This window comes from Geotrypetes seraphini, chromosome 12 (genome assembly GCF_902459505.1).
Source record: "Geotrypetes seraphini chromosome 12, aGeoSer1.1, whole genome shotgun sequence".
In the NCBI taxonomy this organism is placed as follows: Eukaryota; Metazoa; Chordata; class Amphibia; order Gymnophiona; family Dermophiidae; genus Geotrypetes; species Geotrypetes seraphini.
Genome location: NC_047095.1, coordinates 51,840,268 through 52,416,983, shown reverse-complemented (window position 1 = coordinate 52,416,983; position 576,716 = coordinate 51,840,268). Strand labels below are relative to the sequence as shown.

The 576,716-nt window shown below is 42.8% G+C and overlaps 2 protein-coding genes across 3 annotated transcripts; one reads left to right on the top strand and one right to left on the bottom strand.

Moving 5' to 3' along the window:
* Positions 1 to 137,217: 137,217 nt before the first annotated feature.
* FGGY (FGGY carbohydrate kinase domain containing) lies at positions 137,218 to 521,413 on the top strand. Of its 2 annotated transcripts, XM_033917103.1 has the most exons (16): positions 137,218 to 137,508; positions 164,137 to 164,348; positions 168,587 to 168,698; positions 173,534 to 173,685; positions 184,936 to 185,024; positions 287,127 to 287,242; positions 352,004 to 352,132; positions 364,035 to 364,138; positions 396,756 to 396,863; positions 399,912 to 399,973; positions 421,654 to 421,801; positions 438,376 to 438,450; positions 445,789 to 445,909; positions 455,346 to 455,440; positions 496,129 to 496,190; positions 520,621 to 521,413. In XM_033917103.1, the coding sequence occupies exons 2-16, from the start codon at positions 164,145 to 164,147 to the stop codon at positions 520,700 to 520,702; spliced, it is 1,659 nt and encodes a 552-aa protein (XP_033772994.1). In that variant the 5' UTR covers positions 137,218 to 137,508; positions 164,137 to 164,144; the 3' UTR covers positions 520,703 to 521,413. The 2 variants fall into 2 exon arrangements, with proteins under 2 accessions (XP_033772994.1, XP_033772995.1); XM_033917104.1 differs by lacking the exons at positions 137,218 to 137,508; positions 168,587 to 168,698 and having other exon boundaries at positions 164,232 to 164,348.
* Positions 521,414 to 532,577: 11,164 nt separating this feature from the next.
* LOC117346029 (E3 ubiquitin-protein ligase RNF170-like) lies at positions 532,578 to 562,680 on the bottom strand. The gene is made up of 6 exons (XM_033915248.1): positions 562,595 to 562,680; positions 555,689 to 555,761; positions 553,448 to 553,556; positions 547,751 to 547,824; positions 542,296 to 542,406; positions 532,578 to 533,372 (listed from the first exon to the last, which is right to left on the bottom strand). Exons 1-6 carry the CDS (start codon positions 562,630 to 562,632, stop codon positions 533,067 to 533,069), a joined length of 711 nt encoding a protein of 236 aa, XP_033771139.1. The 5' UTR covers positions 562,633 to 562,680; the 3' UTR covers positions 532,578 to 533,066.
* Positions 562,681 to 576,716: the final 14,036 nt, after the last annotated feature.

Here is a 576,716-nt window from a genome sequence, read left to right as displayed (position 1 = left end):
TAGCTGGGTCACAGTGTAGATGAAGAAATTCCTTTTAGATCAATGGGTCATAATTAGTACAAAGACCATTTTATTGCTCTAAGAAATCACGTATGCATGCAGGCCTGTTCTATGTATCTGTCTTAGTGCCTGGTACAGCCAGGAGGCAAAGGAATGTAGATGCTAGTTAGCCTAAGATGTGTAGATTATAGGATGGATTTATGGTTTTGTTTTTCTCTTTGCTCCTACCTTTTGGTCAGAACTGGTTAAACTGGTTTGAACTGGTTAGGACACTATATAACCATTGTGTCCGAGATCCTCAGGGTCTTCTGTTTATGCAGCCAGTTCTGCCCAGAAGTCCAGCATATATGCTAGTTTAATAAAAGCCTTTTTAAAATCTCTTCAGTCTCTGGCTCAAGTCTCTGCACTACTAACGGAGGGCCTTATCCTAAAAGGTACCTTCATTTGGCGCAGCTGAACAGGGACTTGATCTACAGACTTGAGCCTGTTTGGCACGATTGTCTCCCTCGGAGGATTTCAAACCTTGCCTCCTACGAGACCCGTAATAGCCGGCATTAACCTGGTGGTTGACCAGGAACGGTTTTCTCGTCGAAGACAACGGATTGCACCTCGAGAAGGAACGAATCGGTGGAGATTTCTGGCTCCTGGTTTTGTTGTGCCGGTACCGGACCTGTCTTGGTAAGTGAGAAGTTGATTCCTTCTCTATCCTGTCTCTACCTCTTCTGTCTAGTAACTTCTTAATCCGTTGTGAAGCACAGAGAGGTATATAGGATTCTGGTTTCTGGAAATTGGAACTTTTGTTGGGTGCATATATAGATTGTATAATATGGGTCAGAGCACCACCGACCCCCTTCAGATCATGCTTAAATATTTTACAACTGCCTTTTCTGGCGATTATGGCGACCCTAAGATTTTTTATTGTTTTCTTCACCCTTATTTTTATTGTTGTCAAAGGCTTAGTATTTGGAATTTAATCAACTTTTTGTCATACTTGTCAAATTAATAAAACAAAAGCTCTGGGGACACCTGACAAGACACAGAGAACGAGAAATTGGTGATGTTGAGAAATTACCCGGGTAGATGGAAATAGCATTTAGGTTGGAAACCTGGGAGAGGTTGGTAAAGCAAGCCAGCATGATTGTTTTGCCGAAAGTTGCAGACAGGATAGTGTAAGTTGCTTAACAGGGTAAAATGCATGTGGATCAAGACAGAATTAAGAATGTGAGTTCGCACTGATGAACGAGAATAAGGACTGTGATTTTAGATATATGTTGCGTGCAGTGGATTTGTTACAGACAGTGAGTAATTTCAAGAAAGTTGAGCCAGATAATTTACGTGTTCTCGCAGTTGTCAAAGTGTGTCTGCTGGTAATAAAAAAGAAAAAAAAAAGCAACCGTTTGTCAGACATGTGGGGTTTGTGTTTGGCACATCCCTGCCTTTGTATCCCAGTGTTGGGAGATTTAAAGTACAAGACTAACAATGATAGAGGTTAAGTATCCATATTTTTCTGAAAATTGAAATATTTGCTAAACATGGGCTTCATAATTCAAGTTCAAGTTTCAAGTTTTATTATTATTTGATGAATCGCCTATACAAACATTCTAAGCGCTGAACAATTAAAAAAAAAAAAAAAAACATTTTAGAGGACAAACAATTTTAAGTCACAAGTACAAAGTTAAATAACAAAGTTTTTAAGAGTTTTATAAAAGAGATAAGATCTTTTTCTTTTCTGATGTACAGTAGCAGTGCATTCCACGTTTGTGGCGCTGTAACAGAAAACATGTCATTTCTTCTTGTACCCACAATTTTTAAGGAAGGGACAGTTAATAAGTCTTGTGATGATGATCGTAGAGAACGAGGAGCATAATAAGGAATGATCATTCTAGACATCAATTGAGGCTCATTGAAAGCTAGAACTTTAAAAACCAAGAATAATATCTTAAAAGTAATTCGGTGGCTAATAGGTAGCCAATGGGACTTAATCAATAGCGGTGTAATGTGGTAAACTTTTTTTTCCCTTTATGAATGAGTTTTATTGATAACGGATGGATTGAGATTACTTCTTTTGTGCTAACAGTCTCCCTTGCTTTCCCGTATTGTGTCTTTATCCTGGTGTTCTTTATGAATTCTTTCTTCCCATGCATGTTTGTATAAAGTGTTGTTATCAATCAGATTCTAAATACAATTGGAAACAGAAATACCTTTCAAATAAACTTGGTAGCTCAAACTCCAGAGGAAGGGGGTAGTTATTATGTAAGGACAGTGCAGACTAAAGTAGCTACATCTAGTCTGCAGCAGTGCCCACTCCTCAGAGTGTAGCGGGACCCAGGTGGCAGACAAGGGTTCCAGGTCTGCCTGCAGGGAACATGGCTAAGTGACCTCAGGGGTGGTGTCACGTTAAAATGTCTCTTCTTTGTCTTCGCAGTCATACATACAGAGCTGTTCTGGACCTGTTACAATGAGTCTTTTTCTACCCAGAGAAGGAGGACAATGTTCTGCTTTCAGTAACCTTGAAATGACCTTGCACTTAACATTTAACATGTTTCTTTTTTTTTTTCCTTTGAATTGACATTGCCATACTTCAGAATACCTCTATATTTAACATTGTACACTGTATCTTACTTTACCTAGTAAGTTTTGCTTATTTTTCAAGATTGAAGCACACCCTAGCAGTTGCGTCCCTGTCTGCCTTATGAATGTAATTGGCAGGGCACCAAGCCAGAGTGATTACATTCTTACGTTTTCTCTTTCGGACGTTCCAGTAACCATTAATAGATGCCTTTTATTATTATGCCATGTGTTATATCGCACTTTACTTTGCCACTGTGTGCACACAATTATGATTCGTGCTATGATGGACGTTTGTTTTTGTATAACTGTGCATTTCTCTGCAGATCTAAGTTCAGCTCTGAATCCTTGCCAGCTGGAAGAAAAGTTTCACGCCTTTTCTGTTTTCTATGTTTGTTTATGCCCTGTAATCTTTGTGTTGTCTATCTGTTTGGTTTGTGGGGTACCCCAGGGAAACCAACCATACCATTGGCCATTTTTGGAGATTTTTCTCTCCCTTTTTGCATTTTTGTTTTTTTTCCTATCTAAATTGCCTTTCTAGCTGTTCACGCCCACGCTGCCCTCTGGCACCAGCGCTCCTTCCTCACCTCCTCTGGATCCCCTATCCAACACCACCAACTCATCCTGGACCTTTTGGATGCTATCTTGCTACCCTCCAAAGTTTCTATCATGCACTGCCGAGCCCACCGTCGCCTCCGTGATTTCATCAGCCGCGGTAATGCCTTGGCTGACCGCTCGGCTCGCCAGGCGGCCCTCCAAGGTCCGCCCACACCCCCTCTTCTGTTATCCCTTTCCTCCCCTCAACCTTTCCTTCATTCCCTTTCCCCCCAGTACACTGACCCCGAGCGCAAGTAGGCCACGCAGCAACCTGGCCATTGCACCCTCCCATCCGGATGGATTACTATACCCTCCTCCCACACATCCACCCCCCTCCTGTATGTTCCACAACTCCTGGCCCTCACTGTTGTCCAACGTGCACACGATTTTTCTCATGCCGGTAACCCAACCCTCCGCACCCTTCTCCGACAGAATTTCTATATCCCGAATCTCTCTCAACTCATCTCCCATGTTCTGCTCCGCTGTGTCATTTGCCTTCAACACAACCCCTCTTCTGTCAGACCCCCCGTTCCTGGTCACCAGCCTATCGGTTCACACCCCATGCAAGTCCTCTCTACAGATTTTACCCACTTGCCCCCCTCCCATGGGTTCCGTTACCTCCTGGTTTTCATTGATTCCCACACTGGGTGGCCAGAGGCCTACCCAGTGTGCACAGAGAAAAGTAGGGAAATAGTAAAGGTTTTACTCCATGACATCATCCCTCGCTATGGCCTGCTCCTAGTGATTGGCAGCGATAATGGCCCCGCCTACATATCACAAGTCACACAAGCTGTCTTTCAGGCTCTGCAAATCACCTGGAAATTACATGCGGCCTATCACCCCCAGAGCTCTGGCCAAGTTGAACGCATCAACAGAACTATTAAAACCCTCCTCGGCAAAGCGGCAGAAGAAAGCCGCCTGCCATGGCCCAAACTGATTCCTTCTGTTCTATTTCGCATCCGCTGTACCCCAGGTAAACGCAATCGGTTGTCCCCATTTGAGCTCATGTATGGCCGACCCCCGCCGATAGTCAGTCTAGACCCCGAGTCTCTTGAACAGATAGGGAACGCTATCACAGACGCAGAGATAAAGCAGCTAGGAAAGACCATTATGAAATTACAGAACTGGGTCATTTCTGCCCCACACTCTGGAAGAGTAATCACGCACGTCTGATCCGGAGATCTGACATATTTACTGCTTGTGATTTACGTCTTGCCAACATTGTCCATGTCCCCTACCCCTGTGTGCCCCTTGTGTGGCACTAGTGGACAATGGGGGCAAAATGGAAAATGTTATTAGATTTCAAACTAACTATGAGTGTAAAGGTCAATTAGTGACCCCTGTATGTATATATAACAAGGTTGAATATTCTATATGTAATAATGGAGATTCACAGATCTGTTTCGACCCCAAAGCAACTAATAGGGATACTTGGATAGAGGTCAGGTCAGTCTGGGATCAGGGCCCCCTGATTCAACAAACCCTGGTCACTAATCCCTATGTCCCGGCCTCAGTCCTCTTTGATGCTTGCCATGCCATGGACAAGAACCCCACCTTCCTTGGATGTTGTGGTGCCCTAGCATGGAGGAGGGAATATATGCACAACGATAAATACATGTGCCTGGCGGGACAGAAGCCGTCCCACTGTGAAGGGTCTTCTGAACACTACTACTGTAACTACTGGAAATGTGTATCCTGGGCTACTTGGGGTATGACCCGACTGCCTACCACCCGAGCCATATTATCCAAAATGGGTGACTACCTCTGACTGTGGCCTCCAGAACTGTAACCCACTTAATTTCACTATTCTACAGCCATTTAAATGGAACCTCGATGATAGCCTCCGGAAAGCTCGCTATCTTGTGGGCCTACAGATATATGGTAAGGGCACGGACCCTGGTACTGTCTTGCACATCAAACTCGTTGAGAGACACCGGATCCCTGAACAACACAGCATTGTGTTTCCCAACTTTTATGAACATATGAAACTTGACCAACAAGACTTTGTGCCCTCTGTCACCACCTGCAACCTTTTCATACAGTTCGCTGAAGCCATAGGAGCCACCTTAAATCTGACAAACTGTTATGTCTGCGGGGGCACCCAGCTGGCCCCTGAAAAACTCCATTCTGGCAAAACACTGCATACAGCGTCTCGGACCATCCTTTACCACTCGTGTTGGACACCTGCAGTGCCAATCCTTATGGACTAAAAACAGTACCTCTCAGCCCGGATGGACTTATTGGACCGGAGATCCTAAGTTAAAAATACCCAGACGATGGAATACTACTGGCAATGCTACCACATTAAATGTCTACCTCAACCTGCCTGCTTCTGCCCCTTGGGCTGCACCGGAAGGATACTACTGGATCTGTGGGAAAATGGCATACCCCACTCTACCCTCAAATTGGACTGGCACTTGTGTTCTGGGCACTATCAAACCAGCCTTCTTCCTCCTCCTGTTATCCGAAGGAGAACATCTGGCTGTCCCAGTATTCGATCAACGGGCCCGTTCTGAAAGAAGCCTGGAGATTGGTAAATGGGGAGACACTTGGCCCCCGGAGCGCATCATTGCTGTCTACGGTCCTGCTACTTGGGCTGATGATGGTATGTTTGGGTACCGGACCCCAATCTACATGCTTAACCGCCTCATACGACTGCAGGCGGTTTTAGAAGTTATCACCAATGAAACAGCTAGGGCCCTGGGAGCCCTGGCCAAAGCGAACACTATGATGCGTACCGCCATCTATCAGAACCGACTGGCCTTAGACTATCTATTGGCCGCTGAAGGAGGGGTATGTGGCAAATTCAATCTCTCCAACTGCTGTCTACAACTGGATGATGAAGGATTTGTGGTTGAAGAGGTCATAGATAAAATTACCAGATTAGCTCACGTTCCTGTCCAGACTTGGAAGGGTTTTTCTGCTGATATGTTTGGACTCAACTCACTGACTGATTGGGCCTCTAAACCGGGACTCTTTAAAGCCCTCACCATAATTTTCCTGGTATTCTCTGTCATATTTTGTGTTCTTCCTTGCCTGTTACCATGTTTATTGAAAACCCTTAACCGTACTATTAGGATTACGATTGACAAAAGTACCACCGCCCTAGTCCTGGCCCTTTCCTCCTATCACCCAGTCCCCACCTCTGATACAGATGGCCCTGACCTCCCATAACCCAGCTAGTCAGCTAGCCTACAGAAGAAAAGTTGGGAATGAAGGATCCCTAGCTAGCTGACATAGCTGGGTCACAGTGTAGATGAAGAAATTCCTTTTAGATCAATGGGTCATAATTAGTACAAAGACCATTTTATTGCTCTAAGAAATCACGTATGCATGCAGGCCTGTTCTATGTATCTGTCTTAGTGCCTGGTACAGCCAGGAGGCAAAGGAATGTAGATGCTAGTTAGCCTAAGATGTGTAGATTATAGGATGGATTTATGGTTTTGTTTTTCTCTTTGCTCCTACCTTTTGGTCAGAACTGGTTAAACTGGTTTGAACTGGTTAGGACACTATATAACCATTGTGTCCGAGATCCTCAGGGTCTTCTGTTTATGCAGCCAGTTCTGCCCAGAAGTCCAGCATATATGCTAGTTTAATAAAAGCCTTTTTAAAATCTCTTCAGTCTCTGGCTCAAGTCTCTGCACTACTAACGGAGGGCCTTATCCTAAAAGGTACCTTCACATGCATTGTGTCTCTATACCTGCCTTTATATTTTTATGTCAATATATTTATAAACGATTGTGGCAGTTCTATATATTATGGCCTCCCCCCCCCCTTCTGTTACATGCATTCTTAACCTGGGGTTTGCCTGTATAGAAATAATCAAGCCATTGTGACAACACTGATGAGTTTGGCTCTTAGACATTGGTGGAATGAGGCATTATGACATCACAATCTCAGCTCTAGAATGTTGCTACTCCTTCGGATCATGCCAGACACTTATGACCTGGGTTAGTCACTATTGGAAACAGGATACTGGGCTTGAGGGACCTTTGGTCTGTCCCAGTATGGCAATTCTTATATTCTTATGTGAGTCAAGCACAGCCAGTCCCTGAGTTACAGACGCCCGACTTAAGTACAACTCATAGTTAAGAACGCAGTTGCAGCTTCATTTGATTTCACTGAGCAGTGTTTCCAGTGGCCTAGACTCCTACACGTCTCCTGAAGCAGATTCAGGAATGATGCATGGCCACATTAAGAACAGTATGTGGTTGTGCATGCTGTACCTTAGAGGGAACACTGAATATGCTACAAGGGAAGGAGTGATTATACTGGGTGGAAGACCCATAGGATGGGGCCTATAGAAAGAGAAATTGTTCACCCTCTCAAAGGTGGAGAGAACGAGAGGGCACTCGCTAAAGTTAAAAGGGAATAGATTCCGTACAAACGTAAGGAAGTTCTTCTTCACCCAGAGAGTGGTAGAAAACTGGAATGCTCTTCCGGAGGCTGTTATAGGGAAAAACACCCTCCAGGGATTCAAATAGGGGAAAACACCCTCCAGGGATTCAAGACAAAGTAGATAAAGACAGGTTGTTCACCCTCTCCAAGGTAGGGAGAACGAGAGAGCACTCTCTAAAGTTAAAAGGGGATAAATTCCGTACAAACGTAAGGAAGTTCTTCTTCACCCAGAGAGTGGTAGACATCTGGAACGCTCTTCCGGAGGCTGTTATAGGGGAAAACACCCTCCAGGGATTCAAATAGGGGAAAACACCCTCCAGGGATTCAAGACAAAGTAGATAAAGACAGGTTGTTCACCCTCTCCAAGGTAGGGAGAACGAGAGAGCACTCTCTAAAGTTAAAAGGGGATAAATTCCGTACAAACCTAAGGAAGTTCTTCTTCACCCAGAGAGTGGTAGACATCTGGAACGCTCTTCCGGAGGCTGTTATAGGGGAAAAGAGAGTGGTAGGGACAGTTGGACCTTTTGTCTGCTGGGAGCAGAGGGAAGCAGCAAGAATTTTAAAATCTACAAGTTCTAAGTTACATACAAATCTGACTTAAGAACAGCTTTTAAAACGTAACTCATTCTTAACCCGTGGACTGCCTTGTATTAACTTCTGGAACCATAAATGGAGATTTTAAATTTCTATATTACAATTTATGGTTTCATTTTGGTTCCCATAATTAAGCATACACATAAAAATTAATCACATAATGTAATTTTTCTTATTTTACTTCCTCACAGTGTCTGCTGCAAGGGCTGCATTAAGGGGCAAAGGTAAAAGGGTGAAACACGCACATTCTAATATCAAACAGGGTTCAATTTCCCTGAAAACTGAAAAGACCATTTCCTCACACGCCAACCGCCACAGCATATGTTACTTGTGAAGGTCCCGACTTAGACATCTGGATGGAAATTCTATAAATGGTGGCCAGGTTAGGTGCTGCTACGAGCCTACATCAGTGGTCCCTAGCGATGCTTAACTGAATTTTGCACTCAGCTTAACTTTTTAAAATTAGGTTAAATGGCGTTTAATTGAAAATGACATTAAAACCTAATTAAAATTTAAAAAAACCCCAAAAACATTAATTAAAGTTCAGCACTGATAATAGCATGTTGCCTAACGATACCTAAGTTAGGGGTGGAGAATAGGCATGGCATGAGTTAGGCCAGTGGTTCTTAACCTTGTTGGAGGTGCTGAACCCCACCAGTTTCATATGCGTGTTCACTGAACCCTTCTTTATTCCCTTAGTTTTGCCGAAGCTAGACTAGAATGACTCAACTTGGCATTGCAAATCATGCAATTAGGACGCTGACTCCCATCACGTTCCGTTATACATGTGAATCCATATTGTACATATTCGTCCGACCACTTTCGTATTTTGCTAGACATAGTTAGTAAGGGATTAAAATATTAAGATAGGTATCACACGACGTACCATCACAACAGTTGCAATTCGACTACTGTGCGCATCAAATCCCCTGCAGCACAGATAGGCCAAGCGATGTTGTGTGATCACCTGCAGCCAATTATGGACAAGCGGGGCGTATCATCACGAATCATAAGCGCTTCGGTCACGTTCAATCATCTATCAGTTAAATCACAAATTTTGATCAGGAATTGATTGATGTATATAAGGCGTTAGTTACAGATTGATAGATCAAGAAACCGAGTACACGATCAGTCTTGATCAAAATCACCGAATAACTGATAGATGATTGAACGTGACCGAAGCGCTATATGAGTTGGAGGTGTGTTTTGACCTCCGCCGAACCCGCGAGACTGACTCACCGAACCCCTGGGGTTCAGTCAAACCCAGATTAAGAACCACTGAGTTAGGCGCTGGAAGCCACCTGCGTTAGGCACCAGGAAATTAGGCCAGGAAAACCCTGGCCTAATATACTGTCACCTAAGTCTAGGATGACTACTAGTGCCTAAGTCGAGTTAGGTAACAGCAGATGCAGTTCTGTAAATGATGGCTAGAAGTTGATTGACAACCACTTTGAGCGGTTCTGTTCATAGAATCAGGTCCCTAATGCAAAATGAGGCTTTTAGGAGCCTTTTAGGTGCCCCGAAATGAAAGCCAGTGCTCTGCTCTTAACTTTTTCTGCAACCTATCTCTGCCTCCATAGCTAGGGTTACCAGATTTTGCATTTGGAAAAAGAGGATGCGTGGCCCTGCCCTATTCCCTGTTCCGCCCCCCCCCCCCAGCCCCACGCAAACCTCGTCTCTTCAGGCCGAGTCTGGAGTGCAGGCGCGCTTGCATGGGACGTCCCCTCGTTGCATCCGTTCATGCGCAGATGCACTCCAGACTCAGCCCCGATCTCAACGGCTTTTGGAAACCCAGACAAAATGTGCCGGGTTTTGAAAAGCCGTCCGGACGCCCAGACAGTCCCCAAAAAATGACTTGCCCGGGGAAATCTGGACGTCCGGTATCCCTCTCCATAGCCATCTACTTTTCAGAGACCTAAATTTGAAGTTAAGAACCTAAATTTAGCTACTCAGCCCTAGCAAAATGTCAAAGCCAGTTTTAGCATTTCAGTCCCAAACTGGGGCATCTAAACTCTTTGAAAATTGTCCTGAATTTGTCACTGAAATCGATCACCATAATGCATTACTGCCACCTTCTTTCAGATTTACAAATAAAGCTCTCCAGTTGTATCCCGACAGTCTAAAAGCTTAAGTTAATAAATCTAGATGTCTTTAGCGGTACTTATTAGAAAGTCTGCCTTAAGTGCTTTTTAAATGCATTGCCACCTGTAAGAAAAGATATTGGAAGACTGCCCAAACTCCAGCTGTTCTTTGCTCCATACTCATGTCTTTATTAAATTAAGGCAATATATATTTGGTAATAGATTAAGGGGTTTCTATATTAAAATGTGGTAAGTTTTTGCACTTATGGCACTTTAACATTAAAAAAAAACTAACATGCAGGAAGCACAAAGGGAAATAACTGATGTACCTGTAATTTGCCTTCAACTTGAATTAGGCAAAGGTGAATATTCCACCTGAAATCCAACAATTCTATTACAGATTATATGCTACCTCGGCTAACCTAAAGGTCAAGTCGTTTTCATAGAGATTGATGCCATTAGCAATTAGGAAGTGCGGAAACTTTGGGGTCCTTTTACTAAGGCGCGTTAGCTGTTTTAGCGCGCGCTAAACGCTAACGCGTCCATAGACTATAATGGAAGCATTAGCGTTTAGTGCATGCTAAAATGGCGAGTGACCTTAGTAAAAGGACCCCTTTGCTTTTTAAAAATATTTTTATTTACACACAAGGAAGAGAAAGGCAATGGAACAAGCTGCAAGCCATTTCACAAGACCCCCCCCCCCCCAGTCATCCACATGGGAAAAGCATTCAGCATAAGGGGATCCTTCACCTGCTCATCTTTGAAAGAACCCCCCCCAGTCATCCACCTGGGAAAAGCATTCAGCATAAGGGGATCCTTCACCTGCTCATCTTCGAAAGACCCCCCCCCCCAGTCATCCACATGGGAAAAGCATTCAGCATAAGGGGATCCTTCACCTGCTCATCTTCAAAAGACCCCTCCCCCCCAGTCATCCACATAGGAAAGCATTCAGCATAAGGGAATCCTTCACCTGCTCATCTTCAAAAGACCCCCCCCCCATTCATCCACATTGGAAAAGCATTCAGCATAAGGGGATCCTTCACCTGCTCATCTTTGAAAGAACCCCCCCCAGTCATCCACCTGGGAAAAGCATTCAGCATAAGGGGATCCTTCACCTGCTCATCTTCGAAAGACCCCTCCCCAGTCATCCACCTGGGAAAAGCATTCAGCATAAGGGGCTCCTTCACCTGCTGATCTTCAAAAGACTCCCCCCCAGTCATCCACATGGGAAAAGCATTCAGCATAAGGGGATCCTTCACCTGCTCATCTTCAAAAGACCCCCCCAGTCATCCACATGGGAAAAGCATTCACCATAAGGGGCTCCTTCACCTGCTGATCTTCAAAAGCCCCCCCCCCAGTCATCCACATGGGAAAAGCATTCAGCATAAAAGGATCCTTCACCTGCTGATCTTCAAAAGACCCCCCCCCCCCAGCCACCCACATGGGAAAAGCATTCAGCATAAGGGGATCCTTCCCCTGCTCATCTTCGAAAGACCCCCCCCCCCTCAGTCATCCACATGGGAAAAGCATTCACCATAAGGGGATCCTTCACCTGCTCATCTTCGAAAGACCCCCCCCCCAGTCATCCACATGGGAAAAGCATTCAGCATAAGGGGATCCTTCACCTGCTGATCTTCAAAAGACCCCCCCAGTCATCCACATGGGAAAAGCATTCAGCATAAGGGGATCCTTCACCTGCTCATCTTCGAAAGACCCCCCCCCTCAGTCATCCACATGGGAAAAGCATTCACCATAAGGGGCTCCTTCACCTGCTGATCTTCAAAAGACCCCCCCAGTCATCCACATAGGAAAAGCATTCAGCATAAGGGGATCCTTCACCTGCTCATCTTCGAAAGACCCCCCCCCCAGTCATCCACATAGGAAAAGCATTCAGCATAAGGGGATCCTTCACCTGCTGATCTTCAAAAGACCCCCCCCCCCCAGTCATCCACATGGGAAAAGCATTCAGCATAAGGGGATCCTTCACCTGCTCATCTTCGAAAGACCCCCCCCCAGTCATCCACATGGGAAAAGCATTCAGCATAAGGGGATCCTTCACCTGCTCATCTTCGAAAGACCCCCCCCCCAGTCATCCACATGGGAAAAGCATTCACCATAAGGGGCTCCTTCACCTGCTGATCTTCAAAAGACCCCCCCCCCCAGTCATCCACATGGGAAAAGCATTCAGCATAAGGGGATCCTTCACCTGCTCATCTTCAAAAGACCCCCCCCCAGTCATCCACATGGGAAAAGCATTCAGCATAAGGGGATCCTTCACCTGCTCATCTTCAAAAGACCCCCCCCCCCAGTCATCCACATGGGAAAAGCATTCAGCAAAGGGGATCCTTCACCTGCTCATCTTCGAAAGATTCCCCCCCCTAGTCATCCACATGGGAAAAGCATTCAGCATAAGGGGATCCTTCACCTGCTCATCTTCGAAAGACCGCCCCCCCAGTCATCCACATGGGAAAAGCATTCACCATAAGGGGCTCCTTCACCTGCTGATCTTCAAAAGACCCCCCCCCCCCAGTCATCCACATGGGAAAAGCATTCAGCATAAGGGGATCCTTCACCTGCTCATCTTCAAAAGACCCCCCCCCCCCCAGTCATCCACATGGGAAAAGCATTCAGCATAAGGGGATCCTTCACCTGCTCATCTTCAAAAGACCCCGCCCCCCAGTCATCCACATGGGAAAAGCATTCAGCATAAGGGGATCCTTCACCTGCTCATCTTCAAAAGACCCCCCCCCAGTCATCCACATGGGAAAAGCATTCAGCATAAGGGGATCTTTCACCTGCTCATCTTCAAAAGACCCCGCCCCCCAGTCATCCACATGGGAAAAGCATTCAGCATAAAGGGATCCTTCACCTGCTCATCTTCGAAAGACCCCCCCCCCCCCCAGTCATCCACATGGGAAAAGCATTCAGCATAAGGGGATCCTTCACCTGCTCATCTTCGAAAGAACCCCCCCCCCAGTCATCCACATGGGAAAAGCATTCAGCATAAGGGGATCCTTCACCTGCTCATCTTCGAAAGACCCCCCCCCCCCCCAGTCATCCACATGGGAAAAGCATTCAGCATAAGGGGATCCTTTACCTGCTCATCTTCGAATGTAGTTTATGTCATTCAATGCAAAAGGTGTAGAAAGGATGCTACTTTGGAGAAACAAGCCAGATGTTAAAGACCAGGATTAATTTACACAAATATTCATACTAAAAATTGTAATACCAACTTCTGTAGGACAACATTTCTGAAAACCAGAACATCGCATCAATAGTTTTACGGTGAGGACTAAAAGGAAATTTTAAAACAATCCAGGAACGCAAAACCTTTGAGATCAAAATGATAAAACACTTTAACACCTATCAGACAGGACTTAACAAACACACTGGGCTTTTTTTTGCATTACAAATCATAATTTTCCTGTCATCCATTCTCCCCTCCTTCTTCCCGTAAGATTGTCATTTGAATGCTTTGATGTTTCACTCTTATATACTGATGGCTGTCAACATTTGCTTATCTCTGATCTGAAAAAGAAGGATTACCTTTGAAAGCTAATCTAACAATTCACTAGTAGTTAGTCCAGTAAAAAAGGAATCACCTTAATTCATTTTGTTTTGTTTTATTTTATTTCTACATATTATATTTAATTTGTGAAAGTGAACTATAACAACACAATTCTGTCCAGTGTTCCTTGCATTTTTAAACATTTATTAGACATATCAGCCATCATCTCTCCTTTAATCGCTAATCTTCCAAGTAGCCTTATCACTAAAAAGAGCAACTATTGGAATTTTGCTTTTTTATTGCCGTGTTCACTGAGCTATTTGGTTCAGTTCATTAATACAAGTAACAAAAAAAAATGTACCTTTCAAAGAAACCCTTCCAATTAAATTGTGGATGTTGCAAATTATGCACATTTTCAAATCTAACCTAAAAACCAGTAATTTATATTTTTTTATTAACCCCTCCTTTACAAAGCTGTGCTAGCATTTATAGCGCAGGCCGCCACGGTAATTCGGAATTCCTAGGAGCATCGGAGCTGTTACCGTGGTGACCTGCACTAAAAACGCTAGCACAGCTTTGTAATGGAGGGGGTAAGTGCAGCAGTGCACATTTGTGCATGTTTTTCTCTAGGACATGGTACTGGGACAGAAAGATCTAGAGAACTCTATTACACTGTGAAAGGAACACAGAGAAGGGCAAGGGTTGATTTTAAGTTTGTCAGCCAGGAAGCATAATTTCTAGAGAAAAGGTATAGGACCGAGTCTTATCTAAAGAAAATATTACACTACAACAGTGCCTAGATTAGGAATCAAAGCAGTGTGTGGGCGGGGCAGCCCACGTAGCTGTCATGTGAAAACATAGAAACTGATGGTAAACAAGCTAGAAGGGCACATCTAATCTGTCCATTTTCCCGTACTGCTATAATAATATCACACACCCAACTTCATCTCCAGTGTTGGATCTCATTCAATACAAATTTTATCCATAGGCAAAGAACGAGACAAAGTTATTTTTAGATAAGATCCTTAATCTTCACTTTGCCACTACTGAATGAAGCAGATGTAAAAAATACTGGGCAATATTTATTGATTTATTTGGAGTTCTCTCGTGTCTTCTATAGTGGAGGACTAGCCTAATGGTTAGTGTTGGTGTGGTTGTGTTAGGTGCCATGGACTCGGGTTCAAGTCCTAGCGACTTGAGGAATTACAGATCCTCAAAGAAATCAGTTTTGTGCTAGTCCAACAAGGTCCTCCAGCATCATCCCCATAGTGGTCTTCAACGTATTCATACTTCATAAACAGAGGGAGAAATTAAATGATAGAATCTGTGATGAAAGATTCAACAATATTGCCAATCTATCACAGCTGATAGATTGGCAATATTCTTCAACGTATTCAGCCATCTAGTTGCCCACTTTCCTTCAACCTTCCCAAACATGATGTCTTTCTCCGATGATTTCTCCCTTCTAACGGTATGACCAAAATAAGACAGTTGTAACTTCATCATGTGGGCTTCAGGTGACATAGTCAGTTCAGTCTCTTCCCAAATTGATTTATTAGTTTTTTGGGCTGTTCTCAGCATGCATAAAAACCTTCTTCAGCACCAAAGTTCAAATAAATCAATCTTCTTTCTGCCTTACTTCCGTAATGATTAGTGTAGCTGCCTGAATACCAGGGGAACTGGGTTTGATTCCCACTGTAGCTCTTGCAACTCTGGGCAAGTCACTTAACTATTCATTGTCCCAGGTGGAAAATAAGTGCTTGCATATAATATGGAAATATTCAGTCGGTGTGACTTGAATATTGCATTTACTGAATTATTTAGTATTACACAATATGGTTTATGGCTATTTATATTTGATATACCATGTTTTCCAACGAAGTGTACAATAACAAAACACAGTAGAAATAAAAGATCTCCATAACATAGGATAGAAAAAGTCAAGCACTCATTCAAGGCAGAAAAGAAAAGCATTATCGGTGAAATTCTATAACCAGCGCCCTGCCGATACATAAGCTAATTGAAAACCACCATCAGAAATGGCAAAAAACAGCAGTGTTGAAGTGCCCCTAGCTTATTTCAGTGTGCAATTGCTTTAAAAGGGGGAGGGGAGGAAGCTAGTTTATTTCTTTGTCTTATTTTCCATCCTCACTCCCTCTCACCTGCATCCCTTGATCCCAATTAAAAAGACAAAGAAACATTTTTCACTACAAGAGTCAATGAGGTATTTAGATAAAGCAAGGAAGTAACCCTGCCCTTATTAATAGATTTACTGTGATCCCTTTGCAGATCATTGACAAAGTAACATAATTTATACTAAATCAATTTAAAGGACTTTATATTAAATTAAATTATCCCTACTCATTTAGCATCCTTAAATAACTAAAAAGTATTAAGATGCAGACGGCTTTCCAGAAGCAAGAGAGGAGCTAACAGTGTTTTATACTGAATATGCTACAAGGGAAGGAGTGATTATACTGGGTGGAAGACCCATAGGATGGGGCCTATAGAAAGAGAGATTGTTCACCCTCTCAAAGGTGGAGAGAATGAGAGGGCACTTGCTAAAGTTAAAAGGGAATAGATTCCGTACAAACGTAAGGAAGTTCTTCTTCACCCAGAGAGTGGTAGACATCTGGAACGCTCTTCCGGAGGCTGTTGTAGGGAAAAACACCCTCCAGGGATTCAAATAGGGGAAAACACCCTCCAGGGATTCAAGACAAAGTAGATAAAGACAGGTTGTTCACCCTCTCCAAGGTAGGGAGAACGAGAGAGCACTCGCTAAAGTTAAAAGGGGATAAATTCCGTACAAACCTAAGGAGGTTCTTCTTCACCCAGAGAGTGGTAGACATCTGGAACGCTCTTCCGGAGGCTGTTGTAGGGGAAAACACCCTCCAGGGATTCAAGACAAAGTTAGACACGTTCCTGCTGAACCAGAAAGTACACAGGTAAGGCTAGACTCAGTTAGGGCACTGGTCTTTGACCTTAGGGCTGCCGCGGGAGCGGACTGCTGGGCACAATGGACCACAGGTCTGACCCAGCAGCGGCAGTTCTTATGTTCTTATTCAGTGGAGGGTAGGAGAAAGGATCCTCTGTTAATTGATCTCTGGCCTCTTTAAGATGGATCTGGCATTATTTAATATATATATATGTACCTTGCAAAGTTCAATGCAAAGTGATCAATGTGCAATTAATAGGCTGTGTTGCATGTATTTGAATGCATTCAGGACAATTCTATAAACGATGCCTAAAGGTAGGCATCACTTATGCACATCAATGGTGCCATTAATTTACAGGTGTCTATATGCACCAGGTGTCTATATGCACTATTCTATAAGGTAACGCCTAAGTGCCATAGCGCCTAACTGCAAGGACGCGGAGCACAGGTAGACGATAGGCTTGTCTCCCAGTTACACACATAGGTTATAGAACACTATAAATTACTTGTGTCAGTTGGCGCACATAGGCATGCCAACTTATGCTGCCACTGATTTGGAATAAGAGGGCATGCCTAAACATGAGTGTTCCAATGCCAACCTTAAACTAGTATTCTATAACAGAACCTTGACACCAAGATGCCATTATAGAATTGGTTCTAAGCACGGTGTTATACCGAGGGGCCGGATGACCTCGAGCACCATCATGAAAGGGGTGCCGGCACCTTTCCTCCCCTCCGCTTACCTCTGCAGATCTTCACCGGCCACGAGCAGCATCTTCGACCTGCTGCTCGCGTTGGCCTCAGCTCTCCTTCTGATGTCACTTCCTGGTTGCGGGACCAGGAAGTGTGGTGCAGTAGTTAAAGGTAGAGCCTCAGCACCCTGAGCTTGTGGGTTCAAACCCACGCTGCTCCTTGTGACCCTGAGCAAGTCACTTAGGCCTAGATTCACTAAGCTTACCGATCGTGATCTGACCAGTTTGCGACCACTTTGCGACCCCAACACGATTCACTAACCTTCCTTCTGCTTTTCACAGATGTCCTCTGCTGCAAGCTTATGATGGCTCTGGTTTTGCATAAGGTTTTATTCTGGCTTTCGTCTTTAGGCGGTTATGGAAAAAGACCCCCAGACCGCAAATCAGGTCGTGGCCAATTTTCTTTAAGAGGTTGCTAAACCATAAATTTTCACTCCGCTCGATTACTTATAAAGGTTAGCTTATGTTCTTATTTACCTCACTTACCTACCCCTCCCAAAGGGCTCATTTAAAAACAGTTTTGACACTTCTGCTTTGACTTTACTGTACCAGTCCAAATAGGTCGCAGCCCTTCCTCCCCCACCCCCTTCCTCGCTTGTGTAGAGAACAAGTGCATGAGCAGACCATCTACAGGCAAAGAAGATGGTCGGCGCATGTGTCAGGATCGCTCTGCAGGATTGCTCTGGGGTCGCTGTGGGGCGTGGCTCCGATTGCAATCATTTGCATGAGGAGGTGTAGTGAATCGGTCGTCCGGGAAGACTCGGCCATGGATCGCCCACACATCGGATCGGAGAGCTGAGGTTAGTGAATCTAGCCCTTAATTCCCCCTGCCCCCCCCCACCCAACCCCACTGTCCAAGGTACATTAGATAGGTTGTGAACCCACTGGGGCCGACGTAAAAATGCTTTGAGCACCTGAATAAATTCATGTAAACCATTCTGAACTCCCTTGGGAGAACAGTATCGAAAATTGAATGAATAAAGAGTGTATCTGGGAGGTGGAGAGTCAGCGTATCTGTACTAATCACACATTAACTAATCGCTGCAGGATTACCGCCTGAGCCCTTAGCACCTACAGCTGGGGTGTCAAAGTCCCTCCTGGAGGGCCGCAATCCAGTCAGGTTTTCAGGATTTCCCCCCATGAATATGCATGAGATCTATTAGCATCCAATGGAAGCAGTGCATGCAAATAGATCTCATGCATATTCATGGGGGAAATCCTGAAAACCCGACTGGATTGCGGCCCTCAAGGAAGGACTTTGACACCCCTGACCTACAGTATAGGTCTCAGTGAGTGCTAGCATGGTAATATTTTTAAAATTGCCATGTGCTAATGGCACGATTAGGATACAGCCATGAATTCAAAACTTTTTTTTAAACAAGCCATGTCACTGCTGCAGTAAAAATGCGCTCAATGCATGGGAAAGACCCACGTAAGGGCACGCTAAGCCCGTTTTCTACCACAGCTTAGTTAATGGACCCCCTCTGAGGACAATGCTGTCCAGCTTTTCCTTTAACATTTCAAAAAAGAAACGCGGATCAAAATCCGTCACAGGCGTTTCAAAGCTGCGTCAGCCCTTCTCAGAACCAAACCTTAGCCCCAGGTGAGGGCGCAGGCACCCGCCTCCTCTCCGCTCTCCTCCCCCCACTGATGCACGTGCCGCTGCTTCCCTTCCCCCGTACCTCTGTAGTGTTCCTGGCGTGAGCAGCGACCCCCACCCCCAGCCTACTGTTGCGCCGGCGTTGGCTCTTCCTCTGACATCACTTCCTGGACCCGCACCTAGGAAGTGGTCAGAGGAAGAGCCGACGCTGGTGGAACGTTACGGAGGTACGAGGGAAGGGACGCAGCGCGCGTATGACAGGATGGGGCTGGGAAGGAGCGTGTGGATTGGGGAGGGGCGGAGAAGAGGGTGGGGAGGGGCGCCACCGCTCCAGACGCCTCTCACCCTCGCCACACCGCTGTCCTTACCTGAAACTTTTTGAATTCATTGAACACCGCAGAACTTCCCTTGGATAAGCTAACAGCTCTCATCTGATTTTAGGGGAAGTGATGCCAAATGTACCAACTTGTTCTTATGCAGAACTGTTCTAAGTGGAGGACTTCCCTGCAGCCGTCTACCTTTATTTGGCATAAATTTACAGGGAAAAAAAAGAGTCTCCTTGAAACCCTGCTGTTTCAGAGAGGGAGCCTGTTAGTCTTAGATCTGCAACATTTGTGTGTCATCAGGGCTGGTGAAGGGAGCATTAGGCAGGGACCGGATTACCATATGGCTCCAGAAAAAAGGAGGACGGATTGAGACATTCGGGTTTTACTTCCATTGCTTTCAATGGAAGTAAAACCCACATGTCTCTGTTTAGCCTCCTTTTTTTTCCCTTGCGTTCAGTGGAGGTAAAACCCGGATGTCTTAATCCGTCCTCCTTTTTCTGGAGCCTTATGGTAACCCTAGTCAGGGATCTCTAGTCTCTGAGCCAGCCAGGTTCTTGAATTCCAGCTATGTTAGCCCTTTAAATTCTGCTGCCACCACTGAAAAAAAACATTTTTTTAGTTCCCCAAAATGGCTAATGTATACCTTCAGAGGTGCATTTATTTATATAAGCAAAAGTGGTCCTATGAATACTTTTATAGCCCCCATTTTTTATATATTTGACAATAATAAGCTGCAGTACCTGAATTTACAATGCAGCAGTCCATTGACGTCAATTTTAAATATTTTTGCATGAGGTAGACTTTATATGACATTTTTCTATGTCTAATGGTACTCCTGCAAAGTGATTTTGCAAAAGTATTTTTTTTTCTGGGAAAACAGCGCAGGAACTCCAAATTTCAGACATTCTGCGCTGTTTTTTCCTTGATCTGAAATTTGCCAATGTCACTTCCCACACGAGGCCCAGTGAGAAAAGGCAATCCCAAGGGCATAGTTAGGGCATGGTGTGAAAATAATGACCACCATTTGCATTTTCAAATATATGCTCATTACTTTCAGTGAAAATGGTACACCACGAAAAAGAAAATTCAAATGTCTATAGGTACTCAATGCCCAAAGTAAGTTTAACAAATAGAAAAAAAAATCAAAGACAGAAAATATGATGACACCTTTTTTTTTTTTTTTAATCGAATTAACAATATTTTTTGACTGGTTTTTGAAGGCCAGAATCTTCTGGAATGAGGAAGAAGGATCTGGCCTTCCAAAGCTAGTGAAAAAAAAAAAGTATTATTAGCCCAATAAAAAAAATGTAGCATCTTATATTCTTTTTTCTTTTATTTTTATTTAATACCTTTCAAGTGGACTAACATGGCACATCACACAACTTTATTAGAAGTTTAAAAACAAACGCACAAAAGTAGTCTCGCTTTAAAAAAATGGTGTAAAGTCCACAGGTTAAGTAAAAGTACCTTAAATCAAACAATCTGAAAATTGACCCCTATATATTTACTGCTGAGATCTCATACCACAGTAACAGACTTTCAGACCTTTCGAAGCCCACCAAAATGTTACACACCATGATTGCTCCCTCACTATCTACTTCCTTCACAGACAAGAGATAAAGGCACTGGAGCCGACTGTATCAGGCAACAGTATTTCCTTCATGGACAAAATGATAACAGTGAAGATGCACAATGGCACTTTGGAAATGCAACTGTAATATCTGTGTTTTGTTGCTGTTTTTTTTTTTGGGGGGGGGGTGTCTATGTGTAATCTTGGAATCCTAGGTTGGGGACTTGAGTGACTTAGTCAAATTTTTTCTTAGTTTTTAATTTTTCTTTGTAAATTGTATTAAGGTATGATTAACACTTTACGAAGTTGTACTCAGACTAATTCACTTTCTGTACAAGTGTTTGTTTACTTGGTATGTAATAATGCAAACTTATAAATAAATTAAAAAATATATATATCTGAGTTAAATTACATTTTAATAGTCTGAGCTAAAAGAAAAGCTTTAAAATCCCCCAAAATTTATTTGCTGGAATAGACCCTTAACTTATTGTATTGTAGGTAAAACTAAAGTCATCTCCGCCCCTAACCATCCTTACATAGGGCTAGATTCACTAAGGCCATGGATCCGATCCAATCTGTGAGCGATCTGATCCGATCCATGGCCGGGGGGGGGGGCTGATTCACGAAGCGCCCTCATGCAAATGAGGTCGTTCGGAATCACACCCCCAACCGACCGCCCGGATCGCTCTCCAGTGATCCCAACGCAAGCGCAGGCCATCTGTAGATGGTGTGCACATGTGCTGGCCCTCCGTGCCCAGCAGAGAATAGAAAACATTTTTTGTTTGTTTTTAACTTTTTCAAGTGCCCGTGGTTTTAACCCACTTTAAACCCGCGGGTTAAAACCACAGGCTCGCACTGTGGGGAAGGCAAGGAGAATCGGGGCAGAAGCAGGGCAGCAATCGGGGCAAACAGAGAGCTGGAAAGTCGGGGGGAGAGCAGGAGAGGGGGGAGATCAGAAGAGTTGGGGCAGAGAGCAGGAGATGCAGGCAGAAAGACGTGAGCGACTGGTCCCCAGCAGTCACTTGTTTTGAGATTGGCCAGCCCAGTCGGTGTGCCTCTTTTTTTTTTTTTTTAGTGAATCGCTGCTTGCCTATATTTGCATGCCGTTCCCCCTCATTTGCATGCGCGGATCAGATTGGATCGGAGGATGATCGGCAACTGAACAAAAACGGTGTCTTGGATGGAATAATAAAGCTTCCCGGAAGTTGGGACTCGGTCATGGCAAAGCAGGGAGACTATATTGAAGGATTGTAAAGAAATACTTGAAAAAACAAACAAACGTAAATAAAACAAACAAACATAAATAAAAAAAAAAATAGTGTGCATTTTTTATGAAATGACTCTCGTAAATAATAAATAGAAATAAAACAACAAAAAGAAGGTGATACAATTTTATTGCACTAACTTAACGTAATAGTTTTAATTACCTTGTTTTAATTTGTCAGTTTTTAATGATTTTTATATTGTTGTTTTTGTTTACCTTGTATTTTTTGTATATTTTAAAAATTTATGTTATTATTTGTACATCGCTTAGTAATTGTGATAGGCGATTAATCAAATAACTAATAAACTTGAAACTTAACACATTATTTGATTAGTTTCGAAAGCCAATACCTTCTTCAAATACTTCCTTGACCTCTGCTGTACTCTGACAATTTCAGACGCTAAACTGGGGGGCAGAAAACAAGTCAAGAAGTTATCTGAAGCACTTAACATGCCAGAAAGAATGCAAGCACTTGATATATTCCTGGTGCTCAGAAGACAAGGCATGAAACAGGTTGCTGTGCGGGAAGACATGTGGGTGCCATTTGTCCTTGCCAAAGATATTTTAACTCCATCAGAGACAAATCAAACTCGTAGGTCTAGAAACGCTCTGGGTCGAGCGGTCAGTCATCTCGCTGTCACTGAGGGACAATGAAGAGGGAATTCTGAAATTTCTATTGGGTGCGTCTTATGGAATGTGGGAATCTATGCAGGAGTCTCCCTCTTCCTGCTGCTTTAATAGCAGCAGATGCAATAATCGGATCAGGAGAGACTTCAGCCGGGCCGGTACATTTAAGAACCTTAGAGAAAGCTACACAAGGAACAGACAAACAGATAAATTATAGGGGAAAATATATCAGATGCCAGCTTAATAAACAAAGTGGAAGTATTTGAAACAAGATCTTGCCACAGTAAACAGTTTGTTTATACGCTACGTTGACGAAACGTTTGGACATCAGCTAAATTAGAAAAAAAAATATAAAAGTTTATATAAATGTTAACAATAAATTAAATCATCTCAGTCTTCAAAAGCGTTGCGTTTTTATACTTGAAAAACATTCTGTCAGGTCATTTTCAGATCTCATATGGTCACGTGTCCAACATTATGAGGGTTTTCTATAAAGGTTTGTCTATTCTGGGGCACCAAAGAGGTGACTACTTGCAGTGGCGTAGTGAGGGGAATGGAGGGGGCAGACCACCACAGGCACCAGCGCCTCTCCTCCTCGCCGCCCACCCACCAGGAAGTGACATCAGAGGGAGAGTGGAGGCCGGCATGAGCAGCAGGCAGTAGACACTGCTTCCTGCTGATAAAGATTTTTGACGAGGGTATACGGGGCTGGGTGCGGCAGGAAAGACTGCGAGGGTGGGGGCCAGGTGCAGCAAGGAAGAATGCACTGGGTGCCACCGCTCCAGGCACCTCCTTCCCTTGCTATACTTGGATCCTAATCTGTATAGGAAAATGAGCACCTATTTCCTTTATGGAATACTAGAGTAACAGGTCAACTGCATGCTTATATTTTAGGCTCAAAGTCTTACAGCAGTCATAGAGCTAGGGTTATCAAATTTTTAATTTATAAAAAAAAAAGAAGATTTGTGGACCCGCCTCATTCTGCCCAAAGTCCCGCCCTGTTCGGCCTCTTCCCAACCCCAGCCCTACTCCAGAAACCTCATCTCTTCAGGTCCGCATCTGCGCATGCACAGATGCGAGCGCAATGATGTCACATGCCTGGAACAAACTACTCGAATCCCAACAGCGAGCTCCGTTTCTGGCAGTGTTCAAATCCAAGTTAAAAGCCCACCTCTTCGAAACTGCTTTCAACTCCTAACTCCTCTCACCTTGGGTTCTGGATCGCCAACCTTATATGTCATGTCTGTCTATCCAAGTAAGATTGTAAGCTCCTCTGAGCAGGGACCGTCTGTTAAATGTCAAAATGTACAGCGCTGCATATGCCTCTCAGTGCTACAGAAGTGATAAATAGTAGTAGTAAATTTGAGAAATGCCCCAATCTGCCCTTGACCCTTCTGTTTCCACGCCCCCTCTTTGTCTCCACATGTAAAATTTAGGCACAGATCCCGTTCCTAAATTTATATGCATACGTATAAATTAAATCCAATTAATGCAGATACTTGCTTGTTAAGAAGCCAATTATCACCACTAATTGGCTTGTTATTCAATTAATTTATGCACACAGATTGGGCACATGTCCAAATCTGTGCATGCAACTCAAAGCACCATATATAGAATTTGGAGTACCTGTGCATGGTCAACTTGATCTTTCCTTTCCTTTTTGTTTTTTCCTTGAATGTTTTACTTACTATCAACCAATTTGCATTTCCTCTCCCTACCTCTCCTTGTGTTTTAATGGGTTTGTAATGTTAGTGTATAATTAGTCTTGCAAGTCTTTTTTGCGATGGCTCATTGCAGTGGTGAATTTTGACGTCGCTTACACTTTGCTGCTACTCTACAATTTTTTGTGACTTTTTTGATTATCCCTTTTTTTACCATGGACCCCTGACGAAGGTTTGTCCGAAACACGGACCGTGTTGGGTCCCTTGATTGGTAAAAGGGTTTGCATATAAATTTTTTGTCACAATAAATTTTGCCTACGTCTTGTACAGATCTGCAGTTTTTATTTTATTTTGTTTGCTCTCGGTTGGTTTTATACTGCGGTTTAGGTTGGGACCTTTTTTCTCTTTGTTTTAAGACTTAGTTTTTGTCATTTGTTGTATTGTTCCCTAAATTTTGTAATTTTACCGATATGTACATCGCTTAGAATTCTGATTAAGCGATCAACCAAATCCTTATTAAACTTGAAACTTGCTTTACGAGATGAACTGTGACTTGGTAAGCAATATGGTAACGTTTTAAGATCGTTCTGGCTCTACAAATGATGCTCTACAAATGTTATCATGGCCAAGTATGTTTACTATGTCTAATATTTATTTGTTTATATGTTATTTTTTAATATTTTGTAAATCGCTTTGCATTTTGAACAAGCGTTTAATCAAAAATCGGAATAAACTTGAAACTTCTTAGATTCATTGGAGAAATGAATCTCTTCAAGAAATATGACAGCATAATTTAAAAAAAAAAAACAAAAAACCAACAACCATTCAGGAGAATATTATTCTCCTCCTGGCTTATACATTTACATCCTTCTATGTGTACGATTTTATACATCACATGAAAGGTCGTTGGTTGATGTACTTTCCAGAGTCTAAAATGCAGTCAAAGTTGGGTGAAATGTAAGCACAGGTAGAAAAAATTTGGAAGGTCAACAAACTAACTGAGGCCTCTTATCATGAGCATAAATCTTGGCTTTCATTCAGGGGTTTTGTCTATGGTGGGATTTTACCGAACCACAATTTCTCAAAAGGGAAAGGTACCGAATCAAAATGAATGGGGCAAAGTCTTTAAAATGATTGCAAACTTTCTTTTTTTATTGTACTTTCCAAAGTGAAGAGGACTTGTGAGATCATTGTGAGTGTGTGTTTTGTCCAACCTAATCTACCAAGTTTATTAAAAATTTGTTATACCCCTATTCAGACTTCAAGGCGGTGTATATAAAATAATATTTTTTAAAAAAGGGAAATGCATTATGATTGTTAGTTCAAGATTTATAAGGTCTTTAAACAATTAAGGGCTCCTTTTACGAAGCTGCGTTAGCAGTTTAATGCGCGTAATAGCGTGCGCCAATTTGCCGGCCGTGCTAACCGCTACAGGCGGTAGTTTTTCGGCTAGCGCGGGGGTTAGCGCGTGCTAAAAAGGTGCGTGCAATAAAGCCAATAATGCGGCTTCGTAAAAGGAGCCCTAAAAGATGAACTAGTCATATGGATGAACTGGAACAAAAGGGAGGAGGTTAGAATACATTATTTATAGAAGAAGATGTCAGGGAAATACATAAGGTAGAGGAGCAAGAATAGAATCTTTAAGATTAAAAAAAAAAAGCAGCGTCCTTTTGGGTTTGATGCTTGATTCAGACTGATTTTTCATAGAGTTTTAGGGGATCCACTCTATGCACGTCCCAAAAAGTAGGCTTTAGCACATTTTTTCCTCTCCCTTCCCTCCCCTCCCCTCCACCCGATGATTAAACTTTGGGGGTCAGAACCACCAACCACAATATTGAAAGTTAAAATTCCAGATTCCAGTGCCAAATATCTGAATATATACTGACCACTGGAAATTATCCAGATGTGATCAATATTCAGCCATCCTAATTTATCCACATAGGTATCTGTGTGCTGCAGACATGTCAAACTCTGGCTCACGGGCCAAATCTGGCCCATTGTATGTCAATAATTGGCCTGCCAGACATTTTAAATTTTATAGTAAATCCAATGCAATTAAAGATCAGTCAAACGACAGCATTCTGAATAATGCACAATCTACATAGATTTTTTGGGTAACCAGCAGAGTAGACAATAATACAGTAATCCAACTGGCTCCGAACTAATGACTGAACCAAACCAATAATATAAAAGATAAGAACATAAAAAGTTGCCTCCACTGGGTCAGACTAGAGGTCCATCGCGCCCAGCGGTCCGCTCCCGCGGCGGCCCATCAGGCCTATGACCTGTGAAGTGGTCCCTGACTATTCCTATAACCTACCTCTACTTCTATCTGTACCCCTCAATCCCCTTATCCTTTAGGAACCATCTAAACCTTCCTTGAACCCCTGTAGCGTGCTCTGGCCTATCACAACCTCCGGAAGCGCGTTCCATGTATCCACCACCCTCTGGGTAAAAAAGAACTTCCTAGCGTTTGTTCGAAACCTGTCCCCTTTCAATTTCTCCGAGTGCCCCCTTGTACTTGTGGTTCCCCACAGTCTGAAGAATATGTCCCTGTCTACCTTCTCTATGCCCTTCAGGATTTTGAAGGTTTCTATCATGTCTCCTCTAAGTCTCCGCTTTTCCAGGGAGAATAGCCCCAGCATTTCCAGGAAAAGCGGTGACTTAGAGGAGACATGATAGAAACCTTCAAAATCCTGAAGATGAGACGTCAAAATCCTGAAGATGAGACGTCAAAATAGGTTTTATTGATACGCAATTTCCACAATGTGTTGAAACCCTTCCTTACCAAAACATCCACTTTTCAATGATTTTTAGATATGTTTTAGGTTCATTTCAAATGTTTTGATTGTTAAAAAATTGTAACACGCATTAGAACTTTTTGACATGTTACTTGACATGTGTTTATTCCTAGGTTAATATTCACTAAATTGTCAACGGGGTGGTGAAAAGTTCTCATCCAACCAACTAACTTCCTAAATTCTGAGCATTATTTTGCTACTGTAGCTGAAAAGAGTATCTTATTTCATTAAGTTCCAATTTTCAGAAACACAATTCTATGTTTTGATTGATTTATTTAAAAAATTTCTATACCGTTTAAAGCTAAACGGTTTACATTAATTTACATACATAATTTTAAAACAAAAAACATGATAAAATAAACATACAATCCTCAAAAATCATATCTACAAAATCATACCATAGCTCGCATGGTAAAAATTACGGGCTCCTTTTACGAAGATGCGCTAGCGTTTTTAGCGCACGCACCGGATTAGCGCGCGCTAGCCAAAAAACTACCACCTGCTCAAGAGGAGGCGGTAGCGGCTAGCGCGCGCAGCATTTCAGGACGCGCTATTCCATGCGTTAGGGCCCTAACGCACCTTCGTAAAAGGAGCCCTATGAATAATTCATCAACTCTGCCAGAGAAGAAAATTATTGGTTAAAGAAAGGCATCCGATCACTGATTGGACCATTCTCTTCCTGGTTCGGCTGAGAACTTTTCAGCATCCCCTTGTAATGCATACAAACACACCAAATGCATGCTAATGAATATACATCCCTATTATCAGACTGTTTATTTTATTTCATTTGGATTATTTTTATACTGCAACATAACAAATAACACTTATTCAATAAATCATAAAATATAAAAAATCTACCATGACAAGAAGTCAACAAAACCCCCTAACTTTTGTAAGTCGATTTTCTTGCATAATTTTGAATCAACTCTCCCCCAAACTTATCTAAAAACCAGGAAGGAAGAAAGAACACTGAATACAAACAAACAAAAAACGGAGGAAACAAGAACTTCTAGGAGATAATTTTGAACCCACATGTGGTGCCTGCAGGTTTGTGCATGCAAGGTCATTTTTAAAGCAGAGTTTTTCTTTTTAAAATAAAGAAACTTGACATGCCTCAGGTACATTAGCATTCAAGGACTTTTACACTTGCTGGGAAACAGGGAAATTCTACAGCTGAAACCACCTGTCAGGAAGTCAAATGAAATTCCCATCAATAGTCAGCCAGCCCCATAATACCCTAACCCCAGACTCACCCTTCTCACCACAGGTGAATAATAGTGAAAGAGCATTGTAATTTTGCCCACAGAGGGGAGGACAATTTTTATTCAGATTTTTAATGCAACTAAATATCTGAAAATCGTTCTATTTATTCTCTTCAAAAATTGCCTTAAGAATCATGTGTGAAATCACAGAGAGATCCTGAGGTCACTATAACTAGTTGTGGGATCCTCACGATAGCACGCTGTTATCAAAAAGCCACAGTTTGAAGAAAAGATTCCAAAATCCAAACCAGATGTCTACTAGGAAAAAAAAAAAGCAGCATATATTACAAAGTGTTGTGAAACAGCCCAAGGGATGAAAATAAGCAAAACCAGCCCTGTTTCCTAGCAACAAGAACAGCAAAACACAGTACAGCTCGGCTGGCACCTCAAAGAGTAGGTTTTGCATTAGAGAGAGGGGGGGGGGGTTGTTAAAACATTTTGATGACTTGGGATAATAGCTGAGTTTCTCTGATGACCCCACCCTGCAAAAAAAGAGTGATTATGCACTTTTCAAAAGTGGTTCTGAGCATTAATGTAATAAGTTCCAGGAGATCCATGCTGAGGGTTCTGGCCATGTGGTTTCTCATCAGTTAAAGACACTGTAAATAAATGTTCAAAAACATACTTAAAAACCTAAAAGAATGTGATGCTTCGTAACAATATCAAAACAGAAGAAATTCACTGCCCTGATTTTGAACTTACATAAAGCATTGTGGGATTTGATCCTGCCCATTGAAATCAGTGCTGCAAGTTGCATAGGCACCTGGAAAGGGTGATTAGAAATCCAAAAATGGCCTGTGGAGGGCAAATTTTGATAGCGCGTCTAAGTCTGAAAATCACCTGTCCAGGTATCTTGGCCCCTAAGACATCTAATTTTGGGGGTCATCCGGGATCAAAATGTCCAATACAAGCCATTTGGACGTAGGCAGGGCCACATAGACATGCCAGCAGAGCAGTGGGATATCTTAGGGGGTACTGGTGTGAACTAGAGAATGGCACGGGGACAAATTTGTTCCTGTTCCCACAGGAACTCAATTTCCTCACTTCGTCCCCATGAGTTTTGTCACTGTCTCTGTCCCTGCCCCATTCCTGTAAGCTCTGCCTTAACTGCACAAACCTTCAACACTTATGATTTTAAAGCGTATGAGGCTTGTTCAGATGAGGACGGAGCTTGCAGGAATGGGGGAGGCATAGGAAAAGAACTCACGGGGATGGGAAAATGAGTTCATGCGGGGACAGGGAAAAATTTGTCCCCGTATCATTCTCTAGCGTGAACTTCACATAAAAGGTGCCAAGTGTACATCTCACCAGAATCCTCTTGTAATGTATGATGAGCCCTCCAAAACTCCCCCCAAACTTACTATGCCCACCTGTCTACCTGTATTTTGTTCTGGGTTTAGAAAATCCTTTATCTGTGTTCTCCTCAGCTTTGTAATAAAGTGAGTTTAAGGATTTGACTTGCTGTTTGACCATTTAAATTTGAATAAGGGTTTCACTTGGGACCATTTGAATAGTTGCCTTGAACCAGTGTCTAGCTCTTATAAAAATTATTATTAAATGAGAGAAATATATCATAAAGAACTATTAATGAAAGTTAGTTTGCCTGTTCGGTTACAAAAATTGGGCAGCTCTAAGTCTAATAGATGTTGGCACTGTCATCTCGAAGCAGGGACTTTAGATCATTTATTATTCTATTGTCCATTTATTATGAATTTCTGGAAATCCATTTCATATTATCATATGATACTGTGCTATTTGGTATGGCAATGAGAGCAAAAAAGTCAGATTTCTACAAACAATAACAAATTATTACTCATAATGACTGGTGTTGCCATTCAACAAATTACATATAATTGGAAAAACTGGAGTAGATTAAATTATAATTTTTGGTGGAATTCCTTATGTCATATATATATAAAATGGAGAGGCGGGATGGTTGTTCCGCCAATGTTGGCAGTCCTTTAGTTTTACCTTTACATCTTATGTTCAATGCCAAATTTGGGATTCCTAATGTTATTCCACTGTTCATTTCTTTTCTTGCCCCCTCAAACATTGGTTTTGTAATTTAGTTTAGTTGCCGCTGCTGTTTTTAGGGGTGGGAGGGTGGTTGGGTGGTGGGGGTTCGGGGGGGGGGGTGGGCCTGGGGTTGGTTTTCAATTGGTATGTAAAACTTGTTATATTACTAGTTGTCTTGTTTTTCTGATGTTTGCTGAGTCTTGCTTCTATTAATAAAAATGAGTTAAATATAAAATGGAGAGATTTCTGGCAATACAGCGGGGTAGTTTCAAGAAATTTCAAGATGTTTATTAGGAGCCATTAACAAAGTATTAGATGAAATTTTCTTTTCCCTTATATTTACAAGTTCAATTGTGAGGGAAGGGGGGGGGGATTTTATAGTTATGTATTGTATAAGTATTGATTATTTGATAGGTAAGGGGGGAAGGGGGGAGTTAAGTATTTATCACTGTTACCATTGATGATTATTAAGTGATATAGATATTGTTAATTTGTTTGGACATTTTATCACACTTTGAAAATGAATAAAGAATTTAAAAAAATTTTAAAAAAAGAAAGTTAGTTTGTTTGATTAAAACTTAGCTCTGTAACAATAATTAAACATCAAGAACTAAGACTCAGAACATTTATAAGCAAACTGAAAATTTATTTAAAAGCATTAAAATCAAGCCTGTACAGCCTAGGATCATTAAGCAAGCTAATAGTATTATACAAGGCAAATATTGCTAAAGCAGAAGGATCAATTTATCTGGATTCAAAAAAGTTACTCACAATGTGAAAAGTCCTTAAAATGGAGAAGAGGCTGCGCAGCCTAGTGAAGCAGCATGGTGATCCAGGGAGAAGAAGAGTTGTATCTTGATCCAGGCTGGTTCCAGAGGGAGAGAGAGCCCTTCCCTGGTTAGAAAGGATTCTACTTCATATTTATAGAGTTGAGACCTGTTCTAAAAATAGAATCCTAGGTCTCTGGACCCATGATGCATAACTGAAGCTGACAGGGCATCACATCCAATCATACAGCAGTCTTTCATTTCCCTCTGTTTCTAGGTGATGTCATGATTGAATTACACTGGCTTAAAATGGTGTCCCAATACAGAGTATTGTTACTTATCCTTGCTGAATGTGGTGTGAATCTATGTCTGAGTAGTTTGGCTTAAAATAATGTAATGTAATGTAATTTATTTCTTATATACCGCTACATCCGTTAGGTTCTAAGCGGTTTGAAGAAAATATACATTAAGATTATAAATGAGAAGTAAGAAGGTACTTAAAAAATTCCCTTACTGTCCCGAAGGCTCACAATCTAACTAAAGTACCTGGAAATTAATAAAGAAGAGAAAATAAAGATGGTTGAAAAAAGAAAAATTCTATGTGAACTTATAGGATGGAAATTAAACTGACAGTGAAGAACTGTATGAAAAATACATATGGAATGCAGTTAGAGAGGGTAGGTTACAATCTATTTATGGTATTTGTTTAATTGTAAAATAGTGTGATGAGCTTCTATTGTCCTGCAGACTGCAGTAGTCCAGAGATGAATTTGGTGTGAAGGGCTTCTATTGATCTACATCCTGTTAAAGTTCTGTTTAGCTCTGGTATCCACCCTGGCCATGTCTTTGTACTTAACACTTTCTGAAGGTGATGGCTCAGTCCTTTCTTTTGTGCTCTATTGAATGGGGCATTTAACACCTTTCTGAACAGATGGCTCTGCTGGCTCAAAGACCAAGTCAGAATTTAAAGCCATCAAAATTACTCATTTAACTTAAATTCAAATAGAAGTTCACTTTTCTATAAATCCATAATTTAAATCACATCCTGTCTTGGGTCAGGCAATAATTCCAACAACCTTACATAATTTACTTCCAACAAAACCAAATACATTTTAACTCCAAGCAGAATTATGAAATCATTTCAGGCTACATATTTTAAGATTATATCAGAATTATAAAATTTTTCATGCTACATAGCTAGGAGGGGCCATTTCCTGGGGTACTTTTATTTCCTGAGACAAAGCCACATATCTTCTGGTACCAGTTCCAGAATCAGGGCCTCACTGCCTCCTAAATAGGAAGTGGTACAGGCTTCTGCAATTTTGTTGGTATCACGTATTAAAGCACATTTTAGCATGTGATAAGAAAAAAATATGCAATGCCCCATTGTGGGCTTCCCTGGGACAAGGCCCTGACCTGGCTGGAGTCTTCCTAAGGCAAACTTCGACAGTCCCTTATGCTTCTGGTGTCTGGTGTCTTCACCTGAGGAAGAAAAGGATTAGTAAGTGGGTTTACCCTCTTCCCCCTCCCAAGAAAACCCCAAAAGGACCTCTGTGAACAAGGTTATCAAAAGATTTAACAGTTTTATTGAACTATGTATCGGTTTAACTATAAAATCCTTGAAAGATTAGCAATGTTTAAAGCTTTGTTTGGAGACAATTTCTGAATGCATAGATCTTAAACCAAGTATCATACAATCTAATACCAACACTCTTAACCAATTACTTTGCTTATAGCCTATACTACACTTCTCCCTCCATATTTGAGGGGATTAGGGTCAAAGACGGCCCATGAATACCAAAAAATCACAAATAGCTTTTTGCCATCATATAGCCTTCGTGAATACCCTAAAATTGTAAATAAAACTTATTGTTGGTATTTGCAATTGTTAAAAAAAAAAAAAAAGAAAAAGTTATGCATTGTAGTTCTTGCACTGTATTGCACACTTTAGGAGTACAAGTCAAGTACTGTACAGTATTATAGAATTGACCATGTACATATACTATACTGTAATCCCTTAAGAGAATGGTTCATATACAGTACTATCCTATAAAACATAATACTGTAACAAATACCTATCTCTTATCCAGGTGGTGTATTCATCCTTATCATCCTGTACATGTTCAGTATGCGGTGCAGAAGGAGGAGGAGGAGACGAAAGGGGTGCCTCCTCATAGGTGGCTAATATGGAAGAGATGGATGGGGAGGCAGAGACTCTCGGTATCTTCTGGAAATATATTGTGATTTCCATATGGCTCTTCTGCTTCATTTCTTTATATATATATATTTGTGTATGTAGACATTGAAGCTTCTGCTAACTCCTTTACTTTCAAGGCACGTACCATGGATGGGTCGGTCATAAAAAAAAAAAAAGTCCATGACAGCATTGAACCTACGTAGACCCTCTGCAATATTGTCCAATGTAAACTTGTCTTCTAGCACTTGTTCTTGTTCATCTCCATCCTCTTCACCTGGTATTGCCTCTCCTTCAGGAATAATCAGGTCAATTAGGTCATCTTCTGTTAATTCATCGGCTCTGGTATCTATTAAGTCTTGAATATTCCCCAGATCCATATCTTGAAAGCCTTCCCCACCCACATTCTTTGCCAAGTCTACGATGACTTTCATAATTTTTTTGACTGGCTCTGTGGCAATGACAGTGAACTCATTTACACATTCAGCCCAAAGATTCTTCCAGCACAAGTTCACTGTCTCTGGCTTGACAGCTTTCAGCTCTCTTTCAATAACATTGATGGCATTGGCGATAGTGAAGTCCTTCCACGTTTTCATGATGTTCTCCACAATGGTGTTTTCTCCCATTGCATGGACAGTAAGGGAATATCTAAGTACCTATTTTACTTATAATTTTAATGCACCCTATTGTCTATTTTTTCTGTAAACCGCTTAGAATCCTAACGGAGTTTAGCGGTATATAAGAAATAAATTACATTACATTACATTACAATCCTTTCCATTGAATACCATGTGTAGTGTGCCTTGACTGTCAATATTAACCCCTGGTAGAGAGGCTGGATGAGAGATGTTGTGTTGGGGGGCATGTAGATGACCTCAATATTCTCAGTATGGAACTCATGTGGTTCTAGGTGTCTGGGGGTATTGTCCAATAGCAGCAGAACCTTGAATTCCCTTCCCTTACTGGCTAGGTATTTTCTTACTTCAGGCACAGAATAATGATGAAATCACTCAAGAAACAGTGCCCTCATTGTCCAAGCCTTTTTGTTGTGCATCCTGTAAACAGGCAGTTGGAACTTATCTTTTCCCTTCAAGGCTCGGGGGTCGCAGCTCTATAAATCAGTGTAAGCTTTATTATATGGCCTACTGCATTGGCACAAAGCAGTATGGTTAGTCTATCCCTTGCATCCTTGAAGCCTGGTGCTCGCTTTTCCTCTTTGCTAATAAAGAGCTAGATTTACTAAGCAAACCGATCCTGTACTGATCGGATTGCAACCTTTTTGCAAACCGATTTCCCTCCGACCCGATTCACTAACCCAATCCATGCACGCAAATAAGGGGAAACAGCATGCAAAGCACGAAGGACGTTATTCACTAAACTTTCTTCTGGCACACCGACTGACTGGCCGATCAAAAAAACAAGCGACTGGTGCGGACCAGTCGCTTGTGCTAAAATCCTGCTCTCTGCCCAGATCTCCAATCTCCTGCTCAGGCCACCCTGCTCTCTGCCCCGATCTCCAATCTTCTGCTCTGGCCGCCCTGCTCTCTGCTCCGATCTCCGTTCTCCTGCTCTGGCCGCCCTGCTCTCTGACCCGATCTCTTGCTCTGGCCACCCTGCTCTCTGCCTCCCTTCCCTGCAGTGTGAGCCCGTGGTTTTAACCCATGGGTTTAAAGCGGGGCTGCACTGTGGGGAATGGCGGCAGAGAGTAGGAGAGTCAATAATTATGCCTGCTTAGCTGTGGTGACTCGATGGGGCTGAGTGAACTTGAGTGCCGCTAACCCCAGGAGAAACATTTTCGTGCTTGCGAAGTAGTCATGGAGGGGAATTGTTGACGCAGGCCAGGACTCCTGAGGACTCGGATGAACAGGCAGGACAGTGAACGCATGCGCAGACCATCTACAGACAAAGTAGATGGTCTGCGCATGCGTCGGGATCGCTACACAGCGATCCGTGTCGTCGGATGGGGGCGTGCCTCCGATCACCCCTATTTGAATATTCTCCCTTTGTGAATTGATCGGCCAAGGATCGGGTACGGAGAGGCAGGTTGGTGAATCTAGCCCAAAGTCCTCTTTGGCATTCTCTTCCAAAATAGAGTGGTTTCATCGGCATTGAATGCCTGCTTAGGTTCATATCCCTTCTCTTCAATAATTTCCTTAAATTTGGTAAGGAACTTTCTAGTTGCCTCTTGGTTGGCAGATGTTGCTTCTCCTGTCACTTTCACATTACGAAGGCCATACCTGTGCTGGAATTTATCAAAACACCCTTTACTGGCCTGATAGTCCATAGATTGCATTTTTGTTCCAGGATGCCTTTGAACAATAACTGTCCTTTTAAGGACAGAAACAAACAAGTTTCATCTCTTTTTATCCTAACCTATTGTTCTTTCCCTTTATTGTTGCACTATCTCTCACGATTGTAATTCTTCCCTTTTTTTTTTTCCTATTGTTTGAAGTTAGTCCATATGTATTATTATGTGTTTCACTAAATTAGTTTGGTATTGTTTGGTATCCCTAATTTTAACCTGTTTTTATGTTAATTTCATATTGTACACCGCTTAGAAACCTGATTAAGCGGTTTAAAATATTTTTAATAAACTTGAAACTTGATTGCAACAATCCGCCTTCCCTTTTCTTCAAGTTATCATACAAAGACTTTGCCTTCCTCTTACCAACACAGAATCTACAGGAATTCTCTTCTTATAGCAATTCTGCAACCCACATAAATGTTGCAGTTTCCACACGAGAGAGATTGCGATCTCGCACAACATGTGATGTCTTCACACCCGCTGGTGTAGTTGAAACATAGAAACATAGAAAGATGACGGCAGATAAGGGCTATAGCCCATTAAGTCTGCCCACTCTCTTGACCCACCCCTTGGAGTCAACTGACCCCTTTAATTATACAGCCACTTTACTTTACCCTAGTGACCCTATTCCTGGACTTGACCCCTGTAAGGATCCCACACAGGTATCCCATTTATTCTTAAAGTCCGGGATGCTGCTGGCCTTGATCACCTGCACTGGAAGCTTGTTCCACTGCTCAATCACTCTTTCTGTGAAGAAGTACTTCCTTGCGTCTCCACGAAACTTCCCCCCCCCCTGAGTTTGAGCGGATGCCCTCTTGTGGTCGTGGGTCCTTTGAGAAGAAAGATGTCATCTTCCACCTCGACGCGTCCCGTGATGTACTTAAATGTCTCAATCATGTCTCCCCTCTCCCTACGTTCTTCGAGAGTGTAGAGCCACAATTTGTTCAGTCTTTCCTCGTACGAGAAACCCCTGAGCCCTGAGACCATCCTGGTGGCCATCCGCATTGGCTTTTCCTTCTTCTTTATGTACTTAAGATTGATTCATTAATTTCCTAAATGCTGAGCAACAGCGGAGGCTGACTTTACGAAGCATATCCAATAATTCAATCTTTTCTGGTACAGTTTTCACTTTCTTCCCTCTTGAGAGCACTTTCGGTAGCCCTAGGAGCCTTACGCTTTGTAGCCGTACTGCGAATATGGAGGGAGACTTGACCTGTTCCTGAAGGAGAGGCAATACAGTCCCAGATACGGGTAGTGTATAGCTCTGGTTTGCTGAACTTTTCACTCTGCACCTCCCAGCAACAACAGCAGGATTAATTAATTTGCCTGACCACGCTGAAGCAAATGCTGAAATTTTCTCTTTGCACACTTTTCTCCAACGCTGCCGTTTACCCGACCACGCTGAAAAGAGAGCGCTGATCTTTTTCTCGGCACTTCAGGATGATGCCATTCGGGGGCAGAGCCAGCAAGATAAAAGCCGTGAATAATCAAAGTCACGAGTGCCAAACCTATGAATATGGAGGGAGAAGTGTACTGTATTTTGATCAATTAGTTCAACGCTCTTTGAATTCATTAGTCATTGTGCCTAAGCAGCAACTCCTGATTCCTTCCTGTCACCAAGGCTGATCTTTATATGGGCATGGCAGTGTGGCCGCTGTGTCACAACCCTCCATCCTTCCTTATGTCCTTCCCTAGCTCTTCCCTATCAAGTCCCCTCCTGCAGGAACACTCTGGGCTGGTGGCTGCTAGATGTCCCACTGACTTGAACTTGCTTGGACTGCCCCTCTGCCAAGCTCCAAGTGCCAATTGCGCTCCGCAGTGCTACCTCTTCTGCTGGACTTCTGGTGTTGATCTGCATCCAATGAATGGCCGCTTTGCTCCCAGCGGTGACTGCACTCCTGAAGTTTTCCATTGCTGGGTCATGGGCACCCCCTCATGATTCAAAGGTCTTCCTTTGAGTTGGCTCCCAGGGGACAACACCTAAGTCCATTACAAAGGGCCTCTTCTACTGATGGACCTGGGATCCAATTGGATCACCAGGTCTTCTACCTCACCCTGAGCCACTCTCAAGGAGCGATTGCCCTGAATGCCTCTTCCCATCTTCACAAGAAGCCTCCAAGGGTCCTGCCGTGGCCCAGAATGCCAGCTCTTAACAGAATACTAGGATTGCCATCACCAGTCTTATCAAGGTTCTGTGAATGGCAGTAACAGGGTTTCCCGAATAGAGAGCAACCTCCCCACTGTCAGTCTTTAGGAGAAGTTCATAGGGTACTTTTCCCTGTTGTAGACCCTGCTGTGACCAATAATTCCACAATTTCCCCAATAAGGGGCAATCTCCAGGCTCAACTAAAAGGCTAAGCACAGAACCACTGAATGAAATAGTCTTGAAGACCCAGATCCTCCCTTCCCAGTCATCCAGGCCACTGGAAGTGAGTAAATTCTCTGACCCTCCCCATGTCTAACTTCAACTAACTTTCCCTTGTGTGCTTACATTACGCAACCCAGTTTGCTTTTATTCCCTTTAGTGGATAATGTTCCCACAGTGTATAAATGTGGCTCCATCAGCCTAACTGTCTCTCCTACAGTGAACAATTAAGAACATAACATAAGAACTTAAGAATTGCCGCTGCTGGGTCAGACCAGTGGTCCATCGTGCCCAGCAGTCCACTCCTGCGGCGGCCCTTAGGTCAAAGACCAGTGCCCTAACTGAGTCTAGCTTTACCTGCGTACGCTCTGGTTCAGCAGGAACTTGTCTAATTTTGTCTTGAATCCCTGGAGGGTGTTTTCCCCTATGACAGACTCCGGAAGAGCGTTCCAGCTTTCTACCACTCTCTGGGTGAAGAAGAACTTCCTTACGTTTGTACGGAATCTATCCCCTTTCAATTTTAGAGAGTGCCTTCTCGTTCTCCCTTCCTTGGAGAGGGTGAACAACCTGTCCTTATCTACCAAGTCTATTCCCTTCAGTACCTTGAATGTTTCGATCATGTCCCCTCTCAATCTCCTCTGTTCGAGGGAGAAAAGGCCCTGTTTCTTTAATCTTTCGCTGTACGGCAGCTCCTCCAGCCCCTTAACCATTTTAGTCGCTCTTCTCTGCCCAAACACCTTCTTTGCTTAGCTCCAGTGGCGTAGTAAAGGGGGGAAGGGTGGCCCACCTCGGGCGCTGTCTTAGTAGAGGTGCCAGCACCCTTCCTCCTCTCCGCACCCCTCACGTCTGGGGAGGACCGCCGCTCCATCCCTTTACTACGCCACTGCACTGTTTTCTTTGGTAAAATGATGCACCCTCTTTCGGAAAGAGTAGATTGACTTCCAAGAGAGAGCACACTCTTACACATGATGCATGCTCTGTGAAAAGTGTACGTTCTTTCAGAAGGCAGCACTATTTTCTGAAATAGTACATGCTACTTATGATTTTGCTACTATAACAAATAGAAACTGAAGAAGATATGAGCAAAGCCAAAGCTCCTGTCATCAACAAAAGAAATGGCATAAAATGAATGCTTTGGGGCTGCATGCCCCTATCTGGTACTGTATTTTGTCTCCACTGTCCCTCTATTGAGAAGCTGTGCCATGCATTGGCTACCCTTTCCGTAAACAAATAGTTCCATGCATTACTCCAGAGCATAAGCTATTTATATTTAGGTCCCTAAATCTCACAAGACTGTACTCCAAGAACATGAAAATTGCCACACTGGGTCAGACCAAACAGCTCTCCCAGTACCCTGTTTCCAGAACACAAGTGCTTGGCAGGATCTCAATGTGCACGGTGGTTGGATATGTTCTGAAGGGAAAAGTGATGCCTCTGGGTGTTTGTTGATATTTTATGAAATGTGTTTTTTATGGCTTGTTCTTCTATTGCAATCATTCCCACAATAAGTACTTCCCTAATCCCTTATTTGTCCTATTTATCTGTCTTGAATAGATTGTAAACTCTGTCGAGCAGGGACTGTCTTGTACGTGTTTGGCATACAGTAGAGAATCTACTAAAGTCCCTTGAGCAAAGGCCGACTTAAGATCAAGAAGATCCTTGCTTAGTAATGTCGGGGATACAGACTGCAAATCTCAAGTGCCCGTGGCCAGTTACCAGAATTAATCTTGGAGTGAAGTGGGCAAGGGAGGGGCACCGCTTGTAAATGAAACCAGTCCCTCACCTTAGATCAAGCAATCAGTCTGCACTGATGCAGAAGCTGTAACGGGAGCAGCACCAACTTTGGAGAAAAATAAGCTAATAAAGGGCATGGAGGACCTCTCATATACTGACAGACTGAAAAAGCTAGGGCTTTTCTCCCTGGAAAAGCGGAGACTTAGAGGAGACATGATAGAAACCTTCAAGATCATGAAGGGCATAGAAAAAATAGACAGGGACAGATTTTTCAAATTAAGGGGATCAACAAGTGCAAGGGGGCACTCAGAGAAATTGAAAGGGGAGAGGTTTAGAACGAACGCCAGGAAGTTCTTTTTCACACAGAGGGTGGTGGATACATGGAACGCGCTACCGGAGGATGTGATAAACAAGAGCACTCTACAGGGGTTCAAAGAAGCTTTGGATAGGTACTTGGAGGACAAAGGGATTGAGGGGTACAGATAAGAGTAGAGGTAGATTATAGGGATGGGATTAGAGGTAAGTTACAAAATTAATCAGGGACCGCTGTTCAGGCACTAGGCCTGATGGGCCGCCGTGGGAGCAGACCGCTGAGCAAGATGGACCTCTGGTCTGCCTCAGCGGGGGCAACTTCTTATGTTCTTATATAATGCTGTCCTGAAGAAGCTCTCAGTATTACACGAGAGCGAAACGGAGATCTTCCGTCGGGGGAAAGCCGGGCAATACATAATACCCGAGCTAAGTATTATACAGCATTATTGAACTTTAAGAACAATAAGTTGTTTTAATAGCAATAAAATAAATGCAAAAAATGCTCATATAGCGGGGAAAGACTCTGATCAATGATAGCCCATATGTAGGCTAAGTAACCAAGATTAGTTCTGGTAACTGGCCATGGGCACTTGAGATTTGCAGTCTGTATCCCCGACATTACTAAGCAAGGATCTTCTTGATCTTAAGTTGGCCTTTGCTTAAGGGACTTTAGTAGATATACTAGTGATTAGATAGGATTTATTATTATACAGTAGAGAATGACACGGGGACAATTTTTCCCCGTCCCCGCGGGAACTCGTTTTCCCGTCCCGTCCTCGTGAGTTCTTTTCCTGTCCTTGCCCCATTCCTGAAAGCTCTGTTCTCATCTGCTCAAACCTCAACCACTTTCAAATCCTAAGTAGTAACATTCTAGAGCTCAGATTGTGATGTCATAATGCCTCATTCCACCAATGCCTAAGCTCTGTCCTCATCTGCACAAGCCTCAAACACTTTAAAATCCTAAATAGCAACATTCTAGAGCTCAGATTGTGATGTCATAATGCCTTATTCCACCAATGCCTAAGCTCTGTCCTCATCTGCACAAGCCTCAAACACTTTTAAATCATAAGTGTCGGAGGCTTGTGCAGTTAAGGCAGAGTTTGCAGGAATGGGACAGGGACAGAGACAGTGACAAAACTTTCAGGGATGGGATGGGGAAATTGAGTTCCTGAGGCGACAGGGACAAATTTGTCCCCATGTCATTCTCTAGTGTACAGTAATGCGTATATCTAGTAGCACTATAGAAATGATTAGTTGTAATAGTAGTCTTGTTTTTAGATTGCTTTCTTTAATATGATTTTGTAATTGCATATACTTTTATTATGCTTCATTTGCTGGTTGCATTTCATTCTCACCATTTGCATATGTTTGTGTGTTATTTGTAGTATGTTAATTCATGATAGTTGGATTTAGGGTAAGTTCTATATATGGTATCCAAAAATTCAGCCCCCCAAAAGTGGTATTCTATAAGTCTTGATTAAATTTAGAATAGCATTTACGCCTCGGAAACATGACTAAATGTAGGCACGACCAGTGAAAACGCAGTGCAAATGTGCATGCCTAATTTCAGGCATGGAGACTCTAATTCTGCAATTGCGCACGTAATTTAAAGGAACTCCTCGATCCGCCCATTTCGTAATCCCCTTTTTTGATTCAGAAGGAAAATTTAGGCATGGATCCCATACCTAAATTTATGTGCATAATCATTAATTAATTCTAAATAATGTCAATTATTGCTTGTTAAAATGCCAATTATTAGTGGTAATAAGCTTGTTATTCATTTAAACTGCACATGGAATTTGGGTATGCAACCAAAATTGCACGCACAATTTTTATTGTTTATTCAGTTTTTGATTAAACGCTTTTTCGTTTCTACAAAGCGTTGTACAAGATAAAAAATAACAATTAAGCAAAAATAACAATTAGACATACTTTCCTATAAAAACTACTAGACTACCAACTGTTCAAACTGGGTAACTATTGACCCGAAGGCCATAGACACAAGTGGGAAGTGGGGGAGAAATACAATTGTAATAGAAAATGGCACTTTTTATAGAATTAGAGGGTTGGGGGTAAATTCTCTATTACTGCGTTTAACTTAGGCGTGCTTTGGACGTCCGATGTAAGTGAATAATTACGGAGTTAAGGGTCTTAATTAATGTTAATTGGGAAATTAACGACACATAGACGTCCCTATGAGGTAGTTGACGGACTGACGTCTACAGAAAGCATAGTCCCGTCTCCAGCTCTGGACGTGGGCGTTCCGTGGGCGTTCTGTGGGCGTTCCGTGGGCATGCCAAATGGGGACGCTAGATAGGCGCTACCTGAGCGAACGCCTGCGTCTAAATATCGTGTATTATGTAGACGTAAGAAACCCTGGTCTAACTTGGATTTCAATGCCGTTTCAATTTTCGTAATTGCGGCTCTTTGTTAGACGCGGGGCAGACGTTCGCTGTGTTTTTCATCAATAATTCCAATAGTGAGTTTGAATAGGTAATTTTCATCTTTTCTCTGTCCTAATAAATATAATGTCAATGGAACACATTATATTGCATGGATAACAAACCACATTTCTGTCTGAACAATAATATAATTTACACATGGCTTTTACAACCCCCTTTTTTTTCTCAACAAACAGCACTGCAATCGGCTCTCTTTTGAAAGCAAAGAAAAACCAGCACACATTATCAGCACTTAAAAAGAGAATAAACAGATACACACCTTAACATTCAAGCTTCCCTTGTATCCCAAGCCATCGTACGTTATGGCAAATGCAGATCCACAGCTGATGTCCTATCGAGACACCGTTATCCGTTGATCTTCTCTACTCAAGGCATCTGCACTATCAATATGCTAACACTATCTGCTTCAATACTCTACTATATCATATGCAATAAAAAATGAAGCAATCTTTAATCACATAATAAATATAATTAAATGTGACTAAATACACATACAATGAAAATCCAATATCTAAATAAGACATATTACATAAAACATAAACCCCAAAGCCACTCGACCGTTATAAAAAGTGCATAAGTGCCATCGCAAATAAAAAGTTTATTTTCTCTTTGCCATTTCTTTTTACTTTGCCAGTGGACTTTTGTGTATCAACAGCTTATGTCTTTTTTTTTCTTTTGAGGTTTGTAATTTCCAGGTTAATGTATTTTCTTATTATGTTGATATGTGTTAGGTTTTAGAAAAAAAAAATTACAAAAGAATCCATATAAAAACTAAGGGATCAAAATTTAAAGTGATTTAACTGTGCAGCAGTCTCCTACCTAGTTAAATCACCTGGGCTGAGCACTTAACCTATTCTTATAGTCATACTGTATGTCTGTAGGTTATTTTTATGGTTGAGGTACAGTACAAATATTGTGACTTTGTACAGTATATGTTGTGGTATTTGTTATTGTGTTTTATTTAATTTATGTATATTTTTACAGTAATCTGCTTTGGGATTAAAGCCAACAATAAATCTATAAAATAATTATAATAATAACATTAAACATATTACTATACGAATTCAGGTAACGGAGAGATGTTCCAAAGGCAGAGTCTGGGCCTACCAGTATTTACTTGGACATTGGCGATATTCAGTCCTGCTGTACAGATACCAAACCAGGTAGTTATGATCACATAAAAAGTAGTCATATATTTTCCCGGCACCAGCACGGACTATTGGCCATTGACCAGATAACTTTCAGGTGTGGCAGCGTGGAGGATTGGCTGGTCCCCCTCCCTCCCAATCCCCCTCCCCGTGTAATGGCCAATCTCCTCACCCAATTCAGTTTCCCCTCCCTCCCTCCTTCCCTCAAACTCAGATCTTCTCTCTTTCCCTCTAAATTTGGATCCCCCTCCCTCCCAATTCCAATCCGCCCTCCTGATTCTGAGCAGCTCCCCCATTCTGATCCCCTTCCTTCCTTTCCTAATGCCAAAAATAAAAAATAGGTCTAACAAGAAACCCCTCCCCCCCCCCAACCCCTGTAGGCTACTCCCTGAGCTTATCTTTTATAGCTCTGGTGGTCTAAAGGTCTTAAGGGCAAGAGTGATGCTTACTTGCTCCTGCTCCTTGTGGCTTTGGCCTCCAAATGGCCACCATGATCTCTAGTGACAAGGCTACCACTGGAGGTCATGGCAGCCATTTTCAAATAGAAGCCACGACAGGCAGAAGTGAATGGAGTCCGTTCCTGCCCCTTCAACCACTGGACCACCAGGCCAGTTAAGGTAGATCTGGAGTGCCTAGTGGGGACTGGATCAGAAGCTTATTGGGGAGGGGGGTAGGAGGGGATCAGAGACAATATAGAGCTGGAAGGGGGATTAGAAGTTTGTTGAGGGGATAGGTAGGAGGTGAGGTCATCTACAATTTGCAGACTGGTATCTAAAAGTTATCCAGCTGATTTTCAGTGCCACACCCACATAGCTAACTGGACAGTTAGAACCGCTAATTTAAGTGGGCAGAATCTTCTCTTGCCTGCTTCAATTGCTTTTGAATATCAATTTTTTACTCAGTCAAAAATTACAAAGACTAGATGACCCTCAAGGACACTCGATAAAGTTACAGGGAAATATTTTTTTCACTTAGAGAATACTTAAGCTCTGGAACGCATTGCCAGAGGCTGTGGTAAGAATGTAGCTGGTTAATGTAGCTGGTTTTAAGAACAGTTTGGACAATTTCCTGAAGCAAAAATTCATAGTCTGCTATATGGGGGAAGCCACTGCTTGCCTTGTATCGGTAGCATAGAATGTTGCTACTATTTGGGTTTTTGCCAGGTACTAGTGACCTGGATTGGCCACCATGATGACAGGCTACTGGGCTAGATGGACCATTGGTTTGACCCAGTAAGGCTATTCTTTTGTTCTTATGTACTATTGGTTCTTCAGCAATCACAGAGAATTGGAGTAATTTAACTTCTAAAGCTTTATAAATCTCTCTCTCTCTCTCTCTCTCTCAACCACGTTTTAAAAACAACATCAGGATGGTTTAGCAACCCTGCCAAGTCCCAAACGGCTGCTCTTGTCACTAGGCTGTTACCATTTTGTACTGAACTAGCTGACAGCTGTCTTGGCTCGCCTCCACACTGCAAACAATCATTGCTTCAGAAAGAACACAAATAATCCTGTTTTCCTGGATATTAACACATCAAGTGAAGTCTGCTAATTCTACCATCCCATCTCTTGCGATTGAGGCACCCAGCGAATCGGCGCAGTTCAGCATAAACACCAGTGGGAGTATTGAGACAATGCCTTCACCGTGGCTGCAGAGGTTAGTTTGCGTTGACTCAATCATTTTGGAAAGCTGACCTCTCTACAGTTCACCATGTTGTGAATAATATTTAAAAGAAATGGGCATGGGGAACTGTTCATTCAGTGGTGTTATTTTATTTGCCTTTTTCTTTTCTTTTCTTTACTGCCCATCTTTGGAGTTCGACCTCCCTCCAACACTTCAGAAAACATTTGAAAACTTGGCTTTTCTCCAAAATGTAACTACTCCCCCCCTCTCCATTATTCTAAGTCCCCTCTTTCCTTCCTGTTTACCAAGCCCTTCTTCTTTCCATTGGAGTTCCTTTCTTTTTTAATTCCTGTAAACCGTGTCGAGCTCCACTTCCGTGGAGATGACGCGGTATATAAACTTAAGGTTTAGTTTAGTTTCACTTTTGAAATTATTTCATTTATTCCACAACATCGTTTATTCCATCTAATGCTCCAACATTTTTGGATTGTCTCTTGATACCGTATTCTCCATTCAGGGCGCTTAGAACAACATTTACTGACTATCCCTTCTTTAAAAGTAATAGGGACGAGGAGATCTACTATTTTCTCGGTTATAGCACCCCAGCTCTGGAATAATTTACCAATATACTTACGCAATGAATCTTCTTTAGAAAATTTCAAGCGTTCTTTAAAAAGTTTCCTGTATAAGGATGCATTTGACGTATAGATAGTATAACTTACCAATCATTAAGGGGTCCTTATACAAAGACATGGTAGCGGTTTAACGCACGGAATACCGCGTGTTAAACCACCTGCTGCGCTAGTACCTAACGCCTCCATTGACGAGGCATTAGGATTTTAGGCTGCCGGGGGGGGGGGGGGTTAGTGCATGATGAAATGTCCGACGCGCTAACCCCCAGAGGGCGCCTTGATAAAAGGAGCCCTAAATCTCTTATATCCTAATTAGACCTACGCATAGGTCGCAAATTTATCTTCTTTTTTTCTATGTTTATTTCTGCCTTTATATCTCTTTTTTTCTTTTGTGTTACCCACCATATGTGTTTTTCCCTAAATGTTTCTTCTCTTTCTTTAAAGATTGTAGTTCATCCCCCCTCACCTTCTGTACCATTTATTAGTACGTATATATTTTGTACTTAATTGTATAAAACTGTTCTGTTTTGTCCCCTATTTTTAAAATGTTCTACGCATTGAAGAATTTGACATTGCGTGTACACCAAACCTTAATAAAACTTGAAACTTGGAAAACAGTTCTTCCTATTTTTAACCCTAACATTGAGGGTTTCCATCCAAGTTTTATGACATGTATAGACAAGTGTTAATGGCAGAGGCAGCAGCTGCCAAAGTCACGGAGAATGGGGCAAAATGGCCTGAATAACAATGCAAGAGGGGCAAAGCAGTCCAATAGTGGCATCAACACTCCAAGGTATATTGAGAGGGGCAAAATGGTACCAAGAAGCTTCTTGGAGCAACTGGTCCAGGAACCGACATGAGGGGGAGCTATTTTAGATTTGGTTCTTAGTGGAATGCAAGCCATAGTACAAGAGGTAACTGTGTCGGGCCCGCTGGGAAACAACATAATCAAATTTAAGCTAATACTTGGAGTGACTTTGCAAAAGAAATGTACTGTAGCAGCCTATAATTTTCAAAAGGGTGACTATGATAAAATGAGGGAAATGGTTAGAAAGAAACTAAAAAGGATCAGTTGCAAAGGTTAGGACTGTAAACCAGGCATGGATGTTATTTAAAAATACCATCGTGGAAGCCCAGACCAGATGTATTCCAGGTATTAACAAAGTTGGAAAGAAGAAGAAGAAATGAGAGCCGGCATGGTTAAAAGGTGAAGCTAAAAGGTGAGCAAAAAAAAAAAAAATCCTTTAAAGAATGAAAAAAGGATCCAAATGAAGAACAAACATAAGTACTGCGAAGCATTGATAAGAAAGCTAAGAAAGAATATGAAGAGAAACTTGCCAAAGAGGCAAAAACTCATAGTAACAATTTTGTTAAGTACATCAGAAGCAAAAAAAACCTGTGGGAGAATCCGTGGGACCATTGGATGATCAAAGAGCAAAAGGGTTGCTCAGGGAGGATAAGGCCATAGTGGAGAGACAGAATTAATTCTTTGCTTAAGTCTTTACAGAAAATGATGTAAGAGATCTACCTGAACCGGAAATTGTTTTCAAGGGTGATAATGCGGAGGAACTGAAAGAAATCTCAATGAATCTGGAAGATGTACTAAGCCAAATCGACAAGTTAATAAGTGATAAAGCACCTGGACCAGATGATGTACATTCCAGGGTACCAATAGAACTTAAATATGAAATTGCTGACCTGCTGTTAGTGATCTGTAACCTGTCACTAAAATCATCTGTAGTACCTGAAGACTGGAGGGTGGCCAATGTTACGTTGATTTTTTTTAAAGGGTTACAGGGGAGATCCGGGAAATTACAAACCAGTAAGCCTGACTTCAGTGCTGGACAAAATGGTAGAAACAATAAAAAATAAATATTGGGGAACAAATAGACAAGCATGATTTATTGAGACAGAGTCAGCATGGATTCAGCCAAGGGAGATCTTGCCTCACCAATTTGCTTGACTTCTTTGAAAGTGTGAAGAAGCATGTGAATAAAGGTGAGCTGGTTGATGTAGAGTATCTAGATTTTCAGAAAGCTTTTGACAAAGTTCCTCATGAGAGGCTTCTGAGAAAATTTAAAGAGTCATGGGATAGGAGGCAAAGTTCAGTTGTGGATTAGGAATTGGTTATTGGATAGGAAACAGAGGGTAGGGTTAATTGGCTATTGGTATCCATATGGCCCAAGAAAAGGATCTGGGTATCATTGTAGACAATATGATATGATGAAACAATATGATGAAACCTTATGCCCAATGTGCAGCAGCGGCCAAAAATGCAAACAAGATGCTAGGAATGATTAAAAAAGGGATGGTTAACAAGACTAAGAATGTTATAATGCTTCTGTATCGCTCAATGGTGTGACCTCACCTTGAGTATTGTGTTCATTTCTGGGCGCCTTATCTCAAGAAAGATATAGCAGGACTAGAAAAGGTTCAAAGAAGAGTGACCGAGATGATAAAGGGGATGGAACTCCTCTCAAATAATGAAAGACTAAAAAGTTAGGGCTCTTCAGTTTGGAAAAGAGACAGCTGAGGAGATTACAACTCTGTGGTCAAAAAATGCTTCTTTAACCTGCGTTTATTGAGGAAGGTTAGACATCTCTTTCATCATTGACATTTTTCCAAATTAGTTCAGTCAATTATATTATCTCGTCTCGATTACTGTAATGTTATCTACCTCAGTATCACAAAAACTTGTCTTCATAGATTGCCACTAATTCAAAACACTGCTGTGAAATTGATTTTTGGGAAACATAAATGTGATCACAAGACTCCGTTGCTCCAGAGTCTCCATTGGCTCCCAGTTTATTTTAGAGTTCAATTCAAATGTGCTTGTGTGGTTTTTAAAATCCTATATAGAAACATAGAAACATAGAAATAGACAGCAGGTAAGGGCCACGGCCCATCAAGTCTGCCCACCCTACTGTCCCTCCCCTACCTTTGCCCTGTGAATAGATCCCATGTGTCGATCCCATTTGGCTTTAAAATCAGGCACGCTACTAACCTCAATCACCTGCAGTGGAAGACTATTCCAGCTATCCTCAGTCTCGATGCTGCCCGTGAGATACTTGAACGTCTCGATCATGTCCCCCCTCTCCCTGCGCTCCTCGAGCGAGTACAGCCGCAATTTGTCTAGCCGTTCCTCGTACGGGAGATCCTTGAGTCCCGAGACCATCTGGGTGGTCATTCTCTGAACCGACTCCAGTCTCAGCACATCCTTGCGATAATGTGGCCTCCAGAATTGCACACAGTTTTCCAGGTGGGGCCTCACCATGGATCTGTACAAAGGCATAATGACTTACGGCTTACGGCTGACGAAACCCCTGCGTATGCAACCTATGATTTGTCTTGCCTTGGATGAAGCTTGCTCCACTTGATTGGCAGCCTTCATGTCCTCACCGACGATCACCCCCAAGTCTCGTTCTGCTACCGTTCTTGCTAGGATCTCGCCATTAAGGGTATAGATCTTGCATGGATTTTGGCTGCCCAGGTGCATAACTTTGCATTTACTCTTCTTCTTCCTTTATCTTGGATCGTTTATAGATTTTCTTTTGCAAGAGGTAATCAACAATTTAAATTATCTCTTCCTTCCAAGAAAGGGATAAAAGGAGTCAAGATTTTTACTCAATCTCTGATTTTTAGGCTCTCTCAACTTTTGAATGATCTTCAATTTCTTTTAAGGAGTTTCGGTTCACTCCAACTTTTTCGTAAATCTTTAAAAACCATTTCATTTGCTAAACACTTTGAAAATTAATCTTCCGAAACTTAGTCTTATTCTTTATGGTTTTTATTTTGTTAAGTTAATTATTGTAAACCGAGTCGAGCTTTCTTGGACTGATGTCTTGGTATATAAAGCCAAGCATTAGATTAGATTAGATATGATTGAAGTCTACAAAATCCTGAGTGGTGTAGAATGGGTACAAATGGGTACAAATTTTTATTCCATCAGAAATTACAAAGACTAGGGGACACTTGGCAAAGTCACAGGGAAATACTTATAAAACTGCCACCATGAGGACAGGCTGCTGGGGTCGATAGCATGGAATGTTGCTATCGACCCCAGCCACAATTTTTAATTTTTTAAAAAAATTTTTAATGAATTCAATCTACTTAATTTATTTGTAATTTTATGTTTATTTCCAATGTAGTTAGTTTTATTGTATGTTTAATTGATTATGTGAACTGCTCTATTATTGTATAAGGAAGGGCAGTATATTAAATAAAATAAACCATCTAGTGATCTGGATTGGCCACCGTGAGATTGGGCTACTGGACTAGATTGCCCATTAGTCTGACTCAGTAAGGCTATTGTTATGTTCTAACATAAAGAGTGGCATGAACAGCTAAAGTTAGCAAAAGAGGCATAGGTGTCAGTAGCTCAGCTGATTGGGAAGACTAAAGTGGGTGTGGCTGGGATAGGGTGGGGCCTAAGTCCTTAATGGTCTGACAAAATGCAGAAAGAAAAGTCATCAAAATAGTTGAAGATAACTTTTATTAAATTTATATATTAAGATATGTATCAAATGCCAAAGAATAAAGCGGCAAAGAAAATTTAACAGTTCAAACGTTGGTAGATATATATAGGTCTCTTAGGCCAGTGTTCTTCAACCGCCGGTCCACAAACTGGTGCCGGTCTGCAGAAAATTCCTGCCGGTCCGCAAAATTCCTGCCTCCATCAGTAGCTTCCTCCCCTCCCCTCCCCTCCCAGTACTTGCCTGCAGCAGTAATTCACTTAGGCAGCCTTGAGGCATTTGCTGAGTTGCGGTCCACCTCTGATGATGCAACTTCCTCTTTCCTCAGACCTGGGGCTATGAAGGATTAAGTGACTTGCCCAGGATCACAAGGAGCAGCACGGGGTTTGAACCCACAACCCCAGGGTGCTGAGGCTGTAGCTTCAACCACTGTGCCACACACTCCTCCTACTGTTGAGACAGACATGGGGCGGTAGTATGGAATGCTGCTACTATTTGGGTTTTTGCCAGGTACTTGTGACTTGGATTGGCCTCCGGGAAGACGGGATACTGGGCTAGATGGACCATTGGTCTGACCCAGTAAGGCTATTCTATGTTCCAAGTCATTCAAGGAATTTTGCTATGTGTACAAAGTTGCTGGGAACACCTAATGATTCAATTTTATTGTATCTTTGATACAGCGAGGTATTATAGACTGACTTCCAGCCACTCTTAACTCTATTATATACCGCTATTTATAGAACTCAACCTTGACAGAGCATGTTAAATACTTCCCACAAAATGGCATGCAAAACAGTCTTGGTGCTCCATCAGCACGTAGGCTGTTTTGCAAACTAAACGATAGAAGATAAGTCTGAACAAGTCTGACAGAAGGGAACCTTCTCAAGGGTAAAACTTTCTAACAGTATATCCTGGTCTGAACAAGTCTATTGCACTAGCGCACTTGGAGTCTTTCCGTTCTACTTACAGCCCAATGATTCAGTCTCACTGAGCAGATCCTCCCATTCTCTTGCACCGCAGTCCAAATATTATAGTCTGTTGCATGGAATATCTCTCTGGAACTGAGAAAATGCAACATATGAACCCATACCTACATTCTGTCAGTTCTAAATAACCATACATATAGATTTTCAAAAATTTCTGAACATATTGTACATGAAAAAGACCAGATTTCAAAGCTTTGACCTGGTGTTTATTATGGAATAGACCAAATTTTTTTAGCTCATGCACACTAAACAGAGCAAATGTTTTCACGGCACATTATAATTGAAATTATAAAATTATAAAAACAACAAAAAGTTAAATTTGAGAGTTATTTATTTATAGTTCTTTCAGCTATGCATGGGTAATTGTAACAATGGTGAAACTAATAGAATAGAATTATTAATTAATGTGATGGATGTGCTTGTTTTTTTAGTGCAAATTAATTCAAAACGTGGCTAGATAGTTGACAAACAAACACGCATTTCATCATCCACCATCTGCAGTCGTTCTCTTTTTTTTTAGATTTAATTTCTGTCAGAGCTAAAAATCCAAGTTTGCAAAGATAAGAAGACCCAAATGGTAGGTAGCAAAACCTTGATTGCTTTGTTGCTCAAGTTAGAATAACTACTGCATAAAAAATAAAAATAAAATTGCTTGCCATTAGTTTCAAGGACCAATCATGTCAAAGAATGATGCTCGTCTCGGCTCACTACAGGTACTAAAGAATTTGCTTGAGAGGGGTCACTAACTGGATAGTGTAGGTGAAGTATGTGGTGCAGTGGTTAAAGCCGCAGTCTCAGCACCCTGAGGTTGTGGGTTCAATCCCATGCTGCTCCTTGTGACTCTAGAGAAAAACAAAAAAAAACTTTGTGGAATGACAATGTTCCTAAATGGACTTTATTTGAAAGTATCAAAGTTCCAAAGGTACACTAAAATCATCCACATAAAATAATTCCATCCACATAAAAGTAAATCATCCACTTAAGAGCTTTAAAGGAGTGTCTCACTTCCGGCTCACCACACAATTGTTTCCCACATACTCACCTTTATAGGACCCCTGAAGAAGACTTTTTGTTGAAACGCGGACCGTGTTGGGCCCTGTATCTCTAGCGGACTAGGTCCTTTAAGGCTCTTATGTGGACGATTTATTTTTATGTGGATGGAATTATTTTATGTGGATGATTTCAGTGTACCTTTGGAACTTTGATACTTTCAAATAAAGTCCATTTAGGAACATCGTCACTCCAGAGTTTTTTTGGTTTTCTCTGGATTTTCTTCTTTGTGGATATTTTGGGGTCAATTCCTTTTGTTTTTTTCTTTGTGACTCTAGACAAGTCACTTAATCTCCCTATTGCCCCAGGTACGTAAAATAGATTGTAAGCCTGCTGAGACAGTCAGGGGAAAATGCTTGCGTACCTGAATAAATCCATGTAAACTTTTCTGAGCTTTCCTGGGAGAATGGTGTACAAAAATACAGTAAATAAATATTCAGCGACACTGTCCAGTTAAGTGCTGTTGAATGGGACAGGGATTTGATATACTGCTTGGACAAGGTGTATTAAGCAGTTTATAATCAGGTACTCAAACATTATTCCCTATCTGTCCCAGCAGGCTCACAGTCTGTCTAATGCACCTGGGGCAGTAGAGGATTAAGTGACTTGCTCAGGATCACAAGAAGCAGTGCAGGATTTGAACCCCAAACCTCAGGGTGCTGAGACTGTAGTTCTAACCACTATGCCACAGGTGTTTTAACCAGGCAGCATGTTTTGAATATCGAGCAGTATATTTTTAGCCAAATTTAATAAGTCTGTGGATGAGCTTTCAAAAGCTAGCTGTCCTACATCAGGCCAGTCTCCTGGAGGATGTCTCTCAAAGGCTTGTTTGTTGATCTATATTTGTACATTGTCTTTTCATTTAAATTTGAACTCCACTCTCCTGTTTGAAAACATGCATTTCTTTGCTAGTAACAAACTGCCCTCTCATAGTTATTTTTCAAACTTCTTTGACGTATGGTTTTTACAAAAATGCAATATGTCACTTTTATGCTTTACACCAGAACCTTCCTTTATTTAAATTCCACACTTGACAAATGACTCCCTTCATCCCTCAACAAATCAGCCTTATGAAAACGCTCAGAGGGGCAGCCCTGCAAGAATGACAAAGAGGCTAAGGCATTTTATGGACTAAGCAGCTTATTGAGGTATGAGCTTTCAAGCATAATTGTCCTCCAAAGCTGATGTCTCAATAAACTTGATAGTCCATAATGTGCCACTGGCAGCATTCAGCCCTATGTCATGCATCTATTTGGAGTTTGTAGTCCTTATGCAAACACAAATTGATGAAATACACAGAGAGCAGACATCTTAAGCCTTGCAGACACCCAGATCAGGAGCTCAACACCCTCTAGTCCAGTGTTCTTCAACCACCGGTCCATGGACCAGTGCCGGTCCACAGAAATTTCCTGCCGGTCCACAGGGCCAGCACGTGCATCAGGCCCAAAACAGTGTTCTTCAACTGCCGGTCCACGGTGCGATCGATGTGGCGTTATCTTCGAGCCAGCTCCCTCTTCCTCACTGATTCAGTGCACAAAGCCATGGGCAGTGGCTCCTATGGGCATCCTGCACCTGAATCGGAAGCCTACTCTCCGACGTTGCAACGTCAGAGGGAAGGCTTCCAGATGAGGCACAGGACGTGCAAGGTGCAATTGGTACTATTATGGGGGCGGAGTCTGGGGTGGAGATTGGGTAGAGATGGGCGGGGTCTGGCCCACGACTTAGCCCCGTGTTCTTCAACTGTCGGTCCACGAAACCGATGCCGGACCACAGAATAATTTTTTTATTTCTGCCGGTCCATAGGTGTAAAAAGGTTGAAAAACACTGCTCTAGTCTATAGGGTACGAAAACAGTCAGGCATCCAGGTAATTATCATAAGCACATTGGCCCATGAATCAATTTTAAAAATTCTATTGGCTTGATTGTCCTTTCCTTGGCTCACTTCTACTACATTTTGATTTCTAGAGGGTACAGTGGTTAAAGCTACACCCTCAGCACCCCAAGGTTGTGGGTTTAAACCCATGCTACTCCTTGTGACCCTGGGCAAGTCACTTAATCCCCCCATTGCCCCAGGTACATTAGATAGATTGTGAGCCCACCAGGACAGACAGGGAAAAATGCTTGAGTACCTGAATAAGTTCATGTAAACTGTTCTGAGCTCCCCTAAAGAACAGTATAGAAAATAGAATAAATAAATAAATGCACTAATGGCCATACACTATGTCAGACATAGGCAACTCCAAGTCTTCGAGGGCCGGATTCCAATCGGGTTTTCAGGATTTCTGCAAAGAATATGCATTGAAAGCAGTGCACGTACATAGATCTCATGCATATTCATACTATACTATACTATACTGTCTATTATTCAAAGCTATCAATGGCACTGCCCCCACTTACCTAACCAACCGCCTAAATCAGAATCTTACTACTAGGCAAAGAAGAACTCAGACCCCATTTACTTACCCCCCTTCAAAGGTACTCGGTACAAGAAGATGTTTGACAACCTACTAGCGACACAGGCAGCAAAACTTGACCACTCCATCTCCAACTTACTGACAACAACGAGCGACTTCAAATCATTTCGAAAAGGAATCAAAACTCTGCTATTCAAAAAATGTATCCAGACATCCTAACTCTTCCCCTTGTCCTTTCTCCTGACTTGTAAACCCCCCCCCCCCCCCCAAACAATCTCACCCTCTTGTAATTTTTTTTTCTCTCCAAAGTATCAACCATGTATACCACTACCTAACTTGCAAATCTTCTGGAAATGTCCAGTTAGCTTTTTTGTAATCCGCCTAGAACTGCAAGATACGAGCGGAATAGAAGTCACTAATGTAATGTAATGTAATATTCATTGGGGAAATCCTGAAAACCTGATTGGATTCCGGCCCTCGAGGACCGGAGTTGCCTATGTCTGCACTAGGCCATTTTGGGATCCTTATATTCAGAATCTTTCACCAAAAATACGAAGTTTGGTTATCAATGATTTATTATGAAAATTAGGTTTAATAATTACATTCCAGTTATTTATTTTAATTCTTTATTTTTGTCAATTTTTATCCAGGGTGAGGGATTTCATTTAGGGGAAGATAGAGGGTAGGGGATGGAATTAAGGGGAGTGTAGATAAGATTGAATTAGTTCATATGGAAATTAAATTTGAAAGAATGATTTAAAATTTGTATGAAATATTATTATTGTGATTCTTATTGTAGTGAATGTATTTTTGTATTATCCTAGTGTACTGATTATTTGATTTTTTCAATAAAAATTGTTATACATAAAAAAAGGAAAAGTAGCCATTTTACCTATGTGGAAAAATGGCCTTAGTGCATCCTTACATGGGTCATTCCTGCACGCTAAGGCCGCTTTTACCGCAATTTGGTAATAGGGCCATTTTACAGATACAAAATTGTATATAAAAATAGGAGGAAGTAAAAAAAGAACATAAGAACATACGAAGCGCCATCTCCGGATCAGACCTTCGGTCCATCAAGTCCGGCAATCTGCACACCCGGAGGCCCAGCCAGGTGTACACCTGGCGTAATTTTTAGTCACCCATATCCTTCTATGCCTCTCATAAGGAGATGTGCATCTAGTTTGCTTTTGAATCCTAGGACGGTCGATTCCGCAATAACCTCCTCTGGGAGAGCATTCCAGGTGTCCACCACTCTCTGCGTGAAGCAGAACTTCCTGATATTTGTCCTGAACTTGTCCCCCCTTAGCTTCATTCCATGTCCTCTTGTCCGTGTCAAATTGGACAATGTAAATACTTTTTCTGCTCTATTTTGTCAATTCCTTTCAGTATTTTGAAGGTCTCGATCATATCCCCTCGCAGTCTCCTTTTCTCAAGGGAGAACAATCCCAGTCTCTTAAGTCGATCCTCGTATTCCAGTTTCTCCATACCTTTTACTAGCTTCGTTGCTCATCTCTGCACCCTCTCCAGCAGTTTTATATCCTTCTTTAGGTTGGGAGACCAATGTTGGATGCAGTATTCCAAGTGGGGTCTGAACATTGTTCTATAAAGCGGCATTATGACCCTCTCTGATCATGGATACTATAGAAGAGATTCCTTGTAAAAGGCAGATTAAAAAAAAAAATCCTAAAGAAAAATAGTATAGATCTAACTGGTGTTTCGGGTACAAAACAAAGGATGGCTTCCTGAGCCAAAGCAAAATCGAGTTATCTGTTATATCAGCAGTACTGCCACAGAACCTGGTTCTAGCCTTTGAAACATACAAGTTATTATTTGTTCCAAAAAGCTCAAGGCAATCTTGATATAATTAGCATATGCAAGGCAGAGGAAAGGAAACACATGCTCGAGTTACTGTTGGCTAGTGATTAAATGAGCTAATATTATTAACATTTATCAGGTCCCACCTATAATGAATAGAGTGCACCTTCAGTACTGTTTATGTTGTTCCTTAAAATGTTTTTCATAAAAGCATTTTCACTCTAGTTGCTCCAAGAAATATAGGAGTTAAGAGCTATGAAAATCCTTGCTTCAGAAAAATAAAATGCTACGATAAAATATCATGGAATGTAAATTTCATTCTTTCTTAAAAAAAAAAAAAAAATTTGTATGTTTATGGAAATTTGGGATCCGTATATTCAGAATCTTTCAACTAAGGCAAGAAGTTTAATTCTTAATGATTTACATTGAAGCTATGATTATTTATCTAAAATTCCAGTTCTTTACTTTTATCATTATTTATTTTTGTCAACTTTCATTGGGTTTGGGGGGTTATAAACTAAATTTTGGGGGAGGATAGGGGGAGAGGTCAATAGGAAAAAGGGAAGGGGGTAGGAATTAGGGGGAGGGTATTGAGAGATGTAATGGGTATTTTGGAAATATATTTTGAAGACATGAAAGATATTTGATGGGAATTAATAAGATGAATTTTAATGTAATGACTATTTTATTGTATTATATTAGTATATATTTACTGATTTCTTCAATAATAAATGGAATAAATTAAAGACAATGACAAAGAGCCCGATTTTATAAGAAATGCTTAGCTTAGACATATAATCATTTATTGCACATATTATCGTTTATTGCATTGGTTAGCATTAGAAACAAGAGTATTATTCAAATTTTCTTGCATTTGATTTAAGTTGATACCAGGATTGTCTCCAGTTTACCTTTCCCCTCACTTTGAGTCATATAGACCATCAAGGAATACAAGAAGTTCTCACTTATTTGCCTATCCTAAGCCAAATGGTGTCCGAAGACCTTTTTTGACAGGATCTTAGCGTTTCGAGCAGGTAAACTGCAATTTTGGCTTAGTGAATGTTTTCATCAAGCCACGTCCTACTGTTCTTTTCGAAAATTAGTCAAGTCTTCTCTGTTTGACAAATTTATCACTTAGTTGGTGTATTCTTAAGATTGTAACCATATTTTTAACTTTTATTGTTCAATTTATTTTTATGGCATAAATGTATTTCGCTGACTGTTCAGTTTCTTATAGTGTAAACCGCCTAGAACTTTTGGTAATGGCGATATAAAAGAATAAATTTATTATTATTTATTATTATTACATTGAGGATGCACAGAAACACCTACCGTAACTTAGCCCTCCCCCCCTTTTACTAAACCGCGATAGCAGTTTTTAGTGCAGGGAGCCGCGCTGAATGCAATACTCCAGGTAAGGAGTATTCAGTGGTACGGAGTGATACAGAGCCATTATAACATTCTTAGCCTTGTTAACCATCTCTTTTTTAATAATTTCTAGCATCTTGTTTGCTTTTTTGACCGCCACCGCACCTTGGCCGGAAGGTTTCACCGTATTGTCTACAATGACATCCATATCCTTTTCTTGGGCACTAACCTCCAAGGTTGACCCTAGCATCTGGTAACAATGATTTGGGTTATTCTTCCCAATGTGCATCACTTTGCATTTGTCCACATTCAATTTCATCTTTTGCAGAAACACCTTTGCCTTCCAGGAAAAACTGTAATCAAGAAGCATAATTAAATATTTGGCGTGATATTACTGGAGGTTAAAGATGTACTTGTGTGAGCAATGGAACCCATTACATCTGTCTTGGTGGGGGAGAGTTCAGACAGTAAAAATGATGGTTTTTGCCTGTGGTTTGCTACCAAACGGGTATGTTACCAGTGTATTTTCAGGGGTCCTTCTATAAGAAACTAAATAGTATTCTTACTAAATTTATTTGGCTGGGTAAAAACGCTAGAATTGCTTTAGTATCTTTACAAAAGCCGATTGTGGAGGGTGGGGTAAATTTTCCCAACTTTTATAGGTACTATCAAGCCTATATAATGCATCAGGGAATGTATAGGATCCTCCCCGAGCTCATGGAACATCTCCAGGATTGGCTACATTTAGAATGGAATCTTATGTCCCCTATGCGACTATCTCATGTGTTAAGTATCAAATTACCTAGATATGCTAAGGATAATATTATTCTATTGGACACGTGGAAAACTTTGATATTTATTGATAAATTAACAGATGTTCTGTTGGAGAAATCTACTTTTCATTCCTTATGGCTAAATTCCAAGATTCAAATAGGCGGTGCTGGGATCTCCTGGAAGAATTGGATGCAAGCAGGTATTCGTACATTAGATGATGTTATATCTAATGGGAAACTGCAAGATTTTTCACGACTGCAACAATCATTTGGTACCTTGAAGTCTCAAAATTATAGATGGTTGCAGTTGAAGCAGGCCATTCAGAGTGGGTTCCCTGATTGTCAAAACTTACTATAGCTTGCAGATCCTTTGCTACCAAACAGATTTACTAGGACATCAGGCTGCCCAGTGGTATAAATTAATTTTGGAATTTTGGAATAAGAAACCAAAAAACAGTCTAAGAGACATTTGGAGCATGGAGATAAAGCAGTATATTTCTGCATCTCGATGGCCACAAATTTGGACTTGGAGGTTAAAATGTACAGCATAGGATTTTCTGGACCCCAGTTCGTTTGCAAAAGTTAGACAGATCAAAATCTAATAGATGCTGGCATTGTCATGTTAACATAGGGATTTGGATCATCTATTATTCTATTGTCCTTTGATACTTAATTTTTGGGGACAAATTTTTGGGGACAAATTAATCTGGTACTGGAATCATTAATTCCGTTAACTTATGAAGTCATAATTTGTGGCACTCTATTACATATTATACTTTCTTTAAATCGACATATAAGCCAACTTTTCTTGATTATGACGGGAATAGCTATTAAGATGGTTACACATAACTGGAAGAGTTACGACAGACTTAATTACACATTTTGGTGGGCAAATATATGTTCCACCTATAAGTAAATGAACGCGGAATGTTTGGGGTTTAGTAATACATTTAATAAGGTGTGGCGCTCATTGACCACATATATAGGGTCACATTAGTTGATATGTACTTGTTCTTATTAGACTAACTCCTTACACATCCAGGGTGGGAGAGAGGGAGGGTGGGGGGATAGTAGTATTATGAATGGTATATAGAAATTATAGTTATAAGGATATATTTTTAATCATTACCAGTTAAGGAAAAAGAGGGAGAAAATGATTTGTTCTAAATTATTATATGTGTAAAGTGCTTTTTCTGATTTGTTCTTGATAATTCTTTGTAGTGCACTGTTATTTAAAAATCAATAAAGAATTATATATTTAAAAAAAGATGTAGTTGTAGCTTTATCAGGGTTGGGGGTGGGGTGGGGGTGGATGGATATTTCTTAAGAAAAAATGTACTCGGAATGTTGTTCTACTTGTTTGTTACACATTCTATCTTTATAACATCCAAGTTTAATAAACTGATTTAAACATAAAATGAATGTGTGAAACTACCTACAAAGGGAGTAATTCTAAACATGGGCACCTCCATTTAGTCACCCTGATGCCACGCAGTACAAGTTTATTTTATAAGAGCATCTGGGTGCCCAGATTGTGTTACAGAATAGGATAAGCGGCATAAAATCTGTTTTAGTCCTTGGGATCTTGCCAGGTACCTGTGATCTGGTTGACCACTGTAGGAAACAGGATACTAGACTTGATGGACCTTCAGTCTGTCCCAGGACAGCAATTCTTATGTTCTTATGTGAGTCAAATATAGAGCATTCAAGCCATTGTGACATCACTGATGAGTTTGGCTCTTAGACATTGGTGGAATGACATCACAATCTCAGCCCTGGAATGTTGCTTCTCTTTGGGTTTCTACCAGGTACTTGGGACCTGGATTGACCATTGTAGGAAACAGGATACTAGACTTGATGGACCTTCAGTCTGTCCCAGGACAGCAATTCTTATGTTCTTATGTGAGTCAAATATAGAACATTCAAGCCATTGTGACATCACTGATGAGTTTGGCTCTTAGACATTGGTGGAATGACATCACAATCTCAGCCCTGGAATGTTGCTTCTCTTTGGGTTTCTACCAGGTACTTGGGACCTGGATTGACCATTGTAGGAAACAGGATACTAGACTTGATGGACCTTCAGTCTGTCCCAGGACAGCAATTCTTATGTTCTTATGTGAGTCAAATATAGAACATTCAAGCCATTGTGACATCACTGATGAGTTTGGCTCTTAGACATTGGTGGAATGACATCACAATCTCAGCCCTGGAATGTTGCTTCTCTTTGGGTTTCTACCAGGTACTTGGGACCTGGATTGACCATTGTAGGAAACAGGATACTAGACTTGATGGACCTTCAGTCTGTCCCAGGACAGCAATTCTTATGTTCTTATGTGAGTCAAATATAGAACATTCAAGCCATTGTGACATCACTGATGAGTTTGGCTCTTAGACATTGGTGGAATGACATCACAATCTCAGCCCTGGAATGTTGCTTCTCTTTGGGTTTCTACCAGGTATTTGGGACCTGGATTGACCATTGTAGGAAACAGGATACTTGGCTTGATGGACCTTCAGTCTGTCACAGTATGGCAATTCTTATGTTTTTGCTCTTCTGGATCTTACAGATTTTGCTGTTTGGTACTGTAAGAGATAGTAGGCTGTACATTAACACATGCGAGGGACGGTGTCAGGTCAAAAGCGCGCCGGGACAAAGGCGCAAGCAGACAATTGAGCGCCATGCGGAGGTGCGCGCCAAAGAAAATTACTGTTTTTAGGGCTCCGACGGGGGGGGGCGTGCGGGGGGAACCCCCCCACTTTACTTAATACAGATCGCGCCGTGTTGTGGGGGGTTTGGGGGGTTGTAACCCCCCACATTTTACTGAAAACTTCACTTTTTCCCTGTTTTTAGGGAAAAAGTTAAGTTTACAGCAAAATGTGGGGGGTTACAACCCCCCAAACCCCCCCAACGCCAGAGCAATTTGTATTAAGTAAACTGGGGGTGCTCCCCAACAAAACTCCCCGTCAGAGCCCCTAAAAACAGTAATTTTCTTCGGCACGCACCTCCGTTTTGCGCTCAGTTGTCGGCGCGCGCCTTTGTCTTCCACGTTGTTGTCTATGAACCACGAGGGACACATAAATGCTGCACCCAGTTGTGGTATTGCCCTTAAAGGGATAGTTTTCTATAAATTGTGCTCAAAAATGGAAGCTGATACCCAAGCCCAAACTTTAGGCACCAGACTTACGCCTGATGAAACCTGGTGTAAATTCTGGCACCCAAATCAGGCACCCTGACCCAATATTCTGTAACTACATGTCCAACCTTTTGGAACATCCCTGATGGGCCCTTGCCCCCCATGTGCTATGGGAGTTAGGGGCACTGCCATATAGAATAGCGTGCAGCCAGATATGTGCGCAGTTTCTAATAGGTGCAAATTAACTTTAATAATTGGTTCATAGCACCCATCAAACGGGCTATGTCACTCGAAGCCCAAATAGAGAATGACACGGTGACAAAATTCATCACCGTTCCTGTCCCCGCGGATAACCGCGGGAAACCATCTTCGTGTCATTCTTTAAGGAGAGAGGGAAGAATCAGAGTATGAATGGCCACAACCACTGACCCACAAGCTTTGCTTTGAAGAATGCTGGTGTAGAAGGACCGAGGTTGAAACAGACACTACAGAATGACAGTCTCTAGTATCCAGAGCAGATATTGTGATGTCATAATGCCTCATTCCACCAGTGCCTAAGAGCCAATCACATCAGTGATGTCACAATGGCTTCATTATCCTATACTTGGCTCACATAAGAATCAGAGTATGAATGGCCACAACCACTGACCCGCAAGCTTTGCTTTGAAGAATGCTGGTGTAGAAGGACCGAGGTTGAAATAGACACTAGAAAATAACATGGGATTATTTCCCGCGGTTATCCGCGGGGACGGGAACAATGATGAATTTTGTCACCATGTCATTCGCTAGCCCAAATGATGACGTTATGCAGAAACTTAGATCCGTGTTGGGTTCCTAAAAGCTGCAATAAAGGTGTTTCAGGATATACCATTGGGCATCTAGTCGTCCTGTTTCCCTATTCCATTTGTCTCTCTGCCATACATAGACACCATGGGTGAAGGACTGAAAATTAGGGAAAAAAGACCAAACTAACTGAAAAATATTTTTTTTCTGAACGTATCCCTAGTTAGCGCAAACATTTTCACATCGGATCTTTAGATCATCTTGAAAGGCGTGCTCATCATTTTACAGAGAGACAGGTCTTTAGTATGTATAATTATTGTGTTTGCTTGTTTTGTTGGGAAGCCAAAAGTTTCTCGTTTGCCTGGTTTTAAAATTCCAAGAGCCAGCACCTTTGTCTGTTTTGCTATTTACTGCGATATGAAGCTTCATTAGCTATGTGGTTGTGGTTCCATCATATGGAATGTAACTGGGTTACATTGCAGGATAATAACCTGATAGAGTTTCATATGCTCTGCTTAATTGTACTTTTGTCTGTGCTGTTCCTGTGGAATTTCTGTAACTGGATACCTGTTTTTGCAAAATGCATAAATGAAATAAATCTTGGGGAAAAAAAAAGAAGAGTGATCATTTCTACAGTAAATGAATGTGGAAAATTCAAAGGTCTGTAGATGTGTTAAACTTGTACTATATATTACAGAACGACACGGGGACAAATTTGTATCCATCCCTGCAGGAACTCAATTTCCCCGTCCCATCCCCGTGTGTTCTGTCACTGTCCCTGCCCCATTCCTATAAGCGCACAAGCCTCGAACTAGAGAGTTGCGCGGGGACAGATATCCCACCCGTCCCCACCCGTCCCTGCCAAAGTCCCACCCGTCCCCACCCGTCCCCGTGAGGACTCCCACCCGTCCCCACCCGTCCCCGCGAGGAATCCCTCCGTCCCCACCCGTCCCCGCGAGGAATCCCCTACGTCCCTGCCCATCCCCGCGAGGAATCCCCTACATCCCCGTGAGGAATCCCCTACGTCCCTGCCCGTCCCTATAAACTACAGAAATAGTTATTTCATTTAATTATGCTACTGAATTAAAGGCTCTGGTAGAAACCCATTTAAAAATAAGCAAAAAGACTTTATTAATTTGGAAATATTAATTGGGAAGAATACATACTTTGTAAACGGGTTTCTACTAGAGCCTCTAATGTTTATAAATTTTTATCAACACAACTAATATACTACTTTATCCTTAAGCAAAAAAAAAAAAAAAAAAGAAAAGAATTTTTTTCCTACCTTTATTGCCTGGTTTCTGCTTTCTTCATGTTCTCATTCAATTCCTTCCATCCACTGCCTCTCTTCTCTCTGTGTCTTCCATTTGCTCTGTTACTGTGCCTCTCCCTTTCTCCCCCCTCCCAAATTGGTCTGGCACCCATCTTTTTCCCTCCGCTCCCCCCATAGTCTGGCACCTCTGTCTTCTTCCCTGCCAGCGTCTTCTTCCCATTCCCTCTTCCCCATTTCCTTTCAGTGTCCTTCTCCCCCACCATCTTCCCCATGTCCTGTCAGGCAGCATCCTTCTCCCCCCTCTGTCTTCCCCATGTCCTTTCAGCGGCCTTCTCCCCCCTCTGTCTTCCCCATGTCCTTTCAGCGGCCTTCTCCACCCCTGTTTTCCCCATGTCCTTTCAGTGGCATTCTCCACCCCTTTGTCTTCCCCAGTGCTTTCAGGGTCCTTCCCCCCCCCCCCTCCTCCCGTTTACCCCATGTCCTTTCAGCGTTCTTTTCCACCCCTTTGTCTTCCCCAGTGCTTTCAGCGGCCTTCTCCCCCCTTAAGCGTCTTTTCTTCTCCACTCCACCTTTCCTCCCTCCCTGCCTCCACCTTTGTGGCGCTTTTGCACCCGACCGACAACAGAACAGGCCCGGTCGGACAAATCTCCCTGTCCTGTAGCCGCAAATCTAAATTACCTTCTTACAGCAGCTGGAGTAGTGAAGCTGCTGTAAGAGGTAATTTAGATTCACGGCTACAGGGCAGGGAGATTTGTCGGCCGGGCCTGTTGTCGGTCGATCGGGGGACCTGACCGGCTGTGCACATTCTCCGGTGCGGACCGCCCCCTCCCCCCTCTTTCGTACGCCATTGCCTTCTCCCTACCTGCCCTGCCGCACACAGCCGACCGGAAGTCTTCCTGATGTCAGCGCTGACGTCGGAGGAAGGGAGGGCTTTGCTTAAGCCCTCCCTCCGACGTCAGCGCTGACATCAGGAAGATTTCCGTTCGGCTGTGTGCTGCGACAGTGCAGGTAAGGAGGAGAAGACTACCCTCGCGGCTCGAATGCACTGCGATCCAACCCCGCAGGAACCCCGCGACCCTCGGAGGCGTCCCCACGGGATCCCCGCAACCCTAGGGGGCGTCCCCACGGGATCCCCGTGACCCTAGGGGGCGTCCCCACGGGATCCCCGTGACCCAAAGGGGGAACCCGCGGGTCCCGCGGGATTCCCGTCATCCCCGTTCCCGTGCAGCTCTCTACCTCGAACACTTATGATTTTAAAGTGTTTGAGGCTTGTGCAGATGAAGACGGAGCTTGCAGGAACGGAGGCAGGAACAGGAAAAGAACTCACGGGAATGAGACGGGAAAATGAGTTCCCACGGGGATGTGGAAAAATTTGACCCCCATGTCATTCTCTACTATTTATACATGTGAGGTACTCACCAGTCATTCTAAAATGTATCCCAGAATATCATTTGGGGGCTTATAATGTGATAATAGTAATACTTTTCTAAATGCAGAGTCAGCCCTGCCACTAGGGTCAGAATTGGAGAGGCAGCGGTGGTGTGGTTCTGGAGTGCACGAGTATCTTCTCCCTACCAGGCATGCCACCACCAACCCTTATTTCTTCCAGTGCTGGACACAAACTTAAAGAAGAGTGAGCAATGTGCTTCCCTGTTAGCAGAAAAGACAACTATAAAGATATCCAGGAAGCTATGGTAGCAGAAAGGATAGCAGAACACATGTAGTAAATTTATAATTTGTTTATTAAAGGAATTGGAAGATCTCACATAAAAAAACCTGATGTGGTGACGTTTCACCCAATACTGGGTTGCATCGGGGGTAAATATCCAGAGATAAGATTGCACATAAATCCCTTGATTCTATTAATTTTCTGTCACTTGATGCTGCCTGAAGGGTGTACTAGGGTTGTTTTTAAGAAAAAAATGTATGTGTAATTTGACACCTTCAAGGGAGGAGGGGAGAGTTATAGGGGAAGATGAGAGGTTGGCCATGGGGAGGGATAGAGAAGCGAAAAAGAGATGCCGGCCAGCTGAGAAGGACTGTAGAAACCTGAGGGAATGGCACAGTTCAGGGGTGAAGAACCTTTGTGCATGAAAGAGGAGTGGGGCTTGGATGTGATAGTATGTGATGATCTTAAGGTGGCCAAACAGGTTGAAAAGGCGATGGTGAAAACTAGAAGGATGTTTGGGTAAATAGAGAGAGCAATAGCAAGGTGGGGAAAGGCGGTATTGATGCCCCTGTATAAGACTCTGGTGAGACTTCATTTAGAATATTGTGTGCAATTCTGGAGATCACACCTTCAAAAAGATATAAACATGATGGAGTTGGTCCAGAGGAAGGCTACTAAAATGGTTGGTGGTCTTCGTCATAAGGCATACAGGGGTGGATTTAAAGATCTCAACAGGTATACTTTGGAGGAAAGGCAGGAGAGGGGAGATATGATACAGACTTTAAACACCTACATGCAGTGGCGTACCTAGCATATGTGACACCCGGGGCCCATCATTTTTTGACACCCCTTCATCTATATGAAAAATATGATTTTTAGAAACAATCCACATATCACACAACAAGAGTGTACCTAGGAAAAGGCACTAAATTGAAAATAAAAACCATTTTCCTACCTTTATCTGGCGATTTTATTTTTCTGGTCATTTTGTTCCATCTGTATGGTTTTGGGATTCAAGAAGGGATTAGATAATTTCCTGAAGGAAAAGGGGATAGAAGGGTATAGATTAGTATACAGGTTCTGGACCTGATGGGCCACCGCATGAGCGGACTGCTGGGCGTGATGGACCTCTGGTCTGACCCAGCAGAGGCACTGCTTATGTTCTTATGTTTCTGCTTTAATCAACTTCTCTTTGCTCTCTTCTTTCTATACAGCTTTTGTCCTCTCTCCCTTCCATGCAACATCTGCCCTCTCTTTGCCCCTTTCACCCAGCTTGTGCCCTCTCTCTCTCTCTCTCTCTACCCCTTCCATCTACTGTCCACCCTCTCTCTGCCCCTTGCATCCACTGTCCACCCTCTCTCTGTTCCATATGGCATCTTCCCTCTTTCTATGTCCTTTCAATAAACTGTATAACCTGTGCCCTTTCTCTCCTTTGTACATGATTCATTTTGGCTTCACCCCCTTCCCTATGCTCTGGCATCTCTCTCTTCGCCTTTCCTTCCTTCCTTCCCACTCCACCCCTTGGTCTGGCATCTCTATCTCCTTCCCTTCTCTCCCCCTATGCCCTGGTATCTCCCTCCTATCTCTCCCTCTGGCACCTTCTCCTTTCTTTCCCTCTGGTCTGGCATTTTGTCTCCTTTAGTTTCCCTTCCTTCCCCCCATGCCCTGGCATCTCTCTCCTCTCCTTCCATCTCCCCCTCCCACTCCATTATCTAGCATTTCTTCTCCTTCCTTTCTCTCCTTCTTTCCACATGGTCTGGCATCTGCCTCCTCCCCCTCCCCCTTGACATCTCTCCCCCACCTCCATGGTCTGGTAGCTCCTTTCCTTTCCTCCCATGGTCTTGGCATCTCTTTCCTCTCCCTTCTCTGGTGTTCCTTCTCCCCACTCTCTCTTCCCCATTTCCCTTCAGCATCCTCAGCCCACTCTCTCTCCACTTTCCTTCAGCGCATGCACATAAAAACAAGCAAGTAAGTTTATATCATTTTCATTCTATTCATTCATAGAAATTAAAGTCTAAATAATGCCAGTCACATAACAAAACATGATTTTACAAAAATAATTCCCTGCACAGTCAAGTCTGCAAAGATTACTAGATGTCTTTCAGCAGCTCCCCTCCCTCCCTCCCCCTTACCTTCATGGCCAAGTCAAAATGATCTACCAACAATAAAATTTTAAAAACACAAAGCACACTCTACGCAGAGAAAATGTGGGTTTTCAAAGAGGTCAAGGCAGATGACTTTATGCAATGTTACCTCAGTAACAACTATACATAGTAACATAGTAACATAGTAGATGACGGCAGATAAAGACCCGAATGGTCCATCCAGTCTGCCCAACCTGATTCAATTAAAATTTTTTTTATTTTTTTATTTTTATTTTTTTTCTTCTTGGCTATTTCTGGGCGAGAATCCAAAGCTTTACCCGGTACTGTGCTTGGGTTCCAACTGCCGAAATCTCTGTTAAGACTTACTCCAGCCCATCTACACCCTCCCAGCCATTGAAGTCCTCCCCTGCCCATCCTCCTCCAAACGGCCATGCACAGATACAAAAATAGACAAATATACCCCCTCCCTTTTTACTAAACCGCGATAGCAGTTTTTAGTACAGGGAGCTGCGCTGAATGCCCCATGCTTCTCTCGACGCTCATAGGCTCCCTGCGCTAAAAGGTTTACTAAAAGGGGACCATAGTGGAAAATATAGACAGCATATATAAATTCTCAAAACGGACGCATTTTGATCACTAAATTGAAAATAAAATCATTTTTCCTACCTTTATTTGGTAATTTCATCAGTCTCTGGTTGCACTTTATTCTTCTGACTGTGCATCCAATATTTTTTCCCTTCTTTCAGCCCCCTGTATGCTTCCTCTCCTGCAGACCACATTCCCTCCCCAAACTTTTTCTTTATTTCACCTTGCCCCCTTCTTTCTTTCTCTCGCCATGCCCCCTTTCTTTCTGTATGTCTGTCTTTCTCTCTCTCTCTCTCTCTGCCCCATTTGTTTGTTTGTTTGTTTCTTTCTTTGTTTCACCCTGCCCCCTTCTTTCTTTCTGGCTCCCTGTCCCCCCCTTTCTTTCTTTCTTTCTCCCTGCCCTTCCCCATGCCACCGCCATAGGGAAACATGCTGCCACCGCCGCCGGGGAATAGGATGCCACTGCCGCCATCAGAAACAGACCGGCGCCGAGTTCTCCCTGCTTCTCTTCCCCGCGGGGCTGACCAACTCTCGCCATTCAACATCAATTCTAGCAGCGATTGACTGGCCCAGAATGTCCTCTACGACGTCAGAATTGACGTTGGGTGGCGAGAGTTGGTCGGCCCCGCGGGGAAGAGAAGCAGGGAGATCCGGCCTGTTCCCTGATGGCGGCGGTGGCTTGGGGGAGGGCAGTAAGAAAGGAAGCAGGTTGGGCACCCCTGCTGTAGACGAGCCGCGAGCTGCACTCAAGTGGCTAAAGAGCCGCATGCGGCTTGCGAGCCCGACCACTGCCCTAGGGAGAACACTGGAGGGTGGCCAGCTATGCACCCCCTTGGGGCTTGCACCCGGGGCGGACTGCCCCCCCTGCCCCCTTTTGGTACGCCACTGCCTATATGGCAAAATTGCACATGAGACGAGTTTCTTTAAATTGAAAGGAAGCTCTGGAATGAGCGGGCATAGGATGAAGGTGAAAGAGGATAGACTCAGAAGTAACCTTAGAAAGTACTTTTTCACATAAAAGGTGGTGAATGTGTGGAACAGCTTCCCAGTGGAGGTGGCAGAGAAAGCTTGGGATAAGCTTGGGATAAGTACGTTGGATTTCTAAGAACATAAGAATTGCCATACTGGGACAGACCGAAGGTTCCATCAAGCCCAGCATCCTGCCAACCCAGGTCCCCAAGTACCTAGCTAGATCCCATGTAATAAAACAGATTTTATGTTGCTTTTCCTAGGAATAAGCAGTGGATTTCCCCATCTCAATAACAGCTTATGGACTTATCCAAATGTTTTTTTTTAAATCTCGCTAAGCTAACTAATTTTACCACATTTACCGGCAACAAATTTCAGAGTTTAATTACACGTTGTAAGGAAGGGATGGCCTGGTTAGGCAGACTAGATAGGCCATGATAGTCTTTACCGGTCTTCATTTTTCTCTTTTTCTCTATCTGGCAGTAAATTCTAAGGGCTCCTTTTACGAAGGTGTGCTAGCGTTTTTAGCGTGCGCTAACCCCGCGCTACACAGAAAATACTAACACCAGCTTTATGGAGGCGTTAGCGTGTAGCGTGTGCGGCAATGTATCGTGTGCTAAACGCGACTAAAACCGCTAGCAAAAAGGAGCCCTAAGTTTACCTGCACATACCTCATACTAAAAAATATTTTCTTTTTTTTCCAGGAAGGGGGGTGCATCTGGGGAGGTGGAGATTGAGCTTTTCTGTGGTAATTAGCACGTCTATGATCCCACATGCTGAATCCTTACAGCCTACAAAATGAGTGGTGGTAAGGGCTCATGTGCTTATCCTTACTAATGTTTATTTACTAAATCTCTCAATTCATATGATCCTCAGCGAGGCCACCTCCCCACTCAATAAATCTTCATAGTAGGTGGCTTTACACCTCCTCTCGTCATCAGATCCTTATATTTTCTTATACTCTTGTTCTTTTATTCTTTTATAATTTTATACTTTTTAACTTAAATATTTCATAAATATTGGCTAAAATAAGTTTACTTAGCTTTAGATCAGTTCAATTTCTGGTCTCAGTTCACAGAACGGGGGATAGCAGACCATTTTCCTCTCCAGAAGTGATAGTTAATGGGAGAGATAACCTTGAAAAAACCGCAGTAGAACACATGGGTGAAACATGTCGGTTATCCCTCGTTCTGTGAACTGAGACCAGAAATTGAGCTGATCTAAAGCTAAGTAAACTTATTTTAGCCAATATTTATGAAATATTTAAGTTAAAAAGTATAAAATTATAAAAGAACAAAAGAACAAGAGTATAAGAAAATATAAGGATCCGATGACGAGAGGAGGTGTAAAGCCACCTACTATGTAGATTTATTGAGTGGGGAGGTGGCCTCGCTGAGGATCATATGACTTGAGAGATTTAGTAAATGAAAAAGGTTATGTATATAATGTTTGTAATTCCTTATATATTAGGGCTATGATTTATTATTGCCTTTTTCTCTAAGAAGTTATATGAATTTGGTGCTTTTGAGTCTATCCTTATTAATGGCCACGTGCTGCCATTTTACTACTGTGGTAAAACATAGAGAAGGCAACAACAAGCAAAAGATCTAACTTAACTGCAGTAAAACATCGAGTCGCAGAGCAAAAACAGGAACTGCAGTGGTGATGTACAGGACGCCAAGACTTTATTGAACAATCATAAAAAAACCATAAAACAGTTTGTTTCCAAAAGGACTGATAAGACCGGACCCATATACACTTCTCCCTCCGTATTTGCTGTGATAGGGGATTAACAGAACCGCAAATACAGAAAAACCGCCAATAACTGTTTTCTATTAAAAACCATCGTGAATATGGTGAAACCGCGAATAACATGGTGGGAGACCAGCCCTGTTCCTGAAGGAGAAGCAAAACATGGTGAAGAAAGTGCCGGGAATTGGCAAATTTCTCTGTAAACACTTGGAATTGGTGATTTCTCTATGCAAGCTGATGTAATTTGGGGGGGAGGAGCCAGCAAGCTAAAAAATGTGAATAATCGAAACCACGACTGCTGAAACCGCGAATATGGAGGGAGAAGTATAGAAGAACATATAGAATAACACCACAGAAGGCACCAAAAACTCTATAAATTAAAATTTTTCAATGTAAATTCTGTTACAAAGGATCTTCTTTGTTGTCCGACCAGTAAAACAATATACAATAGCTTAATAAATTCATTAAACTTTTTTTATAGATATAGATGGATAGATAGATACACGCATAGATATATAAGTATGTAGAATATATTTCAAAACATACACAGAAGATTGATATCACACATATTACCTCAACATTCAGTTTCAAGCAGGTTAAACAACTATCATCATTTTGAACTACCCAAAAAAGTAAAATTATTTTAATTTAAAAAAAAAAATTTTTTTATGAGGAACATTTATTAATATTTTAAAAGGGAAGGAGGGGAGGGGGAAAAAGGGGAGAGAGGCAGGGAAAGGGCAAAGAAGGAGGTGGGAGGAAGGGACAAGCGAGAAATATGTATTAAGTCGCATGTCTCTCATCTGACTGTTGGTATCACCAATATCTATGAGTCACGCCTTCAAATGACATGAGTGGGATTTCTGTGGAGAATTGGAAAAATTATAATTGGCTCCTTTTTCATTTCATACTGTGTGTACATCTCATTGGAGTACATTGAGAATCAAGCTTAGCAGGTGTGTGGGCAGATGCCTTATTTTCTATCTCGCTAATGATTGTCCTGGCAAGAGGTACAGCACTATTATTCACTTTTTTTTTAACGAAAGCATCTGCTGTGTTGGAGGAGAATATAAATAATTTACTGGCACTTTGGACGCAAATGCCCAGAGGTTGAATGTTCCTAGGCTTATCTAGGGTTCTTAAACTCACAAGACTTTAGTCAAGGTTTGGCATACTGTATCCTATGCCCGAGCCCTCCATTCTTTATAGCGGTGTATCGCAAACCGTGTGCCGCAGAGGATTCTAGGTGTGCCCCGAGATGCCAGCGGGGAGGAGAGGCGCCGGCTGATGTCTTACAGGACATGCCTCTCACATCCTGTGGTCAGTCAGCCGGCGCTGGTGCCTCTCCTACTCGCCAACACCTCCGCTCCTTCTCCTCACCCCTCCTTCTGCAGCACCCCTCCTCCACCGGCGGTAATAGGAGGCTGGATGACATCCACGCATGCAATGCCCGCACATTTCTGGGTGCCCTCCAGCTGCAGCCCCCATGTACTGCTTGATAGGCTTGCTTTCCTACAGAAGCCAGAATGAGGCTAAGGGCTCCTTTTATCAAGCCGCGCTAGCGGGGTTAACACGCGTGACATTTCATCACGCGCTAACCCCCGCTGGCCAAAAACTACCGCCTGCTCAAGAGGAGGCAGTAGCGGCTAGCATGGCCGGCAGTTTAACGCGAGCTATTACGCTTGATAAAAGGAACCCTAAATGTCTCAAGATGACATGCAGTTAAATTAATATTGTTGTCTAACCAGATTAAAAGAGGTGGGCATGGAGAGCGAGAGTAAATCAGTCTGGATAAAACAGAACAGATCGAGCATTGACAGCTAACTTGAGAAGCAATTAGGTATCTTTAGTAGCTTGCTGGGTTTCCATGGACTAGGGAGTGGAGCAATTTTCAGAAAAAAACTCCAGACACAAATTAATTGCCTTTTGTTCTAGCAGTGGAGAAAAATATTGCACATTTTTTGTGATCTAATCCAATGCCATTTTCTAGATGTCACTGTTCATGCATTTTCTTGATCATACTCATGGATTATAGCTGATAAGACCCAGGACTCTCTGTCTCTTTCCAAGGACTCTCTGCCTAGCTACCAGAGAGGAATTAAAAGTCATTTATTCTCTCAACTGTTGAATCTAATATAATAAAAGCCTAAGCCATGCATGCGCACTCTTAACCGAGTGCTCCTGTTTTCCGTGCGCTGTAGGTCCCCGCAGGTAGGAGTGCGCATGTGCGGCTTAGGGTTTTATTGGCTTCAGGCAGCGCGGAGGCTGTCGGCCACAGCGGCTGTTGGCACCTGCAAGCCGTGGCGGCTATCGGCGGCTGCAGGCCGCAGTGGCTGTCAGTGGCTGCAGGCCGTGGCGGCTGTCGGCGGAGGGCAGAAAGCACATGATGAACTGGGGCAGGGCCTAAGGCCCGCAGTTCGTCAAAGGAGCAAGAGGGACTGAGCACCCCTCCTGCTCCCAACGTTTAGAGGTAAGGGAAGGGTGAGGGGGAGGGGGATGAGAGGGGAAGCGGGGGTCCGTGTCCAGTGGCAGGAGGGAGTGGGCATCCCTCCTGTGTTGTTGGGGTTTTTTTTTGGGGGGGAGGAAAGGAGTTGGCCCGATGGCAGGAGGAAGTCGGCATCCCTCCTGCCACATTTTAGAGCGCTGTGGGGGGGAGCGCTGATGGTAGGAGGCAGTCGGCATTCCTTCTGCCATTTTTTGGGGTTCAGGGAGGGGGGAAGGGAGGGAGCGCTTTGTCAGGGGAGGCTTTTTTTTGAAAGGGAGGCCTACTGCTGGACCGGGAGCAGGAAAGAGATGCTAGGGGGGAAGAAAAAGGAAGGGAGGCCTACTGCTGGACGGGGGAGTAGGAAAGAGGTGCTGATGGACAGGGGAAGAGACGGGGGGGGGAGAGAAAGGAAGGGAGGCTTACTGCTGGACAGGGGGACAGGAAAAAGGTGCTGCTGGACAAGGGGGAGATTAAAAAAACGGAGAAGGGCTGCTGCTGGATAAGGGGAGCAGTGAAGGGGTGGTGGATATAGGGAAGGTAAAAGGCAGGGAGAATGGGTGGACAGCCGAGGAAAAAGAAAGAGAAATACAGAAAGCGGCTAAGGAGAGAGAGAGAGAAAGAAATAAAGACAGACACACACACATATATTCTAGCACCCGTTAATGACTAGTCAACTAATAAAGTTGTTGAATCAACCTCAAGGAACAAAGCAAAAGCAATCATAAGTGGTTCTGCATCCTTTCTTCTTCAGCCTTTTTTTGTGAGCTTTGGTGCTAGAAGCCAGCAAGCAGATAAAATCTTTATATGTCAGGAGACCAAGAGCACAATACAGCAAGTAGAAACTCTCAGACTCCCTCCTGCAGACTCCTTAGAACAAGAAACTAACCTCTGCTTAAATGCTAAGAGCCTCTAGGCTTAAACTATGGGGGTTCAAGGATTTAAGTCTTTGATAAGAAGATAAGAATAGCCTTAATGGGTCAGACCAATGGTCCATCAAGCCCAGTAGCCTGTTCTCATGGTGGCTAATCCATATCACTAGTACCTGGCAAAAACCCAAAGATAAAGGGGATGGAACTCCTCTCATACGAGGAAAGATTAAAAAGGTTAGGGCTCTTCAGCTTTGAAAAGAGACGGCTGAAGGGAGATGATATAGCTGAGAAGCCCTAACCTTTTTTAGTCTTTCCTCATACGAAAGGAGTTCCATCCCCTTTATCATCATGGTCACTTTTCTTTGAACATGTTCTAGTTGCGCTATATCTTTCTTGAGCTAAGGCGACCAGAATTGAATGCAATACTCCAGGAAAGGTCATACTAAGGAGCGATAGAGGCATTATAACATTCTTTGTCTGTTAACCATCCCTTTTTTCAATAATTCCTAGCATCTTGTTTGCATTATTGGCTGCTGCCACACATTGGGTGGAAGGTTTCATCATATTCTCTACAATGACGGCCAGATCTTTTTCATGAGTACTAATCCCCCCCAAGGTGGACCCTAGCATCTGGTAACTATGATTTGGGTTATTCTTCTCAATGTGCATCACTTTGCATTTATCCACATTAAATTTCATCTGATTATAGAATAATTGGGAGGACTATTACCATAGAGGACCATTTTCAAAAAGGATATCTAAGTCCGATTTGAACATTTCCTGCTAAATGTCCAAAGTCAGAAGTACAGAAATGTCCATTTTCAAAAACCAAACTGCTAGACATCCAAAAATATATTTTGGGGAATATCCAACCCCTAGGACGCCTAACTTTATACCCCATTTTCGATCAAAGAAATGTCCAAATTCAGACCATTTGGACATGGGAGTGGCCATCATTGTGATGCCAACAGAGCAGTGGGACACCTTAGAGGCACTGATGAACTTCACATAAAGAGTACTAGAAATACATCTCTCTGTATATCCCTTATAATTTATGCTGAGCCCTCCAAAACTCTTCCCAAACTTACTAGACCCACCCGTTTACCACCCCAATAGCCCCCTTAGCTTTAGGTGGCACCAATATGGCAGCAGAATAGGGTTTTGGTGGCCTCACATTTTCCACCATAAATGTAGTGATTAGAGTGGCTTATGGGCATGGCTTCTCCTCTCTATGGGTCAGTAGCCTATCCACCAGGTTACTTAAGACACCTGTGTAGTGCTCTTCTCGGCTTTCCCATACCAAGTGCTGCTACTAGAGACAGGTATGTGCTCTTTCATTCAGATTTTTGTGGATATCCTGAAACCACAACTGGCAAGGTGGGTACTCCATATCGACTTGGGAAACACTATGATAAGGCATCTGCTCTCCTCTAGTGCTGTGCATTGAATAGGTTTTGATGCACCATCCGGTCAGAGATTAGAGCTGGGGGTCATGACTGCAAGAAATGTATTTCTCAAATTTCCTACTCTTTCTGAATTCGAGTGAACTCTCTCTTCTCAAGCTGTTTTAATCTATCCCTTACTAGTGCCTCCTATCTGGCAGGTGGTCAGAAGCAATTATTGGGTCTCCAGGGACTTTCCTTTCTAAAAAAAGAATTTGAGAAAGTATTCTTTTAAATCTCTTATCTTTCTGTTACAGCTGCAGATTGCTTTTGTCTTCCTACCCTCACAGTTTAATAGAATTATAGGTAGCTCTGGAAAAAAAATATATCTCCAGCCTGTTCAAGAAAGTCGAAATTGAATTCCTTCTAAGGGACTTTCCAATCTCCAGTTAAATCTCTGGCTGTGACAATTCTCCTGCTGGAATGGAAAACCCCTTGCATTCCTTAGATTGCCGTTTTCCTCAGGTTTCTAACCCCAGAATGCCTTTAAAACAAATTTCCACGGCTCTTCTGATGTTCTCAGTCTTTCAGCATAATGCAAAAATCAGAGCAGAACTGGGATTAGCCCCGCATTAACTTCCCCAGCCTGGTTAATCTTTACAAGATGTAAACTAAGCGGCAGCAGAGAATGAGGAGGACAGAATTAATATGAAACTGTCCAACTTTGAAATACTGCTAGCATTTAATGGAGAAAAATTTGACCTCATTCTATAAGGGCCAGATTCAGTAAATGGCACTGAAAGTTAGGCCCCAGGAAAAACTCACCCTCAGCGCTGCTCTTTAAAGGGGACTCTGAGCCAAGCGCTTTTTATAGATTAGCTCATAGGCCCATCCGCTATAATAAAACCCTTAGCGCACATGCGCAGTTGAAACTCCATGCGGCTGTGATCCCTGATCCGTGATGCGTGGCCACCTGTCACCGCATGCACAGTAGGAGCCTTTGGTGGTTTGCGACGCATGCAGCGGTTCCCCCAGCAACGTAGGAGAAGCCCATGGCGGTTTGCGAGTCCAACGTGTGCAGCGGTTTCCTCCAGCTGAGCCTGTGGCAGTGTGCGCTGCTTCCCCTATCGCTACAAGGCCCTGCCAGATCTGCTTCATAAAACATACCAAGCCAGGAAACAGCACCGCTGTAGCTACCACACATATGTACACCACAGGCCAGTGAGCAGGGAAAAGGTACTGCTGGACGGGGGAGGTAAAAGGAAGGGAGAAGGGAAGACAGACGGGGGAGAGAGACAGAAAGAAAAAAAGACAGACAGGGGGCAGGGGGCAGGGGGCAGGGAGAGAGACAGAAAGAAAGACAGTCAGACAGAAAGAAAGAAATGCCTGTCTACACATCTATTCTAGCACCCATTAATATAACGGGCTAAAAAACTAGTATTCTATAAACGGCGCCTTAACTTAAGTAGGCGCCCTGGGGCGCCTAAGTGAAAAACGCCATTTAAAACACATTTTAAAATAATTTTCACTGCGTCTACTGGATACGGAGAGCACCCTAGCTTGGTTGTTGAATCCTGATATACGAGCATTTTGTTTGCTGATCCTTATGTATGCTGACTTGTATGTTGATCTGTAGTGGTGTACACTATATACGCCAATCTGTGTTGATTTATAATATGTATGTTGCTCTGTAACCCATTCTGGGCTCTTTTGGGAGGACGGGGTAAAAATAAAAATTGAGTAAATAAATAAATGTCCATACTCACCGGGCAGTTGTGTGCTCTTTGAGTGTGCAACTTATAGAATAGCAACTCAAGGTAGGTATAATTGTAATTGCTAATTGGGGCCAATTAGCACCAGTTAAAACCAGTTATAGTCACTAATTGACTGTTATATCCAATTAACAGCAAATTATTGAATTAGGCTGCGTGTGCAACTGCCCTTATTTTGTAAATTACATGTGAAACTTTGTAGAATTAGAGGAAAAAGAGTACTTGGCACTATTCTATAATGTATGTGTCAGTCACTTAAGAGCAGTGGTTTTCAACCCTGTCCTCAAAGACCACTTGGCTAGGATATCCACAATGAAATTCCTTATATGGTACTTATGCCCTACCCAGTGCATCCCAGGATGCACTGAGCAGGTGCAGGGCACTACCATTTTGAAAAGGGTGGCCCAAAGGCAGGAAGGAATAGTCATCCTACAACTAAAGGGTGGAGTGGAGATTCTAATAGACCATTAGGGCCAGTGGTAGGAGGTTGGACGTGGCTCAGCTCGGGGAGTGGTCGAGCGTTACTAGACTACCAAGGCAGTGATAGTTAGGAGGTTTGGCCCAGCTGGGGGGTTGGGTTGGGTTGGGGGAGGGGGGGTTTCTGGAGTCCATTAGACCACCAGAACCAATGATAGTTAGTGGGTTGATGCCAGGCCCGGGGGAGGGGAGGAGGGTGTTAAATCTGGGGATGGTCTGACACTCCATCCAACGGGGCAGGGTGGTCGGGTTGGTGGGAGAGAAGGGGTGCCATTAGACACCTGTCAACCAACCCTCAATGCTACTGCACACCAGGCATTAGTTTTCCAGCAATAAAGGCACTGGACAGACCTTTTTATTTTTAAACAGACGGTGGGCTTACTAAGGACCACATTAAATGCTGATGCTATTCTAGTACTAATCATCTGTAGTGCCAACATTAGGTTTTGAGCATCAGCCCATTAGAGTATAACTGCAATGGGGGGGTACACAAGAGCAAGCCGCAGCTTGAATTAGGGAATAAAGTGAATGTTCTCTGCTCTGTTCCAGGCTCACTCCGTCCCCTCCTGCTCCATGCAGGCTTCTTGAAAAGCAGGGCCAGCTCAATGGACTGTGGCACCCTGAGCTAACTTCTGCATCGGTGCCCCCCTCCCACTCCCTCACCCATGATCCAAAAGCTCCCCCTCTATTTCAAGTCTCCCCCCCAAAAAAAATTGCTGGTGATAAAGAGTGCCAAATTCCTGAATCCCAATCTGGCATCTCTCCCTCCCCATTTTCAGAGGGGAAGGAAGAGAGTGGGAGAGATGCTGGACTGGTTTTAGGGCACCCTTTATCACCGGGACCCCGGGTCAGGGCCTCTCCTCGTCCGTAGGCTGAGCCGGCCTAGGATTATCAGATTTTACTTTGGTAAAATCCAGAACCCTAGACCCGCCCCCCCCCAGGCCTGCCCAGTTCTACCCATCGCTGCGGATGCCCTCCTGCCCGACGTGATTTTGTGGAAGCTTTTCAAAACCCGGACAAAGTGCCGGGTTTTGAAAAGCTGTCTGGACCTCCTCAAAAAGGAGCCCTGCTGAAAGAGAGATCCTAGAGCAAACACTCCTGCTGTTCTGGCGTCTGTAAAGAAGTGGTAGCACTGCATTCCAGGCTGTTCCTCCACAAATTGAGCCCTGGTGGTAACCTATAGCTGGTTAAGTGTTGAATTTATTATTTAATTTTCTATATTGTTCTCCCAAGGGAGCTCAGAATGGTTTATATGAACTTATCAAGCTTCAAGTTTATTAAAAATGTACTACCCTGCACTTTGGAAATACCTTCAGAGCGGCATATACTCTAAAAGCAGTGATGACTAAAAACAACTTAAAATACATGGAATGGGACAAAGGGAAGAACTACAAAAATGCAAAGGAAAGAGGACAGAAAAATACACTAGGAATATTTTTCTGTTTTCACAGATGCCAACAGCACAGTATATATAGTTATTGCTTAGTATGCTTCATTAAAGAGAAATGTTTTCAGGTTAGCTTTAAACTTATCAATAGTCGTTCGTCAGAACGACTATGGTAATGAATTCCTTAGCTTTGGACCATTAACCGTGAAAATTGCATCTCTTACATGCTCATGTACTATTTCTCTATGCAATGGAACAGTTAAAATATGTTATTTGCAGATCATAACTGTCTTGGGGGGGGGGAATAAGAACTTAATAAACATTTTTCTCTGTCCTAATGTACCTGGGGCAATGGGGGAATTAAGTGACTTGCCCAGAGTCACAAGGAGAAGTGTGGATTTGAACCCATAACCTCAGGGTGCTGAGGCTGTAGCTGTAACCACTGCACCACTCTAGAAATCCAAATGCAGTGAAAGTGAGCCAAGTATAGGACAATCAAGCCATTGTGACATCACTGATGAGGTTGGCTCTTAGGCATTGGTGGAATGAGGCATTGTGATGTCACAATACCAGCTCTGGTGATCAGAGGCTGAAGCTTTTCACACTATTTATTTATTCAGTTTTCTATAGCGTTCTCCCATGGGAGTTCAGAACAGTTTACATGAAATTTTTTCACAATCTATCTAATGTACCGGGGGGGGGGGGGGGGGGGATTAAGTGACTTGCCCAGAGTCAAAAAGAGCAGTGTGGATTTGAACCCACAACCTCAGGGTGCTGAGATGTAGCTTTAACCACTATGCCACACCCTCCCTGGAATTAACTGGCTATACATTATCCAGTTCCACAAAACTGGATCTTCAGTGCCAAAGCCCAGACAGGGCCCGACATTGAATATCCTGGAATATATCCAGCGGTGGTCAGCAAAACTCTGAGTGCCACCAGGTGAATATTGACCACTATATATTTTGCTGGTGAGGGCTAGAGCTAGGGCATAACTGAATGAGTCTGACGGTGTGTGGGTAAGAAACTGAGAACCGAGAGGTGAGAAGAGCAAAATCTGAGAACCTTTTATCTATTTTTTTTTTGTTCAGGTTATAAATAGCTTTGTTCCTCATGTGGAATAACACAGATGTATAATCCTGTTAATGTTTTCATTGCCACCATCTTTTATTTTATATTGTGGCATCTATGTAGGGAAAGGGATTGAGACTTATATACTGCCTTTTTGTAGTTTTACAGCCACACTGAAAGTGGTTTACATACAGGTACTTCCAGCATTTCCCCTATCTGTTCTGGTAGGCTCACAGTCTGTTTAATGTACCTAGGGCAGTGGAGGATTAAGTGACTTGCCCGCTGTCATAAGGAACAGTGCAGGATTTGAACCCATAACCTCAGGGTGGTGAGGTTGTAGGTCTGTCTACTACACCACACCACACAGGGGGCAGGTGGAGAGCACCTGTTTTTCTATCTAATATAATAAAATGATAGGCCGCGCATGCGCACTAAAAAAAACGTGTTCCCTGATCCGTCGCGAAAACACGATTGCGCATGTGCGGGTTTTACGTCACCACTTGCTCGCGGTGGCTTTCAAATAAAAAAAAAAAATTAAACAGCTGCGGCGGCCTTCCTCACCCCCGCCTCTCACTGTGAATGGTACCGGCTCCTCTCTCGAACTGCACCAGGATCGAAAGAGAAGCTGCAGCGCCGGCTTTCAACTTAAAACAAAAACAAAAAACCCCAACTGGAGATCGCCGCTCTCACCTGGCTCCCACTGTGCAAACCCCCCCTCCCCAAACTTGAGATCGCCGCTTTCACCCGGCTCCCACTGTGCATACCCCCCCAACTGGAGATCGCCGCTCTCACCCGGCTCCCACTGTGCAAACCCCCCCCCCCAACTGGAGATCGCCACTCTCACCCGGCTCCCACTGTGCAAACCCCCCACCCCCCATGAGAGGATGCGCCGCAGCAAAGTGCTGCACAGGTACTGGAGGGGGAGAGACATATCGCTTCTGCACTGGTACAAACATCCCTCCAGCTTGGCAGTCACTGCACGTTAAACAGGCTGCTTTGGGCTTTCTGCTGCAGTTGAGTCCCTCTGTCGCGTCACCGATGACATCATCAATGACGCGACAAATAGACTCAACGGCAGAAGAAAGCCAAAGCAGCCTGTTTAGCGTGCTGCGGCTGCCAACGCTGGAGGGAGGTTTGATATTAAAGTCATCTTGCTGGGAGGGTCGCAGAGTCAGCGGGGGTTGGGCTGGGAGGGGAGAGAAGCGTCTGCCTCGGGTGCTTCAGGCAGCAGCAGCGTTTACAATTCGCTGTTGTTGCTGGCTTCAGGCCTTCCTCTCTGGCCGGTCCTGCCTACTTCCTGTTTTCATGAAGACAGGACCGGCCAGAGAGAAAGACCTGAAGCCAGCAACAGCAATGAATTGTGAATGCTGCTGCTGACCAATGAAGTAGTTAAATGAGGAAAGGGAGCAGAGGGGGAGAGAATGGCTTGGAGGGAAGGAGGAAGGTATGCCAGACCAAGGCAAAAGGAAGGAGGAGATGGAGAGAGGCCATATGGGAGAGAGAGAGAGAGAGAGATGGAAAGAGAAGAGAGGGCAGTGAATGGAAGGGGCAACATAGAGGGTGAACAGTATTCTAGCACCCGTTAATGTAACGGGCTTAAAGACTAGTATAAAATATTATCACAAGTGGCCAAATTCATGCTTATTTTTAAGGTGTGAATATTTACTGCAGCCCACACCTATCTGTGAGCTGAAACATGCCAAAATTATACTACTCAAAAAAATGTGTCTATTTGTGTGCTCTGCCCATACTCTACACAGGCACACACTCATCGACAAAGCACATATCATCAGATCATGCTGTATACTTCTCCTCTAGTCAGCAATCTATAAGAGGTTATTTACATGTGTAGGGTTAAGCCAAGGGAACCTGTCACCAGGAGTGGGATCCCTAGGATAGTAGACTTGGGGGTGGGTCAATAGAGTGGGCAGACCTGATGGGCTATGGCCCTTATCTGCCGTCATCTTCTATGTTTCTATGTTTCTAACATCAAATGGCTTCTAAAAATTTACCCCTCCCCCCATATGACCAATAGTCTATAATAATAATTATTATTATTTGGATTTTTTTTTTTTTTTTAATCCAAGTGCTCTTGGTGACTTGCAGTACTCTCAATAATTCAGGTGTTACCTCAGGTACCATTACACTGTATGAGTAAGTCCTCTATAGATGGGAAATACCTAGCAGAAATTGATTTTCAAAGAACCTCAGTGCATTTCTAAGATGCTAATTCCCTATAGTTCCGCACGCACACTCAGATCATCTTCCCAAAACTTATTAGTTATTCCATCTTTAAAAATTATAGGCACTCGTAGATTAGATATGTTTTCGGTCGTTGGCCCCCAATGGTGGAATTCATTGCCCCATTACATAAAAAATGAAAAAGACATTCCCTCTTTTAAGAAATCTCTAAAAACTTATCTTTTTAAAAAGATTTTTAATACATAAAAAATTTTTTCTTTTAAATAAAAATTTTTTCGTTTCAAGAATTTTATTACCTCCTCAATGTTTTACCCTTAAATGTGTTTCTTATTATAAGATATGTAACTTTAACCTCCCTTTCCTCCCAATTGTTGTTGGTCTTGTCTAATATCTAATGTTTATATATTTATTGTATGTTTTTATCTTAACTAATTGTATTTTAATGTACATCGCTTTGTATAAAGATATAGCGATTCATCAAATATTTAATAAAACTTGAAACTTGAAACTTGATGTAGCTCGCCTTGAACTACAGTACTACTGAAAATGGATGAGCTAAATCCAAATCCCTTAATGCTCCAGAGAACATTTTTAAGGGGGCTGGTGGTATGAACTTGTTGAATGCCCCACCTTTCACATACCACCAAAGGCAAGAGAGTACCCCACTATTCCACCCTTACCCCCTAAAAACAAGAGAGCACCCATGCCATCAAACCCCCATTATCTGACGTTTCCCTGGTTTCGAGAGGAAGGGGGAAGGAGCAAACCTAAATTGTTCCTTCTCCTTCTGGCACTGGGTTCAAAATGGTTCCACTGACTCCTTTTATATGGTAGCTCAATTCTTAGCAATATTGCCACAAGAGTGCCACTGGGAGTCCATCAATGCCATTTCGAACCTGATACCATAAGGAACAGGAGCAACTGGGGATCGCTCAAGCCCCCTTTCTCTAGACACCAGAGGAAAGCACCCCTGCCCTCAACGGGGGAGTAAGTAGAAACATAGAAACATAGAAGATGACGGCAGATAAGGGCCATAGCCCATCAGGTCTGCCTACTCTACTGACCCACCCCCAAGTCTACTATCCTAGGGATCCCACTCCTGGTGACAGGTTCCCTTGGCTTAACCCTCTAAGGGATCCCACATGGGCATCCCATTTGCTCTTAAATTCTTGCACGCTCTTTGCCTCGATCACCTGCACCGGGAGCTCGTTCCAAGGATCAACCACTCTCTCGGTGAAGAAATATTTCCTGGTGTCGCCATGAAATTTCCCGCCCCTGAGTTTGAGCGGATGACCTCTTGTGGCTGAGGATCCTTTGAGAAAGAGAATCTCTTCTTCCATCTCGATACGGCCGGTAATATACTTAAACGTCTCGATCATGTCTCCTCTCTCCCTACGTTCCTCGAGTGAGTACAGCCGCAAATTTTTCAGCCTTTCCTCATACGATAGATCCTTGAGCCCTGAGACCATCCTGGTGGCCATCTGTTGTGCCTTTAGGGAGGGGGTTAAAGAGCAATGACAACGGGGCTGTCTTTTCTTCAGGTGTATGGGGATAACAGTGAAAGGATTTACATCTGCTCCTAGGGACATCTAGGTTTTCAAAAGTTGCTCATTTTGGGCCGCACTCTACAGGAGGGCCTTTGGGAGGTCAATTCCTTAATCCCAGCCTAGTGCAAAAAAACTTATTTGTGTTTCCTCATTTGAAAAAGAAGAATGTTATTCCATGGCAGTGGCATGTGCAGTTCCTGAGAATTACTTCTTCTCTGTGGGCTGGCCATGGTGAAAGATCTTTCACAGGGAATATTCACTAGGGTGGGGGGGAGGGGGTAACAAAAACCAGTTATCATGCAACAGTGACACCTATTGATCAGGCTCACAATGCATGCTAAGTTCCACAGGGAGGCTTCAGGGTGAGTCTTGTCACTATAATTGGAACGACGAGTGAGATGATTAAATTTGCAGATGACACTAAACTTTTCAAAGTTGTTGAAATGCATACGGATTGTGGAAAAATTGCAGGCGGACCTTAGGAAATTGGAAGACTGGGCGTCCAAATGGCAGATGAAATTTAATGTAGATAAATGCAAAGTGATGCACATTGGGAAGAATAACCTGAATCACGGTTACCGGATGCTAGGGTCCACCTTGGGGGGTTAGCGCCCAAGAAAAGGATCTGGGTATCATTGTAGACAATATGATGAAACCTTCTGCCCAATGTTTAGCGGTGGCCAAAAAAGCAAACAGGATGCTAGGAATTATTAAAAAAGGGATGGTTAACATGACTAAGAATGTTATAATGCCCCTGTATCGCTCCGTGGTGCAACCTCATTTGGAGTATTGCGTTCAATTCTAGTCTCCTTATCTCAAGAAAGATATAGTAGCACTAGAAAAGGTTCAAAGAAGAGTGACCATGATGGTAAAGGGGATGGAACTCCTCTTGTATGAGGAAAGACTAAAACGGTTAGGGCTCTTCATCTTGGAAAAGAGACAGCTGAGGGGAGATATGATTGAAGTCTACAAAATCCTGAGTAGAGTAGAACGGGTACAAGTGGATCAATTTTTTTACTCCGTCAAAAATTACAAAGACTAGGGGGACACTCCATGAAGTTACAGGGAAATCCTTTTAAAACCAATAAGAGGAAATTTATTTTCACTCAGAGAATACTTAAGCTCTGGAACGCGTTGCCAGAGGAAGTGGTAAGAACGGATAGGGTAGCTGGTTTTAAGAAAGGTTTGGACAAGTTCCTGGAGGAAAAGTCCATAGTCTGTTATTGAGAAAGACATGGGGGAAGCCACTGCTTGCCCTGTATTGATAGCATGGAATATTGCTACACCTTGGGTTTTGGCTTGGTACTAGTGACCTGGATTGGCCACCATGAGAACGGGCTTGATGGACCATTGGTCTGACCCATAAGGCTATTCTTATGTTCTTATGTCATAAGTTCAGAGAATAGGAGGAAAACCAGAGCTCATAATGTTTTATTTCATCTTTTTTGTCCTTGTGTACACTTCAGAGATACTGGGGGGAAAAAATGTGCATCTGATTCATCTTTCCAAATTGCAAAAGAATATTTCAATCGACAGCCGCTAGTAACTGGCTATTTTCATCAAAGTAGACAGAGACAGTAAACTGTTATAAGACCATGATCTCCCGGGCACCAGTTGCTAAAAGTTTTCACCTACCAGGATTCTACTTCTGACAAGGGTGTTGCTTCTTCTGAAACCACTGCGGCATCTGTATGACTCAGCATTCAGTCATGTGATCGCAAGAAGATCCCGGCTTCAGTCGCTGAGTCACATGAATAACTGGAATTGTTCTTTAGACAAGAATTAATTCCCAGAACCACTTCAGGCATACTGGCAGGCACATGCTCTCCCAGAAACATTACTTTGCAGCTTTCTGAAACAACACCGTGTCTTGAATTTTGATTATAAGCACTACATTCTCAGTCCTAGCTTAGAGGACTTCATGTATTGACACTTTCTTGTTTTAAGAAAGATAAGACAGAGTGTGTAAAGGCTATTAGGACTGGTTTCTTTCCAACTACATCATGAGTCAGAAGCTGAAGTGATTTTAAGTGCAGCTCAGGACTCTGTCATCTTTGCACAGATGTTAACTACTGAACCACTGATGCTCTTACAAACCATCTGTCTCAAGTAAATATAAGAATCGCCCACCCACTCCACTGGCTGTTTTATTAAAAATAAAGGCAGAGTTTAGATAGGCATTTACAAATTGGAATTGAGGCGTCCATGTTGGAAAGTGTCAGAATCTGATTAGTATTTTATGCCTATCTGCCCAAGTTAGATTGTAAGCTCTTCTGAGCAGGGACCATCTATTAAATGGCAAAATGTACAGTGCTGTGTATGCCTTTCAATGCTATATAAGTGATAAGTGTCAGCATTGCAGAACATATAAGTTTACATAGTAATGAAATGCAAAACATGCAAATGTATGTAAAGCAGACCGCTGACCTCAGGCTTCTGCCTAAAGACCAGTCATATAGCAATTCCATCTGCTCCTCAACCTCTCCACCTCCCAATCTTCAGCATAACCCTCTGAATCTTCCTCTCATCCACGATCCTCAAGGCAACCTCTCTGATCTTTCCTCCAGTCCCCCAGTCCTCATTGCAGCTCCCATAATCCTTCTTCCCACTCTCCCCCAATCCTTAATGTAACCTGCATAAGGTCCACACCTCTATATCCAGAGGTTTATGACCCATACCTAGTGGTCCAGTGGAGTCATTGAACAGGAGAAAGTCCCAGTTGCTCCTGCAAACCAGTGCCCAAAATGGTGCCCCTAGTGGAACATAAAAACATAAGTGTTGTCATAGTAGGATAGACCAAAGGTCCATCAAGCTCAGTCTCCTGTTTCTAATAGTGGACAATCCAGGTCGCAAGTATCTTGCAAAATCCCCCAAAACCCCCAAAAAACTATTTTATGCAGCTTATCCTACAAATAAACAATGGATTTTCCCAAGTTCATCTTTAGAAATGGCTTATGGTCTTTTCTTTTAGGAATTTATCCAAACTTTTTTTGAACCCTGCTAAGCTAATTGCCTTTACCACATTCTCTGACAATAAATTCCAGTTTAATTCTACTTGTTTCAAATCTACTACTTAGCAGCTTCATTGCATGCCCCCTAGTCCTATTATTTCAGGAAATAGTGGACAAGTGATTAATCTTATCTATCTATTTCACTCCACTTAGTATTTATAGACCTCTATCATATCTCCCCTCAGCCATCTCTTTTCCAAGCCGAAAAGCCCTAGTCGCTTTAGTTTCAAGTTTATTAGGTGTTTATATACCACCTATCAAGGTTATCTAAGCGATTTTACAATCAGGTACCCAAGAGTTTTCCCTATCTGTTCCGGTGGACTCACAATCTATCTAACGTACCTGGGGCTATGGAGCCTTTCCTCATAGGGAAGTCACCCCATCCCCTTTATTATTTTTATTGCTCTTCTCTGTACCTTTTCTAATTCTGCTATCATTTTTTTTTTTTTTTGAGATGCGTTGAGCAGATTTGCACACAGTATTCGAGGTGTGGTCATATCATGGAATGATACAAAGACATTTGTTATAATCTCATTTTTTGTTTTCCATTCATTTCCTAAGAATTCCTATTTGCTTACGTATCTGCCACCGCACATTGATCAGAGGGTTTCAACATATCATCAACGATGACACCTAGATGCTTTTTCCTGTGCGGTGACTCTTAAAGTGGCTATAAGACGGGTTCCTCTTTCCAACATGCGTCTCTTTGCACTTGTTAACGATAAACGTCATCTGCCATCGGGATGCCCAGTCTCCCGGTCCTTTTGCAATTTTTCACAATCCTCCTGTGATTTAACAACTTGGAGTAACTTTGTGTCATTGGCAAATTTACCCCCCACAACCCCTTTTATACAACTGCGAAAGAGGTTTCCAGCACTGCTCAGCACACTGAATGCACTGCACTTCTCCGACACTCATAGGAAATCTTTTTTTTTATTATTATTTATTATTTTTTTTATTTATTATAAATTTAATGCTTAACAATATCAGATGATTCAGCGCATCAGCTGGCATTAGAAACTTCTTGCACAGTTTTATTAAAAGGGGTTAATTACCTCATTAGTTATTCCCATCTCTAGATGGACTACTAGTTAGGCGGAATTAATGTACCCAATTGGATTAGTTTAACAGGCAAATAGGACCACATATATAATGTGTTTCCCCAAAAATAAGACAGTGTCTTATATTCATTTGGGGGCCCAAAAAACGCACTAGGTCTTATTTTTGGGTAGGGCTTATTTTTTTTCATGTACAAGATCATCCCTCCCTTCCTCTCCTCCACCCCAATTCTTCCTCTATCCTTTCTCTCCCCCACATGTGCAATATCTTTCCTCCCCTCTCACCCATCCCCTTGTGCCTTCCCTCTGCAGCATCTTTTTATCCCTCCAATGAATAAAATAAATATATATTCTGAAAAATTAATAAATAAAGCTATACTGCTAAAACATGATAAAAGAAAACATCGATGAACATTTGGATAGAAACGAACTTCTGAAAACAAGCCAACATGGTTTCTGCAGGGGGAGATCGTGCCTAACTAACTTATTGCACTTCTTCGAAGGAATTAACAAAAGGATGGACAGGGGAGACCCCATAGACATCATATACCTTGATTTCCAAAAAGCCTTTGACAAGGTGCCTCACGAATGTCTACTCCGGAAACTGAAGAATCATGGGGTGGATGGAGACGTACATAGATGGATCAGAAACTGGTTGGCAGGTAGGAAACAGAGGGTAGGAGTGAAGGGCCACTACTTGGACTGGATGAGGGTCACGAGTGGTGTTCCGCAGGGCTCGGTGCTCGGGCCGCTGTTTAATATATTCATAAATGATCTAGAGACAGGGACGAAGTGTGAGATAATAAAATTTGCGGACGATACAAAAAGATTTAGTGGAGTTGGAACTAAAGAGGAATGCGAAGAATTGCAAAGGGACTTGAACAAACTGGGGGAATGGGCGGCGAGATGGCAGATGAAGTACAACGTTGAGAAATGTAAAGTATTGCATGTGGGAAGCAGAAACCCAAGGTACAACTATACGATGGGAGGGATGTTATTGAATGAGAGTACCCAAGAAAGGGACTTGGGGGTAATGGTGGACATGACAATGAAGCCGACGGCACAGTGCGCAGCGGCCGCTAAGGAAGCAAATAGAATGCTAGGTATAATCAAGAAGGGTATTACAACCAGGACAAAAGAAGTTATCCTGCCGTTGTATTGGGCGATGGTGCGCCCGCATCTGGAATACTGCGTCCAATATTGGTCGCCGTACCTTAAGAAGGATATGGCGTTACTCGAGAGGGATCAGAGGAGAGCGACACGTCTGATAAAAGGGATGGAAAACCTTTCATACGCTGAGAGATTGGAGAAACTGGGTCTCTTTTCCCTGGAGAAGAGGAGACTTAGAGGGGATATGATAGAGACTTATAAGATCATGAAGGGCATAGAGAGAGTAGAGAGGGACAGATTCTTCAAACTTTCTAAAAATAAAAGAACAAGAGGGCACTCGGAAAAGTTGAAAGGGGACAGATTCAAAACGAATGCTAGGAAGTTCTTCTCTACCCAACGAGTGGTGGACAACTGGAATGCGCTTCCAGAGGGCGTAATAGGGCAGAGTACAGTACTGGGGTTTAAGAAAGGATTGGACAATTTCCTGCTGGAAAAGGGGATAGAAGGGTATAAATAGAGGATTACTGCACAGTTCCTGGACCTGTTGGGCCGCTGCGTGAGCGGACTTCTGGGCATGATGGACCTCAGGTCTGACCCAGGAGAGGCATTGCTTATGTTCTTATGTTCTTATGTATACGAAAATATATTTTTAAAAAGTGTGGTTGCATTCTTAATTAATCGCATAAAAATATTGATTACATACATAGAACTTATTTGCATGTATCCATATCCATGTAATACTACATGTAGAGTTCAAGGTGTCTAACCACTCCTTGCTAACCTTTCTGGGGGGTAAAAACTTGGAATGACCTTCCAGAAGCAATCAGAACGGAAACCAGGTACACCTAATTCCGGAAGAAGCTGAAAACTCTTCTCTTTGACAACTGATACTATTAGCATCTCCCCTCTTCCCCTCCCTTTTTTCAGGCCTCTCCTTCTTGCACTCTCCTGTCCCCTCCCTCCCTTTACCTTCCCTTTCTCTACCTCTCTTTCCTTTTCCCTGAAAGTCGCCTAGAGCCTGCCTAGATATGCGCAACTCACAAATGGAAAATTAGATTAGATATTCTTCCAGACATGAGGTTCATGATCTTGCATTATCTGAAGGTGATTGCACTTTTTACTGAAATGTAGGCTCGGTTCATGCCCAACCGTGGGGCCAAGATACTTGTGAATGAAGGTCTTTCACATTTTGTTAAAGTCACATAGCCATAATTTTTCTGACACATGATATATGAATAGAAGTAAGAAACCTTATAGAATCAGCAGAGACTGTAGGTTATTAGAATAAAAGAAAGAATCCAAAGCATGGGAGAAGAGAAAGGAAGCCAGCTGGCTTTTTTGACTCAGATTGACAAGAATCGGGCCTGCTGCCAACCTTATCCTTCCCACCCAGAAACCATCTGGATTCTCAAATAACATAAACAGTCCATATCATTATATATCATTAATTGCTTATCCTGTCCAGATGCTGGAATGTCTACTTTGGAAAGTTAGCTGGATATGGGACCAATAATTTAAGCGTTGCCTGTGCTGAGGCAGTTTATTTAAGGCTACAATATAAACCACCAACTCTTTCTTTTCTTGAAGACTGACATGGTATGCTCCAGGTTTTATTATATACCCACAAACTGCTCAATACTGATAATAATTTGTGGCGCAGTGGCGAAAGCTACTAGTCTCAGCGCCCTGAGGTTGTGGATTCAAACCCACGCTGCTCCTTGTGACCCTGGGCAAGTCACCTAATCCCTCCATTGCCCCAGGTACATTAGATAGATTATGAGCCCACCGGGACAGATGGAGAAAAATGCTGAGTACCTGAATAAATTCATGTAAACCATTCTGAGCTCCCCTGGGAGAACGGTATAGAAAATAGAATAAATAAATAGAGTGAAAAGCTTCAGCCTCTGATCACCAGAGCTGGTATTGTGACATCACAATGCCTCATTCCACCAATGTCTAAGCCACCCTCATCAGTGATGTCACAATGGCTTGATTGTCCTGTACTTGGCTCACCTTTACTACATTTTGATTTCTATAGTGGTGCAGTGGTTAAAGCTACACCCTTAGCACCCTTGGGGTTGCGGGTTCAAACCCACTCTGCTCCTTGTGACCCTGGGCAAGTCACCTAATCCCTCCATTGCCCCAGGTACATTAGATAGATTGTGAGCCCACCAGGACAGATGGAGAAAAATGCTTGAGTACCTGAATAAATGAGTGTAAACCATTCTGAGCTCCCCTGGGAGAACAGTACAGAAAACTAAATAAATAAATTTAACCAGCCAGAAATGGCCACTGACTGGTTTAATCCCTTATTCAGAGGCTAACTGCTAATTTTCAGCAGCACTTAATTGGTTATCACTGCTGAAAGTTATCAGTTAGCACCTAAGTGAAAACTGACTATTCTGGGGATGTTCTGGGGGTGGAGTCCACAACTGGCTATTAAACAGTTAACCGGCTATGGTAACACCATAAATGGGACCACATAAAACAAGGTCCTATCTTTATGCTGCAACCCTTGGCCGTTTAAAGTTCTGAATATCAACTTAACTATCTATGTGCAAATTGGCGCCACAAAAACTGGAAATTCAATGCCGAAGCCTGGACATAGCCTGGTATTGAATATTTATGAATAACGTCAACAGTGGTCAGCAAAACGCTCACTGCCGCTCTTTGAATATTTACCCCAAACTGTACAAGTCACGTGACCAATTTTCAAGCAATTCAGAAGGGACTGGAACCAGATAAAATGTTTGCTAGCACTGATTTTTGGAAAATGAGCTGCCATGTTAGTGTGGGCTAATGCGCATTAAGCCTCCCTTTTACAAAGCCACGGAAGCAGCTGCCACGCAGCCAATGGCGTAGCGAGGGTGAGAGGCAGCGCGTTCAGTGAGCCTTAAACGAGTGTCCCCTGATGCAGGCGTTTTGATTACGCTGAAACTTGGATCCTAGTTGGGACTATTTTTAGGAATAAAGATTAATTTCATGAATAAAAATCTTTTCATTGGTTGAATAGACGCCTACCTTGCCTTTTATTCGACTGTTTGGATTTCAAGGCGACGGGTTCTTCTTTTTTTTTGCCTGCTTTTTTTTTCCCCCAAAAAAAGATACACACACAGGACAAGCACATCTGAGAAATGACCATTTTCAAAACAAAGAGATAGAAGTTTTTCTGTTTTTGAAAATGGTCATGTTCACTACTGGATTTTTGTGTGTCTTCTGCAATACATCCAAACTTACCCCTCCCCTCTAGGGTTGCCAGATTTTCCTTTCGGAAAATTCAGAACCCCTAGTCCCGCCTCCCACTGCCTTCCTTGTCAGGCAGGGAGGAAGTCCGCGCATGTCTCCCTGTCTAACACAGCTTTTCAAGATTCAAGTTTATTCAAAAAAATTTTATACCGCTTAATCAGACTTCTGAGTGGTGTACAATAAAATAGAATGACAACGATAAAACTGAGGTAAAATTTGACAATAAACAAACAGGGGAGAAAAAGAAAAAGAAAAAAAACCCTAGACAAAGTGCCAGATTTTGAAAAGCCGTCCGGACCCCCGGACATGTCCGGGGAAATCCGAACGTCTGGTAACTCTCCCCCCCCTCCCCCCCTTTTTTAACAAAACCGCAAAAGCGGGTTTTAGTGCAGGCCAGCACACTGAATGCTCTATGCTGTTCCTGACCCTCAGTTCCTACGAGCGTCGGGAGCAGCTCAGAGCATTTAGCGCGCCGGCCAGCACTAAAAACAGCTATCGTGGTTTTGTAAAAGGTGGGGGCGGATTAGATTTTGATGTCATATTGAAAGTGCCCCTCTATATGTTACTATTTTCTATATTTGGATTATAATAAAGTCACTTTTCTGGAATTCCAGTGTCCTTTTTTGGGTTGTCACCCCCTTTTCTTTTGTTTTGTTTTTATTTCCTCTTTACCTATACATAGTAATTTTCAGCAGCACAATCTGGATATTGCCACTAAATATCACTAAGTCCCGGATTCTGTAAACAGCGCCTCAATCGACCGGTGCCTAGAAAAATGGCGCCGGCTGTGTGTCAGTCACGCTTAGGTGCCATTAACAGAATTGTAGCTACCAGTGCCTAAGAAAAAACTTTGGCACCAGTAAGGTAGGTCAGGGTTTTAAAGACCTACATTACCGGCACCTACGCTTTTTTCAAGAATTGTGCCTAGCAGCGCCTAAGGTCATTTCCGTCTCTAACTGCGCCTACTTTAGTCGGCGCTTACTTTAATTGTAAGCACCACTAGCCACCATGCTGTAGGCACAATTCTAGCATCTACCCCATTAGGCGTCTGGTGGCGCCTACATTTTTAAATGAGTTTTTAATTGGTTTTAAATAGAGTAGTCAATTACCATGACAATTAAAGCAATTAGGCATGTTCTAGGCACCTAACTTATGGCACTGTTTCCATTCAGCTCTACTTATCTGAATAGTAGGTGCAGGAACCCATTAGTAGATTTTAATATTGGGCCTACACTTCTCCCTCCAAATTCACAAGGATTAGGGGCAGAGCCAAGCCTGCGAATATGGAAAATTCACGAATAACTTTTAGGATCGACTCTGACCCACCCCCGCTTCCCTCCTGCGTCCCGGACCTCCCCAGACCTTACCTGGTAGTCTAGCGGTGATGCGGGGTAGGAGCGATCTTCCTACGCTCCTGCCCCATGCAGAGCCGGCATCAAATATGGCTGCCGTGAGTTCCCGTTGTAGTCTCGTGAGACCACGGGAACTCAGGGCAGCCATTTTTGCTCACAGCTTTGCACGGGGCAGGAGAGTAGGAAGTTCGTTCATGCCTCCCATCACCGCTAGACCACCAGGTAAGGTCTGGGGAGCGGTCTGGGCAGCCTTTTAAAATTAAGGGGAAAAAATCACTAACTGAATTCACGAGTATTAAACCTGTGAATTCGGAGGGAGAAGTGTATCTTTTTTTTTGTTTGTTGTTTCACTGATCATATGTAGGAAAGGAGAGTAGGCAAAATGCTTCTATCATTCTTTTTTCAGATATGTCATTTAGAATAACTTCCAGATGTCATCACTGAGTAAAGAGCTGATTAAATGCATAAATTAAACCCACCTCCTTCCAAGATAAATTTACTCTCACAGGCTGGAAAATTGACTAATTCTCCTTATTAATAGCTCCACAGTGCAGCCAATAATATCCCTCACAAGAACATCTCTCCCTATCAACACATATATTAAAATCCAAACCACATGGAAATGTGGCATTTGACAGAATTTTGGCCCTTAATATTCCCTTTCAAGAAAACAGGCTGTAATTGTCTTAAATAGTGCACACGATTTTTACAAAACTATTTCTGAAGGCAGGCTTACAATTTGTGCACCTTATAGAAGTGTTTATAGTCATCTATTATCTATTTAGTTAACAAGAATTAATGGCTTGGAAAAGTCTGAAACACACAAAACTAGTGGCCAGAATCCTTTCATTCTTATTTTCTATAGGCACTCACATGATTCAAACAAGATGCACATTTGAGATCTCAAAATAAGCCAAGCCCTTGAGACAATACTTCAAAATGCTACAGCTCCTGGTTCTCTTGATTTGCATGATTGGTTTTAATGTCTCTTCTTTCATTGCTCTCTCCATTGTCATACTAGGAACATTTTTTTTTTTTGGGGGGGGGGGGGGGTGCATCGTTCCTCCATATAAACTATGCAGCTGATGTTCAACTTTCCTTAGTGACTATCAAACTTTAATTTTGGCAAATGCCATTGTTTCTCTTCACTTTTCAAGGAATGTGTTTGTTGGTCAGGGACAGTGATGGATGCCCAAATTGATGATGCATAATTATTCACATCAGCTTCAGAACGGCACATATTCTTGAAGGATTGGGTGTGTTTTACTCAGAGAACTAACTCTTATGTGCACCAGCTGTTAAAATCATCCATTAGCCAGAACTGAAATCCCAAGTTCAGTCCCAGCCCTCTGCATCTGATACAGCCAGTGATTGTTCTACCCTGGCAGCTTCATGCTAGTTTTATGACATAGCTCTAAGACGTGTCTTATGTTATTCTCATTTCTTAGAATTGTAATGCTATAGTCTTTTCCTGCCATGACATGTGAGCAATGCATTGTGTGTAATGTAGTCTCATACATGCTGCAGCCATTCTTGCTTACCTCTATAAGCTTTGTTTCTAACAGTCTTTCTACTGCAAGACCTCTCATCTAAGGTTGAATTCTTTGTCTCTCTGCTGTACTTCCTGGTCACTTATACAAACTTTGCCCTGCTGGGTCAGCCAAGGTATGACCTCTCTCTGCTACCTGTTGCCAAGCTCTGTCTCTTTTGGACTTTTCCCTTCCCCCCCCCCTAACCTTATGGGTGTTTCCTGTGGATCTTTGTCTTAGGGTCAGTCACGCCTCACCTTCCATCTGAGACACATGTGGATCTAGTCCCTAAACAAAGTGCCAGTCTTTTTACTTGAAGTTATCCAACCACACGCATGAACAATTTGGCATTTCATCTCTAGAACTTGGAATACTTCACTGTCTAACTTTTCTCAGCTCTGCCACAAAGCTTCTGCTCCTTATATCTTCACCGTCGCCCCCAGCAGCAATATTCAGAAAACTGCTGTCTGTGAATACATCTACTAAATATAAAATATCTTTCAGAAAACTATAAGGACTTCTAGTGTGTGTGTTGGTGTGCTAAGGTTTAACTGTCTGGCGAGTATAGCATATGTCTGCTTAGAGAGTCCAGGACTAGGACAGCACGCTATAGTAGTCCAGAATAGTGATGTTGTCCTAGTTTTACTGCACATGACTTTACTGCTAAAACCCTCATTAGTAAAAAAAAAAAAAAATGTCTAGAAGTGCCATAGGATGGTGCTTGAAGAAAAGCAAGGATGATCATTGTGGTGGGTAGTCAAGATAAACTAGGATAGAGGGTACAAAAATGGACACCTCCCCCCCCCCCCCCCCATCTTATGGTAAATAAAAACTCATAGCATCTTTGTCCATTAAAGGCTATTTCCAATGTAGCTGAAAGTTCAAAGGCTAACTGCCAGGCCAAAAAATTCCCTAGGAATGGGTTCCAGACCATACAGTCTGCAGAATAATTTGCAGTTTATCATGCTCATTACTAGTGTATAGCACAGGGGTAGGGAACTCCGGTCCTCGAGAGCCGTATTCCAGTCGGGTTTTCAGGATTTCCCCAATGAATAGGCATTGAAAGCAGTGCATGCAATAGATCTCATGCATATTCATTGAGGAAATCCTGAAAATCCGGTCCTCGAGAGCCATATTCCAGTCGGGTTTTCAGGATTTCCCCAATGAATAGGCATTGAAAGCAGTGCATGCAATAGATCTCATGCATATTCATTGAGGAAATCCTGAAAACCTGACTGGAATACGGCTCTCGAGGACTGGGGTTCTCTACTCCTGGATAGCACATGGTGAAGGCAGCTGGAAGTTTCTTTTTTCAAGACTTTATTTTTATTGATTAAGAAACTTGAAGGGCAGTTCTATGACCCGGGCAGGTGCAGTTATGCATGACTTATGTGCTTAACTGGTACATTGATTGGCACTTATGCACACAAATGTACCATGTGCTAATCTATAACGGAGCATATAAGTGCTATAGTGTAACTTCAAGGAGGCGTTCCCATGGGCACAGCATGACTGTCTCCTTCTCACATGTGCACCTTCACACACCAGGGTGGGGGCAGGGCTAGGGCGGGATTGGGGCAAGAGAACTCGCGAGACTGCCTTGGGCCCTTGCACAGCCCTTTCTGATCGCAGCTCCACGCAGGGCAGAAGCAAAGAAAAATTGTTCCTGCCCCGCTTCACTGCTAGACCGCCAGGGTTCAAAAGGTATTTTGGAGAGGGTCATGGAGGCAGGAGGGAAGCAGGGTGATTAACAGCTGACCGGGACAGGGCATGGGAAGGATCGCTCCTGTCCCGGCTCACCACTGGACCACTAGGGCTTAAGGCAGGCCCGTAGGAGGCCTGGAACGGGTCCGGGTGGGGACAGAGGAGCGCGCAGACTTGAGGACTCAAATATAAACTGAGATCCCCCCCCATTGTAGTCTTATTAGAATGTTTATTTTCTTATTTTTCTCATCTATTCTCTATTTTATTTCTTCATTACTCTACTAATTGTCATTTTTCCAGGTACTTTAGTTAGATTGTGAGCCTTCGGGACAGTAAGGGAATTTCTAGGTACCTATTTTACTTATAATTTTAATGCACCCTATTGTCTATTTTTCTGTAAACCGCTTAGAATCCTAATGGAGTTTAGCAGTATATAAGAAATAAATTACATTACAAATTACATTACAGTACATACATAGACATACATATAAAGAGATTATGTGCTTACCCTGGTAAGCTCTTTTCCAGTAGATAGGTGAGACATACCAGACAGATGGAAGTTTTACAGAGTGGTTGAGGCGGCAAGACAGGACTCTGCTTTGGGGTTCTCGGTCTGTTTTTTGTTGTTGTTTTTTTTTAAAATCATAGCAAGCAATACACTTGTGAAGGTAACACGACCAAATGAAATTTGCAAGCAAGTAACTTTTAACATGAAACAATACAGTTCTTCTTAGACCCCAATATAAAGTCAAAGGGGGGGGGGGGGGAGGAATCCAGTTAAAGGACTTATAACAACAAGAAGCCAAAATAATCAAGGAAATCGCTTTAACGTGAAACAACTCCTCTCGTATGCAATGGCATCCCCTTATTCCCTGTCAATCGTTTTTTCATGTCTAGAAAGCTCCTGAGGTGTTCTGGAACAAAGAAGGTATATTTCGTCCCTAGATATTTAGGGCTCCTTTTTACGAAAGTGCGCTAGCGTTTTTAGCGCACGCGCCAGATTAGCTCAAGAGGAGACGTAGCGGCTAGCGCACGTGGCATTTTAGCGCACACTATTCTGCACATTAAGGCCCTGTCGCACCTTCGTAAGAGGAGCCCTTAATGAGGCATTTACATGGATACGCCAATTGAAAAATAGCCCCCAAACCCTTCACCTCTTGCCTCATCAGCAGAAATGATTTCCTCCTTTCTTGTGTCTCTTTATTAACATCGGGGTAGACCCAAATACGCTGTCCCATGAAAGGAGCCTGAGCTTTACGAAAATATAGCTTCAATACAGCATTAAGATCCTGCTGAAATACAAATGAAGCAAGCAGGGTAGCTCTCTCCTCAATTTCCGTAGTAGTTGTTTCTAAAATCTCAGAAAGATTTCCCAAATCAAGTGGTTGATCCATAACTCCTTGGATTGTTCCTGGTGTTTCGCTCCCTGTCTGCTTTTTAGGACCAGGCAGGTAATAAATTTTATTTAGAGGAGGAATAGCTTCGGGAGCGAAGCCCAATATTTGCTGAAGGTAATTCCTAAACATTTCAACAGAGGAAATTTCCAACACTTTTGGGAAATTTAAGAATCTCAAGTTTAAGCATCTATTATGATTCTCTAATTGCTCTATTTTCCTGTGGATTAACAATTTATCTTTAATTAAACTATCATTAACAGCTTTTAGAGCAGTCATTTCTTGATTAAGAATCACAAATCTTGATTCATTTTCAGTTTTAATCTCCTCTAATGATTTTGTTAGAGTCTACCTTTTTTACCAATGTCGAAGTCTCATCAGAAGTCTTCCGAACAGTTCCCTCCAACCTCTGGAGCATTTTCCACACATCAAGCAGGGTTACTTCCACGGGGGTCAGGAAAGTATCTTCTGCCCCTAGCTGACTTTCAAGACCCACAGCCCCGAACTCTGTCTTGCTCCCCTCCTTGGAGAGGACTCCCGCAACTACCTCGGTATTGGTGCCGCTCCGAAGTGCAGCCGCGTCAGCTGCGGGGCATAGAGGAACTATTGGATCTGGAGGTGAGAGTGAGACTTCTGGCTCAGGGGTAGCGCCTAAGTCCCGAGACGCTGACTCCAACGAGCCTCACGGTCCAGAAGAGAGAGGAGTTCTGGTGGCAAAATCCAGAACAGTCTGGCGCAAAGGCATCGAGGTTTCGGCTGGTGAGGATCCCGACCGAACTGAGCCTTTCCGTTTAGTATGAGGCATAGCTTCCAAGAGGAAAAATCGAGCGGAGACTCGCCTGCAGCACACCAGTCACACCGCCATCTTGGCCACTCCCCCCTCCCCCCGGGGTTCTCAGTCTTAACTGTTGGTGTAGCAAGCCTGCACTAGCTTTTTGGGGACTGCTTTTGTACATCCCATCTGTCTAGAATGTCTCACTAATTCCACTGGAAAAATAGATTATGTACTTACCCTGGTAAGCTCTTTTCCAAGAGATAGGTGAGACATTCTAGACTCTCGCCCAGTCCTTACTATGCCTGCCTACTCTTTAAATCAGTTTATGCTTCTCCCGGTTGATTCTTGGATGACTGTCAGCCCTTGGGGGCTGGGAGGAATACTGTATACAGGTATCTGTTTTATATGGAGTAGTTCTGAGCTCCTTTGAAGCCTTTGTTGGTGCTCGACATTACTGTCAGATTTACCTCTTGAGCAGAACAGTTTGTTGCTAAGCCTGTTGATACAGGTGCCTCTACTTCAAATGTATTGGGTGGCTCTCAGTGTTTGGGTAGTAAGGAGACCAGTGAAGTACAGCAGAGGCAAACTGATTCCTTCTGCAGATGCACGCAGCTATAGGGATATAAATCTGAGCCGTAGGCTCCTCCCACTGCACCCCAAGATGCATTAGAAGGGGGAAAGGCCATCATTCTGAAGAGGCGACCCTATCGAAGGAAGGGAGAGGGCTTCCCTCCTGCCAATTTTGCATTGGAAGGTACGGGGGTGTTGGCTGATGTGGGGAGGGGGAGTTGGCTGATGTTGGGGGTATTGTGTGATGTGGAGGGTTGTTGGCTGATGTAGGGGGGTGTCAGGTGATTTCCTGTGATGTCAGGTGCTGTTGGGGGAGGGATGCTGAGGGGAGGGGTAGAGGGCTCTGAGAACAGTGGCTCTCTGTGGAGGAGGGATGGGGGGATCAGTGGGTTTGAAGTAGGGTGAGGGAAATCGCATTCTCCCTGCCGGTTCAGCTGATCCTGGCAGGAGAATCCATGATTAGCTGAGCCGGCAGGACTCCAGGGAAATGGCTCAGCTGATCGGGATTCCCCTGCCACGATCAGCTGATGGCAAGCCTTTCGGACAAGGTAGTTGAGTACGTCTGAACAGCGTGCTTTTGTGCGTTTTTCAAGTGGACGTCTTCATTTTTGAGAATGGCCAAAAAAGATAGACGTACTAAGGACCATTACATCTACACAGATCATTCACCCTCCCCCTCCCCCCCCAAAAAAAGGTAGACATCTTGCTGTTTTGAGAATTGACTTTTTCTCTATTGGCTTTCTAGACGTCTTTCTCAAAACATCCAAACTTAGACTTAGATATCCTATCGAAAATGCACCTCTGTGTATGTTTCAATATGTTGTGTATTTGTACAGCACTATATACATCTCATATATACTATATGTGCCTTACTTTATGTTCCCCTGATGCCACTCAGAGAGCATGTATTCTATAATGGCATTTGGGTTACTCCAATTCTGTCAGAAAATACTAATATCAACCCACATTGGTGGGCTTAGTTGCTTTAGTGGGAAACCAGTCCATGCCCTACCCATGCTGCAACCATATGTAAGCACACTGCAGTAAGGCACTATAGCACTTATGTGTACCCTTATAGAATTGCAAGTAGTACAGTTATGCATGTCAATGATGCTTTTCTTTGCACTAGGGGGTCACTCGGAGAAACTGAAAGGGGACAGGTTTAGAACAAATGCTAGGAAGTTCTTTTTTACACAGAGGTTGGTGGACACATGGAACGCGCTTCCAGAGGATGTGATATGCCAGAGCACATTACAGGGGTTCAAGGAAGGTTTGGATAGGTTCCTAAAGGATAAGGGGGATCGAGGGGTACAGATAGAACTAGTGGTAGATTATAGATAGAACTAGAGGTAGGTTACAGAATTAGTCAGAAACCACTTCACAGGTCACAGACCTGATGGGCCGCCGCGGGAGCGGACCACTGGGCGCGATGGACCTCTGGTCTGACCCAATGGAGGCAACTTCTTATGTTCTTATGACTGCGCAGACGCATGTGTAGAATTGCCTCTCCTGCTTGGATAAATCTTTCTGAATATCATCCCCAATAATCTGGAACCCTGTGGCTTCGGACAAAGCACCGAGTTCAAACAACGACTCTCTGCTGGGCAAGTAGGAGATTCTTTTCAGCAAGGCTGCTCATATCCTTTCCGAAGTTATTACTTGCCACTGCCAAAGTAATAATATACAATAATTTGTCTCGGTTGTCATCCACGACCTGAAGCAAAGAAGTCCCCTTTATTCTTGCAAATTCATTCAGGTAAGCAATAATTCCTGTCACACTTGCAGTCAGAGCACTATTTATTGGGCTGTCAGGGCTATGGTTCCAGGAAGTTTGCATTCTGGTGACATCACAACAGGAGAATGACTTCATTATGAATCATGCAAGAATAATGTTCTTTTTTATATATATACAGAGGTCATCAGGGCTTAATTTCTGGGGAATTGGACTAGAAGGGTATACATATTCAGGGCTTCCAGTCTCTCCTCATACGTCTTCTGGCGCAAGCCTCCTATCATTTTCGTCGGCCTCCTCTGGACCGCCTCAAGCCTTCTTATGTCCTTCGCCAGATAAGGTCTCCAAAACTGAACACAATACTCCACAGTTTGCGCTAATACAGTGCTTCAACCCAGTCCTCAGGCACAACAATCCAGTTGGGTTTGTAAGATTACTGCAGTGAATATGCATGAGATAAATCCACATGCATTGCAGACCTAGAGGAAGGAATGCACTTTGTACTGGCAGCTCTTGCTGGCCTAAATTTTCCAAAAAGGAAGGTCCAAGTATTGAAAGTAATTAAGGTCCTCCAAACGATTAATGGAATCTGTATCTGTAGTTAAAGTAAAGCTCCATATTCCCAGCTCATGATGTTTCATCAGAATTTTTAGGTCATGGAGTGTGTCTTTTAGCAATTAAGCCCCTGATTCTCTAACCAGCGCTGTTGTCCGTGGTCGCCAATCGCATGTCAATTATGCAACGGCACCAGGATTTTCCAGGCCTATACCTCTGTAAGCGCTTTAGGCCACCTAACGTCACTTCCGGCATTAGCCACACCTACTGTGGCATTAGGTGGCCTGAAGCATTTACCGAGGCGTGAATCCAGTGCTGATTTTTGTAGTTACCGGTAGATGTCTTGAAACTCAGTTAAGGCATTTATATGACTTTTTTTTTTTTTTTTACTGAGCATGGGCGCCTCAGAAAAAGTAGTTAACGTCTTATTAAAGAAATGATAATTTTGCATGAGTTTTACCTTTATAGTTTATAAATCTTTCCTTTTGGCTAAGTCTTAATAATAATATTGTCATTTATAGCTAAAGAGACATTTGATCAAGAAACTCTTTTATTTTACTTTTATGATTATGATAAACATACCGAAGGCCTCAAAATAGTACCTGGCGGGCTGCATGTGGCCCCCGGGCCGCAAGTTTGAGACCACTGATGTAGAGTGTGGGATGATGTGAATGGGTATATGTGTGTATGTATATGGGTTTTATTGTGGAGGTGGGATAGGGGGTTTGTGGGGTATGTAAAGGAGTGGGGAATATGGGTATTCACTTGTATATGCATGAATGTTACTGTGGTTGTGAGGTAGGAGATGTGTGGGAGGGTGTAGGTGGGTCAGGGGTATGGGAATGGGGTAGCGCAGTGGTCTGAAACTCGCGGCCCGGGGGCCACATGCGGCCCGCCAGGTACTATGTTGAGGCCCTCGGTATGTTTATCATAATCACAAAAGTAAAATAAAACAGTTTCTTGATCAAATGTCTCTTTAGCTATAAATTACAATATTATTATTAAGACTTAGCGGAAAGGAAAGATTTATAAACTATGAAGATTTTTACCTCATGCAAAATTGTCATTTCTTTAATAAGACATTATTTTTTCCTGAGGCCCTCCACGTACCTACAAATCAACGGGTTTGAAATTGAGACCACTGGGGTAGTGTGTGTATTTGTGTGTGCATGTGTGTTGAACTAGTATTACACTATCCTTTGTTTGAATCTTCTTTTTTTCTTGCACTTCTCCCAAGTGATTTATGGATTATAGACTATGAGGCTCCATTTACTACGGTGCGCTAGCGTTTTTAGCGCGTGCACCATTGTAGCGCACGCTATTCCACGCGTTAATGCCGTAACGCAGTTTAGGGCTCCTTTTACTAAGGTGCGCTAGCGTTTTTAGGGCACGCAGGAAATTACCGCGCGCTAAGCTTCTAGAACTAACGCCAGCTCCATGCTGGCATTAAGGTCTAGCGCACGCGGCAATGTAGCACGCTCTATTTCGCGCATTAGAGCCCTAGCGCACCTTAGTAAAAGGAGCCCTATGAGTTCCAGATTGTGTTTCAAAATGATTTTGGTTCACCTGAAACTACCAGTCCATCTCCAGTTCATATCACTGGATCTTGAAAGGGGGACACAATAGCATTATTTCAGTGAACAGTAATCTCATTTCAGTGCTTACACTATAACAGCAGTTGAATAAAGCATAATCAAAAACTACAAATTCTTATTAGAACAAAGAGGGCCAAGAAGCTTTTAATTAGATGACAGTGGCACCCATGCGTAAGCATTTTCTCAGGTGATTATTTGACAGATGTGAACTGTATCGTAAGAACTCCTTTACAAACAGTTCCCCCCCTCACCCCAACACACCTGCTTACGGCAAGAATAAAGACAGTGCGTAAATGTCTAGACCAGGCAGAACAATTAAAATCCATCTCGCCTAAACGAATCCCAAGTGCAGGTCAAACAAATTAAATTTTTATTGTTCCTCAAGGAGATGTCTACGCAGGAGACAAACGAGAGATATAGCAAGGCAGGTAAAAAAAAAAAAAACAACTTAAGACATCTTAAAAATTGAAATATTCACAACACTGCTGTAGAAAGCTAGACAAATGATGTATTACAGCAGTGCCTTAAAATTAATTAATTGTGGATGCTGTAATGCAGGTTTGCCTGCGCCGATCTGTGATACGTCTTGACCACACTGAAGGGGCACTTCAGGAAGAAAAATTGCTAACTCTTTTAACCTGATGGACGTTACGAAACCTAGTTACTTTAAAATATTAAACTGTAAGGTTGTGACCTCCTAATGTACATCCGAGTCTGGCAGAGCAAAATCAAATCATCACTAGACCGAGTTAGACACAGGAGAGCAAGAACAGCTGTGGTGAGAAGCAGAGAGCTAAGGTATCAGTGCGTGAATATACCTCTAGGGGGAAGAGCTGTTCAGTTACACATCAGGGATATGCTTTGATCTGAAAGAAAACAGGAACATTTGTAAGGGAGTTTCCTAGGTCATTTTATTTTGATTTGAAAATAAAAATAATATAAATCAATTACATTATACGGTGATGGGTCAAAAGCACGCGAGGACAAAGGCGCGCTGACAACTGAGCGCGGACAACTGAGCGCAGGGCTTAATCGCGCCGAAGAAAATCCATATTTTAAAGAGCTCTGACGGGGGGTGTGGGGGTGGGGAGGAACCCCCCCACTCTACTTAATAGGGATCGCGCTGCCTCACACTGCTATGTTGGGGGGGATGTGGGGGGTGTAACCCCCCACAGTATACTGAAAACTTAACTTTTTCCCTAAAAAACAGGGAAAAAGTTGTTTCCAGTATAATGAGGGGATTGCAACCCCCCAAACCCCCCACAACGCCAGCGCGATCTCTATTAAGTAAAATGGGGGGGGTGTTTCCCCACCAACACCCCCCCCTGTTGGAGCCCTTTAAAATACGTTTTTTCTTCGGCGCGATGAAATCCTGCGCTCAGTTGTCCGCACTCGGTTGTCGGCGCGCCTTTGTCCTCGCGCGCTTTAGACTATGAACCCATTATACAGTCGACTCCGCTTAAGTGCATGCCCCTGGGACCGGATCACCACGTGCGCTTAAACAGAGTGTGCACTTACGTTCAAATCTTTTTATTAGAAGAAATAGGAAACAGCAAACAACAAATACAACAATGGCAATGAATACACAAGTCAGTAATACACAAGTCAGTGCGTTGTAGAGGCATAACAGAAGAAACAACCCCCCAGCCCCGAACTCCCCCCCCCCCAAACATCCCGTTCCCCCTGTACAAACCCCCCACCCCCATCCTCAAAAATCAAACAGAAGCTAAAAGACGTAACTCCAAATTGCCAAAGGCTCGTGCTCTGGTGGCCCCCGGCAGATCCAATGAAAAATCCTTTCCCCCCCTCAACAACCCGGGGGAAAAAAAAAAAAAAAGGGAAATGCGGTGTCCAATCCCGGGAGAAAGTGCCAAGAACCTCAACACGGCTAAGCCAGAGGATTCAACAGGAGACTGCGCCCTCTAGGAGTTAAGGAGTCCAAATAGACTCCCAGGAGTACCACTTTTCAGTCAGGAAAAATCACAGTACGCTGTAGTCAAATGCAATGAAACTTTTATTCAGCAAAAACACACCAAACACAATTTAACACGGTTCATTTATAGAAACAGCACTGTTCCGTCTAATGCAAGATATTGTAAACCTTTTTTTAAACCAACATTCTACTGAAATAATCAGTCATTGTTTCCTGCACACAGATTGCACGATTCAGACTGTGTATCTGACTACTGATGCTGTAAAAATGTCCATAGTCGTGACAGCCATTTATCTCCAGATAACAACGCAGCTTGTGCAGGTGGTTCATTAGTCGTGATCTCCATTATCATCAGACTCTTGGTTGTCTGCAGTGTCCTTTATGACTGTACAGATATCGGAATTAGACCCCGAGAACCCATCAGAAATTCAATCTACTAATCAGAAACTTAGCCAAATTCATCACTGGCTTGATTCAAATCGGTTGGCGCTTAACGTCAACAAATCCAACTTTGACACGCAGCTCCTGATTGGTGAGGCCCGACTTTAGTGCAGGAAGAGGCGGTCGGAGCATACCGCGAGTGATTTCCTTCACTCGTCGGCGCTCCAGCTGCCCTCTCCTGCCTGGTCATTCGCGGTCGGCAAATACCGTGAATGACTGGGACCGCGAATCGCCGACCGTGAATGACCAGGGGAGCACTGTACTTTTAAAACAAAAAGAAGAAAATATTTTTCACTCAATAAAAAAGCTCTGGAATTCATTGCCAGAGGGTGAGATAAAAGCACTCAGCATATCTGAGTTTCATAAAGACTTGGACAAGCTCCTGGAGGAAAAGTCCAGACATGGAGTAAGCCACTGCTTAACCCTGGGCTTGGAAGATGGAACGCTTTTACTCTGGGATTCTGCCAGGTACTAGATTGACCACTTATGAGAGCAGAGTACTGGGCCAGATGGGCCATCAGTCTGATTCAGTATGGCAATACTTATGTTCACCCTCACAATAGCCAAATTCTCATGCTCAGAGGCACCAGCCTCTTTTTGCCAGAACTAGGCACAGCACAATTCTGCATGAGGCACTGATTGGGCAAGAATTGGCTGGAAATCACTCCTGCCTCCTTTTTCACATTAATAATGGAGTGATGGGAAGGAGGCCCAGGGGCGATTTGCTTGTTTTCACTGGGGAGCTTCAGACCAGACTTTTTTTGTTTCTGTTTCTTGGTTTTGTTTTGTTTGCATGCTGTTAATTTTGCTAAGAGATCAAAACAAAGCCAAAAAAAAAAGAAACAAACGTGAAATGAAACAAAAGTTTCATATGTATACTCCAACTATGGACATTTTAATTTCGCTTTCAAATGCACTTCTGTTTAGCATTTTCCAAAGGAAAATACAGATTAAAACAATTACTCTTTGATTTTTAAGGAGCTACACCAATGTTTAACATGCTGGGGCCCAGGCACAAAGTTAGTGGGGAATCCCAAAGCCCACCAACAGACTGTTGTTCAACTTTAGGTAGGCCCGGGACATCTTGTAGCATGAAGGCCCAGGGCAATTTCCCTGTTTGCCCTCCTCTAATACCTGCCCTGTTAAGGAGACCATTTTAGAAGCATCTAGATGCGAAAATAGCACTATTTACACGTCTAGATCAAATACATGTGCAAATAGTGATTCCAGAAGGCTGCTATTTGCATGTCTATATTCCCATTTTAAATTTGCATTTATTATAGGGTTGCATTTCAAATAAAATTAATCACACAATTGAAGATATATTATTTATGACTCCCCCCCCCCCCCACACACACACACACTGCAGCTCCTTGTAACACTGGGCAAGCCACTTGCCCTCCTCCCCTTTTTACAAAACCTATGAGCATTGGGAGCAGCTCAGAGTGCTTCCCATTTCAGAAAGAGAATACCTGCATACTTTTAGAAGTTTCTGCATCAGTATTAGCACCTATTCCTAGGGGATTCAACCAACGAATCAGGGAACAGTAATACAAAACCTCTGTGGTGTCTAATGCCTCCTCAAGTCCTCATAGAACGATGAGTGCTTCAAATCAGTTTCTCTTCTCATCTATATCACCTCTATGCTGATGACTCCCACACCTACCTCTCCACACCAGACATCTCTATAGGAATCCAGGTCCAGGCCTGCCAGCCATTGTTGCCTGGATGTCTCACTGCCAACTAAAACTGGATACGGCTATAACCAAACTTCTTATCGTTCTGCCTGAACTCACCTCCCCCCTGCCATTCTCTGTTTCTGTTGATAACACTCGTCCTCCCTGTCTCGTCAACTCGCAGCCTTGGGGTGATCTTCGGACTCCTCTCTCTCCTCCACTCAGATCCAACAAACCGCCAAAACCTGTCGTTTCCTCCTCTATAATATGACCAAAATCCAACCTTTCCTCTCCGAGCACACTACCAAAGCCCTTATCCACGCTGTCATCACCTCATGCTTAGACTACTGCAACGCACTTCTCTCAGGCCTCCTGCTCATCCTTCTCTCACCCCTTCAATCCGTTCAAAATGCTGCTGCACGACTCATATTCTGCGAGAGCCATCATACTCATAATTTAAACATTTTATTGAAGGAACAAAAGAAAATACACTCAGATAATATATAAAGATATTCCTTACAAATGAAATCACATATTTAAAAAATAAACATAAAAAATTCCATTCCATATAATAGATATTATCAAATATTATCATTCCTTCAAACATTTTATATTATAAACCATAATCCCTCATTATCACCCCCACTCTCCCCTTCCCTTCCCCCTCTCTCCCCTTTCCCCCTCCCTTCCTCCCTCTCCCCTCCTTCCAATTCTTTTCATTTCCCCCCTCCATCCCATTCCTCTCCCCTCTATCCCATATTCCTTTCCCCCTCCCTGCCTCCCTCCCCCCTCCTTCCAATTCTTTTCATTTCCCCCCTCCATCCCATTCCTCTCCCCTCTATCCCATATTCCTTTCCCTCTCCCCGGATGAAAGGTAACAAAAATAAATAAATAAAATAAAGATCTGTAATGCAATTTAGACAACCATAGCTTCAATGTAATTCATTGAGGATTAAACTTCATACTCATATTACCCCTCCCCTCAAGTCACTTCATTGACTCCCCATCCATTTCCGAATACAGTTGAATGCACTTGGATTGACTGCTATCCACGATATGGAATTTCGACCTTTGTTGCGTAGCGCTTGCTCTTCCAAACATTTTAGAACCCAATTGAAAACTTACCTTTTTTCAAAGTATCTGGTCAAATAATCTTATCTGTTTCTTATGTTATTTTTATTATTAATCTTTTGTTAACCGTGTTAAACTTATGGTTATGCGGTTTATAAGTACGATGTGATGTTATGCTACAAGTGCATTCCCTCTGTAGCCCCTCAATATCTTTCCTCGCTTATCTCCCCCTCTGCTCCCCCCCCCATGAACTTCATTCATCAGGTAAGTCCCTCATCTGTACCTTTCTCCTCCACCGCCAACTCCAGACTCCTTCCCTTCTTTCTTGCCACACTGTATACCTGGGACAAGCTGCCTGAGTGAATATGTCATACTCCGTCTCAAGCAATATTCAAATCCAAGCTAAAAGCCTATCTCTTTGAAGATGCTTTCAACTCTTAACTTCCACTCGCTGTCAGATACCTTTACCCATTGTATCATTCCTTCTACCAGAAACTCCCAACCCTGAGATGTCCAAATTAGACTGTAAGCTCTTTTGAGCAGGGACCGTCTACTGAATGTTAAGTGTACAGTGCTGAGTACGCCTTTCAGCACTATAGAAATGATAAATAGTAGCAGTCTTATCATGTGTACAATTATAAAGCCCTGCCAAGCACTGCATTAGAGAATGACACGGTGACAAAATTCATCACCGTTCCCATCCCCGCGGATAACCGCGGGAAACCATCTTCATGTCATTCTTTAAGGAGAGAGGGAAGAATCAGAGTATGAATGGCCACAACCACTGACCCGCAAGCTTTGCTTTGAAGAATGCTGGTGTAGAAGGACTGAGGTTGAAATAGACACTAGAAAATGACATGGGATTATTTCCCGTGGTTATCCACGGGGACGGGAACGGTGATGAATTTTGTCACCGTGTCATTCTCTACGACTGCATTCACCAAGAGTCTGTTTGTTTTTGTGGTTTAGCTTTTAGGGGGCTTTCTTAACGTTGTTTGACCAGCTTTGTGTCTCCACCTGTTGCAGGAGCTTGAACTGGTAACTTTCAGTTCTGCAGGAGTGAGGTTAAATTCCCCATAGAAAAGGAGAATTTAGACATATTATCGCTGTTAATTCACTGGCTTTAATTCTTCTCTTTCCTCTATAAGTCGGTCAGTGGAGAAGGAAGTTTTTATCAAGTTGTAGCACTTCCTCTAGGGCACGTGGAAGGCCTTTAAAGTTGGAGAGGCTCCAACCCTTGCTCCCATCACAATTTTTCACTTTACACTTAGGATGTCTTTTATGAAAGCATATTAAAGTTTTGCAGTTACCGTGTGTTCGTCGTAAAAACGCACCCCACCTTTTACTAAGCCATGGTAGCAGTTTCTACCATGGCCCGGAGCGCTAAATGCTCCGACGCTCATTGAATTCCTACGCGTGTCAGAGCAGCATCGGAGCATTTAGCGCTATGGACCATAGTAGAAAACCTCTACTACCGTGGCTTAATAAAAAGGAGGGATTAATGTTTAGTGTCTGTAAAGCCTCTGCCTTATTCACTGAGGGCATGCCAATATTTTCCATGCTATCTGGGCTACTGTTAAGATGTTTTATTTTACCATAATTCATGCTATTTTATCAAAGGATCCCATTTTATTCAATCAGACCTGGTGCTAAAATAGCATGACTTGTATTAAAATAACAAAGGACCACAAAAAGGAGCAGACCTTCAAACTTGAAAAGTCACTTTAATGGCAACCATACAGCGTCAAAACACTTATCAACCTCCGTCTCATCAACTCGCAACCTCGGGATCATCTTTGACTCCTCTCTCTCCTTCTCTGCACAAATCCACCAGACCACCACAAACTGTTTCTTTCTCTATAATATCACCAAAATCTGACCCTTCCTCTCTGAACACACCGCCAAAACCCTTATCTACACCGCCTAGACTATTGGTCTCCCGTTAAGCCACCTCTCTCCCCTTCAATCTGTTCAAAATGCCTAAGGGATCTGGTCAATCGGAATCTTAGGCCACTCCCAGTGCATCCCAGACAGGGGTCTTAAGTGCCTGGGCTAATCAGGGCCTAAGGCCTCTCCCTGGTGCATCCCATAATGCACCAGGAAGGTGCAGGTCCGCCATTCTTGAGAAGGTGGGCCAACCGGCTGGAAGCAGGAAGGATGCCTACGGTCAGCCAACGATCTAAGGTAGGGGGGACTGGGGGGGGCTGGGGTGAGCTAGGGGGGGATGCAGGGGGGATGCCCATGATGGGGGTAGGGGAGTTCTAGCAGGAGGACTGGGTATCCCTCCTGCTGGCAATGTACGGGAGGATGGGAGGGTTCTTGCAGGAGGGACTGGGCATCCCTCCTGCCGGCGATATATGTGGGGGGTGGCTTCTGACAGGAGGAACTGGGCATACATCCTGCTGGCAATGTTCAGTAGGGGTAGGAGAGTTCTGGCAGGAGGGATTGGGCATCCCTCCTGCCGGCGATGTTCGGGGGATGTGTGGGGATTCTGGCAGGAGGGATTGGGCATCCCTCCTGCCAGTAGTCTTTGCGGGGGGTGGGGACGGGTTGCCGCTAAACTTATCATGGTAGGGAGATCCCTTGCCACAATAAGCTCAGCGGCAACCCGATTCTCTAACAGGCGCCTGTGACATGGACGTCAGTTAGAGAATCAGATTATTAGGCGGGCTTAGGCACAATTCTCTATAGGATGCCCGTGTGCGATTCTCAAAAGCCGCTTAGGCGGCTTCTGAGATTGGGAATCCTATACCGAATCTGTGCCTAAATATCCAGACTTAATTTGGTCCTTGGAACACAGCCAGCCAGTCAGGGGGAATAGCAACATGGAGGAAACATTAGGCTACTACTCACTTGGAACATAAAAGGGTGAACTCACGACTAATACAAAGAAAGATTAATATATGACATATAGAAACTAATAATACTATATGTACATAGATGGTATATATAGGTAAGATATAGAGAATGATAAGGGGAAAAAAATTTGTCCCCATCTCCACCCCATCCCCATGAGCTCGGTCCCTGTCCCATCCCCACAAACTTGGTCTCCGTCCCTGCAAACCATCTGATCCCATACGCATAAGCCTCAAATAATTTTATACTGAACTTATTTTATTAAAGTATAAAAAGAAACAATATTCTGTACAATTGTCATTTTATAAATCAAAGTTCTGGCTGCCGAACTAGAGGAAGTGATCTTCAGCTGGCAGGGCTTTGTTTATAATTGTTTATCAACACAACTACAATTCTACTTTAACCTAAAGTAAAAAAAAAAAAAGAAATAGAATTTTTTTTTTCTACCTTTGATGTCTGGTTTCTGCTTTCCTCATCTTCTCATCATTATATTCCTTCTATCCACTGTCTGTCGTCTCTCTGCCTCTTCCATATGGCATCTGCTCTGTTTGTATGACTCTACCAGAAACTGTCTGCCTCTCCCTTCCATCTCTCCCTTCACCCCCCTCCCCCATTGGTCTGGCACCCATCTTCTTCCCTCTGCTCCCCCCATAGTCTGGCAGCTCTGTCTTCTTCCCTTCCCTCCCCAGGTAGTTTTTAGCATCTCTCTCCTCCTTTCCTCCCCTTAGATCTGGTATCTATCTCCCAAATCCAGCTTGTGCCCTTTTTTCTTTATCCCCTCCTTCCATCCAGTATGTGTTCCCCTCTCTGCTCCCCACTTCCCTTCAGCATCTGTTCCACTCTCTCCCCTCCCCACTTTCCTTCAGCATCTTCTCTCCTCTCTTTCCTACGCACTAACATGCAGCATCTGCTCCTCCCTCCCCTTCCCCCTCTCTCCACTTTCTTCCAGCATGTTCCCCTCGTTCTCTCCTCACCATTTCCCTTCAGCGTCTATTCCTCTCTCCCCTCCCCCTCTCTCTTCACTTCCCTTCAGCGCCCTTCACATGATCCAGCAGCCCCCTCCCTCCCGATCTCTGCAGTACGGGCATCTCTTTTCCTCCTTTCCCTCACCTTCGCTGGCGATTTTCATTGTTCTGTCTCCATGTGGCCCGAGCCCTTTCTCTAGTCATGTTCTGAAACTTCTCCTCTGGTGCAACTTCCTGTTTCTGGTTGCATCAGAGGAGAAGTTTCAGGCAGAAGTGCGTGACTTATGAAAATGCTTGTGCTGCTCAGAGATAGAACAATGAGAATTGCCAGTGAAGGAGAGGGGAAGGAAGGAGAGGGGGAGATGCCTGAACTGTGGCGACCGGGAAGGGTCTGCTGGACTGCACAATTATGAGAGGTGATGTGAGGCAACATGCGCAAATTACTTAACTGCGGGGACAAGGCCATTCACCGCTCCATGGGGCGGAGAATAGCCTTGTCCCCATTCCCGCAGCAACCAATTTTTTCTCCTCCCCATTTCGGCGGGTTACCATGTCATTCTCTAATAAGATATACATATGTTTAACTAATGTACACTTCTCCCTCTGCATTCGCGGGGCATGCAAGCGGACCATAGGCGCGAATATAGAAAAACCATGAATAACTTTTAAAATGTTATTCGCGGTTTTTAGAAAAAGCCTTCCGTTTTTATTATTGGAACCGCAAATAACTTTTCTACAGCGATTTCTGGGCAAGCAAGCAGTGATTTCAGGGCAGGCATATTGGGAAGAAGCCTTTCTCTCTATGGATGCTGTGAAGCAGTATTTTTCTCAGTGCACACTGGGAAGCAAGGAAACAGCAAATTTGTGGGAGAAAGCATGGTAGCAGCGATTTTCAGAGTGAATGGTAAGCGATACACTTTTTTATCGGTATAGTAAAAGGAAAAAGAACTTTCATGATGATTTAATTTTGGTGGGCAGAGTCAGCTTCCGAAAAATCGCGAATAAGCGAAAACGCAGTTATGGAAACCGCTGATACAGAGGGAGAAGTGTATTGTAACACCATTACAGAAGCTAGTGTATTGTAACACCTTTACTAAAGCTAATGTATTATAACACCTTTACCGAAGCTCGTGCAAACCGCTCTGAACTGACTCCCCAGTTATTAGTAGCGGTATAGAAGCTTCCAATATACAGAAACATATCCACAATGAATATGCATGAGACAGATTTATATTTAAATGAGGTAGTCCCTGAGAATTTATCTCAAGCATAATAGTCACTGGTATAATCCTCAAAACCTGAATGGCTGGATGTGTCTCAAGAGTTGGACAGAAAATCCCTGATTTAGTCTAAAAACTGCACCAACCAACCACACATACAGAGGAAGGAAACCTAAAACTCCCATTTGGGAAGTTGATGGGGTTTAAAAGAAAATACAGCTAGCCTTAAGAATGTAACTGACTGTATACCATTGAACTGTAACCATTTTGCCTAAGACCTGTACAATCAAATTTACTATACCCTGACATCTGAAAAAAGGTCAAAGCAGTATTTCTTGAGCCCATTGTAATCTACCAAACACACATTGTCAAGAAACCTTAAATGCTGCTAAATGGATCCCAATTGTTTTCTGTAAAGATTTATGAGTATATAAAAATAATCATTGTACACTCCTGACCGAGAAGATAATGACGAACACTCCATGCTGGTATATTTGTACTATTTATAATTAAGGGTTATAAAAATATATCATTTTCCACTTGTACAGTTGAGGAATAAACAATGCAATCCTTTATAGCTTTACGCAGAAACGCTCCCAAGGAATTCGATCAGATGACCAACTTTGCCACTTTCCTTCACCTCATGAACACCACACCATAGCCTCTTCCAAAATAATTTCACGTCTTGCTTTCCCCATCAAAACTCTTTCTTCTTCTAGCTCTAATACATCTTGATTGTGGTTAAAAACTAAGAACGGAAAACCCATTTTGCATGCTCATTAAATATATACGAGGGCGGTTTCAAATGTTTGGGGGAAAAAAGCAAGTTAAACAGCGTAGTCTCCATCGAGGGCTATACACTTACCCCCTCTTCTATGAAACTGTAAAAGCAGTATCTAGCGTAGGGAGCTGCGCTGAATGGTCCGCGCTGCTCCTGACGCTCATAGAAACTCTATGAGCGTCGGGAGCAGCGCGGGCCATTCAGCGTGGCTCTCTGCGCTACAAACTGCTTTTGCAGTTTCATAGAAGAGGGGGTAAGTGTATAGCCCTCGATGGAGACTACGCTGTTTAACTTGCTTTTTTTTTAACCAAACTTTTCAAACCACTGGTTTGAAAAATTTGGTAAAAAAAAAAAAAAGCAACTATACATTTAATCCAGAGAATTTACAGTTTTCATCAAAGGTTAGGGAAATTATTGTAGGTTAGGGCTTTAACACTCCCATCATATTCAGCATTCAAATCCTGGAATCTTAATACCAAAGTATTTTCTTTATCAAGCATCTGTGCCAGAAAAGAGTTCCTTGAGTGATGGATCAATACAAACCTGTCAAAATTTCTCTTCCGTACAACAAACATAAAAAAGTCTAATGCTCACTGCACATCCCATGATTTCTTTGTCAATACTAATGTTCTCAAACTATTGATCCGTAAAATCATATCATCCACAATGTGTTCTGTGACATTTATTGAGTCTAAAAATGCATCTCTAATTATTTACAAATGAAAATAAAGAGCAGAGGTACAACACACTCAGATGAACATGACTCATCCTGTATGTGAGGTGAGTCCATAATTTGAGAGGGGGGGAGGGGGGGTCACTCAACTGCTGACCTTTCTAATACATTGTCCAAACTTGCCAAGGGCAGTTCTTGTGGCGTACTAGAAGTCACTGCAGAATGCCTTTCCACTCTAACCCCCTCTTTCACAAAGGTGCGCTATGCTTTTTAGAGCGCGTTAAATATTGGCGCGTGCTAAACACGCGCTAAACATTAATGTGTGCATGTTATCCTATGGACGCGTTAGCGGTTAGCACATGCATTGATTTAACACTCACTAAATTCTGCGCTAAAACGCTTAGCTCACCTTTGTAAAAGAGGGCCTAAGACTTGGTTAAAGCTTCTGGGGCTGATTCTAAGGGCTCCTTTTACTAAGCCGCGTTAGGGCTCTAACTCGCGGAATAGCGCGCTCTACATTGCCGCGCGGGCTAGGCCTTAACGCCAGCATTGAGCTGGCGTTAGTTCTAGAAGCGTAGCGTGCGGTAATTTCCTGTGTGCGCTAAAAACGCCAGCGCACCTTAGTGAAAGGAGCCCTAACTTATCCCACTTTTACAAAACATAAGAACATAAGAAGTTGCCTCCACTGGGTCAGACCAGAGGTCCATCATGCCCAGCAGTCCGCACCCGCGGCGGCCCATCAGGTCCATGACCTGTCAGTGGTCCCTGGGCTCATCCTATAACCTATCACTACTTCTATCTGTACCCCTCAATCCCCTTCTCCTTCAGGAATTTATCTAAACCCACTTTGAATCCCTGTATTGTGTTGCTCAAGGATCAGACACCCTTCTGATGAAACCCTTCTTGGGACCCTCCTAACTTTAGTGAGTGCCCTCTTGTTCTCTTCACCTTGGAGAGGGTGAACAATCTCTCTGTCTCCACTAAGTCAATTCCCTTCAATATCTTGAATGTTTCAATCATGTTCCCTCTCAGTCTTCTCTTTTCAAGAGAGAGGAGGTGCAGTTTCTCTAGCCTTTCGTTGTACAGCAACTCCCCCAGCCCCTGAACCATTTTTGTTGCTCTTCTCTTGACCCTTTCGAGTAATATCACCTATTTAGCAATTTCCCCAAAGAATATGTGACGATTACAACTAGTGCAAAATGCAGCGGTCAAACTGATTTTCGGGCTGAAGAAGTTTGATCATGTGACATTGGCTACCGATGGAGGCACGTGCGAGGTTTAAGTTTGCCTGTTTCTGCTTTAAGGTACTATTTGGTCTAGCCCCTAAATATATAACTGGACTTTTCTCCTTCTCAGCCAACAGACATAAGACAAGCTCACATTTGAACTTTGTTTCCCCCTCACTTCAGGCAGCATTATGGGGTAAAGATATAGAACAATTTCTTACGCCTACTACTTATGGGGAATTTAGGAAACGCTTAAAAACATATCTGTTCCAGAAGTATCGAGGCAGCTGATCCATGCAATTCTTTCTCCACAATAACTGATCCCTAGAGCTGTTAATCATTAGCTTTTACCTCTGTTAAGTTCAATCAATTTGTACCATCTTTTAATCTTTGTAAACCACCTAGAACTTCACGGTCCTGCGGTATATAAACTGTTATTATTATTATTATTTTTCATGTTCGGCGACCAGTGTTGAACGCAGTATTCCAGATGGGGGCGTACCATGGTCCCGTATAACGGCATGTTAACCTTTTCAGATCTGTTCGTGATCCCCTTCTTAATCATTCCTAGCATTCTGTTCACCCTTTTCGCTGCCGCCACACATTGCGCGGACTTGTCTACAAGTACTCCTAAGTCTCTTTCCTGGGGGCTCTCTCCGAGTATAGCACCAGACATCCTATATTTGTGCGTATGATTTTGGTTACCGACATGCATCAGCTTGCACTTATCCATGTTGAACCTCATTTGCCATTTCGCAGCCCATTCCTCGAGAGTATTTATGTCTCTTTGTAGGTCTTCACAATCCTGTGTCCTCACTACTCGAAATAACTTTGTATCGTCCGCTAGTAGTCACAAGATCGTAGTGTAAGTGGTAGTTGGTTCCAACATTTTGCTGGTCTTGTGTGGATTTAATCTTTGTTTTAAAATACTTGGCTAGTTCTGGGACTTTGGGAATAGAGGGTTTACACAAAGTACAGACCCCCACACACTGCCCCACTGATCACTGACCACCCTCCCCCCCCCCCCACTACACCATAAAAATCGTAATAAAAACATACACATCTGCCTTCAGAATATCAGCACCTGGCAGCCTGGCATAGGAAAGCCTAGTACAGCTGCACAGAGGTGGCTTAAGTGGTCTTGGGGGTAGGTTAGTGAACCATGGAAAGGAGGACCCAAGCCCATAAGCCACTCTAATCACTGCATTCATGGTGAAACATGTGCACCCCTCAAACCCCCCCAAAACCCTTTTGTACTGCTATATAAGTGGTACCTGCAGCCATAAGGGCTTTTAGGGTGGTAGACAGATGGGTCTAGTAAGTTCGGGAGATGTTTTGGGAGGCTCACCATGACCTATAAAGAAGTTATGGTACGATGTTTATATGGCACCCTTTTTGTGAAGTTCACAGCAGTACTCTGGTGCAATGTTTGGGTGTCCAGTCCGTCACTTTGCTGACCCTGTCCACATCCACAAGGTCTTCTTCTGGGCGTTTTTGACTTGGACAAATTTTTGGACGAGAATGGGGTATATAACGATAGATGACTTAACGGTCTGGATGATCAAGCGGCTGGTCATCCAACTAGATGATTTTCGGGGGAGGGGGGGAATATTTTGGACTTATTTTTGGGAATGGACATTTTCCTTAGCCGACTTTGGGTGACTAGTGACTTAGGCCAAAAATGGACAGGCGTTTCTTATGATTATGCCCCTCCATGTTTTTCAGTGTTAAGCATAAGCTTTTTGGAACCTGCTTCACTTGATGATTTGTTCAGAGGCTGGCTATGTAAAATTTTGATAAGATGGTTAAGGCTTGGTGTGATTATTATTATTACTGAGATTTATGGTCTGTTTCTGTGTGCTGTTATTGATTTTGTAATTTAAAAGAGTTTTCATTGCAATCAGCCCTACAACCCTTTGGGGGCTGCAGGCAGAATGTTAAATTTGTGGGTGCTAACCTTTATTTCTGCTTATCTAAGTGCATTAACATGGCAGCCACTCTAATCTTGAACTCAACGGAGGAATGCACGGTCATTCTTTACTGAGGTGATAGGAGGCTCCAACTTTTCTAGTCAAACATTACATGTTAATGATTTATCGCTCAAGATTTGAAGGCTCCCTGTCTCATTTACAAGACCATGCGCTTTGACTTTCTCCCTGAAGGCACTGAATTCTCCAGTCATTCTTCAGTGATAAATGCTGGCAGAAGTCTTTCCTGTACACCTTTGCCAGTAATTCTGCCATCACAAAGGTAGGCATGTCACATTAAAGATGACACAGAGAAAGAAGTTTTAATAGGATCTGCAGAAAGGGTGAAATGGCCATGCAAATGTAACTGTAAACATTAGCGGTTGCCAAAAATAAAGTTAGCTCATAAGTACTTGCATTTTGTAGTTATGCAGATCAGAAATTATCATAATTAAAAAAAGATTTGGGGGGCCATTGATTACATATTCTAATGATCAGACACCTTAAACACCTTGTTATTATATAAGATATAGGTAGGGTGGGATTGGGAAATATGATATTTGCGAATTGATTTATTATTAATGGATGGGGTGTGTGGGGAGGGATTCTTTTATACTTTAATGATTATAAGTAAGAATGTCAAGTGATTTGTAAAAAAAAAATTTTTTTTGATTGATTATTATATACTTGTTGTAAGATATGACCAACTCCCGCCCCACCCCCTCCTTTCTCTCCCCCTCCCCTCCTTTGGTTCTCTTCTCCCTCCCTCTTTCCTTCCAATCCAACTCTGATAAATTTCTGCTAAAACTCCAACACTTCCTTCCCCGTTGCTTGTAATTCCGACAAAATGTTGTAAATCCGTGTTCAGATTGGATCCTAATTTAATTGATGTGAACCGCCTAGAACTCTTTGGGTATGGTGGTATACAAGAACATAATAATAATATGAAAATGAATAAAGATTTAAAAAAAAAAAAAAAGAAAAGAAATTGGGGCCCTTGGTTACCTAAAGAGTTTATTTATTCTGAAAAGGAATGCCCTACAGATTACATAATGAAAGTACTGTATGATCAGAGTCATAAAACAGATAGTAATTCCATGGAAGGCCAACTAGGTTGAGAGGGTAAGTAGGCACCTTTTTACGAATGCTGGATTTTCGAAACGGAAAATCTGGACCCCCCTAGACCCGCCCCCCAGGCACATCCAGTTCCACCCATCCCCGCCCCGTTATGCCCCATCCCATCCCCACCCCCCACTGCCTGCTCTAGTCAGACAGGAGGGAATTCCGCGCATGCACGGATGTGACGCAATGATGTCATATTGCATAGCAGAAGGCACTTCATTGGAAGCTTTTCAAAACCCAGACAAAATGTCGGGTTTTGAAAAGCCGTCCGGACCTCCGGACAGGTCCTGAAAAGGACATATCCGGGAAAATCCAGACGTCTGGTAACCCGATACCTGTTTAGGGTTTATTTTAGAAAGACTCATAACTGCCTATTTTTCTGCAACAGGGCATTTCCACGTAGGCATCCCAGTAGCACAGGGTGGATACTTGGACACACACGTGTTCTTATAGAATGCTAGCATAAATCCGGAGTTGGCGCACTTACATGTGGGTGTCCACATGTATGCCTGCCATAAGGCGGTCATAAATGGGGGTACCTAAATGTTTCAGGCATGTGAATAACTTTTAACGTTCTGTAAGTTGCCTGCCCAAATGTCAGCCACGCCCATGGCCCACCTTACAGATACTCCCTTTTCCAATTGAATTCTCAACTCCCGCCTGCTCTTCGCGACAACTCCTCCAGCTTTTCATTCCCCCTCCCCCCCCCCCCCCGCAAGGAAAATCACAAAAAATATACGTGAGAAAACTGTTATCCTGTCAGGCAGAAAAGAGGAAGAAAGTGGGGGAAATAACTGTACACATCAACCTATGACCGTGTTGAGTTTTAAATGATTTAATAGAACACATATGTACATAAATATCAGTCCATATGACATGTCCAATTATGAGTCCTTTCAGACTTTCTTGTGCCCGACAAAGTCCGTGTTTCGGCTTTAACACTGAAGCCTGCGTCAGGGGTATAGGTAAATCAATCCTCTAGATCACAGGTGTCAAAGTCGGTCCTCGAGGGCCGGAATCCAGTCGGGTTTTCAGGATTTCCCCAATGAATATGCATGAGATCTATGTGCATGCACTGCTTTCAATGCATATTCATTGGGGAAATCCTGAAAACCCGACTGGATTACGGCCCTCAAGGAGGGACTTTGAGACCCATGGGTTGATGTGTACAGTTATCTCCCCACTTTCTTCCTCTTTTCTGGCTTTTACCGTGGAGGTCGCTATTTCTTTTTTTTGTGTTTTTATTCTTTCAGGCATCCCATTTAAGCCGAGAGCTGCTTCCCATTATATTGTCCTCCTCATCAAACGTGCACTTCAGACGTAACTTGAAAATCCATCTGCCCAATAAGTGTTTGACGGAGCATTGATCTACGTTTTCCGTCTACCCCACCAACTCTGCTCAGACTTTAGATCACTGTCCCTGAATTACGTGCTGATTATGTTCAGCCTCAAGATCAGTGGTTCACAACCCTGACCTGGAGGACCACCAGACCAGTCGGGTTTTCAGGATTGCCCTAATAAATATGCATGGAGCAGATTTGCATGCCTGGCACCTCCATTACATGCAGATCTCTCTCATGCATATTCATTAGGGCTAGCCTGAAAACCCAACTGGCCTGGTAGTCCTTCAGGACAGGGCTGGGAATCACTGCTCTAGATAATTCTGTTGACCGCATCAAACTACTAGGTGTACAGCGGTGTGTAAATAAAATTTTATGTTATGTTTATGAACGTGTATTTGTAGAACATGAATTACAAAACTACTACAAAGTGGCATCTTACTGGATCCCATCTCGTAGCCCAACCTACAATTCAACTGCCAGTACTCTACACCAGTGGTTTTCAACCCTGTCCTGGAGGACCACCAGGCCAATCGGGTTTTCAGACTAGCCCTAATGAATATGCATGAGAGAAATTTGCATATAATGGAAGTGACAGGCATGAAAATCTGCTTCATGCATATTCATTAGGGCTATCCTGAAAACCCGATTGGCCTGGTGGTCCTCCAGGACAGGGTTGGGAACCACTGCCCTACACGACATCCTTCTCTATTTGTCTTTTCCTATCCTTTCTATTTGGCTCCATTAGCAGATGTTTTTGTGAGGACCACAAAAAATGGTTCATAGCTTGTTAACTGATGATTCAATACATTTGGAAAACCCTCTCCTCTTAGCTTCTAGCAACTTCTTCAAATACACATTTGCCTCTCTTTACAATTACACTTACCCTCCATCAAACCCAATTTCTTCCAAACCCTTTCCAGCTCTCTTACTTTCTGCTTACAAATACAGTACTTAATTCCTATAAATATCAAACCTTTTGTTTTACCATCATATACCTTCTCTTTTGGAGAGCTACTACATTTAACATCTGGCTAATAAGAGTACACTCTACCTCAGGGGTGGGCAACTCCAGTTCTCAAGGGCCAGAATCCAGTCGGGTTTTTTGAGGATTTCCCCAATGAATATGCATTGAAAGCAGTGCATGCAAATAGATCTCATGCATATTCATTGGGGAAATCCTGAAAACCCAACTGGATTCCGGCCCTCGAGGACCAGAGCTGCCCACCCCTGCTCTACCTGCACGTGTATTATTATACTTTAAGTGGTTTACATTCAAGTACTCAAGCATTTTTTCCTATCAGTTCTAGTGGGCTCATACTCTATTTAATGTACCTGGGGCAATGAGTAACTTGCCCAGGGATTTGAACCCACAACCTCAGGGTGCTGAAGCTGTAGCTCTAACCACTGTACCACACACTTTATAAGCTCCACAGCATGTATTTTATATATTACCAACGATTACATTATTATCTCATTTGTTTCTTAATTTTCTCAGGTTCATTTAAATTCTACATAACATGGGGCACAAAGAATTCATGCTCCAGAAATTTATGACCATTTTTGAGCACATTGGCCATGATTCTGGAAACGGCGCCTGGCTCCTACGTGTCGTTGAGAGTGTCAATCACCTGCTAGGTGTCGTTTATAGAATTGTGCCTAGTGGCAACCTAAGCATTCTTAGGCGCCAATAGGTATTAAAATCTTAGGCACACTGCCATGTAGGCCAGGGTTTTCTTGGCCTAAATGAGTGCACCTAAGTGAAACCATGCCCAGAATCTGCCCTAAATCCACCCCTGACTCATACTTACCAGTAAACGCCTCGAAGTACTACTGCTACTATTAATTATTTCTGTAACCCTACCAGACATACACAGCGCTGTACAGTCATGAAGGAGACAGTCCCTGCTCACAGGAGCTTACAATCTAAACAGACAAGACAGACAAACAGGATGTCTTGGATACTGTTAAGGGGAGCGGTTAATCAGCTGGTTGGGTTGGAGGTCGGTGGGGAGTAGGGTAATGGATTGAAGGCTATATCAACAAGGTGGGGTTTCAGTCTGCTTTTAAACAAGGGAAGGGAAAAGGCTTGGCGGACAAACTCAGGTAATTTATTCCAGGCATAGGGGGCGGCTAGATGAAAGGAACAAAGTCTGGAATTGGCAGTGGAGGAGAAGGGCAATGCTACGAGTGACTTCTCTGAGGAACAGAGTTCTCTGGTAGGTGTATAAGGAGAGAGAAGCGAGGAGAGATATTGAGGGGCAGCAGAATGAACACACTTGTAGGTCAGCAATAAGATCTTGAACTGTATGCGATGGCAGATAGGGAGCCTGTGAAGGGACTTAAGGAGAGGAGTGACATGAGCGTAGCGAGGTTGGTAGAAGATGAGTCGTGCAGCAGAGTTTTCAAAAGTAGCAGGTGTCTACTGAGTTAGGCACCTAACCGGCTAATTATTTTTTTAAAATATTTTTTGAATTGGTTATTAATGGTGCTTTCAATTATCAGCACTGATTAAGCCAATTTAAAAAAATGAAGTTAGGCACGCCGATCTAGGTGCCTAACTTCAAGTGCCGTTTATAGACTCTGGGCAATATTGCCTTCATAATTTTTGTCTTAGACTTGGGTTGACCAAAGACTTCTCTCATGACTGTGCAAATTTGTTGGATAAAGCCACTGGCACAAAAATATATTAATGTGCTCTGCATGGGTTCCCAGAAGCTTTCTAGAGCTCCTTTAATAATGAATACGTACAGCGGTGTCCCAGAAACTTTTTGTTGTTGTTGTTCTGGCACAGTAAGAGCAAATGTTTTTCTGTGGCAAACCCACAACCTCTGCTTCGCCCCAACCCTGCCCTGCTCCACCCCACACGTACCTTGTCTCGTTTTCCCTGAGCTCAGGGCCATGTCTGGAGGGCCTCCGAGTATGCGCAGACTTTGACGTTGTGACATTGCACGCATGCGTGCATGCACATGTCATCATGTCGACGTCTGCACATGCTCGGAGGCCCTCCAGACAAGGCCATGAGCTCAGGGGAAATGAGATGAGGCTCATGTGAGGGTGGAGAGGAGGGGGGCGGCGCCGATGCCGGAAGTGACACTTGGTATACTTCATCTTCTTTGTGACTCTGTACAGCACTGCATACATCTGGTAGCACTATAGAAATAATTATATTACATATATTATATAGAAATTATTATATTAGATAGAAATTATATATTATATTATATAGAAATTATTATATTACATAGAAATTATATAGCACTATAGAAATAATTTTAATATATTAATTATAATTATTATTAGTAGTAGTATAATACGCCATGTGTCCTTCAGTCCCTGGCGGCACACCCGGAATCTTGCTGTGGCACACAGTTTGCGATTCACTGATATAGAGTAACTCTCTAGGTGGAAGTGATCTGATGAGAGTCACCTTTAGCTGCACCTTCCACCCCCCCATCCCCAAATAAGTTTCCAAGTTTCATTTAAAATTTGATATACTGCCTTAAAAAAGGTTGTCTAAGCGGTGTACAGAATCATAACATAAATTTTTTTAATTCATTGGGGAGACACAATTAAGCAAAACAGTCATAAAACGCACTCAAACAGGAGGGATAGGGGGAGAAATACAATTTGCAATAGGAATGAAGAACGATAAACGTCAACGCAATCGGTGGGGAATATGCTCTTCCTTCTTTTGTATTGGTCTGAAGATAAGGATTACATATCATAAGCGTCCTTGAATAGGAATGTTTTGAAATTTGCTTTGAATTGATCAGTGCGTGTCTCTTCCCGAGGGTGCAGAGGTAGAGCGTTCCAAAGTGTAGGGGTGGTGATTGAGAAGATCCTCTTTCTGGTGGTATCAGAGAAGAGATGGCGTAGAGAAGGAATATTTAGGAGATGGCCACTGGATCGGAGAGATTGGCAGGACAAAAATGTACACAGTATAAACGAAGGATGCCATACACATTTGCAGAAAAACCCAGATATACAGAGCATTCGGTGTTAAATTTATTCCTGAATGTTGTATATTCTTCATTCAGACGCCATCTGATCCAGAGCTTTACCAAACCTATCCTTACAGCTGTATAATCACAGGCTTCATCAGAAATGAACAGCAGTTCTGTAAGTGCTATATCTTTCATCTACTTTTTAAAATTATTTTTATTTCAGTACATTTCTTTCTTTCTGCTCCAGTCCTTCCCCTTCCTTTGGCTGCAGCTAATGGAACTGTCCTCTCTGTGCACTTCTGCCCATTTCTCAACCTGTCTGGACATTTCCCACTGAAGGTTATCAGTGCTAGCAAAGTACAGATGATAAACAGGATCGTTTTGGACAGATTTATGTTGGCTTTTCTCTTCTGTTATCTATCAACTAACAGCATATTGAATACCGAGACGCGAGCCAAAAAAATAATTCAACACTCTTGACATTGGTTAAGAATTGGCGTGAAGTTTCTTTGATCCGCCACCCCCTTTTTAGCGAGCCGCGCTGCCGAACAGCGCAAGCTAAATGCCAAGCCGCCCATTCTAATCCCACAGGTGGTTCCGCATTTGGCAGCGTCGCTCGATAAAAGAGGTGGGGGAGGGTTACTTTTTAAGGCACTGTTTCTATTAGCACATGCATTGGTTAGAACGCATTTGCCTCCCCTTTCATTAAGCCGCGGTCGAGGTTTCTACCGCAGCTCAGCACACAAAATGCTCAGATCCTGCTCCGATGCTCATACCCTCCTTTTACTAAACCGCGGTAGAGGTTTCTAGAGTGGCCTAGAGTGCTAAATGCTCTGAAACCATGAGCATCGGAGCAGCATCGGAACATTTAGTGCTCTGGGCTGCGGTAGAAACCTCTACCATGGCTTAGTAGCATTTGCAAAATTGACCCCCTCCCCCCTCCTTTACAAAGCCGTGCTAGCGTTTTTAGCGCCAGCCGTGGCGGTAACAGCTCGGACATTCATCGTCCAGTGTCAAAAATGCTAGCGCTGCTTTGTAAAGGAGGGGGTGAGTGCACTCAAAATTTATTTAAACTGTATTATATGAATTAATGCAGTTCAGTTTATAAACATTAAAAAGATTTAATGTACAATTTTATCTACCTCTAAATTGTGGTTAGTTTCTCTAACCTCTTTCTATCGTTATAGGCTAGTGGAGGTTCAATAAGGGAATTTACAAGCTGAGATGAATATTCCTCCCCCCCCCCTCTTTTTACAAAACTGTGATAGCGTTTTTTAGCGCAGGCTGGTGCACTGAATGCTCTGCGCGGCTCCCGACACTCATAGAGTTCCTATGAGCGTTGGGAGCAGTGCAGAGCGTTCAGTACGCTGGCCTGTGCTAAAAACCGCTTTTGTGGTTTTGTAAAGAAAAAAAAAAAAGGGGGGGGTTATTACCTCATGTTTTGCTTGTGTTTTTGATGTGCAAATCTGTGATGTCCTTCAGAGGTAGCTTGAAAATATTAATATATTACGTTAAAAAAGCAAAATTCTTATGTGCATGCAAATTCATTACTTTAAAGTGAATGTCTGAAACAACTTATAAAAAAAAGCTATAAAGGAAAAAAAAATCAATAATAAACTGGTATAATTTTGCCTAGGAACATCCTTAATTTCCATGCAAAAAAATGATAACATTTTACCAAGATGCCCTGTTCTGTGCTTGACTTCAGAAACTTCTAAGGTACGAGTATACTGAAATGTTAGTATAACCATATGCTAATATGCCGTAGCAGGATCTTGGCTTCCTTGCAGTACACTTGAAACGTTCCCAAAATATGTTGAGCTCTCAACTATCATGCAATCTTTTCTTACCCTATTGTTTAAATACCAAGCTGTTGGATCAACCTGCCAAACACTGAAAGGGGAAACGGAAAGAGAGAACAAGAGGAAAATAGTTACTAGATAAAAGAGAAATGTCATCAAACCAAAAGGAAAATTAAATAATAGACCCAACCCAACAAGCTAACTTTTTCTGCTAGTGTGCAGTAATGAAATCTAAAATAGGATTAGTTCACATTGTTCCTTTCAACCCCGGCAAACCTCCACATGCTTTCTGCTTTTATCAAAACTTTCAAGTGCTCAAAAGTAACAGTGATGTTTTAATTTTGATCTTACAGGCCTACACATTAAAACTTGTGCTACATATTTTTCCTTTCGTCTATTTACTGATGAGAACAGATTTTATATACACAGAAGGGAACTTATAAAATTGCAAATAACTATGAAGGTACAGAAAGTGTTAAAATAATTAATCACAACAAAAAATCTCCACCAATATTAACAGGTTTACAGTGACAAAACTCCTATAAACTTTGTAGATTTATGTGGAAGCAAAAAGCCTGATATATATACAGTCAGTTTTGGCAGCTTCACTTCAGTAATGTGCTTCCTAAAAAGTGAACACTCTTTTGCAAAGAGGTCCCATGCTTCTGAAAGAGTGCACGCTATTTACAAAGAGGTCACATGCTTTCTAAGAGTGCACATTAATTACAAAGAGATCACACGTTTCCTAAAGATTGCACACTATTTACAGAGGTCATAAGGTTCCTAAGAGTGCATATTATTTAAAAAGAGATCACACATATCCTAAAGAATGCACACTATTTATAGAGGTCACATGTCTCCTAAGAGTGCACACTATATTCAAAGAGATTACATTATTTGCAAAGAGGTCCCATGCTTCCTAAGAGTGCACATTACAAAAAAAATCACATGTTTCCTACAGAGTACATGCTATTTACAAAGAGATCACACGTTTCCTAAAGAGTGCACATTATTTGCAAAGAGGTCCATGCTTCCTAGAAGTGCACACTATTTACGAAGTGACCACATGTTTCCTACAGAGTACATACTATTTACAGAGCGGTCACGTTTCCCCAAGAGTGCACATTATTTACAAAGAGGTCCCACATTTCCAGATGCACACTATTTGCAATGAGGTCAGATGCTTCTTAAGAGTGCAAACTATTTACAAAGAGGTTACACATTTCCTAAAGACTGCACACTATTTGGAAAGATGGCTCACGCTTCCTAAAGAGGGCGCATTATTTGTAAAGAGTGCACACACTTTTCTAGATATTGTGCACATGCATTATTTGTTACAAATGTGCAAACCATCACACAGGCACACACTTACACTCCCTCCTGGGAAATAGCGTATATTCTTCTGGAAGAGTATACCCTTTTTGCAACTAGTATGAACTTTGACGATATAGCACTTGTAATGAGCAAGTGTCTGGAAAAACTGGACACATCAGCCAGGAAATGGCAAAAGACTAAAATGTTTTTGGTTGCCCATCTGTAGAATACTAGCATAACTAGGCGCATACACACACATACTGTACACCTAGATGTGAGACCATAACCTGGCATAGAGTTGGTGTAAATGCACACAACTAAGTCCAGGAGATAAGTTATCTATAAGTTACATGTGTAAGCATAAGCCCTGCCCACAGTCTGCACAGACTCCTCCCATGTGTACACCCACCTGCTACATGCTATCGAAGATATGTGCATAGTTACTGAATAGTGCACACTCAGTCCTGGATATTCAGTTCCGGGCCATGTCTGGGTACCAGCACTGAATATCCAGGGCTAATTGTAGCTGTGTTGGCTGCCAAAGCTTATGCGGGTCCTGGCCAATATAAGACACTTATGCAGGCCCCAGCAGCATAAGCAGAGGGGACCCACATAAGGGATGCAGGTGCCCTCTGCTTATGTAATCACCCCTCCTTCCCATCTCCCTTCAAATGGCAGATGACATTTATCAAGGTGCGGTAGGGGTTTAACGTGTGGAATACCGCACGTTAAACCGCCTGCTGCACTAGCCGCTAACGCCTCCATTGACGAGGCGCTAGCATTTTGGCTTGCTGCGGGGGTTAGCGTGTGATGAAATGTCCGACGCGCTAACCCCCGTAGCGCACCTTGATAAAAGGAGCCCTTAATGTGAGCAAGAGCAAAGACATGCATGTAGGGAAGAACCCAAGCTACATGATGCAAGGCTGCATATTAGGAGTCTCCGCCCAGGAAGATGATTTAGATATCATTACTGATGATACTGAAATCTTTTCCTCAGTGTGCAGCAGCAGCAAAAAAAAAAAAAAAAAGCAAACAAAATGCTAGACATTATTTGAAAAGGAAAGGAATGCAGAATAAAACTAAGAATATTATAATGCTGTTGCATCACTATGTTTCAACCGCACCTTGACTATTGTGTGCGATTTTGGTCACCGTGTCTCAAAAAAGATAAAGTGGGATTAGAAAAGGTATAGAGAAAGGCAAGAAAGGAAATGAGATGTCTTCCCTAAGAGGAAAGGCTACAGAGGCTGGGGCTCTTCAGCTTGGAGAAGAAACAGCTTAGGGAAGTTATGATAGAGGTCTATAAATACTGAGTAGAGTGGAATGGGTAGACATAAATCACTTGTTTACTCTTTCCAAAAATACATAGACCAGGGGGTACGCAGTGGAATGACTAAGTGGTACTTTTAAAACAAGTCAGAGAAAAGATTTCCTCATTAAATGTGAAATTAAACTTTGGAATTCATTACTAGAGAATACGGCAAAAATGGTTAGCATGGTAAGGTTTAAAAAAAGTCCATAAGCCGTTATTAAGATGGACTTGGGAAAATCCACTGCTTTTTCTTAAAATAAACAGCATAAAATCTCTTTATCCTTTGGGATCTTGCCAGGTACTTGTGACCTAGGTTGGCCACTGTTGGAAACAGGATTCTGGGCTTGATGGACCTTCAGTCTGTCCCAGTATGTTGTATCCTCCTTTTATGGCATGTATGTATTTTTCTTATATTATATACATATAACTTATTGATTTCAATGATTTGCATTGTTTGTATTTCAATTAATTGTTGTAAACCACCTAGAACTTCTTGGGTATGGTGGTATACAAAATTAAATTATTATTTTTATTATGCTATAAACCAGGGGTCTCAAAGTGCCTCCTTGAGGGCCGCAATCCAGTCGGGTTTTCAGGATTTCCCCAATGAATATGCATTGAAAGCAGTGCATGCACATAGATGTCATGCATATTCATTGGGGAAATCCTGAAAACCCAACTGGATTGCGGCCCTCAAGGAGGGACTTTGAGACCCCTGCTATAAACCTTTTCAAAGTTAACAAGCTGCCTCTACCTGTAGCTGGGAGTGGCCTGCTGGTTAAGGCTGTAGCCTCAGCTCCCTGAGATTGCAGATTCAAGCCCAGCACTGCTCCTTGTGACCTTGGGCAAGTTACTTAACATTCCATTGCCCTAGGTACATTAGTCAGATTATGAGCCCACCAGGACAGATAGGAAGAAATACTTGAGTACTTGAATGTAAACTGCTTAGGCTATACCTGGTCTATAAATATAGAGAATGACATGGGTATATAAGAACATAAAACTTGCCGCTGCTGGGTCAGACCAATGGTCCATCATGCCCAGCAGTCTGCTCACGTGGCGGCCCTTAGGTCAAAGACCAGTGCTCTAACTGAGTCCAGCCTTAACTACCTACGTTCTGGTTCAGCAGGAACTTGTCTAACTTTGTCTTGAATCCCTGGAGGGTGTTTTCCCCTATATCAGCCTCCAGAAGAGCGTTCCAGTTTTCTACCACTCTCTGGATGAAGAACTTCCTTACATTTGTACGGAATCTATCCCCTTTTAACTTTAGAGAGTGCCCTCTCGTTCTCTCTACCTTGGAGAAGGTGAACAATCTCTCTTTCTTTACCAGACATCTGAATTTTCCTGGACAAGTCTTCCTTTTTGAGGACATGACCGGGGTCCGGTTGGCTTTTCAAAACCTGGCACTTTGTCCGGATTTTGAAAAGCCTCTAGCAATAAGTGACGTTGGGACGGCATCTGCACATGTGCAGATGCAACGCGGTGACATCACACGCATATGCATGATGTCTTTACATCACACTAGCATATGCACAGATGCCGTCCCGATGAACAAACAGGTTGAGGGGGCAGGTCTGGGAGCGGGGTGGGAGTGGAATGAGGCATGACTCGGGTGGAATGGGACGGGTCATGGGTTCGGATTTTTGCTTACAAAAATCTGGTAAACCCAGACAAATTTGTTCCTGTTCCATAGGATCTATCTCTGTTCTGTCCTGGTCCTCCCCCCTCCCTGCAAGCTCTGTCCTCAGATGCACAAGCCTCAAATACTTTCATAAGTGTTCAAGACTTGTGCAGTTGAGGACAGAGATTGCAGGGATAGGGCAGAGACAGGTACAAAACTCACAGGGACAGGGATGGAGATAGATGCCACAGGGATGGGCACAAATTTGTCCCCGTGTCATTCTCTCTATAAATACCAAAATAGATACATTTTATGCAGTTAACATACCGTATTTTTCGCTCTATAAGACGTACCTGACCATAAGACGCACCCACCCGTAGAGGATGAAAACCCAAGAAAAAAAATTTCTGAACCAAATGGTGTACCCTGTATCCTGTCCCCCCTCTGGTGGTCTAGTGGTAGGCTGGGACAGGGTACAGGGCACGTCTAGTGGTGGGTACATCTAATGGTAGGCATGTGTAGTGGCAGCCAGCCAACCAGTCCCAAGCTAGCCAGCCAGCCCCCAGCCAGCAATGCAAAGCCCCCAAGCCAGCCAACCAGCCAGCCAGCTTGCCAGCCCCCCCCCCCTCACTGAACCTTTTTTTTCAACCCTGCGGTCTAGTGCGCTTTCCATGTTCCTGCCTCCCTGGACGGCTGCCTCGCTGATTAGTTTCTCTGTTCTCTTCCAGCAGCGACAGAGCGGTGCACGAAGTAGGCGTGCACTTTTTGCGTGCCTGCCTGCCTGGTCCCGTGCTGCACTCCGAAAGGCTGCCGTCAGTTCTCGCGGGACTCGGGGGGTGTTTATATTCACTCCTTAAGACACACCCTTATTTCCACTCACCTTTTTTTGGGGAAAAAAGTACATCTTATAGAGCGAAAAATACGGTACACATTAAATAAAACACATAAACAACAAAATCTCACAGAATGGAAGCAATTATTAGGTACAATATAATAGGCCCTAAAAGGAATCTGAGCCTGTTTATCTGGAGAGATTACATAGGTAATTGACTAATTGGGATATATGTAGTTTAGGATAGAAAGTATTGTGAAGGGGAGTTTTATAAATAGGTGCATTCACGCAACCCTTGTGCACAGAAGACTAGCACATACATGCATAAGTGCATATGAACTTACTACTACTACTTATTTCTATAGAGCTGCCAGATGTACACAGCACTGTACTGTACATTAAACACATAGGAGACAATCGTTGCTCAATAAAGCTTACAAATAGGGGTTAGGGAATTTCTCGCAGAGAGAATGATAAAACAGGCATGTGCACTTTACAACTGAGTGGGAGTTAGGACTTAAAAGCAACCTTAAAAAAAGTGGGCTTCTAGCCTAAATTTGATTACTGCCAGAGATGGAGTTTGACGTACTGACTCAGGCAGTCTGTTCCAGGCATACGGTGCAACAAGATGGAAGGGGCAGAGTCTGGAGTTGGCTATAGAGGAGAAGGATACAGATAAGTAAAACTTATCCAATGAACAGAGTGTGTGGTGCAGTGGTTAGAGCTACAGCCTTGGCATCCTGAGGTTGGGGGTTTGAATCCCGCTCTGCTCCTTGTGACCCTGGGCAAGTCACTTAATCCCCATTGCCCCAGGTACATTAGATAGAGTGGGAGCCTGCCGGGACAGTTAAGGAATAATGATTGAGTACCTGAATAATTTGTAATCTATATAGAACTGTAAGATATGCGGAATATAAATTATTGAAAAGAAAGAGTATAGGGAGAGATACTGAGGAGCTGCAAAGTGAATGCACCTGTAAGCCAAAAAGAAGAGTGTGAACTATATGTGAAATAGATAGGGAGCCAATGAAGTGATGAGGAGAGGGGTAATGTGAGCATAGCAACACTGTAAATTGTGCAGCAGAATTTTGAAAAGATTAAAGGGGAGAGAGATGATTGAGAGGAAGAACTTTGAGAAGCAAGTTGTAGTAATCTAGATGAGAGGTGATAAGAGTGTGAATAAGGGTTTTGATAGTGTGCTCAGAAAGGAAAGGTTGGATTTTGGTGATATTATAGAGAAAAAACAACAGGCTTTAGAGATCTGTTGGATTTTTGCAGAGAAAGAGAGGAGCCAAATATGATTCTGAGGTTGTGGGCTGATGAGACAGGAGAGGATGGGAGTGTTATCCACAGAAATAGAGAATGGGGGAAGAGGACAGGAGAGTTTAGGTAGAAAGATAAGAAGCTCGCTCTTGACCATGTTCAGTTTTAAAAGGCGGTGAGACATTGAGACAGCAATGTTGGATAGGCAGGCTGAGACTTGGGCCTGGATTCCTGTCGAAATTTCTGGAGTAGAGAGTCGCCAGCACAGAGGTGATACTGAAATCGATTTGAAGAAATTAGTATAGATCAGTGGTCTCAAACTCAAACCCTTAGTGGGGCCACATTTTGGATTTGTAGATACTTGGAGGACCACAGAAAAAATAGTTAATGTCTTATTAAAGAAATGACAACTTTGCATGAGGTAAAACTCTTTATAGTTTATAAATCTTTCCTTTAACAGTTAAAGGAAAGATTTATAAACTATAAAGAGTTTTACCTTATGCAAAATTGTCATTAACTATTTTTTTCTGCGACCCTCCAAGTACCCTATTTTTTCTGCAGCCCTCACATTTAAAGTTTAATATCTTTCCTTTCTCAAAACTGACACATTTCAATCACTATATTGAAAATAAAATCATTTTCCCTACCTTTGTTGTCTGGTGACTATTTTTCTGTGCATTTAACTATGTTTCCAGGGTCTTCTTGTCCTTTGACTGGTTTTCTCTCCATCTTCACTTTCTGCCTTGCATCCATCTTTGGCATTAACTTAATATTCAATTTTTATGCTTTCTTTTCAAAATCTACGTTTCCATGTCTTACCTTCCCTTCTATCTCTCTCTTCTTCTGTCCCTATTCCCATGGTCTGACATCTATTTCTTTCCTTTTCTCTCCCTCCCTCCTTCCTTCCTTTCCCCTGGTCTGGCATCTGTCTCCTTCCCTCCCCCAACTTTTTATTTCTTTCACCCTGCCCCCTTCTTTCGTTCTCTCTCTATCCATGCCTCCATTCTTTCTATATGTCTGTCTTTCTCTCTCTCTCCGTGCCTCCTTTCTTTCTTTCTCCATGCCCGCCCTTTCTTTCTGTCTTTCTCTCTCCATGCCCCTTTCTGTCTGTGTCCCGTTTCCCTTCTTTCTTTCTGTCTCCCTGTCCCCCCTTTCTTTCTTTACTTCTCCCTGCCCTCCCCCAAGCCACCACCATTGGGGAACAGGCTGCCACCGCCGCAATCAGGTAACAGGCCGCCACCGCCGCAATCAGGGACAGGCTGCCGCCACCACAATCGGGGAACAGGCCAGCGCCGAGGTCTTAACTCTCCCTGCTTATCTTCCCCAGCGCAGGGCAGACCAATTCACGCCACCCGACGTCAATTCTAACATCAGGGAGGAATTTCCGGGCCAGCCAGGCAGCGATTGGCTGGCCCGGAACTTCCTCCCCGACGTTAGAATTGACGTCGGGTGGCATGAATTGGTTGGCTCCGAGCTAGGAAAGATATATAGGGAGAGCTAAGACCTCGGGCGCTGGCCTGTTTTCCGATTGCGGTGGCTTGGGGGAGGGCAGTGGGAAGGGAAGCAGATCGGGGACCCCTGCTTTAGGCGAGGATAGATCGTGGGCCGCAAAATAGTCCCTGGGGGCTGCATGCGGCCCGTGGGCCGCGTGTTTGAGACCGCTGGTATAGATGGAAAAAAGAATAGAAAGTACTAGTAAGGTGCTTAAATACTATTATTTATGAGGGGCCGCTGAAAAGTTCTCAGTCCAGCCACTAAAGCTGGGGCAGTCTCTATTGAGGGCTATATACTTAGTCCAGCGATTTTCCACTTTTTTCATTCTGTATTTTTCCGATAGAAATTAAAGTATCTTTAAAAACATCATGCCCAAGAGTTAACTTTACACAACAAAAACACATGCCTGAAACGGTGCAAGCAGTTCTTGACCAAGTACCTGGAGCACAGCATCAGCTTCATCTAGTTAACAGATGAAAAAATATTTATAGTAGCTCCACCAATTAATACACAGAATGATCGCCTGTAAGTACCTTCAACAACACTGAAACATGAGGTTAATGCCAAATCCCTACTACGGACCTACCCGACCTTCAGCCAATCAGTCATGGTTTCAATTACAATTTTGAAACTCGGATTCACAGATCTATTCATCATCAATCCTGGGGTTAAGATCAACAGCGCACACTACTGAGACATCCTCTTGACGCAGAAGCTGTTGCCAGCAATCCATCACATGTTAGAAAACGACTTTATCTTCCAACAGGAGTTCTCTGGTAGGTGTATAAGGAGAAAGAAGAGAGGAGAGATATTGAGGGTCAGCAGAATGAACACACTTGTATGTCAGCAATAGGAGCCTATTGAGCAATAGGAGTATGTGAAGGTGGATAGGGAGCCAGTGAAGTGATTTAAAGAGAGGGGTGACATGAGTGTAGCAAGGTTGGTAAAAGATGAGTCATGCATACAAACATACATACCTTGGACGGAATCCCAATTGGTAGAACAATTGGTAGGATCTTCCTACCAAATATCATCCTCCCAATTATTGTATCCAATTGTCCTACCACTACCAATTGCATAGGCCTCAACATCCCCCTGTTCCTCCAGCCCCCTCCCCCGACACCACTCTGACATCTCCACACTCCCTGACATCCCCACACCCCCTCCCAATATCGCTCACATCTACACACATACCTGACACCCCCTGACATACCTACACCCCCTTCTCGATACCCCACCTACCCCCCCGACACCCCTCTGACATACCCACATCCCCTGTACCTTTCGCTGAAACATCGGCAGGAAAGATGCCCACTCTTCCCTTCCAATAGGACCGCTTCTTCACAATGGTAACCTGTCCTCCTCCCAGTGCATCTTGGGATGTACTGGGAGGGGCCTAAGGCCTTCATTTACTTAGCCTTCTCTCTGACATCACTTAGAGGGAAGGCTAAGCCAATGAGGGCCTTAGGGCCCTCCCAGTGCATCACAAGATGCACTGGGAGGAGGGAAGGGCCGCCATTGTGAAGAGAAGAGAAACTGGACATGGGGAAGGAGAAGAAGACAGAGAAGAGCTGTTGGACATGGAGGGAAACATAGACACAAAGGGGTGATGTTGGATAAAAGGGAAGGACAGTGACACCGAGGGGGATGCTGGACAGAGTAAGATATGAACACAGAAGAGATAGTGAACATGGGAGGATGATAGGAGCAGGGACACAGAGGGAAAACAGGACAGGATGTATAGGGATACAGAGTAAAGATGGATAATGAACATAAAAGAAGAAATATCAAAAGGACAGGACTCCCCAGAAAGATTTAAGAAAAAAAAACAGAGAAAAGCAGGAGACACTGAGACCAAACCAATGCTCAGACAGCAAAGGTAGAAAAATAATATCTTTTCTGAATTTTAATAATTGTTAGCATTGGCAAATTGCATTTCAGTTTCCAGTACTGTGATGGGTTTGCTTTTTTACAGGGTTTCTCCCTTGCCATCCCCTGCTCCCCACCAAGAGAGATGGTGTCATATTAATTCAGGAAAAAATATATCACCTTAAAATATACATATGTTTTGTTTGTTAATGTTTATTTCCAAGTGGACTTAAACACAGCCACCACATCACTTTTAGCTCAAGAGGAACAAACAAAGGATCTAGACTAGAACAACTCAGTTTGTGTCAACCACCCTTTACTGTCTTCCCACCCCGGAAGTGAACTTCAGACCAACAGCAGCTTCCCTTCAAATGACCAACCACAGGAAGCCTTATAAAAGCTCTGAAGCCGAACCTCACCAGCAGCCCGGGCCATAGTCAGGGATTTGTTCTGTTAGGAGGAATCCGTGGTGCCTTCTTGTGCTCGATGCATGCCAACTGCCAGGCAAATACTGTAACCATATTTCACTGTCAGCAAGCGAGCGACGGCCTGTTCTTCAAGTGAAATAACCAGTTGTTTCTTCCTTTTGAAATTGAATCCATGTGGTATATTGCTGGAGGGTTTTCGCTTCTAAACAAGCACTGCACAGGCTGCCTTTCAGCTGTGTTTTTCCTCCCCAGTCCATCAGGATTCATTTGTGCATAGTAAGTAGCTTTTGTTTTGCAAAAACAGCACTATAAAAAAAAAAAAAGTGATTTTTCTTGGCTGACTTCATTTAGAAATACAGTGTAAACATGAGAATCACCCTGACTAAACAAGAAAGGGATGCATTTCCTTATCTCTGCAGACTCCTTTGCTGTTTGAATGGTAATTTCGATTTATCCACACACTGTCCAGCCAACCTAGTGCCTTTCCTTCTCCAGGGACTCTTCCAGACTTTAGGCTCTGAGACCTTTTCAGATTGTAGGTGTTTCTCCTAGGAGTATGTACAGGGCAACACTTTTTAAACTTCTTTATCGATTCATGTGGAGTTTCTCCTGATTTTCAGAAGATTTTTTGTTGTTGTTGTTTTAACCCTTTCATTTTCATAAAACCTCTTTAACACACATTGAAACTTTTATGCATGCTAACTGACCTTATTCATGCATTCTTATGTTCATGTGTGTTAAATCATTTTCGCATGCATTAAGGGCCAAATTCTAAAAATGGCACCCTATGTCTACCGCCACCTCATGTGGGTTTAATTGGTTTAATCGGCACGCTAATTGGCTGCGCTGATTTAAAAACCAATTAAAATGTTATTTTAAAAAAATGGAGACGCCTGTGGCCGCTTCCAAAAAAGGCTGCCGTTATCTCGTTTACAGAAGCGCCTTGCAATGCCTAACACCACTGTAGCATGGTTCACGCCAGAAGTGGTGCGGTTCTCTTGAAAGGTACGGTAGGTGCCAGAAATGTAGGCCTTTAAAATCTTGACCTACATTTCTGGTGCCTAACGTGAAATGTTCACATAGCTGCAATTTTTAAAACGGTGCAGTTGCATGATTGACATGCAATTGGCAGCTGTTTTTAAGGTGACCACTGATAATGGCGCTGTTTACAGAATCTGGACCTAAATGTTTAAAGGAGCAATAATGAATGCACAATGCAACGGCTCCTGGGTATAACTAATGGACAGACTGGATTGTTCTTTTATTTATCTGCTGTTAATTACTATATATGTCACACTAACAGGCACATCCCTAGTATTTTTCCCCTTTTGTTCCACCCAGTGAATAGAGAGTATCTGCAAACTCACTGGTGGAACAAGAGTAAGGCATGCTACACTGTTCAAGATGCACTATGAGGCAGTAGCGTAGCAAGGGTGAGAGGCGAACAGAGCAGTGATGCCCCTCCCTGTCCTCATCGCCTCCCCCACTCCTTCCCTGATGCCGCTTGCTGCATGCACACACACTCCTCCTCCCCCCCCCCCGATCCTGCCTGCCGCGGGTGCCCCTTCCCTTCCCACGTACCTCTAGTAGAAGTTGCTCGTGCCAGTCAACAATGTGCTCCTCGTTACCCCTTCGGCTCTCCTGACATCAATTCCTGTGCGTGGCACCCAGAAGTGATGTCAGTGCGGGGAGTCGGGAAGAGCACATTGTTGACCATCGCAAACAACAACTTCAACTAGAGGTATGGTGGGAAGGGAAGAGGGGAGGAATGGGAAGAGGCGGGGCTGAGGAGGAGTGGTGGCACCCCCACCAACATGGCGCCTGAGGCGGACCGTCCCACTCGTCTTCCTCCCCTTTACTACGCCATTGCTATGAGGGGCAGTTTTATCAAGATTTCTCCAAGTGTGAAGTCTGCTTTGTAAATAGTAAAGGACTTTTCTTAAATTGCATGACTGTTTAGGTGTGTATAAGAAAGCCTATTGACAAGATGTTGTGCACTTATATGAATATAAGCATTTCTAGGAGCATTGTATGGATAGAGTTGAGATGTACTTACATATTTTATAAATTAAACACTTGAAAAATGCATGCTGACAAGGGTTGTTCAATAATGTATCTACCTAAGTATGACAGAAAGTAGCAAGCATGTTGAAACAAGTCTGCATGTGACATGTCTAAAGGTTACTTATGTACAGTTGCGGTTTAGTGCAAGTCTAACATTCTAAGAGACAGGATGTCAGGGGAGTCTTCTTGTGAATCAAGTAAAAAACTACTAGATTTGGAGCACCATTCAGTGATAAAATGGAAAAAGCCAAAGGAGATCCATGAACAGAACACATGACTGTAGTTTATGTTGAACCTGCCTCATCATCCTACAAAGTAAAATTTTGGAGCAAGCAGCTTAAGTAGGGTAGAGAGTCCATTCTAGATAATCCTCACACTGCATGACCTGTGGAATCAACTTCCACAGAAATGTGCAAGAAAGTTGAGGATTTAGGGCTCCTTTTACGAAGCCGCAGTAGCGGCTTCAGCGCGCGCAACTTTTCATCACGTGCTAACCTCCACGCTAGCCTAAAAACTACCACGTGCTCAAGAGGAGGCGGTAGTGGCTAGCACGGCTGGCGGTTTAACGCACAGTATTACGCACGTTAAACCGCTACCGCGCCTTCGTAAAAGGAACCCTTAATTTTGTCAGATAGACAAATTAAGATTTCCCAAATAACTGAAGAAATGGGCATCTTGGCAGTTACGGTTTGGAAAATAATTCATGAAAAGTTGGGCATGTCCAAGGTTAATGCAAGAAGGGTTGCAAGAATGCTGGCACCAGGTCAGAAGGCCATGAGGCTCCAGTGCCGTCAGGAGAATTTGCGGATGCTCCGTGAAGACCAGTTTGGTGACTGGAGATGAGACTTGAGTCTATCACAGAGATCTTGAGTCCAAAATGGAATTAGTGCAGTGGAAGCACAAGTCATCCCCCACCCCCAAAAAAGTTCAAGACAGAAAAGTCTGCAGGTGGACAATACAAATTTGAGAAGAAAATTGGAGTCTTTAGAGACTTTTTCTCGTAATAACAATCTTAGATTAATTTCGCTAGTGTAACGGCTGTAACACCTAGGGAAATGTTAAAATGTTACATGAGGGAGATTCTGGGAGTTCCTGAGGACACATTACCACCATTCACTCAAGTTTACTATTTACCAACCAAAAAAGGACAACCGCAAGAAAGTACTGTAATCGGCAATCATTTAATATTTCAACACTGTTGGAACTTTCTGATAAGGAAGTAGCAACAGAGGCAACGCTTCTTATTGTAGCCCTTGCGTCAGATAAAAACTGGTTGCTTAGGCTTTTCTTCAAAAACAAACAAAAAGAATTTCTTGGTTTCAAGATATAAATGTTTCCAGACTTAGCACGGGATACGCAGAAGTGTAGTTGCAATTTTTTTGCTTATAAAACCTGGTGTTATTGCTCTAGGGGGGTGACATTTTTTCTTCATCATCCATGTAAATGTGTGATATATTATCGTATACAAAAATATGTTTTCTTTGATCCTTACCAACTGACAACTCTCTTGTCGGTATCACGCCTGGAAGAGTGCTGTTTGGATGAATGGCTACCTATGCTCAGTTAATTAGTCTTATTTTACTTTTTTTCTTGGTTTCTTATTATTAAAACTCGCTAATATTACATCTTGGATCACTGTTTGAGGACTTGAGCTGAATCTAAGCTATAATTTTCTTTGTTTTGTATCATAATTCTATCTTCTTATTAATTTGTCCTATTATGGATGTACTTTGAATATTCTTATTACTTGGTTTATTTTTAGCTTTCTATACAAGTGGATGCTTGATATATAATTTGAAAATTTATAAATATAAAAAAAAGAAGACAAAGTCATGGCAATTGTCTTCTGGGAAGATGAAGGACTTTTGCTTCTGGAGTTCATGCCACACAAGACAACCATAACTAGAGAGAGTTACACCAACACAATGATCACTTTGCTGGAGTCAATCAAGGAGAAAAGATGAGGAAAACTCACAGCAGGCGTTCTGCTTCTTCACGACAATGCGTCGATGCACATGTCACAACAATCACAGGCTGCCATCCGAGAATGTGTGTGAGTTTCAGCAGCTGAACCATCCACCCTACAGTCCTAAGCTGGCTCTCTCAGATTATTTCCTGTTCTGAGTTTTGAAGAAATCTCTCTGGACAGCGGTTTTCAAGTGATGAAGACGTCAAGTAAGCTGTAACGTCCTAGTTTGAAGGTCAAACAGAAGAATTTTTTTCAAAGGGGTTAAAGTCTTTGCAGGAAATGTGGATGAAGTGTATGGAGTTATCAGGGGACTTTATTGAAAAATAAAACAAACATGTTTTGAAAAATCTTTCCTATTGAGGTAGATAAATTATTGAACACCCCTTATACATATAACACCAGATTCTGTATATGGCACTCAAAATTGCACATGCAAATTTGGGCACCTGCCCAATTTGTGTGCACAAGTTGAGTAACGAGCCAGTTAATGCCAATAATTGGACTCTTAACAGTTATTGATATTAATTGGTAATAATTTAGATCTATGCGTGCATCTTGCTAAGCGCTATTCTATAAATCTTTTAGAGTGCAACTGAAAAGAAGGCATGGCTAAGGAAGGAGCATTGGAGGGTCTGGGGCGTTCACTAAAGATGCATGCAGTATTAGAGAATTCAAGGGATCTTGGCGCTACATACTATCCTATAAACAGCATCCAACTAGAAATGTCATTTATAAGATGGTGCTCAGGGCATCGTTTACAGAATCTAGTTTATCTCCTACATTCCTCATTCTGAATACTGCTACTCTCTCTCTGGAGAAGTGGGTTTGGGGAGCTCACGGCCATGTGGCACCGGAGTACTTTTTCCTTCTTGTCTTGATAAATTGGCCGCATAGATTGCAAAATGCATCAGCCAGATGTTTGCACCTTAGTAAAAGGGCCCCTAAGTTTACTCAGCTTGGAATCAACTGGAATGTTCAACAAAAAAGGTAAATTTCAAAATATCAATGTCCTAGTCACAATAGCAAAGTGTGTGGGGAATGATAGCCATTTTCTATGACATTGGCAATTAAGAAAGAACACTTAGGCCCAAATTCTGTAACCAGCGCCTACAGTTAGGCACCTATTTCAAAGGCGCCCATCTAGATAGGCGCCTGTCTAAATTGAATAACAAGCTCAATTAAGCTTTTTAATCAGCTCTGATTAAAACATAGGCGCCTATCAAGAAAGTGCGATTCTGTAACAAGGTGCCTCTAAAAATTTAGGCGGCCATCAAAAAAATAAGCACTATGTATGTTAGTCGTGGGTGTGGCTACCTGTTAGGCGCCTTACAGTATCACTGCTCTTAAGCATGCTTAAGTGCTTGCATGGGTGTCTTAACTTTTAGTTGTACCTAGAGATGTCCTATTTATTGGGCGCCTCCAAAATAGGAGCCCAAATAGGTGCCGCTCAGCTCGATTCACTAAACAGCATCCAATTTTATTTGAATCATGCAGAACAGTGCTTAATCTTTAAAATCTTATCTTTTTTAAAGATGCTTTTAACATTTAAACTTTTAAATAAAAATTTCTAAATATACCAAAGTTTTAATTACCCCCACTCCCTTTTGTTTTTTCCTTCATGTTATTTTCTACTAAGATAAAAATTGTAACTTTTCCTCTTTCCTTCCCCACTTATGTTTGTATTATATGATAGAATTTTGTTAATATGTTTGTCCATATGTATTATACCCTATTTTGGATTTTGTTCATCGCTTAGAATTTCTAATAAGCGATTCATCAAATGCTAATAAAACTTGAACTAATTAGGCACCTAATTTTTGGGCGCTTATAGAATTTGCCCTTTATTACCCACAATTTTTTTTTTTTTTTTTTAAATTGTTGCGTGGAGGGACGTTTTCGATAGGATATCTAAGTCTGGGTTTGGACGTTTTGGGAAAGATGTCAAGAAATCCAGCAAGATATTTATCTTTTTTTTTTTTTTTAATGACTTATCCAAGACGTTTTGGCTCTTAGTACATCTATCTTTTTTGGCCACTTTTGAATACAAATACATCCAAATTAAAAACACACAAAAATAAACTGTTGGGATGTTTAAGCAGCCAGCATTCTTAGCAAACTGGCCACAGACAGCTGAGCACAGCAGAGAGGCTCTCTAGGGAGTTCTGCAGTGAACATCACATTAAAACGTCCCAGGTACATGTCACTATAACCTGCTTATGTTGTATGGTGAGCCCTCCAAAATCCACATACAATTTGCTGTACCCACCTGTACAGTAGCCCTTATGCCTGCAGGTGTCATCTTTATGTAGGTACAGTAGGTTTTGGAGGGCTCACCATCCTCTATAATAAAACCCTAAGCAATCGCGTCAGAGGGAATGTGCTACCGAGGTAGAGAGCGGCCTGCGAGGTTCGCTACAGACGGCGGTGAACCTCAGCAGGCTGCTTTGAAGAGGAGCAGCAGCGGTTTTTTGCCGGTGGGCCAGAAGACACTAGGAAGCCGGGATGGGGGAGGGTAAGAACAGGCATGCACAACAGAGGCAGGCATGGCACAACAGGGAGCCAGGGGGAAAGGGAAAGGGGGCTGCTTTGGGGGTCAAACAGCAATCATGCTTTGTTCTGAGAGGGAGGAACCAGAAGGGGGCCACAGAGCAGGCAGGCATGGCACAACAGGGGGCCAGGGGGAGAGGGAAAGGGGACTGCTTTGGGGGGAGGGGTGTGCTGGGGGGCAGACAGCAATCATGCTTGCTCTGGGAGGGGGGGAACAGAAGGTGGCCATGGAGCAGGCATGGCACAACAGGGAGCAGGGGGAGAGGGAAAGGAGGCTGCTTTGGGGGGAGGGGTGTGCTAGGGGGCAGACAGCAATCATGCTTTGCTTTTGTGAGGGGGGGGGAAACAAAAGGGGGCCATGCAGGCATGGCGCAACAGAGACAGGCAGGCATGGTGCAATAGAGAAATACAGACAGGCAGGGAGACAGAAAGAAAGACAGACAGACAGGGGGCCAGGGAGAGAGAGACAGACAGAAAGAATGACAGACAGACAGCATCCAAGGAGAGAGAGAGACAAACCCCCCCCCAGACAGACAGACATCTACTCTAGCACCCATTAATGCAACGGGCTTAAACACTAGTACAATATAAACAGGTTATAGTGATGTGTACCCGGGACTTTTTATGTGACATTCACTGCAGTACCCCTGAGATTACTCCTCTTTCAGCTGTCTATGTGGCATCTGAAGCTGTAATAAAGGCTGGAATGTACTGTTTTTCTAAAATCTTTGGGTAGTGGGAGGGGATCGGTGACCACTGGAGGAGTAAAGTGCAGTTATGTCTTAATCCAAATCCCAGTCCCTTTCCATAATCCCTCTAGTAGTCATGTGGTCAGTTTGGGCACCTTTCTGACCTTTATTCGTTTTTAAAACAGGTCTAGCCCCAAAAGTCTAAATGGTGCCCTGGACATTTTGTTAAAAGTTTGATTATCCCTGCAGAATGTCTAAGTCGTAAACTCTCCCAAAACATGCCTCTAACATGCCCTCTTAAGATTTACATCAAAAGATGTCTAGAGGCTCAATTTCAAAAAATGGCCACTTGGACGTTTTGACTAGTAAGACATCCAGTTTATGCTGTGTTTTGGATGTCTATCTTTTTTTTTTTAATGAGCCACATTGTGTTGTTGAATTGTTTTAATGCTTTTATTGTAAACTGCTTTGATTTGCTTATGAATTTCAAATTAGATTTTCTTACTCCCCTGAGTCTTCAAGCTCACTCCTCACAGTCCACTTTTACAAAAGACATATTACCCCATTGATAGTGTTAAAAATATATGGATAATTAAGCTCAACAGTTGGCATTTCTTTGAAATACTAGCTGCAGAGTTTAAACCTATACCCAAATGTTCAGTGCCAGCTGCTATCTGTATACTGGCGTTGAATATCTGGCTATATCAGCACCTGCCACCATTATCTGGATAATAACAATATCCAGTGCTAGTGTCGAGATTACTATTCGGACAACTTAGGACAGCCTCAGATGTTAGACTGAAATGTTTCAACCTCAATTAGTGCTTTTGAAAATCAGCCAGTTACTTTTGTCTTGGAACACCATGCATGGGTTGATCAAATGTACATGCTGTTCAGTTCTTATCTTTGGAAACCTTTCTCCTGCGCTCACAAGGTTACAAATTGCTCATCTCAAGTAAGTGCACAGCGAGAACACGATGACCTGTAATATGCAATATATTATATAAGATATTGGGAGTGTGTTTTGCAGCATAAAATAGAACAAGTGAAAAGGAGAGCATTTCTGTCTAGAGATGTACACAGGGAAATAATTTTTGATTCCCTTTTGGATTTTTCCCAACTTTTGGATTTTTTTTTGTCTTGTTTCACACATTTCCATTAATAAAACTTTCAATTCACATCTGATTGGTGATGAGCACCAAAACTGAATGGCCTGATAAGGAACTCCAATGACCTTTTAATTTAACCCCTAAAAATAATGGAAAATAAAGGAGACGAGAGTCTCCTGCTCAAGATGAAATGGGATAGATCCTGCTATTCAAGAATTACAACAATTCACAAATTAGCATTTCCTTCTCTGAAAGGTATTAAATGCACTGGGAAGCTTAGCAAATCTTTTACATTTAAATTGGTGAGAATTCCGAATGGACTTCCAGATTCTCTAAGACTGGTAGATCAATTATATCAATTTCGAAAAAGTTTAAAAATCTGGTTGCTTTCACAATAGTTCATTTGATTTTAGCTGTCGAATAGTAATTTTAAGCAATTCAACATACTTTTTTCTAACTTTTTCCATCCATCTAATCTAATCAATTTCTGTTTTTATCCCACAGTTTTTACTTGTTATGTTTCATTTTTTTAACAAACTGTAAACCGAGTTGAGCTCCTTAGGGAGTAGATTTGATATATAAAATGAAGATTAGATAGAAATAACTTTATCAGATATTCTGGACTAATGCCATCAAATATTTTTATAAATCCAAGATGCCAACTTAAAGGAAATTCTAGCATTCGTAGGGAGCCAAAAACATTTCCATTGATGTGGAAAACTTTTCTGATCAAATCAATAAGTTGGATGTCATAGAAAACAACTTTCAGTGCCTGCATTTGCTTTGGTCCACCCAACAATGGCCAAGTTTTGTACTTTAATTCTACTGCTGCATCAGGGGCCATTGCACAATTTGTGCTTCTACTCACACTGTTTCCCAAAGGGATAAGAAACACAAATTGTGCGGTGGTCCTTTAAGATAGTACCTAGGAGCATCCAGCTATGTGTTAGCATCCCAGTGCTCCTGGGTATGAAAAATATTGCCAGCATTATAAGAACATAAAAGTTGCCTCCGCTGGGTCAGACCAGAGGTCCATCGCGCCCAGCAATCCGCACCCGCAGCGGCCCATCAGGTCCACGACCTGTTAAGTGGTTCCTGTCTTTTCCTATAACCTATCTCTAAATCTATCTGTACCCTTTAATTCTATCTGTACCCCTATCTGAGCTGGCATTATTTTTCCACAAATAACTCAACTTGCGGAACTCAGTGCAAGCAGCGTTATGTAATTTGCCTAATAAGGAGGTGCTTTATATGCTTTGTATTCATTTGTGTGCTTTGTATCTCATGATTATGCAGTCACAGTGACTTCCACGTACAGTAAAATAATGCACAATTTTGCCATTTAATGTGTATTAAGAGAGACATGTTATTCCTTTAACATATGTTAGTAACTATCCCACTTCTATAAATGGGCACCTCCTTGTAGGCTTCTTTAACTAATTCAGTAATCTATTCATTCATATTTTCTCCCAGAAATCAAAATATAGTAAAAGTGAGCCAAGTATAGGATAATCAAGACATTATGACATCACTGATGAGTTTGGCTCTTAGGCATTGGTGGAATGAGGCATTGTGATGTCACAATACCAGCTCTGATTATCAGAGGCTGAAACTTTTCACGCTATTCACTTATTCGATGTTCTATAGCAGGGATCTCAAAGTCCCTCCTTGAGGGCCGCAATCCAGTCGGGTTTTCAGGATTTCCCCAATGAATATGCACTGAAAGCAGTGCATGCACATAGATCTCATGCATATTCATTGGGGAAATCCTGAAAACCTGACTGGATTGCGGCCCTCAAGGAGGGACTTTGAGACCCCTGTTCTATAGGGTTCTCCCAGGGGAGCTCAGAATGGTTTTCATGAATTTATTTAGGTACTTGTTAGTAACTATCCCACTTAGGTGGCCATTCTATAGGTGGGCACCTCTGTGTAGGCTCCTTAAATAATTAAGTAATTTATTCATTCATATTTTCTCCCAGGGGAGCTCAGAACGGTTTACATGAATTTATTCAGGTACTCAAGCATTTTTCCCTGTCTGTCCTGGCGGGCTCACAATCTATTAACCACTGCACCACACTTAAAGCTGCATGGGAGCTTTTTTTATGTAACAGAATCTTTCATAGAATACTAGTGTAACTCAGCATCAGTGCATCTTACATTTAGGTGTCCACAGTTACACCAGCCTTAGAGATGGCATAACTGAGCACACTTAAGTTTCAGCAAGGGCACACATATCTTATAGTGTTCTATAAATTGCATGTACTGTATAACTTGGAGACATGTCCGTGCCCCATCCTTGCATTTGTGCACCTTTATATTTGCACACAAAAGTAGTTTCTGCTTATCGAATAGCTCATAAATGCTACTTTTTGGTGCTTAAAAGGGCCTAACTTCAGGCACCTAGTTACAGAATTGCCCTTACTGATAGGCTCCTGATCCCATATAGTTCATCGAGAGTTCTTAGATCATCCTCTCAGTCTACCCTTAACGTTCCCTCCTTGAAAATTATCGGAACACGCCGTGCCTCTATTTTTTCAGTAACAGCACCAACGATTTGGAATTCTCTCCCTTTGTTCATGAGACTTGAACAAGATTTGCAGAAATTCAAGAGTAGTTTAAAGTGTCTTCTTTTCAAAGAAGCCTTCAACTGAATTTACTAAGTATATCATGAGACAACATCTTATGATTTTTCTCATTCATGAAACCAGTTCACCAATATTTTTCTCTTTCGATCTCTCACAACCACTTTCTACTTTCTCTTACCCTCCCAATGTACTTCCCTTTTATGTACTTTTCTTGAAAAATTGTATTTCTGCCCTCCATTCCTATTGTTTCTCAAGTTTAATTACCCCTGTTGGTCTAGTTATAAATATTATGTATCAGTGATTTCTTTAAAATCTCATTTTTATTTTTGTAAAACGCTTTGTAATTTGAAAAGCGTTTCATCAAATAATTTGAATAAACTTGTTCACTTGTTTTATAGCAATGTGCATTCATTTGAAAGAACATGGGATACATCAGCAACATTTCCCGTGTTAAAAAAATCCCTGCAATATAGGGCTCCTTTAACGAAGCCGCTCGACTTTTCATCACGCGCCAATCCCCACCCTGGCTGAAAAACTGCCGCCTGCTCAAGAGGAAGCGGTAGCGGTTAGCGCGGCCGGCGGTTTAGTGCCCGCTATTACGCACTTTAAACTGCTAGCGCGGCTTCGTAAAAGGAGCCTGTAATGTTTTTCATGTGGCATCGATGTGCAACATTGCCAAAATAGTGCACCCTGTTGCTCCACGGTGCTCAAGTGAAAGTATTGCAGACTATTGAGCAATAAGATGTACAATTTGAGCAATATAGTGCACTATTGGTGACAGCCCCCCTCCTCTGAAGCAAACAAAACAAATCTAAATGAAGCTAAACCTCAGGCTTATAGATCGCATCTTCTCTATAAAGATAGAGCTCGGCACGATTTACAGAAAATTAAAAAGAGTAAATACAATAGTCATAATATAGAATAATAAATCTGAATAAAAGAAAAAGAAAAACTCCCATAAACTAAACAAAGTGAACATTTTTGGCCTGTGCAGCCCTTGGACCTTGATATTAAAGTGTTTAAACATTGTATTCATGCATTGTTAAAATTTTCCACTGCAGTCCTTCAAAGCACTAAGCAAACCTACTAAACTTCATCTGTTTTGACACACAAACAAAAGATCATGGCTTAAGGACGAAGAGACATAACTCATTCATCTAAACAGAGAACTCAATGTGTGCCACCACTTTTAACAAGCTCATAATACACAGTGCTGCACGTACTGTTTCAGGCAGTATGAGGACAAAGCAAAGTAAAAGAACCTAATCTATGTGCCATAGAACAGCTCTGTCAGGGATTTATAGTTTGTCATTCCTCCAATAGCATTTTCAGGGTTTTTTTTAAAGGCTGACATGAACATGTTCTCTCTGCTCTACTAGAGGACAATTGGCAAGTTCATGTAAGACTAATCTATGTACTCCAGACTGTCAGACATGTACATATATAATATTATTTATTAAGGCAGCTATTGAACGTCTCATCCAAATACTGTATATATTATACATGGCAGCTGTTTGATCAAACTGGTTTCAAGAACAGAACAGTGCCCCAGGGAGTTAAGCTACTAACCAATTGTGATTCATGCCAGCCTTCTTTCTACTTTAGGAGAAAAACAGAGAAACATAGAAAAAGGCAGCGTATAAAAGCCATATGACCCATCCAGTCTGCTCATCCACATCATCTGCTCTCCCTTCCCCTAAGACAGTGTCTCTCAAACTTTCTCGAGCCGGGGCACACTAAAGGTAGTGGTCACGGCTCGAAGCACCCAGAAGTATGTGGATGTCGCCGTGATGACATCATGTGTATGCGTGACATCATCATGTCAACATCCGTGTATGTGCAGAAGCCCTCCAGATGGGCCCTGAGATGCCAGTAGGGGATGCCAGCAGGGAAGTGCGCCAGAGAGATGTAGAGGCACTGGCGCCAGCTGATTGCCTACACCAGTGTTTCTCAACTACTTCAAGCTAAGTATCCCTTAAGTCTAACAAATATCAACTGAGTACCCCAACCACAGACCTCCCTAGGCCCACCCAAGCTCTGCCCCAGATCCCATCCCCTTTACTAACTGTAATGCAATTTTTTACATTCATTTTTCATAATATACACAGCAGATATAAATTCTCAAAACTGACATTTCAATCACTAAATGGAAAATAAAATCATTTTACCTACCGGCGATCCTCTGCAGGCTGCCGAGGTAAGACCGGGAGGCCAGGGGGGAAGCTGGAGGACGCTAAAGAGAAGCGGAGACATGCAGGCCTTTGGTGAATCGGGTAGTTCTGGCACTGTACTGCATAGGAAAGTCAGCTGGCAGGCGCCTCTCTTCTTCCTCAGTGTGCCGCGGCACACTTGGAATCTCAGGAGACACACTAGTGTGCCTCGGCACACAGTTTGAGATCCCACATGCCTGTCCCATGCTTTATAGAAACAGAAACATGATGGCAGATAAAGGCCAAATGGCCCATCCAGTCTGCCCATCCGCAGCAAACTTATCTGGTGGCGGTAGGGCAATGGGACAAGTATGGCCATCTGGGTAAGATACAATAACACCATTAGGCTCTCATTTCAGGGAGGAAGAGGATTTCCGGTATATGCTAGAACTACAGCACAATGGCTGCTCTTCTTTACTAACACTATAATTATACTGGGTATGCAGGGAGAGTGTTGCAATTAGTTTCATAGTTTATTTAAATTTTTGACTAAACGCTTATCCACAGGTACAAAGCGTTGAACATAGTAATTTAAAATAGCTGGGACTCTGAGGTGAACATTTTTAAATTATTAGACATACACCAACTAAACAAACATACTTATGACCTAAAAACAATGGGAAAAAGGGAAGAACTACAATTTCTTAGAAAGAATACATAAAAAGAAAATACAATAGGAGAGGGGGGAAAGGTTAAAAAGTGCGGAAGTAAATACGTGTGTAAAAATCAGTTATAGACCCCCACTCGCACTTCGTTTCTCCCGCGGTTAGAGGATGCAAACTAAAAAAAAACACCATGAGCATCTTCTCTCACATCAGGCTGCTCTATGGGGTAAAGACCTAGAACAACTCCTATTGCCCACCACTTATGAGGTATTCAGGAAACGCCTCAAAACTCACCTATTCCTGAAATACCTAGACAGCTGACCCACTTCCCTCCTTCCCCTCTCTTGCCCTTTCTCCCCATTGTTCCCACATCCCTTAAGTTAACTCAACTTGTACGTCAACTCAACTTGTACTCCACTAATCTGTAAACCGCATAGAACTTAACGGTATTGCGGTATATAAACTGTTATTATTATTATTAAAAAGCAAAGCATTTTAGGCTGCTTTTGAATTTCTGCAAGTTTTGTTCAGCTCTCAGATACAGAGGGAGAGAGTTCCAGATTAAAGGGGCCGACTGAAAAAATGAGAGTACGATGAGTATCGATTATCTTTAGGGATGGGACGTTAAGGGAATGCTGTGAGGTTGATCTTAAAGTTCTGGGAGGATCATAAGGGATCAGTAGTCTATGAATGCCGGGGCATTAGTTTGCATGGTTTTAATAGTCAAGAGGGCAATTTTATAGGTGATCCTATGTAAAAAAGTAACCAGTGAACTTTTTGTAACAAAGAGGTGAGTGATGTGATTACATTTTTTTAGAACCTGAAATAATTTTGATAGCTGTGTTTTGTATAAGTTAGTACAAAATTCTGCCGCTAGGCTGGTTCTGGGTGTTGATAGGATGTCACAGATCACGCCAGTTCTGAAGAAATGACATTGGCTGCCAGTTGTATTTCGGGTGCAGCATCAGGTCATTTCTGTGGTCCACCAAACTGTTTATCACCAAACATCATGGCATTTTTGGCAGGTTGTGGTGCCTAACAAGCCAAATACAGTGGTGCCTCGCATAAAGAACGCATCGCACAGCGGACGCTGCACACAACGAACTTCATGTCATGATTCATACAACGCACTTCGTTTCACACAACGACGTCGCCCGAGCTTCCACGATCGCTGCCGATGTATTGCATCCTTCCGCGCAGGCACTGCAGGCAGTCGTTAGTCACTGCGCTTAACTTAAGCACGTATCGCGGCAATCGTTCTTCATTACGAATTAAATCACGCACGCATGTATCACGGCAGTCGTCCTTTTAAGATAAACTCAATATTTTTTATATATCATGGCTTCTAAAAAAAGCAGGAAGGTGATTTCTGTTGAAATGAAACGGGAAATAATTAGAAGGAGTGAATGTGGGGTAAAACAGTGTGACCTCGTCAAAGAGTTTGGCCTCAGCAAGCCCACCATTTTCACCATTTTGACAAATTTATCTTTTTTTATGTCATCTTAGCATATTTTATGCTGCAGAACGAATAATTTTTTTTAACATGTATTGTTATGGGAAAACGCGTTTCCCATAACGAACTTTTCGCATAACAAACTTGCTCCTGGAACGAATTAAGTTCGTTGTGTGAGGCACCACTGTAGATCTTTGCAATCTGAAAATCAAGTTAAACCCAATAGTGCAGGGAAATTATACAGACACTAGGGTCATGACCTTTTGCAGTGCTGCTGTTAAGATGTTGAATGATTTGGTGGGTCAATTAAGACTACGCGTAAATCGAGTTCAATTTAACAAACAGTTAAAAATTCAGTTGTTTGTTACTACATTCTTGTGATTTGTTAGCTGATATTTGAAAAGAAAAATATTCGATTTTGAAGAGTTTAAGATGTTATTTTGTGACATATTTTATGTATGTTTTATTGCTATAAATTGTTTAGTTTTTAGATGGTATATAAATTTTTAAATAAATTGTAGCATCCAAAAAGGAGTAAGAAGAAAATGAATCTAGAAATGCCAATTGGTTGCAAATATGTGAAAAATGTAAACATACTTTTTCTGGTGATTTCGTTTCTAATGAGGGCCTTCATCAAAAAGGAATGGATACATTTCACACACCACAGACATACTGACGTCACTTGTATCAAAATTCCTCTGACATGAAGATTAGATCTGAATAAGTATAGCAATATTCAAACATAGGCTTAAACCAGCCTGAAACAGCTGTACTGTGTTTGGATCTGAGGGTTGTGAGTGGTAAAATATATATATTTTTTTGTTTGTTTTTTTGTTTTACTGGGGGAGCATGGGTGGGATGTTACTGTTCTTCCAGAAGACAAAAATATTTTGGTTGAATTGTGTCTCAAGGTATTAACTACCAGGCAAACATTTTGGAAGTAAAGTCTTTGTATGAAGATCACTCGCTCTTAAAAAACTGATCACTTGTCGGAAACTTTACAGTAGGCAGAGTGGGAAAACTGTCCTCTTCAAGGAATATTTATTAATTTGGGTTTTGCTTACATCTTTTTCCTGCAGTAGTTCAAGATGAATTACATTGAGGTATTTCTCTATTTCTGGAGGGCTCACAATCTAATTTTTGTGGCTGAGGCAATGGAAAGTTAGTTGACTTGCCCAAGATCACAAGGAGCAGTACTGGGATTTGAACCCTCCCCCAGATGCCAAGTCCAGTGTTATAACCACTAGGGTACTTGGCTACTGTTACCTACAATCCAATAATGACAGTAATAGATCTCATTATATATGCTTAGTTCTCTCTGCTTTAACTGACAGCAACAGGCTGCTGTCATAGCAGAGGCAGCAACCCAGACAGCCATCTTTCTTCTCATTTACAGAAATATTATAGTCAAGATCTGAAAACATAGGGGCCCTTATACAAAGCCATACTAAAAAGTGGCCTGTGCTGCTTTTAGTACTTGGGTTTCCCTTGTGCTGAGGCCATGCTTAAGCGTGGCTCTGAAATGGCCGCAGTTTGGCTTTCCCTTAAAGGCCACGCGCTAATTTCAAAATTAGTGCGTGGCCATTAGCACGTATGCCGTTGCCACTTATTTTGCACTAATCAATCCGTGTGCACCAGTGCCCATATGCTAACTGATTAGCACAGGGCATGCCTACTCTGCCCCACAAACATGCCCCCATGCTAAAAACAGAAAGTGTTTTTAGCATGTTGGTGGTGCACACCGAGCCCCCAGTTAGCATGCTAATCCTACACTAATCGGTTAGCATGCACTAGCTTATTTTATTTATATACCACTTATAATTTAAGTTCAGGTACTCAAGCATTTTTCCCTGTTTGTCCCAGTGGGCTCACACTCTATCTAATATACCTGGGTCAATGGGGGGATTAAGGGTGTCAGGTCAAAAGCGCGCCGGGACAAAGGCACAAGCAGACAACTGAGCGCAGCGCGGATGCGCGCGCCAAAGAAAAAGACTGTTTTGGGGGGCTACGATGGGGGGTGTGGGGGGGAACCCCCCACTATACTTAATACAGATCGCACTGCATTGTGGGGGCATTGTGGGGGTTTGGGGGTTGTAACCCCCCACATTTTACTGAAAACTTAACTTTTTCCCTGTTTTTAGGGAAAAAGTTACGTTTTCACTAAAATGTGGGGGGTTACAACCCCCCACAATGCCCGCCGCAATATGTATTAAGTAAAGTGGGGGGAGGCTCCCCAACAAAACCCCGTCGCAGCCCCTAAAAACAGTCTTTTTCTTCGGCGCGCGCCTCCGTCTTGCGCTCAGTTGTCGGCGCGCGCCTTTGTCTTCCGCGTTACTATGTATGAACCGGATTAAGTGACTTGCCCAGGATCACAAGGAACAGTATGGGATTTGAACCCACAGCCTCAGGGTACTGAGGCTATAGCTCTAACCACCACACCGCACACTCCCACTAGTTAACTAAGCTAACTGATTAGCCTAGGGCACGCCTACTGTATTCCCCCAAACATGCTAAAAAAGAAAAGTGTTTTTTAACGTGTGGTTGGTATACACCAAGCTCCCACTTAGTGTGTGGCTCCTGACTGCAGTCCACTTCCTTGGATTTTAAGCAGCGGTAATCACGCGGTAGTGCTTATCGTCACTTAGTAAAAAGACCCCACAGTCAACAAAGGTCTCTGGGTGGGAAGAATGGACAGACTTATCCAATGTGACTGCGCTGGCACTTTAAATGATTCTGTATTCAAGAAAAGCCTTTTGGCAGCAGGCAATGATTTGTATGCAGTCCAGATCCCAGTTCCAAAGGAGCTGTCCTTTAAACAACCTCAGTGGCTTTGAAGGAATGCCTGGGCTAGACAATAGTGGGTGGAACTGAAAAGCATCAATATTAAATGTTCTGTGTAATATATTAAAAACTACTACTATAAAAACCAGAGCCATTGCTCAGAATTGAGCTAACTGAAGGTCAGGCGTGGTTGTTTTGGAGACTGGGATTTCTGTTGGCATTCAGTCAAACTCTGGAAGTCAGAAAGTGGACTTTCCCCGCTGGATTGTTCTTTGTTGCTTGATAAATTGCTGTCAGTGCCCAGCAAGGGGAAAAAAAATTAGAAAGAAGCCAGATACCTTAAGTTCTAGTTTCCAGATGACTGTGGCACGTGATGTAAAACTGTGGCCTGCTAGCACTTCTATAAAATGCAAGCAAGGAACAATCTTGCAGTCTGTGCCATACACTTTAGAGTTGGTAAAAAAAACAAACAAAAACACTAAATAAATAAAGGCTACTTGACTAAAAACATTAAAAAAAAAAAACAACTAACAAAAGCGATCAGTGAACTGAAACCAAGGGTAAAATGCATATTAAAAAAATGGAAATAAAATTTAAAAATGGGAAATAATGCATTGTATATTGCTATGCAGGGGTACTACTGGCCCTTTCGGCTGTATAAAAAGGGTGAGGAATTGTCTAGCTTTTCTAGTGCAATTAACGCGAGGTAACAAAGGCCCTCGTTTACTCTTAGGGCTACTTTTATGGAACTGCAATAGCAGTTTCTATGCTCATTGAGTTCCTATGAGCGTCAGGAGCAGCGCGGGCCATTCAGCAAGGCTCCCCGCGTTAGAAACTGCTATCGCAGTTTCGTAAAAGGGGGGGGGGGAGGAAAGAATTCCTATGAGTGTCAACAGCATCAGAGCATTTAGCACTCTGGGCCACGGTAGAAACCTCTACCGCAGCTTAGTAAAAGTGGGGGTGGAGGTTAATAACTAGAAGAGATTTGGGGAGCTGGGATTTGGTTACTGGACCTGGCGGAACACTGGGGAAGCCAGGGTTCCAGAGACAATGTTCCACATTGTCTCTGGAACAAGCTTAGATTGGAAGCCCTCAGGGAACAGGGAAATACCCACTTTATCTGAATGTAACTTGCCTCCAGTTACTAATAAAAAGGCAAGAGCTGAATTAATATAATAAACTTCCCTTTTGTCTCCTTTCTGCTAAATTGACTATGCGGTGTGCTGAGATCCAGAGATGGTGGTATGTTATGTTATTAGAGATTTGTATCCCGCCATATCCTGAGGATCACAAAAATAATAAAATAAATATATCCTTCTGAACACAATGAGAGGGGAATTCATCAATGTATGCTACTTTTAAGACACTATATGGCTGATGCATTTAATGATCACACAATTATCAAAAGTCAATCCTTCCATTTATGTGTGATCTTCATAAATCATTTACCAATTCTTATATCATCTTTTTGTGGATCATGGAAATTTTTGCAGTAATCCTTCATATTTGGGGTTTGTTTTTTTTTAACAGGAAAACGGCTTAAATCGCCATCAATCCTTTTTATATTATATCTTATTATTTTTTTTACTTAGCTATTTTAGGGGTCCTTTTACTAAGGCGTGTTAAATTGGCTAGCGCGCCTTAGTAAAAGAGGAGGTTAATTATTTAAAAGATTCATCAAAAGATGAATAAGATAAGTGTTTTGATGAATCTTTTAAATAAGGGATCCTTAAAATAATGGATGCTTAGAGGGGCATAATGAAAAGAAACGTTATTCCGTTTTGGGCCTAAGTCGCCCAAAGTCAGACATGGGAAAGGTCCATTTTTGAAAAATATGTCCAACATTTTTTTTTTTTCTTTTTCAAAAATCGTCTAACTGTACGTCCAGCCGTCTGATCATCCAGGCTGCTAAGTCGTCCATCTTTATACCCCATTTTCATCCAAAAATTCGTCCAAGTCAAAAACACCTAGAAAAAGACCTTTTGGATGTGGGCGGGGTCAGCAAAGTGATGGACTGGACACTTAAACATTGCACCAGAGTAGTGAGGTACCTTAAAGGGCACTGCTGTGAATTTCACAAAAAGGGTGCCACATACACATCTCACCACAACAACCTTATAGGTCATGGTGAGCCTCCCAAAACTAATTAGACCTACCTGTCTACCATCCCAATAGCCCTTATGGTTGCAGGTGCCACTTATAGGGCAGTACAGAAGGTTTTTTTGGGGGGGAGTTTGAGGGGTGCACATGTTTCACCATGAATGCAGTGATTAGAGTGGCTTATGAGCCTGGGTCCTCATCTCCATGGTTCACTAACCTACCCCCAAGATTACTTAAGCCACCTCTGTGTAGCTCTACTAGGTTTTCCTATGCCAGGCTGCCAGGTGCTGATGTTCTGGAGGCAGATAAAGTTGTTATGATTTTTATGGGGGTGGGAGGTCAGTGATCACTGGGGCAGTGTGTGGGGGTCTGTACTTTGTGTCTGCAGTGCTTATCTGGTCACTTTGGATACCTTCTGTGGACTTAGACCTGGTTTTAGATTGCCTAAGTCACAACGTCCAAGTTCCGTCTAGGCAAGTGTTTTAAAACTTTTGGTATACATAAGTCTAGGAGGGTCCACTTCCCTCCCAAATCCTGCCCTCGACACTCCTCCTGAAACGCCCCTTTTAGCTCCGGGCATACTGCCTAGTTCTTAAAACAGGGACTTAACTTTTAGATCCCGGGCAGGGTTTGTTGAAAATAGGCAGTGAACGTCGTTGTTACTCAATCTTTCCTGCTGTCTCTGCTAGTCCCTGCGCCAACGTTAAGCTAGCTGTCCGTTTCGCCCTCAGGCTGCGTCAGGACTGTGGACCAGTATAATGTCGCCCGGGTCCAGTATAATGTGGACCAAACCCTGCCCGGGATCTAAAAGTTAAGTCCCTGTTTTAAGAACTATAAGTATTTTTGATAAAAAACAGGGCAGGAGGGGAGCATGAGCCAGTGAGGTTAATTCCCTTTCTAGTGTGATTGTAAAACACATACAACACACGGGGGATCTGACGCTCAGCCCCTTTGATAGTAACTAAAAAGGATTTAAGTTCAGGAGCTATTCATAGTGGATTTACACCTCTAGATAACTTGGACTAAGAAAATTGAAATAACATTTGAGAAGGGTATAGTAAGATCCCCCATACTTAGAGACTCTATCAATTTTAAAAGATGTTCCATCAGATGCCTGATTAAATCTGGGATAGATTCAGCATGCTGACCAAGTGATAACAGCTTGTTGGGGTTTTATTCCCAGTACTGTATTATGTTAAAGCTGAACCTTTAAAACAATTACAAACAGTGCAAAACACAGCTCTCAGACTGATATTCTCGCTGAAAAAATACAATCACACTATCACTGCTTTCCGAGACTCACATTGGCTCCCAATACAAGCTTGCGTACAATACAAATTCTACTGCACCCTATTCAGAGCCCTAAATGGAACTGGTCCCAGTTACCTAAACAAACACCTAATCAGAAAAAAACACATCAAGACCAAGGAGATCACAAGCTCTCTTCACCCTGTAAAAGGTATACAAAGCAAAAACATTATATGACGATCTACCAGCCACTAGAGCAGCGAAAATAGACCGCCACATCGCCAAGCTATTGACCTAGACGACCAACTACAAAACATTCAGGAAAGAACTGAAAACTATGCTTTTCAAAAAATTTGTCAAATGATCTAACTAAACCTTATAAACCCACCCCTAGATCCCATCGATCATGCAATCCATAAATTCTTATAAGCTCTGTTTAACTTTGTAAGCTCCCTGAGAATGCCCAGACCAATTATTTTTGTAAACCGCCTAGAACTTCTCCTTTGAAAAGAGGAGACTGAGAGGGGACATCGAAACATTCAGGATAATGAAGGGAATAGACAGAATGAGAGGGCCCTCTCTAAAGTTAAAAGGGGATAGATTCCGTACAAACGTAAGGAAGTTTTCCACCCAGAGAGTGGTGGAAAACTGGAACGCTCTTCCGGAGGCTGTTATAGGGGAAAACACCCTCCGGGGATTCAAGACAAAGTTAGACAAGTTCCTGCTGAACGCAGGTAGGGCTGGTCTCAGGGCACTGTTCTTTGACCTAGGGACCGCCACGGGAGCGGACTGCTGGGCACGATGGGCCACTGGTCTGAACCTGGCAGCGGCAAGTCTTATGTTTTTAACTGAAATGTTTTGACGGGATAGAAAGCTGTAATGTAATGTACCCTTCAGAGCCCATGTTTTAATTTTATTGATAGAATCTGTGCTTTTTTTTAAAATTCTTTATTAATTTTCAAAACTACAACAGTGCAGTACAACCAATGCAACTCATATTAATGCAATAAAAGAACATTCATCTTTCTCATGTTCATAATCATCCATCCCCCCCACCCTCCCACCCAAACAATTATCATTCCATATAATAACAAACATATATTATCATAAATATCCTATCTATGCTGAATAATGATATCTTCTCAGCCATTCCAATTATAAACATTCAAAAATCAATTTATGACATAAAGAATCCCCCTCCCCCTTGCCCTGGTCAGTGCTTTTGAGAAAAATGACCATATGACCTATCTAGTCTGCCCATCCATGCTATCTCTCCTTCCTCCTTAGATGGTCTATTTATACCTTGATTCAACCAGTAAATTATACTTTGACCCAAAGCTTCCTGGAGTGATTGGTGCCCTTCCATGAATTAAATGACTGAGTGAAAAAGTAGGAAGATACTACAGTATTTTTCTGATATCTTGGATCCTGTTTCTTTATTTATTGTGCATATGTTTGTTTGTTTTTTCTTGGTTTTCATTGAGAATTGTAGCTTTACTATTTCTTCTATTATTTTTATTGTATCCCAGGTTGGTGGCGATATGTTAATTATTTAAATTCAATTTAAAAAAAGAAAAACTAGGAAGATACTGCTGGTGTGAGAGAGTTGTCCAGAAACTAGGACCTTGAAGATAATGCCAGTGCCGCAGGTTGCTGAATCCCATCTTATAGGAATAACACTGCTTACGAGCCACCTCGCGCGCAGCATTATTCCTGTGGCCCAGGAGCATCGGGCCTGCAGCTGCTTTCTGCTTTGGCCCCTCTGTGACTACAATTTTTATTTTTTACTCAGCAGAGTAACTGTTTGTTACTAATCAAAAAAGAGCCGAGAGAATATATTCAAGGTAGCGCTGCTCAGAATTTTTCTCTGATCCAATTAAACTCTTGAAGTGAAACTTCTGTCTGATTTTTTTTCTTTAAAGTGAACCCTGGGAAATGTTTGCATTTCCCTTCATCCTTGTAGCAAGCTTCAGTGCTGGGAAAAAAAGATAAAACATAAACAGTGCCTGTCTTTACATTTATTCAACACAGAAAACCAAGATTATACCTTTTCACTATACGGAGTTTTAACTTAACAAAATGCAGTCATCTGCTGACTTGGAACAGAAACTGGCTGTCCCACAGCTAAATTGAATGAGGAAAAGAACCTGAAATGTGAGTTTGGGAGGAAGGGGGATTAGGATTATCCAAGGAGTAAAGCAACGGGGTATCTCATGAAAAACCTAAGAAAATCTGCCTTCTCAAGAAGGGAAGGAAGTCTATCTATAGTATTTTTAACAATGAAATGGGAAGTTCTTTTAATGAAAGTATGGGATCTCACAAGACTGTCTTATGTTTGATATTCAAAAATGTGTATCTTTCATGATACAACAGGAAGTCACATTTTTGTATGAGTGATGGAGATATTTCTGTTTAGCTTCTATTACTCTTTTTTCAGAGGCTCGCACTTTTGCACAGAGAAATATGGCTAATTGCCTGGACACAGGGTTAATTTAAAGCAGGGGTGTCCAACCTTTTGGCTTCCCTGGGCTACATTGGCCGAAAAAAATGTTTCTGGGACTGCGCAAATGCTGCAGCAAGACAGAGGAGGGAGCCGGCAAGATGGTAAACACCCGGGGGCAGTAGAGGAAAACACTGCATCACCCTCGACCAGGGCCAAACAAAATACTTCACGGGGCCATAGGTTGGACACCCCTGATTTAAAGTGTGCAACCTGATTTTGGTGCACTAACATGTTAATATGTTATTTGCATCAAGTTCCATTTTATATTGTTGGACCTATTTGTTAATAGAAACATGATAGCAGATAAAGGCCAAATGACTCATCTAGGCTGCATGCATGTGGTAACATGGGCAAGGGTGGGCTCAGGGTCCATACAAAATGGAGCCACGTAGGAGGGGTCCTGTTAGCATCAAATACAATGAAGAAAATAATGTAAACTAGCCTTATGCAGCAAACTTCTTCCATGGTCATGCTTCTGCAGGCCATGGCATACACTACTGTCTAGTAAGCAATATTCACTAGTCTGCTTCCGGCTGAATCAAGAATACCAGCAATTCTGGCAGAAGGGAGTGGGCATCCCTTGTGCTGGGGGACTTCACGGGAGGGGGGGATATTGTTCCCTGCTGTTCAGCTGATCGCAGCAGGGGGATTCTGTTGCCACGATAAGCAGCAACATCTATTTGAAATGTAGGCTAGCATTTTGCTGGCCTACATTTCAGGCATCTGTCGCAGCCCTAGGCAGACACCTAGGGCTGCTTTAGCTCACCCAAGGCCACTTCCAGGCAAACACATGCCCACGCCCAGCCTTGGGTGAGCTTAAGTGTCCTGATGTGTCTCCCTTAACTGCGACAAATGCCTACAGTGTAGGTGTCCTGCTTCGGGGTAAAAAAAAAAAAAAGTGTGTCCCGATTGGTTGCTAGACAGTGGTAGGATGCCCATTTATAGAATCTGCCCCTTAGTCCAGTGATTTTCCACTTTTTTTGTTCTATCGGAAAAATACAATATAGACACTGAAACATAAAATTGCTGATCTGCTGTTAGTGATCTGTAATCTATCACTAAGGGCTCCTTTTACGAAGGCGCGTTAGGGCCTTAACGCACGGAATAGCGCACGATAAAATGCCAAGCAAGCTAGCCACCACCGCCTCCTCCGCTAATCCGGTGCGTGCGCTAAAAACGCTAACGCACCTTCGTAAAAGGAGCCCTAAAATTCTCTGTAGTACCTGAAGATTGGAAGGTGGCCAATGTTACGCCGATTTTTTAAAATGGCTCCTGGGGCGATCTGGGAAATTACAGATCAGTAAGCCTGACTTCAGTGCTGGGCAAAATAGTGGAAACAATTATAAAAAATAAAACTGTGGAACACTTGGACAAACATGATTTAATGGGAGAGAGTCAGCATGGGTTCAGCCAAGGGAGCTCTTGCCTCACCAATTTTCTCAACTTCTTTGAAGGTGTGAATAAACATGTGGATAAAGGTGAGCTGGTTGAAGTAGTATATCTAGATTTTCAGAAAGTTTTTGACAGTTACTCATGAGAGACTCCTGAGAAAATTAAAGAGTCATGGAATAGGAGGCAAAGTTCAGTTGTGGATTAGAAATTGGTTATTGGACAGAAAACAGAGGGTAGGGTTAAACAGCCATTTTTCTCAATGGAGGAGGGTAAATAGTGGAATGCCACAATGATCTGTACTTGAACTGGTGCTATTTAACTTATTTATAAATTATCTGGAAATTGGAACAATGAGTGAGATGATTAAATTTGCAGATGACACTAAACTGATCAAAGTTGTTCAAATGCATGCGGTCTGTGAAAAATTGCAGGTAGACCTTAGGAAATTGGAAGACTGGGCATCTAAATGGCAGACGAAATTTAATGAAGATAAATGCAAAGTGATGCATATTGGGAAGAATAATCCTAATCATAGTTACCAGATGCTAGGGTCCACCTTAGGGGTTAGCACCCAAGAAAAAGATCTGGGTATCATTGTACACAATAAGCTGAAACTTTCCGCCCAATATGTGGTGGTGGCCAAACGATGATAGGAATTATTAAAAAAGGGATGTTTTAACAAGACTAAGATTGTTATAATGCTTCTATATTGCTCCATGGTGCAACCTCACCTGTAGTATTGTGTTCATTTCTGGTCACCTTACCTCAAGCAAGATATAGCGGAACTAGAAAAGGTTCAAAGAAGAGAGACCAAGGTGATAAAGGAGAAGGAACTCCTCTCGTATGAGGAAAGACTAAAGAGGTTAGGGCTCTTCAGCTTAATGAAGAAAGAGCTGAGGTGAAATATGATTTTAGTCCACAAAATCCTGGGTGGTATAAAATGGATACAAGTGGATCAATTTTTTACTCCACCAAAAATTACAAAACTAGGGGACACTCAATGAAGTTACAGGGAAATACTTTTAAAACCAATAGGAGGAAATATTTTTTCACTCAGAGAATAGTCAAGCTCTGGAAATGCAGTGCCAGAGAATGTGGTAAGAGCAGTTAACAAAGCTGGTTTTAAAAAGAGGTTTGGACAAGTTCCTGGAGGAAGAGTCCATTGTCTGCTATTGAGAGAGACATGGGGGAAGCCACTGCTTGCCCTGGATTGGTAGCATATAATATTGCTACTTTTTGGTGTTTTGCCAGGTACTAGTAACCTGGATTGACCACCATGAAGACGGCATACTGGGCTAGATTGACCATTGATCTGATCCAGTAAGATTATTCTTATGTTCTTATAGCCTTGGCTTTCAGTACCATGCTGTCAGCAGGGCAGATTTCAGGATATGTCTAATGAATATGCATGAGGGAGATTTGCATACAGTTGAGATAGTAGACATGCAAGTCTCTCTCATGCATATTCAGACCTGACGTGCTGACAGCCTTAAAGGACTGCAAATGAAGACCTAGACCCTATTCTGTTTACTGTGCTAGACACCCATGTAATGCATTTCAGTTCAGATAATTGTTTAGGCTGATGATATCTTCACTTTTCTTTTCTCCATGTCTAATGAAAGTATGATTTTTCTCTTGTATCTTTGCAGGTTCCCTAATGATGCAGAATAAAACCCAGGAGGCAATCGGCTATTACATGGGAATAGACGTGGGAACCGCAAGTGTGCGTGCTGCTGTGGTAGACCAATTTGGCACAGTGGTCGCACAGGCAGAAGAGCCCATTCAAATTTGGGAGCCTCTACCAGGCGTCTTTGAGCAGTCCTCTGACAATATCTGGGCTGCCTGTTGCAAAGTGGCAAAGGTAATTTCATTACCTGCGTTCAATTTATGTGGTCAGATAGATCTAATGAAGTACCCCTTTTACAAAGCCGTGGAAGCGATTCTCCCATGGCAAATTGCTCCCATGGCTTTATAAAAGGGGCCTTAAGAGAACTAAAATATCCAAGCTATAACAGTTCTCAAATCTAGATTTACAATTTTGTGGACCATCAGAAAGGGGGGTGGGGATATGAAGCAAAAATATCATTCTACCAACACCAGTTTTCCTCAGAGGTCTGCTTTATGCAGATTATTTTTCAAAAGTTCTTCCAAAAATTTTACGTTTATATAGTTTTCAAAGAGTGAATAATCTATTAATCTTCACTTATCTTTTTCATAAAATCTACCTCCAAATAATCCCAAAGGGTGCACTTGCAACATGATTTCTCCTCCATACGTTTACAGAAGATAACCCTCTGATATAGCGCTGTGTTTTGCATTAGGCTGAATCAGGGAAGCAGTCTCTGTGAAGAAATAACTTCTCAATAGTGACATATACCTTCGGGTACACAACACATATTTTAAGTCCACAATACTGGCAGTTTCAAATATTTTTCTGGCATCTTTTCATTCTTAACAAAGTCTGCTTTATAAAGACGGTGCCAACGTCTGATGTGCTTTATGTAATAAGATCAGCTGACCCAGACATCGCCAATGAAGTTACACTAAAGAGAATCAATCCAGTTCTTCATTTGACCCATTGGGTGCCTCTGTTTTCAAATGAAAAATCCAACGTTGCTCTTTATAATTTCACTGTTCTTTCAAAATCGCCACTCTCTCCCCCACATTGTACTGAATTTATGACCTGTAATGATAATGTAAATCAGAAATAAGATGACTGTGTCACACTGGCGTCAAGAAAATCTTCTTATTTCTGCTAACCAGGTAACTGGATAAAGTTAGGACAGGAAAACGACTGTCCAACATTGTCTGGTTTGTTATCTGATTAGGGATCTGAATATGGCTGCTAACTGGATGACATGTCTAGGCTGGCACTGAAACTAGATATTCAGCACCAGTCAAATAATTTGGTTCTGTTTTATGTGCAACGGCTGGCGATTTTCTTAACTTAATCACCGCAGTAGAATATCATTTCTCTTTTATGTTTGAGAATATATTGAGGTGCCAGCCCGTATTAAACATTCATATAAGCCTCACGTTCTCAAGTTCCTTTGTTTTTCCAAGATGGATAATACTTCAGTATCACACAGACAAGGATTTCCTTACCCATATATCCTGTTGTTTTTTTTTAAAGATGAATTCACAGCAGGGAATGAAAAACTAGTTTTGTTCTCGGTTTTTGATTTTTTTTTTTTTTTTTGTTCTTAAAAGTTCCATCTTTTCCTAGCTCCTTTGTTCTGTGGTTACCTTTTTAAACATTCATGGCATGCTCAGTAATTTACAGATGGACAGTTCGCTATTCTCCATTTATTGATCAGTCTCTTTAAATATTAATGAAGCCAGTCTGAGGAAGGCGGGAGAAGAGAAGAAGGAGTGGGATGATATGCATATGCCTGAGTATCAGATAAAACAGGGTTGCAACAATTGTCTTTCTTGTCTGGTTAATTTCTTTTTCTCTTTACCATTTTTAAAAAATCTCTACATTATTCTTTTATTAAAGTATAAGAATAGACTTACTAGGTCAGACCAATACCCAGTAGCCCGTCCTCATGGTGGCCAATCCAGGTCACTAGTACTTGGCAAAAACCCAAACAGTAGCAACATTCATTGCTGGCGATCCAGGGCAAGCAGTGGTTTTAGTTGGTGTAAATCCTCGTGCCCAATTCTAGGTGCAGATCCTGACACGAAGCGCGATTCTACAAGCATTGCACACATTGGGTGCCATTTAAAGAACTGCGTGTCGTGCTCATTTTTTCAGTGCTCAAATTTGGGGGCCATCTACGGAATCCAGTCCATTGTGCACGAATGGCATTATAAATTGGCATTAGTGCACATCTGTCCTAGGCACTGTTCTAAAAAAATTGGTGTGCTAGTTGCACGGTATGTAACTTCAGATGGTCTATACCAGTGGGCGGAGCATAGGTGTGTCATGGGCGTTCTGCCTAGCAACACGCACACCTTATAGAATAGTATCAGATGTACACATTTCAAGGGGCATTTAGGCGCGTTAGCTTTTGCTTTCATTGACCTGATGTAAGCTCTCCCCGTCTAAGGTTCAGCCCACTTCAGCAGTGGGTTAGGCTACGTTTAGGTGCCACTTTATGGAATTTCACCCTTGGAGCTAGGTTCTGTAAAGGGAGAACATAAGAACATAAGAATTGCCATCTCCGGATCAGATCCTGGGTCCATCAAGTCCGGTGAGCCGCACATGCGGAGGCCCCGCCAGGTGTACCCTGGCATAGTTTTAGTCCCCATATCACTTTGCTTCTCAAGGGCATCTAATTTACCTTTTCTATGTTTATATAATCATAAGGCTCTATGACATCATAATGCAGGTGTAAAGAGCCTTAGCCTATAGGGAGAGGACATGCAAATATTAAGAACCTTAACTAATAGGGAGAGGAGGAGATAGTGGATGCTGCAGATGGGAATACTGGATGGTCCTTTTGGCCTTTAGCTGCCATCATAAGGCTCTATGACATCATAATGCAGGTGTAAAGAGCCTTAGCCTATAGGGAGAGGGCAAGCAAATATTAAGAACATAAGAATTTCCATCTCCGGATCAGACCCTCGGTCCATCAAGTCCGGTGATCCGCACATGCGGAGGCCCTGCCAGGTGTACCCTGGCATAGTTTTAGTCCCCATATCTCTTTGCTTCTCAAGGGAGATGTGCATCTAGTTTACCCTTAAATCCTAGAACGGTGGATTCTGCAATTACTTCCTCTGGGAGAGCATTCCAGGTGTCCACCACTCGCTGCGTGAAGCAGAACTTCCTGATATTCGTCCTGGACCTGTCCCCCCCCTCAGCTTCAGTCTATGTCCTCTTGTCCGTGTCACATTAGAGCCCAAAGAAAGACACTGAAAGGATGTGCCCTAAGCTAGTATTCAATAAAGCGTGCTCTGTGCAGGATGACCTTTACAGAATACTAGCTTAGAGTGCATTTTGGCCCAGATTCTATAAAAGACACTTAAATTTAGGTGCCTAGATTGGCGTGCCCAGTCGATCTAGGAGCCTAACTTAATTATCTAAAAAGCTTAATCGGCACCAATAATGAACAAGCAGCACCTCATAATTGGCTTAAATTAAAATTGATTAGACGGCAGGCGCCTGACTCAGTGGTGCCTAGGCCAAGGAACCTACCAGAAAGCAGGTGTAGTTAGGGGTGGATTGTAGGCGTGTTTGACCCGATAGGTGACTAAACTGGACTTAGGCGCTGGTATTTAGGCTAAGGAAACCCTGCCCTATCTTTAGGGCACCTACCAGCGCCTAAGTCCAGTTTAGGCATCGCTAGACATGACCCTTTAAATGGTGCCTAACTTAACATTTGACGTGCGCTATGCTGCCAGTGGCATAGTAAGAGTGAGTGGCACCTGGAGCGGTGGTGCCCCCAATCTTTCCTGCCCCCCCTTCCCTTTCCCCATACCTTTTTAACTTCTCCGGCGTGAGCAGCATGTCCACGTTGGTGCCAGCTCGCTCTTTGATGCCACTTTCTAGGCGTGGGTCCCGGAAGTGATGTCAGAGAAAGCGCTGATGCCGACGCAGGTAGCAACCGTGCTCCGGGGAAGGAAAAAAGGTATGGGGGAAGGAAAGGGGCGTGCGTACGACAAGGGGAGGAGTGGGGGGGGGGGTGGAGAGGAGGAGGGGTGCTGCGCCCTTAGTAAGACTGTGCCTGGGGCGGACCGCAACCCTGAACTCCCCTTACTACACCAGTGCCTGCTGCTGCTTGAGAATGTACTGAGATACTTAGTACACTTCTCCCTCCTTCTTCGCGGTTTCAGCAATCGCGGTTTTTAGCTTGCTGGCTCCTCCCCCCCAAATTACGTCAGCTTGCAAAGAGAAATCGCTGATTCCAAGTGTTTACAGAGAAAATCGCCGATTCCCAGCACTTTCTTCACCGTGTTTTGCCTCTCCTTCAGGAACAGGCCACTATGTCATTCGTGGTTTCACCATATTCACGATGCTTTTTAATAGAAAACAGCGAATAACATATGAAAAAGTTATTCGCAGTTTTTCTGTATTCGCGGGTCTGTTAATCCTCTATCACAGCGAATATGGAGGGAGACGTGTACCCATTGGCCACCCTTGTTTTTATTTCACAGGAAGTGGGACAAAGGGTAGATGGAAAACATATTCATGGACTTGGATTCGATGCGACCTGCTCACTGGTTGTTCTGGATAAACAGTTCCACCCTTTGGCGGTAAACTGTGAAGGTAGGAATGCAATTCTATCATTAAACAAGCATGTAGGCCCAAATATCCCTTTCCCCAAGTTTGCAAGCATTTCCCAGCAAAGTCTTACCAGTGAAGATCTCTCTGTGTCTGGAAGTCCTCTCACACCACCTCTTTTGGACTGAGGGGGAAAATCAGCCCTGCCCTACCCTATTAGCCTGGAAACCGATCACTGGGGAAGGGGAGCAACAAGGGCTGAAAATGAGAGCGGCTGTGTAAAGGGAAATGTCACACCTGGGGCTAATTGACTACACATACAGAAATCTGTCAACTTGGAGGTATTTAATTATATAGTATAGGATTACCAGATTTCCTCTTTAAAAAAAAAAGAGGACACCTGGCCCCATCCCATTATGCCCCCCAGCCACGCCCTATTCATACCTCTTGTCTCCTTTCCCAAGCTCATGGTTGCGTCTGGAGGGCCTCTGCCCATACACGGATGTCGACTCAATGATGTCACGCACATGCATGTGACATCATGTCGACGTCTGCACATGCGCAGAGGCCTTCCAAATGCGTTCCCGACCTCAGGGCCTTCCAAAACCCGGACAGACTGCTGGGTTTTGGAAATCCCTCTGGGCACCCAGACAGTCCTCTGAAAAGAGGTCATGTCTGGGATTCCCAGACATCTGGTAGCCCTAATGTAATGTGCATTTATTTTTGTGCACTGAACCTACAGTGTTGAGAAAGCTGTAGAGGTGAGATGGTTCAGGTTCTGATTCTGGTACTGAATGGTGACAGCACTCTAGTTAAGAAATCTCTTTCTGTAAATGCTTTACAGACTTCACAGTCCTGTGAAATCTTACAGAATGAGGTCCTACGCTCAAAATCTACTATTACAAGCACTTAAAAGCAGCCTCAAAAAGGTGGGCTTTTAGCTTAAATTTGAATATGGCCAAATATGGAGCTGACTCAGGAAGTCTATTCCAGGTGTACAGTGCAGCAAGACAAAAGAAGATCTCTTTCATCAGCCCCATAGCTTATGTCAAATCCAAGTTTAGTATGCACTAGGATTGTGGCAATGAGACTAGGCTGCAGGCCAGACCTCCTGAGATTTTAATTATGGCATCCAAACCACAAGCAGAGTTTTGCTAGAAACCCAGCTCAGGTGGCCTCTGTGAAATGAAATGCTGGTCTTAGTTCAGTTCTGGTAGCTTATTCCCGAAGCATTCAAACAGCTCCTGCCAGATCCTATAAAGCTGATATCACTCATCCCTCCAAAACAGCTGAGCAGTTGGGAACCCACATAATGCAGCAAAAAATGGAGTACTAGGACTCGCCCCAGCATCCTGTGGTAACTTTGCAATTTGTGTGCTAAAAATATAGTATTTTTGAGGGGGCATGTCAGGGGTGGAGAGTGGGCATTCCTGCGCTAACCATGCACTAACTGGTTATCACATAGAAGGCCTTACTACCTTCAAAATAGGTGTCAATAAGTGCTCCCAGGGTAATTTTTTTAACATTAGTGCTAGCCATTAATGCAAAAAATAAATAGAAAATTGTTTTGTTTTTGTCTATGGTAAAAATGGTCTCAGTATGCAGGTTAGAGTACATTAAAGCCTAATTTTTGCTGCATCCTAGTTAAAGGACTCCTAAGTTAAGTACCTAGCATTGGAAATAAGCATTGACTACCTAAATTGTTCCTTTGCTCCACTTACATGTTTTATAGAAACCAAAATTTAAGTGCTCTAACAGGGAAATTTTGCAGTTTCCACATGTAACGTCTTAACTCATTGGTTCCCAAACCCGTTGTCTCAGAATATCCACAGTGAATATGCATGAGGTAGGTTTGCACACATTGCCCCTTTGATATGCAAATCTATCTCATGCAAATTCATTGTGGATGTCCTGGAAATCTGACGGGCTAGTGCTCCCCTGGGACAGGTTTGGGAATCACTGGCTTAACTGCTTAAGCTAGGTATCTAAGGGCTAGATTCACTAAGCCCACCGATCGTGTACCGACCCGATTTTTCCCCGACTTGATTCACTAACCTCGTGGACGATCAACCTACCAATCCGATCCACGCACGCAAATGAAGGGAAATGGCATGGAGAAGATGCGGTATATAAACTTAAGGTTTAGTTTAGTTTAGTTTTGCAATTCACTAAACAATTTCAGGAACACCAACTGGGCTGGCCAATCCAAAAAGAAGCGACTGCTGAGGACCAGTTGCTCACATCCTTGCCGACTGCCCTGTTCTTTGCCGCCCTGAAATCCCAGCTGCTCTCCGCCTCTCTGCCCTGAAATCCCAACCATACTTCCCCCCCAAAACCACCCTGCTCACTGCCTCCCTGACTCTCCCGGCTCACACTGCAGGGAAGGCCTCTCCTAATCTCTCTGCCGCCCTTTCCCGCAGTGCAGCCCCACTTTAAACGCTTGGGTTAAAACCACAGGCTCGCAAAAAAAGTAAAAAGTTTCTTGCTGTGATTAAAGTAGAAAAGTAAAAATTTTCCACCTCTTCCTTGCGTGGAGAGCATGTGCAGACCATCTACAAGCAAAGAAGATGGTCTGCATATGCATGCATCGGGATCGCTCTTCAGCGATCCGTGAGGTCGGTGCGGGGTGTGCCTCTCTGATCTTTGTAAATCAGTCACCCGGCCACGGATCGGATCATCCACGGAGCGGTAAGGTTAGTGAATCTAGCCCTAAGTCTTTGGAATGTTAACCTCTGTGATATTATAAATTCTGCTACACGCACTGTCAGTGACTTGTGATAACGGCTTGATGAGAAAGAGAAACTGGCTAGACTGACCTACCACAGTATACATTAACCCAGTACTGTTCATTCCCTCCTCCCTTTCTCCTTCTTCATCCTGACCTTCATCTGCTCTTTGTACGACTCCCAACTACTACTATTTATTTTATTTATTTATTTAGATTTTTATCCTGTCCTCCCAGTAGCTCAGAACGGTTTACAAGTAAACATTCACAATGGAGTGAATTGGACATACAAGATTATACAGTAGATTTAAATACTTGGACATACGAGACTGTGCAGCAGTGTAAATATAGGGACTATATAGAAAATTAAGAATGGTAGTTTAAATATAAGTAGTTTAGTTTAGATAACAAGTTATTTGAGTACAGGCTGAGAGTGGACTATACAGAAATTTTTGGCAGAAGATTAGAATGGAGAAAGAAGGGTAGAGGTGGGGTTTAAGGGGTTGGGTGTAGACTGAGGGTGACTACTATTCCCAACTACTACTACTACTTCATCTGCTCTTTGTACGACTCCCAACTACTACTACTTATCATTTCTATAGTGCTGAAAGGCTTATGCAGTGCTGTACATTTAACAAGCAATACAAGGTCCCTGCTCAGTAGAGCTTACAATCTAACTTGGACAACTGTCCATCCAAGGCACCTAAACCCCCGTTGAGTTTCGAATCAATTAGGAAAATTCTATTAGACACCTCCCTGTGATAATACACAGACTCCTTCAGACAGGGGATGGCTATCAGATATTGTGGAATATTTTGTAATTATCTATGACAATGTTTGCAAATAATCCCATCCTGAAATTTTGGTGAAAGTTAAATGCACTTTTCACCCTTACTTAGGGGCCTTTTTACTTAAGCTGCAATAAGCCCTAACGCTTGCTTACCACAGGGTAAAAAGCACTAACCGTGGGGTGTGCTCAGACATTCTCAGTAGTTTTGGGATCAGCGCACACTTCCTTTACTAAAAAAATTGAATTTTTTTTAATGCAATGGTGCATATCTGGGGGGGGGGGGCAGAGAGTAGGCATGTTCTGTGCTAATTAATTAGGTCAACTACATTGTTGCACACTAACTAAATAACCGAATAGCACATGATCCCTTACTGCCTAGAAAATAGGTTTTGGTGAGTGCTCATGCGCTAATGGCCATTCACTAATAGGAAAATTAGCACATGGCCATTAATGGGAATTATGGGAAACTGCCTATTTTACTGCCATGCTTCAGGTAGCCTCAGCGCATGGGGAAGACTCACACTGGGGATAGCACTAGCCACTTTTTAGCACAGCTTAGTAATAGGGTCCGTTACAGATTTTTTGATAACTACCTGTCCATGGGATTCTATAGTTTCACACTGATATGTGAGACAATGAGATCCAGATTCTATAAAAGACGCTTAAAGTTAGGCAATTAGATCAGCAGACTTACTTAATTATTTAGATAACCTTAATCGGCACCTTTAATTGAAAATTACACTCCTCCCTCCATAGTCGCGATGGTTAGGGGCAGAACATAACCGCGAATATGGAAAAACCGTGAATAACTTTTTATATGTTATTCGCAGTTTTTTTTTTGTAACAGCCACCGTTAATATATTGAAATTGCAAATAACAAATAAGCAGCGATTTTCAGGGTAAAAGCTGGGAAGCGCCGAACTTTTTATCGGCACTCATGATGTAATTTTGGGGGGGAGGAGTCAGCATGTGAAAAATCGTGAATAAGCAAAACCGCGAGTGCTGAAACCGCGAATACGGAGGGAGAAGTGTACAATTAAATCACAATTAATTAGTCGGTAGACATCTACTCCCAGGCGCCTAACAGAAAGTAGGCATGGTTATGGGCAGATTGTGGGTAAATTTAGGCCAAGAAAACCCTGGCATAGAGTGCGCCTAAGGTTTTAACGCCTTCCCACTCCTAAGACCACTTTAGGCACTGCAAGGCTCTATATAAATGGTGCCTAACTTGTGATTGACGCTTGCTCTCCTCGGCGCCTACATGTTTATAGAATCAGGACCTGAATGTCTGTATGTGCTATTTACTGAGAAATACTGTACGTAATACCTAGATGAACTTTTTCTTCCTCTTCACATTTCTTGAAGGAGAAAGTCACAGGAATGTTATCATGTGGATGGATCACAGGGCATCCAGACAAGTAGACCGAATCAACAGAACAAAGCATGGTGTACTGAGCTTTGTTGGTGGCGTTATGTCTGTAGAAATGCAGCCCCCTAAACTCCTGTGGTTAAAAGAAGTAAGTCCACTGCGAGCGTTGTAGATTTCTGCTTTAAAGTCAAGAGGTTTTCCATTGCTTAATGCAGAACTTCAAGCCAGTTAACCTACAAATGACATAGGTTGGCAGGCATTCTTGGAGTAGAGTGCATCTCTGTACATCCTTGATAGCAGAAAATAATTATTTAATAAAAGAACAAAAAAAAAAAAAAACAACCCTCAACTTCTCTATAATTTATTCTGTCTTTTAAGTTTATATAAACTCCCTTGGCATGTTTTATTGGCAAATGCACTGTATCAAGATTCTGTTTAAACTAAACTAATTTCTTCTCTTTCGTCGTCTGTGTTTCACTCTTGTCTGTACTCTGCAGCTTTAGTGAACCTATTGGCAATTTAGCCCGAATTCACCTGATGAATGCAACAAGCAGTTGAGACACTGACCAGGAAGCAACAGAGTTTCTGGCAAATAGTGATCTCAAAATCCAGCTTTTGTTAACAATGTTTTATCTCCCTTAAAAGTTTTACAAATTTAATTCCCAAATTTTAATGATTCATGCTCAGAGATGTTGAGGATAGCACTGGATAGTACCTTTGAATGTCCTTAGGATCACCTTACGAATGTCCTTACGGATCGCCTCCTCACTGTTCCCTTTATTCTGTAACTTGGCACCTTCGTTTATGCACTAGGAGCTGGATTTAGTAACTGGCACCCAGATGTAAGCACTGAAAAATATAGGCACCCAGCACTATTCTATAAAGAGCACTCTTTATAGAATAGCATTGTACACTGAATTCTGCATCCAACTTTGGACACAAGGACGTACGCCAACTGACACTACTACTATTTATCACTTAACGTATATAGTGCTGAAAGGCATATGCAGCCTGTACATTTTCACATGTAATAGATGGTTCTTGCTCAGAAGAGCTTACAATCTAACTTGGACAGACAGACGACATATAGGGTTAAGGATGCAGAACCCAAGGTGAGAAGAGTTGAAAGGAGTCTCAAAGAAGTGGGCTTTTTACTGGGCCTTGAACACTACCAGAGACGTAGCCCGCCATAGGGATTCGGGCAGCTTATTCCAAGCATATGGCGCAGCAAGGTAGAAGGGATGGGCACAGACAGGAGGGACTTACCAAACTGAACGGAGCTTGGGGGGGGGGGGGGAAGCATAGGGGGAGATAAGTGAAGAGATAAAATGAGGGGCAACAGAGTGAGTGCATTTGTAGGTCAGTAAAAGAAGTTTGAATTGTATCTGGAAATGCCAATGAAGTGATTTTAAGGCCAATGAAGTGACTTTAAGAGAGGGGTAACGTGAGTATAATGGCTCTCACGGAATATGAGTCATGCAGCAACACCAGATGTAAATTCTTATGTGCAAGTTGGGCACGCATCTGTAATCGTGTGCAATTTTCTGGGACACCCCTTCTATAGGAACACCCCCCTTTGCAGTTGCATTCAGATACACTTAGGTGCTATCCTATAACTGGGCACGTAAGTGTATTTCCATGCTGATCTGCCATTTCAGCTTCATTTTGGCACCTTGCATCCATTAGAACATATTTCCGGTGCCATTTATAGAATTCCCTAGCAAGTGTGCATGTAGGGCTGGATTCTATAAATGGCGCCTAGTGGCGTCTACTTTGTAGGCGCCTTCAGCACAGTTGCCAATAGCCACTAGTCACCATCTATATATTCCCGCCTTGGTGTGCTTAGGTACCACTAGGAGTCCTGGAGGTAAGCGCTGGTATATTTTTTATTCTTGCTGGCAAAAATTACAAAAACTAGGGGACACGTTGAAATTACAGGGAAATAGTTTAAAAACCAATAGGAAGAAATATTTTTTCACTCGGAGAATAGTTAAGCTCTGGAACATGTTGCCAGAGGTTGTGGTAAGAGAGGATAATGTAGCTGGTTTTAAGAAAGGTTTGGACAATTTCCTAGAGGAACAGTTCATAGTCTGTTATTGAGAAAGACATGGGGAAAGCCACTGCTTGCCCTGGATCGGTAGCATGGAATGTGGCTACTCCTTGGGTTTGGGCCAGGTACTAGGGACCTGGATTGGCTACCGTGAGAACGGGCTACTGGGCTTGATGGACCATTGGTCTGACCCAGTAACGTTATTCTTATGTAAGCCAAGTATAGGACAATCAAGCCACTGTAACATCACTGATGAGGCTGGCTCTGAGGCACTGTGGAATGAGGCATTATGACATCACAATCACAGCTCTGGAATGTTGCTCTCATTGGGGTTCCGGAATCTTGCTATTCTTTGAGATGCTGGAATGTTGCTACTGTTTGGATTTTAGTCAGGTACTAGGGACCTGGATTGGCCAACTTGAACATAAGACTTGCCGCTGCTGGGTCAGACCAGTGGTCCATCGTGCCCAGCAGTCCGCTCCCGCGGCGGCCCTTAGGTCAAAGACCAGTGTCCTAACTGAATCTTGCCTTACCTGCATATGTTCTGGTTCAGCAGGAACTTGTCTAACTTTGTCTTGAATCCCTGGATGGTGTTTTCCCCTATAACAGCCTATGGAAGAGCGTTCCAGATTTCTGCCACTCTCTGGGTGAAGAAGAACTTCCTTACGTTTTTATAGAATCTATCCCCTTTTAACTTCAGAGAGTGACCTCTCGTTCTCTCTACCTTGGAGAAGGTGAACAACCTGTCTTTATCTACTAAGTCTATTCCCTTCATTATCTTGAACATTTCAATCATGTCCCCTCTCAGTCTCTTCAATTTCTCTAATCTCTCACTGTATGGCAACTCCTCCAGTCCCTTAACCATTTATTCGCTTTTCTCTGGTTCCTCTTGAGTAGTACCGTTTCCTTCTTCATGTATGGCGACCAGTGCTGGATGCAGTATTCCAGGTGGGGGTGTACCATGGCCCTTTGCAGTGACATGATAACCTTATCTGATCTGTTTGTGATCCCCTTCTTAATTATTCCTAGCATTCTGTTCGCCCTTTTCGCTGCCGCCACCGCCGAGCATTGCGCAGACAGCTTCATTGACTTGCCAACTGGTACTCCCAAGTCTCTTTCCTGGGGGAGTCTGTCCAAGTACTGCACCGGACATCCTGTATTTGTGTATAAGATTTTTCTTACCGACATGCATCACCTTACACTTATCCACATTAAACCTCATTTGCCATGTCACAGTCCATTTCTTGAGCATGTTTATATCACATTGAGGGTCTTCGCAATCATTCTGCGTCCTTACTACTCTGAATAACTTTGTATCGTCTGCAAATTTAATCACCTTGCTCGTCAAACCAATTTCCAGGTCGTTTATAAATATGTTGAAGAGCATGGGTCCAAGCACCGAACCCTGTGGCACTCCACGCATGACGCTTTTCCAGTCCGAGTATTGTCCATTTACCCCCACTCTCCGTTTCCTATCTGCCAACCAGTTTTTAATCCATGTGAGTATTTCACACTCAATTTCATGGCTCGCAATTTTTCGAAGTAGTCGTTCATGCGGGACCTTGTCGAACGCCTTTTGAAAATCCAGATATACAATGTTGACTGGGACACCCTTGTCTATCTGCCTGTTTACTCCCTTGAAGAAGTGCAGCAAGTTCGTCAAGCAAGATCTTCCTTTGCTGAAGCCTTGCTGGCTGGTCCTCATCAGACTGTGTCCGTCTAGGTGATTAATGATGCGGTCCTTTATCAGCGCCTCTACCATCTTTCCCGGTACCGAGGTCAGACTCACCAGTCTGTAGTTTCCCAGTTCTCCTCTCGAACCTTTCTTGAAGATTGGTGTAACATTCGCCACTTTCCAGTCTTCCGGAATCCTTCCCGATTTGATCGACAAATTGGCTATTAGTTGGAGCAGTTCAGCTATAGCCCCTTTCACTTCCTTGGTTACCCTCGGATGGATGCCATCCGGTCCTGGGGATTTATCGATTTTAAACCTATCAATCTGCCTGCATACCTCTACTAGACTGACCGTCAACCCTGTCAGTTTCCCGTCTTCGTTTCCTGCGTATATCCTGTTGGCTTCCGGTATGTTGCGTATATCTTCTTCGGTAAATACAGATGCAAAAAATGTGTTTAGTTTGTCGGCGATGGCTTTGTCCTCCTTTAGCACTCCCTTTATTCCATGGTCATTCAATGGCCCTACCACTTCCTTCACGGGTCGTTTCTCCTTAATATATCAAAAAAATGGCTTGAAGTTTTTTGCCTCCTTGGCTATTTTTTCCTCGTAGTCTCTTTTGGCCCCTCTTACTGCCTTATGGCATCTGCTTTGATGTTGTTTGTGCTTTTTCCAGTTTTCGTCCGTTTTTGGGCTTGATAGACCATTGGACTGACCCAGTAAGGCTATTCTTATGTTCTTATGTACTTGACCAGTTAGCAGACTGAATATCACTGCTAACTGGGGATGTAGTTGCTCCACCCCCTAAACTAGCCTTGCCTGTCCAGCTAAACCTCTTTGCTTATTGACCTCCACTGTATTAAGAGTTAAGTGATATGTAATGCTTGCCTCATGCCTCACTTCCTTCTCTTATCTCCAGGAAAAAAAAGTGTCTGGCTTGCACTAGCAAGTACTACTTCTGTTACAAGAGTAGATAAGTTTAGTTTCCACCTACGTATTTTTTTCATTGCAGTATTAATTTCTTTCCCTGCAGTTAACTTAATGCCAAAGGAGGAAAAAAAATGAAATGAAAATGTTCCAATAATCATACGCAAAGGGGTATCAGCAGCTTAGCTCCAAATTTAGAATACTAAGTGATTGGCAATTATGAGACAGTTCTATTGGTCATAATACATAATTTTAATTTTGTCTCCAGTGTTCAAGATTTATGTTTTTTAGGCTGATGTATTGCCTCTTAAAAATTGTCAGATGAAAGGAAAGATACTTGCCTTGAAAGTTCTTTATAACCTCCACCAGCCAGGCTTTTGCATTTGGCCTTGGTGATGCTGTCATCTTAATAAAGGCCAAATGCCCATAAAGTTCTGTTGGCTTTGAACAACTGGAGCTTCCTAATCCTGGAAGTGTATAGCACGGGACAGACTGGGGAAGGTCGAAGAAGCAGAAAGATTGAAACAGATCCTGACAACTTCAGGTTAATGGGAGATAATTAACAGCGCCCTTACAGCGGACTTTGAAGTGAGAAATGCTTTTCATTATTCCTTTCTTCCATTTCATAAATCTAATGGTCCTCATAGCTTGATATTGAATTATTAATTAGCTAAGCCTTAGTCACACTGCAGTGTAAGACTGACTTAACGTTGCAGTTGGAAATCTATATTTTTATGGTGGTGTTTTAGGAGTCTAATGAATGTGGAAACCTTAATGGCCTCTAAAGCAAAGACATAATAATAATAATTTATTCTTGTAAACCGCCAAAGCTATAATAGTGCGAGGCGGTTTACAATAAGAAGTACTGGACAATCAGTGAAAAAATACAATACAAATCATCAGAAATACACACAAGATAAAAAGATAAAAAATTAAAACAGTGAATCATTAGGTTACATGCCTAACTAGTTATGTACTTTTGTACAGTCAAGAAATCTGATTTTGAATTGTGCTTAAATCCATGTTTTATTATTCTTTGAGCTCATTTGGACCCAGGACACCGGGAATCTTCATTGGCAAACCACCTGGGGATCTTTCCCTATTTTTAAATTATTCTCCCACTGTTCATTATAGCAGCAGCCCAGAGGTCAGGAGGCATACAGCAGGACTCTTATCACCTAAACCTTGCTTTTGTTCAAAACAGAGCTCCCTTTCCCCATGTTTTCATAGCATCTCAATACCAGACACCCTACAACTCGGGCCTGGAGTACCCCCTCGCCAGTGAGGTTTTCAGGAAATCCACAATGAATATGCATGAAAGAAATTTGCATATAATGGAGGCAGTGTATGCAAATCAAGTTCATTGTCGATATCCTGAAAACCTCACTGGCAAAGGGGTACTTCAGGACCGAGCTCAGAAACTGACCTACAACATAGAAAAATTAATCTGAAAACTGAACTAGAGACCTGCCTACTTGAGGTGCACAGTACATGTCAATGAGCCACCAGGTTGGCCCAGACCTATTCTGTCTGGTAGAAATATTTAATTTCAGAACTTGCTGCCAACAACCTTACCATAAAGGCCCAGGTCCCAGATCACAGCACCACTTATGATGGTTTTAAATGGCAAGTTATTAAGAAATAAGATCTTTACACAGTCTACAATTGCATTTTGAGCCTTACCCCTGGTCGATTTTCATTAGAAAAAGAAAAGCATAGACAGCTAAACTGAACTCATTTGGAACCAGTTAATCCTAGAGGATTTTCTTTGTTACAGATCACTGAGAAGGGAGAGGATCCTTTGTTTTGTTCTTCAGTCTGCTGTGGTTGTTCCAGTTATTCAATTCAAACAGCTGTGTTTTTTAAAAAAGGGATGATACACTGTGAATCCTTGGACAAAGTTCTTATAGTTCTCCTGCCACAGCACCTGTGATGATTTCTTTGGGGATACTTAGTGCCGCCTAGATCAGACCAAAGGTCAACCAAGTACAGCATCTTGTCTCCAGTGGTGGACCAAACCAAGCCCAAAAGAATACATCCATTCTTTATTCCTCAGAGACAAGTGGTGGCTTTCCCAGTCTATAGAGCTAATATTGGTTTTGCAGACTTTTCCTCCAGGAATTTGTCTGAACTATTTTGAAACCCAAGTATGCAAACCCATCTTGACCACATCTTTTGACTGGAGACTGAACTCTGAGGACTTAAACAATCAGACTGCACAGGTAACCCTTGAGGGGAGGAATGCTGGCCTAGTGCCTAACCCTCAGTAAGCCTGGTTCTAAGAGAGAGGTTGTAGAGGCCTAAATGGGCAGATGGACGTTTTTCTTGCCAAACCTTTCCTATTTGCTATTTTTAAAGCCTGTTTTTTCTAGACAGAGATCTATGCTGTTTATCTGCAGTCCATCTAAATATCAAGGGAGCGTGGTATAGGCAGGACTAGGGCAGGCTTATGATTTAGATGATTTTCTACCAATTACACTAAGGAGTATATTCTCAAGAAATTCCCGTATTATAACCAATCACATAAAGCATAAAGAAATACCTTTACAAATAAACATTAAAATTTTATCTATCTATAAGTATTTACAATTATTACGTGAATTTATGTGGAAAGTGCTCAGTGTCCACGTTTCCTGCAATAGAGCCACTTAGAGGTCAGTCTGGGACCATCCATTGCCCCAGATACATTAGATAGATTGTGAGCCTGCCAGGACAGACAGTGAAAAACGCTTGAGTACCTGAATAAATTCATGTAAATTGTTCTGAGCTCCCTTGGGAGAACAGTATATAAAATTGAATGAATAAATAAATAAATCATCACACTTTTCCTGTCCCTAAGAAATTGCCACTTTTCTTTTTTTTTTTTTTTTTTTAGTTCAATAGTTTTTATTGAATATTATAAGAAATTTACAGAAAGCAGTTCAAACACACAAAATCTGAATAAGACACAATGGTATAGAAAAAGTCCATATCTATAATCATTTACTTACAACCAGATTAATAAAAAGAATCTAGGGTATGTGTAACTGCTAATAGAAGATATATGAAAGGCAGAAAAGCAGGGAGAGTGAAATAAGAGAGAGGGAAAGAAAGGGAGAAAAAGAAAAAGAGAGAGATAGATAGATAGAGAGGCAGAAGTGTCTACTGGTTAGAATGAACATATGAATCTAAGAATGACCAAGGTGATTTATTTTGCACCATGTTTGTGGAGAGTCGAGAAATCATGTTTTTCTCATATGCATAAGATTCAAATTTGTGATACATGCTCAAAGAGTTCCACCAAAAGGTGTAGTCAAGTAGCGAGGATGATTTCCAATTTTTCAGAATATGCATAAGAGCTGTTACAAACATGGCATCAATGAGTTTAGGTGGGCAGTTTGTTTGTGCGAAACAAGGGTGTTGTGAACGAAGAATTACAATGTCCATGGAAATCTCTTCTGAACACTTAGTAATAGATTTTAAATTGCCACTTTTCAAAAAAACTTTCTGTATCCCGTTTTTTCAGTATTTAAGCTTTTGCAAATGAAGCTATGTATGCAATCTCTATTTTTTTTCACGTGCTTTCAGTAATGAGCTGATTGGCGTACTGTTTACTCAGAAAAAAAGGATAGCTTTTAGCAAGTAGCATAAAGCTGTGTTTTTCATGTGCTGTGCTTCAGTTAATGGATCTTTTCCTCTAATCAGCAAATAGCATTGCTGTTTGTCCACAAAAATAGAAGGTTTTGCATGCAAAAGAAGTCATCCTGCCGTTGCATCGAGCAATGGTGTGCCCGCACCTGGAGTACTGTGTTCAGTATTGGTCACCGTACCTTAAGAAGGACACGAATGATTAAGGGCATGGAAAACCTTTCATGCACTGAAAGATTGGAGAGGCTGGGGCTCTTCCTGGAAAAGCGAAGACTCAGAGGAGACATGATAGAGACCTACAAGATCATGAAGGGCATAGAGAGAGTAGAGAGGGACAGATTTTTCAAACTTTCAAAACATAAAAGAACAAGAGGACATTTGGAAAAGTTGGAAGGAGACAGATTCAGAACGAATGCTAGGAAGTTTTTCTTTACCCAGCGTGTGGTGGACACCTGGAATGCGCTTCCAGAGGATGTAATAGGACAGAGTACGGTACTGGAGTTCAAGAAAGGATTGGACAATTTCCTGCTGGAAAAAGGGATAGAGGGGTATAGATAGGGAGCTACTGCGCAGGTCCTGGACCTGTTGGGCCGCCGCGTGAGCGGACTGCTGGGCACGATGGACCTCGGGTCTGACCCAGTGGAGGCATTGCTTATGTTCTTATGTTTTGATGTGCCCTGTTTATGTGGTGCCTTATTAAATGTATTTTGACCTTAATAAAACAAAAATAAAAACCCAGAGAGCTGTTTAGCAGATCGCATTAAGGAAGTCCAAACTGTGCCTAAGTTCCGTCCATAGAACTCAGGTCTATCTGAAGCCCAAACTATGCTGGAAAGTGGACTTCCTTTACAATGCCTATAAGACCTAGTTTTACAATTGCTATGCAACTTGCTAGCTCACTGTGTAGCACACTGATTAAACCTACAGCCTACCACCCTAATGTTGCTGGTTCAAATCCCAGTCCCTCTTTCTGATGGAAGAGAAATAAATAAAAGCATTAAACAGATCCAACTCCCAGTATCACAATTATAATGAAAAACACCATAAAATTGCCATTCTAATAACATCCTAATAATAAAATATTATAATAATAATAATAACAGTTTATATACCGCAGTACCGTTAAGTTCTATGCGGTTTACAAAAGATTAGTGAAGTACAAGTTCAGTTGACGTACAAGTTGAGTTAACTTAAGGGATGTGGGAACAATAGGGAGAAAGGGCAGGAACACCATTAGAGAGGGGAAGGAGGGAAGTGGGTCAGCTGTCTAGGTATTTCAGGAATAGGTGGGTTTTGAGGCGTTTCCTGAATACCTCATAAGTGGTGGGCAATAGGAGTTGTTCTAGGTCTTTACCCCATAGAGCAGCCTGATGTGAGAGAAGATGCTCATGGTGTTTTTTTAGTTTGCATCCTCTAACCGCGGGAGAAACGAATTGCGAGTGGGAGCTTCTTTTGTGTTTATTGGCTGAGAAGGAGAAGAGGTCAGTGATGTATTTAGGGGTTAGACCGTAAAAAACTTTAAAACAGAGGCAGGCGAACTTAAACTTTACACGAGCTTTCATCGGCAGCCAGTGTAGCTGTTTGAAGTATGGCGTCACGTGATCGAACTTCTTTAGACCGAAGATTAGTCTGACATTAAGGACATTGTTTGGACATCTAACTCTCGCCTAAAACCCGATTCTCTAAAGGACGTCGCAAAATTTGGACGTCTAAACAGTACTGAGCATTGCTGAGCGCGATTCTACAAGGACGCCTATCGTGGACGCCCAAACTGCGCCTAACTATAGGCGCACTTTGCAGAATCAGGGCCTAAGTGCCTAAATATGGGTGACTTTTTCTAGAACTCCCTTCATTGTGCTGGAGTTCACAAGTATTGGGGGGAACATTCAAACAAAGTATCTCCCCTTCCCCATACTCTGGGACCTTTTTTACACATAGACCTTACATCAGTATTCAAAGGGATTGAAAATCGATTGGGAAAAGTACATACTTAGGTGTTTAAGTCATTTTTCAATCAATACTTACATACATTTGGAAATCCAGAAGTGGACATGTAAGTGCATCTACCTTCCTATATCTATCCCTGGGAATACCTACTTGATATGAGTTGGACAGTTTTCAGAAGACCCATTTCTGCTCACAAAACCCAATTTTATGTACAGAAATGTCTTTGAAAATTGCCCTCTCTGTGATTTTATATACTGCTTGGGAAACCAGCGTTTGCTATTTCCAGTTTCATCCATTTTTCGTGGCTTCCACATTCAGTTGCAAACTCGTATCAACTTATTAATTCCTCAGCTGCTATTTTTGCTTCTGTGCTTTCGATTGTGACACAGTAAGGTAGTTATTTTTATATTCTGGCATAACGGAATGCCAAGTTAAGCAATCTCTGAAAACTGCTTGCTAAATTAAATTGACAGTGGCACAGACTAGCTAAGTGCACTTGTGTTAATGGAGTGGGAGTTTTGAAAATGGCCTAAAACAGAAAGTATCTTCTGAAGCAGAGGCACTCCTTTCACACATCATCCATTACCTGAATGATATGAGAAACAGTATTCCCCCCCACTTGTCTGACAGGCAGCTTCAGATAGGGCACCAGTAGAATTAATAACTGAGCAGTGTGGTATCAGGGCTATGGCATTCAAATCCTTTTTTTATTTTGACGGAGAGTCTGGATATCCCGGCCTGCCCTGTTATCAGCTTCTGAATGTTCTGTGTTAATCACTCTTTACGCCTCCCTGTTTGCAGATGAAAAACAGGGATCATGGGCCAATTCACTTATATTATTGTTGCATGAGGAAAGGAAGAAAAGATGTAAGATTATCCCATGTTTTTCTTTTGCCAACCTATTAACAAATAGAACTAAAATTCATCGAGAAACTATTGGTAAACTACAAATCTCACTGTGGAAACTAAATATGACATTATTGTTGTTGCCAAATCCAGGTAGATGTTTTTGGGTAAGTATCACAAAGCTGAAAATGTACTCTTGCTGCACTGCCGTCAGGACCCAGAGCTATTCTATATGAAGGATTTCTTATGCAAATAATATATATTTGGAACAGTTCCTGAGTCAGAATAAGAAATAATAATTTTAAAAACCTGCTGTTTTACTTCTACAGAACTTGCGAGAGTCTTGCTGGAATAAGGCAGGCCACTTCTTTGATCTCCCCGACTTCTTATCTTGGAAAGCAACGGGTTTCCTTACAAGGTATTGCAATAGGATAATTGCTATTTGCATTTGTTCATTCATATAAAGACATTTTCTGTGTCTTTCTCCACACTAAGATATATCTGTGCTACTTAATATTAAAAAAAAAAGCTACCTGGAATGTAAATTGTGCAGATTTCAGATGTGATTGCAAGTCATCCTTTTATATTAGATTCTTTAATAGAGTATTTGGCCTAATAAACTATTGGAACTGCAGTTATTAATTAGCCTTTGGATCGATTTTCAAAGAGTTTAATCTCTTAACCTTAGCAACCAAATTAGCCCATTTTATGTTAGGGGTAATTCTATAATAGTGCAACTTGGCATGTAGTCTATAAAGGAAAATAGATGCCTACTTTTCTTTACAGAATACTGTTATAATCTGGTATGTAGGCATAGAGGGGCATAATCGAAAGGAACATCTAAGTCCATTTTCGTCTAAGTCGCAAGTCGTCCAAAGTAAAAACCAGCTTAGGACACATTTTCGAAAAATACGTCCAAATTTTTTTCCGTTTCGAAAATCATCTAAGTATATGTCCTGCTGATCTGATCGTCCATCTTTATACCACATTTTTGTCCAACTTTTCGTCCAAGTCAAAAACGCCTAGAACAAGCAATGTTGGACATGGGAGGGATCTGCAAAGTGATGAACTGAACACCCAGACATGGCACCTAAATAGTGGAGTACCTTACAGGGCACTACTGTGAACTTCACAAAAAGGGTGCCATGTCTTCTCCTCACTACAGCTCCCTTATAGGTCATGGTAAGCCCCCCAAACCACCTCCAGAATCCCATAGACCCTCTACCATCCCAATAGCCCTTATGGCTGCAGGAGCCACTTATATGCCAGTAAGAAAGGGTTTTGGGTGTATATAGGGGAGTGCACATGTTTCAGTATCAATGCAGTGATTACAGGGGCTTATGGGCATGGGTCCTCCTCTCCATGGGTCCCTAACCCACCCCCATGACGGCTTAAGACGCTTCTATGCAGCACGACTAGGCTTTCCTATGCTAGGCTGCCAGGTGATGATGTTCTGGAGGCACAATTTTCAAGTTGTGATTAATATTTTTATGGGGGTGGGGGGGTCAGTGATCACTGGGGTAGTGTGTGTGGGTCTGTATTATGTGTTTGCAGTGCTTATCTGGTGACTTTAGGTGGGTTTTTGTGACTTAGACCATGTTTTAAATGGTCTAAGTCACAACGTCCAAGTTCCGTCGATCCTGTGCTGTATAACTTTCAGTTATACATGCTGTACGATTTAAGCCTAAGCCTGCCCATGTCCTGTCCAACTCCCGCCCTTGACACTCCTCCTGAAATGCCCCGTTTAACTATGGTCGTTCAGCGGCACTATGAAGGCTTAGGTCATTTAGAAATATGTCCAAAACCCGTTTTCAATATCGACACTTGGACGTATTTTGACAATGTTCGTTGAAGTGCCGACTTATGCCGGGTTTTGGACGTTTGTATAAGCCATAGAGCTGGTATAAGAGTATGCACTTAAATGCAGGTAATACATGTATACCTTATAGCAGAGGTGCTCACACTTTTTTGGCTTGCGAGCTACTTTTAAAATGACCAAGTCAAAATGATCTACCAACAATAAAACTGTAAAAAACACAAAGCACACTGTATGCAGAGAAAATGTTAATTATCATTTGTATTCAGGGTTTTTTTGAGAGATCAAGGCAGATGACTTTAAAATATGCAATGTCACCTCAGTAACAACTATAGAAAAATAGACAAATATACCCCCTCCCCTTTTACTAAACCGCAATAGCAATTTTTAGCGCAGGGAGCTGCGCTGAATGCCCCGCACTGCTCTCGATGCTCAAAGGCTCCCTGCGCTAAAATCTGCTACTGCAGTTTAGTAAAAGGGGGGCCATAGTGCAAAATATAGACAGCAGATATAAATTCTCAAAACGGACACATTTTGATCACTAAATTGAAAATGAAATCATTTTTCCTACCTTTTGGCTGGTGATTTCATGAGTCTCTGGTTGCACTTCCTTCTTCTGTAAATCTAATATTTTTTTATTTATGCCTTTCTTTCTTTTTGCCCCCTCCCCTTTTCTTTCTGTCTCTCTTTCTTTCTCTCTCCCCCTGCCCCCTCTTTATTTCTGCCTTTCTTTCTCTCTCCCCCTGCCTGCCTGTCTTTCTTTCTCTCTCCTTGACCGCCCCAAGCCATCACGCTAGTTTCTCCACTTCCCTGATTTTTTCTCTCTCCTTGCCCCCCCCCCCCAAGCTACTGTGCTGATTTCTCCCTGCTTCCCTGAGCCAGGCCTGGCACGTACAAGTGCCGGGCTCACAAGCTTTCACCTCAGATGTCAATTCTAACGTCAGAGAGGAAGTTCCAGGCCAGCCAGGCAGTGATTGTCTGGCCCAGAACTTCCTCTCCAACGTCAGATTTGACGTCGGAGGTGAAGACTTGTGGGTCTGGCGCTTGTATGCGCCAGGCCTGGCTCGGGGAGGCAGAAAGAACAAGATCGCAAAGGCAACGCAATCGACTCGTATTGTCTTTGCAATCTACTGGTCGATCACGATCGATCATTTGGGTACCCCTGCCTTACAGTATACTATAAGTTATCTCCTGAATTCTATATATGCTGACCAGATTTGGGTGCACTCCTGGGATGTACGAACAACTTAATTGTCTAACGAGCTGTTAGACACTGAAGAGAAAGCCCCAAAAGGCCTCAACAATGATAAAAGCACGGCACAATGGAGGAGTCATGAGGATAAGATGTCAATAATTCAATCATGGTTATACAGTTCAAAGTACACTTTATTGGTAGAAGCAGTGCGAAGACTTGACACGCGAACCGTGCTCAAATGCTGCCCATGCAAAGATGTTCTTCAGTGAGCAACAAGTTCTCAAAACCAGATTTGCAAGTATTTTTGTGCGTGTGACGTTCTAGAATGTATAAGCAATTGTTCATGTGCTCCGCTTAGAAGGATCAGAGATCCTGACCTGGACTCAAGTACTGTATCGAGGAAATAGGGACTTGTATACTGTCTTTTTGTGTCCTTGGCATTTCAAAGCTGACATTCAAAGAATAACTTTCAAAATTTTATTTTTGGTATACAAAACATTGAGCTTCAACGAACCCCAATTTATAGCAAAAATGATTATCCCATACAGACCATCTCGTTCCCTAAGATCCTCTTCATCACAACTGCTCTCAATCCCATCGCTTAGAATAATAGGCACACGACGCAATGATATGTTCTCCGTGAAAGCCCCTACATTGTGGAACTCTCTTCCAAATTTTATCAAAAATGAAACAGACCTTGTCTCTTTTAAGAAAATTTTAAAGACATACTTATTTCAAGATGCATTTGATGCATGAAAAGTAATACTTCAGGTTTCCATATTCTTCTCTTTTTATTAAAACCCGCTATTACCCAATGTATTTTCCCATTGATGTTAAATTCTAAATATAAAAATTGTAACTTTCCCCCTCCTCCCCTACCTCTCATGTCTGTCCAATGTTATTTGTCTTTTGTTTAAAATTTCTGTTACTCTAATTGTATTACCACATTCTGATGGTTTTTAAATTGTACATCGCTTAGATATTGTTATAAGCAATTCATCAAATGAACATTAAACTTGAAACTTGAAAACAGTGCACACTAGAGGATTAAATGACTGGCCCAGGGTCAGAAGGAGCAGCCCCAGGATTTGATCTCACAACCTCTGGGTTCAGCGGCAGCAGATTTACCAGTGAGCCTCAGCCCTTCCTCGATGTGCCCCTAGTTTGAAGCAGGGTCTAACCGCCCTATTAGAAGCACTCCAGGCTGGCAACAGTTAAAAGAAGAATCTAAGAAAAGCATGATATAATATAGCTTAATACTTTCTGTTAACTTTATATAAAGATCGATGGTGGTGAAATTTTGATAGCACAGATTTGTTTGTCAAAGACTTTGTACTGGAGTAATCAACTCATATCACATATTTTTCTGGAATTTTGGCCTGTTCTAATGTTAGTAGGGTGTTTCTTCCAAATAAATGTGACATTTGAAGTTGAATCATTAGCACTGCTGTGTACTAAATTAAAATATAATTTATTTTCATCAGTCGTGTTTCCAGGACTGTGTGGGAGTGCATAATATTTTCATTACCGTCTTAGAGGTGGATACAGAGCTCCTAGTGCTCCTGAAGTTGGACACCTGGCCAAGGCTTTTGTGCAACTTCCCTATCAGCAAAACCTGTGTTGCAAAGGGAATCCAATATTCCATTCTCGGCAGTCCTCTAGATATAACCATCTTACACATTCAACTAGCAAGCTGTGAAAAGACCTTTCCATTTCATTACCAAGGAATTATGCCTTTCCAAGTAGAAAAGTGAGGCAGTTGAAAGTAGTGCACTGGGTACCTAACAGGAGTGAAGGATTAGCCTTGTAACTAGAGCATCAGGCTGTGAACCCGGGACACCAGGGTTTGAATTCCACAGCTTTGGACAAACCACTTAATCCTCTATCACCTCATGGACAAACTTACTATAAAAATGTAAGCCCTCTGGGGGACAACTACTACTATTAATTACTTCTATAGCTCTATACAGAATCACAAAGAAGAAGAAAACAGTCCCTGCTCGAAAGAGCTTACAATCTAAACAGCCAAGGGACAGGGAAGTACCCGCTGTACCTTTAAAGTTATTCATCTTGAAACTGCTGTACTGTACCACAAGAAGAAGAAAGCACAGCCCCCACATACAGAAATACAAAACAAGAAAAGTGGGGAATAGACACCACACGTCAGCCGCAGAAGCAATCAATTTATTACAAACATATACAAATGAATGGCAAAAAAATAAAACATACGGCAAGCTTCATAGAGAGTCCTTAAGTCCTTTTTTGTATTGGACCCGATGGCAATTTTTCTTTTTCTTCTTTTTGCTGCCATTTATATCAAACACCTATCATTTGGCGCTTTTTCTTCTTTCTTATAATTGAACAAATGTCAGTTCTTCTTTTTTAATTGACCATATGTCATTTTGTTTTTCTTTTAACGTACCATTTTTACTTTTTCTTATCATTTTTTATTTCCTTTTATGCTAGTCACTTCTTATGCCATTTTAAGATTCTCTCAATCATACTTTTAAGAGTTCCCCCCTTTTTTCATAGTACCAGATTGATGACACATGCGCATGTTGACAGACGTCATCTTTTTCTTCCTTTTCTCTGTGAAGCTTGCCTTATGTTTTATTTTTATTTTTACCATTCATTTGTATATGTTTTAATCTTTTATATGTATGTAATAAATTGATTGATTCTATGGGTGTCCCTTCCCCACTCATCTTGAAACACCACTGGAAAAGCATGAGCTAAATACTTAAAAAAAAAAAAAAAAAAAAAAGTTGATGTTCAAAAGGATATAACCAAGCAGGAGATATTTCTACCAGATTAAATCCTACTGAGCTAGCCAATCCTAGATATCCCACTAACTGGCAATACCCTAATTTTTTTTTTTTTTTAAATAGAATTGCCGCTGCTGGATCAGACCAGTGGTCCATCATGCCCAGCAGTCTGCTCATGCGGCGGCCCTCTGGTCAAAGACCAGCGCTCCAACCAAGACTAACCCTATCAGCGCACGCTCTTGCTCACCAGGAACTTGTCTAACTTAGTCTTGAATACCTGGAGGTATTTTCCCCTATGACAGACTCCGGAAGAGTGTTCCAGTTTTCTACCACTCTCTGGGTGAAGAACAACTTCTTTAAGTTTGTATGGAATCTATCCCCTTTCAACTTTAGAGAGTGCCCTCTCGTTCTCCCTTCCTTGGAGAGGGTGAACAACCTGTCCTTGTCTACTAAGTCTATCCCCTTCAGTACCTTGAATGTTTCGATCATGTCCCCTCTCAATCTCTGTTCAAGGGAGAAGAGGCCCAGTTTCTCTAATCTTTCGCTGTACGGCAGCTCCTCCAACCCCTAACCATCTTAGTCACTCTTCTCTGGACCCTTTTCTCTGGAAAATACTTGAGTACCTGATTGTAAAAACCGCTTAGATAACCTTGATAGGCGGTATATAAAATCCTAATAAACTTGAAACTTGAAACTTTCAAGTAGTACCGTGCCCTTCTTCATATACGGCGACCAGTGCTGGACGCAATACTCTAGGTGAGGGTGCACCATGGCCCAGTACAGTGGCATGATAACCTTCTCCGATCTGTTTGTGATCCCCTTCTTTATCATTCCTAGCATTCTGTTCGCCCTTTTCGCCGCCGCCACACATTGCATGGACAGCTTCATCGACTTGTCGATCAGAACTCCCAAGTCCCTTTCCTGGGAGGTCTCTCCAAGTACCGCCAAGTGCATCCTGTATTTATGCATGAGATTTTTGTTACCGACATGTATCACTTTACATTTATCCACGTTGAATCTCATCTGCCATGTCGATGCCCATTCCTCGAGCCTGATTATGTCACGTTGCAAATCTTTGCAATCCCCCTGAGTATTCACTACTCTGAACAGCTTCGTATCATCTGCAAATTTAATCACCTCGCTCGTCGTACCTATGTCCAGATCATTTATGAAGATGTTGGAGCAAGGGTCCAAGCACCGAGCCTGCGGCACCCCACTAGTGACGCTCTTCCAGTCCGAGTATTGCCCATTTACCCCCACTTTCTGTTTCCTATTGTCCAGCTAGTTTTTAATCCACGTGAGTATTTCATCCTCGATTCCATGACTCGCAATTTTCCGAAGTAGTCATTCATGCGGAACCTTGTCAAACGCCTTCTGAAAGTCCAGATATACAATGTCGACCGAGTTGCCCTTGTCTATCTGCCTGTTTACTCCCTCAAAGAAGTGTAGCAAGTTTGTCAAACAAGATCTGCTCTTACTGAACCCGTGCTGGCTGGTCCTCATCAGACCATGTCCGTCAATGATGCGGTCCTTTATCAGCACCTCTACCATCTTTTCCGGTACTGAGGTAAGACTTACCGGTCTGTAGATTCCCGGGTCTCCCCTCAAACCTTTTTTGAAGATTGGCGTAACATTCGCCACCTTCCAGTCCTCCGGAATCTTTCCCGATTTGATCGACAGATTGGCTATTAGTTGAAGCAGTTCAGCTATGGTCCCTTTCAGTTCCTTGATGACCCTTGGCTAGGTTAGGGACAGGCGTTGCCTTTGCGCTCTGTTCTCCCTGATTCCCTGATACCAGGCCAGATGCTTACAAGCGCCGGGCCCACAGCCTTCCCCCCGACGTCAACTCTGACGTTGACGAGGAAGTTCCTGGCCAGCCAAACGCTGCCTGGCTGGCCCGGAACTTCCTCTCTGACATCAGAGGACGTCGGGGGAGGGGGGGGAAGCTTGTGGGCTTGGCACTTGTATGCACCTGGCCTGGCGTCAGGGAAGCAGGGAGAAATTGTTGGGGGGGCAGGGAGAGAGTAAGAAGGGGGGGCAGGGAGAGAGAAAGAAAGACAGAAAGAAAGAAAGAATGAAAGAAAGGGGGGCAGGGAGAGAGAAAGAAAGAAAGAAAGAAAGAGGGTAGGGAGACAGAAAGAAAGAAAGTGGGGCAGGGAGAGAGAAAGAAAGACAGAAAGAAAGAGAAAGAAGGAGGGTAGGTAGAGAGAAAGAAAGGGGGGCAGGGAGAGAAAAAAAAAGAAAGAAAGAAAGGGGGCATGGAGAGAGAAAGAAAGACAGAAAGAAAGGGGGCAGGGAGAGTGAAAAAAGACAGAAAGAAAGGGGGGCTGAACTGTACTGTATTTTATTGGAAACTGCTAGACGCTAAACTGTACTGTATTTTTATTGGAAACTGTTAGATACTAAACTGTATTCCTTCCTTGATCAGTACCTGAACCCCCTCCCTGTTCACCCTGCTTCCCTCTAGCTCAGGTTCTAAAGAAAAATAGTTTCAGAGATAAATCCGTTCCCACTGCTGGGATTCGGGTTTAATCCACTCATTCCCTCCTGTGCTGTCCAAAAAAAAAAAAAAAAAAAAAAAAAAAAAAATTAAAATAAAAAAACAACAACAACAACAAAAAAAAAGACTCTTAGCAAACTGTTTCACACACGATCCAAACAAGCCCTGCCTCCCAGCTCAAAAGGCTCCCCAAGTTCCACCATGAAGCCTCCCTTCTGGCTCCTATTTCTCCTTCTCTGCTCTTCTCTTAAGATCACCCTCTGCTTGAAACCCCCCTCCCCCAATCTACTAGACTCCCCAAATGTCACTAATACCTGCCCCGGCCTCAAAATCCCCACACTGATGCGCACTAGAAGTCACTCTTACAAACATAAACCCCGCAAAGCCAACCTCGCCTATTTAAAGCCTGTGCCCTCCGCCAACCTTCCCAACCACGCCCCTGACTCTCTAACCCCAGTCCCGATACTCTACTGCAACGCCAGATCCGTATGCAACAAGACCCAAATTATGAAAGACCTCCTCACAGATTTTGATCCTGGATTCCTCTGCATCACAGAGTCCTGGATCACTAAAGACGACCATTATACACAAAACGAGATTTGCCCCCAGGGCTACCAAGGCCTCTTTTCTCCTAGATTAAACCGAAAAGGAGGCGGACTGGCACTCCTCTACAAATCTTTCTTTAATGTTGAACTTCTCGAAAAAGGCAGCCACCGCTCACTAGAATATATGCTAGCCTCAATCAATGATGAGCTCCATCTACACCCACTAGGTATCTTATTACTTTACCGCCCGCCCACCCCCTGGAGCAATTCCTCTGAACTTGTTTATGAGACCATATCTAACGCTTTCCTTAAGTTCCAAAGACTACTGATCATCGGAGATATCAATCTCCACCTTGATGACACCACCAGCAAAGATGCATCCGATTTCAATAATTTCCTCATCTCTCTTGGTTTCTCCCCCCCTGCCTCCTCTCCAACCCATGAAAAAGGCCACACACTAGACCTCATCAGCTTCCTCGATCTCACGGCTTACAAAACCTCAACCGATGACATCCGTTGGGACCACGTTCCCTGGTCCGACCACTTCCTAGGAACCTTCTGTCTCCCCATCTTCATGTCTCACCTTGGAACCTCTCCCCAGTCCTCTAAGTCCATTACTTTCCGCAAGAAAATTTCAAGTGATCAGTTCTGGTCCAAATTTCTTGACAATCTCTCATCCAAGCCTAAGCCATCAGATTCTGTAACCAACTGGCACAATTGGATCACTCTCTCAGAATCCACCTACCACTCTCTCGCCCCGCTTTCCACCAAAACCATCTCCTACTCCCGTAAGGCCCCCTGGTACCTCCCACAACACAGGGTGCTAAAACAAAAATGCCGATCCCTGGAACGCATCTGGAAAAAATCTAAATCCCCCACAGATAAACAAATCTGGAGAGGCAACATTAAACTTTACAACAATACACTCAAAAGAGCTAGGAAAAACTTCTATGGAGACAAGATCTCCAGATCAAAAAACCAGAATAGTATGCTGTTCAATATCTGGCGCTCCTTAACTCCCAACAACATCCCTTCTATACTTCCCTCCTCTCCATCAGTCGACCTACTAGCAAACTTCTTCAATGGAAAGGTCACCGCCTTGAGAAGCTCCTTTCCTCCCGCAGTCTCCTACAATTCTCTGGTGCCTGCCTCCCCCGATCCTACTACAAAGGTCCCCACCCCCGTCCCAGTCAATAGATCCTGGACTGCCTTTGAGCAAGTATCCGAATCGCAGGTCCTCAAACTCTGCCTGAAACTAAAATCCTGTAACTGCACCTTGGATCCATTTCCATCCTATCTATTTGACAAAATACCTGCACAGGCCATCTCTTCTCTCACCATACTCATAAATTCTGCCCTATTATCGGGCCTCTTCTCCCCTGAAATGGGACGCATTGCACTGACCCCCCTACTGAAGAAAGCTGACCTAGACCCCTCCACCCCATCCAATTATCGCCCAATAGCAAACATTCCGCTCCTAACCAAATTGCTTGAGTCCATCGTCTCCTCCCAACTCTCAGCCTACCTGGAAAGATTCTCTGTCCTCCTACCCTATCAATACGGCTTCAGACCCAACTTCAGTACCGAAACCCTCCTGGCCTCCCTAGTCTCGAAGATCCAACAATTTCATTCTCACAAAAAATTTGCCGTTCTCCTTCAATTCGACCTCTCTGCTGCTTTTGACGTTGTCCACCACGACATTCTAATCTTCCTACTCTCCGAGATAGGCATTAGCTCTACAGTCCTTGACTGGTTCTCGAACTTCTTACGTTCTCGCTCTTACACCGTCACCAAACATGGTTCCTCTTCCCCCCCATGGAAACCGACATGTGGAGTCCCACAAGGCTCCCCCCTATCTCCCATCCTCTTCAACATTTATATGTCCTCCCTGAATCTCCTCCACCTATCCCCCCTAGAAACACTCTACACTTACGCCGACGATATCCTGGTCCTCCTCGAGACCGACGCGAACCTCACCAACCTCGCAGCTAACATCTCTTCTTGCATAACCAACCTTCAATCCTGGGCTCACACTGTACAAATGAAATTGAACGAGTCCAAAACCAAACTACTATGGCTCGGCCCTAAACTTGATCAATTACCCACTTCCATCCCACTGCCCACAGGCTCCTCTCTTCAGTTGGAGTTCTCTAGCAAAGTTCTGGGCATCACCATAGATTCATCATTATCCTTCAACGACCACCTCAACTCCCTGATAAAAAAATGCTTTTGCAGCCTTCACATGCTGAGGAAAGTGAGGTCCTGCTTCCACCAAAAACACTTCGCCGTCCTCGTTCAATCCATCATCCTCTCCAGATTGGATTATTGCAATTCCATTTACCTAAGCTTAACAAAGAAAAGCCTTCACAGACTCCAATTAATCCAGAACACCGCGGCCAAACTTATCTTCTCAAAAAGTAAATTTGACCATGTCTCACCGCTCCTATCCAAGCTCCACTGGCTTCCCGTTATTTCCAGGGTCCACTTTAAGTGTGTCTGCCTAACCTTCAAGATCCTCCACGGTATCCTTCCTCTTCTTATCCCCCTATCCTGGAATTCCTCAAATCCAATCTCCACTAGATCCACGCAAAAATTAAAACTATCCTACCCCTCCTTAAAAGGCATCTCCCTTGTTGGTAAACTTGGGTCTTCCCTCCCTTTCAGAATCGCTCAGCTCTGGAATAGTCTCCCTTCCCCTCTCCGCAATTTGAGCCCCTTTCTACCATTCCGTAAGCATCTGAAGACCTGGCTCTTCTCCAAAACGTAACCCCGTCCCCTTCGTGGCACTCTCGCACCTAACCTCTCTTCTCTCTTACTTATATAATTCCATTGGAGTTCCGTTCCTTCCCTAATCTTGTAAACCGTGTCGAGCTCCATCTGCGGAGATGATGCGGTATATAAACCCAAGATTTAGTTTAGTTTAGTTTAGGCAGGGAGAGAGGAAGAAAAAGTTGGACTCATGGAGGGACAGAGAGAGATGTTGGTTGGGGAATGGAATGAGGTCTGGAGGAGAGAAAGTATGCAGGAGGCAGAAAAAAAAAAATAAATTTTGGATTTACAGTCAGAACCACTCATGAAATCACCAGACAGCAAAGGTAGGAAAAATGATTTTATTTTCAATTTAGTGATCAAAATGTGTCTGTTTTGAGAATTTATATTTGTTGTCTATATTTTGCACCATGACCCCCTTTTAATAAACCACGATAGCGTTTTTTAGCGCAGGGAGCCTCTAAGCATCGGGAGCAGCGCAGGGAGCATTCAACGCAGCTCCTTAAACCATCGCGGTTTAATAAAAAGGGAGGGTTATATTTGTCTATTTTGTATAGTTGTTACTGAGGTGACATTGCATATTTTTAAGTCATCTGCCTTGACCTCTTTGAAAAACCCCTAAGTATAAATGATAATTAACATTTTCTCTGCGTACAATGTGCTTTGTGTTTTTTAACATTTTATTGTTGGTAGATCATTTTGACTTGATCATTTTAAAAGTAGCTCGCAAGCCAAGAAAATGTGGGCACCCCTGCTCTAAACATTGTATATGGTTTGTAATGGACAACGATAATTAAACTCTGTAATTCAAGTTCAGCTAGCAAAATCATTTCCAAAGAAGGGAAGTAGAAATGAAAAGCAAGCATTAAGCTATTTTCATTCGTCAGAAAAAAAAATACAAAGAATAAAAAGAGATCAGGCTGTGACGCTCTTATAAGCAATTTCTTTTTGGCAGTAATAGTGTAAGATATCCTTTTGTTTGCCCCCACTTTCCTGTCTGTTTCCCCTATGGAGCAACTGCAACAGCGGCCTCCCTGTCTGGCACTTGGAGACCTAGAAATTAGCTGCTTCTTGCTGTAATTTAATCTTAACTTGATCCCTCTAGGATACAAATTAACAGCTCCAGTACAGGAAGATCAAGTCACCAGCTTTTAGCGTGAACCACATCTCCAGACATCTCCAGACATTTACAGGCCCAATTAATGGTTGCATCTAGATTAAACTATATCATAAATCTCCTTCTTTGCTGGACTTAAAATAATACAATTCTTTTTTTTTTTCCTCTCCTGCTCCATTCTGGTAACGTAATTGCCCTCATTGCACTTAAACATAAAAGGAACCTAGTGTCAAATCATCCTCCATTTTCAATTACAAAAAACTCCCTAGTTATGCTGAACAATATGGAGCAATGCACTCCACAAGAGATAAGAAAACCCAACCCCACACAAAGCAGAACAGAACAAAAAACAAGTGGGGAAGGGACTGTGCACATCAACCTCTAGGGCAGGGGTGTCAAAAGTCCCTCCTCGAGGGCCACAATCCAGTTGGGTTTTCAGGATTTCCCCAATGAATATGCATGAGATCTATTAGCATACAATGAAAGCAGTGCATGCAAATAGATCTCATGCATATTCATTGGGGGAATCCTGAAAACCCAACTGGATTGCGGCCCTCGAGGATGCACTTTAACACCCCTGTTCTAGGGCAATTACAATTTATTGAAAATAATCCTAAAAACATATCACATACCAAGCCTTATATAGAGTCCTTTCACATATCTTTGGAGCAACTAATTACATTAAACTGCCAGGGTGTGGCACAGTGGTTAAAGCCTGAAAACTAAACCTAAAAATTGCCCAAAATAATTCAACAAGATACCAAAAAGTTTGGCCATGAATTTAGAAAGGGCAGTAGCCCTCACTATTTCTCTCCTTTACCAATGCATAGCGTGGGTTTTAGCACCAGCAGCGGCGGTAACTGCTCTGATGCTCGTAGAATTCCTATCAGCGTTGGAGCAGTTACCGCCGCTGCTGGCGCTAAAACCCGCACTACGCTTAGTAAAGAAGGGAGTATATTAGCCAAAATGGGGAGAGTGCTGAAAAGTTTTAAGAAATGAAGCGTAACAAAACCCACTGAAAGAAAAGAGAGAGACCTCAGTACTGGGGAAGTACAATAGATCAATTGACTAGCAGTATAACCCCCAGCAGACAACTCGTATTTGACTAACCTAATGGCTATGACCTAAATGAGTTTGCCCCGTACATCATAACGTCTCGTCTGTGGTGAAAGAATAAATGTAAGTGAAAAACTATTCGGTATACTCTCCTCATCTAGCAATTGCAAAACTTCAATTTTCTTTCACTGCTCAAACCAAAGAATAAGTTATCAAAAAGCCAATATAAGTGAAAATCCAACTTATCTGAGTCCAAAAGAAATGAAACAAAAGCAAAAAACTGTGGATACAGATGTTCTGGAGATAATTTATTATACACTGACATATAAAAACATGAAAATACAATGATAAAAAAATACAGTGGTAAAAATCCAACCGGACCCTACACGGTCCATGTTTCGGTGAACACGCCTTCCTCAGGGGTCTAATGGTTTGCAACCTCACATATAAAGAATTGGACTGAAAACAGTCTATTGTCTTTAAACATGTGAGCAAAGAACACCGCAGACAAGCTGAAGTAGCAAAAATATGCTCATCTGCAGTAACCATTATCTCTCTCCTTATTGGCTAAGGCTCTTAACATTTGCATCTCCTCTTCCTATAGGCTAAGGCTCTTTACACCTGCATTGTGAGGTCATAGGGCTTTATGGTTATAGAAACATTGTGGTTTGCAAACTCACATATAAAGAATTGGACTGAAAACAGTCTATTGTCTTTAAACCTGTGAGCAAAGAACACCGAAGACAAGCTGAAGTAGCAAAAGAAATGAGTAAGTGCCCGACAGAGCTCCGTTTAGCTATCTTCTTCAGGAGCAGAAACCCAACAATCCTTAAACAATGGCAGGTGGAATCCGACTTTTCTTTCATTGGGTTTTGTTACACTTCATTTATTAAAACTTTTAGGCACTCTCCCCAATTTTGGATAATATAGTGAGGGCTACTGCTCTTTCTAAATTCATTGCCGAACTTTTCGGTACAATGGTTAAAGCTACAGCCTCAGCACCCATAAGCGCAAGTCACTTAATCTCCCCCCTCCCCCCCCCCCCATTGCCCCAGGTGCATTAGATAGATTGTGAACCCACTGGGGCAGACAAGGAAAAATGCTTGAGTACCTGAATAAATTCATGTAAACTGTTCTGAGCTCCCCCTGGGAGAACATTATAGAAAATTGAATGAATAACTAAAAACTGTATTTGTCCTCTTCTGACTATAATACTTAAAGCATACTTACACAGTACAATTATGCTCCTGTATCAAGGGAGAAATTCTTCTTCCCTTGAGAACTAAACAAATGTTTTCTTTGCAAGACAAATTATAACTCAAAGGACAAACTTGGCTGTCATGGGAATTGGAAATATTGCTAGAGTGGAAGTGAATGAGGAATTTATGATAGATATGCAGGGAAATACCTATATTTCTTTTGTGATAAAGATACAGCAATAACAAAAGGCTTGGAAATGTTAAACGATCCCACGGTATAATGAGATTTGGGAAGGAAATTAGCCGTCTGAATGGTAATAAATGCTACTTACTAGTAAAGTCAAATAATTCTTGTAGACAAGAAAGTCGTGCAAATAAGATACAGTAGTACCATTGGATTACGAGTATAATCCATTCCAGGAGCATGCTCGTAATCCAAAATGCTCATTTATCAAAGCGAGTTTCCCCATAGAAAATAATGGAAACTTGCTTTGATGCGTTCCCCCCCCCCCCCCGAGAACCGGCATTGCTCCCCTTGAAGGCCCCCCCCCTGCGATCAGGCGCACCCCCCCCTGCGATCCGGCACCCCCCGCCACGATCCGACACCCCCCTGACACAATTGGGCACCCCCCCCGCCACGATCCGACCCCCCCCCCGCCACGATTGGGCACCCCCCGCCACGATCCGACCCCCCCCCCGACACAATTGGGCACCCCCCCGCCACGATCCGACACCCCCCCTGACACAATTGGGCACCCCCCTGCCACGATCCGACACCCCCCCTGACACAATTGGGCACCCCCCCGCCACGATCCGACCCCCCCCCGACACAATTGGGCACCCCCCCGCCATGATCCGACCCCCCCCCCCGCCACGATTGGGCACCCCCCCGCCACGATCCGACCCCCCCCCCGACACAATTGGGCACCCCCCCGCCACGATCCGACACCCCCCCTGACACAATTGGGCACCCCCCCGCCATGATCTGACCCCCACCCCGCCACGATTGGGCACCCCCCCGCCACGATCCGACACCCCCCCTGACACAATTGGGCCCCCCCCCGCCACGATCCGACCCCCCCCCCCCCCGCCACGATTGGGCCCCCCCCCGCCGCTTCTTACCCTCATCTGGGCACTCTTGAAGCTCGGCCTCCTCGTCTGCTGGGCCTTGAGCATCTGAGCATGCTCAAGGCCTGCGAGTTCACTCGCCATGCTCGGTTTCCGAGGCACCGATTTTGCAAATGTTTTGCTCGTCTTGCAAATCACTCGCAAACCGGTGCACACGGAAACCGAGGTACCACTGTACTTTAGTTTAAGGATGACAGTTAATAAAACCAATCATATTGTAGCATATATCTGTAAAGAAATGTTGGTATCTTTAATCTGTGGGGAGCTGGAAAGGAAACAGTAACCAGAAAGTAGGATTATCTTATAAGTAATACTTACTGGCAGTCAGCTAAACTGTTGCATTATCTTGAGCCAGATTCAATAAATGGCTTCCAACCCCCCGACCCCCTTTTACGAAGCCACGTTAGACTTTTTTATTGGCAGCCACAGCGGTGTTAAATCCGACGCTCATAGGAATTCTATGAGCGCCAGAGCTAATACCGCCGCAGCCAGTGCCTAATTCAGCATCGTAAAATGCTGTTATGAAACATACTAAGTTATTACTCTCCGAGGACAAGCAGGCATATATTCTCACATGAGGTGATGTCATCCATGGAACCTGGAACGGATGCTACCAAGTGCACTATAGCTTTAAATCTTTAGGCAGTACCCATACCATAAGAACCTAAAATTGCCGCTGCTGGGTCAGACCTGGGGTCCATCGTGCCCAGCAGTCCGCTCACCCGGCGGCCCTCTGGTCAAAGACGTGCTTGAGCCTTCCTGCCCAATGTCAGCTCATGATACCATCAGTTTTTCGTTTTCCACAGAGCTGAGAAGCTGTGTCTTCAGTTTTCTCTTCAATGCATCAAGCTTTTGCCTTTTTCTGTGCCTTCCTGTACTTATTTTTTTCAGGGTTTTCCTTATAATTTCTTGTTTTTATCACGTTTCAGTATTTTACCCGACTTTGGTTCATTTTTGTTAGTTTTTCATTTTTTGACCTTCATGCTACTGAGAGCCCTTTTTCCTACCAGGAGCATCAAGCGTTTTTAGCATCTTGTTTTCCCTTCCATGTCAAAGAGCGTACTGACCCCCCTCTTCTACGAAACCGCGCTAGCAGTTTCTAGCATGGGGAGCTGTGATTAAAGGCCCGCGCTGCTTCCGACGCTCATAGGAACTCAATGAGCGTCGGGAGCAGTGTGGGCCATTCAGCGCAGCTCTCTTCGTTAAAAACCGCTAGCGTGGTTTCGTAGGAGAGGGAGTGAGTGTCTTTAAGCAATGTTCTTGATGTAATCGGACCACTACATTACATTACATTACATTAAAATTTATATTCCGCCTCTACTCTAAAGAGTTTATGGTCAGGGAGAGGAAGATGAGGGAGGGGGAATCAGGATGGAGGGTCCAGTGGTCTTCTGGGGTTGGGGAAGGATGGAAGAGAATGGGCAGGGGCAAATGGAGATCGCTCATGCTCTTTGTCCCCTAGACCAACAGGAATTTTAAAGGGAAGGGCTACAGGGTTAAGAGGGAAGGAGTGGGATCCAAATCAGTGAGCGTTATACTTTTTGGTGGGATGCTTTTCAGGAGGGATCTAAATTGGGAGGGGTGGCATTGTTTTGGGTGGGGGAGGTCGGAGGGAAGGAGAAAGAATGGCAATATTCTGCATGAGGGAGTAAGATGGAATGGGAGACCACATAACTTTACACCGCTGACTGGAAGTTATCCAGGCACTGGCACATAGTCGGTACTGGTGCCTCGTTAGCTAACCAGGTGAAGTTTCAAGGTTTGTTTGTTTTTTCAAGTTTATAAAAAATTTGATTAATCGCCTATCATGGTTTCTAGGTGATGTACATTAAAATATGGATTCCTTCCAAAATGGTCTATTATTGTCTATTCTTAGAGTCTTAAAACTTGCAAACTAACAAGCCGCTCGGTCTGCTAAATAAGCATTAAATGATCCAAACAACCATTGAGATAAGTAAAATGCTTAAAGTTAAGCTATTAATGGAGTAAATGTTTAATAATTAAATTTGGGAAAAGAAAAGAACCAAAATAGATCTTCTAACCTAGACCCCTGAGGATTTAACACATAATTCTCCCCGCCGATAAATATCTTGCTTTGGGTGGTGGAGTGGCGTTTCTGAGGTCTTCGGTTAAGAGTGTAGAAACAATTTAAGAAGTATGCAAGAATTGATTTAGAGTGAAGATATGTTAGTTTGCAAGCATTGAAATATGGGAACAGAAAAACCAGAAACATATGAAACAAATTACATGGCCAAGGACAGACTCACTATAACACAAAAGGAACGGGCTAGAACTACAATAAATTCAAGAAAAGTTAGCATAAAGATAGAGCTTCTTTTTATGTGGTCCCTTCTGTCCGGTTAGCTACGTAGTGCCCAGATAAGCGCTGGCTCCACCCAGACCCCAAGCTTGGGCCACACCGGCATTACCCAGATAGTGCAGGGGTGGTCAGTGCTGATATCCAGCCGCACTCGCTGGTTATGTGCCCCTGAACATAAGCAGATAGCCAAGCATAGGTGATTTAAACAGGCAGAAGCCTCTCCTGCCTGGTTAAATCACTTTGCAAGCCAACCTCTCGTTTTTTTTATGAACTGTTATAAATCCAAGACTATATATCTGAGGCAACACTCAGGTTTATTTCATAGAATACTATATGTGGCTAGCGGACCTTGCATAAGAGACATGTTTAATTGCTGAATATTTGGAGTTCAGTGTGTGGTTTTTTGGGGGGACAGCTACCTTTACAAATGTAGAAAAGTGGAGTCTGCTAAACTACCTACTTGATATTCTGTCAATAGTTAGAAATACGAGATACGTGTTTATTGAGGAAATCTGCAAATGCCTTTATCCATGTGCCGAAAGCACTCCCGTATCTGTGGAAACAATGTAAAATTGGATGCTGGTACTGTGTTCATCAGGCTATCCAGCCTGTCATCTTTAACTGTGATTTACAAGGGCACGGTACAAATAATTCACGGGGCCTCCAGTGAAGGCAGGCAGAAACACTAAATTACTAGAACAATAAAAATCTGAAACAAGCACTTGAAATTACGGATGCTTAAAGCTGAGGCATCAATTATCTTTTAGGGCAGAATGGGAAAGCTAATGCTTAAAAGGGACAAACAGTGCCCAAGTCTCTAGGCAATTTGATTTTAATTGTAACAAACCATAATTCAGTTGAGAAATGGATCTATTCTAAACCTCACTCTAATAGAGTTGAGTCCAGCTCCAGCTCCATGATCAGATGACCTGCCCACTTTGAACAGGTAATGGGACCTCCTGAGCATACTTACCTTTTGATATCAGCAATGAGAAAAAGCATGAAGCCAGGAGCATGTATGTCTATACCTCTAGGAAAATGCCTAAGAGTACCTGAATTACTATTCCATGTATTGTAAACTGTTTTGGATGAATCTCTTCATGAAAAGGCGGTAAATAAATAAATATCCTAGACCCATTCCTTTTCACTCTATGAAATGCTATTTTGACCCAAGTAGTCGGTAGAAATCAATGAGAAGCCACAATTTCAAAGTTTAAAGTAAGATACCAATTATAATGGCCACTACAGATCATACATCTACAATTGTCACATTACAGAGCATGCTCTCCAGTAGGTTCCTCTCGCAATGTATCCTTGTCAACTGGGTCCAATTTCAGGAGGTTCCATTCTTGACATCTGCCACGGATACAAAAAATGACCCAAAGAAAGGGGTCCCGAACTCTGGATCTAGTTGAGATCATGCCCTGAAACTTTGGATATCTTTATTAGAGGTCCCTGAAAACATATCAGCAGTTTCGGAGATGGTTGAATGAGGAGTTCTGGGCCACTTGACATGGAATAACCCAAATATCTTTTTAGAATCTTAAGATTTTGCTTTGCCTTTACTCATTTTTGGAGGAGAAAGCATATTTAACATAACTATTACCGTCATTTCCACCACAACTTTAAAGCTATGCACTCTGGTCTGGGATGCACCGATAACTTTAGATGTTTAAGAATGGTCATACTGGATAAGACAAGGCCAGTTTAAGCTACAAGTACCAGCAGAATCCCTGAAAATAGTTCCTATGCTACTTACCCTAGGGATAAATGGTGGCTCTCCCCACATCTACCTTAATAGAAGTTTATGGACTTTTTCTCCTTTTTTAAATACAGCTATGGTAAATGTTGTTACCTCATCATCCAAATGTTGTTACAAAGCTTTATTAGGTGGGGTGAAAATAATATTTTTTCCCAAATTGTTTTAAATGTACTATTTAGTAACTTCATGTCATGTCCCCTGTCTTTGTACTTTTTTAAAAAAGAGTAGTTAATTTTCAGTTATCAATTCCACTCCACACAAGATTTTGAAGACCTTTATCATATCTCTCCTCACTGACTTGTCTCCAAGCTGAAAAGCCCTAACATCTTTGGCCTTTCTTCATATGAGCATGATTCCATCTCTGTATCATTTTGGTTGCCCTTCTCTGTACCTGTTCTAATTCCTCAATATCTGGATCCGGAAAAGGTACATCTTAAATGCAAGACAAATGATCAAGAGGCTGAATTGAGGCATGGAGAAAGAGGTGGTCATTTGGTTAGGAACCCAAGACTTCTTCTACTTCTGTATTGTAACACATACAAACTCATTCTATAACAAAACTGTTGTCTATAACCATCGCTTTAAGGATTCAATTGAATTGTTGAGCCACAAGCTGAACTGTATGGGATGTAATAGTATCATGGGAGCACTTTTACAACTGGGTGCCTCCATTTAGTGCCCTGAGGATGAAGATAGAAGCCTATTTTATAACAACATTTGGGTGCTTAGATTCCATTATAGAATATTAGTGTAATCTGGTGTCAATGCATCTTGTATTTATGTGCCCGCAGTTATACCAGCCATAGACCTGGCATAACTATGAGTGCCTAAATGCAGCAGGGACATGGGTACACATTCAATGTTCTGTAGGTTATGCACATAAGTGGGAGTCCCGCCCGTGTCCCTTCCTTTCTCTGCCCACCCCTTCATATTTATACACTACATAAGTTACACACTTCCTTACTGACTCTGCTGGCACTTTTATAGATAAATGTAAACTTAGGAAATTGGAAGACTGAACATCCAAGTGGCAGATGAAATTTAATGTGGGCAAATGCAAAGTGATGCACATTGGGAAGAATAACCTGAATTAAGGTTACCGGATGCTAGGTTCTATCTTGAGTGTTAGAGCCCAAAAAAAGAGTGACATTGTAGACAGTATGATGAAACCTTCCGCTCAATGTGTGGTGGTGGCCAAAAATGCAAACAAGATGCTAGGAATTATTAAAAAAGGGATGGTTAACAAGACTAAGAATGTTATAATACCCCTGTATTGCTCCATGGTGCAACCTCATCTGGAGTATTGTGCTCAATTCTGATCTCCTTATCTAGAAAAGGTTCAAAGAAGAACGACCAAGATGATAAAGGGGATTGAACTCCTCTCCTATGAGGAAAGACTAAAACGATTAGGGCTCTTCAGCTTGGCAAAGAGACGGCTGAGGGGAGATATGATTGAAGTCTACAAAATCCTGAGTGGAGTAGAACGGGTACAAGTGGATCGATTTTTTTTTTACTCCGTCAAAAATTACAAAGGCTAGGGGATGAAGTTATAGGGAAACACTTTTAAAACTAATAGGAGGAAATTTTTTTCACTCAGAGAATAATTAAGCTCTAGAACTCATTGCCAGTTGTGGTCAGAGCAGATAGTGTAGGTGGTTTTAAGAAGGGTTTGGACAATTTCCTGGAGGAAAAATCCATAATCTGTTATTGAGAAAGACATGGGGCAAGCTACTGCTTGCCCTGGATCAGTAGCATGGAATGTTTGGGTTTGGGCCAGGTACTAGTGACCTGGATTCACCACCTCGAGAACAGGCTATTGGGCTTGATGGACATTTGTTCTGACCCAGTAAGGCTATTCTTATGAAATAAAGTAAGGTCCCTAAATTAAAGAGACCTACTCTATAGGGAGTATATTTAATTATAGAGAACACAAAAACATTCTTATTTTTCTTTTCAAAGGTGGTTAAAAGCATCTTTATTTTTATAAATATCTAATTTGAACCCCCTATTATAAAGCTGTGCAGCTGAGTGCTCTGACGCCCAGTTAATTCCTATGGGCATCAGAGGATTTACTGCTCCAGCCTGCGCTGCAGTAAAAGAGGGGGTAGGAAAAGTATTTGAGATTGTTTATTGCTCTAATCATTGTAAACTCTCAGTGATTTTACTGGTTTTCTGTTTGTAATCCACTGTGGAGCTTGCGTGGGTGAAGGTAGGGTAGAAATGTCAAGATTAAATTAGCAACTGACTGTATGGCCCTCTGCAGACTTATTTTCTTTCCAGATAACTCCTAATAGGTCAGAATTTTCTATCAGGTCTTTAACCAGCTCCCAAGACTCTATCATTTGTGGCTTCTATTGTGGGAGGGCCATAGGAAATAGTTCAATACAATCACTTCTCTAGAGTAGAATTTAGTGAAGTGTCCACATTCTATAGCTGTACCAGTTTCCTGTTTTTCTTTATGGAGGCTTTAGTGCTCACTTTCAAAGCTGATGGACGTCTTAAAACGGCTTCAAAAATATCCGTCTGCTAAAAACATCCAAATTCTAATTTTGTAAAGTCTGAATTTGAACATTTCACACCACCATTCATCTGAATAGCAAGGGGGCAGGACTAGGGAGGATCCAAAAGTAGAACATCCTTCGAATGAGAAGAAACGTCATTCTAACTTTTTATTTAAATCTGTTTCAGCCACATCCAAGCCGTTTTTTAAAGTTTTGAATCGATTCGAATCGATTCACCTGAAGTGAATCGGTGAACCGATTCAAATCGTGAATCAGGCAGCACTAGTCTACACCCTTCCCTTACTATGCCACTGCTCCTTAGTCCCTTCCATACCACTAAATAGAAGCAGTCTGAGAATTAAACCCAGTTAAGAGTTTGGCTACTTTGGTATTTAAAGTCTGGATTTTGCATAGGTCATCTAGTTAGAAATAGGATCATCCAAATCGATACTTGCATTTCAGAAATGCAGAATGCAGAGCCTTAAGTTAAAGTTTTGGGGCCGTCTCCTGTGAGACTTCAGCTTACCATGAAGCTAAAAGGACAATTTATGTCCATTGCATTGATTATGAAGAATTGGAAAGATGAACTGTAGTCTATGCCAAGAAATGCAAGCAAATGAAAAATGATAGCTTTCAAAATTAGTGTTCTCGTTATTCTAAAAGGTTCCTTATAAAATATTGCAGACAAAAAAGCTGAGCTGTCCATATGCTTCCCAAATGGTCTTCAGATCTCTAATCTTGCTATCTCTTGCTGCAGCTGGACATTTTTAATGATTGAAAAAAGCTGGTATTTGGAACATATATTCTCTCAGTATGTAAAAGTGTAAGTAGAACATCTTTAAAATGCTTCAGTGGTTTTGCTTTTAATAAACATCACCTTTATATCTGTTTGGAAGAGTCCTGTTTTGCATCCAAAATATGCCAGGGTACTACAGAAAGGGGGAAAGGGTAGCAGATGTACTATTGGCAGCCAGCCACCGAAATATATGAAGCCATTGAAAGTCGGAATAGTCCCACTAATCCGAGGCAATGCGTCCTAATTTGGGGGTGTTTAGAAGTTTTGATTGTATACAAGAATGATGAGATTAAAGAGCCTTTTTGTGTTCCAGCCGGTTGGAAGCTTAGCTCGAGCCAGCTCTGCAGTTCAGGTTATGCAGTGACTTGAAATTTGAGACACATATGTAGTTTTCTATTTCTAGAAAATGATTTCAGGGATTGAGTGTGGGGCGTTTTTTTTGTTTGTTTTTGTTGTTGCTGCTGCTGGCTGTTAACTTCTGATCTTGCCCACTGTGGTTTAGGATGACGGGAAAAAGGGTACAAAGTGCTTTTGATCAAAACTTCCTATAAGAAACTTATTACTCAACTTGTTAAGAGAAAAGAGAATTTTAAGGGTTCTAGAAAAAAAGTCTTGAAATTTTATTTATGTGCATTTGCCCTTTTTCTATAAAAGACGCCTAAAGTTTGGTGCCTATCTTAAATTTTTAATTGGTTTGGTTGTCACTGTTACTTGAACAGCGCCATTAAAAACCAATTTAAAAAAAATTTTCAAGTAGGCGCCTAACTCGGTAGGTGTCATGTAAACATCTACATTGAGGTGCCTACCTGAAAAGTAGGTGTGGTTAGGGGGAGGGCATAGAATGAGTTAGGTGCCAGTATTTTAGGCTATAGGAACCCTGGCCTAATATACCGGTGCCTAAGTTACAGACACCTAACTCGAGTTAGGTGCCACTAGGCGTGATTCTATAAACTGAGCCTAACTTTGAATGACATCAGTAGGTGCCGTTTTCCTAGGCGCCTTCCGATTTAGGCATCGTTTATAGAATCTGGACCATTGTCTCTTCTTTATTCATAAAGGTATTTTTTTAAGGTAATCTTTGAGAGCAAGAATATAAGACAGAATTCTGATTATTCATTTTTGGGGGGTTTATTAGAGACGAGCACCCGCAAAGGTTTTGTTTTGTGCGCACTATGCTTTACATAGGGGGGGGGGATTCAATAAATGGCATTCAGAGTTGGGAGCCGGAATGATCTGCGCTAAGCTAGTATTCTGCAAAGGGCAGTGTATGCATTTCGCACCTAATTTTGGATGTGAGGATTATGCCTGTCAAAGGCTGATGCCCAATGAATGGCAAAATGCCTAATTCACAGTATTCTATAACCTCACGCTTAAATTTTGGGAATGCCTCTGACCTGCTCATGCTCCTCCCATGGCCATACCCGTTTTGGAGTTTATGTCTATGTTGTGGAGGAGAGGGTCACCCAAACTTCAGATTGGAAGAGTATATGTTCTCTTACCCCTCCTAACTCTCTTCACAGCGAATAATACATTTATAGATCCTCAGATGTACCACCTAGCACTCATACAAATTCATTGTGTCAGGCTTTATGTGTTATTTCCTCACCGGATCTTCCATACTTTGCTATTAAATTTATAAGCATCGTAGTGTATAAATAGTTTAAATACTTAGCTTAAAACTTGCGTTCAGGGATTTATACCGCCAACATGTTTCACTCAAAGGGGTTTCATCAAGGCACCATATCCCTAATAAAATCAAAACAAACATTTTAGTGCTCACATATCTATACATAAGAACATAAGAAACGCCTTCACCGGATCAGACCCTAGGTCCATCTATTCCGGCGACCCGCACACGCGGAGGCCAAGCCAGGTGCTCCCAGATGGAGACCCTGATCACCCGTATCCCTCAATGTGATTTGCAAGGAGGTGTGCATCCAACTTACGCTTGAAACCCAGAATGGTAGACTCCGTCACCACCTCCTCCGGGAGAGCGTTCCAAGCATCCACCACTCGCTGTGCGAAACAGAACTTCCTGACATTTGTCCTGAGCCTGCTGCCCCTCAGCTTTAGTCCATGACCTCTTGTCCGTGTCACTTTTGACAATGTGAACAACGCTGTTTCTTGCTCTATTTTGTCAAATCCTTTCAGTGTTTTAAAAGTCTCAATCATATCCCCTCGCAGTCTCCTCTTCTCGAGAGTGAACAGTCCCAGTCTTCCGAGGCGTTTTTTGTACCTAAATTTTCCATACCTTTTTCTAGCTTTGTGGCTCGTCTCTGCACCCTTTCGGGTTATATCCTTTTTTAGGTATGGAGACCAGTATTACTATCTTAGACTTAGTTAACTACCATATCCCGCTGCCGTGGGAACACTTTTTACAGATGGTTCTTTTATAAAAATGCACAAAGACATTCAAACCTTTCAGCTTACCTTTCTAAAGCTTAATGCTTCTGAGGATCTATAAACGTTGTATTATTCAGTGTGAAGAGAGTTAGAAGGGGTAAGAGAACATATACCCTTCCAATTTGAAGTTTGGGTTACACTCTCACAGAAAATTTAACTTCAACTATTGTGCTGTTTGGTCAGTGGAAGAGAGTGTGGTATAGTGGTTAGACCTACAGCCTCAGCACCCTGAATTTGTGGGTTAAACCTGTGTTGCTCCTTGTGACCCTGGGCAAGTCACTTAATCTTCCACTGCCCCAGATACATTAGTTAGACTGTGAGCCCATTGGGGCAGATAGGGAAAAACTGTAAATGCTTAATATGCCTTGTCCAAATGATATGTCAAATCCCAATCCTTTTTTTAATACTGCCCTTTACAATACCATCTAGATGTTGCAAAAACTTCATTGGCTTCCTATAATTTTCAGGGTTTATTTTAAAAGTGCCTGCTTAACATTTAAGATCTTGCATGGCATCCTTCCTCCTTTAATTCCCCTGTCTTGGAATTCTGTAAGATCTAAACCAAAAAATCAAATACAAAAGAGGTGTACTAATAATTAGTCTATGCCCAAAATCACCTCTATAGCTAGCACCTTAGAGAATAAGTGACTGTACGAGGACAAGCCTCAGAGGCCTTAAATTCAAGCAGTGGACTGCTAGATATGTTGTCAGGTCAGAATCTCAATCATTGGCTTGTAACTCGTAACTCGTGAATATTGATAATATTTTTAAAGTTAATTTTAAATATTATAAATTATTCAAAATATCAAACGATAGTGTATACATTTGCAAACAGCACTTATCTTTTAAGCTGTATCCAACAGCAGTGCAGTTAAGACCCGACGGGGCCGCTGTTTCACCTTTACCGGCTTCGTCAGGGGATATACTAGAACAGTGCGGAACAGAACTTTCCCATAGCTCAGAAATTTAAATTGTCCTTTCCTACGCTGAAAGGCGTTACCTACATTGGAAAATTAGGGAAGTCTCTACTTTTCAAAATTACTGAGCTGTGGAATGATTTTCCTATTCAACTGCGCGATCTGGGCTCTTTCCAACCATGTCGAAAACATCTGAAAACTTGGCTATTTTCAAAGTTGTAAATTCCGCTCCTCTCCATACTATTCCAAATCCATATTGTATCTGTTCTCCTTTCTAATTTTCTTGTAAACCATGCCGAGCTCTACTGTTATAGAGAAGATGCGGTATATAAGCCTAAGGTTTAGTTTAGTACTAGAGAATGACACGGTGACAAAATTCATCACCGTTCCCGTCCCCGCGGATAACCACGGGAAATAATCCCATGTCATTTTCTAGTGTCTATTTCAACCTCGGTCCTTCTACACCAGCATTCTTCAAAGCAAAGCTTGCGGGTCAGTGGTTGTGGCCATTCATACTCTGATTCTTATGGGAGCCAAGGATAATGAAGCCATTGTGACATCACTGATGTGATTGGCTCTTAGGCACTGGTGGAATAAGGCATTATGACATCACAATATCTGCTCTGGATACCAGAGACTGTCATTCTGTAGTGTCTATTTCAACCTCAGTCCTTCTACACCAGCATTCTTCAAAGCAAAGCTTGCGGGTCAGTGGTTGTGGCCATTCATACTCTGATTCTTATTTGAGCCAAGTATAGGATAATGAAGCCATTGTGACATCACTGATGAGGTTGGCTCTTAGGCACTGGTTGAATGAGGCATTATGACATCACAATCTCAGCTCTGGAATGTTGCTGCTCAATCTCAGCATTCTTCAATGCAAGGCTTGAGGGTCAGTGGCTGGGCACATTCATACTCTGATTCTTCCCTCTCTCCTTAAAGAATGACATGAATTTTGTCACCGTGTCATTCTCTATTTAGTACTCTGGGTATTTTCCCCAGCTGTCCTGGTGGACTCACAATCTACCTATTGTACCTGGGGCAATGGAGGATTAGGTAACTTGCCTAGGATCACAGAGAGTGACATGGGGATTGAACCTGCAACCTCAGGGTGCTGAGGCAGTGATGTTAACCACTAGGCCACTCCACCTCTCCCACATTTGGAGGAGCACACTATCTCTCAAATTCTGTATTCTGTATAGTGCCTAAAAAATCGGCACCAACCAGAACAGTACTTAGCTTGATTCTGTAAAAGGCACTTGCCATATGTAGAATCACGTTTAGCGCCCATACGCCTGACTAAAATATAGGCACATTGTTATAGAATATGCCCAATCTGTGCATATCTTAGGTGCAGGTATTTAGACCTGGTTTTCATTGGCCTAAATGGATGCGCCTAAATTTTAGGAATGCCCACAATCTGCCCGTGCTCCTCCCCTTTTGAAATTCTAGGATTTATGCACACCACTTTATAGAATGCACTTAGTTGTGTGCGTAATTTCTAATAAGTGCCAATTATTACTTGTTAATTGCCACTTATTGGCACTGATTAGCTTGTTAAACAATTAAGTTGTGCACACAAATTGGCAGTGTGTTCTGATTTGCATGTGCAATTTTGGTTGCATTATACAGAAATTTAGGTGAAATTTAGGTGCATATGTTTTAAGGGGAGTGTGTGGTGCAGTGGTTAAAGCTGCAGCCTCAGCATGGGTTTGAACTCACAACTGCTGGAAAACCCAAAAAATAACATGAAATAGCATGCGGAGCGGTTGATGGCTCTGATTTGTCATTTCCCAAGATAAGTGCTGTGATTATTATTTTTTAGGAAGTGAGCGCTTGGATTTTGGCTTTTGCTGCTCCTATCACTAATAGTGAGCCCCCTCCCCCCCTTTTATTCATTAATAAGAAGACAAATATACAAAATCATACCTGTTTCAGGTTTGTATAGATGCTGGGAATGGAGCTCATGGGGCCAGGACAGGGATGGAGCTTGCGGGGATGGTAGATAAACATTGTCGCTGCACCATTCCCTATTGCTTAAATCATATGAGCATATGTGCATTGCTGTGCCAGTATTCCATAATGGGATGTAGGAATCTAAGAACAGAAGAATAGCCTTACAGGGTGGCCAATCCAGGTCACTTTCCTTTTCTTATAGAATAGGCTCCTTTTTTGTTTCTCAAAGTAGGCGACCCTTTATAGAAGTTCCTAGAAGACAAACAGAATGCTAGGCATAATCAAGAAGGGTATTACAACCAGAACGAAAGAAGTTATCCTGCCATTGTATCGGGCGATGGTGCGTCCGCATCTTGAGTACTGCGTCCAATATTGGTCGCCGTACCTTAAGAAGGACATGGCGTTACTCAAGAGGGTTCAGAAGAGAGCGGCGCGTCTGATAAAGGGGATGGAAAACCTTTCATATGCTGAGAGATTGGAGAACCTGGGTCTCTTTTCCCTGGAGAAGAGGAGACTTAGAGCGGATATGATAGAGACGTACAAGATCATGAAGGGCATAGAGAGAATGGAGAGGGACAAATTCTTCAAACTTTCGAATAATAAAAGAACAAGAGGGCATTCAGAAAAGTTGAAAGGGGACAGATTCAAAACGATGCTAGGAAGTTCTTTACCCAACGTGTGGTGGACACCTGGAATGCGCTTCCAGAGAGCGTAATAGGTCAGAGTACGGTACTGGGGTTCAAGAAAGGGTTGGACAATTTCTTGCTGGAAAAGGGGATAGAGGGGTATAGATAGAGAATTACTGCACAGGTCCTGGACCTATTGGGCCGCTGTGTGAGCGGACTGCTGGGCACGATGGACCTCAGGTCTGACCCAGCAGAGGCATTGCTTATGTTCTTATGTTCTCTGTCTCTATACTAAAAGTAAGAATGTTATAATATAGGGGGTGAAGAACTTCTGTTTACGAAAGAAGAGTGGGACTTAGGGATAATTGTATCTGATGATCTTAAGGTGGCAAAACAGGTTGAAAAGTCAACGGTCAAAGCCAGAAGAATACTGAATGCAATTCTGGACACCGCACCTTCAAAACAATATAAATAGGATGATATCAGTCCAGAGGGCTGCTACAAAATTAGTCAGTGGTCTCGGTCATAAAGCATATGGGGACAAATTTATAAACTTCATTATGGAAAAAAGGCAGGAGAGAGAGGGTATGACTGAGAATCTATGGCATCAATGTATAGGAGGTGAGCCTTTTTCAAATGAAGGAAAACTCCAGAAAAAGAGGTCCCTTGCTGTTCTGATTTCCATATCTTTTATAAATAAGATAAATAGCATCAGTCCTAGTACAGATCCCTGTGGCACTCCACTATTCACCTTCTTCCATTGAGAAAAATGGCCATTTAATCCTACCCTCTGTTTTCTGCTTAATAACCAATTCCTAATCCACAAAGAACTTTGCCTCCTATCCTATGACTTTTTAATTTTCTCAGGAGTCTCTCATGAGGAACTTTGTGAAAAGCTTTCTGAAAATCTAGATACACTACATCAGGAGTCTCAAAGTCCCTCCTTGAGGGCCGCAATCCAGTTGGGTTTTCAGGATTTCCCCAATGAATATGCATGAGATCTATGTGCATGCACTGCTTTCAATGCATATTCATTGGGGAAATCCTGAAAACCCGACTGGATTGCGGCCCTCAAGGAGGGACTTTGAGATCCCTGCACTACATCAACCGGCTCAGCTGTATCAATATTCACACCTTCAAAGAAATGAAACAAATTGATGAGGCAAGACTTCCCTTGGCTGGATCCATGCTGACCCATTAAACCATGTTTGTCTGTGTGTTCCATAATTTCTCCTCTGTCTCTATGCTAAAAGTAGGCACCGCTTTATGGAATTATCCTTAATCTCCATACTTCTGCTGTAGATTCCTGAATAAGACACTTACACATTTAGCAGTCACCTCTAAATTTGTAAGTGCTTTTGAATACTCAGCCAAATGTACTCCCAGTCCATAATCTATTAGACCATGCTTTTGACTTTGCTCCTTTCCCCTCTGTTCTTTCACACGTGGTCTCTTGGAGCCTAGTAAATGTGAGGGTATCACTATTCACCTAATGGATTAGCTACAAACCATGAGCAATCACTTAGAAGTGCTAAAAAAACAATGCAGAGATCACCTCTGTACTGGTCTTCATCCATTTCACTGTCTGGGTGTCTGAGATTACTCGCTAGTGTGTAAATGTTACTGCCAGCTGTAAGGCAGCAGCCAAATGTCTTTCAGTTGGACTGTCCTTGTATCCATGTAAGTTATCTGTGCAGACCTTTTTGCTCCTAGATAAAACCTGTGTATCATACTTTCTGCCTCTCTTCCCTCTAGATGATGATATGAAGATCATTTCAGAACCAAGTAGTGCTTACTCAAAGGGTTAAGGTGCCCTGAGCCAACTTTGATGGCAGTGCCCCACCCCCCCAAACCTTAATGTTTCTCCTCCCCTTCCACCCTCAGTCCAACATTTCTCTCCTTGTTTCTCCAGTCCAGCATTGCTCCCTCCCTCCTCCTCCCCCGCAGCCCTCTAAACATTACCTTGCTTGCTGGTAGCAACACAATACACAGCAGGCTGATTTCGGCCAGCCCTGGGTCTTCCTTCTGCCACATCCAATGGTTAGTTCCCTTTGATGAATTCCCCCCTTAAATGTGAGTGCTCTACTAGAATAGGCTTACTGTCTGTATAATTTTGGTGCTTGACCTACTTATAGAATTGCTCACTTTATGACTGACAAATACATTTTTGTTCAGGTTCTCAATTTCGGTGGATAATGCTCTCATCATCCTCATTGGCTCGCAACCTAAGGTCATCTTTGGCTCGGCCCTGTCCTTCTCTGCACATATCCAACAAACTGCCAAAACTTGTCGCTTCTTTCTATACAACATCGATAAAATCCAGAGTTTCCTTTCTGAACACGCTACCAACACCATTATCCACACCCTCGTTACCTCTCACCTGGATTACTGCAGCATGCTTCTCACAGGTCTCCCACTAACCCATCTCTTCCCCCTTCAGTCAGTTCAGAATTCTGCTGCATGCCTTGTATTCCACCAGGGTCGTTATGCTCACGTTACCCCTCTCCTCAAGCTGCTTCACTGGCTCCCTGTCTGTTTCCGCATACAGTTCAAACTTCTCTTACTGACCTACAAGTGTATTCACTCTGCATCTCCTCAATATCTCTCCTCTCTTACCTCTCCCTACAGTGGAAGTGGAAGTAGTGGGACCGTTAGGAAACAGTGATCACAATATGATTCAGTTCAAAGTCGAAGTAGGAACATCGAAAGGGAAGAGAACCACAACGACAACTTTTAACTTCAAGAAATAAAACTACGAAGCGATGAGAGTAATGGTAAGAAAGAAACTAAGGAACAGCTCAAAGAAATCACAGACTGTGGAGTAAGCCTGTTCTTTATTTAGGGACATGATGAGCGCAGCACAAAATCTGTATATCCCCAGATTTAGAAAAGGATGCAAAAAGGACCGAACAAAAGACTCGGCATGGATAATTAAAGATGTGAAGAAAGCGATAGGAGATAATAAAAAATCATTCCGGATGTGGAAAAAGGACAAAACTGGGGAAAACTGGAAAGAGCACAGGAAGCATCAAAAAGAATGTCACCGCGTGGTTAGAAGAACAAAAAAGAGAATATGAAGAGAGGCTAGCCAGGGAAGCACGAAATTTCAAACCGTTCTTCAGATATGTTAAAGGGAAGCAGCCGGCTAGGGAGGAGGTGGGACCGCTGGATGACGGAGATAGGAAAGGAATGGTGAAGGAGGAAAAAGAAGTGGCGGATAGACTAAACATGTTCTTTTCGTCAGTATTTACAAGAGAGGACACATTAAGCGTGCCGGAACCTGAAAAAATCTTTAAAGGAGATCAAGCAGAAAAGTTAACATCCATGGAGGTAAGCCTTGAAGACGTGATCAAGCAGATAGATAGATTAAAAACTGACAAATCTCCGGGCCCGGACAGAATCCACCCTAGGGTATTGAAAGAGCTAAAAGAGGAAATAGGGGAATTACTAAGCAGGTTTGTAATCTATCCCTGAAAACAGGAGTGATCCCGGAAGATTGGAAGATAGCAAATATTACACCCATCTTTAAAAAAGGATCAAGAGGCGACCCGGGGAACCACAGACTGGTAAGTCTGACTTCGGTTCCGGGGAAGATGGCGGAAGCGCTGATAATAGACAGCATCGATGAGCAACTAGAAAGGAATAAACTGTTGAAAACAAGCCAACATGGCTTCTGCAAGGGAAGATCGTGCCTAATGAACTTATTGCACTTCTTCAAAGGAATAAACAAGCAAATGGACAAAGGGACCCCCATAGACATCGTATACTTGGATTTCCAAAAAGCCTTCGACAAGGTACTCCATGAACACCTACTTAGGAAACTAAAGAACCATGGGGTGGAAGGGGATGTACATAGATGGTTCAAAAATTGGTTGGCGGGTAGGAAGCAAAGGGTAGGAGTAAAGGGCCACTATTCGGACTGGAGAAGGGTCACGAGTGGTGTTCCGCAGGGTCGGTACTCAGACCGCTGCTGTTTAATGTATTCATAAATGACCTAGAAACAGGGCTGATGTGCGAAGTTATAAAATTCGCAGACGACACAAAACTTTTTAGTGGGGTTAGGAATAAAGAGGACTGTGAAGAGTTACAAAGGGACCTGAACAAACTGGGAGAGTGGGCAAATAAATGGCAGATGAAGTTTAATGTAGAGAAATGTAGTCTTGCATGTAGGAAACAGAAACCCGATGTACAGCTATATGATGGGAGGGCAGGTAATGGGAGAAAGTAGCCTAGAGAAAGACTTATGGGTACTGGTGGACAAAACAATGAAGCCGTCGGCACAGTGCGCTGCGGCCTCTAAGAAGGTGAACAGAATGCTAGGTATTATCAAGAAAGGTATTACAACCAGAACGAAGGATGTTATCCTGCCGTCGTATCGGGCGATGGTGCGCCCACATCTGGAGTACTGCGTCCAATATTGGTCACCGTACCTAAAGAAGGATATGGCGATACTCAAGAAGGTTCAGAGGAGAGTGACGCGACGGATAGATTAGAGAATCTGGGCCTCTTTTCCCTGGAGAAGCGGAGACTTAGAGGGGACATGATAGAGACTTACAAGATCATGAAGAGCACTGAGAAAGTGGAGAGGGACAGATTTTTCAAACTTTCGAAAACTACAAGAACGAGAGGGCATTCGGAAAAATTGAGAGGGGACAGATTCAGAACCAATGCTAGGAAGTTCTTCTTCACCCAAAGGGTGGTGGACACCTGGAATGCGCTTCCAGAGGGTGTGATATGACAGAGTACGATACTGGGTTTCAAGAAGGGATTGGATGATTTCCTGAAGGAAAAGGGGACTGAAGGGTATAAATAGAGGATTACTATGCAGGTCCTGGACCTGATGACCACCTCGTGAGCAGACTGCTGGGCGTGATGGACCTCTGGTCTGACCCAGCAGAGGCACTGCTTATGTTCTTATCCCACCCCGAGACCTCCATTCTTCCAATAAGTCTCTCTTCTCTGTATCCGTCTCGTCTATTGCCAATTTCTGACTCCACCCCTTCTGCTTTGCTGCGCCGTGTGCCTGGAATAACCTGCCTAAATCAGTACGCCAGGCTCCATCCCTGGCGGTATTCAAATCCAGGCTCAAAGCCCACTTTTTCAAAGCAGCGTTTAGGTCCTCACTCTTGCAGCTAGTAATATACTCTCTATCTGTTCTCATTCTCTCTGTAGCCCCTACCCTCACTACCTCTTCTTCCCTCGTTTGTCCCTTCATGAGCACCATATATTGATCCACTCTATGTCCTGTGTGTCTGTTATAATTTAGATTGTAAGGTCTTTCGAGCAGGGATCGTTTCTTGACGCTGCGCTGCGTGCATCTGGTAGCGCTATAGAAATAATAAATATTAGTAGCAGTAGTTGTATTGTAAAATGCATATAAATAACAATGGTTTGTGATTTTTCCCCTTGGAATAAGCTACTTTAGTGAAACTGATATATAAAGAAACCTCATGCTGCAGTTTTATAGAGGGGGCGGGGAAAATGAAGCTTTAGTACTGTCATTTCCAGTTTTACAGTCAAAGCCATTTGAGTGAACTTTAGTGGTTCACGCTCAGATTGTCTGCAAACTAAATCCAGCGCCCTGATTCCCACTGGAAATGTAACATAGCTGCTGCAGAGCAAAGGGTTAACTGACTTGCAGCTCACACATGGCCCTTTTTTGAAATGCACAGTATTTGCTTTATCCGGAGAGGAGCCTTTTAAACTGGTATGCAAGAGTCTCATAACAGCTCAGACTTCAAAGAGAGTTCATTCCTTGCCCACAACAACGATATCACTTTTTGCAAACTCTTTGACCTTTAAAACAACACACTTTAATGTCTGACCTGTCAACTGCCTGTAAGAACCATCATAGATCAAGGACGTAGTGCTTTAATGAATACATCCAAGGAACACAGTCGTTTCTGCTTCTATTTTGGGCAGTTTAGTGATTTCGGGTGAACCTCTGCCTCTTGACTCAGTAAGAGCTAATTATTGATTTGCTTTGAAACCTATGAGTACAACCTATTTGTTTTATGGCACCATTCTCCGTCACTCTGTGCTTACCAAATGGATATTTTCAGGCAAGACCAACATTATATGAGCTATCAAATGCCTTACCTGAAACTACTTGCTAAGCACAGAATGTTCCCATTATGTTTGTGGCATGTCCCACTTATGTTATTTTAATCCTCAGAAAGGAGATAATGTATTCAACTATTTTCCAATTCACTCATTACCTGATGTTATCAGATATGATTGGTGAAGTTTGCAATTTTAAATGCTCCTTAGCAAAGGAATGCGATTTCAGCCAATCTGCTTGATGAGCAATTGTGCTGTGCAGGTGGTTCTGGCAATGCATCATTGTGATTGTTTTGAATATTAGCAGTTTTTTTTTTCCTAGTATCTCTCCTATTAGAATTATATTAATGTAGAACCATGCGTAAAGGAAGAAGGTATACTTGGGTAGCAATTTGCAATAATCTAATCTAGTATTTCTGAGGGTGACGGGACTAAAGCGCGCCAGACAATCGTGCGCGGACAAAGGAGCTGAGACAAATGCGCACAGGACATCAGCGTGCCGGATTAAAAGTTAAATTTAAAGCGCTCCAAGTGTTGGCGCTGCCATCCTCCCACCCCCACTTAAGAGAGGAAACTAATTTTTCCCTAAAACAGGGAAAAATTACGCTTTCCTCTGTAATGGGGGGGGGGAGTTACCCAGCCCCGAACCCCCCAACGGCAGCGCCAACACTTCTAAGTAAACCTGGGGAGGTTCCCCCCCCCCCTTGGAGCGCTTTAAATTTAACTTTTAATCCGGCACGCTGACATCTTGCACGCATTTGTCTCAGCTCATTTGTCCTTGCGCGATTGTCTATGTACCATTTCTGAAACGCACTATGCCTAAACAGGTTCAAGGCGACTTACAATATAAGGAATTACATAGAATGGAGGTTTTTTTAACTGTATTGGTATAGACTTGAGTGTGGGATTTAGTGACATTAGGTATTTCAAGTTAGTTGTCCGCGGTGTGTATGCTTTCAAAGAAGAGAGTTGTTGGGGTTTTTTCGGAATCTGTTGTAGAATGTTTCCAACTAAAACTAACGTATGCGCATACTTTTGGTCGGCTAACATTCAGCCATTTTGCCTAAGTTAACGTCCATCTTAACCTGCATAGTTTCTAAGCCTTTGACAAATTACCCCAAAACTTTTAAAGTACAGTTCCAGATACTAAGGGCCTGTTTTACAAAGCCGCGCTAGCAGCTGCAGCGCGGTAACGGCCCTGAAGCCCATTGAGAATTAAAGGGCTTTGGGGCTGTTGCCATGCGGCTTTGTAAAACAGGCCCTAAATCTACATTACAGGGTATATAATAAGAACAAAGAATGAAAACATAAAAGGTAAATTATTTAGAAGTAATGGTTGAATGCATTAGCAACATTTACTTATCTGTAATATGTCCATTAAGTCCTCTAAAGTTCTGTTCTGCAGGGAAAGGAGTGACCTCTAGTAGCTCTACTAAAGTACTGGACTTTGACTTGTGTATGCCCTTGTGTTGTTTTTTGAAACCTCAAGTCAATCCATATTGGTTCCTCAAGTTTTATGGACCCCTGAGGCAGGTGTTTTCACGCCAAAACACAGACCATGTCGGGTCCAAAAATAAAGTTTTCCTTTAATTGTTATGTACCGTATTTTCAATCATATACCGCGCACCCGTGTAAAACGCGCACACGGGTATAGCGCGCAGGAAACTGTAATTTATGTAAATAAATTTTTATATACCGCACACACCCCTATACCGCGCATGCCGCCCCGACTCTCCCGTCGCTGCCTGACTCTCCTTTAGCCCGCCCCGACTCTCCTCTGGCCAGCCCGACTCTCCTTTAGCCCGCCCCGACTCTCCTCTGACCAGCCCGACTCTCCTTTAGCCTGCCCCGACTTTCCTCTCCCCCTTGAAGTCCTGTCCCCACCCTGAAAGCCTGATGCCCCCCCCCGACGTCCGATTCACCCCCCCCCCGCAGGAAAGGGCGGGACCGCCGGAAGAGGAAGCAGCGTAGACGCAGCGCTAAGAGAAGGGGCAGGACCGCCGGCAGAGGAAGCAACAGGACGACGGTAGGCAGCTTCTACATGTTGGGGGGGTAGGGAGGCTGTGGGGGTGTGAGCGGTCCTTCGGGGTGCGGGTGCGTGTTCGAGCGCGATCGGTCCTTCGGGGTGGGGGTGCGAGCGGTCCTGCAGGGTGAATCGGACGTCGGGGGGGGGAACTATGTAAAAAAAAAAAGGGGATAACGCGCTCACGAATATAACGCGCATGGTTATACTCGGTTTGTAAAAATCGTGTATAACGCACGCGTTATATGCATGAAAATACGGTACTTCGACCCTCTCCTACACTGCTTTTGTAGAAATTGGAGAAACAGAGGATCCTGGTCCTGAGAAGCAGGAGGGAACACAAGATGTTCTACAAAGATGCTTCCATTTAGGGTAAACCAAAACTAAGAGGGTACAACAGTAAAATATATAAAGAGGAGTCTCATAAAAGTTTGTTTATTTATTTTAAAAACTTTAGTTCCGTATATACTTATGCAGATTACAATATAACATTCACAATAAAAAGGGCTTATAGTACTAACATCAAAATCCTCATTACATCACAGTCTTAAAACACTGCAAGCATTCACAGTCTAACATTATTCCAAATGCTTGCACAAAATAAATGTGTTTCCAGTAATTTCTTAAAATTCTTTCTTAGAAACATAGAAATAGACGGCAGATAAGGGCCACGGCCCATCAAGTCTGCCCACTCCAATGACCCTCCCTATCTATCTTTGCGGATAGATCCCACATGTCTATCCCATTTGGCCTTAAAATCTGGCACGCTGCTGGCCTCAATAACCTGAAGTGGAAGACTATTCCAGCGATCAACCACCCTTTCAGTGAAGAAGAACTTCCTGGTGTCACCATGCAGTTTTCCGCCCCTGATTTTCCACGGATGTCCCCTTGTTGCCGCGGGACCCTTGAAAAAGAAGATATCTTCTTCCACCTTGATGCGGCCCGTGAGATACTTGAATGTCTCGATCATATCTCCCCTCTCTCTACGTTCCTCCTAGTGAGTAGAGCTGTAACTTCCCTAGCCGCTCCTCGTATGGGAGATCCTTGAGTCCTGAGACCATCCTCTCAAGAATCTTGACGTACAAAGCCGCAGGACTCCTGAGAATATACGGTATTCCAAATCGCTGGTGCTGCACAAGAAAAGGCAGTCCTTCGTGTAGTACGTTCCGATGACATGTTGCATGATGGGCATCTAAAGAACGTGTCATGCCTGACTCTGATCTTATGTTACATCTGGGTAGATAACAGAGAATTGTTGTATCCACGGGGTATCATGGTACAACATCTGGTGTACCAAGTACAGAACCTTAAACTTAACAACACAGGAGTAATATTCTCCCTTCAGTAGTTCCAGTTATTAATCTCAAGGCCCTGCACCATGAGGCTGAAATCCCAAGGTACATGAGATCACCAGTGCTCGCACAACAGTTCTAAAATCATATGGCTGAAGCAGTGGTTTCACTCAAAAGTTGCAACTGAAAATTGGCACAGTGGATCTTTTGCAATATCTGGTCTTCTCATATACTCAACATATGAGGACGAATCAAAACTGAAAGGCAATTGTTAATTTACATAATAACATATAAAAACCCAATAGTAGGATTGATGTTTTGATGAGATTGAGTAGAGAGTACCATCGGGTGGTTAAGGAAAAGGGGGGTTTGGGGGAGGGGATGTAGACAGTATTATATGTGTTTATTATATTATTGTATTTGATGCATCATTATTGTATTTAACATTTGTGTCTTTTACTGTATTTGATGTTGTTTGCATCAGTAAAAAATGTTTAAACCTAAATTACATGATAACATAACATATATAACATAACTTTATTCTTCTATACCGCCACAATCAAATGAATTCTAGGTGGTTTACACAAAAGAGAAACTGGACAATCAGCAAAATACAAAATATTAATGGAGTAAATACAACATGTTAGCTAAAAAAGACAGTAAATTTTTAAAGTTATGAATAAAACTTCGAATTAGGAGATAAATTTATCAAATAGTATAGTCTTGATTTCTTTTCAAAATGCGCCATAAGACAGCATGGCTCCTCCAATATAATTACCAAACCAGGATTGTTGTTTACTTGCTTGAAATGCAAGCATCCTATCTAGATTTTTCAACTGTGGCTATAACACTCTTAGAACCTTCTAATACCTCATTCAAAATGCAACAAATACAGAAGGTCTCAAAACTTGTTCAAAATAAGCTTTTTCAAATAAACATTAGCTTATATCTCACAGACCTCAGTAGTACCAACTACATGCCACTAAACTTTAGAGCATGCAGAATCAATGGCACCCCTATCTAGAACAGAGCTAGCAAAATGCAATATACGAGCATATGTACTCGTACCTTGCCTGTTGGATAGTTCATCCACACACATCCACTCGGCCTTTAGTCATGTGGCAGCCATGAGGTCAGAAACATTGGGCGCTCCATTGCAAGATTGCACCATCAAAGAACAATGTGCTTTCTTTGGGCAGAGGGAGGCTGTTTATGCTCTTATTATTTTTCCAAAATTCACTTTTACAATTCTCTCTTACAAAATACTCTTTACAAAGGATTCAGCTATTACAAAATACCTTTGCAAGAATTATTTTTCACAAATCTTGGTATGATAGTGTTACTCTATTACTGCAAACCCTATATTGGCTCCCAATAAGAACAAAAATAGAATTCAAGATGTTATGTTTAGTTTTTTTAATTCTTTATGGATGGTGTCTTGTTTATATTTCTCAGTTAATATCTCTACCCTCTTACCCTCATTCTAGTAGGCTAATGCATAAAAATAAACTTTCTTTTCCTGTTTCTTATTCTCTGAAACTTATCTCCTCTTGTAAGAAGACATTCTGCTTTGCAGCAATAAAACATTAAAACTCACTTCCAAGCTTTGATTGGAACACGATTATTTAAAATTAAGTAAACTACTCAAAACATGGATATTTAACAGATATTTGAAATAATAGCTGTCTTTTGTTAATAATATGAGGCTTTAATTTGTGGTTTCGTTATCTGTCTTAATATTCAGTTTGTGAACATTTCTGGGCCATATGTTTTGATGTGTTATACAAAATTTGTTATGTTATGCAGCTGTGATGAATGGCACAGAGTATGTTGACTCCAACGAATCTTCATTAACTTCATAGGAGTAGAGCATGTAGAGCCGACTCAAAGGAGTCTATTTCATGTTCATTTCTGCAATCTTTTCTAATTCTAGCCTCTATCTTTCAATTCTTCAAAAGAATAAGCTCATGTAATCAATTTCATCTGTTGAAGGCCTGTCTCAATTTTCTTCACCAAAACAAGGGATAGCAGTGTAATTTACATTTGGTAATTCTGGACCATTAAGCTGTCATTAAGAAATAGTAAATCCAAGATAGAGAATGACACGGGGACAAATTTGTCCCTGTCCCCGTCCCCACAGGAACTCAATTTCCCCATTCCATTCCCATGAGTTTTGTCACTGTCACTGTTCCTGTCCCTATCCCATTCCTGTAAGCTCTGCCTTAACTGCACAAGCCCCGAACACTTATGATTTGAAAGTGTTTGAGGCTTGTGCAGATGAGGACGAAGCTTAGGCATTGGTGGAATGAGGCATTATGACATCACAATCTGAGCTCTAGAATGTTGCTACTTAGGATTTTCAAGTGTTTGAGGCTTGTGCAGATGAGGACGGAGCTTAGGCATTGGTGGAATGAGGCATTATGACATCACAATCTGAGCTCTAGAATGTTGCTACTTAGGATTTTCAAGTGTTTGAGGCTTGTGCATATGAGGACAGAGCTTAGGCATTGGTGGAATGAGGCATTATGACATCACAATCTGAGCTCTAGAATGTTGCTACTTAGGATTTTCAAGTGTTTGAGGCTTGTGCAGATGAGGATGGAGCCTGCAGGAATGGGGCAGGGACAGGAAAAGAACTCAGGATGGGAAGGGAAAATGAGTTCCTCTGGGGACAGGGAAAAATTTGTCCCCGTGTCTTTCTCTAATCCAAGGTATGCCCTGAGACATGAGTAGGTTTTTTCACAATCTGAGTTAACCCATCACTGAAAGTTAATCATTTTAGGGTATTTTAATTTGGATATGAAAAGGGTACCTTTGGGGAAGGTAGGCAAACGTTTTGTAGAGTCTGTGTCATAAGAATCAATACCGGGGCAGCAGTGGCTTTCCTCATTTCTGTCTCAATGACAGAATAGCAGTCTATGGGATAGAAATGGGAAAAGTTACTACTTATCCCTGGGTTTGGTAGCATAGAATGTTGCTACTATTTGGGATTCTGCCTGTTACTTGTGACCTAGATTGACCACTGCTGGATGCAAGATACTGGGCAAGATGGACCATCAGTCTGCCCCAGTATGGCTATTCTTATGATATACGTATATTCTTTAAAACTTTCACTCGCCTCCCCCAAAGGCACCTGTTCATATCCAAATTAAAATCCCCTAAAATCATCAACCCCCCACTTTTATGAAGCCATATTAGAGTTTTTTTTAATCACCGGCCTCATCGGTAAAAGCTCCAACGCTCAGAGAATTCCTTTGAGCGTTGGAACTTTTACCGCCACGGCTGGCGATAAAAAAATGCTAAAGCAGCTTCATAAAAGGGGAGGGGGAGGTAAATTATTCACATGACCACAACCCCCTATTAAAACCTCCAATAAAGATGAGTAATTATTTATTAACAATCCTGGTGGCCACCTGACAGTCTCTTTTCACACATATACATGCACATCTCATAATCAGAGTCAATATCTAATCTCTACACCAATAAATACAAATTTTCCTTATATATTATCAAGAAGTTCCCTGCCCTCTTTTATGGGGATGTGGACTGGAGATATAGGAATAATTTGGCTGGCAAGGATGATTTAATAAAACCATATCTGTTTCCAATAACCAGAATTCATTTATACATATCAAATCTTCATTTCTTTTGTGGCTCAGTGATCACATCATATAAAACGCATACCTTATTCCAAACTGACCTAGCATTTAACAAAGCCATCAATAATGTTTCCTGAAAAGGAATGATGGAGGAGATGTTAAAGGCATCAATTTTCATTTCAATCATTAACTTTTACCAGCTTTATGTGGAGGATGATTTCCATAGCAACAATGACCATACGTATGTCACTGCAATCCTAAAAAAGGTTTCACAGAAAGCACAACTAATTCCACTTTGTATCCCCCATCCTCCCCTTAAAAGCAACAGTCATAAGAACATAAGAATAGCCTTCTTGGGTCCATCAAGCCCAATAACCCATTCTCACAGTGGCTAATCTAGGTCACTAGTACCTGGCCAAAACCCAAGGAGTAGCAGCATTCCATGCTACGGATCCTGAGCAAGCAGTGGCTTCCCCCATGTCTTTCTCAATATGGACTTTTCCTCCAGAAAATTGTCCAAATCTTTCTTAAAACCAGCTATGTACCTTTGCTCTGTCACACTCCTTCGTCAGTATGATGCAAGAGGTGCAACTCATCTCTAGTGGAGGGCACCCACTTGCTTTTTAGCCCAGCACTTCTGATTATATCACTCATGGTTGGGGCTAATATGGGTATTGCATCATCTGGAAGATAATACCTGCAGAGGACAGTGGGATGTCCTTCATGGCCCCACAGCCGACATTTCAGCTTCACAATGACATAATCAGCTCTAACCTCCAGCATCAGTGATGCCCTTTTGGCCTAGTGTTCTGATGATGTCTCCCAAAAGGATGGGGCTTAGCTTGGATCTAACCCAGGTTTCGTATCAGCTGCAAGATGCTACCCACAGAGCACTGTACAATATCACTCACAATTGGGGTTTAGCTTCACAGTGGTAGTGTCAGTTCTCTGATAATATTGACCTGATATTTCTGATTTTGAAACTCATCTGAGACACTCGCATTTCTGGGGAATTCCAGAATTTGGTGAACTTTTAACTTTTTGGAGAGTTTGCCTACAAATTGATGAAAACACAGATAAGCATCAATCCAGTTTATATAAATTTTCCAGCATTTCTTATGTTGGAAAGCATAAATATTGTCATAGCTGATGGAATGATAAGGTATATAAAGCATGCACTAATAGCATATCTGCATTTATAATATAATGTAACTGACAAAATTGTCATGATGTAGTTATCTATTTTGTAGCATCTCATGGTTCAGGAAAAGGAATTGTTTTTGAAGGATAAAATCACCATTTATGGTGTTCGAATTGATCAAGCAATGGAATTTTCTCTGCAATTTGGGGCTGCTGTTTGTGCTTGTTTTTATCACATGACAATGGTTCGTCAGTTGAGACCATTTCTTTCTTTAGCAAATTTGGTGAAAGTGGTTTATGTTTTGATCACATACCACTTAGATTATTGTAAATCTTTGTATTCTTGTTTGACGAAATGCTGCTTGAATGCGGTTGGTCCAGAATACTGTGGCACAGTTAGTTACGAGAAAGAAAAAAAAAAAATTATCGTATTACTTCCATCTTTGTCCAGCTACACTGGCCACCAGTAGATGTAAGAATTTCTTGTAAGCTACTTTGTTTGGTTTATAAGGCTTTTTGTTTAAATGTTCCAGTTTATCTTTCTTCCAAATTGAAGCATTATGTTCCTATGTGAAGTCTACACTCATCTCAGCAAAAGACTGTTACAAATGCCTTCATTAGACGTAAAAAAAAACAAAAAACCTGTCTACCACTAAGAATAAAGGTTTCAGTTACACCAGTTCTTATCAGTGGAACTATTTACTGTGTGAGTTATGGGACATTCCTAGTTATTTAACTTTTAGGAAAACTTTGAAGATTTGATTGTTTAAGCAGTGTTTGGGAATATCTTAAATCTTAATCTGTATGTTTTGACCTTGAAATTTCAATGTGCTTATCAATTCATATTTTATTATTTTTATTTTTTTAACTTGTAAACCAATGTACTACTGTGGTGCTAAGCATATATTAAGTTAGTAAATCAAATCAGATGTTTCAATTAATTCCAAGCTATCAGGGACATCAATCATCCTGGGACTTGGCATCCTTTCGGGTTCTTTGATCAAGCTGCACTGCGAAGCAGCGCACGCTAAATGCCGAGCCGCTCATTCTATTCCTGCGGGCGGCTCAGCATTAGTGTGCGCTGCAAGGCAGCCCAGCTTTTTAAAATGCCTGCCATGGATTGATATTAGCACAGGATAAGAAGTCCCAGAATGCTGTAGGGCTACCTTCCTATATCAATAGAATCATGGAGTTTGTTGTCTGCTGACTCTATCCTATATGTCAGTGTTTCTCAACTTCTTAAAGCCAAGTACCCCTTAAGTCTAACAAATAACAACCAAGTACCCCCACTCAAGCTCCGCCCCAGACCTGCCCAGGCTCCGCCCCCAGATCCCACCCCCATAATAATAGTACTAATTGTAATGCAATTTCTTCCATCCATTTTTCATATACACACAATATAATCTTATTATACATAATAAGAACATAAGAACATAAGAAGTTGCCTCCGCTGAGGCAGACCCTAGGTCCATCCTGCTCAGCGGTCCGCTCCCGCGGCGGCCCATCAGGCCCATTGCCTGAGCAATGGTCTATACCTATCTGTACCCCCAATCCCTTTTTCTTCTAGGAATCTATCCAAACCTTCTTTGAATCCATTTAGTGTTTTCTTGTTCACAACAGCCTCTGGAAGCGCGTTCCATGTATCTACCACCCTCTGAGTGAAAAAGTACTTCCTAGCGTTTGTTCTAAACCTGTCCCCTTTCAATTTCCCCCAATGCCCCCTTGTACTTGTGGTGCCCCTTAATTTGAAAAATCTGTCTCTGTCTACTTTTTCTATGCCCTTCAGGATCTTGAAGGTTTCTATCATGTCTCCTCTAAGTCTTCGCTTCTCCAGGGAGAAAAGTCCCAACTGCTTCAATCTGTCGGTATATGGGAGATTTTCCATTCCCTTTATCAGTTTGGTTGCTCTTCTTTGTACTCCCTCAAGTACCGCCATGTCCTTCTTGAGGTATGGCGACCAGTACTGGACACAGTACTCCAGATGCGGCCGTACCATTGCACGATACAGCGGCATGATAACTTCCTTCGTCCTGGTCGTAATACCCCTCTTAATGATACCCAGCATTCTGTTTGCTTTCCTAGAGGCTGTGGCGCATTGCGCCGATGCCTTCAGTGTTGCGTCTACCATCACTCCCAGGTCTCTCTCCAGGTTACTAACCCCTAGTGGTGTTCCCCCCATTTTGTATGTGAACATCTGGTTCTTTTTCCCCACGTGCATGACCTTGCATTTTCCCATGTTGAAGCTCATCTGCCATTTTTCGGCCCACTTTTCCAGCTGCGTTAGATCTTTTTGGAGCTCCTCGCAGTCTTCCTTGGTTTGAGCCCTGCTGTATAGTTTGGTGTCATCTGCAAATTTAATGACTTCACACTTTGTTCCCGCCTCTAGGTCATTTATGTAGATATTGAACAAGAGCGGTCCCAGCACTGACCCCTGCGGAACACAAAGCACGTGGTATGCAGAGAAAAGGTCAAGGCAGATAACTTTAAAATATGCAATGTCACCTCTGTAACTACTATTGAAAAATAGACAAATATAGTGCAAAATATAGACAGCAGATATAAATTCTCAAAACGAACACATTTCGATCACTAAATTGAAAATAAAATCATTTTTCATACCTTTCTGGTGATTTCATGAGTCTCTGGTTACACTTTCTTCTGACCGTGTATCCAATATTTATTTATTTCTGCCTCCTGTATGCTTCATCTCCTCTGGACCTCATTCCCTTCTCCAACCAACATCTCTCTCTGTCCCTCCATGAGTCCAACTTGTCTTCCTCGCTCCTCCACCTCTATTGGCAACATGTCTCCATCTCTCTCTCTCTCAATGTCCATCTGCCTTGAGAGATCCAGGCATCTCTCCCACCCCCTCTACTACTATAGCCAACATTTTTCCCTCTCTCATCCACTGGAGCATGTGCAGCATTTTTCAACATTGCCCACTAGCCCCATGCCCATTTCTCCTTCTATCACCCCTCTCCAGCACCATGCCACATCTCTCCCACCATCACTATGTCCAATATTCCTCCACCTTGCATCCCCTTCAATCTGTCCTTCTCCACCACCATATCCAACATTTTTCCCTTTCATCCTTCTTTCCCAATGCATCTCTACCTCCTCTCTCTATCTCTGCCCAATTTTCTTCTTTCTTCCTTTCCCCAAGTACACCACGTCGTTCCCTCTCACTTCACACCTATATCCAACAATTCTCTTTTCCTGTTCCCTCACCCACCGGCAGCACCTCTCTTTCTCTCCCTTCCTAACCCCCAGCATTTGTCCTCCACCCCACACACCCCTGTGCAGCATCTGTCCTTCCCATCCACCCCCGTGCTGCATCTGTCCTTCCCTTATTCCCATCTCCAGCCCCCACTCCTCTCAGCTGGATCTGACCTCTCCACAGTTCCCGATTCCCCCACCTACCAGCTCCCCACTGCTGTATTTTAAAATCTTCAGGCAGCCGGAGGCGCATTGAAGACAGCCTCCCATCGTCTGCCTGCCTACCTCAGAAGTATTCTTTCTGTAGCGTTCAGCGTAGGCAGAATGCTGCAGAAAGAACATTTCCGGGGCAGGCAGGGGAGGATGGCTTCATTGCACCTCCAGCTGCCTGAAGATTTTAAAATACAGTGGCAGGGAGCTGGTAGGTGGGGGAATCGGGAACGAAGCCTGCCTCTTGCCATCTGCCAGTGCCCCGGAAGTGTTCTTTCTGCAGCGTTCTCTTCCCTCCCACCACTTCCCTCGGGAGGGCATTCCAGCTATAACACAATAAATATGGGATGCAAACTAACTCCTTAAAATGCAGTAAAAAATAACAACTCATGCAGCGGCGGGCAGCTGGTAGATGGGGGAATCGGGAACGAAGCCTGCCTCCTGCCGTCTGCCGGTGCCGGTGCCCTGGAAGTGTTCTTTCTACAGCGTTCTCTTCCCTCCCACCACTTCCCTCGGGAGGGCATTCCAGGCTATAACACAATAAATATGGGATGCAAACTAACTCCTTAAAAGGCTGTAAAAACTAAGAACACATACAGTTTGCTATTAATTTAATAATTGCTGCAATGTCAAGAAGAGCCCTATATTTCAAAGTATAAAACAAAACGAACCTCAAAAACTGGTGCAACTGCATGAGTTCTTAGATTTTATAGAATTATGGCTTCCAGATATACCAGTTAGTGGCACTATTCCCTGTGTATGTGACAGTTTATTCTGAATAGGTACTTGTGGGCTTATTTTCAAAAAAAGATAGACGTCCAAAAGACAGCATAAACTGGCACTTGGATGTCTTACTAGTCAAAACGTCCAACTGGGTATTTTCAAGACTGACTTTCTAGACGTCTTTCTGGTTGTTTTGTCTCCAGTGCATCTAAATCTTAAGGGGGCATGTTAGCAGTGCATTTTGGCAGTATCCCGTCTTTGCGGAGGCCAATCCAAGTCGCAAGCACCTGACAAGAAAATCTAATAGTAGCAGCATTCCATGCTACTGTCCCATGTCTGTCTCAACAGCAGCCTATTGTGAGGTTATAAAATTTGCGGATGATACCAAACTCTGCAGCAGGGTTAGAACCGCGGAAGACTGTGAGGACCTGCAAAGGGACCTGACGACACTGGAAGAGTGGGCAAAAAAGTGGCAAATGAGCTTTAACATAGAGAAATGCAAGGTCATGCATGTAGGGAAAAAGAGGGATCACTGCTAGGGGTAAGTAAACTTGAAAGAGACCTGGGGGTGATGGTAGACACAACATTGAAGGCGTCGGCACAATGCGCGACGGCCTCAAGGAAAGCAAACCAAATGTTGGGTATCATTAAGAAGGATATCACGGCCAGGACGAAGGAAGTCATCTTGCCACTGTACTGTGCAATGGTGCGCTCGCATCTGGAGTACTGTGTCCAGTACTGGTCGCCGTACCTCAAGAAGGACATGGCGGTACTTGAGGGAGTCCAGAGAAGAGTGACTAAACTGATAAAGGGTATGGAAAACTTCTCATATGCTGACAGGCTGAAAAAGCTGAGGCTATTCTCCCTGGAAAAGCGGAGACTTAAAGGAGACATGATAGAAACCTTCAAAATCCTGAAGGGCATAGAAAAGGTAGACAGGGACAGATTCCTCCAGGAATTTGTCCAAACCTTTTTAGAAACCAGCTACATTAACTGCTTTTATCACATCCTCTGGCAACACGTTCCAGAGCTTAACTATTCTCAGTGAAAAAATATTTCCTCCTATTGGTTTTAAAAATATTGCTCTGTAACTTCATCGAGTGTCTCCTAATCTTTGTAAATCTTGATGCAGTACAAAATCAATCCACTTGTACTCATTCTAGACCACTCAGGATTTTGTAGACTTCAATCATATCTCCCCTTAGCCGTCTCTTTTCTAATCTGAAGAGCCCTAACCTTTTTAGGCTTTCCTCATACAAGAGGAGTTCCATCCCCTTTATCATCTTGGTCGCTCTTCTTTGAACTTTTTCTAGTGCTGCTATATCTTTTTTGAGATAAAGAGACCAGAACTGAATGCAATACTCAAGGTGAGGTCGTACCATGGAGCGACACAGAGACATTGTAACATTCTTAGTCTTGTTAACCATCCCTTTTCTAATAATTTCTAGCATCCTGTTTGACTTCTTGGCCGCCGCTGCACATTGGGTGGAAGGCTTCAGCTTATTGTCTACGATGACACCCAGATCCTTTTCTTGAACACGTACCCCCAAGATGGTCCCTAGCATCTGATAACTATGAATTGGATTATTTTTCCCTATGCACGTCATTTTGCATTAGTTCACATTGAATTTCATTTGCCATTTGGATACCCCGTCTTCCAATTTCCTAAGATCTTCCTGCAGTTTTTCATAGTCCGCATGTGTTTTAACACCTTTGAGCAGTTTAGTGTCATCTGTAAATTTAGGGGGGTCTTTTACTAAGGCGCGCTAACCTGTTTAGCATGCGCTAAATGCTAACGCGCTTTGTAAAAGGTCCCCTTAATTACCTTACTCGTAGTTCCAATTTCTAGATCATTTATAAATAAGTTAAATATCACCGAACCCAGCACAGATCCCTGCGGCACACCACTATTTACCCTCCTCCACTGAGAAAAATGGCCATTCAACCCTACCCTCTGTTTTCTGTCTGAGAACCAGTTCTTTATCCACAATTAAGCATTGCCTCATTCCCATGACTCTTACTTTTCTCAGGAGCATCTCATGAGGAACTTTGTCAAAAGTCTTCTGGAAATCTAGATACACTTTGGGGCTCATAATCAAAAGAGAAAAACGTCCAAAAACTGGCCTAAGTCGGCACTTAGACGATCCTAAATGAAAGACGTCCAAGTGCCGATAATCGAAACGGGTTTTTGGACGTGTTTACAAATGACCGAGGCTTTCCTAGTGCCGCTGAATGACCAGAGCTAAATGGGGCGTTTCAGGAGGAGTGTCGAGGGCGGGATTTGGGCAGGCCTCCTTTTGAGCAGGCGGTAGTTTTTCGGATAGCGCACACTGATCCAATGTGTGAGTTTAAAAATGCTAGCGCACCTTTGTAAAAGGAGCCCTTAATTGTACTGAATGTATAACCAAAAGATTTACAGCACAGCCTAGACGGAACATGGTCTAAGTCACAAAAAACTATATAAAGTGACCAGATAAACACTGCAAACACATAGTACAGACCCCCACACACTACCCCAGTGATCACCGACCCCCCCCCCTAAAAATCGTAACCACAACTTTAAATATCTGCCTCCAGAACATCAGCACCTGGCAGCCTGTCATAGGAAAACCTAGTAGAGCTACACAGAGGTGGCTTAAGTCATCTTGGGGGTGGGTTAGGGACCCATGGAGAGGAGGACCCAGGCCCATAAGCCACTGTAATCACTGCAGTCATGGTGAAACATGTGCACTCCCCAAAAAAACCCCAAACCCTTTTGTACTATCATATAAGTGGCTCCTGCAGCCATAAGGGCTATTGGGGTTGTAGATAGGTGGGTATAGTACATTTTGGGGTGTTTTGGGGGGTCAACATGACCTATAAGGGAGCTGTAGTGAGATGTTTATAGGGTACCCTTTTTGTGAAGTTCACAGCAGTGCCCTGTAAGGTACCTCACTATTCAGGTGCCATGTCTAGGTGTCCAGTCCATCACTTTGCTGACCCTTCCCAAGTCCAACAGGGCTTATTCTAGGAGTTTTTGACTTGGACGAATATTTGGATGAAAATGTGGTATAAAGATGGACGATTTACAGCTTGGACGATCAGACGGCTGGACGTAATTATTTTGGGTGTATTTTTCGAAAATGTGCCCTAAGCTGTGTCTGACTTTGGATGACTTGCGACTTAGACGAAAACGGACTTAGACGTTTCTTTCGATTATGCCCCTCCACATCAACTGGCTTGCCTTTATCCACATGTGTATTCACACCTTCAAAGAAGTCAAGCAAATCGGTGAGGCAAGACCTTCCTTGACTGAACCCATGCTCATTAAATCATGTTTGTCTATATGTTCCCCAATTTTATTTTTTGTAATTGTTTACACCATTTTGCCCGGCATTAAGGTCAGGCTTTTACCGGTCTGTAATTTCCCGAATCTCCCCTGGAACCCTTTTTAAAAATTGGCGCAACATTGGCCACCCTCCAATCTTCAGGTACTATAGACCTGTTGCTTCTCCACAACTGTATGCAACATATAGGAAGGAATTCTTTTTGAATTACACTCATAAAAGTTTGCAGTCAAAATATATACACTGTATTAGACTGTACTTTCTTTCCAATTAGCGTGGTCAAGCCTCTAGAGAGATCTTAGCGTGGAAACTCATATAGAATTGAATATCTAAAAATAAACAAGTATGGTCTCACTGGTTTAATCTAAAGCAAGATATTTCTGCACTGGTCTAACACCTTATTTTTCTTATAGCCTGAACTCCGCCTAATGTTTTTGTTTCAGCATTGTTTATATTCAGTCCAGACATGAACCTTGGAAAGGTGGCAGAAAAAATAAATGACTGATGGGTGACTGGGCAGCCTACATTCTTTTCCAGTTTTCTCAGAATGGACTTAAAGGGCACTTCTGTATGTAGGCGTCAGTTGCATTCATTAATTTATAGAATAGGTGCACTTGCATATGTGAATGACATCACAAATTGTCATGTACGTGCTTATGTGCTAGGCACCATGCTAGTTGCATGATGTGTAACAGCAAATGGACTGAACTGGTGTATGGAACATGGGCATCTCATGGACTTTACTCCTAGCAATGTACACTGCCTTATAGTATCAGAAGTGAATATCGCAAGGTTCGGTTAGGTGCGCCAGTTTATACCTGCCATTGACCTGGTGGAAGCTGTCACGTCTAAGTCTGGTGCAACAAAACAGCTTTGCGCTACTATTTTGAAACGGGTTAGGTGCACCTTAATGCTGTTACCGAAATGAAACTCAGCACAGTTCTTTGTCACCTGCATTTAAATGCCTTTAAAATGTATGTCCCCTTTAATATTTATGTTTAAAATCTTCTGCTTTGACTTATGTCCTTTGCAATTTTAAGGGGCAGTGAGGTTTTTTTTAAAAAAATTATCTTTATTAATAGTGAATGAAAGAGTGAAACAGCAATAAAACACTGAACAGGTATATCAAAAAGTTTTATGTCAATCAACTAGTACGACAGATTGTTTTGTTTCATATTACCCTCTAACATCCCCCCTTTCCCATAACCCAGTTGGTATTAATTCCAAGTGCAGAAAAACAGAATGGCAACGCATCGAAACCGCGCGAGACAATCGTGCGCATGACAGCGTGCCGGGTTTAAACTCAATTTGAAAGCACTCTGAGAGGGGTTGGGGGGAACCACCGCACTTAACTTAGTAGTGTTGGCGCTGCCGTTCGGGGGGGGAACCCCCCACATTACAGAGGAAACTGAACTTTTTCCCTCAAAAATAGGGAAAAAGCCTGTTTCCTCTATAATGGGTTCCCCCCCCATGACCCCCCAACGGCAGTGCCAACACTACTAAGTTAAGTGCGGTGGCTCCCCCCCACACAACCCCCCTTGGAGCGTTTTCAAATTGAGTTTAAATCCGGCGCGCGTGATTGTCAGCCCGGCTTTGCGCACGATTGTCTCGCTCAGTTTTAACTATGTATCAAACAGAATATTATGACCAAGAGTGAGCTACACAAAGATGATCAGCGTTTTAAACTCCAACTATGACAGTGGTTCCCAACCCTGTCCTGGAGGACCACCTGCCGGTCAGGTTTTCAGGACAGCCCTCATGAATATGCATGGGACAGATTTGCATGCCTGCCACCTTCATTATATGCAAATCTCTCTCATGTGTATTCATGAGGGCTATCTCGAAAACCTGACTGGCAGGACAGGGTTCGGAACCACTGACACTAAGAGAATGATATGACATCGCTACATCATTGGGAACCACTGACACCATGAGAATGACGTTGCATCACTATCCCAAATCCTTTGGAATGTTCTCTATTGCGTGGAAATGGGCAGTGAACTTTAACAATGCAGTCTGTACCTATAATTATTTGCCACCACTCAAGAACAAGATTTACGGTAGGTAGCATCATAGACAATACGTTAAAATCTGGGTGTGCAGAGGTGGCTAAAAGAGCAAATAGGATGCTAGAAATTATTGTATTAGGAAAAGAGTTAAAAGAAACAAAGGACTTGATATTCAAAGCAATTTAACGAGGAAGAAGAGCCTCCTGCTCGGTTAAATCGCTGGTCTGTACCTATTAAAACTTGTTATACTGCTTGTTCTTACGACAGGTCTAGCACTTACTGCCCTTGCTCTTTCTGGTTAGTGCTGGAGTGGTCCAAGGCCAGAGCTGATGGCTAGAGCCTGGGTAGAGCTGCTACTTAACCAATTAAAAGCAATATTCAGACCAGTTAAGAAAGCAGCTAAAATTAGGACAGTATAATGGCTTTTCTCATTTTAACTGCTGACCTGAATATTGGCTATTGCCTAGTTAACTTCTGACTAGTGGCATGAGGGATGTCTCCTTCTCCATCAATCCCATTCAACCTTTCTCTACCCCCCTCCCCTTCAAGGACAGAACCTCTAACCAGACCCTTGTCTCACTCCCAAGCTTATTTGAATATTCCTGCCTTTGAGGCCTATTTTGAATATTCCTGGCAGTCTAGGAGGTCTTCTGGGCAGGAGTGATGCCACTTGCTCCTGCCTGACACAGCTCCAGCCTCAAAATGGTTGCTGTGACATGGCCCATCATCGAATATTGAGACCTAATTCTGCTCATTGCTCCATAGTGCAACCTCACCTTGAGTATTGTGTGGCATTCTGATCTTCACATCTCAAAAAAAAATGCAGTGAAACTAGAAAAGCTATGCGAGGGCTACCCAAATGATTAAGGGGTTGAAGTTCTTCTCGTATTAGGAAAACCCAAAGAGGTTAGGGCTTTTCAGTTTGGATAAGGGATGGCTGGAGGGTGGGTATGATTGAGGTCTACAAAATACTAACTGGAATAAAATGGGCAAATATGAATCAATTGTTTACTATTTCAAAAAGTACAAGGGCAAATCAAAAATTAAAGGCCATTGTTAAATTACATGATAACCAAAACAGAGCTAGCGAAATGCAACATATATACTCGTACATTGCCTGTTGGATAGTTTGTCCTTGCACAGTGCAGTGCTCGGCCTTTAGTTATGTGGCAGCCACGAGGTCAGAAACATGGATGCTCCATTGCAAAATTGCACCATCAAAGAACAACATGCAAAGGGAGTGAAACCTATGGAAATTCTCCATCAGATATTGACTCAGTATGGACATAGCACCATGAATCAACAAAAGGTTTAAAGCGGGAAGAACAGTTGTAACCAATGAAGGTCGTTCTGGTCGCCCATCAACATCACGCACACAAGAGCACATTGACAGGGTGGATGCCTTCATTAGAGAAGACCGACAGATGATGGTGTCTTAATTGGCTGCAAATTTGGTTATCAGCTGTGGATCTGTATTTGTCATAATGCATGATGACTTGGGATACAGGAAAGTCTGCGCACAATGGGTTCCCAAACAGTTTACTGATCTGCACAAACAACAGCATGTGTAGATTGCGATCCAGTTCCTGAGATGGTATGAAAAAGATCCGAGTATTCCGGAGAGAATTTTCACCAGCGACGAGACATGGGAGCGTCACAATGACCCAGAGAGCAAAAGACAAAGCATGGAGTGGAGAAGAAGTTCAAACATCAGCCCTCCTCCCCAAAAAAATCATGTTAACCTTCTTTTGGGACATGAAGGGGCCTATTCTGGCACATTTCCAAATGCACAGGCAAACAATGAACAGTGACAATCACTGTGCATTGCTGCAAGATGAACTTAAACCTGCAATTTGTAGCAAAAGAAGAGGAATGTTGTCCAAAATAGTCATGACAATTTTGTCCTCATACTGCAGCAGCGACAGAAGGGACAGTGCAACAGCTTGGGTTCGAACATCATCCACATCCTCCTTGCAGCCCAGATCTAGCGACTACGATGATCGCACCTTCGGCCCACTGAAGAAGACGCTGCCACATCACAGATTCACCTCTGACGATGAAGTAAAGGAAACGGTGCTCACGTGGCCTCAGGAGCTGCCAAAAAAACTTCTCTGCAGGAATGCAGAAGTTAGTTAAATGATACAACAAATGCATCATCTTCCATAGGGCCTATATGAAAAAGTGATATGTTCAGTTGCTCACAGTTACTTCTATTAAAGCTTTAAATGTATTTTGCCTTAACTTTTTGATTTATATATAAGGCAGCTTTATTTAGACTTTATTCATACTTTGGCACTGCCTCTACAGTTCTGAAGCCCTAGAGTAGGGCTTCAGTTGCCAATGTATAAAATCAGTCAAGGTTGAGAAAAGCAACTAAGGCTTTGATGAATATTGGATATTGTGACCAGCCAGGCATTCTCCCAGTGCAGGTCCCAGTCAGGACAGAGGGAAAGAAGGTGAAACAGAAAGCCCGGGGAGGAATTGGGAAGGAACAGGTTGGGTCTGAGCTGGATAATCCTGTTGACCACCGGGGGAGCCCAAGAGGCCCTTGGAACACTGCCAGGGCTGACACAGCAGGGCGGGGTCCCCAGGTATATAAACCGGTTTATATACCTGGGGACCCCGCCCTGCTGTGTCAGCCCTGGCAGTGTTCCAAGGGCCTCTTGGGCTCCCCCGGTGGTCAACAGGATTATCCAGCTCAGACCCAACCTGTTCCTTCCCAATTCCTCCCCGGGCTTTCTGTTTCACCTTCTTTCCCTCTGTCCTGACTGGGACCTGCACTGGGAGAATGCCTGGCTGGTCACAATATGTGTTGAAGCTCATATGTATAGGTATAACAGGTTCTACGCATTTTAACTGCGGTAGTACTGTACATTTTGTTCCTGTGTCCCAACCAGGCATGTTACAGCATGAAAACCGATTGCTGTGAAAATATCAGTTAGGATTCTTGTCTCCAGCTTGTTACACGGGGTGTTGAACTCCAGTCTCTAGGGCACCATTAAACCATCATGGTTTTAATTTGCTTTTTACAGCACTTTGCCTGCCACAGGCAACCTTGAAATACATTTTTAAAGTTTATTATACTGATTACAGAGTAAATTATTTCTGTCAAAAAGTAAGTGGTTTGTTTGCATGAAACAAATTAACCTGCCAAATACGGTCTTCCTTGGAACTTGACCAACCTATGCATTAACACCTTGTAGAAATAGAATTAAATAAATAAAGGTGCACTTACTGTATATATGTGAATGACCAAAAGGGAGAAAGAAAATCCAACGTAGTCTGCAGTAAATAACAGCAACCAGAAAACAACAAACAGACTGCAGACAATGTACAAGATGCAGGCGTTGTTTATTAGTAAATGCAGCAACATATACAACCTTATAGCCAACCAAGGGACCCGACACGGTCCGTGTTTCAGATGACACGCCTTCCTCAGGGGTCCATGGTGGTTAAGGTATAAAGCAAACTGCGTAAAAGATAACAAACACACGCCAATCACGATCAAATGGGGTCAAGCAAGTCTTACACAAGTCTTACCATTGTGTAAGACTTGCTTGACCCCATTTGATCGTGTTTGGCGTGTGTTTGTTATCTTTTACGCAGTTTGCTTTATACCTTAACCACCATGGACCCCTGAGGAAGGCGTGTCATCCGAAACACGGACTGTGTCGGGTCCCTTGGTTGGCTATAAGGTTGTTACTGCATTTACTAATAAACAACGCCTGCATCTTGTACATTGTCTGCAGTCTGTTTGTTGTTTTCTTATATGTGAATGACCTCACAAATTGGCACTACGCTAGTTGCATGATGCGTAACAGCAAATGGGCTGAACTGGTGGATGGACCATGGGCATCTCATGAACTTTACGCTTAGCAATGTGCACACCTTATAGTATCAGAAGCAAATATTGCAAGGATCACTTTGGTGTGCTAGTTTATGCCTGCCATTGGCATGGTGATTACATTACACATGCCGCATATCTTCTAGATCACTGGTTCTCAACTCTGTCCTGGAGGACCCCCAGCCAATTGGGGTTTCAAGATATCCTTAATGAATATGTTTAGCGGAGGGGTTAAAAAAGTTTTGGATAATTTCCTAAAAGAGAAGTCCATAAGCTATTATTGAGATGGCTTGAGGAAATCCACTGCTTTTATGTTTTACTATTTGGGATCTAGCTAGGTACTTGGGACCTGGGTTGGCCACTGTTGGAGACAGGATATTGGGCTTAATGGACCTTCAGCACGTCCCATTATGGCAATTCTTATGTTCTTAGACATATTTGCATGTCTGTCTCCTCCATTATATGCAAATCTCTCTCATGTATATTCATTAGGGATATCCTGAATACCTGACTGGCTGGAGGTCCCACAGGACAGGGCTGAGAACCACTGCTCTAGACAATGACTTTCTGTTTATATAGGGATGGTATCAAAGCACTGATGCGTTTTATTGAAATAATTAAAATACGGAAACAAGGCTTCCAAAATGAACATTCCTGAGATTGATTTTAATGAAAATATAAGCATGTATAGACATTGTGAAATTCCTGAGAACCTGGATTGTAAGCTAAATTCTGTTTTTAAATCATTAATGAGGAAGTTGAATTGACTAAATGGATATATTTACATTTAAATGTTGGATGGACTTATGTTAAAAATTAGACTGATGAAGATTATGGCGACAATGATATCGCACAGCAAAACTGAATTACTAAAGGGTCTTTTTACTAAGCTGTGATAAGCGCTAGCATGCATTTACCACACATTAGACAGGGTTAACATGTCATATGCTGAGGTGACCCAAATTTGCTAATTTGCATGTGCTCACCATGCTTTAAAAATACTTTTTCTAGGAAGGGGGTGTCGTTGGGAGGGGCACTAATCAGTCAATGTATGGGGCATTGCCATGTGCTAACTGATTAGCGTAGGGTTAGCACGAGATTTGTTACCGCCTACAAAATATGTAGCAGGACAGAGGTCTTTCCCATGCGCTAAGGCCGCTTTAGCTGCAGCCAGAAATAGGTAGATTTTCCTCTCTCTTGAATTCATGGTCATGCTCTAATTGTGAAATTAGTTTGTGGCCATTTAAATATAATATTGCAATAAATGCAATATTATATTTAAATGGCCACAAACTAATTTCACAATTAGAGCATGACCATGAATTCAAGAGAGAGGAAAATCTACCTATTTCTGGCTGCAGCAAAAGCGGCCTTAGCGCATGGGAAAGACCTCTGTAAGGGGCCGCATAAAGGCCACGTTTGACATGGCTTTAGTAAAAGAGCCCCTAAGAATGTTTTTTCGAGGTGGAAACCGACATCTTTTGGTGTCTCACTCTAATATACTCTTCATTATTTATATGCAACTACAGTTCTTAGTAGTGCGCTGAGGGTATGAAAAATATTTTCCCCCTCTTGATTTACTGTACTATTGCATGTTAACACTGAGGGCTCCTTTTACTAAGGTGCACTAGCGTTTTTAGCACACGCAGGAAACTACCGCGCGCTACGCTTCTAGAACTAACGCCAGCTCAATGCTGGCGTTAAGGTCTGGCGCATGCGGCAATGTAGCGCGCGCTATTCCACGCGTTAAAGCCCTAACGCGGCTTAGTAAAAGGAGCCTTGAATGGTTTCTGATCTTTAAACAAAATGTAATATCAAACAGAGGGAAACTGAAGGACTAGAAGGAAAGGTTTGATTGGGTTTGATTTAATTATTTGATATACCACTTAGTACAGTTATGTTTGCCTTTTTGTGGGTGACACCAAGATTTGCAGTAGAATGGACAACATGAGAAGGGATCTACAAAATTTAGAATGGTCTAGTGTTTGGCAGTTAAAAATATAATATGAAGAAGTGCAAAATGATGCACTTGTGATAGAGAAATCTAAAAGAGCAGTATGCACTAGGTCAGGGGTGTCAAAGTCCCTCGTCGAGGGCCGCAATCCAGTTGGGTTTTCAGGATTTCCCCAATGAATATGCATGAGATCTATTAGCATACAATGAAAGGAGTGCATGGAAATAGATCTCATGTATGTTCATTGGGGAAATCCTGAAAACCCGACTGGATTGCAGCCCTCGAGGAGGGACTTTGACACCCCTGCACTAGAGGCTGAGAGATGTGCCCGGATCAGGACAGAGACCTTGGTGTGATAGTGTCTGAGGACTGCAAGGTGGTGAAACAATGTGATAAGGCAGTAGCTAATGGTTAATAAATAAATATATGCAATGATCACGAGTGAAGTAAAATCTTTTCACATCACGAGTGGAGTAAAATCTTTTTACATCACTGTATGTTCGTTAGTGGTTTATTATTCGTGGGGGAATTTTGTGAAAAAAAAATTGAAAATTTCTCCACAAAATATTTGAAAACTCTGTGCACAATATTTTAAAATTCTGCAAAATTCCAGCCTCTTCTGTTCCCTCTCTCAATCCAACTGCTGTTCTGTCTCCCTCTAAATCCCAAAATGACCCATAATTCTGTCTGCCCCTAAAGCAGTATTTCCTAAAGCATATATCTATGGTCCTTCTTCTCCAGCCAAAAGACTCAGTCAAAAAAACTAAAGAAACTAATTTTCACTGTTTTACCTGCTTCCCCCCTTCCCCCTCCCTTGAAGCTAAGACTCCCTGGATCTAGGACCTCATTCACACTCCCTACCCTTTTTGGATAGGGTTGAGAGAGTTGATCGTCCCTGTGAAGTATATTCCTGTAGCCTTCATAATATCTGTTCCTATATATTCTTTCTTTTCAATAAAGACTAATATTACCATTTATTTATGTAAATAATAGGAATATATGATATTTAATTATAAGTGAAAGTCAGCAATTTGCACGTCCGACCCCTGCTCTTTCAGCAATTGCCTGGTCACCCAATGATGAATCATATTACATTGTAGGGATTTTTGTAACTCTTGTTTAACTTCTGCCCTCATGTGTGTGTTCTCCAGTAAGGTTGAATGAATGAAGTGAAGTGTTTGAGTTTAAATATTGGCTTTGAAAGTGAAGTGTGAGAGACATAAAGCAATTCCTTATATTTAAAACTGGAATTTAATTAACTAGAGTGGTGCCACTTTTGGGTTAAAGTCCAAAGTGATAGACTAGGGGAAAATAGTTTAATTTGTAAGTGGAGAGTTCAGTACAAAGTGGGTCAGTGGCTGACTGTAAAAGAAACAGTCTGGCTATAGCACTGGGTGAGAGATGGCAGTGTTTGAATTGTGAAAGAATTATTTGTCTGAAGCAGGAAGTGAGACTAGTGCAGAGCCGTTGGCTAAACTGCCTTCTCCCCAGCTGAGACCCTCCTGCATGTGTGATTTGCCAGGGAATAGGAATCCCCCCCCCCCTTCCCAGCACGAAGTAAAGCTGTAACCTCTGGGGTCCCCTTTCTGTCGTTCATCTGCTAATGACCTTCAAGTACACCTTCAGGGTTTGGGAGTTTGGTTTTGTCAGAGTGAGCTCTCCTATATCTGGAATCGGGGTTCTGGAACTTGTTCTTTCTTAAGTGGGGTGGCTGGTATCAGTAGCTCCCTGTGCTCTCCAGCAGATTGCTTTGCACCCCAGAATTTATCAGAGAACAGTCAGTATTCAATAATATCTTTATTGGCATAGATTTTACTGTACACATAGCATTGAAGAGATTTTATGAGACTATAAAGAGTCAGTTAGATAATTAAAGACCTTAACATAAAGCATTAAGCACAGGCAAAGATCAAATAATCTGCAAGAGCTGGCAGCCAAAAAGGGGCTGACAGAAAAAAAAAAGAGAAAAATTCATAAAACACTCTGTTGGGGTATACACACAGTTATTGACGAGGCCCAATGTGATATGATGGAGATGTTAGTATATCCTAGTCAGTTTCTTAAGAGCTTTAATATTATTCAAGGCTTTATTTGAGAAAAAATAAGGTTACCATATTTGTTAAGCCAAAAAAAGGACACCTGCCCCACCCCCACCCACAGTTCCCTGCCCTACTCTTGCATCCTGCTAGTCTTGCCCCTAAACTAGAGAATGACACGGTGACGGTTTACCCGCGGCCACCGCATTTAAGCCGCGGGTCACCGCCGAAAACGGGGAAGAAAACTAGCAGTCGCTGCGGTGACGGGGACAAGGCCATTCACCGACCGCGGAAACGGTGAACAGGTTTGTCCCCGCGGGCCAATGTACCCCCTTCTAGGAACCGCTATTTACCTGTGTTTCACCGTGCTCCTCATTTGTCAGATCAACCCTTCCTGCCAATCGCAGCAGAAGGGTACCCAACCCCTCCTGCCGGTCCTCCCAATGGCCTCCCCTAAGATCGCCGGCAGGAGGGTACCCAACCCCTCCTGCTGGACCCCCCCCCAACGAACCCTCCCACCCCGGAACCCCCTTAGTCTTACTTTCCAAGTTGGACCGGACAGCTCCTCGCTCGTCTGGCCAGCAGGCCTGCCTCCGTCCAAATGAGGCGGGCCCGCCCCTCCCCTCCCCTGCCTAACCCACAGGATCCTAGGGCCTGATTGGCCCAAGCACCTAAGGCCCCTCCTATAGCGGGAGTGGCTTTAGGTGCCTAGACCAATCAGGCCCTAGGATCCTGTGGGTTGGGCAGGGTAGGGGCGGGCCCGCCTCATTTGGACGGAGGCAAGCCTGCTGGCCATACGTGTGAGGAGCCGTCCGGTCCAACTTGGAAAGTAAGACTAAGGGGGTTCCGGAGTGGGAGGGTTCGTTGGGGGGGGGGTCCAGCAGGAGGGGTTGGGTACCCTCCTGCCGGCGATCTTAGGGGAGGCCATTGGGAGGACCGGCAGGAGGGGTTGGGTACCCTTCTGCTGCGATTGTCGGGAGGGCCGTTGGGGGGGTCTACAGGAGGGGTTGGGTGCCCTCCTGCCGTGATCCCTGGGGGGAGGGGAGACTTGCAGCCGTAGCCGCGGTCACTATGCTAATCACGGCAGCATTTAAAGTACATGTCGTGTTTGTTTTTGCATTGCTAGCCCCAGGGGTGGTGGAAGATTAGTGATTGAAAAACTGTATGAAAAATAACTATTTTAAATTTAGTGATCAAAATGTGTCAGTTTTGAGAATTTATATTAATTAATTTTTTCTCTGCGTGTTTTGTTTTTGTATAGTTATTAACTAATATTTAACTAAGTTTTAAAGTTTTAAAGTTTTAAAGAATGTTTCCTTTATACGTAAATAAAGAAAAGTGAATGGGATTGCAGTGGCGGTGACGGGGCGGTGAATGGGGTGGCAGTGGCGGTGACGGGGCGGTGAAGAGGATGGTGAGACGGACGGGGCGGTGACGGGGATGGTGAGACGGGGACGGGGCGGTGACGGGGATGGTGAGACGGGGACGGGGCGGTGACGGGGACCAATTTTTTCACCATGTCATTCTCTACCCTAAACCACTCCACACCCCCAGCGCAGCCTTTCTCTCTGTCTCTCCAGCTCCCCACATGGACCACTCCGGAGTCAGGTATGGCTCTCCGAGTCTCCGCTGTCCCCAATACTTCCTCTGTCACTGCAATTTCAAAACTTCAGGCAGCCATGACGGCAGCAGGATCTTGTTGCTAACACTGCCGGCTGTCCAAAGTTTTGAAATGCAGCGCCAGAGGAGGTACTGGGGACAGAGGAGAGTTGTAGAGCCATACCCGATTCCAGAGTAGGGGCTGGACTGAAGAGAGTGAGTCTAAAATCCGGACAAACTCCCTCCAGTCCAGGAAACTTTCCAGACATCCAGAGAGTCCTCTAAAAACAGGACATGTTCGGCTAAATCCAGATGTCTGGTAACCCTAAGAAAAAAGCTTTTCATTCATGTAATAGGTGCTAAAATAACCTTTGCAGAGTCCTGCTTTGGACAGTATGTAGTCTCTTCCTGAGCTGAATGGCTCCATATGAAGTTCCTTTCTAGTCCCAATTCTGGATGAGATTGAATCACTGACCTTCTGCAACCAACGAGTGTCTCTGAAAGTCTCTCTGTGATTAATCTGGTTTCAGGCTCAACTCTGCTTTCAGAGGAGCCTCATTGGTACACAGAAGGTCAATAGCTAGGTACTTGGGACCTGGGTTGGCCACTGTTACAAACAAGATACTGAGCTTAATGGACCTTCGGTCTGTCCCATTATGGCAATTCTTATGTTCTTAATATCTTTTGCTTTGTTTGACAGTTGGTAGTAGTTCAACTCTGCTGGACCCCCTGGGGCTCAGGGGCTAAGAGTTCTGTGGGCTTCTGTAGACTGCATTTTCATCCCCAGATTCTATATATGGCCAGGGCAGGATTAACCAAGAGGCCAAGTAGGCACATGCCTAGGGCCCGAAATGGTCAGGGGACCCGATGAAGGAGGGCACCAACATTGTTTTTTCCAAACGGCGGTGGGCCCCTCCAGCATCGATCGGCAATGCGGGCCCCCCCCCCCTCCGATCGGCAATGTGGGCCCCACCCTGATCGGCAATGCGGCCCCATCAACAGAAAGTAAGACAAGCAAGTAACGTGGGTAATAAAGGCAACGGGAACTGTAATTTTGCAAGCGGTGCTGCTTGCCCAAAGCTTCCCTCTGATGTAGTTTCCTGTTTCCGCCTGGGTGCATGGTGGGGTGGGGCAGGGGGCCCAGTGTACTTGTGTGCCTAGGGGCCCTTGACAAATTAATCCTGCCCTGTTTATGGCTGTAAAATTGTGCACGCAAATTTGGGCGTGCACCCAATTGACAGATGCAATTTGAGTAACAAGCTGATAACTAGCAGTAATTGGGCGCAAACTACCAACTGTTGCAATTAATTGGCTCCAGTAAGGATTTGCGTAAGTAGGGCAGGATTAATTCATCGAGGGCCCCTAGGCACACAAGTACACTGGGCCCCCCTGCCCCGCCTCACCCCACCATGTGCCCAGGCGGAAACAGGAAGCTGCGTCAGAGGGAAGATTTGGACAAGCAGCACCGCTTGCACAATTACAGTTCCTGTTGCCTTTCTTACCCGCGTTGCTTGCTTGTCATACTTTCCATCAATGGTGGGAGGGGGGGGGGGCGTGTTGCTGATCGTGGTGGGGCCCGCATTGCCGATTGATGCTGGAAGGGCCCATCGCCGTTTGGAAAAAACAATGTTGATGCCCTCCTTCATCGGGCCCCTCTGACCATTTTGGGCCCTAGGCACATGCCTACTTGGCCTATTGGTTAATCCTGCCCTGTGTGTAAGCATCTTTCTAGGTGATATTCTATAAAGATGTGTATGCAAATTTTTAGCAAGCAACTGAAAAGGGGGCCTGGCCTTGCTAGGGTCAAAGGCATTTACTAAAGATGCAGTCGGTATTATAGAATTTGGGACACCCGCAGTTAACTTGCTTGCAAGGATTTACACCAGGTTTCAATTGGTATAAATCCTTGCGCCCAAAGCTGAGCATGGATTCCGGTGCTATGCGCCATTCTATAGACGGCGCCCAACTCGGAGCACATTTTTTTCAGCGCCCAAATTTGGGCTGCATTAGTCTTCCTCAGCTCCCTCCCAACTTCCAATTGAATCTTTTCCATATTGCTTCAGAAATCGCCAGAATTCAAACACAGCTAGTGGAAATGCCAGCCACAGGATCCAGTCTTTCCCAAGCCGCTCACTCCCATCATCACCGCCAAACTGGTCTGTGATAGTGCTGGTAGTGGTGATGGGAGTGAGTGGCTCGGGGAAGACTGGATCCCATGGCTTTGCAAATTGCACAAAATAATAAGACTTCTGAATGCAATTTGAGGATACTGTGTACACTTTTATTTGCGTTCTTTTAGATTTGCAACTCCTGAAGCTGGCAGTCTTTGCCGAAACACGGCTCCGCATCCAGTCCATCTGTAAAGCCTTTTTGTATTCATGTGTGTTTCTCTTGGTGAGATTTTAGCCTTGTTTGGCTAAATTGTATTTACCCTTGTTTGACCCTCTGGTGTCTTATACATTTTTCATTTTTCCTGGTGTGGAGGGTTTTTTTTTCTGACCTGTGATGAAGAGTGAGCTGACTTGTTTTCAGCTTTGTTTTAAGCTCCTTGGTAAACTGTGAGGTCTTTTTTTCTCCACTACTGGACGGGCCATTCTGCTGCCTCTCACTCAATAGTGTGTGCAGTGCTTTCAATTACCTCTACATTAACTGGATAAATGTTATAACATGGAGTGCTAGGGAGGTGAAATTCCTAGGCGTCATTCATGACTGCTTCTTAGAGCAACTGGTCTGGGAACAGAAAAGGGGAGGAGCTATTTTAGATGTGATCCTTATGAAATGCAAGGCATAGTACAGGAGTTAACTGTGTTGAGTCCACTAGGAAACAGTGATCATAACGTGATCAAATAACTGTTATCTGGAGTGACGTCGCTAAAGAAATCTACTGTAGTGGCATTTAATTTTCGAAAGGGCAATTATGATAAAATGAGGAAAATGGTTAAAAAGAAACTAAAGGGGATCAGTGGCAATGGTTAGGACTGTAAACCAGGTGTGGAAGTTACTTAAAAATGCCGTTATGGAAGCCTAGACCAGATGCATTTCAAGTATTAACAAAGGTGGAAAGCAGAGAAAACGAGAGCAAGCATGGTTAAAAGATGCAGTGAAAGAGGCTATTAGAGCCAAAAATAATCCTTTTAAGAATGGATAAATGATCCAAATGAAGAAAATAAGAAGACATAAAAGCACTGGCAAGTTAGATGCAAAGCATTGATAAAGAAAGCTAAGAAAGAATGTGAAGAGAAACTTGCCAAAAAGGCAAAAACTCATAGTAACAATTTTTTTTAGGAAATCCCTGGGACCATTGGATGATCAAGGATCAAAAGAGGCGATAGTGGAGAGACTGAATGAATTCTTTGCTTTGGTCATTACAGAAGAAGATATAAGAGATCTACCTGAACAGTTAATGGTTTTCAAGGGTGGTGATGTGGAACATAAGAATAGCTTTACTGGGTCAGACCAATGGTCCATCAAGCCCAGTAGCCCATTCTCATGGTGGCCAATCCAGGTCACTAGTACCTGGCCAAAACCCAAGGTGTAACAATATTCCATGCTACCGATCCAGGGCAAGCAGTGGCTTCCCCCATGTCTTTCTCAATAACAGACTATGGACTTTTCCTTCAGGAAATTGGAGGAACTGAAAGAAACCTCAGTGAATCTGGAAGATGTACTAAGCCAAATTGACAAGTTAAAAAGTGATCAATCACCTGTACCAGATGGTATACATCCCAGGGTACTAAAATAACTCAAACATGAAATTGCTAACCTGCTTTTGGTGATCTGTAACCTGTCGCTAAATTTGTCTGTAGTACCTGAAGTTTGGAGGGTGGCCAATGTTACGCTGATTTTTAAAAAGGGCTCCAGGGGACAACTGGGAAATTACAGACTGGTAAGCCTGACTTCAGTGCTGGGCAAAGTAGTGGAAAATGCTGGGCAAAGTAGTGGAAACAATTATAAAAAAATAAAAATGTGGAACATGTAGACAAACATCATTTAATGGGACAGAGTAAGCATGGGTTAAGCCAAGGGAGATCTTGCTTAACCAATTTACTTGACTTCTTTGAAGGTGTGAATAATCATACGGTTAAAGGTGAGCCAGTTGATGTATATAGATGTTCTGAAAGCTTTTGACACAGTTTCTCATGAAAGGCTCCTGAGAAAATTAGAGTCGTGGGATAGGAGGCGATGTTCAGTTCTGGATTTGGTTGTGGATTAGGAATTGGTTATCGGATAGAAGGTAGTGTTAAATGGTCATTTTTCTCAATGGAGGAGAGTAAATAGCGGAGTGCTGCAGGGATATGTACTGAGACCGGTGCTATTTAGCTTATTTATAAATGATCTGGAAATTGGAATGATGAGTGAGATGATTAAATTTGCAGATAATACTGAACTGTTCAAAGTTATTAAAAATGCATGCAGATTGTGAACAATTGCAGGCAGACCTTAGGAAATTTGAAGACTGGGCGTCCAAATGGCAGATGAAATTTAATGTAGACAAATGCAAAGTGATGCACACTGAGAAGAGTTACCAGATGCTGTAGTCCACCTTGGGGGTTAGTACCAAGAAAAAGATCTGGGTGTCCATTGTGGACAGTACGATGAAACCTTCCACCCAATGTGCGACAGTGGCCAAAAAAGCAAATAAGATGCCAGGAATTATTAAAAAAGGGATGACTAACAAGACTAAAAATGTTATAATGCCTCTCTATCACTCCATGGTGCGATCTCACCTTGAGTGTTGGGTCCAATTCTGGTCGCCTTATTTCAAGAAAGATATAGCAGAACTAGAAAAGGTTCAAAGAGCGACCAAGATGATAAAAGGGATGGAATTCTTCTTCTATGAGGAAAGATTAAAGAGGTTAGGGCTCTTCAGCTTTGAAAAGAGACAGCTGAGGGGAGATATGATTGAAGTCTTCAAAATCCTGAGAGGTGTAGAACAGATACAAGTGGATCAATTTTTTTCTTCGTCAAAAAATTACAAAGACTAGGGGACACTTGAAGTTACAGAAAAATACTTTTAAAACCAAGAAGAGGAAATATTTTTTCATTTAGAGAATAGTTAAGCTCTGGAACCTGTTGCCAGAGGTTGTGGTTTGAGCGGTTAATGTAGCTGGTTTTAAGAAAGGTTTAGACAATTTCATGGAGGAAATGTCCATAGTCTTATGTTCTTATGTTCTTACATAGGGAAAGCTACTGCATGCCCTGAATCAGTAGCATGGAATGTTGCTACTTATTGGGTTTTTGCCAGGTACTAGTAACCTGGATTGGCCACCATGATGATGGGCTACCGGGCTAAATGGACCATTGATCTGGCCCACTAAGGCTTTTCTTATGGTCAATCCAGGCAGTTTGCAAAATAGAAATGTTCTGAATTTCAGGTAACTGGATTATTTTTTTGTGTCTTGGTAAATTATTCCAGGTTTTAATACAAATGTAGGTGAATAATGAGTTGAATATATGTTTATATTTGATTCCTTTAGGTGAGGGAAGGGCCATCTGGCAGATGAGAAGTGGAGGTCAGAGAATATATGAATTAAAGCCTCTGATGAGTTGGTGTGACGTATTTGAAATAAAATGCAGGATATTTTGAAAGAGATATGGGAGGTTTCTGCCAGATTCTTATGACCTGGATTGGCCATTGTGGAAACTGATTACTGGACTAGATGGACCTTTGGTCTGACCCAGTATGGCTATTCTTATGTTCTTATGGGGTGTGGTCATAGGAGGGGCATAAGCGAGTCAGGGACATTCCCAGAAATTAGTCACAATGTTATATAATACAGTGGTACCTCGGTTTACGAGTGCACCAGTTTGCGAGTGTTTTGCAAGACGAGCAAAACATTCGCAAACTTGGTGCCTCGTAAACTGAGCTTGCCTCTCTGTACGAGTGCCCCCCCCCCGCGATCCGGCATCCCCCCCAGCGATCCGGCATCGCCCCCCCGCTCGCATTGCCCCCCCTCCACCGTGATCCTTCTTTCCCCCCCTCCCCCCCGAGCAGTCAATGACACCTTTACCCGACTTGGCACCAGTGCTGGTGCCCGAAGATCCTCCCTCTTCTGGCGCGGCCTGGGCTGGGCGGTGCGTCGGAGATCCTCCTTCTTCTGGTCTGGGCTGGGCTGGACTGGCTTTGAGCATTTGCGCATGCTCAAAGCCTTCTGGTCTCGCTCTCAATCTCGGAGAGAGCGAGACCAGAAGGCTTTGAGCATGCGCAAATGCTCAAAGCCAGTCCAGCTCAGCCCAGACCAGAAGAAGGAGGATCTCCGACGCACCGCCCAGCCGCACCAGAAGAGGGAGGATCTTCGGGCACCGGCACTGGTGCCAAGTCGGGTAAAGGGTGTCATTGACTGCTCGGGAGGGGTAAAGTAGGATCACAGTGGAGGGGGGGCAACGCGAGCGGGGGAGGGGATGCCGGTTCGAAGGGGGGGGGAAGCTGGATCACGGGGAGGGGTTTGGAACAGCGTCAGATTCCTCAAGGGGGGGGGAGAATGGAGCAGCACCGGTAGCCTCTTGGGGGGGGGAGGAGGTGGAACCAATCAAAGCAGTTTCCCTTACTTCCTGTGAGGAAACTTGCTTTGATATACGAGCAATTTGGTTTACGAGCATGCTTCTGGAACGAATTATGCTCGTAAACCAAGGTTCCACTGTACTTGAATTTCTGCACTTAACTGCCATCAGCTGAGTGCGAGGATTTATACCAGGATTTGGCAGGAATAAGTCCTCACATTCAAAGTTAATCGCAAAATCTGTGTTCAGCTAATATTCTGTAAAGGGCGCTCTGAATGAAGAGCTCTTTATGGAATACTAGTTTATAGTGGAACTTTCTGGTGCTTACTTTGGGTGCCATTTACTGAATCTGGTTGTAATTTAAGGGATCCATAACATAAACATAACATAAAATTTTATATCTATACCGCTATACACCTGGTAGATCAATGTGGTTAACAGAATTATCTAAAGACTGAACAGAACCAGCACATAGTACTGGTTATCTGAAGGCTGGGCAGAGTCTGAGAAGTATACTGATGGATCGATCAATGTTCTATCAAGAACTTATTGTCGCAGCACCCACTCCTTGATTAGAAAATGGTGCAATTTTATCAACACAGTTTTTCTTCCCCCTGTACCTCCTTCCCTCCTGTATAATAGGGGTCCACCTCACTCTGGCAGCTCCATGGGCTTGGTCAATCAGTTAATCTGGCACATACTTACTAGACAACATCAATGCTCCCAGTTGGTGGAGAGGAAAACAGTGATAGAGTTCAAAAGAGCGTGGGATGAACTCAGGATCTCTAATCAGAAAATAATGGTATATATTGAAGAACTAAGGCCAGTACTGGGCAGACTGCACGGTCTGTGTCCGTATATGGCCATTTGGTTGAGGATGGGTTGGGAAGGGCTTTGAAGGAGACTTCAATAGATGGAACCTAAGCACAATTCCTTAAGAAGGGTAAGTAGCTTGTTCTCTTCCACCCACTCTAGCCGTTCCACAAGCCTAATGTTTTCTGCCAGAACTGATAATGTCATGTAGCTGCTGCAGCATGTTTCCAGTGCTCCTGGCCCAGATCCTCCAGCCTCTTCTATGGCTGGCATTTTAAAAAATATATGTTGACCACCATGGCTGAATATTTCCCATAGAGTAGCATTTCTAGAATAACATCGCTGAGAAAAGCTTTTTAACTTACTATAGACAACTTGGGTGGGCTATTGTAAAAATTCTCTTTGTATCATGAGGTAGGCCTGGACATGTTTGTGTTACAAAAGAGAAAACAACAAGTGGTTTCATGTTAGGCAATGATTAAAAAAAAAAAAGAACCCACAATCACCACCATTTAGCATTGCTTCCTAGGATGGATCTGTAGACTAGAAAGTGCCAGCATTTTTAAGACTATAATATATTAAGTAAATAACTGTTTTTCTTCACTTCTTAAGATGGTGGACAAAACAAAACATATTCCTTAATACTAAGAAATAAAGGTTTGCAACACTGTATGGCAGATTTAACTCTCGTGCTAGCTGGAATAAAATAGGGTCATGGCCATCCAGGATCACCATTTTCAGTGACAGGGCGGCTCTCCAATGGGGGCCAGCAACCCTTAGGCATTTGCCTACTTTGGCTATATGGAAGTCTGCCCTTCTCAGTGCTAGAAATGCCTGAAAAATGGTTGTAAAAATGAGCATTTTAATTCTTGTGAAATGTTTCATGAATTTGTGCTCACCTTTTCTGGGAAAACCTGCTTATGGACAGGGGAAATCATCAAAATGATCTGAGATGGTTTCAGAAATATTTTTCCCTCCTCCATGAACAAAATGTTTTACTCTATTTGCCTACAATAAACGGTATCTGGAAAGAGAATATTAACTTGAACACGTTGAACAGCAGTTTTGTAAAAGACATTTGGAAAACAAAAAAGAAGTCTTCAATTACATAAGAAAGATATTCAGGAGTTACCATAAATATTCCATTTATGCTTTTTAGGTACACAGAGCAGTTTTTAACCTGTCTACAAAAACAGCTCATTTAAAGTTATAGACTCACTTATTTCCCTCCAGAAGATATCAGAGCCAATTAATGAGACAGGACTAACGCTGGTCTCAAGCACAGGTAGAATTTCCAAAGTTTCCCTTCATTTAGTGGAAGCTTTTGATATTCCAAAATAAAATTTAGGGACCCTTTTACTGCTTTTCTTCATTTGAAGTCCACTACCTCTGCCTATTCACTCCTCTTCCTCTCTGGATAGTGGCCATTTACCATCTCCCCAATAAGTTCAGTTCCTTCTTTCTCACCAAATTCGACTCCTGGCTCTCTGTCTTCCTTGATTCATCCCCTCTTTCATGCTGATGATCCCTCTGACACGTTTCTTGCCTGAATGTCCTCATTTGATCTCCAGCTATGCTCGACTACCCCTACTCACCTGCATGGCCACTGCATTGATCTTGTCTTCTTCTCTAACTGCCCCCTCTAACTTTTCCATCTCACTGCTCCCCATCTCTGACCATCATCTGATATCCTTCATACTTACACACCCTCTCCCTCAAGCATGCCCAGTTATCACCAAATCTTTAAGTCCTCAATCTGAGGGTGCTGAAAGAACTTAGGGAAATTCCGGTGGATCCACTAACTGACATTTTCAATGCTTCTCTAGAGTCGGGAGTGGTACCAGAGAATTGGAGAAAGGTGGATGTGATTCCTCTCCACAAAAGTGGAAGTAAGGAAGAAGTAGGGAATTACAGGCTGGCAAGTCTGACTTCTGTGGTAAGCAAATTAATGGAAACGCTTTTAAAACAGAGAATGGTCAAGTTTCTGGAATCCAGTAGATTACAGGACCAGAGGCAACATGGATTCACTAGAGATAGATCTTGTCAGACAAATCTGATCAATTTATTTGACTGGGTGACCAGAGAATTGGATAGAGGGAGTGCGCTAGATGTGATGTATTTAGATTTTAGCAAAGCCTTTGACAGTGTCCCACACAGGTGTCTAATAAATAAACTGAGTGCCCTCAGGATAGGCCCCAAAGTGACAGGCTGGGTCATGAACTGGTTGAGTGGCAGGCAACAGAGGGTAGTGATCAATGGGGATCGTACTGAGGAAAAGGATGTTACCAGTGGTGTGCCTCAAGGTTCTGTTCTTGGGTCTGTTCTTTTTAACGTTTTTATAAGTGATATTGCTGAAGGGCTTTTGGGTAAGATTTGCTGCTTTGCGGATGATACCAAAATCTGCAATAGAGTAGACACCCTGGATGGTGTGAATAACATGAACAAAGACCTAGCAAAGCTTGAAGAATGGTCTGAAATTTAGCAGCTAAAATTTAATGCTAAGAAACACAAGGTCATGCATTTGGGCTGCAAAATCCCAAGGGAACGATACAGTTTAGGGGGTGAAGAACTTATATGCACAACAGAAAAGCAGGACTTGGGTATGATTATATGTGATGATCTTAAGGTGGCCAAACAGGTTGAAAAGAGTCAGTGAAAGCTATAAGGATGCTAGGGTGCATAGGGAGAGGTATGGCTAGTAGGAAAAAGGAGGTATTGATGCCCATGTATAAGACTCTGGAGACTGCACCTTCAAAAAGATATAAAAAGGATGGAGTTGGTTCAGAGGAAGGCTACTAAAATGGTGTGTGGTCTTTGTCATAAGGAGTATGGGGACAGACTCAAAGATCTCAATATGCATTCTTTGGAGGAAAGAGGAGATATGATAGAGACGTTTAAATTAATAGTTTCAAAAAAATGTCACTCACCAGCAGTGGACTTAATTCCTCAGATCCCCCATGCTGTAAAAAAGGTGGAGAAAAAGCTACAAGTGATATTTCATGTAGCAATCATTGATGATTTATAAGCTAGCATTGTTTTTATCATTGTCAAATCTATATGATACTTTTAATATGTATAATTTAATTTGTTAGCAGATTTCTGATTTTTTTGCTGTACTATACTTCAGACTCATCATGACCTTTGCGAACTGTACAAGTTGATGTATGTTTCTTGTATTTGTGCGATTTATAATAAAAAAAGATTGGAACTAAAAAAAAACTCACACCCAAAATAGAATGTCGGGATCAAAAAAAATAGAAAACCCACTACTATGCACAGTAGAAATCTCAAACAAAAAAGAAGTTGACATCCTTACTAAGCATTGTGTTCAAGAAAAATATCTGTTTTCAGAGTTTAAATGTGTTGTGTTAGATCATATTCCCTCTACTGATAGAAAGGGGAATATTAGATGTAAACTCCATCAGTGTGAACAACGTTGGATTTACTATCAGAACACTATTTGGCCACTGGGTCTTAATCAAAAGATTGAGTGATGCGCTTTCTTTTAATCTATGTTTTTTTCAGTTTTTTCAGATATTTGCCTGTTCTTGGTTACACTTTTTTCTTGTATACACTTGTATACACTTTTTGTTTTTTTGATTTTATGCCTCTGGAAGACCTATGACATCAGCCCGGAAGTGTGGTCCCCGGAAATTAAGTCGTTGCTCTCAATTTTTACATTGAGCCGTTCTGTGCTGTTGTGCACATTAAACCTTGAGTATTGTGGGCTCAAGTGTTGCGCAGTGTAGAGCACAGTTCTCTCCTTCCTGGCAAAAGTGATTTCCAGCTTCCATATCAACCAGAAAGTACATTTGCCTGCCTTCACACACACTCTGATTCGAAAAAATAGGATAAGGTATTAAGATCCTTGGATTTGCGCAGATTCTTACTGCAGTCTGGAAGTTTCTATTTCCAGGTGGATCCACATAGTCATTTTATCTACCTATGTCAGCAGTGGGAAACTTCCTACAAGTTTTCTCGCCAGAAGGGATTGACTACCCGAAGGTTCAGAAATGGAGTGTATGTCTACTAGAAAGATTATTGAGGTAAGAGTCTAATCTATCCAAAAGTGCTGAAAATTGGACATGCAAATTTGGGCACATACCCAATTTGTGTGTGTAATTTAAATGAATAACAAACTAATTAGCATCCAATAATTGGCATTTCAACAAGCAATTATTGGCACTAATTAGAATTAATTACAAGTTATAAGTATAAATTTAGGCGGGCCCCCTAGGGTGCCCCACTGCTATGTTGGGATGTCTTTATGGTCAGTCTACTACAAATGCTGGCCCTTTCCACGTTCCAATGGCTTGATCTGTGCTTTTTGCTTTTGGATGTGTTTTTTTTTCAAAACTGGTTCAAAAAGATAGGCACACATCTGAAAAATGGCCATTTTCAGAAAAACAAGATAGATATTTTACAGTTTTGAAAATGGACATGTTTGGTACTGGATTTTTTAGCATCTTCCACAAAACATCTAAACTCGGATTTAGACGTCATGTTGAAAATGCCCTTCCATATATGGAATCCAGGGGAGATTGTGTAGTGACTAAGTGAGATTTGAGTGCAGATTGGACATGGACTCTGCATTGCAGTAAGCACATGGTAATTAGCAGCATTCTGTAAGTTATATGCATAAATGGGAGCCCCACCCATTGTCCACCCATGCTCCACACCTATGAATTCCCCTTGTATTTTCACGCTATGGGACTCATAATCAAAAAAAAAAAAAGTCTAAAAAGTGGACTAAATGGGTACTTGGAAGATCAAAAAGCCTGATCGACCAAGTACCCATAATCAAAGCTGGTTTTAGACATATCTAAAACCAGCTTAGGCCTTTCCCCTGCCTCTAAATGCATAGAGCGAAAAGAGGCGTTTTTAGAGGAGGGGAAAGGTGGGCCGACCTAGGCAAAGCAGGTATAACCAAAAGTTTAGGCAGGTTGCCTAGTCGGCACTTATATGTTTTGACTTAGACCAAGTCAAAACAGGTATAAGTGCCGAAAAAGGGGCAGCTGAGCTGATGGCGGCTGGCATGATCAGCTCAGCGGCCCGGCAACCTACCAATCCCCCACAGCAACCATCGGGGAAGGAGAGATGCCTCATCGCAGCACTTGGGAACGCTAAAGCGGCAGGAGAGATGACCCATCTCTCTTGCAGCAATCCATCCCTTCCCCCGATCCAATCGGGCCAGGGGAGAGCCCAAGCCCTCCTGGCCCCGCCGATTACAATGGGCGCAAGAGGGAGCTCAAGCTCTCTTGCCCCATGAGCTGTGACCCTCCCCGACAACATCGGGGAAAGAGGGAACCCAAGCCCTCTTGCCCAAGCCGTGACCCCCCCGCCAATGACGATCGAGCAAGGAGAGACCCCCAAGCCCTCCGGGCCAGGTGACCCCCCCCCATCCCCCCCCCACCCTAAGATCTGGGCAGGAAGGATCCCAGGCCCTCCTGTCCCGATGCAACCCCCCCCGACCGCCTCCCCCGAACCCCTGATCTGCCTGCCGAAAACCTCCCTCCACCCGCCGACCTGCGAGACCCCCCACCAACTCCGTGACCCCCTGACACCCTCCACCGTACCTGAGAAATGTCGGATGGACAGACGGGTCCCAAGCCGGTCCATCCAGTAGGCCAGCCATCCCTCGAATGGCTGGTCTTAGGGCCTGATTGGCCCAGGCAGCTCAATCCCCGCCCACAGGTGGGACTTGGGCACCTGAGCCAACCGGAATCAGCCCAGTAGCCTTAGGTCCCTCCTGTGGGTGGGCCTTAGGCACATGGGCCAAACCCGGGACTTAGACTTTTTTTTTATTATGCTCTCCAAGTGCTTAAGCACCTGCTAGCACTTACTTGCAAGTGTACACTTATGTTTTTGTTTAATAAGATTTGATATACTGCCTTGGTATGCCTCAAAGTTTGGTTCTTAGGCCTGTTCTTATTAACATTTTTGTAAGCGATATTGCTGAACAGTTGTCAGGTAAGATTTGCCTCTTTTCGAATGATACCAAAATCTGCAATAGAGTAGACACTCCTGATGGTGCAAAAAAATATGAGGAAGGAAACTTGAAGAATGGTCTGAAATTTGGCAGCAAAGATTTAATGCTAAGAATGCAAAGCCATGCATTTGGGCTGCAAAAACCCTAGGGAATGGTACAGTTTAGTAAGTGAAGAACTTTTGTGCAAGAAAGAGGAGCAGGACTTGGATATGATAATATGTGACAATCTTAAGGTGGCTAAACAGGTTGAAAAGGTGACAGCAAAAGCTAGAAAGATGCTAGAGTGCATAGGGAGAGATATGACTAGTAGGAAAAAGAAGGTATTGATGCCCCTGTATAAGACTGGTGAGACCTCATTTAGAATATTGTGTACAATTCTGGATTCCGCACCTTCAAAAAGATATAAAGAGAATGGAGGTGGTCCAGACGAAGTCTACTAAAATCGTCGGTGGTCTTCCTTATAAGGTGCATGGGGGCAAACTTAAAGATTTCAATATGTATACTTTGGAGAAAAGTAAGGAGAGGGGAGATATGATAGAGATGTTTAAATACCTACGTGGCATAAATGTACATGAGACGAGTCTCTAATTTGAAAGGAAGTTCCAAAATGAGAGGACATAGGATGAAGTTAATAGGTGATTTGCTCAGGTAATCTAAGGAAATACTTTTTTTTTTGTAAAAGTGGTAGATGCATGGCATAATCTCCCAGTGGAGTTAGTGGAGACAAAGATTGTATGAGACAGTCACATGGGATTCCTTAGAAAGAGGAGGAGATAGTGGATGCTGCAGATGGGCAGACTGGATGGGCCAATTGGCCTTTATCTGCCATCGTGTTTCTATATCTTATAAAAGCTAAAAACAGTTTACAATATATAAAGCTCAAGAAAAATGCAACCTCCCCCAAACAAGACAGTAGAGAACATACACTCCCACCACTAAATGATTGAAAAGATAAGCTTCAGAGTACTGAGAGACCTTTGTGCCAACAAATAGGATCAGCCATCAGGGCAAATGTGCTATAATTTGTAAATTTAAGCACACAAATGACGCATAAAGGTAAGTGCCCAGTTATAGAATTATCCTTATATTCTCTGAAAATTGCGTTAGGATCTCAAATATTCCAATTGCTTTAGGTAAATAAAGCCCATGAATAAGAATATTCTTCTGTTCTGACTGCCACATGCTCTTTGGAGGAGAAGATAGTCAAGTTTCAAGTTTATTAGGATTTTATATACCGCCTATCAAGGTTATCTAAGCGGTTTTTACAATCAGGTACTCAAGCATTTTCCCTCTCTGTCCCGGTGGGCTCACAATCTATCTAACGTACCTGGGGCTATGGAGGATTAAGTGACTTGCCCAGGGTCACAAGGAGCAGTGCGGGGTTTGAACCCACAACCCCAGGGTGCTGAGGCCGTAGATCCAACCACTGCGCCACACAGTCCTTTTGCTTGCACCAAAGTTTATGAGCCATCATTATTTACCAAACGCAACTGGAATATTTGATGCCTGACTCGGATACTTTTGTCGAATCATGGCCTTGTCGAGTCATTTTCTTCCATCTGGTTTTAGTACTACTTTATATGGTTTGATGAATAAATTGTAGCTCATTTTTCACATCTTGGCCATCTTTGGCTTTTTTGTTTGATCTCACTGCGTTATCATTTCATCACTGCCCATGAAAATCCCGCTTTCCTTCGTTCTGTGGGTATGCTCAAAATCATACCAGGTATCAATTTAACTGCAAATTGATCTTGGTTCCTTATCCCACAGAAGATCAAACATAGGTCTTTTTGTTCACAGCATATAGCATTACAGAGAAAACATGGGCCTTGCCATCCTCAATAGTTTCATGTACAGGACTTTTAAGGAAGATTGGACTTTTCTTGTTTTGTTATTTTGTGCATTCTATTAAATGGGATGATGTGAATCTCTGCTTTTTTTTTTTTTTTCAACCTTGGAAGTAAAATCCTGAGTTAAACCAAATGTGGAGACTTGCCAGGGAGTGGCTGCAATTAGAAAAGATTGATTATTGTGAGTGGGTGTAGAAGATTGCAAAAGTGAACTGTATGTTTGCTAGACAACATAATCCTACCCTTTTAGTAAACAGTGTGTTGCTTAGAAAATGATATTCTTCGGGCTAAGTGAAATAAAAAAGTATAACCACACATAAAAAGTAGTCATTTGCTCATAGGTGACTGGCACACCCTTCTTCCATTACCTATAAACATAACTTATTAGAAGTCTTTATTGCTAGGTTAATATTAATATAAAGCGAAGTCAACACTGCCTCACCCACATATTTCCCTACCAGAAGGCTTATATTTTTTAAATAAGAAATAGCTTGACACTATACTATAACAGAATTTTGATGTATCCCGTAGGGTGTGTTGTGAGATAGAAAGCCAAAGGTCAAGTGCTTTCAGTACCCAGAAAATAGATTAGTGATGTTACTCTTGTGAAATGCTCGGTTCATAGACAAAATCGCGCGAGACAACGGCGCGCCAACAACTGAGCGCAGACAACTGAGCGCAAGGTTGACGGCACGCCGAAGAAAAGCACTATTTTAAAGAGTTCCAACGGGGGGTGTTGGTGGGGAATCCCCCTATTTTACTTAACAGACATTGCGCTGGCATTGTGGGGGTTTTGGGGGGTTGTAACCCCCCTCATTATACTTGAAACCAAACTTTTTGCCTGTTTTTTAGGGAAAAAGTTCAGTTTTAAGTATAATATGGGGGGTTACAACCCCCCAAACCCCCCACAACGGCAGCGCAATATCTGTTAAGTAAAGTGGGGGGGTTCCCCCCACACCCCCCGTTGGAGCCCTTTAAAATAGTGCTTTTCTTCGGCGTGCCGTCAACCTTGCGCTCAGTTGTCTGCGCTCAGTTGTCTGCGCGCTGTTGTCTCGCGCGATTTAGTCCCGTCACCGAAATGCTCTGGAACAAAATTTCCTGGGGAAATTTTGAAATAAATCTGGTCCACTGTGACTTTTTTTTTTTTTTTTGGGGGGGGAGATGAATTTGCCTGGTATAGTAGTTCTTTAATTCTTGCAACTCAGAGAGGTAGATGGAAGGGTTGGGGAGGGGGTAGGGAGGGGTTGTCATAAAATGGAAATGAACAGTTGGACTGCAAGAACATATATATACAGTAAAACCTTGGTTTGCAAGCATAATTCGTTCCAGAAGCATGCTTGTTATCCAAAGCACTCGTATATCAAAGCAAATTTCCCAATAGGAAATAATGGAAACTCAGACGATTCGTTCCACAACCCAAAAACTTTAATACAAAATACTATACGTACTTGTATTGCAACATCTCGCTCATTTAGAACAGTCACTACATTCACGCAGCGTCAGAGAGAGAAGAACCATCGGCTCATTTGTGATGTGTGTATACTGTATGTACTTGTATTGCAAGACATAGCTTGTATATCACGTTAAAATTTAATAAAATGTTTTGCTTGTCTTGCAAAACACTTGCAAACCAAGTTACTTGCAATCCAAGGTTTTACTGTATATGGTTTTGTGTTGCTTAGTTTCTTTGCTGTATAATGTACATATTTCTCAGTTAATGTTATTTGCTGAATGACCTGTTGTCTTAATACTTTTACTTTGGTGAACTGTTCAGGTGTTTGATACATACATGCAGTTAAAAAAAAAAAAAAAAAAAAAAGCAGTGCTTAGAACAGGGGTGGGCAACTCAGGTCCTTGAGGACCAGAATCCAGTCGGGTTTTCAGAATTTACCCAATGAATATGCATAAGACCTATTTGCAGGCACTGCTTTCAATGCATATTCATTGGGGAAATTCTGAAAACCCGACTGGATTCTGGCCCTTGAGGACCGGAGTTGCCTACCTCTTGCTTAGAATCACAATACCACAGTCCTTTATTGTAACAACCTGGGTATATTTCTTCAATCTCAGTTTTCTTCCTTTTAAGTTTATACATTTCTTTTTGTTTGTTATCCAGATTTAACTTTTTTGAATGACTTTTTCAAGGGAAGAAGTGGTATATAATTTCCAAGACTAGGCATCATATATATTGGAACTCCTTCCAAAGCACAGAATCCAAGATGCTAAATCTAGCTAAAACATCCCCCATCCTCAGGGACAATCAAGGGAATTAAACCCAGGATTCTGGGTGACATCTTGCTGACACTGAGTCCCTGGGCTAGCCCCTGTTCTCATTGGTGTCATATGTGAATGTGATTTGTATACAACTTATATGAGTCTATTGTTTAGTGCATTATATTGTGTTGATCATGCAGCAAAAATTGTTAGGCCACATGAAGCTGTCTTAAAAATTACAATGTTTGATGCCCGGTTCCTCCTTCCCAGCAACCCCCTTCCGTAGATCGCCGTCAGGAGGAATGTCCAATCCTTCCTGTCAGAACTCCCCCCAGTAAATCACCCAATCCTACCCCCCAGACCCCCTCCACCCCCACCTGGATCCCTGCACCCCTCACTAGAACCCCTCCTAACCCCACCTAAACCCTACCGATCTCCCTCTAACCTTTCTTGATGGACGGACGGGTCCTCTGTCTGTCCAGCAGTTTCGTTTCCATCTGAATAGCGAGCCTGCCCCTTCCTGGTGCTTTGTGGGATCACTGGGGAGGGGGCCTAAGGCCTGATTGGCTCAGGTGCCTAAGGCCCCGCCCATGAGGGGCCTTAGGCACCTGAGCCAATCGGAAGCTTAGGTTGAGGGATGCTAGGCAGGAGGGATTGAGCATCCCTCCTGCCGACGATCTAAGGGGGTGGGTGGGGGGTTTCCAGCAGGAGGGATTGGGTAGTCTTTGCGGGGGGTGGAGACGGGTTGCCGTTAAACTTATTAGCAGCAACCCAATTATCTAACCAGCGTCTGTAACCTGGACGTTGATTAGAGAATCAGGTTCTTTTTACGCGGGCTTAGGTGCGATTCTGTATAGGACACCCGTCAGCTTCTGAGACCGGGCATCCTATTTAGAATCCGAGCCTGAGTGGCTGTGAAACAATTATTTCTTTCTTAGGTATGTCGTTATCTTCATAGAACTTTAGCTGAAGATTAAAGAAATGTCAGATGAGAATCACTTTATCTGTAAATCGAGGAATCTGAATAATTGTCTTTTTACAAAAATAGTGGAAAAAATATCGACATTTACAAGTCTAAGACTGGTTGTATTATACACCATTGAAGTGATGCTATGCTAGCAGTTTGCTGCATTTGAGAGTACTGTATTATAAATGCAAGTTGTATAAATTGTTGTGAAGATGAAAGGAATGAAAGACAGATAGCCTGGTATAGTATAGAATGGCCTTGAGCATTTGAGCCCATGACTTAAATCCAATCTGCCTGGGAGACCTCGAGTAGTAACTCATGAGTACAGAGTCAGATCTTCTTACATCCCTGTGAATTTGAGCCCTCAGCCTTTTCTTTGATTCTTTCAAGTATGCACTCAGTGGGTCGTACCTCATAAATTTCATAGTAGCCTGGTACTGTTACAGCAAATGACTGGATGCCAGATTCTCTTTTTGGCTCGGTGCAACATTGCCTCTGGAACACACAGCCCTTTCTTTGCGTTCCTGCCCTCTCTAAAATAAGATAACATTCATTACTGGCAATTATATTTGAATGTCAGACACTGCTGTGTCACGTATGCACAATAGTAAAAGCTGATTACTAATTAATTGGTTTTCTTTCAGGGAGGTCACAAATTTACATGTATAGCTTCAACCAAAAAATGAAAAACGGCATTATTTGTTCTCTCCGTGCGATAACTTTTGGCACGTTTGGAGCTTTCCTAGAACCAACTCCCATTTTGGTTTAACATAAATTAGTGCTCTGGGGTGTATTCTGTATCTGATTGTTCTGGATGGCACATTTCTGTGCAAACCTGCCTTTAATTTTCCTACGACATTTCTGTAAATGTGCTGGTTGGCTGGATGTCAGGACTGTAAGAACCAAGTGTTGAATTTATTAGAAAGGTGTGACTGCACCAAGCAAAACCCACTGTGGGGCAGGAACAGTTTCTATTAGTGTCAGAGAATGAACCAGCCATAGCTCTGCTCTTAGGTTTCAATGGCAAGACCATCTGTTGTAACCAAACTACCATGTTCGTTTTTCTCTAAATATAGTTCTCTCCTGCTTAACTGTTAACCAGATAATCAAGACTGTTCATGGTTAAAATATTGTAGGAAAGAAAATGAAAGGAAGAAAAGGGTTTCAGACCCCCTTAAAGCATGATTGTATAGATCTTAATTTTAAACCTTAATAAGAGAGAAAGATTGCCTATTTAATAAATAACTTTTGATTATTTAACAGAAAGATTGAACAGTACATATTCTTGTGTGAAAATGTATTGAAACCTCCAGTATGTAATGATATCTCCTTGAGCAGCAACAAATTCAGCTATGTTTTCTGTAACCATTGAATAATCTCTCATATTGCCCTTGAAGAATTTTGTCCTTTGTGTGTGATATGGAGAGCTTTCTTGCACAAACAGCTCTCCTCAGTCATGCCACATTTCAGTAGGGTTTAGGCCAGAGCTTTGACTTGGTCAATCCAAAACATGACATCTCTTCTTCTTCAGCTATTCTGTGGAAGTTTTTCTTGAATGTTTAGGGATGTTGTGTTGCTATATGACCATCTTTTGGCTCAGCCTCCTTTCATAGATAGATGGCCTCATACTCCTTTCTAGAATCTTCTGATATTAAACCAAAATTCATGAGTCCATTAATGAAGGCAAGAGATCTAGTTCCTAAGACTTCAATGCAGTCCCACACCACAATACTTCTATCATCACGCTTTGCAGTCAAGATGAGATTTTTACTTGGGAAAGTAGTGTTTTGACTTTTGCTTCCGTCTTCTTAGCTATGATTTTTAACTATACCACCAGCCAATCCCTGACACCTAAATGTCTGGTTTGAGGGCTAAGTGGCATGATATTTTCCTATATGGTCCTAGTTATCTCCAGTAACTAGCTGATCTGATAGTTAGGTCTCCCATCTTGACCTCCCAGACTGGTCCCATCTGAAGCCCCTGTAATGTGCAGCATCCATATATCAAATCTATTTTTTAAAAAGTCAGAACTGTTTGGGTTATAGTGTGCAAGTCTGTTTTCTAACCTGAATAGGTAAAAGGTGAAACAGAAAATGAAGGAAGATAAAGACCATATATCCTATCTAGTCTGACTATAACATGCCATCTGCCATCCCTTCCTCTCCCCCAGAGAGCTAATATACTTGTCCCAAGCTTTCTTGGATTCAGATACACTTTTCACCTCCACCGGGAGACCGTTCCACGCACTCACTACAGTAAGAAAATACTTCTTTACAGAAAGGGTGGTAGATTGAATATTATTTTCTGAGGTTACTTATTCTATCCCCTTTCACCTTCATCATATGCCCCCTCATTCAAGAGTTTCATTTCAATTGAGAATCATCTCATGTGCATATATGCCATGTAGGTATTTAAACATCTCTATCATAGCTCCCCTCTCCTGCCTTTCCTCCAAAGTGTACAGATTGAAATCTTTAAGTCTGCCCTGTACGCCTTATAACAAAGACCACCAACCATTTTAGTAGCCTTCCTCTGGACCAAATCTAACCTATTTATATCTCTTTAAAGGTGTGGTGTCCATAATTGTATACAATATTCTAAATGAGGTCTCACCAGAGTCTTATACAGGGACATCAATACCTTCTTTTTCCTTTTGGTCATTCCTCTCCCTATGCACCCTAGCATCCTTCTAGCTTTCACTGTTGCCTTTTCAACCTATTTGGCCACCTTAAACTCATCACATACCCCATACACCTTATGATGAAGACCACATACCATTTTAGTAGCCTTCCTCTGAACCAATTCCATCCTTTTTATATCTTTTTGAAGGTGCAGACTCCAGAATTGTGCACAACATTCTAAATGAAGTCTCACCAAAGTCCTATCCAGGGGCATCAATACCTCCTTTTTCTTACTGGCCATACCTTTCCCTATGCACCCTAGCATCCTTCTAGCTTTCGCCATCACCTTTTCAACCTGTTTGGCCATCTTAAGATGATCACATACAATAATACCCAAGTCCCGCTCTTCTGTCATACACATAGGTTTTTCACTCCCTAAACTATACCTTTCCCATATGCTTTATGCCGAAGACCATTGGCCATTTTAGTAGTCATCCTGGACCAACTCCATCTTGTTTATATCTTTCTGAAGGTCTCCAGAATTGTACACAATATTCTAAATGAGGCCTCACCAGAGTCTTATACTGGGTCATCGTTATCTCCTTTTCCCTACTAGCCATTCCTCTCCCTAAGCATCCTTCTAGCTTTTGCCATCAATTTTTCCACCTTATGATCATCACATACTATCACACCCAAGTCCTGCTCCTCTTTTGTGCCCCAAAGTTCTTCACCCCCTAAACTGTACCGTTCCCTCAGGTTTTTGCAGCCCAAATGCATGCCTTTGCATTTCTTAGCATTAAATCTTAGCTCCTTTTACTAAGGTGTGCTAGTGTTTTTAACGCATGCAGGAAATTACGCGCGTGGCAATGTAGCGTGCGCTATTCCGCGCGTTAAAGCCCTAACGCAGCTTAGTAAAAGGAGCCCTAAATATTTGGGTAATTAAGATATTTCATCCTATTTAACTACTTTGCTTTTGTAAACTGCGAGGAGCTTTACGGTACTGGGGTATAGAAGCAGATTGTTATGCTATGTTACTACAACGAGGGGGTGCTACAAAGTTCTCATCCCAACCAACGAACTTCCTAAAATCTGAGCATGATTTTGCCCCTGTAACTGAAAAGAGTGTTATCTTATTTCGTTAAGTGCCAATTTGTAGAAACAAAATTCTCTGTTTTGACATTGTTTCAGATCATTGATTGAACCATATCCATGTCATTCTCTTCTTGCCTAGGTTGAGAACTTTTCAGCACCCCCCTGATAGTGTGAAGACTTTCAGTCTCTGGTAACCAGAGCTGAGATTGTGATGTCATAATGCCTCATTCAACCAATAAGAGCCAGTCTCATCAGTGATGTCACAATAGCTTGCTTGTCCTATACTTGGCTCACTTTTATTACATACAAAGTGGTGCTGAAAAGTTTGCAGCTCAACCAACCAGCTTCCTAAATTCTGAGCATTATTTTGCTGCTGTTGGACAGAGAACTGTGCAGCATCCTCTCATTTGTGTACTGTGATTTACTGTTTCATTTATTAACCTTAATCAATTATAGAATTCTTAGACTGCAATGGAAAATGAAGCACAGCACTTATTACTTAGCTTTTCTCCTCATATTACTCTTTCAGAACTTGGGCTGAGAAAATATTTCATAGATCCACTAACCTAGGGTGACTTTTTATGCTAGTTATGATTTATTTGTCCTGCACTGATTTTAGTTTGCTTTTGATGATAACTATAAAGTGTCGGTGGTTTTGTGGGTGATAGATGCTTTATGAGTGATAAAGGCAGAAGATGTATTAGGCCAGCAGTATTGGGGTCTGTTTTCTTCAGAGAGGCAAATCTCATTCCTGAAAATCCCTGACTTTGCAACTTTAATGTAATGTTAGGAAAACAGACAGTGGTGATGAGGTCACTATTATTACTGCTAATTACACCCTACAATAAGCACATTTAATTGATGGATAATAGGTATATAAGGAAACTGACACAAGACTTTTATCTGGCATACCGTATATACTCTATTATAAGTTGATCTTGTGTATAATTTGAGGGTAGTTTTGGGGCCAAAAATGGGCAAAATTGACGTGACCTGTGTATAAGTTGAAGCTATAAACACATACACATGTTTCTCCCTGCCTCACACTCCACCACATAAATCCAGCACGCCCTTTCTGCTGACCCTTCCCCCCCCTCACACACACACAGACCACTGCCAGTATGCCTTTTCTGCTGCAACCCTAATTACGCCTCTTTTTAATTGGTCTCTTCCCTTCCCCACCACCAGCAGCATGAGCATCTTTCCGGCATCTCAATCTGTCTCCTCTCCCCCCCCCCCCCAGGTACAGTACATTCAAATCTCTCTTCTACAAAACACCAGCACTGCAGAAATACACCTAAAACTGCCTGAGCTCTGCCCCGGATTGCACCTTCTGTTTCACTCCATCCCCTCTAACTCAACTTCCTGCTTCATACGAATGGAACGGGTCAGAGGGTACACTCGAGCAGACCTCAGGCAGCTTAGATATGTACCACTGCAGTACTTTGTGGAAAAGAATTGTGAAAGTATGTGGGGATGGGGGAATGCCACTTTTTTTTTTTTTTTTTTTTGCGTTACAGGTGTTACTCATAGATAAGACAACCTTTTTTGGGGGAAAGCCTTTTTTTTTGCTCAGATTTCTCAATTTATAGTCAAGTATATACGGTAATTACTAGATATACAAAATATTAAAGAGGTGAGATGAAACCATCTTTGCCTCACACTATCACCCTTCTTGCAGCTGTATGTGTAATTATTTAGTACTAGCTGATGCCCCGGCGTTGCACGGGTATTTAATTATAGCAATAACACTGTAAATGGATTCAAATAAAGATACTTTATAGTGGTGAATGAAATTATATTTTTACAGCTTTATAAAAAGTAAAATATTCAAATTATAATGTGAAATATTTGACAAAATGAATACAATACAACAAACACAAAACTTGATTATAAACAACATTTTTAGTTTCACCTCCAGGAGCAAGAACATATAAATTCTTGGGTGAAGAGACCCCCAGAACATATCACCCCAGGTAGTGAGGGATCTGCATACCAAGTTATCCCAGGACAAGCAGGCATGATATTCTCACATGTGGGTGACGTCATCTACGGAGCCCCAGCGCGGACAGCTTTTCAAGCAAACTTGATTGAAGTTTCAAGTTTGCTACACTGCACCACGCATGTGCATGCCTTCTTGCCCACTAGAGGGCGCATCCCCACCTCGTGGTCCTCATGACAAGGTGGTTCTTCGCACCCATCCTAAATTTTTGCCTAAGGTTGTGTCTGATTTCCATCTCAATCAGTCCATTGTTCTTCCGGTGTTCTTCCCGAAGCCTCACTCTCATCCTGGTGAGGCGGCGCTTCACACGCTTGACTGTAAGAGGGCGTTGGCCTTTTATCTCCATCGTACCAAGTCTCATTGGAAGGTTCCTCAATTGTTTTTGTCTTTTGATCCTAATCGGTTGGGACATCCTGTTTCCAAGCGCACCTTGTCCAACTGGTTGGCTGCTTGTATTTCTTTTTGCTACGCTCAGGCTGGTCTCACGCTCCATGGTCGAGTCACGGGGCATAAGGTCCGGGCTATGGCAGCTTCTGTTGCTTTCCTCCGGTCTACTCCTGTGGAGGACATATGTAAAGCTGCCACTTGGTCTTCGGTTCATACGTTCACCTCCCACTACTGTCTGGACACTTTGTCCAGAAGCGACGGCCGGTTTGGCCAGTCGGTGTTACGTAACCTGTTTTCCTAAATTGCCATCCTCCCACCTGCCCTTTTTTGGTTGGCTTGGAGGTCACCCACATGTGAGAATATCATGCCTGCTTGTCCTGGGATAAAGCACAGTTACTTACCGTAACAGGTGTTATCCAGGGACAGCAGGCATATATTCTCACAACCCGCCCTCCTCCCCGGGGATGGCTTCTTTGCTGGATATGGAACTGAGGACCACGAGGTGGGGATGCGCCCTCTAGTGGGCAAGAAGGCATGCACATGCGTGGTGCAGTGTAGCAAACTTGAAACTTCAATCAAGTTTGCTTGAAAAGCTGTCCGCGCTGGGGCTCCGTAGATGACGTCACCCACATGTGAGAATATATGCCTGCTGTCCCTGGATAACACCTGTTACGGTAAGTAACTGTGCTTTTTGTTCAAATCGGTGAAGCCATTTTTTATTTACTGTGAGAATGGCAGCTGTGTACATTTTTTCCATTGACATGAATGGGTGAAATCAGATTTTCTGTTTGTAGCTCCGCCCACGTGTGCAGGTGGGCCACGAGACCCCCAGAACATATTACCCCAGGTAGTGAGGGATCTGTATACCAAGTTTCGTTCAAATCGGTCAAGCCGTTTTTGAAGTACTGTGAGAATGGCAGCTTTTTAATTTTTTTCCATTGACATGAATGGGTGAAATCTGATATTCTGTTTGTAGCTCCGCCCACGTGAGCAGGTGGGCCGCGAGACCCCCAGAACATATCACCCCAGGTAGTTGGAATTACTGTGAGAATGGCAGCATTTTACATTTTTTCCATTGACATGAATGGGTGAAATCTGATGTTTTGTTTGTAGCTCCGCCCACGTGTGCAGGTGGGCCGTGAGACCCCCAGAACATATCACCCCAGGTAGTGAGGGATCTGCATACCAAGTTTCGTTCAAATCGGTCAAGCCATTTTTGCGTGATCGCGGCACATACACACATACATGCCTCCGATTTTATATATATAGATAATTTCCTGTCATTTTTATTTCTGTTGAGATATTACTTGCATTATTTCAGTAAAGATCTTTATAAAAAAAAAAAAAATCTTGTGTCAAATTTAAGGATCAAACAAAATTAAAGCAAAAAAAAAAAAATGCAGAAAATCTGCAAGTCTGTTTAGACATTTTTTGGAGCTAAGACTTTTGGGGGATAATTATTAAGGTGCAGTATAAGTCGGGAGTAACTAAGCTGTGTAACTTAGTACTTCAGGTTATTCATGTCCACATTATCCCCCTAATTCTATAAAAACTGCCAAATATTGTATGTGCAATTTTGGTTGTGTTCCTAAATTGTGTGCCTCATTTAACTGAATAAAAAGCTAATTAGCACAGGTAATTAACCTTTTTAACAAGCAATTACTATCATTAATTCAAATCAATTAAAAGTTACATGCATGGAGTGATACGTGAGAGAGATCCAAGATGGCGATGGAGTAAGTCGCGTCGGCGAGAGGCTTCTGCACAATTGGCAAATTATCTATTTACTTGCCTTTTTCCTGTTCCTACAATGCCGAAGCGCAGGGGAAGACAGAGGGGCGTTCTTCCGGCTTTCTCTGCCTCTTCGCCGTCGATGCAGACGGCGATTACCAGCTTTGCCGTCCCAGTTGGAGCGGGCATGTCCGCTGACCGAGGGGGGCAGACCTTAATCTTGGAGGGCGAGACTTCGCTCAGCCCGATGGGACCTGGAGTTCCTCCTCGCCCCGGGACGGTGTTGGGAACGTTGTTGGCAGCACAGGAAGCCCCGGAGTTGTTTCCTCCGGAGGTGCTGCCGATTTCCCCTCTGACCCCGGATGAGATGCACAGCTTGTCGGCTCGTCTGCAGCCGACAGTGGAAGATGGAGGAACAGTATCCTGTAATGCTACAGAGAAGAAGAAAGTGGAATCCAGTGGAGTGATTCCAGGTACAACTTTGCTTCCTCCTTTGATAAGACCTGATGTTATAGACATGGAGGCTATTTGGAGTGGCTTGGAATTACTGTATAAGGTATGCTCTCAATTCGTCACTTCAGCCCAGAGTACCAACATACAGTTTAAGACTTTTGATGAGAAACTTCTAAAACAATCCGATAGAATAGACAAATTGGAAAAATCTGTGACTGAAGCGAAAGCTTTCAATTAATTTACAACTGAAGGATAAAAATATACTTGTTAGAAAATTGGAAAATTTGGAAAATGCTAACAGGAGTCTGAACCTTAGACTTTTAAATTTTCCTATTTCCAAATTCCAATCGGCAAGAGAACTGTTTCATTCCTTCTTAAATTTCCTGAAAACAATTTACCACCGTTACATAAATCATATTATTTAAATATTCCTAAAGAGGATAACGGAAAAGGAACTGTAGCAGGAGATTTAGACCTCACAGCTATCCTGGAAACATCTCAACAAGAAGAAATTATGGGAAGAGCAACTTTATTGGTAACCTTTGTTTTTCAACAAGATAAGGAAGTAGTTCTTCGTCTATTCTACAAGACTGACAATTCAGAATTTCATGGTTCAAAAGTCTCAATCTTTCCTGATGTATCAAAATGGACTCAAGATAGACGAAAGAAATTTTTAACTTATCGTCAGTCAATTTTGAGTATAGGAGCAACTTTTCAGTTACGTTTTCCCTGTAAATGCTGTATTACCTACCAAAATAATAGATATATATTTTATGAACCTGATCAGTTGAAATTTTTTCTTGAGGGTAAGGCAGCTGGTTAAGCTCCAATCCCCTCCATGCCTTTTCTATTAACCAGGATGATAATTTAATTTAATCCAACTGTTTGATCTCCTAATTTAATTTGAATGAATATTTCTTGAAAAACCAACTTCCCTTGGAGGTGTAGGATTCTCTCTCCCTAATTTGTGGACTATGAACTTAGTTAAATCTGTGGAATTTTTGACTTATAATTTATGTTATGTTTCTTCTTAAATGTTTATTTCTATCACATTGTTGTTTAACAATTTGTAAAACTATAAATAAATAAATAAATTAAAAAAAAAAAAGTTACATGCATCAATTTAGGTTTGGGATCTGTGTCCAAATTTTATGTACAAATCAAAAAATGGGGACATAGAAATGGATAGGGAATGGGCAGATCGGGGCATTTCTTTAAGTGTGTAACTATAGAATTAAGATGTAAGCACTATTCTATAAATTAGACGTAGCTTTAAGCATGGCTTATAGAATAGTGATTTTTGGGGTACTGATTTTTTAGAAACTATACGTAGAATTTAGCCCTATATTAATAATACTATTTGCAAGCATGGTTATTCACATTGTCTGGGAGCAGCAGGTGCTGAGCTTCGGCCTGATACTCCAGGACTGCTTCTTAAAGGTGGCATCCACAGTGAAATTGAGCTCGTCCTGATTGAAACATAGAAAAATGAAAGCAGATAGACCGTAGAGCAGTGGTCTCAAACTCGCGGCCCGCCAGATACTATTTTGAGGCTCTCAGTATGTTTATCATAATCACAAAAGTAAAATAAAATAGTTTCTTGATCATATGTCTCTTTAGCTTATAAATCACAATATTATTATTAAGACTTAGCCAAAAGGAAAGATTTATAAACTATAAAGAGTTTTACCTCATGCAAAATTGTCATTTCTTTAATAAGACATTAACTATTTTTTCTGAGGCCCTCCAAGTACCTACAAATCCAAAATGTGGCCCTGCAAAGGGTTTGAGTTTGAGACCACTGCCATATAGTATATCTAGTCTGCCTAACCATGCCATCTACTAGCCCTTCTTCTCCTTCAGAAAGCCAACATACTTATCCCAAGCTTTCTTCAATTCAGATATACTTTTTGCCTCCATCACCTCCATCAGGAGGCTATTCCATGTATTCACCACCTTTTCTATGAAAATGTATTTTATGTGATTACTTCTGAGTCTATTCCTGTTCACCTTCATCCCATGCTTCCTCATTCCAGAGTTTATTTTCAGTTGAAAGAGACTCATGTGCATTTATGCCATCTAGGTATTTAAACATCTCTATCATAGCTCCCCTCTCCTGCCTTTCCTCCAAAGTGTACAGATTGAAATCTTTAAGTCTGCCCTGTACGCCTTATAACGAAGACCACCAACCATTTTAGTAGCCTTCCTCTGGACCAAATCTAACCTATTTATATCTCTTTAAAGGTGTGGTCTCCAGAATCGTATACAATATTCTAAATGAGGTCTCACCAAAGTCTTATACAGGGACATCAATACCTCCTTTTTCCTTCTGGCTATTCTTCTCCCTATGCACCCTAGCATCCTTCTAGCTTTCACTGTTGCCTTTTCAACCTATTTGGCCACCTTAAGATCATCACATATCATCACACCCAAGTCCCGCTCCTCTTTCGTGCACAAAGGTTCTTCACCCCCTAAACTGAAGCTTTTCCTTCGATTTTTGCAGCCTCAAATGCATGGCTTTACATTTCTTAGCATTAAATCTTAGCTGTCAAATTTTGGACCATTCCTCAAGTTTGATAGGTCCTTTCTCATGTTCTCCACACTATCAGGGATGTCTGCTCTATTGCAGGTTTTGGTATCATCCGCATAGAGGCAAACCCTACCAGTCCACCCCTTCAGCAATATTGCATACAAAAATATGAAAAAGAACAGGCCTGAGAACCAAACCTTGTAACACATCATTGGTAACAAGTTTTTCCTCAGAATGATCTCCGTTGACCACTACCCTATGCCACCTTCCACTCAACCAGCTCTTGACCCAGTCCATCACTTTGGGGCCTATACCAAGGGGACTCAGTTTATTTATTAGATTCCTGTGTGGAACGCTGTCAAAGGCTGTGCTAAAATCTAAATACACCACATCTAGTGCTATCCCTCTATCCAGTTATCTGGTCACCCAGTCAAAGAAATCAATCATATTTGGTAAGATTTGCCTCTAGTAAATCCATGTTGCCTCAGGTTTACTATTCTGTGAAGGGGCCATTTGGCCTTTATCTGCCATCATGTTTCTTTGCTAAAACTTTCAGGCCCCACCCGCACACGTAATGCCTACCTGTTTGCCTTCCCGTCCCTAAAGGGCTCTATCTACAAGAGATTCCTTGATAGATCTCTGGCATTCCAAGCAGACAAATGGAATAAATGTCTAACCACTCTCATCTCTAACTCACCCTCCTATCAAACTTTCACGAAATCAATTAAAACCTATTTCTTTGACTCCCTCCTTTTAACCCTGCCTTGTGTCTCTGATTGTCTTGTTTGCAACTTCGCTGTCTATGTACAGTCTCTTACTTTGTTAACCGCTCTGAACTGTTATGGTACTGCGGTATGCAAAAATAAAGTTATTATTATTATTTATTATTATTAATATGCTTAGACTTACCGGCCTGTAGTTCCCTACCTCTTCCTTACTTCTACCAATCCTAAATCCCCCCCCCCCAAGAGTCTCCTATATCTTATCTCCCTGATGAACCCCCTTTCTCCAAATATCCTACCTATTCAAAACGTCTCCCAAAGCTCCCCAGGTCAAGCTCTGTTCCCAAAGTCCTCAGATTAAAGTTCCCCTCCTGAAGACCCACCACAATCAAGAAATGATCCCCACTTGGGACCTACCTTGGGATCTACCTGGCATAATCACTGGGAACTAATGGAGTTGGAGCAGGAGCAATTTCCAGTATATTCTTATAAAATGGTGCCAACGACACCTAGCAGTAGGCTTGTGGTACTACTGCTAGGGGGTCAAATTGCAAAGTCCTTTGCATGGCAGACTGACCTCTAGTGGTAATACATAGTAACATAGTAACATAGTAGATGACGGCAGATAAAGACCCGAATGGTCCATCCAGTCTGCCCAACCTGATTCAATTTAAATTTTTTATTTTTTTTTTTCTTAGCTATTTCTGGGCGAGAATCCAAAGCTTTACCCGGTACTGTGCTTGGGTTCCAACTGCCGAAATCTCTGTTAAGACTTACTCCAGCCCATCTACACCCTCCCTGCCATTGAAGCCCTCCCCTGCCCATCCTCCTCCAAACGGCCATACACAGACACAGACCGTACAAGTCTGCCCAGTAACTGGCCTAGTTCAATCTTTAATATTATTTTCTGATTCTAAATCTTCTGTGTTCATCCCACGCTTCTTTGAACTCAGTCACAGTTTTACTCTCCACCACCTCTCTTGGGAGCGCATTCCAGGCATCCACCACCCTCTCCGTAAAGTAGAATTTCCTAACATTGCCCCTGAATCTACCACCCCTCAACCTCAAATTATGTCCTCTGGTTTTACCATTTTCCTTTCTCTGGAAAAGATTTTGTTCTACGTTAATACCCTTTAAGTATTTGAACGTCTGAATCATATCTCCCCTGTCTCTCCTTTCCTCTAGGGTATACATATTCAGGGCTTCCAGTCTCTCCTCATACGTCTTCTGGCGCAAGCCTCCTATCATTTTCGTCGCCCTCCTCTGGGCCGCCTCAAGACTTCTTACATCTTTCGCCAGATACGGTCTCCAAAACTGAACACAATACTCCAAGTGGGGCCTCACCAATGACCTGTACAGGGGCATCAACACCTTCTTCCTTCTACTGACTACGCCTCTCTTTATACAGCCCAGAATCCTTCTGGCAGCAGCCACTGCCTTGTCACACTGTTTTTTCGCCTTTAGATCTTCGGACACTATCACCCCAAGGTCCCTCTCCCCGTCCGTGCATATCAGCTTCTCTCCTCCCAGCATATACGGTTCCTTCCTATTATTAATCCCCAAATGCATTACTCTGCATTTCTTTGCATTGAATTTTAGTTGCCAGGCATTAGACTATTCCTCTAACTTTTGCAGATCCTTTTTCATATTTTCTACTCCCTCTTCGGTGTCTACTCTGTTACAAATCTTGGTATCATCTGCAAAAAGGCACACTTTTCCTTCTAACCCTTCAGCAATGTCACTTACATACATATTGAACAGGATTGGCCCCAGCACCGAACCCTGAGGGACTCCACTAGTCACCTTTCCTTCCTTCGAGCGACTTCCATTAACCACCACCCTCTGGCGTCTGTCCGACAGCCAGTTTCTGACCCAGTTCACCACTTTGGGTCCTAACTTCAGCCCTTCAAGTTTGTTCAACAGCCTCCTATGAGGAACTGTATCAAAGGCTTTGCTGAAATCCAAGTAAATTACATCTAGCATATGTCCTCGATCCAGCTCTCTGGTCACCCAATCAAAAAATTCAATCAGGTTCGTTTGGCACGATTTACCTTTTGTAAAGCCATGTTGCCTTGGATCCTGTAACCCATTAGATTCAAGGAAATACACTATCCTTTCTTTCAGCAACACTTCCATTATTTTTCCAACAACTGAAGTGAGGCTCACCGGCCTGTAGTTTCCTGCTTCATCCCTGTGACCACTTTTATGAATAGGGACCACATCCGCTCTCCTCCAATCCCCAGGAATCACTCCCGTCTCCAGAGATTTGTTGAACAAGTCTTTAATAGGACTCGCCAGAACCTCTCTGAGCTCCCTTAGTATCCTGGGATGGATCCCGTCTGGTCCCATCGCTTTGTCCACCTTCAGTTTTTCAAGTTGCTCATAAACACCCTCCTCCGTGAACGGCGCAGAATCTACTCCATTTTCTCGTGTAACTTTGCCAGACAATCTCGGTCCTTCTCCAGGATTTTCTTCTGTGAACACAGAACAGAAGTATTTGTTTAGCACATTTGCTTTCTCCTCATCACTCTCCACATATTTGTTCCCAGCATCTTTTAGCCTAGCAATTCCATTTTTTATCTTCCTCCTTTCACTAATATATCTGAATAAATTTGTATCTCCCTTTTTTACATTTTTAGCCATTTGTTCTTCCGCCTGTGCCTTCGCCAAACGTATATCTCTCTTGGCTTCTTTCAGTTTCACCCTGTAGTCCTTTCTGCTCTCCTCTTCTTGGTTTTTTTTATATTTCATGAACGCCAACTCTTTCGCCTTTATTTTCTCAGCCACTAGGTTGGAGAACCATATCGGCTTCCTTTTTCTCTTGTTTTTATTGATTTTCTTCACATAAAGGTCCGTAGCCATTTTTATCGCTCCTTTCAGCTTAGACCACTGTCTTTCCACTTCTCTTATGTCCTCCCATCCTAACAGCTCTTTCTTCAGGTACTTTCCCATTGCATTAAAGTCCGTACGTTTGAAATCTAGGACTTTAAGTATCGTGCGGCCGCTCTCAACTTTAGCCGTTATATCAAACCAAACCGTTTGATGATCGCTACTACCCAGGTGAGCACCCACTCGAACATTAGAGATACTCTCTCCATTTGTGAGGACCAGATCCAATATCGCTTTTTCCCTTGTGGGTTCCTTCACCATTTGTCTGAGCAGAGCCTCTTGAAAGGCATCCACAATCTCCCTACTTCTTTCCGATTCCGCAGACGGAACATTCCAGTCCGCATCCGGCAGGTTGAAATCTCCCAACAGCAGAACCTCCTCTTTCCTTCCAAACTTTTGGATATCCACAATCAGATCCTTATCAATTTGCTGCGATTGAGTCGGAGGTCTGTAGACTACACCCACGTAGATAGAAGTTCCATCTTCTCTTTTCAGAGCAATCCATATCGCTTCTTCCTCTCCCCAGGTCCTTTGCATTTCGGTCGCTTGGATATTGATCTTTACATAGAGAGCTACTTCTCCACTTCCTCCACATTGAGACCACTGCTAGGGGTCATTGGTCCCATTTTAAACCAAGTGATAGGAGCTCCAAACCCATGCCAGTTAGACCCAGGAAGGCATTCAGGAGGATGTGGGGAACATTCACTAAATGGGAAGCTTCAGGAGGATGAGAAGCTTTTGAGGAAAAAGGAGTTACTGGGGGGAATCAGATATATGGGGGTCTTTGGGGGGGAGGTCTGATATAGGATGGTCCTGGGGCAGAGGTTTGTAATTGGGGATTATCAAAGGGAGCTTAGTTTCAGTTCGGATGGACCCCCTAAGAAGCAGCTGAGTGTATGCGGCTCTGACTTTGTGGCTCAGTGCTCCCAAGCAAGCAAAAATAATGGCAATTTTTTTGCTGCTGTTATTTTTCTAGGAATAATGCAACTTTTAGTGTTTACCACAACCTGCATTATGGTATTTGCATAGTAATGAGGTGCTTTGCACCTGATTACTCTGTAACTCAGGGTCTCTTAGATGAACATGTTTTATAGCAGTTTAAAATGTGTTATAGCCCTACAGCATTCATTAAGGGGCAAATCAAGTGTGTTAGGGCTGAAATGAACTTAACTATTAACTACCCTCCTTAATTACTTACAATTTTTCTAATGGAAAAATAACAATGTGAAACTTTTTGCCTCTGCAGACTAAGTTTAAGGATCAGCTAAAATCCCATGTTGCCTTCCAGAAAAGTTTGGGGTTTTTTTTTGTATGTTTGCCTATGTGCACACAACGTTTCCCCTCCCGTGAGAATTATTCTCTGCCAGAAGCTGTAGAAAACGAAAACTGGGGATAACAAAAATGACTGGTTCTAAACTGTGCAAACAGGTTGACTTGTTGATTTTGGTGCCCTCATTTTTTCTCGGCCCTTAAATCTGGCGCCCCCCAAAGATCACAGAGAAGAGACCTTTCCTTTTTCCAGGAATAAGCCCTCGGATCAATGGCCGTTTGAAGAATGGTATGAGAGGTATGAACTGTTCCTGTGAAACTACTAATACACGACTGGGTAATCTGAGAACCATAGCCTTCCGAGGCTGCCGTGTTCTTCAGCATTTACAGGCAGCTCAATTGATTATCACACTTTAACTTTTAAAACAGAACAACTTGTTTATTTCAAAGGCAGAGCCGCCTTGCTTACTGCAGAATGAACATTCAGAAGCATGTCACGGGTGCCATTTAATGCTCCCAGTTTTCCAGTGAGGAGGAGGAGGAAACTTGCCACTATAAAATCTCACCCCCCCCAAAAAAAAAAAAAAAAAAGACAACCCTGAATAGAAGAACAAATATACAAAACTATCAAATAAAGTTCATCATGTAGCAAAACTGTAGTGATATGCCACGGGGAGGGGGGGGGGTGGAACACCCCAATATAAAGTAACCAAATAATGCATATAATGTTTTATGTATATCCTCAGTATGAACTCATAAGCTATGAGAGCAGTTAGCTCAAAGGTCAAAGCTCTTAAGCTTTTCTAATAGCCCTGGCATCAGGAATGGCCATTTTTAGCCCTATACCACACACCATCCGTGGCATACACTCCGTGTAAATAAACCAAACGTGAGAATAATAATAAAGTGTAGGCCGCGTATCCTTCACCATCTAATTGAGGATGTAGGCCGAGTATCCTTCAGCTACCACCAAATGCCACTGGTACGCTGGCCTCTGCGGACCCTCCTGTCACCGTTCCCTTCGGCTGCACAGGTCAGTCAGGTGCGCAGGTGGCATTCTCATCCATTCTCCTTGTTGAGGGTAAAAGCCAGGGCAGAGAAACTCACATCCTGGAGTTGAATGCATGGTTACATGGATAGTGTCGTCGAGAGCATTTTGGCTACCTGGACCATGGGATGATTTTCCAAGGGCTTCTGGGCAGGGACGGTTTGCATCTATCAAAGAAGGGAAGAAGTGTCTTCGGCAGTAGGTTGGCTAATCTACTAAAGAGGGTTTTAAACTAGAAGTAATAGGGCAGGGTGATCAAAGCCTCCAGGTGAGTATAAGCCGTCAGGTTAGTAAATCACTGCATCAGGGATATATGTAACTTGTATAAGTTGTAAGCACCATCTATGTCCTGTCCATACCCTGCCTCTGTGTACACCCCCTTCCTGAATAGAGCTTTGGTGGCCCTTTATCATTCTTCTTCCCGCACTATTTGAAGTTGTTTATATAGGTTTATTACCCTCCACTTTCTTTGCGATCTGAGGGTGCTGGTCTGCTTACTGTCCTTTTATGATTTTTTTTTTTTCCTTTTGAGGAGACTAGATAACGAACTTTTATGATTATTGTACCAGAAAAGTGTAATCAGTTACCATTAGCCAATTTAGAGCAGAGTATGGGACTATATTTGAATAAGACCTAGACTTGGATTATCACCCTTAATATAGACTATTTTGTTGTTATTTTGGAGTCTATTCTGATGCTACATTATGTTCTTTTTGCACTTTATTGCAAATAGTTTTTATGTATTTTTGAGGTTACTCTGCCTTGGGTGAAAGCAGAATATGAGTAATAAACCTACACTGGCAGATTCTGTAAACAGCGCCTAAATCAGCCATTGCCTAGAAAAATGGCTCCAGCTGTATGTCAGTTACATTTAAGCACTGTTTGCAGAATCACGCCTAGCGGCGCCGGAAACTTAGGCGCCAGAAATGTAGGTGAGGTTTTTAAAGGCCTACATTTCAGGCGCCTAAGTCATACTCCGCCCATAGAGACATCTACTTAGGCATTAGGTGCCGCTAAGCACCATGCAATAGGCACCTACCTTTTATAGAATTGGGTAGGTGTCTATCACCCAATTCATTATTTATTTATTTTTTTTTTCCGATTATTGAACCTATTAAAGGGATTTTGCATATGCATGTATATGCTAATATTCTAAGAATTTATGCACACAGTGGAAGCATAAATGTTAGTATCCATGACGGAAACTGAGCTCAGGTCATGCAGTGTGAAGCTGGCCATGGAGCAGAAATAACACGTGGAAAGGCATTTTCGATAAAATGTCCAAATCCAAGATTGAACGTTTTGCAGAGAGATGCACAAAAGTCCAGTAGCGAACATGACCATTTTCGAAACTGCAAAATGTCTATCTTGTGTTTTTGAAAATGGCCATTTTCCAGATGTGTATCTATCTATGTATGTTGATATTGAGTTTTGGTTCACTGTATTTGTGTTTTATATTTTATGTATATCAATTTTGTAAACCACTGAGTTTCTGACGGTATAAAACATTTTTAAATAAATATTTGAACCATTTTTTAAAAAAACATGTCCAAAAAAACCCCACATAAAACAAAACATTGGGAGGTATACAGTTGGGTCCAGTAGGTTTCTGGTTGAGTCTTGGAAGGCTCCCCATACACTATAAGGGGGTTATGATGAGATGTGTACCTGGGCCTTTTTATGTGAAGTTCACTGCTGTGGTGTCCCACTGCTGTGCTGGGATGTCTGCATAGCCAGTCTACTAAAAATACTGGCCCCTCCCACATAAAACAAAACATTGGGATGTAGGAGGGGCCAGTATTTTTAGTAGACTGGCTATGCAGACATCCCAGCACAGCAGTGGGACACCACAGCAGTGAACTTCACATAAAAAGGCCCAGGTACACATCTCATCATAACCCCCTTATAGTGTATGGGGAGCCTTCCAAGACTCAACCAGAAACCTACTGGACCCAACTGTATACCTCCCCAGTAGTCCTTATGCCTCAGGTGTCATCTATATGTAGGTACAGAAGGATTTGGATGGGTTGTGGAAGACTCGCATTACATCATAAGTGTAGTACTTAGAGTAGGATATGGGCAAGAGTCCCTATCTCTATGGTAGACTACACCGCCCACTTGGCTACTCCAAGAAACTGTTTGCTGCTCCACTAGGACTGGCCATAATATCTGAAGCTGTCATACAGGCAGATATGTACTGTTTCATTCACTTCTTTGGGGAGTGTGGAGGGTCATGTTTACATCCCTCCAGTAGTCATCTGTTCAGTTAAGGCACCTTTTTGCACTTATTCGTTATTAAAACAGATCTAACCCCAACATTTTCTGAAATGTTCGATTATGGCAAGAAAAATGTCCACGTTATAAGCCCACTCTTCTCCTGCCCATACCAAGCCTCTTACACGCCCCCTTGAGATTTAGACTAACTGCAGATGAATAGCATAGAAATCTCTCTAGAAAGTAGGTTTGAAAATAGCGAATTGGGAGGTTTGACGAGAAAAACATCCATCTACCCCTTTGTGCCACTTTTTGGACTTTTTTTTTTTTTTAATAAGCCCCATAGTCAACTCTATTAAGGAAGTTGTTTTTCAGTCAGTGCATTGGGGGAGAGTATATTTGCGGGAACGGGGTTACATACAAAACGTCTATATAGCCACAGATATTCATTGGATGTTGATATGAAGTTGTCTTTATTGAACCAACAGTGAAACTGATTGGTAGATTGTAAAGTTATCATGGCTTGGTGTTACTGAATTTTGCTGTTGAAATAAATGGGGGGGGGGGGATTAGAAATAGCACCCAGTTTGTAAAATTTTCCTTTTAATGTCCGCCCTTCTATCTTTTTTGGAAGAGTTGTGTTTTAAGGCATGAAGTTTGGTCGATTATGTACTAATTTAGAGGCCATGCCTTATTGCTGGCAGAAGTTTGTGTCTGTTTTTCTCCAAATGACGCTTTCAATGCAAAGCAACAAGCGTCATTACTTGGAAAGCTCTGCCTTAGCATCTGTTATTCTTCTGTCTGTGGAAAACATTATGTTGGTGGGTTGTCACATTTTCTTCTCAGGCTGCCACTGGTTTGTTCGTTCTTACCTTTGCTGCTGTGTTAGGAACTACAGTCATGACTGGAATGACACCCACTTGAAACTACATTTCAGAATGGAAACAGCATTCCAGAACTCTTTGGTTCTAAAACAGTTTCTATACATTTGTTAATATGGATCTGACGAACGTGATGCATCTGTTAACCTGCTGTTAATAGACCAATGGGATCTTTTCCAGATAAGCCCCGCAAAAAAGTTAACCCCCGCCACCCAAAAAAAAATTATAAAAAAGAGGCGCGATCTGTAGAAAGTAAAGTGGGGGGTTCCCCCCCCACGCCCCCCCCCCCCCCACGCCCCCCCCCCCCCCGTCGGAGCCCTTAAAAAATGGTCGACAGTTTATCCTATTTTTTTATAATGTTAAGTTTCATATCCTCTTTTTTATAATCTTTTTTGGGTGCTCCGACGGGGGGGGGCGTGGGGGGGAACCCCCCCCCACTTTACTTTATACACATCGCGCAGCGTTGTGGGGCCGTTGTGCTGAGAACTTCACTGGTTAAGGTTGCGTGCGCTGGCAAAAGGTGGCGGGGCTTAACTTTCGGCGCGTCCACTTTTTCCATTAGTGGCGGGGCTTATCTGGAAAAGATCCGACCAGTGTTCTTAAAGAAAAGTAATTCTATCACTGTGCACCCAGAAGGACCTATTCTATAAAGGAACATTGGTAGCTATCTTTTTATATAGAATACTAGCATAACGATTAAAACATGCAGCTATAATTTAGGCCCAAGAAATAGAGCAGTGAGAAGCCCTCTTGCCCCGCAGCACCACGATCCACCCTCCCTCACCGATTACGATTGGGCAGCAGGGATCCCAGGCCCTCCTGCCCTCGACGCACCCTCCTCCCATGAACGCCTCCCCGGACCCTCGATGCCACAATGCTCACCCCCGAAGTGCCGTGGTTCGGAGGGGGGGGTGGGCAATCACCATTGCAGCAGGAGAGATGAGCCATCTCTCCTGCAGCGGTTTCAGTAGGTAGTAGGCAGGTTGCTGGGGCCGCTGAGCTGCAGCGATCAGCTTAGCGGCCCCTTTTCCGGCACTTATACCTGTTTTGACTTGATCTAAGTCAAAACGTATAAGTGCCGACTAGACAACCTGCCTAAACTTTTGGTTATACCTGCTGTACGCCTGGGTGTAGGTCGGCCCACCTCCTGCCCACCGCCCGCCCTTTCCCCTCCTCTAAAAAACGCCTCTTTTCGTTCTATGCGTTTAGAGGCAGAGGAAAGGCCTAAGCTGGTTTTAGATACTTCTAGAACCAGCTTTGATTATGGGTACTTGGAAGATCAGGCTTTTTGATCGTCCAAGTACCCATTTAGGCCACATTTTAGATATTTTCTTTTTTTATTATGAGCCCCGTAGGCTATATCTAATATTGGGTAAGGAGACCAAGATTATTATTAAATCCCTTTGCATTTATTTCAGCACCCACCAAATTTCTCTTTTGTGATCATGCCTCACATCCTACTTAATATCTAACTATGAATGTGCTGTAAACCAGTGGTTCCCAACCCTGTCCTGGAGGAACACCAGGCCAATCGGGTTTTCAGGCTAGCCCTAATGAATATGCATGAAGCAAATTTGCATGCCTATCACTTCCATCCTATGCAAATCTCTCTCATGCATATTCATTAGGGCTAGCCTGAAAACCCGATGGGCCTGGTGTTCCTCCAGGACAGGGTTGGGAATCACTGCTGTAAATAGAGATATATGTGTACTTTGTACTGGGAAAGCTTTTCTGTCTGTCCTTAAATCTAATCAGTTTTCTCTTTGTGGAGGGCAGCTTTTGGACAGTACACACACAAGTGTAAAATCTCTGCAACTTTACTCTCATGTGTGGAGGGCAGTTTTTGAAACGCTCCATTTCCACTTGGAAAGCCCTGTTTTCTGCCCTCTAGTTAATGAATGGTGGCACTTTGATAATAAGATGTTATTTTATCTGATTTCATTAGGTCCTTATGTACTTTGGTGTGCAAATGGACATATTCTTCAAGCCACGGTTGGGATAACAGTTTCTGGGAGCTAATCGGACTAGAAGATTTTGTAATGGACAATTACACAAAAATAGGTACAGTACATGAAATGTTTCAAACAGATTTCTTGTTATATATAATTTTATAGGTAGAGATACAAATATACAGATCAATAATTGCTATAGATATAATAGATATCTTTGTCAAACTATTAAGAAAAATAATGACTGCATAATATTTATTTTAAGCACTGTGGAGAACAGTTACAATAACTTATTCATTAGTCTCTCATAGTGATTCAGCCCACTGCTACTTAATTTTCGTAGATGTAATTAATTATGATTCATATTAGTAGGCATCACAGTGACACAGGGGATAAATTACAGCAATGCTACGGTAAAATTGTATTAAGTCACTGCTACAAGAACAGTTGATAAGAATATGCCCTATTCATTATACCCTGTTCCATCTCCCCAAATGTCAAAATTACCACAAGACATTTTCTAGCCTTTGTTGACTATCTTAAGTTTATTTGTGTTACAATAGTTATGAACAGTCTAGTGAAATTTTCACAAAAAAATCATACAACATAATGTCATTGCAATAATAGCTGCCTCTATTTATTGGGGGAATGAGTTGTGGCTTTCTTTAAAATAACCCACCCCCCATCAATTTTTGTATTATCTAATCCTCCGTTTATCAAGCTGCACTAGAGGTCTTTAGTGCAGGATGGTGAGGTAAGTGCTCTGTGCTCTGACGCTCATAGGAATCCTACCACGCCAGCCTGTGCTAAAAACCCTCTAACGCATGTTTAACGGACAGTGCTGCCTACGTCGGGCAGCACCATAGAAATGATAGGCAGTCGTGGTAGTGTCGCTACGTGAGCAACCTTCAGTTTTAGTTTGCAAGTGTCTGAGGTCTTTTCCTCCAGTTCACACGCTTTAATTCAAGCAATTAATAGATTCCCTAAAATTATTACGGGTTTTGTATGAAGGGAACATAAGAATTGCTGCTGCTGGGTCAGACCAGTGGTCCATCGTACCCAGCAGTCCGCTCACATGGTGGCCCTCTGGTCAAAGAACAGCGCCCTGAATCTAGCCTTACCTGCGTACATTCTGGTTCAGCAGGAACTTGTCTAACTTTGTCTTGAATCCCTGGAGGGTGTTTTCCCCTATGATAGACTCCGGAAGAGCGTTCAAGTATTCTACCACTCTCTGGGTGAAGAAGAACTTCCTTATGTTCGTACGGAATCTATCCCCTTTCAATTTTAGAGAGTGCCCTCTCATTCTCCCTTCCTTGGAGAGGGTGAACAACCTGTCCTTATCTACTAAGTCTATCCCCTTCAGTACCTTGAATGTTTCGATCATGTCCCCTCTCAATCTCCTCTGTTCGAGGGAGAAGAGGCCCAGTTTCTCTAATCTTTCGCTGTACGGCAACTCCTCCAGCCCCTTAACCATCTTAGTCGCTCTTCTCTGGACCCTTTCGAGTAGTACCATGTCCTTCTTCATGTACGGCGGCCAGTGCTGTATGCAGTACTCCAGGTGAGGGCGCACCATAGTCCGGTACAATGGCATGATAATCTTCTCTGATCTGTTCGTGATCCCCTTTTTTATCATTCCTAGCATTCCAAGCTTTTCATGCGGGATTGGTAAATTCTCCAATTTGTATTAAATGTAATAAAGATCTTAATACATTATCTCATGCTTTTTGGCAATGTCCTTTAATTCAGTCTTTCTGGTCTTCCATCCTATTATATTTCGGTTCATTATGGGATAGTCCTGTTGTGGGATCTCCAAGGTGAGTACTTTTTGGTAAGGCAGCTGCTTGTGGGGTCAAGGGAGATGTCTTTTATTTCAGAAAGTATGTATGATAGGTCATAAATGTATTATGCAATATTGATTGCAGACAGAACCTCCAAGTTTTTGGCATTGGAGGAATCAACTACATCGTTTACTTTTATTTGAGGTTTGGGAGGTTCGTCGATTTCCTAGATGAACTCGTCTTTTTATGAAAACCTGGGACCCTTATATTCAAAAACTTTCACCTAGAGCAAGAAGTTTAATTCTTAATGAATTACACTGAAGCTAAGGTTGCCTTCATTGTTTTCCAAAACCTGGCTGTTATTGTCACCTTTCATCCTGGGAGGGAAGGGGAATGGGATGGAGGGAAGGGGGAAGGGGAGGGAGGGAGAGGGTGAAGGGAGGGGGGTGATAGTCGGGGATTATGGTTTGTCATAGAATATTTGGAGGAATGATAGTATTTTATGATAATATTTTATAGATTATATGGATTGGAATTTTAAATATGTGAAATTCTTTGTAAGGAATATCTTTATGTATTATATGAATATAGTTTTACTTTGTTCCTTCAATAAAATATTTGAACATAATTGCATAATGCAGTGTCTCGCAAACTTTTTCAAGCCCCGGTACACTAAACTTGGGCCCACATCTGCAGGGCCTCTGGGCATGCGCAGACATTGACACAATGATATCACGCGCATGTGCGAGTTTATCACATCGACGTCTACGCATGACCGGAGGCCCTCCAGTCGGGGCCCTGAGTTTGCTAACTCTGAAATTACTACGCCAATGGTGGGGTGCGGAGGGGAGGAGATGCACTGGTGCCGGCTGACTGCCTACAGGACATGACCTTCAAGGCACACCTGGAATCTCACCAGTGTGCCACAGCACACAGTTTGTGATACACTGACATAATGTAATATCTGAGCTACACAACTCCTGTTGCCCACATAACTCTAGTGAAAGCTGAATAATCAGTGCCAATGCCTGGACATGGCCTAGCACTGAATATCCAAGACTAATTTATCTGAACACGGACAGCACTTAGAAAACTGCTGACCACTGCTGGCTTAAAAGGTGACCCCGAAATATCCACAAAGAAGAAAATCCAGAGAAAACCAAAAAAAACTCTGTGGAGTGACAATGTTCCTGAATGGACTTTATTTGAAAGTGTCAAAGTTCCAAAGGTACACTGAAATCATCCATATAAAATAATTCCATTCACATAAAAATAAATCATCCACATAAGAGCCTTAAAGGACCTAGTCCACTAGGGATACACGGTCTGTGTTTTGACAAAAAGTCTTCTTCAGGGGTCCCTGGGGGTCCTATAAAGGTGAGTACGTGGGAAACAATTGTAAATGCAAGCAGTGTCTCACTTCCAGCTCACCACACAATTGAACTCTGAAGAAGACTTTTTGTCGAAACACGGACCATGTTGGGTCCTGTATCCCTAGCGGACTAGGTCCTTTAAGGCTCTTATGTGGATGATTTATTTTTATGTGGATGGAATTATTTTATGTGGATGATTTCAGTGTACCTTTGGAACTTTGACACTTTCAAATAAAGTCCATTTAGGAACATCGTCACTCCACAGAGTTTTTTTGGTTTTAAAAGGTGGATGGCAACAGGGCAGATTTAAGGTAGGAAAAAGAAATTTAGGAGTTCAACATTGATTTTCAGCAATAGGCTCATAAGTCTATACAAATAAAAGGCAGACCTAACTTTATAATTATAACTTTGAAGCTCCTAAATTTAAAGATGAATTGTTAACTGAAAACTTAGGGGGTCTTATACAAAGCCACGGTAGCAATGCTGCCATGATAAATGCATTCAATTCCTGTGGGCTATGGTGTATTTACTATGGCAGCTTCACTACCGCTTTGTAAAAGGGGCCTTTAGGCTTCTAAGTTTGGCTGAAAATAAGACACAAATTTAAACGGTGCAAATAACATGAGGCAGGACCTAGTGAAGCTTGAAGAATTTTCTGAAATTTGACAGCTAAGATTTAATGTTAAGCAATGCAAGCTCATGCATTTGGCTGCAAGAAACCAAGCGAACTCTACAGTTTAAGGAGGTGAAGAACTTTTGTTTACAAAAGAGGAGCGGGACTTGGGTGTGATAGTATGTGATGATCTTAAGGTGGCCAAAAAGGTTGAAAAGGTGACAGCAAAAGCTAGAAGGATGTTAGGGTGCATAGGGAGAGGTATGGCCAGTAGGAAAAAGGAGGTATTGATGCCCCTGTATAAGACCTGATTTTGAATAATTTGTAGAATTCTGGAGACTGCACTTTCAAAAAGTTGGAGTTCGTCCAGAGGAAGGCTACTAAAATGGTTGGTTCGTTATAAGGCATATGGAGGCAGACTTAAAGATCTCAGTATGTATACTTTGGAGGAAAGGCAAGAGAGGGGAGATATAATAGAGATGTTTAAATACCTGTGGCATAAGTAGGCATGAGGCCAATCTCTTTCAGCTGAAAGGGCATTGGTAAGAGAGCATGGGATGAAGTTAAGAGGTGATAAACTCAGGAGTAATCTAGGAAATACTTTTTTTTGCAGAAAGAGTGGTAGATGTGTGGTATAGTCTCCCAGTGGAGGTTTTAGAGACAAAGACTATGTCCGAATTCAAGAAAGTGTAGGACAGGCACACGGGATCTCTTAGGGAGAGGAGGAGATAGTGGATGCTGCGGATGGGCAGACAGAATGGGCCATTTGGCCTTTATCTGCCGTCATGTTTCTATGTTTTCTAGAAATAAAAACATGGAATGATTGGAATTTGCAGAATTACATAAGCTAGGGTTGCTAACTTCCTTAAATAATTACTATAGGATATTTGAATATCATATCAAGTTTACTTCTTTACTTTTCATTAGGTACAGTGACCCATTTTCTTCTAAATGAGCATTGCAAATGACTGCTGTTTTTAAAGTGCATTTCTGGCAAGCGTTGTGGTTTGTGTGGTCGTGCTTTCATTTCACTTCAGGACCCTCACCTTTGGGATTGGGTACACTTTACTACATTGTGGTACAACTTTTTCTTTCACTATGAATGTGCCAAATTTCTGACCTTTTAAGTTTCCCGTAGCTTTTAAACTTTCCCGTTATTCTGTTAACAGTTGTTGTGGTTTTGCCCATACGAGAGCACATGTAACAGGATTTTTCACACATTATTTGACCTTTTGGGTACTATCAGTGTGCCCCCTGCAAATTCACATCAGCAGAGAGTTTCCATAAAAGGGGTGACATCTCTGAGTCACCCACCACAGGAATTGCCCTTTATCTGCTGTAGTGCAAACGAACACCGTTTGTTTCTCTATGGCATGGTAAGATCTTAGAGGTGGGGAGATTTAGACCCCCTTTCACAAAGGTGCGTTAGCTGTTTTAGTGCGCCCAAAGATTTAGCTAACGCGCCTTAGTAAAAGGACCCCTTAGATTTCGTACATGCCCTTTTCAGCAGGAGCTCAAGACTAGGAACTAGATCCTCAAAACAGGCAGCGATTGGCTGGCCCAGAACTTCCTCTCCGATGTCAGAATTGATTTCAGAGGTGAAGGCTTGTGGGTCCGGCGCTTGTTACGCACCTGGCCTGGCTTGGGGAGGCAGGAAGAACAAGATCGCAAAGGCAAAGCGATCGACCATTTGGGCACCCCTGCTCTAGATATATGCTTTTAAGTATCAAGAAGTAATATATAGCAGTGCACAGTACCTATACATGAAATATATAGCAGTGTACAGTACCTATACATGAAATATATAGCAGTGTACAGTACCTATAGAAGACCTTGAAGTACAAGATGAAAAATATTAACAGATATCTAAGAAAGCAAATAGGTATTATCAGGAAAGGAATGATAAACAAAGATGAAAATGTTATAATGCATGGCCACACCTCAAATACTGTGTGCAGTACTAGTACTGGTTGCCACATCTTAAAAAAGATATGTTGGAATTAAAAAAGTCACAGAGGAGGATGACGAAAATGATAAAAAGGATGGGACAACTTCCCTATGAGGAAAGGCTAAAGCAGCTAGAGTTCTTTAGCTTGAAAAAGAGACAGCTCAGGTGTGATATGATAGAGGTCTATAAAATATTAAGTGGAGTGGAAAGGGTAGATGTGAATCACTTGCTTACTTTCTCCAAAAATATTAGGACTAGGGGGCATGCAATGAAGCTGCTAAGTTTTAAAACAAACCGGAGAAAATATTTATTCACAGAAAGTGTAATTAAACTATGGAATTTGTTACCAGAGAATGTGGTGAAATCAGCTTAGCAGGGTTTAAAAAAGGCTTGGATAATTTCCTAAAAGAGAAGTCCATAGGCCATTATTGAGATGGCTTGGGGAAATCCACTGCTTATTCCTAGGATAAGCTGCATAAAATCTATTTTACTACTTAGGATCTTGCTAGGTACTTGGAACGTGGGTTGGCCTATGTTTGAAATAGGATACTGGGCTTGATGGACCTTCGGAATGTGTCAGTATGGCAATTGTTATGCTTTTACCTTTTAAAAAATATCCTTTTTCCAAATTTGTCATATTGGGGAAATTCCTACTGAAACTAGAGCCTTTTCACATTTGAGTTTCCCAGTGAAGATTTTATGTTCTTTCTCTCTTGAGACCTCTGTGCACAGAGATTTTTTGACACAAAAAGAATAGCAGAGAACCACTGATCAAAAGACTAGGATACTTTGATAAATAAATCAACCAAAACTGAGAAACATAAATAAATTCCAAGAAATAAGGCCATCGAGAATGAAAAATCTTAAGATTTGAATTAATGGAGCAATTTCCAAATGGTCTGCTTACTTAAAAAATAATTTGTTCCGAAAACATGGGTGTAATCCAAAACACTCGTATATCAAAGCAAATTTCCCCATAAGAAATCATGGAAACCCAAAAACTTTAATACCAAATACTATACGTACTTATATTGCAAGACCTCGCTCATTTAGAACAGTCACTACACACTTACAGTGTCAGAGAGAGAAGAACCATCGGCTCAGTTGTGATGTGTGTATTAATAAAATGTTTTGCTTGCCTTGCAAAACCAAGTTACTTGCAATCCAAGGTTTTACTGTACATAGTTACACTAGCACCAGATTAAGGGCTGTGCAAGCGGTCCAGCTGCACAGGGTGAAAAATTGGTGGTGATGAAGCATGAGCCAGTGGGTCAGTCACACAGTGTGCACCTGGTAGAAAAGCTACATAGGCAGGGGGTCCTTTTACTAAGCTGCAGTAAGCACTAACCCATGCTAACCACAACCGAAACGAGCTTACTGTGGAGTGCACTCAGGCGTCCCAGGGTAATTTTTCCATGCGTGTGCTACCCATACACTAAATTTATTTTCTAGCGCTGGGGGCAGATAGTGGATGTGTTTCGGTGCTAATTGTCCAGTTTGAAAATGGCGACCGATGTTCAACCAACTTTGCATGCAAATGAGTTTCACGGAGGTTCGCTGTAATCCCATCCAATCAGTCGTAGGAGAAAGCGACTGACACGTGCAGAATAGCTATGTTGCAGGGACACGTGAGTGTCAGTCATAGCCATGCCTTTTTGTAGCACTTCATTGCACACCTCATAAGGGGAGGGGTGGAGATCTAACATCAAACCATGCAAATGTGAAAATATAAGATTTATATGCTTGTTTCTACACTGTGTCGGTGGGACATATGCAGTCGGCAGCCCCAGACCAGCTTTTAAAGGATACGCATGCAATTCACCTTTAATATGTGCGCATGAGACATGCTGTTTCTTAAAAAGTAATTTTCTGAGCTTCCAAATGCAATCAGCAGCCCAGGCCTACCGGCATACGCTTCTAACACACGTGTTTCAATGCTACCAGCGTCTCCTGACATGTCGCTAATTTTACATTGTGAAAGGCCGGCACTTCATTGTGTGCATCATCTGGGCATCGACCGCCATGCTCATTTTAGGACTGATGCGCTCATTTTAATCCATTTACATATGATTATCAGAGGTTGCTGCAAACCACGGAAAAGATTGCAATTAGCCATTAAAGGCATGGTGCGTTTTCAGCATATTTATTTATTCAATTTTCTATAGCGTTCTCTCAGGGTAGCCCAGAACGGTTTACATAAATTTATTCAGGTACACAAGCATTTTTTCCCTGTACTATCCTGGTGGGCTCACAATCTATCTAATGTACCTAGGGCAATGGGGAGATTAAGTGACTTGCCAAGGGTCACAAGGAACAGCATGGGTTTGAACCCACAACCTCATGGTGCTGAGGCTGTAGCTTTAACCACTGCACCACTCTAGAAATCAAAATGTAGTAACAGTGAGCCAAGTATAGGACAATCAAGCCATTGTGACATCACTGATGAGGTTGGCTCTTAGGCATTGGTGGAACGAGGCATTGTGATGTCACAATACCAGTTCTGGTTATCAGAGGCTGAAACTTTTCTCTCTATTCAATTTTCTATAGTGTTCTCCCAGGGGAGCTCAGAACAATTTACATGAATTTATTCAGGTACTCAAGCATTTTTTCCCTGTCTGTCCTGGTGGGCTCACAATCTACAGTATCTAATGCACCTGGAGCAATGGGAGGATTAAATGACTTACCCATGATCACGGGGAAAGGTGAGGTTAGAACCCACAACCTCAGGATGCTGACGCTGTAGCCAGCGGTGTAGCGAGGGTGAGAGCCACCTCGTCTCCTCCCCCAACCCCCCGCCACGCACGCTTCCCTTCTAGTTGTTTATCGCCGCGACCAACAACTTCAACGTGCTCCTTGCAACCACTTCCTCTCCCTCTGACATCACTTCCAGTGCACGGAAGTGACATCAGCGGGAGCCAACGCGATCGCGAGGAGCACTTTGAAGTTGTTACTCGCGGCGGTGAACAACTAGTGGTACGGGGGAAGGGAAGAGGCGGGGAGAGGAGGAGGGGTGCCGGCACCCCCACCATGATGGCGCCCGGAGCGGACTGTCCCCCCTCCCCCCCTTACTGTAGCTTTAACCACTGCACTGCACTCTTCCATAAAAGATGGGTCTGAGTTTCTGTCTGCTTGGGGTTTTTTCTATGCACACACACCCTCTGGAAATTTTGTAAGAATCTACTTTCATGTGTAAAATCCTGTCCTACTTCTTGCTAATTTTCAAAGTGAAACAATATAGTTGGCATGGCTTTGAAAATGAGTAAAAGGTCTGTGTGTTGAAACACCCATGTGCTTTGCAATTGCTCTTTTAGGCAGGCTTGTACTTCAGAAAATGGCATCTGAGAATGGTAACGGGGCCCCCTAGTGGCACCAATCCTTGCAGAGCAGACTATAGACTTTGCCATGCCTTCTGCCCGTGATATTCCCAAAACTCTGCGAATGAGGGAAGTGGCGAGGTGATCTGATGACATGGGGGGATTCCTCTAAACGGCATGTTGTAGACTGTGTATAGACATGGGATTTCTTCTGTCATGGGAGAGTTTGTAATTGCTGTTGGGGTCGGAAGCTTATCCAAAGAGTGGATTTTGGATGGGCCTAAGGGGAAAATGGGTGGGCACTGAATGTGCTTTCCAACACCCCACCCCTTTCCCAAGGCACTCCTCCTCAGACTCAAGAACTTATAAGTGCCTGAGCTAGGCCGCTGGTTGGAGGGGAAGAATACTTGTTTATTAAACTGGTTGGAGGGGGATGCCTTATGGGGGTTTAATGGAGGAAATCACTGATAACTGGTCCATTCACTTTGGGCTAGCAAGAACATGGGATTTCTGGTTTTACTATGCGCATCAGCTAGTTAACACCTGGTACTAAATAGGTATCGACTAAGACCTTGCAGTAAGTTTCTCTGGTTTAGCCCACATCCTAAAGTTTATTTTTGGCTGGCCAAAATGAAAGAAAACTACTTCAGAAGCTTTTAATTCAAGATGAAAAGTTACAATGTAAAATAGCTATCCAGAATTAAATTGAACATTATATGGCCTATACATTAAACATAGTCCAAAACTGAACAAAGCAAACAACCCCAAGACAAATGTACAATGAGAACAAAAAAATGGGGAAGGAAACATACACATTAACCTGGGATAAAAAATGAGTTTATTAAAAGCAAATACAGTCCGTGTTTCGGCTTCAAGGCGGAAAGCCTGCCTCAGCGGTAACTTTGATGTTCCAGTAGATGGCGCCAAAGCATTGGACGGCCAAAAAGAAAAGTACTGTAAAATGCCAAGTAACAAGCACTCATCAAAAACTCAAATACAAAATGTTTTGCTCGGGTGGCTGCGTTGCCGTGTGAGAAAAACTGTTTTTTTATTCGAGTTTTTGATGAGTGCTTGTTACTTGGCATTTTACAGTATTTTTCTTTTTGGCAGTCCAATGCTTTGGCGCCATCTACTGGAACATCAAAGATGCCCCTGAGGCCTTGAAGCCGAAACATAGACTGTATTTGCTTTTAATATACTCATTTTTTATCCCAGTATGTTTCCTTCCCCATTTTTTGGTTCTCACCGCCTATGAAGTATATTAAACTTCATCTTGCTTGGTAAGGCCCTAATTGTAGTCTGGAAAAAGCATTCTTTGCAGGGAGGCCTTTTCAGTGAGCATGAGTATGCTAAAATTTGCACACATACATAAATAAAGAAGGAACACCATATGCAAATAAGGGTATACCATTCAGCATACAAGGGGCTACTGAAAAGTTCCCAGCCCAACCAAGAAGAGAGTGACATGGATATAGTTCAATCAATGATTTGAAACAATGTCAAAGCACAGAATTTTGTTTCTTAAATTGGCACTTAATGAAATAAGATAACACTCTTTTCAGCTACAGTGGCAAAATAAGGCTCAGGATTTAGGAAGTTGGTTGGTTGGGCTGAGAATTTTTCAGCACCCCTTTGCATGAGCCAAGTATAGGACAATCAAGCCATTGTGACATCATTGATGAGGTTGGCTCTTATTGGTAGAATGAGGCATTATGACATCACAATCTCAGCTCTACGAACCAATGCCTGAGACTCTTCACACTACAAGAAGAGAATGACATGGATATAGTTCAATCAATGATCTGAAACAATAAGAATTTCATTTCTGCAAATTGGCACTTAATGAAATAAGATAATGCTCTTTTCAGCTACGGTGGCAAAATAAGGCTCAGGATTTAGGAAGTTGGTTGGCTGGGCTGAGAATTTTTCAGCACCCCCTTGTATGCAAACAAGGACTGTACCTTCCAGTAAATGTAAAGGTCAATTCCTAATATGGTAGCTAAGTTACTTCTTAGGAAAGATAGTTAACTGCATAATGCATTCATTCATTTTCTTTCTTTTTATGGTGTTTGGCCCCTTGTGATTTCCCAGGCTGGATTAAAACCTACACAGATTTCCAAGGAATATTGCTTTATCTACAAAGTTAACATTCACACAAGCTTTCCTGTTTGCAGTATTCAATTTCTGCATAGAATAGTGGACAAATCATTATAATTTTCATGCAGCTAAGAAGTTCATTTCCTGCTGCAGAATATATAGCTTTAAATATAAGGAGAACATCAGAATTGCCGCTGCTGGGACAGACCGGTGGTCCATCGTGCCCAGCAGCCCACACACGCGGCGGCCCTCTGGTCAAAGACCAGCGCCCTAACTGAGACTAGCCCTATCTGCGTACATTCTGGTTCAGCAGGAACTTGTCTAACTTTGTCTTGAATCTCTCTTGAATTCTCTCTAGAAACAAGATATCAGTAAGTAGATGGGTGACTAGCATTGACTTGCTTTCTGTAAAATATCGCTGGTGCAAGTTCTGGAAATCAGATGAAGAAAAAGAAAGGATTTTAGAACCTACCCTAATGCTCCTTAATTGGACAGAAATGAAGCAGCATAACTTAGAGCAAATCTGATTTTACAATGTGCATTTCTAAGATATGAAGATTGTATGTTTTTTTTACATTGTAGTTTAAACAAAAGATCTTGCTCATCAGCAGGTCAGTGTAAATGGAAAATGTTTCTTTCTCTTTTTTTTTTTTTTTATTATTGCACAGTTAAGCAGCCAGACAGAACAGTGAGTTAAAGGGTCTGTGTTCTGCATGATAGATTAAAAAACTTTTCTTCTAAGTGAATGTGTCATACTGCTGAGTAAGCCTAATCCCCTGCTGTGCTGTTCTTTTTTTATTTTTTTTGTCTGTACACAGTCTGATTCTATAAAATATTAAGAAGCAGTATCCTAATCTGTTTTACGTCCTAAAACCTGATCAAAAGTGGCCAAATGGTGGATTGCTGTCTGGCTTATATGTTATGTCTGGTTCATATCGGGTTACTCTGCTCTACCACATGAAAGGCAGAGACTCATCTGCACCACCCTATAAATTTCTAAAACAAAAGCTGAGTATAGCAAATCCCAGACTCTTCAGGGGCTGTTTTAAAGGACAGGAATGTTTAAAGGCAGTGCTTTCTTTTAATAAACATTCTGCCTAGAAACTGCTTTTATAATTAGGAAGGCTAGAATACAAGTGGTAAAAGTGTATTGTGATTTAGAGCATCTAACTGGCTAGTTGTGTATTTACAGTGGTTCAGTAGTTAAATGAACTGAAGTTTATATATATATATATATATATAAAAAAAAAAATAGCCCACACCATGGGGATATGTTATCCAGATATTTTTATCATGGAACATATTTAGAGAAGTGTGTTGCTGAATATATCCTATTAAAATTATGATTAAAATTATCTGAATAGCTTTAAGACAGGGATGCTTTTACTAAGCTGTTGCAAAAATTGGTCTTAATGCGCTCTTTCATAGGCCATCCCTGCGTTCTAAGGCCATTTTTACCACAGCCCAAAAATGGCCAATCATATTTTTGCATTAATGGCCATGTGCCATTTAAAAAAAAACAAAATTGCACGAGCACGTAACACTACCCATTTTGTAGGTGATAAGAGCTGACACAGTTATCCCATGTTAAATTGTTAGTGTGTGTTAATGTGGATACATAGGCAGCGGAAAACTTTTTTGTTTGGGGGGGCCATAAGCTCCGCCCTAGCCCCATCATGATCCTGTGGCATGATGACTCCCCCACCTACCTTCTCCGGTTGCTGTAATTTTAAATCGTCAACCAGCAGGCCTGCCCTGGAAGTCTTCATTCTACAGCGACACTGCGCGGCAGCAGCCACAGATTTAAAATTACAGCAGCTGTAAGGAAGTGGGCGGGGGTATGGATCCATAACTGACTCTTCTGACCGCCCATTTTTGGGGAGGCGATGACCCCTGTGGCTTCCCCCATTCCAACGCCTATAGGGATGCATTAAATTCTTAGCACAGGAATGCCCATTCTCTGCCCCTGACATGCCCCTTCAAAGAAATACAAATATTATTTTGCACCCAAATTGGCATGCGATAATTTGGCGGTTACTACAGGATACCTGAGCACCATGCCCTCTAAGTTCAGCAGGAGTCCTCCAACTGCATTGCTGCCAGTAGGGGGTGGTGTTTCAAAACTGTGTTTCCAACCATTAGGGACAGACAGGTTCCATGGAGCCCTGCAGAGTTTGCCTGTACCTCATAAATATAAATGAAAGAGCACATCCCACTGACAGAACTGTAGGTGAAAGACCCTCGCTTAGCTTAGAGCAGGGGTCTCAAAGTCCCTCCTTGAGGGCCGCAATCCAGTCGGGTTTTCAGGATTTCCCCAATGAATATGCATGAAATCTATGTGCATGGACTGCTTTCAATGCTATTCATTGGAGAAATCCTGAAAACCCGACTGGATTGCGGCCCTCAAGGAGGGACTTTGAGATCCCTGGCTTAGAGAGAACAGTGCTGAGTACATCCCACAGGATGCCTTTTTAAGCTGCATTAGGTGTGTGTTAATGCCTAATGCAACTTAGTAGCAGGTTCCTTATTTAGCTAACCAGAGATATCCAGATATCTGTGGCAGTTCAGAACCACATATTGGAGATTGATAGCCAGAAAACTTTTGTGTTGTGTTGTTTTTCTTCTTCAATTTTTCCCCTCATTGTGGGATGAATGTCATCAAGAGTGGGTATTCTTTGCAAAGACGGCACACTTTTTCCAGAATGTGTATTATTTGCAAAGAGAGTGCATGCGTTTCTCGATAATGTGTACAAAATGGTTTTTTTTCTGCTCATTTTCATTTGTTAATGACTTGTGACAAGGGCTATGTCACTGACATAGCCCTTGTCTTTGCAAATGACAGTCCATCTCTACTAAAATATCAGTACTGATTAGCTGTTTAAGAGCAGTCTGGGAACATCCCTGATGCTGCCTTTCTTTATCCCAAAAATTGGGGGTAATTCTATAAACTGGGTGCTAACATTCATGAACCAAATACTAGGAATAGGCCATTTGTTTGAAATGGATGCCGTGCGCCATCAACAGACATACTATAGGCCGGATTCTGTATAGTGCGACCAAAGTTGTCTGCGCAAATTGGTGCGCACTGTCGATTTGCATGCGCAATTTAATTGGACATTTTTTAAAAAATATGGTTCAAAAAGATAGAGGCACTGAGGATAGATGTCACTCTTATCTTGGAAATGGCCATTTTCAAAACAAATAGACGTTTTCCTGTTTTGAAAATAGTTATGTTTGCTACTGGATTTGGGATTTTGTTTTGCAAAACATCAAAACTCAGATTTAGACATCATATTGAAAATGCCCCTCCACATCTAGTGTGTATCTTCCATCTAGTTCTCTGGTTGCCCAGTCAAAGAAGTCAATCAGATTCATTTGGCCTACCTGTCTTGTAACCCATTGGATTCCAGGAAATTCACTATCCTTTCGTTAGCAGCGTCTCCATTACCTTTCCAGTCACCAAAGTGATGCTCACCAGCCTGTGGTTTCCCACTTCTCTGTCACCTCTTTTATGAAGAGGGACCCTACCCATTCTCTAATTCCATAGAACCTTTCCCGTCTCCAAAGTTTTATTAAACAGAGCTTTAATAGGACCCACCAGAGCCTCTCTGAGCTTCCTCAATATCCTGGGATGGATCTTGTCCAACCCCATGGCTTTGTCCACTTTCAGTTTTTCAAGTTGTTCATAAACACTTTCTTCCATGATTGGTGCAATATTTACTCCCTTTTCATGTGACCTTTGATAGCTAAGATTTTCTTCCTTGAACACAAAAGTGTTAGTTTAGCATGTCTGCTTTTTCCTCTTCATTCTCCACATAGCATTTTACAGCATTTCTAGCTATTTGTTCTTTCACTTGTGCTTTGTGTGTTGTATATCTCTCGTCACTGCATTAAATTTTATCTGGCATTCTCTTCTGTGTTCCTCTTCTTGAGTTCTTCTGCATTTCACGAATATCAACTCTTTTGCCTTCATTTTCATAACCACTTGTTTGGAGGACCATATTGGTTTCCTTTTTCTCTTATTTTTATTTATTTTTCTTACATAAAGATCTGTTGCCATTTTTATAGCTCCTTTCAGCTTGAGCCATTGTCTTTCCACTTCTCTTATGTCTACCCAACTCATTGGATACGCACCCATTTTAATAAAATCAACATGTTTGAAATCCAGGACTTTGGGTTTTGTGTGGCTGCCCTCCACTTTACCTCTTATATCAAAATCAAACTATTTGATGATCACTGCTGCCAGGTGGGCTCCTGCTCGGATATTAGACACTTCCCCGTCTGTAAACACCACATCTGTCATTGCTGCTTCCCTCGTGGGTTTGGTCACCATGTGTCTGAGCAGGGCACTTTGCAAGACATCCATAATCTTTCTTCTTCTTTCCGACTGCAGGTGGGACTTTCAGGCCACACCCAGCAGGCTGACACCTTCTAACAACAGCACCTCCTTTTCATTCTCAATTTTTGGATATTCATGACTTGATCTTTGCCACTCTTCTCTGCTTGCGTCTGAGGTCTCTAAACAGCACCTGTGTTGATGGAGATTAGTTAGTTAGGTGCCTTTGACTCATGTTCAAGTCCTAACTACTTGATGAATTACAGATCTAAAAAGAGATTGGTTTCGTGCTAGTCTGGTAGGGTCCTCCAGCACCATCCCCATGGTTGTTTTCAGCATATCCAGCCATCTGATTGGAGGTCGCCCTCTTTGCCTGGTTCCTTTGATCTTCCCAAACATAATGTCCTCCTCCAGTGATCTTTCTCTTCTGACTGTGTGACTAAAATTAGACAGTCATAACTTCATCATTTGGGTTTTGAGTGACATAGTCAGTTTGATCTCTTCCAGAATCGATTTGTTAATTCTTCTGGCAGTCCACAGCATGCATAAAATCCTTCTCCAGCACCAAAGCTCAAATGAGTCAATCTTATTTCTGTCTTGTTTTCCATAGTGTCCGGCTTTCGCATCTGTAATTGACCACTGAGAAAATGAGTGATGGAGATTACATTTTCTCTTTTCAAGGTATTCCATATTGCTTCTTCCTTCCCCAAGATCCGGTGGCATAGTAAGAGGAGGGGGAGAATACTGCCCGGGTACCGTATTTGCAGGGGCGTCAGCACCTCTACTCCTCTCTGCCTTCCTCCCAAGTACCTCTTGAAATGTTTGCTGACGCAAGCAGCATCTTCCACCTGCTGCTCACACCGGCCTCGTCTCCCTTCTAAAGTCACTTCCTGGTCACAGGACCAGGATGTGACATCAGAAAGGAGACATGGCCGTTGCAAGCAGCAGGTGAAAGGTGCTGTTCGCACCACCAAACATTTCAAGAGGTATGTGTGTGTGTGTAGGGGGTTGCTCAGGCAGTGAGGGGCAGGGGTGCGTGATGCACTGGAGAAGAGAAGGGGGTGCACAGGCACCAGCCTCACTAGCTATGCCACTGACCAGGTAGTTCAGTTGTTTTAATATTGTTTTTAGCATATAGAGCTTCTCCTTCACCTATTTGGCCATTTCTATCCTTCTTAAATAGATTAAAAACCAGTATTTTGCATCCCTTGAGTCATTGATTGAACCAGTCTCTAGCATGAACTTTGTTACTTAGACTGTAAGCGTTTGCAGTCATTGCTCTCTAGTTACATTTCTATGGCTGTCTCGTCTTTTGTATAGTTGTTTACTTAGTCTCCCCTTCTGCTGTGTTACTGAGAAGTCAATTGCTAAGAGGGTTGTTTAAATTATTATTTTCTTCACTGCTGTGACGCTTTTGCTGGGTGGAGAATCCTATAAGTTACGCATGTATCTCTGACATTTGGGCATTAGTATTTATACCAGCTCTATGGCTGGAGTAACCACATATGCATGTATATATACGGTTACACTAGTATTCTGTGATCGAACGTAGGTGTGTAAGTGCGTTTGGGTCAGATAATTATCCTAATTATTGGTTACAGGCTATCTCGCTTGGCTAGAGGATGATTATTTTGTGATTTATTTGTTGCCAGAAAAATACGGTGTTTTTGTTATGCATTATTTTCATGCTGATTCTATTTATCGACAATAAACAGATTTATTATCTGTGTCAGTTTTTGCAAAGTCCAGTCATTTTCATCCTGAATCCAGAGGGGGAGTCGTGATAACCCAGCCTTAGGCATTACAGTGTGCTGGCTTCTCCTGCCGAGTAATTGTGCCACATTCCTTTGTGGTGTTCCTACAGATGCCAACTTTTATAGTGGTACTCTTATAGAATATAATGGCGCTCTTATAGAATTGCCCTCATTTTGCTCAGTGAGTGCAGGTGGGCTGGTGGGTGGGGGATCTTCACGTTTCAAGTTTTATTTAAAATTTGATCCACACGCTTATCAAATATTTCTAAGCGAATTACTTTAAGTTTTCAAGTTTCGAGTTTTATTAAAATTTAGGCCTCCTTTTACAAAGGTGAGCTAGCGTTTTTAGCGCAAGCACCGGATTAGCGCACGCTACCCAAAAAACTACCACCTGCTCAAGAGAAGGCGGTAGCGGCTAGCGCGCGTGGCATTTTAGCGTGCGTTATTCCATGCATTGAGACCCTAATGCACCTTTGTAAAAGGAGCCCTTAATATACCGCCAAATCAGAATACAAGGCAGGAGTTGCAATACAACTTATTTTGAAGAACTGGAAAAACTGGGACCGGTTAAATTATAATTTCTGGTGGGAATCTTTATGCCACATTTTAAAAATGGAACGTATGATTGCCATACAGCAGGGACATTATAGGAAATTTAAGGATGTTTGGGTGCCATTGACAAAATTCTGTAAGGAGTGATTATGGATTTTGCCCTTTGAACATACGCGTCCAGGATGGGTAAATACTTTTAATTTAATTATGGTTGAGTGCAATTGTTGGGTATATAGAAGGGGGGGGAAGATACATGTATTTGTTATGAAATATAATTTGATTGAATTTAAGAGCTGTTAAAGTGTAAAATGTCTGTATAATATGTTGCACTTATTTGTAGCTTTAAAATGAATAAAGATATTTTTTTTAAAAGAATACAAGGCAGTTTACAAAGATAAAATAGGGTAACATATATTAATACAAAATCAAAAAAAGAAAGATGAGTAACAATAGACAATAATAAATCACAAACAGGAATGAAACGGGGGAGGGGGAAAATAACAGACATACATTACTAGACTGGTACAAGCTGGGAAGGGGGAAGAACTACAATGATTATAGTGCAAGAGAAACATACAGGGTTAGAACAATAGGGAGGGGTAAAAGTAAAACTAGAAGTATGGATCTAACTAAAATATCTTAACACTCAAGGTTTACTGTTAACTCGCCAAGGTTAAAGGTGGAAAGGGACTGAGACGTATACAGAAGACTCTCTGTTAACCAGAACTCTAAAGCAACCAACAAAAGAAATACTATAATACAATACTCCCCAGATATTCGTGGGGGTTCCGTTCCAGGAACCCCCGTGAATGCTGCAAAACCGCAAATACATTTTTTAGCGGGGGGAGACAGGAGAGGGCAGCTAGAGAAGCAGGAGAGAGAGCTGGAGCACCAACGAGTGAAGGAAATCACTCGCGGTATGCTCCAGCCACCTCTTCCTGCACCAAAGTCAAGCCTCACCAATCTAGAGAGAGGCAGACAGACAGAAAAAAGGAGGAGCAGGGAGAGAGAAAGAAAGAAAGAAAGACAAAAGAAAGAAGGGGGTAGAGAGAGAGAAAGAAAGGGGAGGAGGGGGGAAGGAAGAGAGGAAGTAAAAGTTGGGGGAGGGAATGGAGTGTGTCGAGTGGCAGGCGGCAGGCAAGGAGAGAGGAAGAAAAAGTTGGACTCATGGAGGGACAGAGAGAGATGTTGGTTGGGGAATGGAATGAGATCTGGAGGAGAGGAAGCATGCAGAAGGCAGAAAGAAGGGAAGAAATATTGGATGCACAGTCAGAAGGAAGTGCAACCAGAGACTCATGAAATCACCAGACAACAAAGGTAGGAAAAATGATTTTATTTTCAATTTAGTGATCAAAATGTGTCTGAATTTATATCTGCTGTCTATATTTTGCACTATGGCCCCCTTTTACTAAACCGCAATAGTGTTTTTTAGCGCATGGAGCCATGAGCATCGGAAGCAGCGCGGGGCATTCAGCACAGTTCCCTGCGCTAAAATCCACTATCGCGATTTAGTAACAGGGGAGGGGGTATATTTGTCTATTTTTGTACTGTACAGTTGTTACTGAGGTGACATTGCATATTTTAAAGTCATCTGCCTTGACCTCTTTGAAAAAAAAACCCGAATATAAATTATAATTAACATTTTCTCTGTGTACAGTGTGCTTTGTGTTTTTTAAAATTTTATTGTTGGTAGATCATTTTGACTTGGTCATTTTAAAAGTAGCTTGCAAGCCAAAAAATTGTGGGCACCCCTAGTATAGGGTATAGTATTAATTAGGCCTATTTTTAATAGTGACTCTCAAGCAACCAGAAACTACATTTATCCGGCATCTATCAATCCCTATGGGTGCCGATTAACTGAGAGTTTACTGTACCACCTTTTTGTAGTTTTACAACCCCACTCAAAGTGGTTTACATACAGGCACTTCAGCATTTTCCCTATCTGCCATGGTGGGCTCACAATCTATCTAATGTAACTGGGAGAGTGGAGGATTAAGTGACTTGCCCAGGGTCACAGGGAGCAGCGTGGGTTTGAACCCACAACCTGAGGGTGCTGAGGCTATAGGTATAACCACTATGCTACACCCTCCTCTAAGGAAAAGGTTTATACAGTACAATATCCTCCTGGCAAGTGTAAAAACTCCCCAAAAGCTTTGTGGACAAAGCTTTTGAATCCCAACCATATTGAAAATAAAACAAAACAAATAAAATATAATAAGATGCTGAAATGTATACATGTGTGGTATAGATCTATGATAAATATTTCCTGGTATGGAATCATTCTTTATATAGACTGGGAAAGAAGAGAAATATGGGGAAATCCCTTGGGCAGCCTTGTGCTTCACAGATTGTTTTTGCTGTGGTTGTTCTTGTTCTTTCCCTGAAAGTTGGCAACACGTTTAACAGCAGGCGATAACCTTTCTCAGTGTTATTGCAAGGGCTTCGCTCTCTAGGGCAGCCTGGTTTCTTTTGTGTCATATTTTATAGTATCGTAGAGTCTCTGCTCGGGACCTTTAGTTGGCAACAGGCCACCTGCATTTTAGGTCAAAATGGCCCTCAGAGGAACACTTTACCTTTCTGCTTCATGCTGCTGCAAGCCAAAAGGAAACCATTTACTGAATCAAGCAACGCACACTGGTCCACATTCAGCCAGGGCAGACAAAATAAACAGGAATGGAGTGGCAAGATAAAAGCAAATCCCACTCTTTTCCTGCTTACTGTGCCAGTTCTCTTTGAGAGTGAGTCAGCATCCGTTGCCCCCCCCCCACACACACACCTTTTAAACCCTTATGCTGCTCACAGCAAGTGATTTACTACAAGGGCAGTTTTAGTAAGGTTTTATACGTAGAAAGCTGGTCATACAAAGGGCTGCTGAAAAGTTCTCAGCCCAACCAAGAAGAGAATGATGTGGAGCCATGAAGCTTTTGAGTTATTCCACATTGTTCCTGACCCTTTGTTTCAATGAGGCAAATGCATCTAGCAAATTGACACAAGTATAGGGAAACCAAGCCATTGTGACATCACCGATGAGGCATTATGACAGCACAATAGGAAGGACTGCTGAAAAGTTCTCAGCCCAACCAAGAAGAGAATGATGTGGAGCCATGAAACTTTCGAGTTATTCCACATTGTTCCTGACCCTTTGTTTCAGTGAGGCAAATGCATCTAGCAAATGGACACAAGGATAGGGAAACCAAGCCATTGTGACATCACCGATGAGGCATTATGACATCACAATAGGAAGGACTGCTGAAAAGTTCTCAGCCCAATCAAGAAGAGAATGATGTGGAGCCATGCAATTTACACGTTATTCTACATTTTTCTTCATAGTTTTCATTTCATATCATTGAAACAAAAAATGTGGAATAACGTGTAAGTTTCATGGCTCCACATCATTCTCTTCCCCAACCCTCTGTCAGGTCTGTCTGTCCAAGTTAGACTGTAAGCTTTTCAGAGCAAGGGCTATCTATTTAATGTCAACTTGTATAGCGCTGCATGTGCCCTTCAGCACTATAGAAGTGTTAACTAGCAGTAGTAGTAGCTGGTTGGGATGAAAACTTTTCAGTGGCCCATCAGGGAGTAATATTATATATACTTTTATAGCAGGGGTCTCAAAGTCCCTCCTTGAGAGCCGCAATCCAGTTGGGTTTTCAGGATTTCCCCAATGAATATGCATGAGATCTATGTGCAAGCACTGCTTTCAATGCATATTCATTGGGGAAATTCTGAAAACCCAACTGGATTGCGGCCCCCAAGGAGGGACTTTGAGATCCCTGTTTTATAGAGTATAAACTAGGCATTCTTGAGGGTGGAGCTGGGCAGAGTTTGGAACTGGCAATCCAGCTGATTAACCATTCCCCTTAACTGTATCCATGACATCCTGTTTTTCTGTCTTGGCTGTTTAGATTGTAAGCTCTTTTGAGAAGGGACTTTCTTCTTTGTGACTTCTGTGTGCGTCTGGTAGCGATATAGAAATAATTCATAGTAGTAATAGTGTGAAGAGTTTCAGTCTTTGGGAAGCAGAGCTGAGCTTGTGATGTCATAATGTCTCATTCCACCAATAAGAGCCAACCTCATCAATGATGTCACAATAGCTTGATTGTCCTGTGCTCTCCTCTGTCCTCCAACCCAGCCAGCAGATTAACCGTTCCCCTTAACTGTATCCATGACATCCTTTTGTCTGTCTTGGCTGTTTAGATTGTAAGATCTTTCGAGCAGGGACTGTTTCTTCTTCTTTGTGATTCTGTGCAGCGTGCGTCTGGTAGCATTATAGAAATAATTAATAATAGTAGTACTCCATACAGGCATGAATATATAACTGTGCCTGCTGCAATTGGTTGCATGTATAAGCAGAAATTTAAAAAGGGAAAATATCTGTGTACTGTCCTTTTCTAAAATCACCAGTTTATATACTTACAGGAGGAAATTGTATAAACCTTTCCATGTTTAAAATTAGGCTGCAAGTTAATTGCATTTAACTCTCTCTCCCCCCATCCCCTTTATTCCAAGCCGCGCTGCCGAGCAGCACAAGCAAAATGCCAAGCTGCCCATTCGATTCCTATGGGCGGCTCAGCTTCGCTCATGCTACTTGACAGCACAGCTTGATAAGAGTGGGGAGGGGCGGGTCTATGATTAATGCATTAATTATTAATTGCAATTTTAAAAATTAATCAGGTTTGCATGTCTCCTCCAAGCGTCTTTTCTGTTCTTTCCCACTTCTAACCACTGTCCTCTACGTGATCTGGCATCGCTCGCCCTCCCCCACCTGCAATTCTACATAACTCCCACAGGAGGCGGTGGAGATGAAAACAGTATAGAATTCAAAAATGAGATTTTACTTCTTTTATTTAAAACGATTTATTACCCACCTAAAATCCTAGGTGGTTTACAATTAAAAGACATCCTCAATCATTTAAACAAACACACATAAAAATGTGCCCACAAATCCAAAATCACCCTTAACCTCACATATCCCAACATAAACAACATCATATTCATAGATCTTGTTCTCAAATACATGCTTGGAGCCTATACCTCCATATATTGTCAAATCAGGCAAAATACAAGCATATTCTTCCTCCTATCTGGATAGCAACTAAAATGGTTTAGCAACATAAGTTTCTCCACTCTTCTTCTCAATTAAACTTAGCGATGATTATGGTAGATGGCCAACTCCAGTAACTGGAAAGCAAAGCCATTGCTGGAAAGACTTCTGTAGAATGTGCCCTGCTAGGCTGGAGTAGGGCTCTGATGACAGTTTCAGGAGCTGAAGAACAAGGCCAGGGCCGAGCAGACGTTTACAGACTGTGCCCTGGAAATGGCAAGGACAAATCAAGATCAAGAATGCATATGTAGTATCGCATCATACATTATGCTATGAATGCATCTCGTTGGGCCATATGGACCTGTTGGGCAGACTGGATGGTCCTTATCTGCTGTCGTTTACTGTTACCCTCCTCCCCTATGCCCATCTACCTTAAAGGTGGTTTTCTGTTGGTCCACTGCAGCATTGCACATACCTGGTCCAACATTTTCTTTCTGATTTGTTTCACCCATGCAAAAACAGGAAGTGATGGGGTCGCTAGTGAGCTCTGAAGAACATGGACATGTGATTTGCCTCAAGCCTCACACTATTTATAAAGACAAACTGCAGACCTCGCAGCATACTCTAAAGAAAGCCACCGCATGATAGTTGAGATGTCGGTTCTACCTACCCAGACACATTGAGACTCGGAAAAATGCAACAAGCAGGCTTACAATCTAGTTTCATAGAGAGAGGGAGGTGCAGACAAGACAGGACAGTGAGGGAGAGGTGAAAACTATAGAGTCACGGATTCAGAGTCTACCCTTTCGGTGCGACCCTCCCCTCTTTCCTATCCAGTTTTATAGGAAAGAGGGGAAGGTAGCACAGAAAGGGTAGACTTTGAATCCTAGACAGTGCTTAAGAGGAGCAGTGAGAACCGATTAGGTATAGGCGTCTGAGCAAAGAAATATTTTAAGGTCTGATTTAAGCTTAATCAAAGAGGTCTGGAGTCTAAGGCGAAGCAGCAGTGCATTCCACAGTTAAGGGCAGACATGGGCAACTCTGGTCCTCGAGGGCCAGAATCCAATCAGGTTTTCAGGATTTCCCTAATGAATATGCATTGAAAGCAGTGCATGCAAATAGATCTCATGCATATTCATCGCGGAAATCCTGAAAACCCAATGGGATTCCGGCCCTCGAGGACAAGAGTTGCCCATGTCTGGTTCAAGGTCTTGCACTGAGAAGATGGAGCCATAAGTGTTATTGAAGATGAGTTCACAAAAGAAGAGAATAATGAGATGATTTTGGTATAAAGATCTGAGGGTCCTAGACAGGAAGTAAGGGGTCAGAAGTTTAGACAAGTTTAGACAAGGAGGAGCCTCGGCAGCACAAATTTTGAACACAAGTGGAAGAATCTTATAGGTAATGTGGAAGAGCTGAGGTATAAAGAGGAGACCTACAGGTAAGCTATAGAGAAATCCCACCTCCAGTCTGGCAGCCCCTGTGCTGCCTTGGAGGAGGGAGGTCTCCTAAAAGGAGAATATCACCCTGGTGAAGTAGGAAATTATCCTGTAGCCAGGACCTGCCCATCAGGGGATGCAATATCCTCTCATACCTAGGATATGTCTCCAGGGGCTTCTGCCCAGGAGGAGAATCATAATGGTAATGTGCTCTTAGCACATTACCTTTATGAGTCTCTTTTTAAGTCACATGTCAATTCAGCCTAGTGCCCCACATTTTTATCAACTGTTCTGAAAATATATTGCACCCATCTGCTTTCAATTCCACCCAGAGGAACGATTCATTTTGTCGAGACTCAATCCTCAGTTCTCTCCATTGCGGGCCATTCCTTTGGAATAAGCTTTTGAAAGAGTTGAGGCTACTCTGAGACATTTCAATGACAGCTGTAGACTTTTTTTGTTTTCACAGGCCTTTGCAGGGCACATTAACTCTTTTACTCACTAAATTCTCAAGTTTATTGGCGATTTAATGATAGTTTCAGCTTTTATTTAGTGATTTGCGGACCATGCAGTTTCTTTTCAACATTCATCAAATTGTTTCCTCAGTGCCCATGTGGGATAGTTATTGCCATAGATTTTTTGTTTGTTTGTTTCTTTGTGGTTTATTTAATTCAAGTATCCTGAATATAGTCTCAATTGTAATCTAATCTTCAACTGAAGCAGCGAGGACGGCTTATTCCTAGACCATGGGTGGAGTGTACATGTGTTTAATGAATTGCTGTTTCAACATTACTGTCTGGGAATCCTGCCATTAACACCTGTATTTTCATTATCAGCTGACTGCATGCATACCTGCACGTTACAGTTCTCCAGGATATATGCCAGATTTAGTAGAGCATAAAGTTTAGCAAAGATTCATTTTGATGGGCATCTTGCAGGTTTCAGTTACCTTATTTACAGAGGGTAGTGTTGATAGCAAAAGAGCTCTACTATTGTTGCTAGACTTCGGTTCATAGACAACGGCGCGAAAGACAAAAGCACGCACCGACAATTGAGCGCAGCGTGCGCCACCGTGCCGCTCTAAATTACAGTTTTTAGGTGCTCTGACGGGGGGTTTTGTTGGGGAACCCCCCCAGTTTACTTAATAGACATCGCGCCGGCGTTATGGGGGGTTGTAACCCTCCACATTTTACTGTAAACTGAACTTTTTCCCTAAAAACTTTTTCCCCACCGCCCCCACAACGCCCCTACAACGCGGCACGATGTCTATTAAGTAAAGTGGGGGGGTTCCCCCCCCCGTCGGAGCACTAAAAACAGTAATTTAGAGCGGTGCGGTGGCGCGCGCTGCGCTCAATTGTCTGGGCGCGCCTTTGTCCCGACGCACTTTTGACCTGACACCCAGATGCACATGCGGAGTTTGCATGGGAAGTCAGGGCAGGCATACAGGACAAATGCAAAGCAGCAAGAATTTCATCTATTGTCAAACAATGGTTAAGTTTCTCAATCAAGTTTCAAGTTTTATTTTAATTTGATGAGTCGCTTAATTTAATTTTTACTAAGCGAGTTACAACTTAGAAAAAGAAAAGACATTTCTTTTAACATAATGTTTAATCATTTTAAAATAATAGTTAAGACCAACAGACATACAGACCAACCGAGACACTAGGTAAAAAAAAAGGGCAGAACTACAATTCAATATTTTTAGGGTACAGAAGAGAACCATAAATGGAAAAAAACATTAGGAGGGGGAAGGTGAAAACCTGGAAGGTAATGCCAAATTTTTGAAAATAATTTATCGATTAAAACCAAAAAGGCTATGATCAGGAGACCCAGGAGGAAATTCATAAACGAGGCTGAAACTTAAGTGCCAAAATAATTCAGCGCTATTCTATAAAGGGATCCCGTGGCTAACTTTTGTGTGCCAGAATTACACCTGCTGAAACCTGGTGTAAATGCTGTTGTCCAAGTTCGATACAGGCAATATTCTGTAATTCTGCATGCAATTTTTTGGAACAGCCAGACATGTCTGTGATCTTGTCCCCTTTTGAGATATACACTGTAGGAGTTAAAAACTGTGCACATCCGATGCACATGCAAATTTTAATGCGAGCCAATTAGCATCAATAATTGGTTGTTAGCGCCCAATTATTGATGGCTCAGAACTCATTATCCAATTTATTTGCATATATATATCAGAAGTGTGCCCAAATTTTGGGGGGGGGGGGGCTAGAGTATAAGGTTTAAAAGCAATCTCAAAATTCTGAAACATTGCATTTATATATATACTAGTCTTATAGCCCGTTACATTAACGAGTGCTAGAATATATGTGTGTGTATCTGTCTTTATTTCTTTCTCTCTCTCCTTCTTCTCCTCTCCTTCTGTATTTCTGTCTTTCTTTCTGTCTTTCTTTTTCCTCGGCTGTCCACCCATTCTCCCTTCCTTTTACCTTCCCTGTGTCCACCACCACCCCTTCACTGCTCCCCTTAACCAGCAGCAGCCCTTCTCCCTTTTTTTAATCTCCCCCCTGTCCAACAGCACCTCTTTCCTGTCCCCCTGTCCAGCGGTAGGCCTCCCTTTCTTTTTCTCCCCCCATCTCTTCCCCTGTCCAGCAGCACCACTTACCTCGCGTCTGCTCTCCGCCAACAGCCACCGCGGCCGACAACCTCTGCGCCGCCTGAAGCCGACATCCGCCTTGGGAGAGAGAGAGAGAGAGATGCGTGGAAGCGCGCAAGCGCACTCCTACCTGCAGGGACCTATAGTGCACGGAAAACAGGAACACGCTGTTAAGAGTGTGCATGCGTGCTTAGGCTTTTATTATATTAGATACTGTGAACTGAAAAATACCCACACCAAAATGGTTTTTTTCATATCTTCCACAGAACTCAGCCGATTCTTATGAAATATAGTGCCCTGAATGAAGTTGATGATTTCCCATCGCACCACAACACTACCTTGTGGAAATGAATTGTCGCTATGGGATATGCGCAGAAGCAGACAATAATTTGTAAGCAGTCTCTGTATCAAAATGTTTTTCACTGCAGACGACTGAATTCTGACAAAGAACTTGGTACTGCGAAAAGGTTACAGCAGTTGGCGATTGTTGAAAGAGTTCCCACAGAAGGGCTGGAACAAAAACGGCCTTGATGTGTTGCTAGGCAAGATTCGAGCAACTGGCACTGTGGATTGTAAGCCAGGCAGCGGATGACCATGCTCGATTCGCACACAAGAGCGCATTGAGATTGTACACGATCTTGTACTAAACCTGGAGGATGTGCCGTAAACACACCAAGCAACTCGCCAAATAGCAAAAGAAGCAGGAATGAGCCAGACAACTATGGTTAGGATAATTCATGACAATCTGAAATTATAGTGTCTTAAAAAGCATCGAGCCCAAGAGTTAACTTTACACAGCAAAGACACATGCCAGAAACGGTGCAAGCAGCTTTTGACCAAGTACCCGGAGCACAGCGTTAGCTTCATCTAGTTTACAGATTAAAAGATATTTACAGTAACTCTAACAACACACAGAATGATAGCCTGTACGTGCCTTCAACAACACTGAAGCATGAGGTTAATGCTAAATGCCTACTAAAGACCCACCCGACCTTCAGCGGCACATACTACTGGGACCTCTTGACGCAGAAGCTGTTGCCAGTGATCCATCGTATGTCGGGTGACTATTTTATCTTCCAACAGGACAATGCCCCTGCTACATCAGGAGTCCCCAGACTTCATTGGTCCAGACCTCTGGCTTGTGAAATCACCAGACCCAAACCCAATTGACTACTGGATCTGGGGGCTGATACAGGAACGTGTCTACCAGACAGCGATATCTGACATCGAGGACCTTAAACAGCACCTCATCTCTGGGCTGAGCTGAAGCAGAGCATCCTTGACAAGTGCATAGATCAGCGGCAGCCAAGGCTGAGGGCAAAGGGAGCGCACTTCGAACATCTGCTTAATTGAAACATTACTTTTTTGACTTTACATTTTTCTGCAAGATGTGCCATGAAACTTTTTGATGTGTTTTGATTCAGTTCACAATACATTTTCACAAGGTAGTGTTGTGTTGCAGTGGGAAATGTCTACAGCAATTTATATGAACTTCAGTACACAATACACTAAATTTCAGAAGAATCGGCCGAGTCTGTGGAAAATATGACAAAATACATTTTGTTGTGGGTTTTTTTCAGTTCACAGTTTCTTCCAATGATATTGGAGGCACATATGAAGCAGAAGGATTCACTAGCATTATTAATGCTGAGGGCCAAAAACTCCACAAGTCCTTACAGGAGATATATATATATAGAGAGAGAGAGAGAGAGTCCTACTGACCAAAGCTGAGTTTCTATCTAAAAGAAAATGCTTATTTTGAAACACTTGCACCCTTAATGCAGCATCACACTCCCTCCGTGCACACCACCTGTCCCAATAAAGCAACTCCCTCACTCCTGGCCCCCACAAATTACCCGGTCTTCTGCTCCTATGTCAGGACCCACCATTTCTCTGGGTCAAACAGAGCCAGCGGCAGCTTGCACATGCTGATGCTGACATCACAGCCTCTTTTAGAGCTGGAGAAGCAGTGGGTCCCAACACAGGAGCAGAAGACCAAGTAATCACGTTAATCGTGACCAAATTTTTTAATCAGCGTTAAAAATTTAGTGTATTAATTGCAATAATAACATGCTAAATCTGAAGCCCTAATAAACATACATGTGCATATGCATACTCTGTCCACGCTCTGCCTAAATTCCGCCCCATATCTACAAACCTGCAAAGTATATATTATTATGTCAAAGTGCATACTTTTACATTGGTCAATATTTCATAAGAGGCCATGTAGGTGGCAACATACAGATGAAATTGACTTTGTAAGATTATCTTATTAAAGTGCAATGGGAGTGCTACAACACGAATCCAGATAGGACAGTGACAAGAAGTAGATAGTGATCACTGGTGTCAAATGAAGCAGATAGCTAAAGGAGAGTGAATGGTCCCTGATGGTTTTGGTAAGGGCTGTATCCATGAAACGTGGAGGGCCATTTTCAATAGGACATCTAAGTCCAACTTTGGATATTTCCCACAAGACATACAAAGACAGGGAGAGAAACGGTCATTTATGAATGGGACATCCAAATAATGTTGTATCACCTATGTGGACATCTTTGCCTTCAGAACGTCTAGACCGCCAGGACATCTAACTTTATTCGCCATTTTTGACCACAAAAATGTTTGTTAGAAACGTCCAAATCAGCACCATTTAGACATGGGAGGAGCCAGCATTGTAATGCACTGGACACAGAGACATGCTAACAGAACAGTGGAGCACCTTAGAGGGCACTGCTGTGAACTTCACATAAAGAGTGCCAGATATACATCTCACCATAACACCTTTATAATTTACACTGAGCCCTCCAAAACTCCCCTAAAACCTACTAAACCCACCTGTCTACCACCCCAATAGCCCTTATGGTTGCAGGTGGCATCTATATGGCAGTATAGTAGGGTTTTGCTGGGCTCATACTTTCCAGCATAAATGTGATTAGAGTGGCGTATGAGCCTGGCTCCTTTCTCTATGGTTCACTAGCCCGCCCACCTGGCTACTTAAGACACCTGTGTGGAGTTCTACTAGGATGAGTTTATTTTATATACCATAGATTTTACCATAGAGTAAATAAAGCGATTTACTGTACAGATATCCCCATACCAGGCGCTGCTGTTCTAGACACAGGCATGTACTATTTCTTTCAGATATTTGGGGGGTGGGAGGGGGTCATTGACCACTGGGGGAGTGGGAGGGATACCTTCATGCATTCAGTGGTCATCTGATCAGTTTGGATACTTTTATGGCACTTAGACACTTCTAAAACAGGTCTAGGTCAAAATGTCTAAATTCCATCCAGAACGTCTTACAAAAGGTTTTATTATCGCCGCATGATGTTCAAGTCTAAGCCAGCCCAAAACATACCTGTAACAGACCCCTTTATGAGTTAGACATCCTGGACGGTGAACGTCACGTAAGACGTCTAAAATATTTGTTTCGCAAATCAGCACTTGGATATTTTGCTGAGAAAAACATCCAAGTGCCGATTTAGATGGTTTTGAAAATGTCCTAATAGAGGACAGAAACCAGATTACAGTGGATTAAGAATTATTTCAGGTGAAAGAAATTGGGATGCAGGACGGGAGATTGAAGTGAAATGAGGGTTAGGGAAGCGGAGACAGTCTGAGAAGGAAAGTATGAGAAAATTGGCAGGGTTTGGAGGAAAAGTGTGTCCACTAGATGATCATAGTAATCTTGCTTGGTGAATGGAGTACAAAAGAATTCAGCATGGAAACAGGATTTTAGCCAGAAACCCTCTAGAATGGGTATAAGAATGTATAAAATTACAATATAGCTTTTTAAAATGAGTATATTCATAGTACTTTTTACCATCTATAAAAAATCATATGAAGATGGAGTAGATTTCCAAATGTTTATACACTTCATACTGGCTTCCTGTTTATTGATGGAATGCTAGATAAGTAATTGGGAGCACAACATAGAGCTAGTCTTATCTATTTTTATTTTTATTTTTTGGGGGGGGATAACCAGACGTTTGAGGTGATGATACAGTATCTAATACAACTTTTCTAATACCTACAGGGGTTCTAGAATAGCATAATATCTCTGGTATGACATTGAGCATCCATTCCTGCTTCTCCGCACAGCAGGAAAGTCTCACCTAAACAGATTTTATTTACTCTTAAATACGCTTTAGCTTGGAGAAGAGACGGTTCAGGTGAGTTATGATACTGAGTGGAGTGGAACAGGTAGACATGAATTGCTTGTTTACTCTTTCAAAAAATACTAGGACTATATAATGAAGCTACTAAGTAGTAGATTGAAAACAAACCAGATAAAATATTTCTTCACTTAACATGTAATTAAACTCTGGAATTCATTACCAGAGAATGTGGTGAAAGCGGTTAGCTTAGCAAGGTTTACAAAAGGTTTCAATAATTTCCTAAAATTATTATTATTATTATGTTCTTGTATACCGCCATAACCAATGAGTTCTAGGCGGTTCACATCAATTAATTAAGATCCGATCTGAACACAGATTTACAACATTTTATCGGAGTTATAAGCAACGAGGAAGGAAATGTTGGAGCATTTTAGCAGAAATTTATCAGAGTTACAAGCCGCGACAAGGTTGGATTGGGAAGGAAAGAGGGAGGGAGAGCCAAGGGAGGGGAGGGGGGAGGGGGAGAAAAGGAGGGGGGAGGGCGGGAGGTGAATTATTGCAGGGGAATGAGGGCTAAGGGTCCTGTTCGCGGAATAGGTATGTTTTGAGAAGTTTTCTGAAGTCAAGGTAGGTCAGGGCCTCGAGCATCATTTGGGCTAGCCAAGGGATTAGCTTTGCCGCCTGGAAGGCGAAGGTTTTGTTGAGGAATCTTTTGAGCTGACATTGTTTTAGGGAGGGGAAGGCGAACAGCTGAATTCTGCGGGATTTCTTATTGGTGCAATTCATAGTGAAGTGGGGAGAGAGGTATCTTGGTGATAGACCAAATACTGTTTTGTAGCAGAAGCAGGCGAACTTGAAGAGGACTCTGGATTCGAAAGGCAGCCAATGTAGTTGGTGGTAGAAAGGAGTGATGTGTTCCCATTTATTCAAGCTGAAAATGAGGCGGACGGCTGTGTTCTGAATCAATTTTAGTCTTCTGGTGGTTTTCTTCGTAGAGCTCAGAGAAGTCCATAAGCCATTATTAAAATAGACTTGGGAAAATCCAATACCTAGGATAAGAAGCATAAAATCTATTTTACTCTTTTGGGATCTTGCCAGGTACTTGTGACCTGGATTGGCCACTGTTGGAAACAGGATAGTGAACTTGATGGATCTTCAGACTGTCCCACTATGGCAACTCTTATGGATTTATCTCACATTTTTTCTTTGATAGCTGAAGGAAAGTTATATACAGTAGGTAGTTTTCTGTCCACAAAGGTCTTACTATGTTTTGTTTGTTTTATCTAAGTTTTTATCTGAAACAATGGAAGCTCACAAGGATCATTAGTGGGGTTTGAACCTGGCTTCCCATTTCTTAGCCTGCTGCTCTACTCCTTCACTTCCCAAATGATTCTGAAAGGTGGCAGACATTTTGCTGACCTTTTGAATTGCCTTTCTGCTGATGAACAATCGCCATCTGTTCCTAACTGTCTGCTCCTGACGTCAAGAAAGGTAATTGTGTATGTTGCACCGTCCCCTAGGTATTCATTAGTCAAAGAACCTGGATCCAAAGAGATTTGGAATAATAGCTTTGATCTTTAAGATGGACCTCCTTGAATGCCTAATAATTGTATACTGCAACTTGACCAATAAAAACAATGCAAACATTTGGCCGGCACAGTCAGCAATAGCAAGTGGCCAGTAATAATTATTATGACATTCTGTGCAAAGCACAGAACCTGAGATAGCTGTTTGTGTTATGCACAGATAACGAAGAAAAAGTTGCAGATGCTGCAGGATTTTATGTTTCAAAAACTTGCAGCTGTGTGGCCTGTGCCTCTTGGGAAAACTTAAACCTCACTAATCTCCTTTCTGGAATTTATTGCCCAATATTCAGCTAGGGTGGTCGCTGTATAGAGCTTGAGTGTCAGCCCCAGTGCTTAACTTTATAGGTATACTAGTCTTTAAGCCCGTTACATAAACGGGTGCTAGAATAGAAGTGTCTTGTCTTTCTTTCTGTCTCTCTCTCTCCTTGGCCACTGTCTGTCTTTTTTTTCTTTTCTTTTCTTTTCTTTGTCTCTCTCTCTCTTTGGCCACTGTCTGTCTGTATTTCTGTCTATCTCTCTGGCCCCCTGTCTGTCTGTAATTCTTTCTGTCTGTGTCTTTCCCTGGCCCCCTGTCTGTCTGTCTTTCTTTCTCACTCCTTGGCCGCTGTCTGTCTGTCTGTCTCTCTAGCCCCCTGTCTGTTATGCTTTCTGTCTGTGTCTCTCCCTGGCCCCTTGTCTGTCTCTTTCTTTCTGTCTCTCTCTCCCTGGACCCCTGCCTATCTCTCTCTGGCCCCCCGAGCAAACCAAGATTGCAGCCTGCCCCCCAGCACACCCCTCCCCCCAAAGCAGCCCCTTTTCCCTCACCCCCTCCACTTCCCTGTGCAGCAGTAGCAGCTGGACACCTCGCAGCACCTCGAAGGACATCCTCCTGCCGTAAATTGAACATGGCCACGGAGTCACAAATCACGCTGTTAGGGATCACGGCATTGTAAGTGCGCATGCGCGCTTTGGGTTTTATTATAGAGGATTCAGTGGCACCTTCTGTCTGTGCTGCTGAAACAAACCACCACCAGTGACAATCAATTCTGCAGGCTTCGATTAAATGGATAACATTCATTTAAGGGTTTTTGTTGGGGTTGTTTTTTAAAATTTTATAATTTATATTCCGCAAATCCTACAAATTATTCAGGTCCTCAAGCATTGTTCCCTAACTGAGTTGACATTCAAAGCAATTGAACTGGCCAGAAACAGCTCCTGGCTAGTTAAAACGCTTGTTCGGGAATATCCGCTGATATTAAGTGGTACTTAACTAGTTAATGCCACCATCACGGACTGCTAAATTCACAGCTAACAGTTTTGTGGGTGGTCCGTGGGTAGAATTGGCACTTCGGAAGTTACCAATATTCAGCACTTAACCACCTAAGTTTAGCAATCAAATCTAGACTGCATAAAAGTCAGTCCTATCTTTATGTGGTGCCCAGATATGGCCTGGCATTGAATATCTGGGAATAACACCAATGGGGGCTAAAATAAGTGCTCACCACTGTTAGAAGAATATTAGCCGCTTAGCTGTTAAATATTGCTGCCTCTCCACTTCTCCTAGGCCGGCCCATTTGTATACAGATAACTGGCCATTTAAGGGGGAATTTATCAGGGGCGCTAAGGCTCTGATTCTCTAGAAGGCGCCGAGATTGGCGGCCACCTAAAAAGCAGCTGTCGATCGCACGTCAATCATGCAGCAGCGCCGTATAGTGAATCACGCCTCTGGGAAAGATAGGTGCCGGAAATGTAGGCCAGGGTTTTCCAGGCCTACATTTCCGCTGCCTATCTTTGCCATGAATCGCGCCTGCACATGTGTCCAAAGTCGGTTTTCCAACGACTGGTGGGGTGGGACTATGGCAGACCTCCGTGAAATGAATTTGCATGCAAAGTCATTGGAAAATCAATCGCCGTTTTAAAATCAGACAGTGAATCGGCCCACTTGGCTTGAGTGACCATTTTTAGTGCATCTGGGCCCTAGTCGTGCAACAATAGAACTTTATAGCCCTCTTTCACCTTTATCATAAAGCACCTATAAGCTTAGATCTACTGTTCAAAGCTGAAAACAGTTTAAGCAACACCCCTTAAAAGCACAGATTTAACCGGCCATAGGACAGCTATTAGTGCGATCTTATTGATCCGCTAAACCTGGCAAGTTACATCTGAATATCGAGATGTAACCAGACTACACCCCTGGAATGCTTCCAGGATGCCCCTGACATAGCCAGTGTGAAATTCGGCGCTAATAAGTCATTTTTATATGCACTAACCAGTTAAGTGCACTGAAAATGACCAGATAGCCATTAGAGAATGACACGGTGACAAAATTCATTACCATTCCCGTCCCCGTGGATAACCGCGGGAAATAATCCCATGTCATTTTCTAGTGTCTATTTCATCCTCTGTCCTTCAACACCAGCATTCTTCAAAGCGAAGCTTGCGGGTCAGTGGTTGTGGCCATTCATACTCTGATTCTTATGTGAGCCAAGGATAATGAAGCCATTGTGACATCACTGATGTGATTGGCTCTTAGGCCCTGGTGGAATGGGGCATTATGACATCACAATATCTGCTCTGGATACCAGAGACTGTCATTCTGTAGTGTCTGTTTCAACCTCAGTCCTTCTACACCAGCATTCTTCAAAGCAAAGCTTGCGGGTCAGTGGTTGTGGCCATTAATGCTCTGATTCTTCCCTCTCTCCTTAAAGAATGACATGAAGATGGTTTCCCGCGGTTATCTGCGGGGACGGGAACGGTGATGAATTTTGTCACCGTGTCATTCTCCATGAACAAACGAGTTAACCAGTCAGTGGCCTTTCTTAGCCACTGGTATAAATTTAGGCACACAAATGACTTAAATTCAAGTGTCCTGTTATAGAGTTAGGGAGACAGTAATTAGCACATGCAGCTACCTGGGCAATTCGCAGTTAACACCACTTGCGTATAACAAATGAACTTAACACACGGTAAGGAACTCTACTGGAGGGGGAGGGGGTAACTGCATGCAGAGGACATGCTGGCCCCTCCCTAGCAGTTACCACACACCCTTTCAGTACTTGAAAATTAAGCCAGTGCTTAATTTCTATGTTCTGTGCCCTGAAAATGACAGACAGATCTAGATCAATTAAGCTTGTGTTATCATACCGTATACTAGGAGTTTATTTTGTTGGGCAGGCTGGATGGACCTTGCAGTCAATATCTGCCGTCATCTACTATGTTACTGTGCACTTACCACACCTTAATTTTGTCTGATAAAGCACAGTAAGTGCAAAAACGTCACACACTTTAGTAAACAGACCCATGAAAATCTTACTTATCGCTGAATTTACCTCTGCTCACAATGACATAGCTCTGTGTTTACTTGGATAGTGCTCTGGAGAGCCGTGGCCCCATCACCACCACTTAGACTTCTCCCTTCATATTCGCGGTTTCAGCAATCGCAGTTTCGACTACTCACGGTTTTTGGCTTGCTGGCTCCTCCCCCCAAATTACGTCAGCTTGCATAGAGAAATTGCTGATTCCAAGCGTTTACAGAGAAAATCGCCGATCCCCAGCGCTTTCTTCACCGTGTTTTGCCTCTCCTTCAGGAACAGGCCAGGTCTCCCACCGTGTTATTCGCGATTTCACCCTATTCACGATGTTTTTTTAATAGAAAACAGTGAATAACATATGAAAAAGTTATTTGTGTTTTTTCTGTATTCGCGGGTCTGTTAATCCCCTATCACAGCGAATACGGAGGGGGAAGTGTATTCCCTGTGCAAACTGAATTTCCAATTAAGATTTTTCTCTCACTCTGTCTATGTGGCAAGACAGTGGATCAGGAACTTTCAATTTCCTATAACTACTCGCAGCTCAACTGGCCCCTCTCTTGCATGTTGCCCTTCTTATCTATGTGTTTTTTCCCTTTTCCTCCCCCCCCCCTCCCAAAACCTGGTTCTTTCATTCCTGTCTTCAATCCATGCATAGCAAGTGGCCACAAAAGGATCTCAGCCACTATAAGCTGATAGTAATTTTCCTATTTGAAAAGACAGGACTACAAGCTACCACTTGAAGCTTTAAAAACTGAGTAACCCTGTTGACCTAGGAAGCAAATGCTAATTACAGCCCTTTGTGTGAATTCTTGTCGTAGTGTGGGGGGAGGGTCTTCTTTTAGACTTTTATCTCCAAACCATAAAATAATGAGTGAAATAGAAAGTCAGAACAACAAAAGAATTCATGTCAAGTCTTTACCTGATTGTGTGCTGGAAAAGCCTCATATTACAATCTGCAGGTCCTTTGTGTATGACAACAACAACAAAAAAGCCTGGTTCTCATGGTGTTTACAAGTGGTAGGGCAATGCGATCTCCTTTTTCTTGTTAAAATTACCTGTCAGATCTGTTTGCTTTCAGCCACTGCAGTGGAGGGAAACACCATGGTCAGGTTAAAATCATGAGCTTTTTCCCTTTTGCAACCAACAGACATAAGAGAAACTCCCATCTGAATTTTGTTTTTCCGCCTAGTAGAGGATGTAAACTTAAAAAACATCATCAAAATCTTTTTTCATATCAAGCAGCGTTATGGGGTAAGGATTTATAACAAAGCTTTTGCTTACTGACACTTATGGGGAAATTAAGAGACATCTAAAAACATATCTGTTTTCAAAGTATTTAGGCAGCTAATTCATAAAAAATGTATTATACAGTATTTTGATCATTTTAGTGTCTCTAATTATTGGATTTTAACTTTTTTAGTTCTATTCAACTTCTTTTATTGTTGTTGTTTTTAACTACTGTAAACCGCATAGAACTTTACGGCCTTGCGGATATAAACTGACTAGTCTTATAGCCCGTTACATTAATGGATGCTAGAATATATGTGTGTCTGACTGTCTTTATTTCTTTCTCTCTCTCTCTCTCCTCTTAGCCGTTTTCTTTCTTTCTGTCTTTCTTTTTCCTTGGCTGTCCACCCATTCTCCCTTCCTTTTACCTTCCCTGTGTCCACCACCACCCTTTCACTGCTCCCCTTATCCAGCAGCAGCCCTTCTCCCTTTTTTTAATCTCCCCCCTGTCCAGCAGCACTTCTTTCCCGTCCCCCTGTCCAGCAGTAAGCCTCCCTTCCTTTTTCTCACCCCCCATCTCTTCCTCTGTCCATCAGCACCTCTTTTCTGCTCCCCCGTCCAGCAGTAGGCCTCCCTTCCTTTTTCTTCTCCCCTAGCACCTCTTTCCTGCTCCCCCGTCCAGCAGTAATCCTCCCTTCCAAAAAAAGCCTCCCCTGACAAAGCACTCCCTCCCTTTCCCCCTCCCTGAACCCCCAAAAATGGCAGAAGGAATGCCAACTCCCTCCTACCATCAGCGCTCCCCCCCCACAGCGCTCTAAAATATGGCAGGAGGGATGCCGACTTCCTCCTGCCATCGGGCCAACTCCTTTCCTCCCCCCCCAAAAAAAAACAACTCAGGAGAGATGCCCACTCCCTCCTTCCACTGGACGCAAACCCCCGCTTCCCCTCCCCCTTCCCTTACCTCTAAAAGTTGGGAGCAGGAGGGGTGCTCAGTTTTTGATATTGTTGTTTCTGTTTTCCGGTGATTCCTTAATAAAAATGATTAAAAAAAAAAAAATAACCAAGGAAATCTGTTAACCCTATTTTTATGTGTTTCTATTTCTGTAGTCATCTTAGCTGGTTAAATGCTGAAAATTGACCCTTAACTGGCTAAATGCCAACTCCACCCCAGAACACCCTCCCAAATAGCCATTTTTGGCTTTGGGTGCTAACCAGGTGTTTTCCGCGGCATTGTCTGATATCCAAAGCCGGATTTGGCCAAGTTTCAGTTTGTGCCTGCATGCTGGGTCTTTCTCTGTAGCTCACCTAAGCTAGGCACCAGGATGATATGCATATATATGATCATTATACAATAAGGTGCAAGCTATGGTGTAGCCACAGCTTGGCCTAGATGAGCCTAGGCCCACCCACTTTGTCTTCAGGCCCATCCAGTAGCAGTACATTTATGATATAGCTGGTGTGGATCCTCAAGTCCCACCAAATAAAAACTCCCCAAATCTTTCCTGCCATGTACCTTTAAAGAGCCGATCCTTGCTGGCAGCAAACAGTGAGACTGATACATGCTCTTGTAGGTCCCACAACCTTCTTTCTGATGTACTTTGCCTATGCAGAAACAGAAAGTTGCATCAGAAAGAAGGTTGTGGGGCTGCCTCCCCCGCGTACCTTTAGTATCTGGTGGTCCAGTTGTGAATCGCGACAGGAGCAACCTTCCTTCGCTCCAGCCCGTTCAGAGCCGCTAGTAGACTGACTGCCGTGAGTTCTCACGGTCCTGCAATATGTTTGGGGGGGAGAAGCGGGTCAGCGCTGACCTGAATATAAACCTAGACCCCCATTATTGGGCCATTTCGGTTTTTATTTGAGTATGTACAGTAAGTGATGGCTGCAGCAGGCTTGACACACCAGACTGCCAGAGGAGAGGTGAGCTGGATTGCCCAAGTGGGAGAGGGAGGGATCCGCCCACCCAACTTGGGTCCAAACCCAGGGCAAGTCCGCATTTACTCACCTACCTTGGCTGGTGTAAACGCCCATGCCTAACTGCTAGTATTCACTAAGGAGTGTGCATACCTACCTGGCATGTTCCCTCCCAGTCCATGTCTCTCCCAGGTCTATGCCTCCCTTACATGTGTGTGCAGTGGACTTTGGATGTGCAACTTATAACTAATGGCAGATACACATATAACTATAAATGAATTCCAAACCGTGCTTTGTAAGGCCAATTTTATAGGTACTTTACATTACATTACATTAGAGATTTCTATTCCACCATTACCTTGCGGTTCAAGGCGGATTACAAAAGATTTATTAATGGGGTTACAATGTAAGAACAATTGTCATTTCTAGAGTTGTCAAGAGTAGATCATTTGTCATTTCTAGAGTTGTAAGCAGTAAGGTCATTTGTCAAGTGGTAAAATGGCAGTTAAGTACTTATCGCCACTTAACTGCCATTGTAGTGCCAATGTGCTATTTACATCATGTGAGTAATCAACCGTATTCTACACTTAACTTTGGGCATCATTTATAGACTTTGGGGGGAAATGTGTAATTGCACATCAAAATGGATGTTAAACAACATGCCATGGGCACCTTAAACTGCATAGGTTATATCTTTCAAACAGAGAAACATAGAACGTGACAACAGATAAAGGCCGAAAGGCTCATCAAGTCTGTCCTTCCACAGCATCCACTATCTCCTCCTCTCCCTGAGAAATCCCACATGGTTAAGGGGCTGGAGGAGTTGCTGTACAGCGAAAGATTAGAGAAACTGGGCCTCTTCTCCCTCGAACAGAGGAGATTGAGAGGGGACATGATCGAAACATTCAAGGTACTGAAGGGAATAGACTTGGTAGATAAGGACAGGTTGTTCACCCTCTCCAAGGTAGGGAGAACGAGAGGGCACTCAGTTTTCCTTCATTTGAAAAAGGCTCACATCCTGAACATTAATACCACAGAGATATTTAAAAGTGTCAGTCATATCCCCTGCCTTTTTTTCAGGGTATACATAAGGTCTCTAAGTCTGTCCCCTCGAAACGGAGCCCCGTTGGACGGGTTGATTTATAGTAGGTTTTATCCCAGGACAAGCAGGCAGCATATTCTTAACGCATGGGTGACGTCACTGACGGAGCCCCGGTACGGACCTTTTTAACTAGAAAGTTATAGTTGGCCGCACCGCGCATGCGCGAGTGCCTTCCCGCCCGACGGAGGAGAGCGTGGTCCCCAGTTTCTTCGTTTCCGCGGAGCGAAGAAGACGCATGTGTTTTCAACGGCCATTGAAAAACTAATTTTTGCCTTCCCGCTCGCGTATTTTTTCACTTTTGTTCCTTTTTTCTTATCGGATTCCCTTTATTTTTGTTTAAAAAAAAAAAAAACTCATCGAGTTTTCCTTATTTTTTCAGGCCGGCCCCAGCGGGGCCTGTTGCCAACATACAGGCCTCCGGGTTCGATTTTGCGGAGGCCGTGTTTCCATTCATGCCCCCTCAACCGGGTTTTAAGAAGTGCCAGCGGTGTGCACGCCCGATCTCCCTCACCGACCCACACAATTGGTGCCTCCAGTGCTTGGGTCCAGAGCATCGGGCTGACACCTGCACCCGCTGTGCTACGCTTAAAAAGCGTACTTTGAAAAATCGGCAGATCCAGCAAAATATTTTGTTTGGTACCGGATCTGCCATGGAACCGGCTGCGATGTCGACGGCACCACAAAAGTCGGCACCGACGACATCAACACCACCGGACCCTTCCTCGGGGTCGTTGGGCCCAGGTAAGCCGGCTAAGAAGCCTCCCACTTCCCTTGAGCGCCCTCCTGCCACGGTTGCGACACCGGCCCTCCCGGCACCGCACCGGCCCCGCAAACGCTCCGCTCCAATCTCGGTGAGTGCCTCATCATCGGCCTCCTCATCGCCGGAGCGTAGAGCGGCACCTATGGTACCGAAGAAGAAAAAAGCGGTACCGGTGCCTCCCCTGGACGACCGCTTCGCGGCCATACTCCAAACACAGTTACAGGAGCAGCTGCAACAACAGCTCCAACAACTGTTGCCGGCGTTGCTGGCACCGCACCTTCCGGTACGGGACCGGTCCGAGCCTCACACTGTCCCATCGGTGTCGACCCCCTCGGTACCGATTAATACTTCCATGCCGGTGCTCTTGGCAGAAACACCTACAGTACGTACCCGTGATGCTGCCGACCCTGTCCGGTCCCAGGAACGACATCGGTCTTTCTCACCCGGTACCGCCTCGGTGCGCTCAGGCAAATCTCTTTCAAAGACCCGCCATGCCGAGCCCTCCACACCGATGTCCAAACGTACGCACCCCGACGTTAGGGACCCAGATTTGTGGGAAGACTCCCCTCACGGTACCGAGGAGGACGCTTCGTCAACCGACGAAGAACCCTCCATGACCGACACCGTCTCCAAACCAGAGCAATCCTCTTTCTCCAAATTCCTTAGGGAGATGTCAGCTCTTTCCATTCCCTTAGAGTCCGACTCTAAAAAATCTCAGGCTTTCCTCGATGCCCTAGACTTTGAGCAACCTCCCAAAGAATTTCTGAAGTTGCCCGTCCACGACATCTTACGGGAAACTTTCTATAAAAACTGGGAAGCTCCCCTCACGGTTCCTGGAGCCCCTCGTAAATTGGATAGCTTGTACCGGGTTATTCCAATCCCAGGGTTTGATAAACCTCAATTGCCCCACGAGTCTCTCCTGGTGGAATCTACTTTGAAAAAATCTCAGGGTTCCAGTGTATATGCCTCCACCCCTCCTGGCAGAGAGGGAAAAACCATGGATAAATTTGGTAAGCGCCTTTTCTAAAATGCCATGTTAGCCAATAGAGCCAACAACTACACCTTCCACTTCTCCTTCTACATGAAGTATCTGGTGCAACAGCTCTCCTCCTTACAGAAATACCTTCCTGAACGTAAGGTCCCTCTTTTCCAGCAACATATTTCTAGCCTCCTCCAACTCAGGAAATTCATGGTTCGCTCCATCTACGACTCATTTGAGCTAACCTCTCGCGCATCTGCCATGGCGGTGGCCATGCGACGTTTGGCATGGCTGAGAGTCTCTGACCTGGACATTAACCACCAGGACCGCCTGGCTAACGCACCTTGTCTGGGTGATGAACTTTTCGGAGAGTCCCTGGACTCAACAACCCAGAAACTCTCAGCACATGAGACCAGGTGGGACACTCTGATTAAACCTAAAAAGAAGACTCCACCTGCTCGCACCTACAGACAGCAGTCTTCCTACCAGCGCAGGTTCTCGGCCAGACCTCTCAACCCGCCTCAACAGCAGCCTCGCTGACCTCGTCAACAGCATCAATCTCAGGCTTGCTCACAGTCTCACCAACCTGCCAAGCCTCGCCCTCCGTCAAAACCATCTCAGCCCTTTTGACTTTTTCCTCCAGGGCATAGCCAGTCTCCCATCATCATTGCCTCTTCCTCAGCCTATCGGAGGTCGCCTCCAAATCTTCCTCAGCCATTGGGAGGTCATCACATCAGACCAATGGGTCCTCAACATCATTCGCCACGGCTACTCTCTCAACTTCCAGACTCTTCCACCAGACAATCCTCCTGTAGAGTCTGCTTCTCACTCCTCCCAAACCCCCCTCCTCCTGAGGGAGGTCCAATCCCTCCTTCTTCTCAATGCCATCGAAGAGGTGCCTCCGGACCAAAGGGGTCAGGGATTCTACTCCCGCTACTTCCTGGTTCCCAAGAAGACAGGAGACCTTCGTCCCATCCTCGATCTCAGGGACCTCAACAAGTGTCTGGTCAAGGAGAAGTTCAGAATGCTCTCCCTTGCCACGCTTTACCCTCTTCTCTCTCAACACGACTGGCTATGTTCCCTGGACCTCAAAGAGGCCTAAACTCACATCCCAATCAATCCGACTTCACGTCGCTACCTACGGTTTCAGATACAGCACCGTCACTATCAGTACAAAGTGCTACCTTTTGGTCTCGCTTCATCGCCCAGGGTGTTCACCAAGTGCCTTATTGTGGTGGCGGCCTTCCTCAGGTCTCACAACCTCCAGGTGTTCCCCTACTTGGACGATTGGTTGGTGAAAGCACCTACGTCTCCACTTGTGCTACAAGCCACTCATCACACCATCTCTTTCCTCCATCTCCTGGGGTTCGAGATCAACTACCCCAAGTCGCATCTGCTTCCCACACAGCGACTTCAGTTCATTGGAGCAGTTCTCGACACCACACTAATGAGGACGTTTCTCCCCTCCGACCGTCAACCGACCCTGCTCCACCTCTGTCGTCAGGTGCTCCTTCATCACTCCATTCCTGCCCGACAGATGATGGTCCTCCTGGGCCACATGGCCTCGACGGTCCATGTGCTTCCTCTGGCGCGACTCCACCTCAGGATACCTCAATGGACTCTTGCCAACCAATGGTCACAGACCACGGATCTTCTTTCTCATCCCATCTCTGTGACATCGTCTCTTCAGCAATCTCTTCAATGGTGGTTGAACTCCTCAAATCTTTCCAGGGGTCTACTCTTTCATCTACCCCCTCACTCCATGATCATAACCACGGATGCCTCCCCCTATGCGTGGGGAGCTCACCTGGGAGATCTCCGCACCCAGGGACTCTGGACCCCTCAGGAGCGTCAACATCACATCAATTTCCTGGAACTCAGAGCCATGTTCTATGCTCTCAAGGCCTTCCAGCACCTTCTCTGCCCTCAGGTTCTTCTCCTGTGCACAGACAATCAAGTCGCCATGTACTACATAAACAAGCAAGGCGGCACCGGATCTCGCCTCCTTTGTCAGGAGGCCCTCAGCATCTGGACCTGGGCCACGGCCCGCAATCTCTTCCTCAAGGCTGTCTATATCCAGGGCGAACAGAACTCCCTGGCCGACAATCTCAGCCGCATCCTTCAACCTCACGAGTGGACTCTGGACCCTTCAACACTCCACTCCATCTTTGCTCGCTGGGGCACTCCGCAGGTGGACCTCTTTGCAGCACCTCACAACCATCAGCTGCCCCAATTCTGTTCCAGACTCTTCTCTCCTCATCGTCTGACCCCAGATGCATTCCTGCTCGACTGGACGGATCGGTTCCTCTATGCCTTTCCTCCACTACCTCTGATGTTGTGGACGTTATCCAAACTCCGCAGGGACAGGGCCACCATGATTCTCATCGCTCCTCGGTGGCCTCGCCAACACTGGTTCTCCCTCCTGCTTCAGCTCAGCTCCAGGGAGCCCATTCCTCTTCCTGTGTTACCTACTCTACTTACGCAGCAGCGTCAGTCTCTACTGCATCCCAATCTGTCTTCGCTCCACCTGACAGCTTGGTTTCTCTCGGGCTGACCTCTCCAGAGAATCTGTCTCAGCCTGTCCGTCGCATTTTGGATGCCTCCAGGAAACCGGCCACCCTCCAATGTTACCATCAGAAGTGGACCAGGTTCTCCTCTTGGTGTCTACTACATCATCACGATCCCACCTCATTAGCGGTGGAAACTGTACTGGACTATTTGCTCTCTCTGTCCGACGCTGGCCTCAAGTCTACCTCAATCAGAGTCCACCTCAGTGCCATCACTGCGTTTCATGAGCCTATCCTCGGAAAACCTCTCGCGGCTCATCCACTGGTTTCCCGGTTCATGAGAGGCCTCTTCAATGTCAAACCACCTCTGAAGCCTCCTCCTGTCGTCTGGGACCTGAATGTGGTTTTATCAGCCCTCATGAAACCCCCTTTTGAACCTCTTGCCACAACTTCGCTCAAACTTCTAACATGGAAGGTGCTTTTCCTCATTGCCATCACCTCTGCCAGGAGGGTTAGTGAGATGCATGCACTGGTCGCCGATCCACCATTCACTGTTTTTCACCATGACAAGGTGGTTCTGCGTACCCATTCTAAATTCCTTCCCAAGGTGGTCTCGGCTTTTCACCTCAACCAGTCCATTGTGTTGCCTGTCTTTTTCCCTAAACCCCATTCTCATCCTGGGGAACAGGCGTTGCACACGCTGGATTGTAAGCGTGCCCTTGCATACTACCTTGACCGTACCAGGGCTCACCGCTCGTCCCCTCAGCTCTTTCTGACCTTCGATCCTAACCGTCTAGGTCGTCCTGTCTCTAAACGGACGCTTTCCAACTGGCTTGCTGCCTGTATTGCGTTCTGTTATGCTCGGGCCGGTCTCTCACTGGAAGGTGCTGTCACGGCCCACAGGATCAGAGCTATGGCTGCTTCTGTGGCTTTCCTCCGTTCCACGCCCATCGAGGAAATCTGCAAGGCTGCCACTTGGTCCTCAGTTCACACGTTCACTACTCACTACTGTCTGGATGCCTTCTCCAGACGGGATGGACACTTCGGCCAATCTGTGTTACAAAATTTATTTTCCTAATGGCCAACCATCCCTCCTCCCTCTCTGTTAGCTTGGAGGTCACCCATGCGTTAAGAATATGCTGCCTGCTTGTCCTGGGATAAAGCACAGTTACTTACCGTAACAGGTGTTATCCAGGGACAGCAGGCAGATATTCTTACGTCCCACCCTCCTCCCCGGGTTGGCTTCTTAGCTGGCTTATTTTAACTGGGGACCACGCTCTCCTCCGTCGGGCGGGAAGGCACTCGCGCATGCGCGGTGCGGCCAACTAGAACTTTCTAGTTAAAAAGGTCCGTACCGGGGCTCCGTCGGTGACGTCACCCATGCGTTAAGAATATCTGCCTGCTGTCCCTGGATAACACCTGTTACGGTAAGTAACTGTGCTTTTCTGCCCTCCAGATTTCATCGGAAGAAGCTAAGTTTTTTTGCTTTTTTTGCTTTTGGATTGTTTAGTGTTTGAGCCAGCCCGGGTGACTGTGGACGCTCCTCACCCTCGGAAGAGGGATAGAGTCAGCCGAACCAATTTACTGCTTTATGATTTTTCACTTATTACCTCACTTATTTTTTTACTTTTAGCACGTTTGTGCACTAGTATAATTAGTTTGGAAACCCAGGGATGTTTCACAAGTAATACTCTTACTGGGTTTTGATTGTGGCAGCTGGTGCTTTAGGGGTTTATTCCCATAGCAGCTGTGAGACTGAGGGATTCCATTCACACCATCAATTATTAGTTTTGGGCTGTTTTTAGGTTCAGAGTCTCTATCCTTCTCCCTATTTTTGGGTTAGGGGAGACTTTTTTCGTGTTTGTTTATTGTAGTCTTCCCCATTTTGGGGTTTTTCTATTGATCCCATAAACTTTTTGACAGAGACCACGGACTAATTTTGCAGCCGTCCTCTAGACCAGTGTTTTTCAACCTTTTTACACCTATGGACCGGCAGAAATAAAATAATTATTCTGTGGACCGGCATTGGTCCATGGATTGGCGGTTGAAGAACACTGGGCTAAGTCATGGGCCAGACCCCGCCCATCTCTACCCCAGACCCCGCCCCCATAATAGTACTAATTGCAGCTTGCACGTCCCGTGCCTCATCTGGAAGCCTTCCCTCTGACGTTGCAACAACAGAGAGAAGGCTTCTGGTTCAGGCGCAGGATGCCTGTAGGAGCCATTGAAACACTCCTGATTCCCGTAGGAGCCACTGAATGCCACTTTGTGCACTGAATCAGTTAGGAAGAGGAAGCTGGCTCGAAGATAACGCCACATCGATCGCACCGTGGACCAGCGGTTGAAGAACACTGTTTTGGTCCTGATGCATGTGCTGGCCCTGTGGACCGGCAGGAAATTTCTGTGGACCGGCACTGGTCCATGGACCGGTGGTTGAAGAACACTGCTCTAGACTGATTCCATCCTATTTACATCTTTTTGAAAGTGCAGTCTCCAGAATTGCATACAATATTCTAAATGGGGCCTCACCAGAGACCTATACAATGGCACCATCGCTTCTTTCTTTCCACTGGCCATTCCTCTCGCTGTGCACCCGAGCATCCTTCTGGCTTTGACTGTCACCTTTTCTACCTGTTTTGCCCCCCTAAGATCATTAGATACTGAACCCAAAGATTTTGTGGAGTTCTTTTTGCTTTGGCAAACATATTTTAGCATTCAGTCTCCTATGTTCATTTTCACTACTGATGGAAGCTAGTAAAAGGGACCAATATGCAAATGATTAAATGTCAATTGATTCCGACATGATCGAATGTCAATTCATTCCCTCTCACGGCAGTGAGTAAAGACCAGCACAGCAGTTCTTAAGAAGGTTTGGCCCAGTTTCACAGGAGTCTGAATAAACCATGACTGAAATTCTTCAGCAAAGGTTTCAAAGCAAATTCAATTTTTTTAAACATGTGCCTGAAATTTACTCATATAATCAGATTTAGCTTTGACCTAGCTCCTACAGGGACACGAGTATTGTACTTTTTTCAGGAAATCCATTTTTTTTAACTCATATTGGTAGGTATCTTTAATAACTATGTATGCAAAGAAATTAGAGCTGACAGCAACTTCTATCAGACAGTGGCTGGGGAAAAGCCAAGGAACCGCCAAAGAATGAGAAAAGAACAAATGCTTTATTTAGTTTATAGTAGGAGAGGAGGCTTTTTGTTTGTTTTTCATTTATCATCATAGCCTTTTTTTCTCTTTCTATTGTCTAAGAGAGTTTTGTTTTTTCATCATCGGAACAGTTCTAGAACTGCCGTTTGCCAGATCAAAGGAAGGTGAAACTGGAGGAGTCTGAGATATTCTGCACACCAATGCAATAGATTTCTCTAGAACAGGGGTAGGAAATTCCGGTCCTCGAGAGCCACAGGCAGGTCAGGTTTTCAGGATATCTACAATGAATATATAAATGAGATGGATTTGCATGCACTGCCTCCTTGAGAATGCAAATCTATCTCATGCATATTTATTGTGGATATCCTGAAAACCTGACCTGCCTGTGGCTCTCGAGGACCGGAATTGCCTACCCCTGATCTAGAAGCAGCTCAAACCCTCAGTCTCTTTTTCTGCATCCTCTCTGTTCTGTTGTATGGTACTGAAACTATGTGAATGTGTATGGTTGTGAAGATGCATAATTCGAGTCCTAGTGGAAATGATTTAGATCAGTGGTCTCAAACCTATGGCCGGGGGCCACATGCGGCCCGCCGGGTACTATTTTGAGGCCCTCTGTATGTTTATCATAATCACAAAAGTAAAATAAAATACTTTCTTGATCTTATGTTTCTTTAGCTATAAATTATAATATTATTAAGACTTAGCTAAAAGGAAAGATTTATACACTATAAAGAGTTTTACCTTATGCAAAGTTGTCATTTCTTTAATAAGACATTAACTATTTTTTTCTGCGGCCCTCCAAGTATCTACAAATCCAAAATGTGGCCCTGCAAAGGGTTTGAGTTTGAGACCGCTGATTTAGATGTACCTAACTTAGAGCTAAACTCACTAAGCAAACCGATCGGTTTGCGACCCGATTCACTAACCTGTGTAGCAATCCCATCCCGATCCGTGCATGCAAATTAGGGGAATCGGCATGCAAAGCAGGAAGGACACGATTCACAACACTTTTTTCCTGACACACCGACTGGCTGGCCGATCAAGAACAAGCGACTGGTGAGGACCAGTCGCTGGAGTAAAAAACCGCCCTCTGCCCCAATCCTCCTGCTCTGGCCGCCTTGCTTTCTGCCCCGATCAGGCTTTTCTGCTCTCTGCCCTCCTATTTTTTGGGTGAGGCTCCACTCAGAGTACTGTCTGCCTGACTCTTTCTGGCTCCCCCAACTCTCCTACTCTCTGCCGCGACCTGCTCTCTGCCTGCCCCGACTCTCTCTGCCTCCCCCGACTCTCCTGCTCTCTACCACCCTTTCCTGCAGCACAGGTTAAAACCGTGGGCTCACACTGCAGGGAAGGGCGGCAGAAAGCAGGAGAGTCAGGTCCAGTGAAAAAAAGTAAAAAAAGACCCCAAAAAAGACAGCAGACACATGCTCAGACCATCTACAGGCAAATTAGATGGTCTGCGCATGCGTTGGGATCGCTACCTAGCGATCCGTGTCGCCAGATGGGGGCGTGCTTCCGATTGCCCTCATTAGAATATTCTTGGTTGCAGAATCGATCGGACCTGCCTGGATTGGTCACGATTGGGCAGGTTAGTGAATCTAGCCCTTAAAATGTCATATCTCACCCATAGGGAGGACCCTCTGAGCGGTTTACAAATCAGTTTAAAATGAGAAAATGAAAAGAACACCATAATTAATAGGACAGAAAAAGCAACATGCCTAAGACAGGCCTGTGTTGATTTACAGCCCAGCTGTTACCAGCTTTGTATCAATCCTCTTTCCCAACCCCCTCAGATCAGATGTGGCTCATATTTAATCTGAAATCGATTTGCTTATCCTTAAACCAAATAGAGGGTTCTCTGTTAGAAACCCTTTGAGAATCTACTCAAATTCTCATGCAACTGCAGAAAGGTTAAGGGGAATTAGTTGCGGATTGTGAGCATGCAGAAAACCATTGTGCACTTAGAAGACATAACTTAAAATACTCCTTTTCAAATACATGTTTACTTTCTGCTCGTGTTATGAAATAGGCATTTGAAGTTGCACAACCGTAAGACCTGTGAAGGAGCCTGAGTAAGCCACGCGAGGCGGGTGTTCTTTGTGTTCCTCTAATCCAGTCTGCATCCTCAGTACAGTACATGATTTATCCTTAAACATCTGCTAACCAACTGTTGAGGCTGTCTTAACCCTTTCTTATAAGAGTTGCTAACTTACAGGGGAAAGAAAAGGAGTATGTTTCACTGCCAAAACATCCTTTGTGTTTCATAAAAGGGGAATATTAGCTATGGGGGGGGGGGGGGGGATTCAACAATTGGGTACTAGAAAAGTTTTGGCACAAAGTGTCAAGGTCAAGTGTCCTCTATAGAACAGTTTCTGCAACCAACTCTGGGTGCCAGACGTACACCTGCTGGTCTCGGGGCTCAAGGATGGTCTCGGGGCTCAAGGATGGTCTCGGGGCTCAAGGATCTAACGTACGAAGAAAGACTAAAAAAGTTGCGGCTGTATTCACTTGAGGAACGAAGAGAGAGGGGAGACATGATTGAAACGTTCAAGTACATCACGGGTCGCATTGAGTCGAAGATAATATTTTCTGCCTCGTGGGTCCCTCGACCACCAGAGGGCATCCGCTGAAAATCAGGGGAGGGAAGTTTCATAGCGACTCCAGAAAGTACTTCTTCACCGAAAGAGTGGTGGATCAGTGGAACAGACTCCCACTGCAGGTAATAGAGGCCAGCAACGTGACGGATTTCAAGAGAAAATGGGATGCTCATGTGGGATCTTTAAGGGAGTAAATTCAGGGGGGCGGATAATTGGCAGGGGCAGACTCGAAGGGCTATGGCCCTTTTCTGCCACCATTTTCTATGTTTCTATGAAACCTGGTTTCAATCCTGACACCCAAGTTGGGCACAGAGACCTCTAATTTATTTGGGATCTCATAAGAAAATTCTTCACAGGTTAAGAATAATACAAAACTCATCAGTTCGCTTGATCTTTGGTCTAAAATAATACGACCATATTAGCTTCTATTATAGACAACTTCACTGGTTGCCGTTCGAGGCAAGAATTCTGTTTAAATTTGGTTGTATTTGTTTTAAAGTATCATTTGGTTTAGCCCCAGCTTATCTTGTATCTCATTTTGAATTTCATGGAATGAACATGAATGCACGCAAATCTTACTGGTTTGCGTTTCCATCACCCAAATCTTGTCGTTACACAAGATTCTTTGATCACACTTTTGCATTCCAGGCTAGTAAAATGAATACCTGGTGGAATCCTCTAATTCCTCAAGCTCAGTCTTATCATTAAGAACATAAGAACTGCCGCTGCTGGGTCAGACCAGTGATCCATCAAGCCCAGAAGTTCGCTCACGCGGCAGCCCTCTGGTCAAAGACCAGTGCCCTAACTGAGTCTAGCCTTACCTGTGTAAGTTCTGGTTCAGCAGGAACTTGTCTAACATTGTCTTGAATCGCTGAAGGGTGTTTTCACCTTTTAGAAAAGTATTGAAAACCTATTTGTTTGATAAATTCATATCTTGATTGTTTAATACTGTATTTATGACATGTATATGATGTGCATTTATATGATTCGCTGACAAGATTTTTTTTATGTGAACCGCCTAGAACTCATTGGTATGGCGGTATACAAAAATAAAGTTTATCATTATTATCTTATAACATTGCATGCAACTCTCTGGAACACTCATGACCAGCCTCCTGGTCATATCCCTTTTTGGTGGTGCATTATTCATAGTTTATTTTATTTAAATTTTGATTAAACGCTTATCCAAAGGTACACGGCATTGTACATAGTAATTTAAAATAGCTGGGAGATCATTTTAGATAATTAAACATAAACCAACAAGACAAACATACTTATGACATGAAAACATTGGGGAAAAAAGGGAAGAACTACAATTTCTTAGAAAGAATACATAAAAGGAAAATACAATAGGAAAAGGAAACAAATTATGATCACGTTACTCCTTTTCTGATCAAATCTCACTGGCTTCCCATTAATCACCACATCATTTTTAAAATTTTATTATTAGTATTCAAAACCCTTGATACTAACGAACTCCAATTTATCAATAAAGCACTTATTCCTTATAGTACATCGCGTTCCCTTCGGTCTACTAACCAAAAACTCTTAGTGGTTCCCTCCCTGAAAATTATTGGAACTCGACGACAAGATATGTTCTCGGTGATGGCTCCACAACTTTGGAACACTTTACCCCAGCAATTGAGAGAGGAAAATAATTTGAGTCATTTTAAAAGTAATTTAAAAAGCTTTCTTTTTAAAGACGCCTTTAATCTATAAATTATGTTCAAAAATTTTTACATTAAGTTCCAGGTTTTTACCTTCCCCCTCCTAATGTTTTTTTCCATTTATGGTTCTCTTCTGATCCCTAAAAATATTGAACTGTAGTCCTGCCCTTTTTTTTTTTTTTAACCTAGTGTCTCGTTTGGTCTGTATGTCTGTTGGTCTTAACTATTGTTTTAAAAATTTTTAAGCATTATGTTAAAATAAATGGTCTTTTTTTTCTATGTTGTAATTCGCTTATTAAATATTAAATTAAGCTACTCGTCAAATTAAAATAAATCTTGAAACGTGAATTAAGTAGTGCGGAAGTAAGTATGTACGTAAAAAATTAGATTTAGGCACCCAGCTTTATAGAATAGCATGCAGCCAGATGCATGTGCGAATCCTAATTGGTGCCAATTAACCTCAGTAATTGGCTATTACCATTCAGTTATTGATAATTACATAGCAACATAGTAAATGGCGGCAGATAAAGAGCTGAATGGTCCATCCAATCTGCCCAACCATACATGCTCCATAAATTAAGGGCTCCTTTTACGAAGCCGCATTAGCGGCTTTATCTCATACACATTTTTAGCGCGTGCTAACCCCTGTGCTAGCCGAAAAACTGCCGCCTGCTCAAGAGGAGGCGGTAGTGGCTAGCGCGGCCGGCAAATTAGCGCGTGTTAATCCACTAATGCGGCTTCGTAAAAGGAGCCCTAAGTTGCAAGCGCATTTCATCATTGCACACAAATCTGAGCACCAACCGTCCAATATTCATCGCTGTTTAACCAGCCATTTGCAATTCTTCAGCAGGGTTCCCCCCCAAATACATAAATCAAATAGATTGATAAATCCAAGAAATCAAGGAAAAAAATAATTTCACATTTTTAGTATGCCACATCATGAGAGAGTAGGAGAGAATTAAAAAAAAAAAGGGGAAAAAAGCAAACAAGTAATCATAATACACTCCTATATACTAATGCCATTATTTACTCCACTAATAAAACCCTCCCATCCTTTTTAGCTGAGAAGAATAACCAAGCAAACTATTTAAGCCAGGGGTGTCAAAGTCCCTCCTCGAGGGCTGGAATCCAGTTGGGTTTTCTGGATTTCCCCAATGAATATGCATTGAAAGCAGTGCATGCAAATAGATCTTATGCAGATTCATTGGGGAAATCCTGAAAACCCGACTGGATTCCGGCCCTCGAGGACCGACTTTGACACCTGTGATTTAAGCAAATGAACCTGAAGCCAATAAATTTTTTCCAGCAATAAGATCCTCTAATAATTGATCAGACTCAAAAAATATATACTGTAAGTCTTACCTTCATTTATAAGGAAATTTCAACTAAAAGGTTCCACCAACTGAAATCAGCTGAGATTTTAAGGGTAAAAAGCCTTGTATCTAAGTTGAGTGAAACGAGCCACATCAGGAAAAACTTGAATCTTATGAACACAAAAATTTTCGGCCTCTTTTACAAAGCTGCAAGGCAACAGCCCCAAAGCCCTTTAAATCTCTATGGGCTTTGGGGCCATTGGCGCAGCTGTGTAGAAGAGGCAGAAAATCTTTATTACTGAAGTAAGCCTTCAGGATCAGACTCTTATCTAAAACAGACAGAAAGTCACCAATAATATAACTCTTTTGGGAAATATTATCTTGAAAATCTTCCAAAAACATTATAAGATTTGGGGTTTCAGGGTCAACTAAATCATCAGTCGCCCCTTCATTCCCCAACATCTTAATTTTTGAGGAAATATAATATATCCTAGCAATAGCTATATATTTAGCATTTGGAAGTTTCAGGATATCAGAAAAATATTGTCTCAATAATATTTCCAGAGATAAAAAATGTGTCATAGGAGAATTTTAAAAAAATGCAAATTCTTGGCTCTAAACTGATTTTCCATCAATTCAAGGTTCATATGAAGAACCAAACTATCTTTAAGAGCAGACTGATTGATGATTTTCAAATACTTAATTTGAGTATTTATAGCAGAAGTAAATTCCTCCAATGTACTAGATTTAGAGTCCAATTCTGCAATTTTTTCAGCTGCTACCTTGGTGAAGGAGCATAATTGGGTTATCGTATTGTTTATTGTTTAATTAGTTTCTTGATTAAACGCTTTATCGATTCTGCAAAGCGTTGTACAAAGCACTTGATAAAATAACATTGTAACAAACAGAATTACCATTAAAACAAACTTTTTAAAAAAAAACGAAAATACAAAATTATTAGACGAACTACAACACGTACTAGGTTAAATAAGGACGCACTAACAAATGATACATGAAGGAAAAAGGGAGGAAATGCAATAATTATAGTAAATGAGAGAGACATTAAGGGAAAAAAACAAAAGGGCAGGACTTAATGGAGAAAAAAGAAAGAGAGAAAAGAGAAAAGAAAAGAAGAGAAAAAAAAAATAAATAATGAAATAACAACTTCAATTAAAAGCATCTTTAAAAAGGAAACATTTTAAGCTACTTTTAAACGTTTTTAAATTATTTTCTGTTTTTAGATAAAGCGGAAGAGCATTCCAAATAGTAGGAGCTGTTACAGAGAAAATAGAGGTTCGACGTGTACCGATTATTTTTAAGGAGGGGATATTTAAATTGGATTGGGTTATGGATCTTAAAATCCTTCAACCTAGATTCAGTTTTAGAAACAATAGACCAAGCATCTTTCATTGAAATATCAGAGTCTATGGCTTTAGCTGGATTCACAGATTGTAAGTCCACCTGCCGTGTGATCTGCCGGGGGGGTGGGGGGTGGAGTGGTTCCAGCAGGAGGGATTGGGCATCTCTCCTACAGCGATTGATCGGGGGGACCGGCGGCTGCTAAACTTATCGCAGCAGGGAGATCCCTTGCCGCGATAAGCTCAGCGGCCGTATCTACATACAATGTAGGCCAGCATTTTGCATTGTACACATCTCCCACTGGCCTAGGGACTGCCTAGGTCCGCCTAAGGCTACTTCCAGGCCAAGCCATGCCCAAGCCTAGCCTTAGGTGGGCTTGTGCGCCTCTCTAGGCTCCCGAAGGTGCCTCCAATGTAAGATGCCTGCCTCGAGAGTTTTTTTTTTAAGGAAACATATGTCCCGATTGGCTAGTTAGGTGCAGTTGGCCGCCTACAATCGGGATGCCGTTTATAGAATCCAGGCCGAAAGGTACAGATAGAAACAGCTTGCTCAAAGGAGATCATGAGGGGGAACATGGGAAAAGAACAAGGGATTGGTAGCATGAAACTGTTGCGTGAACGTACATGTGGGTGAGAAGTAGCACTTTGAACTGAATGCAGATACAAAGTAGAAGCTATTACACAACTATGAGAAGAATGGTAACATCCAGTAGCGTAGCAAGACCCTGTATTTTGGATGGGCCCACAGTTAACTGGGATGGGCCCTTCCACACACATAGCCCCTTGTCAGAGATATACAAAAAAATAAAGGTGTTTTTACACCCATCCAACATCTCTCCTTTCTCTCTTCTGTGGCATCCCAGCATATTTCTTCCTATCTCTCAAGCCCGTCTCTCCCCGATATATCTTACATGCATTCCTGGCGTCAGCAGCAACTCATTTTTGCTGCCAGTCTCAACCCCGACGGCTTTCCTCTGCCCTCACTGATGTCACTTCCTGTTTCCTATCTGGTAGGTCGCGGCAGAGGAAAGCTTTCAGGGCCGGCACCAGCTGCAAAAATAAGTTGCTGCAGGCGCCGGGGATGTGTGTAAGGCATGCCAGGGAGGAATGAACTTGAGAGATAGGAGGGCAGATACCAGGACACTGTAGAAGAGAGAGGGGAGCGGGCAGTGTGGTGCCACCACTGGGTGGGTCTGAACCAAAAATGCCCACTCATGGCTACACCACAGGTAACATGTTTATAATATCAATCTATATCAAAGACACCCAATGTTGAAAAGAGTCCCACAACAGAGATATCTACCAGAGCAAAGAATAGAAGAGGTAGAGAGAGGAATTCATGACTTGTTCTTGCTTTGGTCTGATTTATGTGTTCTGCACATGCTGCTATAAAGTGTCGTTATTTTTATAGCATCACACAAATTCCTCTAGCATAAGAACCTTGCTCTCTTTTGTTTGTGATGGAGGCTGATGACTTAGTGCAAGTGGCTACCAGAATGGCTACTAAAAAAAAAAAATTTTTAAATCAACATTTGTGGTTTCTGAAGCAAACTTATCTAAGCTTTGTGTAGAAAGTAGAATCGCTGTAACTAAGGCATGGTTTGCTCTGGAAACATTTCTGTCACCTATTAACAAGTTAATAGGTGTCAATTTTGGAGATGTCATTAATTTAAAAAGCACTAGTGAAGAAATGGTATCTTTTCATGTGGAAAATCAACAACTAGCTTTACATTTTGTGTAATAGGTTATTTACCTACCTGGAATTTCTAGGAAATTATGCAAAAATACACCAACTACTAAAATATGTTTAAGTGCTCTGATAATAGTTTTGATATGTTTGCATTGCATATTAATGCCTTTTGTACCTCAGTTATCATTTTATCTTACTTATTTACCCATGTTGACATTGACACATTAGTTTCATTTTCTCATTCTTAGGTGTTCAACATAGCGTTGTCATAACGATAATTCTATTATTGAGAATCTCCAAAAGAAAACCAAAACTGCAAGTTTTGATTCATTTACATCATTTGGTGGGATCAGGCAGAGAACTACCACCAACTTTCTGAGGTTTCATTAGATATGGGTTTATTGTTTATATTTATGTTTATTGGAAACTTCTGTACCACTGCTAATGACTGGGGAGTCAAATCAGAACAGTTTGCATGAGCTTCAATAAAGGGGTTACAATACACGAGCGTTAGTAATGGTGTAACAATACATGAGTTGTTTATTCGTGAGTTCACCCTTTCATATTCCAAGCGGGTAGTAGCGTGCCGTTTCCTCCAAGTTGCGAGAGACATCAGTGATCAAGACAGATGAAGTTACAGCACTGACCTAATGACAATTATTTGCTCAGTGGTAGGACACGGTACTACTCGAAAGGGTCCAGAGAAGAGCGACTAAAATGGTTAAGGGGCTGGAGGAGTTGCCGTACGGTGAGAGATTGGGGAAACTGGGCCTCTTCTCCCTTGAAAAGAGGAGACTGAGAGGGGACATGATCGAAACATTCAAGATAATGAAGGGAACAGACTTAGTAGATAAAGACAGATTGTTCACCCTCTCCAAGGTAGGGAGAATGAGAGGGCACTCTCTAAAGTTAAAAGGGGATAGATTCCGTACAAACGTAAGGAAGTTCTTCTTCACCCAGAGAGTGGTGGAAAACTGGAACGCTCTTCCGGAGGCTATTATAGGGGAAAACACCCTCCAGGGATTGAAGACAAAATTGGACAAGTTTGAACTGGAACGTACGCAGGTGAGGCTGGACTCATTTAGAGCACTGGTCTTTGACCTGAGAGCCACCGCGTGAGCAGACTGCTGGGCACGATGGACCACTGGTCTGGCCCAGCAGCAGCAATTCTTAAAGCAAATCCAAAATTCGATGGCCCTGTTAAAGCAGAGTTGAAATCCATGTGGGGAACAAGCCAGCAAAATTTCTGCGGGCAGAGCAAAGCTGAAGGAGAAAGACAAATTTATAGCGAAGCTCAGCATACTGATGGACATGCTTACCTGCAAATGTGGAATAAAGAGTTGTTCTGATGTGGGATGTGATTCTGCCTGTGTCAGTGGAATTTTTGACTGCAGCAGAGAAAAAGATTCCTGCGATTGAGTTAGCCTTTTTAAAAGGTTAGAGAGAGAAAGTTGGGAGCGTTGGACCGCATCAGATTGGACCAGAAGAGCACAAAAGGAAAGGCAGGCAAAAAAGAAGGAGTAAGAACAAAAGTGGAGAATGAAAAGTGAAAAAAAAAATAGCAGAAGAGCAAGGGATGATGGAGAGATCTGTGCTTGAAGTAGAGCAGGCAGTTTCAGAGGATGTGGCACAAGACCCCCTGGAGGAAGCTCCTCTTGCTCTAGAGCAGCGTCTCTCAAAGCCAGGGCACACTAAAGCTACTGGCAACGGCTTGAGGCACCTAGAGGTGCGCGGACGTCGCCGTGATGACATCACGCATATGCGTGCCATCATCACTTTGACGTACGCACATGTGCAGAGGCCCTCCAGATGGGCCCTGAGACGCCAGTACAGTGTGCCAGCAGGGAAGAGGGCCAAAGAGAAGGAGAGGCACTGGCGGCAGCTGATTGCCTACAGCAGTGTTTCTCAACTACTTCAAGCGAACGGAAGTACCCCTTAAGTCTAACAAATATCAACTGAGTACCCCAACCACAGACCTCACTATGCCCACCCAAGCTCCGCCCCAGATCCCATCCCCTTTACTAATTGTAATGCAATTTTTACATTCATTTCTCATAATATACACAGCAGATATAAATTCTCAAAACTGACATTTCAATCACTAAATTGAAAATAAAATCATTTTACCTACCGGCGATCCTCTGCAGGCTGCTGTAATTAGCTTTAAAGGTGAGACCAGGAGGCCAGGGGGAAGCCAGAGGACGCTAGAGAGAAGGAGGAATCATGCAGGCCTTTGGCGAATCGGAAAGTGCTGGCGCTGTACCACCTAGGGAATTTAGCTGGCAGTCGCCTCTCTTCCTCCTCAGTGTGCCGTTGCACACTTGGAATCTCAGGAGGCACACAGTTTGAGATACACTGCTCTAGAGAAAGCTAGGAAGAGGCGAAAATATAATACTGTGACTATAACCAACATAGCCCTCGCTAGTTTAAGATCCCATCCTGGACTGAGTGAGACAGCCATCTAGAGCCAGCTACTGCTGCTTGGATTGATAAAGAGCTCATCACTCACTTGGACACTGCTTTGGTGATTGATCACAACAAGGTGAAGAGGGCTGAAGTGAGAATCATGAAAAAAAACTGGATGTACAGCCTGAGGAGGAACTGCAGCGGAATGGCATCTGTTGCACTTTACTTTGATGGTCATCATGATGATACCAGGGTCGTATTAAAGGCTGAAGAGAATAGCAAAATGTATCCAGGGATGGTGAAAGAGGAACATTACACAGTTTGTATGGAGCCAGGAGGCAGATATATCTGTGGCATTTTGTTCCTGCAAAATTTTTTAAAGAGAGGGAGAGTGTTGTGCAGTAGTTAAAAGCTACAGCCTCAGCACCCTAGGGTTGTGGGTTCAAACCCACGCTGCTCCTTGTGACCCTGGGCAAGTCACTTAATCCCCCCATTGCCCCAGGTACATTAGATAGATTGTGAGCCTGCCGGGACAAAAAGGGAAAAATGATTCAGTATCTGAATAAATTCATGTAAACTGTTCTCCTGGGAGAACAGTATAGAAAATTGAATAAATAGCATGAAAAGTTTCAGCCTCTGATCAGCAGAGCTGATATTGTGACATCACAATGCTTCATTCCACCAAGAGCCAACCTCATCAGTGATGTCACAGTGGCTTGATTGTCCTGTACTTGGCTCACCTTTACTACATTTTGATTTTTAGAGTGGTGATTGGTTAAAGCTACAGCCTTAGCACCCGGAGGTTGTGGGTTCAAACCCATGCTGCTCCTTGTGACCCTGGGAAAATCACCCTTTCTCCCCCCCATTGCCCCAGGTACATTAGATTATGATCCCACTGGGAAAGACAGGGAAAAATGCTTATGGCAGCTGTGGGCTGGTTTTAAGATCCCGCGGCATAGATCATGACAGGGGAATTTATCCCCAATCAGCTGAGCCAGCAGGACTCGACTTTGAGGAGTCCTTTGATTGGGGGGGAAATTTCCCTGCCACAATCAGCTGAGCCAGCTGTGATGGACAGAGAACCCCCCAATCAGCAGGAGAGATGCCCATTACCTCCTGCCTGACAGGGGTACAGGGGAAGGGCCTGCCTTGAGTGAGCTTAAGTATCCCTAGTCATCTCTGTGCCCCCCCCCCCTGACAAGTGCCTACATTTGGGATGCCAGTTTATAGAATCAGCCCCAAAATGTTTTACTACTTGAGATCTAGCTAGGTACATGGGACCTGGGTTGGCCACTGTTGGAAAAGGATACTGGGCTTGATGGAACTTCATTCTGTCCCAGGAAAGGGACTTGGGAGTTCTGATTGACAAGTCGATGAAGCCATCCGCGCAATGTGCGGCGACGGCGAAAGGGCGAACAGAATGCTAGGAATGATAAAGAAGGGAATTACAAACAGATTGGAAAAGGTTATCATGCCACTGTACTGGGCCATGGTGCACCCTCACCTGAAGTACTGCGCACAGCACTGGTCGCCGTACATGAAGAAAGACACGGTACTACTCGAAAGGGTCCAGAGAAGAGCAGCTAAGATGGTTAAGGGGTTGGAGGAGCTGTCATACAGCGAAAGATTAGAGAAACTGGGCCTCTTTTCCCTCAAACGGAGGAGATTGAGAGGGACATGATCGAAACATTCAAGGTACCGTAGGGGATAGACTTAGTAGATAAGGACAGGTTGTTCACACTCTCCAAGGTAGGGAGAACAAGAGGGCACTCTTTAAAGTTGAAGGGAAGGAAGTTGAAACGTAAGGAAGGGAGGGAGAACGAGAGGGCACTCTCTAAAGTTGAAAGGGGATAGATTCCGTACAAACGTAAGGAAGTCCTTCTTCACCCAGAGAGTGGTGGAAAACTGGAACGCTTTTCCAGAGTTGTCATAGGGGAAAACACCCTCAAGGGATTCAAGACAAAGTTAGACAAGTTCCTGCTGAATGAGAACGTGCGCTGGTAGGGCTAGTCTCAGTTAGGGTGCTGGTCTTAGACCAGAGGGCCTCTGCGTGAGCGGACTGCTGGGCACGATGGACCACTGGTCTGACCCAGAAGTGGCACTTCTTAAATTCTTATCAGGTTTCACGTTTATTTTTTTTTTTTAATGTATACCACCTAATCAGACTTCTAGGGCATGTATATCATAGAAGTAGTATATAAGATACATTAAAACTAAGATAAAATAATTAAATTAGTAGGTAAAGCATCACTAGGGTGGATTAATACATCAGATAGATTTAAGTCCACAGGTGGGAAGGGGAGAGTGAACTATAATATAGAAAGAAAAGGAACATAAAAGGGAAAGACGAAAAAGTGTAATCCCCAGAATTGTACACAATATTCTAAATGAGGTCTTATACAGGGGCCTCAATACCGTCCGTCCTTTTCCTACTGGCCGTTCCTCTTCCATGGTAAACTGAGCCATTGAGTTCACTGTTAGCACAGGCATGCACTACACTCTCTTGTTAGCTCCAACTGCACTTTAGTAAAAGGAGCCCTAAGTAAAGAATGTATTTTGTTCTGATCAGGAAGGGGGTTGGATGGGGGGGGTGAATGGAATTTGTAAACTCTGTGCCAGTGTTTCCCATCCTCTTCCTGGAGACGCGCCTAACCCATGGAATTCTATAGAGATCACTCTTCTGGTTTTCAGGATTTCAAGATTTTCAAAATGAATGTTTATGAAATAGATTTTTATACATTGCTGGTTCAGTGTATCCAAATTCATGTCAGGGAATCGTGGTAGTCCTAAAAATCCAACTGGAGATATATGCCTTTAGGAGAGGTATGGGAAAGACTGTTACAGAGTTTAAAAATCCAATCTCTGTCTCCCCCTCCTCAATTTGCCCAATGGACAGGATCTGTAGCTTGGCAGAATAATTACAGTAGATGGATGTGTTCCCTTTCTACTTTTTAAATTAAATGAAAATTTGATAAAGTGGTTTGCTGTGGAACATATTATCACCTTTGTGCACTTAAATATTTCAGAACTAATGAGATGAACAGAAGAATCTGTGTTTGTGACGTTATTTTTATCAGAAAAGGCCTTTTCTGGGTCAAACCTGTACAACACAAAGATCTGCTTTCAATTCTGTTTTCTTAGCTTACAGGAATTATACGATAATCATGTTATTCTATAGCACCTCTGTCTTCAAAGCAGATGACCTCACCTCTAAACATCTGGAAACTGAAAAAAAAGTGTGTTTAGGAAAACCAAGAATCACCTGGGACTCAAAAAAACTGACTGAAGAGACAAAATCCCAGTTTTACGTGAGATTGTGTTTCAGTTTCATTATCACTCATGCCACTTCCAACATCCAACCATGCTCTCAGCCCACGTTTCATGTTGCTGAGCTAAAATGCATTAGAATCTCCCAGGAAAGTCTCCACTAGAGAGTTGTGCGGGGACAGAAATCCCACCCGTCCCCGCCAGGATCCTCTCTGTCCCCACCCGTCCCCGCCAGGATCCTCTCCGTCCCCACCCGTCCCCATCAGGATCCTCTCTGTCCCCACCCGTCCCTGTCAGGATCCTCTCCGTCCCCACCCATCCCCGCCAGGTTCCTCTCCGTCCCCACCCGTCCCTGTCAGGATCCTCTCCGTCCCCGTCAAGATCCTCTCCGTCCCCGCAAGGAATTACCTCCATCCCCGCCCATCCCCATAAAAAGCAGCAATTACTTCTGACAGGATCATCAGTTCCAGTTTCTTTTGTGTTTGCGCTGCTGTTTTCCTTGTGGAATCTCTTTGATGGAACCCTTTTTTGTTTTCTGTTCAGGTAATTAACTTATAAACCCCCTCTTTTACTAAGGCTGACGTGTCTATTATATTATATGGACGAACCCTGCTTCCAAAGCCTTCCATCCCTATGGGAGTCCCGTTGGCCAGAGGGGGGTCCCTGTGGGAGTCCCATGGGTTAGGGGGGTTTCCCACGGGATCCCCGCGGGATTCCCGCGATCCCCGTTCCCGTGCAGACCTCTAGTCTCCACATTTCCACTCTGCAAACAAAAGTGTTGACTTTCATCAAAGAAAAATGATAATCTGCCTGAAAGTACCCTACAGGGCAGCAAACTAATATTTACTATTGTGTAGGGATACCAGATTTTCTGGCTGGAAAATCCGGATCCTTAGTCCTGAGGTTTCTACTGTGGACCGGCAAGGTATGAGCGTCAAATCATGTACATTGCTGGCCCGTGGCTGAAACCTCTACTGCAGTTTTGTAAAAGCCAGCATTAGCCAGCCAGCGCTAAATATTGACTTAGCCAGCTACGTTTATAGCAGACAAAAATAAACTGAATATTCGGTACCTGTCACCGGAAATAGCCTGGCATTAAATATCCAGAATTGAACTGAATCCTCAAGAAATAATGTTTTGAAGCACAAGTATGAAAGTATTGAAGAATGATGTTTAGTGGAGTAGGTTTTGGGGGGGGGTTTGTTTGTTGTTTTTTTTTTTACAGAACCTATGATGATAGTGGCTCATTTGGCACTTTTAGTGTTCTAGAGCCAAAATATTGAGGTCTGTTTTTCTCCACTTGTCTCCGTGCATATCGATGTAACTGTTTTATATAGACAGAGGCGCGCGCCGAAGAAAATTACTGTTTTTAGGGGCTCCGATGGGGGGTTTTGTTGGGGAGCCCCCCCAGTTTACTTACTAGAAATCGCGCCGGCGTTTTGGGGGGTTGTAACCCCCCCACATTTTACTGTAAACTTAACTTTTTCCCTAAAAACAGGGAAAAGTGAAGTTTTCAGTAAAATGTGGGGGGTTACAACCCCCCAAATCCCCCACAACGCGGCGCAATCTCTATTAAGTAAAGTGGGGCGGTTCCCCCCCCACACACCCCCGTCGGAGCCCTAAAAACAGTAATTTTCTGCGGCGCGCGCCTCCACGCTGCACTCAATTGTCTGCGCGCGCCTTTGTCCCGGCACGCTTTTGACCTGACACCGTGGGCACATTCTAGGCACACCAGTGCATTTTGGAGAGCACCAATTCCATAATAGCTTCTGGATACAAGATTCTATTACAGAATACTAGGGTAACCCAGCATTGGCATGCCTAAAATGGACACTCCTGCAGTTACACCACCCAAAGACCTGCTGTAACTGCAGGCGCACATGTAACTTACAGGATTCTGTAAGCCACATGTGTAAGAGGGAGATACTCCCATGTCCTGTTTGGCCTAAGCAAATAAATGGTATAATAATAATAATAACTTTATTTTTCTATACCGCCATAATCAGACGACTTCTAGGCAGTTCACATCGAAAGAAGGCTGGACATTCAGCGAATTACAAATGTGTGAGGGAAATGTTGCAGAAGAAAGGGGGAGGGGAGGGAATGTAAGAGGGGTTGAGAGGGGAGGGGAAGTGAGAGGGGGTTGGGATTGCCTGAGAGATTGTTTCGGGTTTGTAGGGGAAAAAAGCGTAGAGCGAAGGTAGGTCTGTTTAGGACAGATATCAAAATTTGTAACATAAACTCCTTGAAACTTCAGATGGTAACAATACCAGGTTTACACCCTACTTTTCACTTTTCTCATATCAGGTATAACCACTTCGGCATTGGTCCACCAGGTACTCACTCATAAATTTTTCAAATTCATACAAAATTCTCATTCACTTATCTTATTCATCTAATCTAATCTAATCCTTAGGTTTGTATACCACATCATCTCCACGTTCGTAGAGCTCGACGCGGTTTACAGTAGGAGAAATAGGAAGGAACTACAACAGAGGGTTAGAGGTAGAAGTGTGAAGAAAATTTAGAGGACTTGGGATGCCAAGATATAAGATTCATGTTGTTGAAGATCAGATTCTGCCCATATGTCAGATCTGTTGTTATGTCAAAAGAGACCAAAGAGCAAAGTCTATCCAATAGCACTTTTTTCCCCACGCTTTTGCAAAATTAGCTGTGAAAGGACAGTCTTGTGGGTGCTATTGGATGAAGACTTTGCTCTTTGGCATCTTTTGGCATAACAACAGATCTGACATAGCATTTGTGACTCCTGAAGTGGGCAGTTATCTGCCGAAATGCGGCCCTATGTCAGGTCTTTTTACCTGGTGGTGCTTTGCCAATAAAAGTGTATTTTATATTCTGTACTTGTGTACAGGAAAGTTCTTACCCCTACTTTTGTGTGTTTTTTAACATTGTAAATGCCATTTGCCTGCTTAAATTATAAGTGCAGTGTCCTATGTTGTTTCAGTGTATTCCTTGTGAAGGGGAAAATCCGAAACTTGACTTATTTGCTGTGAACATATGCTTGCTTTCTTGTTGATTGGATTGACAGGTGTTTGGTTTTTCTTGTGTCTGCACAGGAAACCAGGTTCTTTCTCCCGGAGCTCCTGTTGGAAATGGTCTGACGGCAGATGCTGCCAAAGACCTTGGACTCCCCGAGGGGACTGCAGTAGCGGTTTCACTCATTGATGCACATGCAGGAGGGCTAGGTAATCTATTAAATGTTGATTTTTCTGGGATATGAAAATATTACTGAGCTATTATTTTTATGGAACAAAAAATCGCCTGGACTCCCATGGTGCTTCATTTCTGTAAACACACCTGAACAGCAGGTGGTTTCAGTCTAACAAGAGGGTGCACAATATGGAGCCATGAACAGATAAATAAATGTACCATTCAGGAAAGCGCTTGCTGAACTCCTGTAGTATTTTCAGGCCTATTCACATAGGCTTTCATTCACCTAAATTAGAGGCATGGAAATATTTCTGGCAGAAAGTCATTTGGCTTTGGCAATAAAAATAATCGGAGCCCATGTTTAAAATAAAGACCCAGAAGCAGCAGAGTGCAGTCTATCTTGGGGAAAATGAAGAAACCTATCATTTCTTTCTAGACCGAATCCTGGGTATTTTTGGTCATTTCTCTGGATGGAACATAAGAACAGCCTCACTGGGTCAGACCAATGGTCCATCAAGCCCAGTAGCCCGTTCTCATGGTGGTCACTAGTACCTGGCCAAAATCTAAGGTGTAGCAATATTCCATGCTACCGATCCAGGGCAAGCAGTGACTTCCCCCGTGTCTTTCTCAATAACAGACTATGGACTTTTCCTCCAGGAACTTGTCCAAACCTTTCTTAAAACCAGCTACACTATATGAAACACTTGTGGTAGCTTGCCCTAAGGGCTCCAGGTTCTTTTTTATTATTATTGTTGTTTCTATTTGAAGATTATCAATTATTCACCTATTTCTGCTAAAATAAAAAGAAAAATAGATTATGTAGGTGAATTGAACTTCAAAAGGGATAATTTTATAACTAGGCATCTGCATTTATGCACCCTTTGCATGCATAAATGTACAGAATGTATTTATTTATTGGGATTTATTAACTGCCTTTATGAAGAGATTCACCCACGGCAGTGTACAGCTCAACATAAAACTTACAATTTTGTTAGCAACATAACAGTAATAAAAAGACAAAATATAAACAAATGCAATGAATGTGGTAAACTCAAAATCAGAAAATTAAAATTTAATAATAGAACTACCATGAAACACTTTCAAATATATGCTTATAACAGCACTGAAATTCAAATAAGAGAGATATAATACAATGTCAGCATAATACTTATGAATCAATTAACAAAGCACACATCAGACCATTCAAATAACATAGATATGACACTAATGCTCTTATACAATACAACTTATCTTATAGCCGCGGGGCCAAGTGCAGTTATTAGATGGGGACAAGTTGGGTGGTACAGAGTCCATTGGGATAAACAGATGGAAAGCTAAACTTAAGGCAGGTTGTTTATACAGCTAAACAAGATATAAGGAACTATATCGGTTTAGCCCCTAAATATATAACTGACCTTTTTTCTTTCTCAACCAATAGACATAAGAGAAACTCACACTTGAATTTTGTTTCTCCACTGGTTAGAGCAGTGGTCTCAAACTCAAACCCTTTGAAAGGCCACATTTTGCATTTGTAGGTACTTGGAGGGCCTCAGAAAAAATAGTTAATGTCTTATTAAAGAAATGACAATTTTGCATGAGGTAAAACTCTTTATATTTATAAATCTTTCCTTTTGGCTAAGTCTTAATAATAATATTGTAATTTAAAGCTAAAGAGACATATGATCAAGAAACTGTTTCATTTTACTTTTTGTAATTATGATAAACATACCGAGGGCCTCAAAATAGTACCTGGCGGGCCGCATATGGCCCCCGGGCCGCGAGTTTGAGACCACTGGGTTAGAGGATGTAAATTTAAAAGACATTCTCAACATCTTTTCTCATATCAGGCAGCATTATGGGGTAAAGATCTGGAACAATTACTTATGCTTGCTAATATTTATGGGGAATCTGTTCCTGAAGTACTTAGGCAGCTGATTTGTACAATCTCTCCCACAATAACTGATATCTAGAGCTCTTAGTCACTAATCTCTAACTTGGTTAGTTCTACTCAGTTTGATGCATTATTAATCATTGTAAACCGCATAGAACTTCACGGTCCTGCGGTATATAAACTGTTGTTATTATTATTATAAGGAACTGATTTAGTTACAGCATGGGTAGCAACTAGTCCTTGTGCAGAATGAGTGTATAGTCAGTCACCCTATGTATTAAAAGTTTGGTTGAAAAGCCAGGCTTTCACCTGCTTCCTGGCATAGAGGTAGTCTGGAGATAGACGTAGCCCCTCTGTACTTACACGCCTAACAACTCTTCTGTAAGGACACACATGAGTGCCAAAACACTAGATTTACTGAGTGGCACCCAAAGCATTTTTCTACTCGAGAGGGTCCAGAGAAGAGCAACAAAAATGATAAAGGGCATGGAAAACCTCTCGTATACTGAGAGGCTGGAGAAGCTGGGGCTCTTTTCCCTGGAAAAGTGGAGACTTAGAGGGGACATGATAGAAACTTATAACATCATGAAGGGTATAGCGAAGGTAGAGAGGGACAGATTCTTCAGACTGGTGGGAGCAACAAAAACTAGAGGGCACTCAAAAAAATTGAAGGGAGATAGGTTCAGAACAAATGCTAGGAAGTTCTTCTTCACTCAGAGGGTGGTGGACACCTGGAATGCGCTTCCAGAGGGGGTGGTTGAGCAGAGTACGGTTTTGGGTTTCAAAAAGGGATTGGACGAGTTCCTGAAGGGTAAGGGAATCCAGGGGTACAATTAGAGGGTTACTATACAAGACAAAATGCTCTTGAGTAATAGATCACTACAGGTCATTGACCTGGAGGGCCATGGCGGGAGCAGACTGCTGGGCATGAAGGACCTATGGTCTGACTCGGCAGAGGCAATGCTTATGTGCTTAATGACCCCCACCACCACCCCCCGTGATCCTCCAGCAACCCCCCTACATTCATTCCTCTCCTCCATGGGATCTGATAAGGCAGCTACTCTTCCATTCTTCAGGACGCCAGCAGCATGAGTGAAATAAACAAGCTGCCATCTGCGGCCCAGAAGCTTTCCCTCTGCTACTGCTTCCTGTCCCCACTTGGGTGTGAAGCAGTAGCAAAGGGAAAGCGTCTGGGCCGCCGAAGGCCAGACAATGATTTTATGTTCAATTTAGTGATTGCAATATGGCAGTTTTGAGAATGTGCATCTGCTGTCTATATTTTGTATTGTTCAGAAAGAAATGCATTTGTTTCTATTACTATGGTGTTGTAATGCATGCAGAGTCTGGCATCATAGGGTTTCATTTGTGTATATTAGGACTTTTCGTTTGTGGTCCTGTATTTCCATAGCATTTATCTGTGCTTTGCATGTTCTGGTAGGTGTGAATGTTGAAAAGCGCCATACAAGTGTGCTTTGTGTAGTTTAATTTTGTGGTTAACAATTATGTATCTAATATAATAAAATGCTAGGCCGCGCATGCGCACTCAAAAGTCGTGTTCCCTGATCCGTCGCGGAAACACGACTGCACATGCGCGCCCCTGGCTCTCACTATGCACTATGCTCAAGCTGCCGCCACGGCTCCTCTCTCGAACTGCAGCAGGATCGAGAGAGGAGCTGCGGCGGGGGCTTTCAGGACAGAATATGATTACCATGTTTCTTTAGGCAGCCCCGGTTGTTTACTTGGATTCAATGTCAGCATTAGGGTTCGCTGGCCGTCAGCCGTGAGAGCCGGGTAAGGAAGGCCGCCGCAGCCTCGCGACTAGGTAGGGGGACAACAGTCGCGCTTATGCTCAAGCCGCCGCCACGACTCCTCTCTCGAACCGCACCAGGATCGAGAGAGGAGCTGCGGCGGGGACTTGAGCATAAGCGCCATTGTTGTCCCCCTACCTAGCCGCGAGCCTGTGGCGGCCTTCCTCACCCGGCTCTCACGGCTGACAGCTGGCGGCCGGCGAACCCTAATGCTGACATTGAATCCAAGTAAACAACCGGGGCTGCCTAAAGAAACAAAGTTTCACGGTGCTTGGCCCGCCAAACAATTCCTGCCGTTGCCGAAATTTGCCCCACCGTTCCTTCCCTTCCTCCATCAGGTACAGTTCAGCTCCGCCTATGTTAAAAGGAGCTGCTTTGAAATTGGAGCCCTGCCGCCACTGTAACACGTTCCCTCTGCCGCGGTCCCATATGTCAGAGAAGGGGCGGGACCTAGGCAGAGGGGAACGTGCTACGGCAGTGGCAAGGCTCCGATTTCGACGCGGCTCCTTTTAACATTGGTGGAGCTGCACTGCACCTGATGGAGGGAGGGAAGGAAAGGTGGTTGTGTGCTGTTGAGCCCCTCTTTACCCTCAGACCCTCTCCTAACTGCTCCCTCCTGTCTCAGACCACTGGGGGGAGGTGCCTGTCTTCAGCTGCAGGGATGGAGGGAGGGAAGAAGAAAGACGGGGCCCTGGCAAGCGAGTTATCAAAAGCCAACCATAGCCTGGGACCCCTACATGGTATGAATAATGACCAGACAACAAAAGGTAAGAAAAATAATTTTATTTTCTGTTTTGTGATTACAATATGTCAGATTTGAAATGTGTCTTGAGGGAGGCTGCCGCCACGGCTTTGGACAGAGGGGTACCATTTTCATGGGAGCCGGCCTTCGGAGAGGCTTGGGACACGGGGACGGATGCGGGAGGGGCTGCCGCTGCGAAGGGCTTTGGTGGGGGAGCCAGCCAGACCGCAAGTGTGGGGACGTTGTAAGTGCGGATTGGTCAAGGAGCCGCCGCTGCCGAGGCTTTGAAATTGCTCTCCCACCATCACTCCCTCCCGCTCCGGCTCTGCCCCTGCCCCTGCCCAGGTTCAAAAGCAGGAGAGGCGGTCATCTAGCACCCGTTAATCTAACGGGCTTAAACACTAGTTGTTAATAAGATTATATTGTATGTATATATGAAAATGAAAGGAAAAAATGGCATTACAATTAGTACTATTATTATGTGGGTGGGGTCTGGGGCGGAGCTTGGGCAGGGTTGGTAGAGCTTGGGCGGAGTCTGGGGGCAGAGCTTGAGCACCCCTACTCATTTTGTAAAGATGGCTCCTATGGTTATCGGGTTAGGGAGACAGTAAGAAAAGATGGTGGGGCTGAAGCAGGGTGAAAGGGTGGTTGGCCTTGGCCTTTCTGCAACCAAAAAGGCATTCCATTGGCCCTGATAGGGTACAAAAGAAGAAGAAAACGTGCCAAACCAGTCCCTCTGTTTCACTGATGTAACTGTTCAGGAAATTAATATCTTCTACATTTTGTTTAAACCTTACCTCCCCTAGCAAAATATATCTTACTTTGAAGCAACGGTAATCCCCTTCTGGATTTGAGGATTTACTATCAGCTAATGCCATTTCTCTGCAGAGATGGGCCAAAAGAATTGACAAGATTGGATTGGATTATTCTAGTTTCCCTGATCCATTGATTTTGGGATCATTACCAAGACAATGTTCAGGATTTTACATTACGATATCGCCACCACTGAGAGTTAAGTGTTTGGCAATCATCTCCTTTAAATTATAAATTAAGCATAATTAAGAAATCCTTGATCATTGGAGGTTACTGCTGACCTAGCTGGATAACTTTGGTAGTTTTAACATCTGTTGCAAGTTTCTGTTATAAATTAAATTTACAAAAAAGCCCCCCAAAAAGCTATTAATTTCAAATTGTTTTCATAAAAAAGCATGAGTGCATTCTGCATTTACTTAAAAGCATTTTAAATCTCTTCATCCTGGTCTTTAACAAAATCACCTGAAGCAGTATACAAATAAACTGCATATTTCCATCATGGTTTATGGTTTATTAAAACTTATTATATTACATATACCAAACACATGGATCTAAGCAATGCCCCGTAATAATTCCATCCACTCTACTGAGATACATCCAAGGAACCCTAGCCTCGTCTGACCTAGTGAACTTCACTAGTAACAAATAGGCATTCACAGAGGAGTCACACTATAATAATAATAATAATAATAATTTATTTTTATATACCGCCTAACCAGGTTTACACAATAGGTACTCAGCCTACAATATAATAATAACATCATACATAATAAAATTCTAAGTAATCAATACAAGCATTAAAACTAATGAATTAAAAAAACACAATATAAACTAAAATAAGTATAGGTAAAAAGATTAAAAGTACATTCTAACCACATGATAATATGAAAATCAATAATGTATATTATTTGTTTAAATAAGTGGGTTTTAAGATCTTTTCGAAATTGATAGTAAGTAAGAAATGGAGAAACAAGAAGATTCAAACATGAATTCATTAATCCTACTTAGAATGCTAAGGTCCTATCCAAAAATTTTTTGTAACAACATGCATTTGCTGAAGGAAAATAAAACCAACCAGATCTATGAATATTTTTCTTAGAAATAAAAAAACTAAAATGAGAAACAAGGTAAACCAGCACTAAGCCAAATAAAACTTTAAAACAAATTCATCCAAATTTAAATAGCACTTTAGCCTCAAACGGAAGCCAGTGAAGCTTTTGATAATATACACTGATATGATTATGTTTTTTCAGATTAAAAATCAAATAGCTGTATTTTGAATGATTTTTAGTCAGCTAGTAGTTATTTTATACGATCCCAGATAAATAACATTACAATAATCCACTATTGAAAGGATTGAAGATTGAACCTGGATTTTAAATGATATAAAATAAAAATATTTCCTAATAGTACGCAGTTTCCAGAGGACAATAAAACATCTCTTAACCAGAGAATCTGTATGGGCTTTAAAAGATAAGGACCGACCTAAAATGAGAAGCACAGTAGAAATGGTGGTGCATGCTGGAGCTAAGCCATAGTATAACCACTAGGTTTGCATATTTTATAGACCCCAAAATGCAAAAATACATTTTCACCACAAAATGGAACAAAAAAGTCCAGATTCTCAAAATAACCATTTGTAGACATAGAGCTAACTGTTGAATCCCCTAGACGTGTGGAAAGGAAGTGTGAAATTAGGGAAATGAACCAAGCAAACTACTGTAACATACATTTAAGTGAACTACTTTACTGAAGAGCTGCAACCTTTTTGTTTCAGAAATGCAAAAACTGAACAGAGTTAGGCATTAAAGCGTGCTTAAGTCATGCCTCTCCTAGCAATAAATGTTTGAGGATGTATCCAGCTGTTGCTGTGTTAGATTTTAATAGCACTATCAGACCTTCAGGGGTGTTGTTTTTTTATTTTGCCCTCATGATTTTTGTTTGTTTAAGATGATTTAATATTCACATCAGTGACCCACAGCTGCTACTTATATTCCTCATATTTCACCAATGTCGCTATACCCATATTACCCTTCTCCTCAAATCACTTATTTCGCTCCCTATCTATTTCCACATACAGTTCAAACTCCTCTTAATGGCCTACAAGTGTATTCGCTCCACAGCTCCTCAATATCTCTCGTCTCTCCCCACCCCACCCCCTCACCCTTTCCCAGGCACTCCGCTCTTCGGGTAAGTCTCTTTTATCTGTACCCTTCTCCTCTACATCTCCAGACTCCATCCCTTCTGCTTTGCTGCACCGTATGTCTGGAACAAACTGTCTGACTTGTCCATCTCTGGTTGTATTCAAATCCAGACTCAAAGCCCACTTCTTTGAAGATGCTCTCAATTCCAAACTCCAACCTACCTTCTAAGCACTAAAATCTGTAATTCACCTAACTGCTAAGCACCAGTATCTGTCTTATCATTCCTTCTGTAATTCCCCCACCTGAGCACTTTATATCGATGCACCTTATTGTCCAGTTTCTCTGTCTTGACTAGATTGTAAGCTGTTTTGAGCAGGAACTGTCTCTTCTATGTTTTGATGTACGTATATCTAATAGCGCTATAGAAATGATTAGTAGTAGTTGTAATACTTGGGATATTAAAGGGGCTCTCCCAGTGCTTAAATCAAACTGGAAAGAGGGGAGGGAATACTCACCCTTTTCCTCTCTACTCAGGATGTGGTACTGTATTTTTCATTCTATAAGACGCACCCGACCATAAGATGCACCCCCTTGTAGAGGAGGAAAAACCAAGGAAAAAATTTTCTCCTCTACAGGGTGGTCTGGTGCATAAGGTGCTGCGAAGCCCGAAGCAGCCCACCCACAGCCTGAAACAGCCCACCCGCAGCTGAAGGAGCCCGCCCACAGCCCGAAGCCTTCCACAGCCAAAGCAGCCCGAAGTCACCTGCACCCCCGGTACCTTTTTAAAGTTGCGGTGGTCCAGCGCGCTCTCCTGCTGGACAGCTGGCTTTGGTAGCAGAGCGGCGCGATGCAGGAGCGCGACCTTTGCGCTTCCTGCCTGGTCGAAGAGAACTGACCTCAGCCCATCACTGAGCGGTGTGGGACCAGGCAGGAAGCGCAAAGGTCGCACTCCTGCATCGCGCAGCTCTGCTACCAAAGCCAGCCAGCCGTCCAGCAGGAGAGCGCGCTGGACCACCGCAACTTTAAAAAGGTACGGGGTGGGGGGGAGGAAAGTGTATTCTTTCTATAAGACGCATCCACTTTTCCATCCCCTTTTTGGGGGTAGAAAAAGTACGTCTTATGGAGCGAAAAATATGGTAAGTAGATTCTTCTTAGTGTAAGGCAGCTCAACATATTTGAAAGAGAATGACTAGCCGGGTAGAAGCAGTGTGTAACCGTGATTTACCCCATTTCTTAAGTCTACCCCATTCCTTAAGTCAAAAAGTGGAAGTAAGGGAGAAGTAAGGAATTACAGGCCAGTAAGTCTGACTTCTGTGGTAAGAAAATTAATGGAAACGCTTTTAAAACAGAGAGTGGTGAAGTTTCTGGAATCCAGTGGATTACAGGACCGGAAGCAACATGGATTCACTAGAGGTAGGTCTTGTCAGACAAATCTCGGAGAGGGTGGGAGCCAGAAGGCCTTGAGCCTGCGCAGATGCTCAAGGCCCCGCAGCAGCCCGGCATAGATCAGCGGCAGGCTCTTTTGGCACCGGCACACGTATGTCCTATGGGTTGGTGCGTGCCGGTGTCCGCTCGAGGTAAGGGTTTGGGAGTGGGCTGCAGGGGGTACAAAGCTGGTTCCCGTGTGGGGTGGGAGCTCGCATATCAAGTCAATGCTCGGTTTGCAAGTCAAAGTTTGCAGGAGTGTTTTGCTCGTCTTGGGGGTAATCGAGACTTGGGGGTAATCGTCAGTGAGGACATGAAGTCTGCCAATCAAGTGGAGCAGGCTTCGTCCAAGGCAAGACAAATCATGGGCTGCATACGAAGGGGTTTCGTCAGTCGTAAGGCGGAAGTCATTATGCCATTGTATAGATCCATGGTGAGGCCCCACCTGGAATACTGTGTGCAATTCTGGAGGCCGCATTATCGCAAGGATGTGCTGAGACTGGAGTCAGTGCAAAGAATGGCCACCCGGATGGTCTCGGGACTCAAGGATCTACCATACGAAAAACGGCTTGACAAATTACAGCTATACTCGCTCGAGGAGCGCAGAAAGAGGGGGGACATGATTGAGACGTTCAAGTATCTTACGGGCCGCATCGAGGCGGAGGAAGATATCTTCTTTTTCAAGGGTCCCACGACAACAAGAGGGCATCCGTTGAAAATCAGGGGCGGGAAACTACGAGGTGACACCAGGAAATTCTTTTTCACTGAAAGAGTGGTTGATCGCTGGAATAGTCTTCCACTACAGGTGATTGAGGCCAGCAGCGTGCCTGATTTTAAGGCCAAATGGGATCGGCACATGGGATCTATTCACAGGGCAAAGGTAGGGGAGGGACATTAAGGTGGGCAGACTAGATGGGCCGTGGGCCCTTATCTGCCGTCTATTTCTATGTTTCTATGTTTGCAAAACACTCGCAAACCGCGTTACTCGCAAACTGAGGTTTGACTGTACAAGTACTTGTATTATGCCAAAGAGCACTTCCTTCTGGAGTTCATAAGATGCAACATGGATAGGCAATTTTCCCAGGTGCATTTGGAAGTTATTTTTGATCAGGCCTGGGGCGTTTCATTTGAAAAGGAGTTGCCCCATTCCCAGGTGATCGTAACCTTTTCACTTCCCACAGTTCTCTTAGGGTCATGATCCCAATGCTTTTCTGGTACACTGATGCAATGCTTGCAGAGCTCTCAATGAATGAGGCGTGCCACTTTGATGTGCCTTTCTGTTTAAATATTTTCCACCATCTGCACTTCATAGCCAACCATAAGAGAGTAACTGTTTCTAGTTTTTCTCCAGCATCTACAGCTGTCTGTTACACCAATTTTTTCAGTGCTTGTTGTGAACTATCTCATCTGTAATCCACCATTCTGGGCTGCAACTATCAATCACTCATCCTTAGTTTTCGTGGAATAACACTTTATACTTCTCCCTCTACATATACAGTTACCACTTATTGTTACCACTAGAGTTACAAGGGGGGCGGGAGTCAGAGATATTTGTCAAAGAGATAAGTTTTGATTGATTTCCTGAAAGTTTGATAGGAGGGAGAATTAGAGATGAGAGTGGACAGACATGATGCTGTTAGTAAGCCTGGAAAGCTATGATAGTAGCTCAATAAGTATAATCCATTTTTCAGATTTAGGAACGTACAATCTTGGCATACACTGATTCTTACAGATGACCTTATGGGCATAGAGGGGTTTTCTTGTTCATATCATTGGCCACTGTTGGAAATACTGGGCTTGTTGGACCTTCTGTTTGTCTCAATATGACAATGTTATCCGCATAGATGGTTGATATGTGGGCTACAAGTGTTTTAAATAAATAATAATCTATTGGATCAGGAATAGTGAGCCATGTTGACGGGCTCACACCTTTTACTGTTGGTGAGCATTTCATCTCAGTACTAAACAATGATAGAGATCCCACAGACCTTCAGGCAATCCCAGAAAGAGAGAGCCCATAAAGGATTTATCCAAGACAAGAGTGACACTAAGGCCTCCTTTTACAAAACTGCGTTAGCAGTTTCTAGCGCGGGGAACCATGCTGAATGGCCCGCGCTGCTCCTGACGCTCAATGAGTTCCTATGAGCATCGGGAGCAACGAGGACCATTCAGCACAACTCCCCGCGCTAGAAACTGCTATCGCAGTTTCATAAAAGAGGAGGTAAGAGATTTTAAGACAAGGAAAATCATAGACAACCCCGCGAAAGACAAAGGCGCGCGCCGACAACTGAGCGCAAGACGGAGGTGCGCGCCGAAGAAAATTACAGTTTTTAGGGGCTCCGAAGGGGGGTTTTGTTGGGGAGCCCCCCCTAGTTTACTTAATAGAAATCGCGCCGGCGTTGTGGGGGGTTTGGGGGGTTGTAACCCTCCACATTTTACTGTAAACTGAACTTTTTCCCTAAAAACAGGGAAAAAGTGAAGTTTTCAGTAAAATGTGGGGGGTTAGAACCCCCCACAACGCCCCCCACAACGCGGCGTGATCTCTATTAAGTAAAGTGGGGGGGTTCCCCTCCACATCCCCCCGTCGGAGCCGTAAAAACAGTAATTTTTTGCGGTGCGCGCCTCCGCACTGCGCTCAATTGTCTGCGCGCACCTTTGTCCCGGCGCGCTTTTGACCTGACACCCAAATCTACAGTATATTTCTAAACAGCTTAGCATATAACAATAAACATAATCCAAACATCAACACAATCATTATAATCAAAATTTAAAAATAAACATGGGCTGTGCTGTTTCAGTGAGACACTAATTACAGTTTCCCAAATATCTTTTTTGCGTTTCTGCTCTTTTTCTTTACAATGCGGGAAAAATTCTAGTTAGAAAGTTGAAAAAGAACAAAATGTTTCTGCGACTGTATAAATAAAGTGACTGATGAAGAAAGTTCATCGGATGTTAAGGTTGCACAAATCAAGAAAAGGTATTTGCACACTTTTGCATGGTCTGATTGCTAATCTGGTCTGGGCTGCACATGTGAAACCTTTTTTTCTTTCTTTTTTTGCTGAGTATGTCCATTCTCTGTTTTGATAGAAGTTTTGGGATTTTTCTTCCTAACAGGAGTGATTGGAGCAGATGTGAAAGGCCATAACCTGCCCTGTGAAAACCAGCTAATAACATCCAGACTCGCGCTGATCTGTGGAACATCGTCTTGTCATATGGGGGTAAGAAGATGAATTAGAAGCAGGCAGGGTTCAGCCCTCTAGTGTTACAGCCCAGGCAAGCACCGGTGAATCTTCCTTCTGTTACTCTTACCTTTTAAGTTTTGTCTTCAGGTTAGAAATGCATTCTATTATGCATTAAGAACATAAGAAGTTGCCCCCGCTGAGTCAGACCAGAGGTCCATCTTGCTCAGCGGTCCGCTCCCGTGGCGGCCCATCAGGCCTAGTGCCTGAACAGTGGTCCCTGATTAATTTTGTAACTTACCTCTAATCCCATCCCTATAATCTACCTCTACTCTTATCTGTACCCCTCAATCTCTTTGTCTTCCAAGTACCTATCCAAAGCTTCTTTGAACCCCTGTAGCGTGCTCCTGTTTATCACATCCTCTGGTAGTGCGTTCCATGTATCCACCACCCTCTGTGTGAAAAAGATGGAAGGTTAATAGATGTTACAATCAATACTGAAAAACTAGACACCAAGGATAGCAAAGAGGCTTGCGATGTGATATTTCCACCGGTCTAAGAGTGCAGGAAGACATCTGATCTGACGATGCGAACCTTTGGTTTTCTGGGCCAGGCTTGTCACTAATGTGTTACTGAATGCCTTCTTAGGGGCTAGATATCTCCTTTCACAAGCCCAAAATAGAACCATTGCTGAAGCAATACAAATCCATCTTCATATGAGAGCTGTAATGATCTCGAGAATTATCCTACCTACCAGGAGATGGGAAGCGGAAGGGAGACAATCCAAAGAAGCAGTTTTAAGCTTTTCTATAATTTTTCTCACCGATGCTTTTTTTTTTTTTTTCCAACAGTGCAATTAGAGCTTAGGACTTTATTTATTTTTATGCGCTGTTTCTTACAAAACTAGCAACAAAACAGTTCATAAATACGAGGAACCAATATATTGAAACGTTGGCAAATAAAGGCCAAATGGCCTATCCAGTCTGCCCATCCACAGCATCCACTATCTCCTCCTCTCCCTAGGAGATGTCACGTGACTGTCCCATATTTTCTTGAATTCAGACACAGTCTTTGTCTCCACCACCTCTGCCGGGAGACTATTCCATGCATCTGCCACTCTTTCTGTAAAAAAGTATTTCCTTAGATTACTCTTGAGTCTATCGCCTCTTAACTTCTTTCTTCAAGAGTTACTTTATTTATACAGTTGCTCATTCTGGAACTTTCTTTCAAATGAAAGAGATTTACCTCATGCGCATTTATGCCATATAGATATTTAAAGGTTTTTTTCATATCTCCCCTCTCTTCCAAAGTATACATATTGAGATCTTTAAGTCTGTCTTTATACGCCTTATGATGAAAAGCACTGGCCTTTTTGAAGATGCGGCCTCCAGATTTGTGCACAATATTCTTCTGGAGGTCACACCTTCAAAAAGATATAAAAAGGATGGAGTCGGTCCAGAGGAAGGCTACTAAAATGGTGCGTGGTCTTCATTATAAGGCGTATGGGGGACGGAGTTAAAGATCTCAATCTGAATACTTTGGAGGAAAGGTAGGAGAGGGGAGATATGATGGAGACGTTCTGGTGGTAGAAGTGTTTTGGTGCTGGGGACTGGATGATTATTGGGGGAGGAACAACTACAGTGATGTTGGTGGGATAACTGGGATACAGGTGGTGAGATATTTGGTGTGCTGGTGAGAGATAACCTGAGATTCAGGTATAATAATGCTGCTGGTTGTGGGATAAAAGAGGTTCAGGTGGGAGGATAGCATAACAAGGACAGGATTGCATACATGGTATTTGGCTGACTGCTGTAATAAACATGTAGGTGCCCACATACACCTACTTTCTAAGATCTGTCTCAGATGGCACTGAGCACCGTAAACCTGGGAATCATTCATTTGTGTGCCTAAGTCTTGTTTGACAAAGTTACTTATCTGTAACAGCTATTTTCACAGGCAGCAGAACTGATAAGGCATGCAGTCTCGCCCACCTTCCCAAGAATAATTTTCCTTCTACGAGGGGAGTGCTGATAAGAAAACAAGCTAGGGATTGAAAAAAAAAAAAATATTTACTCTACACATTTACCACTGAGCTCTTTTGACGTCATTGTTCTAACTTCTTTAACCCATCCAAGAAAAATTCTTTTGGTTGTGCTGCAAACCACTCATCCGCAGTTAATGTGGCATCCTCGGTGCTTGAAAACTTTCTTCCCCTGTGGTGTTTCTTGAAGTTAGGAAAGAAGTAGTAGCCCGAAGGGGCTAAATCAGGTGACTAGGCCAGATGTTTCAGAACTGCAAAGCGAAGATCTGCCAATTTTTGCTGCTTAATGGGCACCTTTTGAGGAACGGACATTATCTTGAAGAAACAAGGTTCCTTTAGAAAGCTTGCCTTGACATTTGGAGACCAGTTGTTGCTTCAGTTTGTTGAGAAGTGCAACGTAATACTTTGGCACGATGGTTGCACCCTTTTCCAGGTAATCCACAAGCAAGATTCTGTCTTTATCCCAGAAGACAGATGTCAATAGCTTGCTTGATGACTTCTGTGTCTTGAACTTCTTGGGACATAAGGAACCACTGTGTCTCCATTCTTTGGATTGTTTATATATATATATATATATATATATATAAAAGTTTCATCCATAATTATGAGACTATTAAAAAATCCCACAGGATCTCGCCAAAGTCAGTCCAGAATGAATTGTGAGGCAACCACTCGATCGCGCTTCTGGTCAGTTTTGAGATATTTGGGAATCCATTTGACTGAGAGCATTCTCAAGTCTAAAATCTCATGAAAAATATAGCCTGCTCATTCTGAGATTATCTCCAGGGTTTTTTTTAGGAAAAGATATTTCATCACCACTTGACACTCTTATGCGTGAAATAATTTGGTTTTCGCCATTTTCACTTCAGATCTACAAACCAAAATTTAAATAATCAGGCTACACTTATGAAATTTAGATCGGACACATATGGCTCCAGAAAAAGGAGGACAAATTGAGACATCCGGGTTTTGCTTCCATTGAAAGCAATGGAAGTAAGGAGGACAGATTGAGACATCTGTGTTTTACTTCCATTGCTTTCAATGGAAGTGAAACCCAGATATCTCAGTCCATCCTCCTTTTTCTGGAGCCATATGGCAACCCTAATCTCGGCACCGTTTGATGACATCACCCACTTGTGTGCCTGATTCAATCCTGTTACTACAGATGAACAACATTTCTTTTCCAGCTTCTAAAAAAAAAAATAAGTTTTCTAAAATTACCCCCATAATTAGCAACTTCTGGCAGTTATTTTTGCTTAACTTAAACTGTTTCTAGTTAGAACTCAGTATTTGAAAACACTTCCAGTCATAATTTCAAATCAAAAACTAATAATCACTAATGCTTGGTTCCAGCTAAGGAAAAAAAAAGTTGCTTTTTAATTATTCTTTACCTGTAAATGATTATGCTGCTGTATGTATACACAGGACATAGAACAATTATATGTGTTTATTTTTCATGAGAAAGGCTTGCAGCTGTCATTGATTAAAACAAGCTATACCTTTTCATTAATCCAGGCCATAAAATAAAAGTTTATTACAGCCATATTTTGTTCGTAATATTTTGTTTTCTTTGTATGAAGGAGCCCTAACGGCAGTGGAGATTAATCGCTGGGTTTAATTTAATGCACTGGGAAAAAGACCCGTGTGGTCAGGTTGGTATTATAAAAATAATAACTATTATAATAAAAAAGAAATGCTGCCTTTGATCTGCCTCAGGTGCAAGGAGCTCCAGCAGGTCAACAACAATAGCGCCTTTGTGGCTGATCAGACAAGAGAATGAGAGTGAGAGAAGCAGAGAGAGAAAATACTGTGTGTGTGAACACTTTGGGCCTTCCTTTGTTGTGGTTATGCCGAACAAAGCAGCCAGCTGTCAGAAAGAGTTTGGAAAATGGAATTCAGAAGGGAGAGTGTATGATGCCCCACTCACAATAACGCCTTCCAGTGCAAGACATTTTCAGGGGATGCTTGTAAACGGGAGGTTGGGGGGAGGTAGGAGGATTGAAGGGGGTCAAGGCCCCATCGGGTTCTGGAGAGTTTCTTGGGGGCAGATCTTATCTGTTTTTTTCAAGCAGAAGGCTACTGGCATGTGAGAAGCAGGGCTTCATGAGTCATAAAGGTTGCTATTGTCTGATCGATACATTTTTCTCAAAAACCACCAAGAATCAAAGTGCCCTGGTTTCCATTAATCCAGCAGGCTGAGACCTCCAGATGAACAAAGAGCTTTACTAATCTTGCCTTTGATATTTTAGAAGGTATGTGTTTCATAAATACTTTGAATAGAAGATAAAAGGGCTTAATTAGTGCTGAGAGCACTTATATATTATAGGGTGAGGTTACTAGCTGGGAATATATCTTAGGTTTACCCAGGCAGAATCAAACTCTGGACTAATGAGGACTTTTTTTTGGAGGCCTTCCCTTATCCAAATATGAAAGACCAGCAATGTGAGCTGAAAGGTGCATGGGAGACCACCAACGTCACGCCGAGAGTCTCTGCAAGTAGTAAAAATCGCTAGCGATTTTTACTACTTGCAGAGACTCTCGGCGTGACACATCATCTGTTTGGTTTTATATTATCCTTTTCAATATTTGTAGTGACATATGTTTTTACCTTTACTTACCATGGACCCCTGATGAAGGTTGTCCGAAACACGGACCGTGTTGGGTTCCCCTGTTTGGTAAAAAGGTTTTTTATATATAGTTTGTTTGTCACAATAAAATTCGCCTACATCGCTGTACATATCTGCAGTTTTGGTTTGTTTGTTCCTGGTTGGTTTTTTTACTGCAGACAAGGTTGGACCTTCCTCTTTTTGGTTCTGTTGCTCTGGGAGACCACCAACACCATTTTCTCTACCAGGCTCTCTCCAACCATGTCACAGTTTGAATTGCAGGACGACCTCGGTTTGCATGAGTTGCCAACTCTGTGCAATCCAAATGCAAAACAGTTGCACCTGTTAGAGAGAAAGGGAATATTAACCAGGGGGGGGAAAGATTTCATAATAATCCTAAATGCTTGCTCAGATCTTATGGTCTTATAATGTTCTTTTAGAGCATTTTCTCCAGATGATATTCATATCAACTTCATTGTGCTTTTATATATTTATTTACCGGTATTTACAGTATTTATATACCACTTATAGCCTAAGTACAAAGCATGGCAAGAGCTGGCTGCCATTATAAATTCTTTAGCATTCACCCTATCCTTTTTTTCCTCAATAAATCTACATTCCAAACACTTCTATAGCGCTGAAAGGCAATGAGGGGATTAAGTGACTTGCCCAGGGTCACAGGGAGCAGTGGGGGTTTGAACCCACAACCACAGCTTTAACCACTGTGCTACTCTAGAAATCAAAATGTAGTAAAAGTGAGCCAAGTATAGGGCAATCAAGCCATTGTGACATCACTGATCAGGTTGGCTCTTATTGGTGGAATGAGGCATTATGACATCACAATACCAGCTCTGGTTATCAGAGGCTGAAGCTTTTCAAACTATTTATTTATTCGGTTTTTTATAGTGTTCTCCCAGGGGAGCTCAGAACAGTTTACATGAATTTATTCAGGTACTCTAGCATTTTTTCCTGTCTGTCCTGGTGGGCTCACATCTATCTAATGTACCTGGGGCAATGGGGGATTAAGTGACTTGCCCAGGGTCACAAGGAGAAGAATGAACCCACAACCTCAGGGTGCTGAGGCTGTAGTTCTAACCGCTATGCCACACACTCCCACAGAAAAGATTACCTTTTTTATTGGACTAACTTATCCCCTTCTTTTACAAAACCGCAATAGTACGTAAAAGTTATTTTACCTTATGGAGGCTACGAACAGTCAGATTTTACTTTGAATTTGCCGCCTTTAGACTACTGGTTCAATCATTATTACGAAGTCTTCTTGACTATTGTAATATTGTCTACTTGGCAATCACCAAGAAAGAACTAGCGAGACTTGTATTAATACAGAATACAGCGGTTAGACTGATCTACGGCTTGAAGAAATACGATCTTGTCACACCCTTCTATTGTGAGCTGCATTGGCTCGGGTACTGTTCAAGCTAGGTTGCTTCTGTTATAAGGCTCTATATGGTACAGCCAACCTTTACCTGGTTAATAGATTTTCCTTAGCTTCATACAAACACAGCAGAAAAACCCATGCCCTGTTTAACTTTCCTTCTGTCCAGGGTTGTATAAGCAAGAAATTTCTTAATCAAACTTTAGCGTTTCAAGCAGCGTTTCATGATAAAGAATTTTGAACACTACTGCTCACAGCTTACTCCTACAAACATTCTAGAACAGTGTTTTTCAACCTTTTTACACCTATGGACTGGCAGAAATAAAAGAATTATTCTGTTGACTGGCATCGGTCCGTGGACCAGTGGTTGAAGAACACTGGGCTAAGCTGTGGGCCAGACCCCGCCCATCTCTACCCAATGTCCACCCCAGACCCCGCCCCCATAATAGTACTAATTGGACCTTGCATGTCCCTAGCCTCATCTGGAAGCCTTCCCTCTGGTGTTACAGAGAGAAGGCTTCTGGTTCAGGCATAGGATGCCCGTAGGAGCCACTGCCCGTGGCTTTGTGACTTAATCAGTTAGGAAGAGGGAGCTGGCTCGAAGATAACGCCACATCGATCGCACCGTGGACCGGCGGTTGAAGAACACTGTTTTGGGCCTGATGCATGTGCTGGCCCTGTGGACCAGCAGGAAATTTCTGTGGACCGGCACTGGTCCATGGACCGGTGGTTGAAGAACACTGTTCTAGAACACAGCTGAAGACCTACCTTTTTAACAAGCATTTGACTAATTAACTTATTCTGTTCCCTGTATCATGTTTACTTTCTATAATCTTTTGTAAACTGCATTGAACTTATGGTTACGTGGTTAGCAAGCACAAAATTATGTTATGTTTTAGCGCAGGCCGGCAGTGCCGAATGCTCTGCGCTGCTCTCGACGCTCACAGGAACTCTGAGGGTTGGGAGCAATGCAGAGCCTTCAGCACGCTGGCCTGCGCTTAAAATGCTGTCACGTTTTTGTAAAAGGGGGGGGGGCTAATGTAGTTTATGAATAGCTTTCAAACGTAACTCCAGAGTCTGTTGTACAAGTTCCCGCTAAACTGGGACGTACGCAGGTGAGGCTGGACTCGTTTAGAGCACCGGTCTTTGACCTGGGGGCCGCCGCGTGAGCGGACTGCCGGGCAGGATGGACCACTGGTCTGACCCAGCAGCAGCAATTCTTAGGTTCTTATGCTCTTCTTCTTCAGATCAGAAATAAGCAAATGTTGGCCCGATACGTATATATTAACACTTTAGCCCTCTCCGCAAGTTCATGAAATTTACAATAGCACCCAATCACCAAAATAACTGGAGCTGAATACCCCTGCAGGTGCAGGAAAATGCTGGACACCTTCCACAGATGCAGTTGAACATAACACAGAAGTAAATTTAGCAGACATGAAGCCTGACAACTGGTTTGTGTTGGAGTGCCCTTCTTTTTCATTAATAATAATAATAACTTTATTCTTCTATACCGCCACAATCTTGCGACTTCTAGGCGGTTTACATTCAAGAGAGCTGGACATTTCAGCGAGTTACAATATGCAGATAGTCAGAGGAAATATAGAGTACAGAAACTGAGAAAGCGGAAATGTGAGCTTGGTAGTTTGCTAAGCAAATATATAAAATACTAGTCTTTAAGCCCGTTACATTAACAGGTGCTAGAAATTCCTCGGCTTCCTCCCCCTCCCTTTTCCCTTCCCGTCTCTTTGCACAGTCTCTCTGCTTCATCCTCTCCTTCTCATGTGCAGGCCACCGGAGCAGAGGGGGCTGGGGGGAGTAGCAGCAGCCGCTGCCGATTGCAGCCTCCGTCCCGCCTTTGCCTCCCTGGATTTGCTAGAGCGGCCTGCAAGGTTCGCTACAGTGGCTGGCGAACCTCAGCAGGCAGCTTTGAAGAAGTGGGAGGGAGGAGTCGCTGGCACACGCGCTAGCGCAGGCGCCGTGAGCACTGGCACAGAAGCACAGCTCACGCCATCAGGACTCACGGATTTTCAACAGCGCATGCGCGCTTAGCCTTTTATTATTATGGATACAGTTTGCTAGGAAATTTCCAAGAGGACCTGTTAGGAAAAGGTCGCGAATTACAAAAAAATACAGTGACAATTACAATATACAGCGAAATTGCGAGAGACAATTACAATATACAGCGAAATTTTGAGAGGGCCCGTTAGGAAAAGGTCGTGAATTACAGAAAAATACAGCGAAAATTTGAATATACAGCATAATTACAATATACAATAAACAACCACAAAAATGTACATGGAATATTTATTTTTCAAGCATTACATAGGCTTGCACATATACACACAAAATATTCACTGGGGAGAGGACTGATGTTTATACACCCTCATACTCCGTGCAGAAGGGGGAAGGCTAGAAAATACGCAGCTAATTAGTTGGAGTTGAAGATGACCCCTGGATAGGCACACATGCTAATATATTAATGTCTGTGGCTATAATCTCTGAATTTCCTCTACCAGCCTACTCCCGCGCACACAGAACGAAAGGGTCCCTGTTGGCTGGCTGCATATTCTCCGGACAAGCACATGCAGTTCACATTGGGAAAATAATTAAGGGAGGATGGTAGAAATTTATGTAAAATTACTTATTTGGGAGGAAATTCTAAAACAGGTCACATAGAATCAGTTGCCCGGAGTGCATCTGGTAGGATCCTATTCTGTAAAACAGTGTCTCACAAACTTTCCGGCTGGCGGCACACTAAATCCAGTGTTAGTAAGGTACAGTGAACAGGGGCACACAGGAACCTAACCCCCTTTTTTCCATAGGATCAACGGTTACATATTCACATGATCAGTATTCACAGGGTTTTCTAGGAACCTAACTCCAATGATCAGCGAGAACATACTGTATTTACAGAATAGCTCTTCGGCAGAATTGTAACACTTGCATGCCTGTGCTATCAGAGCTGGACAAGTTACTTGTAAAAATAATGTATTAACCCTTTCAGGACCATAAGGATCGTAGGCCAATTTTTGTGGTTTTGATGACATTTTTATGGTAAAAAGGGCTTGCAGATGCCAAAAAATTGATTTTTTTTGTGAAATATCATTATTTTTATTTAAAAAAATCACACTTCTGGCTTATGGACAGTGTGGCAAGTGAATCTTCTTGTCAATCTGGCAACGACGCTAATGAATGAATGTCGGAACCAGTTTGTTTACATAAAGGCAGTATCATATGGAATCCGTACATATCAAATTTAGAACTGTAGACTATCCCAATCAAAATTGATAGGATTTTAAAGTTATGGGACAAATATGTCCCTTGTTCCTGAAAGGGTTAAAGTTAGTAATTACTGCATGGAAAAAGTAATGTATTACACTTACTAGTTTAATGAAAGTAATATGTTACTTTTAGCTGCTTTTTAATTCTTGTATATAACCAATTGTTTTAACATTACATAAAATTAATTCTAGCAATTGGAATTTCATCCATTGTCAAAGAAAATATCTAAGCAGAAAAGGGCTGATTCTGTAAACGGGTGTCACGATTATAGGTGATGGTAGGCGTCCTACTGCCATCTGGCAGCCAATCGGGACGCACATTTTTAGAAAAAAGCTCCCTGAGGCAGACCACCTACACTGTAAGCATTTGTCGCAGGTTTTGGGAGACGCATTGGGACACCTAAGCTCGCCCAAGGCTGGGCATGGTTTCACCCGGAAGTGGACTTGGGCGAGTTTAAGTGGCCCTAGGCGTCTCCCTAGAGTCGCGAGTAACACCTGAAATGTAGGCCTGCAAAATGCTTGCCTACATTTGAAATCCTAAAAGTAGATGCAGCCGGCTGAGATGATCGTGACAAGGAAATCTCCCGAACAGCTGAGCCGGCAGGACTCCCCGAAGCCGCGGCTTTGAAGAGTCCTGCTGGCTCACTAATTGGAGGGAAAATACCTCTGCTGTGATCAGCTCAGCTGGCTGTGGAAGAGGACACCCCCCCCCAACAACAATCCCCCGAAATCAGTAGTTGTGATACCCACTACCGCCTGCCGCTGACACTCCCAACCAATGACACCCCTCCATGACACCCCCAACATCCCTCCCCCACACACCCCCAACCTCAACACTCCACCCTGACCCCCCTCCCCCCCGTGTCTTTCAGAAGTAAGAAGGGCCAGAAAGATGGGCCAATCAGGTCCTTAAGCCTCCTTCCTGGTGCATCCTTGGATTCACTGGGCGTGGCCTAAGATTCCATTTGGCCCAAATCAGTGTGGATCCACAGGAATCCATATTTATAATATGTAAACATGTTGAACTTCTTAGCTATATACAGTATACTAAAACAAAATTATATGCATCTGCTCTTTACATTAAAAAAACAGATAACACAAATAAATAGAAAACCAGCAAAAAAACAATGTGATTCAGCCCCTGATGCAGCTCCCAAGGGGGAGCGAAACGGCCACGTTGGGCTAATAGGAGTGTTTTAATAAATATGGCTTACATTTTCCATCACTTTGATGTGCTGTGTTTTTGTTCATATTTAACTGTCTACTAAATTCTATGTAACAATATGTTGCCTGTAACCCGCCTAGAACTCTAATGAATGAGGATTCTGTGGGATATAAGATTGCACTTGACAACAAAACATGTTCTTCCTGTGTCGGTTAAAGGAGCCCCACTTAATTTTAAATTCTGTCTGTCATGTTCAGCCAGCAGCTGGGAAACACACAGGTTTCTCGAGTCTGCCAATTTTGTCTACATGGATAGAATCTGCAGTACATTTCAAGGCCTCAGAGCAATGGTGTAGCGAGGCTGAGAGGTTCCCAGGGTGGTGGCGCCCCTCATCCGCCCTTTTCTCCGCACCCCCCACCTCCACATGCTCCTTCCCTGCCTCCTCCTGCTACGCGCGCACCACTTCCCTCCCACGTACCTCTGTAACGTTCCTGGCGCGAGCAGCAACCCCCAAGCAGCTGTCGTGCCAGCGTCGGCTCTTCCTCTGACATCACATCCTAGGTGTGGGTCCAGGAAATGACATCAGAGGAAGAGCCAACGCTGGCGTGACACCAGGTTGGGGGTTGCTGTTCGTGCCAGGAACGTTACAGAGGTTTTGGGGGGGAAGGGAAGTGTCAGTGGGGGGGCTGAGAGGAGGCCGGGTGTCTGTGGACCGTCCCCCCCCCCAAATCCTCTCCCCGCTTACTATGCCACTACCTCAGAGCATGTACTGTGCATGTCCAGTGCAGAGAAAGCCGGGCTCAAAATGTTCTTGCAGTTCCAATAAGAGGCAGGTCAACAAGAGATTTCAGTGTATTTTGGCAGTGACCTGAGAGCTCCTTCCTCAGAACATGCCACGTAGTTAAAGCAGCAAGCCTTTTGAGTAATTCACAGTGAGGTTGCTTCTTTGAACGCATGCTGGCTCAGTGAGAAAAAATTCTTAGAAACCAAAGGCAACGAGAGTCAAGTTTGCAAAAACATTTACAGGGTGATATTCAGCGGCGGTGCTCAGGGTTTTGCTAATCGCCACAGGCATTATGCCCAGAAATTCAATTTCAGGTCATGTCTGGATACTGGTATTGAATTTCCAGGTTAACCAACTATGGAGCAGTGCATAACGATAGGACTGACTTTGATGTAGTGACCTTGGCTAGTTAAGTGCTCAATATTGGCATTTAATTGGCCAAATGCCATCTCTGCCCCTACCCCCCCTCCCCCCGAATGCTTCCATAATAGCCAGTTTTGCTTTTAAACACTAACCAGACATTTTCAGAATCATTAGCCAGTTAAGTGCCACTGCAAATGACCAGTTAGCCCCAAACAGGTGATTTAACCAGCCAGGAGCCATTTCTGGCCAATTAAATCACTTTGAATATTGACCTCTTAAAACTTAATCGCACCAGGCAATACGAGTACCTCTTACATGTCAAACCTCAAGACCACAAGCTCAACCTGATCCTTTTCATTACATAAGTCAGAGAAACAAACCCATGCGATCTCCAAAGGGATAGTGTGAAGCAAGTCTGGGTGCTGGAGCACTGAGCCAGCTGGCCACAAACCAGCATTAACAAAAGCTGAGACTTGGGCATTTTCCTGACCAGACATGAACTACCTTGTTGTCGAGGTGTGAGGAAGCCGAGTAGAGAGCAAAATAAAGGCATTTTTAAAAATATATATATGTCAATGCAAAACCATGGAGTTGTTTATTTGCCAGCTTTTGTCTCCTGCCTTCTCATTCCTGGATCCCCCAAAGTGCATTACATAATATAAAACAATGCAATAATCAAAGGTTACACCTATTTATGGTTAGACAGGAGGCCATGGTGTGTAGCTATTCATCACATGGGGGTGCACAGTCCCTCAGACCGCAACTAAAGTTGTGCACACAAATTTGTGCATATTCTGGTTTGCACGTGCAACTTAATTACTTAACAAGTCGATCAGTGTCAACAATATTGGCGCTAACTAGAATTTACATGTACAACTTTCTAGGTCTATGCTATAAAGTGGTACATGTAAATTCTAGTGCATGGATCAAGTTTCAAGTTTATTATAAAATTTGATTAATCGCTTATTCAAAATTCTAAGCGATGAACAAATCAATAAAATTACAAAATTGGGGGGAGGGACAAACAAAACTAACAAAAACCTAAGTCTTGCAAAACATACTGAAGGCTAGTTTAAGAAACATAATAAAACGTGAGGAAAGGATGGGGAAAGAAATACAATTTGGTTAATAGAAGAAAAGACACTTATGGTTAAAAACAATAGGAAGGGAAAGAACGAAGAATCTCAAAGAAGATATGAAAATAAAGTGAAACTCCTAAGCAGTCCTTTTAGTCATTAAATGTGTCTTTAAAAAGAAAGCTTTTAAGTTGGCTCTTAAATTTATCCAAATTTTTTTCCTCTCTTAAGTAAATAGGGAGGGAATTCCATGTTTGAGGAACTGTAACGGAAAAGATGCCATCCTTTACCTTTTTCTTTTTTCATCACTTCTAATGTTTATTTTCTCTATATATTTCTATATTTGATTAATTCTTAAAAGTATTTTCTATTTAATTAGTTTCATTATAATACTTTATTATTTTGGAATATTCGTTTTATTTTTATCAGTATGTTATTGAGAGTTCTATGTATTCTTGTTAGGATGCTTTATATCTCATTTCCACTATCTTTATTTTCCTATCTACTATTTGCTAATTTATTTGTCTTTGGTACTTTAGTTAGATTGTGAGCCTTCGGGACAGTAAGGGAATTTCAAAGTACCCATTCTTTATTTATTTATCTTATTTTATTGTATCCTCAAATGTATATTTCTATGTAAACCGCTTAGAACTTAACGGATTTAGCAGTATATAAGAAATAAATAACATAACATAAGTGCCATCTTGTATTAATAATTTTAAATGAGGGGATGACTAATAAATGTTGGTCATTAGACCTCAGTAACTTGAATGAGGTATAAGGAATCAATGATTTGTAAATGAAAGCCGGAGTTTTGTATATCAGAGATTTGAAGGTAAGCAAACTTAGTTTGTACATTATGCCATGTGCGACAGGAAGCCAGTGTGCTTTTTTAAGAAGAGGAGTCACATGATCAAATTTCTTGGCTTTCATTATAAGTTTGATTGATGCGTTCTAGATGATCTGCAAACGTCTGATTTCCTTTTGGGCTATTCCCTTGACTAGGGCATTGCAATAATCGATTTTTGAAATAACCAAGGAGTGGATTAATATATTCAAAGACTTTGGACATAAAAAGTTTTGACACTGAACGGATTTGACGAAGTCTATAGAAAGTTGATTTAACAATGTTACTAATATGGTCATGGTAGGTTAATTTATCATCGAAGGTAACCCCTAAGATCTTAATTCTATTTATCAGCTTTAGAATGATACCCTCTCAAAAGTGGGCGTGGCCAGGGGAGGGGCATGGGCGTACTGTTATAGAATACGCCCAATCTGCGCACAGTTTAGGTATAGGCATTTGTGTCAAGTTTTCATTGGCGTAAATGACTGTGCCTAAATTTTGTTTATTTATTTAATTTATTTAAAAATGTATATACCGCATACAACTATGTGGTTTCCATATCATATACATAGAATCTTGTTTCCCTGCGATTACCACATATAACATAGACATATCTAAACAACAGGATAGAATGCAAATTCAATCAATTCAGAAATACAAGAAGACTTTAAATCATGCATTACTATTTTAAAAAGTCACCTTAATTAGTAAATTGGCTTCAATTATAAGCTTTAACAAGCTCATAATTGAAAAAAAAAAATTAATTGGGCGATGGGCGTCTATCTTCTTAGGTGTGATTCTACAAAAAATAGATGCCTATGGCATGGCGCCTAGCAGTGCGTAACAGTAATTTAGGCACGTGTAGGGGTGGAGAGGGACATAGGCACCACAGGGCACGATTCTGTAAAGGACTTGGGTACCTACAAAATAAACCTGTAAAATCCTAGTGATTGACAAGCGATAGGCAACTAACTTTAGGAATCTATGCGTATTCTATAAATTGCACCTACCTCCTGGATGCAGTTTTTAGGATAGCGCTAAGTGCAGATTTTTTTAGGTGACATAAATGGAATCTGGCTGGTATGCTTAAATAGTGATGTTAGCATGATCTTAAGGTCAAGAAGACAAATATCACATCTTTGTGTTATTTAAATACATTCTGAATCATTTATGTGGTCGGGCTCTACTATATGTAAAAGGGAAGAAGCTAGTAACCTATATAAAAGGAAGGGTCGACATGGCTCAGGTGGGTTATGAGCTGAGGTGGACCTGGAGCCTGAGGGTGGCATGGTGGCCTTTGTGTGGATCCAGATGTTTTGAACATGGACATATTTGTATTAAAAACTGGCCCAAAATGTTAGATGTCCTAAGGGCTAAGAAGTCCAAATAGGTCATTTTCAAAAATAATAATAATAATTGGACATATAGCGGTTTTGAAAATGGATGTTTCCCTGCCCTGACTTTCAGATGTCTTGCGGGATACCTCTAATGTCAGACTTAGACACATTATCGAAAATACCCCTCCACAGCAACAGAAAAAAAATTTCAGACAACAGTAAATATTGGGCCAGATTCTAGATACAGCACTGTAGAAATCAGCATGGAAAAGAAACAAATATAGTGCTATTCTATAAGCCGCCTAAAATTAAGTACAGTTTATAGAAAACGCGTAGAGGGGCATAATTGAAAGGGACGTCTAAGTCCGTTTACGTCCATCTTGCAAGTCGTCCAAAGTAAAAAACAGCTTAAGACACATTTTCGAAAAATACGTCCAACTTTTTTTTTTGTTTCGAAAATCGTCTAATTATACGTCCTGCCGATCTGATCGTCCAAGCCGCTAAATCGTCCATCTTTATACCACATTTTCATCCAACTTTTCGTCCAAGTCCAAAACGCCTAGAACAAGCCCTGTTGGATGTGGGAGGGGTCTGCAAAGTGATGGACTGCACACCCAGACATGCCACCTAAATGGTGGGGTACCTTACAGGGCACTGCTGTGAACTTCACAAAAAGGGTGCCATGTCTTCTCCTCCCTACAGCTCCCTTATAGGTTACAGTGAGCCCCCCAAACCACCTCCAGAATCCCCTAGACCCACTTATCTACCACCCCAATAGCTCTTATGGCTACAGGAGCCACTTATATGCCAGTAAAAAAGGGTTTTGGGGGTGTATAGGGGAGTGTACATGTTTAAGTATCAATGCAGTGATTACAGGGGCTTATGGGCATGGGTCCTCCTCTCCATGGGTCCCTAACCCACCCCCAAGACGACTTAAGCTGCCTCTGTGCTGGACGACTAGGCTTTTCTATGCCCAGCTGCCAGGTGTTGATGATCTGGAGGCTGAATTTTAAAGGTGTGATTAATATTTTTATGAGGGGGGGTCAGTGATCACTGGGGTAGTGTGTGGGGGTCTGTTTTATGTGTTTGCAGTGCTTATCTGGTGACTTTAGGTGGGTTTTTGTGACTTAGACCATGTTTTACATAGTCTAAGTCACAACATCCAAGTTCCGTCGATCGTGGGCTGTATAACTTTCGGTTATACATGCTGTACGACTAAGTCTAAGCCGGCCCACGTCCCGCCCAACTCCCGCCCTTGACACTCCTCCCGAAATGCCCCATTTAGCTTTGGTCATTCAGCGGCACTATGAAGGCCTAGGTCGTTTAGAAATACATCCAAAACCCGTTTTTAGTATCGGCACTTGGACGTTTTGGAAAAATGTTCGTCCAAGTGCCAACTTAGGCCAGTTTTTGGACGTATTTCTCTTTTAATTATGAGCCTCATAGCGGCCGTGCCCATGACTAAAATTTAGGCATGACTTGGGTGTGCTGGTGGATGCATCACTGAAGCCATCTGCACAGTGCGCAGCAGCCTCGAAAAAAGCCAACAGGATGCTGGGCATCATAAAGAGGGGCATCACAACCAGGACGCGGGAAGTCATCATGCCATTGTATCGAGCGATGGTGCGTCCGCATCTGGAATACTGCGTTCAGTATTGGTCGCCATACCTCAAGAAGGACATGGCGGTGCTTGAGAGAGTCCAAAGGAGAGCGACGAAACTGGTAAGAGGGCTGGAACACTACCCATACGCCGAGAGGTTGGATAGGCTGGGGCTCTTCTCTCTGGAAAAAAGGAGGCTCAGGGGAGATATGATAGAGACCTTCAAGATCATGAGGGGCATAGAGAGGGTGGATAGGGACAGATTCTTCAGACTGAAGGGGACAGCAAATACGAGGGGGCATTCTGAGAAACTGAAGGGAGACAGGTTCAAAACAAATGCAAGGAAGTTTTTTTTCACCCAGAGGGTCGTGGACACTTGGAATGCGCTGCCGGAGGAAGTGGTCGGGCAGAGGACGGTACAGGGATTCAAACAGGGATTGGACGGATTCCTGAGGGACAAAGGGATCGTGGGATACTGAGAGAAGTATCCAGGAAATAAGTATAGAAACCCGACCAGGTCGTGCATGTGCAAAACCGGAGGGTTAGGACTTCGATGGGAAGATAGGACTTCAATGGGAAACCAGGGTGGCAAGGGGGCCCCTTCTGGTGATTCAGACAGGTGACCTGTTTGGGCCGCCGCGGGAGCGGACTGCTGGGCATGATGGACCTATGGTCTGACCCGGCGGAGGCACTGCTTATGTTCTTATGTTCTTATTTGCACCAATGAAAACCTAGTGTAATTGCCTACGCCTAAATTCTGCATGGATTGGGCATATTCTATAATAGTGCACGTAATTTATAGGAATACCCATGCCCCATCAATGACCATGTCCCATGCTGAGGTCTGCACATTAAAATTTATATTAGAAACTCTTCTCTTTGGGGCAACACACTCTATTGACAATCAGTAGCCTACACGATCTGAAATTTCTTTATCTTCAATGTAAAAAAAAATACCACCATTTCTTCTCTCTACCCACTCTAGAAAAGCTTCCCCCTTCCTCTCTCCTCCTAACTCCTCTTCTTCCTCTCCTTCTCCACCTTTGCTCGAAGCATACGTCACCGTGAATCTGTTTGAGCACAGAGCGACTCACAAGTTGTAGATTAGATTAGAAACTTGTGCGCGTAAATTCTAATTATTGCTCGTTAGTGGCCAATTAGCAGCGCCAGTTGGCTCATTAAACAGTTAAGTTGCATGCATAATTTGCCCACACGGCCAAGTTTGGGGATTATGGTATCGTATAATACTTACAATGTTGATATAATACATAATAAAACATCTTAACAGACAGAATTGGGTGTAAGCAAAGGTGGAGCATATAGACAAATGACAGAGAATTAAGGGGTCTAAGCAATGGCATACTAAGGGAGTGGAGGGGTGGACCAATCCTGGCATTGTTTTGAGGGGGGACAGCAGCACCTTTCCTCCTCTCCGCCCCTTCCCCGCCTCACGCATGCCTTCCCTTCCCCACTGTACCTCTGTTCGTCAGCTGCTCGCGCCCGCCTCGGCTCTCCCTCTGAAGTTAGTTCCTCGTTGTGGGACCAGAAAGTGACATCAGAGGGAGAGCTGAGAACAGTGCGGGCAGCAGGTTGGAGATGCTGATTGCACTGACGAAGTGAAAGAGGTACAGGGAAGGGAAGGCGCACACCTGGCGGGGGAGTGGAGAAGAGAGAAGGGGACACTGGGTCAAAGTTAAAGAAAGTTGCATATCCTGTCAGAATGGTGCATGAAATAGAGTGGAGGAATGGCCTAGTAGTTAGAGTGGCTGTCTCAGCACCCTGAGGTCGTGGGTTTGATCCCCGTGCTGCAAATCATCTACCTTCCATTGCTCCAAGTACCATAGTTAAATTGTGAGCCCACTGGGGTCAGATAGGGAAAATTAAGTACCTGATTACTATTCTGTGTGAACCGCTTAGGATATAAGAAATAAAATACTTTAAATTACTAGAATACTTTGTCCTCAAATACAAGCTTCCTTTTGGGAAAGGCCTCCTGAGGTGACTTTAGAGTCCCTATGGGACTTGGTAGCTAATTTCGGCAAGGCAATTAGTCCCAATTTCCAGAGAATAGACAAAAAATTGTCCCAGCTGTCGGAAGAGTCGGAAATAATAAAATCCGATTTGACGGTCTCTAAAATCTCAGTTCAAAAAGTTGAACAAGATATGAAGTCCGCTAAACAATTACAGGAGTCTTTAATTAAGAACAATTGGAATCTTAGAAGGAAAGTAGAGACACTTGAAAACTACTCTCGAAATAACAATCTGAGACTAATAAGTTTTCCAAGAGTAAAAACAGGGACCTCTAGAGAGATGCTTCGGAGATATTTGATGGAAATTTTGGAAGTCTCAAAGGAAAATTTGCCTCCGTTTTCTCAGGTGTACTACTTATCTACTAAATCCTCACCTCAACAACAAGTAAAATCCACTGAACAAGTGATGAACATTTCGGAGATTGATTCTAATACTAGCTCTTCCTATAGATAAAGCGTGGATATTGAGACTTTTCTTTAAAAATAAACTTAAAGAATTTCTTGGATGTAGAATTCAAATGTTCCCTGGTCTTTCAAGAGACAAAAATGCCGACGTGAGTTTCTTCTTTTAAGACCAGGGGTCATCTCATTAGGAGCTACTTTTTACTTAAGGCACTCTTGTAAATGTATACTTTGGTACCATTCTATTAAGTACGTTTTCTTCGAGCCTCAGCAATTAACTGCATTCTTGGTTTCATCTCGTTTGAATGGAGATAACTCTTGAGCTCTATAGAACAAAATTGCAACGCCAGTTCCAGCTGTATAGTTTATAGCACATCCTATGTTGAATAGAATTTTACTTTTCCTTTTGACTCGCTTGTAAGAACCTCTTGGATCTATGTGAAGGACTTGAGCTTATTGGACCATTATGGTATATCCTTTGAGGGGTTTTTTTTGTAAGTTTTGTTAAAGTGTTGATGTTTCACACCTTAATATTGTAAAAGTTATTGGTTAAATACGCTTTCTGTACAAGTTGTACTTGGTAAAAAATTCAAAAATCAATCAATAAATTACTAGAATACAAAGTGCTTCTTTTACAAAGATGCGCTAGCGTTTTTAGTGCACGCACCAGATTAGTGCATACTACAGCGTGCGCTTCCCGAAAAACTACCGCCTGCTCAAGAGGAGGTGGTAGCGGCTAGCACGTGCAGCATTTTAGCATGCGCGATTCCACGCGTTAAGGCCCTAACGCACCTTTGTAAAAGAGCCCAAAGTATGTGTATACCTGCTGCTTAAATCTATGCAATTCCTCATAAAATTACCCCCTTAATGCAGTGTGTCTTAATCATCACTTAATTATTACTGCTTTGCTCCCTCCACCGCAGAGAGTCAAATACAAGTTTAAAAAAGAAAGAGCCATTGTTTAAAGGAACAGTAGAAATCAACAAAGAAACCTTCTTTCCTTAATTTAGCCATGCTTTTCCTGTGACAACAGTAATGGGGGTCTTTGGGAGAATAACCAGAAGCACAGAAACTCCTTAATCTCTTTCAGTTCGCTTCTACTCTTATACTCTGTCTAGGCAATTAAAATTGTGCTGACTCGCTAGTCAATTCAGAGGTTTTGAATTCATCTAGAACAGGGGTCTCAAAGTCCCTCCTTGAGGGCCGCAATCCAGTCAGGTTTTTAGGATTTCCCCAATGAATATGCATGAGATCAATGTGCATGCACTGCTTTCAATGCATATTCATTGGGGAAATCCTGAAAACCTGACTGGATTGCGGCCCTCAAGGAGGGACTTTGAGATCCCTGATCTAGAACTATATGAAATGAAGCCACATGTGTTTTATTGCTCACTGTCCTAAGGGGTGTCTGTCTGCACTGTACATAAGGTGACTCAGACTCTGGAATATACCAGCTTAGATGTGCCAATACTGGTTCTTTTTAAAATGTATTTTATTTATACTCCACCTATCAGGAGTCCTTTTACTGCGCATTGATCATTAGCACATGCTTAATGCCTTGCATCCTCCTATATACAGTACCTAAGGGCTCAGTGGCGTAGCAAGGGTGAGAGGTGCCTGGGGCAGTGGTGCCCTTCCCACACCTGCAGGCACCCCTTCCCTTCCCCCATACCTCGAACCTTCCCAGCACGAACAACATCACGATCTTACTGCCCACATCGGCTCTCCCTCTGATGTCACTTCCGAGGCGTGGGACCCGGAAGTGACGGCAGAGAGCGCCAATGCTGGCGCAAACAGCAGGTTGGAGTTGCTGCTCGCACCAACTAAAAAGCTAGAGGTACGGTGGGGGGGGGAATGAAGTGCGTGCTCGGCGGGGTGAGGAGTGGGAAGGAGCAGAGAACGGAGAGGGGGTTGGGTGCCGGCACCCCCACCAAGACTGCACCCGGTGCAGACCGCCCCCCTTTCCAACACCGCTGTATGTGCTGCATAGCACTTAGCACACACTGCTTCAGTAGCATGTGCTAACTCTGTTAGTGCATCATAGGGCTCCTTTTACGAAGATGCGCTAGCGTTTTTAACACACGCACCGGATTAGCGCGTTTTATAGCATACGCTACCTGAAAAACTACTAACTGCTCAAGAGGAGGCGGTAGCGACTAGTGTGCGTGCGCTATTCCACGTGTTAAGGCCCTAGTACACCTTTGTAAAAGGAGCCCTGAATGTCTTGTAGGGGTGTTTCCTTATTTGCACCTGAAGGTTAGGCCTCTATGACATCATCAAGCCTGAACCATCATTTAAGTCTAAACCATTATTTGCAAGAAATCTTTCCAGCATGAACCTTGCAAGAAGAGAAAGAAGAAAACATATTTGCTGTTTCTGCCTGATGCATTCTGGGTATGTACCAGAATGGTATTCTAGTCAAGGACATCCATCTATGCCTTCATGCCTAGACTGTGTGAATCTTGGGGGAGTTATACTCCTATGCTGTGCTTATCTATCGAAAGGCGCCTGTGTCTCCTAGCCTGTATGAGACTTTACACAGAAAGGCTATTCATCTAAGTTCTGTTTCTGAATTGGTCCGAGGAAGTCATCTGATGAGATCCAAGTGAAAAGGTGCTAATTATAATTAGTCTGTGTTAAGTTGTGGGTGAACTCTCATTTCATCACAGGTGTTCTTCACGCACCTCTCTTTTATAATAATTAAGACCTGAACAGTTACCTTGTGTGACTCTCTGCCTGAGAAAGAGTGAATTGGACCTTAACCAGATCTGAATTAAATCACCTCAAGGAAAACTTTGCTGTCAACCTAAATTACAGCTTTACCAGTGGCTGACGAACACTTGTTCCTGTAACCAAAGGATTTCTATATCTGCTAAGCTGAGGATCAATGTCTTCCATTTCACCTGAATTTGTGCAAAGGCCTAATTGGATGGTGAGATAAGGAACTTATTATCTTATCCGACGAATTCTCAAAGCCCCAATATGCAGATGGAGGCGTTCGGAGGAATGCCTCCATCTGCTTGCACGGATCGCTGTTGTGTGATCCGCGTGCATGCGCAGGCCATCTGTAGATGGTCTGCGTATGCTGTCCGAGGCGGGGCCATGGTTTTTTTTTTACTTTAACTTTTTTTTTATTGTTTTTAGTCCTGTGAGCCCATGGTTTTAACCCGCGGGTTAAAACCACAGGCTCGCAGGCCGGGGAAGGGCAGGAGAGAGTCAGGGAAGATCGAGCAGGGCTTCATTCAGGGGGAAGAGCGGGGCAGCATGCTTGGGGTGAGCAGGCAGGACAGACTGCAGGGCAGAGAGCAGGGCTTCCGGTCGGAAAGACGTTTTCAACTGGTCCCCAGCAGTCCCTTTTTCAGTTGATCAGCCAACCCAGTCGGATTGGATTGATTGTGTTGTGAATTAGAGAATGACATGGTGACAAAATTCATCACAGTTCCTGTCCCCGCGGATAACCGCGGGAAACCATCTTCATGTCATTCTTTAAGGAGAGAGGGAAGAATTAGAGTATAATTGGGCACAACCACTGACCCGCAAGCTTTGCTTTGAAGAATGCTGGTGTAGAAGGACTGAGGTTGAAACAGACACTACAGAATGACAGTCTCTGGTATCCAGAGCAGATATTGTGATGTCATAATGCCTCATTCCACCAGTGCCTAAGAGCCAATCACATCAGTGATGTCACAATGGCTTCATTATCCTTGGCTCACATAAGAATCAGAGTATGAATGGCCACAACTACTGACCCGCAAGCTTTTCTTTGAAGAATGCTGGTGTAGAAGGACTGAGGTTGAAACAGACACTACAGAATGACAGTCTCTGGTACCCAGAGCAGATATTGTGATGTCATAATGCCTCATTCCACCAGTGCCTAAGAGCCAATCACATCAGTGATGTCACAATGGCTTCATTATCCTTGGCTCACATAAGAATCAGAGTATGAATGGCCACAACTACTGACCCGCAAGCTTTGCTTTGAAGAATGCTGGTGTAGAAGGACTGAGGTTGAAATAGACACTAGAAAATGACATGGGATTATTTCCCACGGTTATCCGCGGGGACGGGAACGGTGATGAATTTTGTCACCGTGTCATTCTCTATTGTGAATCACTGCCTTCCCTACTTTTGAATGTCCCTCCCCTCATTTGCATGCGCGGATCGGAGGATGGTGGGCAAAGAGGTAAGTGAATCAGGTTGGAGGGAAATTGGTTACACGATCAGTTTGCTTAGTGATATTCTAAAAATGATGCATGCAAAATTCTTTGCAAGACGGAAAGGCATTAGCAGGTCAAGGGCGTGTCTTGTACTTACGCACACAAGTTATAGAATACTAGTCGCTACACGCATAACGCCCTACAATTGTGTGAGCCTTTGTACTAACCTTTGAGCTGGCATAAGTGCTTGTCTGAAGTTAGGCACCCAACTTAGAACTTACAGTACTCTTCTATTATGGTAATTGCATGCACAATTGTCATTATAGAATTAGGGCCAGATTCTATAAAGGGTGCCTAAAGTTAGACGCCTCTTAGGCTCCTAACTTAATTGGCAAAATAACCTTAATAACCTCAGTAATTGGAAAAAGAAAATGTAAAATTGAGCAATAGGTACCTATCCGATTCTATAAAAGATAAGTGCCTATCGCAGGGCGCTTAGCGGCACCTAACACTTAATTGGGTGTTTCTATGGGTGGAGCATGACTTAGGTGCTGCTAAGCTTGATCCTCCAAAAAACATAGGTGCCTGAAATGTAGGCCCTATATTTCAGGTGCCTAAGTTTTTACATAGGCACCGTTAGCCACAATTCTGTAAACGACACCTAGGATTGACACGTGGCTGGTGCCATTTATAGAATCAACCCCTTAGTGCTCAGCATGCATCATCCCTGCCCCTACCTTAAGTCAACCTATAGACAATTACCCCTTTGATGTTTATTTTTAACTCCTTGCTCGTTGTTCCCATTGGGGACTTTGTATATGCAAACTATTCAGGTACGTACATATCTACAGTTCTCACTGGGGAAGGGATTTTCAGTAGGACATTCTAAGAGCAAGCTCATGATCAGTCTTTCATTTGGCTTCATGATAAACAGTTTTCAAAGTCATTCATGTAGCTGAAAAGCCCTCTGCCTGCACTAGTTGTCTGTCTCAAAAGTGCACGTCGTTCAGTGTGGCATGGACATTTAGCTGCTCTGGGAAGAGCTGTCCCTCCAGGCATGTTTAGGTTGGGGGGGAGCCTATTCACGTCTTTGCATTCTTTGCCAGGGAAAGTCTACCTGCAAACGAGAGCAGCCGTTGGTGACCGCACATACTTTCATCCTGGCAGCAAGTTTCAAAGCAAGGCTACAGGGTTAAAAAATACATGCCATACATTTTTTGGCCCACTGTAGAAAGTTGCTCCTGTTTTGCAATACCAGCAGTACGTTATAGAGGTGTGTGGCCAGAAAAATGTTCTCTCGTCATTTCCCGTGTCATTTCAGGGAAACATTTATGACGACCTGTACCTATCGTACAAAGCCTTGAGCAAATCTTTTTATAAAAGTGGTTAATAAATCCCAATAAATAAATTTTAGCTTGATATTTGTTAATGTAGCATGAAACCTTAAGATAAAACTTTCCTGGGCAAGTCACTTAATCCCCCACTGCCCCAGGTACATTAGATAGATTGTGAGCCCACCGGGACAGATAGGGAAAATGCTTGAAGTACCTGTATGTAAACTTCTTTGAGTGTGGCAGTATAACTACAAAAAGGCGGTCTACAAGGCCCAATCCCTTTCCCTGATGTCACAATGCCTCATTCCACCAATGCCTAAGAGCCAACCTCATCAATGATGTCACAATGGCTTCATTGTCCTATACTTGGCTCACTTCTGATGTTATTGGAGGAGAGTGTAGCACAGTGGTTAGAGCTACAGCCTCAGCACCCTGAGATGGTGGGCTCAAACCCTGCATTGCTCCCTATGACCCTGGGCAAGTCACTTAATCCTCCACTGCCCAAAGTACCTTAGATAGATTGTGAGCCCACCGGGACAGATAGGGAAAATGCTTGAAGTACCTGTATATAAACTGCTTTGAGTGTGGTTGTATAATTACAAAAAAGCGGTCTACAAGGCCCAATCCCTTTCAACCATAGTGTTTTAATGCAGTCTTGCTTGAAACATAAAAGTCCTATCCAGAAAAGACCTGTATCTACAGCCAGTAATTTTTGGATAGGCAAATAAATTACAATTTCTGGTTATCCTCTTAGGGCTGTATAGCACGAAATGAGACAAAAGATAGGTAGGGGCCAATCCCCAAACCAGCTTAAAGCAAATGCAAGAGAATTTAAACATTACTCATGGCTCAACCGACAACCCGTACAACAGTCTATAGTAGGGACTAACATGATCACTTTTCTTCAGCCCAAATATCAGATGGACAGCCGTGTTCTGTACTATTCTCAATTTTCTCAAAATTTTTTTAGGTGCACCCAAATAAACAATATTGCAATAATCCAACATAGATAGAACCAATGCCTGCACCAATAATCTAAAAGTCAGAGGATCAAAGTATTTTTTGATGGTCTTTAGTTTCCATAGTGCAAAAAAGCACTTCTTCACCAATCGATTTCTAGACTGCATAACCAGGTAGTTCAAAGCGGTTTACAAAAGATTAATAATATGTACAGGATGGAATAGTTAAAGAATTAGTTGCCTATGAATTTTTTTGAAAAGATGAGTTATCAACTGCTTTCTAAATTGAAGATAAGAGGGAGATGTTAGGAACAGATTCTTAAAGTCACTATCTAATCTAATCTAATCTAAACCTTAGGTTTGTATACCGCATCATCTCTACATTCGTAAAGCTTGACGCGGTTAACAAGAGTTAGGGTAGAAAGGAACTCAAGTGGAGGGAAGAATCAAAATGAAGAGAAAATTTAGAGGACTAGAATAACCAGAGAGGGAGGAGGAGTTACATTTTTGAGAATAACCAGGTTTTCAGATGTTTACGGAAGAGTTGGAGGGAGCTCAGATTCCTAAGAGGAGAGGTAAGGTTGTTCCAGAGCTGAATGATTCTGAAAGGGAGGGAAGAACCTAGTTTTCCTACAAGTGAAACGCCTTTTAGAGAGACCTATACCAAGAATCTGGCCCTTGAAAAGATGGCCGCTGAACGTGATCCTCGAGGCGCTTAGATACTGTACCAAAAGAATGTTCTAAGGACTCAAATGAGATCATAAAAGGGCGCCTGGCACCACAGCCACACCAACCAGCACCAGCAGAAGACAGGCATGCACCTCCACAGAGGCTGCATTGCACAGGCACGCACCATAAAGGAAGTGGCCACTGCCACTCGGCTACCTGAGGAAGAAAAGAATATTTTATAACTATCATGCAATGCAACTTGAAAAGAAAGTTGTCGCTCATGACTTTTTTTTGTGCTTGCGTCCACTAACTCAAGGGAAAACAAATACGGCGTGAGTTTTTCTTGAATTTTTCTGAGTTGAAAGACAAATGAATCGGTCAAATATTATGGAGCTTGACCAGTGGCGACTTTATAATATCAGGATCTTCAGTGTTAGCACTCCTGTAAAAGTGTTCTTTCTCTCTGTCTTCTGAAAATCAAAATTGATCTCTTAGTCCAGATTTCCCTAAAAGTAAAAGATATTTCATTAAAGAAAACAGGTTGCACTGGAGAACTAGGAACTCGCATATAATTTAGATCTCATTCAAAAATTGAAAAATCGTATTCATGTTTGGTTTTACTTCTCTCCTCAAGCCTGTTTTATACCTGTATCCTTTGAATTCCTCTAGGATCTGGTATAATTCCTTGTTTCTGCCTTCTCAAGACTGTGACAGTCTCTAAAATAATGAGTGGAGTAGAAAGAGTAGATGTGAACCTAGGGGTGACCTAGGGGTGATCGTCAGTGAGGACATGAAGGCTGCCAATCAAGTGGAGCAAGCTTCATCCAAAGCAAGACAAGTCATAGGTTGCATACGCAGAGGCTTCGTCAGCCGAAAGCCGGAAGTCATTATGCCATTGTATAGATCCATGGTGAGGCCCCACCTGGAATACTGTGTGCAATTCGGGAGACCGCATTATCGCAAGGATGTGCTGAGACTGGAGTCGGTTCAGAGAATGGCCACTCGGATGGTCTCAGGACTCAAGGATCTCCCATACGAGGAACGGTTAAACAAATTGCAGCTATACTCACTCGAGGAGCGCAGAGAGAGGGGGGACATGATCGAGACGTTCAAGTATCTCTCGGGCCGCATAGAGACGGAGGAAGATATCTTCCTCTTCAAGGGTCCCACGACAACAAGAGGGCATCTGTGGAAAATTAGGGGAGGGAAACTACGAGCTGACACCAGGAAATTCTTTTTCACAGAAAGGGTGGTTGATCGCTGGAATAGTCTTCCACTACATGTGATTGAGGCCAGCAGCGTGCCTGATTTTAAGGCCAGATGGGATCGTCACGTGGGATCTATTCACAGGGCAAAGGAAGAGGAGGGATCTATTCATAGGGCAATGATAGGGGAGGGACATTAGGGTGGGCAGACTGGATGGGCCTTGGCCCTTATCTGCCGTCTATTTCTATGTTTCTATGTTTCTATTCTTTCCAAAAACACTAGGACTAGGGGGCATGTGATGAAGCTAAGTAGTAGATTTAAAACAAACCGGAGAAAGTATTTCTTCACACAACTTGTAATTAAACTGTGGAATTCTTTTCCAGAGAATGTGGTGAAATCAGTTAGCTTAGTGGGGTTTAAAACAGGTTTGGATAATCTCCTAAAAGAGAAGTCCATAGACTATTATTGAGATGGCTTTGGAAAATCCCCTATTTGTTCCTAGTATAAGCAGCATAAAATCTGTTTTACTACTTGGGATCTAGCTAAGTACTTAGGACCCGGGTTGGTCACTGTTGGAAACAGGATACTGGGCTTGATGGACCTTCTGTCTGTCCCAGTATGACATGCTCTTATGTTCTTATGTGAGCCAAGTACAGGACAATCAAGCCATTGTGACATCACTGATGAAGTTGGCTCTAAGGCTTTGGTGGACTGAAGCATTATGATGTCACAATCTGAACTCTGGAATGTTGCTACTGTTTGGCTTTCTGCCAGGTACTTTGGAGCTGGGTTGGCCTCTGTTGGAAATAGGATGCTTGGCTTGATGGACCTTCAGTCTGTCCCAGAATAACATAACACAACCGCCACAATCAAAAGAATTCTAGGTGGTTTACACGAGAGAGAAAAACTGGACAATCAGCAAAGTACAAAATACAGCATATTAACTAAAAAGACAATAAAAATTTAAATTCAAGTTTCAAGTTTATTAGGTTTTGATATACCGCCTATCAAGATTATCTAAGCGGTTTTACAACCAGGTACTCGAGCATTTTCCCTATCTGTCCCGGTGGGCTCACAATCTATCTAACGTACTTGGGGCTATGGAGGACTGAGTGACTTGCCCAGGGTCACAAGGAGCAGCGCGGGGTTTGAACCCATAACCCCAGGGTGCTGAGGCTGTAGATCCAACCACTGCGCCATACACTCCTCCTAAAAAAATTAACGCAATAAAATTATTACGTTAAGAATAAAAACATCAAATTAAGAGATAAATTTATCAAATAATACTGTCTTAATTTCTTTTTGAAAGGCGCCGTAAGATAACGTGGCTCCGCTAATATAGTTACCCAACCAGGACTGTTGTTTACTTGCTTCAAATGCGAGCATCCTGTCTAAAAAAAGACCTAACTTTACAGCCTAAAATCTTTGGGTATGCAAATAAGTTACAATTCCTGGTTACCCTCACGGGGTTATATAGCACGAAATGAGATAACGGGTAGGTAGGGGCCAATCCCCAAACCAACTTGAAACGGAGACATGCGAATTTAAACATTACTCGTGCTTCCGCTGGCATCCAGTGTAATAATCGATAATAAGGGCTGATATGATTGCTTTTCTTCAGCCCAAATGGCAGTTCTTATGTTTTACATATCCCTTAGGGTGGAGAATAAGTTTTAAAATACAGACAGTTTCCAGGTTAAGAATAAGTTACGTTTATAAAGCTGTTCATAAGTTGGATTTGTATGTAACTCGGAGCATGTAGATTTTAACGTTCTTGCTGCTTACCTCTGCTCTCAGCTGACAAAAGGGCCGACTGTAACCTATCAGTGTTCCCTGTAAGTTACAGCATGCACAACCACACACTGTTCTTAATGTGGCCAGGCATCATTCCTGAGTCTGCTGCAGGAGAAGTGTAGGAGTCTCTGCCACTGGAAATACAGCTCAGTGAAATTAAATGAAGCCACAACTGCGTTCTTAAGTACGAGTTGCTCTTAAGTTGGGCGTCTGTAACCCGGGGACTGCGTGTACTTTGAGGCTGACTTTCCAGCTGCTTCACCTTCTCGGCACCTTCATACACAATTGCATATTCTACTACCTCTCACATTATCCCACTTGCATAAGGAGAGAGTTTGTGTCTTTCCTGAAAAATAATTGCTCCCTCAATATTCAGCCCGTGGATAGCAATGTTTGGGGAGGGGGTTTCTTGGATACCTTCTGGCCCTAAATATCTGGATATGATTTGGCCAATGCTAGGTACTAACGAAATCCAGACCGGTACCCAGAGACGTAATTGGATAAAGTTAGGATGACCTCCTTATTATTGCAACTTTCCCTACACAGTTACTCAGTTAGTGGAATGAAAATCACAACTAAGCGGGTAAATGCCAGTTCTGCCCTTACACTACCCAGAGAGTGCTGAAGTGGCCTGACCAGATTTTCAGCAAGAGCCATTTTCTTTTCGGCTGATTTTTTTGAATATGGTTTACGTCATTTCAGAAATCAACACGTATAAAATGTAATACACATTAAAGACTTTTAAATTTATATATTTATTTAATTCAGTTTCTATCCTGTTTTCCCCAAAGAGCTCAGAATGGGTTACACGCAGGGATAGGGAACTCCGGTCCTCGAGAGCCTTATTCCAGTCGGGTTTTCAGGATTTCCCCAATGAATATGCCTGAGATCTATTTGCATGCACTGCTTTCAATGCATATTCATTGGGGAAATCCTGAAAATCCGACTGGAATACGGCTCTCGAAGACCGGAGTTCCCTACCCCTGGACAAGTTAAACATACAATTAACAGGTTACAATATGACATAATTACAGTACAAGTTTACGATACAAGGTTGTATCCTAACTTAATACAAACTAGGGTTCTAATACAAACATAATATAGAGTTTACAGGTTACAATTTGCCAGTTACAATTGAACAGTGCAAGTTTTTTCAATACAAGTTTTTATCCTAACGAGACACACACTAGGGATCTAATACCAAAATACATAATGTACAGTTACAGTGGAAGATTTTTCAATACAGGGCTTTATCCTCTCATGATACATACATGTGTAACTATTTTGTGCACATTAATTTGGGAGTTTTATGCGCATAAGGTCAATTTAGTGCACATTGTTTACATGCATAAAATTTTTTCAAACTGAAACCACAAACCAAATGCTCATCTCTACCCTTCTGGTGCAGCTAAAAATATACAGAAACATTTGCAATATGCAAACTGTTAGCTGAATCACAACGAGACATTCCAGGGTGTATATTTAAAGTTGGGGGCAGGGAGTAAAAAGCAACAGTTTTCATATATTTGCATAGGATAAAGGTAAGAGGTGATAGGCTCAGGAGAAATCTAAGGAAATACTTTTTTACAGAAAGGGTGGTAGATGCATGGAACAGTCTCCTGGAAGAGGTGGTGGAGACAGAGACTGTGTCTGAATTCATAAGGGCCTGGGATAGGCACGTGGAATCTCTTAGAGAAAAGACATAATGGTTACTGCGGATGGGCCATTTGGCCTTTATCTGCCATCATGAGTGGTGGGAGGGGGTCGGTGACCACTGGAGGAGTAAGGGGGGGTCATGTCTTAATCCCTCCAGTGATCATTTGGTCAGTTTGGGTACCTTTTTAGCATTTAGATGCTTTTAAAACAGGTCTAGCTCCAAACGTCTTAAAAAAAAAAAGCCCAGGATGTTTTGTTAAAGGTTTGATTATGCCTACAGAATGTCCAAGTCCTAAGCTCACCCTAAGCCTGCCTAAAACACACCTAACACGCCCCCCTAAAGATTTAGACACACTGGAGACAAAACAACCAGAAAGACATCTGGAAAGTCTGTTTTGAGAATGCCCACTTGGACATTTTGATTAGTAAGAGGGGCGAGTGTGGTGCAGTCATTAAAGCTACAGCCTCACAACACTAAGGTTGTGGGTTCAAATCCCCGCTGCTCCTTGTGACCTTGGGCAAGCCACTTTATCCCCCCCCCCCCATTGCCCCTGGGACATTAGACAGATTGTGAGCCCACCAGGACAGACAGGGAAAAATGCTGGAGTACCTGAATAAATTCATGTAAACCATTCTGGGGTGGGGGAGGACTTAGGGTTAGATAAGCAGAAGTGTTAGTGAAGATTTAGTTACTCTAATGAGTTTCTCTGTTGTTTTACTATAGCATGGAACCATTACAGAAGCTCACGTAAACTGCTCTGAATTGACTCCTCAGTCTTTAGTAGCGGCACAGAAGCTTTCAATAAACAATGTATAAGAAAAAATGGAGTAGATTCTATAGAGATCATTAAAAGTGAGACACCAAAAAGCTAGGCACTAAGCTAATATTCTATAATGGCAGAGCTGCATACCTAATCTGTCACAGAATACTAGCATAGATCTGCATTTACCATGCCAAACAAGGCGTGACCATATAATATACTCCATGTCTGTGGCTGGCTTAAATGCTGCCACCATTTATATTCCCCTTGCTTTCTGCACTCCTGTACTTAAGTTGTTCTATAGTTTTTCAACTGTCCAAAATGTACTTAAGTTGCTCTCTAGTCTTGTACTGTCCAAAATGTTTTCCATTGTGAATGTTGGCTTGTAACCCATTCTGAGCTACTGGGAGGGGTTCATAGACAACGGCATGAAAGACAAAGGCGCGCCCGGACAATTGAGTGCAGCGCGGAGGTGCGCGCCGCTCAAAATTACTGTTTTTAGGGGCTCCGACGGGGGGTTTTGTTGGGGAACCCCCCCACTTTACTTAATAGACATCGCGCCGGATTATGGGGGGTTTGGGGGGTTGTAACCCTCCACATTTTACTGTAAACTTAACTTTTTCCCTAAAAACAGGGAAAAAGTGAAGTTTTCAGTAAAATGTGGGGGGTTACAACCCCCCCAAACCCCCCACAACGCCCCCACAACGCGGCGCGATGTCTATTAAGTAAAGTGGGGGGGTTCCCCCCCACGCCCCCCCCCGTCGGAGCCCTAAAAACAGTAATTTTGAGCGGCGCGCGCCTCCGCACTGCGCTCAATCGTCTGGGCGCACCTTTGTCCCTGCGTGCTTTTGACCTGACACCACTGGGAGGATGGGATAGAAATAGAAATAAATAAATTTATAGAAGTTGGGAGGTTAGGTGCTATGCAGTGTGTTCATGAATTTCTAATGAAATGCAAGAATTACAAAAAACATCACCACCAATTTTGCCGTAAGGGAATTTCTGCATCTTATCGTAGGAGCTTGACAAACAACAAAACCAGTAGGAATTCTGGGTATTTCTGTACAGTTCTATAGCGCTGATATACTCATGCTGCATGGATAAGACTATTTAAATGAATTTGTTCATGGTCTCTCTCTCTCTCTTTTTCTCTGTACTAGCTGAAGTAAATCCTCTGTTGTATTTCCAGATAAGTGAGAACCCTGTCTTTGTGCCAGGTGTATGGGGGCCTTACTATTCTGCGATGGTTCCGGGATTCTGGCTGAATGAGGGGGGCCAAAGTGCTACTGGAAAACTGGTGAGTTTCAAGGAGGCAATTCTGAAACTAACCACTGGTTTGTAATACTGGGGTAGACTCTACCCACAGGCCTGAAAGCAAATTTCAGGTACTTTATGTGCACACTGTCCTTTCTCTGAACAAAGCCCCCCACCCCTTTATTCCATGGATAAAAGTGACTGTGTTTACCCTTGGACAAGCAAGCAGCATATTCTCACAGATGGGGGACTTCATCTACGGAGTCCAGTGCGGACCATGCTCAAGTGTACTGTCATTTTAAGCTTTATTTATTTATTTAGCCCCTCCTCCCAAAGGAGCCCAGAACGGGTTACAAAGGTACATTCACAGTGCAGAAGGACAAAATTATTGAAAGACATTTTTGGCAGACATAGCTTGGATGAATTTGTAGACGATATTACATGGCATAGTATAGATTTAGGACAGCATTCTCTGTACTAACAGAACAGAACATAATTATACTAAAGTTTTAGTGTTGTAAGTGAGTACATGGTTGGTGGTTGGCAGTATAGGTCCCGTGAGTAGCGTCGGTCATTATGGAACTCGTGAGTAGCGTTGGACATTAAGGAGCTGGATTTGTGAAGAGGAAGCTTTGGTTGCACGGTTGTTTCTCACATTCTACTACTGCCTAGCTGACATCAGGTTCCCATTTCTTTGCTAGCCCTAACCTTGTTTCTCGCTTCTAAAGAAGCAGCTCTAACTCACAAAATCATAGGCCTATTTCCATTTCTAGCTCTCCTGAGCCTCTGATCTTCGGTTTCATATCACCTTCACTTTGATAAAACTTGGCTCAGAGGTAAAGTCCTGGAGTTTGGTCCAAAGGCCCAAGGTTCACATCCCAGGTTACTTTTGTTAAGTACATATCATACATTTTTTTGACATGACAACTATCCGGTCATTCCGGAATTTGCTTCCATTGTATATCAGACAATCTCAGAGGGAGTACCGATAACGTATGGCCTTGCCCCCAGTCAGCCAGTCTTTCTTTCTAACTTCTTCTACATTCTCCCATCCTTAGTCATGGAGTTTCTCTCCTTCCTATGTTTTATTTCCTGTTTTATTCTTGTCCCAGGTCATCACAAATGGGAAACGAAAGGGAAAAATTGCAAAACAAAATGAAAGCGTGATTCCTTTTGAATATTCCATCCCTATTCGCGTTTGTCTTCTGTTTCATATTGTTTCTTCCATTTCTATCTTTGCTTTCTGAAGCTTAAAGTGACAGTATACTTTAGCACTGTCCGTGCCAGGCTTTGTGGACGACGTCACCCATCTGTGAGACTATCCGTCTACTGTCCCCGGATAATACCTGTTACGGTAAGTAACTGTGCTTCACAGCACAACGAGAGGCGAAACAATTTTCAAAGATACTTTTATGTTGCATTTTCCTCCTACACGTGAATGGAACAGGACATCTGACCTAATAAATGTTATTTTCCTTCACTTGGTGCAAATACTATGTGACTCTCTCTTACCTGGGCTCCAGATTCTCCCTTGTTCACGTTACCACACAATTCTAAAAACATATTCTAGACAGGGAGCTAAATCAAACAGCATCATAAGACCATAATATACAATTCATAGAAACAATCAAACATAGAACTAAAGAATAATCGCTAATAAATTGCTAATAAACATATTTTAAAAAAAAAAAAAAAAAAAACTAAAGAAAAAATGCACAAAAGTACAAAATCAACATGAACATAAAACATATTCAAAGCAAGTACATTATGGACCGACTTCATTAACTTTAAACTTGTTTAAAGAAAAGGCTTTCACTTTCTTGGAGGAAAAAAGATAAACTCGTCACGGAACTCCCCAAGTACAGCGTTCCAAAGCATGGACCCTGCAATCAAGAAAGCCTAGTAATGTGTTTCCACTAAATGAGCTTCTATGGAAGGGATTATTATCATTTGCTTCCTTGAATATCATCATAGAACTCCTGTGACATGAGGCCTTAACATTTCCTTGACCTTAGCTGGATAATCTCTAAAGTTGTAGACACCAACACTACCATCTTAAATTTTACTCTCCAGGCCAACACAGCCAATGCAACGCCTACAACGTAAGAGAAATGATGCTTCCTGATGCTATAAGAACGTGGACTGTTGTGGTTTAAATCAACTGGAAAATATGAAGCAATGTGTTTGGTGCCCCTGCTTAAACAACATTAAAATAATCTTTATTAGATAAGACTAGAGCTTGCAAAATTCATCCGGAGGAGAAAATATTTAAATCCCCACATTATCAGCAGCTTGAAAAAAAGCTACCTCAGCTTTGGCCTCGATTTTCTTTTTATTATCAACCTAATGTTTATGTTTATTGAGAGCTTCTATGCTGCTACTAATGACTGGGGAGTCAATTCAGAGCGATTTACATGAGCTTCTGTAGAGATGTTACCATACAGAATTACAAGGAGCTTCTATAATGTGTTACAATACATGAGCTCTATACTGAAATACACGGAGCTCTGTGGTGTTAATAATACAGAGTTATTAATACATGCATGGCATAATCAATCATCCTACTTATGTTACCAGTATATCGATCATCCTACTTATATGCACACGCTTACCAAATCAATTGTCCTACGTACATACAACTAGGTTTATTATTGCAGCTAAATGCACTATATTTATACACCTCCTAAAGAGGTTGGCCATTTCAGCTAACTATATAATGTCCAACATTATCTCAATCCTGGAAGCTCAAACAACAAAAGAATGTCTACACTTGCCCATGAAGAACTTCAATTTCTGTAGTCTGAAAGTCTGGCCCATTTTATCAAGACTTGCAGAAAGAGGTTCTCTGAAGAAGGGAGGGATAGCAGCAGTACTTAGGAATTACTGTATATTTATCCCCCCAAATTCCATGCAATACCCTTCCCTTGTTTTTAAGTGCATGCTAAGATGCCTACCCCATAGAACTACATGTTTTCCGGTTCACTGATTAATATCATGGTATAGGAAATCTGCAATGGTGAACAATTTACAGGAAAACAAATATTTACATTCATTTGGTTTCACACGGTTCTTATTTTTTCCTCTTTTTTAGATAGAACATGTAGTCCATGGACACGCTGCCTACCCAGAATTACAATCAAAAGCCAGAGCAAGGTCAACCACTTTATTTATGTTTTAAACGAGACTGTAGGGGAAATTATTAACTTGTTTCATACTCTGCTGATACGTTCTCAGGCTGGTGAATCTGTAGTTCAACTTAGAAAATTTAAGTGATCAGTCAGGTTAGCTGAGAACCCATTGACCTTTGTCTTAACTGATTGGAAGCGTTTGTAAAGACTTGGATAATACATATAGAGAAGGGATCAAAGGCACAGAAGACAAAAGATTATTTTTCTGGTTGTATTACTAAAATATTTACCCTGAGGTTAGACTAGTAACCTCAAAAGCCAAGTAACAGCAATGACTGCCTGCTTTTCCCATCAAAAATGACTTTGAATTAAGCTGCTTGGACAGCTTGACTGGTAACGTAATGAAGTGCTTCAGGATCTGAGTTCAGAGCAACCTGGAGTCATATAGGAAAGTCTAAAAAGACCAGCCTCTCTGTACCTTGTTTTGGACTACTTTGATGATTTGATTTGATTTCTTATATACCACTATACCGTGAGGTTCAAAGCGGTTTACAATGAAGATAGAACAAGCTCCGATCCCGTATAGGGAGGAGCGAGGCCAAATCGGCCCGAAGCCGGAGCGAATAGATAGGAGGGGGGGGGGGAGGGAGGAGGATAGGAAATGCCAATCAGCGAGGGAGGGGGGGGGAGGGTTAGGAGATGAGGGGGAAGCGGAAGGGAGGTCGCCCCTTTTCCCGACGGCGGTCCAGGGAGATCGACGCGACTTCCCTCCCGCTCACCCACTACAGAAATGTGGGTTTTTTCTCACCTTGCTGGAGTGCTCCCGCGGAGCCAGAAGTCGGCAGGGCATCATCAGGGCACCTCCAGCTCCAGTATCCGTGAGCCATGTGTGGGCTGGGACGTTGGGCTGCTGCACACGCGGACAGGAGCATTTCCCCACCCATCAGCAGCGGAAGGGAGGTAAAGTGGAGTCCCTGGGGCGAGGCGGTTCACGACTAACTTTGTCGAGTCGCCATCCACGTGTGCTGAGGGCCAGGCCCGTCGAGACACCGGGTTTTCCTCCTCTCTGTGCAAAAAAAAAAAAAAAAAAAAAAGGGAGAAGGTCCGGTGGGTGGGCGAGGAGCTCGTGGCCTCTGGGCTGCTTGTGGTCGCCACTCCGTTCTGGTTCGGTGCCGCGTGGCCCGGCGCCGGCCTCTGGTGCCCATGCCTGCCGCGGCGCCACGTGGCCCGGCGCGGGCTCCTATTCCAAGATACATTAAAATAAAATAAATAAAAATGGTACTTTGGATTTCCCTAGCTGTCCTGAAGGCTCACAATCTAGCTAAAGTCCCTGAGAAAACAATAAATAAAAATAAATGAAATGAAATAAAGTAAATTCCAGTCAGACAATAGGATCTGATGTTAGAAGTTCATAAAGACGATATGCCAAGGAGCGAAAGCTGGTATGCTCCTTAAGCCCTGACGTATGCAGCCAAGCCAACACACAATATTTCAGCCATGAGTTTCAAGTTTCAAGTTTATTGGTTTTTTATATTCCGACCATAAAACAAATATCTGACCGGTTAACAATAAAATTTAAATAGGAAGAAATGAAAATAATTAATAGTGTTTTAGGAAGATTAGTGGGAGAAATAGTAACATATAAAACGTACGGACGGACCTGACAGTGAGGGTAAGTGGGGAGGTAGGGAAAAAGTTACATAATCTTAGAAGAAGTGAGATAGAGGGAAGGGATATAACATAGAGGGCGGGGGTGCATGATATGAGTGATATGCCCTAAAAAAAAAAAAAAAAAGATTAGATTTAAAAAAGGGATAAACGAGTGGACAAGGAAAAGATTAAGATTTGATATAGGCATCTTTGAATAGATAAGTTTTAAGATTAGTCTTAAATTTAGGTAATTGGGTTTCATCTCGAAGAAATTGGGGGAGAGAGTTCCACAATGTGGGGGCGATTATAGCGAAGTTAGTATTCCTTGTGTAAAAGGATTCTTTTAGAGACGGAATGTAAAGGAGTTTTTGATCAGATGAGGTTTCCCAGGAAGTAGTAATGAGTGCCAAAATACAGGCTAGTCATTTAGATCAGAGTCGATGAAATGCTAAAATGTGCTACTTTTGATTGTAGCTTTAAAAAGAGAGGGGAGGACATATGTCACTGCAAGAGCTCATTTTAGTGAGGAAAAACTATGAAACAGCAAAGAAAATCAGCCCAAGGACAGCACGTGCAAAGTCTGCTCACGGATTTCAAAACAGAATCTCCACATGTACTTTATCTTCCATGTCTTAATTACACCCCTAACTCTTTTCCCCAGGGCTAAAAGCATTTACACTGTGAATCAGCATTTGTACATCTCAGTCTGCTTGCTTACCTGGGTAAATCCCTTTAAAAACTGCCCTTTCTGTATAACTGAGTGGGTGGAAGGGGCAGAGCGGCATGAAAGACTGCATCATATTTGCCACTGTAAAATATAAAGTCTACATTCTCTAAATGGCACCAGAGAAATTGGTGCCATATACATTCTATATATTCTATACAGTATATGGCACCAGAGAAACTGATGCAGAAAAGAAACACGCTTAGCGTTATTTTATAAACCATACCTAAACTTTGGCCCAAGGCTAAAATTTTGGCGCGACCGTTTATGCCAATGAAAAACTGATACAAATGTCCACACCTAAATTCTGCACGAATTGGGCGTATTCTATAAAAATTCACCTAATTTATAGGAACACCCATAGCGTTCCCATGCTCTCCCATGACCACACACCCCCTTTTGAGATCTGCACAATAGAATTCATGCGTACCACTTTATAGAATACTCTTAGAAAGATGTGCGCGTAAATTCTAATTAGTGCCAGTAATTGTTAGTGGCCAATTATCAGGTCCAATTGTCACATTAAACAATTACCGTATATACTCGAATATAAACTGGGATTTGGGGGCCAAAAAATTGGCCAAAAATGGGGGTCCCGGTTTATATTCGGGTCACCACCTCACCACCGGCACAGCTGACCTCCTCCTATCCACTGCGAAGCTCCCACATCACTCTGCTGCATGCAGGCCGCCTCCCACACCGCTATCCTCAATAGCCACTGGCATCCATACACCTACTAGTGCAGCTACCGCCGATGCAGCAACTGCCCGGAGCCACTGACCTCAGTGCACAGGTCCACCCTCAAGGCCACCCTCAAGAACAACTGAGCTCCAAATGCCACCGTAGATCCGACCGCTGACCTTAATCACCCCCGGAGCCGCTAACGCATACGGTACAGAACCACCACCTCACCACGCCCCCTGGTAACACTGACTCCCATGCTTCCCCCCCAGCCGCTCCCCCACTCCACCCCACCCACCAGAGTCGCTAACATCCATGCATGGAGCCACTAACCACTGTACTCAACCCCCAGAGCCGCATATATCCATACCAAGGCCGTTGGTGATCCACTCCATTGAGCCAATGTGGGGCTTTGAGCATCTGCACATGCCCAAGGTCTGCTAGTAGACTCTGAACATGCGGAGACGCTCAAGGCCCCACACTAGCTCAGCATAAAGCGGATCGCCAATGATATATGGATGTCAATGTCTCCGGGGAGGGAGGGGACGAATACAGTCATCAGTGGCTATGTGCATGGAGGTCAGCGACTCCGGTGGGGGAGCAGCTGTTCTCAGAGAGAGCGGGAGCCGCCATGCCTTGGGCATGTGCAGATGCTCAGGGCCTCGCACATGATCAGCATAAGGAGTCATCCTCGATAGATGTCTTCAGCATTGAAAGGTAAAGCTGTTGTTTATTAGGTGATTTAATGTCTAAGAGGTTTATTTTCCCTGTGTGGTCACAACTGAACCTGCTAACTATTGGAGGGGAGGGGTGTTCATTCTTGTACTCTGAACTTGATGTACCGGTAAGGGTTTCAGGGCAATGGGTGGGGGGGGGGGAGTCATTCTTGTATTTCAGGGCAATGTGTGTGTGTGTGGGGGGGGGGGTCATTCTTGTACTCATTCTGAAGTTTTATTGGTTCTTCTGTAAAGCCTGGGCACATCCAAGGAACATTTCAGACAGTTGAAGCAGGAATCACTCAGATCCTGTATTACGGTATTCTGTTATTAATAATGGGCAAGGATGTCCAGTCTTTGTAGACTGGCTCATCAGGATCACCCAAGTTTCTAATCTCGGTTTATATTCGAGTCAACCATTTTTCCTCCTTTGGGGGGAGAAATGAGGGTCTCGACTTCTATTCGGATCGACTTATATTCGAGTATATACGGTAAGTTGCGTGTGAAATTTGACTGTATGGACAAATTTGTGCATGTAACTTTACTCACCATAAATAGAATCCAAGGGTTTGTTCATATGTTTCGGGAGATATGTAAGTTCTGCTAACAGCTGCACTTGTGTCCCCCGCTTCTACAAAACCGTAGAACCGTTTTTTGCGCTGGCCACGGCAGTAACAGCGCTGATGCTCACTATGAAAAACCGCTCTGCAGTTTTGTAAAAGGGGGGGGGGAAGGAGGTTAATATAGCTAAATTTTATATTTGTTCAGTTTTTGTTAGAAAATGGCATTTTTAACATCAAATAATGTAATCACATAGGCAATTCAGAAGTGTTATACTTTTTACATAATTAAAATGGCATGTATTTATATCTATAAATTAGAATGCAAATATAAGTAGATATTTCAGAAAAAGTGCTAAGAATATGTATATACTGTACCACAACGCATGGCGATATAAAGGAGACATATTCTGGGCATGGTTTTAGATGGACTTTCACAAGCATGATGTGTGCTATATATTTTAGCATGGTAATACATGAATTTACAAGATAATTTCACCATTAACATTTATATCTGCTATGAGTCATGCATAACTCATGTAGGATTTCTCATTTGGACCTGGAATTTGGAGGAGAGTTGAGGGGAGGCATTATGCTTATCACCTGGTGACTGAAACTACCTTGAATTGCCAAAAAATTGTGCTTCAGAAGACAGCTCCTTAATCAGTTTCGTGTGCATGTGCAGATTTCCAAAATCTAGCACTTGCATATGTAATGAATGCTTTTTTTGCACTTGCAGAAAGTGATTTTTAGAGTATTACCGTAGACACCATTTTCACATATTAAAAGCTGATTTACCTCTGTAAGTGGTCAAATATGTGCAATACCTAGAGCATACCCAGAATGAAGGGAATGAGCTCTGGGCATTGTTTGTGCAAACCTTTGAAATAGCTACGTATTCCCTATGTTCCAGTGAGAAAACACATTTAGGGACATAGTCAGCAATACAGGCTACCCTTGAGACATGTTGTATTACCATTAACTCAGGCTGTATTAGCACAGGTCCCATTTTATGCAGTGAGACCTAGGGCCAGATTCTATGAATGGCGCAGTTGTCAATCAACCACTAGGTGCCGTTTATAGAATCACGCCTAGCAGCGCCTAAGCAAACCTAGATGTCTTAGACATAGGCACCGCTCCATTAGGCCAGCTTTTCACTTACCTAATGTGGTGGCCCTGTGTCAGACGCCTAACTCGACCGTGCCCATTCTCTTCCATAACCACGCCTACTGTTTGAAATAGGCGTCATTAGGCATCCTTAGGCATAGAAAGGTGCCTCCACTTAGGCGTTGCTAGGTGTCCTAAGAATTTGGCGCCAAACTCTTAAATTGTTTAATTAATGTGGGGTTTTGGAAGGTTTTTTTGATTGGCTGAAAACCGGCGTGGTCAATTAGCCACACCAATTAAGCCAATTAAAAACTAAAAGTTAGGCGTGGATCTCAAACTTGGTATCACTAGGAGGTTGCAATTAGAATATGGCTCTGGGGTTAACAGTAAAATAACCCATCATAACTACTTCAAATAGCAAAAAAAATTTGCATTTCGAGGCTTGATTATGTGTGGACCTGCCAGCACTTACCTGGCCAAAGCTTCAAATGCTGCTTCACTTTTTCTCATTGTATTATTTTGTAAAAAAAATAGCCATTCTTTCTGTATATGTTGCCAAATACATGTATTTTTCCTATGGTTTTAAGCATATTTTAAAAAAAGCTTCAAGTTCAGCAAGTTTTTTTTATAAAATACCCTGCAAATTGCAAACATCCTGATTGTGTACAATTATGGTCACCACATCTCAAAAAAGATATACACTATTTAACTGGGCAACATCCACCTTTAAAAGTGGAATTTACCAGGAAAATATGGGACACATTCTGATCACACCCATCCCCAAAGACCAGAAGACCTCACTCACATTGACGTCCAACTATAGACCCATAGCGAGCACCCCCTTATTCACCAAAATGCTGGAAGGGCTGGTCAACCTGGAACTAATAAACCACATAGATAAATTCAATCTCCTAAACAAACACCAATCAGGTTTTAGAAAAGGATTCAGCACCGAGACAGTCCTAGGCTCTCTCATTAATCACCTATATAATCTCTTCAGTCAAGGTACCAGCGCCCTGATCTTACAATTAGACTTTAGTAGCGCTTTTGACCTAGTGGACCATGAAATAATGATTACGCGCTTAGACGCAATGGGATTATCGGGAAGAGTGTGGACCTGGTTCCAAGGCTTCTTAACCAAACGATCTTATCAAGTGGTCAATGACGGGAATTACTCTGAATCTTGGAAAAGCCCTTCGGGAGTTCCTCAAGGTTCCCCCCTATCTCCCACCTTGTTTAATATATACATCTCCACCCTAGGTCACCTACTACAAAAGTTAAACCTAACATATTATATATACGCAGATGACATCTCCATACTAATTCCAATAACAAATGTGACCAATGCCACCTTAAAACACATCTCCTACATCATGACTGAAATTGAACAATGGACTACAAATTCTAAACTGAAACTAAACTCAGAAAAGACAAAAATTTTCTTGGCAAGCCCAAAAGAAAAAATAACTACAACAACAATACATATAAACGGTCACGACCACTCAATATTAAAAACCATACGAATACTAGGAGTCACCTTAGATACCCACTTGACCTTGACCGATCATACAAATTCGGTGACAAAAAAATGCTTCTCCATTCTTTGGAAACTGAAAACCATAAAAAAATACTTCGACCCTCTATCTTTCAGAATACTGGTACAGTCACTGATTCTATCCACCCTGTAACATCATTTATTTGGGGATACCTAAAAAAACAGAGAGAAAATTGAGAATAGTTCAAAACACGGCCGTCCGCTTAATATTCGGACTAAAGAAAAGTGATCACGTTAGTCCCTTCTACAGACTGTTGCACTGGTTACCAATTGAGGCACGAATTCTATTCAAATTCTCTGCTTTTGCTACAAAATAACCTGGGGAATGGCCCCCAACTACCTTCTACCTCACTTCGAATTCAACTCCTCCACTAGATCTACCAGAAACCGCAACCTCTTTGCATACCCGAAAATCGCAGGCTGCAGATATCGAACCTTCCTGGACAGAACATTCAAGTTTCAAGCTGGTAGACAGCAAACTTGGCTAGGCTACTTCATTGATGTCGCTAGGTTAACCTACAGTGTCTTCCGGAAAGAATTAAAGACCACTTTATTTAAGAAATTCATGTCCTAGCCAGACTCTCTCCCCACAACCAAAGCTACCACACCTCACCCCGAACTCTTACTTCCTCATTATAGGTACCCTATATTCTCTGTGTGCTACAATGTCCTCTTCACAATTGTACCCAGCTACTCTTTGTGGTCCGAGCATTTTCAATGTAATATGTAAAAAGTTAAGTCTTATACTGTAATCCAATGTATATTTTTTTTCTAACCAATTTGCACCTTGTAATCACTGACCGCTCAGTGACATCTTATCTATATATACACTGTAATTCGCTGACTGTACAGCTTTTCTTTATTGTGAACCACCTAGAAGTCTCACGATTGTGGCGGTATAGAAAAAATAAAGTTATTATTATTATTACTTCTCCCTCCGTATTCGCTATGATAGGGGATTAACAGAACTGCAAATACAGAAAAACAGCGAATAACATTTTTATATGTTATTCGCTGTTTTCTATTAAAAACCATCGTTAATATGGTGAAATCGCGAATAACATGGTGGGAGACGTGGCCTGTTTCTGAAGGAGAGACAAACACGGTGAACAAAGTGCTGGGAATCAACAATTTTCTCTGTAAACGCTTGGAATCAGCGATTTCTCTATGCAAGCTGATGTAATTTGGGGGGAGGAGCCAGCAAGCTAAAAACCGTGAATAATCAAAACTGCGATTGCTGAAACCGCGAATACGAAGGGAGAAGTGTAGTGGAATTAGAGAAGGTACAGAGAGGGGCAACAAAAAATGACAAGGGGATGGGACAGTTTCCCTATGTGGAAAGGCTCTTCAGCTTGAAGAAGAGATGGCTGAGGGGAGATATGATAGAATAGTATAAAGTACTGAGTGGTATGGAATGGCTATATTTGAGTTTAGTCTTTCAAAAAAATACAAGGACTAGGGGACATACAATGAAGCTACTAAGTAGTAAATTTAGAACAAATCAGAGAAAACAGTTCTTCACTCACTGTGTAATTAAATTCTGGAATTCGTTGCCAGAGATTCTGGTGAAAGCAGTTATCTTAGCAGAGTCTGTAAAAAGTTTTGATAATTTCCTAAAAGAAGTCCATAAGCCATAATTAAGATGGAGTACTGTGTGCAATTCTGGAGGCCACATTACCGTAAAGATGTACTTCGAGCTGAGTCAGTCCAGCGAATGGCCACTAGGATGGTCTCCGGACTCAAGGGTCTCTCATATGAGGAAAGACTGGGCAAGTTGCAGCTCTACTCTCTAGAGGAGCGCAGGGAGAGGGGTGACATGATTGAGACATTTAAGTACGTCACAGGTCGTGTCGAGGTGGAAAACGACATATTCTTTCCTAAGGGACCTTCAGTCACAAGGGGGCACCCGCTCAAACTCAGAGGAGGGAGATTTGGTGGTGACACCAGGAAGTATTTCTTTACAGAAAGGTTGGTGGATCACTGGAACAAACTACCGGTGCAGGTGATCAAGGCCACTAGCGTGCTCGACTTTAAGAATAAATGGGACATCCACGTGGGATCTCTACGTGGGTCGAGCAGCACTCTGACTTAATGGGGTGGGACAGTAGAGTGGGCAGACTTGATGGGCTATAGCCCTTTTCTGCCGTCATCTTTCTATGTTTCTATGACTTGGGAAAATCCACTGCTTATTCCTAGGATAAGCAGCATGAAATCTGTTTTAACCCTTGAGAATCTTATCAGGGACTTTTTTTTTTTTTTTTTGATCGTTTATATTTTGCATATCCTACAATTCTATGTGGATTACAAATTATTCAGGTACTCAAGCATTGTTCCCTAATTGTCCCGGTGGGCTCCCACTCTATCTAACGTACATAGGGCAATGGGGATTAAGTGACTTGCCCAGGGTCACAAGGAGCGGTGTGGGATTTGAACCCACAACCTCAGGATGCCGAGGCTGTAGCTCTAACCACTGCACCTCACACTCCCACTATTGTAACCTGGATTGGCCACTGTTGGGCTTAATGGACCTTTGTTCTGTTCCATTTTGGCAATTCTTATATCTCTTTTGTGACGTAGACAACCTATAGAAAATTATTGCAGGTTTCCGGCTCTCGCTGCATCTTGTCAGGTAGAACCAAAATTTCAGCCATCATGCTGTGGCTATTCTTCAGGGTATGCTGTGAGGTCTGCAGTTTATTTAGTAGGTCCTCAAACCCGATTGGTTGGGGCTTGAGGTGAATGAGGCACATAAGCCCACTGGTCACCAATTTGAATTTTGGTGGGAAAATCAGTTGGTCTCTTGTACCCATAGAATGGAAAAGACTCTGGTGAGTTTAAAGATGTTCTCCCCATGAAGCTGGGTTATTTGTTCTCTCAGGGCTTCCGCAACTGGTATCATGCTTGTTGAAGGTTTCTGGGGCTTTTTTCTTGTCGGATAGAAACAACGTTTCAGCCATCATGCATGTGGCTTTCTTCAAATTGAAGACCAATGGACTTTCCCCGCCTCATTCACCTCAAGCCTCAACCAATCGGGTTTGAGGACCTACTATATAAAGACAAACTGCAGACCTCACAGCATACCTTGAAGAAAGCCCCAGCATGATGGCTGAAACGTTGGTTTTACCTGACAAGATGCCACGAGACCCAGAAACCAGCAACAAGCATGATGGCGGAAACCCTGAGAGAACCTATACAAAATTAGGCTTTAAAACAGCAAATCACTACTGGTATTTGCATGCAGCACTACTTAAGTGTGTCCATTCCCTAGCAGTGCTTTTCTTTTCTTTGGATATGTTATTTTGTAAAATGACTGTTTCATGACCTTGACAACCAGTACAAAATTATCCTCATAAGTAGTTTTATGTGAGTGCACCAAGAAAGTCATATTGGTACATCTATTATGACTATTTCATAAATTCCACAATACTCCCTAACCTTCCCACATGATAAGAATCACAAAACTGTAAGAATTACTTATCTGGCTTCTACTGAAAAAATTGCTGGTGATAACATCTGTCTCATCTTATGATGACCGGTTCTATAAGTTCATTCGCAGAAGCAAGCAATGTCTGCCTTTTGCATTTGTGATTTGAGCTTACAAGAGAATTTTCATTAGAGTTTCATTGCATGGTCATATCAATTTTAGCAAAGAAAGGGGAGGTTAGTGAGTACTGAGAGATTGCTCAGATTTTCCTGCCTTTGGGTCCTAACAAACAAGACTCATGCTTACAAACAATGAGCTGGTTTTACTTTCGCTCTAAGCAGTGGATAGGCTGAATATTGACCAGTATGGTTCTTACTTTCTTGAGAGACGCTTGATCATCCCTTTTGCGGTTCATTTTCAGGTCTTCAATTATGATATTCAAGGAAGCGATTGACTAGTAATCCCTTCCATAGTAACTCATTTAGTGGACACGCATTACTAGGCTTTCTTGATTATGGGACCCATGCTTTGAAACTCTTTACCAGGGGAAATCCAGCACTCCTGAGGAAAGCTCTACAGCTGAAACATGGCCCATGTTGGGTTCACAATTTGACATCTGCTCTATATAAGAACATAAGAATTGCCGCTGCTTGGTCAGACCAGTGGTCCAATGTGCCCAGCAGTCCGCTCACGCGGCGGCCCTATGGTCAAAGACCATTGCCCTGAGATTAGCCTTACCTGCGTACGTTCTGGTTCAGCAGGAACTTGTCTAACTTTGTCTTGAATCCCTGGAGGGTGTTTTCCCCTATAACAGCCTCCGGAAGAGTGTTCCGGTTTTCTACCACTCGCTGGGTGAAGAAACATAGAAACATAGAAAGATGACGGCAGATAAGGGCTATAGCCCATCAAGTCTGCCCACACTGTTTACCCACCCTCTTTAGTCTACTGACCCCATAAAGTATAATTGTAATTATACTATCACTCTACTGACCCGCTCATTCAAGTCCTAGTGACCCTATCCCTTGGCATGACCTCTTAGGGATCCCACATAGGTATCCCATTTGTTCTTGAAGTCTGGGATGCTGCGTGCCTCGACCACCTGCACTGGAAGCTTGTTCCACTGCTCAATCACTCTCTCCGTGAAGAAGTACTTCCTGGCGTCTCCACGAAACTTCCCTCCCCTGAGCTTGAGCGGATGTCCTCTTGTGGTCGAGGGTCCCTTCAGAAGAAAGATATCATCTTCCACTTCGACCCGTCCCGTGATGTACTTAAATGTCTCAATCATGTCTCCCCTCTCCCTACGCTCTTCGAGAGTGTAGAGCTGCAATTTACTCAGTCTTTCTTCGTACGGGAGACCCTTTAGCCCCGAGACCATCCTGGTGGCCATCCACTGAACCGATTCAATTCTGAGCACATCCTTACGGTAATGTGGGCTCCAGAATTGCACACAGTATTCCAGATGAGGTCTCACCATGGCTCTGTACAATGGCATCATGACTTCAGGTTTCCTGTTGACGAAGCTTCTCTTGATACAACCTATCATCTGCCGTGCTTTAGATGAAGCCTTCTCCACTTGAGTGGCTGCTTTCATGTCAGCACTGATGATTACTCCTAAGTCTCGTTCTGCCGTAGTCCTGGTTAAAATTTCTCCAATCAGGGTGTAAGTTCTGCAAGGATTTCCGTTACCGAGATGCATGACTTTACATTTCTTGGCGTTGAAGCCCAGCTGCCAGATCAAGGACCAACTTTCCAAAGTATGCAGGTCCTGCTCCATAGCATTCTGTAGATTATAGCCGTTTACTATATTGCATAGTTTGGCGTCATCAGCGAATAAGGTTACCTTACCTTGAAGCCCTTGAGTCAGATCCCCAATGAATATGTTAAAGAGGAGTGGGCCCAGGACTGAACCCTGTGGCACTCCGCTAGTCACCTCCGACATCTTAGAGAGGGTACCGTTAACCACCACCCTCTGAAGTCTGCCACTAAGCCAATCTTTAACCCATGCAGTTAGAGTCTCTCCTAATCCCATTGATTTCATCTTGTTCAGCAGCCTGCGGTGTGGGACGCTGTCAAACGCTTTGCTGAAGTCCAGGTACACGACGTCCAAGGACTCTCCTGAGTCCAGTCTTCTTGTTACCCAGTCAAAGAAGCTGATTAGATTGGACTGGCATGACCTACCCTTGGTGAATCCATGTTGGCTGGGATCCCGGAGATCTTCCTCGTTCAGGATCGTATCTAATTTATACTTAATTAGTGTTTCCATGAGTTTACACACTATTGAGGTGAGGCTTACCGGTCTATAGTTCGCAGCCTCAGCCTTGCAACCCTTTTTATGTAAAGGAACGACGTTGGCTGTTTTCCAGTCCAATGGAACTTTCCCCGTACTTAGTGAGAGATTGAAGAGCACTGCCACTGGTTCCACCAGAACATCTCTCAATTCTCTGAGCACTCTTGGGTGTAAATTGTCTGGTCCCATGGCCTTGTTTACCTTTAGCCTTGCCAGTTCGTTGTAGACATCCCCAGGTGTGAACTCAAAATTCTGAAACGGATCATCCACGTCTTGTTTTATCATCAACTGTGGTCCGTGTCCCGGTGCTTCGCAGGTGAAGACTGAGCAGAAATATTCATTTAGTAGTTCTGCTTTTTCTGAATCCGCCACCGCGTAGTTTCCGTCCGGTTGTCTAAGGCGTACTATACCGTCTGTGTTCCTTTTCCTATCACTGATATACCTAAAGAAGGATATGTCCCCTTTTTTAATGTTTTTTGCCAGAGTTTCTTCCACTCGAAGTTTGGCCTCCCTAACTGCTGTTTTGACCGCTGCAGATCTGGTCTTATATTCTACTTTAGTTTATCTTCTCTGCGTACGTTTGTAGGAAAGAAATGCTTTTTTCTTCTCCTTAATGAGTTGCGAGATCTCTTCAGTGAACCATTGGGGTTTGTTGTTTCTTTACCGTTTATCTACCGATTTTATGTAGCGATTAGTTGCTTCGTGTATGGATGATTTCAGGTACGACCACATAGTTTCCACATTGCCGGTCTCTGCTTGGTCCTGCAGCGTCTGATGAACAAAATCTCCCATGCGTGCGAAGTCGGTGCCCCGGAATTTGAGCACCTTTGTTTTTGTAATTGATTTAGGGGATCCTTTCCCAAGGTTGAACCATACCATGTTATGGTCGCTGGAGGCTAGCGTATCTCCCACCGAGACCTCTGAGACGCTTTCCCCGTTGGTGAATACCAGGTCTAGGATCGCCTGGGCCCTAGTGGGCTCCGTTACCATCTGTCTGAGATGTACTCCTTTTATGGAGGTCAAAAGCCTCCTGCTGCTGCTGGTTGTTGCTGAAAATGTGTTCCAGTCTGCATCAGGCATGTTGAAGTCCCCTAGCAGTACAGTGTCGCCCCGTAGAGTTATATTCTCTATGTCTTCAATTAATTCTGCATCCATATCTTCCGGTTGTCTTGGAGGTCTGTATACCACACCAAGATACAGGCATTTTTTGCCACCTCTTGCCAGGTTTACCCAGAGGGACTCCCCAGTATACTTGACATCAGTGATCCTGGTGGTTTTGATGTCCTCTGTAATGTATAGTGCTACCCCTCCACCTAACCTGCCCTCTCTGTCCTGACGAAGTAGATTGTACCCCGGTATAGCCATATCCCACCCATTTGCGTCCGTGAACCAAGTCTCGGATATTGCCACCACGTCCAGGTTGGCATCCCTTATTTCAGTTTCCAGTTCTAGAATTTTATTGCCTAAACTGTGTGCATTAACATACATGGCCCTCCACACTTTGTGTTTGTGTTTGCTAAGTCCCTGTAAGGCTATTCCTGACTGAGTCTGTGTGGCTCCTAGTGAACTGTTTGCAAATTGGGTCCTTACCTCGGAAACAGAGTGTCGACTTGTCCCATCAGGATAGTTCCTTTCCACACCAGTATATGAGTAGGTCCCCTCCCCCAACTTACCTAGTTTAAAGCCCTGCGAAGCAGGCGGGCTAGTCGGTGTCCGAAGATGTTCTTACCTCTGCTGGTCAAATGGAGTCCGTCTGGTCCCTGTAGTCCCTGCAGCGCCTCTCTATGATCCAGGAATCCGAAGTTCATATCCCGACACCATCCCTGTAGCCATTCGTTCGTTCTCAGGATGCATTCCTCTCTGGCTCTTCCCTTGCCTCTAAATGGGAGGATTGATGAGAAGACTACCTGCGCACTTGTCTGCTTCAGCCTCTCACCCAAGGCTCCGAAGTCTCTGGTGATGGTCTCTGGGGTGTTCCTGGCAGTGTCATTCATACCTATATGGATAAGAAGCATAGGAAAATGGTCATGAGGTGTAAGTAGTTTCCCCAGGCTGGTGGTGACGTCCCGTATTTTGGCTCCAGGCAGACAGCAAACCTCTCTTGAGTGTGCATCCGGTCTGCAGATTGGTCCCTCGGTGCCCCTCAGCATGGAGTCCCCAATGACTATAACTCTGCGCTTCTTCCGTTGTGGAGGGGGAAGTCGGTCAGCAGATGGGGTTGCATGTTGGGCCTGCTCCTGTTCTTCGAGTTCTTCGTGCTGAGCCTGCTCCTGTACCTTGTCGGCAGCTTCTTCCTGAAGAATCTGGAATCTATTCTTCAGGACGAGTTGAGGGGTTGATGTAGGGTTGGCCTGTTGGGAAGAAAAAGAAGAGGATGAAGAGATTGAAAAAGGGGGGGGGGGGATCTTCTATGTTTACCTGTGGAAGAGGTCACCAACTTCCAGGTGTCATTGCTGCCAGCCATTTCTTGTATCCCAAAGGTTGGCTTCAAAGCTGATGATTTGGGTGTCTCGAGAATGGATTTGTCGTGGGTCTGCTCTGTAATTTGGGACAACTCCTGAACGACTCCGTCGATGTAGGCTTCATCCTCTCGGATGCTTCTTAGGCGAACCACCTCCTCCCTGAGGCTCCACAGTTCCTGCATGAGGGCTCCATCCAGCTGAGCAGCCTCCTCTGTCTGCGTGGAGACTGTAGTGTAGTTTCGGGGGGTGGATTCGGTCTGCACGGAGACCTCTGTCCACCGTCCTGAGTCCTCCTCCCTTCGTATGCCGTCCGTGATCTCCTCCAGGGTCCCCATGGTGGCTGGAATGCTGGATTTGATTGTAGCCTTGGCGCTTCTAGTCCTCCCTGCCATTTCCAAGTTGTGAATTAGGTCTGCCTGTCAATAAATTTGAAAAAGAAAAGAGAGTTAGAAAAATCCTACTGAGTGCTAGTGCGAGATTATGAAAGATTTGGGTGTCTGAGAGAATAAGAAGTTAAGAGCTCAGGGTTTCTGAAACGGTTAGCTGAGTGTGAGTTAGCTCGGCGTGCAGCTAGCTGAAAGAATAGAGAGAGAAGAGAAGAATGGGAACAGAAGAAAAAGGGGGGGTTTTTTTTGTTTTTTTTTTAGTTAGAAGTTTAGAAGTTTAGGATTCGCTGCTGGGCTGCCTGGGCTCCTTCCAAGGCTCCTTCGCAAAGGCGCTCTCGCTAAGGCGAGCGCCTTTGCCGCTCGCCTTCGCTGCGCGCTGAACGGCCGCGCGCCGTTGGCACCCCCCCTCTTAAGGGGGAGTCCGGGCGCTGATGTAGCTGGTGTTGCGGCCGGTGACGCGGGTGGGCGGAGCTAACTCTCGCCGCTACCCGCTCCTCACCGCCGCTCTGTTCCTCTCCCGGCTCCCTGCCTAGAAGCCGCTGCTTCCTCCTGCCACGCGGCTGCTGTGGCGTCCTTCGCGCCCGGCTCCCTTCTCTTAAGGGGGAGTCCGGGCGCTGATGTAGCTGGTGTCGCAGCTGGTGACGCGGGTGGGCGGAGCTAACTCTCGCCGCTACCCGCTCCTCACTGCCGCTCTGTTCCTCTCCCGGCTCCCTGCCTAGAAGCCGCTGCTTCCTCCTGCCACGCGGCTGCTGTGGCGTCCTTCGCGCCCGGCTCCCTTTTCTTAAGGGGGAGTCCGGGCGCTGATGTAGCTGGTGTCAGCGGCCGGTGACGCGGGTGGGCGGAGCTAACTCTCGCCGCTACCCGCTCCTCACCGCCGCTCTGTTCCTCTCCCGGCTCCCTGCCTAGAAGCCGCTGCTTCTTCCTGCCACGCGGCTGCTGTGGCGTCCTTCGCGCCCGGCTCCCTTCTCTTAAGGGGGAGTCCGGGCGCTGATGTAGCTGGTGTCGCGGCCGGTGACGCGGGTGGGCGGAGCTAACTCTCGCCGCTACCCGCTCCTCACCGCCGCTCTGTTCCTCTCCCGGCTCCCTGCCTAGAAGCCGCTGCTTCCTCCTGCCACGCGGCTGCTGTGGCGTCCTTCGCGCCCGGCTCCCTTCTCTTAAGGGGGAGTCCGGGCGCTGATGTAGCTGGTGTCGCGGCTGGTGACGCGGGTGGGCGGAGCTAACTCTCGCCGCTACCAGCTCCTCACCGCCGCTCTGTTCCTCTCCCAGCTCCCTGCCTAGAAGCCGCTGCTTCCTCCTACCACGTGGCTGCTGTGGCGTCCTTCGCGCCTGGCTCCCTTCTCTTAAGGGGGAGTCCGGGCGCTGATGTAGCTGGTGTCGCAGCCGGTGACGCGGATGGGCGGAGCTAACTCTCGCCGCTACCCGCTCCTCACCGTCGCACTGTTCCTCTCCCGGCTCCCTGCCTAGAAGCCGCTGCTTCCTCCTGCCACGCGGCTGCTGTGGCGTCCTTCTATCCCCTTTCAATTTTAGAGAGTGCCCTCTCGTTCTCCCTACCTTGGAGAGGGTGAACAACCTGTCCTTATCTACTAAGTCTTCAATAAAGGACTTGCTGTTGTCATCCTGGTTCACTCATGTTGTCAGTCCAACTCTTTTTGTCCTTTTTAGTCCCCCATATTTGCCTCAAGAAAATATTTTCAGGTAATGAGCATAATAGTAATATGTAATTTTGAAAATTTCCCTGAATATATATGTATAAAAAATCTGTACAAGGATGTTTCTAGCACATTTCTATGTTATAACAACAACAACAATTTATTATTTCTACTAGTCTTTAAGCCCGTTACATTAACGGGTGCTAGAAAGCAGCCCCCTTTCCCTCTCCCCCTCCAGTTCCTCCCTAACTGTCTCTCCGTAGCCCCCCTTCTGTCTTCCCCCATAAGCAAAATGATCTGCCTCCCAGCACACCCCTCCCCCCGAAGCAGCCCCCTTTCCCTCTACCCCTCCAATTCCTCCCTGACAGTGTCTCCATGGCCCCCCTTCTGTCTCCCAAGCAAAGCTGTCTGCCTCCCAGCACACCCCTCCCCCCCAAAGCAGACCCCTTTCCTTCTACCCCTCCAATTCCTCCCTGACTGTCTCTCTGTGGCCCCCCATTTTGTCTCCCCCCCCCCCCAAGCAAAGCTATCTACCTCCCAGCACACCCCTCCCCCAAAGCAGACCCCTTTCCCTCTGCCCCTCCAGTTCCTCCCTGACTGTGTCTCCGTGGCTCCCCTTCTGTCTCCCCCCCCAAGCAAAGCTGTGTGCCTCCAAGCACACCCCTCCCCCAAAGCAGGCCCCTTTCCCTCTTCCTCTTCCTTCTTCCCAGTTCCTCCCTGTCTCTTCGTGGCCCACCCGATTTTATCTTCTTGCGGTCTGGCCAGCTCCCCTAGTCCCTTGCCGCCGCCACCACCCCCTTCCCTTCCCGCAGTCGACAAACCTCTTGGCTCCAGCAGCGGCCGCAGCACTGTAAACACGCTGCTTCGCGGCCTCTACTGCCCCGATTTGCTCTTCCGTGTCCCTGATGACGTCATCAGAGAAACGGAAGAGCAAATCAAGGCAGTAGAGGCCGCGAAGCAGCGTGTTTACATTGCTGCGGCCGCTGCTGGAGCCAAGAGGTTTGTCGACCGCGGGAAGGGAAGGGGGTGGCGGCGGCGGCGGCAAGGGACTAAGGTAGCCGACCAGACCGCGAGAAGAGAAAATTGGGTGGGAGGCTCAACGGGGATTGGGGGGGAGGGGCGAAGACGACGATGAAGACTGAGCCCTTGCTTTCTCCCTAGCTCCCAGTGCCCTACCGGTCTGTACACCGCAATCTGGAGAGCAGGGAGTGCAACGGTTGCGGCTGGGAAGCAGTAAGGCTGGGGACTCGCACATGCGCACATCTGCAAAGCCACGGACATACATCTCACAGATCAGGGATTTCAGATCACGCAGATCTGAGTGCGCATGCGCGTCTAGCGTTTTATTATATTAGATAGCACTAGCAGGCACACGCAGTGCTGTACATTGTACATGCAACAGACGGTCCCTGCTCAGAAGAGCCTACAATCTAATGACAGAAACACACAGAAGGGGCCAAAAGGCAGTATTGGGGGAATAACAGACAGATGCGTTGGTTGGGTCAGTGTTTAAATACAACTTCAAATAAGTAGGATTTTAGTCTGGCTTTGAATACTGCCAGAGACGGAGCCTGACATAGCGAGCCAGGCGGGTTGTTCCAAGCATGTGGCGCAGCAAGGTAGAAGGCACAGAGACGTGAATTGGTGGTAATAGAGAAGGGTACAAAGAGGAGGGACCTTTCTTAATGAGCGGAGTTCCCGGAAGGGAGTATAGGGGGGTAACAAGAGAGGAGAGATACCGAGGAGCCACAGAGCGAGTACACTTGAACGTCAGTAAGAAAAGTTGTAATTGTCTTCCAGTTACTGTAGTCAGGCTACTAAAATCTCACGACCCTTCAGCCTTCTCATGTCAGGGATATCTGAGGCATGTAGTCGTAGGCCAACGATACGTTCCAAAATGTGAGAACATTACTAGAAAATATGCAGCTGCCCACAACGATGAATCAAATCAATGAAGCCCAGAGATTCACTTTGTCTGCTTCTTCACAGACTGACTATTTTGTGTGTACTGATAACTTTGTTTTTCTTGAAGCCTAGACGGGGAACACAACTGTATAGACTAGTGTTTGGTAAACAGGATAATTACATTTACAATGTTAATTTTTTTCCATGGAATTAGCATACTGCATCTGAAACAACAGACTTCTAGTACAATGGCTATTTTTAGCAATGCATTTAGTAAATCAACAGACTTCTGAGAGATGTGGTCATAGGGAGACTGAAAGGAGAATAACTTTGGGGGAAAAAAAGTCTTTTTTTTGTATTTAAAAATCACAAGTCAGTTCCAAGAGAGCATAAAGTTTAAAATTACGGGAATAACAATGTGAATTAGTTATTTTAATGGCTTCCAAGTGTATTTCATTTTGAATGATATATCCTGATAACATCCACATGGTAGGGTGTAATTGAAAAAACATGCAGCTGAATGATAGAATTGGAAACACAAATATACAGCTGCTTGGAGGTCAGAGGTCACAGTGGTAAGCATGTGCCAACTTCCCTTAGGGATCTCATTAGTGCATGACAGAATATACATGCAAAGGCTAAATGAATATCATTGTTTGGACCTAAATGAGACAGTGACTAATCAATTGTAATTAAGACTATTTAGTCTTATTGGCCCAAATGCTAAATGCCATTCTTGGAGGTTCTTTGAGAGATTTACCAGAATGATTCATAAATCTGATCTCTATTACATATGGTTGGGTTGGAGATTAAGAGTAAGTATTATGTCAGAAATTGTACTGCATTGAAGTGGCACACCTTTTACTAAAGACATATTATAAACACATTAAGCATTGTTAACTAGCAGACATAGGGCCTGTTTTACGAAGCCGCACTAGTGGCTGCTCTGGGGTAACGGCCCCGAAGCCCATAGAGATTTAAAGGGCTTCAGGGACGTTGCTGCACGGCTTCATAAAACAGGAGGATAGTTCCATGAAATAAAATTTTTGAAATAATGTTTGGAAAATTCAGAAATGACATCAAATAGGCTGGCTGCTTTGCAGAAGACCTAGGTTTGTATCTAGAAATCGGCTTTTGCTCCTCCCACTAAGAATGCATTGGAGATAATGTTTACAGCATCTGTGGGAGGACTGAGGCACGAGATTCATAGATTAATGTTTGACTGCTGTTGACATGGAGTAAATGGGTGCACCTAAATGTTGGTACGCAAATGCTGACTTACGCTAGTATTTCATAATGGAATCCAGGTGCCCAGATGCTATTATACAATTCATACTCTGCACGCTGAGTTTTAGCGCCTAACTTTGGGTGCACTGTATAGATTTTCCCTGTATTGGCCTAATTCTATAAACGGCGCTAAAAATGGCGTGAAAAAATTTAGGCATGCACCCAATTTCCGCACACAAATAAGCCATTAGTGCCAATAATTGAGTGGCAATCAGCAATTATCAGCAGTAATTGGCATCAATTAAGAATTACCTGCATATTTATAGGCCCTGGATCTGCACATAAATTTTACGCATATTTCCAAAAAGTGGGCATGGCCATGAGCGGGTCATGTGCATTGTTGTAGAATAAGGGGAAATCCGTGCCTAATTTAGGTGCGAGAATTAACACCAGGGTTTAGTATAAATCCTTGTACCGAAAGTTAAGAGTGGATGCCTAACTTTCCCCCCTTTTACAAAGGCGTAGTAGCAGCTGCCGTGTGGCAAACTCTCCAATGCCCTTTGAATCTCTATGGGCGTCAGAGCGATTACTGCGGCCCGCCACGATAATCGCTTTTGTAAAAGGGGGCCTTGAGCGCTATTTATAAAATAACACCGCGTGATGTTTTTAGCCGGTGCTGGGTTGTTTTTTTTTACACCATTTATAGAATGAAGTCCTATATGTACTGTATATTCCATGCCACCACTTCCATAGAAAGCACCACTGAATATATATAAAATGCCACAGCTGACTGCCAAAAAGAGCAAGTCATATAAACAATTAAAAAAATCATAAGAGCAGAAGAACTTTGAACAGAATTGTTGCTGTAGATTGCAGCCCCCCCCAGCCCCCCACCCCCAAACAGCAGTAGCCTGAATGGATGGCAGGATGCCCAAGCTCCTTCATCCAAAGAACTCCATAGCCCAAATTTCTCCTGATATGGGGGCGTCAGCGACGTGTTTTCTAGCCACTGATGCAAGCACTCTTTGCACATGCTCAGTTCGTTGGCATGAACTGAGCATGCATGAGGAATGCCAGCAGTGGCATGAAAACAGACCACTGACTTCTTTGCACTAGGGCTGACAAGAAATGTGGATGAAGGGGTTCCCGCACAGCTTAGAGGAAACTGTACTTGGGGGGGGGGGGGTCACATTTTATTGCATTTTCCTCAACCAATTTCCTTTGTCATATAATATGTCTGGGCTGCCAGTGAACTCTTTCTTTTTCTTAACATGAGGTAGGAGGATGTATTGTTTTCTTTCAATTGACTTAGAGGTTTAGATGTTTGACTTTCACTGAATAAATCCTTTTTTAAAATTTATTTTTCTTCTAGTGGCCAAAGTATATATACTTACTTGAACAGTCACCTGGATCAGATTAAGAAGTCTTTGCCTTTGGGTTTCCTTACTGTTGATTTACATGTTTGGCCTGATTTCCATGGAAACAGATCCCCTTTGGCTGATCTGACACTGAAGGGCATGGTAAGAAACCGAACATCACTGCAGAAAGGTACATGGTGAACGGATGAATAAATACTGTAGTTTAGATAAGGTATTTTAATCTCAAATAGTACCTTCTGTGCAAGGGTGGCTGAAAACATCCTGCTGCCTGAGACAAAGGAGGAGATGGTGCCCACTAGAGAGAGGGAGCTGAGAGAAGACTTCCTTAGAGATCCTCTCAGAAAGAAGGGCGGGGAATTTGGATGTATTTTGTGGGAACTGAGATGTGTCAAGGGAATACACTGTGTGGGACAGGACAGTGTATAGGGGAAAGCAGTGTGTTTGTGTAGGGTGTGCAGAAGGTATCTGGGACTGTAGCAGTATATGGAGATGTCTGCTATGGGTGAGGTGTCTGGGGGGAGTAGGGCTGAGTGTGTGTTGGGGTTGCAGTGGGAGTGTGAGTAGAAAGGGTGAAATTTGTAGGTGGCATGTCAGAGGCAGTGGTGTCTGAAGTAAGGTAGATGTGTGTCTGAAGGGGTGTCTGAAGTAAGGTAGATGTATGTATCAGAGACCCAAGAGATGGGTGTCAGATGAATCTTAGGGGTGTGATGTGGGTAGATGGGTCTTGTTTTTAAAGGCTGTCTGAGGCAGTAGTAAAGAGAGAGGTGTTTGAGGAGGAAGTACAAGGAGAGTATGGGGGGTACAATTGGATTCAGGGAAGCACTCCCCACTCCATCTCATCCTGAGTAGTGGCTCGTGGCCACTCCTCCCCTTTCTTCCCTTGCAGTTTCCCTTCCTTCTCGCCCCAGATAAGCAGAAAAAGCCTCTGTTCAGACTGGGGAACATGGAAGAGATGAGTATAGTAGACAATAAACCTACTTTCAATCAATCCATCTGTCCTAGCAAAAGAAAGACTTTTGCACAGATCATTTCCTGCTGCCACAGGGCCAGCCTTGCAGTCTGAGCTGAAAAATTGCAGGGCTCTTATTTTGAGGCTTGGCCTTCGGCAGCTCAAGCTCTTCCCTTGCTGCCAAACGTGGTGATTGAGAAACACGATCAGGATGCAGAATGGTAAGATCGGAAGAGCTCATTACAGTGGCGGCTATACTCACCAACTTTCAGAGTATTGCCAGTTATGATTGCCTCAGAGAGCATAATAGTAGAACTGCCTCTGATTATACATGTAACACTTTTTCCTGCTTCTCTTAAGACAATGGCATGGCAGAGAGCCTTGGGGTCATCTTGCACCTTCTATGGCTCCCATGTTGCTTTGACTAGGGTAAAGAAAACTTGGAGGCCCTTATGGTTCTGGACTATCTATTTTCTCCAATAACATACCTGTTAGAGCTTTACCACAAAAAAAGCATTACAAACTATAGTTGCTCCTCAGCTCTTGAACACACTTCCCATTTTATTGAGAGAAGAAAGAAATCTAGACCACTTTAAAGGCCTTCTCAAGAGTCATTTATTTAAAGAAGCATTCAAAATTTGATTCCAGTACTTTTTCCATCTTTCTCTTACCCCATACCTTTGGTACTCTCCTTAAATGTTCTCCTTTACTATATCAATTGTATTTCCTTTCCACTTACCTTTCGTCTCATGTTAATTAAGCAATTTGTTTTATATACTTTTTAAAATGTTTATGTTATAATCATGTTGAATTTTAATGATGTTTATTTTAATCCCCTCTTTTTACTTGTAATTCGCTTATAAGTCTTGATAAGCGATTGAATCAAATTTTAAATAAAACTTGAAACTTAAAGTTTACTGAGGTGCTTGTAAAGTGGCCATAACTTGGCCAATATTCCACGTTCAACAACCAGACAAAAACACATTGAGCAAAGTTTATCTAAAAAATCATTGACATAGTAACCAAGAGCACCCCAGATCTAATCTGGATTCTTTTTTGGAGACTGTTTATAATAATAATAACTTTATTCTTCTATACCACCACAGTCGAATGACTTCTAGGCTATGGCTTCCCTATATTGACGTTTGAACACACTTGTTCACCCTTTTGTTTCTTTTTCAGAAAAAATCCTCTTGGATTAAGAATTCTGAGGAAGAAATTTTCAACCCCTTTCTTGGGTGCAGAACCTCTTCCCAATAAAATATGCACTCTCTAGATGACTGTCCATTCTAAAATGGATTCTACTATTTTTCCCCCAAAAGCCTGGATTTCTGTTGGAGACCAGAAACTTGGAGTGGGATTTTTCTCCAAAAAGAATCTCCATTAGATTCCAACCGAAGTCTCTCATGGTGATTTTAAGCCTCATTCCACACCTGCAATTCTTGCATCTCTAGGAACCCTGATCTCCAATCCAGGATTGCCTGAGGAGACAGAGCACAGAAAATTCTGGGCTGCTTTACCATTTAAAGCTAAACAAATCATATACTTTCCATCTGGAAAAGTCTTAAATTTCCATCATTCTCCTGTTTGACATCATAGAGATAAGTCTTTGAAATCACATACTCTATTGATAAAGGACAGTGATTGTTTAGAACCCACTTAAACATGGAATTATAGTTTCTTAAGCAACTCCTTTTGCCTTGCTCAGTATTTCAGGGACAGCAGAATGTCTTTTTGGTTGAAGGATCTACACAAACCAGTCTTCAAGCCTTGCTGATGCTGTGTGTTGGGCAAGGGCTATGGTCCATGTGGCTCACCCCATTCCACTGCCTTTGTAGTTTATAGAGATCAAATCATGTAAGTCTTTGGAATTACTCCCACACACAGGAGGTCACTTTAGAAGACTTGCTTGTCATTTGCACAGGTAAATAGTGGTGTTTAGATGTGTAAATGTGCTACTAGCAGTGGTTCTAAAACACCTACACGTTTATATTGAGAACAGGCATAGTTTTAGCTTGAGCAGGATTGAAAAGTATGTGTAGATTTCTGATTTTGGAATGGCAATACATGGTACATAAATATTTTGGGGGGAAAGCTAGATATCACCATTAAGGCAGATATGTCAGCTAGCTTCTTGTTTCAATTTAGGCTTTGAAGGGAATGACTGAGCAGGCAATTATGCATACCTCTCTAGTGTAAAAAACCTCAACAATCGCAGAATTCATAGTTAATCCCCCTTGTTCATCCAGTTTTGTAACATCCAGGACTTAAACATGCCAGTGATCATACTTACATGCATAGCTTGCAGAATCCACTACTTGCACATGTAAATGCTGGTCTCAGCGTGGCTGCACTTTTCAAGGCCGTATTGTTTGTTCCCCTGATGAGCCAAACATTGGTGAAACAAGGCCGCTTGTTGGGAAGATTGGAGAAGACGTGACAGCGTTGGAGCTCAAGTCGTCTTTTGTCAGCTAAAGTCCTTCAACATGCCTCCGGGTGACTTTGCCCTTTTCTAAACCTGAGCTGTTCTTTGAAAGAGTTTTTTTGCCAGTGAAAGTATCAAAAGCAGTTTTGATTTGTACCTTTTGGTTCTATACTACATTAGTCTGAGGCTTTTTCTCCCTCTTTTTGGGTGCATGCTGGGTTTGAAGAGGGGGGTACCTCGGTGCCACGATCACACAACATTTTGAATCATTTTATGAACATATTATATGTTGTGCATCCTCATATAATTTGTTGACTTTTAAATTCGTGAAACAATGAGTAATGCGGCTCTTTTTCAAATCTGTGTTCCCATTGTATGTGCCAGCATGTAGATGTGCAATCCACCTTGCTTTTTTTGTTATTTTATAGAAGGCTCTGCATACAGTTTGCTTTTTGAAAGATATTCTGCTGAGAATATCAAATTGCGGCATTCCTTTGCCTTTCTAAACAGGCATTAATAGAGACTATTTGTCATAAAAGATGGGTATCACAAGGTGACAAAGAGGGTTTATAATGTGATAGGAGACCAAGAGATCAATAATCAAAGCAATATAACTGCCAGTTAAATTGCTCTGACTTGGCCAAGCAGCATATATAGTAGAATCTCAGTTAACCGGTATTCAATTAACTCTTAATCAACCGGCAAAAAAACCCAAAAATTGTCTCCCACACTCCTCAGAAAATGTCCAAAGTGGTGCTCCTGACCCAACAACCCCCCTCCCCTTCTCTCTTCAGCCCCAGAGGCATCAGTAGTAGCCACAAATCTAACTCCCTTCATCTCCCGAAGCATCACAGCAGCCACAAATCTCCCTCCCCTCCCTCCAATCCCAAAGGAGCAGGCAGCCAGTCCTGACAACCCCCTCCCTCCCTCCATTCCCATTGCAGTACAGCTGTTCCTGACAACCCCCTCCCTCCCTCTGTTCCTGAAGCAGCAGAGCATTATGACAAACACCCCTCCCTCCCTCACTCACTCACCCGAAGCTGTGGCAGCAGCCAGTAAGCAGAGGAATCACTGGTAAACAGGCAGCTTCTGGCCAGCCCTGGCATGGTCTTTCCTCTGCTACATCACTTCTGATGCAGCAGAGGAATAACTCTGCCTGGGCTGGCCAGAAGCTGCCTGTTTACCGGAGCTTTCTCTGCTCACCAGCTGCTGCTACAGCTTTGGGTGAGGAAGGGAGGGAGCAGGGGTTGTCACGACACTCTGCTGCTTTGGGAATGGAGGGAGGGTTGTCAGGATTGGCTCTACTGCTACAGAGGGAATAGAGGGAGGGGGTGGGGGGAGAAGGAGGAAGAGAAAGTGGGAGAGAAAGAAGGGAAGAACAGATGTTGGACTTACAAGTGGGGGTGGGGGATGATAGAGTGAGGTGGGAAGGGAGACCAAACTTATTTTTACATTAACTCTCAAGCAACCAGAAACTGCAATTATCCGGCATCCACCAATCCCCATGGGTGCCTGATAACAGAGATTTTACTGTTCCTGGATAGTGCCACTGAATATCTGGGCAGACCACTACAGCATTTTCTAGTCAGTGCCCGGAGGTCTGGGGCAAAATCAGAGTGGACTCAGAAAGTGTAGTTACTTACCTGTAACGTAGGTTCTCCGTGGACAGCAGGATAGTCAGCCACAATCCTGCTGTCCACGGAGAACCTACGTTACAGGTAAGTAACTACACTTTTCAGCCTCTGATAACCAGAGCTGGTAGATCTGAGCACCAATGATATTCAGTGGCGGAGCCCAGATAACTAACTAGGAAACTAAACGAGCTCCTTCATTGATGTGAAAGTGATCATCAGACCAAAGGGCAACATATAAAACTGAAATAATCTGCCCCCAAATTGTCAGTCCCAATGTATCTTATAAGAATTATCTGGTGCAGTTTGGAGCTCATTTTCAAAAAAGAAGAGCATCTGAAAAGGGGCAGATACTGTAGTTTTTCTCACTAAACCCTTCTAGTTCACTCTTTTCTAGATCGATTTCTATGCTGTTCATTTACAGTTCTTCTAAATCTCAAGGGTGTGTGTTAGAGGCATAGTGTGGGCGGGACTAGGATGGGCTTATGATATGGACATTCTTCATAATCGAATATTTAAGAATCCATCCAAGGCACAAGTTGTACATCTGAGGCTAGACCTATTTTTAACAACAAATAAGTGCCAAAAAGGTGCCCAACCTGACCAGATGATCATTGGAGGAATATAAGTATGACCCCCCCCCCCCTCACACACACACTCCCCCTCCCCAAAGATGTGAATGAAACAATGCATAAATGCTTACATGACAGCTTCAGATGTTATAGCCAGTCCTATTAGAAAAGCAAGCAGGTTCCTGGAATAGCCTGGTGGGCAGTGTAGGGAACTCAGACCCATGCTTCACTCTAACCACTATACTTAAGGTGGAATTTGTGAGTCTTCCAAACCCCATCCTAATCCCACTGTATTTGCATATAGATATCACCTATAGACATAAGGTTCTATTGGTATGGTGTATAGCTGCGTATATTGGGTTTTGGAGGGCTCACTTTACAATATAAGGAGGCCATGGTGAGATGAGTACCTGGGACTGGTGTCATGTCAAAAGCGCGGCGGGACAAAGGCGCGCGCAGACAACTGAGCGCAACGCGGAGGCGAGCGCCAAAGAAAATAACTGTTTTGAAGGGCTTTGACGGGGGGTGGGGGGAACCCCCCCCCCACTTTACTTTATACAGATCGCGCCGCGTTGTGGGGGGTTTGGGGGGTTGTAACCCCCCACATTTTACTGAAAACTTCACTTTTTCCCTAAAAAACAGGAAAACAGTTAAGTTTCCAGTATAATGAGGGCGGTTACAACCCCCCCACAACGCCGCCGCAATCTGTATTAAGTAAAGTGGCGGGGGTTCCCCAACAAAACCCCTTGTTGGAGCCCCTAAAAACACTCTTTTTCTTCGGCGCGCGCTTCCATCTTGCGCTCAGTTGTCGGCACGCGCCTTTGTCTTCAGCGGTTTTGTCTATGAACCCCTGGGACTTTTTATGTGAGGTTCGCTACAGTGTCCACTAGAGTGCCCCACTGCTTTCCCGGGATGTCTGTGTGGCCAGTTTGCTAAGAATGCTGGCCCTTCCTACATCCCAATGGCTTGTTCTATGCGGTTTTCTTTTGGATGTGTTTTAAGCAGGTTACATAAAGACATATATAATCAAATAATGGCAAACAATAAATACTATACCTGCCATGCCCCGCCATCATGATAAAACAATTACAAACAGTGCAAAATACAACTCTCAGACTGAAATATTCACTGAAAAAATTCAACCACATCACCGCCGCATACCTAGACACACACTGGCTCCCAGTACAAGCATGTATACTTTTCAAAGTCTACTGCACACTATTCAAAGCCCTAAATGGCGATGGACCAACCTACCTGAATGATCACCTGATCCGGAATAACATATCCAGATCTAGGAGAACAACGGTACCTTTTACTCACAATCAAAGGCATACAACACAAAAATAAATGTACGATGGCCTACTTGCCACCCAAGCAGCGAAACTAGACCACCACCTCTCCAACCTGCTGATCACCTGACTACAAAACCTTCAGGAAATTTATCAAACTTACCAAATGATATAACTGACCTTTTCATTCTATCCCCGGATCCTATTGCCTCGTCTAATAATCTATCTTGTAATTTTACTGGATTGTCCAGGTCATCTCTTTTGTAATTCGCATACAATTGCAAGGTATTGGCAGAATAAAAGACACTAATGTAATGTAGAATTTACTTTCACCTGACCATATGAACATAAAAATAGCCTTACTGGGTCAGACCAAAGGTCCATCAAGCCCAGTAGCCCATTCTCACGGTGGCCAATCCAGGTCACTAGTACCTGGCAAGAACCCAAAGAGTAGCAACATTCCATGCTACCAGTCCAGGGCAAGCAGTGGCTTCCCCCATGTCTTTCTCAATAACAGACTATGGACTTTTCCTCCAGGAAATTGTCCAAACCCTTCTTAAAACCAGCTACGCTATCCACTCTTACCACAACCTCTGGCAACACACTCCAAAGCTTAACTATTCTCTGAGTGAAAAAATATTTCCTCCTATTGGTTTTAAAAGTATTTCCCTGTAACTTCATCAAGTGTCCCCTAGTCTATGTAATTTTTGACAGAGTGAAAAATCGATTCACATGTACCTTTTCTACTAACTCAGAATTTTGTAGACTTCAATCATATCTCCCCTCAGCTGTCTCCTTTCCAAGTTGAAGAGCCCTAACCTTTTTAGTCTTTCCTCATACGAGAGGAGTTCCATCCTTTTTATCTTCTTGGTCGCTCTTCTTTGAACCTTTTCTACTGCCTCTATATCTTTTTTGAGATAAGGAGACCAGAATTGAACACAATACTGCAGGTGAGGTTGCACCATGGAGCATAGAGAGGCATTATAACATCCTTAGTCTTGTTAACTATCATAAACTCAGTTCCCGTAACAAAAATACAGTAAGTTAAAAAAACTGCCTGCAATACATAAAGTGACTTATATATTCTCTCAAACAGTATAGTTTTCACTTCTTTTCTGAACTGCATCTTTAAGGCCTGCTTAATTTCAACAGGCAATGAATCCCATAATACAACTCCCTGAACAGACAACATAGCCAATAAAACTGAACCCAGTGACACACCTTTACCAAGAGTAGACCGTTCTGAAAACTCCTGATCAATCTCTACATGAAATGTTCTTTCAGATAAGAATGATTGAAACCAGTCCAATACTGTACCCCCATGCCTAAAGAATTTAGTCTTGTAAGCAAAATTTCATGATTGACCCTATCAAATGCTGATGAAATGTCCAAAATAATAATTAAAAAAGAGTTCCCTTAAACAAGACCACGTTTCAGAAAGTCCAGTATTGATACTAACAATAGCTCTGTAGAATATTTTGGCCTGAAACCAAATTGAAGTTGTCCAAGACCTCGTATTTATCCAAAAATTCTTGTAACTGTGAAAGTTCAACTTTTTCCAATACCTGTGATAAAAAGTTTAAAGATGAAATAGGGTGGTGATCTAATTCCTTTCCACTCTGTTTAGCTTCTAACCTCAGTTGCACAATTGCTTTCTTCAAATCTATAGGGACACAACCCTCAGACAAAGATTTTGTAATTATCTTCTGAAGAGATGGTGCTATTGTCTTCCTAATACTAGAAAATATACTTACAGGGCACAGATCAAGTGATCAAGTAGACTTATTTACACTCTGAATTACCATTTTCACTTGTGTTTCTGTAACCCTTTCAGATTCTGACCATTTTATATCTTCTATCTCTGGAACTCTCTGCAGTAGATCCGTATTAAAATCCGTAGAAACATTCTGGACCTTGCCTATAAAATACGTCAAAAAGGTATTGCTTGTAAAATTATCAACAATGTGTTGCAATGACAATTTAGTAAACCTTGTTACCACTTTAAATAGTTCCTTAGAGGAACTCACAGCTTGACTAATTTTCTGGTCAAAATATTTCTTCTTAGTGTCCATAGTGGCACTATTATACTCATTAATGAACATAAATCCATTGATGCATTGAACACAAACATTCTTTTTCAAAAACAACATTTTGCAGCTTTGAAAATAGGCATGTTTGGTACTGGATTTTTATGCATCTTCTACAGAACGTCCACACTTGGATTTAGACATCATATTAAAATGCTGCTCCATGTCACATATGTCTCAACAATAATGATATCAATATCAGACCTTTGTGAATGTCCCAAATTTACAACATATTTTTCATCAAGCATAACCTACAGACACAAGTATGTGAAAAATGCTTACATCATAAAATAATAAAATACTTGGCTCTCATATATATATATATCAGTGAGGTGTTGTCCTCTAGATGGATATGTCAATTCCATATTCTGATCCTTTGTACTTTTGAGATCTCCTTTCTACTAACAGGTTCCTTTGTATCTCTCAAGGGATGGGCTTACTGGGGGTTAGACAAGACACCATCATTCTTCCTCCCCTGAGGGCTATCTATCCTCTGCATAAAACAGCACCGAAGATCCTGATTTCTTCCTGCTTTTTCAATCAGGGTGAGAGAAAGTCAAATTGATTAATTTATCAAATAAATAGTCTATAACTTAATTCTTCCCAGGAAATTTAGAAAAATTTCTCTGGGACTGCAATGCTTCTCTAGTACTTTCATATCCAAGCAATTAGTTGGCTGATTATGCAAATTAGTCTTATATGCAAACTTAATCTTTTATGCAGATTTAGTTTGCAAGTTCACCCGAGGCAAAAAGTGTTTGGCCAGAATAAAGCCACAAACCTTTACTCAGATGAAAACTGTCACTCAGATTGAAAGAATACACCTGACAATTCAAGCATGGAGTCTAAAGGGAGAAATTCATCACTCTCACAGAACAGTTGAAACTTCTCCTCCCCATACTCTCTTTTCTCTTTGGATTGTGACTCCTAGATTGGATTTATTTCCATATCTCATTTCTGACTCTCTTCCTCACCTACCTCCATGGGTATTTAATTTTCCTTACTGGGGGGCCAATATTTCATTATCCTCTTTCTGGGTAAGCTTCTCTACACTGCCCTTCATGAGTTCTACCTTTGGCCCTTGGGGTTCCTTGGGATAGTTGCACCTAAAGGGAGGCCCGTCATTCCTTGCTCTAGTGAACTTCAGTAACTTTTGGTCTAAGGAAGATGTATGGGACAAGAGCTTGGGGATTTGAGGGGGCCTTGTGGGGTCTCTAGTAAAGAGGTGGGACTTCTTTTCTGCACCCTCCAGGGGTACCCTAACCCCCTCATCATATATGGTCTAAATATATACAATATAGTCTATATCAGGGGTGGACAACTCTGGTCCTCAAGGACCAGGATCTAGTCGGGTTTTCATGAGATCTATTTGCATGCATTGCTTTCAGTGTCCACCTCTGGTCTATATATATTGTATAAATAGTCTCAAACATATACAGCACAGCCAACTTTATTGCCATGTACCAGTCTGATCCAGTACTAAGTTTCAAATAAGGCTGACTGTCACAGTCTCAGTATCAACTGGTAAAATCTTTGTGAAGTTCTTTCTCATTGGTTAAAAGGTGTCTTTTGATTTCAACTTCAATTGTCTTGCATTTCTCAATCGTTTTAAAATTTTGTCTTAATATTCTAACCATAAAGCCATTGATGCAGTGTTCTGTTCTTGAAAAGTGATCTCCTATAGTATTGCCACCTTGGTTTGCTTTGTGGCATCTGATCTCATATTTGTATGAATTAATTCTTGTTTTTAACATTTGACCTATCTCTCCATTATTGCACTCATCTTCACAATTTCTGCATTGATGAATATATTACAATTGAGGAAGAACATAAATAGATCCCCTTAATGATTTTCCTATGTGGGTAACTCTGACCTTCCCCTTGAGACCGTCATTAGAATTGGTTTTATGTCTCACTTATATATATTTTTATTATTGTCAAAGTATTTAATGTGTTTATCAACTTATCAAAAGAATGCAGTATATCAACAAAGATAACAGTGTGTCAACTTCATCCATAAGATCTCTTGAAAACAATGCTCCTGTCTCTGCAAAAAAAGAAAATTAAATATTGTCATCTTTTGCTCATTATGGTCCTGACCTGAGGAAGGAGGCACTTCCTTCCAAAGGAAAGTCAAAAAAATTACTATTAGTCTAAAAAAGGATATCACCTTATTTTTCTTTTTCATTGTTTTGTTCTGTCTTTCTTTTTATTTATTAACCTTTGAAGTGAACTAATATGGCTACAACCGTACTTTAAGACAAAGCAGAACTACTCGAAGACTTTGCTCTTGGTGACATAAACGCGTAAAAAGTAACAGGGAAGCGTCTTCCTCTCAGAATACAAGAGAAGAGATACTTTATCTGCCTACAGGCTGAGTTACTGCAGTATTTGGGGAAAAAAAGGAACAGAAATGCTAGGAAACACAACTGATTTTATGTTCTCCTTTGGGGAAATATCACAGGATTCTTTTTTTTCTTTTTTAATTGTTGGGTGGGAAAGTGAGAGCAAGACAAGTACTTTGTTTTTCCGCTGGAAGCACAGATTTCAAGGTACTCGTGTTCCACAACTTCTCTTTAAGCATTGTTAAAGGCACAGAGTACAAGGCCGTGCCTCTTCCCTAAATAGAACATTACAATAAAGTCTTTGCAGAGGGGGGAAAAAACATTTCACAGAAGTTATGCAAACGAAATCTACATAAAGTGCTGTGGGACTCCTGCCTTCAAAGGGCCTCATTTAAAAGTCAGGCAAACTACTCTCTTTGCTTTCTCTGGAGGTAATGTTTGGTTTGATGTTTTCCGTGGCATATTTTCTCTTCCAGATATTTCAGATGTTTTGAAATTGTGCAAGCAAAAGGGACTCTCAATAGTTTTTGTATTTTGTTTCACCCTATTTTTAATTTACTCTGGCCCTGCCACCCGGTCCAAGACATGGCCAAGCTCCCTATCTTTCCACCTAAACCAGTCTCTCCTCTTCTCCCGTCATCTTCCCTGTCTCGTCGGCTCACAACCTAGGGGTAATCTTTGACTCATCTCTCACCTTCTCTTCACAAATCCAACAGACTGCCAAAACCTGCCATTTCTTTCTCTGCAATATCGCTAAAATCAGACCCTTCCTTTCTGAGCACACTGCCAAGACTCATCCATACCCTCATCATCTCTCGCCTAGACTACTGCAACCTGCTTCTCACTGGCCTTCCGCTAAACCAATTTTCTCGCCTTCAGTCTGTTCAAAATTCTGCAGCACATCTCGTATTCCGTCAATGTTGCTATGCCCATATTACCCAAATCACTTCATTGGCTCCCTATTCCTTTCTGTATCCAGTTCAAACTCTTCTTATTGACCTACAAGTGTATTCACCCCGAAGCTCCTCAGTATCTCTCCTCTCTCGCCACACTCCCTCCGGGCACTCTGCTCATGGGTTAAGTCTCTCTTATCTGTACCCTTCTCCTCTACAGCCAGCTCCAGCCTCCATCCCTTCTACCTTGCTGTACCATATGGCTGGAACAAACTGCCTGACTCAATATATCAGGCTCCATCTCTGGCAGTATTCAAATCCAGACTCAAAGCCAACTTCTTTGAAGATTCTTTCAATTCCAAACGCCAACCCACCTTCTAAGCACCAATATCTGTCTTGTAATTCCCCCACCTGAGCGCTGTGTATTGATGCTCCTTCTTGTCCAGTCTGTCTGTCTTGACTAAATTGTAAGCTGTTTTAAGCAGGGACTGTCTCTTCTGTGTTTTGATGTACAGTGCAGTGTATGTCTACTAGCGGTATAGAAATGATTAGTAGTAGTAGTTATTCAAATGCTTTGAACTAGAACCTATGGGGGCCGATATTCAGAGCTAACCGGCTAAGTACTTAGCAATCAAAGATAGGCCTGCTACTTTGCTGGCCTATTTTGACCACTTAAGTTAGTCAGCTAATGCTGAATATTCACCCTTAAAAGGCTAAGCTGCGTGATATAGCCGGTTATGGTGGCTATCATGCTGAATATTAGCAGTTAACTTACTAAGCTATATTTAACTAGCCAGGAGCAATTCTTGGCTGGTTAAATAGTGTTGAATATCAGGAGGGATGAAGATCAATTCATGGGGCTGCAATTGCACCTCTCAGAGTGGTTAAACATAGCAACAGCATAGACACATGATGACAGATAAAGGCCAAACAGCCCATCCAGTCTGCCCATCCGCAGTAACCATTATCTCTTTCTCTCTCTGAGAGATCCCGCGTGCCTATCCCAGGCCCTTTTGAATTCAGACATGGTCTCTGTCTCCACCACCTCTTCTGGGAGACTGTTCCACTCATCTACCACCCTTTCTGTAAAAAAGTATTTCCTCAGATTATTTCAGAGCCTATCACCTCTTAACTTCATCCTATGCCCTCTCATTCCTTTCAAATGAAAGAGACTTGACTCATGCACATTTACATTACATAGGTACGTATTTAAACGTCTCTATAATATCTCCCCTCTCCCGCCTTTCCTCCAAAATATACAGTCCAAAATATGCATCCAGTCCTCAGAACACACCTAACTAGTCTGGTTTTCAGGATAGCCACAGTGAATATGCATGAGACAAATTTTCATGTTTCCTCCAATGTATGCAAATCTGTCTCATGCATTTTCATTGTATCCTGAAGACCTGACTAGTTAGATGTGTCCTAGGGACTGGGGCGAGGACCCCTGACATGGACACATTAAAGGAGAGGAAAATATGTATGTAGATTTGATTTTCCTCCACAGAGTTGGCCTGCAGAACCAGAAGATATAATATGCTTACAGAGCTAATATTCAAAAGGAAGCTACCTGTTACAGTTTCCTATCCGCCAAAAAGTTTTTGAAATACTCACGTGGATTAAAAACTGGTTGGCGGATAGGAAACAGAGAGTGGGGGTAAATGGACAATACTCAGACTGGTAAAGCGTCACGAGTGGAGTGCCGCAGGGTTAGGTGCTTGGACCCGTGCTCTTCAACATATTTATAAATGAACTGGAAATTGGTACAACGAACGAGGTGATTAAATTTGCAGACGATACGAAGTTATTCAGAGTAGTGAAGATACAGAAGGATTGTGAAGACCTGCAACGTGACATAAACACGCTCGAGAAATGGGCCGCGCCACAGCAAATTAGGTTTAACGTGGATAAGTGTAAGGTGATGCATGTCGGTAACAAAAATCTTATACACAAATACACGATGTCCGGTGCAGTACTCGGAGAGACTCCCCAGGACAGAGACTTGGGAGTACTGGTCGACAAATCAATGAAGCTGTTCACGCAATGCGCGGCAGCGGCAAAAAGGGTGAACAGAATGCTAGAAATGATTAAGAAGGGGATCACGAACAGATCGGAGAAGGTTATCATGGAATACTGTGTCCAGTACTGGTCACCGTACTTGAAGGACACGTACTTGAAGGACACCGTACTTGAAGGACACCATACTTGAAGGACACGGTATTACTCGAAAGGGTCCAGAGAAGAGTGACTAAAATGGTTAAGGGTCTGGAAGAGTTGTCGTACAGTGAGAGATTAGAGAAACTGGGCCTCTTCTCCCTTGTAAAGAGGAGACTGAGAGAGGACATGATCAAAACGTTCAAGATAATGAAGTGAATAGACTTAGTAGATAAAGACAGGTTGTTCACCCTCTCCAAGGTAGGGAGAATGAGAGGGCACTCTCTAAAGTTAAAAGGGGATAGATTCCGTACAAACATAAGGAAGTTCTTCTTCACCCAGAGATTGGTGGAAAACTGGAACGCTCTTCCGGAAGCTGTTATAGGGGAAAACACCCTCCAGGGATTCAAGACAAAGTTAGACAAGTTTCTGCTAAACCAGAACACAAGCAGGTAAGGCTAGACTCAGTTAGGGCACTGGTCTTAGACCTAAGGGCCGCCACGGGAGCGGACTGCTGGGCACGATGGACCACTGGTCTGACTCAGCAGCGGCAATTCTTATGTTCTTATATATTTGTGGATCTTTTGTTTTTACATGCTACTCAATAGCCTCCCTATATACTGTATAGACTCAAATATAAACCCATTTGAATATAAACCGAGATACTATTTTGCCCCCCTTTTTAGGGGAAAAATGGTAACTCAAATATCCACCATTCTTCCTCTTCCATCCCTGTGGTGTTGGGAATTCTATCACCCTCCCTCCCAGTAGTGACCCTCCTCCACCGCTGCCATAGCTACATTGCCATCATCCACCCCCCACACCCCCACCCCCACCCCACTAGCAGAGTCGTACCAGCATCAACACTGGGCCTTTGCCCACACACACACGCATACACAAACTGGCAGCATTCCTCCCTCCCTCTTCCACCTCCCCGAATAGGCACAACTCACCTCCTCAACTAATCCCCCCTCCTGAACCCAGCAGAAGGACCCTACCATACTTCCCTGGTGGTCTAGTAGTCCGTTGGATCAAGAGTAATTCCCACTCACTCCTTCCCATGCACTCTCCATGGTGAAAGTTGCTGCCACGACTTCCAGCAGTAGTCTTGTGGGGCTCCAGCAGCAGGGGGCAGTTTAGTCGAGGGGGTGAGCTGTGCCTGTTCAGAGGGTTAGAGGAAAGTAATGGGTGAATGCAGCCGGTTTGGGAGGGGGAACGCTGCCGGAAGGAGAACTTCTGGTTCAGACAGGGGTGTCAGAGGCAGAAGCAGAGGAGGGACACTACTGGGAGTGAGTGTAGTAGGAATGGTACATCAGGGGAGAGGAAGAACTTGAATATAAATCAAGACCCCCATTTTTGGGCAATTTTTTTTACCGAAAAAAATCTCCCCATCCATATTCTCGGGTTCAGCACTCACAACTTCAATTATTTGTGGTTTTCATCTCGCTGACACACCCCCACCTCCTTGACTTCTCCACTTACTTTTAAAGCCTGGTGGCCTATTGGTGAAGCGGGGCAAAAGCAATCTTCCTATGCTCCTGCCCTGTGCAGAGCTGTGAACAAAAATGGCTGCTGTGAGTTCCCGTGGTCTAGAGCCATTTTTCTTTACAGTTCTGCCTGGGGCAGGAGCAAAGGAAGATCATTCCTGCCCTGCTTCACTGCTAGACCACCAGGCTTTCAAAAGTAAGCAAGTGGGAGAGGTCTGGAAGGTGGGGGTTGGTCAGAGTTGGCCCTAAAGTTATTTGCAAATTTTTCTTATTTATAGGTCAGCTTTGCACCTAACCCCTGTAAATATGGAGGGAAGAGTCTATATACAGTAATTAAGGAAAGTCAAAGGACCCAGAAAGTGGTTAGCTTCAAATGGAAGAAGAGGCTTGGAGAAGACAAGGAAGTCCTCTGGACTATAGGACTGCATAGTGGAATGATGCTGGATTAAAGGATTGCATAGTGGAATAGGGAAGCTGCCCAAAAAATATTTAGGCACCAAAGCAAACAAATTACAGGTTCTTCCACTGGAACAAGGGTGCATGCCACATTCTTTCTCAGCCCAAGAGTCATAAATGTACAGCACATAGTGCTTTCATAACACACAAGGAACTCATGCTAAAATAGTAAAATTAAACTGTATTTTTTTCCTAACTAGTACAATCAGGCTGTGCAAATATGAGCAAAAATGGACTGGCAGGGGTTGTGTGTCAAATCTCTCCTGCAGTTTGAACCCCTAATGTAGCCTGAGGGTGAAACGTGGTCACGTCAGGTCTTTATTGCTAATAAATCATATGTCTTCTACATGGACTAATCTGCTTCTTTATATTATTATATTCTTAAGATAATGCTGACAATAGATTTTTTTTCTTTTTTTTTATGTAGGTTGTTGGATTGACATTGTCCCAGAGCCTTGACGATCTTGCTGTTTACTACTTGGCAACAATTCAGGGCATCGCTGTAAGTTAGTATAAAGTTATTGAAGTCACTTTTCAACTGTATAGGTGCCATGTAACTTTAAACACGTAGAAGGCCATTTTTGAAAAGGATGTCTTAAGTCTGATTTGGATGTTTCCCGCTAAACGTCCAAAGTCGGAAGCACAGAAACATCCATTTTTGAAAGTTGAACAGCTAGACATCAAAAAATATATTTTTTTAATCATCTACTTGGATGTCTAGGCCAATAGGATGTCCAACCCTTAGGACGCCTAACTTTATACCCCATTTTTGACCAAAGAAATGTCCAAATCCAGACCATTTGGACATGGGAGTGGCCAGCATTGTGATGGACTGGCCACACAGACATGCCAACAAAGCAGTGGGATACCTTAGAGATCTCTACTGTGAACTTCACATGAGTGCCAGAAGTACATATCATCATGTACCCCTTATAATTGCCCCCCAAATGCCCCCAAAACCTACTAGACCCATCTGTCTACAACCCCAATAGCTGTCATAGCTACAGGTGGCACATATAAATGTAGTGGTTAGAATGGGTCCTCCTCTCTATGACTCACTAGTTCATCCCAAGAAGGTGACTGGTTGGTGCTCGATCTCCTTTATTAGATATGACACAGAGTTGACGTGATTGTGTTTCAGTTCAAAAGGACCTGCCTCAGGAGTCTGATTATATTATCTAATAAAGGATATCGAGCACCAACCAGTCACCTTCTTGGTTTGTTTTCTTGCCTTCCACTATTCAGGAAGGAGGTATCTCCTGTTTTCTCTGAGCTCTCACTAGTTCATCCACCAGGTTATTTCAGATACATGTGTGATGGTCTACTAGGCTTTCCCATACCAAGTGCTGCTGTTCTGAAGACAGGTTTGTACGCTTTCATTCAGATTTTTGGGTGGTAAGAGGGGGTTAGTGGGGGAGTGTGAGGGCATCACAACTTAATGTATCCAGTGGTCATCTGGTCAGTTTGGGTCCCTTTGTGTGCTTCTAAAAAAAAGGTCTAGCTCTAAACATCTAAATTCCTTCCAGGACATCTTGGAAAAGGTTCAAGTATCGTCACAAGACATCCAAGTTAAACCTGCCCATAAATAACCTCCCTGCACGCCCCCTGAACTCTGGACACAGAGCAAGAGAAACATATCGCTAGACATCTAGGAAAAGGGTTTTGTTTTGCGGCACTTGGATGTCCCAGCGATTAGGACATCCAAGTGCCGACTTAGGCGGTTTTGGGGATGTTTTAATTTTTTGATTATAAGCCCCCTAGTTAAGCTTTTAAATTTATGTGGATTTCCAACAAGCTGAAATGCCTAAGGAGGATCACTGAAAAACCAAATGTAACTTTAAATGGAATATATTATCTTTTTAAAGTTATTCCAGTCTTTTATGCATTGAGGGCCTGATTCTATAAATGGTGTCCTAGGCACCATTTGAAGCAGTTGTCAGTCAGCCACCAGGCGCCATTTATAGAATCATGCCTAGCGGTGCCTAAGTCATTCTACGCTCAAACTCCACCCCAATCTTTCCCTAACCACGCCTATGTTCCATGTAGGCGCCAGAAAGCACCTGGGTGTGGATGCCTACCTTAAAGTGGTAGGTGCTTACTGGCAAATTAATTTTTTTTATTGTCTTTTAATTGGTTTTTAATGGTGTAAATTATCAGCATTGATTAAGCCAATTTAAAACATTAAGTTAGGAGCCTAGATCGGCAAAGCGTGCCGATCTAGGCATCTAACTGTAGGCATTTCTTATAGAATTAGGGCTTTAGAGTTAAGTACATAAGTGATCCATTTGGTGTAGGGGCTCTTAACCTTTTTAGGTTCATGTACCTCTTTAACTGATCAATGAGGTCCTTGCACCCCCTTCCTAAGCCTTGTAGCCACTAGTGGCTACTGCCAACTACATATGTTGCTGTTAGATATTTAGGCCCTGATTCTATAAAGGGCGTCTAAATCACGCCTAACGCAGAGCGTGACTTAAGCATCCAAACTAAGTGGTTAATAAGCCATTTCAAGAGCCTTAATGAGCGATAATTGGTACTTAGGCGTCCAAAGTACGTAGATGTCATTTTTTATGTTTGCTTTATTAAGCTCAAAATACATTTATTAAGGCACCACATAAACGAGGCACATCAAAACAGATACATTGCATGCAAAATCTTCTATTTTTGTGGACAAACAGCAATGCTATTTGCTAATTAGAAGAAAACATTAGAGGGCTAATCTAGGCAGCCGCAATTGACATTTAAAAAAACCACTGACCACTGCTGAATATTGGCCCAAGTATAGTTTTTAGCAAAATGCTATGTATTAGGATCTTGAAATGATCCTTCAATTAGGATTCAGTGGCACCTATGGGAATATATTACTATAAACTGTTATGATAATTATATATGTGTTCATTGATTAAATTTCTGCTGTGATACGTATTTCTTGAACCAGGACAGATACAAAACAAGTCTTCAAACTACAGCCTCTCAAGATGTCTGGAATTAGGTGTTTGGATATATGACGTGTATAGCAAGCACCTGAAGCGAATAAGGAAGGAGACTGTTTGGCATATAAAAACTCACAGTTAAAACAAGGCTGAGAAAATATGTGTTATAAATACTGCAGATTATTTACGAACAACTTCCCTTACACCAAAGTACTGTTTTAAAAAACCTCAAGCAGATCCTTGTTAAACTTTCTTTTCAATTAACAGCTCAACACAGGATTACAGATTTCTATTTCTGTCTAACGAGAGCTTCAGGCAGACAATCTTGCATGGCTAACAGTACACTGGAATCCAATTGTATACCTTTCTGTTAAAACACATGAGCATGATAGAAAATCTCATCTAACACTTGGCTTTATATACCGAGTTTTCATTCTAAGAAAGCTCAACTCGATTTACGATAGTTAACTTAAAAAATAAGAACCTTAAAGGAAAGATATCAAAAAGAATTAATTTCCAAAGTGTTTGGTGAATAAAGTAGTTTTCAAAAACTTACGAAAGAATAAGAGAGAACCAGAACTTCTTAAAAGGAGCGGAAGATCGTTTCAAAGTTGAGAGAACTTAAAAATCAAAGATTGGCCAAAAATCTTAACTCCTCTAGTCCCTTTTCTGGAAGGGAGAGATAATTTGCATTGTTGATTGCCCCTTGCAAAAGAGAAAACACACCTTTGATACAAACGGGAGACGTCTATAAATGGCACCTAAAGTTAGACGCTTAAATAGATAGGAGCCTAACTTAGGGGTCCTTTTACTAAGGCGTGCTAACCATTTTAGCGCACGCTAAAAGCTATTGCGTCCATAGACTATAATGGACGCATTAGAGTTTAGCACGCGCTAAAACGGCTAGCGCGCCTTAGTAAAAGGACCCGTTCACTAATAAATTGGCTTCAATAATGAGCTTTAACAAGCTCATAATTAAAAAAGATAAAATGTAATTGGGAGAAAGGCGCCTGTCTTCTTAGGCATAATTCTACCCAAAATAGGCGCCTATCGGCACCGCTAGGTGCAATTCTCTAAAGAACTTAGGCTCCTATAATGTGGGCCTTTCAAACCCTGGCCTGCATTACAGGCACTTAAGTTTTAAGTTAGGCGCCACTAAACGCGATTCTGTGATGGGCGCCAAGGTGTGATTGACATGGAATAGGCGCCTCTCCTTTTTTAGGCACCCATTACAGAATCTGGCCCAAAATGTTTTTAAAACTTGTAAAATGCCTACAAAATGTTTTATTCAAAAATCTTCGTCTTTTCTTTTCAAGGTTAACATGTTTTCCGAAAACAACGGGTTAAAAAACAAGCAAACAAAAAATATGATTTCAATTTTACACAGGAAATTAGATGCTACTTTCCTTTATAGGATGCTAGCATAACCTGGTTTATTTGTGCATAGGTGGTTGGGCAAGAATACCAGTCGAAGAACTGGTGTAAAGGCCCATGCTTAGATTCAAGAGATACAGTATGCACGTAAATTATAATATCCCACAAGTTACACGTGTGAGAGTCTTGTCCATGTGAGTGCTCACCTGTGAAATGCATGCTGTCAAAGATACACTCATAGGCCTGATTCTACATAAAGTGTTTGCCATTAGGGATCTAGATCGGCATGTCTAGCCCACCTAGGCGCCTATCTTATCCCCCTTTTACAAAACCATACCATGGATTTTAGCACTGGCCACGGCGATAACAGTTCCAATGATCATTGGAATTCTATGAACGTCAGAGCTGTTACTGCTGTGTCCGGCACTACGGTTTTGTAAAAGGGGGGGGGATTAATTTTTTAATTGGTTCATTCGGTGCTGTTAATTGAACAGTGCCATTAAAAACCAATTTAAAAATCATTTTTTTTTAAATTAAATTTCAAGTAGGCGCCTACATGAGGAGGTGCCATATAGGTGTCTAAACCAAGGCGCCTACCCACGCCTACCTGAAAAGTAGGCATGGTTAGGGTCCGGAGTTTGGGCATGGATTGCCTTAGGCACCGGTAAATTAGGCCAAGAAAACCCTGGCCTAATATACCAGCATCTACCATTATGACGCCTACTGGTGCCTAAGTCGAGTTAAGCGCCACTGGACACGATTCTACAAACAGTGCCTAGCGGTTGATTGACAACCTCACCTATAAGCGCCTAGCCGCTAGGCACTGTTTATAGAACAAGGGCCATAGTTACAGAATAGCACATAGCCAGATTTTTGGCATTTACTTGTGTATTTACCATGTAAATAGTTGTCTAGTCTAATCTAATCAGAAGTCTTATAGTCCACTATTTTTCAATTCAGATTCAGAGCAGATTGCAACAAGAAGAACCCTACATTAAGGGGAGCACGTATACTTAAAAATTATTGCACACAGGGATAAAATATCAAGAATAACTTATTGAAAAAAGCAGCTTAATGAAAAATACAAGATATACAAATGGGGGGCAAGTATATCTTTTGTTTTGGCATTATTCCTGATGGTAATGATGGATGGAGGAGGGAATTTTTATCTTTTGTATAGATACTGATTGATTATAAGTGCTTGGTTGATTATCATTATTTGTATATAAATTGTATTGCACTTTTTTGTTGGCATTAAAAACTAAGTAAAGTTAAAAAAAAAGATATACAAATTCAGGGTTCTTATTTCTAAAGGAAGACTGTTCCACATCTGAACTACCTGATAAGAAAACGATTGTACCAGTCGATTCTTCCTAATTGCTCTAAAAACAGTTGGAAACTGGAGTTTAAAGCTTCAGTTACTCCGTGCAGTAACAAAATTAGCTGGAATACATAAAAGAGATGGTAATTGTTTTAGAGCATTACACATATAAAGCCTTATGTACTAGACAGGATACCTTAAACTTAATCCAGTATTTAATCGGAAGCCAGTGCAATTTGTGCAAAAGAGGCAAAGCCCTTTCAAATTTTCTAACCGAAAAGATTACCGTATTTTCACGCATATAACGCGTGCGTTATACACGATTTTTACAAACCGTGCATAACCTTGCGCGTTATACGCGTGAGCGCGTTTTACAATGTTTTTTTTACATAGTTCCCCCCCCTCGACATCCGATTCACCCCGCAGGACCAATCGCACCCCCACAGCCTCCCCACCCCCACCCCCATCATGGAGAAGCTCCTACCGTTCTCCTGCTGCTTCTTCTGGCAGCGGTCCTGGCCCTTCTGTGAGCCCTGCTCTGAAATGTTTCCTCTTCCGGCGGTCCCGGCCCTTCTGTGAGCCCTGCATCTGCGCTGCTTCCTCTTCCGGCGGTCCCACCCTTTCTCTGATGTCAGAGAAAGGGCGGGACCGCCGGAAGAGGAAGCAGCGCAGACGCAGGGCTCACAGAAGGGCCGGGATCGCCGGAAGAGGAAGCAGCAGGAGAACGGTAGGAGCTTCTCCATGATGGGGAGGGAGGCTGTGGGGGTGCGAGCAGTCCTTCGGGTGGGGGTGTGATCGGTCCTGCGGGGGGGGGGGTGAATCGGATATCGGGGGGGATGGTGCGAGCAGTCCTGCGGGGTGAATCGGACGTCGGGGGGGGGGCATCAGGCTTTCAGGGTGGGGACAGGACTTCAAGGGGGAGAGGAGAGTCGGGGCGGCCAGAGGAGAGTCGGGGCGGGCGAAAGGAGAGTCGGGGTGGCCAGAGGAGAGTCGGGGCGGGCGAAAGGAGAGTCGGGCGGCGACGGGAGAGTCGGGGCGGCATGCGCGGTATACGGGTGTGCGTGGTATATAAAAATTTCTTTACATAAATTACAGTTTCCCGCGTGCTATACCCGTGTGCGCGTTTTACACGGGTGCGCTTTATCTACGTGAAAATATGGTAGTCTAGCAGCTGTATTTTGAAACAACTGTAATCTAGTAAGAACCTTTTCAGATGCTCCACAGTAAATAGAATTGCAGTAATCCAAATATGGCAATAATATCGACTGACAGAATACTCGAAAACTGGATTGTGACAAGATAGAGCTTAGAACTCTCAGTTGTCGAAGACGGAAAAAGAACTTTTTTGAGAGCATTCTATATCAGAATCCAGGATTACACCTAACACATTCTCAGAACTTTACCAGATATTACCTTCTTTATAGAATTACCCCTGTTACTGCATGATAGGAAAAGGTTACTCTAGGGTTGATGTGGTCTCTGTAGTAGTAATGATGAGGATAGTATAATAATGGATGCTGCTTGTAGACTTATTGAAAATGTTATGCACTGGTTCTACATAAGAAACAGCTTACTGTTGACTCCTGGTGCACCCTTCCAGTCCCATAATGCCATACCATCTTCCTGTCATCATTTATGATCGATATCCATGGTTTTGCCATAGACAGTCAATGGAAGTTAACCCGTATTCAATCAAGTCCTTTGTGTTAAAAGAAGAAACTTTGCAATATGAGTTAACCCAGTTTTAGAGCAGCAGCACTGGTAACCATCAGTTTAGTCCTCAATTCTCGATCCATTAATACAAAATTATCTATTCTTTTGCATCCAATCTCAGGAGTAATCTAAGGAAATATTTTTACACAGAAAGGGTGGTAGATGTGTGGAACAGTCTCCCAGTAGAGGTGGTGGAGACAGAGACTCAAGAAAGCCTGGGATAGTCAATGTGTAATCTCTTAGAGAGAGGAAGAGATAATGGTTACTGCAGATGGGCAGACTGGATGGGCCATTTAGCCTTTATCTGCCATAGTGTTTCTATAGCCAAACAGCTCTATGACATCACAATGCAAGTGTTAAGAGCCTTAGCCAATAGGGAGAGGAGGAGACAGTGGATAATGCAGTTGGGAGGACTGGATGAGCCATTTGGCCTTTATCTGCTATCATGTTTCTATGTTTAATATGCTTGACTGAGTCATCCTGCCTGTTTCTTGATATTTAGCTAGGAACAAGACACATTTTGGAAACAATGCAAGCTGCAGGGCATCGCATCACCACCTTGTTCCTTTGTGGTGGGCTGAGCAAGAACTCCTTGTTTGTGCAGATGCATGCCGATATCACAGGTAAGCCAGCCAGAGGATACGAGGAGAGGCATGTTAACCTTTATATTATATTATCTTCAATGTGGATATCTTTTAAAATAGGCGCTTTCTATTGGGCCCTTTTACTAAGCTGCGGTATATGCTAGCGCAAGCTTACCACAACTTAAAATGGCTTTAATGGAGTACACTCAGGCATCATGTTGTAAGTTCTAAATCGCTACATGCTAACCACATACAAAAAATATATATTTTTTTAGTTTTGTTTGAGGTTCTGTCTGGGGGTGGGTGCTAATCAGATAGCAATAGTTTTCATTATCTCATGAAATCTGGTTAGTGCAGGATTACCACCTCCGAAGCAGGTATTAATAAATGCTTATGCAATCATTCTTTTTAATGGTCATGCGCTAATGGCAACATTAGAGCATGGCCATTAATAGAAAAAAAATAGAATATTAGCTGTAATAAAAATGACCCTAGCACAAAGGATAAATCTGCGTAAGGACGCGCTAGGGCCATTTTGTAAAACATTAAGAGAAAAAATTTTTTAAAAGCAACTGTGGTAAAAATAGCCCTAGCGCACAGGATAAACCTACATAAGGGCGCTAGAGCCATTTTTTAACACATTAATAGAAAAAAATTTAAAAAGCAACTGTGGTAAAAATAGCCCTAGCGCACAGGATAAACCTACATAAGGGCGCTAGAGCCATTTTTTAACACATTAATAGAAAAAAAATTTAAAAAGCAACTGTGGTAAAAATAGCCCTAGCGCACAGGATAAACCTGCATAAGGGTGCTAGAGCCATTTTTTAACACATTAATAGAAAAAAATTTAAAAAGCAACTGTGGTAAAAATAGCCCTAGCGCACAGGATAAACCTGCATAAGGGCGCTAGAGCCATTTTTTAACACATTAATAGAAAAAAAAAATAGAAAATCAGCTGTAGTAAAAATGGCTCTAGTGGACAGGACAAACCTGCATAAGGGTGTGCTAGGGCCATTTTTTAACACAACTTTAGGCCCCCTTTTACTAAGGTGCGCTAACCGAGTAGTGCGCGCTAATTGGTTCAGCGTGTGCTAAACACTAACGCGTGCATGTTAGTCTAGGGATGCATTAGCATTTAGCGCATACTAATTCAATTAGCACGCGCTAATCGGTTAGCGCACCTTAGTAAAAGAGGGGGTTAGTAAAAGGACCCTTACGCTTCTTATTTTTGAAATGTTGCATTATCAAAACAGTATACAACCTAAGATAACTAACCCAAGTGGTTTAGATAACACAAATCACACAATATATAATATATCACTTATTCTGAAAAGTGCAATTAGTGTCTTTCAACCATTCCACTATAGGCCTCAGAATTGGAGCCTACGCACAGTTGCAAAGTCACAAACTGAGATAGTCGGCGTAGTGTTTTTGCTCCTTGCTCCAGTCATCGGCCAGGGAAATGGGTAATATTCATCTATTTACTTTTTAGCAATTTTATATCAGTTTTTTATATGTTTTTATCAAGGTTTTCTCTTCAAAAATTTATAGATATTTTTCATTACTTATTAAACAGCAATGTTTTTTCTCGAGAAATATCTATAAATTTTTGAAGAGAAAACCTTGATTAAAAACATATAAAAAACTGATATAAAATTGCTAAAAAGTAAATAGATGAATATTACCCATTTCCTTGGCCGATGACTGGAGCAAGGAGCAAAACCACTACGCCGACTATCTCAGTTTGTGACTTTGCAACTGTGCGTAGGCTCCAATTCTGAGGCCTATATGGAATGGTTGAAAGACACTAATTGCACTTTTCAGAATAAGTGGTATATTATATATCGTGTGATTTGTATTATCAAAACAGTAACAGACCTTCTATGCATATTACATTTTACTATTAGATTATGAACTTGAGCCCTGATTCTGTTACTGCCCTCTATACCCAGATTATCTAGTAAAAGTAAAATTCCTATTTTGGATTTTGCAGTATTTTTGTCTATTAAAGTATATCACTGTCTTGCCTCAAGTCCTACAGAGGCTCAGAAAAGGAATATGAAAACCTATGTTGAATCAATGTTTTATGAATGACGGTGGGAACAAATGACCTATGAAAAATACAGAAGGCCTGTCAAAGTGCCTTCCTGTTTATAAAACTAGTTGTTATCTGATCCAAGCCTTCCCTTATCTACTTCAAAAGAATCAGAAAAGTCACAATGACCTCTAAAGCGGTTTCTTGATGCTGGAAATAAAACATTTTTTAGTGGGTATTGAGATTAAAGTTTAAACCAGAATTGTTTGACTATAACTAATGGGTGAAAAGAAACGGGGACAAAGAGGCCTTTTTCTGCTGTTCCGGAATTCCCCCACTTGTAACAACAGGGGCCGACAAGCGATGTCAAAGTTCATCTGGCTGCAGCATTCCTGGTTCTGTTTAACTCATTAGAGGCCATGAGATAAAATAACTCACATTCCAGAAATGGTTCCATCTCACTAGAAAGAAGCAAATATACTGCTGCTAAAGTCAATTTCACTTGGATGCCATTTACAATGTCTCTGAATCTTTAGCCTTCCTCCCTACAAGTTCTGTTTGTTCTTTAAGCAGATTCTTGACCTGCAGGGTTGCTTTTTGAAGTACTCCCAAAAATGCTTCTTATATTTAACACTCTATAAATACAGTGCAAGCAGTTTAACAGCAATCCGGCCTGCTCACTAAGTAGCATTAAGGAATCAAGACCGCTAGAATGATTCATCCTTGTATAAATACATTTGACTTCTTAGCTAAAAGTACAAAGTAACATATAACAAATAAATGAGCTTTTTAAAATATTATTGATCTGGCCATTTGTGAGACCTGCAGGGGGATGCATTTGGGCTGCAAAAACCCAAGGGAATGGTACAATTCAGGGGATAAAAAATTTGTGTGCACGAAAGAGGAGCGAGACTTGGGTGTGATAGTATGTGATGATCTTAAGGTGGCCAAACAGGTTGAAAAGGCGATGGTAAAAGCTTGAAGGATGCTTGGGTACATAAGGAGTGGAATTGCCAGTAGGAAAAAGGAGGTATTGATGCTTCTGTAAAAGACTCTAATGCGATCTCATATAGAATATTGTGTACAGTTCTGGAAACCACACCTTCAAAAAGATACAAGAAGGATGGAGTCGATCCAGTGTGCAGCTACTAAAATGGTCATTGGACTTAGTCATCAAGGGGGGGGAATTCTATAAATGGTGCTCAAATTTGGATGCTGAACAAAAACTGCACTCAGTGTCATTCTCTAAACCAGTGTCTCGCTAATTTTCTGATCGGTGGCACACTAAATTTAGAACCCCAGCCGTAAGGCACCTGGAAGTGCGTGGACGTCGACGTGATGATAATAATAACAGTTTATATACCACAATACCGTGAAGTTCTATGCGGTTTACAAAAGATTACAAGAGGTACAAAATGAGTGACCTGAAGAGAGTGAGAAATAGGTCAGGAAAACAGTTGTTGAGAGTGGAGTGCGGGTCAGTTGTCTAGGTACTTCAGGAATAGGTATGTTTTTAGGCGCTTCCTGAATTCCTCGTAATTGGAGGGCGAGAGCAATTGTTTTAGGTCTTTGCCCCATAATGCTGCTTGATGTGAGAGAAGGTGTTCGTAGTGTTTTTTTAATTTGCAACCTCTGACTGGGGGGGAAACGAAGTTCAGGTGTGAGATTCTCTTGTGTTTGTTGGTGGAGAAGATGAAAAGATCTGTTATGTATTTAGGGGCTAGACCATATAGTACTTTGAAGCAGATGCAGGCGAACTTAAACTTTACGCATGCTTCTGACGGTAGCCAGTGCAACTGCTGGTAATAAGGAGTTACGTGATCAAACTTCTTTAACCCAAAGATAAGTCTGACCGCTGCATTTTGCACAAGCTGCAGACGTCGCATGTTTTTTTGGGAATTTGTTAAATAGGCGATGTTGCAGTAGTCGAGTTGACTTAGTACGAGGGATTGTACCAGGATTCTGAATGCTGAGGTATCAAAATATGATTTAACGGATCTCAGTTTCCAGAGAGTGAAAAAATCTCTTCTGATAAAGGAATCCACCTGGTCTTTCATGGTTAGGCACTGATCTAGAGTTACACCCAGTATTTTCATGATGGACTGAATAGGGTAACTAAGGTCGTTGATGCTTAGTGGGGTTTTGGTGTCAAACGGGTGAAGGGAAGCAATGAAGAATTTCATTTTTTCTGAATTTAGTTTGAGCTGAATTTAGTTTGTCATCCATTGTTCCATCACATTTATTGCTTCTGTTGTCTTGGGAATGGTTTCTGAAACAGAGTTAGCAAATGGGATGATGAGCGTAAAGTCATCTGCGTAACTGAATAGTTTTATCCCTAGCTGGGTCAATTGCATGCCCAGTGAGGACATGTAGACATTGAAAAGCAATGAGGATAGCGGTGACCCTTGTGGCACATGCATGACATCATCACGTTGACGTCCATGCATGCGCAGAAGGTCCATCTATCTGCGACTCGCTTTGGTGGAAGGATCCGGGAGGTGCGGGGAGATGAGGAGAGACGGCGGCCAAGAGGAGAGTCATCTGTGCTGGCTGACTTCCTACAGGACCTGCCTCTCGCCATGAGAGTCACGTCCTATAGGCAGTCAGCCAGTGTGGATGATTCTCATCCTCGTCAGTGTGTCGCGGCACACCTGAAATCTCAGGAGGCACACAGTTTGCGATACACTGCTCTAAACAGTGCTCTCAGCTGGGCAACATTTTTAGGCATGAGCATTTGCACCATCTGAAAATTGGTGTAAATCCCGGCGCTTAAATTAGGCATGTGTCCCCAAATTCTAAGCATATGATGTCATCACATCGCATCTGTGCATGCTCTGAGGCCCTCCAGATGTGGCCTGGACTTGGTAAAGGAGAAGAGATGTGGTTTGTGTGGGGGCAGGATTAGGGCAGAGTAGGCTGGGGCTGGGGCGGAATAGAACCTCTTTTTTTGTCAACAAATCTGATAACTGTACCTAAATATCTGGATAGATAATTTTCGGGAAAAAAAAGATAGATGTCTTACAGTTTTGAAAATGGACATTTCCTCTACTGGATTTTTGGATGTCTCTCAAAGCATCCAAACTCAGACTTAGACGTCCTATCAAAAATGCCCTTCCACATCACCTATTCCTAAATCCAGGCCTGATGGAAATGGAGATGAAATGTCAGTTCTGTAAACTTGACTTGATTAGCTAACAACAACTGTAAGTTATTGACAGGAAGTGCCTCTACTTCACCTCTGGATATGTAACTAAAGATGAAAAAAAAGGAAACTTATATTAAAAGGGCTTATTTGATTTAGAATAGCTAAACTAAACTATTCAGTCTTAACAGCATCTCACTTTACATTATTTCTCCCCAAGGAAAAAAAGATATCGGGGTTGAGACAACATGAGTTAGATAAGAGATCCAAGGTAGAGAATGACACGGTGACAAAATTCATCACCGTTCCTGTCCCCGCGGGAAATAATCCCATGTCATTTTCTAGTGTCTATTTCAACCTCAGTCCTTCTACACCAGCATTCTTCAAAGCAAAGCTTGCGGGTCAGTGGTTGTGGCCATTCATACTCTGATTCTTATGTGAGCCAAGGATAATGAAGCCACTGTGACATCACTGATGTGATTGGCTCTTAGGCACTGGTGGAATGAGGCATTATGACATCACAATATCTGCTCTGGATACCAGAGACTGTCATTCTGTAGTGTCTGTTTCAACCTCAGTCCTTCTACACCAGCATTCTTCAAAGCAAAGCTTGCGGGTCAGTGGTTGTGGCCATTCATACTCTGATTCTTCCCTCTCTCCTTAAAGAATGAAATGAAGATGGTTTCCCGCGTTTATCCGCGGGGACGGGAACGGTGATGAATTTTGTCACCGTGTCATTCTCTAATCCAAGGAAATCTGTTTCCGAGCAAAGACTATTGTTGACTCATTGGCCATTATGAATAAAAGTCATGGCTGACTCTTTGATGCTTGTTGCTTCACTATGATCTTCAACAGATAAAAGTGGATAGGATCGCTATATAGAGTTCTTAATTCTTTGCTGATTGAGTTTCTTGACTCATGTGTAGGCATAGACTAGAGATTGCATTTTAAAAACATTCATGGTTAGGTAAGATTCTTTGAAAGGGTTATGGAGATGAAAATGATGTATAATTACAAATACTGGGTTGAACTCCCCTGAGCCAGAAATGTCAGGCCTTGCATTTGTTGCTTAATTTACTAAGCTGAGGATCACAGCTAGTTTCAGGTCATTGTTAATCAGCTACCCAAAGTCCCGCTGGTATAAAAGTTTCCTGGTGCAAGGAGAGGGCAAATAGCTTTAAACTGCAGAAAATTAGGGGCTTTTCTGTTATATATTTTAAATGCTGATGTTATCTGGTACTTGCCAGTCAGAAGAGAGCTGTTAAAATAGTGCTGAGCAGTTTGAGGGTTTGGTTTTCCCTGTTGACCAAAAGCAGGAGGAGGAGTTTCTTTCCAATAATGGCTACTCACAAATTGGAAGAGTGAAAGTGGAGTAGGATAGTACCATTAGAAAGAAGCACTTATCTCACAAAAGATCGTGAATTGCAGGCTTATATGTATTAATATAGGGCCTCTTCTATTAAACTGCGCTAGCAGTTTCTAGGGCGGGCAGCCGCGCTGAATGGCCCACACTGCTCCCGATGCTCATAGAGTTCCTATGAGCGTCGGGAGCAACGCAGGCCATTCAGCGCGGCTCTGCGCTAAAAACTGCTAGCGCAGTTTAATAGAAGAAGCCCATAGTGTACTCTCAGTAAGAGAAAAGGAAGGATAAAGTTATTTGGAAACATTAAAAAGAGCCAAAATAACATTTTACAGTGAAAACTCAGAAGCTTCTTTTTTTTCTAACACTTTCTCCCTCTTCTCTAATATTTTTTCTTTTCTGTTTTCCTTCCTTCTGTTCCTTTCGTTGCTCAGAAAAACTAGCATCCTCCTTCTGCAGGCGTTTGTGGGATACATGTAGACATCTTTTGGGTCCTCTCTAGACCGTAAATAAAGTCCTGTTAAAAATGTCAGCTCAATTTTGCAGAGTACATGTCTATTCTGGAAAATGGAAGGAAGCAAATGGGGCGATTCTACATTGCACCAACTCTATAGACAGCGTCTTGGAAAGGCGTGGCTCACTGGTTGAGCTGCTATCTCTGCACCGAGATTGTGAGATCAAATCCCAGTGCTGTTCGTTGCGGCCCTGGGCAAGTCACTTAATCGTCCAGTGCCCACAGCTTTGAATGTTTGTTTTGAATGCCAAAGCCAGAAAAGGGTAGTATAGAATACTATTTATTGATTGATTTAATTTGATTTCTATCCCGTTGTCCTCAAGGAGCTCAGAATGGGTTATAGATTTAACACACAATTTCTGTACAAGTTTTTATCCTAACTTGATACATACTAGGGTCTAATATTAATATGCATAATATACAGTTTACTGGTTACAATTTGCTATAGTTGTCCTTAAGATGCAAGGTTTTCAGTACCAGTTATCCTAATTTAACAAACAGAAAGTTACAGTGCATGATGCAAGTTATCTTTATGCGAAACATACTGGTTCTGGTACCAATATACATTTCTTTGTAGTCTATCGGTCAAAGGTAAGGGTTTAGGTGAAGAGGTATGTTTTTATTGCTCTTCTAAAGTTGAGGAGTCCAAGGGATCTGATTTGTGGGGGTAGTTGATTCCAGTGGCTTGGAGGAGTAGGAACGTCACTTTGCAGTTTGCAGTTGCAGGGCACCACCCGGGGGCATTTTGAGGCGTGTTTCATCCTGGGAGCGGAGGGACCGGTGTGGCACATACGGAGGAAGCTTAGTTGTCACATAGGCCGGTGCCATGTCGTGCAAGGGTATGTCAGCATTGGCACACCCATGAGTAGACATGCTATCTTATGCCAAGTCAATGGCAGATGTAGGCTGGCATGCCTAAGTACACCAAGTGACACAACATACAAGTTTATAATATTTTATAAACTATAGGCTAGATTTTATAAACAGCGCCTATCTCAGTAGGCACCTAGCAAAGCAGAACGTAAGGCATGTCAATCAAACGTAGGGACCATTTATAGAATTATGCCTGATGGTGCCTAAATCGACAGGTGTTAGGCAGCTGTATATTAAGCTAGGGTTTTCTTGGCCTAATATACAACTACCAGCACCTAAGTCAATCCATGCCCAAACTCCATCCCTAACCATGCCTACTTTCCATGAGGTGGTAGGTGCCTACCGAGTTAGGCGTTTACCGGATAATTAATTTTTTAATTTTTTTTTTTTTTTAATGGTGCTTTCAATTAACAGCACCAATTAATCAATTTTAAAAAATAAAGTTAGACACCTAACTCGGTAGGTGCCTATTGTAGAATCAGGGCCTACATGTGTAATTGGGAGACACGCCCATGGCCTGCCCATGATCTGCCCACATGTTTCCTCCTTCCATTTAAGCACTGTGAACATAAGAGCTGCCCTATTGGGACAAATCGAAGGGCCATCAAGCCCAGTATCCTAGTTCCAAAGGTGACCAACACAGGTCAGAAGTACCTGGCAAGATCTCAAAGAGTAAAACAGATTTTATGCTGCTTATCCTAGGAATAAGCAGTGGATTTTCCCAAGCCATCTTAATAATGGCTTATGGAATTTTTCTTTTAGGAAATTAGCCAAATCTTTTTTAAACCCTGCTGAGCTAACTGCTTTCACCACATTCTCTGGCAATGAATACTAGAGGTTAATTATACGTTGAGTGAAGAAATCTTTTCTCCAATATGTTTTAAATCTACTATTTAGTAGTTTCGTTGAATGCCCCCCTAGTCCTAGAATTTTTGGAAAGCGTAAACAGCAATTCACTTGGACATCAACTTCAGCATTTGGAACCTAGGACAATACCAGACTTTACAGTCTATGAGCCAGAAATATCAAAGAAGAGACAAGTTAATCTAATCATGTATTTTTTAATGAGTATAACTTATGGGCAGACTGGATGGACCGTTCAGGTCTTTATCTGCCGTCATTTACTATGTTACCTGTTCTACTCTACTTGGTATTTTATAGATCTCTATCATATATCCCCTGTGGAACTTAGGTGCTACCTTATAGAACAGTACCAAGTGCACCCAGGCACCTGTTAAACAGTAGCGCCTTAGAGCAATTCTATATGCTGGTACCTAGAGGTACGTGCCACTTAGGTCTCATGTTTTATTGGCATTAGTCTCAGTCCTAACATATAATAGCATCTTCAAACAGCAGCTTACTATTTGACCAAATTTGTAGTCACCGTATTGAAAGTGGCAGTAGAAATTCCTCAGCATGGCCTTGCACACAATATGGAATATATTTCAGCTCGGATGACTATCCGGCTGCATTTTGTGCCATCTAACTGCAAAGTTTCTTCTTATGTACAGCATGTTATCACTTCACTGATTGACTTGATGTTTTATCTAGGCATGCCTGTCGTTCACTCAAGGGAAGTGGAGTCTGTGTTAGTGGGTGCTGCTGTTCTCGGAGCCTGTGCCTCAGGGGATTTCACCTCCTTAAAGGTATGTCTGACCAGAGAATGGAAAACTCTGAACCTTGCTGCCTTCAGCTGACAGGTTTCGCCTGGCAGTTACCTGTGCGCTTCCTGGCAAAATGGAGAGGTTATGCTGTCTTCGATCTGTGCAAAAATACCCCAAACTATAAAACATAATTGCAGTTTTATTAGATTTCAGAATTACATTATGCAACGCTGTCTTTCATTAATTTAGAGCTCCATTTTACAGAGAGCATGCAGATCGGAACCAAGACATGCTCAGTTCCAGTGGTATTTCAGAAAAGGCTTTGTGTCATGTATTTGCAGGCATGTGCAGCGGGAACAGCCATCTTACAAATGTACACACTAGAGAATGACACGGTGACAAATTTCATCACCGTTCCCGTCCCCGCGGATAACCGCGGAAAACCATCTTCATGTCATTTTTTAAGGAGAGAGGGAAAAATCAGAGTATAATTGGGCACAATCACTGACCCGCAAGCTTTGCTTTGAAGAATGCTGGTGTAGAAGGACTGAGGTTGAAATAGACACTAGAAAATGACATGGGATTATTTCCCGCGGTTATCCGCGGGAACGGGGACGGTGATGAATTTTGTCACCGTGTCATTCTCTAGTACACACTGAAAAAATGAAGAGAAAGAGCCTGGCAACCTCCACATATAGAGGGGAGTTCTATAAATGGCATTCAGAGTTAGACACTGGGAGAATCCGCGCTTAACTAGTATTTTTGCAAAGGGTACTTTTGTGCAGGATGCCCTTCATAGAATACTAACTTAGCATGGATTTTTAACTTTTAGCATGATACTTACACCTATTGAAACCTGGTATAAATGCCGATGCACAGCTAATTGATCTATAACTAAAGCACGCCCTCTGTGCTATGAACGTGACTGTCAACTTCTCCATTTTATAAAGGGAAACATTTCCAAATTAGGTTTTACATCAGTTCAAAGCATGCACTGTACAGGGTTTTCACTTCAGATTAAGGGATTAAGGGAGTCATTCTCTCTAATCCCATGTAGTTTATCACCACCTCCAAAATGAAAGCAAGTTAAAATTTCAGCCTCATTACTTCATGGGTCATTTACATGTGTAGATTTGTAAAATAGGGCAGCTACTCCCTGGATGGTATACAGGTCGCCAAAATTTGGGTGTAGACCCCCAGATCCTCATTCAAAATAATTAATGAGCTTTTTAATCATCAGTAATTGCTGATGATTTGAATTCATTTATGTTTATGTGCATATCTGCCCTGAATGCCAATTATCACCAATTATTGATGGTTAAAAGCTCATTAATTAATTATTTTGCATGAGGATCTGGAGTTTTCATCCAAATTTCAGTGACCTGTATAGAATACAGGGAGTAGCTGCCCTCTTTTACAAATCTACACATGTAAATGACCCATGAAGTAATGAGGCTGAAATTTTAACTTGCTTTCATTTCGGAGGTGGAGATAAACCACATGGGATTAGAGAGAATGACTCCCTCAATCTGAAGTGAAAACCCGGTACAGTGCATGCTTTTAACTGATGTAAAACCTAATTTGGAAATGTTTCCCTTTATAAAATGGAGAATAAGCCATTTTGGAATACTCGTAGTCGAGTTTAAAATATGTAGCTTCTCCTTCTCAACTGTATTATAACACACGTCAGCCCCATGATCAGAGGGGGTGGAAAGAGAGGTTTAAGGGAATTATTTAGGTTATACTGTATAGCAAATCACGTTTTCATAGCAATCACAACTTTTAATTAGTCATCTTTTAATTAATCATATTGATGCACTAAATTTAATTTTATTTATTTATTCCATTTGTGCGTTGCACATACCTATACAAGCTCTTGGCGACATTACAGAGGAAGGGGTTAGAAGAGGGTAGGGAGGGCAATGCAGGGCAGGAAGATACAGGAGGAGAAGAGGATACAAGTGATTAGATGTCAAATAGATGAGTTTTCAGTTTCTTCCGGAATTTGATGTGGTTAGGTTCCGTCCTGGTCATTTCAATAAGGTCATTCCAAGTTTTTACGCCTAGAAAGGTGAACATGGAGTGGAAAGCACGCTTGTATTGTAGATTTTTTGTGGAAGGGGGATTTAGAATTATTCTGTTGAGGGTTCTGCGGGAAGTAGACCATGCCTTGGAGAAGAGCTGGATGAGAGGAGCCGTGATAAATGATGCTTGAAGCTTTGAAGGTTATTCGTGACGGGATGCGTAGCCAGTGCAGTTGCCTGATGAAGGCTGTAATCGAGTCATATTTTCTCAGGTTGAAGATTACTCTGACAGCAGTGTTTTGGATGAGTTGCATTTTGTGAACTGGAGTGGTGTTGATTCCCATGTAGATGGAATTGCAGTAGTCAAGTTGTAGAAGTATCATCAGCTGTACAACTAAGGCAAAGCAAATTCTTTGTTGGGGCTTTTTTTCATATTGGTATGGGTTTTTTTGTTACCTGTGAGTATTATTTGCATTACCTACAATGTTAATCTGTATAATGGTTATAACCAGTGGCGTAGTAAGGGGGGATGTGAGGGTGGGAGGAGGAAGACTCTGGGAATGGTGGAACCTTATTAGAGAGACCATGAGGTGGAGGGGAAGGGTGGCAAGGAAATGAATACGAGGATGGTGATTACAAAGGGTAGAAATGTATTAATGGGAGTAAATTAAAGAAAGGGAATGGAAAGTTGAAGAAGGAGTGAGTTGAGAAATGGGAAAACTAATGGGTGAAAGAAGATGGAAATTTGATAGGTAGCTGAAAAGTAGAGGAGAAGGGTGAGAATGAGGCAGAAGAGAGTTAAAAAGGAATGAAAAATATGTTAGAGGCAGGTGTAATGAGGGAACAGATAGAGAGAAGAAAAGGCAAAGGGATGGCAGTCGCTTGAAGACGAATTAGTAGATGACAGGACAGCAGAAAAGAGAAACTGGAACCAACATGAAGAAAAAAGAAAATGTCCAGACAACAAAGGTAGAAGAAAAAAACCTCATTTTATTATGAATGTTTTAAATGGAACAAGTTCCATAGGATGTTGTAACAGTGGTTAGGGTAGCTGGGTTTAAAAAAGATTTGCACAAGTTCCTGAATGAAAAGTCCGTAGTTTTTACTCATACAACAAAGGTTAAAAAAGTATTTCATTCTGAATTTATTAACTGGAATTTGCCAGTCATTGGAAATGCACATCTCTGATATATTGTATCTGTTTCTCTAAGAACATAAGAACATAAGCAGTGCCTCTGCTGGGTCAGACCAGAGGTCCATCATGCTCAGTAGTTCGCTCATGCGGCGGCCCATCAGGTCCAGGACCTGTATAGTAATCCTCTATCTATACCTTTCTATCCCCTTTTCTTTCAGGAAATTATCCAATCCCTTCTTGAACCCCAATACCGTACTCTGTCTTAACACACATTCTGGAAGCGCATTCCAGGTGTCCACCACCCTTTGGGTGAATAAGAACTTCCTAGCATTGGTTCTGAATCTGTCCCCTTTTAATTTTTCCGAATGCCCTCTCGTTCTTGTAGTTTTTGAAAGTTTGAAGAATCTTTCCCTCTCCACTTTCTCTATGCCCTTCATGATCTTGTAAGTCTCTATCATGTCCCCTCTAAGTCTCCGCTTTTCCAGGGAAAAGAGCCCCAGTTTATCTAATCTTTCAGCATATGAAAGGTTTTCCATACCTTTTACCAGTCGCGTTGCTCTCCTCTGAGTATCGCCATATCCTTCTTAAGGTACGGTGACCAATATTGGACGCAGTACTCCAGATGCGGGCGCACCATCACCCGATACAACGGCAGGATAACTTCTTTCATTCTGGTTGTAATACCTTTCTTGATAATACCTAGCATCCTGTTCACCTTCTTAGAGGCCACTGCGCACTGTGCTGACGGCTTCATTGTCCTGTCCACCAGTACCCCCAAGTCCTTTTCTAGGGTACTTTCATCCATTACCAGCCCTCCCATCGTATAGCTTTACATCGGGTTTCTGTTTCTACATTAAACTTCATCTACCATCTTTTCGCCCACTCTCCTAGTTTTTCAGGTCCCTTTGTAAATCTTCACAGTTCTCTTTAGTCCTAACCCCACTAAATAGTTTGGTGTCGTCTGCAAATTTTATTACTTCGCACTTCGTCCCTGTTTCTAGATCATTTATAAATACATTGAACAGCAGTACCGACCCCTGTGGAACACCACTCATGACCCTCTAGTATTGCTTCATATGCTCAATCTGACTCCTTGAGGTTTCCAGTTAAGATATTTGCCTTCATATCTCTATTACTGATTTGTGGTCCCTTGTTTCATGTTTGTTGAGGGTCTGGTCTGTGTCTTGCGTGTGTGACAAACGTATGGCATTCTGCTAGTATGTTGTTTCTGTGTAGCAATCTTGCAGCAATCCCATTGGTCTGTTTTCTTACTAGGTGCTATATTAGTATTTTGGGACTTGGTTTAATATTTACAGTGCATAAGGTTGTTAACCTTTGAGTTCTGGAAGTTAGTGCTGTTGTGGTAAAGTCTCAGGTTTGTATATTGGCCTTACTGATGTGATATCAAAACTTTTTAATATAGTTTTAGTTTGTCTCATAACATCAGACAGGGCTTTAGACATTTTGCAGTAACTGATGTGTGTTGAGGTGCAAGAAGAGCCTGTTGATCTTGTAACTCCCAATCTCACGAGCCAGAAAATCAACAAGTTCTCAGGGAGAAAAGAGCAGCGTGGCGGCAGGTGGGATGGGTGTGTGTCTAAGAGAGAGAAGGGCAGAGTGGCTGAGGACAAGTGGGACATGGCTGAGAAAGGGAAGAGCAGAGGGCAGGTGGGGCGTGTCTGGGAGAGTGGCTGAGGGCAGGTGGGACGTGTGTTTGAGAATTTGCCCATAGAGACTAATCAGATTTCATGGTTTCCCAGAGAAAAGGTGAAACTGTATTGGTTACTAATGACAACTTTTGTTGAGGTCTTCCTTTTCTCCGGTTCATATAAATAGGCCCTGTCTAAGTGTCATTGTTCATTTTCACTCAGTTTGCAAGAATGACACACCACCTATTAAGAGGCAAGTTTATATGAGACTGAAATACATGGTCGGATCACATTTATTGTGACAACTGTCTACCTATGACGTCAGGGATGCACATCCAATGAGGTGGAATGTCAGCAGGTTGCCAATATAGCAACCATGGCTGTCATGGAGAAAAAGTGTGATTTATCACACATTGAAAAGGGCATGACCTTCAGCTACCGAGCCAAGGGCGGCAGCATTTCAGAAGTGGATGAGTTTGTGAACTGTTCACGGGCTATTGTGGTTAAAGTTTACCGTGGGTGAACGAATGGAACCGCTTTGACGACCCAACGTGGTAACAGTGGGGCAGCATGAACCATTGATGCAAGAGGTGAACATCGGCTGCATAGGTTGGTGTGAGCCAATCAGCATACTGACGTGGAGCAACTCACCAACCCCCTTCCCTCCAGCCCTAAAGTAGCAGGAACATCCCTCAATTCCTTTTTCCTCCTCCATTTTGCTTCCTTTGCCCTCCCCTCTCTTTCCTGCTTCTGCTCCTCCTCCCTCCTTTGTCCATCTTTCCCTCTTCTGCCTTCTCCATCTCTCCCTCATCCCATTTGCCTCCTCTGCCCTCCCTCAAGTACATTACTTCCTCAATGCCTGCAGCCCCCTCTGCCCTCCTGACAACCTCACTTTCACTCCCTCTTCTGTCCCTGAACTCCTGTGAGTCCATCTCTCCCTCTTCCTCCTCCTTCTTCCTCCCCATCGCTCCCTGTTCCCTACCCACCTCTCTCCGTCCTACTCCAAGTTCAACTCTTTCTCTCCCACCCCTCCCTTCCTTCTATTAGCTCATCCCTGAATTCAACATCTCTTCCTCCCTTCTGCCATCCCCTCTCCTGAGACCTTCTCTCCCTTTAAACCCTCCCTCAAGTCTGTCATTTTTCCTTTCCACTCATCAATCTGCCATTTCTTCTTTCCTGCTTTCTAGCACTCCGAAGTCAACGATCTCTCCTTCTGCCTCTAGTCCAAAATCACTCATTCACTCTCTTCCCCCCACTGCCTCTATGCTACCCCATCACACTAGGCCACAGTCTGGCATCTTGCCCCTTCCTTCTTCAACCTCCTTCAGCTTTCACTTCCCTCCTCTGAGTCTCTCCCTCTTTAATTGGGAGCTTCAGCCGCCACTTCTGCTGCACCCCTGCCCGGCATCTGGCCTTCCCTCTCATCCAGCATCTCTCTTTCCTCCCCCCCCACCCTCTCACCGCTGCCACAGAATTTATCTTATTTGCATTTCGGAAGTTACCAGTGACAGCAATTCACATAGGCCGCTGACCCCAGCGTCTCCTTCTACTACTGCGCCCACCCCTGAGTGTCACCTGAGGTCCTCGCCTCAGTTGGCCTCATTATAGCGCCACCCCTGGGTTTCTCAGTGAATTTCTCCATCCTCCATTTGTCCTTCCTTCCCTCAAAAAGTTTCATATCCACTAGAAAGAAAATTGTTCCCTGCTGATATTTAAATTTCCCTAGGAAACTCCTTATGAGTTACAGTCTGAATGCCTGTCAATTCCAGTCCAAAATGTGGGATATCTGTTTCCCTTGAGATAGATTCTTGCTTAAGGTGATAGAATTATGAATGTAGATGAAAGATACAGGAATGGGCAGTACCAGGAGTGAAGCCTTTGGGATTAACACTTCTGCTCATGGCTTTCAAAGTTCTGCTTACACTGCACAACAAAGTTTTTGCTTCCTGAACACTGCTGGGTGTTTCTTATAGAATTTTGGGTGCTGATCATGAATATTACATCAAAAATTACCCATCACGTACCATTTCAGAGAAATCTTCAATTTTGTCGTGATTTTTTCTTATATTTGGATGCAAACAATTTTTTCTCCCATAAGTGTCTTATCAACAACGGTTTGTGCCGCCTGGGTATGTCCATGCATAAAATCTAGCCAGGTTGGAAGCTGTTTTATGGAAGATGACATCCTGGGCATGTCTGGGCAGGTCTGAACGAGCTTGCGCTGTCTCACCATGCTATAATGGTGGCTTCCATACACCGATCCTGCTCATTTGGTTAATATAGATAGTCCGTGTGTGTATATAGTATCAGTATAGTAAAGTATAGTAGTATAGTAGCTGTAGCAATATAACAGTAAGTAAGCTTGATGCTATAGACGTTTTGGTGTCGGGCAATATGTCTCGTCGGTGTCGTAACAGCCGCGACACATTCTGCTATATCTGTGGGGAATATACACTTACGCCTCAGAGACGTTCGATGACTGCCCTTGTAAAGAAAGCCTATCATCTGTATTTTGGCTGCAAAATAGGTGATCAAGACAAGCAATGGGCGCCTCACATTTGCTGTGCGACATGTGCTGTTAGTCTGAGAGCCTGGCTCAGAGGTACTCGAAAGACGATGCCATTTGCTGTTCCGATGATATGGCGAGAACAGAAAGACCATGTGACGGACTGTTATTTCTGTTTGACTAATGTGTCTGGTTTCTCTGCCAAAAACAAGAAGTCAATTGAATATCCTAATCTGCCTTCAGCAATGAGACCCATGCCACATGATGACAGTCTTCCAGTTCCGAAACCACCAGAGGATTGGACCTTAGACGAACCAGATGAAGAAACTGCAGTGCAGGGTTCTAACAGTGACATTGACCCGGATTTTGAACCATCCTCATCAGGCGATCCACATCTGATAACACAGTCCGAATTGAACGATTTGGTCAGAGATTTGGGTCTGTCAAAAGCAAAAGCTGAGCTGCTAGGTTCGAGACTGCAGGAATGGTGTTTGCTATCACCAGGTACGAAAATTTCTGTGTTTCGAGACCGGCATCATGATATAACCAAATTTTTTGCACAAGTCGACAGTCTCTGTTTCTGTTGTGACATTGAAGGATTGTTCTCGGTCTTTGGTTGTGATCACAACCCGGAAGAGTGGCGTCTTTTCATTGATTCGTCAATGTTAAGCCTGAAAGCTGTTCTGTTGCACAATGGCAACGTTTATCCTTCAGTACCTGTTGGCTATGCAGCACATATGAAAGAAACATATGAGAATATGGAAATGTTACTAAAGTATGTCCAGTATACCAGGTATAACTGGAATATCTGTGGAGACCTCAAAGTCGTTGCTCTGTTACTAGGACTGCAGCTTGGCTATACAAAGTACTGCTGTTTCATCTGCGAATGGGACAGCCGAGACAGAGAGTCGCACTATTCTAGAAAGAACTGGCCACTCCGTAAAAAGTTAGTTCCAGGACAGAAAAATGTAGCACATGAATCGCTTGTTGACCCGACAAAGATATTTTTGCCTCCTCTTCACATTAAACTGGGACTCATGAAGAATTTTGTGAAAGCAATGAACAAGGAAGGGGAAGGTTTTCGTTATTTAAGACAGATGTTCCCAAGAATAACTGATGCCAAGATCAAAGAGGGTATTTTTGTTGGCCCCCAGATCAGACATGTTATGAGTGACAAGCGATTTGAAGATCTGTTAGTTGGTCCGGAAAAAATTGGCTGGAAAGCCTTGAAAGACGTTGTTGACAATTTTCTGGGCAATTACAGAGCCCCAAACTACATTCAGCTGGTAGACAAACTTCTCAAAGCATACAAGAGAATGAAGTGCAATATGTCACTCAAGATTCATTTCCTCCATTCACACTTGGACTTCTTCCCCGCAAATCTCGGTGCTGTGAGTGACGAGCACGGTGAAAGGTTTCATCAAGACATAGCTACGATGGAGAAACGATACCAGGGCAATTGGAATCCGTCAATGCTTGCCGACTATTGTTGGATGCTACAACGTGATGCACCAGACACTGAATATAAAAGAAACTCGGGAGCAAAACACTTTTAATTCTGTTTCATTTAGTCGCTTGTGCGAAACGTAAACTTGACTATATATTTTATTGTCAGTAAACATAAAAATGTCTATTTCTCATAGTTCTTACGTGATGCAGTAAAACCAAAACCATATTTGAGCATACCAAGTTGGTACCTGTCATAATCACCAAAAACTTTTCAGGAATCAAGACTTAACCAAAAAATTGTTGTGCAGTGTTATTGGACCCCAATTTGAAAATTGATGTCTTTAATAGCTTAGGAAGGAACCCTTCTGTCTTGCTTTGCATGTTTACTAATAGAATGAGTGGCTTTTAACCGAAAGCGTAACCCTTTCACAAAAGTGCCGTGATCAGTAGCTCCTGCACCCCCAGCTGTTTACTGATATTTGATAGGGAAGACATCTGTCGCTCTTCTCATTGGCTGGGCGCCTCATTTTAACATTTCCAAGTTGACCTGCTTTTGAAATTCACCGATGCAAAAAAATCCCTATCCCAGCCTCTGCAATTATTATAACAACCAGATCACCTGCTACCCTGGCACCAGTGCCCCTGTCAGCGCGAAAGTGTTTTGGGCTTTTTTGTTTGTTTGTTTCATAGGGGCATTTTAACGTTTTGCTTTCTCTTTTTTTAGCATCATTCTTCAAGAGTGGTTTGCATGATAGCCAGATCAGAACATAACGTTTTGCTGCTGGGTCACAAGATGTGCTTAGTGTAGCATGAATGGTACAATACGAAATAGCTACAGTGAACACCTTGCCTTACTTTAAGTGAGGAAGAGCTTTTTCTACTAAATTGCCTTTGCTATAAGGCATGTTTTTTTTAATATAACATTGAGAATAAGCCAAATTTAGAGTCCTATTACTAAAGGGCATTAATCCCTATCATAAGATTAGCATGCCAAAAGAAAGGCTTAGCACAAATGCATAAAAGCATTTGGTGGTAATTTGCCTGTAAGTGTGTGCTAACCTTGCATTATTTTTATGTTATTTTTCGGGATTTTTAAAACCTATAGAGTGGTCGCGTCGTGGGAAACACATTCTAATTGAGGGATCATAGCCCTGATGAAACCCATGTTGGGTGAAACATGTTGGTGACAGTATCCCTTAGAATGGACCAGTATAGCTAAGCTAAGTATTAGCTCTTATCTACAATAAGTTTTACTTTGGCACTATTGCACCTTATGGAAAATTAAGACATTCACAAATTTAAAAACAAAACAAAAATGGCCCGGTGAGGATATAATGTATAAATCCAACCACTATGAAACATATTTGAGTGGCTGGTGGCATTTCTGAGGGTCAGTTGCATTCAATATTACGCTGGGAAAATTACCAGGGGGTCTTAGCAGTGACCAGCCCTTGTATTATGTGTTGATTTTTTGGGAAGGGGCATGCTATAGGCAAGGCTTGGAAACATTATCGAGCTAGCGTGTACGGATTAGTACGCCCAAACTAGATAATGTGGACTTGACCCAGGAGTACTTAGGGCTCGATTCTATAGAGTCTGCCTAGAAAATCGGCGCTGACTAGTTGCGCCAACATTATGGAATGCCCTTCCCCTAACCCTACGACAGGAAACTATTGAAATCATTTGAAATCCAATCGTAAAACCCTTCTCTTCAAAGACGCTTTCGAGATTTAGGAATTAAAAAGAGAAGAGGCTTATTTCAGATATCCCAACTTCCCTGATCTTTTCTCCTGTACCGTCTCCTTTTATTTTAATATCGTATCCTTACCCTTTCTCCTTTTGTTTCAATTTTATGTCTTAATATTTGCCAGAAATTTATATGTTCTTTCCCCCGACTTTTAATTAATTTTTTATAACACTGTAAAGATGTAAACCGCTTTGGTATATAAAGCGATATATCAAGACATAATAAACTTGAAACTACAGCGCTGTGCAATCATATAAACGTTAGGTGCACTGCATAGAATTACGCCTAAGCCTACTGGGCATCCTAACTTTAGGCACACTCAGTTTAAACCTAAGTTACGCGCCTAACTGAGCTTAATTCACAAAGAGGTGCCTAACTCAAACCACTTTTAGGTAGGCACTTTAGATTAAGCGCCTACTTTTTATAGAATCGTGTTTTGCGAATTAGATGCCTAACTTTCAATTAAGTCCAATTAAAGCCAATTATGAGGTATTAAGTGCCAATCATCAGCACCGGTTTAATCAATTGATCAATTAAGTTAGGTGCTTATATTGTCTAGGAGTGCTGATATAGGTGCCTAACTTTAGGTGGACTATATAGAATTTGCCAGTCAGTGCCTTCTAAATATGAGGTTGTAAGTGATTCTGCGTTTTGTTAAAGGTCCCACGTGCTAATTCAAAAAACTTGCAAGAAATGATTTAAAATGTCCTATACTGTATATGGCTGCAGAAAATCTGGGCTTAACACACGGGAAAGTCCCACCTCACAACACATTAAGCCCAGGTCTTAACATGTTTTGGTAAAAGAGCCCCTTAATCTTTATTAAGGGCTCCTTTTACGAAGGTGCGCTAGGGCCTTAATGCGCGGAATAGCGCACGCTAAAATGCCACGCGCGCTAGCCACTACCGCCTCCTCTTGAGCAAGCGGTAGTTTTTTTGGCTGGCGCGTGCTATAGCGCACGCTAATCCGCTGGGTGCGCTAAAACCGCTTCGTAAAAGGAGCCCTAAATGTTAAAAGACCTTAGTCTGCACTACATAAAATTCAACATGGTGTTAGCGCGTGGAACATACCTTGCAGTTGGAAAAGGTCTGTGGTTTGAAGTTTGTGGCATTACGCTGTCACAGTTGATAACTAACCAAAAGACCTTGGATTCTTTTCTACCGATGAACATGATATTGGATCAATATCATCAATATGATAGTCACAACTATATATATTTGTATCCTACCCCTGACTCTTGCAAAAGCTGAAACATGGTCACATTACATTAGTGATTTCTATTCCGCCATTACCTTGCGGTTCAAGGCGGATTACATCCAAACTAAAACAAGAATTACATTCAAAATTTGAAGGAATAGAATAAGCGATGACATAAAATTTTTAAGGTAATAAAACATTGGGTAAAGAGTTACCAACGGGAAGTGGAGGTCTTTAGGAGATAAGAATAGGGTGAATTATGGGGTTTTAGATAACGTTTGGTAAATAGAAGAATATTAGAGAGTACTAAGGGTATAGAGAGTGTTGGATGTTGGGTTGGGATTGGTCGTGCTGGATAGGTTTTATGTGTTTTTTGAAGAGTATGGTTTTAATATCTCTCCTGAAGGTTTTGTAGTCTGTGGTGATTTGTCTGTCCAGTTTAGCTGCTTTGGAGGCTATTAGGTTGTCATAAAGATTTTTTCGTTTGACATTTTTGGATGATGGGTGAGAGAATAGTGAGTGAGTTCTTCTGTGTCTGGTTGAGGAGGATTGATTAAGTCGGTTATTCCAGTAGGTTGGTCACGTCAGGTTTAATGGAATTTCAAGTTTAAGTTTCAAGTTTATTTAAAAATTTGATATGATCGCAATATCATATTCCAATGCGATTTACAAATAATAAAAACAGGGTAAAAAAAAACAAAACCACACATATTCTAAAACTAGGACACTACAGGACACAAGAGGAACACAGGTTTAACTATAATTCATAAAAAAGATAAAATGCACATAGAGGCTAGGACAGTAGGATGGGAATTGTTACCCACTCAATTTTTCATTTAGAGGATCTTAGGGCTCCTTATATCAAGCCGCACTAGCGGGGTTAACGCGCGCGACTTTTCATCACGCGTTAACCCCACGCCGGCCTAAAAACTGCCGCCTGCTCAAGAGGAGGTGGTAGCGGCTAGCACGGCCAGCGGTTTAGCGTGCGTTAAACCGCCAGCGCGGCTTGATAAAAGGAGCCCTTAGTCCACTATAAAATGTTTGAATTTTATAGAATTCAGGCAGCTCAGTTGAAAGCGTCCTTAAAGAGACCTTTGAACTTACTAAGTGATTTTTCTTCCCTAATATAAATTGGAAGCGAGTTCCGAGTTTGAGGTTAATTTTTGATTTACAATTTCTACTCTCTCTTTTTGTGTGTGTGTGTTTGTAAAAGCTGCTTCTCTTTTTTTATATGTATATTCAATGGCGTAGTGGGGGTGAATGGCGTTCCGGGAGGTGGCGCCACTCCCTCGCCCTCTCCCTCCCTCCTGCCATGCGTGCGCACCTCTTCCCCCATACTTTTTTCTTTGGAGGGAGCAGCCGCGAACTTGCTGCTTGCGTCGGCTTCAGCACTCTCTCTGACGTCGTGCGTCAGAGAGAGCGCCGAAGCTGACCCAAGCAGCAAGTTTGTGGCTGCTCACGCCGAAATTTAAAAGGTATGGGGGGGAAGGGAAGGGGTGTGCGGGAAGCAGGGGGGAGGAGTGAGAAGGGAGGGGGGAGAGCAGGAGGGGTGCCAGCACCCCAAGGAAGACCATGCCCAGGGAGGACCTCTCTTACTAGGCCACTGTGTATTTATCAGCTGCATTAATTAGGACCAAGAACCTGATTCAGATTGTAGCCTTACGCTTATCTCCAGTTTAAAAGGATCTTTCACACAGGAGAAGCCTCCAGTCTAACTGGCCAAGTTTTATTTGCGTGGAACGCAGCTTCCTTTTGTAATATTCTTTGGTGACAGCTGTGCCGTGGAAGCACATCAGAGTTCAAGGTCTGAAGAGGATCCCCGTTGATGAGGTTTGCATCAGTCCCTACTTAAATGTCTAAAACTAGGATTTTTCTTGCCCCTAAGGCCATTAACCAGCTTTCCATGATGAGCATCCCTTATAGAATAGCACCTAAAGCAAATTTCCACACCTAAAATCGAGCACTGATATTTATGCCAGCTAAAACCTGGTGTAAATGCCAACAACCAATGCATGAAATTTTGGCATGCAAATGGCCCTGTTGAATTGCATACTATGGCACCCAGTGTTATAGAATAGCGCACCAGCAGATATGCATGCATATCCATATTAATTCCTAAAGGCTAATTAATTGACAGTTAACGGTTCGTTAACCAATTTAGTTGCACGTGAATTTTGGATCCATGCTGAAATTTCAGCACTATATATGTAGGGCCCGATATTCAGCCAGCGGAAGGCAGCCTACATATTCAGTGTCAGGCTGTTTCCAGTGTCCGGAATTGAATATCCGGTTTCATTTTTGGCCATGGCAATTGAACTGGTTAGGACGATATTCAGTGATAACCGGTTAAGTGTTTAGTAGTAAACTAGAGACCTGCTATTTATGAAAAGGGATTGTGTACCTTTAAGAAAACTGTCCTATCGAGATGCTTCCAAGGAACAGATGCATAGGAGGGGGAAACGGTCAGAATTGTCTGTTTCCAAAGAAGTAGGTAGTATTACAATGCCTAGCCTGTCTTTCCCTCACCTCTCTGATCCAGAGTTATCCATGGTTAGGAACACTCCTTTTTCATGTGCTTAACTTTTAGTAACCTTGTGTCAGCTGACATTTGAGTGGAGTTTGTGCAGGATCAAGCTAATACAAGTTAGACTTTGCAACAGAGGCAGCGGTGTTCATGTCAGCTGTCAGCATTCCGGGAGATGGGAAGCATAAGCAAATACTCTGGTCAGAGGAGCTAGGCCACAATTGCTGGTTGTTCTAATAGCGCTCCCAAGTATTGCTGACCAATCAATTTTATTAGCTGAGCCAAGCAAACAACTGATAATAAAAATGAATACTTTAAGGGAGAGACCCGGCCAAGAGAAGAACTGAGTGCCTTTCCCCAGTGACTTTGTAGCTTTGCTAATTCTCCTGAGAAGGGGGAGAGAGAGCAGCTGTGTTTTATCTTGGCTTTCTTGTTAAACCAGGTACATGGGGGGATGCAGGTTGCAGTTTGAGATAATCTGTTGCAGGAAACTGCACAATCGGAACTGTGTTCAGTTTGTGCTTTTTAACTTGTTTGGACTGCGCTTTCTCGGAGAACCACAATGCTGCGGATTTGTTTTACAGTTTTATGACGAATGTACATACCAAAGCTGTTGTTTTAACTATGCATTTAAAACAGTTTTCCTTCTTTTGGCCTGAGCTTTGGTTTCGTCACTTAAAAAAAGAGAAGAACTGCTACGTCAGTGAAAAAAAAAAGGGATGCTCTCGCTAAAACTAGAAATAAATCACAAAGGAAAAAAAAACTGGGTGTGTCAGTGAGCAAAGGAGCCAACTCTGTGGTTATTGAGAACCTTCGGCACTGAGCAAGTTCCTCTATTGCGTCCAGGGCGGGATCATTTTTATTGTTTTGCTCCCCCAATCATTTTGAAATATTGGTGCCCATGCCACCATTAGTTGTTCAAGAAAATTCTAAAGATGGTATATTCCCATTAAAATTCTTCCTGCAATATTGAAATATTATTGGTAAAGTATATGTACTATTAAAATCATTATTCAGTTTGGACTCAGTTCACCCAAATCTCATCCAGAGTGTACCATTATCTAGCACTACCTTATAGCATAACTTTATTCTTCTATACCGCCACAATCAATTGGATTCTAGGCGGTTTACACAGAAGAGGGCTGGACAATCAGCGAAATACAATTAATTAAAAATGCAACAGAATTCCTAAAATATTCAATATAAAATTTTTGATTAACAATGATGTCCCCATTTAGGAAATAAATTTATCAAACAATACTGACTTGATTACTTTTCGAAATGCACCATATGACAACTTAACTCCACCAATGCAATTACCCCACCAGGACTGCTGCTTACTTGCTTGGAATGCAAGAGTCCTATCCAAAAAAGTCTTATATCTGCAGCCAGTTGGGAAGATTGTACATGATGCCTTCTGCTCCTAATCTCTCTTTCTTCACATTGATCTATTCTGTTGGCGTGCAGAAAAAATAGACCCTTTTCTCGCAGGTCTCTGTTAGCACATAGCCAGCCCAACATTCCCTTGGTATAGTAAGAACCTGCCAGAAGAACTACAGAGTGGCATAAGCGTGGCTGACAGAGGGAACCAGAAACAGAGAAAAATGAAGGCAGATGAAGACAATATGGCCTATCTAGGGTTACCAGAGTTTCTGGAACTAAAATCTGGACCCATGGCCCCACCCCCAGGCCCGCCCGGTTCTGCCCGAGTCACGCACCCCTCAACTTGTTCACTTGTTGTGAGGGCATCTGTGCATGCGCTGGCGTGACGCAAAGATGCCACACACATGCGTGTGACATCACCGCATTATATCCACGCATGCGCTGATGCCATCCCGATGTCGCTCCTAGCTGGAAGCTTTTCGAAACCCGGACAAAATGCCAGGTTTTGAAAAGCCTCTAAAAAGAGGACATGTCCAGGGAAGCCCTATTTAGTCTGCCTATCCATGCCGTCTTCTATCCCTTCCTCTCCCTTAGAGATCCAATGTACTTGTCCCAAGCTTTCTTGAATTCAGATACAGTTTGGCTGTTTTCGTATCCTACATGTACCTACACTCCATCAGGTTGTTAAAATGCATGCAGATTGTGAAAAATTGCAGGCAGACCTTAGGAAACTGGAAGACTCGGCATCCAAGTGGTAGTTGGGATTTAATGTGTACAAATGCAAAGTGATGCATGTTGGGAAGAATAACCCGAATCACAGCTACCGGATGGGGTCCACCTTGGGTGTTAGCGCCCAAGAAAAAGATCTGGGTGTCAATGTAGACAATATGATGAAACCTTCTGCTCAATGTGCGGCGGTGGCCAAAAAAGCAAACAAGATGCTAGGAATGGTCCATCAAGCCCAGTAGCCCGTTCTCACGGTGGCCAATCCAGGTCACTAGTAGCTGGCCCAAACCCAAAGAGTAGCAACATTCCTTACTACCGATCCAGGGCAAGCAGTGGCTTTCCCCGTGTCTTAATAACAAACGATGGACTTTTCCTACAGGAACTTGTCCAAACCTTTCTTAAAACCAGCTACGCTATCCGCTCTTACCACAACCTCTGGTAACGCGTTCCAGAGCTTAACTATTCTCTGAATGAAAAAATACTTCCTCCTATTGGTTTTAAAAGTATTTCCCTGTAACTTCATTCAGTGTCCCCTAGTCTTTATAATTTTTGACAGAGTGAAAAATCGATCCACTTGTACCGGTTCTACTCCACTCAGGATTTTGTGGACTTCAATCCTATCTCCCCTCAGCCGTCTCTTTTCCAAGCTGAACAGCCCTAACCATTGTAGTCTTTCCTCATATGAACATAGAATAGAAACGCTGACCCCTCCCCCCCCCCCATGCCAGATAGACATGCCAGGTTCAGCATTGCCATATCTGGCAAATACTTGCCACTGCCACAGTTTCTGCATGATTGATCCTGTCTTTATGAGAAGAGCATTTTAAACCTCTCACCACACATTGCTCTTTATCTACTTCACAAGAAATTATTTGCAAGTCAGTGTCGCTTTTAAATGACAGCCGGGGCAGCTAAATAAAACCTGGATATTCAGCGTCAGCATCCGGATTGCAGCCAGCACTGAATATTTGTGCAGCGCGGTCCATGCTGGCGCTATCTAGAAAGTGGCAACATTGTGTCCACTATCCATGTGCTAAGCCGAGATTTAATACAGCTTCCTCTTTTTTTGCAGATTGGGCGCTAATAGAAGCATTAGCACGCAGTGTCTGAAGAATGATAATGTAGCACTTAGCACTGCCTCCTATTTAGGAAGTACTAAGGCCCAAATTTTGTAACTGGCGCCTAATGTAAGGCACCTATTTTGGAGGTGCCCAACTAGATAGGCGCCTATCTAAATTGAATAACAAGCTCAATTAAGCTTTTTAATCAGCAATAATTGAAACTTAGGCGCCTATCAAGAAAGCGCGATTCTGTAACAAGGCGCCTCTAAAAATTTAGGCGGCCTTCAAAAAAATAGGCGTTAGGCGTGGGCGTGGCTTCGTGTTAGGCGCCTTGTTTACAGAATCGCTGCTCTTAAGCGTGCTTAAGCGCTCGCAGGGGTGCCAGACTTTTAGTTGCGCCTAGAGCTGGCCTATTTGTTGGGCGCCTCCAAAATAGGTGCCGCTCGGCGTGATTCATTAAACAGCAGCCGATTTTGCTTGAATCGCGTTCAATGAGGTAATTTGTGCCTGAGAGATGGGAGAGGGTAGGCTTTCCTTGTGGCTAGTGCCCCTTCAGAGATCTTAGGGGCATCCCAGAGACGGTTCATAGTCATTCGCACGCGGGACAAAGCCACGCCAACATTTGAGCCCAGACAGTTGGGCGGAAGACTCCAGCGTGCCATCAGAAAAGTTAATTTTAAAGAGCTCCGACAGGGGTTGTGAGGGGGGAACACCCCCCAGTTTACTTAATAGTGTTCGCGCTGTCGTTGGGGGGGGGGGTTTGGGGGTTGGAAAAAAAAACCCCCCCCCATTATTGAGGAAACTTAACTTTTTCCCAATTTTTTAGGAAAAAGTTAAGTTTTCTGTATAATGATGGGGTTGCACCCCTCCCCCCCAACGGCAGTGCGAACAGTATTAAGTAAAGTGGCAGTTCCCCACACACACACCATCGGAGCTCTTTAAAATTAACTTTTACAGCGGCACGCTGGAGTCTTGCGCCCAATTGTCTGGGTCGCAATGTCGGCGCGGCTTTGTCCGGCATGCTTTTGTCCCGTCACCCCAGGGACATGTGGCAACTACTTTAGCCCAGTCTTTGAGAAAGTTTCTTAAACTATTCAAGATGTAAAGTTTCCAGGACCACTTGCAGATTGCAAGCCTAAATATTAGCACACTGCTTTGCATGTACGTTTTTGCATATGACGCACCTCATTAGTCTTTTCTTTGCATTCAGCCTATTTTATGCCTTTCTGACTGGGTGCTAATGTTTCATCTTAACTTGGTTTTAATGCACCTTGTCACATAATGGCAGTTTGGTAGGTCTCTTAGAGTGATAATCTACCAAACAGCAAATTCTGGGGTTGGATCTTAGATCCTTTATCCACAGTAATCTTACATAATGTGGCATATTCAGCGGATTTAGAAAAGGTATAGAGAAGGGTGACAAAAATGATAAAAGGGATGGGGCGATTTCCCTATGAGGAAAGGCTAAAGTAGCTATGGCTCTTCAGCATGGAGAAGAGACAGCTCAGGAATGATATGATAGAGTTCTATAAAATGCTGAGTGGAGTGAAAAGGGTAGATGTGAATCACTTGTTTATTCTTTCCAAAAATACTAGGACAAGAGGGGCATACAATAAAACTACTAAGTAGTAGATTTAAAACAAGCCCAAGAAAATATTTCTTCACACATATTAGACGCTGGAATTTGTTGCCGGTGAATGTGGTAAAATCAGTTAGCTTAGCAGGGTTCGAAAAAGGTTTGGATAATTTCCTAAAAGAGAAGTCCATTATTGAGATGGCTTGGGGGAAATCCATAGCATAAAATCTGTTTTACTACTTGAGATCTAGCTAGGTACTTGGGACCTGGGTTGGCCACTGTTGGAAACAGGATACTGAGCTTGCTGGACCTTCGGTCTGTTGTAATATGACAATTCTTATGCTCTTATGTGAGTCAAGTACAGTGGTACCTTGGAATCCGGACTTAATCCGTTCCAGAACCCCGTTTGAGTTCCAAAACGTTCGAGTTCCAAGACAATTTTTCCCATTGAAAAGAATAGAAACTGGATTAATCCGTTCCTTGGTCCCACAAACTCTGCAAGATCGGGCCTACCTGGCAGAAACAGCAAGATCGGGACCCCCAGCAGCAGAGGCAGCAAGATCGGCAACGGCAGCTGCAAGTGGTGTTCAGCCCAAAGCTTCCCTCCCAGGCGGGAACGGGAAGCTGCGTCAGAGGGGAAGCTTTGGGCTGAGCACTGCTTGCAGTTTGGATTCCAAAGCAGCGTTCGGATTCCGGGGCAAAAATGAAGAAAAAAAAAAGTTTGGATTCCAAATCGTTTGAGTTCAGGGGCGTTCGGATTCCGAGGTACCACTGTATAGGACAGTGTTTTTCAATCTTTTCACACCTATGGACCGGCAGAAATAAAAGAATTATTCTGTGGACCGGCATTGGTCCGTAGACCGGCGATTGAAAAGCACTAGGCTAAGTCGTGGGCCCATCTCTACCCAATCTCCACCCCAGACCCCGCCCCCATAATAGTACTAATTGCACCTTGCACGTCCCGTGCCTCATCTGGAAACCTTCCCTCTGACGTTGCAACGTCAGCGAGAAGGCTTCCGGTTCAGGTGCAGGATGCCCGTAGGAGCCGCTGCCCGTGGCTTTGTGCACTGAATCAGTTAGAAAGAGGGAGCTGGCTCGAAGATAACGCCGCATCGATCGCACCGTGGATCGGCGGTTGAAGAACACGGGGCTAAGAAGTGAGCCAGACCCCGCCCATCTCTACCCAATCTCCACCCCAGACCCCGCCCCCATAATAGTACTAATTGCACCTTGCACGTCCCGTGCCTCATCTGGAAGCCTTCCCTCTGACGTTGCAACGTCAGCGAGAAGGCTTCCGGTTCAGGCGCAGGATGCCCGTAGGAGCCACTGCCCGTGGCTTTGTGCACTGAATCAGTTAGGAAGATAACGCCTCATCGATCGCACCGTGGACCGGCAGTTGAAGAACACTGTTTTGGGCCTGATGCATGTGCTGGCCCTGTGGACCGGCAGGAAATTTCTGTGGACCGGCACTGGTCCATGGACCGGTGGTTGAAGAACACTGGTATAGGACAATCAAGCCATTGTGACCTCACTGATGAGTTTGGCTCTTAGGCGTTGGTGGAATGAGGCATTATGACATCACAATCTTTGGGTTTCTGCCAGGCTCTTGGGGCCTGAGTTGGCCACTGTTGGAAACAGGATACTGGGTTTGATGGACCTTCGGTCTGTTCCAGTATGGCAATTCTTATGCTCTCCAGCACTCACTGGGGAGGTTAGCTATTGGGTCATCAACTAGGATATCACACTGTATCATCTTCATAGGTGCTCAGAAAAATGGTTTTGAAGAGACCAGACCAGACTGAGCACGTGTGAAGATGAGACATTGGACATAATCCTTTCTTAATCAGGGTTCGGTGATTTCTTACTTTGTATTGTGTTATCCTTGGTGATTACTCAAAAGCTAACCTAACTAGCCTAACAAGGGACATGCTAAAATGTTCTGCATAACTTTTGGCATGTGCATTAATATTATTATTTTGTAATATTTTGAGGGTATGCGTCGGGGACAGTGAGTGGACATTCCTGCGCTAACCAGTTAGCACATCTACATTATTTGCGGATCAACTGGTTTGTGTACATTTAACGCGAGCGCCCTTTCCTCCTTCTAAATAGGAGATGTTAAGCGCTATTACTGCTACTATTTATTATTTCTATAGCACAACCAGATGCACGCAGCGCCGTACATTAAACACGCAAGAAACAGTCCCTGCTCGAAAAAGCTTAGAATTTAATTATGAAAGACACACAGGACAATATCTAAACGCATTGCTCAGGTAGGGACTTACAAGGGGAATGATGAGGCGGATAGGGTAAGGGCGTATAGAGCAGGGGTCTCAAAGCCCCTCCTTGAGGGCCGCAATCCAGTCGGGTCTTCAGGATTTCCCCAATGAATATGCATGAGATCTATGTGCATGCACTGCTTTCAGTGCATATTCATTGGGGAAATCCTGAAAACCCGACTGCATTGCGGCCCTCAAGGAGGGACTTTGAGATCCCTGCTATAGAGGGAATGACAAACAGATATGGGTGCTTTACAAACGTGCTGGGTTAGGACTTAAATGCAGCTTCAAAGAAGTGGGCTTTCAGTCTGGATTTGAATACCGCCAGAGATGGAGCACAATGTACAGAGTCAGGCAGGTTAGGTTGATCCAGGCATGTGGTGCAGCAAGACAGAAGGGGCGGAGTCGGGAGCTGGTAGTAGAGGAGAACACGGCCAACAAGAGAGACTTTACCTGATAAACGGAGTTCCTGGGGCAGAGTATAGGGAGAGATGAGAAAGGAGAAATACCAAGGAGCCACAGAATGAATTCACTTGTAGGTCAATAACAGGAGTTTGAACTAGACAGATCATAGGGTGTATACGTAGGAGTTTCGTCAGCCGTAAGCCTGAAGTCATTATGCCATTATATAGATCCATGGTGAGACCCCATCTGGAATACTGTGTACAATTCTGGAGGCCTCATTACCTCAAGGATGTGCTGAGACTTGAGTCAGTCCAGCGAATGGCCACCTGGATGGTCTCGGGACTCAAGGATCTCCCGTATGAAGAACGGCTGGATAAATTGCGGCTATACTCACTCGAGAAACGCAGAGAGAGGGGAGACATGATTGAGACGTTCAAATATCTCACGGGCCGTATCGAGGTATAAGAAGATATCTTCGTTCTCAAAGGTCCAACGGCAACAAGAGGGCATCCATGGAAAATCAGGGGTGGGAAATTGCACGGTGACACCAGAAAATACTTTTTCACCGAAAGAGTGGTTGATCGCTGGAATAATCTTCCACTTCAGGTGATCGAGGCAAGCAGCGTGCCTGATTTTAAGAAGAAATGGGATCGTCACGTGGGATCTCTTCACAGAGTTAAGTAGGGGAGGGTCATTAGGGTGGGCAGACTAGATGGGCCGTGGCCCTTATCTGCCATCTGTTTCTATATTTCTCTATGTTTCTATGTATGCGGAAACAGAGCCAGTGAAGTGACTTGAATACTCCTGCATTAATTTGTATTTTGTGTGCTGCTAGCATTAGTAGATGGCCATAGAGAAAAAAAATAGAAAATAGCTCTTTTTCATGGCTGCGGTAAAAATGGCTTTACACTTCTCCCTCCGTATTCGCGGTTTCAGCAATTGCGGTTTCGATAATTCACGGTTTTTAGCTTCCTGGCTCCTCCCCCCAAATTACATCAGCTTGCATAGAGAAATCGCTGATTCCCAGCACTTTCTTCACCGTGTTTTGCCTCTCCTTCAGGAACAGGCCTCCCACCATGTTATTCACGGTTTCAACATATTCACGATGGTTTTCAATAGAAAACAGCGAATAACACAGAAAAATCGCAAATAACTTTTTCATATATTTGTGGTACTGTTAATCCCCTGTTACAGCGAATACGGAGGGAGAAGTGTACTATGCAGGAAAGACCCACATAAGGGTGCACTAAAGCCATTTCTTACCACAACTTAGTAAAAGGGCCCTTATAGTTGAATTCCAAACCTCACGGTAAACAGCGCAGCAGTCCTTCAGCTATGCCAACGCCACAACCACTTGGGCTCAGGGAAAGTGTAGAGAAGATTCTGAGTTTAGGGACGGCCTCAAAATTCAAGCAGAACACTATTTCGCCAATTCAAACAGCCATCTAGTGGCACCAGCGATGAAATTTTGAGCCGTGGAGGGTGTTGGTGAAGAAACTCGTTAGATCTTGTTGGGGTCCGAAGTCTGGAAGAACAAGTTTTCAGTTTTCTCTCTTTTCAAAATTATAGAAGGGAAATCCAAAGGAAAAAGAGAGAAGAAAGGCTAATTCTTCAGAGCTCACACCACAGGCTATTACTGGGTGAACAGCATCTTGGATCCTCATATTTGCCTTTTATATTTATATGCAAATTATATTACTAAACCGTGAAGAACATATGTTTTAATACTGTGAATGGGGATTTAGAAGAAAAATAGATTGATTACCCTTCTTGTTCTTGGCCAACTACTTTTGTTTCAGTCTCCTATCATACTTGGCACCTTATGAGGGTGGCAAAAAATTTAAAGTGGAGGAGAAATTTCTTGTGCTCTTTTAATAGGTTTTTTCCCCCCAAAAGTTTCATACATTTTACAAAGAGGTTTAGTAGATCTGATTAATTTTCTAACATTGCCATCTATGGGAGGAGACCATTATTGCATACAGATCAAACAAACTGAACTTGAAATTTAGGTTACTTCTCTAAGAAAATGCGCTAATGTATGCACTAATGTATGTTGTACTGTGTCCAAATGCCATGGGATGTGCATCATTTAAACTAGGTCTATGAACATTTAAATTGTTGTTCATGAAAGAAATGCCACAATTCTTCCTAATAAAATATGTTTTTAATGTGAGACCCTCAAAAGCAGCAACACACTTGTAGGACATAACATAACCTAAGCTGATTTCCACCACTTGCTTCTTCATTGGTCGAGTTTTTTTTTTTTTTTTCTCTCTCTGTGTTAATATATCTAATCTGTATAATCTTTTTGTGCATGTAAATTCATATCTATATTCATTCTTAAGCAAGAGCACTTATCTTTGACATTATGCAAACCAACTGCTTCATTGTTTGGTTTTATTCAAACCCAGTGCCAATATGCAAGTTTCGCCAAAGTCTGCATTAGGGTATGGTCTTTTAAAACATGCAAAGGAACAATAGCAGAACAACTATATCAGAAATAAGAGGCAAACTGTCAGAAGTTAAATACACTTACTATGGGCTCCTTTTACGAAGGTGCACTAGGGTTTTTAGCGCACGCACAAAATTACCATGCGCTATAGCGTGCGGTAGCTGAAAATCTACCGCCTCCTAAAAAGGAGGCGGTAGTGGCTAGTGTGCTCGGGAATTTAACGCTCGCTATTGTGCGCATTAAGGCCCTAGCGCACCTTTGTAAAAGGAGCCTTATATGGCTTAAACATCCCATCGTCTCTCAAATTCAGAAGTTTTCCAACATGGCTACATTTAAACTCTCCCACATGCTGACATCAGGTGGGGGCTTGTTCAGTCACCCAAACAGAGTGGATTGGGAAACTCAAAGACATCTAGTCTAATTCAGAATTAATAAGTACCTTTGTTAATATTCACTTTGAATTACAGAGGAGGAGTTTTTTCTTGTTAGATTGTATATACAATTTGCAAATTTTGGGGTACTTATATACTAATATTTACATTCCTGAGTAGGAATAAATGCCTAAGGCTTAAATCTAGCTAAGTTTTCTGCTAGTTTTCACCTAGTTTTTTTTATAAAGACATGTAGAGGGGCATTTTCGATAGGATGTCTAAGTCTAATTTGGATGTTTTGGAAAAAAACCATCCAGAAATCCAGTAAAGAAAATGTTCATTTTCAAAAGGAGCCAAACTTCTATCTTTTATTTTTGAAAATGGCCTATGTACAGTAGACGTTTTGGTCCTTAGTACATCTATCCTTTTTGGCCATTTTCAAAAATAAAAACGTCCACATGAAAATGCACCAAAGCAAGTTTTGCAGATGTACCCAACTACCTTATCTGATCATGGCAGGGAATCCCCATCAGCTGAGCCGGTTTCAGGGATTCCTGTTGGCTTAGCTAATGTGGTTTCCTCCTGCCAGGATCAGCTGAGCAGGCAGGGAGATTTCTGTCTCCCTATCTTCCTCCCTCATAGGCACCGATCCCCTCTAGTACACCTCCAAACTAACCAAATAAAAAAGCTGCCAAGCCCTATACCCCTCCCCCCAACATCCCCCTGACAACCCCCCCCCCCACACACACACACACATCCCTCCACATTCCTGGACCACCAACATCCCCCTTCCACATTCTCCAAACTCCAGGATCTCCCAACTTCCTGCACACTACGTACCTTCAGATGACAAATTGTCAGGAGGGAAGCCCACTCCCTTCTTCCTATACGGCTGCATGCTCAGAATGATGGGCCTTCACCCTCCCAATGCACCTTGGGATGTACTGGGAGGGGCTTAAAGCCCTGATTGACTCAAAATTTCAGCTATTAGAATACCCAAATGCCAACTTGTGCTGGTTTTTGGATGTTTCAAAGTTTTGATTATGAGCCTCAGAGGCACCTATGTGTCTTTTTAAAACAGGATAAAAATAGGTGCCTTCATGGCCTTCACACCTTAACAACCTGTTATAACAAAAAAAAAAAATATCCTTCCATGTGCTATGTAAATTTGGATATTAAGGTTATTTATTTTAAAATGTTAGATTTATACCCAGTCTCTTGAACAATTTCTATTACTAGAGCTCTGGGAATATACAGAAATGTTGTGCCCTGTAGACTGCAGCTAAATTATTTTTTATAAAAGCAAAGCCACTTAAACGTGAAAAGAAATACCACATGTCAATGTTAATTATAGCTTATCATAACTCTTCTTTCTCGCAAATCAAAGATTTTTTTTATGGCATGAGTGTGTGCAAGAGAGGCCTGCATTTTTTTCTGTGATGAAATGTATAAGGGTACACATGCTTTACAGGTCCCCTTGTATTTTGGTTCCATGTTGTTATCACCATTTGGAAAAAAAAATTGCTGATGCAAGCTGCAACAACTCATTTTCAAGGTAGCCTGTCATTAGCTTAAGTACTTTTATATAAATCTTTGCACACACAAAAGGGCTTTGAGGTAAAGAATGGCACAGAAAAGGCACCCTCCTAGGCAATATTTTGGAAAAATTATGTAGGAGGGTTGACTTAATCTCTCTAGAAGAAGAAAAGTGTTTTTCTTTCTCTGACTTTTAACCCCCTTGAAGTTTCCAATTCACATCCAAACTAGTATTTTCAAACAAGGCTTTAAAAAAAAAAAATTCATAGCTATCCAAGTGCTGAGCTTCAAAATAGCAGTGAACTGTGAGAGCACAACAGGGGCAAATGGGGGCTTGAAGCTGTTGCAATATTAATGCAATTAATTAGGATATAGGAAAGTAGCACTAATCCAGTCATGATAAATTGCGGTCTGCAGGGGCTGTGGAAATTGTAAATCTGTTAGCATCTTTAGTAAGGAACATTAGGGCAACTTCAGTACCGGTTCCTGTCATATTGAAGAGTGCTCAGGGATAAATATTATTTTGGCACAGTGGATCCTCTCTGGAGTTGGAGTGTGGTCAAGATGACTTCATGAAGTGCCATCCAGTGGTTTTCCTCTTTGAGATTTTGCTGAAGCCCCAGCTTTGAAGGATCTTTGTGCCAAAACCGATAAAATAGAGTATTAGAAAGAACTGAGGGACAGACCCTCTACATACCTTCAATGTGGGAACGGGAGGTGGGAATGGTTGATGGATCCATTGATTGGGAGGGGGTGTGGAATAGAGAGCATATAAGAACATAAGAATTTGCCTCCGCTGGGTCAGACCAAAGGTCCATCGTGCCCAACAGTCTGCACCCGCGGCGGCCCCTCAGGTTCATGACCTGTCAGGTTATCATGATTTAGCCCTATAGCCCCCTTGTTTTTATCAATACTCTTTCCATACTAATATCTACCCCTATCTGTATCCCTCAATCCTCCTATCCTTCAGGAATCCATCCAATCCCTCTTTGAATCCCCGTAGTGTACTCTGCCCGACCACTTCCTCCGGGAGCGCGTTCCATGTGTCCACACCCCTTTGTGTGAAGAAGAACCTCCTGGCATTGGTTCTAAACTTGTCCCCTTCCAGGCTCTCCGAGTGCCCTCTTGTGTTTGTGGTTCCCCGTAGTTTGAAGAATCTATCCTTGTCTACCTTCTCCATGCCCTTCATGATCTTGAAAGTTTCTATCATGTCTCCCCTAAGCCTCCTCTTTTCCAGGGAGAAGAGCCCCAGATTGTCCAGCCTGTCAGTGTATGAACAGTCCTCCATACCATTTATCATTTTCGTAGCTCTTCTCTGGACCTTCTCAAGTATCGCCATGTCTTTCTTGAGGTACGGCGACCAATATTGGACGCAGTACTCCAGATGCGGGCGCACCATTGCACGACACAGTGGCATGATGACTTCCTTCGTCCTGATTGTAATTCCCTTCTTAATGATGCCCAGCATTCTGTTTGCTTTCTTCGAGGCCGCTGCACATTGCGCTGATGATTTCATTGTTGTATCCACCAGTACACCCAAGTCTTTTTCAAGATTACTCTCCCCTAGCAATGTTCCCCCCATTTTGTAGCTGAACTTCGGGTTTCTTTTCCCTTGCATTTTTCTATGTTAAAGCACATTTGCCATTTGTTTGCCCACTCTTCCAGTTTGCTTAGGTCCCTTTGCAGGTCTTCGCACTCCTCTGTGTTCCTAACTCTGCTGCAGAGTTTGGTGTCATCAGCAAATTTTATAACTTCACACTTCGTCCCCGTTTCCAAGTCGTCGATAAATATATTGAACAGTAGTGGTCCCAGCACCGACCCCTGCGGAACACCGCTCGTGACTCTCTGCCAGTCGGAGTATTGGCCCTTCACTCCAACCCTTTGTTTCCTGCCGTCCAACCAGTGCCTGGTCCATCTGTGTACATCCCCTCCCATCCCGTGGTTCCACAGCTTCTTAAGTAGCCACTCATGGGGCACCTTGTCAAAGGCCTTTTGGAAGTCGAGATAAATGATATCTATGGATTCCCCTTTGTCCATCTGGCTGTTTATCCCTTCAAAGAAGTGCAGTAGGTTTGTTTGGCACAATCTTCCCTTGCAGAAGCCATGTTGGCTCAGTTTCAGCTGTCCATTTCTTTCTATGTGTTCACTGATGCTATCCTTTATTAATGCTTCCATCATCTTGCCCGGAACCGAAGTCAAGCTCACCGGCCTGTAGTTCCCCAAGTCACCCCTCGATCCCTTTTTAAAGTTAGGTGTGACATTCACTAGCTTCCAGTCCTCCGTTACCTTCCTAGTGCTTAAGGATAGATTATAGATTTGTCGAAGTGTGTCCGTTATTTCCGTCCTCAGTTCTTTTAGTATCCTTGGGTGGATTCCATCTGGGCCCGGTGATTTGTCAGTTTTCAGTCTGTCTATCTGTCAGAGGACATCCTCATAGCTTACCTCTAAGGTCTCCAGTTTTTCATCCTGATCCCCACTTATGGTCTCCTCGGGAGAGAGTCTTATCCAACTGTTATTTTTTGTAGTACACAGGATAGGGTGGATACCTTGGAGGCTCTGGAGAGCTCGCTTATTAAACCCCAGTCTATGTTGGCACTTTACTGGAGAGGTAGACACTAGACAATGGCACGGGGACAAATTTTTCCATGTCCTCGCGGGAACTCATTTTCCCATCCTGTCCCCTTGAGTTCTTTTCCTGTCTCTGCCCCATACCTACAAGCTCCATCTTCATCTGCACAAGCCTCAAACACTTTTTTTTTTAAGTGTTTGAGGCTTGTGTGGTTAAGGCAGAGCTTACAGGAATGGAACAGGGACAGCGACAAAATTTGCAGGGACAGGATGGGGAAATTGAGTTCCTGCGGGGACAAATCTATCCCCGTGTCATTCTTTAGTACAGTGGTTCCCAACCCGGTCCTAGAGGACCACCAGGCCAGTCGGGTTTTCAGGATGAGAGAGATCTGCATATAACAGAGGTGCCAGGCATGCAAATCTGCTCCATGCATATTCATTAGGGCTATCCTGAAAACCAGACTGGCCTGATGGTCCTCCAGGACAAGGTTGGGAGCCACTGCTCTAGTAGACACTTCCCATCTTTGATTTTTCTAGGAAAGGTTTTAGGACACCATTATTAATATATTATTTATGAAGGGGCATCTCTCGTAATAACCCACCTAGATTATTAGGATAGAGCGGGCCATAAATGTTTAAAAATAAATATGCAAATTCAGTGCTATAAAATTATCCCTATAGAGCTCCCATAGGAGACCATTAAGACTTTTGAAATCTTTGGCCATTTAGATGATCTTCAGTGGGTGGAAAGATACTCTGGGCCCTATATTCACACTGTAAGAGGCAGCCTTCTTAAGTCCCACGGACGCTGGTGACTAGCATTTCAATATCCAGGGATTTTGTGACCAGCTATAACTTAACCAGTTAAGTCAATATTCAGTGCTGATGGCTACGTTAATAGAGGGCAAAGATAGGACTGCTATTTATACGGACTGATTTGCCCACTAAACGTATCTGGTCAGTGTTGAATAATGTCAGTATTCGCGTAATATCGCCAGTTAACATTGCGCAGCAAACTGTGAATATTCAGCAAAGATAACCAGTTATTTCTCTCTGAATATCTGCAGTTAACCAGTTAAATGCTATTTAACTGGTTAGCAGCCAGTTAAATAACTTTGAACATTAGGGTGTATGAATCCAAATGACCATTTCTGATGCAATTCCCCGTCGGTGATTTGCAAATATGAATTATCCGTTGCTGTGAAGATAAATAAGCAAGTGTAAGTTGTATAAACATGGAAACCGTGTACAAATTATTTGCACAGCTACCGCATACTCTTTGATACGCTGTCCTTGATGAGACTCCTGCTTTCTGTTCTCAGCTGGTTTTTTCCCTCTCTCTCCCATTGGGCTTTCAGTGTATGCCACAGGGGATCCTTCTCCTCTGCTATCCCACTGTCAATTGGTGTACCTCAGGGCTCTCGCTTGGGAACTCTCTTTTCTCCATATATACCCTCAGTGCAATGATCTTCTCCCATAGTTTTCAGTATCACCTCTATACCAACAACTCCCAGATCTACCTATCCACACCAGATATCTGTACAGGAATCCATATCCGAGTCTCAGCTTGCCTTTCTGACATTCCCTCCTGGATGACTCACCGCCATCTAAAACTGAATATGGCTAAGACTGAGCTCTTTCCATCTAAACCAGGGGTGTCCAACCTACGGCCCGAGGGTTGCATGCGGCCCCGTGAAGTATTCTGTGTGGTCCCGGTAGAGGGCAATGCAGTGTTTTCCTCTGCTGCCCCTGGGTGTTTACCATCTTGCTGGCTCCCTCCTCTGTCTTGCTGCAGCGTTTGTGATTTCTGTTGGGTTTCTCTCTACTGTTCTTCTGTTCTTCTCTTCTTTCCCATACCCCTCACCCTTTGGTTTAGTATTGTATTAAAATTAATTTTTTAAAAAAAATAGAGCTAAAATAATCTCTTATATTTTATGCGGGTGTAGATGATTGTTTTATTGATTAAAGGAGAATCAACAAGAAGACACAAGAAGTGGGGGGTATCAAGGAGACTCAAGGCATTTAATACTGACTAATAATCGGGTATGTGGAAACAAAGGGATGGATATTCAAAAGAGTTTATGCTTAGCAGCAATCACAAAAACATATAAACCACTTAGCCATGAATATTTATTAGCACTATACAGATAGGACCAGATTCAATAAATGGTGCTCAAAAAACAAGCGCTTACAAAAATAGGCACTAAGGGCCTGATTCTCTATCTGCACCTACATTGTAGGTGTGTAGGCATGCTGTAGTCAATCAACTAGTAGGCGGGGATTGTAGAGTTGCGCCTACAGTTTGCTATAGGCATTTGAAGTGTAGGCCAGCATTTTCCAAGCCTACATTTCGCATGTCTACCATGTGCGTCTAGAGGTGCATAGCGACATGTAAGCAAGCATAAGGCAACTTCCGGTGCAAACCATGCCTCCACCTGCCTTACCCGTGCTTGTGTGTCGCTATGCGCCTTCATACGCCTGAGGTAGTCGTGAGGTACGTATGTTAGTACAGCGCACCTAATCTATTTTTTTACAACGTGCTCAGCCATTGGTTAGTTAGGTGGCAATAGTGCGCCTACCGTCGCCTAACTTTAGTGCGTGCTATTGAGAATTTGGGCCGAAGCGCTATTCTTTAAAGGGCGCAGATTTACACCCGCCGAAACCTGGTGTAAATGCTGGCCTCAAAGTTAGGCGCACTGAAACCGTATTCTAGAGCTACATGTGCCTGGCCACACCCCTTTGGAGTTAGGCGTCCTGCCTTATAGAATCGCATGCAGCCAGATGCATGCACAGATTTTTAAGGGGTGCCAATTAACATCAGAAATTGGTTGTTAGCACCCAATTAATGATGGTTAAAAGCTCATTAACTAATTAATTGATGCGCACTTTTTGGCAGCATGTGCAAATTTGAGCGTTATATGTAGAAGGCAGAGGGTGGGCATAAATGGGAAGTTCTCCGGCTCGGTTCTTGGGCCCATCTTATTTAATATCTTCATAAATGACTTGGAAGAAGAAACAACAAGTAATATAATCAAGTTTGCAGATGACACAAAACAATGTCGGGCAGTTGGGTCACAAAAGGACAGCGAAGAACTCCAGAGAGATTTGAACCAGCTAGAGAAATGGGCGGAAAAGTGGCAGATGAAGTTTAATATAGAAAAATGCAAAGTGATGCACCTGGGCAGGAAAAACAAGGAACATGAATATAAAATGTTAGGTGTAACATTGGGCAAGAGCGAACAGGAAAGGGACCTGGGGGTACTAATAGACAGGACCCTGAAGCCGTCGGCTCAATGGCAAAGAAAGCAAACAGGATGTTGGGCATGATAAAGAAGGGAATCACGAGCAGATCAGCGGACATCATAATGCCGCTTTATAGAGCAATGGTCAGACCACACTTGGAATAGTGTCTCAACACTGGTCTCCCTACCTAAAGAAGGATATAACACTGTTGGAGAAGATGCAGAGGTGAGCCACTAAGCTAGTAAAAGGCATGGAGAATTTGAGCTACAAAGAACGCCTCGGAAAACTGGGATTGTTCACCCTTGAGAAGAGAAGACTACGAGGGGATATGATAGAGACTTTTAAAATACTAAAAGAATTTGACAAAATAGAGCAAGAAACATCGTTATTCACATTGTCAAATGTGACTCGGACAAGAGGTCATGGACTGAAACTGAGGGGCAACAGGCCCAGGACATATGTCAGGAAGTTCTGTTTCACACAGCGAGTGGTGGACGCTTGGAATGCTCTCCCGGAGGAGGTTGTGGCGGAGACCACCATTCTAGGATTCAAGGGCAAGTTGGATGCACACCTTCTTGCAAATCACATTGAGGGATACGGGTAAACAAGGTCTTCATCAGAGAACACCTAGCTTAGCCTCCGCGTGTGCGGGTCGCCGGACTAGATGGACCTAAGGTCTGATCCGGTGAAGGCATTTCTTATGTTCTTATGAATCCAAGGGATAGTGAGGCTGAATATTCTTACAGACTACTACAGCACTATCTGAATTGTGCTGGGGTGAAACAAAGCAGAGCCTCTGAATGCCACTTAATTCTACAGGTAATCAGCAATGTTTAGCTGCTATCCACATATATGTTTATAGTTTTACCAATTTTGTACTTCGCTTAGTAAAACTAAATAAGCGATTCATCAAATTAAAATAAAACTTGAAACTTATTAGTTTAATTTATGAGAGCACTACTACTAACTATCGTTACTATAGCATTACTAGGTGTATGCAGGGCCAGAAAAGACAGTCCCTGCTCTACAGACCTTACAATATAGTCAAGACAGACAAACAGGAGAAATCTGTCTTGTGCGACCCAAGTTTAAAAAGCCAATCGGCGCTGATAATTGCCAATTAACACTTGATAAACACTGGTCTTGCAAAACAGTGCACCAGTTCAGAAAGTCTGCTCTAGGCAAACAGAATAGCCAAATTGAAAGCTAGAAGTTTGCAATGGAGGCTGTGGTGTCGCGAAAGGGTGAACCGCCACGGGAGCCATCTTGGCTGTGGTGCCGGCACCTCTCCTCCTTTCTACCTACCCACCTCTTCAAAATCTTCAGCGGCAGCAATCAACATCTCCTAGCTGCTGCTTGCACTGGCCTCAGCTGTCCTGATGTCACTTCCTGGTCACGGGACTAGGAAGTGACATCAGAGGGAGAGCTGAGGCCAGCTTAAGCAGCAGCTAGGAGATGCTGCTCGCTGCTGCCAAAGATTTTAAAGAGGTACGCAGGAGAGGGAATGTACAATGGAGAAGAGGTACACGGAGGACGCGCAAGATAGAGAAGAATGCGGGGACACATGGCACGATGATGCCAGGTGCCACCACCCAGGCGCCTCCTTTAGGGTTACCAGATGTCCGGATTTCTCCGGACATGTCCTCTTTTTAGAGGGCATGTCCGGACGGTTTTTCAAAACCCGTTAAGTCTGGGGCGGGACGTGGGCATAATGGGGCGGAGATGAGTAGAACTGGGCGGGCCTGGGGGGTAGGTCTATGGGTCTTGATTTTGCTTACATAAAATCTGGTAACCCTAGCCTCCTTCCCTCACTACACTGCAGAATGGAGGAGAAGGGCATGGATAAGAGTGATTTTCCAGATACCTAGAGCTTATAAAAGGAGTTCTCTATTTGTAGAACAGGCTTTACATGTGGAAAAACCTTTACAAAATGACTCAAGTTAGAACTTATTAGCATGTGAATTCAAGAGATCGTTTCTACATGATGCTCAGGAGAGGCAGCACGTGAGAAGTTCCAGATTATTTTTCTTTTAATACAAGTTTAAAGCTACACTGGTAAGGGACCCCCGCTTCAGTGATGTCTAGTGCTACTGAAACAATACAATGATGGTACCTGAAGGGTGGAGAGGGGAAAAGTTATCTTCTAAGGTCCTCTTTCTTTTAGATCTCTTGTGGGATCTGGTTACTGCACTTTTACCTTCTCTGTAGAGAGTTCCAGAAATAAGTCCACTCCATACATGGTCAAGTAACTAACTCCAAATTTAGGAGTAACCCAGCTAATCAAGATGAGTCATAGGAAAAGAAACACGAGGTAATTATAGTTTTGTCTACCGATGTACACTAGTATATGCAACTACTTTACTCTCTTCCTCTCCTGGCAAGAAGACTTGAATCTCCCTTGTGTTCCTCTCACTCGCACCTTTCTGGGCTCTACAGGCAAATTTCCAGGACCCTTGAAGAATGAACTGATAGTATCCCCTTCCCTTTGGGGCTACTGGAGTATCTCCTAAGAACTGAGTCTACCTGGGACTCTAATGCTCCTTCCTGTCCTTAGCTAGGGTTTAGAGGGGCCTCCAGTTCTTTTCTTTCATCTTGTGCCAGTCCAGCATTCAGGCTAACTTGGTAGATAAAAAAGAACCCTTCCCCAGGGCACATTTTAAACATCCTATAGCTATTTATAAAGGCAATCTTGTTTCTGGTATGAATTCTTTTTTTTTTTTTTTTTTAATGTCTTAGTTTTTGGAATTCATATCTTCAACTGTGTGTTATCGCCAATTAGGAATATAAAAAAAGACGGGTAACTCATCATCCAATTGAATCCAGGCCAAAAATGAGAATGCTGTGAGTATTGGGACATGTGACATGTCAGAAGGGGTATTCTCACTTCAGGCAATCTTGTATGGGTGAGTCATGAGTTTACTGGGGGCATCATCTTCCTCAGCTCTGACACTGGGAGGGAAGGTTACAGACCATGAATGCAGTCTTTCACTCATCCTGCACAGTACCTCTTTTTTTTCCTGCGTCACCCTTTCGCCTGGCCTTTAGAAACGATGGTCAAATGTGACTTTCAGGGTTTTATTTATAGCACTGCCATTGTGGAGAGCTAAAAAAAGAGCAGCCTATATTAGCCATCTCATAAAACATTTTTTTTTAACTCATTGTATAAAGAAAAAATGTCACAATGGCATACAGTAATAGTAAACAAAAGAATTCATCTAAATTAAATTAAGATTGCATTTTGTATATGACAGAGGCTCTCTGAATTTGATTTTGTCTTCTAAATCAGTGTCTCAAACTTTTTTAGCTCTAGCACACTAAACAGAGCAAAGGGTTTTTTTTTGTGGCCCATTAGAATTGAAATTATAAAACTGCAAAACCAGCAAAAAATTAAATTTGAGAGTTATTTATTTAAAGTTCTTTAAGTTATGTATGGGTAATTGTAATAACAGTGAAACTAAAGTAGGTAGAATAGAATTACTAATCAATGCAGTGGATCTGCTTGTTTTTGAGGGCAAATTAACTGAAAATGCGGCTCGATAGTTGACCAGCAAACATGCATTTCATCATCCACCATCTGCAGTCAGTCTCCTTTTTTTTTTTTTCGCTTTAATTTCTGTCAGAGTTGAAAATCCAAGTTCGCAAAGATAAGAAGATCCAAACAGTAACAAAGCCTTGACTTCTTTGTTGCCCAAGTCAGGGTAAACACTGCACAAAAAATAAAACTAAAATGACTTGTCGTTAGTTTTCAAGGACCAATCAAGTCAAAGAATGATGCTTGTCTGAGTGGTTATATCCTTACGCACGCAGACGCTCATAACATTGATAGACTCTTGCGTGCCCAACGCAAGGGTCTATGTATGTATATGTCATCTATTCTAGTGCATACTTATGAAGGGAATTTTTAAAAATAAACTTCTCCCTCCGTATTCACTGGGATAGAGTATTAACAGAACCACAAATACAGGAAAACCGCAAATAACTTTTTCATATGTTATTCTCTGTTTTCTATTAAAAACCATCATGAATAACATGATGGGAGACCTGGCAAAACACGGTGAAGAAAGTGCTGGGAATCGGCGATTTTCTCTGTAAACGCTTGGAATCAGCGATTTCTCTATGCAAGCTGATATAATTTGGGGGGAGGAGCCAGCAAGTTAAAAACCGTGAATAATCGAAATCGCGAATACGGAGGGAGAAGTGTAAAGTAAAATTCTGGAATCTCTTCGGGCACACAGTTTGAGAGACACTCTTCTAAATTAATTAGATTTCTCTTTGTACATGTGAGCGAAAGTTAAAGCTATTGGATGAAAATGTTTAAAACCATTTAGCCCTTTTTCAAGCGCAGCTGGCCATTATGTCATTTTCTATGGCTACAGAGCAAACAGTGACACTATGAAGTAATGAAGCGGCCACATGATGTAGCTGAAACCTGGTTGACTTTTCCTTTAGCAGTTGCTTAGATTATTTTGAGATAGAGTTAGTCAGTTTATAGCTAACCATTTGCCGAGTCCATAATTATATTCAAGCCAAGAAGCGCAAAATTATAGCCTTGTGCAGTACAAAAACATAAAGATGGAAACCACGTGCACCACCATCTGGTTTTGCTGTTTAGGGAAGCACTAAGGGAAGGGCAGTGAGGAAAGGTAACTTATAGCAGGAGGTCAAATTGAAAGCAATGGAAGCAAAACCCGGATGTCTTAATCCGTCCTCCTTTTTATGGAGCCATAGGATAACCTAGCTTTGTCTGAAGTCTACTTTGCCTTTCAAAGCCCCAGAACTGTTCTGGGGGGAAAAAACTGATTGGAGCACTAATGGGACCTTTATAAAAGATATAGCGGAATTAGAAAAGATATAGGGCTCCTTTTACTAAGCTGCGATAGCGTTTTTAGCGCGTGCAGAATTGCCGCATGTGCTAAACCCGCGCTATGCAGCTAGAATTAACACCAGCTCAATTAACACTGGCGTTAGCATCTAGCGCGTGCGGCAATTAGCGCACCCTAAAACCGCTACCTCAGCTTAGTAAAAGGAGCCCATAGAGAAAGGTGGCATAAATGATAAAGGGGATAGGACGACTTCCATATAAGGAAAGGCTAAAGAAGAGAAGAGATGACTAAGGGAAAATATGATAGAGGGTTATAAAATACAGAGTGGAGTGAAAGGAGTAGATGTGAATACTAAGACTAGGGAGCACGCGATAAAGCTACTAAGTAGTAAATTTAAAACAAATCATGGAAAATATTTCTTCACACAACGTATAATTAAATTCTGGAATTCATTGCTGGAGAATGTGGTGAAATCAATTAGCTTAGCAGGGTTTAAAAAAGGTTTGGATCATTTCCTAAAAGAGAAGTCCATAGGCCAGTATTGAGATGGCTTGGGGGGAAATCCATTGCTTCTTCGTAGGATAAACAGCATAAACTCTGTTTTACTACTTGGGATCTAGTTTTTAGAAGATGAATATTGCTTTTAGAACAAAGTTGTCAGTACATGAATGTGTTTTTGAAGCCCTTAGTGGAAAAAATCCCCTCTTATATACAGGATACCACTGAAAGATTGGAGAAACTGGGGCTCTTTTCCCTGGAGAAGCGGAGACTTAGAGGGGACATGATAGAGACTTACAAGATCATGAAGGGCATAGAGATAGTAGAGAGGGACAGATTCGTCAAACTTTCGAAGACTACAAGAACGAGAGGGCATTTGGAAAAATTAAAAGGGGATAGATTTAAAACCAATGCTAGGAAGTTCTTCTTCACCCAGAGGGTGGTGGACACCTGGAATGCGCTTCCAGAGGGCGTGATAGGACAGAGTAGGACAGGTTTTGGGGTTCAAGAAGGGATTGGATGATTTCCTGAAGTAAAAGGGGATAGAAGGGTATAAATAGAGGATTACTATACAGGTCCTGGACCTGATGGGCCGCCGCGTGAGTGGCCTGCTGGGCATGATGGACCTCTGGTCTGACCCAGCAGAGGCATTACTTATGTTCTTATGTCACTCATTTTCTTCAGTTGCTACATACATATTCGGAGGGGTTCACCGCAGGAGTAATGGCAACTTTAGACATGAAGTCATTATATACCTGTTTTCCTTCAGCAAGAAGCCCTTGAAGTGGTGGAAGAAATGTTAGATTCTAGGGAACGTCCATGTATGGTGCCCACCGAATTTTTGATAGAATTTACTTCAATTGCTATGAAGAGGAATTATTTAATTTGGATAGTAAATACAATCAGCAGATATCTAGGGTAGCTTTGGGGGGCTTCTTTCATCCCATCTATTGCTAATTTATACATGGCCAAGTTTGAACAGAAATGAGTATATTCTGCTAAAGGTTCTGAATATGTGAAAATGTGGATCAGGTTCATTGATGATATTTTTGTACTGTGGACTAGCACCAGTTTATTTATATTCCCTCACATATCTGGGAATCATGCATCCTACCAACCACTCCTTTCTCTTCAAAATACTAGGCAAAATGCTGGTCAATTATGTGCGCCTCATGCTTAACTGAGTTGAGCAAGATTGCATAGGATTTCATGTAGCTTTTTGAACTGCAGTTTCTGTAAATTAGTATTTTTACATTTCTGTAAAAGGAATCATGAAAACGATGTTTACCTAACATCACTGAAAACCTATGCTGGAAATTTTGCATTGGGAGAAAACCAATGCTCAAGAGGCATTTCAGATTTCTGTAGACAAAGGCTGCCAAAATGTAAGTTAATTTAGGCCCTCTTTTATTAAGCCATGGTAGAGGTTTCTACCATGGTCTGGGGCACTCCAGGCTGCGGTAGAAACCTCCACCGTGGCTTAGTAAAGGGGGGTTTAAGATTTTATAACCTGCACTTTCAACAGAAGGACTTTACAGAGTGGGGTACAATAAATAAAATACACTTCTTCCTCCATAAGAACATAAGCATGGCCTCTGCCGAGTCAGACCATGGGTCCATCATGCCCAGCAGTCAGCTTCCGCGGCAGCCCCCCCTAGGTTCACGATCTGTAAGTGATCTTATACCTAAAATATTCTATTCCCTAATCATTTAATATCCTGTAGGTAACCCTCTAACTATACCCTTCAATCCTCTTTTCCTTCAGGAAATCATCCAATCCCATTTTGAATCCCATAATCGTACTCTGCTCTACCACCTCCTCTGGAAGCGCATTCCAGGCATCCACCACCCTCTGAGTGAAGAAGAACTTCCTAGCATTTGTTCTGAATCTGTCACCTTTCAGTTTTTTTGAATGTCCTCTTGTTTTTGTTGCCCCTGCTAGACTGAAGAATCTGTCCCTCTCTAGCTTCTCCATATCCTTCATGATCTTATAAGTTTCTATCATGTCCCCTCTAAGTCTCCGCTTTTCCAGGGAAAAGAGCCCCGCTTCTCTAGCCTTTCAGCATATGAAAGGTTTTCCATGCCTTTTATCATTCTTGTTGCTCTTCTCTGGACCCTCTTGAGTATCGCCATATCCTTCTTAAGGTACGGCGACCAGTATTGAATGCAGTACTCCAGAAGCGGGCGCACCATCGCCCGATACAGTGGCAGGATAACTTCCTTCGTTCTGGTAGTGATACCTTTTTTGATAATGCCCAGCATTCTATTCGCCTTCTTTGAGGCCGCTGCGCATTGTGCCGCCGCCTTCATTGTGTTATCCACTAAAACCCCCAAGTCCTTTTCCAATTTGCCTTCTCCCTGCACCATTCCCCCCATCGTGTAGTTATACATCGGGTTTCCTTTCCCTATGTGCAAGACTTTACATTTCTCTACATTGAAGCTCATCTGCCATTTGTTTGCCCACTCACTCAGTTTGTTCAGGTCCCTTTGTAGTTCTTTGCATTCCTCCACAGTTTTAACTCTACTGGAGAGTTTCATGACGTCCGCAAATTTTATAACTTCGCACTTCGTCCCTGACTCCAGGTCATTTCTGAATATATTGAACAGCAGCAGTCCCAGTACTGACCCCTGCGGTACGCCACTCGTGACCCCTTTCCAGACGGAGTAGTGTCCCTTTACTCCTACCCTCTGTTTCCTGTCTGCCAGCCAATTTTTGATCCATCTGTGCACTTCCCCTTCCACCCTGTGGTTCCACAGTTTCCATATTCGCAGTTTCCATATTCACGGTTTCAGCAATCACGGTTTTGATTATTCGCGTTTTTTAGCTTTCTGGCTTCTCCCCCCAAATTACATCAGCTTGCATAGAGCAATTGTCGATTCCAAGCGTTTACAGATAAAATCGCTGATTCCCAGCACTTTCTTCACCGTGTTTTGCCTCTCCTTGAGGAACAGGCCGAGTCTCCCACCCGTGTTATTCATGGTTTCACCATATTCATGATGGCTTTTAATAGAAAACAGTGAATAACATATGAAAAAGTTATTTGCGGTTTTTCTGTATTTGCGGTTCTATTAATCCCCTATCCCAGCAAATACGGAGGGAGAAGTGTAGATACAAAAACAGATTCTACCTACCCAAATGTAGTCCACAAAACTCATAGTATTGCCCCAAAAACATGTTTTCAATCGACAAAACATTGCACAATCCGGCACACTTTTCACCGCTCCGGAAAGTTATTCCAAAGGACTGGTGCAGCACCCAAGAAGTGTGGTTGGGTGCATAACGACTGAAATTCCTTGAGGGTGGAAGATGCAGAGGCGTTAAAAAGGTGCGGGGAAAGAGAAGGGTGGGGGAAGGGTGCCGCTGCCCTGGGCGCTGCTCACCCTTACTACGCCACTGACTGGTTGCGATTTTAGAAGATGTTTGTCAACTAGTTTGACGCGTGGCACATTTATTCTGGTGAATCATAATGTCACGTCCTTCTTATTACCAGAGCACAGTGTTCAGCTGTTTACTTGCTCATCGTGGACCCATCACAATTTTCAGTCCAGTAAAAATGTGTGCCCCTTCTCTTTTTCAGGAGGCGATGGAAAGAATGGGAAGAATAGGAAAAGTGGTGTGGCCGAACCAGGAAGACAGAAGGTAATTGCATAGATAGTGGCTCAAAGCGCCTATAAATGGCGTCTAGCTCCTAGTCGCCGTTGAGAGCGATTGCCAATCGTCCGCCAGGTGCCATTTATAGGATCACGCCTAGTAGCACCTAAGCATTCTAAGGCAACCAGTAGGCATTAAAACCTTAGTTGCACTGCCATTTAGAATCCAAAAAACAAGGTAAATAACCCCACGGTAGATGCACAGCAAAACAGAAGTGGGGAAGGAACTGAACGCGTCAACCTGTGATGATGCAGAGTTTGCTGTGCACAGTCCTAAAAACAGAATTTAAAACATTTAAAAACATATACAATGGTATATCAGTCTTATATGTCCTTCCAGTGATATACCATTGTAAACTAAACTAAACTAAATCTTGGGTTTATATACCGCATCATCTCCACAAGTGGAGCTCGACACGGTTTACATGGTTTGGGAAAGAACGGAACTCCAATGGAATTATATAAGTAAGTAAGAAGAGAAGTTAGGTCTAAGAGTACCAGGGAGGGGACGGGGTTACATTTTGGAGAAGAGCCAGGTCTTCAGATGCTTACGGAATAGTAGAAGGGAGCTCAAGTTGCGGAGAGGGGAAGAGAGACTATTCCAGAGCTAAGCGATTCTGAAGGGGAGGGAGGACCCAAGTTTACCAACGAGGGAGATGCCTTTTAAGGAGGGGTAGGATAATTTTAGTTTTTGCATGGATCTAGTGGAAATTGGATTTGAAGAATTCCAGGATAGAGGAATATGAGGAGGAAGGATGCCGTGGAGGATCTTGAAGGTTAGGCAGGCACATTTAAAGTGGACCCTGGAGATAACAGGAAGCCAGTGGAGCTTGGACAGGAGCGGTGAGACATGGTCAAATTTACTTTTTGAGAAGATAAGCTTAGCCGCGGTGTTCTGGATTAGTTGGAGTCTATGGAGGCTTTTCTTTGTTAAGCTTAGGTAAATGGAATTGCAATAATCCAATCTGGAGAGGATGATGGATTGTACGAGGACGGCAAAGTGTTTTTGGTGGAAGCAGGACCTCACTTTCCTCAGCATGTGAAGGCTGCAAAAGCATTTTTTTATCAGGGAGTTGAGGTGGTCGTTGAAGGATAGTGAGGAGTCTATGGTGATGCCCAGAACTTTGCTAGAGAACTCCAACTGTAAAGAGGAGCCTGTGGACAATGGTATGGAGGTGGGTAGTTGGTCAAGTCTAGGGCCGAGCCAAAGTAGTTTCGTTTTGGACTCATTCAATTTCATTTGTACAGTGAGGGCCCAGGATTGAAGGTTGGTTATGCATGAGGAGATGTTTGCTGCGAGATTGGTGAGGTTTGCGTCGGTCTCGAGGAGGACCAGGATATCGTCGGCGTAAGTGTAAAGTATTTCTAGGGGGGATAGGTGGAGGAGATTCAGGGAGGACATATAAATGTTGAAGAGGATAGGAGATAGGGGGGAACCTTGTGGGACTCCACATGTCGGTTTCCATGGGGAGGATGAGGTGCCATTCTTGGTAACGGTGTAAGAGTGAGAACATAAGAAGTTCGAGAACCAGTCAAGGACTGTGGAGCTAATGCCTATCTCAGAGAGTTGGAAGATTAGAATGTCATGATGGACAACGTCAAAGGCTGCAGAGAGGTCGAATTGAAGGAGAACGGCAAATTTTTTGTGAGAATGAAGTTGTTGAATCTTCGAGATTAGGGAGGCCAGGAGGGATTCAGTACTGAAGTTGGGTCTGAAGCCGTATTGATAGGGTAGGAGAATAGAGAATCTTTCCAGGTAGGATGAGAGTTGGGAGGAGACGATGGACTCAAGCAGTTTGGTTAGGGGAGGAATGTTTGCTATTGGGCGATAATTGGATGGAATGGATGGATCTAGGTCAGCTTTTTTCAGTAGAGGGGTCAATGCAATGTGTCCCATTTCTGGGGAGAAGAGGCCCGATAATAGGGCAGAATTTATGAGTTTGGTGAGAGATGAGATGGCCTGTGCGGGTATTTTCTCAAATAGATAGGATGGGAATGGGTCCAAGGTGCAGTTACAGGATTTCAGTTTCAGGCAGATCTTGAGGACCTGCGATTCAGATACTTGCTCAAAGGCAGTCCAGGATCTGTTGACTGGGACAGGGGTGGAGACATTTGGAGTAGGATTGGGGGTGGCGGACACCAGAGAGTTGTAGGAAACTGCGGGAGGGAAGGAGCTTCTTAAGGAGGTGACCTTTCCATTGAAGAAGTTTGCTAGTACATCGGCTGATGGGGAGGAGGGAAGTATAGAAGGGTTGTTGTTAGGAGTTAAGGAGCGCCAGATATTGAACAGCATACTATTCTGGTTGTTTGATCTGGAGATCTTGTCACCATAGAAGTTTTTCCTAGCTTTTTTGAGTATATTGTTGTAGAACTTAATGTTGACTCTCCAGGTTTGTTTGTCTGTGGGGGATTTAGATTTTTTCCAGATGCATTCCAGGGATCAACATTTTTGCTTTAGTACCCTGTGGTATGGGAGGTACCAGGGGGCCTTACGGGAGTAGGAGATGGTTTTGGTGGAAAGTGGGGTGAGAGAGTGGTAGGTGGATTCTGAGAGAGTAATCCAGTTGTGCCAGTTGGTTACTGAATCTGTAGGCTTAGGTTTGGATGAGAGATTGTTGAGAAATTTGGACCAGAACTGATCACTTGAAATTTTCTTGCGGAAAGTAATGGTCTTAGAGGTATGGGGTGAGGTTCCAAGGTGTGACATGAAAATGGGGAGACAGAAGGCTCCTAAGAAGTGGTCGGACCAGGGAACGTGGTCCCAACGGGTGTCATCGGTTGAAGTTTTGTAAGCCGTAAGATCGAGGAAGCTGATGAGGTCTAGTGTGTGGCCTTTTTCATGAGTTGGAGAGGAGGCAGGGGGGGAGAAGCCAAGAGAGGTGAGGAAGTTATTGAATTCAGATGCATCTTTGCTGGTGGTGTCATCAAGGTGGAGATTGATATCTCCAATGATCAGTAGTCTTTGGAACTTAAGGAACGCGTTAGATATGGTCTCGAAGACAAGTTCGGAGGTATTGCTCCAGGGGGTGGGCGGGCGATATAGTAATAAGATACCCAGTGGGTGTAGATGGAGCTCATCATTGACTGAGGCTAACATGTATTCTAGTGAGCGGTGGCTGCCTTTTTCGAGAAGCTGAACATCAAAGAAAGATTTGTAGAGGAGTGCCAGGCCGCCTCCTTTTCGGTTTAATCTAGGAGAAAAGAGGCCTTGGTAGCCCTGGGGGCATAGCTCGTTTTGTGTAAATAGATCGTCTTTAGCGATCCAGGACTCCGTGATGCAGAAGAATCCAGGATCAGAATCTGTATATATTTTTAAATGATGAGTCAAAATGTTATGTGATCTTAGTACCGAGGTACCCCCCTCTTCAAACCCAGCATGCACCCTAAAAGAGGGAGAAAAAGCCTCAGACTAATGTACTAAGATACAAATATAATTAGGCACACAATTGCGTAACTGTGCTCTCCCTTTGTAGAATTGGAGGGATAACGTCTCGTATAAAATTTTTCCATGTAGAAAAGTATGCGCGTACTTGTATGTACCTGTGTGTGTCTGTGTTCTGGGGCCAAATTTGGTGTGAACAAAAATGAGAATGATTTAAAAGTAATTGAATATTTTTTTACATGCACATCCAGGTCAGGATTAAGGCATGTGTCTAGGTCCCAAATGTTTAGGAAGGGCTCTCTCCAAAGTGCTAATTCAGTGACCTCAAAGACATATTTTAGCCCTGGTAAAGCTGCTGCTGACAGAAGGAAGAATGTAGTCAGGGAGGGGTCCGGAACCACTACTGCCCACAGGGGTCTGATTGTTCCTCCCACCCTCAAGTTGGCTTGAGGATCCCACAAGCAGCACTTCTTGCCTGCTGGATTTCCTCTGCTGTTCAAACCACATGAGACACCACCTGTGAACGTTTTATTACTTATGGGGGCCCAAAAGCCCAGATTCTGTATAGGACACCAGTCTCAGCGGCCGCCTAAGAAGCGGCTAAAAATCATGTACCAGCACTCTATGCAGAATTGCTTCTGCCCTGCAGAACAGATGCCAACACCCCTGCCCCCTCCCCCCCCCGCCTTTTAATTATAAAAGTAGATGTGCTAGCTGAGCTGATTGCGGCACGGGAATCTCCAATCAGCTGATCTGGCAGAACTCCCTGAAACCGTGGCTTGATTAGCGCAGAACACAATCACTCTCCTCCCCAGACACACCCCCTTTGCCAAAAAATAGATTCAAGGCTCCTTTTACAGAGCCACATTAACGATTCCAGCACGGCAAATGCGGCAAAGCCCATTCAATTCCTATGGGCTTCATCACATTTAGCGTGGCTTTGAAAAAGGAGCCCTTAGTGTTTTAGCGCATGGGAGGCATGCACAGATCTATTTTTTTTGCTGAGGTAAACTTATGTTAGTGCTTACTACAGCTTCGTAAAAAAGCCCCTGAATTTTGACCACTAAAAGTAACTATTGAGACAAAAAATTGAAACGAAGGGAGAAAGGATAAGGGTACAATATTAAAAATAAAAAGAAGAGGTACAGGGGAGAACATCAGGGAAGTGGGGTTGACTGGAGCAAAAAGGAAAGAAAAAAAACCAAGCCTTGGACTACTGTAGAGAAGACCCCACTCCTGTCCAAACTTCACTGGCTTTCAGTAATTTCCAGGGTTCACTTTAAATGCGCCTGTCTAGCTTTTAAGATCCTACACAGCATCCTCCCTCTCCTAATTCCACTATCTTGGAACTCCTTGAGTCCTGATTCCACCAGATACACTCAAAAACTTAAACTATCCTTCCCCACGCTAAAAGGTATCCACTATGTGGGAAAATTAGGGAAATCTCTCTTCTTCAGAATCACCGAGCTCTGGAATAACCTTTCTGCCCCACTAAGGAATCTGGGCTCCTTCCAACTATTCCGAAAGCATCTGAAAACTAGGCTATTCACAAAAATGTAATGCTCTCTTCTCCCCTATACTCAACCTCCAACCCCATTAGGCTGTTCCTTCCTTACATTAAGCTCTTGTAAACCACGCCGAGCTCCATAACTTACTTGCTCCACTTCATCACTGACACTGAAACCGTGGATTGAAGACAAAGTTTTATTTTATTTTTCTTTCCAGCTTATGATTTATCTTTAATCTTATCTATTGTTTTGCCTTTTGTCTTTGTTTTGTTCTATTTCTATCATTTAAATTTCTCCAGAATTCTACTGTTCAACGGCTCCCCCTTCTGCTTCTATTCCTTTCTCTCCTCTCTTCTACCTTCCAATGTATTTAGATCAATGCTGTCTTGTTAAAATGTTTATTTTATTTTTATTTTTCCTCTAACTCTACTTTTCACTTCTCTATTACCCTCCAGGTACTTTAGTTAGATTGTGAGCCTTCGGGACAGTAAAGGGAATTTTTCAAGTACCTTTCTTATTTCTAATCTTAATGTATATTTTCTGTAAACCGCTTAGAACCTAACGGATGTAGCGGTATATAAGAAATAAATTACATTACATTACATATATAAACTTAAGGTTTAGTTTAGTTTAGAAGACAACAAAAAGAGGCTCTGGAGATGTCACAACCCACTGATGGATACGAGTCTTTTATTTGAAGGAAACCAATTAAAATATATAAAGCCAAAACCAAACAAATAAAAGACTCGTATCCATCAGTGGATTGTGACATCTCCAGAGCCTCTTCTTGTTGTCTTGTTGACTGGAGCAAGCATCTTTACTTTTTTTTATATTGTTGGGTTTTTTTTTCCCTTTATCAATCATAAATCTCATAAGCGTCTTTAAAGAGAAAAGTTTTTAAGACTGATTTTAAAGTTATTTAAACTGGTTTCTTGCTGTAGGGTAAGGGAAAGTGCGTTCCAAAGTGTTGGCACAACAACCGAGTAGATGGTGTTGTAGGAAAGCTATTGGATTGAAGGAATGGTCAGTAGATGTTGCTGAGATGACCTAGAGGATTCGTAAGGAATTAAAAGCCTGTCAATGAACATGGGAGAGTGATTGAGTTGAACTTTAAATGCTAGTAAGAGTTTTAAATGAACTTTGGACGCCCGACAGCTAAGAAGCCTAGCAAGACGTCCAGAAACCCTTCTTAAAAAATCAGTACTTGGACGTTTTGACGAGAAAAAAACATCCAAGTGCCAATTTATGCCGTTTTTTAATGTCTTACCCCCCTCTTTTACTAAGGTGCACTAACCGATTAGCGAGCGCTAATTGAATTAGCATGCACTAAACGCTAATGCGTCCATAGACTAACATGTATGCATTAGCGTTTAGCGTGCGCTAATGGTTAGCGCACCTTAGTAAAAGAGGGCCTTAGTGTTTTGAAAATGCCCTAGATCAGGGGTGTCAAAAGTCCCTCCTCGAGGGCCGCAGTCCAGTCGGGTTTTCAGGATTTCCCCAATGAATATGCATGAGATCTGTTTGCATGCACTGCTTTCATTGTGTGCTAATAGATCTCATGCATATTCATTGGGGAAATCCTGAAAACCCGATTGGATTGCGGCCCTCAAGGAAGGACTTTGACACCCCTGACCTGTGTTCATCATACTTCTGGTATGTGAATGTTCTAATATGTTGCCTATTAGGAGTTTCATCGGTATTGTTCGGACATCATATCATATCTGTGCGATATGAATATTCCTCCATGCTGCCTATAATGATGCTTCAAATCTATCCCACTGATATTTATCATATTTCTGTTATAAATATTAAACAACACTGTCCCCAAGTTCTATAAAAAGTGCTAAAAATTGTGCACGCACAATTTAGGGCCTCTTCTATCAAACCACGCTAGTAATTTTTAGCGCAGAGAGCCGCACTGAATGCCCTACGCTGCTCCCGACACTCATAGGTACTCTATGAGCGTCGGGAGCAGTGCGGGCCATTCAGCGCGGCTCACCACGCTACAAACTGCTCGCGCAGTTTGATAGAAGAGGCCCTTAATTGAATAACAAGTTAATTAGTGCCAGTAATTGGCATTTTAACAAGCACATTATTGGTGCTAATTAAAATTTTGACTTGTTGGGGGGAGAGTGTGGTGCAGTGGTTAAAGCTATAGCCTCAGCACCCTGAGGCTGTGGATTCAAATCCACTTCTCCTTGTGACACTGGACAAATCACTTAGGTCTAGATTCACTAACCTGCCTCTCCCTGCCCGATCCATGGCCAATCCGTGGCAGGCCGACCAATTAACCAAGGCTCAGCATGCAAACGGGAGCAATCGGAGGAACGCCCCCCACCGACCATGCGGATCGCTAGTGAGCGATCCTGACGCATGCGCAGACCATCTGCTTTTCCTGTAGATGGTTTGTGCATGTGTTTGCTGTCTGTTTTTTTTAAAACTTTTTTTTACTGGCCCTGACTTTCCTGCTCTTTGCTGCCCTTCCCTGCAGTGCAAGCCTGTGGTTTTAACCCGCGGGTTTAAAGCGGATTAAAACCATAGGCTCACGCTGCAGGGAAGGGAGGCAGAGCAGGGCGGCATGAAGGCAGGAGAAAGCAGAGTCGGGACATGAAGGCAGAGTCAGGGCATGAAGGCAGAATCGGGGCTGAGCAGGGCAGGCGAGTTGCGCTGAGCAGGGCAGGAGAGTCGCGGCTGAGCAGGGTGGCATAAAGGAAAGAGAGTTGGGGCTGAGTAGGGCGGCATGAAGGAAGGAGAAGGCAGAGTTGGGGCTGAGCAGGGCGGCATGAAGGAAGGAGAAGGCAGAGTCAGGGCATGAAGGCAGAGTCGGGGCTGAGCAGGGCGAGCATGAAGGAAGGAGAGTCGGGACTGAGCAGGGCAGGCGAGTCACGGCTGAGCAGGGCAGGAGAGTCACAGCTGAGCAGGGCAGGCGAGTCACAGCTGAACAGGAGAGTCGGGGCAGAAAGGCAGGAGAAGTTGACAGAGAGCAGGAATGATCATGAGCAAATGGTTCCCACCAATCGCTTCTTTTTTGATCAGCCAGCCCAGTCGGTGTTGCTGAAAAAGTTTAGTCAATCGCGTCCTTCCTGCTTTGCATGTCACTCATCCAACCCGCCATTGTGCCAAAGAACGGCATGATTTTGATGATTTTGTGTGATTTGTGCTAGAACACATTCCTGTTACCCCACGGAGGGGCAATGTGAAGAGGCTTTTGCACCAGCATGAACAGCGCTGGATTTTCTTTTTGGATACTATTTGGCCTAATGACCTTAATCAGCGGGTGAAGTGGGAGGCATTCTTTGGATGAGTGACAGTTTGAAGAATGAATGGCAGTTGTATGGACGAATGGCAGCCGTTTTTTGGCTGTTGCTAAGACGCTGTAACCCGGAAGTGCTACCGGAAGTTGGTTCCTGTGGTTCCTTTTTAGCAATGGGCGTTTCTTGTGTCGGTGTGCACGGAGGAGTGAGGTTTTCCAGCTGATACATTCCCTGAGGAACCCTTTGAGAGGCGAAACAAGGCACTTGTTGGAGGATTGGGCATGGATTCTGGATTGTACATCTGAATGGTGCCGTGGTGTTTTCATCTACAGTCTGGCCAGACATTTTCTACCAGCACATCACGGCATTTCAGACCATGGTCCCAAGCTAAGTAAAACTTTTTTTGCTTTTCCTGTGCACAGTGATGGGTATATTACCCTTTTGATAATTACATTTCAGTGGTGGTGGAGTTTTTTGCCAGTGATAGTACATTAGCAGCTTGGTCTTTAAACAGTATTGAAGTTGTTTACTGCTGCATTGAAATTTTTGAGGCTTTTTCTCCACTGGTTTGTGAAATGGTTATCGGGGGAGTGTAACCCATCTCTGGTGAGTAATATTTTGTAGTTTAATTTTGAAATTGTAAGTTATGTCATGCTGGACCTGCTGACTTGGGTGAATCTCTTCATAAAGATGGTTAATAAATATTTTTTTTAAAACCAAATACATAAAGCATTCCTATGAGCATTGGAGGACTTACCTCGTTGGCCCGCGCTAAAAACCTCTAGCGCAGCTTGATAAAAGGGGGGATTCGTTTGTTAAAGGAGTGAAAGTTATTAGGGTATTTTAATTATGTGTGATGTTACCCATGCAGTTCCATTACAGTTGATTGTATGCAGGAAACTAAAGTGACTAGAAATTGACTGCAGGTCTGTGATTTCAGGCAAATCAGAAGTAGCTGTAAAAGCAATAAGTGAACTGGTAAGGAAAGTGTGTTAGCACCATCTAGAGGCAAATTTAGAGACTTACAGTTGCAATGTAATTAAGGTATATCAAGAAGCTGCATGGTTGTTAGTATCAGTTAGGGTTACCTGACATCTCTGGATTTCCCCGGACATGTCCTCCTTTTGAGGACATGTCCAAGGGTCCGGAAAACTTTTCAAAACCCAGTACTTTGTCTGGGTTTTGGAAAGCTTCCAACATTTAAATCCCCATTGGGCAGCAGGGTATCTGCGCATGCCCACCTGCCCGACGAGATCAGGGGTGGGGATGGGTGGCTCTGGGACGGGTCTAGGGGGTCCGGATTTTCCATTTGAAAAATCTGGTAACCCAAGTAACAGTTCCTCTGCAATACTACATTCACAGGAACATGTGTTTCAACCAAAGTACACAACCATTGAGATTGGAGTCTTGCAGAGTTTCACCTAAACGCACTGATGAATGTCGTCCATTTTCTACTGTTTTGGCATGCCATAAGATATTGCTTTCTATGGTAGCCCTGAAGTGAAGGTAGTCCTAGAGTTAACAGACCTCTGGATTTCTCCAGACATGTCCTCTTTTAGAGGTTTTGAAAGCTGGTGAGATCGGAGCGGGGGCTGGAGGACTCCAGCCCCGATCTGAATAGACGAGGTTTGTTTGGGGTTGGGTTTGGGGGGTGGAGTGGGGTGGAATGGGAATGGGGCGGGCCCAGGGTAGAATGGGGTGGGCCCAGGGATGGAATGGGGTGGAGCCAGGGCAGAATGGGATGGGCCCAGGGGTGGAATGGGGCGGAGCCAGGCATTTTCTTTTACCAGATGGAAAATCTGGTAACCCTAGGTAGTCCTGTCTATGCAAGTCCCAACTTGTGAATGACTTACAGAGACTGCCACTTGTATGACAGTTTCTTGGCAGACTATTAGGAGGAAGGGTTGCCATTTACCTCCTGCTAAGGTTAGGTCCTCATTTACTGACTATGGATGGCTGATTTGTCAGAGGCTGGCTGATTGGCAGTAATCCCATTGTGAGATTTGAACTTAGGTTGTGGTGCAGTAGGTAAGTGACCTACCGAGTACACCATGAAGCCTCATCTGGTAGCCCTTAGAGGCATTCAAAGTGATAAGAAAGGAACTACACTGTTCAGAACACCCTGCAAGCACTGGAACCTGCCCCAGTTACAGCTGACAGCCTGGACCTTACCCAAAGTTTCTATAGACATTTGCAGCTTTGTAACAGAGAGTAAGCTTGAACGGATTTAGCGAGATTCATACAATTCAGTAGTCTGCGCTTGGAGGAGTGTGTGGTGTTTTGAGGAGTGTGTAGCGCGGTGGTTGAAGCTAAAGCCTCGGCACCCTAGGGTTGTGGGTTCAAATCCCGCACTGCTTCTTGTGACCCTGGGCAAGTCACTTAATCCTCCATAGCCCCAGGTACGTTAGATAGACTGTGAGCCCACCGGGATAGATAGGGAAAATGCTTGAGTACCTGATTGTAAAACCGCTTAGATAACCTTGAGAGGCGGTATATAAAATCATAATAAACTTGAAACTTGAGCTCATTTAGGAGGTGCTAAGTGCTCTTACGTTAAACCGTTAGGGCCAGATTCTATAAACGGTGCCTAGAAAACCAACACCTACCACATGTCATTCAAAGTTAGGTGCTATTTACAGAATCATGTCTACTGGCGCCTAAATCGACAGATACTAATATATTAAGCCAGGGTTTTCTTGGCCTACTATACCAGCGTCTAAGGTAGGTATGTAACGGAGAAGAAATAATCTGAGATTGTTAAATTTTCCCAAATCTCTGGTGATTTCTCCTTTGGAACTGGTAAGGAAATACCTGAAGGAGACTTTACCACCAAGAACAAGAGTCCAGAGTATTTCCATGGGTATGCAGAGACAAACAGCTTCCACTCCAACAGGAGAGACGGAGATACAAGAGAGTAAATTAGACCTGGCAAATTTTCTGGAAAGCTCGTTGGGCGTAATAACAGAGAGAACTACCCTTATAGTGACATTCGCCCTGGAGTTTGATAGGGATTTTTTGTTAGTTTTTTGTTCTTACTTTCGGCACATGAAGGACACTTTCCTGGGTTCAACAGTAAGAATGTTTCCAGACATATCTAAAGAGACACAGAAGAAAAGACAAAATTTCCTGTCTTATCGCCCAAGGGTAATTGCTTTGGGTGCATCACTTAAATTGAAGTTTCCTTTTAAATGCTGTGTCTCATTTCAAGGAAAAAAAATTATATTTTTTGAACCGACGCAATTGCTAGAATTTATAGTAGCTAGAGAAGGGGGAGGGATGATTATTGGTTCAATGGCTATGTCCGCAGCATAACAAACCGGCTGTATGGGGGAAAGAGCATGCCTTCTAATCTGTCCAATTGAGATTTTATAATTTTCCTTATTTTTCTTTTGGACAGATTTCCTTGTTCTTGGATCTTATTTGTGGACTAAATACCGATAGTTTGATTTTTCTTATTTCCTGTAATATGTTTCAACCTGGAATTGTCATTGTGACTTAGAGTGTTAATTTTCCAGTCCTGTTGTAAGTTGTTACTTGTTTTACATTTAGGGCTCCTTTTACAAAGGTGCGTTAGGGCCTTAACACACGGAAATAGCACGCGCTAAAATGCTGTGCGCGCTAGCCACTACCTCCTCCTCTTGAGCAGGCGGTAGTTTTTCGGGTAGCGCGTACGCTAAAAACGCTAGCGCATCTTTGTAAAAGGAGCCCTTAAAGTTTGAATAAAGATGAAGTTTAAAAAAATAAGGTAGGTATCTAGCAGTGCCCATCTCAATCCATGCCCAAACTCTACCCCTACTTACCATGTAGGTGCCAGTAGGTGCCTCGCTGTAGATGCTTCCCGTAGGGTGGTAGGAACCTACTGAGTTAGGTGATGCGGTAAAAATGGGTTTAATGCTTGGAAAAGCCTAGATTAGAATGCTTCGGTTTGTGTCATAGCCTGGAATTTTGTTTCAAACATTTATATCCAGCTTTCCCATTTTCTAGAAATGCCCACCATAAAATCATTAAAATATAGCAGACTAAGGGCTCCTTTTATCAAGGTGCGCTACGGGGGTTAGCGTGTCGGACATTTCATCCCACGCTAACCCCCGCAGCACGCCCAAAAACTAACGCCTCGTCAATGGAGGCGTTAGCGACTAGCGCGGTAGGCAGTTGAATACGCGGTATTCCACGCGTTAACCGCCTACCGCACCTTGATAAAAGAAGCCCTAAAATTAAGTATAAACTAAAACCTATAAAAAATGTGATCCTCACGCCCTTTGTCTCTTACCGTCTCCATTAATCCCAGTGCATAAACCAGGAAAAGGGATGGGATTTTAGATTTGGTTCACACCTATTTGGTTTTTTTCAGTTGTAGCTCAAGGTGAGTTACTATCAGAAACACTAGATATTTCCCTGTTCCTGGAGGACTTACAATTTAAGGGGTCCTTTCACCAAAAGGTAGTTAAAAATGGCCTTTACACGCCCATATGCTGGGCATTCCCATGAGCTGAGGTTATATTTACCACTGGGGTAAAATGGCCGATCTGATTTTTTTTTTTCAATAATGGCTACACACACATGTTGACATAAGCCTGTGGCCATTAGTGTATGAGCCCCTATCACTACCTATTTTGTAGGCACTAAACCTGCATTAATTGGTTAGCTTGTGACAATGTAGTTGTGTTGAACGATTAATGAAGTGCAAAACAAGCCCCCCCCCCCAAAAAAAAAAAAGTAGACCCGAAGTTCCAAAGTGAGAGCAATCCAAATGATAAAAAAACGTGGTAATGGATGTTCTGAAAGATAATTTATTTATCACTCTTCACAATAAAAACAAATAAAAAACAAGTTGATAGTCCACATATATTTGTCCTACTGGGACCCTACACGGTCCGTGTTTTGGCGAACACACCTTCCTCAGGGGTCCTAAAAATGATGTGTATGATACGACGAGAGTGTGAAAAATAACATAAAGGTAAGGTGCCAGACCTGTACATGCCGTTTTTATGGCTAGAGACAAACAGAAGGTGACATGTACATGCTATTTATGTAACTATAAATAGTTAGGAGTATATAATTTATATTGCCAGTACGTATTGTATTACTACTTCAAATTAATTACCAGCTTCTTTATTTCAATTTCTCAAATTTTTCAAAAATACCAATAAGCTTGTTGTCTGATATTTCTCTTTTTGTGATATAAATATATGTTCAAAATATTTCTTGCTACAATAAAAAAGTGCTCAGTCTGTTATCTCCTGCAAAGAGCCACAGTGAGATCATTCCTGGACCATCATCGCACTTATTGGCCCTGTGTTTTATATCAGATCTCTAGATCTTGAACATCCAGCCAGTGATGCCTGGAATGCGCTTCCGAGAGAGGTGGTGGAGAGTAAAACTGTGACTGAGTTCAAAGAAGTGTGGGATGAAGATTTAGAATAAGAAAATAATATTAAATATTGAACTAGGCCAGTACTGGGCAGACTTGCAGGTCTGTGTCTGTGTATGGCTGTTTGGTGGAGGATGGGCAGGGGAGGGCTTCAATGGCTGGGAGGTTGTAGATGGGCTGGAGTAAGTCTTAACAGAGATTTCGGCAGTTGGAACCCAAGCACAGTACCGGGTAAAGCTTTGGATTCTTTCCCAGAAATAGCTAAGAAGAAAAAATTAAAAAAAAAAAAAAAAAAAATTAAATTTAAATTGAATCAGGTTCGGCAGACTGGATGGACCATTCGGGTCTTTATCTGCCGTCATCTACTATGTTACTTATATTATATATTTATTGTACTTTTCTTTAATTATAATAAATCAAGCACTTATCTTTCCCGGCATGGACGATCATTTTATGTGGCTCCACAGACTTGCTTATTCCATGTGATCAAATAAATATGTGCAAAAGTGCTAATTAGTGAATTCTCCTACTCCCTGAAATTGGCCAGAAGAACATAAGAAGTTGCCTCCATTGGGTCAGACCCAGAGGTCCATCGTGCCCAGCAGTCCACACCCGCGGCGGCCCATCAGGTCCATGACCCATCAAGTGGTCCCTGCCTCATCCTATAACCTATCACTACTGTAATGGAGGGATGGATTTTCTGTCTCTGTCTATGGGGGGACACATTTTGGGTTTTCTGTCTCTGTCCATGCTGGAAGTAATCAAATGTAGAATGTTGGGTGTTTGCTCTCCTAATGGTTTGGGAAGAGGTCATTTAATTTATGTTAACTAGGTTAGTTGTCTGAGACAGGAAGGCTCAACCCCCCACAGCTCTTAACACCTTTAAGATTTAAACAATGAAGTACATATCCTGCTCACGCACCCCCTCCCCTCTCTTGTCCATCCCCCTTTTCTTGTGATGGTTACCACTGACCCATGTAACAGATATATAAATGTTTTGCAGACTCATAATAAATCAGGCAAAAATCTCTTTAGAAAACTGGCTATCTATATTTCTTTCTAAGGGGAATTGCCTCCAGATGACAGAATGTGATTTCGGGACCTAGAAATGGATCTTGTCCGTTTCAATTTGGGGGCTACGTCCGTGATGGACTTGACATTACCAATATTTTGTGAGTATTTCTGAATTTTGAATTCTGTTCTTTAATACTCACAGGTATTGGCATCATGTTCCAACCCTTTATTTAAATTGTAGGGTTTTCGGTAAACCCGCCGCGGTTACTGTCCTTTTGGCAAGGACACTGTCCTTTTGGTAAGGACAAATATTAATGTGGAGTTTTCGGTAAATTCCCGCCGTGAAAATAAGCAGCTGCCATTCTTTCGGGAAGAATGAAATTAAGTGAAGACTTTTGGAAAGTCTCTATTGTGGAGTTATAGAAACGTCTGCACGTTCTGTCATCTGTACCATTCTTTGCATGCGCTTTTCTCGTCTATCGCTTAGATAAGATTTTATAGAGTATAAGATTATATTGTATATTATTAATGTACCTCGCTTATTAGGTAAGGTAAGCGAAAATTTCTGCATTGTTACATTGTTTTTTTTTATTGAAAAAATTCCTGCATTGTGATATTGTTTTTCTAATGGGTCATAAAGACACTTAGGATTTTCCACCTCCTAGACAGATGAGACTTTGTTCGCTTCAGTAATAATAATAATAATGGTAATGGCTTTGTTCTTCTATACCGCCACAATCTTGCGACTCTGGGCGGTTTGCATTTAAGAGAGCTGAACATTCAGCGATTTACAATATGTAGAGGGAGTACAGAGTACACAGACTATTAGGAATCAAAATTACAAAATATAATGTTTGCTAAGAATTTCGGAGCTGACCTGTAAAGAAAAATCACAGCTTTCCTGAGAAAAAAAAAAAAAAAAAAAAAAAGGGAAAAAATTACAATGTACAGTTTGTTTAGAGATTCAGAAACAGCACGAATTAGGATTTCAGTGAGCATTGTGAAAAAAAAAAGAGTACTTGGTGAGGTTCTGTTTAGGTGACGTATCTGTCCAATAGGGTAGTTTTTATGGGTTTTCTAAAGGCATTGTAGGTCAGTTCGGCTTTATTAATGTGACTGTCTAGCCAATGTTGTGGTTTATTTGCTTGGAGCATGAAGGTTCTGTCCAGAAAGGTTTTGTATTTACAATTGGTTATGCTTGGGTTTGTAGAAACATATGCAGGAGAACTTGAATAATATTCTTGCCTCGACTGACAGCCAGTGCAGTGGTTTGTGGTGGGGATGACATGGTCATTCTTTTTTTTTAATCCATATATCAAGCGGACAGCTGAGTTCTGAATGATACCCAAATAAACGATATTACAATAGTCCAGGGTAGAAAGCACTAGTGATTGCACTAGTAATCTAAACGAAGGTCTTTTATATGTAGCGTTGAATTGGTAATTTTATCCGTTGGGCTTGCAAGGAAGATTTTTGTTTTTTCTGTGTTAAGTTTCAGTTTGAAGTTGCTTGTCCAATGTTCTATTTCAGTCATTATATGAGTAATGTATTTTGAGATTTCATTTGTTATGCTGTTAGGATGGAGATGTCGTCTGCATATATTGTGGCGGGGCCGGGGTTAAGCCTAGCGCTGGCAACCCAGCTCCCGCCCCAGGCGTGGGGACCAGGCGCTCCCAGGAGGATTCCCACTGGGAAACAGTGAAATAATTAGTGGAGGCTGCGTTAGTGGTAAAGTTCAGCTTTTCTTTATTTCCCTCAGTTTGCAGCACTGGGGTTCCAGCAGTCCCTCTGTGTTGAGGAGACTTGGACAAAAGCATACTTTCATACAGTCCAGCCTGCTGTCCAGGCAGAAAAAAATAAAAAAAAAAAAATAAAATAAAACCAAAAACGTTTTCTCCTGATTTTGCTTTTTCTGTTTGAGAAATCTTTAGGAGGCTTTAGCACTGTCCCACCTGAGGCCCAGTGCCCCCACTACCCCAAACTCCCAGGGTAGGGTTAGGGAACTTTATTACCCAACCATTTCAGACTGCTCTTAAGGGTTAAGAATTCTCGGGACTCTAAGTTCCGTGCAAGCTTTCGGGAGAGGTTAATTACAGGTTCTCACCTCCGGCTTTCCTCTCAGGCTCTAAGTAATTTATTCATACTAGTTCACAGTTAGACTAAGGGAGAAAGAACGCTATGGTTTCTGTCCTTGCCTCTCTGCCTTGCCCTACCTGTTGGCTCTTAGTGATAGGCACAGGGTTACTAGGCAGTTTCCTGGGCTTAGGAATAGGGACAGCCCTTTGCAAGGCAGGGTTTAAAACCGGGTTTAAACTGCTGACAGGCACTTCCCTCTCACAATATGTATTGGATCAGGTTTGGTTTTTGCAGTGGGTGTCCTAGAGCTGATTCTGTGGCAGTCTTTGTCCTTTGTTGTAGTGACAAGCAGGCTGACTAGTTTTCAGCACTGTTTGTAGGCCAGTAGGTTTCAGGTTTGTTTGGGGAACTTACAGAAACAAAATGAAAAAGGGTAGAAATACATTTGTGTAATTATTAAAACAGACAGTCAGAAAGGCATATATTTAAAAACAAAGCAAAACAAATTATAATGAAAAAGAAAGAGAAGGATGAAAACAAAAGGGAGGAAACAAAAAATAAATAATCTAGCACTTTGTAGAAAAGATTAAAATGAATAAGAAAAGCAAGGAGCAAAGTCCCATTACAGTCCTTAAAAGGACTATTATACTCCAAATGCGTCTTTAAAAAGAAAGGCCTTCAAGCTAGTTTTAAATTTATCAAGTGATGAACTTTATTAGTATGCACGGTGCCAAGGTGTTTTAAAGAGGGAATGGATATCAGGTTTTGATAAGAAGAATGTAATGTGCGATGCAGGTTGTGGGAGATTAATAACCTGTTGATGAAATCAGGTAGACCGGAAGCTATGGTTTTATGTATCAAGTTTCAAGTTTATTAGGTGACATGATCAAATTTTTGAGCTTTTAAGGTGAAATGATTTTAATGGCAGTATTCTGAATAATTTGGAGGCAATTGTCTTAAAGAGGGTCAGGATAAATTAACTTTAATTAATACAGGTGCCAGAATTAGTTTTACAGATAGAGCAAGAAAAATATGGAAATTTGTGAGATTCAAGTTTCAAGTTTATTTTTAACTTATTGAATAGCTTAATTTAATTTGCTAAGCGATTTACAAATCAAGTTTCAAGTTTCAGGTTTATTATTTTTCTTGATTAATCGCTTAATCAAATTCTAAGCGATGAACATATTAAAATATAGTCAAATAAGGACAATACAATACAAAAACAAACTTTAAATAATAACATTGGGTAAAATAAATTTTCCTAAATCCTGCTCATTCCGCAGATAAATGGGAAGATCGTTCCAAGTTTGAGGAGCAGTTACAGAAAAAAAATAAATTGACGTCTAGTGTTAATAATTTTAAGTGATAGAATGGTTAATAAGTTTTGCTCATTAGACCTCAGGGTTCTGTTTGAATGATAAGGAATTAAATGTTTAAATATGAATGCTGGGGTCTTATGAAGAAGAGATTTAAAAAACAAGCAGACAGAGTTTGTACGTTATCCGAAATTAACTGGAAGCCAATGTGCATCTATCAAAAGGGGTGTAACATGGTCATATTTTCTAGACTTAGTGATAAGTTTAATGGATATGTTCTGACATAGGAATTTTGCAATAGATCGTATCCTACGTAATCTGTAAAATGTAGATTTAATTATAGTGCTAATATGATCATAAAAAACAAAAGGTGTACACATATGCTTATTTATAGTAAATTACATGAGCCTGACATATTGACATACAAACTAACAGATGCATAAGGAAGAAAGGGCAGAACTACAATTGTATTAATAGAACACAAGGGAAGACGTGAATGGTGAGGGCAATAGGAATAGGGAATAAATAAATTAAAGGCGTCTTTAAAAAGGAAGCTCTTCAGATTGCTTTTAAAATGGTTTAGGTCATTTTCTTCTTCAATAATTTTTTATAATTGTTTCTAATCCTACAAGTTTATATCTTGGTGAGAAAAGTGGCACACTCACCCCTGAGATAGAAGGGAAGTCCAGAAACTAAACAGAAATTTTCCTACAGACCAAAGTGCCAGGTGCCAAGAGCTAATTCAGTGGGAGAACTAATTCAGAATGAATTTACCTACCTATTTTACTTTCAGTGATGGAATTGTTAAGAGTTTTTGATTAATGGATCTTAAATAAAGTGATATACTATGGGGAGTAAATAGTTATTAATGAATTGGGGTTCGTTCAAAGACAGTGTTTTAAAAACTAAAAGTAGGATTTTAAAGGTAATGCGATGAGTAACAGGAATCCAATGTGATTCGATTAGGATTGCAGACAGAGCTTGATAGGTGTGGAAGAGGCTTAATGAGTCTTAGTGCCCATGCAAATATGGATTCCCTACTTATTCAGACTTTCCTTTCTAACCTCCGTTCTCCTTTGCAGATTCTGGTCAAACAAATGATTTCAGAATGGCCCACTAGTTCTCGTGCATAATTTCAGATTGAAAAAAGGAGCAGTGCAGGGTTTGAACCCCCAAGCCTCAGGTTCCTTAGGCTGTAGCGCTAACCACTACGCAACACTCTCCTATGCTTTGAGATCTCTAAGCCTCGGGAAATCCTGCATTATTAGGGCCAGCTACCTACCTGGGGACCGCGCCTGTCCGCTCCTCGCGGAAGAAGGGATCACGGGTTTCGTAGCGGGCGGGCCCCTGTCTCCGATTGAGATGGTAATAATCCATCTAGAAGTACTGGATGTTTTAATTGCGGAGACCCTGGTCACTGGCTTAATCAATGCCCATCTGGCCGGTGCCCAAAGCCGCCCTTCGGACGGACTTTGGTGCAAAGAGGGGAAATCCTGTATACCAGCTGCCCTTGTTATTGTTGACATGTTCTCCCGATAACCTGAAGTTTTTTCCTACTACAAATGAAACTGCTCAGACTATGGTGAACATTTTACTTCGTGAAATCATCCCTAGGTGGGGATGTCCCACACACATCAACAGATAATGGTCCTGCTTTCACTGCCAGAGTATGCAAAGATTTAGCTATCGCATTCCGCATTGAGTGGAAATTTCATCTCCCATATCACCCACAGAGTTTCGGTATTGTCGAACGCATGAACAGGACTATTAAAGATAAAATCTGGAAAGCCACAGCTGGCACATTTGTGAATGGAAAAAATTCCTTCCTATTGTTTTAGCTGAAATTAGGATGTTGCAAAATTAAAATGTGTTTTTCTTTTCTTTTTCTTAGCAGCGGTTCGGATGTATGCATGCCCATCCCAGTTTTGGCACTAGGATATTTCTGGTGTTTTCCAGGGATCCTCTTTGTCACTGCAGAGATAAAGACGATCCAAAGAGACATTAGCCTTTCTAAATATGAGATGGTTATGCTATGCGTTATTTGTCCATACACTTTAGTCATGTGTTCATCTCTGTTTTGTTTTTCTATAACAATGTGTTTATTTCCAGAGATAAGTTCAGCCCTGAACACTTGACAGATGGAAGAAAAATTAGTGTTTTGTGTTTTGTCTATGCCATGTGGTCTGTGTTTTGTCTACTTGTTTTGGTTTGAGGGGTACCCCAGGATACATAATATTGGCCATTTCTAGAGCAAGCTCTTTTCCCACTTTTTACTAGCCCAAATGCGCAATGTTCTTTTTTTTCCCTATAACTTGCATATACTAAATGTAGCTTAGTTAGGGGTTATATTTTTAAGAAAAGGTTTTATTCTATATCTATATTCTATGGTGCTCACTTGATATGAACCATTCAGTACACATTTCTGACTGACATAATTTTTTAAATACATTCAGTACAGAATTATGGTCTCTCTGAATTGCCATAATAGTTATATGCAGCACACAAAAAAACATATCTTTTTGAAATGTCTGATTAAGAACCTTAAGTACCTGATTATTGTCTGTCTTTTGCCATAACTATAAATGCATTAATATTGTTACATGTTGCCACATTCAGTACAGGCAACTAGTCTCTCTCTCTCTCTCTATGCATTCAGTACAGGCAACCTGGTTTCTCTCTCTCTACATTCAGTACAGGCAACATGGTTTCTCCTCCATTTTCTATCACACTGGAGTACAGCTGCTGAATGATATCGGGACTCTTTTCAAATCCCTCCCTGTATGCACAGACATCATTTCATCTCAAGGGTGAACACCACTAATTTCCAGTGATCCTGTGCAAACAACAGATCCTGTGCAAACATCATTTCATCCCAAGTGTGCATCTCACCAGTTTAAAGAGACTGCCGGTTCCTGCTAGACTGTAATTCATCTTCCTGCACCCTGACTGCAAAGACTTTTCCACACATGCTGTACACAATGTTTCCTGTTCATCGGAGATAGCCACCTTTCTAAGAACGCTTTGCTGTACAATTCCTCCTATTTAACCTATTCTATGGACATTTCAGACTTTATTTCATATGCTGTACATCCACTACCTCTTGGAATGGGGAATGAGACATTCCAAAAGCTGCTGAACTTTACTGAACTCCATACTTACATTGAACAACTTAAGAAAACCTCCAAAGAAGTGAATCATACTATCACTTTTGAAAATGGACAGATTGCACAAAATTTGCTCCAAGATGCTCATGTCTCAAGCTTTGGAACTTTTCTTTGAGTATTCGCCCACTGCAAACCATGTATTTAATGTTTTAATTCATCCTATCTTAACTATTCTACAAATTTTGCTATGTATTGTTATGATTCTCCTTTGCTGTAGAGTGAAACACGTGTACATTTCTTTTCTCACAAAGTTCCTTCTAGCTTTTAAGGCAGTTATACATGAATTTCCAGTATCTTCTCTGACAACTTGCTAATTTGGTTCTAATTTGGTTTTAATTCGGCATGGCCTATTGCATTACCATTACCAGGGTCAGAGATAATATTATCCCATACTTACATACTCTCTTATGACATCTTTGTATCTTTTTGCCTGGGCCTCCTGAGAAAGTTTCCTACAACCCTTATGCACGTTCACTCGCTCAACGACGGGTAAGATATGGGCATACTGGGATCCCCGCCCAGATTATGGCCTATACGACCTAAGACAGAGGTTTGAACTCATAATGGGAACTGTTCATCTTCATAGCTTGGAGGACAGCTATGATATACTGTTAGAGATTGGCAAGGCATAAGCGAGGCAAGCTGGCTAAGGGTACCACAAGTTTGCTTTCATTTCAAAGAATATGGAAGATGTCAGCATAGCCGTTGCAGGCGTTCAGCATTTTCGGTTGGCATAGCTGGTGTCACCAAAGGCCTATGGGAAATTGTATCAATCTGACTCTGGCATAGGGATGCAGATAGACCCTGAGGGCAGGAAGACGGTTTCAAGTAGTCCTGATTAAATCATGATTAGCTAAAATGTGTTAATGTATTAATCAGAAACTATTGTCCGAGGCATACTGGAAATTTAACAACAGCCTAGTATTCTTTTTTGGAAATTATAGGTATGCTTCACTGTTGCAGCATTAGATTTTTCTTTAGGTGATATTTACTGGCTCTGTGGAGACCTCCGGCTCCGTGTTAAACTACTCAGCCAGTAGATAGGCCAGTGCACTTTAGCTATACATAGATGAGATAGGGGTCCCAGATGAATTCAAGGCCCGAGACCAGGTTAAGGCTAGGTTTGAGTCCCTTATTACTATCAATAAGAATGTTGAACTTAGACCTTCTTATTGTTATAATCTTTATTATTATCTGCACTCTTGTTGCTTATGTAATTTTTAGACTGTTCCTGTGCTGTTTGACTCATTGCAGCCCCTAAAGCCCCTCCTCAAGAGACATATCTAGAATATCTCTCCCTCCACGCTCATGCTGTGCATTTATGACGTCATTTTCATGACGTAAGAGGGGATTGTAATGGAGGGATGGATTTTCTGTCTCTGTCTATGGGGGGACACATTTTGGGTTTTCTGTCTCTGTCCATGCTGGAAGTAATCAAATGTAGAATGTTGGGTGTTTGCTCTCCTAATGGTTTGGGAAGAGGTCATTTAATTTATGTTAACTAGGTTAGTTGTCTGAGACAGGAAGGCTCAACCCCCCACAGCTCTTAACACCTTTAAGATTTAAACAATGAAGTACATATCCTGCTCACGCACCCCCTCCCCTCTCTTGTCCATCCCCCTTTTCTTGTGATGGTTACCACTGACCCATGTAACAGATATATAAATGTTTTGCAGACTCATAATAAATCAGGCAAAAATCTCTTTAGAAAACTGGCTATCTATATTTCTTTCTAAGGGGAATTGCCTCCAGATGACAGAATGTGATTTCGGGACCTAGAAATGGATCTTGTCCGTTTCAACTACTTCTGTCCGTACCCCTCAATCCCTTTATCCTTCAGGAATTTATCCAAACCTTCTTTGAATCCCTGTAGTGTCTTCTGCCCTATGAATCCCTGTAGTGTCTTCTGTACTATGATTGTTTATTGCAGTATCGGTAATTGTGAGGATGAAGGATGTGAATATGCGAGAAGTGCCAAGGCCACAAATGGAGGTGCGACAGATGGAAAACCACTATAAACACTGAAAGCACTAAAAACAATGGCCGGTGACAATCATGATGTGACATACAATGCATCCATATACAAATTGCCTCTGTACCAGTTGATATAAAGATCTCAGATAAAAAATGTAGACAAAAAACAGTATATGTGTCTTCGAAGTGTGAATAAAATAAATCACACGAGACCAATCAATGAAGACCACGCCTACTCTCCATTTCCCAGATATACCTCCTGAGCCTCCCCTCCCCCCAAATGCTTTTTTTGCAGGTGGGTAGTGCACGCAAATGGCAACATTATCGTGATATCAGTGGCTTAGTAAGGGGGGGCGGTCCACTCCAGGTTCCGTGTTGGTGGGGGTGCCCGCACCCGTTCCCCTCTCCGCCCCCCTGCTCCTTCCTGATCCTCCCCCAGCTGCCGCCCTTTCCCTTCCCCCATACCTCTTTAATGTTCCCAGTGCGAGCGGCATCACAAATTTGCTGCCTGCGTCGGTGTTGGCTCTCTCTCTTTGACATCACTTCCGGGTCCCGCGCCTAAGAAGTGACGTCAGAGGGACAGACGACACCGATGCGGGCAGCACGTTCGTGATGTTGCTCAAGCCAGGAAAATTAAAGAGAAGGGACGCGCGCGCACAGCAGGAGAGGCGTTGTATGATACAAGCTCTTCACAGATAAAGCTGGGAGTTCTTTTGGGCCCTATGAAGCTGAACTGAGGCCTTTTTCTCCCCATTTTAAGACTGTGAAGTTTGTGGCTTTTTTGAGTGACGTTATTAGTGAGAAAGATAATCAAGGGATCTGATCTGCGGGGGCAGTCAATGCCAATTCAGGTTTGGATCATTTCTTAAAAGAGAAATCAATAGGCCATTATTGAGATGGCTTGGGAAAATCCACTGCTTAGTCCTAGGAAAAGCAGCATAAAATTTGTTTTACTACTTTGGATCTGGCTAGCTACTTCGGACCTTAGTTGGCCACTGTTGGAAATGGTCTACTGGGCTTGATGGACCTTCAGTATGGCAATTCTTGTGTTCTTATGATGGTGAAGAGCTTGTTAACCAATTAATTTGCACGTACGTCTCAGTAGCATTCTTAAATTTGGTTGCCATATATAGAATTTGAGGGAGTGCCCACTCTTTAAGAAGAGTATGCATTATTATTGGTGAATGAAAATTCATCACTACCAACAGCCCATCCCTAAAACCCATGGAAGGGCCGGCAGATGCAAGAAAATAAGCCGCTTCAAAAGCAACTTTGTGGCCCTAGTAATTGCAGTAAACTATATATTTTACCCTTTTCTCTGGCCATTCATCCTCAGTTTTCCCTTCTTTTCTTTTAACAGATTTTATGACAAGAAATATCAAGTGTTTCTGAAGCTTGCTGAACACCAGAGGGAGTACAAAGCTATTATGCACAGCTCGTGATCAATACATGATAGTCTGGGAATTTCAAGAGCGCCAAAGAGTTCAAGGAAGCTTTTGTACAGTGGATCAATACCAAAGGAGACTGCAGTTAACACTCATTCTGCCGAAGACTAAGGGCTCCTTTTACGAAGCCGCGGTAGCGGCTTTAACGTGTGCAACTTTTAATCACGCTAGACGAAAAACTACCAACTGCTCAAGAGGAGGCGGCAGCAGCTGACATGTCCGGCGGTTTAGCGCACGCAATTACGCGCATTAAACCGCAACCGCGGCTTCATAAAAGGAGCCCTAAATTGTGTGTTTGATTTCCCTGGTCACAAAGGTGATTGCATTCATTGATTGCTCTACAATTCCAAGCAGGTCCCCATTATTCATAACGTAAGAACATATAGCTCCAAATTGGTCCATATAACACTACGAAGGACAGACTGGATTGCAAGCAATTGCTCCAAGAACAATGACGGTACATCAATGATTTATTACGCTTTGTTCCTCATAAATACAGGCTAGGAGAAATGTCTTAGTGAATTAGGCCCTAGTGGGTTTAGAAAATTCAGCATTAACTATGAACATAAGTTAAATGAAAGGGTCCAATAGTCAATGCAAGTTATGTACTAGAGAATGACACGGTGACAAAATTCATCACCGTTCCCGTCCCCGCGGATAACCATAGGAAATAATCCTGTCATTTTTTAGTGTCTATTTCAACCTCAGTCCTTCTACACCAGCATTCTTCAAAGCAAAGCTTGCGGGTCAGAGGTTGTGGCCATTCATACTCTGATTCTTATGTGAGCCAAGGATAATGAAGCCATTGTGACATCATTGATGTGATTGGCTCTTAGACACTGGTGGAATGAGGCATTATGACATCACAATATCTGCTCTGGATACCAGAGACTGTCATTCTGTAGTGTCTGTTTCAACCTCAGTCCTTCTACACCAGTATTCTTCAAAGCAAAGCTTGCGGGTCAGTGGTTGTGGCCATTCATACTCTGATTCTTATGTGAGCCAAGGATAATGAAGCCATTGTGACATCACTGATGTGATTGGCTCTTAGGCACTGGTGGAATGAGGCATTATGACATCACAATATCTGCTCTGGATACCAGAGACTGTCATTCTGTAGTGTCTGTTTCAACCTCAGTCCTTCTACACCAGCATTCTTCAAAGCAAAGCTTGCGGGTCAGTGGTTGTGGCCATTCATACTCTGATTCTTCCCTCTCTCCTTAAAGAATGACACGAAGATGGTTTCATGCAGTTATCCACGGGGACGGTGAAGAATTTTGTCACCGTGTCATTCTCTATTAGTTTTGCTGCTTGAGTGGCCAGGAGGCCATTGTACATTTTTTTTCATTTGACGTTTCTAATAGGAGGGTGCGTGAATGGAGTGTGGGTTCTCCTATGTCTGGTTGTGGTTGTTTGGTTTATGACCTATTATTAACAATTAATTTGCATACGTAACTGCCAGTATTCTGTGTTAAGCGTACAATATTGCGCACTAATCCCCCAAATTCTATAAATAGTGCCCAAAAAATCAGCACTGAGTATAACAGCGCTTAGTGTGATTCCATGAGGTGCACATACCTTTTATAAGATTGCACTAAGCACTTGTGCGTCACGTAAATTTTAGATCAGCAAAAAACAAGGCCTAAATGCCTGCACCTAAATTTTGCGTGGATCAGGCATATTCTATAACAATGTGCATAACTTTTATGAATGCCCACGATCTGCCCTTGTCACTCTCCATGCCTCTTTTTCATATTCTTTTTTTTAAATATAGAATCACGCTTTTCAAGTTGTATATGTCACTTTTAATTAATGCTAATTAGCATCAATTATGAGGTGTTAATTGCCAGTTATCAGCATCAACTAGGCCATTTAGGTTGTGTGTGCAAATCAGCTGTGTGCACTGATTTGTGCACACAACTTAAAGCACCATGTACAGAATTTTGTGGTAAGCACAAAAATATACTCGACAGAATTAGGGGATTATTGTACAAACATCATAGGTAAACCGTGATTCCCATTCTTGTCATTGCACATACTGATACATGCATAACCTGTGGGGTAATTTTATAAGATAAACTACAAAAACATGGGGTGGAATTATTAATAATCAAGAATCACAACTTCTTATTCATTGTTAAAAGGAAGAGGTAAAACTGAACCTTCTAGACATTTCTCAATGTGTATTTATCGGTTTAACAGTGGTGATACCTCAGATATTCTTAACCCAACTCATTATAGAGCAGCAAAAGCTGGTCTACTCGGTGAGCGCCTTTATAATCACTGGTCGATCACCACCTCCAACCTGCTCTATAATGAGGTCTCACCACTGTTAAACCGATAAATACACATTGAGAAATGTCTAGAAGGTTCAGTTTTACCTCCTTCATTTAACAATGAATAAGAGGTTGTGATTCTTGGTTATTAATAATTCCACCCCACGTTTTTGTAGTTTTATCATTTTTTGATTTTTTTGTGGGGCCCGGGGGGTTTGTCTTTGTTTTGGTTGTGTAATTTTATAAGACATTTTATGCATGCAAAACAAGGTTTATGCATAAAAAGTTCCTTTATACAATGACTCCCTACAAGAATAAAGAAAGACTCGGTCCATTTATTGTGTATACTTAGGTTTTCACATGCAGTACTGTACATTAATTACCAAATATTAGTTTCCAAGATGCGTTGTATCTAAGATAAGCTGAGGACTACGAAAGCAACAGACGATGAACCCAATAGCCGCCCTCTTGCTATGAAGGCAAATTGTTCCTCTGACCTGGATTGAAGTTCAGAGAAAGAAAGAGCCCTAGAAATCAAAGAAAATTGAGCATCCTCAGTATTGCCATTTATTCCTTCATTTGCAACTGTGACTACAACTTTTTGTAAACATGTGTAAACAGGAGCTCCGTAAGCAGCAATAACATATAATTTTTGCAATGTTAAATCAATTTCATCATTCAAATACAGTTACATAAGCCTAACAGTTGCATCTTTTTGTGATCTGTATTACATTATGTGAAATAGAAATCAGAGACTTGGCCTCACCCCCAGGGCATCTGCAGTTAATAATGGCCTTGGATGCACTCTATGCATGTCATTTGTGACATCATATCACTTTGGAATAATTACATCTAGTGACTCATCTTACTAACGTAGTCATTTCCAGGGAACTCTAAAGAACATGCTGAAAGAGTTTTCAAAACAATGACTTCATGAGGTAAGTGTAGGTTTTCTTTTGGGCCTTGAACGGAGTTCCTGAAGTCAACCCAATATGAACCCAAATCTAATTTTGCTGTAGTAAACCCTAGTTGTTGTCATCTCCTCATTGACTGTGAAAACTTATTCTGCAAGCATGAATACTTTTCTGAACGATTGAGGGAGCAACGGTCTATAGTCATGACCCTTTTGGAGGAAGAGAGTGTTCTGCACCAGAGACCCCTTAGCATTCATTGCTGCTCTGTGGGATCCAAGATGGCTGCGGCAGCTAGTTAATGGGAGAGACGCCTAGAAACCTTTTCCAAGTTTCCACTTGTTTCGCTACTCACTATGCCGAAAAGAAGGGGGAAAGGAACTGGTGGAGCCTCCCGACACCCTGGGATCTCTTCTAGCAGCACCATAGATGAAATTCTGTGTCGTCTTACAGGAGGTTTGGAGCTGTCTGGGAATCACCTGCTGCCGACGCCACCAATGAGTGACGCCACTGTGGACGACTTGGGGCTTGATGCTACTCTGAGTTCAGACCTCAGAGTCCCGCCCCCACGGCCACAGCAAGCAAGCTCTCTGCAGGATTTGAGCATGTCCGAAGAGACAGTGCTCACACCGTGAGAAGCTATTCCATCTGAGGGCTTGTCGTTGGAGTTAGTGGGGGAATCTGTTTCCCTGAAGCTACCTGTGGCCAGAAGATCAACTGAGGAGCCGGTACAAGGGGTATTGGAAGCAAAACCAACATCGGGTAAGACTGAAATGGCATTGCAAGATTTTTCCTTGTTAAAAAAAAACCCTGAAGTTACTTTGGAGACCATCTGGGACTTAGTTGTGAACCTGGGAAAAACTCTTTCCCTACAGGTTAAAGAGATAGAAGGAAAATTGAATGTACAGAAAGAAGAAATATTTCAGCTGAAACAAGAAGTCAATCTAGGTAAAACTGAAACTCAAAAATTGATCATAGAATTGAAAACAATTAAGAATTTTCAAGAGGCACAAGTTAAAGATAGTATTATTAAACGGAGAAAATTAGAAACTCTTGAAAATCATAATCAGGCCAATAATTTGCAGATATTAAATTTCCACAAAAATCCTATGACAACTCATTGAGATATGTTGAAGAGATACTTCCTGGAAGTTTTGAATGTTCCAGAACAATTAGTACCCCCTTTTGTTAGGGTGTATTATCTTCCAGATAAGAAACACCAGGAACAACCGGATCGAAATCAAACTTATCAGGACAAGCCTCTGGATGTTTCCGAATTATTGGAAACGTCTGAGGAAACACTTGTGAAACCAGCAACATTATTAGTAACAGTGGCTTTAGCTCCTGATAAGGAATGGATAATGAGGTTATTCTTTAAAATTAAATTTAAAAAATTTTTGGGACAAAAAATATTGATGTTTCCTGATGTCTCTAAAGATACTCAGAGAAGAAGGCGAGAATTTTTATTGATGAGACCTGCAGTAAACTTCTATTGAAGGAGTTTTTTCCTGCATTACCCGTGCAGTGCATAAAATGATAGGAGGCTTGCGCCAGAAGACGTATGAGGAGGGAAAGGAGGGACAGGGGAGATATGATTCAGACGTTCAAATACTTGAAGGGTATTAATGTAGAACAAAATATTTTCCAGAGAAAGGAAAATGGTAAAACCAAAGGACATAATTTGAGGCTGAGGGGTGGGAGACTCAAGAGCAATGTAAGGAAATTCTTCTTTACGGAATACCTGGAATGCGTTCCTGAGAGAGGTGGTGGAGAGGAAAATGGTGACTGAGTTCAAAAAAGCGTGGGATGAACACAGAGAATCTAGAATCAGAAAATAATATTAAATATTGAAGTAAGGCCAGTACTGGGCAGACTTGCACAGTCTGTATATGGCCGTTTGGTGGAGGATGGGCTGGGAGGGTTTAAATGGGCTGGAATAGGTTTTAACAGAGATTTCGGAAGTTGGAACCCAAGCACAATAGCGGGTAGAGCTTTGGATTCTTGCCCAGAAATAGCTAAGAAGAAAAAATTTAAATTGAATCAGGTTGGGCAGACTGGATGGACCATTCGGATCTTTATCTGCTGTCATCTACTATGTTACTATGTTAAATCCCTTTAATATGTTTTTTATGATCCATACCAGTTGACTGGATTTTTGCCTTGATAAAGAATAAGGGCTCCTTTTACAAAGCTGCGCTAGGGCCTTAACGCATGGAATAGCACATCCTAAATTGCCCCGCGCACTAGCCGCTACCGTCTCCTTTTGAGCAGGCGGTAGATTTTCAGCTAGCGCGCGCTAATCCGGTGCATGCGCTAAAACAGCTAGCACACCTTCCTAAAAGGAGCCCTAAGTTATAACAATCTCTAAATGAAGATTAATCTCTTACCATTACAGGCTGCCCCTTTTTTTCCTTTTGACCTATGTATTTTGGGCTTACTAGGGGCTCCTTTTACAAAGCCGCGTTAGTGGCTTTATCGCGCGTGACTTTTAATGACACGCTAGCCGGAAAACTACCGCCTGCTCAAGAGGAGGCGGTAGCAGCTAGCGCGGCCGGCGGTTTAGCGCATGCTATTACATATGTTAAACCGCTAATGCGCCTTCGTAAAAGGAGTCCTATGTTTTAGTCACTTAATTGAATTTTGGATCTTTATAATTGAGGACTTGAGAATGATAGAAAATTGTTTGTTATTTCTTTAATTTTGATTCAGTGTTTTTCTGATTCATATTACCTGTAATCTAAATTTCTATCAATCATTCTGTTCAAGATGATTCTGCTTGGAAATTGTATTTGAAAAAATTAAATAAAGAATAATAATAAAAAAAAGCATTCATTGCCAATTATATTTATTTATTTGTTTTAAAAAAATTCTATACCATTTAGCACTAAGGGCTCCTTTTATCAAGGCGCGCTACGGGGCTTAGCACGTTGGACATTTCATCTCGCGCTAATCCCTGCGGCAGCCTAAAATCTAACCGCTACCGCGCCTTTGTAAGAGGACCCCTAAACGGTTTACATAATTTACATACATAAAATTTAAAAAAGCATAATAAGACAAACCCACAAACAATCCTCAGAGATCATATCTGCAAACTAACACCAAAGCTTGAATAAAGAGATCGTGAATAATTCGTCAGTTATAAATAATAATAATAATAATTTTATTTTGTATACCGCCATACCCAGGGAGTTCTAGGCGATTCACAACAGTTAGTTGAAATACAAACAATGTGGTTGAAATTGAAGAACATAACAGCGCAATCATAAAATCAAACTAGTTATACGTTTACAATTTAAGTGAGGGGAAAGACTATATACAGTACATACGGTAAGCATATATATTGAATTTGAGAGAAGGAAATAGATACATACAAGCTATAAGGAGGGAGCAAACAAGCTTAAAGGAAAGGGAAGGGGAGTGGAGGAGTACGATAAGGAAGAGGAGGAGTACGTTAAAGATTTGGTCTGTTTATTATTATTGGCTAGAAAAAGGCATCCTCTTGGTCAATGACACATTCTTTTCCATGGGATATTATTAAAGGATGAATAAAACTTCCTCGTTAATAGTCATTTTCAACTAACTACACCATAACTTTCAAATAGTTTGAGGTGTAGGCTGTTGATTTGTATTTTGAATGCAACTTAATACATGTTAATCGGTTAAGTGCCCTTGTATTTTGTTTGCAGAATTGTCATCTGTATAGCACTACAAGGTAACCAAGACGCACAAGATAGAGTCCTCGCTACTTGGAACTTACGATCTACTCATGACAGATCAGTCATACAAGCATCAAAAGCTTTGAGTTACACGGGGTCATGATTAGAATATAGCTAGTCCAGAATACTGCTGTGAAGTTGGTAGCTGGAAAGAAAAAAAAATTGATCTTGTATCGCCAATTTTGACTGATCTACATTGGTTGCCAGTTACAGCTAGAGGCTCCTTTAAATTTCTTTACCTTGTATAAGAGGCATTTCAGTTGGGTTTGCCCAAATACTTGGAACCTAAATCGGGTAGGTGCTTATTGGCCAATTAAATTTTTTTTTTTCAATTATGAGCTTGCTAAATCTAGTTTAGGTATTTAATATAGGCAGTACCTATCATCGGCATCCTTTATAGAATCTGGCCCTAACAGGGAAATTCTATAACTAGTGTCCTGCCGATGCCTAAATTTATTTATTAAAAAAATTTCTAGTCTGCCTATCAACTAGGCAGATTACGAGTTCACATACATAATGAAAATGACATACTTAAAATGGACAAATTCAACATCTATGCACAATTTAAAATAATACAAAATATTAAAGTCTCAGTTCAAATTTGGTCCTTCTGAAAGTACTATTGACATCTTATTTATAGAATGCTATAACAAATAAATAGGTTTTTAGCAGTTTTTTTAAAGGTCTCAATTCAGAACACAATCTCAATGAACCTTTCATTGCATTCCATAGTTTTGGGCCAGCTACCGAAATCGCTTTCAGAAAAGGCAAGAAAAATGGCAGTATTAAAGCACCTACCGATACCTAAATAAATAAAAAAAAACCTAAAACCTGAAATCTTAATTCAGACCAGCAAAAAGACTGCCCAAATTTAAAACTACTTGGTTACATGGAGAATGGCTGAAGACTGCTGCTATCCATAGAGCGGGTAGCGGTTTGAAGTGCTCGATTCTTACAATCAACTGTAGAGGTTGATTTAAGGATGGGCAGACATAAAATTTTGGTTTCATTTCATTTCCTGTGTTGTTTCTGGGAATGCTTGTTTTATTTGTAACTTTGTGAAATGATTAAAACATATAATCATAGCTGTATGTATAACAGCTCACGTTGGTGTTCAGCTCCACGAGTTCGGTATCTTGTGTACCTTGGAGTGCCGCTTCTGATGGCTCTATACAATTGAATTGTTAGGACCAGATTGGAATATTAGTTCCTTTGGAAATATGAGTTAATAAACAGTATTGGTTTGGATTTATGAGTTGCTATTATGTGAGACACCAAATCCTTCAAATGGTCTTCAGCCGGTTTATGTGATTAAAATATGAGGGTTATTTCATAAATAATGCAAAGGTTGGCAACATTTAGGGACTGGATGATGCAATTGCTGTCAACCTTGTTTCACTTCAGTGCGTGAAACAGCAGGACGTGTGCTTAGCTCTGTAGTGTACTTAGTGTGGCTGTGACAAGTGTGGGAAATGGAGGCTGCAGATGTCTCGGGTACTGTGTCTGTTGACGATCAGAGGTCGTACGTGGCAAAAACCCGACAAAAATCCACAGTGCGCAACGTGAAGTTTGTGGTGAGTTAACAGTGGACCGTAGTACAGTTTCTCGGTGGGCATTCATTTTCAGAGTGGTCATGTGAGCATAGATAATGATGCAAGACCAGGAAGGCTGAAATAACAACCGATGAATGATGTGTGAAACTTGTGGCTGATGCTCTTGAACAAGATCGTCGTGCGACATGCGAGAAACTTTCTGAAACCATAAGGATTCCATCAACATCAGTATACCATAGAAAAATGCCCAAAACCTGACCTCGGTTACTCTTGTCTCGGTTACTCTTCATGACAACGCTCGACCGCACATAAGGAATGTCATCATTGAAAAACTACATGAATACGGCTGGGAAGTGTTACCTCATGCTCTCTACAGTCCAGACATGAGTCCACCAGACTTTGACCTTTTTCCAAAGTTGAAACAACCTACGTGTGGATATCGTTTTGCATCTCTGGAAGAGTTTTCCGCCATTACCCGAGCCATTCGGCGACTGAACAAAAACGGTGTCTTGGATGGAATAATGAAGCTTCCCAGATGTTGGGACTCGATCATTGCAAAGCAGGGAGACTATATTAAAGGATTGTAAAGAAATACTTGAAAAAAAAAACAACCCGTAAATTTAAAAAAATAGATGCTGGCATTGTCATACTGATATAGGGGCTTTGGATCATCTGTTGTATTTTTGTCCGTTTATATTAATATATTGGAAATCAATTTGGGGACAAATTTAGTACTAGAGTCAAATGTTCCAATGTCATATGAGGCTATAATTTGTGGAACAATTTTACATGTGAAACCCACTCTAGATAAATATAAGAGTCGTCTATTTATGATCCTAACAGGTATAGCCATTCAATTGATTACAAGTAATTGGAAAAACCATGATAGAATAAATTATACATTTTGGTGGGTAAATATGTGTTCTTCATACAGATATGAATGATTTAACGCAGAATGTAGGGGTTTTAGTGAGGTATTTAATAAAATTTGGAGCCCATTGACTAAATTTGTAAAAACATAATAATGTATTTTCATCATATCTCTTCTTTTCTTTGGTTTATTTATCTTTACACATCCAGGCGGGTGGGGGGTTGGAGGGAGGGGAATAAATATTGATAGTGATATTTGGGTAACTTTATTCTTTATTTGTATTTTATATTAGGATATATTATGATATTATTATATGCAGGAAAATGAAATTATTGAATATTTATGTTACCTGTATAGATAATAGTGTAATATGTGGAACATATTTTGTTCTTTCATTTGTATGACACTGTTTTTGATTAAAAATCAATAAAGAATTTAAAAAAATATATATAGTGTGCATTATTTATGAAATGACCCTCGTATATTCAATGTCACCGGTCATACAATGCTGCTGAAAATTGGGGCACAGGGCACTTATTTGTATATTGACAGTGCTAGACAGGTAAGATTTTAATGTAAAAATCTGTCAGCACTAATACTGAAACATTGGCTCTACCTGATTATTACTATTTATTTGGACTTAGTACATACTTTTTTAAATTATTATTATTATTATCGCTCAACCTGAGTTACATTCCGTTTCCTGTAGGGTTACCAGATTTCTTTGTTTAAAAAACGAGGCCACGAGGCCACATCCCGTTCTGCCCCCAGCCCAGCCCCCACACAGACCTCATCTCATATTCCCAGAGCTCGGGGCTGCGTCAGGAGGGCCTCCGAGCATGCACAGATGCAGCCCGATGACATCACATGCATGCGTACATGCATGTGATGTCATCGCCTGCATTAATTCTCACCGCAGCTTTGTAAAACGGCTCCTAAGTCTGTACTTGAACCAGCGAACAGTTAAGTGACTTGTCTAAGACCACAAGCACCAGCAGTGAGATCTAAACTGAGCTTTCCTAGTTGTCAGCCCAGTACTCTAATCACAACTTGTCATTACTCATGTTACATCTGAAGAGCTTGATTGGTGTGCCATGGTCATGTATGCATGATATGAGAGTGGTAAAGGACCATAGGCTACGTCAGCATCACAAGAGGAACTGGTTCTCAAAGTTAAAATATGTGAAAAGTATATTTCCTGCTTTCTGAATAAAGTCAGTCCTTCTTTAGAAGCTTTTGCCATAGCACTTAATACAGTCCGTTCTCGTTATTTGCGTTAGTATAGTTCGTGAAAATGTTTGCAAACTGCAAAGTCACAAATAATAAAATGCTGAGTCTTTGGAAAAATAGGAGGTTAGGGTCCAGCATGGAAAGCGAACAGTGGATTCTGTTGGCAGGATGGGGTTAGGTAGGTGCCACCATTTTCATCACTGAAAGAGCATGGGCAGGCAGCTCATGAATGGGAATTACTCCTGCAACAAAGCACTGCTAGACCACCAAGGAAACAAGGTAAGTCTGAATTCCTTCCTCTGCGTCAGGGGTGGGGTGGGGTTTGGTGGTTTCTGTTTGAGGAGGGAGGGGGAATGCTGCCTATTCTTGTTAGGGGGGAGCACACTGATAGGGGAAAGTCTGGTTCGGAGGGCGCTGACGGTGGGGAAAGTCTCCTGTGAATACGCGAACACAGCAGTGTGAATGGGGAAATATTGGTTGCAATTGATGCAACCACAGATACGCAAATTTACACATTACAAATGTGCAGATAATGAGAAAAGGCTGTACAACATTGTTTGCAGAAGACGCCAAAAATCTGGTAGAAGAAAAAAAACACATTTGTATAAGATATACAAGAAATAGAAAACCTGACTGTTTTGGTGAATTCTCATTAAAAATAATACAAAATAAATTGATCATATATGTTTTTTTAATTTGGAACAAATAATTGAAGAAAATAATAATTTCCATAAATAAGTTGCAAGGTCCAACATGCCACTTTTCATACTCTTCCCTTTAATTGTGAGAGTTTGCATTTCTTTAAAGTTACATATAAACCAGTGGTCTCAAACACGCGGCCCGGGGGCCACATGCGGCCCGCCAGGTACTATTTTGAGGCCCTTGGTATATGTATCAAAATCACAAAAGTAAAATAAAACCGTTTTTTGATCATATGCCTCTTTAACTATAAATTACAATATTATTATTAAGACTTAGCCAAAAGGAAAGATTTATAAACTATAAAGAGTTTTACCTCATGCAAAATTGTCATTTCTTTAATAAGACAGTAACTATTTTTTCTGAGGCCCTCCAAGTACCTACAAATCCAAAATGTGGCCCTGCAAAGGGTTTGAGTTTGAGACCACTGATATAAAACATGCAAGTATATATATATATATATATATATATATATATATACACACACATATATATATATATATATATATATATATATACACAGTATATCAAAATATGTTAACATGCAAAAAATATGTTATGTTACAGTATGTACCATAATCAGGACTTCAAATGCCACCTACTGGGCAATCTGTGTAATGTGATTAATTTCTTTAGCAATTTTCCAGGACACTGCTTTATGTATTTCCAATGTGAAAAGTAACTGGAAAGGGACGGGGCTAAGACTTCCCTTTAATGGATGCCCAACAGCATATTCATACATATATTTGTACACATTTCAGAAATGTACCCAACTGCCCCTCCCTCCTCTTCTGGCAGACCTCCATTTATTTGGCTAAAATTATGAACATTTTCCCCTTTCTCTCACAAAGCTTCCTGGCTCCAGTGCATTTCACAGGACGATTAAGACCTTCTCTTCTTTATCTTTCTTAATCTCCATGTTAGAAGCTTCCAGAGGTTGGCAGTCATGTCGCCTGGCCATAGCTGACAGCAGATGCTAGGACTTGCTTTCACCTTTACTGACAGTCTGCAGAAGACCTGTTTTTACAACAACTGCATCGCAAGCTGCCTCTGGCTAATGCTATGAATGCAACTTGTCCACAAAGAATCCATCGTCGACACACTATCAGGATTCTGACAGGACACTCGGCGTTGTGGAATGGGCCATGCTGGCTCCTTCGGAGCCTATCTGCTGGCAGATATTTATCATACAAAGTAAAAGGAGGAATATGACGACCAGATCATCCATTGCACCCAGGATTCCACAGAGAGGTTCCGCCATCACATCAAATGGAGAAGCCAAGCACATGATGGCTCCAAAGGAACACACAATGATTCTAAGGCAAAAGATCCAAACGAGAGCGCCCAAGGTGAAGACTCCTCTCAATGCAAGATGGACGTACAAAGGCATGTCATAAAGGTGGTCTGCAAACTGAAAGAAGAATGAGATTAGGGTCTGATGTCTCTGGGTCAACAAAATGACACTTTTCTCTTGGTATTAAATCTCTTGAACCAGATACAGATAGGAGGGCCATGCAAGGATCTTCATACAAACCCGAGCCCTAGATCTGCAAGTGGATCTCCAGCTTCCCAAATATGTTAACGCACCATTCTTATGGACAGTTGTGTGTGAATTGATCATGTAAATGCATGAAAACTATGTTATAATCCAGGCTACTGATTTTAATCAGACAAACAGAAATTCTAGCCAATAATTAAAGCAAGTCATGCAGTGAACAATCAAACAGATATCAGGGCAATTCAATGCACTAATTAAACTGCCAGATATTAACTGTTTAATTAGAGGATGGGCTTGGGGAGCAGCAGACGCAATGCCACAAATTAGCAGTAAAGCACAGTTACTTACCGTAACAGGTGTTATCCAGGGACAGCAGGCAGATATTCTTAACGTATGGGTGACGTCACCGACGGAGCCCCGGTACGGACCTTTTTAACTAGAAAGTTCTAGTTGGCCGCACCGCGCATGCGCGAGTGCCTTCCCGCCCGACGGAGGAGTGCGTGGTCTCCAGTTAGGATAAGCCAGCTAAGAAGCCAACCCGGGGAGGTGGGTGGGTCGTAAGAATATCTGCCTGCTGTCCCTGGATAACACCTGTTACGGTAAGTAACTGTGCTTTATCCCAGGACAAGCAGGCAGCATATTCTTAACGTATGGGTGACCTCTAAGCTAACAGAGAGGGAGGAGGGATGGTTGGCCATTAGGAAAATAAATTTTGTAACACAGATTGATCAAAGTGTCCATCCCGTCTGGAGAAGGCATCCAGACAGTAGTGAGTAGTGAATGTGTGAACTGAAGACCAAGTGGCCGCCTTGCAGATTTCCTCAATAGGCGTGGAACGGAGGAAAGCCACAGAAGCAGCCATAGCCCTGACTTTATGGGCCGTGACAGCTCCTTCCAGTGACAGGCCGGCCCGAGCATAACAGAACGCAATACAGGCAGCAAGCCAATTGGACAGCGTTCGTTTAGATACAGGGTGACCCAGACGGTTAGGATCGAAGGTCAGAAAGAGTTGAGGAGAGGAGCGGTGAGCCCTGGTACGGTCAAGGTAGTACGCCAGGGCACGCTTACAATCCAGCGTGTGAAGAGCCTGTTCCCCAGGATGAGAATGGGGTTTTGGGAAGAAGACAGGTAGCACGATGGACTGGTTGAGGTGAAAGGCTGAAACCACCTTAGGAAGGAATTTAGGATGGGTACGCAGAACCACCTTGTCATGGTGAAAAACAGTGAACGGTGGATCGGCGACCAGTGCATGTAGCTCACTAACCCTCCTGGCAGAGGTGATGGCAATGAGGAAAAGCACCTTCCATGTGAGAAGTTTGAGCGAGGTAGTAGCAAGAGGCTCAAAAGGAGGTTTCATGAGGGCTGACAAAACCACATTGAGGTCCCAGACGACCGGGGGAGGCTGAAGAGGTGGTTTGATATTGAAGAGGCCTCTCATGAACCGGGAAACCAGAGGATGAGCCGTGAGGGGTTTTCCGAGGATAGGCTCGTGAAAAGCAGTGATGGCACTGAGGTGGACTCTGATCGAGGTAGACTTGAGACCAGCGTTAGACAGAGAGAGCAAATAGTCCAGTACGGTTTCCACCGCCAATGAGGTGGGATTGTGATGATGCAGGAGGCACCAAGAGGAGAACCGGGTCCATTTCTGATGGTAACATTGGAGTGTGGAGGGTTTCCTGGAAGCATCCAAAATGCGACGGACAGGCAGAGACAGGTTTTCTGGAGAGGTCAGCCCGAGAGAAACCAAGCTGTCAGGTGGAGGGAAGACAGATTGGGATGTAGCAGAGACTGATGTTGCTGCGTAAGCAGAGAAGGAAATACAGGAAGAGGAATGGGCTCCCTGGAGCTGAGTTGAAGCAGGAGGGAGAACCAGTGTTGTCTGGGCCACCGAGGGGCGATGAGAATCATGGTGGCCCTGTCCTTGCGGAGTTTGAACAGGGTCCGCAACATCAGAGGAAGTGGAGGGAAGGCATAGAGGAACCGATCCGTCCAGTCGAGTAGGAATGCATCCGGGGCCAGACGATGTGGAGAGAAGAGTCTGGAACAGAACTGGGGCAGCTGATGGTTGTGCGGAGCTGCAAAGAGGTCCACCTGCGGAGTGCCCCAGCGAGCAAAGATGGAGTGGAGAGTGGGAGGATCCAGGGTCCACTCGTGAGGTTGAAGGATGCGGCTGAGCTGGTCGGCCAGGGAGTTCTGTTCGCCCTGGATATAGACCGCTTTGAGATAAAGATTGTGGGCTGTGGCCCAGGTCCAAATTCGGAGGGCCTCCTGACAAAGGAGACGAGATCCGGTGCCGCCTTGCTTGTTGATGTAGTACATGGTGACCTGGTTGTCCGTGCACAGGAGAAGAACCTGAGGATAGAGAAGGTGCTGGAAGGCCTTGAGAGCATAAAACATGGCTCTGAGTTCCAGGAAATTGATGTGATGTTGACGCTCCTGAGGGGTCCAGAGTCCCTGGGTGCGTAGATCCCCTATGTGAGCTCCCCATGCATAGGGGGAGGCATCTGTGGTGATGATCATGGAATGAGGGGGTGGATGAAAAAGGAGGCCCCTGGAAAGATTTGAGGAGTTCAACCACCATTGAAGAGATCGCTGAAGAGACGATGTCACAGAGATGGGATGAGAAAGAGGATCCCTGGTCTGTGACCATTGGTTGGCGAGGGTCCATTGCGGTATCCTTAGATGGAGTCGCGCCAGAGGAACCACATGGACTGTCGAGGCCATGTGACCCAGAAGAATCATCATCTGGCGAGCAGGGATGGATGGTTGGAGGAGCACCTGTCGACAGAGGTGAAGCAGTGTCCAGTGCCGGTCGGCAGGAAGGAACGCTCTCATGAAGTTGGTATCGAGAAGTGCTCCGATGAACTGAAGGCGCTGCGTGGGAAGCAGATGCGACTTGGGATAATTGATCTCGAACCCCAAGAGATGGAGGAAAGAGATGGTGTGGTGGGTTGATTGCAGCACAAGTGGAGAGGTTGTTGCTTTCACCAACCAATCGTCCAAGTAGGGGAACACTTGTAGGTTGTGGGACCTGAGACAGGCCGCTACCACAATCAGGCACTTGGTGAACACCCTGGGTGATGATGCGAGACCAAAGGGTAGCACTTTGTACTGATAGTGGTGATTCAGTATCTGGAATCGGAGGTAGCGACGTGAAGCCTGATGGATTGGGATGTGAGTGTAGGCCTCCTTGAGGTCCAGGGAACATAGCCAGTCGTGTTGAGACAGAAGAGGATAAAGTGTGGCAAGGGAGAGCATCCTGAACTTTTCCTTGACCAAACACTTGTTGAGGTTCCTGAGGTCGAGGATAGGACGAAGATCCCCTGTTTTCTTGGGTACCAAGAAGTAGCGGGAGTAAAATCCCTGACCTCTTTGGTCTGGTGGAACTTCTTCGATGGCATTGAGAAGGAGGAGGGATTGGACCTCCCTGAGGAGGAGTGGAGTTTGGGAGGAGTGAGAAGCAGACTCTACGGGAGGATGGTCTGCAGGAAGAGTCTGGAACCTTAGTGAGTATCCGTGACGGATGATGTTTAGAACCCACAGGTCTGATGTGATGGCCTCCCAGCATCGTAGAAAGATGGTGAGGCGGCCCCCGATAGGTTGAGGCAGAGGCAGCGAGGGTTGGAGACTGGCTATGCCCTGGAGAAAGGAGTCAAAAGGGCTGAGGAGGCTTAGTTTGAGGGAGAGGCTTGGCCGTCTGGTGAGATTGCGAGCGAGCCTGAGAGTGTTGTTGTTGTTGTTGGCGAGGCCGACGAGATTGCTGTTGAGGAGGATTAAGTGGCCTAGCAGAAAAACGACGTTGGTAAGAGGACTGAGGTCTGTATGGTCGTGTTGGCGGAGTCTTCTTTTTAGGCTTAATGAGGGTGTCCCATCTCGTCTCATGAGCCGAAAGTTTTTGTGTCGTGGTATCCAGAGACTCCCCAAAAAGTTCATCACCAAGACAGGGCGCGTTGGCAAGGCGGTCTTGGTGGTTCACATCAAGGTCAGATACCCTCAGCCAGGCAAGGCGTCGCATGGCCACTGCCAGAGCAGAGGCTCAGGAGGAGAGCTCGAAAGAGTCATAGATTGAGCGTACCATGAATTTCCTAAGCTGAAGGAGGGTGGAAATTTGTTGCTGAAATAATGGAACCTTGCGTTCAGGGATATACTTTTGCAGAGCAGAAAGTTGTTGTACCAGATATTTCATGTAAAAAGAAAAATGAAATGAGTAATTGTTGGCTCTGCTAGCCAGCATGGCATTCTGGTACAGGCGCTTTCCAAATTTGTCCATTGTTTTACCTTCTCTGCCAGGAGGGGTGGAGGCATAGACACTGGAACCATGAGATTTTTTGAGAGTGGATTCTACCAGGAGGCTCTCATGTGGCAATTGGGGTTTATCAAATCCCGGGATAGGGATGACCCGGTATAAACTGTCCAGTTTCTTAGGGGCACCTGGAACAGTAAGGGGATTCTCCAAATTTTTATAAAATGTTTCCCGTAGAATATCATGGACGGGTAGTTTGAGAAACTCCTTGGGGGGTTGATCGAAGTCCAAGGCTTCTAGAAAGGCCTGGGACTTCTTTGAGTCGGACTCAAGTGGGATGGAGAGAGCCGCAGACATCTCCCGAAGGAATTTCGTAAATGAGGACTGCTCGGGTTTGGAGGTGGATTCAGCCATGGAGGGTTCTTCATCAGTGGAAGAGGCATCCTCCTCGGTACCGAGTGGGGATTGCTCCCATAAGTCTGGGTCCCTGATGGCCGGCTCAGTATGGCGGGTTTTAGAAAGGGACTTGCCAGATCTCATGGATACGGTGCCGGGAGATGAAGATCGGTGCCGATCTCTGTCCCGGGAGGAGTGGTGCCGATCCCGGTCCCGAGACGATCGATGTCGATCCTGGGGCCGGGAGGGGTCCTCCGCCGCGCAAGTCTGAAGTGTAGGCTGGGCAGATAAGACCGGCATGGAAGTGTTCATCGGTACCGAGGGGGTGACCACTGGCGGAGTGGTGCGAGGCTCGGGCCGGACCGGTACCGGAAGGAGTGGTGCCAGCAGGGTCGGAAGCAGTTCCTGGAGCTGGTGCTGTAGCTGCTCCTGCAATTTGTTCTGGAGGATGGCCGAGATACGGTCCTCCAATGGGGGCACCGGTACCGTTTTACTTTTCTTCGGTACCATAGGTGCTGCTCTACGCTCCGGCGATGAGGAGGCCGATGAAGAGGCACTCACCGTTATCGGAGCGGAGCGCTTACGGGACTTGCGGGACGTCGGAAGGATCGGTGTCACCGCCGTGGCTGGAGGGCGCTCGAGGGAAGTGGAAGGCTTCTTAGCCGGCTTACCTGGCGCTATCGACCCCGCAGAAGGATCAGGTGGTGTCGATGTTGACGGTGCCGATTTCGGCGGTGCCGTCGACGTCGGGGTCGGATCCATAGCAGAACCGGTGCCGAAGAGGAGATTCTGCTGGATTTGTCTATTTTTAAGTGTGCGTTTTTGGAGAGTCGCGCAGCGGGTGCAGGTGTCAGCCCGATGTTCCGGACCCAAGCACTGTAGGCACCAGTTGTGTGGGTCCGAAAGGGAAATCGGGCGTGCACACCGCTGGCACTTCTTAAAACCCGGCTGGGGGGGCATGAAGGGAAATACGGCCTCCGCGAAATCAAAGCCGGAGGCTTGTATGATGGCAACAGGCCCCACCGGGGCCGGTTGAAAAATAAAGGAAAAAACAAAGTTTTTTTTTTTTTTTTTTTACCAATTAGAAAGAAAACAGAAACCCGAAGGGAAAAAGTAGAAAAAAATCAGAAATAACGCGAGCGGGAAGGCAAAAAAGAAGTGTTCAACGGCCGTTGAAACCACATGCGTCTTCTTCGCTCCGCGGAAACGAAGAAACTGGAGACCACGCACTCCTCCGTCGGGCGGGAAGGCACTCGCGCATGCGCGGTGCGGCCAACTAGAACTTTCTAGTTAAAAAGGTCCGTACCGGGGCTCCGTCGGTGACGTCACCCATACGTTAAGAATATGCTGCCTGCTTGTCCTGGGATAATATTCATATCTGAAGACTTACTCTATCAACCAATGGAAATAATTCATTACATTACATTACATTACATTAGTGATTTCTATTCCGCTTGTGCCTTGCGGTTCTAAGCGGATTACAAGTTAGAAGACTGGACATTTCCAGTAGCATTGCAGTACATATAATCAAGAATGCGTTAAGTTACAATTGTTGTTCTGGACTTTTCCAGGATAAATTGGTAGTAGATAGTAGATAGTGATGGTTGTTTAGGCGAATAGAGATAATATTGTCCGGATTCTGTTGTTTAGACGAGTAGAGATAATACTGTCCGGATTCGGGTGTTGCTGGTGGTGGTGTTTGGGTAGTCATGAGAGTATTTTCTAATACTTTTGTGAGGTTATGATGATGGGAAGTGTTTTTTGAAGAGATGAGTTTTGATTTCTTTTCGGAATGCTTTAATGTCTATTGATTTGGTCAGTAGATTGGTGATGGTAGTATCGATCTTTGCTGCCTGTGTCGCTAAAAGGCTGTCATATAGTTTCTTTCGTCGTGTTCCTTTGAGAGGGGGGTGAGTGAATAGGCTCTGGGTTCTCCTTAATCTGTGTGAGAGGTTACGGTGTAGTCTGTTGTTTAGGTAGCTGGGTGCTGTTCCATGTATTACTTTGTATAGTAGACAGTAGAATTTGAACTGGGATCTTGCTTTTATTGGTAGCCAGTGTGAGTCTAAGTATGCTTTGGTGATGTGGTCATATTTGCCTAGTGAGTAGATGATTCTGAGGGCTGTGTTCTGAACTGTCTGTAATTGTTTTATCATGTAATTTGGGCATGATAGGTATAGGCTGTTACAGTAATCTACAATACTCAGTACTAGGGATTGTACTAATATCTTGTATTGATCTTTGTTGAAGAATTTTCTTATTTTTCTTAGGTTACGTATTGTGAAGAATGCTCTTTGGATGATTTTGTGGATTTGAGACTGCATTGTGCAATTTCTGTCTAGTAGGATTCCCAGGATTTTGAGTGTGCTTTGCATTGGGTACTTGATTGTATTTACTTCTAGTTCTGTGAGAGATGGTTTTTTTTCCCTTTCCAGTAGTAGGAATTTAGTTTTTTCCGAGTTCAGTTTTAGTTTATGACTTGACATCCATTTTTCTACCGTTTCCATTATCATTTTCAGGTGGTTTGTGGATAAGGGGTCTTGAATATTAAAGGGGAGGAGGATAGTTATATCATCTGCGTAGCTGAATGATACTGTGTTTAGGGCGTCTAGGGTTATGCCTAGGGATGCTATGAAGAGGTTAAACAATATGGGTGATAATGGTGATCCTTGTGGTACTCCACATGGGTTTGACCATGGGTCGGATATGTGCTCTTTTGATTTGACTTTGTATGTTCGTGTTTTGAGGAAGCTTTGGAACCATTTGTGAACATTACCTGAGATTCCTATTGCGTCTAATATCTGGAGTAGTGTGTGATGGTCAACTAGGTCGAATGCCGCAGAAAGATCGAGTTGAATGAGAAGCAGCTTGTTTCCTTTGCTGAGGTGTTGTCGGGCAATGTCTAATAGTGATACCAGTAGAGTTTCTGTGCTATGGTTGGATCTGAATCCAGATTGTGATGGATGTAATATGTGATGGTCTTCAAGGTAGTTGGAGAGGTGTTGTGCGACAAGGCCTTCTGTTATTTTAATGTATAGAGGGATTGAAGCGATTGGTCTATAGTTTGCAGGATTATCTATAGGACCTTTGGGATCTTTTAGGATAGGTGTAATTATGATTTCTCCTAATTCCGGTGGGAAATGACCTTCACTTAGTGTTGTTTGAAGCCATAGTGTGAGGCTAGCTTTAAATTTGGTGGAAGCTGTTGCTAGTAAGTATGAGGGACAGTTGTTCAAGTCACATGAGGATTTGCTGTATTTTTTGTAAAGCCTGTTCAAGTCTGACCATTGTATCTTTGGGAAGTTTGTCCATATCCTGTCTGCTGGGATTGCTTCATCTGTTTTGGGATTGGTTCGTATTTCTTCTATGTTGATTCTTGAATTGTTGAATGTGGATCTGGTTGTGATGATTTTGTGTTTGAAGTGATCCGCTAATTGGGTGGCTGTGGGAGTTTGGTTTCCTTGGGTGGCGAGAAATGGTTTGGTATCGGTGAGATTTCTTAAGATGTCAAAAAGTATTCTTGTGTCTGGTTTTTCGGTGCTGATGAGTTTGGAGTAGTAGTTTTTTCGTTTTTCCTTCAGTTTGGTATTGTATTGTTTGATTAGGATTTTCCATTCATCTTTGATGTGGTTGTGTTTTTGTTTTTTCCATGATCTTTCTAATTGTCTGCATTTTCTTTTTAGTTGTAGAAGTTCGTCGTTAGGTATCACAGATTATAATAACCTATTTCTTAATGATATGTCACAATGTGATGTTGCTGTAAGAACATAAGAGCATGTCATACTGGAACAGACCGAAGGTCCATCAAACCCAGTATCCTGTTTCCAACAGTGGCCAACCCAGGTCCCAAGTACCTAGCTAGGTCCCAAGTAGTAAAACAGATTTTATGCTGCTTATTCTAAGAGTAAGCAGTGGATTTCCCTAAGCCATCTCAATACCTATGGACTTCTCTTTTAGGATTTAATCCAAACCTTTTTTAAACCCTGCTAAGCTGATTTCACCACATTCTCCAGCAATGATTTCCAGAGTTTAATTACACATTGCGTGAAGAAATACTTTCTCCAGTTTCTTTGTTTTAAATCTACTACTTAGTAGCTTCATTTCATGCCCCCTAGTCCTAGCATATGAAATTATGCAGCATTACAGTAGGATTGATCGGTGAATGCATTGAATATTGAGAGAAATGTGTCCACTTACAGGTCTAGGTTGCCCAGAAAAGCGTTTGTTATAATCTCGAATGTCGTCTTCAATATGTTTGCCGTGCTTCTCTTGTTGATTTTCATGGAAGAGATTATAAAGAGTCACCACCTATGAAAGAACAAATTGAAGCTTGAATTTAAATTCGAATAATTAAACCAACACCGGCTCCCCACCCCTATGTCTTTTACCTAATGAGGGTAATTTTATAAGAGGGTGCCTAAGTTAAATGAATAGAAAAGCACCTGTTTTGGCAGTATTTTATAAATCCACAAACATGTTTATGTTTATTAAAATTTGATATTCTGCTCGACATTAGATCTAAACGGTTAAAAAAAAATTCAAATGAATAAATAAAAAGAATACCATAACATTCGAGAGCATCAACCTTACTACTTTAAAGACATTTTTTAGATCTTCTTAAATTGAACACTGTGGCACCGTTTGGCTTAAATCAAGAAAATGAATGGATGGTCATGGTGTGAATTGTGATTGGCTAGATTTATCAATGACGTAAGCAGAGGGGGGAGATTTAAATTAAGACAGAAAATACAGGTCAGGATGGTGAGGAATGAAATCAGTAGGGTAATATTTTTTTTATTTGCCTCTTAACAGATGAAGTTCTTCACACATTGAACGACAATGTTTATTAATATATGCTTTTTTTTTTTAGGGAACTTCCTTGAAGAAGCCATAGGGCAAAATATGGAATAAAACGTCCCCACCCAACGCCGACTTGAAGAGCGGCATGTTACGTTAAATTAATTCATTTATGAAGAATATATAAACGTGAACAAAAGTAGTGGTTTCATGTATAGACGAAGGTTATTTAAAAAAAAAAAATTGCAGATCAAATGACAATCCAAGTGCATACATTCATATGAAGGGCTACTAAACGCTTGTGAGAAGCACTTCTGAAGATCTGAAAATTTTATTTCAAGTAGTCAGGTTTATGCTGTGCATGTGATAGATTAGTCTTAGGATAACAGCATTCAATATTGAGAAGATGGCTGTACATAAGAACATAACATAAGAAATGCCTTCACTGGATCAGACCTTAGGTCCATCTAGACCGGCGACCTGTGCACGCGGAGGCTAAGCTAGGTGTTCCCTGATGAAGACCTTGTTTATCCGTATCCCTCAATGTGATTTGCAAGAAGGTGTGCATCCAACTTGCCCTTGAATCCCAGAATGGTGGTCTCCGTCACAACCTCCTCCGGGAGAGCATTCCAAGTGTCCACCACTCGCTGTGTGAAATAGAACTTCCTGACATTTGCCCTGGGAGTTCTATTTCACACAGCGAGTGGTGGACGCTTGGAATGTTCTCCCGGAGGAGGTTGTGACGGAAATCACCATTTGTAGAGGGATAAAACTCGATAGGACATACCCAAAAACATTCATACACGTCAGTCATTAAAATAGATTAACGCATGAGCTCTCATTGCAACCCAGTTTGTAGGCGGAAAATGCTCACGCGCTGATCACACGCTATACAGTAGCATTAGCGTTTCCATTCAAGACATGGCCATTATGCTTCCTCAGGAGCAGGTATGAATGTTGGCAAGTACTTTGGCCCTAATTCTACAGTTAAGTACCTAGATTGGCGCACCTCGCCGATCTAGGCGCCTTGCAAATTTTTAAATTGGCGCTAATAATTGAAAGCGCCATTAAAAGCCAATTAAAAAAAAAAGGAATTGGCCAGTGGGCGCCTAACTCTGTAAGTGCCTACTGTTTCAATGTAGGCATCTACACCGAGGCACCTACTGGCAAGTAGGCATGATTTGGGGCGAAGTTTAGGCATGGATTCAAGAAACCCTGGCTTAACATACCTGCGCCTAAGGAGTACACACCTACCAGTGCCTAAGTCAATTTAGGCACCAGTAAGTACAGTTCTACAAATGGCGCCTTCATGCGTTAGGTGCTGCTTTTCTAGGTACCTACAGAGTTAGGCGCCATTTATAGAATCTCACCCTTTATGTGCATAGTTTGGGACTCCACCCACTCCCTGTGCACACCCACCTCTAAGCTTTGCATGCAAAACTACATGTGCAAATTACTGAGTAAGGTAAGTTGCACCCAGAACCTGAGCTGATAATTGATGTTAACTAGTAATAATTGGGTCATAGTCATTCGCGCGAGAGACTCCAGTGCGCCGACATTGCAGCGCAGACAATTTGGCACAAGACCCCAGCGCGCCGCCTGAAAAGTGACTTTTAAAGAGCTTCAACGCGGGGTGTTAGTGGGGAACCCCCCCAGTTTACTTCATACTCTTCGCGCTGCCGTTAGGGGGGGTTTGGGCGGCTAGGAACCCTCCATTATAGCGTAAACTTAACTTTTTCCTGATTTTTTAGGAAAAAGTTAAATTTTCTCTATAATGTTGGGGGTTGCACCCCCCCCTAACAGCAGCGCGAACAGTCAGAAGTAAAGTGCGGGGGTTCCCTCCCCACACCCCCCGTCGGAGCTCTTTAAAAGTCACTTTTTAGGTGGCGCACTGGGGTCTTGGGCCGAAATGTCAGCGCACTGAAGTCTCACGCGCTTTTGTCCAGTCACCTAATAAGTGGCACCAATTAGCAGTTATGCGCACAACCTTAGTCATTACTCTATAAAAATTTGCACCAAAATTCATGGTTTGTAACTGCAAGGGGAGGTATGGACTGAGGAGGGGAATGAGAGTCAGGGGCATGCATGCATGCAATTATGTGCCTAACTACTTACAATTTGGCGTGAGCACTTACATCTGCCTTTGAAGTAGTGCAGTGTATCGGAAACTGTGTTGTGTTACAAAGAGATTCTGGGTGTACCCCAGGGATTCAAGAACGCAAGTCTGTCACTGCTGGTACCGGTGCCTCTCCTCCTCTACGCCCCTCTAGCGTACCTCTGTGAATGTTCACCATCACGAGAGCTCAGGGCCACGTCTACAGGGCCTCCAAGCATGCGTTGACATCAACGCGATGATGTCACATGCATGCGTGCGACATCATTGCGTTGATGCCTTCGTATGTTCAGATGCCCTCTAGATGCGACCCTGAGCTCAGGGAAGACAAGATGAGGTTTGTGTGGGGGCAGGGCAGGGGGGGGGAAACAGGGCGGGGTTGTGGGGCCACATGTCCTCTGTTTTTTGTGTGCCACGAAAAACATTTGCTCCGTTATTGTGCTGAAGTGTTTAGGAGACACTGAGCTAGTGTAAGTGCTCATCCTAAAGTTAGGTGCATCAGTGAGGACTTAGGCCAATGTTCTATATCTGCAGTTCTTGTAGACCTTCTACTATAGAATTGACACTTAGGGGGGGGGGGGAAATTCTAGAAATGGTGCCCAGAGTTAGAATACTAATGTAGTGTGGATCTTGCGCCTACTTTTGGCCATGAGCATTTATGCCTGCTGAAACTTGGTATAAATGTCGACACCCAACTAATGGCAGTTGAACATGTAAATGACCCCCTATTTTATAACATCACCCCTAACTTCTGGGAACACCCCTAAGCGACCCATGACCCCCCTCCCTTTTGAGCTGCATGCTAGAAATTTAGGCGTACATTTTATAGAGGACACAAGGCAGATCCGCACATAATTCCATACGAGTGTCAATTAATACCAATTATATTGTTAACAATTCATTAATTAGTTTGTGTGTGGGCTCAAAATTGGTCAATCTTTTTAGAATCCAGTGGTTAATGTCCAAAAGTCTGGCACTTAACTTTAGGCGACCTCTATTGAATTTACTCTGATTGGACAGCTGCACACTGGCTCGCATTGCACATACTTTTAGTTGTGATCTAATTTTATAACAGGCCATTTGCATGTATTTAAACAAATCCCATGGCTGTCACAACTGAATATTGACCCATGTGTTTCTTTTCGATAAAGACCTCCGGCCTTTCTTTCCAGACTGACCGCTCATATCAGCTACTAAGGTCAACAACTCCTTCTTCAACCTCAGATACCTACTGTGCGGAGCGGCTCAGCAGCTAAAGCCAGAGAGGCAGTGTTCCAGCTGGAAATTTACACTTCATTTCCAAAGACTGATTAATCATTTGCTGAAATGTAGTCGTTCATCATGGCAGGAATGACAGCGTTTCCATTCATTTCACAGGTGCTAGACCTTGTACAACAAATATTTGGAAAAAGACTGCAAAATTGGAAGATTCTGACTTGCCCCATCAACAGGCTCGCAGAGTTTGCAGGTATTTTCATCACTCATAAGAACAGGGTATAGTATTTATTAGGGATAGGGAGTCGGAACAATGTTTGTTTTGTACTGTACCCCAAAATACTCTTGGGAAAATATATACAGTGATACCTTGGAATCCGAACTTAATCCATTCCATAACCCGAGACGGCGAGAGGGAGAATTAGAAGAGCTTGAGCATGCGCAGAAGAAGAAGATCTTCAAGCGGCACCGGCACTTGTGGGCTGCGTGCTGGTGCCAAAGGGGGGGTGAGTTAAAGTTGGTCGGGCGGGGGGTAACTGTTCTCACGGGGGGGTGCTGATTCGAGCAGGGGGGGGCCTTTGCGAGTGGGGGGGGAGCGGTTCTCGTGCTGGTGCCAGATGGGGGGGGTGAGTTAAAGTTGGTCGGGCGGGGAGTGCCTGTTCTCACGGGGGGTGCCGGATCACGCGGGGGGGGGAGGGACTTTGCGAGCAGGGGGGGGGGGGAACAGCGCCCTGGCCTCGGGGGGGGGGGGAACGTATCAAAGCGAGTTTCCATTATTTCCTATGGGGAAACTCGCTTTCATAAACGAGCATTTTGGATTACGAGCATGCTCCTGGAACGGATTATGCTCATAATCCAAGGTACCACTGTACTTCTTTTAGTACAGAAACACTAGCAGCGTTGAGTCATTTTACTTCACGAAGTTTGAATAAAGATCCCAAACGGAAACATCTCATCTATTCCCACTTTATTTGTTTGATCTACTCTTTACTCGCTCTGGAAATGACCAGAGATCTTCTTTTGTAACCCACCTTCTATAACTCTTTTGTAATCTGCCTCGAACCGCAAAGTAATGGCAGAATAGAAATCTCTAATGTAATGTAATAGTCATAATAACCTCGATGACCTCAGAGGACTGTGGAACAATCTGTTCATAGTTTGCTGCATATTGGAATTTGTGGACCACTGTGAGCTGGAAAAGCACAAGAGCAATAGACACAAAGGCGTGCAAACATAGCATGTAAGCTTAAGTGCACATGGAAATAAGCGCATCAAAATATGCAAAGGTCTGATCTGGGGGGCGGGGGGGGGGGGTTGGGGGTGTGGGGTTTTGGGAGGGGTCTGCTTTTGGGGGGGATAGGGGGGGTGGGGCGCTTTGTAACCTGAGAGGACATAAGAGTCCAGTCCTCTTGGGGGAGGGGAGCCCTGTTTTCTACATTTGACTTTGCCTGATGTTTGTACCTGTTGTAGTTTGTTGCTTAATAAAAAAACAGATTTCACCTAAAAAATATGCCAAGGCTGCATTACCTTTTGTCGACAAAGAGGACAACTGACTGCCCCTAGCCAGGAACCATGTTTCCAGTAAGAAATCAGGCAGGAACCTGAAAAAAGTAGACCAAAAAAATTTTAGATTACAGATATGCTAAGCTATCACAAGGAATGCCGCTTTTTCAATTATAGGCCCAAGTTTCTGGAATAAATTGCCTGAGAAGTTACGATGTACCATAGATTTATCTGTGTTTAAGAAACAGACTAAAACATAGGAGCCCTTTTATGAAGCTGCAGAAGCACTAACATGTGCTTACCACAGCAAAAAATAAATGGCATACCGTGAGGTGCACTGAGGTATCCAGTGATAATTTTTCCATATGCCTGCACTACCTATGTGCTAAAAATTAAATTTTATTTTTTGGTGCAAGAGGCATGTCTGGGGGTGGAGAGTAAGAACATAGGAATTCCCTTACTGGGACAAACCAAAGGTCCATGAAGCCCAGTATCTTGTTTCTAACAGTGGCCAACCCAGGTCCCAAGTACCTGGTAGAAACCCAAATACTGTAGGAGCAACATTCCAGAGCTGAGATTGTGATGTCATAATGCCTCATTCCACCAATGCCTAAGAGCCAACTTCATCAGTGATGTCACAATGGCTTGATTGTCTTATACTTGGCTCACATAAGAACTTAAGAATTGCTGTAATGGTCCATCAAGCCCAGTATCCTGTTTCCAACAGTGGCCATCCCAGGCCCATGTACCTAGCTCGATCCCAAGTAATAAAGCAGATTTTATGCTGCTTATCCCAGGAATAAGCAGTGGATTTTCCCCAAGCTATCTCAATAATGGCCTATGGACTTTCTTTTAGGAAATTATTAAAACCTTTTTTAAACCCTGCTACATTCTCCGGCAACAAATTCCACAGTTTAATTACACATTGTGTGAAGAAATATTTTCTCCGGTTTCTTTAAAACCTACTACTTAGTAGCTTCATCGCATGCCCCCTAGTCCTAGTATTTTTGGAAAGAGTGAACAAGTGATTCACATCTACCCTTTCCGCTCCGCTCAGTATTTTATAGATCTCTATCATATCACCCCGAGCCGTCTCTTCTCCAAGCTGAAGAGCCCTAGCCACTTTAGCCTTTCCTCATAGGGAAGTCGTCCCATCCCTTTTATCATTTTCATCACCCTTCTCCGTGCTAATCAGTTGTTGCAGACCTATTATTACAAGTTTAATGCATAGGTTTCTACTGCCTACAAAACAGATGACAATGGGAGCTCACATGCTAATGGCCATGCGCTTTTGTCTCCCATATTTGGTTTTACCTCTCTTGTAATTGTGTCTATTTTTAACATACAACGTATATTTATACAATTTGTTGAAAGGGGACAGATTCAAAACGAATGCTAGGAAGTTCTTCTTTACCCAGCGTGTGGTGGACACCTGGAATGCGCTTCCAGAGAGCGTAATAGGGCAGAGTATGGTACTGGGGTTCAAGAAAGGATTGGACAATTTCCTGCTGGAAAAGGGGATAGAGGGGTATAGATAGAGGATTTCTGCACAGGTCCTGGACCTGTTGGGCTGCCGCGTAAGCGGACTGCTGGGCACGATGGACCTCAGGTCTGACTCAGCGGAGGCATTGCTTATGTTCTTATGGGAGAGGAGGAGATAGTGGATGCTGCAGATGGACCATTTGGCCTTTATCTGCCATCATGTTTCTAGGTTTCTATAACCATAAAGCTCTATGACATCACAATGCAGGTGCAAAGAGCCTTAGCCTATAGAAAGAGGAGATGCAAATGTTAAGAGCCTTAGCCAATGCGCTTCCAGAGAGCGTAATAGGGCAGAGTACGGTACTGGGGTTCAAGAAAGGATTGGACAATTTCCTGCTGGAAAAGGGGATAGAGGGGTATAGATAGAGGATTTCTGCACAGGTCCTGGACCTGTTGGGCCGCCGCGTGAGCGGACTGCTGGGCACGGTGGACCTCAGGTCTGACCCAGCGGAGGCATTGCTTATGTTCTTATGTTTATTGTACACTGCTTAGATTTTCCTAGATAGGCAATATATCAAAAACTAAATACACTTGAAACTCCAGGTTCAAAGGGAGGTTGGAGCGCATTGCCGCACCCCCTTGCTAGGTATGGATTCAGTGTTTGAGGAGTGATGCCCTTTCCCAAATTCTACCCTCCCCCTCTCCTCCCTGTCCACGATGCTCCCTCATACCCCCCCTCCCAAATTCTACCCTCCCCCTCTCCGTGATCTGGCACCTCTGCCCACCAACAATACTGCAATTTCTTTCTCCAGTGCCCTGTCCTTTCATGGAATGGGACAATTCATCGCGGCCATTTCAGCGCGGCTGCGATGAACTGGCCACGATGAATCGTCCCATTCCGGTCAATTACTGTGTTACTATTTTCCAGAAAAATCTTGTATGAAGCAAATTTTCCACCATAGCCTTTCTATACGTTGTTATGTTAAACACAGTAGACCATTGCACCTTCTTGTTGCTATTACCATTTGGACCAGATCGAATTCTAATCCAATATGCAAAGTCTTTGGGTCTGCCTTGAATAGTCATAAGGATATTAGTCATTAAAGAGAAATATTTGGAGAGGACTGGATTTCCTCTGAACTTCCTGAACACATGGCTTGTGCTAAATATGAAAAGAATAAAGAGGCTCTGGGGGAATCACCCACAGAGTGTAGCAGACATTTCCCATATACCATTTCCAATATATTTTCCAACCACTCACACAGCCAGCAATTAGAAAGAGCATTATCATCAGCTTATTATTATAATTAGAAAAATGATCATCTAAGCTGTGCTTCAGATATAAGCAACAATGATCAAGGCCTGGGGCATTTCCTGAAAACGAATGCTTGACAAGCAGAATTAATTCCCGAGACAAAGCTTCGCTTGAAAGACCATCCAGCAGACATGCAGAAAAACGAGGGACTTTTTTTTTCTGTCATGTATGGCAATTAACCCCATTTTAGGAAATTTCTCTACACAATGCAAAATCTTAAACCTAAAAATATTAGGGTGGTTTGAGGGTCACCTCTGGAAGGATCTAGGCATGCTTTCAGAGATTTCTTTGAAACATAAATGTCTTACCAAGCATTAATCTAATCTAATCTTTGGTTTATATACCGGGTCATCTCCCAGTGGAGCTCGACTCAGTTCACATATAATTAAGACTAGAGTAATAGCAGAAAACATAGGAGAAGGAAGAACTAATTAAAAACTAAAGTACATAAGAAAAGCATAAGAAAAATGACTATAATATTAATATTTCGTTGAGGCTGTAGTTAAACCATTTAAAAATTGCGAGAACAACAAAGTTTTCAGGAATTTATGAAATAATTGCAGCTGGCCTAAAAGCCTAATGGAGTTGGGAAGTTCATTCCAGATCTTTACAAACTTGAAAACAAAAGATCGACTGAGCTTCCCAGCAGATTTAATTCCCTTAAAGCAAGGGTGTCAAAGTCCCTCCTCAAGGGCCGCAATCCACTCGGGTTTTCAGGATTTCCCCATTGAATATGCATGAGATCTATTAGCATACAATGAAAGCAGTGCATGCAAATAGATCTCATGCATATTCATTGGGGAAATCCTGAAAACCCGACTGGATTGCGGCCCTCGAGGAAGGACTTTGACACCCCTGCCTTAAAGGAAGGGAAGGCTAACATATTTTTGTGTGTTTCTCAAATGACAAAGTCTAAGGGTATTCCAACATAAGGGGACAAAACGATCAAATATTCCATACAGAAGCTTGAAGATTATGCATGCGCATTTAAACTGGATCCTAAAGCGAACTGGGAGCCAGTGAAGCTTTATCAACAAAGGGGAAACATGATCATACTTTCTGTCTACTGTCTATATTGGCGTAACCAGAGGGTCAGTGGGTTAGAGGGCTCCTAACGGTCAGTGGTTGATTAGGTTTGCAGTGGACTTTTGGGTGAAATCTTCTGCTGACTAGATCTCTCTATCAGTAATATTGGCTCTCTTTTTAGACAAAGACTTAGAATTTGCCTCGGAGGAACTTCCTAGCACTCTGGGTGTTTTGGGTGTGGTTTTTTTGGGGGGTGAATTACCGTAGATCATCCCACTGTCAGCAGTTGTGGTTTCTGGCAAAGGTCTGTTTATTTACAACAGAGAAGTCCAGAAATACTTTACAGGGCCTATTGAGAAAGTAGCAACAATTCTATCGATTACATCCCTATAAAAGTCAGCATTTCCTTCCATTCCTTCCTGTAGAATTCATGCAGAGCTTAAAAAATTTACCCCCTCTTCTACGACACCGCACTAGCGGTTTTTAGCGCAGAGAGCCGCGCTGAATGGCCCGCGCTGCTCCCGACACTCATTGAGTTCCTATGAGCGTCGGGAGCAGCATGGGCCATTCAGCGCGGTTCTTTGTGCTAAAAAACGCTAGCGCGGTTTCGTAGAAGAGGGGGTTAATCTATAGCATATAAACCAAGCAGGAACTTAAAGGTACCTAACAGTACCAGTACCAATAACATAGGAACCAGCTGGTTCTGGGCCCTTCCCCCAAGCTTAATAGAGCACCTGGTTCTGTTGAGAAGGGGCAACATAAGCAGTGAGAGAGAACACTGAGAAAAGTGTAAGCTGTCGAGAAACATTAGAAACTAGGATTTTTCTTTCCCAGTAAAGTTTTAATATTGGATTTAACAATGATCTCTTTTGGACTGTTATTGCCGCAGAGGAATATAAGTCTAGCTGCGGTGTTCTTTATAATTCGCAGCTTGGAAATACGTAATTTTTATGACGCCTGCCAAGTAGACTATATTAGGTGACGGGACAAAAGCGCGCGAGACTTCGGCGCACCGACATTGCAGCGCAGACAATTCGGCACAAGACCCCCAGCGCGCCGCCTAAAAAGTTACTTTTAAAGAGCTCCGACGGGGGTGTGTGGGGGAGGGAACCACCCCACTTTACTTCATACTCTTCGCGCTGCCGTTGGGTTGGGGGTGGGGGGGGGTGCAACCCCCCACATTATAGAGAAAACTTAACTTTTTCCTAAAAAAATCGGGAAAAAGTTGTTTACTCTATAATGGAGGGTTCCAACCCCCAACCCTCCCCCAATGGCAGCACGAAGAGTATGAAGTAAACTGGGGGGGAGGGGCGTTCCCACTTACACCCCGCGTCGGAGCTCTTTAAAAGTAACTTTTTAGGCGGCACACTGGGGTCTTGCGCCGATTTTTCTTCGCTGTAATATCGGCGCGCCGAAGTCCCGCGCGCGAATGACTATGAACCCTATATTATAATAGTCGAGATGACTTAATACCAGTGATTGGACTAACAGCTTAAATGCCAAGAAATAAAAGTAAGAAATTGCCTTTAATTTTTGATTCACCCTTGTACATGGCCATTAATATGAAAAAAAAATATATAAACAAATAGGAAATTGGCCATTTTATTGCTAAAGTAAAAATGGCTTCAGCGTCCAGGAAAACCCCACTAAAGCCACTTTTTACTGCAGCTTAGTATAAGGACCCCTAAATGTAAGGTCTGATTGTGAGCTGAGAGCGGTCTAGCTTTTTACTGAGATTGAGAACATGTACAGTGGAGGGGGGATGGGAGAGGATTAACACCCTACCTTCTGACTCCTTAAAAGACCTACAGTTATTGGACCCTAGCCAAAAAGAATTATAAATATCGTACTTCAAAATGAAGATAAGGATGAAATGCATGCTATAATCTAACACTCACCACAAAATAAGTGTCCACAGTTGGTTTCTACTGGGAAAGTTGCTGTCTGGAGGCAGACTGGACAGTTTAAATCACTGTGATAACAAGGCTGCCTGGGTTTGATGGATCCCTAAAAACAAAAGAAAGCAACATTTTATTCTAGATGTCACAGGGGTTCATTTTCAAAGCATTTAGTAACCTATGGTACTTTGTGTGCCTAAGTGCATTGAAAATGAGCCTCTTAATCGTTTTACCTCTTAAGGGTAAAAAAGTAAGAGATAACCAGGAACAGGTATTTGAGCCCAAAGCTCCCGATTTAGTTCTCTGTGCACATGAGAAAAATGCTTTCACTTCTTCTCCCTGGAAATGTAAGTCCTCAGAAAGCTTCATCCCAAATATACTGTAGCATCAATAACATAACATAACATAACATCGGATTTCTAGACCGTATAGCCGTAAAGGTCAATGCGGTTTACAAAAGATTAATAAGGAAAGTACAAATTAGGAGGACATCGTGTAAAAGGAATCTAGTTAGTTATAAACTTAGAAAAAAGGAGTGTTTTTAATTGTTTTCTAAAATGTGGACAAGAGTGGGATGAAAACAAAAGCTGTTAAAAGTCCTTATCATAGAAAGCTGCCTGAAAACAAGAGTACAAGCATGGTATTTTTTTTTACTTTTTCAGCCCTTAACAGATGGAAATATAAAGAGGGCATGAGACCTTCTGGTGTTTTTATAAAAGGCAATGGAAAATGAAGCCACCAAGTACGAAGACGCCTGACCGTATGCAGCCTTGTAATACATGCAGCCCAGTTTGAAAACTATGCGAGCCTCCACCGGGAGCCAATGCAGTGCTCGATAAAAGGGCATCAAATGATCGTATTTCCTCAAGCCGTAAATAAGCCTAACCGCGGCATTTTGGATAATTCTCAATCTGGCAGTGTTTTTTCTTTGTTACAGTAATCCAATGGGCTCGGTAATAAAAATCTGAATGCAGAAATGTCGAAGTAAGATCGGATGGTTCAAAGTTTCCATAAGGTGTGGAAGCCCTTTCGGGTCACGGCATCAACCTGACTTTTCATAGATAACTGTTGATCTAGGGCAGAGGTAGGCAATTCCGATCCTCGAGAGCCGGAGCCAGGTCAGGTTTTCAGGATATCCATAATAAATATGCATGAGATAGATTTGCATCTAAAGGAAGCAATGCATGCAAACAGTTTGTGTGAGCTCATACCTGCTAACAGATATGTATGAGTATAAGTGTGAGGGGATGGTTCTCTGTATTTTTCTGGGAATGGGTTCCACACCTTTCATCTGGTTCCAAAAGTGGTCCAAGACCTCCCCCCCCAAAAAAAAACAGGTTTAGAATCAATGTTTTAGTTAGTACAGTATAATCTCGTTATAACGGACTTCAAGGGACCTGGAAAAACAGTCCATCATATCCAGAATCCGTAATATCCAGAGTTGCATTTTTTTTTAAACTTTATTTAGGTCAACTGAAACAATGTGCAATCAATGAACCACAGTCACGGCACAAGCATATCAGCAACATCAATAACAAAACTAAGCAAAACATTGGTATGGCACGAAATGATTGCAAATCCAGAACACTAAAAGATGTTCTTAAAGCAGGGGTGTCCAACCTTTTGGCTTCCCTGGGCCGCATTGGCTGAAAAAAATGTTTCTGGGGCCGTACAAACACACAAACGCTGCAGCAAGACAGAGGAGGGAGCCGGCAAGACGGTAAACAACCAGGGGCAGCAGAGGAAAGCACTGCATTGTCTTCGACCGGGGCCGCACAAAATACTTCACGGGGCTGCATGCGGCCCTTGGGCCGCAGGTTGGACACCCCTGTTCTAAAGCATTATGTCATACTGTACTGGAAAGAAAAATAATCTGTCATTTTCTTCTGGGCTGCATTTTGATACTATATCACCGGCATGCCACACGCTTTGTAGGCGGAGCCTGCATTTCCATTAAAGCCGAACAAAACTATAGCTAAAAGTGGCTCTGGAGACCAAATTGTTTGTCGTTAAATGCGAAAGTCCGTTATATGCAAGTCTGCTATATGCAATGATTTTCTGCATGTTTATAAAGGCGCACAGCCGGGACCAGCGAACCTCGTCTGCTATAGACGAGGTTCCATTAAAAAGCGAGTCTGTTATATCGAGATTATACTGTATTGCTGCTTTACCTCCAGGCTGTCCATGCAGCTAAAATTATTTATTGTGAAGCAGGATTTAAAATGTAAAAAAAATACTCACTCTGGGGTTTGCAGACCAGTTCTCTTTGTCTTTTTGCTGGCAGTTTGTCTTCTTTTTCTTTACATCGACAAACCTGCAAAAGAAGTTTGGACCGTGAACATTTTTCTGGCTTGCCTTATTTGATCATTCACTCTGCCAACAACGTTAGCATGACATTAGAGGCCACAAAAGAAGTACATTTCTAATGAATACAACAGTGTAAGTTTATTTCTGCAAATTACAGGGACTCAAATGTATCATAAATATTTTTCCATCTGGCTGCCTGGGCTAGGTGCTGTATTTCAGGTGCGGTCAGATAAAAAACCAGAAAGACAAATTTCAAATGTTTATTTTAATCCCTCTGCATTAAACTCTGAATTGAGTGGATACTCAATAAAAATCCTATGCATTAAAGCATTTCTTGAATTTTGTGCCTATGGCTATGAGTCTATATTAATATATCTACCAACAACCTCCCATTACACCCACCTCCATCCCATCTCTCCAATCCCCCCACCCTTCTATTCTCAAGTGCTACTAATCAAATGTGCTTCACTTCCTGCTTGAAAGAGCTTACAATCTAAACAGGCAAGATAGCCAAACAGGGATGTCATGGATACAGTTAAGGGGAACAGTTAATCAGCTGGCTGGGTTGGAGGTCAGAGGGCAGTACAGGACAATCAAGCCATAGTGACATCACTGAGGAAGTTGGCTCTTATTGGTGGAATGAGGCATTATGACATCACAAGCTCAGCTCTGCTTCCCAAAGACTGAAACTCTTCACACTACTACTACTACTATGAATTATTTCTATAGCGCTACTAGACGTACACAGTCACAAAGAAGAAAACAGTCCCTGCTTGAAAGAGCTTACAATCTAAACAGCTAATGTTACTTCCACATGCACGTTAACAAAACAAAGAACAGTTCCTTGTTTCCTTCTCCCTTTCAGAATTTGCCACCGTGAATTGAATTATTGGGATCATTAGGTGAGAAGCCGCTTGCCAAAATGAAGACAAATCATAGATTTGAGTTTACGAGAGCTAATAAATATCACATGCCAAAGCATTTCAAAACGAAGCCCTAAACTGGCGCTGGCAGGATTAGGCAGCTTTCAACAGAGCAAAGAGCTGGTGGTCATGAACATTGCTCTAATGCCATAAAAGGAAGTCAAGGTAAGGCAGCAACCAATCCTTGAGCCGGCTGCAGAGAAAATTTGCCTATTAGATGATGCCATAAAGAGGAGTTTACAAACAGAGCTGCCCCGTGTTTATCTTGAATGAGACCATAGGAACCAACTTTTGAAAACGATTGGGGGTGCTGAAATCATAACTCGCAACAAATTTCCCCTTTCCCAGCAAATTAAAACCAAAAACTTTGGAAAAACAAAATACTTTGGGGAATGACCAGCTTGAATCTAAATGTCAACAGTAAGGCAAGTATTGTGGACAAATCAAAAGCTAGGGTCCTGCCACTCTCTCCTCTTCCTTGCAGCTTGTCAGCATTAGAGAATGACACGGTGACAAAATTCATCACCGTTCCCATCCCCGCAGATAACCGCGGGAAACCATCTTCATGTCATTCTTTAAGGAGAGAAGGAAGAATCAGAGTATAATTGGGCACAACCACTGACCCGCAAGCTTTGCTTTGAAGAATGCTGGTGTAGAAGGACTGAGGTTGAAACAGACACTACAGAATGACAGTCTCTGGTATCCAGAGCAGATATTGTGATGTCATAATGCCTCATTCCACCAGTGCCTAAGAGCCAATAACATCAGTGATGTCACAATGGCTTCATTATCCTTGGCTCACATAAGAATCAGAGTATGAATGGCCACAACCACTGACCCGCAAGCTTTGCTTTGAAGAATGCTGGTATAGAAGGACTGAGGTTGAAATAGACACTAGAAAATGACATGGGATTATTTCCCGCGGTTATCCGCGGGGACGGGGACGGTGATGAATTTTCTCACCGTGTCATTCTCTAGTCAGCATCATACTTTCTCTCCTTCCTTCCTTCCCTCCCTCCATTCAGGCCACTCATAGCACTTTTCTTCAAAAAGAGTCCCTCTCTTCCTCAGTCCATTATCTACACCAGTGTCTCGCAAACTTTTTTAGCTCCAGCACATCAAACAGAGCAAATGTTTTTCACGGCACATTATAACTAAATAAATAATTCTCAAATTTAACTTTTTGTTGGCTATATATAATTTCAAAGTTCTTTAAAATATGTATGTGTAATTGTAACAACGGTGATAGAATAGAATTGCTAATCAATGCAATGGATGTGCTTGTTTTTGAGGGCAAATTAACTCAAAAAGCGGCTCAATAGTCAATAAGCAAACACACATTTCATCATCCATCATCCGCAGTCGTTCTCGTTTTTTTCAATTTAATTTCTGTCAGAGATGAAAATCCAAGGGCTCCTTTTACTAAGGTGCGCTAGCATTTTGAGCGCGCACATGAAATTACCACACGCTACACCGCACGGTACGCATCTAGAATTACGCCAACTCAATGCTGGTGTTAAGGTTTAGCGCATATGGCAATATAGCACGCGCTATTCCATGCGCTAAGACACTAACGCACCTTAGTAAAAGGAGCCCCCAAGTTCACAATGATAAGATCTAAATGGTAACAAAGCCTTAGGATAACTCCTGCATAAAAAATAAAAATAAAATTGCTTGCCGTTAGTTTTCAAGGACCAATCACGTCAAAGAATGATGCGGTTGTATCCTTACAAACACAGATGCTCATAACATTGACAGACTTGTGCATGCAATGTACATTTCATCTACTATGGCTGGAGCATAGGAAACAGAGAGTGGGGGTAAATGGACAATACTCGGACTGGAAGAGCGTCACCAGTGGGGTGCCACAGGGCTCGGTGTTTGGACCCGTGCTCTTCAGCATCTTTATAAACGATCTGGACATAGGTACGATGAGCGAGGTGATTAAATTTGTGGACGACACGAAGTTATTCAGAGTACTGAAGACGCAGGGGGCTTGCGAAGATCTGCAACGTGACATAATCAGGCTCAAGGAATGGGCATCGACATAGCAGATGAGATTCAACATGGACAAGTGTAAAATGATGCATGTCGGTAACAAAAATCTCATGCACGAATACAGGATATCCGGGGCGGTACTTGGAGAGACCTCCCAGGAAAGGGACTTGGGAGTTCTGATTGACAAAGCGATGAAGCCGTCCACGCAATGTGCGGCAGCAGCAAAAAGGGCAAACAGAATGCTAGGAATGATAAAGAAGGGGATCACGAACAGATCAGAGAAGGTTATCATGCTACTGTACTGGGCCATGGTGCGCCCTCACCTGGAGTACTGCGTACAGCACTGGTCCCCGTACATGAAGAAGGACACGGTACTACTCGAAAGGGTCCAGAGAAGAGCGACTAAGATGGTTAAGGGATTGGAAGGGCTGCTGTACAGCGAAAGATAAGAGAAACTGGGCCTCTTCTCCCTCGAACAGAGGAGATTGAGAGGGGACATGATCGAAACATTCAAGGTACTGAGGGGAATAGACTTAATAGATAAGGACAGGTTGTTCACCTTCTCCAAGGTAGGGAGAACGAGAGGGTACTCTCTAAAGTTGAAAGGGGATAGATTCCGTACAAACGTAAGGAAGTTCTTCTTCACCCAGAGAGTGGTAGAAAACTGGAACGCTCTTCCGGAGTCTGTCATAGGGGAAAACACCCTCCAGGGATTCAAGGCAAAGTTAGACAAGTTCCTGCTGAACAAGGATGTACGTTGATAGGGCTAGTCTCAGTTAGGGTGCTGGTCTTTGACCTAAGGGCCGCCGCGTGAGCGGACTGCTGGGCATGATGGACCACTGGTCTGACCCAGCAGCGGCAATTCTTATGTTCTTACTCTAGAGTACACTTATGAAGGGAATCTCTCGTGGCACACATGGAATTTCTTTGGGGCGTACCAATGTGCTGGGGCACACAGTGTGAGAGACACTGATCTATCTACACCATGCTCTTTCCCCTCAATAGTTTCACTTTCCCCTAATTTCTTCTTCCCCCTCGCTCCTCCTCTCTCCGCACCTTTTATTTTATCCTTCTGCACAGGCATAATTTGATGTGTTATATTTGGGCACCTCTCCTTAAATCGTTCTAGCCTGTTTGGTTTCTCATTTCTCCTTGACCCCAGTGGTGTAGAGGGTGAGTGAAGCCTGGGGCAGTGGTGCCCCTCCTCCCGTCATCTGCTACTTCCTTGCCCCCTCCTGTCGCATGCATGCGCGCCCCTTCTTTTTTGCACATGAATATACTTTATCACTATCCTGTAACTGGGCTTGGAAGCGTATTTCTATGCCAGTCTGCTCTTTCAGCCCCATTCTGGTGCATCCCTTAGAACGCATTTCTGCATTGAAAGTTAGGCACGGAATTTGCGTCTAACATTAGGCGCCATTTATAGAATCCCCCAGATAATGTGTTCAGTGCTACGCACATCTCCTAGTGCTCAAGAAATGATAAGTAGTAGTAGAGATGTGCTGCATGGTGTAACTTAAGAACATAAGAATAGCCTTATTGGGTCAGACCAATGGCCCATCAAGCCCAGTAGCCCGTTCTCACGGTGGCCAATCCAGGTCACGAGTACCGTGCCAAAACCCAAGGAGTAGCAATTCCAACATCTCAAAGAATAGCAAGATTCCGGAACCCCAATGAGAGCAACATTCCAGAGCTGAGATTGTGATGTCATAATGCCTCATTCCACAGTGCCTCAGAGCCAACCTCATCAGTGATGTTACAATGGCTTGATTGTCCTATACTTCACTCACATAAGAACATAAGAAAAGCCTTACTGGGTCAGACCAATGGTCCATAAAGTTCACGGTGGCCAATCCAGGTTACTAGTACCTGGCCAAAACCCAAGCAGTAGCAATATTCCAACATCTCAAAGAATAGCAAGATTCCGGAACCCCAATGAGAGCAACATTCCAGAGCTGAGACTGTGATGTCATAATGCCTCATTACACAGTGCCTCAGAACCAACCTCATCAGTGATGCTACAGTGGCTTGATTGTCCTTACTTGGCAGACGTAAGAGGATAAGAACAGCCGTACTGGGTTAGACCAAAGGTCCATCAAGCCCAGTAGCCCATTCTCACGGTGGCCAAACCAGGTCCCTAGTACCTGGCCAAAACCCAAGAAGTAGCAACATTCCATGCTACCGATCCAGGGCAAGCAGTGGCTTCCCCCATGTCTTTCTCAATAACAGACTATGGACTTTTCCTCCAGGAACTTGTCCAAACCTTTCTTAAAACCAGCTACGCTATCCGCTCTTACCACAACCTTTGGCAAAGCGTTCCAGAGCTTAACTATTCTTTGAGTGAAAAAAATGTCCTCCTATTGGTTTTAAAAGTATTTCCCTGTAACTTCAAGTGCCCCCTAGTCTTTCTGAAAAATCAATCCACTTGTACCCATTCTACTCCACTCAGGATTTTGTAGACTTCATTCATATCTCCCCTTAGCTGTCTCTTTTCCAAGCTGAAGAACCCTAACCGTTTTAGTCTTTGACCTGGCATAAATGATTATGCATAAGTTTCAGTATGCCAGAGCTGCTTTTTACTTGTATTCTGCAGCATTACATTACAATAGTATTTATGAATCACTAATATGCCCCAGAAGGAGACAAAAGCATATCATTGATGTTAATTTTTTTGAAAAAAATTTTTTTTTTTAAAAAATGTGATTATTTTTTGTATATTGTGCATTTTAAATATGTTTTAGATTGTAAGCCGCCTTGAAGGTTCTCCCTAGGGTGGCATAGAAAATTTTAAATAAACTTGGGGTTCAATGCAATTTACAATTTAGAAGAGCCTGTCCATATCCAGGGATTACATTATTTCATTAGGTTCGTTGTTATTAGGTGCCATCAACTCGTGTTCTCTGGTGAAGTAATTGTGAGCAAGCAAAAAGAGTGAATGCTGCTACCCGTGTGGCATTTAGAAGCATTAAAAATGTGCAACTGTGACAACAGCCCCCAAGCTGGTAGTAATTTATAGGAATTTAATCTCATTAGCAGATTATGCCTTTCCATGTATCCAGAAAAAGCAAAATGGTAAAACCAGAGGGCATAATTTGAGATTGAGAGGTGGTAGATTCAAGAGTAATATTAGGAAACTAGTCTTATAGCCCGTTATATTAACGGGTGCTAGAATATATGTGTGGGTGTGTCTCTTTATTTCTTTCTCTCTCTCTCTCTCTCCTTAGCCGCTTTCTGTATTTCTTTCTTTATTTTTCCTTGGCTGTCCACCACCATCCCTTGCCTGCTCCCCCTGTCCATTCTCCCTTCCTTTTACTTCCCCTGTGTCCACCACCACTCTTTCACTGCTCCCCTTATCCAGCAGCAGCCCTTCTCCCTTTGTTTACCTCCCCCCTGTCCATCATCACCTCTTTCCTGTTCCCCCTGTCCAACAGTAGGCCTCCCTTCCTTTCCGCCCCCCCCCCCCTGTCCATCAGCACCTCTTCCCCTTACCAGCAGCACCTCTTTCCTGCTCCCCCTGTCCAGCAGTAGGCCTCCGTTCCTTTTTCAAGCCCGTTACATTAACGGGTGCTAGTAAAGCCTCCTTCCCTCACATGTCCCCCCCCCATTTTCAGCCCCAGCTCCAAACCCATTTTTACCCTCCCCAGCCTCCTTCTCGCATCTTTTCCCTTTCAGCCCCAGCCCCCTTTTCTCACCAGCAGCATTTCCCTCCTTTGTAAAAGGAGCCCCGTGTTACTTCTTTTTCTTGATAATGGTAATTGAATATTTTTAACATTTTGTCCATTGAGATACTTAATGCAAAGTTATATTTACTCAGAATTCCAAACCGATTGTTCTTATCTGTCCCTTTTGTTTTGCCTATACTTGCTGAGTTCAGTTTATTAGAGCAGATTAGGTGATGCCATTAACAAATGCTTCCTACCTTGTTTCTGAAGAGCTGCAAAAGGGATGGTGAAGCATGGCTATTATTGTAGACGGGGGGAAATGCTTTCTCTCAGCTCCAACTCCTAGTCCTGGAACAGCTGGCTCAGAAGTGTTGTGATGCCGTGTATCATTGCACTCAATTCATACAGGGCAGCCCATCTATCCGGGTTAAATATTAACTTGGCTCTCTAATGTCAAGGTTTTTTTTTAACAAAATAGTAAAAGCGGAAAAGGTCTTCTATGTAAAGTAAGCCTGTTGAAAGACTGGGCAAAGCCCTGAATGACAGGGGGAAAAAAAGATATGGAAAGATTATTGCTAAAATTAAAAAAAATGCTCACATTGCCACATAAGATTATGCCTTAAGTTAGTTTCTGTATTTAAATATTAACTGGATTCTGACCTTGTTAAGGATTCTGATCAGCTGATATGGCAACAGCCTACTACACACAGCTACGATTCCGATAAACTGAAATAGTCCTAGAAACCCTGTTAACCTCTGGGTGGGTGACTCGTAGCAGATAAGAAAGAAACAGCAAATATGAAATAGTGGATAGGGATTTCTTCAATTTCTACAAGTGTAGAAAACCATCGCTACTAATTGGGCGGCGGGCCAAGGATTCTTCTATAGATCACATAACAAAGGACCTTTTCAGCGATTGCTCACAGTAAAGTTTGCTGTCTTTCATGACCAAATATGCGAAATAGTAGTATTAATTCAGTAGTAAAATGGCTTTTGACGGCTGTATTTTACAACCTCAAGGCCAGGAATCTGACAAGGCAACAGATTATGAGCAAAGAAAAGGCTACTTCAGTTTCAACCAGATTTTAATATGAACACGGACGCAAGTGACAAATAATATTCTGATGCAGGATGCTTTATCTTTTGTGTGTTAGAAAACAGTGCTGGCACCTCACTGAAGGCAGCCTATGGCATGAGTAGGGCAGTGGAATATAGGAATCAGCATTTCCGCTAAGCAGCTTTGAGCGGTTCATAGACAAGTTGGCGAAAGACAAAGGCGCGCGCCGACAACTGAGCGCAAGACGGAGGCGCGCACCAAAGAAAATTACAGTTTTTAGAGGCTCCGACGGGGGGTTTGTTGGGGAGCCCCCCCCCCAGTTTACTTAATAGAGATCGCGCCGGCGTTGTGGGGGGTTGTAACCCTCCACATTTTACTGTAAACTTAACTTTTTCCCTAAAAACAGGGAAAAAGTGAAGTTTTCAGTAAAATGTGGGGGATTACAACCCCCACACCCCCCACAACGCCCCCACAATGCGGCGTGATCTCTATTAAGTAAAGTGGGGGGTTCCCCCCGCCACACCCCCCACACCCCCGTCGGAGCCGTAAAAACAGTAATTTTGTGCGGCGTGCACCTCCGCACTGCGCTCAATTATCTGCGTGCGCCTTTGTCCCGGCGCGCTTTTGACCTGACACTGCTTTGAGCTGTAGAGGAACTGCAGGTGGAAAGTGCTGCTACAAATTTGTGCTTTCGATTGCAAGAGGCAGGCAGGTTCCTTACAACCTGCCTGACTCTCAAGATTGAAAATGAAGAAGACTCTTGCACAGGGCTAAACTAAACTAAACCTTAGGCTTATATATCGCATCTTCTCTATAACAGTAGAGCTCGGCACGGTTTACAAGAAAATTAGAAAGGAGAACAGATACAATATGGATTTGGAATGGTGTCAGGTCAAAAGCGCGCCGGGACAAAGGCGCGCCCAGACAATTGAGCGCAGCGCAGAGGCACGCGCCGCTCAAACTTACTGTTTTTAGGGCTCCGATGGGGGGGCGTGGGGGGGAACCCCCCCACTTTACTTAATAGACATCGCGCCGCGTTGTGGGGGCATTGTGGGGGGATTGGGGGTTGTAACCCCCCACATTTTACTGAAAACTTTACTTTTTCCCTGTTTTTAGGGAAAAAGTTAAGTTTACAGTAAAATGTGGAGGGTTACAACCCCCCAAACCCCCCATAACACCGGCGCGATGTCTATTAAGTAAAGTGGGGGGGTTACCCAACAAAACCCCCCGTCGGAGCCCCTAAAAACAGTAAGTTTGAGCGGCTTGCGCCTCCGCACTGCGCTCAATTGTCTGGGCGCGCCTTTGTCTTTCGCGCCGTTGTCTATGAACCATTTGGAATAGTATGGAGAGAAGCGGAATTTACAACTTTGAAAATAGCCAAGTTTTCAGATGTTTTCGACATGGTTGGAAAGAGCCTAGATCGCGCAGTTGAATAGGAAAATCATTCCACAGTTCAGTAATTTTGAAAAGTAGAGACTTCCCTAATTTGCCAATGTAGGTAACGCCTTTCAGCGTAGGAAAGGACAATTTAAATTTTTGAGTAGATCTGGTAATGTCAGATCTTACAGAATTCCAAGACAGGGGAATTAAAGGAGGAAGGATGCCATGCAAGATCTTAAATGTTAAGCAGGCACTTTTCAAATAAACCCTGGAAATTATTGGAAGCCAATGAAGTTTTTGCAGGAGTGGAGAGACGTGATCAAATTTACTTTTTGCAAAGATCAGCCTAGCAGCAGTATTCTGGATCAGCTGAAGTCTTTGAGAACTTTTCTTGGTCAAGCTTAAATAGACCAAATTACAAAAATCCAGCCTCGAAAGGATTGATTGAACAAGGACAGTAAAGTGTTGATGATGGAAACAGGATCTCACTTTCCTCAACATATGGAGACTAAAAAAACTTTTTTTTTTTTTTTTTACCAGAGAATTAAGATGGTCGTTGAATCTATAATGACACCCAGAACTTTACTTGAGAATTCAATCTGCAGTGGGGATCCTGAAGGCAACAGAATGGTAGCTGCTCTAATTTTGGGCCAAGCCAAAGTAACCTTGTTTTGGACTCGTTCAGTTTCATTTGTACAGTATGGGGCTCATAATCGAAACGGAAATACGTCTAAAAACCGGCCTAAATCGGCACTTAAGACGATCAGTGAGACAAGTCGGCCAAGTGCCGATAATCGAACCGGGTTTTAGACGTATCTAAAAATGACTTAGGCCTTCACAGTGCTGCAGTATGCCCAAAGCTAAAAGGGGCGTTTTAGGAGGAGTGGTGAGGGCGGGATTTGGGCGGGACGTGGGTCATCCTAGATACTGCATGTATAACCAAAAGTTTTACAACACTGCCTAGATGGAACTTGGACATTATGACTTAGGCCATCTAAAACCAGGTCTAAGTCCACAGAAGGTATCCAAAGTGCCCAGATAACTACTGCAGACACAAAGTACAGACCCCCCCACACACTGCTGCAGTGATCACTAACCCCACCACCACCCCCATAAAAATCGTAATAACAACTTTACATATCTGCTTCCAGAACATCAGCACCTGGCAGCCTGACATAGGAAAGCTTGGTAGAGCTGCACAGAGGTAGCTTAAGTGGTCTTGGGGGTGGGTTAGTGAACCATGGAGAGGAGGACCCAGGCCAATAAGCTACTCTAATCACTGCATTCATGGTGAAACATGTGCACCCCCAAAAAAAACCCCAAAACCCTTTTATACTGCCATATAAGTGGCACCTGCAGCCTTAAGGGCTATTGGGGTGGTAGATAGGTGGGTCTAGTAGGTTCTGGAGGTGTTTTGGGGGGCTCACTATGATCTATAAGGGAGTTGTAGTGAGATGTTTATGTGGCACTCTTTTTTTGACATTCACTCTGATGCCATGTCTGGGTGTCCAGTCCATCACTTTACTGGCCCCTCCCATACCCAGGTCTTTTTCTAGACGTTTTTGACTTGGACGGATTTTTGAATGAAAATGGGGTATAAAGATGGATGACTTAGCGGTCTGGACGATCAGACGGCTGGATGTAGTTAGACGATTTTATATGAGAGTTTGCAAACCATTGGACCCCTGAGGAAGGCGTGTTCGCCGAAACACGGACCGTGTAGGGTCCGGTTGGATTTTTATCACAGTATTTTTTATCATTGTACTTTTTAAATTGAATTTTCATGGTTTTATATGCCAGTGTTTAATAAATTATCTCCAGAACATCTGTATTCACAGTTTTTGTTTTTATTAACAATGAAATACATTATGGGCTCCTTTTACAAAGCCGCGCTAGCGGTTTAACGCGCGTAATAGCATGCGCTAAACCGCCAGCCGTGCTAGCTGCTACTGCCTCCTCTTGAGCAGGTGGTAGTTTTTCGGCCAGCGCAGGGGGTTAACGCGTGATGAAAAGTCGCGTGCGTTAACACCGCCCTATATCAATCATCCAGAATTTTTACATACAAATAAGTTTTCAAAAGCTTTCTGAAATGTAGATACGAGAGTCGTTGAATCAGACATTAATAGGCAAAAATCAGCATCTCAGTTAGGAGGTTGAAAAGACAATAATCGTTGAAAATATCTCTTATATAAACAACCTTTTACAGATGGAAAAGCAAATAAAGTAGAGTTGATATGCATCGAACAAAAAATATTCCAAAAGATAACTGGGTGCTAGACCATGTGACACCTTATAGCAAATACATCCAAATTTGAAAATTGCTCTTGCCTCAATAGGAAGCCCATGTAACCTTCGATAATAAGATGTCACTTGGTCTTAATTGAACAGCTGCATTTTAAATTTTGCACAGTCTACAGAAATGTTTTTGTGACCTGCAAAATAGGCAATATTGCAATAATCCAAAATATTCTAAACTAAGGGCTCCTTTTACTAAGCTGCATTAGGGCTTTAACGCACGGAATATCGCACGCTAAATTGCCGCACGCGCTAGACCTTAATGCCAGCATTGAGCTGACGTTAGTTCTAGCCGTGTAGCATGGGTTTAGTGCGCGCTAAAATGCTGTGTGCGCTAAAAACGCTAACGCAGCTTAGTAAAAGGAGCCCTAAGGATTGCACCAATAATTTGAATGGAATAATGTCAAGATAAGATCTAATTAATTACAGTTTTATTTAATGTGAATGTGCAATTGTTATCCATGTAGCAGCATGTCGATAGGCAGAATATTAAATAAATGAATGCATGCATTTTTTTAAAAAATTGAAATTGTAATATCACCGGTATTGACTTTGAGTTGGATTTTCACATTCTTATACTAGTCCATGTAGTTTGAGATAAGAACATAAGAACTGCCATCTCCGGATCAGACCTTCGGTCCATCAAGTCCGGCGATCCGCACATGCGGAGGCCCAGCCAGGTGTACACCTGGCGTAATTTTAGTCACCCATATCCCTCTATGCCTCTCGTAAGGAGATGTGCGTCTAGTTTGCTTTTAAATCCTAGAAAGGTGGATTCCGCAATAACCTCCTCTGGGAGAGCATTCCGGGTGTCCACCACTCGTTGCGTGAAGCAGAACTTCCTGATATTTGTCCTGGACTTTTCCCCCCTTAGCTTCAGTCCATGTCCTCTTGTCCGTGTCACATTGGACATTGTAAATAATTTTTTTTCCTGCTCTATTTTGTCAATTCCTTTCAGTATTTTGAAAGTCTCGATCAGATCCCCTCGCAGTCTCCTTTTCTCAAGGGAGAACAATCCCAGTCTCTTAAGTCGTTCCTCGTATTCCAAGTTCTCCATACCTTTTATTAGCTTCATTGCTCGTCTCTGCACCATCTCCAGCAGAGATTGCCATGATCTAGTTGGTCTGGCCCTAAAATGATCATTTTATGACATCTGTAATACATATAATCACAACTAATGGACAAAATAACTCCATTATTGTTTTATCTTATAAAGAAGAGCGACCAAGATGATAAAAGGGATGGAACTCCTCTCATATGAGGAAAAACTAAAGAGGTTATTGTTTATGGCTCTTCAGCTTATAAGTGATAAGTAGTAGTATAGTAGTAGGAAAAGAGACAGCTGAGGGGAGATATGATTGAAATCTACAAAATCCTGAGTGGTGTAGAATGGATACAAGTGGATTGATTTTTTACTCCATCAAAAATTATAAAGACTACAGGACACTCGATACTTTTTAAGACCTTTTTCATAGGATATTTAAGCTCTGGTACACATTACCAGAAGATGTGGTAAGAGCAGTTAACGTAGCTGATTTTAAAAAAAGGTTTGGACAAGTTCCTTGAGGACAAGTCCATAGTCTGATATTGAAACAGACATGGGAGAAGCCACTGCTTATTCTCCATCAGTAGCATGGAATGTTGCTACTATTTGGGGGTTTGCCAGGTACTTGTGACCTGGATTGGCCACCGTGAAGACAGAATACTGGGCTAGATGAACCTTTGGTTTGACCTAGTAAGGCTATTTTTATGTTCTTAATTTCAAACTTTCACATTAACTGCACTGAAATGCTTATTTAAGAATTCTGAAAGGGAAACTCTCTTCTATCTGTGACTTCCAAACCATGAACCATGCTCAGCTTATACAATCTTCTGAACATTTCTTATCCTTTATCTGTCTGTTGCATAAATTTGACTGAACTTACTTGGCAGTTGTTTCACCTTTTTATCAACTGATATTTACTTTCCCTGTTGCATCATTCAGATTAAAAATAGCCCTTATGCTCTGCACGTGGACAGCCCTTCCAGCATTGCCAAACAGCAATGTTACTTACCGTAACAGTTGTTATCCAGGGACAGCAGGCAGCTATTCTCACTAGTGGGTGACGTGATCCAACGGAGCCCCGATGCGGACGCTCACAAGCAGTCTTGCTTGAAGAAACTCGAAGTTTCGAGTCACCCACACCGCGCATGCACTAGTGCCTTCCCGCCCAGCGAAGGGCGCGTCTCCTCAGTTCAGAAAGTTAGCAGAGAAGCCAACCCAGGGGAGGTGGGTGGGACGTGAGAATAGCTGCCTGCTGTCCCTGGATAACAACTGTTACGGTAAGTAACATTGCTTTATCCCAGGATAAGCAGGCAGGTATTCTCACTAGTGGGTGACCTCCAAGCTAACCACAAGGGGATGGTGGGAGAGTTGGCAACTCAGGAGAATAAATTCTGTAACACTGTTTGGCCAAACTGTCCATCCCATCTGGAGAAAGCATCCAGACAATAGTGAGAAGTGAAGGTATGAACCGAGGACCATGTAGCAGCTCTACAAATTTCCTCAATAGGTGTAGATCTGAGGAAAGCTACAGAAGCTGCCATAGCTCTGACCTTATGGGCTGTGACTTTACTGGGAAGGGGTAATTCAGTCTGGGTATAGCAGAAAGAGATACAAGCCGCCATCCAATTGGAGATGGTACGTTTGAGATAGGACGTCCCAACTTGTTCGGATCAAAGGAGATGAAAAGTTGAGGAGCAGTTCTGTGCGGTTTGGTTCGTTCCAGATAGAAAGCCAAAGCATGCTTACAGTCCAGAGTATGAAGAGCTGATTCTCCAGGATGAGAATGAGGCTTTGGAAAAAACACTGGAAGAACAATGGATTGATTGAGATGAAACTCCGAGACAACTTTAGGAAGGAATTTCGGATAAGTGCAAAGAACCACCTTGTCATGATGGAACACTGTAAAAGGTGGATCCGCAACCAATGCTTGAAGCTCACTAACTCGACGAGCAGAAGTGAGGCCAATGAGAAACACAACTTTCCAAGTGAGATACTTCAGATGAGCCTTGTCAATAGGTTCAAATGGAGGTTTCATAAGCTGAGAAAGAACAATATTGAGGTCCCAAACCACTGGAGGCGGTTTGAGAGGAGGATTGACATGGAAAAGTCCTTTCATGAATCTGGAAACCACAGGATGAGCAGAGAGACGTTTCCCTTGAAGTGGCTGATGGAAAGCAGCAATTGCACTCAGATGGACTTGTATCGATGTAGACTTGAGGCCAGTTTGAGAAAGGTGCAAAAGATAGTCCAAAACTGAAGATAAGGAGGAATGTTGAGGCTCCTGATGATGAGAAAAACACCAAGTAGAAAATCTAGTCCATTTTTGGTGATAGCATTGTCTAGTAGCAGGCTTCCGTGAAGCTTCCAAAACATCCCTCACAGCTTGCGAAAACTGGAGAGGAGTTACGTTGAGAGGAACCAAGCTGTCAGGTGGAGAGACTGCAGATTGGGATGAAGCAGAGATCCCTGATGCTGTGTAAGCAGCGATGGAAACACTGGAAGAAGGAAGGGCTCCCTGCTGCTGAGTTGAAGTAGAAGGGAGTACCAAGGTTGCCTGGGCCACCGTGGAGCAATCAGAATCATGGTGGCATGGTCGGACCTCAGCTTGACCAGAGTCTTTTGAATGAGAGGAAATGGAGGAAACGCATATAGAAAGAGATTCGTCCAGTCCAGAAGAAAAGCATCTGCCTCAAGGCGATGAGGAGTGTAGATCCTGGAGCAGAACTGAGGCAGCTTGAAGTTGTGGGGGGCTGCAAAGAGGTCTATCTGAGGCGTTCCCTACAGAGAGAAGATGTGATGAAGGGACGTGGAATGGAGAGTCCATTCGTGAGGCTGCAGAAGATGACTCAAGTTGTCCGCCAAGGCATTGTCCGCCCCCTGAATGTAGACAGTGTTGAGGAAGGTGTTGTGGCGAATTGCCCAATCCCAAACTTTCAGAGCTTCCTGACAGAGGGAGGCAGATCCTGTGCCTCCCTGTTTGTTGACATAATACATGCGACCTGGTTGTCCGTGTGAATGAGGACCACACAGTCGTGAAGCAGATGTTGAAAAGCATTGAGAACATTTAAAATTGCCCTGAGCTCCAGAAGATTGATGTGGCATTGGCAGTCCGTACTGGTCCAATAACCTTGAGTGCGGAGACCATCCAGATGAGTCCCCCAAGCGTAAGTCGAAGAGTCGGTCGTGAGCACCTTCTGATGGGGGGCGTATGGAAGAGTAAGCCTCTGGATAGATTGGAAGAGAGCATCCACCAGTGAAGAGACTGTGTCAGAGCAGGAGTGACCTGGATGTGTCGAGTCAGAGGGTCGGAAACCTGCGTCCATTGAGATGCCAGGGTCCACTGAGGAATTCTGAGGTGAAGTCTGGCAAAAGGAGTCACGTGTACTGTAGAGGCCATGTGGCCCAGAAGAACCATCATGTGTCTCGCCGAGATGGACAGGCGAGAGGACACTGAATGACAAAGACGAAGAAGAGCTTCCAGACGTTGTGGAGGGAGGAATGCTCTGAGCTGGATAGTACCCAGAACAGCGCCGATGAAGGGAAGTGTCTGGGAAGGTTGTAAATGAGATTTTGGAAAGTTGATCTCGAACCCCAGACTCTGCAGGAACCAGATAGTGCGCTGAGTCGCCAGGACGACTCCCTGAGACGTGGAATCCTTTATGAGCCAGTCGCCAGGTAGGGAAACACCTGAAGACCATGGTTCCTGAGTGCTGCGGCCACCACAACCAGACACTTGGTGAAGACTCTGAGTGACAATGCCAGACCGAAAGGGAGCACTCAGTATTGAAGATGTCCCACCCGAAATCTGAGGTATGGACGGGAGGCCGGATGAATGGGAATGTGTGTGTAGGCCTCTTTGAGATCCAGAGAGCATAACCAGTCATTCTGCTCGAGGAGAGGATACAGAGATGCCAGGGTCAGTATGCAAAACTTTTCCTTAACCAGATTGCTGTAAGTGTGGAGCAAGGCCGGCACGATTTCGGAAGGTGTTGAGGCCCGAGACACCGATGAGGGTCCGTCGATGAAGGTCCGTCAGCGAAATCGCGCGCTGGCACTTGGCACACTTTTTTAAACCGGTAATAGGCCGGGACATAGGCCGGAAAAGCTCTGCCGCAAGATCGAAGCTGCGGGGTTGCAGCCACGTGGCCTCCCCGGTCGAACGGATGGAAGAAAAGACGACAAAAATCAGCGATTAAGAGAAAAATAACCCAAAACTGCGGACTTTAGAAGGCACAAGTGAACGAACTTCACGCAGAGAGTTGAAGACGGACTTCTCGGCTCCGCGGAAAAGTAAGAACTGAGGAGACACGCCCTGCGCTGGGCGGAAAGGCACTCGCGCATGCGTGGTGCGGGCGACTCGAAACTTCAAGTTTCTTCAAGCAAGACTGCTTGTGAGCATCCACATCGGGGCTCCGTTGGATCACGTCACCCACTAGTGAGAATACCTGCCTGCTTGTCCTGGGATAAAGTGTTTTTTTGGGTAGATGAGACCAGTACAGTGATGTGGTGTTGCAATGCTGAAAATCACTTTTATTTTATTTCTGAAAGACCAGTGATTGTTCTGTTCTTGGATTTGGTTTATCACAATGCTAACGAGTATGTGTTCAGATATGACAATAATTATTGGCTTAAGTGAAGACAAATAAAAAGAGGTGTCAAGATAGTCAAAACAATAAGCATGGCAAAGAAGATGAATGGCTGTACTATGCAGAGTCTGAAGACACTTAAGCTGAGGGAATAAGATACCTGTGAATACTGAATTACAGTAATCAATTCTAGAGTTTACTAGAGCCTGGATTAGTATATGGAAAGAATCAGAGTCAAGAAAAGAGAACAGGAATTGAAGTCTGCATAAAGTAGAAAAAACAACCGGAGAACATGTTTGTGAAAAGATAATCTGGAGTCCAGAATTACCCCAAGACATTGCAAACTTGTAACTGCTGGGATAGGCATTCCAAAAAGAACTGAAATCTGTGAAGGTTGAGAAAGTGGACTAGTTATCCAATGAGTTAGTTTTTTTAATGGACTGAGTATGAGCTGATGTTTTTTTAGCCAATCTGCCAAAACACCTCAAACAGGCCTGAAATAGAGAAAAGTCAACATGAGCCAGCTAAGCTGAGAAGAGTCAGTAGAAGAGTATGATCAAATACTGTAAATCGAAAGTGGCTGACAGATCAAGAGAAACTTCCAAAGCAATATTACCAGTGTCGAGAATAGCATTTAAATCATCGAGAAGAGCTGTTGAAATAGTCTCTGTACTAAGAAAAGAACGGAAGCCTGTTTATTATGGTTGTAGGACAAGTAGATGTTTGATATGAGACAATAGTTGTTGGAAGACAATCTTCTCCAATAGTTTGATTAGACACAGGTCTATAGTTTGTTGGGAAGGAAGGATCCAGGGAAGGTTCCTTCATGAGGACAATTCACAGCTCTCTTCCAGAATGTGCCCTGAGGAAAGATGGCAGATGATAGAGAAAACAAAATGTACAAGGCACTGAGTGGGTGATTTGATCTAGTCAGATGGTACAGAATCAAGAATATGATAGGTTTCATATGGTCAAGCGTTGAGGTAACACTAAAGTCTCTTTAGGTTAGTGAAGGTAGATCAAAGGATGACCAGACTGACACATTCATGAAAGATACCATGGTGTCATGCAAATCAGACTGGAACAGGGGTCAGAGATGAACCTAAAGAATTTTGTAACATCAGAATTTTATTAATAAACACACCAGCCAGTATATCAGCTGAAGGTAGATCAATGCTCTTATGACTGTTCTTAAGCAGGTGTCCAACAATTGTACATGCGCCTGGTTTCCATGGAAATAGTTAAATCAAATTTTCATAAGTTTTTCTCTCCTTAGTTTAATAACCAACTTAGGATTCTAAAAAGACATGTGAGGAAGGCTGAGAGCACAAGCTGCTAATGACAGGTGTGTTTGGAAACAATTGTCAGATGAGTATAAGTCAGTTAGTTATGAGGCAATAAGTCTGTTATTCGCAGTTGCTATTGAAAACTCCAGACAGATCTAGAAATAATTTTGTTTTGACTAAAAATTTGTTTATTGCTTCTACATACGAATTGCGAGATCTTGCCTACTTTTTATTTCAGGAAAAAAATGGATAAAATGTGTTCAAATTTCAATTTAGAGGTACGATCAGTGGATGTGGAAAATCTGGCGTTAAATAATTTTGATTCAGATCTCAGCGGGAAATCTAGTGACGTCAACTTGAATCAATTTCAAGATGTCTCACATGAGGACTTAGGAAAAATAGTGGATTCTTTGCATCCGTCAGTTTCAATTTTTGATCCATGCCCCTCTTCTTTATTATTATTTGTGAAGGGTGCAATGTTGAAGTCTATTCTGCCTTTAATTAATGAATCTCAGAGGCTGGGTATAGTTCCTGAGATTTGGAAGAATGCAGTAGTTCAACCAATCTTGAAAAAACCTATATTAGATCCAGACCTGCTGAGTAATTTTAGGCCTGTTTCAAATCTACCTTTTTTATCCAAAGTTTTAAAGAAAGCAATTTTAGCTCAGTTACTTGACTTTGTGGCTAAGCAGGGGGTTCTTTCTGAATTTAAAACCTTGGCCTACATTACTGGTGCCTTTGGTAGACATAAATCATGATTGTTTTACTGGTGTCTACGTGTGATTGACACACGGCTGACACCGTTTTTGGAGGCGCTGGCCAATGTAGGTGCCATTACTAGAATCAGGCCCCTTGCATTCACAGAATGAGAAGTGCTTGTGTGTGCCCTCAGCTATATCATTTACCTTAGACTAGTGTTCATACAGGAGCTTACTGTTTCAACATTACAAAATTAAGGAATCAGGTTCATTTCTCTGTGAGATTAATGATTTGCTGGGATTTTGGAAAGCAGTAAAAACATAGGACCCCTTTTATGAAGCCGCATTAGGCTCTGGCTGCGGTGTTAAAAATTCCAACACTCTTAGGCATTCTATGTCGGGGTGTATGCTAATGGGAGATCCTCTGTGTTACCGCCTCCGTCAAACTGAATGCAGATGCTGAGGACCCTCGGCAGTTCAAATAGGCAATCCACATAAGACTCAGAAAATCTAGGGTAAAGCCCTGTACTAAGGTTCTTGAGGACCCCCTAGGCTCTGCGGCGACCACGCATCTACACTTCACCAATGCCCCCATTCAGAGGGCTCATCCCGCGAGAATTGGCGGCAGCTATTCAGACAGCAGCGCTGGGCCAAGCAGGAAGCACGAAAAGCTCGGACGTCGGGTGCACTGCTGGCCGCAAAATGGGAACCAGGGATGGAGAGGCTCAGCACAGGGCAAGTTGCGGAAAGATTACTCCTGCCCCATACACCGCTGGACCACCAGCGATTAAAAACGGCATAAAAGGTAAGCGCGGGGGGAGGGGGGTGGTGGTATTAAAAAAATTGTTAGTCGGCTGGGACGGGAAACAGGAGGGATCCCACCTGTCCCAGCCTACCAAGTCATACAACTGGCCGGTTCAGGCCTGCAACGTCCGGGAGGGGGGTCAGGTCTTCATTGTATGATGACCCGAATATAGAACATCCTATATTCGAGTATATACGGTACTTAGTTTTAGAACAAATCAATGTTAATAAAACTCCCTTACCTTTAGAAAGGTATCGTTTAATCTGTCATGGTCTTAATTCCTTTGTTTCTAAGTTTAATTGCGGAGAATAAATGTGGAAGGGATGAATGAAATGAGAGATACAAGAACTGAAGCTTTGAAGGTGGTGCAATTTTTCATAAGTGAACAGGTTTATTAACTGAACTAACTCAATGGTTTGGAAAAAGTGCTGTCTACAGTTTAGCTTCTGTTTCACTTTCAGCCGTACAAAACACTAATTTTTCTACAATATGTATGAAATGTCATCATTCATCTCATGCTAGGCACAGTGCCTGTTCCATTTTCATTGTATTTCAGTGTAGGTCTCTCTTTCCTTAAGTTTGAATGGATTGTGCAGAAAACCTAGCCTAGGAATCTCAGATGATCCTGAACTGTGCCTTATGACCATCACAAAGGATTGGAAATATCTGGAACCCAAATACTAGGAGCTTACATCATGTGTCAAATATGACCTCATGTTTGTTTAAAGGACTTTTTTTTTCCAATAATATTTAATTGAAAATTTTTGAAGAAAACCAAACACAACACAAACAAACAATATAACAATAAACTAAATGAAATGACTTAAAAATTTAGAATGTAAACTGCATCCAAACTGCACTGCGGGGCTGATTCTATAAACGGGCCTCCTGATTGTAGGCGGGAGTAGATGACCAACTGCCATCTGGCAGCCAATTGGGATACGTTTTCTGAACAAAGCTCCCTGAGGCAGGCCTACACAGTAGGCTTTTGTCACAGATCTAAGAAAACGCATAGACATCTAAGCTCCCCCAAGGCTGGGCATGATTTTTGCCAGGAAGTAGCCTTATGGGAGTTTAAGCATCTATATATGCGTCTCCCTAGAGCTGCGACAGATACCTGAAATGTAACATAGAAACATAGAAATAGACGGCAGATAAGGGCCCACGGCCCATCTAGTCTGCCCACTTTAATGTCCCTCCCCTACCTTTGCCCTGTGAATAGATCCC

Excerpts from the sequence above, each read along its gene's own strand:
- FGGY (XM_033917103.1), top strand. The coding sequence starts at position 164,145 with ATGATGCAGAATAAAACCCAGGAGGCAATCGGCTATTACATGGGAATA. Across the intron at positions 287,243-352,003 it reads GGACAATTACACAAAAATAG|GAAACCAGGTTCTTTCTCCC; the intron begins GTACAGTACATG and ends GTGTCTGCACAG. Across the intron at positions 396,864-399,911 it reads AAAGTGCTACTGGAAAACTG|ATAGAACATGTAGTCCATGG; the intron begins GTGAGTTTCAAG and ends CCTCTTTTTTAG.
- LOC117346029 (XM_033915248.1), bottom strand. The coding sequence starts at position 562,632 with ATGCTTCACCATCCCTTTTGCAGCTCTTCAGAAACAAG. Across the intron at positions 555,762-562,594 it reads TGCAGCTCTTCAGAAACAAG|GTTTGTCGATGTAAAGAAAA; the intron begins GTAGGAAGCATT and ends CTTCTTTTGCAG. Across the intron at positions 533,373-542,295 it reads TTTCTGGGCAACCTAGACCT|TTTGCAGACCACCTTTATGA; the intron begins GTAAGTGGACAC and ends TTCTTCTTTCAG.